Raw genomic sequence first — 501791 nt, 5'->3', positions numbered from 1 at the left:
ATCAATCTGACTTGTAAATGACCTTTTGATAAGCAATTTGTAGAAAACCAGTAATTTTTCCTCCAGGGATTGTTTCCATAGTGATTTAAATTTGTTCGCTAGTATCAGTGGTGCTAAACCTGATGGGGGGAAATTAATCTTTAGCCAATAGTTAAAAATAGGCATCCATATCCTTGTTTCCATTTTCTGTACTCCTGCCTCCAAATGAAGAGCAGCATTTGGAACACCTCTGGTCACTTGAAACATAGCCCTCAACATTTTAGATAGAACAACTTCAAGCAAGGGAAAATTGAAATAAGGACTCCGTTGTGCTTCATAATGGAGCTGGACCAAGGATTTAGCCACAAATAACTTAACTCTGCCTGTGTTTTTCACCCTGACCATTTGGGGCATAATGATGGTTGTTAAGAGTCATGGATGCAAATGGAGGAACACTTATCTTCCCCTTTTCTGTATACTGCTGTAATGAGTAGAGAATGGTGGAAGCTCTCATCTTATGCTTGGAGACCTCACACCATCTAACCATAACTAAGGATTTACCTGTCTTCCTAAGTTTCTGAAGTGATAGACAACCGTTTAAGTAGGGAGCAAATGGGATAACCTGCAGAGTTTCTGGTTCAGAGCTCTAGAGTTCCTAGTTCCTAACTAGGGATGTGCAAATTGATTTGAATTAGAACCGATTTGACTTGAATCTGAGCGATTTGAATCGAATCACCACTTAAATTTATTTATCTATTTATTTATCATATTTTTGTACCACCTGATATGTGCATCTCTAAGCGGTGTACAAATTTAAAATATTTTAAAATCAGCACAGATTAAAATATACAAGACACAACAAAAACAATGGCATAAAAAGTTATTAAAACAAATTATTTAAATTATTTGAATTCTAATTAAAAGCTTGCGAGAACAGGAGAGCATTGAGGGTCTTCCTGAAAACAAACAGAGAAGGAGATGCTCTATTTTCAATAGGGAGCATATTCCAAAGCTATGAAGCAGCCACAGAGAAAGCCCGGTTCCGGGTCACCATCAAACGAGCTGGTGGCAACCATAACTGGACCTCTCTAGAAGATCATAACAGGCAGCAGGTTCATGACAAAGGAGGTGCTCTCTTTAAAAGCCTGGACCCAAGCCATTAATGGCTTTATAGGTAATAACCAGCACTTTGTATTTCACCTGGAAACATATTGGCAGCCAGTGCAGTTCTTTCAAAACCGGTTTTATATGATCCCTTCGTGTTGTCCCAGAGACCAATCTGGCTGCCACATTCTATACCAATGGTAGTTTCCAGAGTATATACAAAGGCAGCCCCACATAGAGTGCATTATAGTAGTCTAACCTGGAGGTTACCAGCATAGGTGCCACTGTTATAAGGTCATTTACCTCTATAAATGGACATAGCTGATGTATCAGCTGAAGCTGGTGAAAAGGGGAATCTGATTAAAATTCAAATTGAATTTTCAAAATTTGATTTGAAATTTGATTCGAGAGCCATTTGGCACCTTTTCCAAACAATTCAGGCCCCTGACTGGATTTAAAAGGCACCCGAACAGGTTTGAATCGATTTGAATTCCATTCAAATTCTAATTGTATTTTTAGAGCAGATTAGAATGTGATTCAAATTCAAAACAAATTTTTGGAACTTGAATTGAATTTGAAACAAATCAAAAAATTTGTTTCATGCACATCTCTATTCCTAACCAGTAATTTTCTGGGCCAGTCCTGAGATATCCCTTTGCTCCTGGCTGGGACAAAGTCTACTGTATGCTTTTAGGCTTGAGATTCTGAAACCATCTTTTTGCAACAAAGACAATGGCCTCCTGGTTCACTACCACCTAACCAGGATGTTTTATGCTTTTTTGTACATTTTAATTTTTATTCTGAGCTATATTTGTCTGAAAACTCTGCTCCTTTATTTTTAATGTAATAAACTAAGCTTTTTACCTTTTTACTACAATACTGGACTGTGCTGGATTTTATACCAAGTCCACTTTGGATCATTAAATCTGGATCTGGAATTTGAGGAGCGGGATCCCTTGGGATTCAGAGGATACCCTTATTTACAGACCTGAATGTAAATCCCTTGAATGATTGGGTGGGTGTTTAGGGCAGCACAAGTGTCCAATCTGGTTGAAATCCTTTTGAAAGTAATTACAGGGTGTATTTATTTATTTATCATATTAATATACTGCCTTATATAGGTATTAATATCATGTGAGTGCTGACACCACATGGAGGATGAAGGGAACAGCCACACAGCCACGTGCAACCTTGTAGAGACCTGGCGCCACTGTCGGAAAAGCGGTGGGGCTTTTAAGCAGGTAAGGAGCTCCTTACCTGCTTTTAAAGGGAACTGCTCCCTGACCCGCCAGCGGCTGCAGAAACAGCTCGTACATATCCTTAATATGAAGAAACAGATTTGGCTGTCATCAACATATTGATTATACCCTGCACTAATCTCCTGATGATCTTTCCCAGCAGTTTCACATAGCTGTTAAAAAGCATTGGAGACAGTATGGAGTCCTGTGGAAGTATAGACATTAACTCCTGCTTTTCAGAGCAACAGTCTCCAAGTGACACCATCTAGAATCTGCCAGAAAGGTGCGAACTGAATCACAGTAAAACACTATACCATACTGGCTCTTCAGCAGCAGGGAGAAAATGATTCTCCTGTCAATAATTATTTTCCACTACTTTGTCTTTTTGAGTATGTGCATGTGGGATGGTGGAATAAGATATAACTAGCTGACCCGTGCGGCCGCCGCCGCCTAGCCTCCACGGCCGGGCCCGGCCAGTCCTGCTGCCTCACTTCCGCGGCCGGGCCCGGCCAGGCCAGGCTACCTCTCTCTCTCCTCCCGCCCCCCGTCTCCGGCGGGGCAGAGTGTGGCGGCCGCCACCAGCGGGCCTGGCCGGCCCCAGAGTGCCGCTGCCGATGCCGCGGCCGGCCCCAGAGTGCCGCCATCAGGCCCGCCGCCCTGCCTCCGCGGCCGGGCCCAGCCCGGCCAGTCCCACTGCCTCGCCTCTGCGGCCCGGCCAGTCCCGCCGCCTCGCTTCCGTGGCTGGGCCCGGCCCCGCCGCCTTGCTGGGCCCCGCCGCCTTGCCCCGCCTCGCTGGGCCCCGCCACCACGGCCTGGCCCGCCGCCATCGCGCTGGGCTCCGCCGCCTCGCTGGGCTCCGCCGCCGCGGCCCTGGGCCCGCCGCCTTGCCTCCGCAGCCGCCCAGCAAGCGAATTCTCCTGGGTGTGCTGCCAGCCAATCAGGCGCCCCCTGCAGCCCAGCCAATCAGCTGGGCTGCCGGGACGCATTTCTCCTGGGCACACCCAGGAGAATTATATATATAGATGCTTCAGAGGGGAAAGGAATGCCCTGAACTGGAAGTGATGTTCCCAATAGGATAATTTCAGCAAACATTTAAAAAGTGTCATGCTTTTGCTAATCCTTTGGATTCTGTGAGCATCTTTATGTTTATCCTGTATTAATAAACCCTGGATAAATACCAGTTGTTCAACTGGGTGCCACATATTATTGGCTGACGTGCAAACGCCTGGCTGCCACTTTTCTGCTGCAAAGAAGCACCTTGAAGGACCCTTTTACAGGGGTGTGAAAAGGTCCAAAGAACATGATGAGAATGGCAATGGGGATGTATGCATCCAGATTACAGAATCAGGGTGCATGCATGCCCATTGCCATTCCCAGTACTCTCTTGCTATGGTGAGAGGGCAGAGGGCAGACTTTTGTGTGAGAGAAAACAAAGAACTGATCTGCCCATTCACTGTGGCAAGAGTTGGCACGAAGTGAAAGATGAGAAGCAGTGGCAGAGGGAAGAGGAGGAAGTGATGGTGCCAAGGGGCCTCTCATGCAGTCTGGAACACAGACTGGTACATGGCTTCCTATGCCCCTTGGGAAGAGTAACTGGTAGGAGAGGGGAGCTCAGCTATTTCCCCATAATGATCCCCAGTTGCTTTTCCCCAGAGTTTCAGATCCACTTTGTGATCCAAATATATAGAATACTTTTGTATAGAAGTGTAGAAAACAAAGATTTGGCCGCAAACTAACAAATAAATATTTTCACTACTAGTGCACGATATTTAAAAGTAGTTTCATTATATCACTGAAATGCCTTATGGATGTCCAACTTGCTAAAAAGAAAATTCCAACGAAGATTCATTACATACACAGACAAAAGAGAAATAATTGTCTTTGCTACCACCCATAACAAGTTTCAAATCAACAAATGAGCTTGTCAGATCTAAATATGTATTTATTGTATGATCATGGACTTCACACCTTTGGAAGTGGGGTAAAGATAACTTCAACATGAAATGACAACTTGTGGAATAATATTTCCTGTAAGTCTTGGTGGCAGAAATGAGTGGAAATCTGAATTCACATTAATCAAGGACATCTATTTTTAGATGTGGATTCAATTAATCCATTGCCATTTCAAAAATCAAATATTAATATATTCCAGAGGTCTTTCCCTGGTAATGGAAATTCATTTCCCCCCTGCCTGGTTTTACAGTCCATATGTGTTTTGACATTGCTTTAATAACCTTCAGTCAGTGTGCAAAACCTCTGATATACCACAAATCCCCATCTTGTCTCCCTTACTAACAGTGAATCAACAGGTAACCATCTCTGATGGAATTTGCAACAGTCAATAGGCCCATTCACATGTTATGTTCAACACATATACAATGGTTGTACAGTATACACAGGTACAGATCCATACACAGGTACAATCATTCACACAAACAAATGTACAAGTGTACAGACAGCTGTTCACTCATACAGCATAATGCTTGAATTGTGTCCCATTCCATTTGCGCTCATTTATGCACTTCCTAACTAGAACTTGGACATAGTAGCAGCGTGGAATTTCAACCAGAGTAGTGGTGAGCCACAGGATGGTGATGAACCCTTCCTCTGTTTGCTGCTTACTCCTCTGCAGCACCTTTCCCCACCACCTTCCACAGAACTAGGCTGCAAAACCAGAACTAAGTCCAGTTGATGGGAGGAAAGACCTGGTGGAAGAACTTGTGGGGAAGGGAAATGGAGTGGTGCATGAAGAGAGGGCTCAACAATTCCTTCCATGTCCGTCTGCACTACAGCCAAATCAATCAGCATGTGATCAAGTGCTGATGTAATGGAACTCTGAGATTGATAGTGCATTATTAATAATCTATTCCTATAGATTCTGCATTCAGGGATTTCTTATTTTTACATGAAGAAGTATTCAGTCCTGTCAACCCCTGCCTGCAGTCAGAAGTGGACACCAGACATAATGGCTGTTCTCATAAGCAACCTAACCCAGGCTAGGGCAGGGTTACTCATGGAGTGCTGGGATCCACGTGGATCCCAAATCTCCCACCCAGCCAAACCCAAATTCTAAGCCTGGCCTTTAGCTGAGGTTAAGGGTGTGAGCGTGTCCTTAACCTGGCTGCTGGGGTCATGTACAAGTTTGGGCTGCTTGCAGCCATCTCATGGGGGTATCTCCCAATGCACCACGCTCATCATTATTTTGTTCCTTACATGCTAAGGGTGTGCAGACTTGATTGATTTGAACCAGACCGGTTTGACCAGTTCAAGCTTGAATGGGACTGGTCCCCCTAAAAGTGGGGCCGAACTGGGTTTGAGCCAAATCGGGGCCAGTTCAGATCACACTGGTTTGGCCTGGTTCAACATGCTTGGTAAGGATTCCCCTTTACAAGCAACCCTATGGGGTTGAAAAGGGTGGGGGTAGACAGGAGGCCACCTTACATGCAGCAGCAGCTTCTTGCTGGTAGGCCAGAGGCTGCTGCCATAGACTCTGCTGGCATTCCCCTCCATCAGCACAGGCTGGCATGGCCCAGTTCAGGCTTCCACACAAGCCCAGAGGCCTGAACCGGGCTCCCAACAGCCCACATTGATGGAGGGAGTGATGGCAGGGCCTAGGGGCGCCACTACTGCCCTGCCACCGCCAAGGAGTAACCACCACTGCCAACATGTTTAAAATGACCTCCCGCTCACCCCCACCCACCCTTTTCAACCCTATAGGGCTCCCCCTTTGCAAGCATGCTGAACCCGGCCGAACCAAGCCGAACCAGGCTGATCCCGGTTGTAATGCATGAACTGAACCATCAGCCAGTACTAACAAACTGGCTGCATGGAAACACTCCAGGCGGTTTTGTTCGAATTCAGTTCAAATTCAAACCAAACTGCCTGGAGGGGTTCCATGCACACCCCTAATCCAATCAGCATGTATTGTGTGGGCGCTTGGCAGTGCACCTGAAGAGGAGGCACACCGTCATCTGGGAGGAAGGTGAGTTGGACCCTGCCTTCCCCCCTGCCCGTGCATGAGTCATGTGAATATCCTTAGTAATGTCTAACCACAGTGAAAACTATGTAGTGACTGTCACAGCTGACATAAGCTGCTTGTGTGTTATCACACAACATTATTTTGTTTCTTATATTCTATCCTACCAGCTGTGTTGAACTACACATGATTGTATGTATGGAAGTCATTTCCAGCATGGAATCAGCAGCAGCAAGCTCCACACCAAGCATTTTTGAAACCTACATTAATTGGGGAGTGGGGCAATGCCAATATTGGTTTCACACACAAAAAATCAACTCCTCTAAAAGGTCATTTTTTGATTCAAAAATCAAACACTGTTTAAATTCACTGCAGCACTAGATTTTACACAGAGGTGATCTGTTTGATTCAGTTGTGAGATACAAACAATGGGAAATGTTTGTCTGCAGTGTTTCATGTTCAGAGTAATACTGGAACATCAGCTTGGCCAGTCTCGCTTTATGACCTGGAAAGTGGCTATTACAGTTCAATAGCAACACTCTAAGTGTGGTCATCTCTCTTAATGCTCACTCCTAATGTATAAAAGGCAGGCTGAATGGAGCCCTGGGAGTAAGCAATAAAACTGGAGTTGAGAAATAAAGGGCAACTTTCTTTTAACAATGGGAGTAATTAACCACTGAAACAGTCTAAACAAGGATACAGTAAATCCCCTTGTTTCTTTTATTAATGTTAAGTGTGGCTGGGGTTTTGTTTGTGTTTGTTTGTTTGTTTGTTTGTTTGTTTGTTTTTTAAGTACTAGAGCTTAGCTTGATGCTCAAGGATGGAAGGGTGCTGTTACACATTGCCCAGTTTTCTGAGTGGTAAGAAGTACCAGAACAGTGGGGTTTGGGGTTCCTTTGCAGGAGATATAACTGGATACTTCTTGTGTCTTTGTAATATTTGGTTTGTTATATTTGCTTTATATACAAATATGCACATTGAGTATTAGCTGGAGGTGGACAGCATGCAGTCCTCCCAGGCAGTAGGGATTCAGTTTGAATTTGGACCAGATTCAAACTGACCTGACTCGGCCTGGTCTCAGGTTCAGCCAAACTGGGTCTGGTCTGGTCTGGCCATCAAACCAGGCTGAACCAGTTCGGGGGTATACTTGTAAAGTTGAATCCAGCTAGGATTTCCCTTTATAAGTAAAGGGGGCATTCCCTATCCTGGAGGGTGGGGGGCAAGAGGCAAGAGAAAAGGTACTCTGTACAATTAGGAGGCCACTGTGGAATGTGGCAGAGGCCACTTGGAGGTGGCAGAGAGACAACGGAGGTGGCGGAGGTGGCAGTGGCAGTTCCTCCACCCCCCCGCTGGCCTCCTGAATGACAGCCCAGGCCAGCTGTGGCCCGGTTCAGGCTGCTGCACATGCAGAAAGGCCATTTTTGTGACCTCCGTGCATGCACAGAGGCCATTCACATCACCACACAAACCACGTGGTGACACAAATGGCCTCATTGCATGTGCGGAGGTCATGAAAATGGCTTCTGCACATTTGCAGAGGACTGAACATATGCAGAGGCCTGCAGCTGGCCCAGGCTGTCATTCAGGAGGCCGGGGGGTGAGGCTTGGAGGAGCCCCCATTGCTTCCGTATCCACCACCTCCACAGTGGCCTCCTAAAGGTACCCTTTCTCTCTCCTCTCACCCCCCAACCCTCAGCCTTTAGGATAGGGAATGCCTAATTGTAAAGGGGAATCCTCTTTAAGATTAAGCAGCTCCACCGTTTCTCTGTCACCTGTTCCCATTTCACCATCTTCTTCAAGCAACGGGCCTCTAGACCTGTTGGAGCTGGGAGACTAGCAGCATCAGATCTCAGCAACAATATCTGCTAATGGCCATTAGGGGTTTTAGGAGCAGAGATAGGGAATGCAGGATTCCTCCCCAATTTGTTCTCCCAGAGATAGTTGTGGTCTCTCAGTCATCTCAGTAGTCTCTCCCAGAGATAGTTATTGGTTAGCAGGAACGGAGCCACCATAGTACGAACGAGTTCAAAGAACCCAGGCCGCCACACTCAGGGGCCATGCCTCACACCCCAGCCATGCCCCCTGCATCTGACCTCAGACGTGAGGTGTGTGGTTTTGCTCACAAACAGGACTGCACACCCATTTTGCAAGCAAATTCCAGCCAGGGCCACATTCACAGCATGGCTGGGAGCAGCTCTCCCTGCTTTAAAAGGCAGGGAGATGTGTTCCTTAGCCAGCGCTGGCTTACCAGCATGGCTGGGAACACATCTCCCTGCCTCAGGGAGAGCCACTACTGGCCACACTGCAAATGCAGCGCTGACTGGAATTTGCTCACAAATGAGGAGCACAGTTCCAGGCATGGCTGGGGGCGGGTGCTGGCACTGGGCTGAACGGGGGAGGGGGGCATCTCTGGTCTCCCTACACCACTGTTGGTTAGTCTCTTTCTCCCTTCAACTACCAGCTCAGCTAGCATAGGCTGCAGGCTTTCCTCTGCTGTTTATTCTAAATAAATCCTTGTTTCTTCATACTTAAACAACTGTCTCCAGACCTCCTGCTTGGTTGAGTTCTCACTAAACTGTTTTTACTCTGCTAATCGGGGTTGAACTGACATCTTCCCCTACACTATCTTAACCTTCCTCTTGTTTTGAACATATCTGTAAAACCTTTTGGTTTCCCTTGCAAACCTTAGCTCATTCCCAGCCTTTCTTTTCCTGACACCATCCCTCTAGGTTCAGGCCACTCGTTTGTATTCTTCCTTGGTTATATGCTTCTCATTCTATTTATGTATGTTTACTTGTGCTTCTCAGCTGTTATTTCATTTCACAATGTTTCCCTACTTGTTTCTTGAGATGTTTCCTGTCTTTCTTCTTATGGACATTGTTTGCGATTCTGCCTTCAGTACTTTCCTCTTTGGAATCTCTTAGTCCTCAGTGACTCTTTCTTTTCCTTTAGGATTTTGAGCCATTTCTAGCTCATTTTTCTTGGAGCCACTCTTGTCAGTTCCCCTGAAGTCTTCCCCCCTCCCCCCACATACCTTTTCACTTCATCATCTAGTTCTTCCTTATTGGTGAGGACTAAGTCCAAGATAGTCAACTCCCTTGTTCCTCCTTTCACCTTCTGAAAGATGGTGATCAGAACTTGATTTTGCAACATCTGGTGGAGAAATATTCCTCAAAAAACAAAACTTGAGTATGCCACATTCATCAATTTCAAGTTTGCCTTTGACCTTATTTCTAGAGAAAAGCTGTGGCGTAAACTTCAGGCCTCTACAGTTGACCATCATTTGCACATCCTTATTTATAAATTATATGAGAACTCCTGCCTAAAGGCTAGATGTAATGCTGCAGCCCACTTAACTAAAGCAATACCAACATTTAGAGGTGTGAAGCAGGGCTGCATTATTGCCCTGCTTATGTTCAGTATCTATATTTTCCTTGGTGTCATCTCTGGATAATCTGTATCATCACCCCGCAAAGTTGGCCTCTAGACACTTAGCAATTCTCCTTTTGTGGATGACGCCATGGTTCTTTCACAATCCCCAATTGGCTTAAGAAGGGCACTTAATTCTCTTGCTGCCTATTGTAAAGAGCATGCCTTACAGATTAATTATTCGAAAACCGAGATAATGATGTTTGTGAAGAAACCGAAGCTGCTGAGTTGAGCAACAGATGGATTCAATATTGAACAAGTCAAGTGTTTCAAAAGACTAGGCATAGTCTTTCAAGCCTCTTGTAGGAGAAAGACTCACTTAGATTATGTGCTGCAAAATGCACAGGGGTGCTCTAGGGATGCCTATTCTATCCCTACAGCACTCAGGCTATATATTAATCCAGAGCCCTGGCAGAATTTGTATATGATGTCCAGCTTGGTCTTTATTCTAGCTTTGCAGCAATAGAATCAGTTCCATCGGAATTTCTGAGGAGCTTGTGTTAAGTGGCCTGCTGTGTACCCAATATAGTTATCTGGTTTGAGGTAGGCACGCTAAGGGTAGAATCCAAAAATGGCTTGGTATATTCAACTATTGGCTGTTACTAACTGAGATTATTCTGCCTGGCTCCCAGAAGCCTCCCTGTTTACAGCTGCATCTCCAGGCTTGGAGATTGCATTTCTGCTATGCTCAGGAGCTGCACCGCAATGTTAGCTCCCAGTTTGTGTTATACAAGTCACTTAGTTGGCAATGGGCTAGTCGCCCCTAGATCTAGGCTGCAAGTAACACAAATTGCAAAGGGGATTAGCTTCACACACCCTCTCCCTATGTGGGGGTCTGACTAAGCAGACTCTAGAACTAGTTAGTTATTGCGAGTTACCTGGCATCTGAGGTCATTTTGGACTTAGGATGAACTCCAAAACTCCCCTCATCCTCTGCAAGAGAGATAACACCTGATGCTAATGAAGCAATTAGGCCAGGAAGGCAAGGCAGATAAGACAAGTGCAACAGCAGACCCCTTTACAATAGGGATGAGTCAGTGACATAACTTTGAAAAGGTGCACATTGACACTTTTGATAGAATTATTGGGAGAGTCAGTCCCAACACAGGATATTCTTTGATGCACCTGCACACTCTGATTTTCATTCCAATCAGCCTTGCATAAAATTGGCGATTCACACACCTTCATACTTAGGAAGGACGATCAGACACAATGCATTCCATGTCAGCCTGTCTGGACTCCGGACTCTTCTATTCAGCAAAGTATGACAAAAGAAACATTCCTCCAAGGCATGTTTTGGGATATAAGTATCCCTGACTCCATGACCCAGTGTGCTCCCTTGTCTTCCAACTCAGGACTCCAACTGCAAAACATCTTTGTGCTCTCTTGTGCCTCACACTTGGGACTCCTCTGCAACAAGAACTCCAGCAGACAATCTTGGTGTTCCCCTCTCCATTGGGGCCACCCAAGCGGAAATCACTACCTGGATCGGTTCATGTGCCCTTCCAGCCAGCGTCCCTAGATGGCTGGACCCACTGAGATACCTATCTCATGGGCATCCATCCTTTCACTAACCTTGCAACCCTCCTGCCTTCCACCTCACTATCCCTGAAGGATGTGAGTCTCCCACTGCTCGAAGCCCCATTACCTATAGACAAGTACAGTATAGTGGTTGTCTGGCTCTCAGGATCCAATCTATCACTTTGATTCAAACTTTCCCCTTCCCCTACCTCTCTTAGCATCTCTCTTTTGCTTGCCTGGGAATTTACATATAATCTGGAATTTTAAGCTAAATGTGCCTTACGATATCCTGTTTTTAAACATATTTGTACTGCTTTTACGTTAGGACCACCTAATAACTTAGAAAAGTTATTTTCTAAGTTCGGATGTGCCATAGGGCTCTATAGGGTCTGTATTCATTGACTAGTGTGTCCTCCATTTTGTGGCTCCTTTCTTTCAACTTTTGCTCCTCGCCTCCATTTTGTGAGGCTATTTTTCAGGCATTGCATTGGCTGCGCTATTGATCCTTTGATTGGCCAGAATGAGTCTTGTGCTCTGGTAGGCTGTTGGCTGTGCCACTGTTGAGAGCTGGCACCCTGTTGGCCGGTGGGGGGAGTGCAAACGTGGGGGCTCCCAAAGGAGGGAGTTTCAAACCTATTTAAACTAGGGATGTGCAAAAAATTTCGGGCACAGAACGATCTGTGCCCGAAACGAACAATTTTGGGTGATTCGGGGCCGAACTGAAAACTCCTGCTGCCCCCTTTGCTCCTGCCCTCCCATCTCCCATCCAGATTCCCCACACCCACCCATCCACCCTCTCTGCTGCTGATGCCTGCCCGAGTTGGGCTTTTCTAAGGATTTTGTGTTGCTGCTTATAATACAAATCAGTTATTTGGGTCTGCTTTTGTTCCTGAGATTTTTGCCTGTTTATTGTTTGTTGTTTGTTGCTGCTCCCTCCCCTTCCTCCCAACACCCCACTGCTGCATCAATATGCCCCACTCTGTCCCCACTCTGGTCTCTTCTTGGGCCTGCTGCCCCCTGCCTCCAAACACCCCACCCCCTTGCTACCTTGATACCCCCAACAACACCCTCCTCTGGTCTCTTCTTGGGCCTGCTGCCCCTGCCTCCAAACACCCCACCCCCTTGCTACATTGATACCCCCAACAGTCCCCCCTCTGGTCTCTTCTTGGGCCTGCTGCCCCCTGCCTCCAAACACCCCACCCCTTTGCTACATTGATACGCCCAACAGTACCCCCTCTGGTCTCTTCTTGGGCCTGCTGCCCCTGCCACCGAACACCCCATCCCCTTGCTACATTGATACCCCCAACACCCCCCCTCTGGTATCTTGGGCCTGCTGCCCCCTGCCTCCAAACACCCCACCCCCTTGCTACATTGATACCCCCAACAGTCCCCCCTCTGGTATCTTCTTGGGCCTGCTGCCCCCTGCCACCGAACACCCCATCCCCTTGCTACATTGATACCCCCAACACCCCCCCTCTGGTATCTTGGGCCTGCTGCCCCTGCCTCCAAACACCCCACCCCCTTGCTACATTGATACCCCCAACAGTCCCCCCTCTGGTCTCTTCTTGGGCCTGCTGCCCCCTGCCTCCAAACACCCCACCCCCTTGCTACCTTGATACCCCCAACAACACCCCCCTCTGGTCTCTTCTTGGGCCTGCTGCCCCCTGCCTCCAAACACCCCACCCCTTTGCTACATTGATACACCCAACAGTCCCCCCTCTGGTATCTTCTTGGGCCTGCTGCCCCCTGCCACCGAACACCTCATCCCCTTGCTACATTGATACCCCCAACACCCCCCCTCTGGTATCTTGGGCCTGCTGCCCCCTGCCTCCAAACACCCCACCCCCTTGCTACCTTCATACCTTGATACCCCCAACACCCCCCTCTGGTCTCTTGGGCCTGCTGCCCCCTGCCTCCAAACACCCCATCCCCTTGCTACATTGATACCCCACCCCACCCCCCTCTGGTCTCTTGGGCCTGCTGCTGCTGTCCCCCCCTGAATCCCCCCTCCCTGCTACATCACACCTCCACCCCCCCTCCGTGCTGCACTCTCTCTCTCTCTTTCTACTTCTCTCTCTCTAGTCTGTCTCCTTCTTTCATCCATCCCTTCTTCCCACAGCTGCAGCCACATAGTACCACCACCACCGACCTCACCTGGTCCCTGCCATCGGTTTTTGTTTTTTTCTTAAAGTATTTCATTTTATTTGTCTCTGCTTGGGGGTGAGTTGAGTAACACAAATAGTGTTGTCACCTCATTTCTGCCCCTCCATCGTTGACCCACCCTGGCTGCCTGTGCCCCGTGTGGCCGCCCTGTCTGTGTCCCAGCCCAGGGATGGATGGCTGGTGCGTCTGTGACCAGCAGTGTGCGGCAGGAGAAGGACCTGAAGAAGAGGGGTTAGTGTGCGTGTGCAATTGTGTGCTCCTTTTGTTGTCCCCTTTCCCTAGTTGGTGGTTTTAAATAGGGACACCTGTATTTTGAAATGCATTTGGGTGTGGGGAGGGACACTTGGAGATGTACTGTTGTTGTGTCTTGCTGATGAAATTGTTGTGTTGCATGCTTTTCTTGCAGGTTGTTTCTTGTTTTAACAGGTTCCCCACCCCACCCCACCCCAGGTCATTGTTGTTATGTTTTGAAGATATATGATGTTCTATCATGTGTTTTGCTTGCTTGCTTTGGGTGGAGTGGGTGGGTTTTGTTAAAGTGCAATTTTTTAAATAGGCAAGGTTGCTTGGTACCCCAGTATTACTTGAAATCCACCCCCCAACCCAATCCATCCACACACTGTTCACTAAAGAAGGGTTTCCTTTGATTTTCAGGTTCCCAAGCTTTGACTGCGCCCCTCCCCCCCAGTAGGTGCTGTGCCCTCCCCCTATCTTCCATTTTCCCCATACTCAAAAGACTTGCCCCCCCCAACTACTCCACCTAGTAACTGCCCATGCCACCCACCCCCCACCCAGGGGTCCACCCTTTCCCCAAATTTAAAAAAAACACCCATCCCCATCCCCAATTGGCTTTACACCTGACCCACCCCAAGTTCAAAAGGTTCCCCTCCCCCTCACCTCAATTGGCTTCCCCCCCCCACAGCAAAAAGTCTTCCCTTCCCCCCAATTGGCTTTTCCCTATCAAATTTCCCTCCCGCCACCTCCCAATTAATTGGCTTTTTTTGCCCCTTCCCCCCCCTCCAAATTATTTTTTGCCCCTTTCTGGCCTTCCTCGTAAAGTCTCCCACCTTCAGAAAAAGTTTACCATGTCTGACCAACGCGAGCGCCGTGTTGTGTCCAGGGCTCGCAGAAGGTTGGCAGGCAGAGGTGGAAGAGGCCAGGTGTGGGCTGTGCCTGCGGTGGCTATGGTGCAGAGAGGAGGGAGAGGACACAGGGAGCCTGAGGATACCCCGGTCCTCCCCATTGCACAATTCTTTGCCGCAGCTGAGGGGTTTGTCCTTTGGCTCGATTTCCTCCAGCCTGCTGCCGGCAATCGTGGCAGAGGCAGAGGCACTAGGGCTGTGGTGGGTCCCTCCTCGGCGGCACCAAGTGCTGCTGGGGCACCGCCAGTGGTGGTTGAGGAGACTGTTGGTGTGGGAGAGCAGGCAGAGGGCAGTGAGGATCTTACGGCTGGCAGCGATGCAGCCAGGTTCTCCCTCCCTCTTGGGGCCCTTCCCCCATCCTTTCGCCGCTCAATGGGTCCCCCCCTCATGAAGCCCACCACTCAGAGGAACAGTCTGCCGAGGTGGAGGAGGAGAGGCCTGCCTCTCCTCTGCCAGTGGAGCCAGGCCCTTCCTCTCGCATGGAGGGCGGAAGGGGCGGGTTGGGTGGCAGCAGTGGGCAGGCAGCAGCAGCAGCCGCCCCGCCCCCTAGGACTGCAGCCACCCAGCAAAAAGAGGCCTAAGAAAGCGCCCAGGTTGTAGGAGGCCAAGGGCAGCGTTGTCTGGGAGCATTTTGAGATTCCTGAAAATGCCCCAAACCATGCCCACTGTGTCCACTGCAGGGTGCAGGTCAGCCGTGGCAAGGATGCAAGGCACCTGGGTACGACACCCATGTGGAGGCACATGGTGCGTCACCAACCAGGTCTCCTTGGCCAGGCTGGCAGCGCTAGTGCGCCTTGTGCACCTGCCACTAGGGCGGACAAGGGCAGTGTGCCTGCGCCAGCCAAAAAGCAGGCTACACTGCCAGTCCAGCGGTGGACACAGGTGTCGGGCAGCAAGCGGACTGTTCGTGTGGATCATCATCACCTCACCCGCCTCATAGGGGAGATGATTTCCACCGATGACCAGCTGTTTCAGGTGGTCGAGAACTCCGGCTTCCGCCGGATACTCCAGTACCTTGTGCCCGAATACACCATCCCCTCAAGGACCACGTTCAACTGGAACGTGGTCCCCTCCCTGTACCGCTGGTGCAGGGAGCTCGTGTCGGCCAGGCTGCGTGCGGCTCTGGCTGGCACCAGCATGCATTTCACGACTGACCTCTGGACCAATGTCAGTGGGATGCACGCTGCTTTCCTGGCTCTCACTGCCCACTGGTGGGGCCCGGAGAGTGAGGTGACCTCCTTGGGCAATGCTTCCGGGTCCGGCATGGCTCCTGATGCACTACGGCACAGGTGGGCCATTCTGCATGTGGAGACGATGGACACGAGGCACACCATGGAGGAGGTGGCGGCTGTACTCAACCACCAGATAAAGGAGTGGATTGGCGGGTGTCCACATCTCTCCAGGGGGTTCATTGTCACTGACAATGGATCCAATGTTACCGACGCTGTCGAGACTGTCATGGGCGGTGTGAACATATGATGGCACACACGCTCCATCTGACCGTCAGGGACGCCCTCGGCCTTAAGGAGCTTAAGGAGTCCCAGGGCCAGGGCTGCCCCATCCCAAGGTGCTGTTGCTGCCATGGCCATGCTTGTCGAGAAGGCTTGCAAGCTGGCCGCCCACTTCCACCACAGCGAGAGGTCCAGGAGACTGCTTCGCAAGAAGCAGGATGACCTTGGGCTTCCTCGCCATCTCATCCCTACGGATGTGGAGACGCGGTGGAACTCCACCTTCCTCCTGTTCCAGCGCCTGTTGGAGCAGGAGAGAGCCCTTGGCGCCCTGGCGAGGGACGAGTCCTTGGCCGTCTGCGACCTCTCAAACGCAGAGTGGAAGCAGATGTCCGAGGCGGTGTCGGCACTTGAGCCCTTCCAGCTTGCCATGAAGGGCTTGTGTGCCGACACCACTCCCTTGAGCCAGGCGCTGCCCACAGCTCTGGGACTGGAGAAGCGGATGGACGAACTCTAGACTTCTCTGACCACGCCAAACGGTCGTGCTCTGGCTGGTAGGTTGAAGTATGGGGTGGCCAAGCGGCTCGTTGGTGAGTTGGGAAGCAGGGAGGAGTATGTCCTCGCTTGTCTCTGCAACCCAGCCATCAAGGGCAATGTTGTTAGTGCCGGCAACTTGCCCGGGTGGAGGGACCTCCTGGTACAGAAGGTGAGGGAGGAGGAGGCTGCTAGGGCCCGCAGAGACCAGGAGGTTGGTAGTGGTGCGGGGGCAGCCCCCACCACCCAACCCACACCCAGCAGCAGTGTGGGTGGCCAGCCGGCGTCAGCTTCCCCTTCCCCTTCCTCTTCCCAGTCAAGCAGCGTGGCATCCCAGGCAGCGCCAATGCAGCAACCACTTGCTCCTGCTGTGAAATCCGCCCAGTGGTATCAGCGGGTGTGCCTTGGCACCTTGCCTGGTGTGCGGGAGGCTCGACCTGCCAGGCCCCCCTCCAGTGCTGAGCAATGCGTTGCGCAGTACTTGGAGGAACCACCTGTGGAGGAAGACAGCTTGGACTGCGCACAGTTCTGGGCACCCACTGCCAAGTCTGGCCGGACCTGGCAGCGGTTGCTGTGCGCCTCCTCTCCTACCCCCCAACCAGTGTCCAGAGCGAGCGGGTGTTCTCACATGCCGGGGATGTGGTGACACCCTCTCGCTCCCGCTTGGACGCTGGTCTGGTGGAGCAGTTGGTCTTTCTCAAGATCAACCTCCCCCTGCTTGGCTATCCTGATCTGGAAGTTGAGCTGGGTGAGTGATTACCGTGGCTGCCCCATGGTTGGTCACCTGCCTGGCTCATCCTCTGCACTCATCTCTCCCCTCCACCCTTCCATCTTTAGCTGAGCTGACGTGACGGATGCTGAGCCGTGCCAGCCAAGTCGCAGCGTGCAGTGCCCACACACCACAAGTTCAACTAATAGTAGTGCTGCGACTGGCCAAACATTTACAATGCCCACGCCCACCTAAAAAGAAACCCAATGCTGACCAACACAGGCCCTTATCTCCACCTGTCAGCATTTGGGGACCTGGCGTGGGCACGGCACACACACCTAAAGTAGCACAGCCCTAATAGTACTAGACTTTCAGCGGCAGCGGCGGGTATACTTTCTGTAAATATGTACATAAATATGTACATAAATATGTAAATAAATATGTAACTAAATATGTAACTAAATATGTAAATATTTTTTTTAAAAAAATGTCATGTTAAAATCAACCCTCAAAATTTTTTAAAAATCATACTGGTAACAAAGGAATAATATATGACTGCAGAATGAATTGATTTTCTGAAAAATGTTACCAAAGAAATCATGTGTAGGAGGTTGGTTTACATGCAAAATGAGTTTAATGTCTTTTTAATGCTCCCACTTCCTTGCTTCATGAATGAATTCTTATCTTATGTTGTTGATTATGGTCACTGTTGATGTTGACTCTGATGGCAAAAAACCCCAAACCATCATAATAGCAATGAACTGGCTGTCAACACAACATATTGATTGATGATTATTGCTTTGATTGTCTGTCTGGGTTATTTGGGGGGAGGGGAGGAAATTTGGTCTGTGTGTGTCTGTGCGCTTGTGCTGTGTGCTGCTTGTCTGTAAATAAAGGGGTGTGTGTGTGTGTGGACTGTGGTGCAGGCTGTTTCTTTCTGTTGTGTCTGTCTGTCTGTGTGAATGGATGCCTAGCACTGTCTCTGTGTGTGGATGCTTGCCGTAGTTTGCTGTCTTCTGTCTGTGCTGTGTGTCTACATGTTTTTCCCCCTCCAACCCTCCCTCTCCCCCATTCCTCCATCCATCCCTCCCCTCATCCTCCCTCCTTCCTCTTCATCACCCTCCATCCTCCCTTCCACACCCACATCACCTGCCCCTGGTCTGGCAAGCTGATGAGAATCTGGTCTCTCCCCCCGAAACACACACATTACGTGTGTGCATATATGTGGCTGACCAACTTTGAGCCAGACCCTCCTCCCCCTTCAATCCCCTCTGCTACATCCCTCTCCCCCTCCCCCTCCCCCTCCCCTTTCATCCCCCTTCCCTCCCTCCCCCCTCCTAGCTAGCAGCACACACACACACACACACACACAACACCTGGCAAACACCAACATGCATGCACTCACACTGGTGCCACCACCTGCCTTGGGCCTCTCTGTGTCCTAGAGCAAATATGTGGTGGACCAGAGAAACATTTCTTTCTCCAAGTAAGGCAAAAGGCATGCACTCACTGCACACATGAAGAAGAGATGAAGACAGTAGTGTGGACAAGACAACTACTAGTAGTACTGAACCAGCAGGTGAGTGTTGTGTTGCTTGCCAATGCTATTGCCCATGCTCAATGCTCTGAGTCTGCTCTAACTAACTATCATCCTCACACGCAGCTCAGCTCAGCTGCACTCACTGCACTATGTAGACAGACACTACAGACACACTGGTGGTAGTTCTTAATTTTAACTTTCAAATCTGTGCTAGAATTGCCTCGCCTCCTCCTGCCTGTAATTGTGCCCTCTCCCCTTGCAGTTGCATCATCACGGGTTGGCGTGCGTGCGCCATCTACTTAGCTCTCCTCTTGTTGGCTTGGCTTGCTTGGGTAGGAGCTGGCTGGCAGCAGCTGTTGGCTGTGTGCTATGCTCAGGCTGTGGTGCGTGTGACTGGCAATGTTGGTGTAGCACTAGTAGTGGTAGTAGTAGTAGTAGTAGTAGTCGTTGTTGTTGTTGTTGGGCTGGCTGCTGGCCTGTGCTGACTCTGCGCTTTGTCTGGTTTGGATCGGTCCCCTGGCCTGCCTGGACGCCTTCTTGGCCTTTTCAGTCTCAGATGAGAACTCAGATGTAGGGTGTGTGTGCATCATCCATGGAGGGGAGGAGCAGCAGCGCAGGTTGGCTTCTGTCTGTCTGTGGTGGCCTCAGTGGCAGGCACTGAGGCGGTGGTTTCTTTGGGCATCACATCATCCATCATGCAGAGCAGCAGGTCTGCTGCTCTGCTCCGCCTCCTGCTTCTTCTCTCTGTGTGTGGTGTACTGCTGGCAGGCAGCAGCAGCAGTGGCCTTTTGTTAGATCAGAGAGTCAATAGTTGGTGTCTGTCTGTGTGTCATCTTAGTTGCTTGGTAAGGTAAGGTGGACTGACTGGGTGTTACGTGTTAGGGCGCCCAGATAGGGGCTAAAAAGCTGGGGTGGCAATTGATGGGTGCCCCTAGTATTGTTGGTGAATTTTTGGAAAAGAAAAGAAAAATTCCCATTGGATAGAATGGGGATTTGGGGCAGCCCCAAACCTGCCTCTGTGGGGTGGCAGCACCCCCAAAGTGGGTCTGGGGCCATGGCAACAATGGCCTCAGTCCTTCCCAAGCATCCCCGGATTGATAGGAGTGATTTTTTTTTTTAATTAGGATTTTCTAAGGCATTAAATAAATATCTCTCTTAGAGCTGCTGGCTTTACCTTTCACCTGCTGACACACATTCTATTCTTTCCAAATAGATATTATTTAATGCCTTAGAAAATCCAATCTGGGGATGCTTGGGAGGGACTGAGGCCATTTTCCCCATGGCCCCAGACCCACTTTGGGGGTGCTGCCACCCCACAGAGGCAGGTCCGGGGCTGCCCCAAATCCCCATTCTATCCAATGGGAAATCCCCCCCCATTCACCAATAATACTAGGAGCAACCAATTGCCTTGGGATTTTTGGGGTGGAGGACACCCATGGGTGCCTACCACCCACCCCAGCTTTTTGCCCCTAAGTGCTCCACATAGGGAGTTATGGGCAAAACCTGAAAATATTTTAAAAATTTGTAAAAAATCATAGGAAGGTCCAATCGATTTGAGGTTTGGGTGGTAGGTAGCACCCAAGGTTGCCTTGCACCCTACCTACTTTTTGAGGTTCGAACCGGTTCGAACCAGTTTGGTTCGAATTCAAACCGAACTAGGGGTTGGTTCGAACAAAACCAAAACCGAACCACCCCCTCCTGGTTCGAACCTGGTTCAAATTCAAACCGAACCAGGCAAACCGGTTTTGTGCACATCCCTAATCAGCTTTTAAGCACAAAACCAGCCAGATATCTCAATATGCTCACAATTGTGAAATACTGCATGGCATTTTCATAGGTGTGTTTTAATGCTTTACATATGGCAGTTCTTAAGGGAAGACTTCTTAAAATCCCATTTGCTGAATGTGTTTGTCCTTGTGGAGATGGAGCCATTGAAACAACAGCACATGTGCTATTATACTGCAGTTATTATAGAGACATTCATAACATTCATATAATTATATTTTAAATAAAATTTCCAGGCCATCCAGATGAATTTTATGTGCATCATCTCCTTGCAGATCAAGATTATAAGATTTAATATAAAGTTGTCAAGTTCTGCCTGTTAGCCAGCAGATTCAATCAGGAAACTGTATCTATTTGATTGCCTATGTTTAATACAATAGTACCATTCTTCATAGTGTATAATTATTTGGTTGGGTTTCTTTTCTCCTTTCATTATATTTGATTGCTTGATAATATTTGATTCCTTTTATTATCTTATTTTATGTATAACTTATGCATGCATTTGTTGAGTATATTTATTTCTACTGGTCAGTGACCTTAATAAAGATTCTCTATTCTGATCCTTCTGAAAGATGAAGTTAGCAACGGTGGCAAAAAACATATTGCACCTCCCACGTCGCAGAGCTAGAGTTCCACAGATATCAGGATGGTTGAAGTTCCCCATTACTAGGACTACCATATTTCCAATGTGAAAAATAAAGACATTCTTCCCACTATCTAAAATGCCGCTAAATACCAGTTACAGGGGAACAACAGCAGGAGAGAAGCTATGCCCTCACCCCCTGCCTGTGGGCTTCTTGGTGGGTCACTGTGTGAAACAGGATGCTGGACTAGATAGGCCTTGGGCCTAATTCAGCAGGGCTGTTCTTATGTGCTTATGTATCTTTAAAAAAAAAATTCAAAGTATGGAGGCCAGTCTATCTTCAATGGGACAACTGCAATGGTGGCAATAGACCACGCCACTTGTGAAGTGGAGGGTAGACCTACTCACTGGTACAAAGGTAACCAGGTCTACCTGCTAGCTTTCTTTCTTTGACTGGTAGCCCTGTTTCCACTTGAACTGGTAGACCTCACTGCTAGCTCAAAGAGGCCAGGTCTGCCAGGTGGCTTGCACATGGGTCTTGGCATATACCAGACAGATTGCCTTTCCTTGGCTACATTCTTCTTTTTCACAGAAATGTGGAGATGTCCAGGGCAAATGAGAACATATGGTAGGCCTACACATTACTACTAATGCTATTGTTAACCACCCAGAGTCGAAAGTTTGGGGTGGTATACAAATTTGATAATAATAATAAAAATAATAAACTAGCTGAACCCGCACAGAGCATCTGTGCAGTAGTTCACTTCCTTTTTGGGGTTAGTTGGGAGAATTTGTTTGGCTGGTCCTCCCACAGCTCTCCCACTCGCTCTGTCCCCCCCCACAACAGCTCTCTTGTTCGCTCTGCCCCACCTGCACCGCCTCTCTTGCTCGTGCTGTCTCTCCCCGTGCGCCTCTCTCGCTCATGCTGTCGCTCCCGCACGCGCCTCTCTTGCTCGCGCTGTCTCTCCCCCGCGCACCTCTTTCACTCGCACTGTTGCTCCCCGCGCCTCTCTCGCTCGCGCTGTCGCTCCCCGCATGCCTCTCTCGCTCACGCTGTTGCTTCCCCGCGTGCCTCTCGCTCGCACTGTTGCTCCCCTGCTCGTGCTGTCGCTTCCCCACGCCGCTCTCGCTCGCGCTGTCTAGTGATGTGCACGGTCCGGAGAAGTCCGGACCGGCACCGAAGGGGGGCCTTGTTTTTAGGGCGGGGAGGGCTTGTTTAGCCCTCCCGCCTCCTTGCCCCCGCCAGCGCCCATATTTTCCAGTATAGGGGCGCTGGAAACCAGCCGCCCCCCCGCTGCCGCGGCGGCGGCGGCGAAAGAACTCCCAAAGGAACTGCCAGCCCTCCCTCCCTCCCTCCCAGCTAGCTGCCTGCCCGCCCGCTCACCCGCTCACCGCTCACCCGATAGGAAACGAGAGGAGCTCCGGCACAGAGCTCCTCTCGTTTGGAAGGCCTCCGGCATAATGGTGTTTTGCGCGAGCGCGCATGCATGATCAGGGAGTAGAAACACATTGTTTTGCAGCTATTCAATAATATCAAACTAATTAATGCTGTCTAATATTACAGAAATGCCAAATAATCAGATGCACAACAAAAAATCCCATGTTAGGAAAAGAATGGCTATTGTATGGTATGCTGTAATAAGAGATCCATTTTCTCATAAATGCCAGCCAGCAAAGATTTTTGCAGATTCATTTTTTATTAATAGAATCTAATGTGAATGAAGCAGGCTGGATATAATATTTGCAAAATATTATGTTTCCAAAAGCTGTAATTCATAATCTGTAGGGAAAGGGGAATAGTCTACTCAATAGCACAAATTTACTGAATGTAAAACCCCAGTGGCCTAAATGACAGTTAATTGCTGTGATAAGAGGAGAAAATAGTTTGCACTCAAGCCAACAGCGATGTAAGTGCCATAATTAGACTTACTTGCTATACAAATGGTTACTGCTGGGGTCATTCTGCAGCACAATCTTCCCTGCTCAGATGCTAAAGCACCACCATCCTTATGTCAAAACACCATCCTGTGGGGCCACATTGGTTTCAGTTTTGTTGAAGCTAAGACAGAAGCATCCTCAGCTTTCTTCCCATTAGATGTTCTGGTACAGACAGTCCTGACCTATATATCCCAGTACACTTTCTATGGGCCAATAACCCAATATACTTTCTATATACCCCATACCCCAATACACTTTTTAAGGAGGAGTTTCTTTAAAGTCTGTCTGCACTCTCTGCCTCCCCATTGATCTGCAGAAAATGTGGGCTGCTGTGAGGTGTTAAAAATCCCTCTTATGCAAATTCTGTAAACAGCACAGAGGAAAAGTGAAGTCCATTATCTGAAATTAGAACCTTGGGAATTACCCCCCAAATCGTTTCTGAATAACCTGTATGAAGGTGGTCTCCTGTACTCTCACTTTCTCAATAGCCCTTGCTCATGTGAAATATGGGTCCAGATGCAACTGTGTTGCCAAACTGGTGTATGTTATACCCAACACAACCCTCTCTCTAGTAAGTTCTTCTTTTAAAGTTTCATATATAATATGCCCTACCAACTTATGGACAGCAGCAATAGAAGTTTCTGCTGTTTCCCTTTGTGACAACTGTCAGGTTTGGCCTTTTCATGTAAAACATTGTGTTTCACTATAAAATGGCCCTCCAAAAGCCTGTTTAACTCTGATGTAATTTTTGTTTCCTTCTCAGTGAGGGATAGGACACTTAGAATATCCTCATTAGCCAGTAACGGTTAGGGTTAGCAAATCTCAGGGCATTTGCTTCATATTCTTGTGGTTGTTCATCTAATTCAAAAGTCATCCTGTATCTTTCAAACCTTCTGATCCAGAAGACCTAGCTGTCTGGATTGCTGAGAAGAAAATCTAGGTAACAGTGTTATTTGTATTATAGACTCCATTACTGCTTTGGGACAAGTTACAGTTCCTGCTAAGAATCTTCCTGCTGTCACACTTGCCACTTTTGCACATAATGTGGAACCAGAGTTGAAGGGGCCAGTGGTTACTAGACCATTACATCTGAATGCAGGCCAGCCCCTCGGAACTCTGGTTCCATTCATAGAATGACCCAAGATTCCGCTCTTCAAACTGCAGTTTGTACCTTCATATTGTAGTGAGTTTCATCATTCCAATCCAAGGTTTAACACAGTTTGTATGTTATGTCTGAATGCAGAAACTCCGACTGTGTTAACACCAATCAGCTAAGGGAGGAAACTCCTCCCGCTCTCTGGCTGTCATTGGCTGTGTGGGCTGTCCTTCATGAAAGAAGGAAGTCCACACAGCCAGTTCCCCCTCTTCTCTGCAGTCTCACTGATTGCAGAGAGGGAGCTCTCCATTATATCCAAATTTGTATAGGGGGCAGGGGAGCGGAGCCGTGGTTCCATTGGACTTGCAGTTCTGTGTTATATGCAAATGCAGCCAATCTCTTCTCCCCTTTAAGAGCTATATCCAAATCCATGCAGTCTTCTCTCCATGTTTTTGCACTCATCACTCTTGCAGCTTAGAATACCTCTCCTCTCTCTTCCCCACCCCCAGAGAGAAATACATCCATGTAGCATGAAAGAAAAGAAATAGAATCTTAAGCAGAAATTAGAGAGTGCCCTCCCCATCTGAAGCCCCTTCTTTTATTAGCTCCTCCCTGCACCAGGCTGGGAACTGTGAAAAACCAGATCTCTATGATCACTTCACAATTCATGCCCTCCTATGTGACAGAGAAGGCTGAATGCCCCTGTTCTAAGATGGTGCCCCCTCACCATAGTTTTTGTAAGTCACTGAAAAATAAAACATGCCTTTAGCTATTAATTAATTAATTAATTAATTAATTAATTAACTCATGAACTAAACACTGCAGCCCAAATGTGTGAATCAGTCCATGGCATTCTTAACCACACTCGCTGAAATACAGTGCATTGTGCTGCCCATAGATCAGGAACACATACCCATGGACAAGGAGCATCTTCCACTCCATCTGAGAGCCCATCTTCTCAGTGAGTGTGGAATGGAAAATTCCTTATTGTTCTCCACTGCTGAAATTGTTGAGTCACTTATCTACCAAGGACAGACAGGATGGGGAAGTGGGTACGGACGTTGCAAACTTCATTAGCATAGGCGTCGAATGATAGGCTTATTTCAAACTGTAACTGTTCTGTCTCTTGGAATGTGGATGCATCTTCTCTTAATTTGCTTATCTGTCTGCTGAGGAACCGAAACTCAAGGCAAAGTCCAGCCTCAAGGCAAACACATGTGTAAATGTAATAAACTAATTGGTCCCTCGGGCTGAATGTTGACGCCCAGCTGTGTAACAATGCCAAGGTATAAAACCCCAAAGCACTGGGTATTTGGTGCGTTTTTCTGGTAGGCCGCGAGGCGCCAGGAAAAGCCACCAGCGCTGGTTTGGTTCAATAAACGGTGTATTTGCTTCCTTCAATCATCTCTGCTCGTCTGGTTTGTGGTAACTGGGGGCCTCCCAGGTAACATGAGTGGCAATGGGGGCTCCCATTTGCACACTAAGATGTGCATAATTGCTGCTCCACTGCCACCGCAATTTGGAATTGGTGGTAACAGCAAAGCATGATTATGTACAATTAGTGCACCCAACAGCCCCTATTGCTGCTCACTGTGAAGGTGGGCTCTTGGCTGGGGTGGAAGGTGCACACGCACACCCCTCTTCCATGGTTGGCACATTGTGCTGTATCCCAACCACTGTTTCTTATATATTGAGAGATGGGAGGAGAGACAAACTTTCTCTTTTGGGGTCACCTGTATATAGTGTTCCAGTAAGAAGTGGGTCTTACACATCCATCCCATGTACTCTCTCTCTCTCTCTCTCTCTCTCTCTCTCTCTCTCTCTCTCTCTCTCTCTCTCTCTTTAACACTGCATCTGCCATCTCCATTGTTTGGCACAGACATCCTGCTTCTGATATTTGGGTTAGTTTCATTTCTGTCCTACACATGCACATTGCATTCCATATATCATGTCCTCTTGAGCTGTCAGAATCCAGTATGCTCTAGTGTGAGCCCATCTGTTCCCTAATGTTCTGAATAATGATGAGACTCCCCCATCCCCCAAACAGTCCATCTTATTCTGTGAAAGACAGAGCCCCATGTAAATCAATTTGACTGAACTGTAAAGGTCTTAACAAATGAGAAATAAAAAATATCTCTTTCTTTTAGCGGTGAAGAATGGAATTGCCAAAAGCATTGAGTATTTATAACTTCCAGCGTCATGTATTGCTTTGATAGCAATGCAAATTTCACAGATCCTCTCTGCTTATACAGCCCTGACATTTACCAAACAGAATCCTGTTATTTGACCTCCCTCAGTAAACATTGACTTTGCGCTCCCGTTTATAATAGATTTCTGTCTGTTTTACCGTGGTTGAATGTTTCCACTGGGAATGTTATTACATATTATGGCTGGAAATCCACCTGCATCAGCTGTGAGGCTGAGCATAAAAAATATACCAGCCAAACTCCCTGAGTCTCTTAACACACTTCCATTGCCTTATTGCTGTGAAGTCAAATGCATCTGGAGACAGCAGGCAAGGAACATCCAACCAGACAGTTTCCACTTATCAGATATTGAGGAAGATACTCCACATTGTCCATGTTCCATTAAATCTTGCACCTCTATAGAGACGATAAATTCAGAGAGATGGTAGTGTTCAGCTGAGGTGCCAATGAACCCTACCATTCCTCAGAAGCTTATAAGAGGCTCCTCAGTGAGGAAGTCAGAAAAGACAGACAGGTTTCTTGAAAGAGCTAGCCCACCACTACCAATCAGCCCCTGCAATGAGCAGCTGCCATAGAGAATTGGGTGTTTTTTTAGGGGGCAACTTGAAGCCTAGTTCCCACTGATGTAGTAAATCTGTTTCTAGAATGCACTACTTCAGATTTCAGGTCTGGGATTCATATGTCTGAATGTTTCTTCATACAAACTAATTACCTGCACATAGGAAACTAGCATGCCACTTAGGCAGTGTGCAAGCAGGGTTGAGCTTGAACCAGCTCGGTTTGGAGGCTCGACCTTGAGCCAAGCTGGGCCTAGTTAGGGTTCAAGGGCAAGCCGAACTGGCTGAGCCAGTTCAGGCCCAGTTCAAGGGTGGTGGGGGGCAGAGGGGTTGATCAAACTGAGGTTTAAAAGTAATGACTTACCACCACCAAGGGCTGCAGCGGCCTCAAGGGGTGCTGCTGAGGCCACAGGGAGTCTCTGGTGGCTTCCCCTCCCCCCTCTGGTCCCTCGTCAAATCTCCTTGGTTCACTTTGGCCTGTTTCAAGGTGGTAGCCATTTTTCTGGCTGCTGCACATGCACACAGGCCATTTGCATGACCTGAGTCAGACAAATGGCCATTGTGCATGTGTGGCGGCCCCCCAAAGGGCCAGCTGGTGGCAAGTATGAATTGTCCCCTTTGCTCAACAGGTTCTGCCCTAGTTTGCATTTGAATGGGAGACATGTGCAGGCACTGTAAAATATTCCCCTAAGGGAACATAGGAGGCTGCCATGTACTGGGTCGGACAATTGGGTCTATTTGGCTTGGTGTTGTGTTCATGGACTGGCAGCGGCTTCTCTGGGGTTGCGGGCGGGAGTCTCTCTTGGCCCTGACTTGGGTGTGCCAGGGTGGGGGAGCTTGGAACCTTCTGTTCTTCCCAGAGTGACAGCTCCATCCCCTGAGGGGAATATCTCGCAGTGCTCACACTTCTAGTCTCCCACTCACATGCAACCAGGGTGGATCCTGCTTAGCTGAGGGGACAAGTCATGCTTGCTGCCACAAGACCAGCTCTCCTCTTCCCAGAGCAGGAAGAGCACCTGCATGCAGAGGGTTCTGGGTTCCCTCCCTGATGTCTTGGGGGGGGGGGGCTGGGGGGGAATCCTGCCTGTGGCCTTGGAGGGGTCACTACCAGTCTGTGTGGACAATGCTGGGCTGGATGGACCGATAGCCTGGCTCAGTGTGAGGCAGCTTCCTATGTTCCTTTTAATCCTTATTTTTGCCGCTTGGGGCTACCATGCTGCTGACTACACCAACCAAAGTAGTGTAGTGGTTAGAGTGCTGAACAAGGACCAGGAAGACTTAGGTTCAAATCCCTGCTCAGCTCACTGGCTGACTCTAGGTCAGTCACTTATCGCTCAGCCTAATCTACCTCACAGGGTTATTGTGAGGATAAACATAACCAGTACACTGCTCTGTGCTCCTTGGAGGAAGAGTGGATATAAATGTAGTAAATAAATAAAATAGGGTTCCCCTCCCCCTCAAAAGAAAGGAGAGAGAAAAAGAAACCGAACTGGTTCAAAGTTGAACCGGTTCAGTTCGAAGGCTCAGGGTCAAGCTGAACCGCCCCCAGATCGGCTTGACCACAGCCATGCAGAGGCCTATTGCACAGGTGCGGTAGCCTCCAAAATGGCCACCACACCAGGGGAAAGTGTTATTTATTTATTTATTAGAAACAATTAATATACCGCCCACTCTGAAGACTCCAGGCGGTGCACAAAAACATGCAAAGTAACATTAAAAATTACATACTAAATTAAAAACTAAAGTAACTAAGAAAAAAACAAATAAATATACTACAGGGCAAAGACCTGGTGGAAAAGAAAAGTCTTCAATAGAGATTTGAAGATCAGTAAGGAAGGGGCTAAATGAATCTGAAGGGGAAGAGCGTTCCTAAGAAGTGGGGCAGCAACCGAAAAGGTCCTTTTGCAGGTCCTAGAGCCCCGAACCTCTCGGAAATCAGGGGCCAACAAAAGGGCCATCTGAGATGATCTAACTGGACAGGATGTAACTGGATGGGAGAGGCAGGTCTGTAGGTAGACAGGCGCCAAGCCCTGCAAGGCTTTGAAGGTCAGAACCAGGGCCTTAAATTGAGCTCGGAAGCGAATAGGCAACCAGTGCAACCAGTTAGGCAACCAGTGCAATGACTGCAGGAGAGGTGTTACCCTGTCATATTTTCTGGCACCCATGAGTAGGCGAGCCGCTGAATTCTGGACACGTTGTAGCTTCCCGATCATCCTCAAAGGTAACCCTAGATAGAGAGCGTTACAATAATCTAAGTGGGAGATAACAAGGGCATGGGTCACTGTCATTAATGCCTGCTGATCAAGGTAAGGGCGTAATTGGTGAACCAGATGAAGCTGGGCAAAAGCACTTCTGGCTGCAGCCTCCACTTGCTGTTCAAGCAGGAGGCACGAGTCCAAAAGGACCCGCAAATCACGAACAAGCTCCTTTGAGGGCAGCGCTACACCATCTAAAACAAGGTTCACATCCCGTTGTTGGCTGGTACGAGGGCTGAATAAAAGTATTTCAGTCTTAGTGGGATTCAGTCTGAGCTTGTTTTGATTCATCCAGACCCTAACAGCTTCCAAGCATCGAGTAAGCACAGAAACAGCATCCCCAGAATGGCAATATACAGCTGAGTATCATCAGTGTATTGATGAAATCTCACCCCATACTGGGAAATGACCTGACCCAGTGGCTTCATATAGATATTTAAAAGGACAGGGGCGAGAACTGAACCCTAGGGAACTCCATAAAGGAGTGGCCATGGATCAGAGCACTCTTCCTCAATGCATGCCGCCTGGACATGCCCAGTAAGGTAAGAACGGCACGACTGTAAGACCCCTGATACCCAACCCACACAGGCGGCTGAGAAGGACAGCATGATCAATAGTGTCAAAAGGTTAGGGTTAGGGGTACAACTGCCTGACCTTGACTGGCCTTGGACACTAGCTTAGATGACTTTAAATGATTTGACACGTAGTAGTGTCTCAGATGTGTGGAACTGAGCCATTTTTGGAAGGGCGGTAGAGAAATAGAATAACTAACTAACTAACTAACTAACTAACTAACTAACTGTATCTCAGCCAATCCCATTCCTCAGGAAGATCCAAGGGCCTTGCCAACTGGATTGAGAAGGCTGAACTAGTGTTCTGTGGGAAAGCCTTCTTGATAGCATTACTGGAATAATGCAAAATCCTCTGTCAACCATTCTATACCAGTTCACAAAAGTCTGAAATGGATACCCAGCTGCTGAACTTGTCAGGCCGGCCTAGCCGCTTCACTAAAAGTTGTTTTACTTTGCCATGGCCTTTTGTAGCTAGAATTCTTTCAGCCCTTTATACCTTGTCTTCTTCCACTTTAACTTTCTGTAATTCCTCAGGAAAAAAGCTGACAAGAACTGTCTCACCCAAGTAATCTTTTGACAGGTAGACAGGCTTTTCGTCTCTTCTGACAACTTGGTCCACTATAAACTCTGGTGTAGTTCTGTTCATAACCTTTCTCAAAAACTCCTTTAATTTTTGAAATCCTAACATGATCTCCCTTTCTTAGCACTGGAGGCTTAGGTTTTTTGTGGACAGTGCTACCGTAAGCTGTTTCCCAAACAGTCAGATCATTGATGGGGTTAACGTCTACAGGCCTGGTTTGGATAGTTCTGTGAAAGCTGTTATAGCTCTTTAGGAGCTCAGGCAAGACATCAATATACCTCAAGGTGTTGTGAGCTGTAAAAATACCTCCATATTCTTATTTTTAAAGTTTGATTAAAAGATCCCACCACCCCTGCTTTGATATCATTGTTCATGTCCATGAAACTGAAGGCTGGGAAATCTAGGACCAACAAAAAGAAGTACTTTTCACACAGCACATAATTAACCTATGGAATTCTCTGCCACGGGATGTGATGATGGCCACTAGTTTGGATGTTTTTTAAAAGGGGCTTAGAGAAATTCAATGGACAGGTCTATCAATGGCTACTAGTGTGGTAGCTATAGGCCACCTTCTGCCTCAGAGGCAAGATGCCTCTAAATAACAGTTGCAGGGGATCAACAGCAAAAGAGAGGGCATGCCTTCACCTCTTGCCTGTGGGCTTCTCAGAGGCATCTGGTGGGCCACTGTGTGAAACAGGATGCTGGACTAGATAGGCCTTGAGCCTGATCTAGCTGGCTGTTCTCATGTCAAAGTGATGAATCCCATGCTCTGCTAACAGCTCACCTACTGGCTTATTTGAAAACTTACTCCCTCTGTCTGTCTGGAGCTTGTCAGGCTTTTCGCCTTCTCCAAAAATAGCTTTAAATGGCATGGCAACTTCCCTTCTAATTTGTCTTTAGAGGTATACCCAAAGTGTATTTAGATATAATATCCATCACTGTCAAAATGTACTTCTAGCCTTTGTTACATTTAGAAAACTGCTGCATGTCCTCTAAATCTGCCTGCCATTGTGCCTCCACCCCTGAAACAACAGTGTTGTTTCTTTTAAAATGAATCCTCACAGGCTTGTGCAGAGTGTAAGCACACTGCTCTGAAAACCAGACCTCAACATGTCTTTTACTCAGCACTTTACTGTGCTGCCTGGCCTCTTGAAATAGTGGATTTACACCCCCAAGGCTTCCCACTCTCCCAGGGGTATAATATATTTTCTTTAGGATTTTCTCATGCTCCACCATGGAGCTGCTTAACACCAGTATAAGCTGGTCTCCTCATTTACATTTTGCTCTTCAGGTTTTGTAAGTACGTAGCCATCCATGGCTTTCAGATGATGAAGTAAAGCATACAGCCCTGCAGTAAGAGGATCTTGGGTTGCCTGATTTGCAAAATCAGGCAATCACAAGATGACCAATCTTCACTAGATATGCAGCACTTCAGAGGCGTAACTATAATAGGGCAAGGGGAGACAGTTGTCTGGGGGCCCACTGCCTTGGCCCCCCCCAGAGGCAAGTCACATGACTGACTCCCCCAGCCTCACACCCGCCTGGGCTTCCTTCACAGTATTCATCCTCCAAAACTGATGTGAGTGTTAAGACCTGGAGCGACCAGAACAACATGTCTTTCTCTAGTACCATTCAATGACTTGCATGTCCACAATTTACAAAACCTTAAAAAAAATAATTTAGGATGATGTTCTATTGTGGCACATAGGTTTTTACTATGCTTTTTGTTACCACTATTCAGCCTCATTTAAGAGTTCTTTACTTCATGAGCTGAGCTTCAGTGTGTGTGTGGGGGCCCATTTTAAAATCTTGTTTCTGGGCCCACTACAACCTTGCTATGCCCCTGCAGCACTTTTTCACACACCTAATACCCTGCTTGACAAAAAAAATGGCAGCCACACTCATCATCATCATCAGTAAAGTCCTCAGCTGAACACCAACACAAATGAGGCCTCTTCTTCACCCATTTTTTCCTACACAGCTTTCGTTTCACAGAAGCTTCTGTTTCAGAATCTGTTGAACTCACGATTCTGTTTCTTGCAGCAGTAGCTGGAGGCTCTCCGGCTTCAGTTTCCATAGCAGGAGTGGAGGTGGTGCTATGGCTCCCAGAATCATCATTCTGCTTTGCTGGGAAAGTTGTTTCTGGATCTGGAACCTGACCTGTAGTAAAAACAGCTATCTGGTCAGTTTTCAGGCCGGATGGAGGGAAAGACATGCTCTTCGGTAGCAAAGATAGGCCCACAAGCTGCAGCGGAAGCCTAGCATTCTCTATGGTCTCTGCAGAACTGTAAAATGGCCTCCTCTAAACATTCTGCAAAGGACATGATCGTAGAGGGGTCACTTTTCATAAATGTACACAAAATAGTCACCACTATAGTAACCTCCGAAAGCAGAACTTCCTTGTGTAGGCCTGGTTCCGACATTTTCTGGTGACCTCTGACCATTTCCTGTGATGTTAGTATGCATGTAGCTTCCAGTGACGTAAGCCTGAGTGGCTTAAGGGGGCAGAACCTTTGGTGCCTTAGTGGAAGTCCTGCCTTAATGGCAGGTTTTGACATAAGGTATATATTGCTATACTACTCAGGGGAACAACAGTGTGAGGTGGGCTGTTGTATGCTATCTAGTAATCTTTTATGTTTTGTTGAGAAATTTGTCCCAGTGCGGATCCTGTGGAGTGTGTGTGGTGGGGTGGGAGTGAGAAAGGAAAAGAAAGGGGAGGGAGATGGAGCAAATGGAGTTGTTTCTGAATAAACCCTTATTTAAATCTGCATGAGATTACTTTGTGTTTATGAGGGGCAGGCTCCTCATCTCCTGCCTGTGAGCTTCCCAGAGGCATTTGGTTGGCCACTGTGAGAAAAAGGATGCTGGACTAGATAGGTCTTGGCCTGATGCAGCAGAGCTTTTCTTATGTTCTTCAATAAAAGTAAATATTATAAATTCATAAATGTATATGTATACACATGTGTATATGTGTGGCACTATATTATTAATAATAAAATCATATTAGTTGAGAATTCTCATCAAACATTTTACACATTTTTATAAATAAAATGGGGTGGGGATGCAATATAGTTTTCAGCAACTAAAGAAAAAAATGCCTAATGACATTTTTTATATAATAGTGGAAATATTACATTTTGGACTCCTCAGTGATTTAAAAGAAATGTATACCTTGCATGTATTGTGAAAGAAATGTTTCTTTTGTGAAGATAAGAGCAATATGCCTACCATATTATCATGTATCTCTAGTTGAAAAAGGAAAATGCCACTAAGAGAAAACAGAAAATGGGCAATCTTTCAAAAGAATCTCTCTGCTCTCATATGATTTTTGGCATACCTCAACATTTGTTCAAAGATGGAAGATTTGCAAGAATATGGCTACCTTCATACCTCTTGTAAATTGTTCCAATTTGCAATCACCAAAGTATCCAAATTAAAAAAGCAATTCAGGGCAGTTTGGTCTAATTAGCTTGTGTTTGCAATAATCTGTTTTCTCAAAATAATTTGGCCTAAGTGATCCTCTACCAAATAGAAATGTGTTCTCCTGATTGCCCAGGTTCTTTGCAATATTGTTCTTACTATATGAGGGCATATTACTCATATTTTGTTGTTCACTAACAGAGTTTAGAGCCCTGTTCACACATTATGCTCAACATACATATAAGCTGTGTACAGATCCATATGCGTATACTTTATTCACACAATATGTTTAACATACATTCAGTAATGCACTTCCTCTGCACCATCATTCAAGAGGGCACATTTACCCAGATTCACTTTTAAAGTAAATGCATGTACAGGAGAACCCCGTTATTCATTGGGGTTCCGTTCCAGGGATGGGGATGGGGGTGCTGCGGATAGTGAAACTTGGATACTGAGTAATTGAGTCAATGGGTTTGTGTGGGCATTAAGTTCCTAGACTTCTAAAATCATGGTTTAAATGAAGTGGGGAGGGGTCAGGTCAAATAAAGTGCCCTCCCATGCTCTGCAGGTCCATAGGTGTCCAGCCATGCTACCAAAATGCCTCCAAACATTTCCCAGTGGGGAACTTTTGTTCCCCCCAAGTTACCCTGAAAAATCCTTATATCTTTTTTTAACCGCAGCTCACAGATGTTTCCCCTCTCTGCTGCTCCTTCAGTCATGCTATTTTATCCTCTGGCCACCTTCCTTGAGTGACTCCAGCCATAGATATTACCCAGTGAACATGATACAATGTTATATAGGCTATCAGATTTGGCTACATATGATGCCACAAAACTAGGTCAGATTCATGTTTTGTTCTCCTTGCTCTGAATGGGTGAACACATTTGCCCCTTGTTGGAGTCCCCACACTCCCCAAAGGAGGCAATTTTCACCATTGATGAAAGCTTTGTGAAGAAGTGCCCTCCCTTTTGACTGAGCACCACCAGGTTTTATGAATTTGGTGGGGGTGGGCAGGAATCAACAGAAAGAGAATACTGGTAGTATCTCATCCACAAAATGATAATGTGCAGTCTTACTGCAGCCTAACAAACTGTTAGAAGTGTGGTGAACTTTCAGACTCCATAGCTTCATCCTCTTGTGCAAAAATATTTGTTTATGAGATGAATTAAGGTGCTTACAACTATGGCTGTGCACCACAGAAATTATCAGTATTGGAATTGGTTCCAATCTGATACCACTAATTATTGCATCATGTGAAGCTGGGGGGATACGTCAGACCGAACTGATACATGGGATAGGTCTGATGCATCAGGGGCTTGCCTGAAATCAAGAAGCAGGGTGCATTCTAACTTCTACTTGGAAATAGACTGTGGTTGCAGTGACCTACATAGTTGTGGAGGTATGCATGGACCACTTTTTGTGGTTCAGTCCGAATTTTGAAAAAATTTGGACTGAACCACGGATTCATGAAATAGTTCAGTTTAACTGACCGACCAGGCTGGTCCAAAACAGCTCAAACCATCCAAAGCAGCTCAAACCAGTTTGGCAGTTAGAAGTGCTGTACTAGAAAAGGGGAAAGCGGAGGGGATTCCCGTTTATGAGCAAAGAGGAATCCTGGCCTGAAAAGGCTTGGGGGCAGCAAGATGGTACCTTTAAAGGTAGATATAAGGTGCTTATTTGTCTGGCTGCCACCACTGCTTCTCAAAGCCCCCTGTGTAGACCCAGTGTGCAACACTCTCCCCCCCTCCACCACCAGCAGCCTGAAAATTTGCATGGTCATGCAAATGGCCTCGACGCATGCATGGAAGTCATATGTGGAGAGCCAGCGTGGGGTAGTGGTTAGAGTGCTGGACTAGGACCGGGGACACCCGAGTTCAAATCCCCATTCAGCCATGAAACTAGCTGGGTGACTCTGGGCCAGTCACGCATCTATCAGCCTAACCTACTTCACAGGGTTGTTGTGAAAGAGAAACTCAAGTATGTAGTACATCGCTCTGGGCTCCTTGGAGGAAGAGCAGGATATAAATGTAGTAATAATAATAAGCCAGGTAAGTTCCAGAACCACACCACTGCCATGTGGATGGGCTGCTGGGATAATAGCAGATCTTAATGCTATTTTTAAGCATGGCACTGGGGTTTTTGTGTTTGTGTATTGTTGCTGCTGCTACTGTTGTTGTTGTTTACACAGTCAGACAGGAGTTATTGACTGGTTTGTTTTCTCCAGATATCGAGTCCTTCCCAAGGAATTGGGATGGCTGAATTTTATTGTCAATGTTGTTGCTGTTGTTATAGATATCGTCACAAAATATAGGCTGTTCCAGGTAAATCTGCTTTTTGTAATTGGCTGATGGTGATTTCTGTGGCCCCTATGGTGTTGAGGTGCTCTTCAAGTTGTTTTTGAATTGCACCCAGGGCGCCAATTACCACTGGGATTATTTTGGTCTTTTTCTGTCACAGCCTTTCAATTTCAGTGTGTAGATCTTTTGTATTTTGTGATTTTTTCTATTTCTTTTTCTTCTATTCTGCTATCTTGTTTTTCTTTCTTCTCGACTACAGTTATATCTGGTGTATTGTGTAGCAGATGTTTGTCTGTTTGTAATCGGAAGTCCCATAATATTTTTCCATCTTGGTTTTCTACAACTTTTTCAATTTTATGGTTTTTGGCTACAAGTAGCTTGTATTTTTTGCAGATGTTCCAGTGTATCTTCCTGCTACCTTGTCATGCCTTTGTTTGTAGTCAGTCTTTGCGATCTTTTTACAACAGCTGATTAGGTGGTCCACAGTTTCATCTGCTTCTTAACAAAGCAGCACTTGCTGATTGTTGTTGACCTTTCTACTTTTGCTCTTAATGCATTTGTTCTTAGGGCCTGTTCTTGTGCAGCCAGTATTAAACCCTTTGTTTCTTTCTTCAAGTTGCCATTCTTAAGCCATTGCCAGGTCTTGGTGATGTCTGATTTTCTACTTATATTGTGCAAATATTGACCATGCAGTGGCTTATTTCTCCATTTTTCTGCTCAGTCCTTGACTTGTTCTTTCTTGTAGGCCTGCTTTGTTTCATTGCTGTTTAATAGTTTCTATTATTATTATTTTTTCACACAGTCAGACAGGTGTTATTGACTGGTTTGTTTTATCCAGACATCGAGTCCTTCCCAAGGACCTGGGATGCCAGAATTTTATTGTCAATGTTGTTGCTGTTGTTATAGATATCGTCGCAGAATATAGGCTGTTCCCAGTAAAGTTGCTTTTTGTAATTGGCTGATGGTGATTTCTGTGGCTCCTATGGTGTTGAGGTGTTCTTCAAGGTGATTTGGAATTGCACCTAGGGCGCCAATTACCACTTGGATTATTTTGGTCTTCTGCCACAGCCTTTCAATTTCAATTTGTAGATCTATGTATTTTGTGTTTTTTTTCTATTTCTTTTTCTTCTATTCTGCTATCCCCTGGTATAGCTATGTCGATTATTTTAACTTGTTTTTCTTTCTTCTTGAAAAACAAATTAAAATAATTGACATAGCAATATTATTTATTTTTATTTTACACAGTCAGACAGGTATTGACTGGTTTGTTTTATCCAGACATCGAGTCCTTCCCAAGGACCTGGGATGCCAGAATTTTATTGTCAATGTTGTTGCTGTTGTTATAGATATCGTCGCAGAATATAGGCTGTTCCCAGTAAATTTCCTTTTTGTAATTGGCAGATAGTGATTTCTGTGGCCCCTATGGTGTTGAGGTGTTCTTCAAGGTGATTTGGAATTGCACCTAGGGCGCCAATTACCACTTGGATTATTTTGGTCTTCTGCCACAGCCTTTCAATTTCAATTTGTAGATCTATGTATTTTGTGTTTTTTTTCTATTTCTTTTTCTTCTATTCTGCTATCCCCTGGTATAGCTATGTCGATTATTTTAACTTGTTTTTCTTTCTTCTTGAAAAACAAATTAAAATAATTGACATAGCAATATTATTTATTTTTATTTCCTCCTGAAACTATCTCCCTGAGGGTCCCCCAAGCCACAATCTGTGACTGACAGCTAGCAGTAGAGGCAGGTGTCAGCACTACCTGGGGTGGAGGTGAGAGGCACCTTTTAGTGTAAATTAGTAGGTACTTACCTCCACTACCACTGCACCTGAAAGCTATTCTGAACCGCAGTGCGGCACCCAGCACCTCCTGTGGCAGGGGACTGGCTCCGCCACTCACCTCGTGTAGGCATTTGCATGGCCAGGAAATGGTCTCCATGCATGTGCAGAGGCCAGGTGAGTGTCTGAACTGAAGAGAGCTTTCAGTTGCAGTGGTAGTGGTAATTTACGATTAAAGCTGCATCTCGTCACACACACCCCATCAGGACCTGCATTGGCTGCTACTGCATTTTAGACATCCAGACCGACACACCAGGTTTTTCTGTTTGCGGCCCGCAATGTTTGACAATCTCCCCTCTTCTGCAGCACCTGTGCCTCTTGAAACTATCTCCCTGAGGATCTCAAAACATAAAATTCTGGCATGTCAGTCTAGATGTCTAGAGCACTAGTCTAGATGTCAGACAGAGACTTTGGTTAACAAACAAGTCACTTCTTCCATACTGAGTTCAAATACTGCATTTTTTAAATAAAGCAGAACTGCATTTTTAATGCTCTTGTTTTTTTAAAATAGCTATTGTGTTTGTGTCAAATGCTTCAGTCCAAGGTTTTCAGTCCAAGGTTTTCATGTACATGCTTGTGTGATGTGCTTGTGTCTGTAGTGTCTGTAAGAGATTATGGAACAGAGTGATCTTGATAACCAAAGAAGGAGTCGAATATGGTTTACAGCTAAATCGAGCAAATTGGTGAACTGTTTAAGGAAATTTGCTAAGTAGCAAATGATCAATAGACTGTTTGCTTCTGTACTGTTCACTAAGTAAACAAGTTGTGATCTTTTTGATGTTTATGAGCATTTATTGGGAAATAAATTATACTTGGAGATAGGTTTTTGTTCTAAATCAGTCAGAGAGTTTCTTGGCTGAGCATGGAGGTGAACTTGAATCTGCCATGCCTGAATCTTCATTGTATTATTTACCTCCTAATTATAGCTCTTATGGAGCCATGGTAAATTTGCATAAGCCCAATGGGCTTATGTAATTCTCAGGTCATTGCTTGAAGGCACATGAGACAACCACCTTTGAAGCTAATCAGGTCATGCTTGGGTCAGTATCAAATGCCAAGCCCCTAACAGTGACTCCAAGTCTGCCTCCAAAGAAGCAGGACCAGCACCGGACCCAGCCCCATGCCATGACAGTGGGCCAGAGGCTGAGAGAACTCCAGAGAGGGAGTCCCTTCATATAATGCCCATAGAGCCTGAACCCCACAAAGTGAACCCTTGGAACCCGAGCCCTCGAGGAAGCCAGCTGGTCTCCTTCCATCACTTTCCCTGATATCTGCAAATCAGCACCGGCAACTGGTAAGGCAGGAGCAGTTGCAGAGGAGGAAGGCTGCCAGACTCCAGGCCAGAGGAGAAGACTGTTGCTCTCCAAGCAGGAAAGCAGAGAGGGCTCAGAGGTGTTTAAGAGCAAAGTCAGTCTGTCTCTTGTTGGATCAATGTCTTTAAGCAGTTCTTGCTGCTACCTTTCCTCATGAGCAACCAGGCCTTGTGGACTCTGCATTGTGAGATGGGACTCGACAGTCAGTGCCTGGATGGGTGATGGTTTGGGTATCCCATGCATGCTGCTTTGAGTTCTATTAAGAAAGAAAGGGAAACTATACATAGAATTAAAAAAAAAATTCGCTTAATTTCCTTTTTAAAAAGCCAAGTAAACTGCTTACAAATTTGCTCAAATTTGCTCAAATTTGCTCAAGAAGCATGAAGATAAGCAGTAGAAAGATTGTATATTCTCATATACTGTGATCGCTGCTTACCATTTATTTATTTGGTTGGTTAGTTAGTTAGTACATTTGTATTCCACCCCATACAAAAAAAGTCCCTGGGCAGTTCATTTAGCCTCTCTAAATTGAAAGTATATAGAGAAAGCAAGGGGTCCGTGTGTAGCTAGGTGCTATTGTTCTCACAGTGTTTTGAACATTAATTTTCAATTAATTAATTACATGTCTACACTGCCCCATCCAATAGCTCTGGGTAGTTTACAAATCAAAACAAAATATAGTCATTCAAAAATCAAACTTAGAACCATAAAATCTGAACAATTAAAACAGTTTAAAACAGGTAAAACTATTAAAGCAATTTAAAAACCCTGGAAGGTCAGACTAAACAAATAAGGGCTCTCTTAAAGGCCAGTGATGTATTTAAACCACGAGCAATGCCCTTGTCTTGCAGAGGAACAAGCTTGCAACTTTCCTTGAATTACTTATCAGTACTTAAAGTGCTAGATGTAATCCAGGGCCACCTCTTAGGTGAGAATCACACTAGATGTTACTTTAAGCACAGGATTGGCCTTTGTATGCTTGAAGGGTTTTTTTGTTAAAGAGCATCCATGGGGCTCAACCTGGATGGGGACCATAGTATGGGGGAAGGGGACTTGAACACTTAACCCTTTACCTCTACCTTTACAACCCCCATGCAAATAGCAGCTGCAGGGGTCCCCAGTTCATAGCAGAACCATGGCAGGGGCAAAGGGTAAAGCCCCTCTCCTGCAATAGCCCTCATGCCACAGTCCCAGTCTAGATTGGCAGCTGTTTAATAATAATAATAATAATAATAATAATAATAATAATGAAGATGATGATGTAGTGAGGCACTACCTTGGCGTGGTTGTGGGGCTTGCGTGCTCTGAGGAAGGTGAGAGCTATGCCAGAGGTCCAACCATACTGGACAGGTCTTGTTGGGGCACATGTACGGGCACATGTGCACCAACCTTAGACTTAAAGGTATCAACTCAGAAGTATGTGGAATTGAGGCCTGTGTCTGATTTCATTTTATATTAAGAAATGAATTAATGCCTGGGCTCAGGGTGAATTGACACCCCAGTTCTCGACTGGTCTGTGAGGGAAGAGGCGATCCAGCATTGTATTGTGAAATGGGTACTCAAGGGAGTACAAAAGCCAGGCCTGAACAATCCAAATGCTAAAATGTGACTCACTACCAGATAATGTCTGTGGAAGAGGCCAGAGGCTGATCTCCCCTCTCCTGTTGCAAGAAGTCAGTGTTAATCCTTGTCGATGATTAACTCAATTGCTCTATACAAATTCAACATAGGTAGATGCATACAAAGAAAACACCTATAGACTATAATTCTTTCCTTACTAACACTTCACCACCTTTTGGGATGAGGCTAGCAAAGAGAAGATGCCCATTTTCAGCTCAGAGATGCAGATTTGCTTTGGGCAATGTCCCCCCCCCAGCGCACAGTTTACAGAAGATGAGATACAGATCTCTCTGGACTGGCCAATATCCTGAATAATTAAAAGACATTATCCAAAAGGTAACAGCATTGTCACCCCTTTGTGGGGACCCAGGAAAAGATGGGGATTTGAATAAACTCTAGGAGAGATCAAAGGAAAATACAACTATAAAGAATGAGGCTACTGGACAGAGAACTAGCAGCCTTGTGCCTACATGCAAGGTCTGCTCACGAGCAATCCCAGAGTTTGCTGCTAAGCCACGGGGCAACAAGCAGGAACTCTGTCCATGGACAGGAGCTGTCTGCGACTTCTACTGCGCAGTGAGAAGTCACGACTTCCCCAGCCATGGTGATCTGACTCTCAGCCATGCTCTGAGCAAACTGCATGCTTGATCCAAAAGCTCCTGTCTCCAGCCCGAAGCCTCGCTCCTTCAGCTGAAAGATCCACCGCTCTCAAAGCCTCTGATCCTAGTAACATGCTGCCCCTACAAGCCTTGAATCCCTTCATCCCTTCCCCTTCGTCCCCCTTCCCTTCGTCCCTCTACTAATTCCTGATCTCCCCAAACCATGCCAGTCCTCAGCCTTCCTCACCCCCCCTTTTTTCTGTCTATATCTGAATTATATTAGGCTCTAGGAAGATTTAATACACACACATATGTTAGTTAGGAACACGGGTTGAACATTGGTGCTGGCTAGGATGTTCTGTTTATATACTGTTAGTAATATTGATAGAGTGTTCTGCTTTCTGCTCTGCTAGAGTGATGTTGTTATTCTTTTATACTCAATAAAGCCCATTGAATCCTTTTAGGATTGGTTTGATCTCCTTTATTCCTTGCGCCCAGATCCTACATGGTCACTATATAAAAGAACTTGGTCACTTGGTGACACTATGAGACAGGCCTAATTTTTTATGCTAGCTAATAAGCATATTTAGTATATAAATCAGGCCTGGACTGTAACATAAATGGCGTAGTCAACGGCAGGATATTGGTGACACCATGGCTTTCTGGAAGTATAAGGAGAAAGAGAGCAAACCCAAAATTCAGTCCTGGGAGGACAATGATATTGATCTGGCATTTCAGGGACCTAGGAAGGGACACTGGGAACAAGCACTGGATGAACTGGCTATTCCCTTCCCCAACTTGGCATTAATCTGGCATTGGGTCAATACTCTTGAGGATTGCAAGGCAGTCTTTGAGAGATATTGCATTAAGGTAGCTCCCACTAACAAAGACAAACGGGCTGCTTTAATGACTCTCCTTAGAATTCTGGTGTGCAAACAGGGAGAACAAGCTGATCTAAGAGAAGGGAAAATCAGAACTTTGACAGAAAAGAATGAAGATTTAATGTCAGAAATTAAAAGCTTGACTTTAGACACAGAATCCCGCATGGCTGCTTTGCAGAGACAGCTAGATATAGCTCAGGAAGAGATATGCCATCCAAAGACCAAGGAATCCCTTGCTCTAAAGCAGCTGGAGGACTCCACATAAAGTTATAAAGACCACATTGAAAGCCTAGGCATTGCCAACCAGCGTTTAGCCACAGAATTGACAGAATTGGAGAAAAAGAATTCAGCCATCCCTGGCTACAGGGATCTCATTAAAGAACTGTCTAAACCTAGGCTTTCAGACACAAAACAGCCCTGTAAGTGCCAGTCCTAGATCCAACAGTTTAAAAGGGAATTACAACAAAAGACCCTACACATTGCAAGCATAACAGAGATTGATCCTAGCTGGGAGACAATATCAGCCATAGAAGAGCCAGCCAGTGAACCAGCTAGTGAAATTCTTAGGGAGATTGCTCCCCAGCCAGCTAGGAAGACAGTGGCCACCCTCTCTTATAGCATCACTACAAGAAGAGATACAAATGGCCTGGTCCAGGGACAATCTATCACTATTAGCAATATGAGCCTTGTGGAAGCCAAAGAATTGGCAAAAACCTTGCCAAATCTATGTGCAGACACAATTGTAGAGTGGATGGCTGGATTTGTCAGGCTTCAAGCAGACATGAGGCTGACCCTAGAGGAAATGAGAACTTTGTTAAGAGCTGCTGCTCCAGCAGGATTGCAAGCCAGGCTCTTACAAAAGTTCAACATGCATGTAGCAAGGGTTAACCAGGCAGAGATCTTAGACTTATGGGGTGCGTGTCAGGCTATGTGCTCTGTAATACTGCCAGCTGGGGCAATGCAGGAAAAGGCAGTGACTGCTAGGTAAAAATCTGGGGAGGATCCAGTCAGTTTTTTCTTCAGAGCAGCTATGGGAAGAGAAAACGAGCCAGCAACTTTTGAGGCTATGCTAGACTTAGCTCAGAGAGTGACTGCCCAATATGGTCTTGATCCAGAGGGAACAGAAAGGCTTGCCCGCCAAAAAGTGACAGCAGTCACTGAGACTGTAAGCTACAGTAACAAGGGAGGGGTTGTCCCAACACAGAGAGAAAGCCAAGGATTAAATAAGCAGGGAAAGCACCCTCAAAAGCCAATGTCTGAAAGGACCAAGCTTTGGTTTTCGCTGCTAGATTATGGAGAGGATATGGAAAGGTGGAGTGGGGCTGCCACAGCAGATCTCAGGCGCCGGGTTGAGGAACTGGCTAGCCGCCCAGTTCAACACCAGGTGTGGGGCTCCCCCAGGAGGATATCAGGAGAAGGGAAGGGCAGTGCAGGCTGTTAGAGAAAATACTGGACCTTGCGACTCAAACCTGTCTATCCAAACTCTAGAGACATCCCTAAATAAGATCCTAACCAAGGTGGAAGCACTAGAGAGGTCACAGCAAGCTTCCCCACAGACTGCTTCAATTGCAGCCATAACCGAGAGGGCCCAGGTGGCCCCAGCCTACCCACAAATGTTAGCTAACAATCAGATAGCTTCCCCGCCAGCAGTTCCAACACCCGTAACCACAGTAGCTGGAGTCAGCTATGGGGTACAACCCCAGGTGGGGGCGCAGACAACAGGGACATACTTTCCTCCCCCACCCACTGTAACCCTGTAGGGGTGCCCTGATGCCAGGGAAGAAACTGAGCAAAGCCAAGAAAACTGGCATCTTTGGGGAAGAATTTCTTGGGATCAGAATAGACATAGTATAGAGGAGCCTTTGAAACAGGGTGTGGCCAAGACTGATGGCAGTTCTGCCACACCAACACAGAGAGAGAGATTTATAGGAACTTGGCATACCAGCCAAGCTGTATCTGCCTTGACAGCAGAGGGGGAGGAATCCTGGAAGAGCCAGGTTCCCAAGTTGATTTCCACAGAAGCAGGGGCAGAAGTAGCCCCTGTTACTGAGGAATTGTTGCAGCAGAAAAATTGGCACGCCAGCCAAGTTGTCTCGGCTTTGCCAGCAGAGGAATCCTGCAACAGTCAGGCTTCTGAGTCCAGTTCAGAGTTGAACTGTAGGCTGGCTTCTGCAGAGGCAGAGGCAGCCCTTGCCACTGAGGAATTTTTGCAACAAAGGGTGTTGCCAGTATTGGAGTCAGACAGATTAGCTGAGTCTTGTGAATGCACACAACAGTTTGCTGAGGGGTGGAAGTCCCCATCTGACATACTGGCAGAAACCCAGAAGTTTGGAGAAGTCCAATTGGCCCCAGTCCAATCACAACAGGAAGTTGATGGATTGGTAGTGGTTCAATTGAACACCCCTGAAAGCAGTTATTTGAGAAGTACAAAAGTGCAGGTAAAACCTCTCAAAGACAGCACTAGCCAGATCACGCTTTGCACAAGAGAGCTGTGTCAGAGAAATGAAATCACTAAATTAGCAGAAGAGGGAAACCAACCAGGAGGATCCATTCAAGGGATCTTTGGAGGAAGTAACTGTAGTGTAAATAAAAGACCCATTGATCCAGGAGGGGTTGAGTAAAACACACACCCCGCAGGACATTTGGGCACATTTTTGCAAAGCCAGAGATCACAGGAGCCAAGTTAGTCCAGCAGGCACTAGTAGCACAAAAACCATGATCCCTGGAGCAAGAGGGGGAAACTTGGCACAGCTCTAGCTGTTCCAGCTCAGGATGCATTTAGTAAAAGCCACCTAGACACTGGCATCCAAAAGGTCAGATAATTGATGAAACAGAGGTCACCACCCCCACTGATTTCTCTTCAGATATCTGCACATTGCTTTTCTCTTCAGAGTTACTCCTCCTGAACCCTAACCCTAACTCTATTCCTAGCCCCTCTATTCCTCTGCACCCTACCTGCTTACTAGAGCTCCCCTACCCCCCTCTTTGTCCAGTCTGGTGAGAGGCCATGGCAAGCAGAGAGAATAGACTGAGAAAAGACTGAGACTGAGGGAAGAATTGTTTTAACCACCCTACGCCCTGTTCCTGATGAGACCTGTTCCTGATGAGACGTGCTCATTTCCCGCTGTTGGATGCAAGGCACGCCAACACTGAAGAGCAGGCCACCCATTTGGCCTGGATTGCAAAGCTGGAAGATCTTCCTGATTTTCAGGGACCCTGCCCGCTCTGCTATTCTTATGCCACAGACTGAACCCCCAGCCAGATGGCGCACCCCAATTGCAACGATCCCTAGCTCCTGAAACCCCCACGACCTACACTGAAAAATAGATGTCAGCAGGAACTATTGCTTGCCAATGCTTGCCAAGAGAAGCCAAGAGGGGGAGAGGCAGACAGAAAATGAACATGTTTTCTTCTGCATTGTGCCTGGTTTGGGGCACTCATTCTGTGTCGTTGTATATTTTGCCTCATTCTCCTTTTATTGAACTCCCTCTCCAACCTGAACACTGAACACTGAAGTCCTTTGCAAAATGTATTGGTGCATATGCATTCATGTTGTACACTCAGTCCTTGCAAAATCTATCTGTCTGCACATATTTACTTATGTTGTACTTATGGGTTTAGTCTATGTGCTAGAGTCCTAGATGTTGGGTTTATAGGAGTGTATAATTGATTGAGTGTATATTTGATGGATGGTATATAGATTCAAATGTATTAAAGCACTTGGCCTCTTGGATTGCAGGACTCCACTCTGTGTGGATCACTGTGAGCTGGGAAAGCCAAGGACAAAGGGCAATTGACAGACCACTGTTGCTGTGGGATCTGTGAGGTTGTAAACTCTGCCACATTTGAAGGCAAATGCTTGGCAAACTATTTGGCCATATAAAATGCTCTCTCAGACATGTGCTTGTGTGACTACAGCAAATGTAACTGGGGGATTTACTCAAAAGAAATTGGACAAGAGCGGGTGCTCCCTTCAAGAGGGGGTGCTTCATTCTGATTACACTCTAGATCACAACAGCAATATTGAGGATATGTTTATCTTTAAACTACTACCCCAACTGCACAAAAGGTGCAGCAGTGGAGGAAACTGTAGTGGAGCTCCTGCTTAACAAAATCTTTTGTTTGTTTGTTTTTGTTTACTCCAACTGTGCTCCTGCTTAACACAAGCTGGTTTAAAAAGATGCAACTGCCTCGGATATCAAACATCTAAAACATCCAGTAAAATCAACCATCTGCTGTACATGGACGATCTGAAGTTGTATGGAAAGTCCCAGTCAGAAATCGAATCACTGCTAAACACTGTCCATATATTCAGTAGCGATATAGCAGTGGAGTTTGGACTAGACAAGTGTGCTGCATTAATAATAAGGAAAAATAAGAAAAACAGAAGGAACAGAACTGCCCAATGGAAGCAAGATCAAGAACCTGGAAGAGAAAGAACATTACAAATACTTGGGCATTCTCCAGGCTGATAACATTGCACACACTGAAGTTAAAAGAAAGATTGGAAGTGAATAGAAAAGAGTTAGAAAAATCCTAAAGTCCAAACTCAATGTTGGGAACACCATACGAGCCATAAACACCTGTGCTATACCTGTTATCAGATACACTGCAGGAATAATAGACTGCACCCAGGCAGAGCTAGAGATGCTAGATCGTAAGACCAGGAAAATCATGACCATCATGCTCTGCACCCCTGCAGTGAAGTAGATAGGCTATACCTCCCGTGCAGCTCAGGTGGAAGAGGAATGCTGCAAGTCCATCAAACAGTCGAGGAGGAGGCCCTGAAGAATATATCAAGGACAGTGAAGAAGATGCACTTTAAATGGTCAATAACGAGAAACTATTCAACTCCAATGAAACAAAGCAGGCCTTCAAGAAAGAACAAGTCAAGAACCGAGCAGAAAAATGGAGAAATAAGCCCCTGCATGGTCAATATTTGCATGATATAAGTGGAAAATCAAACATCACCAAGACCTGGCAATGGCTTAAGAATGGCCACTTGAAGAAAGAAACAGAGGGTTTAATACTGGCTGCACAAAAATAGGCACTAAGAACAAATGCAATAAGAGCAAAAGTAGAAAAGTCAACAACAATCAGCAAATGCTGCCTTTGTAAAGAAGCAGATGAAACCGTGGACCACTTAATCAGCTGTTGTAAAAAGATCGCACAGACTAACTACAAACAAAGGCATGACAAGGTAGCAAGGATGATACACTGCAACATCTGCAAAAAATACAAGCTACCTGTAGCCAAAAAATGGTGGGACCGTAAAATTGAAAAAGTTGAAGAAAATGAAGACAAACATCTGCCACATAATACACCAGATACAACTGTAGTCGAGAAGAAAGAAAAACAAGTCAAAATAATCGACATAGTAATACCAGCAGAATAGCAGCATGGAAGAAAAAGAAATAGAAAAAATCACAAAATACAAAGATCTAAAAATTGAAATTGAAAGGCTGTGGCAGAAGAGGACCAAAATAATCCCATTGGTAATTGGCGCCTTGGGTGCAATTCCAAAAGACCTTGAAGAGCACCTCAACACCATAGGGGCCACAGAAATCACCATCAGCCAATTACAAAAAGCAACTTTACTGGGAACAGCCTATATTCTGCGACGATATCTATAACAACAGCAACAACATTGACAATAATATTCAGCCATCCCAGGTCTTTGGGAAGGACTCGATGTCTGGATAAAACAGACCAGTCAACAACACCTGTCTGACTGTGTATATAAATAATAATAATAATATAATCCCAGTGGTAATTGGTGCCCTAGGTGCAATCCAAAACAACTTGAAGAGCACCTCAACACCACAGGGGCCACAGAAATCACCATCAGCCAATAATAATAATAATAATAATAATAATAATAATAATAATAATAATAATAATAATAATAATAATTTTTTTAAAAAATAAAACCTGGTTTATCTGCAGAGGGTTAGTCTCGCTATCAACCAGTACAATAGATCATTGAACTAGAAATCTTCAAATGTACAATTTCTATTAAAAAGTGTAGAAAAGATAGTTGATAAACACTTCGTTGACCAGACTAAAATACTTTTACAAGTTCGATGTCCAATTGCTCCTCAATGCAAATGCACTCAATCACTTGTGTTTTGTACGAGAGTGATACCTAGTTAGAGTTTCTTGGATCGATCAAAAGTCTGGGATCTAACAAAAGCCATTGACACATGTGAATGGCTGAGGAAGATCTGTTCATCTTTCTTCACTTATTTTTAGGGTATACATGGAGATAGCTCGGTATTCTGCAAGGGAAGCCATCAGAACTCATGTAGAGACACCTCCTCCTCCTTCCCACCCCAGTCTTCAGCTGAGGAGAAGGTTGGTGTATGAGACACAGCAGTTTAGCAGCCTTGGGGGTCCAGCTGAATTTGGAATGGCTGAGAGCTGCAGCACCTTGAGGAGCAGGGTCACTTCTTGGGTCCCTGATGTGATCTCTTGCTGCTTGTAGGAGTTTACTGCTTCTTGCCTTCATCTGATACTTGGTGGCCCACATACAGCATATTATATGCAGGGTTGAGCACCTGCCCATGCTTTTGCATATGTGTAAACTCTGCCTATGCTGTTGCAGAAGAGTGCTGTCCCACTCTAAGTGAATGTTGCGCAAACACAATTGCATGATGCAATGCTCAATAGAAATAATGGACATCGAGTTGTACATAGGAAGCTGCCTTCTACCATTGGTCCATCTAGCTCAGTGTTGTCTGCATAGGGTGGCAACAGCTTCTCCAAGATTGTAGGCAGGAATCTTTCTCAGGGGAAACTTTGAACCTTCTGCTCTTCCCATAGTGGCCCCATTCCCTGAGGGGAATATCTTACAGTTCTTATATGTAGTCTCCCATTCAAATGCAAACCAGGACAGACCCTGCATAGCAAAGGGGACAATTCATGCTTGCTACCACAAGACCAGCTGTGCTTGCACAATGTTAAGACAGAGTGGAACTGCATGTTCCAGAACAGCACAGGTGGTGCTTTCACACACACTACAGCATGGGTAGTGTTCAACTGCCCGTGTATTGCTTTGCTGTATGTGGGCCACTGTGCATATCTTCTTTATATATAATTTGCTAAGGCATACCCATGGCTAATCCCATGTGTGGCAGTTCTCGTGAGAGTTTGCAAGCAGCTGCCTGGATAGCAAAGGGGACGTGGGAGAAAATAGTAGCAGCCAGCCGGCCAAAGAAAACAGCGGTGGGCAGAAGGTGATGGTGACTCAATTGAAGAAGAAGATGGCCAGCAAGCAGGCGGGCAGGGAAGAAGATGGCCAGCAGGTGGTCTGACGAAGACTACTGGCAGGGGGGCAGGGAAGAAGACAACTGGCCATAAGAAGCAGTGGCCAAGAGAAGAAGCGGCGGGGAGAAGAAGCGGCGGGGAGAAGAAGCGGCGGCCAGGCCAGCCAGCTGCCAGCAAGAAGGAGAAGTGGTGGCCAGGCCGGGCGGGGAGGAGAAGTGGTGGCCTGCCTGGCTGCCATGGAGGAACAAACTGGGGTGGGAGGGAGAGAATGAAATGAAGATTTTGGGGGGAGAGACAGGGAGAACTAGGGGCGCAAATGCTTTGTGCCAGGTCAGCTAGTTTCTAAATAAACCAAATATTACAAAGATGACAGATGCTTCCAGTTATTTCTCCTCCAAAAAAAAGTCTAATCCAAGGCTGTGCTGACCCTGGCACTTTTTAATTGTACTTCAATGTAATATTCATTTTCAGGATAATATTCAGCCACGGGTTCTGTTATCTTACTTTGCAGATGTCTTTTTGTACTCTGTTTGTATATTTATAATAAAAGAAATGGAGAATTAAATTTAGTACATCCAGTGTTGCAACTCTGGAAAATCTATCATTTATACACAGTGTTGATAATGAGCCACCAGGGTCTTTATCACACAGAGAAAGAAGAGATTTTCCTTAGATTTAGATCAAATTGGGATTGACCAAGTTCAACTCTTTTTTGTTTGTTTGTTTATGTTTACACTATTCTCCATCTGAATTCAGTGCCATACTTTTTTCCTCAGTGAGAGATGGCCGTTATGGGCATTAACTGGCAGAAGAGACATTTTCTGTAGGAAGCATTGAGAATCAACATTCTCTGCTTAGGCAAATTCCCAAAGTAAGAATCTACTCAGTCCTCATTGTTACAGCCACATATTGCTACATGGATCTCTACAAATAGAGAAGAGAGGAGAAGAGAAGAGAAGAGAAGAGAAAAATCTGACTTGCTGGACATATGCCTTTTACATTAAGTTTAAACTTCTTTCTTCATTTCCCACCCATGTTTAAATGGAATGAAAACTGGGAGACTCAGTGATGGGGACGATCCAGCTCTTTTCTTTTTCTTTTCTTTTCTTTTCTTTTTTAAAAGGTAGGTACTCTTACTGCATTGCATCTCATTTACTATTTATGGCAGCCTACGGATTCAATTAAACTTTTGCTATTAGTTTTAAATATTCTTGACAGTGCTAAACTGATAAATGCCATTACTCTTAAATCAACAAGAGGGAGTAGAGTTCAGTTCTGTGAAATTTTTTGTTCATTTGTGCCTGGGGCACAGGAAATGTCATTTGACATCATAATCTTCTGCTTCGCTTAACCCAAGGCCTACATGCACACACAGCAGCTTTTCAGTTTGACAAACTAAAATTAACCATCTGCTGCTTTTTCAGATGCCAGATTAATGATCAGAAGAAGGAATCAAGTGATTATCTTAAAACTGATGGACAATTGCCTTAAACACCATGTTAAAATGCAGCATTAAAAAGTGACCAGAAGGAGACTCACCAGCCTAGGGTGGTGTGAAACCAGCCCCTTGAATTCTGTGAATATTTCCGCCTTCCCACTTACTAGCATGACATGATCAGGACATTATCAGGACACTTTCATGAAAAGAGCCATTTTTCACAAAGCATATTTGCATGATTGTTACAGATTACATTTATGCATTTGATCACGGTCCACATTCAGAAGCAGAGATATCTTAAGCAATATGCAAACATATAAAACTGTGTCTTATGCCAAATCATACCATTGGTTCTTCAAGTGCAACACTTTTTGTTATGGCTGCATTTGCAAGCACACACACCACACACACAGACCCAGAGGAGAGCTAGTCTTGTGGTAGCAAGCATGACTTGTCCCTATAGCTAAGCAGGGTCTGCCCTGGTTGCATCTGAATGGGAGACTTGATGTGTGAGCACTGCAAGATATTCCCCTCAGGGGATGAAGCCACTCTGGGAAGAGCAGGAGGTTTGAAGTTCCCTCCCTGGCTTCTCCAAGATAGGGCTGAGCGAGATTCCTGCCTGCAACCTTGGAGAAGCTGCTGCCAGTCTGTGAAGACAATACTGAGCTAGATAGACCAGTGGTCTGACTCAGTATATGGCAGTTTCCTATGTTCCTATGTTCCTACCCCGCTCTCCTGTCCGTATTTTGACAAAACAGAGAGTGGACTCTCTGCAGTCAGGGAGACTGAAGAGAGGAGGGGGAACTCTTTCTTTCTTGAAGGACAGCCGACCACACCCAGAGAGAGGGAGGAGCTTCCTCCCTTAATACCAATTTCACCAAATGCAGCCTCCAGTGCTTCATCCAAACGTCACACTCAGACTCCCCAGTTATGAGCAGTGAAACTCACTACAAACCAAGGGTTCGGATTGAAATATGCAGAGTGCAACCTTGGGTTGCTGGATAAGTGAGACCAAGTTGCACACATTCAAACGTAACAGTAGGGAAACATCTGCCCCATGCAACTCTGGTTCCATGTTATGTGTGAATGCGACCAATTTTGGCCATTTACCAAGGTTGCAGGTCTATCCCAGCCCTGTTACCTGAGATCTTTAAAATGGAGATAGAGAAAATGTATCCTTTTACACTGCAGGTGAAATTGGCTTAAATCTGCACCATCTTGTTCATCCAGTCATTTGCTTTTTCTTACATATCCAACAGTAACATTATCCAATTTGCTGCTTGTTCTGACACACAATACTGAATACGTAGTTTTCATGTGGACAACAGAAAATTATGGATATTTATGGTATCTCTGTTGTTATAAAATGCTAGATAAAAAACATTGCACACTTGGGGGTTTGTGGTTATCACATTGCTCAGCAGAGCAGTCGCAATAACTGGACTGGCAATATAAATGTCAAATTATTGTGACTACCTCTGCATAAAAAGTCATCCCTTCTTATTCTTATATCATTATGCCTTGTGCAGTTATATGTTTGAGTCATCACTTCCTGATCTTTGGAATACATCTATTTTTTAAAGCTAAGTAACCTGGTTTTATTAGAGATAATCTATTAGGGTAAGGAAATGGTGACCTGGCCTCCTGCTCTTCTGACCCTTGCCCTGAAGGATATACAAAGTCTCCAGGGGTGGAGATGGGGGTTCACACATCACTAGGTTGTCTCTGGATTTCACCTGAAATGGAATTAGAATAACCAAATTTGGTGATTCCTTTGTAGGCAAACCTGAGGAATTCTAAGGGGAAACAAAAGGCTTTCTGTAGTAATAATTTCTTGGGAGGGTTTTACACATCAATGTTAAGTCAAATTGTGTAAAACCTTCTCAAGCAAGTTCACTGGTAAAGCTTTAGATTTGCAATAGTAAAGCTAGGTTTGCAGTAAAGCTTTTGCACTAGTAAGTTTGCATTAGTAAAGCTTTAGGGCAACTGAATTGTAAAAAGAGCATTTTTGACACTGCCACATTATATGGCCCAAGAATTGAGAACCAGTCCCCTCTTCTTACTTCTTTCTCCTTTCCTCCTCCTTCAGTGTTGAATGTGAGGGAAAGAACTACTGGCATATAAGGATTACATTGTACTCTATCATTTATATGGCTTGACATTAGCACCCTTAGGCCCTTGTATTGATTTGATAAAGCATCTTGTTTTGCTGTCTACTTTTACAGCCTGTGAGCTGTCAAATTTCTCTCATGCACTGAGGGCATTTTACTAGCATACCCTAAACCTTTAAATGTGAAAAACTACAATCTCAACACTGTAAAATAATGTTTCAATATAAAATATTGACTGTCTTGTTTTTAAATATCATGTGTCTGTTGTGATTGATTTGTGGTCTGGGCCAGCACTGAAGGATTAAACAAATAGCCACCACCCTCTTCCTGGCATTGACGTATTTATGTTCTTTTACAGCTTCCTTGTATTACAAGACCAACTTCAGCAGCTGAGCTGAATTAATCTGCAACTATCTTGTTCCAGTCTCATTTTGCATATCAGCCTTTGGCTGAATGCAGAGATCATTTACCCAATGCTCAGCGCATACAACCACTTGGAAAACTGGTCATCTGTATGATTACAAATAAGCATTTATTGAGCCCTTTCTCACGATCCACGAGAAAGGGCTTGAAGGGGCAGGGAAGGAAGCCTCAAAAAGCTTACTTCCCATGCAGACAATCCTCTCTGTTGGTCTGGGTGTGGAGATCATGCGCCCAGACATGCAGCTGCCTTCTCTGGCAGCGAGGAGGGTTGGGGTGCCAGAAGGCATTGCCCTGACCCTGGAACTCCCATAATGCACTGCATGAGTGTGCAGTGCTTTATGGGGATCCCCCCCCCCCCACACACACCAGCTGGGAGTCCCACTGTCTCCCAGCCCTGGCTGCAATCACCCGATGCTGGCAGAAGATCAGAAAAATGGGGTTAAGAGAGCCCATTTAAGAGTGTGACTGTCTTGGCAGGTTTGCTGTCGAGGCACTGCCAGGATTGGACACAATCCCACCGGTTATCACATGTGGGCAAGACCGGGCTTCGCTTCGTTAGCCCGGTTTTTCCTGTCTGTGAGAATAGCCTCACTATGTATGTTCATCTGAAGGGTGATAAAATATGTTTTGCCACTTGATGGTATACAAAACAGAGAATCCATTCAGCAAATTCAACTACTTTCTCCTGTGGAGTAATTTGGTCATGGAGTGGGATGATTTATCGCAAAGGTCCAAAACTCTGCATTGAAAGAGAATTTTCCTTCCTACTATTCCAGCGGGGAGGATATTGGGACCAGGTGAAAGGTCCCAAGTAGGGATGTGCATGGAACAGGTTTGGAGGCCCTTTATGGTTCGAAGGGCGGCCAGTTTTATTTATTTAAATATTGTTAAATTTATATACCGCCTTTCATTAAAGCAAGCCCAAAGCAGTTTACAGCAAAAAGTTAAACACAAGATGGTAAAAAAAAAAATACACAATTAAAATATTAAGTGAAAAAAAATTAAACAAATCTGATAAAAATTTAAAACAAAAGCATAAAGGTAATACAGACTATAAAGAGCAGCAGCAGAGAATCAAATAAATGCCTGGGCAAAAAGCCAAGATTTTACACTTTTTCTAAAAGCTGCGATGGAGACCGAGGAGTGAATAGGCACCGGGAGAGCATTCCAGAGTCTTTGGGCAGCAACAGAGAAGGCCCTGTCCTGCGTGCACGACAACCGAGCCTCCCTCATTGTCGGCACTCGGAGCAGAGCCCCTTCAGATGACCTCATTGAGCGGGCAGCAACCATTGGGAGCAGGTGGTCCCTCAGGTATCCCGGGCCCAAACCGTTTGATGGTGGTGGGGGTGCAGCTTTAAGAGCGGGTGAGGGTGCATTTACCCCTCCCTCCACTCTTCACCCACTGGCAATCGGGGCAGAAGCGTACCTCCCTATCGCCCCGTTGCCCCGATTAACCAGATGCAACTGGAAGTATCCAATGCTCCTATGCGCGCTGGCACGTTGGATACTTCCAGTTGTATCCGGTCAATGGGGGCAATGGGGTGGCAGGGAGGTACTGATTAACTTTGGGAAAAAGGAGCACCAGGGGAAAAGAACATAGGGACATAGGAAGCTGCCATATACTGAGTCAGACCATTGGTCCATCTAGCTCAGTATTTTCTATACAGACTGGCAATGGCTTCTCCAAGTTTGCAGGCAGGAATCTCTCTCTGCCCTATCTTGGAGATGCCAGGGAGGGAGCCTAGAACCTAGATGCTCTTCCAAGAGCAGCACCATCCCCGAAGGGCAATATCTTACAGTGCTCACATTTCTAGTCTCCCTTTCATGTGCAACCAGGGAGGACTCTGCTTAGCAAAGGGAACAAGTCATGCTTGCTTTTGGAAGTTAAGGACGTTGCACTGTCTCTTGTCTCAAAGACAGTGGAGGACAGACTAGTGAGTCAGAGGGCTAGAGGGTCAAGACATTGGTCATCCTTTCTCTACTGCTCTGACACTATCCCTTTGGAATGTAGATTGCTAATCTCAGGGACACTTCCTCTCTCTTCTCTTCCTGTCTCTTCTACCTTGCAACATGCAAGCAAGCTCCTCTCCCTGCACCATGTGTGCAGAGAAGATGCAGAATCCATCTGCATCCAACTAGATAGATAGGTTAGAGATCCTAACTCCTCACTTTCCTATCTAGAATGGAGTTCTCTAATAAATGCCTTATATATTGATTTGAAATTATGAACAGACTCCAAGTTACTTAAGTCTCAGCACACACGCATGCCTAACTAAATCCTCTGTGTTGTGCCTCTGTGCACTCTGCTATAATTGAAAAAGGGTTTCTCTACCAGAGAGAATTCCCAACACTTGCTACCACAAGACGAGCTCTCCTCCTGTAGACCAGCTCTCCTCCTGTGGAGGAGAGAGGGGTAAGTACACCCTCTCCTGCTCTTAAAGCAGCATCCCTGCTGCCATCAAACAACTCCCTCCTGGTTCTGTGCACATCCCTAGTCCCAAGTTTCCCAAGCTCCGATATCTTCCCTGCCCTTTCAAGGTGAAGAGGGACAGGTAAACAGAGAAGGTGAACAGGATAGACTCACTTGCTCACAGACATCTTGACCATTATTGTAGAAGAGTATTAAAACATCTCCATAAACAAGCAGTGAAGGATTGGGTGGTGGTGGAGTGAGGAGATAAGATGGTGGGGAGGTGGCATCCCTCTCACAGTGCTCTCTGCTGGATTTTTAAAATTTTTGCTAGTTTATTGCAATTAGGACCGCTAAATGCTAGTAATCTCAAGCATTATGTCTCCAGCTCGCTTTCTGCTATCTGGCTGCTCTAATAACTAGCAAATCAGTGGAAATTAAAAGTTTATCTGCTGAGGAGGATTGGCTTGAAAAAACAACTACATACATCACCGCAAGCCCCTGAAGCCTCAGGGACCAAGTCTGGTAAGCAGTTACATTTGGATGAATTTTTAAGGGGGAAAGACCTTGAGAGAATCACAGATGCATTCCCCAATAGTAATAGATTTATGGCAATGGAGCAACAGTTGGATGTCTCTAACGAAGAACAATAACTGCCAGCATTGTCATTAGAAACTTTCTCCTCAACATTAGAAGCACCTCCTGAGCTGCCCAGGACCCAAGAGAAGACTTTGGATTCAGGTAACTTGGAAATCCTTTCCAAACAAATCCTGTTAATCTCAGAAACTCTTTTAAATCTTTATGGAAAAAATTATCAGCTAGATTGTAAGACGGAGGATCTGGGAACAGCAATGGAGGAGATGGCCGAGCTGGTAAAGAAACAAAGGCGGGATGACAAGCCACCTAATCAAAACAATGGACGGGAGGAAGGAAGGGGTAAAGCCAAACAAGTGAACTTCTGCCAATTTGAGCTCTGATAATTTTAAAAGCTCTTGCATACTTTTAAGAAATCTAATTGCTTTGTTTATAGAGAATTACAGTATCAACCGCCACAAATGGGGGACTTTAAAAATGGTTTGTCAGTGTTTGGCCTATTACTGGGTTTTAAAGTGACACATTTGATTTACTCTTTTTTGATTACTAGATTTTGTATATCACAAAAGACTTGTAATTACATTTTATAAGTCTGAAATACCAGGAAATCTTGAGATAAGATTTATATCTCAAAACATTTGAATTATTATCATAGTTTTGTTACAAGAGTCTTTCAGGACTTCTATAGACCCTCACTCCCTCCGTGTAAGCTAAGAGGCAAGAAACTAATAATAATGTTTTAATTGTGTTTTTAAAAGTTTCAATATTTTAAATTTTAATTGTTGTAATGTTTTAATCTTTTTATCTGTTTTTATTATTTTGTTGTAAACCACCTAGAGACCTGCATTTTGAGCAGTATATAAATGATATCAATCAACCAACCAACCAATCAATCAATCAATTATGTGAGCTGTGAAAGGATGGCCTTGGAGAGACAAAGAAAATTTCAATGGCTGGGCAGTTGTCCAATGCCAATGAACAGCGCCAGATATCTGTAGCTAGACTGAGGAGGTCTGAGATGATGTATTGCACACGTCAGAGTGAAACTGAAATACACTCTGTCAGAAACTGAAAATCTTCAGGAGCTGATCAAGGACCTTTTAGTTCAATCCCTGGCCATAGGACCTGTAGGAATTTCAGAGTGGAAGAGGTTTCTCACTGGATCCTGTAAGGACATACCTAAATTGTAAACCACCCAGAGATGCAATTTTGGGGCAGTATAACAATGTAATAAATAAATAAAATAAAATAAAATAAAAAATTTGGGTAGACATGAGGCAATTTGTGTGAAGGTTTGCTATGATGCCATATTGGTTTTGATCAACGCATATTGAACCATACTGAAGTGTTTCCCTTCCCTTCCCAATAAGTGTACTCCTATGTTACCCCAGTGTACCCCTAGGTACACTATGTTCCTAGGCTGGTGTACCCTTAGGAACATAGAAAGCTGCCTTATACCGAGTTAGGCCATTGGTCCATCTAGCTCAGTATTCTCTACACAGACTAGTAGTGGCTTCTCCAAGGTTGCAGTCAGGAAGCTCCCTCAGCCTTATCTTGGAGATGCCAGGGAGGGAACTTCAAACCTTCAGCATGCAAGCAGGCAAGTGCTCTTTCCGGAGTGGCCCCATCCCCTAAGGGGAATATCTACATGCTCACACATGTAGTTGCCCATTTAAATGCAAACCAGGGTGGACTCTGCTTAGCGAAGGGGCCCAATTCATGCTTGCTACCCCAAGATCAGCTCTCCACATCAAGTGTTGTAAGAAGGCAACTGCCTATTTTCATGTTACCTTACTTGTTGAAACATAGCTGACATGTATCATTACTATCTATTTAATTAACATTTTAATGTTTTATCTTGTTGTAAACCGCCCAGAGACATAAGTTTTGGGCAGTATAAAAATATTTTAAATAAATAAATAAATATCTAGATCCGCCCCCCGCCCCCCGGATGTCTTAGATCCAGCACATGGCAGAACACATGCTGGGCATCCTTAACTCCTGCTTCTACCTGAATTGCTATCTGAAATCTTGAAAGGAGAACTAGGAAAGTCCTCCTCTGCCTGAGGTCTTGCAGTACTGCTGTTATTCTGAGTAGGCTTTTTCAAATTATGTTCCAGGGAATTTGGGTGATCATTCTGAAATTTCATGAGGCATTATTATCGTTATGCTTTCAAGCATATCTTAGCAATAATAAGAAACATGTTTTCTTAAAAGAAAAGGCTATGATTCTTCAGAAGCTGAATGTTACAATACCATATTCTTCCCCCCCCCAGGTATATCATAATGATATGGCTTTATAACAACAATATGCTTTACATTCTGTGTGCTTTATCTGCACTCCATCACACAGAATCACAGAATACATACATATTGTTCTATCCTACCTTTACATGAGGATTCAAAGGGACAATTCACAGTTGAATTTAGTTGCTGTACCCCTAGGAACATAGTAAGCTGCCTTATACCGAGTCAGGCCATTGGGCCAACTAGCTCAGTATTGTCTGCACAGACTGGCAGCAGCTTCTTCAAGGTTGCAGGCAGGCATCTCTCTCAGCTCTGTCTTGGAGATGCTTCCAGGGAGGGAACTTGGAACCTTCTATTCTTCCCAGAGCAGCTCCATCCCCAAAGAGAATATCTTACAGTGCTCACGCATGTCTCCCATTCAAATGCAAACCAGAGCTGATTCTGCTTAGCAAAGGGGACAATTTATGCTTGCTACCATAAGACCAGTTCTCTTCCCATTTTAAGTACAAAGTAGAAAACACTGTGAACAAGTAAAGACAAATCTGGGCTTGCAAGCAAATACAGTCACTAAGGAGCAGGATTGGCTGTGACTTCCAGCGGGAAACCTAGACTTGCCATTGTGTAAGGAGAGAAAAGGCCCAAAGTGCACACTAGGATTCCTATTCATTTAAAACGTTTGTTCAACTTTCTTATCTCAATGGATTCAAGCCCATCTGGAGCAGGTGGTGGGTTTTGATTGAATCAACACACTGACACTTTCTGAAACCCTTGCTAATGGGAACATGAGTAGGAAATGACAGGCAATTCAGATGCGCAAGCCGTTCCTCTTTTGCACATGACCATCATCGTTTTGCCACTACAGAAACTGTCAGATTTTTTCAGCAGTGTTTCTTATTTTTAAAATGTTCCCTGCTGATTCCATTAATTCTGTTTTATTTTAGCTGCCACTGTTGGCACCTCCCAGCACATCTTCAATGTTGTGCTTCTTAAAAACGTTGATGAAAATTACAATTAGAAGATGGAGAGAATTTACCATCTTGGAGCAATGCATCAAGCCCAATCATTCTGAATATCTACATCACACCAGCAAGGTGTGCAATTATGCCATATATAGAAAAATCATATGATTTCCCCTGAGATAAGCATTTCTGCCAACTCTTTGGACTGTTTCATTCTAATCATGAAGAGCAAGGGCCTCTCTAAAGTAGTAGCGGCTGGTGCGGGTGCCGCCAGGAGGGCGGTGAGAGGCACCTTTAAGTGAGAGGAGAGGAGAGCTGGTCTTGTGGTAGCAAGCATGACTTGTCCCCATAGCTAAGCAGGGTCTGCCTTGGTTGCATCTGAATGGGAGACTTGATGTGTGGCACTGCAAGATATTCCCCTCAGGGGATGAAGCCGCTCTGCGAAGAGCAGAGGGTTTCAAGTTCCCTCCCTGGCTTCTCCAAGATAGGACAAGATTTTTTTTTTTTAAAAAAATAGGACAAGATTTTTTTATTGAACCAACAAACTACCAAAGCATACAGTACGTTGCCAAAGCACAATTATATACAAAGTGGTTGTTTGTACATGATATATCTACAAAGATTTACACACAAGGGTTTGGAAACACACAAGTTATGAAGTATATGCAGGTAGTACTGTAACTACCTGCATGGTAACTACCTGCAAGATGGGGGATTACAAGGCACATCAGGTAATCGGGGGGGTTACGTCCGACGTCCATTTCCACAATTTGTCCCATTGCTGTTTAGAAGAGATACTCTTGTCTTTTTTCACATAACCATACAAACTTTTCTAGAAGAGATTTACTGTCTCATCTGCGTGAACCTCTTGGTCGCGTCTTCCTATTCCTATGCACGAGCATTGCATAAATGACATACAGGTTTACTAACCTGATTACGAGAAGGGGAACGTTCCAATTCCCTAGTATGGGGGCACCCGTTCCGTCCCGTTTCCTTGAATGTTTCTTTCTGGGACCTCGAAAGGAGGTTCTATCGCTCAAACCCGAGGTTAGTTCTTCCCAAGTCTGTTTTTCCAAATCAGGCCACTCTAACAGCTTGCTTACTCCCTGCCACACTCTTTTGGGGCTGAGCGAGATTCCTGCCTGCAACCTTGGAGAAGCCACTGCCAGTCTGTGAAGACAATACTGAGCTAGATAGACCAGTGGTCTGACTCCGTATATGGCAGTTTCCTATGTTACTATGTTACTAAATTAATAGGTGCTTACCTCAGCTATTGCCACACCTGAACGCTGCTTCCAGCAGCAGCACGCTGCCCAGCACCCCTCACTCATCTGGCCTCCATGGAGCCAATCCCTCACTGGCAGCTAGGTGAGTGGTGAAGGCGATCCCTCGCCCCTGCAGAAGAAGCTGGGTGGCATGCTGCTGCTTGAAGCAGCATTCAGGTGTAGCAGTAGCAGAGGAGGTAAGCCCCTATTAATATACACTTAAAGGTGCCTCTTGCTGCCCCTCCAGCAGCACCCACACTGGCTGCTACTGCTCTAAAGTAAAGTTGAACTAAAGGTACTCCCCCACATCCAAATTATTTGTCACTCATCCTGAAAACTGTCTTCTGTTTTTAGGATTTTATCAGCAGTCACCAAAATGTTTAGCTACCTTTAGCATGCAAGGTATACCTTTGCCTCCATTTTGAAGAGTGAAGCCAACATCATGAAATAATTTTTGTGACAGCACTACGGCATGGTGTTACAGACACACAATACATGCATCTCATTTGCTGCCCAGACCCATGTGGTTTATGTTCTGACACACAGTGACATAATTGCAGAATTTGCCCTAACACAATTTTCCCGATGTGTAAGGAGACTATGTCCTGCCATTTAATAATGCTTTTGATCTTATTGGTTGTCTAGCTCCACGGAACTCACTGACAATGTAACACCTACAATGTCACATTTCCTATTTCTTATAAATGCTCTGGCAAAATCATTCAAATGAAAATTCAAATTTTGATGAAAGGTGGTAATTCAATGCCTCTTTTCCAAAAGCATTTTCTGGCACACAAACATAAAAGAGATAAATATTCAGCACAGCACTACTCTGAAGGAGTTTCCTTCTCATGGAATTTAGTGCTCGTTTGCAATGCAATAAGGTCATCACAGATCACTTTGACAACATAATCCCACCCTTTTGCAGCATGCTAGCCATTTAAGAAAAGAGTTCCTCATGAAGGTCATAATTCCCAACCTGAGGTGTCGTGTACAGTCAGGTGCCCCATATATATATAGTAACTTTGCTATCATCAGTGGCAATGAATTCCATCCATGAAATCACATGGATTTACACAGCCTAACAATGGCTGACATGACAGGCAGCCCCATGTCAACATTAGGCACTTGTTGGGGCTGCTGTACATTTTGAAAGGCTGCCCTAACAGTGTAACATGACGGGGCTGCTGTGGAATGACTTTAAACCATGTCCTGGCAGTTGTGCAGTGCTCCTTCCATTGGAAACCATTGGGGCTACCTTTCAAGTTGCTCAGCAGCCCTGGCAGGTCCCTAATGTCTGCATAGGGCTTCCCATCATGTTGGCCAGTGTCACATAGCAAATATACTGATGTTATGAAATGATACAGGATTTGCTCATGTCACTGGCTTGTAATAGAATCATGTAGGTCAACCCAGGGAATTATAATACTTGGCATTTGTACATTGTTTTGCATTGAGACCAAGAAAGCATTAGTACACATATGTACGGATAAAATAGCACAGGTAAACCACCTGGCCACAACTCTTATTAACAATCAATAACTGTATGCGATATGAGCAAGGCTTCATAGTGGTAGCTGGATGGCAGAACCTAACTCAACTAAAATTCCCCAGCAGAATGTGAGCAGACAGGCCTAATGCCTTAGACTGCTCACCCTTCTGAACCTAGCATAATTGACTGTAGTCTAAACTTCAAGGCCAGACACACCCCAATGGGGAATTGTCAGAGAGATCAAGGCCTGGTGTTTGTCCTTCAAGACCAGCACTTAACTGGAGACTCTCCACAGTACCAAGCAAAGCTGAGAGTTGCATGAAGCTTACCAAGAGTGTCCCTGCTCCCAAGCATCATAATCCTGCATTTTCTGCCATCCAGCCAACCTCACCACAGGCAGGAGTCTGTGCTACAACTCTTGTCCAACAAAACCACCACTTCTCTTACCACTTGGCTGCCAGGCCATATCACTGCCCTGCTTCTCATGGGTTGGGCTACTGCTGGATCTCCTGAGTGCACTTCCAAGCCTGCTGAAGAGGAAGCTGCAGCTTCCACACCTGTGGCTGCTGCAACCACAATGGCCAATGTGCTGCTGCCGCTCCCAGGTTTTCACAAATGTGCCTTTTTAGCACTTTTATGGCACCTCCAGTGCCATAAATGTGCTGGGGGTGCCACCACAAAAGCTGCCAAGTTACCTGGGGTTCAATAAGCAACTTGCCATTCTGGGGCCACAATGTGTCCTGCTGAGCTGGGTTTTGCTCTCACCACTACCTGCAATGGGACTACCGTGGCTTACTGAGCAGTGGGGGGCGGCACCACATTAGATGAGCCTGGGTCCACCATATCCAGATGCCATGGGTGAGGATGTCCACAACCAGGGGCGTAGTAAGGTTGGAGTGGGCCCAGAGTGGGCAACAGGACTCAGGATCTTCAGTTGAGCAACCAGGGCTGGAGACTGCAAAGTTACTGGAAGAAATGTCGTTTAACCGAAAAAAATATACGAAAACTGCCAACAAGGAAATAATGATCTGCTATTACAAGTCTAGTCCAACTAGAAGAGGTTATTTAAAAAGAATGTACCAAATTTGGAAAGAGAGGCATCCAGATACAGAAATAACAGAACAAAGGCTAGCAGACCAGAGAAGATACATAATAAGAAATAAAGTATTCACAGGAGTTGAGCTGGAAGAACTGCAAAGAGCAACACAGGCTCAAGATATGGAAGAAGAATTACCATCAAATGAAGAAGTTGCTCAGGTGCAGGTGGAGGAGGTGTTGGAAATAGAGGATGCCACTGTTACTGAACTGTTTCAAAATCAAAACCAGGCCTTCACCTCAAAAATGAGGCCTTCACCTCCCTGGAAATAATAAAGCAGCAAATAACAGCAGTGTCAAAGAAGATTAGCAGATACAAAGCCAGAATTACACTATACAGGCAGAATCTCCAATTCCAGTCAAATCAGAGACGTTTCTACCAAAGCATAGAAGGAGAAACTGCAAGAAACGTAGAAACACCAAATAAAGAAGAAACAGTGCAATTCTGGGGGAAAATCCAATAGATTATAATAAAAAAGCAGGCTGGATGAAGGAGGTCAAAAAATGTAACCAACAGATGCAAGATCTAATAATAACACCAGAAATAATAAGTGAAAGAGCAAAGAAAATTAAAAATTGGACTGCTCCAGGCGATGATGAACTGCATGGCTTTTGGCTTAAACACCTAACAAGCCTAAATAAATAACTATCAAAACAGTTCAATCACATTTTGCAAGGAGGTGATATTGAACAATGGCTAACAACTGGGAAAACTCATCTCATAATGAAAGACCCAGCAAAAGGTGCAGTTCCAAGTAATTATAGACCGATAACCTGCCTGCCAACCATGTTCAAATTATTAACTGGAATAATAGCAGATGAAGTGATGCAACACTTATTAACTAACAAACAGCCTCCAGTTGAACAGAAAGGATATTGCCCGAACTCCAGAGGCACAAAAGACCAGCTGCTGATTGACAAAATGGTTTTTACAAAATTGCAAGAGAAGAAAAACCAATCTAAGTGTTGCATGGATTGACAACAAAAACGCCTTCGATTCATTGCCTCACACATGGATCCTAAAATGTTTAGAAACAACTGGTGTCAGCAAAAACATTCAGATATTTATAAAAAAAGCAATAAGCACATGGAGTACACAGTTAACAATCAATGGCGAGACACTTGGACAGGTTAGCATTAGAAGAGGCATTTTCCAAGAGGACTCACTATCCCCTCTGTTGTTTGTAATCTCCATGACCCCACTTTCACAAATACTAAACAAAACAGGCCTCGGATACCAAACATCTAAAACATCCAGTAAAATCCACCATCTGCTGTTCATGGATGATCTGAAGTTGTATGGAAAGTCCCAGTCAGAAATCGAATCACTGCTAAACACTGTCCGTATATTCAGTAGCGATATAGCAATTGAGTTTGGACTAGACAAGTGTGCTACATTAATAATGAAGAGAGGAAAAATAAGAAAAACAGAAGGAATAGAACTACCCAATGGAAGCAAGATCAAGAACCTGGAAGAGAAAGAACATTACAAATACTTGGGCATTGTCCAGGCTGATAACATTGCACACACTGAAGTTAAAAGAAAGATTGGAAGTGAATACATCAGGAGAGTTAGAAAAATCCTCAAGTCCAAACTCAATGGCAGGAACACCATACAAGCCATAAACACCTGGGCTATACCTGTTATCAGATACACTGCAGGAATAATAGACTGGACCTAGGCAGAGCTAGAGACTCTAGATCGTAAGACCAGGAAAATCATGACCATCATGCTCTGCCCCACTGCAGTGATGTCGATAGGCTATACCTCCCTCGCAGCTCAGGTGGAAGAGGAATGCTGCAAGTCCATCAAACAGTAGAGGAGGAGAAAAGAGGCCTTGAAGAATATATCAAGGACAGTGAAGAAGATGCACTTCAAATGGTCAATAATGCGAAACTATTCAACACCAATGAAACAAAGCAGGCCTACAAGAAAGAACAAGTCAAGAACCGAGCAGAAAAATGGAGAAATAAGCCCCTGCATGGTCAATATTTGCACAATACAAGTGGAAAATCAGACATCACCAAGACCTGGCAATGGCTTAAGAATGGCCACTTGAAGAAAGAAACAGAGGGTTTAATACTGGCTGCACAAGAACAGGCACTAAGAACAAGTGCAATAAGAGCAAAAGTCGAAAAATCCACAACAAACAGCAAGTGCCGCCTTTGTAAAGAAACAGATGAAACAGTGGACCACCTAATCATCTGTTGTAAAAAGATCGCACAGACAGACTACAAACAAAGGCATGACAAGGTAGCAGGGATGATACACTGGAACATCAGCAAATAATACAAGCTACCTGTAGCCAAACATTGGTGGGACCATAACATTGAAAAAGTTGTAGAAAATGAAGATGTAAAAATATTATGGGACTTCCGACTACAAACAGACAAACATCTGCCACACAATACACCAGATATAACTGCAGTCGAGAGGAAAGAAAAACAAGTGAAAATGATCGACATAGCAATACCAGGGGATAGCAGAATAGAAGAAAAAGAAATAGAAAAAATCACCAAATACAAAGATCTACAAATTGAAATTGAAAGGCTGTGGCAGAAAAAGACCAAAATAATCCCAGTGGTCATTGGCGCCCTGGGTGCAGTTCCAAAAGACCTTGAAGAGCATCTCAACACCATTGGGGCCACAGAAATCACCATCAGCCAATTACAAAAAGCAGCTTTACTGGGAACAGCCTATATTCTGCGACGATATCTATAACAACAGCAACCACATTGACAATAAAATTCTGGCATCCCAGGTCCTTGGGAAGGACTCGATATCTGGATAAAACAAACTAGTCAATAATTCCTGTCTGACTGTGTAAACTAGAAATAATAATAAAATTTTCACAGGACAGTTTACAGGTGAACAAGGCAAGATGGTTAAAATGCACAATCTAGGTAACTTTCTTCCTTTCTGGAGTCATACAGACAGTACAGGAGGCTCAGTAGATCTTAGGTCTTAAGCTGCAGTTCAGAAAATAAAAGCTTGTCTCATGCTGAATTCTGCACACTCCTAGGAGCCATAAAGCATGGGCTCATCTAAGAAAACCATGCAGCATGGTCTCAGCTAAACTAATATAGAAGTAACATTCTGAAAACAGCAACTTCAAGAGCCCCTCTGATGTCTGATTACTATCCCAACTAACATGCTACACAAAGAAGCTCACTGTTTCTTTTATAGGAAAGAGCTTTGCAAATTTAGCATCTAGCATGGAAAGAGATACATCCAGGTAGTAATGACAGTTTTCCCCTTTGAGACAGCAAAACATCCTAGGATTTGATTGCTCAGACAATTATTTCAAAGGCTTAATGTCTCCCACTGATAGTAGCAAATTCATTAGACAATAGCGGCCATTTCCAGTACTTAAGAACATTTTGAGTCTTTTCCTGGCCTATGGAGATTAACTGATTTACAACAGGCTAGTGCAAGACCCAAAAGAACAGCCAGGCCAGGCCAAAATGGCTTTTAGAATTGAGGGAAGTTCTGATATGCAACTTGAAACTTGATATGAAACTCATTTGAGGTTTTCGGCTCAACAAAGGCCTATTCTGTTACAGTCTTGTTATCATATGCCCCCCTCAATTTTCTCTTACCCCTGGGTAAGAGGCCTTCCATCTTTCTGTATAGGATGGATTTACTATTTGTTTGTTTGTTTGGTTGGTTTCTATACCACCCTTCCAAAAGTGGCTCAGGGGCAGTTTTGAGTCTTGGCCATATCCTGCCACTAATCTTTGGGCCTTGGGCATGATGGAGTGGGCTGTAGCCCATCACTCTACTTTCATATGCCAGCTTCTGGGGACAAAGCAATGATGGCACCTCTGACTAAATTAAGTCCCAACAGATGTACCAAATATTTTCAAACAAAAGCAGGTTTAAAAAAAACAAAAAGCCACCCATGTTCATTGCATTGCAGATTGTATGCAGTTACAATTTCATAATTTCATGTCACAAAACAAATATTGAACAGAGTTTTAACAAACTGTTTTGCAGAGTCAACATAAGTAAAAAAGAAATGCACCACCTTTCAATAAAGTCACCAACATAACATGGACTATTGCCTTGAAAGTTGAACATAACTAAAAATTTCTCCAGATTTATCAAACCATTCTTTAATTGATGGTATATGCCTAACCTTCCATTTTAATGCTAATTGCATTGTAGCAGCTCTTAGTAACGATGTTATTAGTTCCTGTCTGATTCTTGGCATATTTTCCACTATCTAACTCACCACGAATAGGAATAACATAACCCACTACTGAGTTAATATTTTGATGTCCAATGGTTTCTGGTCTTGCTACATACCCACTATATATATTTATTATTTATTTGATTTATTTTATTTTATTTGTATACCGCCCCTCCAAAATGGCTCAAGGGGGTTTACAATTAAAAAGGGCGGTTTACAATTTAAAAAATATATAGCAGAAGGTTCCTTTCTCCTCACATTTCCCCCCCTTACAATGATCAGAACTTGATTTGTTAATAGAGGGCAGATCAGGAGGGGGCATGATCGCATGGGCAGATCAGGAGCAGGGGTGTGGCAGTAAATGAGCCACAAGTGAGATTAACTCTCACTCTTTTCTCCCCATCCTGGCTGCCTCGCTCTCCTTCACCACACCCAGCTGTGGTGTAAACCCCTTGCTGGTCATTTGCTGCAGGGGTGTAGCGAGGGGAGAGCAGCCCTTGTTCAGAACATGGGTGGCCCTTCCACTCATGGGGCACACTCAGATGTGTGCACTGCCACTCATGGGCACTAACCCTACACACACACACACACACACACACACACACACACACACACACACACTTCCCCTAGAAGGGGGCTGCAGATCTCCCCCCTCGCCCAGGCTAGGGCTCCAGCAGCACTAGACACAACTGCTGTGGCCAGCTGCCCCTTTCAGCTGCTCACTGTGTCCATCCTTCTTCCATCGGCTGGGCTCCACCAATGGAAGAAGGATATACACAGCTGGGCGAGCACAGCTGAAGGAGGCTGCTGGTGACGGTGGCAGCCGCTCTCCTAGCAGCATTCACTCTCCTGCCATTGGTCTGGTGCCTGGCTAATGAAAGGAGGATATGAGCGAGAGTGGCCAAAGGAGGTGGGTGGCCACAGCAGGCAGCCAAAGGTGATTAGCGTCAGGAGCTGTTCACCTTTCTCAGGGAGGGGGGAGTTCTGCAGCTCCTCCCAAAGGCTCGACAGCTCCCCAGTGAAGGGCTCAATGGGTTCTTTGAACCCATTGGCACTATTCCAGCTCAGCCCCTGATTTGCTGGGTTAGGAAATTGGGCAAATGGCCAGTTCACATGCAAAGGGTTAATGCTGTGGACAGGTGCAATAAGGGTGAACAAGGCAGCCAGGCCAGGGCAGGGAAGAGAAGTGAGAACAAGCCTCATCTGAGGGTTTTTTTTACCACCAGCCCCCATCTGCCCATACCAGCTGCCACTGTTGGTTAATATACAGCATTTTCACCATATGCTATATAATGTCATTGGGCGATATGTTAGATAAGATTTGTCTAATATTATTAGAAGATAATGTATTTGGCAAAAAAGAAAAAGAAAGTCCATTTGGATGGGCCATTTTTGAGCAAAGACTGTACACTGGAAAGCTTTGACTAAACCCACATATTGCCCATTGTTTCAAACCTGTAAGAAGCGCACTCTGCCACCACTAAGAGAGAAGTTGTGAAGAGGACTCATGGGGCTCTGTGGCCAACAGTCAGTCTCATGGCTGGGAGTTGGTGTACTGCAACCCCTCATTCACTTTGCTACCACAACTCTCAATGATGTAGGGAAGAAAGGAAGGGGCTCATTTTGTCCTTGGACTTCCTTCCTTAGAATCTCTCCTAGTTGTTCCAAAAGTGGCTGTTAAACCTTCCATTTCTCCCTCCCCCACATTTTGCAGACTGAGGAGATCATCAGCTGGCTTGAGGAGAACTGGTCTTGTGCCAGCATCTATGAATTGCCCCCTTTGCTAGGCAGGGTCCAGCCTGGTTTGCATTTGGGTGGGAGACTACATATGAGCACTGTAAGATATTTCCCTCAGCGGATAGAGCTGCTCTGGGAAAAGCAGAAGGTTCCAAGTTCCCTCCCTGGTATCTCCAGGGATAGGGCTGGGAGATAGGGCTGGGAGAGGCGCCTGCCTGTAATTTTGGAGAAGCCACTGCCAGTCTGTGTGGTCTACTGAGCTAGATGGACCAATGGTCCGACTCATTATAAGGCAACTTCCTATGTTCCTGTGTTTGTTCCTATGACATTTAATTCAGCCAGCCTCATGCTAGCCTGCCTAGGACTGTGGTGCTCTAAGGATTGGAGGCAGTGTGGCAATTGTCCTTCTTGGGGTAGTATTGCATCTCATCCACACATCCATGCAAATGTTTGTCCCCCTTTCCCTCCACCTGGACCCCTCTGAACTGGCTTTGTCCATTCTGTGCTGGGTGAGATTCAACACACATCAAGCTTTAGAAATATCAAGCTGAAACTTGATGGGAATCAGATCCAGATGGACAGACTTTTCCAGGAAGCATAATGTGCACAGAAAATGTCAACTCCCAGAAATAATTTGCAGAAGATTACTTCCATGGTGATTCTATTTGATAAGAATGGGTATTAATGCTACCTCAGTGAGCCTTTTTGTGCCCAATCTGACTTATTGGTGATTTCCATAAAGATCACTGAAGTGTGAATGATAAACTAGCAGGAGGAAGGAGGTATTTTCCTAATACCAGCTGTGTCTGAATTCTGGAACTGAACGTGCTCAGTAGGTTTAATTTATTTCTCCATTACATTTAGGACCAAGGCCTTGACTTTGCAGCTATCACTGTCAGACTTTTGGCCCTCTAATTTTGTTAACGACAGCACCTGAATGCTAATTATCTCCACCACATTCCAGCTCAATAAGCATGGAGGAAAAAAGAACAAGAAATAGAGATATTGTATGACCTTTCTAATGAATATTATTAGTATTCCTTGAGATGGAAACGTGAAAACTAGGAAATTCTGGACATGCAAGGATCACTTATGTGATCCTTGGACTCCATAGCTATGAACAACTGCTTTGAGCTCCATGAGGGATGTGGAAAACCTGTCTCAATATTTCCATGGTTTTTTCTGTTTTTCTGCCCCATGATGCCAGATTTTTTTTTTTTAAAAAAACTCCTCAGTAGGGATGTACAAAACATTTTGAGTGTTTCAAGCTCAAAACAAAATGCCCTTTCAATAAAGGGCCTGTTCCGAGCTTGGAACAAAGCAATCCTGTTTTGATCGAAATATTTCAATATTTCAAGTGCCATTTTGGAGGCCTGTTTTCCCTTTGCTGATTGGTTTTCTGGCACTGGCTTCTAATTGGCTTGCGATCTCCTTGCTTCTGGGTTAGCTTGTTATCATACAAATCAAGTGTTGTCATGGGCAACTGTGCCCCCATTGGCTGCGGGGGAGGGAGGAGGGAACATGAAAGGAAAGAATTCCAAAATGTATTCACAGGGACTGGGAGACAGAGAGAGCCCTTATAGCAGGGTTTCTCAACGTGTGGGTCCCCAGATGTTATTGGACTTCAACTCCCATAATCCCCAGCCCCAGTGGCCTTTGGTTTGGAATTATGGGAGTTGAAGTCCAATTACATCTGGGGACCCACACGTTGAGAAACTCTGCCTTATAGTATGCCTCTCTTGAAGAGGATACATCAGGAGGAGAGGAGGAAGGAATCAAGGAAGGTTTGATTTTGTGGTTTTCTCAGCACTGAGTATAATATGAAAGCTGTTCTCACAAGCAGCCAAGAAAAGGCTAGGGCAGCTAAGCTTGGGCTTTTCTTCCCGTGAGAACTGCTGGATGCCCTGGGACTCCCAGCAGCAGATCCCCACTATGGACCACACACTCACACAGTGCATTGTGGGATTTCCTGGTGCTGGGATGACACATCCTGGCCCCCAGAGGCGTAACTATAGGGGGGGGGGCAGGGGGGGCACGTGCCCCGGGCGCCATCTTTTCTGGTCATGTGGGGGGCGCCACCATGACAAATTTTTTTTTAATTTTTTTTAAAATTTTTGTTAATACAAATGTTTCCTGCTCAGTGCAGCAGCGCTGCAGCAGTCAAGGGAGCGTGTCGGTGCCCCCTCCCCCACGAGCGGTCCCTTCCACGCCGCCCGTGCCCCCCCCATTGCTTTGCTGGCGCCTGGCGGTGGCCAGTCAGTGGCCTGGCTTGGCGGCGGCGGGCGCTTGTGAGGAAAAACCTAATGTAGTATGTTTGGGGGTGGGGGGGGCACGGGGGGCGCCATTTCAGTGCTTGCCCCGGGCGCCGTTTTCCCTAGTTACGCCTCTGCTGGCCCCTGAACCTCCACACTATCTGGGGCAGCAGCGGATTGTCTGAGCATGCAATCCGCACACCCAGGAACTCTGCAAGGTTGTCTGCAGGTAAGACGATCTTACCTGCTGATCTAGCCTTCCCGGCCACCTGCCCTCAAGCCTGCTCATGGGTTTGTCAGAAAGGGCTCATGTTGTGCTATTGCTGCTATAACTCTCTTGTTTTGCTGGATCTCAGATTGTCAAAGGCAGAACTTGGGAGCCTGCCTGCCTTGAGTTGTGGTTTGTTTCATCTGTGCTACAGTCTTGTGGCAAGAAATGAACATTGGCAGGTGTGTTTGATTTTTCTTGGTGCCTGCTGTGATGCGCTCTGGCCTTGAGACTCTGGCCTTGAGACTAACTTGTGCATCTGCTCTGCAATCTTCATTGCAAGGTGTATTCAGTCAAAATGTGGCTGAAGTTGCTCTAGTTGAGCTGATGGCTATGCTTGTTGATAAGTAAGGGTGCTGCTGTGGCAGCTGGGAAATAACATAAGGAGTCATAATTGTGTGTGAGAGAGCAACTTGTGCTAGTGATGTTACTGCAGCTCAGACACTGTGGATGGCAGTGAATTCTGGGTCAGTGATACTTTTTTCACCATTTTTGTACTGTGTTTGAAATGTGTGTTCTGTGTTGGGAGGGACAGATTCCCTTTTACTGATTCCTCCTGCAGTTTTTTTCAAGGCAGGATTGCAAAATGCATTACAAATTGCAATGCAAAACTTGTGTGTTTTGCTCAATGGATTGGTATGAAAGCATTTTATAAAGAAACCTTGAGGTTGCTCACACACAGCCTAGCCCAGGCTAGTTACTCCCAGCCTGGGTTAGGCTGCGTGTGAGAACCGCCGGGATCGGGTAACAGGCAGGTTAAAAAGCTGGGCTAGGTGGCACTGGCCCTCAAAGACTGGGCCTTATCACGACATTTCTCACATGCAGCCTAACCCAGGCTGGGAGTACCTAGCCTGGGTTAGGCTGCCATGAGAACAGCCTCCAGTTTTCTCTATAAAATACCAATCCACTGAGCATGGTGGTTGCCTTCCCCTTCTATTCCAGCTGTATGAACAGAAGGAGGAGACCCAACTTTCAGTTGTGATTGAATCTTCTCACAGGCAAGAAGGATGGGTAATCAAGCAATTTCAGCAGAAGGGGGCAAAGTATCTAATCTCTGCTGCTGTTTGTATTTCCACAGCTTAATATATTGAACATGAACTGAATAGTTTCTATCTTATTTTCCCATTTTGATGTAAATAAGGGTTGACCCCTGACACTATATGTGTCACCATTAATGCCAATTTTCAATCACACATGTATTCTAATTATGTGGTGCTGCATGATATGAATAGCATTCAATTTTGTGCCTGATTGGATATGATAGACACACTGAAAAACTTGTTTGTCCATCAAACCTGTGGATTTCTTTTTAAAACTGGTACTTTTCCCTGTTTCTGTGAGTGCAGGGTGTCAGAGAAACTATGTGGCAACTAGTTTGAAAGTATATCATTTGGTGGAAAGGGTAGCTGGGGAAGAGGAACTGGTTGCCCTTCAAATGTTGGAAGTCTGATTGTCCAATATTTATATTCAATGTTTTATATATATAATAAAGCAAAGCAGCAAATACTTGAGTCCATCACTATGTCACTGCCAGGCTTTTTGTGTCACCTTTTCCTCACACGTCTTCAAGTAAAGGGTCTCTCTAGACTGCAGTCAACTGTGTGATGTGAGAAGTTGATCTACTAGCAAAAATATGCAACTTGTCCCTATAGTCAGGCTCTGTACCAGAGGACTGGAAAGTAGACTGATTTTCAAAAAGGGATCCGGGGGGATCTGGGAAACTACAGACCAGTTAGCTTAACTTCTGTGCCAGGTAAATTGATTGAAAGCGTACTTTAAAACAACATTGTTAATGTTCTATGTAAAATATATGCTAAACATATATTATTATTATTACATTTATATCCTGCTCTTCCTCCAAGGAGCCCAGAGCGGTGTACTACATACTTAAGTTTCTCTTCACAACCACCCTGTGAAGTAGGTTAGGCTGAGAGAGAAGTGACTAACCCAGAGTCATCCAGCAAGTTTTATGGCTGAATGGGGATTTGAACTCGGGTCTCCCCAGTCCTATTCCAGCACTCTAACCACTACACCATGGAAGAACAAGTCTTGCTGAAGGAGAACCAGCATGGCTTCTGCAAGGATAAGTCTTGCCTCACTAACCTTTTGGAGTTCTTTAACAGTATCAACAGCATGTGGATAAAGATGATGTCCCCTGCTAACTGGGCAAAGAGGCACCTTTTACCGTAGTGATTCTCTTTATTTAGCAGGGGGAGAGTTACTGGCCCTATCCACCCCCAGCACAGGACCTCCAGTGACTGTTGCTGGTGTCTATCTTATGTTTTTTAGAATGTGAGCCCTTTGGGGACAGGGAGCCATCTTATTTATTTATTATTTCTCTGTGTAAACTGCCCTGAGCCATTTTTGGAAGAGCGGTATAGAAATCGAATAAAATAATAATAATAATAATAATAATAATAATAATAATAATAATAATAATAAATAATTTGAAATAGTATACTTAGATTCCAAAAAGCTTTTGACAAAGTTCCCCACCAAAAGCTTTTGAGTAAACTTAGCAGTCATGGGATAAGGGGACAGGATAAGGTAACTGCTTGGAGGAAAAGAAACAGAGAGCCCTTTCTCATGTGCTGCAAGAAAGGACTACCCATTTTGTGGGGAGGAATCCCAGAGGTGCTTACCTCCTTGCAGATGATCGTCCTGCTGTCCGTGGGCGGGCGGATCACCTGCCCAGACAAGCACCAGCTCCTGCTGGTACTCAGAGGGTCGGGGTGCTGGGACATGTTGCCCCATGCCACCCTGCTCCTTGGAGCACCAATAATGCACTGCATGAGTGCGTGGTGCGTTATGGTGATTCACCCTCCCCTCTCCAAGTCTTTCAGCTGTGGCTGCAAGCAGCCATGGCTGACAAATGACCAGATACATGGGTTTAGGAGAGCACTTGCTCTCCTAACCCCATTTAGAAGGGAGGCTCCGTAGGTAGATTTGCCACCATGGTGCCACTGGAAACAGGCCTGATCCCGGCGGTTCACACACGTGCAAAACCAGGCTGGGCTTCCTGAAAAACTGGCTCTGGTTCTCTGTGATGCTTGTGTACTTGCCTCTGCTATCAGGGAATATACCTAGTTGCATCAATGTGGACTCTGGCCAGGGTTCAATGCATTGGCTGAGCATTGTCCTTTGACATGCTGTCTATGCACCAAAAATTCTTCCTTTAGAGGTCACCAGGGAGTTATGGGTGGCTGATCCCTCCCTTCTTCTCGCAAACGACTGAGATGCAATGAAACATGTGCTCAGATCCTGAGCCCAAATTCCTCCCCCCGTCAGGTCTTCATTTCTCCCATAAATTTTGAGGGTGCACAAACTTGTAACATTAATACCAGCTGATTGTCAAGGGGTTAAAGTAAATAATATCATGTCATTATTGTGATCAGTGTGAACTCTTTTTGAGGTAGGCTGTTATTCTACAAAGAAGGAGGTCTTGGGATTCTTTGCTAGATCACACCAGTTAATCCAGTTGCAGAACTGGAATGAATGGCTGACATGACAAGGTGTGCTAATGGCAGTGACATGGAAGCAACAGTGCCACTGGGGAGGATGCTGGCTATGGAACCAGCATTACCATAGTTTATCCTACCCACCACAGTGGGAGAGACAAATGTAACATTGGTTGTACAACCGATGTCCTCTCCAGTGGCACCACAGCTTTCATGTCCACAGCAACAACACTGCAATATCTTCGCGTTAGCACCGTGTATCTTGTCAGTCAATATTTTTATTTTTATTTTTCCAAAAAAGATTGGTCATTGGTTCTTTCTTTTGCCATTTGCAGCAATTAAATGTGCCTAATTTCCTGATGTTTCTTTAGTTGCTACTTTCCTTGAGCAGGAAAGCAGGAGATGTGCATGCATGGAGGGAAGCAACAGTTACTCCGTTCTCTGATATTAAAGGCAAATTTTATTCAAGCAGGAGTTGCAATAATAGGATCTAATTACCGTGGTAGCAATATCTACAGCTGCAGCATGTTCCACCCTTTTAAAGTATAAACCAAGCTGAAAGAATTTGAAAAATTAATAGATGGGCATTTCCATTCTTCGTTATTCTGAGTGCCTAATATTTCATAATCAATTCCATCGAAATTGTTTTTATAAAGAATTACTGAGCAACATAATCTATAACATGAGTTCTCAAACTTGGGTCTCCAGATGTCCCCACAGCTCTGTTTTATAGCTGCTTCCCTCATACAAACAAAGAAAACTTTGTTTCACTAAAGATTTATTCAGCACCAGCTCCATTTTCTCCTTTTCATTTGCCTCCCTTTTCCTTTTCTGACTCCACCCCCCACACTCCCTACAGGATCCCCACTGGGACAAACTTCTCAACAACATAAAAGATTACTAGATATAATATAAACTCCTGTCATCCCCTGCCATAAGAACTGTGGTCCGACCTCACCTGGGCGTTTTTCACACAGGGCTTTTAGCTCACATCTCCTCCAGAAAGGAGGGCGTGCAATCACATATCGGCCAGATGTATCTCAAAGTTCCTGTGAGCTATCAGGAAGCACTTCATACACAATTTGATTTTTCATTGAGGCACTTCACACAATTGGTGTGAAGTGCCATTAGGGTTAGTGCAGGGAGCCATCCCTGGGTGGCTGGATTGGCTGCCCACAGAATTGCCAGCTCTGTCATGGAGCCGGCAGGGGTGGTGGAGATCGGCGGCCAACTGGCCCTCGCAAGTCCCAGGATGCTCTGAGCAAGTAAATGGGGCATTCTGGAGAGGTTTTGGGGCTGGGACGCTTGTTTTAGCCTCTCAATGGGGGTCTCCTTGTGTGTTGCCGTGGCACGGCAAACCTTGTTTAAGGAGATGGGTAATTTTGGTAGTTTGGTGCTGGGAGCCGTGCAGCTCCTATGGCAGCATATGACCAGGAGAATTTGGGCTAGGTTCCCTTAGCCTGATCTCTCCTGGTCGTGAGAATAGCTTCATTGTGTGTTCATTGTTCAATAGCTTCATTGTAAAATCCAATTCCAGGGTTTTAAAAGCATCTTTTTGCATTGTTTTTTTAGGGCAACTTTGAACTCTCAGTAAAGCCTTGCAGTAAACTTGCAGTAACAATTGCTATGTAAAAACAAAAAAAAAAACAAAAAAACAGCAACAACCCTGGGTACCCACATTTGAGAACTCGAGAAATAATTGAGTCTTCCATTTTGTCACGCCCATCATTTTATTTTTTTGCATTGTCGATGCCCTTGACCATTCCTGAAGAGATGTGTGTTTTTGGGAAATGAAGCTTTGTATAACAAATAATTTACATAAAAGATACACACAGAGAGATGTACATATACAGAGAAATCTTGGAAACTGACAGAGCACATCTTCATTTCAAAAAACATGGTTAGAAGAATTACAATCATATCTGGGCATGGTCTTTGGGGGAACAGCCAAATGCCAAAGCCTGGGATATCCATATGCACTGTTTGGAGCTCCTCTCCTCAGTAGCTGCTAAGTAGCATGTTAGCTTGTAAGCACACTATGGCTAAGAAATCTATTACTTTCCCTGCCTCAAAGAAAAGAACTTGTGTTACCAATTAACACCTTGTAAGGCTCATATCAGCATTGCTGACAGGTGAGAAGGATGGAAAATAAAATGCACATTTTATCTGGCAGATAAAATAAAACAACCTTTGTGGTATCCAGTTGGAGGGAGGTGAGAATACGAGAAGATGTAAGTCCTCCCAGGCATTCAAATGAACACTTGGGATGGGGGGACAGAAATGTGCAAGCCAGCCATACCCCTGGCTCTAAGATGCTCTGTGGCCATGTCCCCACTCTCCGCACATTCAGCCATACTCTGGAGAGAAAAGCACTGAGTGAGGGGAGTGCCAGGGGAGCAGGGTTACGGAGAATGCTAGTCAGCACATTTCTGTTGTTCACTCTCCACATAGCTGAGGCCACAGATGGCCACACCCAGATTTGATCTAGAAACTAGCAAATCTGGAACTTGTGCAGCTAATGGAAGGTAAAGGTAAAGTGTGCCATTGAGTCAGTATCGACTCCTGGTACTACACTTCAATGAAGGCAAAAGCCAGGTTCCTAGGATTTATATCAGGCCTGGGGAATCCAGAGGCTACCTGTCAATTGCCATGGCTGATGTTGCAGACCCTTATTCCCTTATGGACCAAATGAAGGCTCTAGCTGGAGCGTATGTTCTACCTTATTTATCTGAACCCAGGACTAGGGGTGTTCCAAGTTCTTTGATCAGTAGTGGCAGGTGTGGGGGGGAAACTACTTGGCTGGGGGTGCTTGCCCCCCTGCTGCATTTGTCTTTGATGTTAGAAATTAGGGTTGGGGATCATCTTAAATTCAGAGTTTGTTTTGGGCAAATACAGGTTTAACTTGTATTTACTACTACTACAACAAATATTTATATACTGCTCTTCAACCAAAGTTCGCAAAGCGGTTTAACAAGTTTATTTAACCTTTTTAAAAAGGTGGTCATCTTGAATTCAGAGGGCCAGTTCACACTTACACTTTAACTGCAGTTTACACTAACTGGAGTTAAAATTCCAAACTCCAATTAGTGCTGCAGACATACAACTAACTGTGGCCAGCAAAACTCCAGTTTCAGGATGTCCCAGCAAGCTCCGTAGTTGGTTGTGGGCAAAGCGTCACCACATCCGCAAAGTGGCTGTGATTGGCCATGATCTCAAAGAGAGCATATCCTTTGTGCTCTGCTAGCTTCCTTGGGCAGTTGACAGCTTAACCCTGTGCTCCTAGCTATGTGCAATGGAGCAGTCCAGGGCAGGGAGAGAGAACTGTTGCTCTTAATAAAGAGTACACCCATTGAACTTAATCATTTACTTCTGAGTAATCACAGCAAGCCTGCAAACTGTTCTCAAAATTCAGAAAAACATCTACTATTTCATGATGCACATAAAGGTGTCAAGGCTGAAATGTCTAGATAAGATCTGAAACAGTCTGTGACTGTGTGAAGGGAGGCGGGGTGGGGAGTGCGACCACCCAGGTCATGAAATAGTAGCTGCTGTTCTGAGTTTCAAGAACATTTTGCAGGCTTGTTGGGATTACTCAGAAGTAAATGATTTAATTCAATGGGCTTCCTCTTAAGTAGAAGTGCATGGGATTGCAGCTGTAGAAGTGTGGCTAGCTTTCAGAGGTATGTGTGCACACAATGGATATAGAAAGAATGGTCTTACTTTACTGGGAAACAAGACTTTACAGAGCCTTGCAGCAGGAATTAGTAGGAGGTTTGTGTCTCTTTAAATTTCATGGTACACGTCACTGTTGCCAGTCAGAACAGGGAAGTGATGTGGGAGGTAGGGCTGAATCTCCGAAAAGTGTTTGCTATCAAAGGTGCTTAATTCCAATTAGAGCCTGGAACCTAAAACTCCTTTATGGTTATCTCCGATTGAAGCTTTAACACGTAAAGAAGTAAATATGCAATTGCAATGCGGTACTTATAGGGATTTGTTATATTTTCAAGAAAAGGGCTGTAAGTTAAAGAGTTTAACTGAAGTTCAAAATTTGATTAGAGATTGGTTTCAGTATCACCAGCTAAATGAAATGTATAAGAAGGATCTTAAAGTTGGATTTGAAGATCAGATGTCGAGATTTGAGAAGGAGCTATGTGAAAATGATGAAAAGTTAGTTTCTAAAATGTACAAGCTTTTGCTTTTGGAGGATACAAGGGATGAAGTGGTTAAAACGACTATGGTAAAGTGGGCTCAAGATGCGGGGTGCAATATAGAAATGGCAGCCTGGGAAAAATTATGGAAAACTGATTTAAAATTTACAGCATGTTATGCTTTAAAAGAAAATTATTACAAAATGATGTATAGATAGTATTTGACACCAAAAAAATTGGCATTAATGTATAAAAATGTTTAAAACAAATGTTGGAAATGTGGACACTCTGAAGGTACCTTTTTCCATATGTGGTGGACTTGTAGGAAGGCTAAGGCCTATTGGGATATGATATATAATGAGTTAAAGAAAATATTTAAAATGACATTTCCTAAGAAGCCAGAATCCTTCCTGCTTGGAATAACACAAGGAGTATTTTCTGCAACTGATTTAACATTTTTAATGTATACCTCTACAGCTGCCAGAATAATATATGTACAGAAATTGAAGCGTAATGAACTCCCTTCAAAAGAAGATTGGCTGATAAAATTTTTGGAATATGCGGAGATGGCAAAACTTACAGTATTGATAAGAGATCAAAATTTAGAATGCTTTAAAGGAGATTGGAAACCATTCTTGTTGTATCTAAAGAACTATTTTCCTATTATTGATTTTACAACAGGGTTTGAAATTTAGTAATAATAGCAGGTTGGGTAGATTAAAATTGTGTTTGTAAGGTTTAAATTTATGTTTTGAATTATTATTATAGCAAAGGTAAATTTTATAGTTGATGATTCACGAAGAGGTGTGAGCGGGAATTCCATATTTGTTTATTTGTTGTGAATGTTAATAAGAATATTGTCAAAATTAATAAAAAATTAATTTGAAAAAATAATAATTCCAATTAGAGCTGAGTCTGCCTTCAGATGTAACAATTCAGCAGCAAAACTGCAGTTATTGGCGGCAAGCCATTGAGAAAACCTCAGGTCTCAATTGGAATTCATTGAGGAAGAATGGAATTAACTTTTGAGGCTTAGCAGGGATTTTGTGCATTTGGTCATACTGCAGTTAAAAGATCTGGCAGCTTTAACTGCAGTTAAATTGTATGTGCACAGGTGCACCTAGGTAATTTTGGAGCCTGGACCTAAAGGCCTTTAGCTCCCACTACGCTGCAAATTCTCATCAGTTTCCTCTAACTCAGGGCTTGCTCAACTTCAGCCCTTCTGCAGATGTTGGCCTACAACTTTCATAATCCCTGGCTATTGGCCACTGTCGCTGGGGAATATGGGAGTAGTTGTCCAAGAACAGCGGGGGGGCGGGCGGGCAAAGGTTAGCAGGCTTGCTCTAACTCCTATGGCTCCTTTTCTTCAGAACAAAAGTTGTTTCCTGCAGGGATCCACTAGGGGGGCAATACTGACATAGGGTCTGTATGAACAATTATTCACCTGCCATGTGAAAGGGCACCCGTTGTGATGTTTTCCATGGACATCTCTATGCCCTTCCAGCATAAACCTTTCTTATGTAGAGAGGGGGCTGTTTGTCCAAATGGGCACTCTATATGCACTTGGACATCAGCAAAAGATGTCACTACAGATGTGCTCTCAGTCTGTCCCTAACTGCCCGGGCCAGTAAAGTATCCTATATGCTGGCCATGGACAATATAAGAGAAGGTCAATATGATTAATAACTGGAGTCCATTCAACTAGTAAACTGACAAAGTCCTTCTCTGTCAATGCCAACCTGTGACTAATCAGGGTTCTTGACTGGATGTATCTTCAGACCTCTCCTTGGTCAGTCCCTCTTTGCTGGCTTGTGGTTGAGCTGTGGCAGTGCAGAGTGGTGGGTGCTCATACTCACTCTTGCTCCTCACAGCCCCTTTCTGGATGCATAAGAACATAAGAATAACCCTGCTGGATCAGGCCCAAGGCCCATCTAGTCCAGCATCCTGTTTCACACAGTGGCCCACCAGATGCCCCTTAGAAGCCCACAGGCAAGAGATGAGGGCATGCCCTCTCTCCTGCTGTTACTCCCCTGCAACTGGTACTCAGAGGCATCCTGCCTTTAAGAATGGAGGTGGCCCACAGCCCTCCGACTAGTAGCCATTGATAGACTCTCCTCCATGAAGTTATCCAAACCCTTCTTAAAGCCTTCCAGGTTGTTGGTCATCACCACATCTTGCGGCAGAGAATTCCACATTGTGTGAAAAAGTACTTCCGTTTGTTGGTCCTAGATTTCCCGGCAATCAATTTCATGGGATGACCCCTGGTTCAAGTGTTATGTGAGAGGGAGAAGAATTTCTCTCAATCCACTTTCTCCACACCATGCATGATTTTATAGACCTCTATTACGTCTCCCCGCGGTCATCTTTTTTCTAAACTAAAAAGCCCCAGGTGTTGTAGCCTTGCCTCATAAGAAAGGTGCTCTAGGCTCCTGATCGTCTTGGATGTCCTCCTCTGCACCCTCTCCAGTTCTGCAATGTCCAAGTTTACTTTCAGTTTTCTACCTCATATCTTCACTTTAAAAACCCCTCTCCTCAGATTTCTGAGGAGAGGGGTGGGATTCCTTTGCATGTCTCCACCACTGAGCTAAACCTACAGCATTACATACAGGATGTCTGAGGATCTATTTACACATACATACAGGTCTAGCACTATGGAAGATGCGCTTATAGTTTTTGTGTATCTTCTCAGAGGTTGTGCCATGTTGGGCTGCATCACTGCCATCTCTCAGACACTGGTGACATTACATTGTAGTTTTGAGTACTGTTAGATATGGTCTTCCCCACTTCCAGATCCCAAGTGGTGAGAAATCAAGGGGCAGTCCAGTCCTAGCCAACAGGTTTAACTTCCTTTAGATGAGAGCACAACACACCTGTGCTAGCTCTGTAGTACCACTTGCAGAGGTGTATCTGTGACAAGCAGGTGCACATGCGCGCGTACGCGCGCGCACACACACACACACACACACACACACTCTCCCTAGGTTCTCAGCAAGATCCACCTAACTAAAAATCCACAGTGTCATCACTGTGTCACCGCTCATCACATATGTATTGCATTGTGTTGTATTTTGAATTTTCTCTCCCTCCCACCAACCCCTGTTTGGTCTGTTATGATTTAATGTGTTGTATGTTTTTATCTCATGTTCTAATGTTCTGCAGTAAGCTGCCCAGAGAACAATTTATAATGGGGCAGCTAACAAATAGAGTTTATTTATTTTATTATTTGTTTGTTTGTTTATTTGTTTATTTATTATTACTACAGTTGCTACCTGAAGGAAAGAATCAAATTGCTCTTCCTCTTCCCTTTCCCTCCCCTTTCTTTTCTTTCCAAATCTCATCCGATTTCCTTCCTGTTTTCAAAACTCACATTTCAAAGAGCAGCCTGATGACTTTTTGTCTTCCTTCATCTTCATGTTTCCCACACTGGAGTTTTGGTGGGCTACCATGCTGCTGCTGAGAACTGTCCTACAATATGCCACCCAAAATAATATGTTTCACCCTGCTTCATGGTAGGACCAGCCCTGAGAGATGCATCTGTGTCTGTTAGACACCCCTCCCTACCCATTTCCAGGTCACACCCAGTTCTTCCTTGGATCCATTCTGCTAAAAACCCTCAGCTCTCTCACTCTGGCCTTTTCTACATTGGGATTTCCCCCCAGAATGAACACCAATTATTTGCGTGTGTATTACTGTTAATACATAAATGATTGCTCTCAAATCATTGTACTTTCATTCTTCCCTGTTCTCGTTGCAGGTTTTTCCTTTGTTTGCCTTGTGACCATTTGAAGGGGTGGGATTTAAAGCACAATTGTGTACAGTATGGCCAGATCAGCACAAGTATTCCATGTGGAGAAGTGGGCAATGATGCAATTAGTGATGTAGCTGATCACAGAGATAAAGATTAAAGACACCAGGGGAAAGCTGCAGTGCTGGTGCTGGCATGTGGAAAGAGGAGGAGGGAAGAAGCAGCTGGGAGGAGAGGAAGGCAATATATTTTTATTCCCTTAATGCAGTCAAAACCATGTCATTTGTTTGTTTCCCCTGTCATGCAAGGAAACACATAAACACATGCAGAGTATCAGAAGCTAAAGGCTTCTGATACTCTGATACCCTTCCCTCTCTGGCAGCCTGTCTTTTCTTAGAGTAATTCCTTTAATGTCTCTGGGCTGGTTCAGATTACCCTTTCCAATCTACCTTGCTCCCACGTCATTAGGGATGCAAATGTGCTATCCAAGCAATTAGGTGTTCCAGCATGATGGGAGTTGGAACATGCATGCTCATGGCTTGCTCTTATCCCTGATGACACAGGAGCAGAGCCGCCTGAAAAGTATCATCAGAAGTGTCTCGCAGTCATATGCATGGGCTATGTTTGATGGGGAGTGTTTACAGATAGGGATGTTACCACAAATCTCCATCAGAAGAGAGTGTATGAGTTCACACATCAGCCAGATTTGCCCCACGTGAGATTTTTGGACTTTCCTTTCTGAATTTCAGCTCATCCCAATTTATGTCAGAGTTTTAAAAATCCTGTATTTTACCGAGCTTTTCTGGATACACCGGAGCAACTGCCAGGAAGAAGCACTTACATTGAGTCCTCACATAATCATTAACATGATAAGAGCAAAGCATGCTGTAGAAATGCAAATAGAAGGTGCCTTGTGGATGCAAAGAGCGGAAAAAGTAGTTTTCAGGCAGCAAGCTGTTTGAAAGTTTCCATCACAAAACCTCTGTGATTGTTCCAGTTAACTTTTTTGAACAATATTAATCTGCTTACTTAAGGTTTTTGCTTATTAAAAAAGAGTTTTAACAAATTGCTGAAAAGCACACCATACATGTTGGAAAAAAGAGAGGCATGGTGTCTGCCTCCTCTGGGAAGCCAATGCCATTGGCTAGAAGGGAAACATGGAGGTATGCAGTGGGAACCAGCACAAAAAGAAAACCCGAGAGCAGAGGGGAGGGGCTGCTTCTCTAATGCCAGGAGTCTAATTTGAAATGACTTCACTCATTGGATGCTCTGAGAGCTGAAAACCCTGTGTGGGAAACCTTGGGCTGAGGTAACTGAATTCTCTTTGTGCCCCTTGGTCCCCAGGCAAGCAGATCCTATGATCAACCAGGGTCCAATGAATATTAGTGGGCAAAGGACAGTATTACTGGGCAAAGGACTCTTGTTTGTTTCTGACTTCAGTTCAAAACTGCAAGTGCCTCCCTTTCTGCTTCTGCCACACACTTACACTGGTAGAACAATCCCACAACCACCATGCAAGCAGATTGACCTTTAAGGAAACGATCTGCAGTAATTAACTCCCAAGTGCCATTCCGGAAATGTAAGCTAATCACCCCTGACTATTAGCAAGGATGGTCAATCACCCAGCAGTCAGAACAGGATTAATGTTTCAGTCAACTAAACATTTTCTAGTTGATGATTGAACTGTCAAGATTCTGGTGTATTACTGCAATAACGAACAGACAAGAACATTAAAAATTTGATCTTTCCTTCTAGAATGTAATGGTTATCATTATTCTGTATCTTCTGTATCTATTTTTAAAAAGGGCACCCAAAGTTTTGGTACTATGTAAATTTATTTAAATGGCTATCCCAGTCAAACATAACTCTCATTGTACTAAATGGAGATTGTTCCCAAACATTATTCTAAAGTTAGCTGATTAATCAGTTAAGAGTCAGATCAACTAGAATGTACATAATCACTGAGAACCCTAATGGTTTCTACGATTTTCTGGTGTTTAAACAAAGGCTGACTTGGGGGAACTCTGGGAGAAATGTATCACTGGAAGTCAGTTGACTGATCCAGCTTGCAGTACTTTCACATATGCCCAGCAGCTACTATGCAAAGCAACCAACACAACCTCAGATGTGAAAAATTATGTTTTGAGTTGCAACACACATAAATTAGGAGAAGGATTTTGGAAATTCTGTCATTTACAAAGTATTCACTGTTATCTAAATATTTTTATTTTTATGAAAAAATATAAACTTCTGTATCTTTTCACTACAAAAACATGTACACAAACAAAATGCACAGCAAGCATTAAAAAGAGAGGTAAAGGAAATAAATACTCCAATGCTAAGTTTTTCGTGAGTCTCAGTTCCAATGCAGGGAACAGAATGTTGCTGTGAAATTGGACTGACCACATTGCCAGTGACAGGCTCTCTCCTGACATAACTAGCAGCAAGAGGTTAATATGAACACCTTAATTAAGGTCTGAAATTAAATATTACTCATAGATTATTAATAATGTATCTCACACATAGAATTGGAACTAAAATGGTCAACGTATTCAAAATGTGTCAACCATGAGACCTCTACAAGTTATTTTCAATTCAGGATATACACTAATCCGTCACCTCTGTAGGTTTTTGTTAACATCAAGCTATAATAAATAAAATTCATTTTTAAAATGCCACTTTTAAACAAATCCTGTAACATCCAAATAAGGATCTCATGGGGGAAAAAATCATTCCCTTTGACAGCTTTCCTCTCATGAGAAGTTTTCTTTTAACCTGAAACATAATCTAGGGAAGCAACTACATACAAGAAAGGCAAACTGCTTGGGGTCTGCAGTGATCGTGCACTTCCAAGTCACATTAATTTCTGGTTAGTAAACATTATGTAATGCCTAGGAGAATAATGTAATGCCTGTAGTGCCTGGGAGAATCCTGTGCTATGCTTAGGAGAATCAGCCTCACATAGTATGCCTATTATGCTATAATACAGGGGTTGGCAACCTTTTTGAACTGGTGTGCCAAGTCCTGCAGTATGCCCAGACTCCGTTGGCCACACCCTCTGACTGCTGGCATGATGGGTGGGGCCAAGGCTCTCTCTTTTCTGCATGCTTCCTCAGCCTCTCATGGCTAGGGATGTGCTCAAAATGAAATTTTGCTTCTGAATCATACCACAAGCCCTTTAAAATCAAGGGTTTACCCAGCCCTTTAACACAGAGGAGAGCAGATCCATCCCTGTTCCTCCTCCAATCACCTCCATTGCAGTAATCCCAGTGCTTCCCCCAGCTATGCCCCTGCACTGATGGTGTTCTCCCCCAGCAGAGAACACCGCCAGCACAGGGGCATAGCTGGGGGACAACACAGCATGCACATTACCTCTGTGCATGCATGTAGGCCATGTGTGTGCCAGCATGGTGCAGGGACAACTGGGAGATGCCCTGCTGGCATGCGACTGCAGAAGGAGCAGGGATGGACCTGCTCTCCTCCACATTCAAGGGGCTGGGTAAGCCCTCGGGTTTAAAGGGATTGTGCTGTAATTTGGGAGCCGAATCACATTTTGAGCACATCCCTAGTCCCAGCTGCAGTCATTTCCCTAGCTGGGATGCTTGCTCAACTTATCCAATCTGTATGAGAGGTATGAGAGGTACAAATGTCCCAGGTAGCATGGTGCTGTAGCACTCATGGGCCAGTACAAGAGTGTCCCTGGGCCTGGCTTTGGCATAGTGTCAGTCTACACCCCTGCCTGCCTCTTCAGCATTGCTCTGCTGCCTCCAAGGCTTGGAGTAGACACTTCAGTGTGCTCCAGGCTACTGTAGGCTCCAGGCTACTGCTCCAGGTGACTGTAGTATGCACTACATTAGCACTATACTATGGGCATAAGTCAAGTTGTCACACGGTTGCCAAAAAGCTTGGTTACTACTGGATTAAACCCTACAATATTTACAGGCTGATCCTAACAACGTTGTTTTAGATGGAAGCCCCATTGTGTTCGATTGAACTTACTCCCAATTATGTGTACATAGGATCACAGCCTTGGTGTCCATATTTTATTTCCCAATGAAATATTGAGCCTATTTCCACGATCACTAGAAAGTGGGCTAAGGGAGTCTAGCCTGCTTTCTAGTTACTGTTTGAACCAACGGGCTCGTGGGAGAGCCCAGTGGTTCCAAGGAGGCTAGCCCACTTAATTCCCCCTCCCCTTAAACAAGGTTAACGGAGCGAGCGGTCCGTTAACCTTGTTTTTTTTAATGTGCCGTGACACATGAGTAAACCCCTAACTAGGAGGCTACAAACACCTCCCAGTGTTGGGGGTCCCCCCCGAATGCCCCGCACACTCACACAGGGTATTCTGGGACTTCCGGGGGCCAGGCAGCCCCCGATCCCCACAGCCCCCACCAGCTCAGTGACGGAGCTGATAGTTGTGTGGGCAGTCAGTCCGGCCACCCAGGACTAGGGGTTTGATCGTCTGCAGGGAGAGCGGACTAAGCCCGCTCTCCCTGCCAAACCCTGTCTGGTGCTTCACACGGGTCATGTGAAGCACCTCATTATCTAGGCTAATAATGATAACAAGTTTTAAACTATATATAGATTAATTTACAATCCTCATTTCTTATTTTAAATGCTTCCCAAAAGCAAGTTTGTCCACTTGTGCTTTGATCATATCCACATCTATTTAAGGAATTTAAAAGATACAATAGGATAAAAATATACAACACAATCCTAGGGATGTTTACTTACAAGTAAGCACCAATAATTTCAGTGGGACTTACTCCCAGGAAAGGGAGGGAGGCAAGGAATAGGACTGCTGTCTAAAAAAAAGGTAAGTGCACAGTTCTTTAGAGAAGCCATAGGTAAATTTTATGGTCTTAGTTCTTTAGATCGTGAATCTCAAAAATGTTAATTTCAGGGTAGTGGGAATCACCTTTGGAAATTACAGAGATAGAAATACTGCAGTAATCTAGCAGTAAGGACGCTGCTGAAGTAATCTAGCAGGCTTGGTTTCCAATATGGATATTGTATTTCTACTGGTGCAGACAATTATTGTGAACAGAGGGCTGATTTTTGGTGATTTCATTTGTTGGAGTTTTGTTGCTTTTGAGGTGTTCTGAGTGTGGATTCTATGATAGCAAATGAGATTTTCAATGAGACACCATGAATCCACTCTTATTTGCTATCATAGAATCTACACTCAGAACATCTAAGAAACAACAGAACCCTGTACCCCATGGGTTAGAAACCCATGGGGGTGGTTGGCACCCTATGTGCACTACACCACCACTCGCTCTGGGCCACCCCAGCACCCCCCAAGTGCACTTATGGGGCTGCTGAAACCTCCATTATACCTTATGAGGAAAAACCTTAAAGACGCGTAAACTTCAACAATTAACCAAAAAGAAGCCCTCTGCCCAAATCCTTTGAAAAAATTCAGGTAGCTTCCTTGCCCCTACCCGGCACTACCACCAACCCCACACCACTCTAGGCCACCCCTTTCCCCCCAGCGTGAAGCAATACACTCTCCATTATACCTAATGGGGAAAAACCTTAAAGATGCGTAAACTTCAACAATTCACCCAAAATCAGCCCTTTGTCCAATCCCTCTGCAATTGTGGTGGTAGCCTCCACCCATTAGGCACTACGACCCCACCCCACTCTTTTGGCCCTGGGACCCAAAATTCGAATAGAGCTTTTTGCATTGAAGTCAATGGGAGGCAGAAAGGCGGGAAATTCAAATTGATGTCATTGCTCAAAATGGAGGGGGAAGAAGAAGGCATTTATCTGCCACAAAATGGAGGGCCAAAACAACAAATATTTCGGATCCAAAACAGGGGTGATTCGTTTCGGATCCAAATAATTTCGGGGGGCTTTGAGGATGATTCGGTTCGGATCCGAATCACCCGAAATCGGCCGTTTCGGGTACAGATCGTTCTGTACCCGAAACATTTTGCACATCCCTACACTCAACTCTGGATGGATTTTGACCATTCTCTCTTAATTTTTTGGACCGCAAATGCTCGGGGGAAAATATATATCCCCTTGGGAAGAGCAGCCCAATGTACTGACACTTGCAAAAAATGTTATTCACATTTCTATTAGTTAATCATTTGAGAGATTCTCGAAGTGGGTACAAAATACCACAATGTATTCATCTGCAGTGGGAAAATAATTATCACATAACGATGCATATTTGGAAAAGGTATGGTATATTGTATGTGGAAGGAAGCTAGAAAAACACAACAAAAGAAAGAAAAGAAAAGAAAAGAAAAGAAAAGAAGGGCATTTTGCACTGAGAACAACTATTCTCCAGCAGTTAACTGGGAACTGAAGAGATTAGAGAGAAAAATGCCAAGGTTAATCTGTTAATAAATGCATTTCCAAGTAGAACAGTTTCGTGGAGCAAGATAAAATGGTATGATTTCTCTAGAAGAAACAGATAGTCTCTTCTGCTTTTCTATGGATTACAAACAACTGCAGGCAGTAAAGTACAAATAATCCCTGAATAGGTCTCTTGACAGCTCTAATAATGTTATTTATTACTTGGAAAATTTGCTTTGTGCTGAAATTGTTCTGCCTTTTAAAAAAAAATTCTCTTTCTGGCCCACTAGCTGACAAAATTAAACACGAAAGACACAAAATCATATCATCAAAATTTGTCAAGCCTTCCTTCGTTGCTGAAATGTCTCTTATGAAAGCAGTCCTCACAGGCTCTCTCTCTTTCCCCCACCCAATTTTCTCACATTTATAGATGAACCTGGCACCTTGCCAAGTGATGACAGATCTAAGGGAGAAGAGATATAGAAGCAAAGGCATTTGTTCAATTCTCCTTTTTTTGGATCTCTCATCTGAGATCAAGGGCTCTCTATTTCAGGTCATGGCCATCTATATACCTCACTGAGAAGTAACTGACAGTTCTTGTAAGAAAATTGTTGAGAAATGGCTCTTTTGGGAAGAAAATGTTCCCAAGCTTACAAGGAATACACAGAAATAATAATTTAAAAAAGTCATCTAAATATATGTTCTGAAAATCCACAGTTACCCTCTTAATCCCAGAATTTCTTTTCAGAGATGTGAAAAATGATAAAATATGGAAAGAGGGATAGATTTTTGCCTCATATTAGACACATGCACCTGGATCTATTTAGGATCAGGTTACAGACTATTCAGGTTTGGTCTGGTTTGAATTAGAAAAAGATCTATGCCTGCTGTGGCATTCCCCTCTCTTTCAAAAAACTGCACAATGAGGAGGGCTAAAGAAAATGTTGCTACAGTTCAAGGGCAATGATGTGTAGCAGTGATGTCATCTTCAGGCAGTATTACCTGGGGCATGATCCATTTGGATCCAATCCAGAATATGGAACACATATTTGGACATCTCTAAAAGGTCTGGGAAAATGATCCAATTACTTCTAGATTAATATTTGGTTGGTCTTCCCATTTGGGTGGGTCTTCCAATCACTACTCTTTTTAAAATTTACACCCTGATTACACACATTCAAACATATTATGGAGTTGAAAGAGCAGTCCAGTGGGACCCTTGTAAAATAACCTGTAATTATGAGATCTGAACATTCTATTGGTTTTAAAAGGAGAAAAAAAATTGTCCTAGCAGTACATAATTTGGCACAGATTATCAACACTGGGGGAGAGATAATCCGGTCAAATTTCAGAAAACATCTACTAAAAACAACAGTGTTACAGCAGTTTAAAAGCTGCCTTCCATTTGTTTGTGTCCCATTCCCCCCATACGTTCACTTTCTCTTCTTACTTGTTTAGATTATGTCAAAAACAGGGATCTGTTGTGTATTTCTCTTCTGTTGTGTATTTTAAAAACCATGCAGCTTCAATTACCCTTTTGTAAATTTCTATTCATGTTTGGTGAAAATTGCAGCCTCCTTGGACATATGAAGCAAAAATTGGTGGACAAGAATTTATGGCAAATCCAGGAAATCATAATTTGTTTTATTTTTGTTTTGTTTTGTTGGTTTCTGTTTGTTTGCAGGAGAGGAAAGGAAGACTACTGCTGCTGCTTCTTCTACATATGACTGAATGAGTGCAGGGAAAGGGAAAAACAGGTGACTCAAAGAGGGAGGGAGGAAGAACAGGAGTGGGAAGAAGAGAGAGAAGTGTTCTGCGTGTGAGGAGACAGAATTTACATCCATCAAGTTATCTTTGTCTCCTTTCCTTATTTGCACAATGCATAATGTTTTCCTATATCTTTAATTCTTAAACAATCCATATAGTAGCCTTGATTGTGTGTGATTTCATTCACTTCCTACAGTGAACTTTACATGTGCTTTCTCCAATAGTTTCGCTTCATATCCATTATATAAACACAATGGACTGCAATATGGAGATATTGTCCTGGCCTCTGGGTATGCCACAGTGCACCGTGCACTGTGTGCAGTGCACTGGAGGATTCCCTCAGGGAATGGGAGCTTTAGGTATCTGTCTCTGTCTCTGTGTCAGTGTAAGCTGCAGTTCACACAATCCTGGGAGCTGGGTTAAGGACATGTTTGAACCCTTAACCTTGGCTAAGATCTGGGCTTTGGCGTATTAAACATATAATGTTTAATGTTCTGATCATGCCCCCAAAATTATTTTCCTCATTTTACTTTTCCTTAAATATGCACAAGATTGCTCTTAGGACTAGATAAGCTTTGGAAGAAATTGATTCCTAGAATGAAAGGTTTAGAATATAAACGTATATATCTTATTAGAGGCTGACTTGCCACTAACCTCAGCTGAACTGTAGCTCAGAACTGTAGCTGAAAAGTTTTTTTTTTTTTAAGAAGAAGAAATTCTAGGAATTATATGACTCATTGATCAAAATGCTGGATGTACTATGCTTTAAGATCACATATATTACTTTGTAAATATTTACAGCAAGACAACAAGGTAGAGTTTGATTATTATTCCTGTTTTCTTGTCTTCACAATTTGTCCAGCTGCTCAAGAAACATATCAAGCATACAATTTAGTTCATTGCTAGTCCCAAGTTATTCTCTGGTGTTGAGGGTTGCTAAAGGGGAGACACGGTGGCTTACCATAACACTGGAATGTTGTCTAATAATTAACAATAAGCCAGTTCCAATGATACTTTTCAGGCCCATGAGATGAAAAGGGGTGTGTGCTGAGTGCACAACCCCATATCTTTTCCAGACATCCTAATGTCATCCTGGAACATTCATTTATTGCATGAGGGGAGGCAGTTTGTCCAAACTGCTGCTGTACACATGATCTAAATACAGTACTGGTTTAAACTAGTATTTGGGCCAAGTGTAGGGCACTGGTTCAGATGAACTGGCACCCAATGCAATAAATCAATGCACTGGAAGGATTTAGGACAGCTGCGAAAGATACCAGAATGGGCATGATCTTGGCCTGTCCCACATCTAATTGTGTTACCAAGAAAGGGGACTTCCAAATTGGTCCATAGAAGGGAACTTAAATGAATTTATGGAGGAAAACTCAAAACTTAGGAGGGTACAATTCTAAGGGAAGCGAGTCAAACTACGTAGCACGACTAAAACCACAATATGAATTGCAAAGTAATAGAGACAAAGATTGCATTAAAGATGCATTCTCTCTCTCTCTCTCTCTCTCTCTCACACACACACACACACACACACACACACACGTTTGTAACACGTTTTACCTCATAGCAGCAGCATCTGTCTCCTTTTTCCTCTCTCTTCCTCCTTTTCTTCCTTCTTTCTTCAGTTCCCTCTATCCCACCTAGCAGCAGTACCTGTCCTTATTCCATTCCCGTCCCCCTTCCTCTCCTCAAGCATTCACTCAACAGCACCTTTCATTTCTTCCATCCCCACACACAAACACAGTACAGCTTTTTTTAACTCCTCCAGTTCTGGTTCTGTAAGCACTGATTCAGACAATACAACTGCTGGGCCCCTGAAATATGTGAGGAGTGTGAGTGTGCACACCTATCCCCCTCAATCTGGCAACCTGTTGTGCTGCCATTTGATTGCATGGGGGGCAGTTGAACCACTCTGGATAAAATGTGAGTTGAGGGGTGGTTTGGATGAAGTGACACCACCATGCTCTAAGCAGTGATGAGACAGTGTGCCAGGGGAGTAGATGAGTGAGCCCAGACTCCTCCATTTGTTTGAGAGGCTGTTGTCTGGCCCAGCCATCAGAGTTCTTGGATAAGCAATGACTATTTTATTGGTGGGACAAGACCCTAGCCTCATAGATCCAATTAGCCAGTAAGAGATGCCAGCACTTCTGTTCCAGCCCTTTCCAGCATGATCTCAAAGATGCAGTTGCAAGATTTGCCAGCACATGAACTGCAATTTAAAACATAGACTTTGAAACACTGTAATGTGGAAGGAAGGAAGGAAGGAAGGAAGGAAATCCAGCATGGATTTTCACTAACCCATGGAGAGGCAGATCCCTGAAGTTTATTGGAATTTTGTACATATTCTAAGCAAATTTTAAGAAATGAAAGTATGTTTGGAACAGCATACAGTAAATAGGGTTGTAAGAAAAGCAAAGGCTCTAATTAAGACAAACCTTTCAAACTGCTGTAATGCAGTGTTACTAGCCAGACTCGCTACACCATTTTGGGGGGGGGGGTTCAGAGTAAATCTCAAACCTAGCCACTTAGCAGCAGCCAATTTTGAGCAGATTTTATTGAAATTTAACGAGACAATGAGGTCATTCACAGAATCAAAAACTGTGTTCTACCCAGGTTTGGGGGCTGTGTGTACTCCCAATTTTCAGTTGCGTGGAAGCAAGTAAGAGGAAAACCTAGGCAGAAGTGATTGTGTGGAAGCCAGGTAGGAGGAAAATCTACCCAGCTTTTCCTCCTACCTTGCTTCCACACAACCAAAATTGGGTGCACACACAGCTCCCAAACCGGGAGAGAATGCAGTGAGGCCAGTCACATGATTGGGCAGGTGGGAGTGGGGAGCAAGCAGGTCCGACTCTCCTTCCCCCCAGACAATCAATGAAATGTTGCTGGGAACGTACTGCACTCCTAGATGATCTGCACTGCATGCCACAGTGTGGAGCTGTAGAGGCCAGGATGATGTGTCTGGCCTCGGGATATCACAAAATGTACTGCATGACATGTGCAGTAAATTAGGGGGTTCCTCCAGGAGATGGGTGCTCTAGGCACCCATCTCTGTGTCCACTTGGGTTGAACGTACCAGCGAACACATGAACCTGGAGACCAGGTTAAGGGCTTGCTCGAGCCTTTAAACACGGCTGGTCCCAGTGGTTCTCATGTGTAACCTAACACAGGCTGGGCTTCCCTAGCCTGGATTAGGCTGCACATGAAAACAACCTCAGTTTTTGATTGTGTGAATGACCTCTATATCTCTTCCCAGATAGAGTACCTGTGATAAATTATATCCTAATTGGAAAAATAATCTGCATTTCATAACAAATAAAACTTTCAGACTACACAATGATGGAGTGCAGCTCTATAGTGATCTAATCTGGAAACTATTTACCAGTCTTTACCAACAATGACTTTTCCAACCATTGATGTCTGGAAAGACCCCTTTCATTTTCATGTTTTTTTCCATTCCCCTACTTCATTCCCCCTTCTTTGCACTGGTTCAGACAATATCATCCCTGCCCATGCAATTAAGAAGGGAACACATCAAGAGTGTGTTCATCAGAATGTCCTCTTACTTGTGTTTAGAGTGTGTGTAGAAGGACCATTTGAATGGACAGCTTTCCTGTGTGGTAATGGGAAGTGCTGAGAGGGCAGTGCATCCCTCCCCTTCCTAATCATGTGGGTAGGGATGATATTATCTGAACCAGCCCTTCGTTACACTGGACAGTTTGGGGGTAAGGAGGGGCAAGGGAATGGGCAAGGATTTGGGCCTAACCTGTATTCACTTTAAATCAATTAACATATACAAAATTTTTTTTCATTTAAATGTGCCCTTCCTCTTGTAGCATTCAGAATATTCTGATTATACATTGCTACACCTGGAGTTGTATGTACTTTGTGCTTAAAAGATTCTGTGCCAAGAAAATTATATTCAGTAGCCTATCATTTCAATAGATGATTATTATATTATGCATATTTTGCACAATAGATTTTGTTTGGGGAAGGGTCTAGAAGCTATTCAGGGAACTGACAGCCACCCCCCCCCCCGCAATAGCTCTGAGAAATCATATGATATTTCTGGTTTCTGAGATTCACAAGCATGTGCCCAGATGCCTTCAATCATATAATCAAAACCATGAATGCTGGAAACTTGTTTCCCTCACTCTCTAAACAAAATCAAAGGTTTTCATGACGCTGAAGTTAGTACTCAATAGCACATTCTATGTTGCTGTGAAACATACATGGCCCTAGCTATACCCAAACAGCAACAAAAACACAAGCAGATAGATAGCATGAAAAAGAAGAAAAAGCTCCTGGGTGTGTGGTAAATTGGACAGTTTTATCTAGATACACTGTACTAAGCCACGTGTTAAATTTCCCAACTATAAAAATAAATTTATTAAAAGAAGAAGAAAAACACACCCTGTATTGCATTGAACATTGATCTGATTGACAAATGTTTGTACACTGATCTCTAGGGCTTCATTACTATGCAACAGCATCATTCTTTGAAATTTACAAAACAAGAAATCTCTGTCAAGAAATAGTCTCATATTGCTCTTCAGTATTCTTCCTTTGCCGAAGTAAACTTCAGTAAATTGCAGTTTTCAGTAAGCCCACGCATGGCTGGAAATGTTTCCATTCAAGTAAATTCTTGGAAGTATCAATATGGGCTGCCATTTTCAGTTTCTTAAAGGTGTGTGTATATATGTGTGTACATACACACACATATGGTGTTGTGGGAAGGCTTTGTTGCTGTGGAAGGGGAAGGAAATGGCTAATTTTGCATATGGCATATACCTATTTCTAAATTTTATGCACACTGTATTTATTTCATAAGAATGAAGTCATTTATGAAAGGGAAATTCTAACACTGATGATAAATGATGAGGCTGAGGCCTGTGTTCTTTTGTTGCATTAAAGAAATTTTTGAATTTCAACTTTTTTGCTAAAATAAACTTCAGGTCAAAATTTACAAAGTGCACAGTCAATCACTTGAAGAAGTGATTTTTTTTTTTAAAAAAGTATAAATAAAAAGCCATTACAATGGCACCATCCCATTCACCAGCTGGACCTTCATTTCTTGAAGGCTGTTCATTATCTTCTTCTGGTGCCCAACAAGTGTGACTCCAAGACGCCTCAAATCCCTGTATGAAGAAAGCACACATTGGTTCCAAAAGGTTGACTCATCAGGAAGATCGCTGTACTTGATCATCCATGTATTTTTTTTAAACATCTGGTTCTTTCCAGCCACAAAGCCCTTTAACAATAAATATGAGCATTACTTTGAACGAAAATCCTCCCTTTTCCCCCAGTAGAAAAGTCAAGTCAGAGGAGGACAAGGTTTCTTATATACCTGTAGGTCATTTTATACAATCAGCATAATACAAATGGCAATGGCAAAAGATGGTGCTTTCCTGGATTATGGTGCTTTCCTGGATTATTCGGGCTGAAGGTGGTAAGAGTGGGCAAGGGGTGGGGCTTAGATCTGAATATTTTTTGTAGAAAGCAAGCTCTGTATGTACAAAATAAATATGGTAAAGAGACTAATTCAGCCTAAATATGCTGTTTTCTGCTGTCTGCAAGGAGGTTTTTTGTAGGTAATCTTCATCTATGTAACCCTACCCATATACATATCTGCAAACTGAAATGCTATTGCCTGAGAAAGGTTTTACTACTTGCTGGATTGATTAAACTAGCCCTGTCTTTACATTTTTCTTTCTGCAGGAGAAAGAAATGGAGATCTTTCACTGAGTGTGGTTGCTTTGTGCTTATTTTTGAGCCTGCCCTCTTCATGGGTGGAGCAAATACATTGTGCTTAGTAATGAGAACAAGCAATGGGAACAAGGTACACATGAGTATTGTCCTATTACCCCTTTCCTTTCCTACTGTTCATGGGGAAGGCAAACCCTGGAATATCAACTAAAAAGGCAGGCGTTGTTCTCTCACTCCAGTTGCAGAGAGTCAGCCACATAGCTCTTGGCCAGTTTTGGAAGTAACATGAAACCAGAGTTACATAGGGTAGAGGTTGGAACTCCACAACATCTGAATGCATGCAATCGTGATTTTGCGACTTAAAAGACCTGCTATTTGTTTTGTTAAACTCCAATTTGAACCTTCAGTTTGAGACTAATTTTTTGATTTTTTCAGTTTTGATTGCAATTTTTAATGTTACCTTATTTACATGTCATTAGACACCGCCTGGAGTCTTTGGAGTGGGCGGTATATTAAATGCTTCCAATAAATAAATAAATAAATAAAAATAAATAAGGTTCACCACCAAAGCCTGAGGTTTGGCCACCAAAGCATTACGTTCAAACGCAGATGGTGCCATAACTGGAGTTCTGTGCAGTTTTTGGAACTGTAATCATAGAGATGGTGGCGCAGACTCACCTGGGATCGTGCCTGCTCCATATTAAAATTCCAGTAACTAGGCTGATTCTGAAAATAGTTTGCTTTCTAAAATATATGTTTCATATTTAAAAACTTTACTGAGCAATCTTGTTTCAGACAAAATTGTTTAGAGCAGCGTCACATATTCTTGTGGAATATGTCTGCTTTTCTGATGTAGGCAAACCCCTTATTTGGCTATATCCCCCTTTTCAATTTGTACATGCCTTAGCTACATAAATGGAGTCCCAGAAAAAAGCACTGTGTCAAAGAAGTCAAGAAACAACACCAGCAGTTTCATTAATGTAAATTCTAGACTTCTATAATATAATAACTACTTTTTGTGAGTCTGGCAACCTCTAATTTCTGCCTCTACTGAGTTCTGAAAACTGCTCAGCCAACAATGCTCTAGTGAAGGGAATTGTGTCGATATTATCGTAAACTGTGGGTTGTTGTAGGATCCAGCACCCAGATTCCTCAGTTCTAAATCCTTAGGAAACTATTGTCTGTGCTTCTTGAGGCTCCACCACATCCGTGAAGCTGGAGGAACACCTGCAACTCTCCCCCTCTGTTTGGTTATTCTGCTTGCTTGATGGCCTCTCAAAATCTTGTCTCTACCTCTGCAGAGAGCAACATGACTTGAAAAATGTGGGATGTCAAGCAATTGAAGGAACAGGCCCTAACATACATATAATGTTGAATAGGTTTATTTGATGGGAGCTCCAACATGTTTTACTTTTCTGAAAATAGGGTCACATAGATATTGATCTTTTCTTTTAAGCCATTCTCTGCCTAGGCTTAGGGATACCCTTCACCAAGGAAAGCTAACTTCTGAAACTTGTATGGAGAACTTACTGTACATTGAACATATCTGTGCTAATCAATTCTGAAGTTCTTACTCTTTTGCAAATTTTATTCCTGTTTTGCAACTCATAGGTAGGGGTAAGTAAATACACTCATTCTTGAAACCATGGCCTCAATTGGAAAACTTAGGCCAAGTTCTCAAATTAAGCAGATAAGGAGGACAGTACCCCTTCAGACAATAGATGGGGGTCAGATGATTGGATAGTCCTCCATACCAAAACAAACAAACAAAAAACAACCCTTCCTCTGCATATAAAAGTAGATATCAGGGAGAAGGAAGAGAGCCTAGCCTTATTCTTGCCCTGCTAATTTTCACATGGAGAGGGATTTTATATCTATATATGGAGGAACTTTCAATCATCTGAGCTCCCACCTGCAGTCTGTAGTAGTACAGCCTAGATACAAATTTAGTACCTTATTTGCTATTCAGACCTTTTCTTCTCTGACTTCTGAGATTTCACTCAAGCCTATCTTCACAGCCATAAGGGCTTGAAAATGAATATCAAGACAGTAAACTCTGTGCCCAGTATAACATTCTGTTATCCCTGAGCTGACACTTCCCTCCCAGAAATGATCATTTTGTGGAATCATCAAGGCTGCTTATGAAGCGAGGGGAAGCTTTATCAGTTTAGACTCTGTAGTTATTACAGAGTGTTGTAGTGGCTTTTGTATGAAATGTTCATCTGCTCTTGTTGTTTATCCCCCTCCTAACATCAGTATGTCATAATTCTTTTTGAAATAACTCCCATGTTATAGAATGAAAAGTGAGGAATAAAAAGCAAGAGCTGGTGAATTGTGTTTTTTCCCCATTGAGTGAGGGAGGTTTTTTGTTTTTTTTTTAATAAATAAACATTTATTTTAAAAGAAAAAAAATTACAATGTAACACAACAGACACACATATTGTTACAAATATCCAGAGCTGTCTACCAGATGACAAGCAACAGGTGTCCTGAGTTTCAGTGAGCACGTATCTTTCAAAAGGGAGATGTGAAGAAGTCCACCTTTTGTTGTTAGTCATTAGAAGTCCAGCCAAGTGTATGACTACAGAGGCCAATCACATGAACTAGCTATTCTTGAAGGTTGTTCTGGCAAAGTTATCCTTGATGGGTATGGGAAGAGCTCCAGAGACATTCAAAGCCACCAGAGATTGTCCACAAGTTAGAAAGTAGATGTTCTCTCTCCTGTGGTAATAGTCTGATAATCCAGACGGAAGCATGGGTGGAAAACAGGGTATCCATCTCCTTTGCTAGAAGTAGAACTACATGGCAAAATGAATGATGGAACACACTGATTGTCAGGCCTTTCCTGATGCAGGCTGAACAGAGCACAGGACTTGGGGCAATAGCCACAGGAACCCGTTCTTTTTCAAATTATTATTTAAATGGTAGCTTTGTTTAGAATATGCATTTGGGCAGGGCTTTTCTGGCAGGCACAATTCTGAGTGGATTATTGCAAGGAAGCCACCAAGATTTTCAAATCATTTCAGGTGACTCAGGTTCAGAGTGGGCAGCTCAACACAACTTCAAAGGGGTCTGTTTCCTAAATGGCATGAAACCTTTGAAGGAGTTTAAAGTTGGGCACTCACATTTAGAGACACCCCAAAATCAGACACACTTAAAAATCTTGGTGTGGGGATATATTTTATATTTTTAAAATTGTCTTTTTAGTACATGGTAGACACATGGGTTTGTCATCCACAGAGATTGATTTCTCAATTTGCAAGGCCACTCCTTGCTTCCTTTATGTTCATTTCCAGCCTGCATCTTAAGCAGGCTGAAATTTCAGGATATGGGGACAAAATTGTTAATTGGAAGAAGTGCCCCATGAATTTTAAATGAAGTTTTGTCACTGAAATTTGGAGGATGAAAACTATTCTGATGTGTTCTTTTCTGGTTTTTATCTGATCCCCCCAAGTCCCAGCTCTGGAACAAAATGAACAGTCTCCTCATTAAACATGTCACAACACACTCAAATTCAAAACCTTTTCCATATTTCCTCTCTTCCAAACAAACTGTAAACCATAGTCTGGAAAACACTGATGGTCCTTCATGGTTTTGGAGTTCAGGCACATAAATGGATGAGGTACCTTCCTCCCCTGCCCTCCGCCACAACAGTATTATCAGGTCCTCAACTGGTAGAAACTGTGAGGGCCTCTAGGGAAGTGAGGCCATTTGTCCCAGTGTTCTAAACCATGTGATCTCTTCCGTTGAACTGCCACCAAAATTTCAACCTCACAAAATGTTAAATGTGAATTTGAGAGGGTCTGTTTAAAGCATCTGAGGAATTCTGAGGGAGGCCAAAAGCGTTTCAGTGAGACTTGGGATGCATTTCTTGGGAGTCCTGCGCAGTATTCTTTCCCCCTTGGAAATGGCATCATACCCTGTGTAAGCCATGTCAAATGAAATTATTACTAATTTAAAATGGCCTTTATATTTTGTGTTTGTGCATGTGTGAAAATATGTGCTTTTAGGGTATGTCAGTATGCCCTAAAAAGTATATAGATAATAGATTTGACAGTACATAAAATTTATTTATTAGCCAGTTGCATTTTTGTCAATAATTGTCAAGAGCCAATAATTTAGTCAAAAAGGGCATTGCAACTTCATAGCAAAGCAAACACGAGTGATTTAGAAGTTTCACCTTCCATGTGTGAAGATCTACAAGTGCATACAACCCAAAGACAGTTTTTCATATGTCACATAGGCAGGCAACAATGACGCATGAGTAAGTCGTGATTGGTTTCCTCCCTCCTCTGAAGTGGGGCCTGTGGATCTTGAATCATACTTTCAAAACTCAGGTACAATATATATATATATATATAGAGAGAGAGAGCGTTGAGGGTTTTCCTTTAAACTGATGACCTTTTAAAATAAAAGGGTAATACTATATATGTTAGGACTATAAGGACAGCACAAATTAAGGAGAATGATGGAAATGATTAGGCAGATGGGAATATCCAGTGGTGGGAATGGTGCTCTTTAAATTAAGTAGATAAAAGAAGCAATTTAAAGAGTAAATTGCAGAAGCTGACAAATTGTTATTTTGGATTTTTATGTTAGTCCAAAAATACTATTGGTGCAGATGATTTGACTCCTTAAAATTTGTTACTTGGACTTCAACTGCTTTTGCTATAGAGCAGGGGTGGGGAACCTTGGCACTCCAGCTGTTTTTGAACTACAACTCCCACCATCCCCAGCCACAATAATTGTGGCTGGGGATGATGGGAGTTGTAGTTCAAAAACAGCTGGAGTGCCAAGGTTCCCCACCCCTGCTATAGAGCAAAATGTTGGAACAACAGTGCTTGCTCCAGAGTAAGGAGTCCTGTTCTAGATGAAGGACAACTGTGGCTGCTACTCAATCTGAATAATAACCTGACATGGCAAAATACATGTGCAACACCATCAGTTGTGTTTTTAAATGGCTGGGGTTTTGTGCAATAAACACAGAAGTGGAAGTCTGATCTAATGTTACTTCTGAATTTAATGCAGAGAAGACTACCCATATAAAATGCACATGAACATGTTTTTGCATAAATACTGTGCCACATACAGGTTTTCCTGCTATTTCATTCTGATCTGCCTTGATATATTACATGATTTGTTCTGTAATGTTGTGCCTTGTTACTTTCCCCAATGTACTTTGTTCAGTAGCCCAGCAGTTTGGTTACTGTTGATTTGTTATTGATCTAAAGCCTCGTGGTCATAATGTTACTATATGGAGAAATCTTTTTCTCAGTATATGCACATTAATACTAATATACAATGACAATGAAGGGTTGAAGCCTATGGTTCTCTTCCTCTGGAGGAAGCATCTTCTTTCAGAGAAATGAGACCTTGCTCCAGAGCAAAATGTTCTTCCTCCAGAAGAAGAATCCTTCCTTTAGAAGCAAGAAAACCTTAGACTACAACTTATTTTAAAAAATCAGGAATTTTGTTCTGAAACATAAAACATATAAGCCGCATTAGCATGTAATACAGAACTGCAGTTGAATAGGCCAGAAGTTCCATGAGCGTTATGTCCAAATGTCGTCCAAATGCAGACCACAAGAACCCAAGGTTTCAGATTTGTAATTCCAGTCTGAACCCTCGGATTAAGTGAGTTTCATCACCACAACCCAAGGTTGAAAGCAGCCTGCATTGCGTCTGAATAAGGAGCCACAGGCTATGCCCCTTCAACCGGAGTTGAAGGAGGAAGCTCCTCCCTCAACTCCAGTCATGATTGGCTGTTTGGGCTGTCCTTCAGTCAAGAATGAAGCCTGCAACACCAGTTCCCCCTCCTCTCTGCAGTCTCACTGACTGCAGAGAGGGAGCTCTCTGTTATGTCTGAATTCAGACCGGAAAGCAGGGGGAGAGGAAACAGAGCTGTGGGTCCACTGGACCCACAGTTCCACATTACATGTTAATGCAACCACTGTGGAAACCAGCTCTTAAGATCTTGGCCTTCAGAGGTCATCTGGGGCATACAGATCTCACAAAAAGTGAGATGCTGAACAGCTACTTCACACGTGACAGATGGCAGGCACAAGAAAAGTAGAAATTAGAGTCACACTTCTTCCTCTCTGTTTGCATGATGCAATGGATGCAAACTAGCTCTCAGAATTCTTTGCATTTACTAACAACTAATGCAGACAGAAATAAATTCCAGACAGACTGAAAGGGTCCTGAATCTGTCCACCAATCAGAGTGGGGAAGTTTTTAGTTAATTCTGTTATGCAAAGTGCAATGATTTTCACTAGACAGGGAACAGCAATCTGGGGATAACCCCCAGTCCTACAAGTTTTTTTGCCTGAGGGAAATTATTTTAAAAGATGAAAATCCACTCTCACCCCTTAAATAAGAAAAAGAGTTTATAGCTTTAGCTTCAGTCCAGGCTATTGCTAAAAGTATGGCTTGTATAGAAGAGCCAAGGAACAAACACTGTTGGATGAATTAATGCAGAAATGGGTAACTGAGCTGGCATATTATCCAACAAAGGTTAGTCAGCAGACGTTCATGTTTCAGGATGAATTGGGTGTAAATAAAGGGACTGGCTATTCAATATGGTTCATATGTGGTTTATGTTGTGAACAGGGATTTGGATAAAAACTGAATGTTATGGATTGTGGTAGTTGAGCTTTATAGAAAGGATAGGATGGGAAATGGTCAAATTGGTCAAAAGATGATATCTGCTCAGAGTGTCATGGTGAATGTTAAAATTGTTCAAAGAAGAAAACTGATTCAGGTAATACATTTTGCCATAAGGAAGGGATTAGTCAAGAAGAATAAAATATTAAAAATTTAAGGAATGATAGAGAGATGCTTTATAAAAGAAAATTAATGTTCAAAATTATTTAAACTGTTGAAAGAAAGGCAAACTAATGACAAAAGGCAGAAGAATAAAATATTGAGACATAATGATAATTCTTGGACAGAAAATTCAGTTGGATCCTCCTCCATGCTTACTGACAAGAACAGGGAGGTACACATGCAGAACCTTTGGTCCTGGGTACTTAAGAAAAATAACAGTACTATAACTAAGAGGCAAAACCTGGGCACAAAGTCAAAACAATCTGTGTTTTATCAAACAGGATTTGAACATGGTATAGCTGGACAGTTAGGACTGACTGAGTTTTATCTATTATCCAAAAGCCAAAGATTGGCTTTTTCAGACTGAGCAATAATGATCTAGTATGTATTTTACAGCCAGTTTTTTTTTTGTTGTTTTACCACCGCTGATCTAACTCCTGTGAAACATTTTTTAGTCATAAGCATGCCTGTACAGTAGTTTCCTTTAAGGGTTGGGGAACAGCTAGTAATGTGTATTATTTAAAAAGAGCTTTTGAAAATATGTCTGAGAATTTCTATTTTTTTAAGAATATGGCTTCTCTTTTATCTTTACTAAAGCAAGATTTGAGGTTATCTTGTTTATGTTACTTGTAGCACAAGGACTGATCTTACTGATCTTAATCAGAAAGATTAAGATCAGTAAGTAGTTTGTTCAACTTATAATTTGTCTCATAAAATAGGACTGGGAGGTAGAATAACCTAAATCTAATTCAAGAAGTTGCATTGAAAGGTTTCCTTCCTCCAAAGAAATGGAAGCTTTGTATACAACTCACTATGTACACCAGAAAGTTATGACAGAAAAGTGTCAGCCAATTAGCTAAGGTGGAGGCAGAGAACTCTCTGCAGCTGCATCTCGCAATCAGTAATCCCTGACCAGCCTGCACAATTTGGGATGAAAAGAGAAAGACAGAGAGGCAGCTAGCTGGTGCGGAGTGGGAAGCGAGACTGAGAGATGCAGCTGGGACACAGTCTCCACGCCCTTCCCCAGCTCATCGCCACTGGCTGCCACTGCTATAAGGTATTTGAAGACTCCACAGACCTACAGGCTTCTTCAGGTTGATCACATGCAGTTGATTTTTTATAGACATCAAGAATCTAAATGTAACTATGTTCCTCTATAGAAGAAACTGTAAGTCATAGGGAAGAATGTGAGCTAGCAGGTGAGAAGAAAAAGACCATAGGAAGTTCTGCTTGGTGCTTTAAGCAGCAGAGAGGCAAACTTGGTTCATCATTTTCATCGTGAACACCATGTTGACCATGCAATTGACCACTATGTGGAGGCTGCATGGAGCAGTGCTGCAGCCCCATGCAGGTATTTGCAAAGCGGGTGCTGGTGGCAGAAAAGTGGCAGGGCAAGGGAGAGCAGGTTAGGAGCTCCCACCCCATGAATTTTAAGGGAACTGCTCCCTGCCCCACAAAGCCAGTTTGAATGCCCCACAAGCCAGTTTGGCGCTTCTAAGAGGTGCAGCTGAACCGCCTTGTGCACATCCCTATTAGTACTTGAGGGCTGAGAACCAAGGTATTGGACATGATAAACATGTGAAGAGCTGGTGATACAAGTGTGAATAGAACCATCCTGCCAACCAGATCATTGATTTTGCATTTGCTCAGGTCTGGCTCTGATGCTATTTTGGCAGTGGAATGGCTACTGAGAACCTCTACCCCACGGCCACCTCTCCATGTGGTTAGCCACCTTCATGAAGTAGAATCCACATAGTTATAGCTGATTTAATCAGGACAAGGAAGCTCCTCATTATCAAGGTGAGGGATTAATGTTTCCTGTTATGGTTAAAACTTGCCCAAACCACATTTGCAATATAACAACTTTTAAGGCTTATATATAATGTAAAGATATCATATTTCTACCAATTCAATTGGGAAAAACTACAACATCCTGGGAATTGAGATTGGCAAGTGTGCCAATAATTCCTTGCTAGAGATCCTTGCTACCCCCACAAGAACTATAGTTTCCAATGTTCTCTGGGGAGCGAGGATGAGTATTAAATCAGTTTACGTCTGTGGTTTAAATGCATCTTTGACTCTCTGCAGGACTGAAATCTACAGTTGTAACAGAACAAGGTATTGCATTTCTCAAAAGTGTGTGACCCTGATTCCTTGGTAAATTTGAGTATGAGAGATCCTCACAACTATATCCTAAACATACTGCACAGAGGTAATTGTCAGTTAAACCAATGCACTCAAAATACAGAGGATTTTGATTCATAACTTTATTCATTCTTGAGACAGAAACGCTCCAAAGGGGTTTAAATTTATTCAAGTGTCTAAAAACTCCTAAAAAAGGTTTTAGAAGTTACTGACTTCTAGAAAAATTCTCAATAGCTATTGATCAGTTCAGTTTGATAGTGTTGTGGGTGGGTGTTAGTCTGCACTGGACAGTTCAGGTGTTTGAAAGCAGAAGGTTGCATGTCAAGATGTCTGAAAATAGCCTAACTCACTTTTGTGTTGCCCATGGGGAAATATAGCCTCTAGTGTCAAAATGGTAATAAATGCTAAGGTAAGGTACAGGAACAATTACATGTACATGTTATTTAAGAGAAATGCAATAAGTATTTACTATACTCATTTAGAATGCTTGATATTCCATAGGATTAGAAACTTCAAACTGAGGCCTGAGAAGGATCTGCTATTTCCCTATTAAAATATTTAGGACAGAAACATAAACACTTATTTTAAACCACCGCATCATTTTTTGATTGGATTTTACATACAACTGTCATAGCATCCATGTTGATGTTCGACCAAGACTCCCCTACTTGGTTTGCTAAAAATCAAAACCAGGATTAGGATTCAATATTTGCTACACAGTACTGAATTTGCTAATCAGTTATAAACATAAGGTTATGATAATTACTTGGAAATTGATAATTACTTGGAAAACAATTAACACAGAGAGAAATAATTTAACTCTGCTGGAGTGGATCACCAAATCTGGAATGACTTCCATCAGTCACTTTAGAAACACCCCCTGCCTGCATAATCAGATGCAGAGGGGATGTCTAAGTATAGCCAGGGGATGTCTTAGTACAAGCTTAGTATAGCATTGTCAGATAGAAACATAGGAAGCTGCCAATTACTGAGTCAGACCATAGGTCCATCTAGCTCAGTATTGTCTGTACAGACTGGCAATGGCTTCTCCAAGGTTGCGGCAGGAGTCTCTCTCAGCCCTGTCTTGGAGAAGCCAGGGAGGAAACTTGGAACCTTCTGCTCTTCCCAGAGCGGCCCCATCCCCCGAGGGGAATATCTTTACACATTAAGTCTCCCATTCATATGTAACCAGGGTGGACCCTGCTTAGCATGGTGTGATAGATCCCCAAGTGTGTCTGAGATGCAGATAGGAGGTGGTTGGGTTTTAAAAAAATTCCTTCAATTGTTACCTTGAAGTGCTGTGTGTTCCCCTTGAATTAAACAGAGACTGGCATACCATTGTTGCACTCTCAAAACAACATTGCCCTGTCTGCATCTCAGACTATTAGGACCTCACGTGTGGGAAAACATCTATGTCAGCTCCTTGACTGTGCTAGAGCATCCCCTGAATCTGTCAGTCAGATATGGTCAGGGGATGTTCTTTTGGTTTTTCACTTTTACCTAGGATAGGCAAGGATCGGATAGGACAGAAACACCTCCCCATCTTTGTAATGGCAGCCTCTTTGTATTTCTGGATTGGACCAGAACCTGCTGGAAAGAAGCAAGTCCTGGATCCATCCTGCAATTGCTCTCACACAAGCAGCTGTGATTCTGGCCTGTTGGTGTGTGTTTGTGTTTCTGTGTGTGTGGATGTATTCTACCCTATTTCTAAGCAAAATGTTTAAGGTGCCTACCTCATAAGACTTCCTTCTTTACTCATGCAACCCAGGGATATCTTCTCCAGTTACAACTTTATGAAGTCAGGGTAAGAATTTGTTCACATGAAAACCAGACCAAACCCAAGATCTAAAACTGGGTTGCTGTTGCTGCTACGTTCAAATTCAAGTGCTAGTTCATTAGTTCAAAGAAAATGATATATCATCAGCAACTATGGTAACAACAAGGTCAACTCCCCCTTGTATCCATTATCATTTATATGGGATATTAATAATGAGGCTTCTTTAGAATCAGATGACGGTGTTCCAGAACTTAAATACTTCCAATTCTCCTCTATTTTTTTAATTCTTCCAACCAATAGGCTTCTCCCTTTTCAATGAAAATGATCAGGAAATCTACTCACTCCAAGGTCACCTGAGCCACAGCGTCCATGGAACTGTATCCATTTTCCATAAAAATCTCTGTATACCGTCCCATTTTGATGGCTTCCAGCCATTCGCCTACAGATCTGTAGACACCGTTTCCCAGTGGACTATGTTCACCTAATAAATTTGACACTCTAAAAAAAGGAAACCAAGATACATATTAAGATAAACCTTTCTTTAAAAATCACTCATTTGGGTGCAAGATTGTTGTGTGTAGAACAACAGAGGTAGGAAATAGAGGTATTTAATATTATGAAGTGCTCAGTACAATATTCTGTCCCTATTAATGTCAGTGATATACTTTATTGTAGAGTTGAGACAAATGTTATCAACGCTCACTTTAAGGATTGAAAATAGTGATTTCAGGAGGCTGTTTGCTACTGTTTACACCCATTTGTTCTTCTTCACTGCTGTTTTGGTGGTAATCTCCCCACCACCCACAATCTAATTCATCCTAAAGTTATCCTATCCAATCAGGGATTACTTACAGAATATAATGACATCACAATACTATTGTGTAACTAATCAGATCTGACTACTTGCTGACATCACAGAAGGCTAATGTAGCCCATTTAGAGTAAGGGCAATGGTTCTCCAAATGACTGGCAGTCCTAGTCAGGGATGCACCTGGTGCCCAGGCCTGAAGGGCTTCAGATCACCCCCCCCCGCCCTGCCTGGGAGTTAAGATTAAAAAGTTTAGAATTTTAAAATAAGTTAAACCTGCATTTTTATTGAAATGTGGTGCCTCAAAGGTCCAAAGGGGCCTTCAAAATCCCAGGAGGACCTCCTGCCACCCCCCCACTCTGCCACTACCCCACAGTGCCAAACCGCGATGCTGAAAACTCTAAGCATTCTAGCCGCATCAGGTACATGGCCACGGTGGGAGGGTGTGGAGGTGAGCCAAGCAGGCCTCTCCCACCCCTGTGGTGGTGGGCGGAGCAGAAGCGGCCACTGGGCTTGACTGTTTGACCCAGAGGCCCTTGAGAACTGTGAGGAGGAAGCTCTACTTGCTCACTGAGCAGGTGCAACAGATTTTGGAGCCCGCCTGGACCTTGAAGGCCACGGACTGGTCCCCAAGGTCCGGGGGTAAAAGCACCTCTGGTCCTAGTGAATTGGAGATCACACATCACCAGGGATGGCAAGAGGAACAATTTTGTATTCTTCTTGCAAAGATCACACATACACACTGCTGAAGGAGAGGGCCTCTTTAAATTTTGGTGCAGATTTTTGCCAAAGAGGGCTCTCCTTTCAGCTCAGCCTTACTTCACTCAGCTCTACTTCAACAAGCTATCAAAACATTGGTTACTTGTGAAAAATAATGATGAGAACTTGCTTTTAAAAAGATAGAAATATCTTATGCAGAGCTTGACAAGAAAGGATCTATACAGTTAATCAACACCTACTTCTTCCTGCTTGCATTCCTAGAGCAACTATTCTACTCTCAAAGCATAACTGATTACAACTTGGCAGAATGACGCTGTTTGGCCTGTATGAAGACTTCACAGATGGTTTAAGGAAGCTATGCTTCTCTCAAGCTTCTACAAGAAAATTCCCGAAGGTCAAATTACTTTCTTTTCCTGCTAAGAGATTAGAGAGTGCCAGGAAAACAGCTTTGATGCTCAGGGTATACATGATAATCACTTCTTTTTCAAAAGTGGATTTACTTTATATATTTCAAAAATATGGTGAATTTTGAGGGTTGCACTCTTTGTTGCAGGATACAGAATCTAGCATAGTGACTCTTGCTTGACAATGTTATTTGCTTGTGGCATACTGTGATGTGATTCATAATCACTGATTATGAGAGATGCTAACTATGCATATGGCTAAAGTGATTTTAGACATATGGTCCAGTTATCACTTGGACTAAGTATTGCTCTGACCATTCCCTCTTATTATATCAAACTGAAGTCTTCAGAGCCTAGAAACATACACGTGTGTGTGTGTGTTCGTGTTCAACTGGGGAATGGTTTGTCGGGGTAGATCCACAAAAACCCCAAAAGCATCATCTTGCAATGATTCAACAAGGATACTTACAAAAACTAGGGTGTTGTTTTTTTTAAATGATGAGCCAGGGTAGGGGTTTCACACAACACTACTTATTACTTGAAGATAAACCCAGAACACTTATCTAGCAAGACACTACTTTTAGCTCCAGGAGATCTCTCTTCCTCTAAAGACTAGCAAAAGTCCAGGTATGAGCATCTTGGGTACTTGGGCTAGGTTTGACCATGTTGCAAAGTCCATTGGGGCAGAGTTTTTAACATGCCTACCTATTTTTAAATGTTATATGCATTAATTTTAAACCAGGCTTGCACAATGCATGACCCACTAAGCTGAACACAGCATACCAGCAAGGTTGCATTTGGACTGATGGATCATATGTCATCCCAACCTGTTTTAGGCTGTTGCATTCATCCATCCCAAACTTTGAGTAGGAGAAATGTCCATTTACTGGAAATGTAAGCATGGATGGGGAGACAAAGAGATCACCCATAAACATAGGGGCTTTTCTGGTAGATCCCTGGCTGATTAAAAATGGACGATGTGTTCTGCCTCAAGATGAAAACAAACACCTCATAACACTCTCTTGAGATTATCTCTTTTCACACTTGTATGCTCATTGAAACTATAGCAGAAAAATCATTGTTTTGTAAAAACCCCAACTGCCAGTCAACTAGATTTCAGCAGCACTGAAGTTGAGAGGCAAGTGATTAGTGCAAGGCCAACCATGCCAGATATATTTTAAGCTACTGGGAGAAAACATTTCTTCCCTATCTACTGCAGATCTACTACGAGATTCTGGTCTGCCTGCCCCAGTTTAGAATTCAAACCATGACTTGAGCTTTCAATTGTACAACAGCAACATTGCTTGCTTGGTTTCATTTCCTAAGCACTTAATTTCACACATTTTCAAGACCACAGAGGCAGAGCAATGGCTACAGTCTTTCACTTGAGATATCATAACTGACCACAATAGTTTCAAAACACATTAAGCTACATTAACCATAGTTTAGCATGGAATCTTAAGTGAGCTCAATGTAAACTTGATTATATCCAAGAAATATTGTACTCCTGCCCCTTGTTCCATAAATATTTTTGTCCTTCTGAAATCTAAAATGCCTTTCATTGTAACACTGTAGATAAGGACAAATTAGTTCATTCCTCACTAGCAGCTGCCTCTAGATTCCTTTAAAACTGCAGCTGAAAACAACATTATCTGGAGCTGATCACTTGTATGTGTGCAAATCAGAAGAAAATCAGCTTGAAGAAATTATCTGGGCAATAGGCTGCATCCAAAGATGTCCCTCCTCTGGAGAAAGGGAGCCTTTGGATGCAAACCCACTGATAACTAGTGATATTTGTCTGATCAGATAATCCTAGAAACATTGACAGAAGGATGGCATAACATGAATAACTCTCTAGGCATTACTCAAAGCTGGATTTTGTACCTGCTTGATGCATTCACCAGTGTTTTCAAGCTGCTTGGGTTCCGGATGAGTTTGTCCAACATGCAGACAATTTCATCAAACTTTGGCCTGCTGTTCCGGTCCTTCTGCCAGCAATCCAGCATGAGCTGATATAGAGCAGCTGGGCAGTCCATGGGGCTTGGCAAACGATAGCCTTCTTCAACAGCTTTAATCACCTAAAGGGGGACAGAGCAGTTTCTAAGATGTCCTTCCTCTATGCAAATTGCTTTAATCAGAATGCTGGAACAGCTGATAAGAAGTCCCTTGAAAAAGCAAAACACACAACTCAGTGATGAAACATTCAGAATATGTATGGCTCTGTTGATAACTTCATGTCTACATAAATGAAGTATACTTTTCATATTTGCACAATTATTTTCTGATATTTTGGGAAGGCTCTTTAGCTCAGGGTCATTGCTAGGTTGCAGGGTGGTGTGGGGTGAGGAGGTGTAGGACAAAGTCCTAGGTCCCTCAATAGTGCACTGGGCCCGTGCCCACCAATAGGTAGTTGGCAGCAGAATGGAGTGCTTTGCAGCAGCTGCATGACTTTTTACATGTAAAGCCCTGTAATCAACGTTATTCTGATATCTTAAGTTTCATCTGTGATACGAGGTCTACAATATTTTTTTAGAAGTTTTTTCTCCTGAGTTCTTGTCATATTAATTATTGTCACTGTGCTTGCTCACCTTTGATGCACTCACATGGACACTGTGGGGCATCTTTGCTGGTGCCAGGCACTCCATCCTCCCCATTTTCAGTTTGGCCTCAAAGACCACAGAGAGGTGTGGTTGCATGGAGGGCAAGTTGTAAACAAGCACAATTGCGACATTACACAATACCATTACTGATCACATGGCACATCTGTTAAGACATCTGCCTTAGGTTCCAATCTCCCAGCTCTGTGGAGCTTGAGAAAAAATGAGACAGCCTTAACTCTGGTGGTAAACCAGCAGATTTTTTGACTATCTAATATAGTTTATAGCTAATCTAAATGCTGGGGTGTGAGAGGTCATCTAACCAGAGGCAATCCGTGACAATGCCATGGCATCTAATTTCACCCCCCACCAGGGATTCCTAGCTTCAGTTATTCTAGGGAATAAAGCCATGCACAAATCAGTTGTCTAAAAATCTGAACATAGATGTTACCAAAACAATACTGAAGTAACTATACAGGAAAAATTGTGTCCAAAGGTCTTGTGTCTAAGACCTAGTCAACCAGCTTGTTCAGCTGTTTGCCAAACCTGATGGGAGTGGTAGAAGCTTCCATCTTCGTTAGAATTATTCTGAATTATATGGTTTTTATCTTTCCTATAACAAGTAGATCTGGATGAAGTCTATATGAGAACAGAGCAGATGAGCTCAGAGAGGAAAAGTCTATCACAGCAAATGGTAGTGTGCCTGTCTCTGCTACACCATCAACAAACACCATTGGTTCAACCTTGATGCATGCTGCCTTTCTGCGCCACTGAGAAGAACACGGAATGGCCTACCTAGGAGCATGTAATGGTTCAATTGGTGAGAACTGGAGCTAATGGTTCTGTGCTTCACTTGTTGTTAGTATTATACTACTGTGCTTAAATAGCCACATAATGGCACAGTGGGGAAATGGTTTGACTAGCAAGCCAGAGGTTGCCAGTTCGAATCCCTGCTGGTATGTTTCCCAGACTATGGGAAACACCTATATCAGGCAGTAGCGATATAGGAAGATGCTGAAAGGCATCATCTCATATTGTGTGGGAAGAGGCAATTGTAAACCCCTCCTGTATTCTATCAAAAGAAAACCACATGGCTCTGTGGTCACCAGGACTCGATACCGACTCGAAGGCACACTTTACTTTACTTACTGTGCTTAATTAAATTGTGGAATTTTTTTTGGAGTAAATTAAGTGAGTGTTTTTGTTTCACTGGAATCCAAAGGAATCTAATCAGTCAACAATTAGGAACATAGGAACATAGGAAACTGCCATATACTGAGTCAGACCATTGGTCTATCTAGCTCAGTATTGTCTTCACAGACTGGCAGCGGCTTCTCCAAGGTTGCAGGCAGGAATCTCTCTCAGCCCTATCTTGGAGAAGCCAGGGAGGGAACTTGGAACCTTCTGCTCTTCCCAGAGCGGCTTCATCCCCTGAGGGGAATATCTTGCAGTGCTCACATATCAAGTCTCCCATTCAGATGCAACCAGGGCAGACCCTGCTTAGCTATGGGGACAAGTCATGCTTGCTACCACAAGAACAGCCCTCCTCTCCACTTACAATGTTTCAATTTTTAAAGTTTTTGTGGTGGTTAGAATTATATCTGAAAATAATCATGGTTGTGAGGAATAATCTCCTGTAGTCTTAAACTCTTTGAATACAACAACAAACGTTTATACAATATACCGCTTTTCAACTGAAGTTGCCAAAGCGGTCTACATAGATATAAATAAAATGGCTTCCTGTCCCCAAATGGCTCACAATCTAAAAAAGAACCATAAAATAGACACCAGCAACAATCACCGGTGGAACGCTGTGTTGGGGATGGATATGGCCAGTTGCTCCCCTCCTGCTAAATAAAAAGCATCACCTCTTTCAAAATAGCACCTCTAAAGATCACATCATTTAACCTATCAATAATGTTTTTGAATTGTGGCCCCTCAGCTTTGGAACGCCCTCCCTAAAGAGCTTCGCCATGCTCCCTCCCTTAGTGTTTTTAAAAAACAACTAAAAACTCTTTTTAATGCTCCATTTTTTGTTATATCTGGTAGGTTCTTTAGTTTTTATAATTCTCAATTTTTAGCTTTTAAAGTAACTTTTAATTTGAAACTTAATTCTGATTGTGGTTTTAGCTTGGACTTTTAACTTGTTTACTTAATTTGGTTAATTGTATTCATTTTATTTTACATTGTATCTGTTTTTTGTTGTGAGCCATTCTGAGTAGTAGTGTACTGGAGTGGCGGGGTATAAACATTTTAATATTTTAATAAATAAATACTGAACTTGCACCTATACTGTCAGTTATTAAGGTGGATTAGAATTTTCATCCCATTTGTTAGCTGATATTGAAAAGTGTGGGCAGGGAGAGAGGGAAATCCACCCTGTTATCTGTGTTTAATCCCACTGACTGGGAGTACAAAAAGGAGATTGAAGCATGTTTAAAAGAATAACTAATCCATATGAAGGGATAGTGCATACAGTCCCCTAAGACTGTATTCATGCGTTGGGGCAGAATGTAGATCCAGCCTGCTTATACGCTACCAAAACAGACCACACAGCCTCCTCTCCCTTCCCAGAGGAATACCAGTGGTTCGCAATGTGCATAGCCCTTGAGGATTAAGCTGTGTGTTTCTGAATTGAGTAATACGAATACATTCATCCCATGACAGCCCTTCATTCTTAAAATAATACTGATGGACGCTCAATTAAGCCCTATTCATGGGACAACAATATTTCTGCCAAGGGAACCTGTCTTGGCTTTGTTGTTTTACTTTATTGCACAGCATGTTTGTGCTGCTGAAATGAAACGGCTGGCAACAAAAGGGGCTACAAGGAAAAAGCAGGAGCATTTGCCCAGTTTTCTGTAATGCAGCTGCCACTTTCAGGCTGACACTGCTGTGCTGGGCCAATCGGGGATGTGTGAAACCTAACACTTGATTCTTGAAGGAATTTCTGCCTTCCTACAGTACAAGTTAGCATCACGTTCTTGGGACATTAATCCACAAATATAGATATGTGATTTTCTACCATATATATTCAAAGCAGTGCTCTGCATTGCATGCAAATGATCATTCCCAACCTCTGATGCCTTGGATAGTTCATCTTCAACAAAGCAACCTTTATGGATGTGACTCAGTGGAAACCTGTGGCAGGGATCCTTTTAATTCCTACTCAGTTCAAGGAAATATCTGTTTCACCTGGGAGGTCTTGGACTGAAAGCAGAGGTGTATCTAGGGAAAATAGTGCCTAGGGCAAACACTGAAAATGCACCCCCTGTCCAAGCATCTGACACCCATCTTTCAGATAACTTTGCCATAATATCAGCTGAAAAATACAAGTCAGGCTCGTTAATCTTTTAATCTTTCAAAAACTATTTTAGCAGTGGACTTCGCCAGATCAAAAAATGCTGGAAAACTACAAATTTCAGTATGCTGGGGCTCATGAAATACCCAAATACTATGTGGAAAACTACTTGGAAAACTAAACAGAAGTGCCTGTCTAATTCTCTACTATGTATTGTAGCATCACCATTACATAAGTTTTAAAAATAAATGGAGAATTTGGCTTTTCCCAGATACTCTGTAAATAATTAAAGGATATGCAGAGTAAACTGTGTCACTGCATGGAATATATTCTAGTCTTTCAGAAAGACAGTTAAAATGAGAGAAAGAGAGCAAGAAGCTCCCAGTGGGCCTTAATATTAAGGATTTCACACTGATTCACCATTAATAGCCATATTCACCATTAATAAATTCACATTAATTCACTACTAATTCACCATTAATAGCCATATTAGCAAGACATCACATTTAACTCACTTATCACAAGAAGCAAAGTAAGAGCAAATGAATACAATCCTAGCTCATAAGCATCAGCTCAGTATTCACAAGCCCTGATTCTCTGTACATAGTGCCAATCTGAATATGTGTACAGTGACTTATATTATATATTATTATTATTTTACCTGTAGCCCCTTCGGGGGGCTTCCTAAAGGCTGGGGGGTTTGCAAAGGTTCCTCCTCCCCCCACTGGCCTCTAGGGCCTCACAGGGACCATTTGAGCATGTGCAGTGGCCATTTAAAAAAATCTTTTTTTAAAAATGGCCACTGAAAACAAAATGGCCACCGCGCATGACCTAGGGCCTCACAGAGGCCATTTGAGCATGCCTGGTGGCCATTTTGTTTTTGGCAGCCATTTAAAAAAATAATTGTACAAAATGGCGCCCCCTTCAAGTGGCACCCAGGGCACATGCCCTGCCTGCCCTACCCCTAGATATGCCCCTGACTGAGAGCCATCCAAAGATGTCATAATCCTCATCCTAAGCAATATTGCAGAATCTGACCCCAGGGAGCAGTTGAACAGGCTGGAGCCTGAGCCTGCTAGCTGTGAGACTCAAGAGACAGAAATTTTGGGACCAGAGATCCTGGAACTGGCACTTCCTGATCCTCCATCTCAGCCTCATAATCAACCAGCCTCCTTCGTATCAAGCAGAAGTGTGGGGTGGAAAAATGCCCATACTTTATTTTTCCAGTTTCAATTTCTAAAATTGTCAATTTCTAAAATTTCATTGGCTGATATCCAGACTAGCATTGTGTATGTGCAGCAGTGTGAGTTCCAGACTACCACTGCACTGTTGCTCATGTGGGATAAGGGGCAACATTCACCAATCTTCCCTCTCAAGCTGTGCATCAACAAAATAAGTCCCTGAGGGTACAATTCTAAACTTCCCAGAAACCTCCTATCTCTGAAGTCAAGCATCTTGCCTGATGTAAAGTTCTGCCTTGAAACAAGCCAGATTTTGTCATTAAAAAAAAAAAAATTCACCCAAAATCAAGGGGTTGACCCATAGTTTTGAGGGGGGGAATCCATAGAGTCCTGCCAATGTGGATTTCATGTGTGCCAAACTGTATGCCCATTTGTTCCAGAAACATATAAAGGGAGGAAAGGGGCATGCTGTTACCTCTTTTCATGAAGGCAAAGGGCAGATTCCTCCACATGCTGGTGGAATTATGGTCCAAGGAGGATCTTTTGTTTCAGATGTTTTTGTAAAGTTATGGTTTGAAACAAGCCAGATTTCACCATTTTTAGTCATTTTAAGAAAAAATTCACCAATTCTCTTCAAATTCACTATTGTGGGCCCTGACCTCCATCCTGATATGTGTGGCAAGATTCAAGGCTCTAGGACCAATGGTGATTTTTAAAATATCCCCATAATCTATGAGGAAAAATTGTGCCATTTTGAGAATTCTGAAATTCTGAAGTATTTCTGAAATTAATTTTTATATTTTTGAATTAATTCCAACTTTACCAATCTGATTTTCATGGGGGAAAATTGGATGGAGATTTTACCAATTTGGGGCAATTTTGGATATAATCTGAATGTCCGAATCTGAATTTGCACAGGCCTAGTAAACCCAGTCCCCCATATATAGCCAATAATGTACTTACATCTTGATTGGTCATCTCCCAGTAGGGTCTCTCTCCATAGGAGACCACTTCCCACATAACAATCCCATAGCTCCAGACATCACTGGCAGAAGTGAATTTACGGAAGGCTATAGCTTCTGGAGCTGTCCATCGGATTGGAATTTTCCCACCCTAGGAAATAAAACCAATTTTTTAAAAAAATATGTTTTCTTAGAATACCAAGGGAGAGCATTCACATGTTTTGACAGAGTCCCAAGGGAGAAAGTTCTGTTGAATGAGGAAAGAAAGAATTTCTAACATAAATATGTTTGAGAGCATGAGGGCCCCTTTCCACACTTTCTCACACTATATGTTCCTCAAGGCTGACTGTTAATTGCCTGTCCTGAAGACTTTTTTTAAATTTCATTGAACAGCAGAACACATATAGACTTCACATCTCAATTAGGTCATGTTAGATTGTGGGGAGAAATCCAAACAAGTTACCAATCAGAACAGCACGCTCTTAAGAGCAAATGAATGCTTAGTGTAGAAATACTACCTCAAATTTTTCAAGTCATATTGGGTATGTCTTGCAAATGTTGAGATCTGGGATATAAATGACATATAGGCTCTGAGCTTGCTTTCAGAACAGTAAGGACAGATATAAAGAGGAAGTCAGCAATAATGTCCTGCCCATAATAATGTCCAGCCCATAATGATCTGTCTAAATATTCACAGCGTGAAAGAAAAACAGAGTACACAGCATTCCAAATGTGGCTGCACTATAAATTTGTATAAGGGCATTATAATATTAGCATTCTTATTTTCAATCTCCCTCCTAATGATCTCTAGCATGGAAGTGACCTTTCTCACAGCTGCTGTGCACTGAGTAAACACTTTCAATGGGCTGTCCACCACAACCCCAAGCTCTCTCGGCAGCAATTTCTGCCAGAACCTAAGGGGTATACTCGTAGGTCAAATGGGCCGCAACCCAAAATTTGGCTTAAAATAAGCCAAATCTGACAACAGAGCCTCAGACCATCAGTGTATATGTGGGGTATTTTGCCACAATATGCATCACTTTTCACTTGCTAACACTGAACCGCATTTGCCATTTTGTCCCTTAATCACCCTGTTGTTGAGATCCTTTTGGAGCTCCTCACAATCTGTTTTGGATTTCACTAACCTAAATGGTTAGTGGAAAGAAAAAGAGAGAGAAATTGAGAGAGATTTAAAGGGTGTTTGCCCTCTCTCTCTCAAATCTTGGATGCTGTTCTTGCCTTGTACACTGCCCTGAGTCTGTAGATTGGGTGGTATATTAAATCTTTAAATAGATAGATAGATAGATAGATAGATAAAATAAATATAAGATAAAATAAATATAAGATAAAATAAATATAAAATAAAATAAATATAAAATAAATCTGCAAATGTGGCTATTTGGCTGCTTACCCCAACTTCTAGATTATTTATGAGCACTGGTGCCAATACAAATCCCTGGGCAATCTTACTTCTTACTTTCCTCCATTGTTCATTTATTCCTACTCTGTTTCTTGTCTTTCAACCAGTTAACAAACCAGAAATGAACCTGCTCCTCATCCCATGACTGCTAACTTTATTCAAGAGCCTTTGGAGAGGAACTTTGTCTAAAGTTTTTTGGAAGTTCAAGTATACTGTGACAACCAGATCACCTTTATCCACATGCCTATTGACATTCTCAAAGAATTCCAAAAGGTTAGTGAGGCAAAACCTTCAGCAAAAAAAATTCTCCTTCAGCAAGTCCTGTTCTTCTATGTTTAACAATTTTGTCCTTAAGTATGTTTCCCACCAATTTACTTAGCACAGAAGTTAAACTAACCGGTCTATAGTTCCCGGATTCCCCCTAGGTCTCTTTTTGAAAAACAGAGATACTTTAGCTACTTTCCAGTCTTCTGGTACAGAGCATGACTGTAGGGACAAGTTACATATTCTTGCTAAGAGATCAGCAATTTAATGTTTGCATTCCTTCAGAACTCTTGGGTGGATGCCATCTGGCCCTGGTGACTATCTCACTAGCCTTGCATGTGGAACAGGTAGCATTTCAGAGAATGCTACCCTGGGGGTCCTGGACTTCAATATGCTGCCTAGCAGCCTAAATTTGGCTTCCAGAGCCTCCTGACTACATTTCCCAACATCATTGGTGCTGATGTGCACCAGGTCAGCTGCCTCCTCCCCAGCACTGTCTAACAGCTGATCTAGACACTGCATGACATTTGCAACTTTTGTACCAGGCAGGCAAGTCACTGTGTGGTCTACACAAAAGTCACAAAGCCATCTCTCTAGGGCCCTAACAATCAAATCACCCACTTCTAGGAGGTCCCCAACCCCCTCAGGAGTATCCTTTGTGCAAAGGGATTTGGCCCTGCTGAGGAAACACTGCCCAACTCATCAAACTTCTCGCACAGCATAGCATACTCTGGTGGTAAAGATGCTTAGCCCAAGAGATTATCTGGAGATATTAAAGGTTGAGTTAAAAACAAAAACAAATAAAGATTTATTAAGAAACTAAAATGCCACATACTGAGAGAGTGTTATTGAACAACATACACAAAAAGGCATTAGCCTTCAACAACTGAAGAGTTCTGACTCGTAACTGACTAAGACAGAACTATTAACATCTCATGATGCTTCTAGCTGCCAGAAGGTGGTTACTGCAATGCTAAGAGCAATGCTTTAGAATTCTCACTTCTAATAGGCACATCACCCAAGGAAGGGGTCCCTTCTAAGGGAGCATTCCCCTCTTCTTCAGACTGATATCCTCCTTCCCTGAGACCTTAATTAAACATGACAGCAGATGAGTTGTCAGTCGGGGAGTGTGATGCCTCTATCACATCCGCATGCCTCTATCACATCCGCATGCCTCACTGCACTTCTCCAGGTCAGACACCTTGGCTTCAAGAGAACAAACTCATTCCCTGAGAACCAAGAGCTCATTGCATCAAGTGCACACCCATGATTTCTGCCCCACAAGCAGGTAGTCATACATGCAACACTCTATGCAATACACTGGGAAGCACTGTTGGGCACATGTATCCCAACCTTAGACCCAGAGCTACCAACCTAGAATTATATGGAATTAAGGCCTGTGTCTGATTCCATTTTATAAGAGTTCAATTAAATGCCTGAACTCAAGGTGAACTGACACCCAGGCAGAGGCATTACTAGGGAAAATAGCGCCTAGGGTAAGCACTGAAATTGCGCCCCTGTCCAAACAGGAATGATGGGACTTGTAGTCAACAATATCTGGAAATCCCTGTTAAAAGGAACACTGTACCATCTAGACGTGGTTGTTGATCAAAACCTGAAAACATGAGCCATCTCTGTAAAAGACTTAGAACAACAGTCAGGAGTTATGCGAGGATTCCAAGTGTCATTTTCTCTGTCTCATCTCATTCTATTTAAAAAACTTGACTTTGTCCTAGAGGATCACTTGCCCAAATAGCCACTAGCAAAATAGGGGAAGAAGAAGGTGGTGGTGGTGGGGTCTATAAACCAGTGAATGATTCCTGCCAGCCTTTGTCTTATGATGACTGTTGGCTCATGATGGGGTATATGTGCATTCACCACACTAGTGCTTACTTTGACACCAGGAGGGAGGAGAATACATTAGTTTGCCACACTAGACAGAGGCATTTGCAACAGGAGCAGACAGCCAAGTTCTGCCAGGGCCAAAACCAGCCCCTGCCAGACTAAGAAATCATTGTAATTTGCCCCTTCCTGTCACAAGCAGTTTGCTGTTCTTTTTGCTGTTCTGTTTGCTGTTCAGTTTGCTGTTCTGACTCTAACTCTCAAATGTCCCAGTCATGGATGGAAAATTCAGGGTCAATTTACAAGAGACACATTTTCTACATGGAAGTTTCTTCTGTGCAGGTGTTGTGTAGTGACCGCCAGGGGCATAGCAAGGTTGGAATGGGCCAAGATGAGATTTTAAAATGGGCCCCCAGCCCCTCAAAGTCCAGGGCCTCCACACACCCCAGGCCCCCAAGGATTAAAGTCTGAAATTTCAAAATAAGTATGCTGCCTGGAAATACATTTCACTGAATACACACATGCACACTTCACAGTATATAGTGATATACATTGAGTACTATATATTTGTGCTACTTTTAATGCCTAGAACACACTAGCAACGCTAATTATTAAAATGGTCCCCTCGCTGCAGATTAGCAAAGGAGACTTTCAAACATGCAGGGTGAGCCTATGTTTGTTTTCTCCGAATTCTGAACAAATTCAGTAAAGTTTGATTCCAGGAGGTTTTTCACACGAGGCTTTTAAAGCCCTTTAACACACATCTCCTCTGGAATGGAGGTGCTGCATTCACATGTTGGCCAGATTGACCCTGAAGTCCCTGCAAGTTATTGGAGAGCAGTTCACACACAAGAAAAATAAAATAAAATAAAAGCACAACACATGCTTCACAGTTCTCACTCAGACCTTCTGGGTTGCAAAACAACTTGAACATAAGTGCATTTATAAATGAATGAATGAATAAATAAATAAATATTTGTTCCAGAAGTGTTTGTAATTTTCTGCCCTGAAACAAGCCACTTATAGGCCTTTTTAGATAGTTTTTGTTTTTAAAGCCAGCACATTTTCCAGTCTGTTTTAAATTATATATTCAGAGACTTCTCAGCTCGCCCCACCCGCCATATCAAAGCCCTATGGCAAGCAGATCCCTATATTGGGGTGGGGGGTAACCACAAAAAGGAATTCAAAGCCTACCTGGCAAAGGCTGTACTGGATGGTCTGGGCAGAGGGTCTGCTGCAGGGAACTCTGCCAGCCTCCTTCCTGGCTTCCTGCCTCCCTTCGGGCCTGCCGAGTTCAGGCTTCAGGGAGGCCTACTCGGAGGCCTCACTGGAAGCCCCGCACACCTGCCGATCAGCTGAGAGGCGGGGAGAGAAGAGCTCTGCAGTTTGCAGGCCGCTCTGATCCTAGGCCTCGCCGATCCTAGGCCGGAGCTGGAGGCAAGTGGCGGAGGGGCCCTGGGGCTGGGCAGGTGGGCAATGGGGTGGGGGTGGCAGGAACTGGCGTGGTGCCCCCACCTCAGTGGCGCCTAGGGCATGTGCCCTGCCTGCCCCCCCACAGTTCCGCCTATGCACCCAGGTCTCTTGCCTGCCTTATGTACTGCTCTGTGAAAGAGGAGGCAATCCAGCATTGTATTGTGAAATGGGCACTCACAGAAACACAAGGGCTAGGCCTGAGCTAATCAATATGCTAAAATGTAACTTACTATCAGATAATGTCTGTGGAAGAGGCCAGGGGCTGATCTCCCCTTTCTTGTTGCAAGAAGTCTATGTTAATCTTTGTCAATGATTGTTCTGCTATGCCCAAAGAGGATTACTCAGTTGTTGTCTATAGAAATTCCACCCTAGAAGAACACCTGTAGATTTAGTCCTTTTACTAACACCTTCTGGGACCAGGCCTAAATCTGGGGGCAAGAGAAGATGCCCATTTGCAGCTCAGAGAGGCAGATTTGCCTTGGGCAATGTCCCCTCCTCAGCTAACAGAAGATGAGATTAAGATCTCCCTGGACTGGGCTAATATCCTGGATAATTAAAAGACATTATCCAGAAGGTAACAGCATTGTCACCTTTTTGGGGACCCAGGAAAAGATGAGGAGATTTGAATAGACTCTATGAGAGATCAAAGGGAAATACAACTATAAAGAATGAGGCTTACTGGACAGACAGCTTGCAATCTTGTGCCTACAAGCCAGATCTGCAATCCCAGAGTTTGCTGCTAAGCTGCGGAGCAACAAGCAGGAACTCTGTCCATGGACAGGAACTGTCTGTGACTTCCACTGCGTAGTGAGAAGTCAAGACTTCCCCAGCCATGGTACCTTCACTCTCTGCCTCACTCTGAGCAAACTGTCTGCTTGACCAGCTTGCCTGACCGCCAGAAGCCAGGCCACCGCTTCGAAGTTGCTGTTCCCAGCTACAGCCTCTCTCCTTCAGCTGAAAGATCCACCATTCTCAAGCCTCTGATCCTGCTAATATGCTGCCTTCACAAGCCTTGGACCCCTCTTCCCTCCTTCCTACTAATCACTGCCACCCCCTTCCTAAGCCCCCCCTTCCTGCTTCTTCTTTCTCTGCTTCTCTCTAAATGCTTTATTTAGGATTTGTTAGATTATTAGATATCTGTAATTACTGATTGCACACACACGTTAGTTAGGCACATTACGCTACACTTTGAATCGGAAACATGTTTTTATTTTGTCCTGATGAGCAACTTTTTATAATAAATCCCACTGAACTTTCTGAGTGTGTCTCTCTCGATCTCTGTTTGTGTGCCCAGATCCTACATGGTCACCATCTCCAAGAACCAATTCAGTCTATGTATGATGTGACTTTGCCTCTTTCCCTCTGAGCATGTATAGAGTGTGAAACCATGTGTAGTTCACAACAGCACCCCCTCCTCTGCTGGCATTTTACTTTCAAAACTAGTTTTATTACCTATTTAGCGTATTTACAGCTTGTTCACTTGAATGCTAGATCTTAACTGCAGTTATTAGGTTAGCTGCAGTTGTTGATTTGATTTACTGACATCCAGTGATATCAAGCTATTAGACACAGCATTGTGATGCTGTCCTGTTTAGCTAAATCATCATAGTGCCTAATTCAAAAAAAGGAAGAATCAGCGGTATGGTAGAAACATTAGCACCAAAGAAACAGCAGTCAGGAGAAATAACAAAAGAGGGGAATACTCACAATTTGAAGCCCCCTTTCTTCCCTCAGGAGAAATTTCTATCCCATCTCAATTGGCAGGGTTTTACCTCGAAGTGAAACTGCAAAACACTGGGCAGCCTAGCCATGTTATAGGTTGGTTCTTTGGAGAAGCAATTTAGTACTTGCCCCCTTTCCCCACTCTAGCTCTGCAGGACACTTGTTGCTGTTGCTCACCAAGAACTTACCCTTGTTGTGTAAGCAGCTTCAGGATCATCTTCTAGAACTCTGGAAAGTCCAAAGTCAGATACTTTACACACTAAGTTACTGTTGATTAGGATATTTCTGGCAGCCAAGTCTCTGTGTACATAGCCCATGTCAGACAGGTACTTCATCCCTGATGCAATCCCTCGGAGCATTCCAACCAGTTGAATTACAGTGAACTGCCCATCATTCTTCTACAAAAGTAAGAGAATGAGAATATCAAGGAATTGACTTGTTACAATAACAAAACCCCCAAAAGATTAAACATTGGAATATGAATACACACATCCACACAATCAATTTAATTCAACTAAAACCACCAAAACTTAAACTAAAAAAGTCTGGCTGAAGAGATGGGTCTTCAGTTGTTTCCTAAAAGCCATCAGGGATGGAACAGCTCTAATCTCAGTAGGAAGTATGTTCTACAGCCTGGAGGCAACTACAGAGAAGACTGGCCTTCCTCAGACAAACCTCCCCTGATTATCTTAATAGGCGACAGGGGTTCATAACAAACAAGGCATGCTCTTAAATACCTTTAAATACCCTTGCCCATCTTGACTTAAAACATCTAGTAGGGGTCCAGCTGGGTCCAGAGAACACTTCTTTAAAGGTGGGTGGTGGTTTCCAGCTGCCTTAAAAGAGGGAGGTCACTCTGCAAACAACCCTCCTTGGATTTTGATTATTATAAGAACTAGATGATGGTAACAATTTCTTTCACGTTGTGCAAGGTGTTTGATTGGTTGGTTGCCATGCAACTCCAGGAATTCTTGGATGAGACTGATTATCTAGATCAGATCTGCACAACTTCAGCCCTCCTGTAGATGTATGGGACTACAACTGTCATAATCCCTATTAGTTACTGTAGGTGGGAATGATGGGAGTTGTAGTCCAATAGTGGCTGGAGGGGCTGAAGTTATGCAGTCCTAGTCTAGATTAATTTTAACATGGTTTCAAGTCCAGGTTCAGAACAAAAATGGCATTGTTAACTCTGATGCCAGGAGAAGGGTGTGGGGAGTGCACTTAGACCTCTCAGCTGCTTTTGTGAACATCAATCACAATATATTTCTGCATTGGCTATCTATCACTGGGGAGTAGGGGCACTGGGAGAGAACTGTTTTCACCATGGCATTTATGCTACAGGATCTCACAGAGTTCCATTTTGTCCCTCATGCTTTTTAACATATACATGAAACAGTTCATTGAGGTGTTTGGGGCTTTGGTTTTGGGATGTACCATCACTACACTGATTACACTAAATTCCATTACTTCTCCACCACAGATTTGCATCAGACAGGAGACCTGTTCAGCCATTTGGGGTGGCAGGGAGGAATACTCTTTGATCGTACAGTGTTTGTCTGAAGAGGCAGATGCCATAAGCATGATGACACTTGTTTCCATGAATCCAAATGCTGTATACTAATGTTTTAATATAATAGTAATGAAAGTGAATAGTTAAGAATTATCTGAACTATGTTAAATATAATTAAGCCAAACCAATGCAATCTATCTATATATTACAATAAAATTGATGGAAAATGATCAATTAAATTTCATTAAAATAGTCTGTGTGTCCAGTTGGATAGATTGAATGTGATAATTCATTTCCAAAATATCATGCTATAAATGAATGGGAGAAATGTTGGCAAATGTTCCCAAGTAGTCATAATGTTGCATTTTGATTGACAGATAAAATGGCAAGTCAAGAAAGAAAGAAAGAAAGAAAGAAAGAAAGAAAGAAAGAAAGAAAGAAAGAAAGAAAGAAAGAGCAAGCAAGCAAGCAAGCAAGCAAGCCCTACAAAGATAGATATAAACTACCTCCCTCCTGGTCTTCATATTTAAAATATAATATTTATCTCAGTACCATGAGAAAGAAATGGAAGGAATGGAAATGGAATGTTTTAAAAACCCCTTCTTTTTAAAATATATAATCTTCAAAATCCATATAATGCATTAAAATTAGACCAAATTGCCAAAACATTCCTCTACTTTTCATTTCATTGGAAAAATATTTGTTCAAACTATGCTAGGGAAAACATATCCATAACCCACAACTGTTTATCAGGAGTATACGTGTTCTTCCAATGTTGTATCACAATCCTTTTGGCAATTCCCCATACTCGAAGAATTCATTGTTCTTGATATATAGATAACTTCCATACTTTGGGGAGCCCAGTCTCACCAAAGCAGGTGAGACTAAAGTTAAAGTTACCGGCTAAAGTTACCCTCCCCTAAGCCCAGGTTAGTGGAGCGAGCGCTCTGCTAACCTGAGCTTTCAGATTGTGTGTTGCCGTGGTGCAGCTCCGCAGTGTGGCAACTCATGAGTAGAACCCTGACCAGGAGGCTAAAATGCAGCCTCCCAGCTTGGGGGTCTCTCCAGCATGCCCTGAGCACATGTGCAGGGCATGCTGGAACTTTCGGGGGCCGAGTGGCCCCCAATCCCTGCAGCCTCCGCTGGCTCTGTGAAAGAGTCGGCAGTCGTGTGGGGAGCCAATCTGGCCGCCCAGGGCTCTGCAGGCGCTCGTCTGCAGGGAGAGCGGGCTAAGCCAGCTCTCCCTGCTTAACCCCATCTGGTAGTTCCCACTGATAGTGGGAACCGGGTCCATATGTATGAGTGTTCCATCCTCTAAATTGCATCACCAGCATTTTGGATTTTAAGAATTTTCTAAACATTTTCCTAAACATTCTTTGTGGTGTCCAATATAAAACAGGAGCTTCTGCTTTATTAACCTCATTCTGAGGTATAAAGAAGCATATCTTACTCCTTTTTAGGGTGACTTGCCATTAATTTAAAAGAATAGGACACTCGAGCTCCCTATTCCAGAGTTCTCATATGTAATTAATATGAATCTTATCTCTCTCTCTAAATTTTTGATAAAGAAAAATTACTGGTTTAGGTTCTCTCATCAATCTATATACCCTCTTAAAACAGGAAACAGGTATAAACATTGGAAGACCTCTTAAAATATATATGAGCCTAGGCAATACATTTTTTAAACATTTGTCTTACCCCATATACTTAGAGAAATCTTAGACCACATATCCAAATCATTTTTTGCTGCAACTGTACAACTAACTGTACTCAGCATTATACCTCTTGGGAATTTCTTCTGACAATGCCCCTTCAGAACTGGGAACCAAATTTTCTCCACAAATTCTGAGCTGGTGTTAAATTTGCCAGCAACTGACTTAGAGTACTGGGACTGGAAATAGGAAAAAAACCACCAGAGAGAGAATGCAATTACTCCTCACTCAAAACCCTGCTGTTGGCCATGTGTGAATGTCATGTCCTCTCACAGATGTTTCTAAACCACAGCCTCTCTCTTTCCTTACACAAATCAACAGGGGATTTCTGGGGTGGCTTCATTAATTGTAGAAGCTGGGTGTTTAACATGAATTCTGAGTGAGTGAATTTCAGTGCACCAGAAGTAAAAGCTGGAAGTAGAGAAATGGATTAGCAAAAACAAGACCGGGCAACAAACATTTTAAAGTATCCTATGTGTTCAATGGGTTATATCCTGGCAAGAATGGTTTATAGAAGGAAACTACTCATTTATTTTTTTTCTAAAAGCCAAAGCTATTTGCTATGGTGGAAGAGATCAAGTTAACGCTTATATGCATTTCAAGTCTTACCTTTAAAAATGTATCCAAAGATCCATTTTCCATGTATTCGGTCACAATCATGACTGGTTTACCTGGATAAAGAATATCATAAGCCTATCAACTGCAACTCCTGGAATAGTAAATAGCCTATTATTTTTGCATAAAATACCAGTGACTCACAAGTCTTGGGGTGATTTCATGTATTACTTTGTTTAGGTGTACACCTAGGATGGTTTGAGTGTGCATTTAAAAACAATGTGTAAATGTAACAAATACATGTTTGTGAGCTCATAAATCATACATGTACATTGAACAGGGAGCCATTATTTAATGTGACTCCCTGCTGTGGAGCACACTCTTGGTAGTAAACCCAGGTTTGCCTGTAGTAATATGTGAATTGCCCTTGGTTGAAAGCAGCATGTGAATATTCCAACTTAGAGGGAGTAAAAATGCACTGATGAAGAAGTGATAGTGGATAATTATCTCTTTGCTCTGAAAAACAGGATCAACATGAAATATAACACAGATTTTGTAATGATCTATACTGGGTAATCTGTCTTCTGAAATTTCTTTAACAAAAATGGGTAGAAGAAAACACTGATCATCTAAGACTCCTTCAGACCTGCCTGTTTACAAATTTCTGCCAAATAATACACCAATACATGACACCAGGTCAACAAAGGTCATCCTTACAAAATCTAGATTGCAACTGTGTCACAAGCACAGCAGAGGAGACAACCACAGAAAGGGGCATAGCAAGGCCAGTGGGCTCTGGCCTGTGACAAAGAGTGAAATGGACATCCCCCTCCCCCCCAAAATTTCCCCTTACTTCTTTGCCTTCCTCCGTACCTTTGCTGCAGACGAACTGTAAGGACATGGTGAAAAACAAAACATATCCGGTATGTTCTTTCTCTTGCTCTGATGAGTGTGTGAGTGTATCATATGCAGACACATTCACACCACACACTTGTAGAGATGTATTTTCCCACTCAGAAACATTCTCTCTCTCTCTCTCTCTCTCTCTCTCTCTCTCTCTCTCACACACACACACACACACACACACACACACACACACACACACACACACACACACCCCCAACCACCTCATATATTCATATAACAATGGGTCTTTTTTATTCATCATTATCGTCATCATCATCCCCCTGCCCACCCCCACCCCCCCAAAGTTTTCCACAGGAAACTGACTCCCAGATGCTGCCCCAGGATTTAGGGGCAATATAATATAAACTGTTACTCGTTTTGATTTCTTTGTATCACTATTCATCATTTCATCTGCTAATATGAATTTCTCAAAGACAGATAATTTCTGCTTTCCCTTTAATTTCAAAAAGATCTTTTTTCTTCCTCATGCAATTATTTAATCTTCTAATGTTAACTGACAGAACCTTTACTGAATCAATTTTAAAACCAAACTACAGTTATTCTAAATAGAGAGCGAAATATCCTTCAGTGTTGTCTTGGTTTATTTGATTCAGTTGAGGTAAGTCACTTGAAATGTCTAAACATGGTTCCTTGATTGTTTTACATTGGTCTTATAAAAGCATATTTAATTGTTATATTGTCAGGTGCATTCTACCTTTAATTAAAACAAAACAAAATAGGCTTCCCAGAACCATAATCTCTTTAGTATTTCCAGGAAATCATCCACCAAAATGTCTGTTTCCTTAACATCAGCCTCTAAAGGGGATCCTGCCCAAATTGTCTACAGAATAACATATTTAATGCTTAGGTTGAGGGGTCAACACATTTTGGTTGGCATTGGTGGTCAATCATTTGTGGCCACCAGGCCCCTCCTCCAAAGAGTGGGGTTTTGTCCCACCAAAATGAAGGGTAACGTCAGGAAAAATCCTCCACTTCCTCCTCAGGTCAAGACCAGGGGGGATGTTCCTTATCCTCCTCTCTAAATTAGAGCTGAAAAATGTCTTTGGCCACCCCTTGAGAGCACACCAGCCAAAGCAAGCCCTTTGCCTCCCCCGTCTTGTTCTGAGCTGGAGGGGGGAAATACACAGCTCATTAGCTTGGCTCTGTATTTGTTAGGTGCTCTGAGTGCCTGCAGAGCAAAAGCAAATTCTTCAGCTCTGAAATGGAAGAGTGAGGTGAGAGACTTGCTTTGGCTCTGTACTTGCTGGGTACTTGGAGTGGCTTGCATCCCAGTGGCCAAAGAGGTCCCTGCCTCTTTCCTACTCCAGGGGGTTAAAGGAGTGACAGGGTCTGATCTGTTTGGCCCTGCACAGAGGCGCACTTAGCCAAGAACCATGGGGATTTGGTCCCTGGCCGCCTGTCTTCTGGAGGGCCTCCAAACATTCTGGGTGGCCTACCCAGAGCCCCACCACTGCCCCACGCCTGTCAGGCAAATCAAAACCTTCAATAAAACTTTTTTTAAAAGTGCCACTGAGTGGCGGGGATGGGAGCTGCCAGCGAGTGTGTGGGCACTTGGGGGAGGGAGGCGGCAGAAAGAACTCCTTCTCTGAGCCTGTCAGCCTCCCGAATGACAGATCAGGCCATTTTTGGCCCATTTTGGGCCTCTGTGCTCACGTGTGTGCATGCAGAGAGCCTCTAAATGGGTAAAAAATGACCCAATCTGTCATTTAGGAAGCAGGCAGGCTCAGAGAAGTAGTTCTTACCGCTGCCTCCCTCTCCTGAGTGCCTGCACTCCCACTGGCAACTCCTGTCCATGCCACACAGTGGTGCTTAAAAAATGTAAAAAACTAGATTTGCCTTGCCCCCACTCACCCACCCAGCTCTCAAGTGGAGGGAGTTGGGGGCTCCAAAGCCCTTCAGGTCCAGGCTCCAAAATTACCTAGGTACACCCTGGCCCTGAACCACTAGGCATAGGCAACTCATGGCATCTCAGCAATGCAGGGGCCAAAACCTCAGATTTTGCTGCAACCTTAACACTGATGTGGGATCGAGAATTGTGGCATAACTACAGGAACACTTCACTGCAGCTTCAAGCTGACAGGACGGCTGGGTCTTGTCATGCTTGTTAGAAGAAAGTAGCACACTTGCCATGGTGGAGGATCTTATGCTTACAAATGTTGCAAAAACATCAAGAATACACATCCTTCTTGCAAATCTTGAATTAATTATGTAGGATAATTCAGCATCTATTGCATAGCTTTGGTCTAGCTCTAAAACAATTCTAAACAGATATTTTAAGTAGCCAACAAAATCTTGTCTCTCAATGTCTTGTGGCAACCTCCTGAACTTAACATTAGACTTTCTGACTTCTGCTACTGGGTCCTTTACTCTACCTTATTTTATCATTCTTTAAAATGTTATGTTCAATTGAAATTTCTTCTATTAATAATGTACATTTCTCTCCAGCCTGTCTCACATCCTCAGCTTTGAAGTTTTGCTAAAACTTTAGAAAAATGAATGGTATATGTTTTCATTATTTCAATTAATAGATTTATTTTTCTTCAGGCTTTTAAATCCCTCACCTGTAATAACTTTGCTAATTTTTTCTCTCCTCGCCTGTCTATTTTTCACTCATGTTTAGGAACATAGGAAGCTGCCTTCTACCAAGTCAGACCATTGGTCCATTGAGCTCAGTAATATCTATGCAGACTGGCAGCAGCTTCTCCAAGGTTGCAGACAGGAGTCTCCCTCAGCCCTACCTTGGAGATGCCAGGGAGGGAACTTCAAACCTTCTGCATGCAAGTGCTCTTCTCAGAGTGGCCCCATCCCCTGAGGGGGAACATAAGAACATAGGAAGCTGCCATATACTGAGTCAGACCATTGGTCTATCTAGCTCAGTAGTGTCTTCACAGACTGGCAGCGAATTCTCCAAGGTTGCAGGCAGGACTCTCTCAGCCCTATCTTGGAGAAGCCAGGGAGGGAACTTTGAAACCTTCTGCTCTTCCCAGAGCGGCTCCATCCCCTGAGGGGAATATCTTTCAGTGCTCACACTTCTAGTCTCCCTTTCATATGCAACCAGGGCGGACGCTGCTTAGCTAAGGGGACAAGTCATGCTTGCTACCACAAGACCAGTTCTCCTCACAGCTATCCTGTAATCTCCTTACAGCTGTATCCTGTAGCTCCTTACAGGTATCCTGTAAGGGGATATCTTACAGTGCTCACATGTAGTCTCCCATTCAAATGCAACCAGGGTGGACCCTGCTTAGCATAGGGGACAATGCATGCTTGCTACCACAAGACCAGCTCCCCACCCTTGTTTATAATTTGCTTTATAAGTTGCTTTTACATTCTATTGCTTTTATCTCAAATCTTCCTCAGTGTTACACCAGAAATAAAAACTGAGGGGCACAGAAACGGCACAGGGCATTGCGGTGTGGGAGGGACTTTTGTCCTACATAATATATTTCTGAAAGAGAAGCAATAGAATATTTCACATTAACACTTCCATCTTAAACATAAACAGAAGTGGCCCCATGGTGGACAGTTTTTTATCTTCAATTAATTAATTAATTATCTCTTCAATTAATTGAGGTGATTTTTTAAAAAAAAACCCACTGAGTTTCTGAAAAGTGCCCTTCTTTCAACTGATCACAGAGGTCCTGCAATGGTGGCGGATGGGAATAATTTACTAATTTGTGCGGTGGATGCCTCCCTCTCCATTCTGTCACCATCTATGATATTTCATCAAAGTCCTCTTTCTTAAGTATATATTCTATCTCAGCAGCCGACACCTGAGGTATATCAGCTCCCACTCCCTGTCTAATTTCAGAGGCATAATTGAAACAGTAGTATATTTTCCCAGCACAATAGCTTTGGTCCATCAATTAGACATAGATCTAATACTGCATTCTGATCAAGTTTATCTAATAACAAAGCACAATAATTATATGAAAAAAATCAGTTTCTATAGAGGCAAGCAAAACCATTTAACCCAAGTCACTATAAGGAAAAACAAGATCACAATTTTACAGCTTGCATCCCAAATTTTGGTAAGTGGTTCAAACAGCTTCATCAAGTCAATTAATCAAATATTTAATTGGAGTGAATCATTAGTTCATTAAATTTTGTTTATCAGTTGATTCATTTCAAATAGATGTGTTTAGACTGCAAAATTCCTTCCCTTGTTTCTTCTGAATAGTCAAATCATTTTGGTTCGACAGCAGTTCATTCGATTTGTTTAGTCAGCAGACTCAACCAATTGGATTAAAAATTACTGTAATCGCACAACTTGATTAAGCTCCAATTCTTTCAATCTGATTAATATAATTCAATGTAACTAATAGATTCTTCATGCCAGTTAGTTCAATTAAACAAGTCAAATTATTCAAAAGTTAGTAATTTAATTAAACACTTAACAGGAAGATGGTATAACGGCAACCAAATATGCATATTCCAAAATCCACTTAACAGTAATTCAGCAAGGTTAATTTCTTAATCAGTTCACCCACAACAGTTAATTTGACAGACAAAGTGTTTGGTCAGCAAAATATTTAATTAATTAATACAGTAATTTTGTCCACACATTCATTCAAGGGAAATGTGGGGGGGGGGGAGATAATTGTTCCAGAAGCTAGTATTTCTGTTCACTTCAAAACACAGATTGGTTAATTGGCACTTCGATGATTCGATAGTCAAACAGTCTGCCAATTTATGACCACATGATCAGTAATGATGCTGAGCAATGTCACAAATTGTGCTTGCTTACAACCTGCCTTCCTTGCACCCACACTTTCTCTTGGTCTTTGAGGTCCAACTCAAGATGGGGAGAAGGAGTGCCTGGCACCAGCAAAGATGCCCCACATTGTCCTGGTCCTGTATTGCTTTATAAAACATCTGAGCCTTACTGCAGGAGTTTTCAAACTTGGGTTGCTATATGTTGTTGGGCTATAACTCCCATCATCCTTATCCACTGTGGCTGGGGATGATGGGAACTATAGCCCATCATCTGGCAATCCAAGTTTGAAAACTCCTACCTTTCTGTATTCTACAGGAAAAACCATGATGTTACATTCTCAGGTCCAGAGTAAGAAATGTGAACTCTCACATAATTCAGCAGAGGAGCTCTTCTGGCTGGGCAATGAAGTAAGTCCCTAGAGTGCCAGGGCAAGCCTCCCTGCCTAGGGTACCATGTGACCCCTTCACCTGCCAGAGCAGTGCCCTTCTCATCCTTCTCCTCTGTTGCTCTATGTGTCAGCTGAGGCTTTTAAAACAGAACTGGAAGGGACCAGAGACTATAGAAGACACTAGTGATGCTACTATATTATATAGTTTATGGGACCACCTTCTAGGTTTTTAGCATTTTCTAAGTCTATAATCCCCGGCAGAAGAGAAGCAAGCCAGTGATAGAGGAGCATCTGATAACTTTTGTCCCTGAGCTTGGGACAAGCTCCAGATGGTACTGCCATCAAGCATTTGCTGGAGTGCACCATAAAACCTCTTTTCTGTTGTCTACATGTTAACCCCTGCTAACTGGGCAAACCCCTGCTAACTGGGCAAAGAGGCACCTTTTACCGTGGTGATTCTCTTTATTTAGCAGGGGGAGAGTAACTGGCCCTATCCACCCCCAGCACAGTACTTCCAGTGACTGTTGCTGGTGTCTATCTTATGTTTCGTTTTAGAATGTGAGCCCTTTGGGGTCAGGGAGCCATCTTATTTATTTATTATTTCTCTGTGTAAACCACCCTGAGCTATTTTTGGAAGGACGGTATAGAAATCGAAATAATAATAATAATAATAATAATAATAATAATAATAATAATAATACATGTATGGATGATGAAGGGTACTAGAAGAGGCCTCCTCCCAATTTTTGAACCCATCCTGAAAGCTAATGATGGAAACAACAAACTGTTAACTCACAAGAGAATTCCTCTAGCAATACAGATACTTCATAAAATAGTACAGGACCAAGACAATGTGGGGCATCTTTGCTTGAGCCAGGCACTCCATTTTCCGCATCTTGAATTGGGCCTCAAATACCAAGGGAAAGTGTGGGTACATGGAAGGCAAGGAAAGACCAAGGTCAAAGGGCAAGGAAAAGTGTGGGCGCATGGAGGGCAAGTTGTAAGTGAGCACAATTGGTGACATTGCACATCTTTACTGATCACGTGGCACATTTGTTAAGGCATCAGCCTTCAGTTTCAATTTCCTGGCTTTGTGGAGCTTGAGCCAAAATGAGATAGCCTTAACTCTATCTAAGTTCTATGGTTTGTGAAAAGAAAATTTATCATTACAGTGGTGGCAATCAAATACTCTCCCCAATGTCACATTTCATGTTGATTCTAATGAACATTGTACTGAATTGCATTATATTTTATATATTTCTAAAACAGTTGTAGAATATTCTGCATTATAGTGGAGTCTTACAATGGTATAGTAAAACCAGTGTGTAGTAGAACCAGCAGAATCAGTGTTGTGCAGTGGTTAGAATGTTGGAATAGGACCTGGAAGACTCGAGTTCAGCCATGAAACTCACTGGTGACTTTGGGCTCACTCAAAGCCCAAACCCTTTGGGCTCCCTCACTGGAAGCTTTGGGCTCACTTCACTCTCAGCCTAATTTACTTCACAGTGTTATTATGAGGATAAACATAACCATGCACATTGCTCTGGGCTCCTAGGAGGAAGAGTGGGCTATACATATAAAAATAAATAAAAACAAAATATACTACAATATGTACAACAGTTTTTTGGAAAGTGCACGTGGGAGCCACTTTGATAAAAGGTCTCCAGTGTGTGAGTCATTTCCCACTTCCACACAGAGTTGTGCTTTTTCCATCACTGGAAGGCAGCGGGGAGGGCTGTAAAGCCCCAACACCATCTTGAAAGGTACACACAGAATTCTGGGAAGTGTCGTCCATAGAGCTCTGTGGGGAAAGTACTGGGAAGGATGACACTTCCCAGGGTGAAGGGCCAAGATGGCAATCTAGCTGCTGAGATTATAGAGATGATATTTCCCAGCACTCTGTGCATGCCTTTGAAGATGGTGTTGGGGCTTGACAGGGCTCTGTTATTCATATAGCCCTCCTCCCACATGCCACCCCCACACATCCCCCCCCCCCGGCGCTGGGGAAAGCACAGCACTGCATGGAAGTGGGAAATGGCTCTCCACTGCAGGATTTTTATTTTTTTTAATGAAGTGGCCCTCATTTGAAAAATAGTTAAGATCACTGACCCAAAGTAAAAACTTCCAAAAAGTAAAAACAAAGAGTCTGCTCCCACCCTCCTATAGGAGATAGAAGAGAGTAATTAGCTAGTTGGAAACTGTGAGATAAATTGAGCTTTGTAAATAGGCAGTAAGTAGGCTAAATTTCACTGAGATTATCTCAGTGTTGTTGTTTTTTAAAATAAAATAGGTGTAATTAAAGTGACACTTTAATTAAAATGTAATTAAAATCAATGGTACCCTCTTATTGCAGAAGTCAAGTGCAGTTTTCCTGTAAGCATTCTGAAAGTGGAGGATGGGCAACAGGACTCTTTATCAACTGAGACGTGTGAAGTAATTCGGAAGAAGTATGAGGGAATCAGTCTCTGCCTGACAGAAAAGAGAGGATGAGGGAGGGAGAAAAAGAGGCTTCGGCAGTCCTGGGCAGGCTTCTTCAAAAATAAGTGCCCATACAGCTTCCCCACCCCACAACAGTTCTCAGGCTTTCCCAATCTGTCCTATCCATGTCTCCCCTCCACCTCTTCCATGAGAGTTCACATTCCAGAACTAATAGAACAGGCATTGCACTTTCAATAGAATCCAGTAGCTGTCTCTCCCTGCCAATCTCAGAATACTAGCAAACTATGGCTTCATTGTCAAACCAGACATGCTCTGTATAATTTTGCCAGAATTTGCTAGCAATAGACTTTAATGGAGCAGGAAAACCTTAATAACTTTTGAATCACTGCTCCAAACCATCATATCAACAAAAAATTACACCAGTCATTTTCATCAAAATTTGAAAGAAATATATGATTTGCCTAGATAAAATTTGGACACCAAAGGATCCAAGTGTCAATTTTCAGCACTTTTTAACTAGCTATTGCTACGGCAATTTTTATCAGACACCCTTGAAAGTAAGCACATTTGTAGACCTCATCAAGTAGAGGAGAGCTAGTCTTGTGGTGCAAGCATGACTTGTCCCCATAGCTAAGCAGAGTCTGCCCTGGTTGCATCTGAATGGGAGACTTGATGTGTGAGCACTGCAAGAGATTCCCCTCAGGGGATGGAGCCGCTCTGGGAAGAGCAGAAGGTTTCAAGTTCCCTCTCTGGCTTCTCAGATAGGGCTGAGAGAGATTCCTGCCTGCAATCTTGGAGAAGCCGCTGCCAGTCTGTGAAGACAATACTGAGCTAGATAGACCAATGGTCGGACTCAGTATATGGCAGTTTCCTATGTTCCTATCATGCACACTGAGATTTAAGTTATTAGCTCAAACACTGCCATATTTATAAGCAATAGAATCTTGAGGTTTACAATGCTGGAACCTTTCAAGTGCCCCTTTAAGATATACTCCGAAAAGTCAGTTGGTGTTTTTTGGGCTACTGGCAAATCAGTCTGAGCAAGCAGCACTTCAGGAAAAGCCCCAGGTCCATATTCTCAGTCACTTCACTTTACTTCAGATACTCAGGGCCAAACTACATGTGACATTTAATGCATCTTTAGCAGATATGCTAAATCGAGAAGTGATCCTTTGATCTTTAACTGGGGTCACGTGAGTAGAATTTCATACTCCCAAGTAGTCCCATTGGATACATTGGATGTGTCCCAACCTTTTCAGGACACAGAATCTGCAAGCTGGTCTTGTGGCAGCACATATGAATTGTCTCCTATGCTAAGCAGGGCCCACCCCATTTGCTTGAATGGGGGACTACATGTCAGCGCTCTGGGAAGAACATGTGCATGCTTGCATGCAGAAGGTTACAAGTTCTCTCCCTGGCATCTCCAGATAGGGCTGAGAGAGACTCCTGCCTGCAAGTTTTGATACCATGGACAGCCAGGAAAACAAACAAATGGATCATAGAACAACTCAATCCAGAATTTTCACTCAAGGCACAAATGACCAGGCTGAAACTGTCATACTTTGGACACATAAGATCCAGCACCCCTGACAAGTCCATAATGCTGGGGGAAAGTTGAAGGGAAGAAGAAGAGGATGACCAGCAGCAAAGTGGATGGACTTGATTACGACAGGAACGAATGCACCACTGAGAGACCTTAAACGCCAAGTTGAAGACAGATCATCTTGGAGAGAATCTATCTATGTGGTCACTAAGAGTTGACACCGACTTGATGGCACTTAATCAATCAATCAATCAATCAATCAATCACATTCAAGCCCCATTTCAAATCAGTTTTAAAGGGATATGCAATATCCCTTTAATATGCAACTGACAGGACAAAATAAAGATCCAATTTGGATAAAAACATCTGATTTAATTTTTTAAAAAACCTATTGCTATATGGTGATGGGGCCATAACTCAGTGGTAGAGCATCTGCTTTACATGCAGAAGGTCTCAGGTTCAAGCCAGGTAGGGCTGGGAAATCCTGCCTGAAAAACCCCTGCCTGAAACCCTGGAGAGATGCTGCCAACACTAACTGAGATGAACCAATGGTTCAACATGGTATCACACAACATCCTATGTAATATCTGTCCTAAGTGGCACCACTGAAATCTCAGAATGTCTTTACACCCTTTTTAGAGAGTTTATTTGGCTTTTAATATTTTGTAATGTACCTGTATTGCATGTTATTGAAAACTAGTGATTGAGAAAGCTTCCAGGATAAATTATGTATTACTGGCAAATGCAGAAAGAAAATTCTCACAAAAGCAACTCCTGGGGAAATATGCAGTTTACCATAATTATGTGGAGTGGGGAAATGGCTTATGGAACTATAATTTTCTGTCTCAAAATAAAAGAATTAGAGGAAGATCCAATGAAAGTATCAGGCATTGTATTTAAATACAAACAGAAAACATGCTTTGGAATTTGCTGGTAAACCATCTAGGGCAGGGTTTCTTAACCTTGGGCCCCCAGATGTTGTTGGACTACAATTCACAGAATCCCCAGCCACAAAGGCCATGTCTGGGGATCCTGGGAGTTGTAGTCCAACAACATCTGGTGGCCCAAGGTTAAGAAACCCTGATCTAGGGCCTAGTCAAGAATTCAGCCTCATTTTGTGAGATCTTTTATAATAGAATCACAGAGATGTCCATCTGGACTTAAAGGTTTTTACGTTGATCAACATAATTTTATGAACTTAACTATTAAAAGCTGCGGAAGAACCTCCCTCTGTGTTCCACCTATTTCTGAAGTGAACTTGGAGAAAAGCCCATGTGAGACAATCCAAGACAATAGTTAGAATCCAGTTAAATAAAATAAAGGTTTGTAAAATGGCAACTGCTTTCTGGGGAGGGGGCACTCTGCTTTGCAAGTTTGCACCAGCTAAATGAGTAACCCTATGCACTGCAACAGCAGGGAAACACTCAGTTTCTAAAGTAATAAACCATTGTGAAATAAAATGTTTTTGTTTAAAAAAATCATAAAATGGTGCAGACAAGATGAAAAAGAAACTAGGGAATGTCTGTGGCATTAGAACATGCCAGAAACCTACTTTCGGGGAGGGGTGGGTTGGACCTTGGCCTGTCACTCTCTCCAACAAAACTAGCTGTTGTCCAGTATTTAGGCTTACAAATTGTAGATGCTCAGAGGGCACCCCACTCTGCCCATCCCCCAGAGGCAGGAGCCGAGTGTATGGCAAGTGGGAAGGAGGGCCAAAGTGGGAAGTGGCAAGTGGGAAGGCAGAGGGCCAAACAGAGAGAAGAGTCATAGACAAAGTAGTGACCATACCATGAAGGCAAAAAGCTACTGGTCATCATGCCAGTCAGACCAGATTGGTGGCGGGGTGGGGCAGGGAAGGAAGATGTCTATCATGGCATCTATCCAATTCCCTTAAAAGCAAGGCCTCTTCCTGAATAATGGCTTGCTCACAATAAAGGCAGGAGACCCAGGATATGGGTGTGCATGGAAAGCCACATGAATGGGATAGCTCCCATTAAGAGGGAGCTTAATGACTCCCCATGGTCAGAGTGGAAGGCAGCAGTCTCAGAGGAGAAGGAAGAGAGTGTAAATAACCCATTCCCTTTGCCTGAGGCCAAAAGGGCTTGTCCTGCCTCCCACATTCACACAGGTCCCAACCTAGCTCTACTCATATGTGCTTTGTGTGGCAAGTGGCCCCAGGTGGGGATGTGAATCATCATCATCCACAGTTGCATCCTTCAGGTTCATTGAAATCTGGATTAGTGTTGTAATGTTGTTGGTGCACATCCACATCCAGGAGGTCATCTACATTAGCAGTGCACAAGGACTGCCCTTGATGGGTTGGGGTGTATGCAAATTCCCCATTGTAGTACTAAATATACGTATCAAGAACAAATGCATGAACTAAATCACTCTGGGAATAAAAGCTAAAGATGCTTAACCAAGATAAAGACAACAAATTAAACACTCCAATTCTCGACAAAAATAATGTCTCTTTCCCCAATGTATATACCACTTCTTCATTGAAAAGCAGTATATAGTAGAAGGGGTGGTGGTAGTAGTAGTAGGCTGGTTTCCATAACTGACACATTACCATTATAATGGTAATTTTATATAGTTTTGCTCCCTTTTTACATGTAGCATCTCACTACTTTATCAGAATGACACAGCAGTAATGAACATGGTTTGCTCCTGCTCTTATAAATTCAGTAAAATTCTACTTGACCATGCAGAGCATTCTGCTTAAATCAATTTTCTTTAGCTCGTACAAAGAGTAGACAAAATGAAATTGCTGAGTGTTTAAAAGTAGATTTTAAATGAAGCTATCTGTCTATTGCATTAATATTCTGCCCCTCTTCCAAGAAATTCCAGACAGTGAACATATCCCTCCCCCACCGCCCCCATTTTATTTTCACAACTACTCTGGGAAACAAGTTAGGCCAAGAGAGAGCATGACTGGCTTAAGCTCACCTTGTTAGCTTCATGGCTGAGGGGAGCTTCAGGAATTATGACTGAACTGATTACACTGGTGTATCCTGCAGCAAACTTGTAACATGTAGATAGCATGCCAGTATATACATGCATTTTTAAAGTAGTTGACTGGGCCAAGATTCCTAGATGTAAGCACACAGGGGTTTAGTAAACAATGTTCATGCACGTGTTGGGATGTCACCACATAACATCCAGAGAGGCAGCCACGTTAGTCTGTCAAAGAAGATGTCTGTAGCTACTTTATGCTACGAAGTGAAGCTTTTCTCATGATCCATGAAAAGAGCTTCGAGGCTGTCTGCGGGCAAGGAGGGTTGGGTGTAGGGATGCACAGCCCTCCGGATCCCCAACAATGTACTGCACAAGTGCATGGTGTGCACACCCCCCGAGTGTGCCCACCATGGCTGCAAGTAACCGTGGCACACACCATCAAATAAACAAGGGTAAGGGAGTGCTTGCTCCTTAAACCTCATTTAACTTGGAGGCTATTTTGGTGGGTTTTGTCACCATGCAGCCACCAGAATCAGCCGTGATCCTGATGGTTCACATAAGCATTCAAAACTGGGCTGCGTTTCCTTAGCCCAGTTTTGCACGCTTGTGCGAATAGCCTCTATATGTGTTAGTACTTAAAGTGACACAGGACTCTTTTATGTCTTTACAGATTATCTGTTTCCTATGGAAAACACAGAACTGAACACCATGATTCCTATGCACAGAATGGCTCTATTTCATGTATTTATTTAATGGATTTGCAAACTTGTCTTTCAGGAACAATGCCTCCCAGAGTAGCTTACAATAAAACAATGATAAAAATACCAACATCATCACTATAATCAATTAAAACAATGCAAATTAAACAAATTCTAAAAGACTGGCAGGAGTAACCTAAGACCTATAAAGCTCTTCATCTAAAAACTATAAAGACAAACTGAGACAGGCTCAACCACAGCCTCCCAGACCAAGTTTGTCTTCTGGGTCTTTCTGAATCCTGCCAAAGGGGGCTGGAGGTTCTTCCCACAGAAAAGATCTCCCAGGTGTGGTGCCTCCAGACAAAATGTTTTGTTTCCGGTCACTGGCAAATGAGTTTGTGACAACAGCAAAGAGAGCAGGGCTTGGGAAGGTGATCTTAGGCAGGTTGATCTGAACTCTAAGTGGAACTTCCAACTCAGTTCTTCCCTGTCCAAGACCCATGCTCTGAAGCTATTCTCACGACCAGCAGGAACTGGGCTGTGAGAGCCCAGTCCAATTTCTGCTGCTTGTGAGGACTGTCAGGAGCCCTATGGCTCCCAGCAGCAGCTCGGCAGCAAGCCCACTTACGGAGCCACCCTTTTAAATGAGGCTAATGGAGCAAGTGCTCCATTAACCTCGGGTTTTTTATTGTGTGTCTGCAGCGGCTGCTTGCAGCTGTGGTGGACACACTTGTGGGGGAGGGGGGATCCCAGTGTGCAATGCATTACTGGGGCTGCCGCTCGTCTGCACCGCTGATCCTCCCAAGAGACCTGGCTGTGATAATCTGTGGAGAGGTAAGCACTTTTGGGCTTCCTCCGTGCAGAAGAGGGTAGCCTCCTCACGTGATCGTGAGGATCGCTTCTCTGTCTACTTTGTGTATAGTGTGTGAATTTTGTCCTGAATAGACCCCAACAACATTTAAGGGGAGAATGTTATCACCTAAAATTCGAGATAGGATTTCAACCCACAAATTGCATGGAAATAGATGTCCCCCATCTTGGATTCTATGTGGGCAAGGTAAGAGTCATGGTTCTTTGTTTTTTGGTGATGATGGTGGGGAAGATATTGTTAATCTCTAGAATTTCCCTGTACTCTCTCATGGGCAGCGAGGCTCTTTGGCTTATTCCCAAGAAGGTATAACCACTCCTTGTGGCTAGTCACATGAGCACATGCGGGGGCGCAGGTGGGAAGGCAGGGTTCAACCTATCTCCCCCCAGATTCCTACCTTCTGAGCCTCTGCGGTGCACAAGCTGCACACCCACATGACCAGTGCTTCCAGGAGCAGTTCTGATGACTATCCCACAGTGCACCACGTGCCAAGAACAGTGCACTGCGGGATTCCAGACCCTAGAGCACCCATCTCTGAGCTGCAAGCAGCTCATGCTGACACATGATCCCAGCAGCCGGGTTAAGGGCATGTTTGCACCCTTAACAAATATTTATATACCACTTTTCAACACAAGTTACCAAAGCAGTATACATAGAGAAATAACAAATAAATGATGGATCCTTGTCCCCAAAGGGCTCACAATGTAACAAGAAACATAAGATAGACACCAGCAACAGTCACTAGAGGTACTATGCAGGGGGTGGATATGACAAGTTACCCTCCCCCTGCTAAATAACGAGAATCACCATGTTAAAAAGGTGCCTCTTTCCCAAGTTAGCAGGGCCGGGCTTCAGTGTTGGGTTTAGCGCCACAGTACCGCCGGGATGTGCGTGGATCCTGGAGGTTTTCATGGGCGGCCAATCCCTGGGGTGATTTTACCCATCTTGGAAAGGGAAGTGATGTGCTCAGGCATTACAAATGAAAAATTTTAAGGTAAGAGATTTGGTCTTCTAATCATTTATAATGACATCTTTGCAAACTACAGTGGCATTTATGATGGACCGTGTTTTAATAGCAGATCAAAGGCAAGTTGTACAGTGTGGGTCCCTTATCTCAGGCACTTAAAAGCAGTATTACACAAAGGATGGCACCTCATCACGACACTACCCCTTCGGAGAGCTACTTGCTTCATTATCTACATGCTGTAGGTTGAAAGTAATTGCTGAATAAATTTGCATTAGATTAGAGATCATGAAACAGAAGACAAAAATAAGAACAAGTTTCAACAAGAAAAATTAAAAGCAAGTGGCACACTTTCTGAACCACTGACCTTTGGCCACTGATCATTATAGGCATTTGGTAGTTAAATCGACAAACATAGACTAAATTGTGAATTGAGATGGAATACAGAACTGCATTTGTAAGAAACGTGGCACTGCTACTGAAAACTGTTCATGCTGCAAATGTCCCATGGGGAGGTCCCTCCACCCAACCTGGTAATATGCTTTTTTGTTGCTTGATATTGTTATACTGTGCATTGTTTGCTGCTGAAACCAAGGGCAGATTGCTCAGCATAATGAAGATGGAATTTGATAAGAGTGGCAGACTCATATTTTATAATGTGTGCTTCCTCCCTGAAGCATCCCATTTCAGCCTTACTTTTTGAAGACTGGAGGAAGAGACTGCTCTTTGTAAAAAGAAACCCAAAAGTCTATTACATGCCCACCTGGGGAGACCTCAGAATTGTAGCCTTTGCGTAATGGGGCTGAGTGGGTGCGAGGGGAGGAATGAAGGATAAGGGAGGCATGTGTGGATTAGTTCTAACTTTGGCCCAAGACAATGAAAACTTTGATACCTTAGTTAGTCTCTCTCACTTGGGGTGTGCAAATTGATTCGGCAACTAATCGATTTGGGGTGAATCGGGAGGTGATTTGATTATTCTACCCCAAATTGAATCATGCTGGAAAAAAGTGGCCAGATTTGGAGTAGAACAGAATCACCCCTGATTTGGCCCAAATCCATTTGGGTGCCATTTTGAGGCCTATTTTGCTGGGGAAATGGGCCTCAAAATGGCACTTCTTTCCAGGGAGAGCTGGTCTTCCAATTTAGACAAGTTTTTATACCACCCAAAATTTGTGTCTCTAGGCGGTTGGGATCAGAGGTAGACCAGCTCTCTGAGGTGGGCTGACGCACTAAGTACAAAGCGGAGGGTTGGTCTACCTGCTGATCCCAACTGGCAGACCAGCTTTCCTTGGCAAACCAGGAGAGCTAGTCTACCAATTGGGGTCCGTGGGCAGACCAACTGTCCACTCCAGACCTGGCATGTCAGCCTGCCTCAGAGCGCTGGTCTACCCAGGCTGACCCACCTAGGAGAGCTTTTACCAAGCATTTCCTCAGCAAAACAGGCCTCAAACCTCAAAATGGCACCGTTTGCCCAAATTGATTCAGGTCAAATCGGGGTGATTCTCTGAGGCAGCTGACCAAGTCATCTGGTTTCAACAAATCAATTAGGGGGATCTGCAATTCTATTCAATCTTGAATCAAATCGCAGATATCAATTCGTACACACCCCTATATCTCACAACTCTGATTTTGCATCCATAAAATGGGCAAAATCCTCAAGCAGGCATTGTGAATGACTCAGTTACCATGGTAACAGCAGGTGTCCAGCAAGTACCACAGATAGGCACATTATACTAATGTGATGCTTCAAAGATACTAGTTAACACATTGGACCATAGCTCCATGAGCCAAGACATTTATAATCATTTGTTAGCACCAGATACATACTCTTTGTGACAACACCTTCCAGGTGAATTATGTTAGGATGGTCAAACTGCCCCATTATGCTGGCTTCTCCCAAGAAATCTCGTCTTTGCTTCTCAGTGTAGCCCACTTTCAGGGTTTTAATGGCTACTGGCAACTCTCGCTTCCCAGGTAGTTTCAAACGCCCACTGCATACTTCACCAAATTCACCTATGAACAATACCAAACCAAGTTAGCGTCCTTTGTTATTGTCTGAAACAGTACATACATGTACATAAATAACTATGTACAGGTGATGATAAATAACTATGTACATAAATAACTATGTACAGGTGATGAGAAATGGGTGAATTAATCTGTAAGATTTTAAGGCTAGAAGGATGGTACAACCACCTACATGTGCTACATGTACTGTACATTCATTGGAGAGAATTATTCATACATGCATGGGAGAGAATTATTCTTCCAAGTCCAACAATTTTGTCAAGTGCCCATTGTATGGCTCCTACTTTTTGGACTGGCTTCTAGATCCAAAGAAAATGAGTCAAGGCCTGCCTTATTTAATGTAAGAGAACTTTGGAAAATAGGGGGAGGAGGAAAGACAACACTGATTGAGGGATCCTCAGATTAGAGGGCCTTCTGTGGGAGTTGCCTTTTGTCTGCAATCAATTATTTACAATAATGACAAAATATTTATATACCATTTTTCAACAAAAGTTTCCAAAGAGGTTTACATAGAGAAATAAGAAATAAATAAATAAGATGGATCCCTGTCCCACAATCTAAAATGAAATGTATGATAGACACCAGCAACAGTCACTGGAGGTACTGTGCTGGGGAAGGATAGGGCCAGTTACTCTCCTTCTGCTAAATAAAGAGAATCACCATGTTAAAAGGGTGCCTTTTTGCACAGTTAGCAGGGGTTACTAAGGAATATGCTAATTCCGGCCATTATAAACGAAAAGTTGCACCAGTACTGGAGGTCTATACATTGACAATAGTAGTCTTCCCAGTGACCTCTTTATAGTTATTATCAAACCCCTCATCATCACAGAAAAGCTTTTAAAATGAGACACAGAACTTAATTCTGCTCTTATAAACATCAGCAGTTTTCAGTGACAGAATCCCAGACTATCTTTTTCCAATTCAGTACCATTTATTTGCATTTTAATGTTCATTAAGTAATTCCTATCATCACAGTGCAAATTAAATGGAGAAGATGGATAGTTTATCTATCTTCTTACCAGCTCCGATAACTCTTTCAATTGATATGCACGAGGCTTCTATTTCCTTGGCAAACTCATGGACAGCTTGATTGGGGTCCTCGTAGGTATGTGGGTCAATGTACGTCCTTACTCCTGGTAATTTAACTGTGAGAACAACTGAAGTGTAAGATATTACAAGTAGTAATGGGTGAGAGTAATGGGGTAGGCACCTAACTAGATGGGTCAGTGATATAGAGGGAAATATATCTTAATAATTATGAAAATGAGTGTGTGAGCATTGAATAGCCTGCCATGATAAATATATGTTTATGAGCTCAATTATTTAAGAGACATTTGGTGTACACACACACACACACACACACACACACACACAACACACACACCCCCCCCTTAGGATAGGCAAATGTCTGCAGCTCTCACTGAAAAATGCCAGATGGGACAAAACAAAAACTGGTTATCATATCCCCCTGTATTAAAAACCATCCAAACAAGCAAATTCCAACGTATCAATGGTACTTCTAGATCCAAACCTCTCCCTGGTGTCCCAGGTTGAGGCGGTGGCCAGAGATGCTTTCTGTCAACTTTGGCTGATACTCCAGCTGTGATTGTTTCTTGAGACGTAGCCAGACTGTGGAAGGTTGCCAGATTTTGTTACATTGTGGGTAGGATACGTCTGGAGGTTATGAATACTCCTTGGTTATTTTACCAATGCTAATTATAATCTTATTCCTTTATTTTATTTTATATTTGTTATATTGATATTTGTATTTTTTATGTTCTCTTTTCTAGTCAATGACCATAATAAAATAGAACTGAACCCAACTGAGATAAATGACCTCAGAACAGTGGAGGTTACATGTTGGTAACCTCCAGACTTGACTACTACTGCCATGTGCTCTATGTGGGTCTGCCTTTGTATGTAGTTTGGATTCTGCAACTGGTATAGAATGTGGCAGCCAGGTTGCTCTCTGGGTTATCTTGGAGAAACCATATTCCTCCTATACTAAAAACTGCCCTGAGCCATTTTGGAAGGGTGGTATATCAATCAATCAATCAAACAATCAATCAATCAAATAATAATAAAAGAGCTACACTGGCTACCAATATGTTTCCACGCAAAATACAAGGTGCTGGTTATAACCTATAAATCCCTAAACAGCTTAGACCCAGAGTATTTAAGAGAACGACTTCTTTGCCATGAGCCCCACCGCCCATTGAGATCGTCTGGAGAGGTTCATCTGCAGTTGCCACTTGCAGTTGCTACTGGGCCCTGAGACTCTGGAATGTGCTCCCTGTTGAGAAAAGAGCCCCCGCGATCTCTGACAACTTTTTAAAAGTCTCTGAAGACTTACTTTTTCACCTAAGCTTTTTAACTGGCCTGTGGTTTTAAATTGTTTTAAAGATTTTCATTTTTAATCCGTTATTTTGTTGTAAATCACCCACAGATGGAAATATGGGGCAGTCTACAAATTCAAAAAATAAAATAAAATAAAATAAAATAAATAAAAATAAAATAAAATAAAATAAAATAAAATGTTTGAGTGAAAATAGGAATCCTTCCAGATTTTTTTAAAAACAATTCAATCTAAAAAGGTACATGGGTATCCAATGATGTTTGACCACATCATAATAAATTACATCTATGATGGTCATCTCCAACATATTTAAAAGATTATAAACCAACTAGCATTAGCGATGGGCACAATTTAATCTGGACCACAATCCACAACTTCTAATGGGGTGGAAGCACATCTGGAATAGGCAAAGGATCAGATGCCTTTTTAGCAGGTCACAGAAATAATAGGAGACCTGCAGTACAGGAATGAAAAGGTGTCTTTGTCTCCTGCTCCCTGCCTTGGAGCATGTGAGGCAAGGGTCTAATTCAGGCCCCTGGTCTGTACCACACACACCATCTATCTAAAGTACTTTGATCTGGAAAGGGATATATTTCTATGAACTTTCCATCATTGGAGTGGAGTGTCTTCTCAGTGCTTAGGTTCCTAAAACTAGCAAGCCATTCTTGCTTATGTGATCCATTCAGGAGGTTTGGCAAAGTAGAAATAAATCATTTTGCTTTTCACCCAAAGTTTGAAGAGCTGAACCCAGCAGTTCTGTTAATCCCCAAGTACTACATAAAAATGATGCTATATATTGTACAGTATAAAAAATAAAAATAAATTCTCAAAAATTTCAGCAAAGCAGGTCTGAAATATACTCACAGTGGCCATTATGAAAATGCATCTTTTCTTCTTCAGGGTCTTGTTTAGCTTTGCTGTACCCACACCGCCTGTCATAGAATAAGATTTAAGACATTATATAAGAAAATATCTCATCAGTACTATTGCACTATAAACAAACTATCAGATAAGAAATGTAAAGCTCTTTTTGTACGGACCTTTATCTCCTGGTAAGAGAAAGGAGCAAGTCTCAGATTAACACATCATTGTCCTGTCCTTACCTAGGCAGAATTTAAGGAGTGACTAGGATCATTTGTATTTGGACATTTTATTGGATTTGCTATCCATAACCCTTTTTCAAGTCAGCAAGAGAGAGTCAGTTCAGGTAGATCCCACCAGTGCTAGTTTCAGGATTTCAGGGCCCTCTGGTAAGGAACCCAGTGAGCTCCCTTAAACTGGAAGAGGCAGGGTGTGCAGGGCTTTAAAGACTTCAGTTGTTATGGATCCGTGCTCTGATCATGGGAAGAATATCTTCATGAGTACAACATTTGACACTGCAGACACACACTGTAACCATGGAGAGCAAAGGGTGGGGTTTCAGAGCACATCAATGTGGGGGTATGCCTGTATGCAGGAATACTCTTGGGGATGCCATTTGTGAGTACAGCATCCTAAGATCCCATCACGTCTGAACAGGGCTTCAGTCTGCCTCTGATCTTCTTGAATGCTCCATGCAAAGGGCAAATCATGGCACTGCTGGGACAGTGGGCCCTTTGTGGGGCTCTTTTCCACCTTCTGGAGCTGGCCCAGGATCCAGCATACTACTTGATATTGCTCCAAGCAATATGCTACTTCTTAACTGGGGATTGCAGAGGAGAAAAAGATCAAAGGCTTGCTTCCTTCTCATACTGAGTAGGACAATGCTGGAGTGAAAAGGAACCATGTTGTGGTACTACAACATTAGCCCTATTCAGACGCATTTCTAAAAGGTGCTGTACATGATTACAGCCCCCAAAGTAGGAAAAACCTACCTACTTCTCACCTACGTAAATAGTGAGGGGGATGAATGATGGGCCAGGGCAGGACTTCCAGACCCACTTCTGGTGCTGCAGTTGTGTACAGCACATTTTAGGAAAAAGCATCTGAATGGGGATATTTTGAATCCTCTCTTAAACCTCTTGATCGTCTTCACAGCATTTTCTGCCCCCCTCCTCCATTGAGGCATGTCAAATATTGATAATTTTCTCATCAAATTTATGGAGGACAAAATGAACTTTTAAAACCCTTACTCAAAATAACTCAAAAACATTCACAACTCATTGGTCAGAACTCTGGATATTCTGATATTCTGAAAATCATGAGAATCAACCAATGGGAAACAAAAGCCTCATGCATTCCAATTAGCGTATTCCAATCTAGTGCACCTTGGTTCAATTCATATATATTAAGAAGAACCTATATCTCCAGATTGTCTGATGGGGGACAAAACCTTAGCCTAGTTATCACTATCCTCTTTCTGTCCTTGTGAATTAATCTGAAAACAGAAGAATGGATTTTGTTTACAGTCAAGTAATATATTACTGTACCAGTATTAATGTCCTCATGGTTATGTTATTATTGACCCTAAATTGGCAATATTATGTTCTAAATATAAATTTTGGTACAAAATGGAATTTTAATTATCTTAACCCATCATACCCAAAAGGGTATTAAAATTATGTAAACCTTTGCCCACTGACCTGTGCCATTTCGCACTCCATTTTCCACCTATAATAAGGATGTATACATGTCAATTGACCTGTAGTATTTCAGCCCCCACTCCCATTGCATAATTTGTTTTAAAATTGTACTAAAAATGCATTAGGCTCAGTAAGACCCTAATTAAAGTTAGTTTTAAAAATGGAACACTCTATGAATGTTCAAAGTATACGGATATAAATGATCCCAAGCATGTTGAAAACTCCTTTTTCAGCACCATAATAGTTACTTTATCTCAATATAGCCAACTGCGCTACATTTAAGCGCAGTTAAATTACTATGAACTGGTATTTTTATTATTATTATTCAGAAACTACAAAAGGGTTTGAGTTGAAGGAAAAAGTTTATGAGTAAGACATCAGAGGTCTAAGAGAATCCATAGGTATTAACCCTGGGGTCATTACAGACCTTGAATATAAATAACTGGAGTTGCTGTCAAATACCTCCCCCTCCACACACACACACACACACACACACACGGTGACTTAATTGGGGTTTATTTGGGACTGATATCTGGAAGGTTAACATAGTCACCCAGTTATATTTACTGTGATAAGAACTGCAATATAACAGAAGATAAAAAAAACACTCTCATTTTTGTTTTATGCACATTAGAGGAAGTATAACTTATTATGAGTGTTTGTGCTATTGCTGTATTACTGAATCACAAGCTATATCACTTATTGTGACAAGTACTAAATCACTTATTGTGGAAAACATGTAAAGCCTTTTGCAGTCCAAACTTATGCATGTTCATTCAGAAGCAAGGCCCACAGTGTTCAGTGGATGTACCTCTCACACAAGCATGCATAGGATTGAGGTCTAAGTCTGGGTTTATCCACCTCTGCACTACAGAAACTGAATGAGTATACCATCAATGTTTTACTTTCAGAAGATATGGATTTCAATTTGGTTGCTCATTTCAATATTGTAGAGAAATTCTCATTTGCAAATTTATGTCTTTTATTCCCATCAGTCTGGAAAAAAATGAGAGCTGGATCGCAGGTCAATGTTTTTCAATAAATGCAGAACAGAAGAGGGACATTTCCATTTTAAGTATTCTTGTGGCATTTAAACTGGTATAAAGCTTACTTTCACAGTGACAATTACCTTACTGAAATATTTATCACATGCATCATAAAACTGAGGCTGTAAAGGGCTCCTCCAACAAATTTATAAGAGGAAAAATGGGCTGATGGAAGGATGACTCATCTTATAGGAAAAGGGATGGCATGAGCCACACACACAACCCAGTGGAACTGATTTTACAAGACAACACCAAACTAGATGATTCACACAGTAGGGTAATGGATGATAAAGGCTTGCAGCTCTTTACTGGATAGTTGTGAGCTCTTATCAAGTTTAAAAGTAAGTGTGTGTAAGTGCTGTATCACATTAAACAAACAAAAACTGAACCCACTACTTCCCCATGCAGAGAATACAAGCACATTACTGTAGTTCTCTCCCTGATATGCATATTTACCACATGCAGGGCATTTTAAATACAGGAAACATTTAAAAATGTGTTTCCCCTGCTCTCAGTCAGGCAAATCTATAGTTTGAATTTTCAGGGATTCAGAACCAGAGATATGAGAGTTTTTCACTGGAGTTGCTAACATCATTCTTGGAGTGCAGTTGCTCTTTGGGACTCTGAGTAGGATGAGAGGTTGTGCTATCAGGAATCTGTTTACATTATGTTCTGCTTGGATATTTGTAAGCAAACAAATGCTTAGAGATACCATAAGGCTCCAGAGTTTGCTCTCATTCAAAGTAAACTAATCCATGAGGCTGTTCTCACATGGAGCCTAACCCAGGCTAGTATGCTCAGCCTGGGTTAGGCTGCATGTGGGAACTGCCAAGATTGGACCCGATATTGGTGGGGCAGAACCGCTTAGCGCCACTTCTTAGCCTGGCTGTTAGCTGAAGTGAGCACTCCCTTAACCTGGACCATGAGCTTGTGTAGTACTACTAGCCCAGCCACACACAGAGATGGGTGCCTAGAGCGCCTGTCTCTTGAAAGAATTTCCCAATGCATTGCGCACATCGCATGCATTGTGGGATTCATGAAGGCCATGACAATGAGGCCTGGCCTCTGTTTACCAGCACTGCCAGCAGTGTGGAGATTAATCTGCATGGCTCTTGGCAGCGCTGGTTGGGTGGGCGCATGGCTGGTGCACCTCTAGGCTGTGAGCACTCATCTGGGTGAAGGTAGGTTGAACCCTGCCTTCCCTGCTGCCTGCCCAACCACGTATGCACCATTGTGCTGGCCCTCTCCACCCCCAGCACAGTACCTCCAGTGACTGTTACTGGTGTCTATCTTATGTTTCTTTTAGATTGTGAGCCCTTTGGGGACAGGGATCCATCTAATTTATTTGTTATTTCTCTGTGTAAACCGTCCTGAGCCTTTTTTGGAAGGGCGGTATAGAAATCGAATAAATAAATAATAATAAATAAATTGTGTGAACAGCCCCCATGTAGTCCTGCCCCTAGACTTCTCAGTGCTTGAGCAAAAGGGGCGTACTTACCAATATAAACAACTTTACAAATAAGAAGTCACTCTCAGGAGCAAATTTTCTTTTGCTGTGCTGACTGGAAAAGTTTGCAGTGCATTTCAAAGGTCTGCTGGAAATTGTTTCTGTTACATGCAACTCAGTTAATAAATGAAGACTTGCTGTCTTTCCCCATTTACCCATTAAACAGTATGTCATCCTGGATTTGATTACAAACAAGGGACATATGTTGACAAGAGGGACATGGTGAAAAGCACGGTATTTTTGTCTCTAGATGGCTCTGTATATATTGTCTTAAAAACAATTTAAAAGGATTTTAAGAAGGAATTGTCACCCCCTTCCATTAACCTTGTTAAATTGAGCTGCTGCCTAACATTTAAGCCCTGGAGCTGTCCTTTCCAAGGGAATGACTGCTACTGGTATATATCCTTTACCTGAGGATAGTTTCAAGACAGAATTTGAAATGGTTGTTGTGATAATAATGTTTACTTATTTAGTAGATGTTTACCCCATTCTTCAGGTAAAGGTATCCCAGTGTGACTTAGAAGTTTAAAAATCTAAACATGATAAGTGCAGTAAACCAATCACAACAATAACATTATATAGTATAAAAAGAGTCAGAGCCACAGCAGGAGAGATCAAATAGCCAGTTAAAGCACAGTGGAACCGAGGATCTAAAAGACTTGGGCAAATAAAAAAGGCTTCGCCAGGTACTGAAAAGACATTAAGCTCGGCACCAGTTGGGTGTTCTGATTGTTGTGCCACCACTGAGAAGGGAAGTCTTGGTAACAGGATGGCAAATGCCAGGGATCCCACACCCTGGTAGGACCCACTGCTGCTGACTAGGCCCCGCCCCCTTTTAAAAAAAGTTTTCAATTGTGGTATTTCTCTCACCTCCAGAGTGACTAGAGTCATCATTTCAGTTCCAGCATGATACCCCTGACATAGCTGGACTCCTGAAACTGACCCTGTGCGAAGACCACCGCCTGCCTCGCCTCCAAAAGCAGCAGGGTGCAAAGAAGGGCCGCAGGGAAGGATCTTTGTAACTGGAAAGATTTATATGGGAGAAACTGATCCCAAGCCATTTAGTAATTAATGGTCAACATCAGCACCTTGACTATTGCTCAGGAACGGACCTGGAGCTAGTGCAGCTGTCAAGATGTGGGCCAGGTGCCTGGTCACTTAATACCTGGCTACTAAAACTAAGTCTGTGGATAGGGCCTGTATAGTTGTTTTTAATTTTGGGGCGCTGCTTAACAATATTAGGCACTTTACCTACCTATCTACCAACCAGCCAGCTAGCAAGTTTTGTATCTTCTCTCTATGTAAATTAATGAATATGATGAACACCTACAAGATGGGAAACAGCAGCTTTTACTAAAATCAAATATACCGGTAGTATGATACAGACCTTGTTTCCGAAGGTGTGTACAAAGACTTTTTGGCCCCACTCTCATTTCTGATCAGGCTTTTGAGGCAATATGTGTAGCAATACACATCATATCACTTATAACTCTCTGAAACCAGAAAAATATTGCATGCCCCATGTCATATTCTGTGTTGCTCTGTGTGATTTATATATATTATTCCGCATTAAGATATAGCCTATGAACTGATACTTTTTGAGAGCTTCCTCTCCTATAGTATAAAACAAATAGACCTTGTTGTCTATACTTGAGTATCCAACATATTCTATCTGTCTTGGTGTACAACCACCTCCCTGATTTCATCCGAGATTGTCAGATGTGTAGGTGTTTGTGAGTATTTAACACAGCTGGGAGACTGTACCAGATATTTCTTTCTTCCACTTCACAGCCTCAAATGCTGAGGGGTGTGTGTGATTTCTTAGCCTTTACCAAAGAGAGCAAAAAAGATCCATTGGGGTAAAGGTTAAGAAACCACTCACTACTCCAAGGAGGGCTGGAGGAAGGAGACCGTAAATGCAGATAAGCCAAAAGATGGCCAGGAGAGAAGAGAGATCACTTGCATACTGATGGACAAGGACAGAAGATGCAAAGATATCTAAAACAGTATTGGATATGCAAAGACTAGAAAGAACCTGAGAGCAGATTTGTGGGTGACAGGATGGCTAAAGTAAGACCTCGGAAATTATCTATAAACCAAAATATGCATGTAAATGTAAATATTTACACTCCTACCATCCAACTTAATTTAAAAAAAAGTTCCTGGGACTAAACCTTGACAAGCTCATTTGGAATATATCCAAAATAGGAGCATGCTTTGTTTTCAGCAGCTGGAGTCACGCACTCAAGCTGGTGAGAAACAATTCTTGCAATGCCACAAATAGCAAAAATTAAGACTCAAATTACAAACACTGCTAACTTGTTAAGGAAGTGTTAGTTACAAGCACACCATCTCTGCCATTTCTTATATTAGGAGCAGTGAACTATTTTAAGCTTTGGCACATGCTGTGAAAACAGATTTTAAGGCAGGAGAGCTGATCCAAGTTTCTCCCTTCCATCTTAAGAATTATCAGTACACTACACCTACTGTTCATTATTTATTCAATCCATTAATTCTCCAAACAGTAATACTGATTTCCCCCATTTTGCATGAATAACACAATGAACTTGTTTGTGTCATCAGAATGTCAAAATTGTTGGTTGTTCTTTTAACTGGGACAGTAGGAAAATGAAGCGCAACACAATATAGATTCTATTTGTTCCTGACTTTTTACAAAGGCATATGTCTTGTATGAAGTCTATTCAAATCTTTACAATTATTGTTCCTAAGTATGAGAAACAGCACGCATGGTATTCCATAAAACACAGGAGCTGTATACTCTGTATTTCTAAGCTGGAGTTATATTAAGGATGTGAAGACTGTGAAATACTTTTTAATATGAATACATCATGATTGCCAAGTTCTGAAGACAGTGGGGGAAAGCCCCAAATGCCATTACAAACTAGGCATGTGCAAGCCGGGCTCAGCATAGAACCGGCCCAGTTTGGGCAGTCCAAGTTTGAACCTGCCTGGCCCCCCACAGGGAGGTGCCAGTCTGAGTTCGAGCCAGACCGACCCCTGGTTCTAAGACCTGGCTCGTGGGCTGGTTTGGGGGGTATACTTGTAAAGGGCAATCAAGCAAGGATTCCCCTTTAAAAGTACAGGGGGGACTAGAATAAAGCAGGGGGGGAGTGAAAACGTACTTTTTACCTTTAAATTTCAGGCGGCGGGGATGGCGGAGGCAGCTTTGGTGGAGGTGGCAGAGACATTGGTGGATTCCCCTTTACAAGTACTTTATACCACTGAGCTGGCCCACAAGCCAGCTCGGCCCTGGTTCAAAACTGGCCATGAAGCTGGATTGGGCTGGTTCAAATCTGGTCTGGATTTGTATCAAACTGGCCAAACTGGTTCTATGCACATCCTGTTATAAACATATGCTAATTCATGTAAACATAAAGGATGGATTCTCAGGATCAAAACAATGTCCACTAAATGAAAAACTTGCCTGGGATTGAACCAAGAACCTTCTGCATGCAAGACATTCACTTTACTACTGAGCTATTGCCCCTTCCAAGTCTTTGGGAAGTGGAAATTTCTTCTTTGTACTATACTTTTGCTTATAAGCAGCAACTGCTCCCATGATTTGCTGGTCTTGTGGTAGCAAGCATGACTTGTCCCCTGAGATAAGCAGGGTCTTAAGCAGTTGCATATGAATGGGAGACTTGATGTGTGAGCACTGTAAGGTATTCCCCTTAGGAGATGGAGCTGCTCTGGGAAGAGCATCTAGGTTCCAAGTGCCCTCCCTGGTTTCTCCAAGATAGGGCTGAGAGAGATTCCTGTTTGCAACCTTGGAGAAGCTGCTGCCAGTCTGTGTAGACAATACTGAGCTAGATGGACCTATGGTCTGACTCGGTATATGGCAGTTTCCTATGTTCTCCCCTGAATATGCTGGCTAGACAATGACCACTTAATGGAGACTTGGTTCCAACTTTAACCATCTTTTTGTTTAAATAACCCTTTTGTTCAAATATGTTTAAGCATGGGATTGGGATGCTGGCCAATTGAACCATGAGATATCATCACCTAACCACCTAATATTTGACAATACCTGATCCTCCTCTGACAATACAATGGTATGAACTGGGAAGCACTTGCAAAGGTACTTTCTGCAGACACATCTAGATAAAATTATACTATTGGTCTGATGTAGTACTAGGCATAACTCACTAATTAAATCCAGATTATTAAAACAAGTTTCATTTTACCTCGAATAGTAATATTTAAGGGTGAAGTGGAGTGGAGGAGGAATTGGAGTGTATGGAGTCAATGGTGGAGGGGCATGTGTAGCCCATGGTCTGATTACTAAACCCGAGTTCTAATTGTAAATCTGATCCAAGCCACAATTTTAGCATCATCAGAAGCCTCTTTATTTATCAGCTGTGAAGTCTTCTGAAACCAAGACAGAAATGGAGCTGGGATGGGACAAATAAGGAATAGAGATGTGTTAGTGGAGATAAACATTGGTCTCTACTGTGTCACGCTGTAGTTGCGGGGGTGGGGTCATTTACTCCCCCTTGTGGGGGACATACCCATGCATATACAATGAACATATCAGGGAGAAAGCTCCCTAGCAATCTAGCTTTTTGTCTGCAGGAACAGTTAATATAGAGGAACATTCCATCATGGAATTCCCCACTTTCAGCCACCCAGTATTCCCCCACTTGCAGCCACAACCTCTTCCACAACTTGTGCAAGGGCAGAACTACACGTGCACCACAGTATGTGTTTAAAAATCCTGGTAACCACTTTTTCTATGCAAACACACTTTGGCAGGGGAAGATTTGCAGCCGAGAAGGCGAGTGGGGAGGAGTGTTTAATTTTTCCATCCTGCAACCTTCTTCCTGCAACTCCCACACAACTAGTTGCTTTCTCCAGGTGTGTTTTCCATGTAAGTGCACAGCTCAATGGCCCTTGAATTTGTGGGTGGTTTGGTGGAGGACTAGTGGAGTGAGAGGATGGAGGGCAGGGGGGTGGTTAATCACCCCTCTCTTCTGCAGATTGTCTTTTTCCAAAGTAGATTCCATTTTTAAAAAGTGATTGTCAGAGGCTTATTACACACATCAGCACATAATGAGTGGTTCTGTCGTGAATTAGGCATTTCTGTTTAATAAAACTCAGTAAGTGGAACTGTCATTTACCCCTGTTCCTGCTTTTCTGGCAGATTGGTTTTTCCCTGACCAGACTAAAAGACACAGAGATAAGAAGCAGCTACTCCATGCTGTGGGCTGCACTTGAGCTCAGCTACACTGTAACCAAATGTTGCTATTTTCTAGAAATAATTACAAGGAGGAATCATTTAAGCAAGGAGCTTTAACTTAACATCATCTACTGAGCACTTGACAGGAATCAAAATATGCCCACAAAATGCTTCCAGAAAGGGTCATAACTTGTCTTGGAATAGATTTTTTTTTTATCCTGGTAATGTCACAGCATGCGAGGACACTCCATCAGTTCTCTCCAAATCACACCCAAGATAAACGCAGCAGGATTTCTGCCTATTAAATCAGCTTCTCTTAACTTCAAGTTTCAAATTGGCTGACAGCTGGAAAGGCGGATGCTTTCCCTCCTGTCTTAGTTGGGTTGTTAAGAGCCACTCAAAACATCAACCAGGCTTTGCAATTCATGAAGAAAAGCTCCTACACATGTCAAATAATTCTGTAGTAGTTTTTTAAAATATTCAATAGGGATCCTTTACAGTGTTGGAAAATGCATGAGCTTGGCAGCAATACTGATCATGTGCCAGGTGCCCCATGTTGATCTTGGTTAATCTCTGCGGTCAGAAAAGTGGTGGGGAGAATTCAGCCTTAATAAAGATTACATCAATTGTTAGAGACTGAGCCTTGAAATAAGAGTTCAGCAAGAAATCCCATGACTTGGGGCTGGGGCCTAGCTGGGGCCTGACCTCAGAGCTTTCTTCAGGCAAAAGGGGGAATAGGAATGTGTAACATTGGCCCCCCCCTGAAATTGACAAGCAGTATGAAGCCTTTTTTAAATACTGAGTCCAGCCTTTTGCCTTCATCTGCTCTACAGCACCATCTACAGCACCTTGCCACCCACACCAAGCTTCAGCCCTCCCCCCAGTAAGCAGGGGTGGAGCCAGTGGAACAGCAGCCTTTGTTCTGTCCCACTGCTGCGGCTGCACTGTGCGCGCACTTCGTGAGCACAAATGATGCCCCATGCATGCAACATCACACACAAATGGGGTGTATCAAGGGTACTGAAGATTTTCGAGCGAGCTCTCTGTTCTGGAGCTCATTTCCAGCCAGTGTTTACTGGCTGGTTGCAATATTTCCCTTCCTTTCCCTCCAGCAAGGGAGAGAACAGGAAATAATGCAGCCAGCAAACGCTGCTCACTTGGAGTTCTGCAGATCCCAGGCACGTCCTGTTTGTGCATGATGTCACGCACAAAGTGTGTGTGTGTGTGTGTGTCTGGGCTCTGATGAGCCTGTGAGAGCTCTCTGGAGCTCATTTTCAGCCAGCGTTTGTTGGCTGCCTGCATTATTTCCCTTTTTCACTGGAGGAAGAGGAAGAAAAATAATGCAGTCAGCCAGAAAATGCTGGCTGGAAATGAGCACTGGCGGGCTGGGGCAGGCCCTCCAGTGATCAGGCCACATCCACATGTACGTAACGTCACACGCACATGGCATCTTGCACAGCCCTTTTCATTGGCGGCCCGGGTACTCTGAACCCTACCACGCAATGGTGGCTCCGCTCCTGCCAGTAACTTTCTTCAGAAAACATGGATTCTAAGTCTCTATTCAGGCATGGTTATCTATGGCCCCAGCCTGACTCTGTCACCAGAATCTGGAGGTGCAACATTGTCCGTAATGAACTTATGAAGGTGATTGTTACAAAATCCAGCCATTTGTCCATCTAGTCTAATATTGTCCACTCTGGCTGGCAGTGACTCTCCATTTCCCCAGAAGAGTATTTGTAACTGGAGGTACTAAGGAATGAACCTGGAACCTGAAAGAAAGGGTAGCTCTACCATGGAGCTATTCATTTGTACCATTTCATTTTTAATCCTTGCCTTAAAAAAAACACCCTTCTGCTAATACTTGTAAAATTGTATCTTTTTGCCAAAATATTTGGAAATAAGGCATGAAAATTAAAATGTTTTGGAGGCAGGTTCAGTAGAACAAACAGCAAATGCACATGGACATGAGAAAAGCTGGGGAGGAGCAAAGGAGAATACTGGGATACATATTAGGTGTTACTGCCTAGGGGTCCAGGTTCACTGGCAGAGCACACACTTAGCATGTCAAATACTCCCATATTGAATCCCTCACATTTCCAGGTGAAGGAACTCTAGATGGAAAAGTCCTCCACCTGAAGCTTGAGCGCTGCTACCTGTCAGCCAACAATGCTAGGACAGATAAACCAATAGCTTGACTCCGTATAAGGGAGATTAATATATAAATACTATTCTGCCCTTTGCGCCTTTTAAAAAGGAACCTGCAGATGAATGCAAAAAACCAAAAAACAAAACCAGTCCAGAGGTGCAAAGGGTAATTGAAACAGGAAATGCAATGCCAGAGATTTAGCCAAAGAGAGTGTTGAAGGATTTAGCTTCCATACAGAATATTCAATGATATTTCCCTGAATGTTCAACTTCCGTTTATAAACAAGAAGAAACTAGCCTAAGCTGAGCTGAGAACTTGGAAAGTCCATTGAGTAAACAGGAGAGAAATGAACAGATGCTTAACTTTCTTATTGAAAGTTATCTGGCAGAGGATCACTTCAGTCACTGCATTTTATAAGTGTTCAGCTAAAGATGTAATGTGCAAATGAAAATAAGCATGTTTATCATACTGGTACACTCAGCAGAGGGCCAGGATTGGCTTTACCTCTCAGTCAAATATATACACGGTGGCAAGCACGCTGTGCTTTACTGTCTCTTTATGAAATTTCATTTTTAATGACTGATATGTTTTAGTGTTTCGCTAATTTGAAAAATCGATAACTTTACCTGGATTGTGCCTAGTCTCTCGTCTATTTATTTACAGATATAAAAGCAAACCTCTTCCCAAAGGTGTGTGATTGCCAAATTTTTAACATTTAATAAATAACTTCAAACAAACTACTACTACTACCACCACTACCAATATTTATATATTGATTTTCAACAAAGGTTCTCAAAGCAGTAACTACCTGTATTTAAGGAATTGCAATATGGTATGGCCCCTCAACATTTCTGACTACAGGCGTGTTCAATATTGTGCAAATGGCACAAGCTAATTATCATATTAACTGGAGTCCAGAAATACCATTGTGACAGTTGCCACAGCGACCAACTATTTAATTCTGATGATCAGAAGTGAGGAGCAGTCTCTAGCCAGGAGAGGCCATGGTATTTTGTCCTTTTGTTTTTTAACTGCCACCAGCAATTTAACTATCAAGCAGTTAAAGTATGCTTCAAGGCTCCCTCATTAAAGCTGCCCTGCCCCACCCTAACCCCTGCAGTCCTCTGACTGACTGGTCAACTGAGTGGAAGCAGACAGGGGCATCTGAAAATCTCCTTTTTACTTCTCTTCCTCTATTTAGCTCCTGCTTCCATGTATGCTTTCACATGCTGTATCTTCACCACTGCAGAATCATTTCCCCTTCCCCAGCACCAGTTCTTCTCCTGGCAAATGCCCTCTGTAGCAGGGGTTACCCTTTCCCTCGAGCTAGAAAGGAAAAACAGACATTTTGCCTCATCTCCTTTGTTTTGTGCTCGGCAAAATTAAAAGTACAGAACAGAAAGTGAAGAACAAGAGAGAGACAGAGAGCTTTGGTAAGAATGGACTGCAGAACAAGCAGTCCCCTCTTGCAGCCCTATACACCTTTCAATCTGAGCCTAATGGGGGCAGATTGGCAGCTACTGATCTAACCAGCTGAAAGGGATTGTTGACAGTCTCCCCTCTGCTGTTGCTGCTCCCCCCATGCTGATCTCTCTCACTTCAGCCAGTCACATGAAATACCACCCACTGGAGTTAATCTAAAGATAAAAGGTAAAAGGATGCTGCTATCTGTATTTGGAGATTGTCATCCCAGGGAAGCACAGAATTTACACATGGGTACAGAGCTTTTTTATCATACCAGTATTTCCACTAGGGATGTGTATGAATCGATTTTTAAAATTCAATTTGTGACTAAATCAAATCCCCCTGATTACTTTTGTGTCCGAATCTGTTCCCCCAAATCACCCCAATTCTATTTGGATTTGATTCTATTTGGATTGATTCAGACCACTTACAATGGTCCTAGGGGCACCAAATTAGGGTGGTGAGTAGATCCCCATAGGTGCCACCTACGACCCAAATTTCAAGGCAGCGAGGTGCTTGGTTGATTTTTAATGATATATTTTAGTTTTTACTGATTTTGTATATTTCTGCCATAGGAAATAATGGGCATTCAAAGTCGTCCTATCCCAACCCTAACATGGATCCCCAGTTTTCATTTATTATTATTACTTGTTTACATAGTCAGACAGGTGTTATTGACTGGTTTGTTTTATCCAGACGTCGAGTCCTTCCCAAGTACCTGGGATGGCTGAATTTTATTGTCAATTGTTAAAGATATCGTCGCAGAATATAGGCTGTTCCCAGTAAAGCTGCTTGTTGTAATTGGCTGATGGTGATTTCTGTGGCCCCTATGGTGTTGAGGTGCTCTTCAAGGTCTTTTGGAACTGCACCCAGGGCGCCAATGACCACTGGGATTATTTGGGTCTTCCTCTGCCACAGCCTTTCAATTTCAATTTGTAGATCTTTGTATTTGGTGATTTTTTCTATTTCTTTTTCTTCTATTCTGCTATCCCCTGGTATTGCTATGTCGATTATTTTGACTTGTTTTTCTTTCTTCTTGACTACAGTTATATCTGGTGTATTGTGTGGCAGATGTTTGTCCGTTTGTAGTCGGAAGTCCCATAATATTTTTACATCTTCATTTTCTTCAACTTTTTCAATTTTATGGTCCCACCAATGTTTGGCTACAGGTAGCTTGTATTTTTTGCAGATGTTCCAGTGTATCATCCGTGCTACTTTGTCATGCCTTTGTTTGTAGTCAGTCTGTGCGATCTTTTTACAACAGCTGATTAGGTGGTCCACTGTTTCATCTGCTTCTTTACAAAGGTGGCACTTGCTGCTTGTGGTGGATTTTTCGACTTTTGCTCTTATTGCATTTGTTCTTAGTGCCTGTTCTTGTGCAGCCAGTATTAAACCCTCTGTTTCTTTCTTCAAGTTGCCATTCTTAAGCCATTGCCAGGTCTTGGTGATGTCTGATTTTCCACTTATATTGTGCAAATATTGACCATGCAGTGGCTTATTTTTCCATTTTTCTGCTCGGTTCTTGACTTGTTCTTTCTTGTAGGCCTGCTTTCTTTCATTGGTGTTGAATAGTTTCGCATTATTGACCATTTGAAGTGCATCTTCTTCACTGTCCTTGATATATTCTTCAAGGCCTCTTTTCTCCTCCTCTACTGTTTGATGGACTTGCAGCATTCCTCTTCCACCTGAGCTGCGCGGGAGGTATAGCGTATTGACATCACTGCGGGGGTGCAGCGCATGACTGATGGTCATGATTTTCCTGGTCTTACGATCCAGCGTCTCTAGCTCTGCCTGGGTTCAGACGATCAGTTCTGCAGTGTATCTGACAACAGGTATAGCCCAGGTGTTTATGGCTTGTATGGTGTTCCCGCCATTGAGTTTGGACTTGAGGATTTTTCTAACTCTCCTGATGTATTCACTTCCTATTTTTCTTTTAACTTCAGTGTGTGCGAAGTTATCAGCCTGGAGAATGCCCAAGTATTTGTAATGTGCTTTCTCTTCCAGGTTCTTGATCTTGCTTCCATTGGGCAGTTCTATTCCTTCTGTTTTTGTTATTTTCCCTCTGTTCATTATTAATGCAGCACACTTGTCTAGTCCAAACTCCATTGCTATATCGCTACTGAACATACGGACAGTGTTTAGCAGTGATTTGATTTCTGACTGGGACTTTCCATACAACTTCAGATCGTCCATGTACAGCAGATGGTGGATTTTACTGGATGTTTTAGATGTTTGGTATCCGAGGTCTGTTTTGTTTAGTATTTGTGAAAGTGGGGTCATGGCGATTACAAACAACAGAGGGGATAGTGAGTCCCCTTGGAAAATGCCTCTTCTAATGCTAACCTGTCCAAGTGTCTCGCCATTGATTGTTAACTGTGTACTCCACATGCTCATTGCTTTTTAAAATAAATATCTGAATGTTTTTGCTGACACCAGTTGTTTCTAAACATTTTAGGATCCATGTGTGAGGCAATGAATCGAAGGCTTTCTTGTAGTCAATCCATGCAACACTTAGATTGGTTTTTCTTCTCTTGCAATTTTCTAAAATCATTTTGTCAATCAGCAGCTGGTCTTTTGTGCCTCTGGTGTTTGGGCAATTTCCCTTCTGTTCAACTGGAAGCTGTTTGTAAGTTAATAAGTGTTGCATCACTTCATCTGCTATTATTCCAGTTAATAATTTGAACATGGTTGGCAGATAGGTTATTGGTCTATAATTACTTGGAACTGCACCTTTTGCTGGGTCTTTCACGATGAGATGAGTTTTCCCAGTTGTTAGCCATTGTTCAATATCACCTCCTTGCAAAATGTGATTGAATTGTTTTGATAGTTGTTTATTTAGGCTTGTTAGGTGTTTAAGCCAAAAGCCATGCAGTTCATCGTTGCCTGGCGAGGTCCAATTTTTAATTTTCTTTGCTCTTTCACTGATTAATTCTGGTGTTATTATTAGATCTTGCATTTGTTGGTTACATTTTTCGACCTCTTTCATCCAGCCTGCTTTTTTATTATAATCTATTGGATTGTCCCATAATTTCCCCCAGAATTGCACTGTTTCTTCTTTATTATGTTTCTTGCAGTTTCTCCTGCTATGCTTTGGTAGAAACGTCTCTGATTCGAATGGAATTGGAGATTCTGCCTGTGTTGTGTAGTTCTGGATTCATATCTGCTAATCTTCTTTGACACTGCTGTTATTTGCTGCTTTATATTATTATTTCTTGTTTACACAGTCAGACAGGTGTTATTGACTGGTTTGTTTTATCCAGACATCGAGTCCTTCCCAAGGACCTGGGATGGCTGAATCTTATTATCAGTTATTATAGATATCGTCGCAGAATATAGGCTGTTCCCAGTAAAGCTGCTTGTTGTAATTAGCTGATGGTGATTTCTGTGGCCCCTATGGTGTTGAGGTGCTCTTCAAGGTCTTTTGGAACTGCACCCAGGGCGCCAATGACCACTGGGATTATTTGGGTCTTTTTCTGCCACAGCCTTTCAATTCCAATTTGTAGATCTTTGTATTTGGTGATTTTTTCTATTTCTTTTTCTTCTTTTCTGCTATCCCCTGGTATTGCTATGTCGATTATTTTGACTTGTTTTTCTTTCTTCTCGACTACAGTTATATCTGGTGTATTGTGTGGCAGATGTTTGTCTGTTTGTAGTCGGAAGTCCCATATTATTATTATTATTATTATTATTATTAATAAATATATTTTTATACCGCCCAAAACTTACCTCTCTGGGCAGTTTACAACAGATAAAAACAACATTAAAACATTAGTTAAAAACAAAAATACAAGAAATTTAAAACACAACAATTTTAAAATTTTAAAACAATGCTCTAAAACAACATTAAAAACAATCAATACAGTATCAGTTAAAAGCCTGGGTGAACAGGTTCATCTTTAAAGACTTTTTAAAAATTATCAGAGATAAAGAGGCTCTTATATCACTAGGGAGCGCATTCCAAAGCCTCGGGGCAGCAACGGAGAAGGCCTGAACCTGAGTAGCCACCAGATGAACCTGTGGCAAATGCAGACGGACCTCTCCTGATGATATCAATGGGCGGTGGAGTTCATAATGACGAAGATGTTCTCTTAAATACCCAGGGCCCAAACTGTTTAGGGCTTTATAGGTTATAACTAACACCTTGTATTTTGCCCGGAAACATATCGGCAGCCAGTGTAACTCCTTCAATACAGGAGTAATATGGTCTCTCCTAGATGATCCAGAGACCAGCCTGGCTGCCGCATTCTGAACCAATTGTAGTTTCCAGACTACATACAAGGGCAGCCCCACATAGAGTGCATTACATTAATCCAGTCTGGAGGCTACCAGCAGATGTACCACTGTTTTGAGGTCATCTATCTCAAAAAACAGACTCAGCTGACGTATCAGCCGAAACTGATAGAAGGCACCTCTGGCCACTGCTTCAACCTGGGATACCAAGGAGAGACTCGGATCCAGAAGCACCCCCAGACTGCGTACCTGTTCCTTCTGGGGAAGTGTGATCCCATCCAGAACAGGCAGATCAAACTTATCTCCACTCACAATCAGCTAGATTTGGGTACAAATCAATTTGTATCCAAATTGATTCTCACATCCCTAATTTCCATCATAAAACTTGACACTGCATTCCGCCACACACAATGTAGTTTAACAGATGAGAATGCTTGCAACTAATTTGGGAACAAGTGTGCTCCTAACACAGTTGCCCAGATCAAAAGGAAGTGGGCAGTGGGGTGTGGGTGTGAGAAGAGTAAAAAAGTACAAAACCCATGACTTTCGACTTTCACCTCTTACCTTCCACTGAGAAGGAAACCAATAACAACAGCCAAGAGAATCACTCCCACTGTAACAGACACAGCAATTATAGGGATCTGGCTCTGATCGCTGGATGCAGCTACTGCTAAGAGGAGAAACAAAAAAGGAGATTAAAGTTGAAATTGGTATCAGTTGTCATAGGGGTCTTTATAGTTAAATGAAGTTTGCTAGAGGCACTGTAGCTTAAGCTATCCTCCAATTCATTAGTATGATTTTTTCAAGTGTAAGTTTCAGGAAGAAAATGTGTGTGATTGTGTATGTGTGTACGTGAAATCAGACGCACACACAATTCCCCCCCGAAAGCTAAATTGCAGCGGCGGGGGGGAGGAAGTTACAGGTAATGTATGTCCATTAAAACATTATAAAAACCATATGCAGGAGGAGGATTATCAGCACAATGCTTCTCTGTGCATCACTGATAAGTTCAGTGATCAATCAGATCAGACTTGATCATGTTTGAGGACTGAGCAACATGGACAAAACTCCCACCTTCCATGGTATCGTAAAAGTAATACTCATTCCAGAATAGCATTTTCCCCAGTAGCTACGGTATCATTTAAAGGGGGGGTGATTGTGAGCCCCTTTGGGATAGGGAGCCTTCTCTCCCCCCATTTCTTTGCTATGTAAACTTGTTAAAGAACAAGTCTTTTTGTTAAGGAGCAGTATAGATATTCTAAATAAGATTGAAAAATGCAGAAATAATGAGAGAATCTATATTTTCTTTCAGTATTTACCGTATGGAATGTATTCTTAAAAAGCCCTTAAACTTCATTACTTTTTTTATTTTATAAATTCCAAGGAAACCTCAGCACCCATGAGATTTGGCCCAGTTTTAACCCTGTAAGGGAAACTCCCAATTCTCAGGGTTTTTCTCCTGAAATACTTAAAATTTGCTAACTATGTGAATACCATTTCATATAAGCAGCAAAGAGCACAAAGAGTTGCCAACACAATTTGTGTACCAAAGAGTGGTTAGAGTGTTGTAATAGGACGAGGAAGACCTGGGTTTGAATCCCCATTCGACCATGAAACTCACTGAGTGACTCTGGACCAGTAATATATATCTCAGTCTAACCTACCACACAGGGTTGTTGTGAGAATAAACATAAGCATGTACCTCTGAGCTCCTCGGAGGAAAAGCAGAATATAAATGTATGTATGTATGTATGTATGTATGCATGTATGTATAAATAAATAAATAAATTTTGCCAGGATACCAAAAGGACTACATTGCAGGGGCAGTTGGCTCCCTCCCTCCCTCCACCTCTGCGCTTCAGACCAACGCTTATTATTATTATTTATTTACACAGTCAGACAGGTGTTATTGACTGGTTTGTTTTATCCAGACATCGAGTCCTTCCCAAGTGCCTAGGATGGCTGAATTTTATTGTCAATGTTGTTGCTGTTGTTATAGATATAGTCGCAGAATATAGGCTGTTCCCAGTAAAGCTGCTTGTTGTAATTGGCTGATGGTGATTTCTGTGGCCCCTATGGTGTTGAGGTGCTCTTCAAGGTCTTTTGGAACTGCACCCAGGGCGCCAATGACCACTGGGATTATTTGGGTCTTCCTCTGCCACAGCCTTTCAATTTCAATTTGTAGATCTTTGTATTTTGTGATTTTTTCTATTTCTTTTTCTTCTATTCTGCTATCCCCTGGTATTGCTATGTCGATTATTTTGACTTGTTTTTCTTTCTTCTCAACTACAGTTATATCTGGTGTATTGTGTGGCAGATGTTTGTCCGTTTGTAGTCGGAAGTCCCATAATATTTTTACATCTTCATTTTCTTCAACTTTTCAATTTTATGGTCCCACCAATGTTTGGCTACAGGTAGCTTGTATTTTTTGCAGATGTTCCAGTGTATCATCCCTGCTACCTTGTCATGCCTTTGTTTGTAGTCAGTCTGTGCGATCTTTTTACAACAGCTGATTAGGTGGTCCACTGTTTCATCTGCTTCTTTACAAAGGTGGCACTTGCTGCTTGTGGTGGATTTTTCGACTTTTGCTCTTATTGCATTTGTTCTTAGTGCCTGTTCTTGTGCAGCCAGTATTAAACCCTCTGTTTCTTTCTTCAAGTTGCCATTCTTAAGCCATTGCCAGGTCTTGGTGATGTCTGATTTTCCACTTATATTGTGCAAATATTGACCATGCAGTGGCTTATTTTTCCATTTTTCTGCTCGGTTCTTGACTTGTTCTTTCTTGTAGGCCTGCTTTCTTTCATTGGTGTTGAATAGTTTCGCATTATTGACCATTTGAAGTTCATCTTCTTCACTGTCCTTGATATATTCTTCAAGGCCTCTTTTCTCCTCCTCTACTGTTTGATGGACTTGCAGCATTCCTCTTCCACCTGAGCTGCGCGGGAGGTATAGCGTATTGACAGCACTGCAGGGGTGCAGCGCATGACTGATGGTCATGATTTTCCTAGTCTTATGATCTAGCGTCTCTAGTTCTGCCTGGGTCCAGTCTATTATTCCTGCAGTGTATCTGACAACAGGTATAGCCCAGGTGTTTATGGCTTGTATGGTGTTCCCGCCGTTGAGTTTGGATTTGAGGATTTTTCTAACTCTCCTGATGTATTCACTTCCTATTTTTCTTTTAACTTCAGTGTGTGCGAAGTTATCAGCCTGGAGAATGCCCAAGTATTTGTAATGTGCTTTCTCTTCCAGGTTCTTGATCTTGCTTCCATTGGGCAGTTCTATTCCTTCTGTTTTTGTTATTTTCCCTCTGTTCATTATTAATGCAGCACACTTGTCTAGTCCAAACTCCATTGCTATATCGCTACTGAACATACGGACAGTGTTTAGCAGTGATTTGATTTCTGACTGGGACTTTCCATACAACTTCAGATCGTCCATGTACAGCAGATGGTGGATTTTACTGGATGTTTTAGATGTTTGGTATCCGAGGTCTGTTTTGTTTAGTATTTGTGAAAGTGGGGTCATGGCGATTACAAACAACAGAGGGGATAGTGAGTCCCCTTGGAAAATGCCTCTTCTAATGCTAACCTGTCCAAGTGTCTCGCCATTGATTGTTAACTGTGTACTCCACATGCTCATTGCTTTTTAAAATAAATATCTGAATGTTTTTGCTGACACCAGTTGTTTCTAAACATTTTAGGATCCATGTGTGAGGCAATGAATCGAAGGCTTTCTTGTAGTCAATCCATGCAACACTTAGATTGGTTTTTCTTCTCTTGCAATTTTCTAAAATCATTTTGTCAATCAGCAGCTGGTCTTTTGTGCCTCTGGTGTTTGGGCAATTTCCCTTCTGTTCAACTGGAAGCTGTTTGTAAGTTAATAAGTGTTGCATCACTTCATCTGCTATTATTCCAGTTAATAATTTGAACATGGTTGGCAGATAGGTTATTGGTCTATAATTACTTGGAACTGCACCTTTTGCTGGGTCTTTCACGATGAGATGAGTTTTCCCAGTTGTTAGCCATTGTTCAATATCACCTCCTTGCAAAATGTGATTGAATTGTTTTGATAGTTGTTTATTTAGGCTTGTTAGGTGTTTAAGCCAAAAGCCATGCAGTTCATCGTTGCCTGGCGAGGTCCAATTTTTAATTTTCTTTGCTCTTTCACTGATTAATTCTGGTGTTATTATTAGATCTTGCATTTGTTGGTTACATTTTTCGACCTCTTTCATCCAGCCTGCTTTTTTATTATAATCTATTGGATTGTCCCATAATTTCCCCCAGAATTGCACTGTTTCTTCTTTATTATGTTTCTTGCAGTTTCTCCTGCTATGCTTTGGTAGAAACGTCTCTGATTCGAATGGAATTGGAGATTCTGCCTGTGTTGTGTAGTTCTGGCTTCATATCTGCTAATCTTCTTTGACACTGCTGTTATTTGCTGCTTTATATTATTATTTCTTGTTTACACAGTCAGACAGGTGTTATTGACTGGTTTGTTTTATCCAGACATCGAGTCCTTCCCAAGGACCTGGGATGGCTGAATCTTATTATCAGTTATTATAGATATTGTCGCAGAATATAGGCTGTTCCCAGTAAAGCTGCTTGTTGTAATTAGCTGGTGGTGATTTCTGTGGCCCCTATGGTGTTGAGGTGCTCTTCAAGGTCTTTTGGAACTGCACCCAGGGCGCCAATGACCACTGGGATTATTTGGGTCTTTTTCTGCCACAGCCTTTCAATTCCAATTTGTAGATCTTTGTATTTGGTGATTTTTTCTATTTCTTTTTCTTCTTTTCTGCTATCCCCTGGTAGCAGAACTGTTTCTTCTTTATTTGGTGTTTCTACGTTTCGTGCAATTTCTCCTTCTATGCTTTGGTAGAAACGTCTCTGATTTGACTGGAATTGGAGATTCTGCCTGTGTTGTGTAGTTCTGGCTTCGTATCTGCTAATCTTCTTTGACACTGCTGTTATTTGGTGCTTTATTATTTCCAGGACTTCTCTAATTTTCCTTGAATCTAGGTGGTATTTTTGGATCAGATACAGTTTGGTGTTTTCATTCTTCAGCTTCTTGTCTTTCATATCTTTCAGTTTACTAGCATCTGATCTGAGCCTGGAGATTTTATTTTCTAATCTAATCTTCCATTTAGGTGATGTACTGCTTTCTGTTTTTACAGGTCCACTGATCTTATATCCGAGCTCTTGTGTTGTTATTGTTGCTGCACTGTACATTAGTTGGTTTGTTTCTTGCAAATTATTGGTTGTTATTTCTGCAAGTGCAGCACTGACATCTTTTAATGCCTGAGTAAGTTGTTTTTTGGCAACTGTTTTTAGAGCTGGAAGTCGAACCCTAGTGGTTGGTTTGGTTCATGTGCTCAGTTATTTTTTGCTTTAGTTCTTGTTGCTTTTCTGTTAAACGGCATTTGGGTTTTTGAGGTGAAGTCAAAGGGGAGGTTTCCTGGTTTTGATTTTGAAACAGTTCAGCAACAGTGGCATCCTCTATTTCCAACAGCTCCTCCACCTGCGCCTGAGCAACTGCTTCAGTTGTTGGTAATTCTTCTTCCATCTCTTGAGCCTGTGTTGGTCTTTGCAGTTCTTCCAGCTCAACTCCTGTGAATACTTTGTTTCTTATTATGAATCTTCTCTGGTCTGCTAGCCTTTGTTCTGTTATTTCTGTATCTGGATGCTTCTCTTTCCAAATGTGGTACATTATTTTTAAATAACCTCTTCTAGTTGGACTACACTTGTAATAGCAGATCATTATTTCCTTGTTGGCATTTTTCGTATTTTTTTTTGGTTAAGCGACGTTTCTTCTAGTAACTTTGCAATCTCCAGCCCTAGTTGCTCAACTGAAGATCCTGAGTCCTGTTGCCCACTTGCCACCAGATGAAAGGGATTATAGCACCTGGCGTGGTCCTTGTTGACCCGGGCGATGACCGATCCGGTATAGATTTATTAAAGTTACGTCTCACCATATTGTTGATGGGAGAGGCACTCTTTGTCTGGCTCCTCTGGTGAGACCTGTCCAGTATCTTTTGACCTCTGGCATAGCTCTCAACTTCCTCAGAGCACACAAGCCCCACAACCACACCAAGGCAGTGCCTCACTGGGGGCCAAGGTCACTGCCTCACGGGTTGTTGTTGTTGTTGTTATTATTATTATTTCTATACTGCCCTTCCAAAAAAGCTCAGGGCGGTTTACACAGAGAAATAATAAATAAATAAGATGGCTCGCTGTCCCCAAAGGGCTCACATTCTAAAATGAAATATAAGATAGACACCGGCAACAGTCACTGGAAGTACTGTGCTGGGGGTGGATAGGGGTGGAATACTCACGAGTACCTTTATCTTTGATTATTATGAGATATTAAAAATGTAAATCATAAGAAATCATCTTAAAATATGCTGGGGGGTTTTGAGGGACAAAGTCATCTTAATTATATCTAAAAACATGCCCATGAACCTTGCTGTGATTGTGACCTCCATGACATTTCCCCTTTCCCCAATGGTAACTTGATGGTGTTATCATAGTTCAGCCTCTGACCCCACTATATCTTTTTTAAGTGAATAGATTTTGTGTCTTTGGTACCCCCAGAGTAAGAACATGGGCCTGATCAATAGCTTAAAGCACTAGGGATGTGCACAAACCAAGGTCCGTGAACTGCTTCAGTGCCACATGTTATGACCACTCCCACAAAGCACTCTCCCCATAATAGAGGAAACACAATACAGAAGCAATTGCTGAGACAGAGTCATTTCCTTCCACTAAGGGAATACGGACCAGGAGCTTTTTTAGATGTGACTTTACTTTGGGAGGGTGGGTGTGCATTCACGGCCAGATTTGCTCCCAAGTCAGTGTGATATTTCAGAGAGCACTTCACCCTTGATTTGGGTTTCCCCCTCTGTATTTCAACCAAGCCTGATCCATGTACAAGGTAAAAAAAAAAAATCCTCTTTTTGAATTGGAGTATCCGCTATGCCCCAAACTCACAGTAAAATCTCATGGCAAACCTGCTGTCTGAAAAAGCTCCAGGGATTCTAACTTGTGACTCTAACAACAGCGCTTAAGCATCTTATTTTTTGAACTACCCCAGAATTATCAGCCTGCTCTCTGCTGAAGTGTGCCAGCATCTGTATGATGACTGGAACTATGCTGCATCCGTATGTGCATGCTGGCACCGCACACAGGTTCTGGGGACATGTGCCGCCACAGCAGGAAGCTGCATGAGGCAGCGGCAAGCAGGTAAACGCCTGCTGTCCTTTATATATTAAAAAATCCCACTCGCTGATACCCTCCAAATCAGTCCAGCGCTGAACCGATGCATGAACCTCAATTTGTGCACATCCTTATAAAGCAGTGGTCACTGTTCCATTGATCCAGTAAGTTGGCCAGAGGCATAGATGCTCCTGAGGAATAAGACGTCTTGTCAGTTGCTGCTCCCCTGTGTTAGGTCTTGGCTTGGCTGTGAACCAGGATGCAGCAAGGATGGTCTGATTATATCGGGAAACAAAAGGAGCCTGCCACCTTGGGGAACAGCGGTCATAATTGGGTCACTACGTGCATGCTTTAAGAACTGATAGTAGGCAGCATGTATAAAGCGTGAAAGATTTTCCATATATTTCCACAGATTCTCAAATGAGTAATCCTCAAATGAAGTTTTTCAAATACTAACAAGAATGGAAACCTTTAACTAATGGACTAAGTTGGAAAAGGTAGCTCATAGTACACAATATTAATTGTATGAAGGCTATAAAATTACTGCTTACAATTCAATATCAAATGCAAACTCATAATGCATTAACATTAAACATTATTTCATGGAAGAATTTAAAGTAGCATTTTAATGTTTTAAGAATCTGATCAGTATATCATTAGTAGAGCAGAGCTGGCTAAATTACAGTCAATTGTTATAGTTTCATAATGATTGGCATGTATGTTAAACTGCAAACCCTGCACTGTCATCTGTAGTTCTAATTAGCACTACAAATTTATAGACATTTATTTCTGGAAGGTTTATTATGTCTTGGGTGCAATGTAATTACAAAATATATCTATACACAACTGCATTAGAGGTCTTGTGGTGAGTGATGATGGAAACTCACAGAATTTACTTCAGATTCCAGAGAGTTTCTTCCCCTTTTCCTTGATTCAAAATATTCTGCGCTCACCAGAATCCCCCTCCCCTTGGCCCCGTGCAGAGGGGAGGGAGTTTGTCCCAGCCCGCTCTGCACGAGGCCCAAGAAGGGTTCTGATTGGCCCTTCGGGTCAAGGGGCGGGGTTTCGGCCGGGATCAGCTGATCCCCGCCCCATTCTCTTCAGTTGGGGCCAGGCATTCATCGGAGAAGGAGCTCCTTAACGAGCTCCTCGGCAAGCTTTCTGGGTGGGACTGTCCGGTAGCGGGTGAGAGGCTTATTCGGCGAGGCCAGTAGGTCCGCCGCAGGCTGCCTAGGGGAAGCTGCGGCGGGTTTTTGCCAGGCCTCTTGGCGGCGTTGGGTTGCCCACCGCGGGCTGCGACGGCGGCGGCAGCATGGGCCGGCTCAGCGGCTTGTGGACTGTCGGCGGACCGTGGAAGAGGCAGCGGCGGTGGCGTGGGCCTTCTCGGGGGCTTTCTTGGAGCGTCGGGGCCTGCAGAGCGTGGAGACCGGCTGCTGGACAGCGGGGCCTGACCCGTTCGAGGGCTTTAGCCCTCTTGTTTGTCGACCCCCCCCATCGTTGTTGTTTCGGCCTTTGGGTGGTGGCCTTAGCTGGGCGGGAGAGAGGGATTTGGGGAGCAATAGGTGCCACGTGGGGTTTTCTTTCTGGCTTGGGTGGTGCCTTAGCTGGGTGGTTGGTGTGCGAGGGTGGCTTCCGTTCTGGGAGTTTTCGGCCTTATCTTGGGCTACTTGGACGTGTCTTTGTTGGGCCTTTCAGGATTTTGGGGGATACCTCTGCTCCCTAAGGGGTGTGTGTGCTGTTTTCCCTTTCCTCCCAACTGTAATTACTGTGCAGCCTTTGTGTTGCAGGGTGTAGGGTGTTTGGAATGCCCAGGAAAGCTAAAGAGAAGAAAGGGGGCAGCCCATTAGGCAGCCCAAGAGGCCTGCTCCCCTGCCCTCTTCCTCTGATGAGGAGGATGAAGAAATGGTGCTGATCAGGGGCCTGATCAACAGAATGGAGGCACTGGAGAAGGCCAGGGCTGTCCCTTCTGACAAAGGGGCTGGCCTGTCTGGGCGGGGGGGAGTACCTCCTCCCAAGGTTCCTTGCAGAATGCGCGGTACTGCCCGGAGCCATTTGCTAAAATCTCTTTCTCACAGGCTGGAAGCATTGGAAAAAAGTGGGGGGCCCTCGGGTCCACTTCCTTCCACAGAGCCGGGTGATCCAGGGATGCTGCCGCCTAGTGGTCCTGTTCCGGTGCTGCCTCCATTGCCAGCGGACCCTGTTCCAGCATTTCCTTCGCCGGTGGATCCCCCTCCTGCTCTGCCAGTGGATCAGTTCCCTGTGGATCCCGCCCCCCCATTGGCGCTGGGTGAGCCTGCAGCACCAACACCTCCCGGCGGCACCGTCCAGTGGCCTTCTGTTCCCTGGCCGATGTCTGCCATGGGTGGCTGGGGATCGGCCCCATACTGGTCCCCCTACTCACAACCTTGGGGATGGGGCCTACCATTGGGCTTTCCGGGGGTTACAGCGGGCCTTCAAGGGACTGCGGAACAGGTTTGGCTGGGCAACAGGTCTGCTCCTGATCCCCTTCCAGCTCCTACGGGGGTCGCGCCTCTTGCAACCTCTGGCACGGGGGGGGGGCAGGTGGGTTTTTACCCCATGGGCGTTTTGCCTTCTGAACAACACGTGCCCTATGGGGGCATGGGGCTACCTTTAGGTTGACATATTCAGCCTCTTGTTTTGGGAACCCGAGGTCAAGCACAAGGAGGGCGAATCTTGCAAGGAGCATGAGGCGACCAAACGCAAGCCCGTTGAGAAGACCTGGAACAATTGGTTGTCAGGTTTTACTATTTATATGGGGGTAACAGCGCAGGCACAACCAGCCAGGGGCCCAGCGCTTTTAAAATACATGGACATCATACATAGGGCAGTTTCTGACTTTGCAGGCTCCTCCTGGATCTGCTATGACGGTTTTCGCATGCGGGCTGTGCTGGACCCCACTCTGCCATGGGATGCTCCTTTACAAGAGCTGTGGCTGGTGATTATGTCCCCGGCCCGCCCTATAGAAGGCGACCAGTCTGATAGTGGGCACCTGGTCTCCAGGCTGCAAGGGGCCTCGTCAGCCTCCGCTTCGGGCCAGCAGTGGGTTCAACCCCACATGGTCTGTTGGGAGCTCAACAATGGGGGTAGGTGTTCTAGGACGCCCTGTCGCTTTAAGCACTTATGTGGGCTTTGCGGGGCTAAACACCCGAGTTCTACCTGCCCCAGGGCCAGGCTTGGAAGTCCCGGATCTAGGTTCCGCCCAGGGGGTAATAAAAAAGGCCCCCCCACCTCCTTCGGGAAAGGGGCCCAGCCCCATCAGGCTGGAGGTACTTAGGCGCCTGTTGGTGGACTACCCCGACAGGTCCGCTTCTGCTTATTTGTTTTATGGTTTCAGGGACGGGTTCTGGATCCCGTCTTCTTCGTGGCAGGAGCCAAGTATGTCCCGCAAACTTAAGTCAGTTGTTGGAAAAGAGGCTGTAGTGATTAAGAAAATTGATAAAGAAGTTGTGGCAGGCAGGGTGTTGGGGCCCTTTGATAGCCCCCATTTCCCTGCCTGCGTGTTTCTCCCTTAGGAGTGGTGACTAAGAAAGCTCTGGGTGAATTTCGTTTAATTCACCATCTTTTGCACCCCAGGGGGTCATCTGTTAACGATGGTATACCCGACATCCTTTGTTCAGTGCAGTATACGTCCTTTGACGAAGCAGTGGGGATTGTTAGGGACTGGGGAGTAGGGGCCCTTATGGCCAAATGGGACATTGAGTCCGCCTTCTGTTTACTGCCCGTTCACCCAGAGGATTTTGACCTTTTGGGCTTTGCCTTTGCAGGCAAGTATTACTTTGATCGGGCCCTTCCTATGGGCTGTTCTATTTCTTGCGCGGCCTTTGAGGCCTTTAGCACGTCCCTGGAATGGGCGGTACGGCGGAAGGCTGGCCTTGGGTTTACTTCGCATTATTTAGATGATTTTCTTTTTGTTGGCAGGGGCAATTCAGGGGCAATTCATGCATTTATTGCGCTCCTTTATGGAGCTGGCCGAAGAACTGGGAATTCCTCTGGCCAAGGACAAGACAGAAGGGCTGGTAACGCGGCTCTCATTCTTGGGGATTGAACTGGATACGGTAGCGGGTTGCTCAAGGTTGCCTCAAGCAAAGCTGGCGGTCCTTTTGGACCGGGTTAGGGCTTTGGGATGGGCCCATAAGGCTACATTAAGGGAACTGCAGGTGCTGCTGGGCACCTCAGCTTTGCCTGTAGAGTAGTAGCTCCGGGGCGGGCTTTTCTCAGACGACTCTGTGATCTGATGGTGGGGCTTAGGGCCCCCCATCACAGGGTGAGGATCTCTGAAGGAGTTAGGGCTGATATGGCTGTGTGGGAGTCCTTCCTATTGGACTTTAATGGCGTTACCTTTTGGAGAAATGAGCAGCTCCTTGAGGCGGATTTGCAAGTCCACTCAGATGCCGCTGGGGGGATCGGTTTTTGGGTTTACTTCAGGGGCCGCTGGTGCGCTGCCCGCTGGCCAGTAGAGTTGGCACATCAGGGGATCACTAGGGACCTTTTTTGGAGGGCCGAGGGCCTGGCAGAGGTTTGGCCTGTACTGGTTAGTCATTTACAGCAGTTCCTGGTGCGCCTCCATAGGGAGGGGCGTGCAGCTTCTACTCTGGGAGGTTACTTGGCCACTTTGGCTTTTGAGGCCCAGGTCAGGGGGTTAGGGATTCTTCCATCAACCCTCGGGTTAGACATATGTTAGAGGGTTGGGCCAGGGGGTGTTCGGCGAGGAAGGATGCTAGATGCCCGTTCACATTGGATGTGGTAGCTGCCCTGCTGGGACAGCTGCCTGGCTGCTGCGCGACCCCCTGGGAAGCCCTTCTCTTCCATGCTGCAGTATTGGTCGCCTTTTTTGGCGCCTTCCGGCCGGGGGAGTTATTGCCTAGAAGCAGGGGCTCCCCTAGGGACTGCTGCCAGCGATTTTCTGATCTCTCCTTCAAGGAGCGGGAAGCGTGTTTGTTGCTTCGCCATTCCAAAACTGACCAGAAGGGCAGGGGACATGTTATTTGCCTGGCGGCTGCAAGTGACCTCTACTCTGTCCAGTAACTGCCTTGCGGCGTTACGTGGCGATGGGTCCCTCCTCTGGGGGTTGTTTATTTGTGCACGAAGACCAGGCTCCCCTTACTCAGTATCAATTTTTGGCTATCATTCGCAAAGCCCTGACTGCAGCCGGGGTTTCGGGGGAGGGGCTTACTTTGCACTCCTTCAGGATTGGGACCGCAACCACTGCATCTCACATGGGTTTGCATGAGGACATCGTCTAGAGGATTGGGCGATGGAAGTCCAAGGCGGTGAGGCGCTATGTGCGCTAAACGTGGATAGTGTACACGGCACTGATACACTATTTCTTTTGGCAGGTGCTGGTGGAGCAGCGGCTCCGGTTCGGGTCCTGGTGTGTGGTCATTCTTGGTCTTTTGGGCCTTCAAGCGGACCAGCACCTCCCATTGGGGCACTCAGTTGGGCTTTGGAAGGAGGGCCTCTGTTTATTGGTTGGGGGTGCGGGGTATGCTGTGAAATCAGCTGCTCCCCACCATCTGGGAACATTTAGCTAGGTTTCCCAAGCCCGAGATTATTGTTCTTCATTTGGGCGAGAATGATTTAGGCAGGCGGACTGGCCTCTCTATAGTTCAGCAAGCCTCTTCTGACTTTTCAGTTCTACAAGGCTGGATACCCGGGGTTCGTATATTATGGGTTAACTGGCTACAACGCAGGGTCTGGCGGGGGGTGCAGTCCGTGCTCGGCATCGAGAGAGCCCAGCGTAAAGCTTCTGCGGCAATTGGAGAACTGGTTAAGGCAGCAGGCGGTGAGGTTTTGTTTCAGCCGGGCCTGGCCGCTCATTTCCCGGAGTTGTTTCACCCTGACAGCGTTCACCTTTCCGAAACCGGCTGTGACTTGTATTTGAGTAACATCCGGAAGGGGCTTGCTGAATATTTGGAGGGGTATGGGGCAGGTAGGTCAAACAGGGCTAACCTCCCTGTGTGGCAGTAACAGTGCGGGCAGAGTGGTAATTTGAGGGTTAGAACATCGGTGAGCACCCTTGGATATGTTAAAGGGTAATTGGTCAATCACTCCTTTGTGGCCTGTGCGGCACGGGGAGAATGGATTGCCATGAAACCTGCTTCAGGACTTCACCAACCTTTGGGCTGAGCGGTCCAGGGTGGGAGAAGGCCTTGAAGTATCCAGATCCTCTCTTACAGAAGTGGGGGTTGGCTTTGAAGGAATTGGGCAGGGCGTACCTGCCCATTCCCGAGCCAGGGTGTGTCACCCAGTAAGGTGCTGGGTGGGACTTCAGAGTTCTAACCTGCTCCTATTGGCCCACACTGTTCTCTAAGGGTGATTAATCACCTGGTGTTCCAGTCCGCCATGCCTTCTGTTATAGTTAATAAAGTTGTGGCCCTTTTCAACCATACTAAGTCTACGTGTCTTCTTGGGCTGGGGTCTGGGGACAATCCTTTCCAGTTGAGGAAGTTGAATCCCAACTAATACTTCCATGATGGAAGAAGTTATGTTTTTAGAAGGGGGAAAGGGCAATTTTCACCCCTCCCCCTTCCTCTGCTCCACCCTATGCCTCCTGAAAATCTGCTCCTGAGGTTCCCAACACTCAGGAACATGTTTATTTCTTTGTGTGTGGCAGGGGAGGACCCACAGAGCTGCAGAGAGAAGCTGGGATTATCAAAACTACCTGTTCTAGGAATGTGCACAAACTGAGGTTCATGCACTGGCTCAGTGCTGAACTGGTTGGGATGAGGTCCAGACCGGTTCAGTGCCACAGGGCGGGGAGTGGGATCTTTTTTTAAAAGGAGAGCAGGTCCTTATCTGCTCCCTACCGCTGCATGCAGGTTCATGCTGCAGTGACGCTTGTCCTATGAACCCGCACACAGTGTCAGCATGCACATGGTGTCTGTGTATGCATGGACACCATTTCCATGGTAGCATGGTGTTGCTGACCATGCAAATGGGGCCCCCGCATGCATGGATGCCATGTGTGTGCGGGCGCTGCATGCAGGTTATTGGTACAAGCGCCGCTGCAGCAGAAAGCTGCATGTGGCAGAAAGCAGGTCAGGATCTGCTCTCCTTTTTAAAAAAGATCCCACTTCCTGCTTCCCTCCTGAACTGGTTCTGTGCTGAAGCAGTACACAAATCTTGGTTCACGTACATCCCTAACCTATTCACCTTATCCGAATGGAACTTGTGGAAGCAAGAATTAGGATCCAATCCCCAATTTTGACATTCTAGCCACATTTACTTGTTCCGCAGTATTTGATAAAGTTGATTTATTAATAACTGAAATGGTCTTTGAAACATGTTTGCTTAGAATGTCTTTCCTATAAAAATTCTAAGATGATGAGCACTTCCCTGATTTACATATGATGGGCCTTTAAATATTATTATGAAGAATATTTTTGCTTGCAAGTTTAAGGCCAGCATAGCAACAGACCTATTGTGCTGAAATACCAGCAGGTCATTTATAAAAAACCCAAACATGATTACTGGGCTACTTAAAATTAGAAACTTTTCTACTACATCCAAAATTCATAGCAGAACATAATAAGGTTTTGTTTCTCCTTATAGAACATGATTAATGGTTAATGCAATATGAAATGCATTAAATAGATAATTTATATTACATTAATGTTTGCATCACTAAGCTCTTCTCTCTATATAAGCCTGCTCACTGACTCCATGTCCATGTCTGTCCATATATAATGATTGTTTTAAAATCTATTTTATTTTTAAAAGGTAACATGCATTGAAATGGGAAAATTGATGAATTAAAAAACCCCAGAATGGATGATGAGAACTTAAGGCAAAAAATAATCAAAGGCAGATACATTTAAATTCAGAAGATAAATATGGAGAATGGGTTTCTATTCAATAGGGAAATGAAGGGAATTTTTCCCCATTATGAAATCTTTCCTGAATAGAGATAGTATGAAAATGTAATAAACGTGTCATTTGTACAAATTGAAAGGTATGCAACATGCATATATTTTACTGCCAAGTGCAATTTATCCACAAAAATAGGATAAAAAGTGAGACAGAGCACCACTGTTATAGTGACTTGACACAAAAAAGTTAAACCCTCAAATATTGATACACAGGTATACTTACTGCAAAAACTTTAAAAGCTTCTTTAAAGTTAGTTTTTCATATATGTATAATATTCTGCTATAGACACAAACAAAAAGCAACAGAGCAAAGCAAAAACATATTTATAGAGAAATTGTACAACTTCATTCTTCTAGTGGCTCTTGCTTGACAATGTGGTGTTTTTGGTTAATCCATTCATTGATCCAGGCTAGTTACTTAATGGTGCGTTAGCTACTTGTATTGCAGTCCAGGAGTAAAGGTGTGGCTAACAAACAGCCAGCAGCAACAGCACTGAAGGCAAACTGCACTTGCCTCTCTGTAAATTATTATTTCTCTCATTAAACCGTTAATATTCCTGATTCAACTCCATTGTCTTGTGCTTGCCTACCACAACTCTTTCCTTTAGATTCTGCAGACACTACCTTGTGTTTCTTTTTAGATTCTTAGCCCTTTGGGGACAAGAACAGTTGTTTCTAAAAAGCATGAAAGAATTAAACAGGTCTTTGCCTGGCACCCAAAGGACAATAAGGCAGGCACTAGGTGATCCTCTCCCAGGACAGATTTCCAAAATGGAGTTCCCCAATAACATGGCCCACTCCCCAAGTGCCCGAAGGCCGAGGAACCTGGAGGAGGGCCTTTGAAAATGATCACAGTGCAAAGTAGGAAGGAACATGTGGGAGCAGGATTCTCATCAGGGATGATGAAAACAAGAATTAAATCAAGACAGCTTTGACAACAGATTAGATTCATGCACTGGGACCAGCAGCATCTGGGAGTATACAGCCTTTCCTATGCGAGAAGAAGGGGGGAAAGGACCCTTGGAACTAGTGACAGTGCATGGTCAATCTTCAGCTTCCAAATTCTTTGGTATTTTTTTTTTAAACAAAAGATATTTAATTAGAATGAACAAACTAATCAGTCTTTGGTGAGACCTTCCCCGTATTTCACATCTTGGCAACAATGTTTAATTGACAAGAGTAACAAGCTACCTTTCCACCTTAATCAAACTGAAGAACAGAAGATTTCACTCAAACTTTCCCAAAGATATTAAAAGTCACTAATTGTAGCCTGAAAGCTAACTCTTTCTGAACAATCTGTTCTCCTTTGATACAATGGGAACCTGGTATAGATATTCAGGTTGTATTCACACTACAGACCTAAACTGGTTAATAATCTCTCTTCAAAGGGAACCACAGTTCTGGGAGGGCAGTGGTGGCACCAGGTAGTGGGAGGTCTAAGGGAATGCCCTGCATTGCTCCCCTTGGCACACTAGGCCGCTTGAGCCCTCTGCCCCCAGGAATGGGGAGAGAAATTGGCAGCAGTGGCAGCTAACCCCTATTGGAGGATAAGAGGAAGCGGAGCTGCTACTGTGTCCATTCTCTCAACTGGCTGATGGGAATGGGGAGGGTGGAAGAAGAATTAGTTATGGATATGGCATCTGGGACATGCTCCCAATGGCTGATGGAAGCGGCTAGGCAGAGGCAGTGTGAGCCTGTTGGCTATTGCCACCAAGTACTGGGATGAATACTGGAGGGCTGACTGGGTTGTCCCTCTGATGGGTGTGGACCCTCAGCCGGTAACCAGCATGGCTGTCGTCTGGGTGTTTCCAGTCATAGGAACATAGAAAGCTGCATTATACTGAGTCAGAACATTGGTCCATCTAGCTCAGTATTGTCTACACAGACTGGCAGTGGATTCACCAAGGTTGCAGGCAGGAGACTCTCTCAGCCCTTTCCTGGAGATGCCAGGGAGGGAGCTTGGAACCTTCTGCATGCAAGCGTGCAGATGCTCTTCCCAGAGCAGTTCACTCCCCTAAGGGGAATATCTTACAGTGCTCACACATGTAGTCCCCCTTTCATATGCAACCACCAAGCTTGCATAGCAAAGGGGACAATTCATGCTTGCTACCACAAGACCAGCTCCTTGAAGGGACCTCTAACAGAATTGTTAGCATCCTCACAAATCAAGGACAGCATCCTCTCAAACACCCAGGTTTGCTACTATATAATCTGTAGAAGGACCCTAGTTTTTTTTTTTGGGGGGGGGGGTCCACCAACTGCTTTAGCACACAATACATTTGCCTTTGGCAGTGTGTGACACACTTTCCTCAGCTGTGAAATCTTATTAAGATTCCACAGGCAATTTCTGGAAAACCAGGAGAGGGAGGGAGGGAGAGCGAGACAGGGGTCTCTGTGTGTGGGGGATCACAATGGGGTGGGGGAGAACAGGTTCTTTACTATCAAGTTTTAGATGCACTACTGTAAGTTTGAAAGCTTGCTTCTGTTTCAGCTCCCCACACAGCTGGATGAAAAGAGAAGTGCTAATGACTGATGCCTGAACACAACAGACCACGAAGTGCTCAAGTAAAAGAGAGAAAGAGGAGGAGGAAGAGGAAATAGAGGCTCACGAGTCCCCTGCAAAGATATTGATCTGCTTACTCTTTTCTAGTAACCATTTCAGAGACATGGACAGACAGTAATTAAAATGACTTACACACTGGGCTGGTTTCAAACTCAAATCTTCGGCTGAAGCCACCATACCCTGCTGCGGTACGTGCTCGGATCTGGAAGATATATGCTGAAGCAGGTTTCAAGCCATCTGCAGTAATTGTTGTCTCCTTGGATTTGATGATGGTATAGCTGGTCTCTTGATCCTTTTCCGCACATACACGTGCACATGGAGACATACACATACAGAAAGAAAAAACTTATAAATAGCAAGTACAAGAACACTGAACTTGTGTTGAGATAATTTTCCTTGTCTCTTAACCACTCTCTCTTTCCCCCCACCCTATGATTAAAGCTATTCATGGTTAGTTTTATGGCTCAGCATGGAAATGACTTGATTAGCAAGCTAGAGACTGCCAGTTCAAATCTCTGCTGGTATGTTTCCCAGACTATGGGACACACCTATATCAGGCAGGAGCAATATAGGAAGATGATGAAAGGCATCATCTCAAACGGTGCAGGAGATGGCAATGGTGAACCCCTCCTGTATTCTGCCAAAGACAACCGAAGGGCTCTGTGGTCACCAGGAGTCGACACCGACTTGACGGCACACTTTACTTTAACTAGGGTTTGCACACTAACTTCAAGTTCTGGTTAAGAGTTAACCATGTCTAGCTTACCTGCCCGGACAGTGATAATCTTCCTGGTGTATTATATATCAACTCCTTTTTGAGACAACCTTTTTAGATAGAGATGAGGATCATTTTATTGCAGCTGAGGTTCAGCCACTAGGGATTAGGTGTTCTGAGCCAGTTAGGGATCGAATTGCAATAGCCCTAAGTCTGATCATTTGAAGGAGGCTAGATCTGTAGTACTGTATAAGGGTACAAATGGGGGTATTATTGACCTTCATGAAAATGTAGTTCAGATTCTTAAATCTGCCTTAATTAACAGCACAAGGTCCTATTAGACCAGATAGATATCTAAGATATTCTAAGTCCTGGTTTGCCAGGAATGTAAAGAGGCAAAAAGAAAACTTATTCAGAGCTATCAAACCTATAGAGAAGATTCAAATGCCTTCCCTCCTCAGACGTTTATTGTACAAAAAAGGGAATACAAGATTCTGCTTAAAATGAAAGAGAGGAAAGCTGACAAAAACACTTGGCAACAATTGATTTATGTGGCACGTACCAAAAATTCCTCATTATTTTGGCGCCTTGTGAAAGTTGTCCTTATATTGTATAGTGAGTATAGTCCTTATAGTGAGTATAGTGAGTCCTTATAGTGAGTATAGTCCTTATATTGTATCGTTGTATAGTGCCCCTATATTGTATAGTGAGGAGAGCTGGTCTTGTGGTAGCAAGCATGTCTTGTCCCCTTTGCTAAGCAGGGTCCACCCTGATTGCATATGAATGGGAGACTAGATGTGTGAGCACTGTAAGATATTCCCCTCAGGGGATGGAGCCGCTCTGGGAAGAACAGAAGGTTTCAGGTTCCCTCCCTGGCTTCTCCAAGACTGGGCTGAGAGAGATTCCTGCCTGCAACCTTGGAGAAGCCACTGCCAGTCTGTGTAGACAATACTGAGCTAGATGGACCAGTGGTCTGACTCAGTATATGGCAGCTTCCTATGTCCCTATGTCGATCCTATCCTGCACATCATTTTCCCCCTAAAGTATGGGGAAACCATTTCAGTGTCTTGTTTACTGCTGAAGAGTCTGGAGTTTGCATAACAAAGTTGGATGTGGGCTTTTTACCTGAGTGGCCTACAGTATCAACCACCGAAGTAACAACTTTAGAGCATCCGTTCAAAGTAGGCAAAGCCCCAGGAACTGATTTGTTTACAACTGAAATGATTCTAGAAAACCTGGATTGGTGGGCCCCTGTACTTGCCTCACTTTCCCCCCCACTACAGATGCTACCGCATCTCTTCCAAAAGATTGGGATATAGCACTAATTTCCCCACTTTATAAGAAGAGCAAACAAGATTTGCCTGCAAACTATCATCCTATCAGTTTACTTAGTGTGGTTAGTAAAATTTATGCTAAACTTCTTCATGATAAATTAATGGATTGGATAGAAGAGGAAAATACTAGCAGACGAACAGGCTGGTTTTAGATCTGGTAATTCCACAGTGGATCAAGCCCTGATACTCCAACACTTGGCTGAAAAATATATAACAACGCCAAACAAAGCTTTTTATGTGGCTTTTGTTAATTTTAGAAATGCTTTTGATTCAATCTCCAGAGAAAAATTATGGCAAAAACTGATGTTTTCTGCAATTCAACATTGCCTTCTTTTACTGTTATACAAGATATATGAGGATACTAGTTTAAAGGTCCGATGTAGTAGGCAAGGTCATCTTACCAAAGAAATCAAAAGAAGAGTAAGGCAAAGTTATATTTTAGCTCCAACTCTTTTTTTAATTTTTATATTAATTCCCTTGTTACTTATGTAAATAATCCTAATCATCATCCACCTAAATTAGCTGATAGACATGTGTCAATATTACTATATTACAATGTTGCTCTTCTTTCTCAAACACCAATTGGACTTAGACACTCTTCAAATGCCCTTTCCTCTTTTTGCAAGGATCATGACTTAGAAATCAAATATGATATGACCAAGTAACTGGTGTTCTCCAAAAGGAACAAAGAAAGAAATTGGAAAATAAATAATCATAAATTTGCTTTAAATATATAGGCATAGTTTTTGAAGCATCAGGCAGCAGAAATGCTCACCTAAATTATGTGCTGCTAAATGCTCAGAGATCTACAAGGGCTATCTTTTCTTTCTTTTGTTCCAGAGGTGCTCAGTTTAAACTATTTTTAGCTAAATCTTCTTTGCAGTTACTCTATGGAGCCCTGCCCGCGCAGGGAATGTTGGAGCTTGCGGGGGCCAATTGGCCCCCACTCCCCCCAGCCCCCACTGACTTCGTCACAGAGCTGGCAATCATGTGGGCAGCCAATCCGGCCGCCCAGGGCTACCTCCCCGCTCACCGCCCCAAACTGGGTCTCAGCGATTGTGAGACCAGGCTCAGTGTCTATATAAGACAGACACCAGCAACAGCTACTGGAGAGAATCTGTGCTGGTGATGGACAGGGCCATTTGCTCTCCCCCTGCTAAAGAGAATCACCATTTTAAAAAGGTGCCTCTTTGATCAGTTAGCAGGGGGAAACAATTCAGCTGCTGCTTAGCAGGCAATCACTGTCAGCACCTCCAGCCTTGTTTTTAACTCACAGACAAGCAGAAAAATGGGAGCTTATGCAGCTACCAAGCAAGGGTAAGAGGCTTCTCCTGACCTAATAATAATGTTCCTATGCTTCAAAAATTCCTAATTGCTTAGAGTATAATACATTGAACACTGATTTACATATAAACGTTACTCTATTCCCTTGAACAGATAAATCAGTCCTAACTGAACTGTGGAGGGCAGAAGTCAACAACAGCCCTTGCAACTGGACAATCACACCTTTTCAAAATATTTGATTTCATACTCCAAGATGATGCCATTGGGTCGATCTGGCTCCTGCCAGGAGAGCGAGATGCTATTTTTGGCGACTTTTCCTTTTTTCACATTTGTGACTGGAGACGGTGCTGTGGAACAGGAGAAGAAATCAAAAGAAAGTCAGAATAGTTGTCTGTTTAAACTAAGAAAAGGAAACCCCTTCCTAACACTGCACAGCATTCGAGCAGAGAACAGCCCTTTGTTGTAAGCAGTTTACTATTAACTGAATAGTAAATGAGTGCAAGTAAAGAAAACAATTGCCACCTTCTTGCCTGGTAGGGATTCTGGCTAAGTACATATGTGACCTTTCCTAATCAGAGTAGCCCTGCTTCCAGCCCTATACAAGTGGGGGAGCTATACAGGAAAATGTCAGTATTTGCCTGGGTTCCATTCCATGACATTGCTGCAGATAAGGAAACCAAGAATACCAGGTCATTGCAGACAAAGCATTCGTGGGGGTTAGGTTCCCGGAGGCTAGGAGACCACAGGAAAAATGGACTAAAATGGTTGTGTGTGTGAAAAATAAGTCCCACAGACACTCCTGTGGTCCACAGGCCTCCAGCAATGTACCAAAATCCACAGGTTTTTTGTGTGAAAAATGACAATTTTTCAGACTTAAAAAAAACACAATACGAGCCACAAAATGGCTTCAATGCCCAAAATGGTAGCTGGAAATTACCTCCACGTTTATTTCTGGCTGCCTCCGATCCATGGATATGTGGAATTGACCCTTTTTGTGCCAGTTTAACCTTGTGTATACCAAGATTGGGTGCCAATTATCTGACCACAGATATGTGAAACTGTGAGTGCTGGACGCGCAATTAACAAGGTCTTCTTGTACTTGCATCAGGGGCGTAACCACCGGGAGGCAGGCAGGGCACGAGCCCTGGGCACCACTCAAGGGGGGGCACAGAATGCCAGTGACTGCCCCCCTCCCGGTGCCGAGCACCCCCCCCCCAAATTTTAGCTTGCCTGAGCCTGTCTTGATACTGCTTGGTGTGGCGCCACACCCGGGCGTCACTCGGGGCGGCGCTGCCTGCCTCTCAGCCAGCTCCTAATTGTGTGTTCTCCTCCTCTCAGCGTGCTCCTCATTGGCCCGCTGACTGGTTCTTCCTCCTGGCTGGCTCCCCACCACCACCTCGCGCTTGCGCAGGGCAGCAGCAGACGATGAGATCGATCTCACTCTCTCACACGTGTTCTGCTGCTGCCTGCACACTCTGTTGAGTGCTCCCCAGCCAGCTCTCTTCTTCAGTTGGGGCAGTTGGTTTGAGCAGCAAGCTTGGAGGAATAATAGGATCATCATCATCTCACTCCACTCACACACAACAACAATAAAGTATGTGTGTAGCATCATCCAGGTGTTTTGTTTCTATTATTATCTCTTGTTTACACAGTCAGAAAAGTGTTATTGACTGGTTTGTTTTATCCAGACATTGAGTCCTTCCCAAGGACCTAGGATGGCTGAATTTTATTGTAAATGTTGTTGCTGTTACAGATATCATCACTGAATATAGGCTGTTCCCAGTAAAGCTGCTTTATGTTATTGGCTAATGGTGATTTCTGTGGCCCCTATGGTGTTGAGGTGTTCTTCAAGGTCTTTTGGAACTGCACCCAGGGCGCCAATGACCACTGGGATTATTTGGGTCTTCCTCTGCCACAGCCTTTCAATTTCAATTTGTAGATCTTTGTATTTGGTGATTTTTTCTATTTCTTTTTCTTCTATTCTGCTATCCCCTGGTATTGCTATGTCGATTATTTTGACTTGTTTTTCTTTCTTCTCGACTACAGTTATATCTGGTGTATTGTGTGGCAGATGTTTGTCCGTTTGTAGTCGGAAGTCCCATAATATTTTTACATCTTCATTTTCTTCAACTTTTTCAATTTTATGGTCCCACCAATGTTTGGCTACAGGTAGCTTGTATTTTTTGCAGATGTTCCAGTGTATCATCCCTGCTACCTTGTCATGCCTTTGTTTGTAGTCAGTCTGTGCGATCTTTTTACAACAGCTGATTAGGTGGTCCACTGTTTCATCTGCTTCTTTACAAAGGTGGCACTTGCTGCTTGTGGTGGATTTTTCGACTTTTGCTCTTATTGCATTTGTTCTTAGTGCCTGTTCTTGCACAGCCGGTATTAAACCCTCTGTTTCTTTCTTCAAGTTGCTATTCTTAAGCCATTGCCAGGTCTTGGTGATGTCTGATTTTCCACTTATATTGTGCAAATATTAACTATGCAGGGGCTTATTTTTCCATTTTTCTGCTCGGTTCTTGACTTGTTCTTTCTTGTAGGCCTGCTTTCTTTCATTGGTGTTGAATAGTTTCACATTATTGACCATTTGAAGTGCATCTTCTTCACTGTCCTTGATATATTCTTCAAGGCCTCTTTTCTCCTCCTCTACTGTTTGATGGACTTGCAGCATTCCCCTTCCACCTGAGCTGCGAGGAAGGTATAGCCTATCGACATCACTGCGGAGGTGCAGAGCATGATTGATGATTATGATTTTCCTGGTCTTACGATCCAGCGTCTCTAGCTTGTCTGGGTCCAGTCTATCATTCCTGCAGTGTATCTGACAACAGGTATAGCCCAGGTGTTTATGGCTTATATGGTGTTCCCGCCATTGAGTTTGGACTTGAGGATTTTTCTAACTCTCCTGATGTATTCACTTCCTATTTTTCTTTTAACTTCAGTGTGTGCGAAGTTATCAGCCTGGAGAATGCCCAAGTATTTGTAATGTGCTTTCTCTTCCAGGTTCTTGATCTTGCTTCCATTGGGCAGTTCTATTCCTTCTGTTTTTGTTATTTTCCCTCTTTTCATTATTAATGCAGCACACTTGTCTAGTCCAAACTCCATTGTTATATCGCTACTGAATATACGGACAGTGTTTAGCAGTGATTCGATTTCTGACTGGGACTTTCCATACAACTTCAGATCATCCATGTACAGCAGATGGTGGATTTTACTGGATGTTTTAGATGTTTGGTATCCGAGGCCTGTTTTGTTTAGTATTTGTGAAAGTGGGGTCATGGCGATTACAAACAACAGAGGGGATAGTGAGTCCCCTTGGAAAATGCCTCTTCTAATGCTAACCTGTCCAAGTGTCTCGCCACTGATTGTTAACTGTGTACTCCACATGCTCATTGCTTTTTAAATAAATATCTGAATGTTTTTGCTGACACCAGTTGTTTCTAAACATTTTAGGATCCATGTGTGAGGCAATGAATCGAAGGCTTTCTTGTAGTCAATCCATGCAACACTTAGATTGGTTTTTCTTCTCTTGCAATTTTCTAAAATCATTTTGTCAATCAGCAGCTGGTCTTTTGTGCCTCTGGTGTTTGGGCAATTTCCCTTCTGTTCAACTGGAAGCTGTTTGTTAGTTAATAAGTGTTGCATCACTTCATCTGCTATTATTCCAGTTAATAATTTGAACATGGTTGGCAGGCAGGTTATCGGTCTATAATTACTTGGAACTGCACCTTTTGCTGGGTCTTTCATGATGAGATGAGTTTTCCCAGTTGTTAGCCATTGTTCAATATCACCTCCTTGCAAAATGTGATTGTTTATGAAGGCTTGTTAGGTGTTTAAGCCAAAAGCCATGCAGTTCATCGTCACCTGGCGCATTCCAATTTTTAATTTTCTTTGCTCTTTCACTTATTAATTCTGGTGTTATTATTAGATCTTGAATTTGTTGGTTACATTTTTTGACCTCTTTCATCCAGCCTGCTTTTTTATTATAATCTATTGGATTGTCCCATAATTTCCCCCAGAATTGCACTGTTTCTTCTTTATTTGGTGTTTCTACGTTTCTTGCAGTTTCTCCTTCTATGCTTTGGTAGAAACTTCTCTGATTCGACTGGAATTGGAGATTCTGCCTGTGTTGTGTAATTCTGGCTTCATACCTGCCAATCTTCTTTGACACTGCTGTTATTTGGTGCTTTATTATTTCCAGGACTTCTCTAATTTTCCTTGAATCTAGGTGGTATTTTTGGATCAGATACAGTTTGGTGTTTTCATTCTTCAGCTTCTTGTCTTTCATATCTTTCCATTTACTAGCATCTGATCTAAGCCTGGCGATTTTATTTTCTAATCTAATCTTCCATTTAGGTGATGTACTGCTTTCTTTTTTTACAGGTCCACTGATCTTATATCCGAGCTCTTGTGTTGTTATTGTTGCTGCACTGTACATTAGTTGGTTTGTTTCTTGCAAATTATTGGTTGTTATTTCTGCAAGTGCAGCATTGACATCTTTTAATACCTGAGCAAGTTGTTTTTTGGCAACTATTTTTAGAGCTGGAAGTTGAACCCTGGTGGTTGTTTGGTTCATGTGCTCAGTTATTTTTCCTTTAGTTCTTGTTGCTTTTCTGTTAAACGGCATTTGAGGTTGCCTGGTTTTGATTTTGAAACAGTTCAGCAACAGTGTTATCCTCTATTTCCAAAACCTCCTCTACCTGCGCCTGAGCAACTGCTTCAGTTGGTGGTAATTCTTCTTCCATATCTTGAGCCTGTGTTGCTCTTTGCAGTTCTTCCAGCTCAACTTCTGTGAATACTTTATTTCTTATTATGAATCTTCTCTGTCCTGCTAGCCTTTGTTCTTTTATTTCTGTATCTGGATGCTTCTCTTTCCAAATTTGGTACATTATTTTTAAATAACCTCTTCTAGTTGGACTACACTTGTAATAGCAGATCATTATTTCCTTGTTGGCATTTTTTGTATATTTTTTTCGGTTAAGTGATGTTTATTCCAGTAACTTTGCTGTCTTCAGCCCTGCTTGCTCAACTGAAGATCCTGAGTCCTGTTGCCCACTTGCCACCAGATGTCCAGGTGACCCGGGCAATGACCGATCCGGTATAGATTTATTAAAGTTATGTCTCACCATATTATTATTATTATTATTATTATTATTATTATTATTATTATTATTATTATTATTTTTACCGGGGGTAGGGGGCGGAGAGTGGGGGAGGTGAGGGGGTAGGGGGCTGCGGTGGCAGGTGGTGAGGGGGGGGGTGGCGGGTGGTGTCTGACCTCCCTCCCAAGAATTGAGGGCACTGCTGGTTCTCTTGTCCTTGTTGTCTATATTTGTTGTTGGGGCTCTTGGGGTGAGTCTCTCTCTCTCAGCTGGGGGGGCTGCGGCGGGGTAACACCCCAACAGTACTGGTGGGACTGGACTGGGACTGGGAGTGTGAGGCAGGTGGTGGCCGGCGGAAGAGAGAGAGAGAGAGCCGTTAGTACTTCCCTCCCTCCTCCTCAAGAAGAGCAACCGCGGAGTGAGGCCAGGGCCCGGGCAGATTCCAGGCGGCGTGGCGGCCGGGTGGTGCAGGCAGTGCCAAGGCGGCGAGAAGCTCTCTCGGAGCTGCCCCCCCTCGAGTCTGCCCTCTGCTGCGCTCAGCGCTGTACAAGAGCGCCATTCCCGGGCCGCTCTCTCTGGTTTGCCTGGGTAGCTGTTGCCCTGACTCCTCACACGTGTCCTGGCTGAGCTCCTCCCCAATATGGCGGCGACCAGTCTGGGCCTGCTGCTGCTTGAGGGGGCAGCAGCATACAAATGCTTGCTTGCCTGCTGGTGCTGGTTGGGCGCCGGGCTGCGGAAGGGAGGCCACACCCACCATCAAAGCTCCCGAACCGGTCCTGCTAGCGGGCAGGGCACCTGCGGCTGACTCTGTCGCTCGCTCGAGAGTCGGGCACACAGGCACTCGATTCTTGCTGCTGCCAGCCCGCCCTGCCGTGGTCTGCCCTCAGCGGTCCTGCACTTCCCCAAACCCCAGCCAGACCGCAGCCTTAGCCAGACTTTTTAAAAATGCTGGGATGGGATCTTTCCCCGTGGCATGGAGAGGGTGGGGGACTGGTGGTAGCCATAGAAACTGTGCACATGGGTAGAGGAAAAGCGAAGGGTAAGATCCTGTCCTGCTCCTTGTCTTTATCAATGGATTTTATTGTGCATGTATGTAGCTTGCCCTATCCCCCTGGGTTATTGGCTTCTGGTTGTCCAAGAAACAAAACCATGCAAGCAGAGAAACTTGTTTTTAAAACAGGAGGCACGCCTTTCATTGAATCCTAAATCATAATATTCTGAGGGTAAAGCTCATTTCCTCCTTTTTACTTTAAAATGTGTGGTAATAAGGATTAAGTATGGTAGCACACAGAAGGTGAGGTGAGGGCATATTAACAGGGAGGGCATATTAACAAGAATGACAGGGGGAGGAATCTTGCTCCAATGTTCAAAGCTTTACTGTGAAAAGGAACTATTATTGCAATCATTTGGGGGATTCTGAAAGCACTGCAAAATCCTGAGCAAATACTCTCTCCTTCTATTGCATTTTTTTTGCTAATAACAGGAAAGGGACGTGGCTCAAAGTGACGTTATCTAAGCGCTATACATTAAGCAATCATATATGCACACCAGGTAGAAATGCAAAATGATGTTTTCAAACATTTTCCCTTCCACCTGAGGAAGTTTTGTCATAACACTCTTTGAAAAACTGACTAGTGACTAATTAGATTGTATGGTGCAAAGGACATAGTTTTACTTCAGCCTGTTCGCGCGATTCTTTCTTCATTTACTTCTTTCTTCAGTTCTTGCTCAGAACTGAAGAAAGAAGCAAATGAAGAAAGAATCGTGACCATAGGAAAAATAAACATTACATTCACAAGATCTTGCTATAATTATGATTATTTTTATGGCATCTGATCATTTCTCCCCCACTCTCATTCTCTCTCTTTACTATTGTTAGTTTTATTTTTACAATGCACTCTTTATCTCAGCAAATTGCGCAGCTCCAGATCATAAGGTTTGCAATCCTATGCAAAGACATGCAATACTAAGCATGGGAGGGTGGGAAAACTTAAGGGCTCTCTCTGCTGCCCGCTCGCCTGGTTCTAACCCTCTCTCCATGTTGTGGCTATGACTCAAATCAATCCACCTCCACCCAACATAAAGTTGCTTTTGGAGAAATAAAAATATGTCATGCTCCAGTCATAGAATTTCCACATCAAGGTTCTTTGAGTAATGGAAATACAGAACAGCTGAAGGTGTGTTTTAGGATCCCATGTTTTTATTATTTATTTATTTATTTATTTATTTATTAGATTTATATACCACCCTTCCAAAATGGCTCAGGTCAGTTCTGCAATATAAAAGTAAATTACTGCAAATTAAAATATGTCATTGCATATGCTGAAAGCAAATTATAAAAACTTTACTGCATATTTAAAAATAAATTTTTAATGTACATGGATATATATATATATATATATATATATATATATATATATATATATATTGCAAACTGGATCTCTCCTGGACAACAATTTATTTTTACATATGCAGTAAAGTTTTATAGGCTACCTTAAGTGGCGCAACAGGGAAATGCTTGACTAACAAGCAGAAGGTTGCCGGTTTGAATCCCTGCTGGTACTATATCGGGCAGCATCGATATAGGAAGATGCTATAAGGCATCATCTCATAGTGCACGGAAGGCAGCAATGGTCAACCCCTCCTGTATTCTACCAAAGACAACCACAGGGCTCTGTGGGCGCCAGGAGTCGGAATTGACTCGATGGCACACGTTACCTTACCCTATCATAATTTCCTGAATACTGTTAATCGCTCATTTCCAACATGTTGAAATTTTGCAACAAAGTATCATTTTCCTCTCTAAGGGTTTAATAAAATAAATAAAAATACGGGAGAGAATAAAGCAATTTTTGTTTTTTTGAGGAAATATTATGGTAAAATACAAGTTTTCTGAAAGATGCGTGTCAGATGTTTCGACGGGGTGTGTGTGGGGGGGGCGCAATTTCAGTGCTTGCCCTAGGTGCCGTTTTCCCTAGTTAAACCTCTGACTTGCATACAGCATCCCCAAGAAGTGTGTGAAAGCCCCACCTCTGCAATGACACAAGCAAAAACTCTGTTCCTGCTCTCCATTATCACAGCATTTGTCTTCAGAGACAAACCTGGAGAGATCCATTCTGTGAAGCAGAATACTGGGGTGCCCAAACTCTCTGATCATGGAAAGAATCTCTCCACAAATACAGTATTTGTTTCTGCAGACATATGCTGTAACCGTGGAGAGTGGGAGCAAGGATTTTGCATGTGTAATGGTGGTGGGCTTTAAAGTTCATTCTCGGAGTAAATACAGTCTCCCCATTTTGCATAACAGCCTTTGTGGTGAAAAGCTGATAAACCCATCCCCCTAGTCTAAATGGACTGAATTAAAAAATGGCCAGTACCAGGGGTGTGGCATTGGAAGTATTTTCAATACTTGTCCCAAGGCTCACTACAACCTTGTTGCACCCTAGTTGCACTGTTTACACTCTTTGAAGATTTACATATAAGGCACATCTAGTTCCGTGCACTTTAGGGAGCTTTGGATTTGCATCTCTTGACCGGCAGCCTCCCATGCTACTTAGTAAACCACCTTCGAAATGGAGGGGATTATCAAAAGCAAGTTGTCATATGGAATGCAAGGTTTGCCACTCAACAGAAAAGGTCAACAAATCCCACTCTGCACATCTAAGCCAGAGTGTGCTCGCTCTTTAAATCTCAGCACAATATAAATGTTTTTCATTCTTTATTATGGGGTGAAGCCCATTTGATTTCCTACACAATGTATTAACTAAAATACCACCTTTGAAGGTTTTGGTTTTTTAGATGCAGTTTGCTTTGCAGTGTTCTTAACCTTTGTGGGCTTGACACTTTCACATCCTTGAATTTCTAGCTACATAAAACTCCAACATGTTCATTAGCGGCTATGCAGAATGCTATGTTCAACTGGGGGTGGGGAAGAGATAAGAGAAATGAGTAACTGTACACCCCCTGTACTTCAGGAAGGCAGTAACTGTATCTTTTTAGAACCTTCCTCAAAAGAAGTGTTAAAGTGTAACTGCAAGATAAAGACCAATTAAGTATGTTCAATTGATCTTTGTGGTTCTGGCATGAAACCATAGCTACTTTCCAACCTCCATACATCCAAGCTACAAAAGGTCCAAACTGAAGAAAGAAGGTATGAATCTTTTAGCTTTCTTTGCCAAACAAAATGCAATACAATCTCTGTAGTCAGACAATGCCTGCAATCATTCCATCTTAAAAGCCTGAAATGAGATACCATGCAATATGATCACAGGAAAAAAAGAACTGCCATAAAAAGTCCATTTCAAAGGTCATCAGTTCTACAAGGACAATATCCTTTGAATAAAAGAGGACCATGGAAACCAAATTAACGAACATTTCCCAAAAAGTCAGGATAAGAAGATGTCACCATCTTTGTATACAGAAAAGAAAACAAGAAACATCTTTAATTCTGATTATTCACAGATAAGTGCACATCCATGTTAATCTTTTTCAAACTGAAGTTTCAAAACAGGCCATTATCTCACAAACAGAGCCACCATCAAAATTTCACATAAAACAAAATCTGAAGTGCATTTGAGGGACCCTCAGTTGAAGTATCTAAGAAAAATTGAGGCAGCTAGTTGACGGAGCTTATAATATTGACAATTATAATAGAACCGTATTCTTATTCTGACATAGGAATTTCTGGTTAAAAAAAATAAAGATGCAATATGAACAAAACAGGAAAAAGTTTCCCAACTTTTCTTTTTGTTAACCTAGAAAAGTAGATATGGGAGATGCAGAGTAGAGAGCATGGGTGTATGCCCACTTCTCTATCATGGGTAGGGATGTGGGAGCTTCGTCATTGTACAAACATAAATGATGGTATTGCTCATCTATATATTTAATTCTCCTGGGTATGCCAGGGAAAAATGCGTCCCGGCAGCCCAGCTGATTGGCTGGGCTGCGGGGGCGCCTGATTGGCTGATGCACCCAGGAGTGCCTGCTGGCGGCAGCACTTGGCCCGTAGGGATGTGCACGGTCCGGACTGGTCTGGACTGGCACCGAGGGGGGGTCTCCCTTCAGGGGTGGGGGATAGAACTTACCCCTCCCGCTGCTTTCCCCCCTCCGGCTCTGAATTTTTTTTGGGACCCTATGGGTCCTGAACCGGTCCGGAGGCCATGTTGGAGGCCTCCGGACTAGTTCTGAGTCGGACCGGTCTGAACCGGTCCGGCAGTCCGGCACCGAGGGGGGGTGTCCCTTTAAGGGCGGGGGGTAGAACTTACCCCTCCCGCCGCTCTTCCCCCTCCGGCGCTGTCGTATTTAGTGCAGATTTTGGGGTGGCAGCGTTCTTCGCTGCCGCCCCTGCCCCGTCATCGCCAGCAAGTCCTTCTAAGTGCTGCACACATGTGCGCGCGGCAGCACGCGCGCGCCTGCCGCCTATGTCACACGCAAGCACTGGAGGGGGAAAAGCGGCAGGAGGGGTAAGTTCTACCCCCCTGCCCTTAAAAGGACACCTCCCCTCGGTGCCGGTCCGGAACAGTCCGGACCGTGCACATGCTTATCGGCCCGTTGGAGGCGGGGGCAGCGGCAGGGGCACTCGGCCCGCTAGCGGCTGCAGCGGGGGCACTTGGCCCACTGGTGGCGGCGGCGGCATTCGGCCCGCTGGTGGCGGCAGCGGGCCCCACAGATATGAGGCAGCGGGGGCAGCCCGGCCCAGCCTGGCCCGGCAGCACGGAGTTGGTGGCGGTGGGACTCGGCCCGGCCGCGGCGGGGCGACTCGGCCCGGTCGCGCAGATGTTCTGCGCCTGGGCCCACTAGTTTTTAAATAATTTATCTATCCTTATTTTCATTTACTGACTGGATATTCAATAATATGGTAAAAAAATACAAAGAGCTATATAGTGGACCAAAAATTTAGATAACCTAAACTATAAAACCCTGATTCTGTGTCACAATACAAAGACCATAGCTTGTGTCAGAGAAGATAAAAATGTGGAAGGAAAGAAAAGACATCTCTCCGTGTTTTTTTCTGGCTCAAAATGCAGCTGCAGGTGCCATGATTTTGACTAGGATGTGGATTTGGGGCTGTTGACCCCCATGCCAAATGTCCCAGCCATCTTCATACATGCACACAAAAACACACTCAGCATCTGCTATTAGCTTCAGAGAGGATAGTTCACAGACTACAGTTTGGTGCCTAGAGTTTTCCCTTCAATGGCTAATAGGAGCTGGTGGGGAGAGAGATCAGGGAATTTGTGCAAGGAAAAAGTTAGACTCTTTTCTCCCAATGGTGGCCCCAATCCTAATTCCCCCCAGCAAAAATACTTGTGTGTGTGTGTGACAAAAATGTTTTTTTGGGGGGGGGCATTATGGGAAGTTTCAGTCCCAGAACTCCCATGTAAGGTCTGGTTTGACTGTGAATATGAGTGAGAAGAATATGAATATAAATACATTTTTAAAAATGTGGACAATTTTTAAACTTTGGCTTCACTATTCTTCTGAGGATGAAATTACATGACACTGCATGCTGGTGTGTAGAGTTCTCTTCTGCAATGTGTAGGGTCACTTATGACTCCACCATTTGGAAGATTCTCTGCACAAGCTTTTGTTCATGCCTCTGACAAAGTGGACTTCGGGCCATAAAAAGTCATGCCACAGTGTATTTGTTAGTTTTTATGGTGCAACAAGCTTTTTAAAATGTGTTCATAAGCAGCCAATTAACATGGTTAGGCTACTCCTCTGGATCCATTACATTCCCACTTTGAAAAGAGCATTGTTGTTGTAGAAGTTAGGGTCAGACAGGTTGTTAGATAATGGGACTAAGCAGGTTAGATTTCCATTCAAATAGCATGTTATTTTAGAAAGTAATTCTAGAATGGCCTACTTTTATTCTTAAAAATAGTTCTGTTAACATTCACTGTGAATTAGTGAATAACAGCAAAGAAAATATACTGATGTTTATTTGCATCAAACCAATGAACTCCTGGTAACAGCCTATTTGTGACTGATCCGATGCCTTTCACTTTTTCGAGTGTGCTTAGGCTTCTGCACTTCCTCTTCCCCACCCTCAGCTGCCAACATTAGCTTGTGACTGTAGGAAGTTGTGGCAAGGAATATTCTGGTGCTGTGCAGAGTTGCCTTGTTTGTTCCTTACAGATGCTGTTTTCTAAATGTTGTCCTGGGATCGAGCTGCTTAAGTAGCTATGTGATCAGGTTTTATTGAGGTTGATTTTGGAAGCCAAGACCTAATCCATATGTGCAACATGCCAGGAACTTGAAACACAGCCATGAAGAGGTTGCTCTGGATCACAAGCCATTTGTGTATGCCTTGGCTCCAAATGTGTTGTGGCAATTTCAATCAGGCAATGCAAATCTGCAAGTGTTGGCAGTGTTTTAGATGAAAATGTCAGTTTTGTGTGTAGATCTACTTCAGCAAACAACTCCATCTGTGAACAATTCATGGTGCTCTACACATTAACTGGGCCTGAAATTAGCCTTATGGATGGCAAAAGTGTATATACAGTGTGCTGAGAGCAACCACCTACATTAAATGCACTCTGCTCTTGACTGTCTCCCTGCTACAGAGAAGATTCTAAGTTCCACTGTGCAGCAGTGGACAGAAACTGGAGAGCAGTTCCTGGAAGGATTGTGAATGGAAACACACATACAAATACCTCACCCCCATTGCAAAGAGTTAAAAGGTTACTGGTATGTAGATACCGGAGAATTTGTGAAGGCGCGACTCAATCTGTCTAAAAGGTTGTAGGGAAGCCATCCAGCATGCATAATTAAGTAAAGGAATAATTATTTCCTTTAGGTGTTTCTAAATTCCAAACGAAGGCTCTGCCCAAAGTCAGGATGTCCCACCATTCATAAAACCAATGGACTTGGGAAAGCCTTAGGTGTGGAATTCCAAATAAGGTCAGGCTGTCAGCTCACAAGACAGTCTGCTAATCAATTTAATGAAGAAATTCAAGGAAAGACAGAAACTCAAACATCTACCCCCCGATTTAAATTACAGTCTCAAAAACAAAGTTGGGACTACTACTAAGCTGAAAGAGACTAACCTAATCAGTGTGCTTGACAGAGAAGGAAAAAGGCAAAACACATTGTTAGACCCTCTTCAGCTCTGTCCATCTCAATAGATCTGCTTGTGCAAAACAATCAATTGTCTAAAAATTATTATTATTATTATTATTTACATTTATATCCCGCTCTTCCTCCAAAGAGCCCAGTGTGGTGTACTACATACTTAAGTTTCTCCTCACAACAACCCTGTGAAGTAGGTTAGGCTGAGAGAGATGTGACTGGCCCAGAGTCACCCAGCAAGTATCATGGCTGAGTGGGGGATTTGAACTTGGGTCTCCCTGGTCCTAGTCCAGCACACTAACCACTACACCATGCTGGCTCCTTATCCATTTCCATTTATCCATTTCCAGATAAAAATGATTTATCTGTTTCACAAGCCCTCATAGAGAACAGGTAGAAAGAATGTAAGGGCCTCTTCAGGGGATCACCTTGCTTCCCCCTGCCACACTTTTGGATCTCTATGGAGATGAGGAAAGGTAACCCCTTTGCAGGGATTAACACAGCGTGGTTCTAGCCAAGATGTACAAGACTGCAGTCTCGTGCCCTGCCCAGAACCTGAATCCAAGCACAAGCCTGTTGTCTGGACACTCTTTCTCTCTCGCTCTCTCATACACTCACTCACTCACTGAAGGAGTCATTGCAAAAGAACCCCTTTTTGCTGGCTAGCCTAGCGATGCCTCATGGCCACATGTCTCTATCCTGACTTACTAGCCACAGCCTGCAGATATAGCCTGCAAATATAGCCAATCCCAGGGTTCCACATGGGACACCCCAAAGTCATTGATTGGTTGGTTGGTTGATTGATTAAGTGCCGTCAAGTTGCTGTCAATCCTTAGTGAACACATATTGTAGATTATCTCCAGGATGATCCGTCTTCAACTTGGCCTTTAAGGTCTCTCAGTGGTGCATTCATTGCTGTTGTGATCGAGTCCATCCACCTTGCTGCTGGTCATCCTCTTCTTCTCTTTCCTTCAACGTTTCCCAGCATTATGGACTTCTCAAGGGAACTGGATCTTCGCATAATGTGTCCAAATTATGATAGTTTGAGCCTCGTCATTTGTGCCTCAAGTAAAAATTGTGGATTGATTTGCTCTATGATTGATTGGTTTGTTTTCCTGGCTGTCCATGGAATCCTCAAAAGTCTTCTCCAGCAGCACAGTTAAAAAGCGTCAATGCTTTTTCTATCTTGCTTCTTCAAATTCCAGCTTTTGTATCCATAGAGTGCCATGGGAAAAATCATGGTCCGAACGATTTTAATCTTTGTAGGTGTAAATACATCACAGTATCTAAATATCCTTTCCAAGGCCTTAATTGCAACCCTACCAATGCTAGTCTGCGGTGTATTTCTTGACTGTTGGATCCTTTACTTTTGACGGTCGATCCTAAAAGTCAGATGCTATCCACTACTTCAATGTCTTCATTGTCATTTCTGAGGCTGGTTGCTGTACCTGTTGTCATTAGTTTAGTCTTCTTTACATTTAGTTGTAGTCCCATTTTTCCACTATGCTCCTTGACTTTCATTACTAGAGCTTGCTGATCATCCACATTCTCGGCTATTAGAGTGGTGTCATCAGCATAGCACAGGTTATTGATGTTTCTTCCTCCAGCTTTAAAACCATGCTCATCTTCCAGTCCAGCTTCTCTCAGTATATGTTCAGCACATAAGTTGAATAAATAAGGAGAAAGTAGACAGCCTTGTCTTACTCCTTTGCCAGTTTGTTACTGCTCTGTTTCACCATGTTCCATCTGGACTGTGGCTTCCTGTCCTGTGTATAGGTTTCTCATCAGTTAATTTCAGTTCAATTTTATTACAGTCATTGACCAGAAAAGAGAACACAAAGAATACAAATAACAATATCAATATAACAATATAAATAAAATAGAGGAATAAGATTATAATTAACAATGGTAAAATATCCAACTAAGGAGTATTCATAACCTCCAGACGTATCCTACCCAAAATGTAACAAAATTTGGCAACCTTCTACAATCAGGCTATGTTCTGTTCAGCTAAAAGACAAGATAAACATAAATTATCATCCAGATCTGGGTATAAGGCAAGTTCAGGGCAAATAAGCTCAAATCTGGCATCATTATACAACTGGCAGTGTAAAATAACATGGGCCGTACTTTCAACCTCTCCCGAACCACAGGGGCACATCCGATCTTCTTGGAAGATACCATGAAACCTCCCTTCCAGCACTGCTGTGTGCAAAGCATTACAGCGGGCTAAAGTCATGGCCTGATGAAATTTGGAGATAAGTGGAAAAAGTTATGCTGCAGGTGAATAATTCGAAATCTGGTTACCCAGAAACACATTTGCTGGAATGGCTCCTTGATCAATCTGGCGTTCCATGTCAAAAATTCTCTCTTGCAGCCTGGTCCTTGCAGTATCATACTTTAGGAATAGTATAGCGGCCAGAGAGAAGCCATAGTATGTTAATCTATCCTCCACATTCTTAATCCAACCAGAATGGTATGTGTCTTTTAGTATTAAAGATACTAGACCCTTGGAGCAAAATATAAGTTTTAACCAGTAGTCAAAGATAGCAATCCAAGCCCTGGCCTCCAATTTCACCATCCCAGCTTCAAGTCGCAAAACCACTCTAGACACACAGCCAGGAACTTGGAATATATGTTTGAAAAAAATTGATTGTACAGCTTCCAATCTATTAAAGCAAGGATAAATGTCCAGCTGTATACCGTATAGAAGCTGTGGATGTACTTTAGCTTCAAACAGTTTGATGGCTGCCGGGATGAACTGGGCACCTCTTGATCGATAATAAGATTGAATCGAAAAAGTGCTCTTTTTGGCAGTCTGTACAGTATAGTCTCTATGGGCTGTATGGGTGCCGGAGGCCTGGAAGATAAATCCAAGATACTTAAAGTGATTAACCTGCTCTAGCCTACAGCTGTTTAATGACCACATACAATTTTTTGGTGCTTCGCAAATACCATGATTTTGATCTTGTTACAATTGATTTCAAGAGAATTTGATTTACAGAAATCATCTAGTGAGCATAGCGCTCATCTTAGGCCTACCTGAGTTTGTGAGATAATCACTACATTGTCAGCATACATAAGAGCTGTAAGGTGTTTCTCATACATAAGAACAATGAGATGTTCTGGGATGCCCATTTTCCATCCAGCTAAGTATACTGTACACTGACTGGTAGTGGCTTCTCCAAGATTTCAGGTTGGACGCTTTCCAAGCCCTATGTGGAGATAGGGCTGTCCTTAGAGAACCCTGGTCCCTACCAAGGCCTGGGAAGATTTCCTCCAGTGTTGAGACCCCCTTCCACTCAGTGGCACACCTAGGTAAAACTGGCACACAGACCGCCCCTGCCATGAGGTCCCCCTGCATTTTGGGTGCAGTGGTGGGCAGAGTGGACACTGGGCCTGCCTGTGTGGCCTGGTGGTCCTTGAAAACTGTGAGGCACTCCTTTCTGTGCAGGACCACTGGAGCACCTCACACTTTTCAAGGACCGCTGGGTCAGATAGGTGGTGCTCCACCTGTCATTGTTGCCATGAGGCAGGATGAGGACTGCTCAGCTCAGCACCCACCCGGGCACATTGGCGGCTAAATATAAGGTAACTTTTGGTGGTGTGGTGGGGCAGCAGTGGGGTGGGTGTGAGGTAGTGAAAGGAGGCCCCCCAGGTCCCTTGGAGGCCCCCCGGAGCATGGTTTGGGGGTTAGAGCACCTCTGCTTCCAGTTAATTTTAATGAGGGTTAAAAGAGCGGGGCTCAGGGTGGCTGCCTTGCTTGTCCCGCCCTAAGGACATCTCTGCCATGCCAGGAATTAAACCTGGGGTCTTCTGCATACAAAGCAGATGCTCTACCACTTAGCTATGGCCCAACCCCAAAACTGGGATACTTGGGTCTCCCATCCACTGGCTACACCAAGACCTGCTTAGCATCAGCAAGGTGGCAATATCAAGTGCTCTCATACTCTAAGATCTAGACAAGTTCAACCTGTCTAACTTGTCCAGCAGAGGACAGAAAGGTAGAGAAAGAAGACCAGGGATCAGTTGTTTACCAACATGGGTGAGGCCTCTACACACCACTCAATTTGTGCAGGTGCAAAATGTAACAGCCTGAAAATGTGCCATTATCCATCACAACTTTGCATGTTGGAGAAAAAACAGAGTTTGGGAATCTTGTTTTCTACTGAACACAAAAGTTCAGCTTTATTGTAAGATGTTTTGATTATCTGTGAGAAAAGCAAAGTTAAAAAATTCTAAATGATTTTTAGTGGGTTTTTAAAAAAAGAGTGTAAATTGTTTTAACATTTAATTGTTTTAATTGGTTATTTGCTTTCAGGGTTTTTTTTGGGGGGGGGGTTTAATATATTGATGTAAACTGCCCAGGCTCACCTTAAGTGGTGCAACAGGGAAATGCTTGACTAACAAGCAGAAGGTTGCTGGCTCGAATCCCCGCTGGTAAGTTTCCCAGACTATGGAAAACACCTATATTGGGCAGCAGCGATATAGGAAGATGCTGAAAGGCATCATCTCATACTGTGCGGAAAGAGGCAATGGTAAACTCCTCCTGTATTCTGCCAAAAGAAAACCACAGGGCTTTGTGGGTACCAGGAGTCAAAATCAACTTGATGGCACAGTTTACTTTAAACCACCCAGACAATCCTTGGTGTTTTGTTCTTTTTTCATTGAAGGGGCAGAGCTATCAAGGGACAAGTCTAAATACCTTTTCACAATAGGTAACCAGCTCAAACCAGACCTACCTTTAGATATGTAAGTTCAGACCTTTTAAAGAGGAACCTCCAGTTTGGAGGGAAAATCTCAATCCTGGGTTGGGGTAAGATCAGCGTTACATCAGAGATGAACTGACTATTTTTATTGGATCCCAGAGCTCTCTATCTCTGGAAAAGTGGGAAAGCCTCCCCTCTCTTTAATCACTATATACAGGGACCAAGTACCCCACCATTTTGTCTCCAGTACAGTCATGAGTTGCCAGCAACCAGGCACCATGTCACCAGTTGCTACTAGTGTCCAGAAAGGGAGAAGTTGTAGAGATTAATGCTCCCTTAGCCAAGGACCTGCCTACTGGTAGACTAAGGTAAAACTCAGAGTTAGTTAATTAGTTCATGTTTTTGTATTTTCTTTTCAATTCAATTCAATTCTTTTCACTTCCAGTTTCCCCTATTTCCCCCAGTTCCTTATCCTGTATGCAACCCTTGTTTCTTAATAAATTCCACAGAAGTAGCTTCAATCTGGTTTAAAAGGTCCTGGAGGGTTACTCGCAAAATACTTCCCCATGTGCCTCGTAAGGTCATGTACTACGGTTAGGTGTTTTCAGAATAATATATTGTTGTCATAAGAACAGCCCTGCTGGATCAGTCCCAAGGCCTATCTAGTCCAGCATCCTGTTTCACAGTGGCCCTCCAGATGCCTGTCAGGAGCCCACAGGCGAGCTGGCCTAGAGTTGTGTTGTGTGGACTCCGGCTATACAGTGCCTATAACTCCCAAGCCAGACCATTCTAGGTTTTTGAAGCCATGTCTAAGCCTAGTCAGTGGCTTTAGATCAGTCTTCAACTGGTGGCAGCCTACCTCGAAGGAGTGGCATGCTCCTAGATTGGGATCAGAATCTCTCTGAGGTTAGATTCCCGGAAAGCATAGAGTAATCCCGATCTTGTCACAATAACAAGTAAATAATATGTTAGAATGATATAATTGTTCTTTTTTTAGTCCTATTGAGATAAATAGATGTAAACTGGTTTATAAAATCTGTATATTATTAATTTACAAGGAGCATTTTGGCATTCCTAGACACTCCATAACAGACCTCAGGGTGGTTACTCTCAAGAAATCAGTTCTGGTGGGGATAAGGTTGAAAGAAGAATTTACACAAACAATTCGATTGTCTAAACTGCAAACATGGGACTGCTTAAATAGATTCTAGTTTAGGGACTGTTGCTTCTTCTCAGATTTTAAGGTCTGTGAACCATCCCTCAGACTCTCGAATGTGATCTGTAGCAAAGACCACTGTCTTGTTAAAAACTAGGATTGTTGAGAGAAAACATTCTGGTACCTGCCTAGTCTGGAATGATGCCTGCTATGTCCACTTTTTGCATCTGAAGAAGTAAGTTGTAACTGACAAAAGTTTATGCTTCACTAAAAATTAGGCAGACTGACAAGGTATTACTGAATCCATACTTTCAACAATATTAATCTATGATTAACAAAGCTTTCAAGACAACTTTGAACAAAGTCTGCATGATGGTATAGGCTTATGAACAATATTCCAGCAACAGAATTCACACTTGCACGATTCGGAAAACTACACTCATATGCTAACATGAATTCTAGGATGTGTGTGGTCTCTTGGTTGCATATCCACTAGCAGACCATCTATTTTTTGCTTCCAGAGAAGCACAGTATACCAAGATCAACAGGGCAGTTTTTACAAAGGAATCAATATTGCACTCAAAGAAATCCTTTCTCCACTAAAACTAGTTATTTCCTTAAAAAAAACAAAAAACACCAAACCAAAACTTGTTCTAGCAATTATACTTCATGCTGAAAAGAATGGTGCAAATGTTGCTACTTTTGATTTAGATGGTGTGTTCAGTAGTTTGGCTTTAATATTAGAATTCATCAAAGTGATTGATTGGTGTATCACAGAGAGAGGCAGTGTTGGCACAGAAGGAAATTTCCCACACATTTTAAAATTGGCTCATGCTGTTGGTTTGAATTTACCAGCAACCAAGCAAAAGGACAAAGTGGGGAGTTAGTGAAGAAAAACTGAGAACCATTTTGGATGTGTCATCAAGGAAACACAATTGACTTGCACTTCCTGTTTCTTGTGTTTTACCATCAAAAAGAACTTTCACAAGTCCACTGGTAGAGAGATACATAAATACCAAAGGTTAGGACAAGCTGGTATGTGCACATAGATGTGTGCATGCACACAAAAAATATCTCTTTGGGTGTGACAGAGAAGCTATCTACTCAGTATGCTTTTTTTAACACCTACCCATTTTTCCAGCAAAAAGCTCTGTTATCTAATGGAGGAGGAAAACAAAAGCCCAGTACCAACTATAGAACAAAGTACTATGAAGAAAACATGTTCCAAAGGCAAAAAGCAAAATGTGGGATAAGGTATGAATCATACCCTGTGCAGATAAGTAAATCTATAGTGTACCCTTTATCATGTGCTTAGTTCAAACAACCTGGGACATCCAAAGGTGCCATAGAGGCTATTAAGTCCTGAGCTGAAGCAGAAGTGGATTTGGCATGGATGCTGAAGTCAACACAAACCTAGAAGTCTCCAATACCAGGCTTGAGACCATCTCTGACAGCTGGGGAATCCACTGGGCAGTTTTTTGGATAGCATCTCTGCCTCTGGAACCCAACACCAGAAACACACCGTCAAGGTCACACACTGCCGACACAGAGCGCTGCAGAAGGAGAAAGACTCACATAAAACAGAAGCTACCACTCCATTCTGTCTCTCACTCTGAGGCTGATTATTCTCATTCACCACACTGACGGAAAAGCAGGTAATCAGAGGCATTGTGTGTCCAATGTCCACTCACAAATCTACAAACCTTTAAATATGAACTCTTTTACAGATGCCAGATTTTCACACCAAAGAGATGCCTGCCAGCACCATCAAGGTGACAGTAGATGGACTGAAAGCAGGCTCCAGCCAGAATGCTTTTTGTCCCTGGACACGGAGGCAGTTGCCGTCGTGTTCTGGCTGGGGTATGGTCCTATTAAGCTTACAGCTGACAATCATGTGCTGGCAGCTCTAAGCCAGAAGCAGGCAGAAATTCAACTGAAGGGGAATTCAGTGTTCTGCCCCCCCCATTTGCCGATGACAGGGTAGTTTTAAATGTTAAGCTCTAGTATGTACCCTGCTTTTCTGCCTTTTAGGGGACCTCAAAGCAGCTACAACATTATTTCTCCAATCCCAAGACCCAGTGGTGGCTAGTGAGGCTAGGATTGAGTGGAGGGGAAGGGTGCAGGGCAGGTCGGCACAGAATGTGGGCACATCTGTGCCTCTTCCCGCACCACTCTGGCTGCCCCCCTCTCCTCACCCCATCCTGGCTGGTTATTCACTGGTGATCCCAACCCAGCAAATGACCAGTGTACGCATCTCGACTCAGTAAGTGACCAGCCTGCATGGCTCAAGTTAACTCCAGGGCGGGGCAAGAGGAAAGAGAGAGGCCTTTGGGACAGGGTGGTAAGAGAGAGGAACTGAGGCCCATTCTATGCCCAGTAGCTTTTTCACACGTGGCTTTCAGCTCTTGGCATATCTGATGAGCGAAGCCACTTTGAATAAGAATTGAGGCATTTGAGGTCAGATTCCTGAGGAGCGGGGTGGTGGGGGAAGAAGAGAGGTCCATTCAGCAGAATAACTGAGGGCTTTGTTTAGCCCAACTTCTTGGGCAAAAGTTCTTTCTTGGGTTCCTCCTTTGCCTGAGAAGCCACCGACCAGGTTGGAGGAAGGAGGGGGTGGTGGTGGTGGCTGCAGCGGCTGGCTTGCCCGCCTGCCTTGCAGCACCTGTGCTGGAACTCACACATTGGCATGGCAGAAGAAAGCCTCGCTGGGCTGATCTTTGTTTATTTCCAACTGAACTGCTTTCTCTTGCCACCCCCCATTTCTTGGAAAGCCAGCAACCATCCCAGTTTATCCATAAAACATGCTAAAATACAAGATTTTTAAAAGCCGGACATAAATCGGGATAAGGTGAAATTCGGAAGGGAAAGCCTGAATTCTGTGTAAAGTGCTCCCAAATATATTGCATGGACTTTGGGGTATATCTGGCCAATGTACGAACACAGACACTCCTTTCTTCTGGAAATTCGTGGTAAAAGCACAGTGTGAAAAACCTCCTGGTGACACTGGTTGCCACTGCCAATATCTGCTCAGGCACAGAGAACAACACTGTTGAGAAGAAGCAGGCAGAGAAATGAAAGTTTATTGTGACTGGTGGAGGTGATACATAAAAATACTTAGCCCTGATGTACTGTCTGCAACAATTTGAACTCAACTCAAGCTGAAAAACAACTACAGTTTCAAAACTATCCATAGTGAGAGCATTCAAGCAGATTGTTCTATTTTTACATTTTACAGGTTGTGGAAAATGCAGAGAGATTAATTAGGACCAAGTTTTCTATGCAGTGCTAGAAGTCTGTAGAGACTGGAGGAAGGGAAGAAGACACCTAGCTGCTTTCTTTTATGTACAGTCTCCTTTCATCTTTTTCAAGAATAAAGAGTTATATAGCAGCAGGCTCATGTATTGGTACTGAAATCCATCATGCTTTGTACTGAGCAGAGATATTATCCCAGTAGCATTTGCAAGACCATCTCTCCAACTGGGATTGGAGGTGTGTCAAAAAAGGGAAGACTCTAGAAAGGTAACACAATGATTAGCCAACCAAAATAAACTGTTACTTTAACTATTTACCACTCTTTAAGGTTGTTCACATGACCAAAGTTTACCCAGTCTGGGGAGGGCTGAGTGGTTAGCTATGTATGCCACTCTTGGACATGCCCACACAACCAACACAAGATGGCTCCAAGAGTGGCAAGGGACCAGGGGGTGGGAAGCAGGCAGCCATCTGCATCCCACAATTCACTGTGTGAGGAGTGTGGTGCATTGGGGGATTTCGCTGCTGCCGCCAGGTGCTCTAGCCACAGGCAACTCGAATAGCCACATGAGCAGGGACCGGGGTGGAAGCGTGCACTCATGCCCTTTTACTAGGGATGTGCAAGCTGGTTTGACTCGAACCGCAGTTCAAATCAAACTGGCCTGGTTGGGTCGGTCCGTGTTAGAACTAGACCAGCCCCTAAAAGAAACTGTCCAAACCAGTTAGGGGGGCATACTTGTAGAGAGGAATCCAGTGAGGATTCCCCTTTTGAAGTAAAGGGGCATTCCCTTTACTTTAAAGGGGCACACACAGAGCTGGAGGCTATTTTTGTGACCTCCGAATGTGACCTCTGCTCAGGCTGCTCCTCAAGAGGCCGTGTGTGTATGTGTTGAGGAAACTTCACCACCATAGATGACTCCACCACCTGAGAAACTAAAGGTAAAAAGTAGGGATTCTACTTTACAAGTATACTCCCTGAACTGGTCCATGAATGGCCAGGTTCAGTGGCAGAACCAGAATGGACATGATCTAAAATTCAGTTACCCACTATTCGGGTAAATACAGAACGAATACCTGCTTTCAGGGGAGAGGAAAGATACAAACTACTGTAAAAAAACAAAACCTGGTGCACATATTCAGGACATAATTCTATAGTTCAAGTGAAATACTGGTATTGTAATGAGCCAGACAAATAATGTCATGAGCCATGGCCCAACCCCCAGACTTAGGCTTGGTATAAACATGGAACAAAATGAGATGGCAGAATGAAGTTTGCCACTTCAGGCTGCAGGTGGGAAAACATGCTGTTGAAACTACTTTAAAAAAACACACCACAACATTCAGGAAGTAGGAAATTACTGAGAAGGATGTGCCAGTATCCCACTCCCCTCCTCATATACTAGGTGTGTTCATTATTATTTCAAGAAATTTTTACACTGGACAGCACTCAAAATAGCAGTCTCCAATTGCAGCCTGAAGTGCTACAGTCCAGTGTACCACATAAAGATTCGACTACCTCATCCTCCTGCTTACCTGGATCAGGACACAGATACTTTTACATAAGAGGACTCCTGGAATAGCAACACTTTGAGAATGTGAAAGACCTACTCCCTCCCTACTTGGAGGCAACTGTGCACATGTTGAGCAGTTAAGGTCAAGCTGGCCTCGATACGAACCTGCCCTGGTTTGACTCAAAATTGAGCCGAACAACCCTGGTCTGTTCGGGGGTTCTAACTGTAAAAATCACCCAACACAGATGTTCAAGCTGATTTCAGAAAAGGCCAAGGAACAGGAGACATCATTACTGATGCATGCAGGATAATTGAGAAAGCCAAAGGATACCAGAAATAAGTCAATATGTGCTTTACTGATTACAGAAAAGCCTTCAATTGTGTCAGCCATGTCAAGTTGTGGAATATCCTTAGGAAAATGGGCGTCCCAGAACATCTCATTGTCTCATGAGAAACCTATACACAGGACAGGAAGCCACAGTCCAGATGGAACATGGTGAAACAGACTGGTTCCAGATCAGCAAAGGAGTACAATAAGGCTGTATACTTTCTCCTTATTTATTCAACTTACATGCTGAACATATACTGAGGGAATCTGGATTGGAAGAAGATGAGCATGGTTTTAAAGCTGGAGGAAGAAACATCAATAATTCGCGCTACGCTGATCACACCACTCTGATAGCTGAGAATGTGGATGATCTGCAAGCTCTAGTAAAGAAAGTCAAGAAGCACAGTAAAAAAATGGGACTACACTAAACGTAAAGGGGACTAAACTAATGACAACAGGTACAGCAACCAGCCTCAGAATTGACAAGAATTGATCTGGTGGATAGCTTCTGACTGTTAGGATTGACCGTCAAAAGTAAAGGATCCAGCAGTCAAAAAATATGCTGCAGACTAGCACTTGGTAGGGTTGAAAAGAAGGCCTTGGAAAAGATGCTGTGACATGTGATACCTACAAAGATTAGAATCATTCAGACAATGTTTTTTCCCCATGGCACTCTATAGATGCGAAAGCTGTCCTTTGAAGAAGGAAGACAGAAAAAGTATTGACACTTTTGAACTTCGGTGCTTGAGAGGACTTTTGAGGATACCATGGACAGCCAGGAAAACAAACAAATGAATCATAGAACAAATCAATCCAGAATTCAGTCTGGATCATTCCGTGAACCTTTTCAGTATGAGCAGTCTTAACTTTTTCACTCCAGGCACAAGTGACCAGGCTCAAACTATCATGCTTCAGACTCATTATGAGAAAAGCAAGCTCCCTTGAGAAGTCCATGCTGGGGAAAGTAGAAGAAAGAGACCAGCAGCAAGTTGGATGGACTCAATTATGACAGCAATGAATGCACCACTGAGAGACCTTAAAGGCCAAGTTGAAGACAGAGCATCCTGGAGAGAATCTATCTATGTGGTCGCTAAGAGTTGACACCAACTTGACGGCACTCAATCAATCAATCAATCAAACTATAACAATTTTTTTAAAAAAACCTCACTGGCTCTGGGGGTGTTTCCATGGGGGGGTGTCCTCGGAGGTTCCCCCTCCCACTGCTGGCCTCCACCGGTATAATGGTCTGGTCTGGGGAGTTTTCTGCCTGTTCTGGGCCTCTGTGTAGTAGCAGCAGCTATTTTGGAGGCCGCCGCACATGTGCAATGGACACCTGCGTGACCCTGGCCAAAAAGCACCTGAATCAGACCGTTATGATACCAGCGGAGGCCCGTGGGGACAACCTCTGGAGACGTACACACACACACACACACACACACACCCCACAGCAGCACCCCCGGAGTCGGTTTAAAAAAAAATGTTCTTTGGTCCCAAACTGGCTGCAACTCAAACCAAACTGGGGGATGTTCGGGGTGCACAAACCAAACATGCTTGGTTACCATGGAATGGCCCTTCTGGGTTTTTCAGCCTGGGGGGATCAGGATTGGGGTGGATTGAGTGGCTCTCCCCTTGATGTGGGGATCCACATGGTTAGAGAAAGTCAGGAGTTTGTCTCCTGGCAACTTCAGTACCTGGCTGTTTCGCCCTTGAGTGGGTATAGTCCTCATTAGCACCCTTAAGGGTCATTCCATTGTAACCCCCTCTCACTTCAAAGGCCCTCAGGCTGAACATCAATAATTAATCCAGCCTACACACAACCCACACTCACCTGCCATAGTGACCGAACAACACTTATTATAAGAACCACCCCTAGAGATAGCCGGAAAGTAACAGTGAGAAGTAGGCAAAAAAGACCTCACTCCGTGTCAATCAGGCAAAGCCCCCAAATTCCTACCTGGCCCCAGAAGTGGCTGGCTTTCCCTCACTGAGCTAGGCGGTTGTGGGTGGCTGCTGAGATGCAGGCCGAAGAGGCTCAGAGAAGCACGATGACATGCTTGCTCAACCCAAAATGGTGGCCGCATGTGTCCCTGTTTACCCGGAGACCAGGCACAACTTCACCCCCCACCAAACTGCATTAGTGCAGAGTGACATTTGGAGCACTGTGTAAAGTTCTGGTCACCATATCTCAAGAAGGACATTATAGAACTTAAAAGGTGCAGAAGAGGGCAACCAAGGTGATCAGGGGCCTAGAGCACCTTCCCTATGAGACAATGCTACAACACCTGGGCTTTTTAGTTTGGAAAAATGGGATTGAGGAGAGACATGAGAGAGGTTTATAAAATTATGCATGGTGCGGAGAGAGCGGATTGGGAGAAATGTTTCTCCCCCTCTCACAACACTAGTCAAGGGTCATTTCACGAAACTGATCACCAAAAAATGTAAGACTGATGCTTTTTCACACCACGTATAGTATAATTAATTTACTGAATTCCCTGCCACAGGATGTGGTGATGGCCACCAACTTGGGTGGTTTTAAAAGGTGCTTACACAAATTCATGGAGGACGGGTCTATCAATGGCTATTAGTCTTGGTGGCTTTAGGCTGCCTTGAGGCTCAGAACAGAAGCAGGATGCCTCTGAATACTAGTTGGAGGGGAGCAACAGCAGAAGAGAGGGCATACCTTCATCTCTTGCCTGTGGGCTTCCCAGAGGCCTCTGGTGAGACCACTGTGAGAAATAGGATGCTGGACTAGATAGTCCTTGAGCCTGATCCAGCAGGGCTGTTCTTATATTTAGCCCCCCATACATTTGCAGTAAACAACCTCCTGCTTTTGAGGGGGAAGCTGGGCACTAATAGGACCAGAAATAGTTTTTAAAAATACTTGTAACCATCCAACTCCAATGTGCCACCCTTCTTTATCTTGCCTGCCAAAATCCTTTCACCAGTGCTGTTCCCTTCACCCACCAAACACCTACCTGCAGCTCCCAACAATTGCACACCAGTAAACCTATAAATCCTCTCAGACACTAAAAAGCTCCCCCCTGTTCTAGTATCTAGCTCAGAACAGAACTTTAGAAAAACAGAATCACCATTAAGAAATGATAACAATTTCCCATACAATTATTTAACTTTTTAGAAATGCAAAAGTTGCATTACAGCTAGCAGAAGAGAGTATTTGTTAAGCAATCTCGGGGTGTTTTACAGTCTGAGCCTATGCATGGTTACACAGAAGCAAGCTCCATTGATTTCAAAGAGATTTATTCCCAAGGCGTTTTTCACTCAGGGCTTTTATCTCACATCTCCTCCAGAATGGAAGGTGCACATTCACATACGGGCCAGATTTACCACAAAGACTCTGCGAATTCCTGGGGAGTACTTAACACACAATTCGGGTTTTTCATTGCATGTAAGACTGTAGCCCGATTTATATCCAGGGTAAAAAAAAAATCCACTAGATGGGCCTATGCATGGCAGCTTTCTATGTTCCTATGTTCCTAAAGCCTTGCAGTAAACTTGCGGTAAAGCCTGCTGTGTGAAAAACACCCAAGTTTAAATAGAACTGCAGTCATCAGAAGAATATTATATCTGTAGTTATGAAAAGTTGGAACTATGGAAGTGTTATAAATTGAATATAGCTTATTTCCCTCCTAACTTTTTAAAGCAGATAGCTTTACTCAAAATGCCAATAGAAATTTTTGCACCTTTCTGAGTACCCTAAATAAAGGATCTTACATCCAAAAACACAACACCAAAACTCAAAAGAAAACAAAACCCCTGCTAACAAAGCAAAGAGGCACCTTTAAAAAGTGGTGATTCTTTATTTAGATGGGGGAGAGGCCCTATCCCTCCCCAGCACACAATTCCTTTGTGTGTGTGTGTGTAACTGCTTTGGGGATTTTTGTTGAAAAGCGGTATATAAATATTTGGCATATTTGTATTTGTATAGTGAACCCCTGATTTAAAAAAAATAAAGCAAGGCATATTTAAACCTTCTATGTAGAGATCCAGTGCTCTAGCTTGGAAACTGCCCCTGACAAATAGATTCTAGTGGCTAGCCTATAGAAACTCACACCACCACATTAATCTTTAAAGTGCCACGGGGCTCCTGCTTTCTGGGGCTGGGGGGAAGTAATCATCAGTCATTTTTCATTTGTAAGAACATAAGAAAGCCCAGCATCCTGCTTCACAAAGCAGTCCATCAGATGCTTCTGGGAAGCCACAGGCAAAGCTGAGGGCATGCACTCTCTCCTGCTGTTGCTCCCCTGCAATCGGTCTTTATAGAGGCATCTTGCGGGCTATATAGACCTTGATAGACTTGTCCTCCATGAATTTATCCAAGCCATTCTTAAAGCCATTCAGGCTTTATCACATCTTACCACATCACATCATTCATCACATCTTGTGGAAGAGAATTCCATATGTTAATTTTGTTTGTGTGAAAAAAAGTACTTCCTTTTGTCGGTCTTAAAATTCTTGGCCATCAATTTCATGGGACGATACATTGTTCTAGTGTTGTGAGAGAGGGAGAAGAATTTCTCTCTCTCCACTCCATGCGTAATTTTATAGACCTCTAATATTCTCCCCGGAGTCATCTTTTTTCTAAACTAAAAAGCCCCAGGAGTTGTAGCCTTGCTTCATAAGGAAGGTGCTCTGGGCCCTAGATCATCTTGGTTGCCCTCTTATGCACCATTTCCAGTTCTATAAAGTCCTTTTTGAGGTACGGTGACCAGAACTGTTCACATTACTGCAAATGTGGCCACACCATATATTTGTATAAGGGCATTATGATATTAGAAGTTTTATTTTCTATCCCCTTCCTGATGATTCCAAGCACGGAATTGGCCTTTTCCACAGCTGCCACACACTGAGTCAGCACTTTCAATGAGCTATCCAGCATAACCCCAAGATCCCTCTCCTGTTCAGTCACTGACAGCTCAGATCCCATCAACATATATGTGGTTGGGTTTTGTTTTTGTTTTTTGCCCCAATATGCATCACTTTACACTTGCTTACACTAAACTGTGTCTTCCATTTTGTTGCCCACTCACCCAGTTTGAAGAGATCTTTTAGAGATCCTCACAATCTCTTTTGGATTTTACTACCCTAAATAGTTTGGTGTTATCTCCAAATTTGGCCACCTTGCTGCTTAGCCCAACTTCTAGAACATTTATGAATAAATTAAATAGCAATGGTTTTTAATAAATTAAAAAGTACAGATTCCTAAGGGACCCCACTTTTTACTTCCTTCATTGTAGATAACTTTCCATTTATACCTACCCTCTGTTTCCTGTCTTTCAACTAGTTACCAATCCACTCATGAACCTGTAACCTTGTCCCATGACTGTTAAGTTTTCTCAATAGGCTTTGATGAGGAACTTTGTTGAAAGCTTTTTGCCTGTTGAGACTCTCAAAGAAGTCCAAAAGGTTGGTGAAGCAAGATTTACATTTGCAGAAACCATGCTGGGCCTGTTTTTCTATATGCTTGAAAATTTTATCCTTAAGAATGCTTTCCATCAATTTGCCTAGAACAGACATTAACCTAACCTACAATTAACCTACATTAACCTACAATTTCCCATATCCCCCCCCCCCCAGATCTCTTTTTGAAAATGGGTGTTACACTGGCTACTTTTCAGTCCTCTGGCAGAGAGTCCAATTGCAGGGATAACTTGCATATTTTTGCAAGGAGGTCAGCAATTTCACATTTGAGTTCTTTAAAGACTCACAGGTGGATGCCATCAGGCCCTGTTGATGTGTTAATTTTTAATTTTTCCAGTCAATTTTGTAGTAACATATATTGAATGGGGAATTAAAATAATCTTCCTGTCCAAAATACATACTTTTAACATAGCTTGGGTTTTGTTCCAGAAATTTAAATGTATATCTGAGTGTTTAATATATGGTAGTTATAGCAATACATTTGCCAGGGGCAGCGGGGGGATCAACCTTAAACATTAAAAAAGGAGGAAAACAGTCAATAACCATGAAATTACAGATTAGAAGTTTAAAAAGGTAATCTTATGTGTTCTAGACAAAGCTTGAGTTAATACATACAGAATACATATGAAAATATTGGCCATTATGATGGAGGAAGAGAAAATATAACAATGGCAGGCGACCATGGAGGACTGAAAACAATTTCAAAAAGACACAAGTAGGTCTTGGAATGCATTCAGTATACATGTGCCATGTATAAATGAGCAGGAGTGTACATAGCTTACTTCCTATCTGGAAACAAAATAACACAAAACCTGAAGATTATGGGGTTGTAAATTTGACTGAACAACAGAAAATACAAAGAGTTTAAGGGTAATTCAGAGTGCCTAGACATTTGTCACATTAAAAGCAGCCAATATAAACCAGACTCTGCTAAGAATTCAAAAGGCTTCTCTAAAGACAAGTTAAAAATCGTGCTCTCTCCTCCAGTGTCTAACTTGCGCTGTGGGCTGGGAGGAGCAGGGAAAATTAGCTGCCAATGAGAATTCAGATAAGCAGAAATAAATGACTCACAGAAAAAGATAACTGGCAACTCTGATTTTCCCCAGCTTTCTCTGCCAGTCGGTGGGATGAAGCTTCAGAATTCTCAGAGGTCAGAGCTTGGATTATTTCATGTGTGAATATGTAACAAGGTCTTTGCTGCTGAGGGAGGGAGGCAAAAGCTTACTTGCCTTTCCCCCTACAATCATCGCTGCTCCAGGGGTCCGCCATGCTGCACACCCACATAAGTGGTGGATAAGTGGTGGTGCTTCCCAGAGTGGCAAGTGGCAAGCGGCAGGAATATTCCTGTATCCCACAATGCACTATGTGAGGAGCATAGTGCACTGGGGGATTCCTCACTGCTGGGCCACTCTTTCCACCTGGCTCTATAGAAGCTCAGGCTGCTGGCAGCCCGAGCTTCCACATGATTGGGAGGTTAGGTGGGAGGGCTTGATTCCCACCCTCCTACCTCAGTTTTAGCCCAGATACAAAACCCAGGCTACCCGACAAAGAACTGCTGGGATCAGTCCTGATCCCAGTGGTTCTCACTAAGGATGTGCCCAGAGTCAGTTCAGCACTCCTTTTCTGGAGCGCCAAACTGGTTCCATCGACCAGTGTTCAAACCTGTTCGGAGGGTGGGGGTTGTTTTAAATGACAGGGAAGGCACTGTCTATCTTTTAGTCTCCACCCCTCCGCTTTCCCCTAGTGGCACTTTCCAAAAAAAGTGTGGGTGTGGGGCTGCAGCGTTCCTCCTTGCAGCCCCATTCAGCATTGCCACACAAATGGCCAATGTGTGTACCCATGCATTTTGGGAGTGTCGGCAGGGATGGGCAGGGAGGAGGTACCCTCCCTGTCCCTTAAAGTAACTCCTCCGCCCTCCTGGGAATTCCAGGTTCTCTAGTTCTCACAACCAGCCTAACCTGCGCTAGTGCTGCCACATCTGGGAAGGGCTGGTTGTGAGAATGACCTCAATGTATATTCAGGCTTAGAGTGATTCTAGTTTGAGAACTATCTGAATTAGTGATCTCATGCAAGCTTGTACTTTCTTGGCTTGGCAAGTCATCATGTTCATAGTGCATTAAGACCTCCAGAATTCTTCCTTCACCCAGCTGAAGGATGGATGCCAAAGATGGATGGAGCGATTTGCCTGCTACAGCCAGGTAAGGGGAGGGTGATGATACCTGCTGCAGTTGCTACAGCAACTAAGTAATCGGGAGTTGGTAGGAAGCTCTAAAGAAAAATGGCTTGGTTTTTGAATCTAATTCCAAACAGAGATGTGATGTTCAATACTTATCCAAATAAACTTTGAAGCTATTCACACACACTGTCAAAACTGGGCTAAAGAAGCCCAGCCCAGTTTTGCCAGCACGTGTGTACCGCCAGGATTGGGCCTGCCTCCCTTTAAAATGAGATTGTGACAACGAGCATTCTCCTAACCCCATTACTGTGATTATCTGCCAGCTGTGGCTTCTTGAAGCCACAGTTGGCAGACTGTGGGGATCCTGGCCAGCTTTGGGAAGGGGGATCCCCATAACGCACTGTGCACTCATGTGGTGCATTATGGGAGCTCTGAGGGGGAGGGGCAATGTGTCCTGGCACCCCGACGCTCTGAGCTACTGGCAGCAGCCAGTAATTGTCTGGAGGGGCAATCCACCCTCTGAAGGAGTCCTCAGTCATCTACGGGGAGGCAAGCATTTTAAGGTTTCCTCTCTGTTAGCCCTCTTGCCCTTTCTCACTGCTCGCGAGAAAGGGCTCTGTGTGTGCTTCATGTTGATGGACAGAACCACTTATTTGCTTTAAAATGTATATTTCTTTTTCCATGGGGCCCTCAATACAAATCAGAAGCATAAAACAAACAAACAAAAATAATCTTGAAATATCCTGATAGTACAAACATCCAAAAATATACTGGCTGACAACCAGACTAAGTTGCTCAATAATATCCAGAGTTACTCCAAAGGACAACTTAATTTCCATGGAACTACAAAGGAGTAATTTTATTGGGCTGTTAGCCATTGATAGCGCAAAAGGAAAAAAAGTCTGGCAATCCTGGGAGAAGAGAGCTGGTCTTGTGGTAGGAAGCATGAATTGTCCCCTTGGCTGAGCAGGGTCTGAGCAACATGTGTGAGCAATGTAAGATATTACCCTTAGGGTATGGGGCCAGGATTCTGGGAAGGGAATATACATGCAGAAGGTTCCAAGTCACTTCCCCCCGGCGTTTCCAAATTAGGTCTGAGAGAGACTTCTGCCTGCAACCCTGGAGAAGCTGCTGCCAGTCTGTGTAGACAGTACTGAGCAAGCTGGAACAATGGTATGATGCTAGGGGAACCCATGGAACTGGTTTTTTGGCTTAGTTAGAATTTGAACTGAATTCAAACTGAACTGTTCCATGAACCAGTGTGGTCAAAGTGAATGGTGGTTTGGTCTGCTCAATCGAACCAGGTTCAATCTGGTTTGATGGGCTATGCTTACAAAGGGGAATCGAGTGAGGACAAGCAAAGGAGAACCCTGCCTTTAAAAGGCTTCTAAGGGTGGCCGGAGGATGAGCAGCAAGATGGCATCTTACTGGTGCTGGCTCTTCTAAACCCCAGAGCTTTCCCCAGCAGTGTGGCCGTGCAGTGGTGCTGAAGTTCTGGCCTCCACACATGCACGGAGGCCGGTATCATGGTGCCGCCACACGGGCCATGCTGCTGGGGGGAATGCTGGGGTTTAGAGGAGCCACCAGTGGTAAAGTACCCTCTCACTGCTCTCACTGGATTCTTCTTTATAAGCATAGCCGATTGTGCTGGGTTGAATTGGTTTGTAATAGACCAGGACCAGTTTGGTTCGAACACAGACTGGCCACCTTTTTTTGAGGCCTGTTCAGTGCGGGTTTGAACCAGTTGAACTGGGCCAGTTCGAATCAAACCTGGTTCAATTAAAAGCAGTTCTGAACACACCTATCTGATGCGATATATGTCAGCTTTCTATGTTCCCATTCTGCAAGTCTTCTGAAAACCTAAAGGAAAGAAATGTGATAGGCCTTTCTAGCGATAAACTTCATGGTGATTAGTTTGATGATGTGGTCTAAAGCTACACTGAAGAATACAATAAGAAAAGGAAACGTCTTAAATAAACAGGCCTCTCTGCAGAAAGCAGAGCCCTTATTTGATCCATTAGATATACCAGACCACAAATATATAATTCTATAAAACATACCAAATTGCATAATGAGGGCCTCAAACTTGGTGGCATAACCTTTGCTAAGTTTTCCACACTCATTTAGTGCTTGCATATATTGTGTCTCTCTAGATTTCTAAGAATTGTTTAAAGCTTGGTAACAAACTAAGAAAAACCAATTACCATCAGGGGAGTTATAAATAAAACCATAAAGTATTCATCTGATCCATAATTCATTGGTAACAGACATCCCACCATCTGGAGTGGGGATGAACTTGCAACTAAAGCATCAGATGGCTTGTGATGAAGATTTGACATGCAAAGAATGGCTGTCGATGTTGCAAGTGATTTCATGTGATATCTTATTTCTGATCAAACATTATAGGCTGTATGCAGTGAGTGTTTTTAATGGATAATTCTGCTTTTGGAACAAGAAAGCATACAAACAATAGACCAAATAGGTTTCTAGAAAATGCAGCTCTTTTGTATTTAGTAAAAAGGAGAAAGTTGACAACAAAATATGATATAGTAATAAACAGAGAATTCAGATGAAATCTGGGCTGCATTGTTCAGTATATATTATGGCCAAGATCCAAAGAACAGTACAATGACACACTGACATTTGAGTTTATATTTAATAAAAATCACAGCAGCTTCACTCCATACAACATGGCAAACTGCTTTTAAAACCAAGGGGACCTTCAAAAACAGGTCTACTGTTCCAAAAACCAGCCCCTCCAAATAGTCAAACCCTTGGGTATATCTAAAATTACTTATTTGGCTCTAGGGTTACACGTTCCTAGTCTTTGTTTGTTTATATCATTTTGTAGCCATCCTTTTACTGTGAGTTTTTTAAATGTACAATATGTTACAATAAAATTACAAACAAAAATATGTTGTAGATAACTTTATATGTCAATTAACAGCTATATACAAATGGTGGACAGGCTAACAAAGCACTGGTGCAACAGGAGAAACACTGGTGTATCTCCAGTACTTCGGCAGAGTTCAAGACTAATGCTCCATTAGTGCTAGTGCACGTGAGAAGGAATTCTAATGATCCTCCCTTCCCTCAGACGCTGTCTGTGTCACTCATGTGTCTCTGAAGGCTGTATAACCCTCAAGGACATATTTTCAGGTGGCACAGAGTGTTTCTTGGGGAAAAGAAGATGGTAAAAAATTACCCCAATGCTCAGCCAGCAGTGTAGCTGAATTAGTTGAACTTTTCAGAAGCACTGATACTATATTAGGGTTTCTTCTGTATCACCAGGGCTCAGTCCTGTGTTCAGGGTTTCACTCACCACATTGTCAGCCCCCAGACTTTAACTCCTCTCTTCCTCAGCATAAATTCCTCTCATCCCACTCCATCTCAGATGGAGCTCCTTCCCTGCTGCATTCTCCCCTTTGCTGCTTGGAGTTTGGATCAGAGCAAGTTGAGGGCAAGTTATTACTTGTGACATACAATACCAGGTTTAATTATTTTTCATTTTCAAGCCTCACATTGCATCAACACTATGGACCTATATTTTAAAATATTTTATTTCGCCTAGTAGGTATGCTCTCTTCCTTTTTAGGAGGTAGCTCTTTCACCAGAAAGATGTATTTGCTTGGTGTGGTCTTTTCCATCTCAGCTGGTGATGGGAAAGGGCAAGAGATATTATAAGGAGGCAAGAGCAGCCGTGTAACTAAGGTGTGAGATTTTACCAATGCTGCATCATTACACAGTCTGAAAATTCTACTCATTTTAAAATAAAACCAATTTGCCCTGTATGCAATTTGGCACAGAGAATACCTGACCAAATTTCAGACACATTAAAAGCAGATTACTGAGATAAAATATGTAAACTGCTTCTAACACTTTACAAATCTACTGCAGTGCTATATAGTGGCACAAACTATATAGACCTCCTCTGAAGTTAAATGTTCCTCTCTTCCATGACTTCAATTGTTCACTATAATTCTCTGGAACTGGAAATTTTATTTCCAAATACAGAAAGAGCACACATCTATTTTCTGGGAGGAGGGGATGAGCAGGACAATTAGCCCCTGCAAAGGGGCTATATGTTCCTAAGCCATTATGTTCAGACTATACATTGCACCCTTGTCTTTGATCAGGGGCTTAGATGAGTGCATAACAGCTACAATCCAGCTAGGAAACACATTCACTGATTGCAAATGTATGTAATGGTAGTCCGACAGCCTACTTTGAACCAGAAAAGCTGCTTCCAGTGAGTAAGATTCGGACAGAGTGAGAAGCGGTGGGTGAGGAGGTGCTGAACAATGCATTTTAAAACCCACAGAGGAAAAGCCATGGGGGTGGGGGAGGTGACATAGATCAGGAAAACAGCAAGTGAGGCCTGTTTAATAAACTTTGGATATTCATGACCAAAAGTAAATGGAAGACTGTTTTTTATGAAAGCAAAGCCCTGTTGTGAGAGAAGTTCATAGCCCCAAACCTTGTGATGGGAAGAACCTTTAGGCCAAAATGAGATGCTATGGGACACAAGTGCCTGGAGGCAAAATAGAAGCTCCTCCTACTAATTAACATCTAGCAATAAAAGAAATGTGATGTGATGTCAGTGCATTGCGCATTTCCCTGATCCTGCGAGTGGCAGCCAATGAAACAGAACATGGATGGAGAGAAGAAATATTTTGACATCACATGCATCTAGGTGTGTCTATTTAGACACATGTGTCATACATAGGAAGCTGCCTTATATTGAGTCAGATCATTCGTCCATCTAGCTCAGTATTGTCTACACAGACTGGTAGTGGCTTCTAGATCTAGGTACATTAAATGGGGAAGAGACGTGGTGGCGGCTCAGGGATGCCATTTTTAATAGCAGCTACATTCCTCTTGCAGTTTCAGTTTCACAGCCTGTTTTATAGCTATTTCCTTCACAAACACAAAGCCATTTTGTATAATAAATAACAACAACAATTATTATTATTATTCTTTTATTTTGGTCTTAGACCAGCATAAGAGCAATAGAATACACGAGGTACAGACAGGGGTACAATATAAAATATAAAACTACAGTTATGAAGCCATAAAAGTGTAGGGTAGTAATTAGGTGGAAGAAAATAAAAAATAAAATAAAATATAGAATTTAAAATAGAACTGAGACTGTCTACAAGAGAGAAGTCTGCATCCTTGTAAACACTGGGCCAGAAGGGCTCTATGTGAAAGAGAACTTAAAAATAATTAAAATAATTAAGAGTGTTTAAAGGTACATAAGAAAAATTAAAAGGATGCAATTAAAAGGAGATTACAATAGCTTGTGTGAGAGCTGAGGCTAAGACTGGATTTTGTAGGCTCAGCCCATGAGCCCTATAGGCAGCAGCTGTCATGGCCCTGCAGATTCTACAAGCTGCGGGACAGAGCCCTGCGGTATTGTGATGGTAGGGTCTTCATCCGAGAGGAGCAGCAAGGTAGAGCATTTACGTGAGTGACAAGGGTACTTGAGGAGTGCTGGCAGGATGAGGTTGGCGCAACTATCTCTATAAAAGGGGCAGAACAGGAGGACATGCGCTATAGTTTCAACCTGCCCTGTTTCACAAGGACATAGTCTCTATGCAGGTGGAATCTTCCAGAACCTACTTTCTAGAAATCAAATTAATAATAATAATAGAACAGCTGATGGGAGGGCATGGCAACACACCAGAGTGAAGGCTCTCCTCTGGGCTGGGATTTCCAGCAGTGACAGATATGCAGCGGGAGAGGGGGTATCTCAGACTTTCCGATGTGGGGAAGTTTGGGGCCCTGCCTAAGTCTGTTTGGCATTCTATGTTGGTTAGCAATTTTGTATAGATTTAACTAAGACTTGATTCCAGACACAACTCCATTTTCTCCTTCTCCTTTCCCTCCCCTTTTCTTTCTGACCCCCCAGCGCCCACACACATTCTACAGGATCCCCACTGGGACAAACCTGTAAACAACAAAACATAAACGATACAGGATATAATACAACACAGCCCTCTTCAGACATTTTTAAAAAGGGTGCCCCTAGCTGCCAGTCACACTTATGGCATTCGCCTCTACAGATTAACGCTGTAACCATGAGCGGTGCAGGCTGGAGAGTGAGGAGGAGCGAGTGCTGCACCAGGAGTGGGAGAGGATTTCCAGACTAGCTTTGGATGGTGTACACAAGTACTCCGTCCTTTTTACAAATGACTGAAGAGGGCTACTGTGTCAGCACAATAGAGTTCATGCTTGTGCACAGAGAGGATTTCCAAGTGCTCACCAGGAGGCCATTGAGGAAGTTAGCTACTTCTCCACCTGGTTCCTGCATTGGGTGGTAATAGAGCAGCATTACTAAGCCCAGCACTTTTTATCTAGCCAGGAGCAGGAAGTGTGGGATATTTAGGAAGTGTGGGGTACTCCCCCAATAACAGATCCTTGGTTTCTGACTTCAGAAGAACATGCACTATGTGATTCCACATAACTACAGAAATTCACACTGGGTGAAGGATACAGCACCCTGAGAATTTAAACTCTTAAAAAAACCAAAAAACGGTTTCTAGTTTTAAAGGTTGTTTTTTTAAAAAACATTTTATATCCTGCTCTTCCTCCAAGGAGCCTAGAGCGGTGTACTACATACTTAAGTTTCTCCTCACAACAACCCTGTGAAGTAGGTTAGGCTGAGAGAGAAGTGATTGGCCCAGAGTCAAAGTTGCAAAGACAGGCCTCAATTCTGGTGAAATCTCAGAATCCAGAGGTCTGGCAGAAAAAAACCCAAACTTACTTTAATCATGTCATTGTTTCTGGTTTGGTTTACTTCTACTACTACTACTACTACTACTACTACTACTACTACTACTACCACCACCGTCACCACCCCTCAACATATATTTATATACTGCTCCTCAACCTTAAGTGGCACAGTGGGGAAATGCTTGACTAACAAGCAGAAGGTTGTTGGTTCGAATCCCCGCTGGTATGTTTCCCAGACTATGGTATGGTATGTTTCCCAGACTTTGTTTCCCAGACTATGGGAAACACCTATACCAGGCAGCAGCGATATAGGAAGATGCTGAAAGGCATCATCTCATACTGCGTGGGAGGAGGTAGTGGTAAACCCCTCTTGTATTCTACCAAAAGAAAACCACAGGGCTCTGTGGGTGCCAGGAGTCGAAATCGACTTGACGGCACACTTCACCTTTACTTTACCTCAACCAAAACTCTCAAAGTGGTTTACATAGAAAAATAAATAATACATAAATAAGATGGTCCCCTTCCCCAAAGGGCTCACAATCTAAAAAGCAACATAAGGCAGATACAAGGAGCAGCCACTGGAGTTATGCTGTGCTGGGGCTGGACAGGGCCATTTATTCTCCCTCTACTACATACAAGAGAATCACCACTTTAAAAGCTGTCTCTTTACTCAATTAGCATGGGTTAGGATAAAGGTTAGCATAGCATGCATGAGGCCCAAACCAATTAGGAATCAAAGGGGAGGGTGTTGGGGGGGGCAGGCGTGGCCCATGAATGCGCCTCCAGGGCGGGGGGCAGCAGGTGGCATCTTTAAGTGTAAATGGAGCTGGTGCTCCATGCCTCCCAGCAGCCACCGCGGCGGAGAATCGCCTCCGCCACTCTCCTGGCTGCTGGCAGGGGCTCACCTCTGTGGGAGCCAGTTGAGTGGCGGAGGTGATTCCCGGCTGCGGGGGCTGCTGGGCGGCACGGAGCACCGGCTCTGTTTACACTTAAAGAAGCCGCTCACCACACACACCTGGAGGCACGTTTACGGGCCGCACCTGGGGGTGGGTTGGCTTTAAATTTGCTGTTATCATGGTCTCAATCCTGATCAAGGCCCTTGTGCATGTTATTTGTTCTGCATGGGGCAGGGGAATATTCTCACTGAAGCTAGGTTAAAGCCTCCTTACCACCCCTGTGGTCCCAATCTGGATGCCCCTTCCCTTGTATGCTATTTACCAGGGACAGGAGGCAAGCACAACAAGGCCAATGACATGATTAAAGTAATGTCTAGCTAGGCCCTAAGATTTCAGTGCCCAGAGCAATTTGTTCAGCCCTATGACCAGCAAGATTAAAATAAGCCAGGTTGAGTGCCATTTACAGACAGGCAGCATAAAATAATGTTATGCAAATCTATACAGATTGATTTATATCAGTGATTTACACATGGCATGGTTTATACCAGTTGCAGAATTCAGATTATCTTGGCAGAGAATCTCAATTCTTTTGAGTGCAAAATACTTTCCCTGGAAGAACTACTTCATCCTTGAATCCTTGGCATGATTTTGTTAGGCCTTCCTCATTGTCTTATCATCCACAATGCAATTAAAATGGTTGCAATGGCTTGTGCACTGAACAGAGAATCCTAGAGTAGTTATTTAATCAATCATTTTTATATAAAAAGGCCATTACTGGATTCTATCAGCTAATCAGCCAGCACCAGTTAATCAATTCCATCTTCCAGATTATTGTAATATGTTTCAGCCTGTGCAGTGAAGCAGTGGTTTTTTGTTGTAATATGCTTCTCAAATGTAATATACGTGCCTAGAAACTTTGCACACACCTTGCAGTCAAAAAGGAAAATTATATCAAGTCTGGGAAAGCCAGACATACTGATGCTGCCAATTACCCAAAGCAGGAGAAACAAATTATTTGAGGAAGAAACAAAGTTTTCAGGAAATAATTCCTTCCAGAACTCAAAAGCAATTTGTTAAGATCAGACACCAGATGTAATGGACATCAGGCTCAGCCAGAAACCGGGTGCATAGACATTTTGATAAAACTTAGAAATTCACAAGATTGTTCTTGGGCTAGATGCAGCCCAATACAAAAAGGCAGCATTCTATCTGTGGTGATGGCTAGCAAATTTCTGTCAGCACCAATGAAGCTGCCAGACTGGTACAATGACATATGGTTCTGAATTTCCAGAAGCAGCCATTCTGATTGCTAATATGTAATTAATTTCTGTTCTTAGTTTACCAAGAATTTACACACTCAACTTGTGTGGTGCTCAGAGAAATCCCAGTGCTCCTTTCCCCTAACCCTCATAATCATCTATCAGCAAACAGATCAGGGTGAAGAAACAAAATTAATCTGTTTTTAAATGTCTTGTTATTTTTATCCCAGGTCTCAAGCCACAGTATTACTCAAAGAGCAAGACGCACATGAACATGCATGCGCCCACACAGTAGGTTTGTTCACATGAAGCAGGCTTGTTCACAGGAATAGGGTAGGAGAAGGCTCTGTCCCTAGTTTGGGAGCATGCATGCTCCTGGTTTGTGAACATCTGGTGCAGAGGGGGAACAAGGTCAGCAGCTCCTTTAGTAATAATCTGCTATGCAGCAGCTTAGTCAGAAAGATTTTCTTCTTACTTTATTCAGCACCTGGATACTCAGAGGAGGCAACTGGGACTGGACATTTTGAGCATATTACACCAGTGCTTTGTCAGCTGCTCTGGCTCCCAGTCCATTTCCAGGCCCAAATAAAAATGCTAGTGTTAACCTTTAAAGCCCTAAATGGCTTGGGACTAGGTTATTTGAGAGAGTGTCTTGCCCCATATGTCCCAACACAGTCCTTAAGATCTTCTTTGGAGGCCCTCATCTGAGGCACACATCCTGCTAGGGATGTGTGAACTGGCTCAATCCCAAGCTGGTTAGACACTGAACTGGTCCAGTTCAGGGCTTTACCTCGAGTTGAACACCCCCAGGCTGATTCAGGCCCAGTTTGGGAGTACCAGGGATATTAATTTTTTTTGGGGGGGGGGGAGTGGGAGGCGGGCTTACCGTTGCTTAGGGCTTCCGCAGCCTCAGGGCTGCTGCTGCAGCCATGGAGGTGTGTGTCTCCGGCAGTTCCGCTCCCCCCACCGGCATCCGCCCCAGTCTCCCCCAGGTCACTCCAGCCTGTTTTGGGCCCATACCAGGCCATTTTAGAGGCCACCATGCATGCACATGGATCACTTGTGTGCCCAAGGTCATGACCTGGGCATGCGTCCCTGTGCATGCACAGTGGCCTCCAAAATGGCTGTCATGTGCTTAGAGAGGGCCCAAAAGAGATGGGTGGGCCAGCAGGGGGAGGGAGAACCACCAGAGACCACCCTGTGGCTGCAACAGCACCCTCCAAGTCTGCAGAGGCCCTCAGCAGCACCCTCCACCTTTCCCCACCAAAAAATTTAATGTCCCTGGCACCCTCAAAGCAGGCCCAAACCAGTTTGAATTCGAACCGAGCCTGGTCTCTCATTCAGGGTGTCAAAACTGAACATGCCTGATCCAGTTTGAGTCCAGTTCAGACTCGAACCAAACCGGGCAAAATGGTTTTGTGCACATCCCTAGCCCCTGCCAAATGAGGTGAGGCAGGAAGCTTATAGGGAGAGGGCCTTTTCAGTGGTTTCACCCCATTTATGGAAGAGCCTCCCTAGTAAAGTTTGCCTGGCTTCACCACTTTGTTCTTTTAGGTGAAGACCTTTTTGTTCATTCTGGCCTTTAAAATTTTTATCTGATTTTAACTGATATTTTTTTAAAATGTCATTTAAATTTTTTGTTTTGTATTTCATATTCTGCCCCCCTTTTCTTTTTTTGGTCTGTTATGATTCTTTGTGTTTGTTTTTATTTTATGTTTTAATGCTGTGCTGTAAGCCACTCAAAGAATAATTTGTTATGGGGCGCCTAACAAAGTTTAATTTTATTATTATTGTTGTTGATGATGATGATGGTGGTGTAATAATTCTCTTTGTTAGCACTGCCTTCTCTCACCTACTAGGGATGTTCCCATTTCCAAATCTGGAACAGATGGAACAAGGCAGTACTGCTGCATTCTGCCACACTCCTCCTTGATAAAGGAAATTCTCCAACCAGAATTTCCCTTTGCATACAATCACCTTTTCGAAGCATATGTGGCTCCTGCAGCTTAGCTGGCCACTCAGACTAACTTTGCAATTCTAATAACACAACCATCCATTTTACTCGCACGGAACAGTACACACAGTTTTGAGGGGTCCAATCACCATGATGACTTTTAAAAGGAATACATGTACAGTGATTCACACCAAAATGTATATGTGCACATCATATATACAAATAGGAAACTAAGGCAATTGGCTGCCTTTCAGTCTGGAAGTGCAACAGGGCTACCCAAAGATAAGATAGTGGTTTCTATATACTTGTATATGTCAAGTATATACACAGAAGTACATAAGTTAAAAGAAACAGATTCACAAAAACAACAACAACACAGCCCTGTGAGCTTCTAAGACCTTAATGGAATATTGATGGCATAGAAGAAAGACACATTGTTCTGGTAAGAACTCATCTACTTTCCTTTCTTTCACTATAATCTTAATTGATAATTACCATCCTCACAAGTTAGCCGACTTCAGCCTTAAACATTCACATGTCTGCCAACATGAATGTGGGTGGATGACATCATCACAAACTACGCCATTGAGATGTCCCTATGTCTCCCTACAACTGTTCCAAATTTGGTTCAGATCAGTTAGACGATCTACAAGTTAACCTACTAAGGCCTCAAATGTTCATGTGGCCACCATCTAGAATCAGGGTGGATGACATTATTATAAACTACACTATTGAGGTTTCCCTATGTGTCACTCACTACAACTGTACCTAATTTGATTCAAATTGATTAGGTGGTTCACAAGTTAGCCCACTTATGCCTCAAATGTTCACATGTCCACCTTCTTGAATCAGGCTGGATGACATTATTACAAACTATGCCATTGAGGTGTCCTTATGTGTCCTTGCAGCTGTAGCAAATTTGGTTCAAATCAGTTAGACAGTTCACAAGTTAGTCCACTGTGCCTCAGACATTTATGCATCAGCAATCTTGAATTGGGGTGGATGACATCATCACAAACTATGTTGTTGAGGTGTCCCTATATGCCCCTACAACTGTACTCAGTTTGGTTCATATTAGTCCAGGCGTTGCACACGGACACACACACAAAATGCCGGGTGATCTTATAAGCTTACTTTCCTTAAGGAAAGTAGGCTAAAAAAGATAACTCATCTCATTGGTTGAGTTCACACACAGCAGGCAACCTGTCGTTCCCCCAGTATGAGATAAAGAGGGAACTTGAAGTTGGCGCAACAGACATTCACATATTTTGCTTTGCCGAAAGCAGCCAAGTGGAGCCATTGAGGCCATGGATAAAATGGGCAATAAAATGTTCAGGTTCAGGACTGACAGATAGCTCCAAACCTGACTTTCTATCACTATATGGCATAGGAGGGAAAGGTCTCAAGGGACTGTGTGTGGGGGTGGGAGAAATATCCTTGTACCCTTTTCACCTCCTGAAACTATCCACCCCCATGGAGTCTGAACAGCACCAAGAGTCTCCTGTTTCAGGTTGGGTAGGTCTCTGAACAGGAACACTCCTCTTAGGGGCGAGGGACACACTGAAACATTTTGTGGTTGGCTCTACGTCTCTACTTTGAGCTACCAATACTGGTGTCATTTTATTGACCTCAAGAAAGCTAAATCAGAATAAGGTGTGAGTAATTACTCCTCATACAACAGGGAAGAGCCATTTATTAAAGGTCATACTGGAAGCGCATTATGAGCACAACACTGAGCCAAAGGCTGAACCTACAGATTTTTATTATCATTAATGAACTCATTAATAAAGAACTATTGCATATTTCTTTGAATTTGGTGAACTACAAACTACAGTTTGTGGATATATTGCACAACATTCTTATTGTTTTCCTGAAATGTGAGCAACAACTGAGGCAGCCTATTTTAAATAATTATTATATTACCATAGTTTCTCGACTATACCCCACACAACAGTATAACCTGGAGCTGATCATCGGTCTTGTAAAAAAAAAAAAAAAGCCACTCTTGTATTTCCTGCACCTGTGTATTACCTGCAGATATCTATGGAGAGAGATGGTATTCCTGTCCTGCTACGGCCTTCCTCCCTAGACTCTGGGAGGGAGATAGTAGAGCAGGAGGCAAATGAGTGAACATATTCCAGGGACTGAGGTGCTGGGGTTGAGGAGGCATGCAGGCAAGTGGGGCGAGGCAGCACAGGACAGGACCAGTGTTCCCTCTAAGGAGTGTGCATGTATGCACACTCACATTGCTTGATCTCCGCTCAGTTAATTTTAGATCCCGCTCAGTTTAAATCAGGAGGGTCCCACTCTGAATGCATGTGCGCACACACTGCCTTGATACTGCCACTCAGAACAAAACTCATTCTGCACAGATGAAAAAAACCAGAGAGAACTCTGGACGGGACTGGTGGCTCCCAGTCGACTTGCAGACTCAGAAGCATATCAGCTCTGGCATCTGGATTGCTACAGCTCTTGGAACAGGAAAGTTGCCAGGAAGAGGCAAGTGGGAAGAGCTGTGGTGCCGTTCTCTAGGAAAGAAGTCTGCAGTGCCAGGGATGGTCAGCCGGGCAATTCCCTTCCCCTCCCAACCCTCACACCCAAGGAAAAATAATGTTAAAATATTTCTGTATAACCTTCACCCTCTTTGTTCCCTTCATGGGAAACAAAAAAATGTATAACCCGTGGGTTATAAAAGCAAAAATATGGGTAAACTCATGACCTTGGATTAGAACTCATGCCTGGTAATACATAACTTACTCTGGATTTATTTTCAACAAGTTTCCAAATCATAAACATTTCCCCCATCATATTTTCAATCACATTCCTGACAACCAAAGTTAAAATATACAACCCGCCCAAAAGCTAGCATGCTGGATACAGAACTGTACTTGGTGCCTATTCTGCACAAAAGAGTGTATTCGATCTTCTTGTTTTCTTTTCAAATTACCTTTTAAAAACACTGCCTACATTGGAAAAAATGTAATGTTAAGTTTAATCAAAATTAATTTAATTTTAAACTTAATTATATCTACATTTAATCATTTTTATACCAACAAGGGCTAATAACTGCATGTTTTCCCCAATTTGACAAAGAACAAGAAATATTCTGTATAAACAACTCCAGGGTCTCAAGGGCAGCTTGAGGGGTGAGGAAGGCCCCCAGACAAGTAGTTTGGGTTTGCTCCCCATCTGTCCCCAATTTCTGTTTCAGAAATCTAATATGTGGGACATAGCTCGCCCACCCATAAATCCCCACCTCCACCAATTTCTTTTCTGGTACCATCACTGCAAAGTCTGTTATATGAACTCCTGAGCAGGTTCATTCTCACAATGCACGACCTAATAAATTCATTTGAGGGAACAAACAAACAACAAATTCACCAATGAAAGCAAGTTGTAGGACTTTAAGCAAACTATTTACTTTGCTGGATGTCCCACCACAACAAGCTGTCATAGCCAAATCACTCCCCAAACCTAATTATCCCATCTGCAATTGCACTTACCTGCCTGGTTTGTGGTTACATTGACTGACACAAATTGTCGTGCAGCTGGACTCTGGTCAGACACACCATTCACAGCCTCAATTTCAAAGGTATAATTTGTGTGAGCAAGCAGGTCCGCCATCATCACAGAGGTGTTCCTCAGGCCGCTTTGTTGTGGAAGATACCTCACATGAGTGCCACAAGCCTCACAGAGACTTGAGTGCAAGTTGCACTTCTTACATGCAATATAATAAGACACATCTTTCCTTCCACCAGTATCAGCAGGAGGAATCCATTCCAGAAAGACACTAGTCTCGTTAACATTTGAGATGGCACTTCGAGGAGCAGAAGGGGGTCCTGGCATGTAAAGTAAAGCAAAAGAAACACATGGTAAAAATCAAATTCAAAGTCCCAGCCCACTGCCTAATATTTCTAAGAGACATGACATGACTCAGCCACTGGACTCCTGTGAATGTGACACAGCATCCAAACTCACCTTAGATTGACTCATAGGACAGTAGCTTGCAGTCTGTCTCCAAAGAGCCTGAAAATCCTACTACAGAAGCTCACTAACCATTTGAGATTATCTGTTTCTCAAGGACAGGGGTGGGTCACCAGCATGTTTTAAGCAAGAGTGCACACTCAAGATCTCTAAGTTAAGTCATATCTAATCTGTGTTAAGTGATCTGGAGTATGGACTCTACTGCATTTGTATATTTTCTTCATTTAGCAGAAGGCTATTTCTACTATGAATCAGTAGTAGTAGTAGTAGTAGTAGTTCTTGCTTATCAATGTAAAAAAACTTTGCTGGATTACACCAATATCTGCCTGGTCTAGCATTCTTTATGAGAAAAAGAAAACTGTTTTCCATGGAATTCTAAATGTGAGGGGCAAGGTTCTAGAGGGCTCATTGATCATAGATACCCAACTAGGGATGTGCAAGCCAGCTCAGGTTTGGATTGGCTTGCACTTGAATTGGCTGGACCAGGTCCGGTTTGGGGCCGATTCAGGGACAGACCTGGGTCATGATCCAGCCAAGCAAATGGCCAGTACGCATGTGCAGTGGCCTCCAAAATGTCCACTGGCAGTGCACAGAGGCCCAGAATGGGCCAGAAACAGCCTGAAATGGGCCATTTGAGATGGGGGAGGCTGGGAGGGGGAGGGAAGATCTCAAGAGAGCTAAAGCCCTGCAGTGGTGGTAAGTCCACCATTTTGTTTGCAAAAAAAAAAAAAAAAAAAAAAAAAAAATCAACCCCACCCCCTCACACAAACTGGTCCCAAATCGGTTCAGACTCAAATCAGACCGGGTCCAGCTCTAGTGTGCACAGAACCGAACTGGACCCAGTTTGTTTTGAGTCTGGTTCTACTCGAACCAAACCAGGTTTTCCAGTTTTGTGCACAACCCTAAACCCAACCATAAATCTGGAATGAAACTTAACTATACCTAATTGAATAAACAATATGAATTATATTTACTGGTTATATTTTGCAATATATATGATGCCTCTGCGTGCCTCCAGATTCTGTATTGTATGAAGAAACTCACCTGCAGCTAAAAGGTTTGCAGATTACAGGGCAGAGAGTGTGTTGGGCTAGGGTCTAGTTCTCCCTTCCACTCAAAAGCCAAGGCTGGTGCTTAACGCAACTAATAATATCGAAGTCAGAAAGCACTGAAGCTCACCTGAAGGAACAGGCCGAAGGGTGATAAAGTTTCCAGGGGATAATGTTGGGGCCTAGTCCTCTCCCACTAAGGACTGCTGCTTGTCTCAACTAATAGCCTAAGCCAAAGAAGAACTCCAGCTCATCCGTAGGGAATTCAAGGGGGAAATGCAGCTTGTAAACTGCAGGAAAATTTGAGGGTATAATCAGCCTTCGCTAGATTAACTACTTGGTCAGTCTGGACAACTACCATCTGAAAATGCTGGTTGACATATGAAAAAGAACAAGCTAGCTCACATCTCCTATGCCAGACAGCACACTGTTCCATCCCTACATAGTAGCATGAGAGGGGAAATGTCCAGACTGTCCCAATTACACTGCTATTATTTTAAAATTGAAGTTAAGTTGCACAATTTGGGGTAGATCTTAATATTCAGCGCCTCACATGGGTATGTGGGGACAGAACCGTGCATTGGGTGGGAGGGAGATGTGCATGCACATGCTCAGCCTTGTGATTGGGTGGGCTGCACTGTTCCCTCTAAGGCATGCACACATACACACACTCACAAGTTTTTTGATGTCTGCACAGTTCAATTTAGATCCCGCTCAGGTTGAATCAGGAAGGCCCCATTCTGAATATATGTGCACACACAGTGGTACTGCCACCCAGAACAAAACTAATTCCACACAGAGATGAAAAAAATTAGAGGGACCACTGGTGGGCTGGTCAGACAGTATCATCCCAACTGGCCCACTGAGTGTTTAGGCTTCTTATTTGACTCTGAAAGCCTCTATATCTATATCTATATCTGACTCTGAAAGCCTTGAACAAAATGTATGAACAGTGTACTGATATTATATAAGAATAAAAATAGTAAACTTATTGGTAACATTACGTTTATTGACTATACTTTGGTCAATTCATATGTGCTTTTCAACTTCTGCTCCTCATAACTTAATCCTTTCCCCACTAATTCATTAAAAATCTGACACACTTGTTTAGCCGTGATTCTGAGCTTTAAAATGCTCATTCTAGCATGAATACTGCAAAAGGAAAGCTTTGGGAAACTACAGTAAGAAGTACTACAGTAAACTACAGTTTTGGGGGTTGAGTGAAAACATGACAGAATGCAATTTTACCTCTCCACCCATATTATACAGGCACTCACATGCCTATGTAACTAGAAAAGATCTTGTGTGTGTAGCCTCTATACTCTTTTCCAACAAGATATGAAAGGAACAGGTTCTGGACTAATCATCTATGGACATAAAGGGTGCTTACATCATTATGAGGGTATTTTATGGGGTCTTTTTGACCCCTGGTGCTGAACATGCATAGTAGTTTCAGTTAGTATGCAGTGCAATGGTGTTGATATTCCCATATCTGTATTAGTAAAAGGAGCACTTGTAGACAATATTGCAAGGGGATGGTGGATGAAATACCACAGGGCACTTAACCTCACTAAAGTTGATCCTGACCTAGAAGATGTAGAACACTGAACTCAAAGTTTTATTAATCCCACCCCGCTTCTCAAATGGGGTACAACAAGCCCTGATGTTGACAGAGGGGTAAAAAAAAAATCCCAACAAAATGATGTCATATCAGATATTCAGCCTACATATTACTTACATACACACATTGATTGATTGATTGATTGATTGATTGTTAAATTTATATACCGCCTTTCATTAAAAACAATCCCAAGGTGGTTTACAAAAGCTAAAAAACATATAATAAAAATAACAGTTAAAAGTATTACACTAAAAATATGAAAACAAATCTGATTTAAAATATATAAAATACAAACATAAAAACTGTACACAGATAAAATCACACAGAAGCAGCAATAAAACAATCATGTGAAGGCCTGGATAAAAAGCCAAGATTTAACAAGTTTTCTAAAAACTGTGATGAAGTCTGAAGAGCGAATGACCACTGGGAGAACATTCCAAAGTCTGGGGGCAGCAATAGAGAAGGCCCTGTCCTGCGTGCACAACAACCAAGCCTCCCTCATTGTCGGCACCTGGAGCAGAGCCCCCTCAGATGATCTCGTCAAGTGGGCAGCAACCCTTGGGAGCAGGTGGTCTCCCAGGCCCATACCATTAAGGGCTTTATAGGTCAAAACCAGCACCTTGAATTGGACCCGGAAAAAAATCCTTCCCTTAATCCCTCCAACCTGGACAACTATAGACCTGTATCTAACCTTCATTTTTTGGGCAAGGTGATAGAGCTGGTAACCAGTGCAGCTCTTTCAAAATAGGTATGATATGATCACACTGGGCAGCTCCAGATAGAACCCTAGCTGCCGCATTTTTTACAAGCTGTAGTTTCTGGATATTCTTCAAGAGCAGCCCCACGTAGAGCACGTTACAGTAATCCAGCCATGATGTGACTAAGGCATGGGTAACTGTGGCCAGATCTGCCTTCTTGAGAAAACGACGCAGCTGGCGCACTAGCCAAAGCCATGCAAAGGCACCCCTGGCCACTGCCTCCACCTGAGCTTCCAAAAGCAGAGCCGGGTCCAGTAATACCCACAAGCTGCATACTTGCTCCCTCAAGGGGAGTGCAACCCCATCTAGAACAGGTAGAATCTCCTCATCCCAAATGGCTCTCCTACTGACCAACATTACCTCCGTCTTCTCTGGATTCAGTCTCAGTTTATTAGCCCACATCCAGCCCATCATGGCCTCCAATCCCCAATTCAGGACATCCACCACCTCCCGAGGATCAGGTGACAAGGAGAGATAGAGCTGAGTGTCATCTGCATATTGCTGACAGCTCAGTCCAAGTCTCTGGATGACCTCTCCCAGAGGCTTCATGTAGGTGTTAAACAGCATGGGGGGACAAAACCGAACCCTGCAGAACCCCACAGACCAATGGCCATGGGGCCGAGCAGAAGTCCCCCAGCACCACCTTCTGGACCCTCCCCCCAAAGAACCACTCCAGCACAGTACCTCCAATTCCCATACCCAAGAGGCAGTCCAGAAGGATACCATGGTCGATGGTCTCAAATGCCGCCGAGAGGTCCTGCAGAACTAACAGGGATGCATTCCCCCTGTCTAGTTCCAAGCGAAGGTCATCCACTAAAGTGACCAAGGCAGTTTCAGTCCCATATCCAGGGCAGAACCCAGATTGAAAAAGGTCCAGATAATCCATATCATCCAAGACCCTCTGCAGCTGGGACGCCACCACACACTCTATCACCTTGCCCAAAAAGGGCAGGTTAGAGACTGGTCTATAGTTGTTCAGGTTGGAGGAATCAAAGGAGGGCTTTTTTAATAATGGTCTCACCATTGCCTCCTTGAGGCATGATGGCATCTTGCCCTCCCTTAATGAGGCATTGATAATCACCTCCAACCATCTACCTGCCCCCTCCCTGGCAGCTTTTATTAGCCATGAAGGACAAGGGTCAAGAATGCATGATGTCGCCTACACACTGCACAGGATCTTGTCCACATTCTCAGGTTCCACCAACTGAAAATAATCCAATACAACAGGACCAGATGGTACCAGAGGTATGTCTGCCAGAACTGCCAAAACTATGGAGTCCAGGTCAGCACAGATGCAAGCGACTTTATCTGCAAAGTGACAAGCAAACTGATCACAATGGGCTGTAGATTATTCCTCCCCCATTACCTGGGGATATGTGTAGAGCAATGTTTTTGCCACACGAAACAGCTCCATTGGTCTGCACTGAGCAGATGCAATGGAGGCGGAGAAAAAACATTTTTTCACCGCCCCCACTGCCACAGAGTAGTCCCTAAAATGGGCTCTAGCCCGTGTTCGGTCAGATTCAGCACAACTCTTCCTCCAGCATCGTACCAGCTGTCGTCCAAGTTGTTTCATTGCCTAAGCTCCGAGGAAAACCAAAGAGCTGAATAGGCTCCACCAAGCTGGAAAGGGCGTTTAGGAGCAACCTTGTCAACAGACCGGGTCATCTCTCCATTCCAGAGATCAATCATGGCCTCGCCAGGGGCACCAGTTCTGGACACTGGAAACTCCCCGAGAGCCATCTGGAATCCAAGCGGATCCATAAGCCTCCAGCGGTGCACCATTCTACTTGGTCCACCACCCCTGCAGAGGGCAGACGGAGCAGTCAAACTAAACCCCACCAGATGATGATCTGTCCATGACAAGGGAGTTATCTCAAACTCCCCCACCTCCAGGTCATTTATTCCCTGGTCAGTAAAAACCAGATCCAGAGTGTGTCCTGCCATGTGGGTAGGGCCTGATACCAATTGAGACAGGCCCATGGTTGCCATGGAGGCCATGAAATCCTGAGCCGAACCTACTAGGGGGGCCTCAGCATGGACATTTAAATCTCCCAGAACAATAAGTTTGGGAGAACCCAAAGCCACCTCCGAGACCACCCCCGCCAGCTCAGGCAGGGAGACTGAAGTGCAGCGGGGTGGTCGGTACACCAACAGAATCCCCAGCCTATCTAAGAGGCCCACCTTCAAGGACAAACAGTTGAAATTCTGAGATTGCCTGACCGGGCACCTGGAAATGGGGAGGATCTCTTGATAGATTACTGCAACACCCCCTCCCTGACCCTCCAGGCGGGGCTGCTGTATGCTCAGGAAACCTGGAGGGCAGAGCTGAGAGAGACAATATCACCCAGTGATATTGGTTGGTAGTAGGTTCAGGATGCAGTCAAAGCACCACAACCCAAATTTTCAGAATCCATAGATATTTAACTGCCAGAAGATGTTACAATGATTAGCCACATTCACAGAGCATAGATTTATCATATGAGGTAGGGCACCCACCAAATGTCCAGGGGACACAGCCCACATTTTCATCAAACTAATTTTGGTAGGGAAGAAAGAACAGAAGTAGTCAATTTCTAAAACCATCCCTCAACATTCATCTCAGTGTATCATCTTTCCATATCCTGCTTCCTTGAATGACTTCACTAGTACCTCCACTGCCTCCCAATTGCCACATCCCCCAGACCTGAGCACCCCACTGCAGTTCCATTATCTAATCCTCCTCATACTACTGTTTGCTCTAACATTTAAAAACACACACACAAAAAAAACCAGTTCCTATCTTGCCAGTCCTGCTTGCTTAAATATTTCTATTATCACCACAATCAACTGGATTAAATGGCTATGTGGGCAAATAAGGCTGAGTACTGCAAGGACAAAGAAGGAAAAGGAAAATGGCCCTAGGCAGCAGCTGCCATCAATGAAACAAAAGTATGCTGAAAAGTATGTGTGAATGTTGGAGAGGTAAGAGCGGTTTGTTTGGATAAAATGTCCAGCTGCATTTAGTGTTCTAATGTTGAGGTCAATACCAAACCACAAAAGATAGAGACATACTATTTCTGCAGGTAGGTTCCAGACCTTGCCGAGACCACCAAAAAATGCAAACCCCAGGAAAATTCATTACTTTCCCAGAAAACTGAACAAACTCTCCCATTGGAAACAAAGGGGAATGAGACCTCCAAAAAGAATACAGTCACAGAAACTTCCTGGAGGCTGGTTTGCAAATTGCAAGCCCTTTACAGTATTTATAGTACACTGAATGTCTGACATGAAACTCCCAGACCAAACCACAAAAGATAGATACACACTGTTTTTGAACCAGTTCAGTCAAACCTGCCGGCTGGTCCAGTCCATTTGACCAACTGGTAAATGATTCCCCTTTACAAGCAAAGGGGTAAGGGAATAATCTAACATACTCGGTGGGGGGTGGACGGCAAGGGTCAGAGGAGCCACCACTGCTCCACCCCACAGCTGGCACTGTGAGTAACTGTTTTTAACCATAATTAATGCACACTAGGGGGCTTCAAACGGGGCCCAAGCCAGTTTGACCAATTCGGCTTGATCTAGAACTGAGCTAGACCCAATTTGGTCAAGGTTGAACCTTTGAGTCAAGCTCGTTCGAGTGCAACCTGGCTCGCACACCCCTACTTTCAGTCTTCAGTGACAGGTTTAATGTTAACATGTTGTTTCATCCTTAACCTTGAATATATCCAGCCTCTGAACCTCACTAAGATACATGCCCATTCAATGTCTTTGTCCCTGCTCTGAACTCCAAAACCGTATCCTGAGAGCTTACCCTAAAGACTATGAAACTTGTTTTTCCTTCTCCTGTTTACACTGAATATTTATTATGCTTTATTCTGAAAATAGTACACTACTATTTAAAGTGTTTGAAGTCATTAGACTGGGGCAGGGTGTTTTGTTTCTTTTTACAGCAGCATCAGGGTCTTACCATTCTGCTGTGCAACTCCACATTAACATTGCCATTACCTTCATACAAGAACATGGGGGATCAAGTTATTTGGCATTAACTTAATGAGGTGCTTCACATGACACGTGTGAAGCATGGGAGAGCAGGCTTAGCCCGCTCTGCCTGCAGACGAACAGCTGCTCATAGCTGGGTGGCCGGATTGGCTGCCCACACAACTGCTGGCTCCATCACGGAGCTGACAGAGGCTGCGGGGATCAGGGGCCATGTGCCCCCTGGAAGTTCAAGGATGCCCCACACGAGCACACAGGGCATCCTGGAGATACCCCCGAGCCTGGGAGGCTGCTTGCAGCCCCCCAGCCGGGGGTCTACTCATCCGTCGCCGCACACTGCGGCGACACACGAGCAACAAAATGAGGTTAACAGAGCACTCACTCCGTTAACCTCATTTATGGGGAGGGTGGTTCCAGCGAGCCCGGTGGTTCCCATGACCAGTGGAAAGGAGCTAGGCTCCCTTAACCCGCTTTCCAGTGGTCGTGGGAATAGCTTCAATATCTTTAATTCAGGCAATACCACAAATAATTTGGAATTAGCTCAGAGCTATGGACACCAATTTTCTTGATGATGGCTAGCAGCATACAAGAAAGAACTAACTATTAGATGCATATATTGTACCAGGAATACTACTAAGTGACCTTTTATCACATCTTTTGTATGTTCACTAGCCAAAGGTATTTCTTACGTGTGCACTGATGGCTAGAAAATGCTTGCTAAAAATAACAATAATGGCTTTTGAGGGCTGGTGGCTAGTGGACACCTCCCACATCTGTTTGAATGGCAGCTAGGGAGAAACAGTTTAGCAGTTTGAATGGAAAATGTGAAAGAGACCAAAATCTGAACTTTGCAGGTGACTGGCAATAATGGGTAAAGAGGGGTGTGAGGAAAGAGTATACTGTTGTTTTGAAGGAACAGATGCTGTTTTAAAAGGCTGTCTTTCTATGTGTTCAACTTTATTCACAGAGAAACAGACATTACTAACCTACCACAAGTCTAACAGGCTCTTTTTGTCTTTGGAACCTGACCTTGCAAAAGGCCCTGGAATTTTCTACCACACAGAAAGTGTGGAGCGTGAAACAATATCAAGTTTAGTTTGTTTGTTTGCCATATATGCCTACCCAAATATAAACTTAAAACCATTCAGATGCAGAGTGATCTATGCAACAGATCTCTCCTGCAACTACTACTACCCTCTAATTTCTACTTAGCAATGTTGTAGATGGCCTGCAAGAACAACTAGAGAAAAAAGCAAGGCAGCAAAGATGGAGAGAAAAAAGTCATGTAGAAATAAATGGTGTGGAAATATTCTACTGCATTTCCCTGAATCCAAGATTAGACCCCCCCCTCCCGAAAGTTTTTTGATATTAGAAATCAGGAGATTCTTAAATTCAGAGTTTGTTTGTTTGTTTGTTTGTTTAATAGACTGCCTGACACCAAAAGCTCTAAGTGGTTCACAAAAATAAACACAAGAACAACAAAACAAACTGTTAGCAGGCATAAACAGGCATAATATGGTCTTTCCAAGATACCCGCTGCATTTTGAACCAACTGTAGATTCCAAACTACATTCAAAGGCAGCCCCTACATACAAAGGCAGCCGCATTGCAGTAGTCAAGCCTAGAAAGAAAGTGCACCCTGGTTCTGAGATCACTATCTTCAAGGAACGGACAGAGCTGTCGTATCAACCAAAGTTGATAGAAAGCAATCCTGGCCATAGCCTCAACCTGAGAAACCAGAGTGAGGCCTGGGTCTAGAAACACTCCTAAGCTACATACCTGTTCCTTCGGGGGGAGTGCAACGCCATCCAGAACAGGAAAATCTATCATGTCCCTTGAAGTATGACCCCTTACCATGAGTACCTTCATTTTGGATTCATCTTCAATTTATTATCTCTCATCCAGTCCATTACTGCCTGTAGGCAGGCATTTAGGAGGGCAATGCCATTTCCTGATTATGATGTCATGGAGAAGTAGATTTGGGTGTCATCAGCATATTGATAACACCCTGCTCCAAATCCTCTGATGTTCTCACCCAGCAGTTTCATGTAGATGTTAAAAAGCATTGGAGATAGGATGGAGCCCTTAGGGACACCATACAATAGCTCTCGTTTCAGAGAGCAACTGTCTCCGAGTGACACCATCTGAAATCTACTGGAGAGATAGGAACGGAACCACACAAAAGCAGTGCCACCTATTTCCAAATCCCTCACACGATTCAGAAAGATACCATGGTTGATAGTATCAAAAGCCGCATAAAGGTCCAAAAGAACCAACAGAGTCACACTCCCTCTGTCCATATCCTGGTACAGATCATCCATCAGGCCGACTAAGGCTTTCTCCACCCCATAGCCTACTCTAAAGCCAATTTGAAATGGATCTAGATAATCAGTATCTTCCGAAATTGTCTGGAGTTGATCAGCCACCACCCTCTCAATTACCTTGCCCACCCAATGGAGGTTGGAGACTGACCTATAATTATCCATCACCGAGGGCTCCAGGGCAGGCTTCATAAGCAAAGGTCTCACAATTGCCTCTTTCAAACATGGAGGCATCCTGCTCTCCCTCAGCGAGGCATGTATGATGTCAACTAGTCCATCTCTAACAGCCTCCCTGCTAGCTATGTTAGAGCCATGTTGGGCATGGGTCCAAAGAACAAGTGGTAGGCCAAATACTTCCAAGGAGCTTGTACACATTCTCAGGAGGCACAAATTGAAACTGATCCATTCAAATTGAGGTAGAGGAGTTACTGGACACCTCTGCAAATGACCCTGCCATACCCGTGGAGTACAAGTCCACTTGAATGCAAGAGATTTTATGCACAAAAAAGTTGTTAAAAGCATCACAGTGCAAGAGTAAAAAATCCAGATCTAAGTACACAGTGGAGGGAACATGAGTCAATCCCCTCACAACTCTGAACAACTCCCACTGGATGCAAACTTGCGGATGCAATACGTGCAGAACAGAATTGCTTCTTCGCTGCATGAATTGCCACAGAATAAGCCTTCAAATGGGCATTGTGCCGTGCCTTATCGGATTCAAGTCGAGTCTTCCTCCACTTCCACTCTAGTGTTCTCCCTTGTTGCTTCAGCTCCCATAGCTGTTCAGTATATCATGGAGCTAGTTTTGAAGCAGAACAGAGAAGGGGCTTTGGGGTGAGAGTGTCTGCTGCCCTGGTAAGCTCCCTATTCCAGGTCTCCACCAGGGCATCAACAAAATCAACTATAAAACCCCTGCTAACTTGGCAAAGAGGCACCTTTTAACGTGGTGATTCTCTTTATTTAGCAGGGGGAGAGTAACTGGCCCTATCCACCCCCAGCACAGTACTTCCAGTGGCTGTTACTGGTGATTATCTTATGTTTCTTTTTAGAATGTGAGCCTTTCGGGGACAGGGATCCATCTTATTTATTTATTATTTCTCTGTGTAATCTGCCCTGAGCCATTTTTGGAATGGCGGTATAGAAACTGAAGGAAGGAAGGAAGGAAGGAAGGAAGGAAGGAAGGAATAAAACCTTCCGGCAGAACCAACTCTAAAACCTTCCAAGGCTTCTTGGAATCCTATAGGATACACTAGCCTTCTTGGGCAGATGATCCTAATGGGTCCAGCACTCCTGAAATGGTGGGTTATGGCCATGAAACCAACCTTAACCAGATGGTGGTCAGTCAAAGACAATGGAGACACTCCAGGAGTCTCCACCCATGGAACACCACCCTGATCCGAGCAAAACACTAAATCGGGAGTGTTACCAGCAGTGTGTATTGGCCCCGTGACCAATTGGAATAGGACCATAGTTGTCATGGTCACTATGAACTCTCAAGTTGCACCAGACAAGTCTGCCCTGAAGTGAACATTGAAGTCACCCAACACCAAAAGCCTGGGTGACTCCAACACCAACTCTGCAACCAGCTATCAGCTCAGTTAGGGACTCCATTGGGCAACAGGGTGCTTGGTACACCAATAGAATCCCCAGTCTATCCCTAGTTCCCAGGCCAAGATACACACACTCAATATGGTCCAATCATCTCATAGGAATTTTGGTAAGGGAGATGTTATTCTGATGGATCACAGCCATCCCATACCCACACCCCCTTCCCCTAACCTGCTTCATCACAGAGTACCTAGCAGGGAGGAGCTGAACCCATATTGGGCCACTAGCCTCTCCCAACCAGTTATACAAGCCAAGTCGGCTCCCTCATCCACAATTTTGAACTGACCTGGCATTGCAAAGGAGCAAGGTCAGGTTCTGAGGGTTGATGAAACTACACACTGAGGCCTGAGAGGTGACAGGACAGCCAGAAAGGGAAGCAGCTATTAAATTTCAGGTCTCCCTTTCCCTGTAATGGCCTGCTGACCTGCTATCACCACTACTGTGATAGCTGCTCCAGAAACCCTAGAAGCACCCACACCTGTACCAGAGTTCTGACACATAGCTTGTAAATATCTATGTTCCTTTTGAGTAAATATAAGCATAACCTATATTTTAAACTCGACTTTTAAAGGGGGCCGTCTTAAACTCAGAGTCGACTTCAATTTGGGTAAATATGGGTACAAAATTTGTACATACAAATTGCATTGGGCAATAAGAGAGAAAAGAGGCAGGCGAGACTCCCTCAGGTGAGAGATGAGGAGTGGGAATTATGGTGCAAGCATCTGGTATTTCAGCAGGATCGCAGAACTCACCTGAACTAAGGGGGCTGAACTAGGACTCAGTGCAGTCTGAGATTAACTAAGGAATTTTTCCACGGTGTCCTTAGCAAAAGTTCCACATTTCCTTTTGTAGAAACAATATACCACAATCTTATTTTTAAACAGCCTATTTTGTAGGGTAAAACTAGATGTAATGATGACAGCTACATTTGCTGTCCATGTTAATGCCCTTTTCACATATAAAGAAGGGAGGTGTCAATTTTAGCATCCAAATGTTTTGTGGATAAGGGGAACTGATCCTGCCACCCAAGGTGGATTTGATTTAAATAAAATCGATTTAAATCACTAGTCAATAAGACTAGATTTAAATCATGGGTTTTGGTTTTTTTTTTACATAAAGACTCATTCTTGCTGGTATAATCTTAATATTTACAATGAAAGTTTCATTTTTGGTCCTCTTCTAGATAGAAAATTTTCCCAAAATATCTTACAGAAACCTCTGGAAGAGCATGACATTGTGAATGGATTAATGGAATTCATTTACCAAAAAAATTAAACATTGCATATATACAGCCTCATGCTACATAATTAAAAACTAATCCTTATTGCATGATGAATACCTTTGGACTATAATGTATCTTAAACAGAAAACTATCTTTAGACAGATATTTTTCTCAGAAAGCATTTCATTTAAAAAATCCAATTTAAATTTTAGAAAATCCTATTTAAATAAAAAATCTGATTTAAATTTTTAAAAAATCCTATTTTTTTGTTTTTTTAAATCACTGATTTTTATCCACCCTGCTGCCACCATCTCTTGCCTTACTTTCTCCTGATTCATTATTGTGTAAACTTCCTTTCCTCCCCATCCAACTCTGATACCAGAAGTGAATCTGTCAGAGAGCATGGGAGAAAATGTTCCTGGGGTGATAGAATGCAAGGAGGTAAGGTGGAGGGAAATTCTGCTTCTCTCCCACACACTCCTTTTGATGTCAATATTAGATCCCCACATTTTAGATGAGAACAAGCCAGGCCATTATGTTTGGTTTGATCCTTAGCAAACTCTCTCTCTCTCTCTCTCTCTCTCTCTCTCTCTCTCTCACACACACACACACACACACACACACACCTACCTCTCTGTCAGTGGCTTGGAAACATTTTTCAGAATATGTCTCAATTTTGCTTCATTTACAACACTAGAACACAGCCAGCAGGAAAACAACACTGTAATCCAAACTGTGGTCAAAATTAAATTATACAGTAGCTCATTGGTGAAGCACATTCTTTGCATGCTCAAAATCCCAGGTTCAGTCTCTGCCATCTATAGTGAAAAGGGTTTTTTTAGGTTGCAGGACAATGAAAGGAGAGCTGGTCTTGTGGTAGCAAGCATGACTTGTCCCCTTAGCTAAGCAGGGTCCGCCCTGGTTGCATATGAAAGGGAGACTAGAAGTGTAAGCACTGTAAGGTATTCCCCTCAGGGGATGGAGCTGCTCTGGGAAGAGCAGAAGGTTCCAGGTTCCCTCCCTGGCTTCTCCAAGACTGGGCTGAGAGAGATTCCTGCCTGCAACCTTGGAGAAGCCACTGCCTGTCTGTGAAGACAATACTGAGCTAGATAGACCAATGGTCTGACTCAGTATATGGCAGCTTCCTATGTTCCTATGAAAGACCACTACCGAGGACACTGGGGAGCCACTGCCAGTGAGTGTACACAGTAATGGTCAGACTCAGTGTAAGGCAGCTCCACATTCCTTCATTCATTCATTCTTTAAAATATTTATACCCTGCCCCTCCAGTATACTACTGCTTGGGGCAGCTCACAACATTAATACAATAGATACAATATAAATGAAAAATATAATAAAAATATAAAATTAAATACGTTAAAAGACCAAGCTAAAAATCACATTTAAAATTACAAATTGTAAAGTTTCAAATTAAAAGTTATTAGTAAAAAGCTAAAAGCTAAGAACTAAAAAAAGAAAAATAACCTACCAGATATTAGCAGCAGATAAAACCTCTCTTTAAACCTCTCTTTAAAGCCTCTAAAGTTATAAAGCCTCTCTTTAAAAAATGTGTCTTTAATTGTTGTTTTTTTAAACACTGAGAGATCATTATGAAGCTCTTCTAGGAGGGCATTCCAAAACAGAGAGGCCACAACCGAAAAGGCCCTGTCTCTAGTACCCACCAATTGGATGTTAGTGGTGGGGCCATGGATACTGACTGTAGGGCACTGCAGGTTCATATGGGTAAATGCAGTCTGATAGGTATCCTGGCCCCAAACCATGTAGGACTTTAAAGCTCAAGTCTGGCACCTTGAATCTAACCCGGAAGAGGACTTGTAAGTAGTGAAGCGACTTGCACCAAAGAGCATCCTTGCAGCAGTATTCTGAACCAGCTGAAGCTTCTGAACCATCTTCAGGGGCACTTATATTGTGCTGCAGAAGTCCAGTCTGGATGTCATCAAAGCATGAGTGACTGAGGTCAGGTCCAACTTCTCCATCTTCATAATTATATATAATTGGTCTCACTTATCAAACACATGACACTTCAATTAATTAAATGAAAATAAACTCACTTGTACAGGCCATTGTGGGTGGATCAGATTCCTTTCGGAAATAGAGCTCTTCACAAATGCAGGTAGTTGATGCTTCTTCATGTGTGTAACTGTGTGGGGGACATTTGGTGCACGTCTGACTCTGGGGCGAATCTTTAAAGAATCCTGGCCGACACGCTGCAAGAGAGGAACCAAAGTGTAAGGATCTTCCCCCCCACCATTGTCAATATCCTCTTGCAGGCCTTGGCAATACTTCTGCCATCAGCCCCACCTTATAACTGAATTCACATGTGTAACTATGACAAAGTTCACAAGCCATGTAGAAATAGACACAACCCTGGCAAGTTGAATGAATGAGCTCCCTGCCCAGTATAAGGGATTCTCATTTTGCAAAGCAAAAGAGAGAGCTTAGGCTGTTGTAATGGAAACCCTCAAGACTTTGCATTAACAACTTGTCATGGGGAGGTGCCTTCTAGTTGTTGAGGCTGGAGACAGAAGGTAGTCACCTTGAAAAGTTAAGGAGGTATGCTCAAGGCAGTTTCCTGTAGTGCCCGCACTCACCCCACTACTGTCTCGAGTCAAACAGGTTTTACATGTTTTTGTAGGGCTTCCAAAGCCTGCAATACCTATGAGTCAAGAGACAACATCAGGACAAAAGAAAAGAGAGCATCCACCACGGCAGCAATACTTCTACCATATTAAAAAGGGGCAATGGGTCAACACCAGGATGAAACACAAGAACAGATGTGAGCCTCAAGCTTGTGCCAAATAAGAACTATTGTTCAAGAAACATACAAAAGCCACCATATTCCTCTAAAAAAACGTTATATGGGACCATGAATTGTGAAGCAATTTTCTTGCAAAGAATAATTCCCCCCAAATGTTCGTAAAAATATTTCTCAGGAATGCTGGGGAGAATTCCAAATTGTTTCAACTTTCTGAAACAATCAAAACAGCAGTTGCAATGACATTAATCAGGGCAAATTTCCCAATGCACAGAAACACAGAATCATTTTCACTTGCTTCTGGAATACCAGAAAAAAGAAGGAGCTAAATACCATGGGAGGGCATTCCAGGATGGCAACAAAGACATCATGCTTCAAAAGATGCAGTGATGTCAGAAATGATGCACTGCCAAGGGTGAATATTGGTTGAACATTAAGAGCAACTTCCTAATGGTACAGCACCCTGGCAAATAGGACTAATTACTCAGAGAGTTATGGGTTCTTCCTTAATGGCGGTCGTCAAGCAGAGGGCAGTCATCTCTCGGAGATGCTCTTGCTCTGGGTTTCCTGCATAAAGCAGGGGATAGCACTTGAATGGCTCCCTCCAACTCAATGATTTTATCGTTCTATGAATCCTAAATATGAATGCATGAGAATGCATTGTGTTTCTGGTGATAGACAACAATGGAAGGACCATCTGGCCTGAGCTACTAGGAAAAAACACAAAGGCTTGGAGGCTGCACCTTGTTCCTCCCAGCAAGAGCCCAAGTAAGGGGAACATCAGCATGGCTCAAAAGGATTTAAATGCTTGTTAAACATTCAGTTTTCCATCTTTTCCCTAAACCTTTTTTAAAAAATGCTTTTATTAGTATTACAAGTGGAAACAGAAAGGTTACATCTCTGAGACTCCAACAAGACCAAACAGGTTTACATACAAGTTCTTATCCTTCAAAACCAAAACAAAGGACAAATACAATAGTGTTAGCTGAATCTAAAGGGTCCTAAACTAGGCATCAGACATCAGTAGCAATCAGTAAAGAATCTTGAACCCCACAAAGTGAAATTAGAATAAGAAGAAAAAAGGTCTGTCGCAGCGTGATTGATTGATCATCCCACTATCAAAACAGTCTGAAGAGGAGAGCCAACCCAACTATGATATATAAAGTAGATATGATACAATTATTTCGAACACAGGGCAAGACATCTCCAATACTCTGTGATTTGAGCATCACAGACACGAAAAATGATATTAGGTATTATTGATAAGATACCATATTCTATAGGGAGGGGAATATAAGTTCTCTTGCTCTAATTTTGTCCTACTTCTGAATTAAGACCTGTGTAAGTAATAATAAGAAACAAAATTTATTGAAACTTTCAATAAGTGGGATAACTGAGTCTTGTAACGTATATGTTTAATAAAGTATGTTTTATAATGTGTTATTCTCCAATACTCAACAAAAGGAAATTTCCTAAGCAAATCATGGATCTTCTAGCCTTTTCCGTCCCATCAACATTAAATGAGAGATATAGCAATAGCAATAGCAATAGCACTTACATTTATATACCGCTCTATAGCCAGAGCTCTCTAAGCGGTTTACAATGATTTAGCATATTGCCCCCAACATTCTGGGTACTCATTTTACCGACCTCGGAAGGATGGAAGGCTGAGTCAACCTTGAGCCCCTGGTCAGAATCGAACTTGTAACCTTCTGGTTACAGGGCGGCAGTTTTACCACTGCGCCACCAGGGTCTCATAATATAATGTATTAACTTACAGTGGTCCCTCTACTTACAAAATTAATCCGTTCCGAATGCACATTTGTAAGTCGAAAAGTTCGTAAGTCGAAAAGCGGTTTCCCATAGGAATGCATTGGGAACGGATTAATGTGTTCCGGAGCCTAGAAAAAAGACCCAGACCCCCAGTAAGGCTTGCAAACTGCACAGGAACATTTCTTTTCAAGAATAAACAGGCAGTAAACAGGCAGGCAAGTCAAGGAAACCGCATGTAAAATTCGTAAGTCGAGGAAACCCCATCTAAAAATTTGTAAGTCGAAAAAACCGTATCTAAAACCGGATCTAAAACTGCCGTTTGTAACTCGAAAAATACTTATGTCAAGTAGTTCGTAAGTCGAGGGACCACTGTATATGTTAAGCTGGTGGGCTGAGACAATCTAAAATGATCAAGGGTCATCCATGATTCTAGCCAAACTGAAAATGAGTTCAAATAATTTTAAATTCCTTGTTCTATCCAACCGGATAACCAGTTTACAATAGGAACCACAGCAGCAGACTTCACCAGCAAGATGCTGTACAGTTCTCTTCCACATGAGTTTCAATGTTATAAATAACAGGAACAGGAATATAAATAAAGATTGGTCCTACTAATAAGAGCTCAAAAACAGATATGTAATTTTAGGTGTACCTCAGATATATGTCTCAAATATATCCTCATATACATTATTAATTACACTTCAGTACCGTTTATAATATTGTAATATCAATACAATAAAGGGGAAAGCTCTCAGGCAAGACATATGTTAGTTCTATATGTCTCTGCGTTCAAATCGCTCCCTAAATTGCTTCAATCCCTTCATACTGGCTCTCTCCTCCAAAAACCATTCGGCTACCTCCTAAAGAATTTGTTAGAGATTCAAACAGCAATACAGAGAAGGCTTGTTAATGTCTGTAGGTTCGACTAAAAACCTAACTGTCAGAGAGAACAGAGTTTAGAACTCTCACAGAACACTCTGCCTAAATTCAGTTAATTATTGGGCAACTGTATATGCAAAACGGTTTCAACCAAGATTATTCAATGGAGAAGAAAATAAGAGTTAAAGAAAAAACGCTAGTTCTGGCATACCAAAAGTAATATATGTATTATAAATACAAAGCCACATATCCACCAGTTCATGAAATTCACATCCAATCGCAAACTGGAATACAAAAACCATAGTAAAATAATGAACAAAGATCAGCTAAACCTTTAATAGTCCCACTCCTCTGTAATGAAAACCAAATAAACATACCGGAGAGATAAATGGAGGGAACTAAATTCAGCCTTGACTGATCTTTATAGCCTACAACTGGGAGCAAAAAATGTCAGACAATGGCAATACAATATCCCTTCTATACATGTATCTAATCCTTCACAGTTTGCTTCCAATTGCATTCAGCTAAACTTCTCAGAGTGTTATTATTAAGTATAATACTTATTATTAATAATTATCAGGTATTCATAACGGTTAATAAAAATCCGTGGGGAGAGAGAAACTGAAACTAATAGAAGCAGAATACCCTTCAGCTGCTTGTCCCTAAACCTTTCTTAACCTAACGCTTTTGCTCTTAGAGCCAAACCAGATGTGACATGGACAGCCATATATGTTGCTTACCTGTCTACTACAACTTTCACATATAAGTAATGATGTGGTGAGTCTAATTTTCATATCAAGAGAGGTGTACAAGTGAGGGGAGCTGAACCCCACTTTGCTTTCAGCTTACGTCTCCATGGTCAGTCAATTTCCCCCAGTCCAGCTCCATACTAAGCACAAGCAGGGTTAGGAGGAAGGCATCTGGGTGATGAGCCACAAGGAAGTGAAGGGGATAGGAGGGTTTATTCCCCACCCCCATCTTCATGCAAATGTTTGAAACTTATCCACTCCAACTTTATACACAGAATAGACTCACAATTAAACAAGTGTGGCTGCCCCATCACAATTAGTTTGACCCCTAGATCAAAAACTGGAAGACTGCAGGTTTATCTATAGCACCAACTTACTATAAATATAATAGAAACAAGAAAAACAATACATAAGCTAACAGAAGCAGTTTTAAGTGTGGGTGGGTGGGGGGCGGGCGGGCGGGTATATGGAAAGAACATCATTCTAGTAAGAGCTTTAGCTCCAGTGACTGTGGATGCTGATACCTTCTGAAATCCAGCCCTTAAAAGTTAAGATGAATCACAGATACAGATAGCCTGTGAGTGCATTCAGATTGAATTTGTTCTGGAGGACTGTTCATAAATTACTTAAATGTGGGGCTCATGCTTTATGGCTCCTGGTATGAAATGCAGGACATTTATTTACTCCAAGGCTATCTCTAAAAATGGCCCTATCTATAAAGATGCTATGTGTTACATTTAAATATCTACAAAAACTGGAGATGGGGAGGTAATACACAAGAATATCTCTATTCCTCACTTGTATTTCAAAGTTACAACCCAGTACACTTACCCACACAGAATACAGAGGACACGAGAGATAAAAGTGAATAAACAGTCACATATAACAAAAGCACCCTATGTGTAAAATGTACAGGGTATAATTAGCCTTCAAAGAGGTCTTGAGTTTATCCAATTATGTCTCAAGACAGACAGACAATCATTAGAGCACACAACATCTGATGTGGTGCTATTTTGTGTAAACTAGCAGTTGTGAGATAAGACAGCTTTCATTGATAGATTTAGATACAAAGCAGTGTAATTTGCTGATGTCAATGTGATACATGTGATGCCTGATTAATTTCCAAGAGAAAGACATACAATCATACCTTCTCAAATTTCAAAATCTGGAAAGGGCAAGGATGCCAGGTCAAACCTTTGATTTGGTACCTGACTTGGCAGATCTGGGAACAGGAGATTTCCTGTGTCAGGAAATTACTTCTTAGTTAGGTTTAAGTCTGCAGTAGAATCTTGCCTCTGCAGAGGTGGTGGACCTATAAGAGTGGTCTGGCTTAGATGCTGATGGAATGTGACATTACTAAGAGTCTTCAAGGCATTTTCTGTTGGCATCACTGGCACTCCCATCAAGCTCTAATCACTTTGTGACACATGAAGATACAGTAATTCCCAGACTTCCTTTTCTGCTAAGCATAGCCCATTCCTTAGCTTGCTGGATATTGGAGTCAATGAAGTAACTAGAGAGACTGCTTAAATGCAGGTGGCTGAAAACTCCACGTGAAACCAACCAAACAGATACAAATACATTTTCAAACCTACTTTGTGACACATTTGCTGCCATGTTGATGGCCACAAACAAACAATACTTCCTGTTACCGTCTTGTACATGCAATGCTGTTCTCCCCCCTGCCTCCCAATTATTCCTTTCCTCTCTCTCTCTCTCTCTCTTTTAGGGCCAAGTTACACATATAGCTGAGCTTACTGCAGTGACCTATTTGGTACACATCATTTAGCATATGGCAGCCACCTTTATTGGGAGAAAGGAGTGCTCCTGGGAAGTGTTATAATAGAGAATTTAAGCACTAATGACTCAGGAAATACTTGACAACCCACCCCTCCTCCCCGAACAACAAAAGAACCTATCCCTTTACTGACTGATTTTTAACGTATATAAGAGGGTATTTTCTTTAAAAAGGGGCATGTCACCTTCAATTTAACATATCATAATCTGTTACAAAACAGCTTCTCAGGAATCAATTTTGGGTTACATCTTTTTCAATAGATCTGCATGAAATTTGGGGAGATGGTGGCATTGGTCCCCTAGTTGCCAAATTTCAGGCACTTTGGACAACCGATTTGGATTTTTATGACAATTAGAATGTTCATGGCTTATAGTAATGGGATGCAGTTTTTACTGTTCACCTTAAGTGCAAGGGCACTATGGCGGCTTTGTAATAAGCTTGTCATAATAATTTATTTTACATTGCTTTTTTACTTTCCAACATTTGCTTGAAGATCCTGCACAGGATCCAGACTAAGTTAGTTGTGAGTAACAACCATTAAAATAAATGAAGCAAGTTAGTGATTAATGACTTGAGTCCTATTAATTTCAACATGATTTAGTCATTTTTAACTTAGTCTAGATTCTGCCTTTTAACCATAATTAACACATGTAACATTATTTTGAGTGACTTTTCCTTGGAAGATATATAAGACCTGTCTATTGCCCTCAGCTATGTTTCTTTTGGGGATGACAGTGGCTATAGCGCATTACTCTCTCTCTCTCTCTCTCTCTCTCCTTCCTTCCTTCCTTCCTTCACAAACTATGCTTTAGAATGCGGTCTGTTATGGTTATAACATTCCTCTTCAATCTTAAAGTCTCTTTTGGTATCCTAAGTGATCTCCTCAAAATGGCATGGATCTAATGGGCTTAATTTCTCATAAAGTATTATTTTATTCCTTTTATTTTAAAAAAATCACTCTTCCTTATTCTACAAGTTTATAGAAAAGTACTTATCTGGACTGTGACACCATTATTCATTTTAATAGCAGGCTCACAGGTAAGAAAAAGGAAAGAGAATAAAGGAGAAAAGATGGAAACATAATTCCTTCTAATTTAGAGGCAGATGGCTAAGAAAATGTTTGAATCTGTTACAGACACCTGTTCTTTTCATAGTTCCTTATATCACATTTATCTACTGATCTGATTAACAACCACAAACGTGCAAGGGAAAAAAAAATCCTTAAATAAAATCTCTGCCAAAGCAGCTGATTTGATTTTTTTTAAAGACACAGGAATTAAAATAAATGGTGCTATGTGGAAGCAAGATGTGTTACTGTTTGCCGCACATCTATTGCTGACATTTTAACAAAAAACTGAAGGCTCAACTTAATCAAATGATTGTTTCTATAGATTATTACAGGGGTGTGTGTGTGTATGTGTGTGTGTGCGCGCACGTACAGACACACACTTGACAGAAAGACAGCCTGTGGTATCTGACCCAACCCTACAGAAAAAAATGTCAGGAGGGTTGACATCCCTCCCACCTCAGATTGTTGCCAGAGAGAGCTATCTACTAATCCTCTTCATTACCTATGGAAAGTGTTTGTTTGTTTTGGATTTAGTTCCACTTTCACTAGCTGTGAAGTACTCTACTCTCTCTGGATAGACAACTCTCTGAAAACTTTACTGCTGAAAGTTTAAAAAAACCAAACACATTAAATCTCAACAGATTTACAGATTAACCTATCCCCTTGAAATTAAAAACACAGACCTCTGTCATCATACGCTACATGTTGTACAACTTTTCAAACTTTTCTGCCTGTTGTGGTCCAGTCTGTTACCAACCCCTCTCCCTCCAGTAGCAACTCAGAATCAGAGACTCCAGGCAATGGCTCCTTTAAGGCCAGGACACTTCAGGCTTGGAGGTGGGATTGTAAAGGATGATGTGAGCTCAGGCAGTATTTAAAAGCTCCATTGGCCTGCAAAAACTGGTGAGGCAATTTGTTCTATGGGGCCTCTCCAAGGCACTCCTGCCTCTGCCTCTTCCTCTGTCTTCCTTTCACCCAGCCATGTCACAGCTTTGCTGCAGCACATCTCCATCCTTGATTCCACCTCTTCTTGCTTGCCTTCACTACCACCAGATTCTCAATTACACTTCACCTCCAGCCTCATGGGCACTGAGGTCAGGTCAGAGCAGGAGCCATTCAGGTCATTCTGAAAATATAAAATGAGGAGCAAAAAAGTGAAGCAGTGTTTCCCTTTTACATGACGGCAAAGGCCAGCCGATCGCCGCCTCTATAGGCGGCGCAGCTTGTTTGCCCTCAGCCCCTCCTCCAGGAGCACGTGGCACCAGGGAGCCAGCTCCCATTGGCCCTGACGCGTCACAAGAGACGGGGCAGGCAGCAGCAAGCCGGCAGCACGCATGCGCCGGCTCAGTCCTTCTGCAGCTTGCGCAGGAGGACGTGCTGCTGCCGAGCTCCGAGGCCTCCATGTGGCCGGGCCTGCCGGGAGTGGTTGCGGTGGTCAGCGGCGGCAGCCAGGAATGGCAGCTTGGGGGCGACGGATGCCAGGAGGAGCGGTGACGGAGGACAGGAGCGGCTGCGGGGGCAGCGGAGGCCACGAATGGCGGTGGAGGACTATCGAGCCTGGCCGCCTGGGGTATCGGGGCTGGGGCTGCTTGCGGGGGCAGGAGAGGCCGCGAGCGGCGGCAGAGGGCTTTTAAGCCTGGCCACTCCGGTACTGCAGCCCTGTGGGGGCTTTTAAGCCTCACCGCCATATCAGTTGCAGCGGCCCATCGGCGGGGGCCGCGGCTTTTAAGCCCGGCCGCTCCGGTACTGGGGCCGGCCAGCCCGCCGGGGCCTGCTTGAGCAGCCCTGTGGGAAGCGTGCAGATCGCCGGGGGCTGGGCCAGTGGCTTCTGCTGGCTCAGCGACCCATCAGCGAGGGCCTCGCCACTTTTGGGCGCCGTTTTTTGGCCCGTCATCGGGCAGTCAGCCGGGCGGGCGGCTTCAGCTGCTGGGGGGCTTTTAAGCCCCACTGCTCTGGCCCCGCTGCCCTAGAGGGCCGGGGCCCATTAGCAGGCGTCCCGCCTGGGGAGGGCATTGTGGGCGGGGTGCTTAGGCCCAGTTGTTCATGGGCCTGCCAACGGGGGTCCCGCCGGGGAAGGGGCTTTGCCACGGCCGGGCTTTTAAGGCTCACCGTCTGGTGGTCATAGGCCCTCTGGCCGCACGGGGCTTCGAGTGAGCGCAGGCCTCCCTTTGCCCACCCAGGACTTCAGTGCTGGGTATGGGCGGCTGGGCGTGGGCAGCAGGGTGCACGGCCACCATGGGCCCAAAGAAGGCCCCAGCTAAAAAGGGCGGGAAGGCCCCGGCAAAGAAAGGCAGAAAACCCACGCGGCCGGCCAAGAGGCCCAATGTCCCCGAGGAGTCCTCAGATGATGAGGGCGACCTCAAGCTGGGGGCCATCAGGGCACTTATCGCGTGACTCCAGGCCCTCGAAAAGCAGCGGGCCACACCAAGGGAGGATGATTCAGGTGGGGGGCCTTCAGGGGTGCCCTCACATACACGAAAGGTATCCAGGGCAGATAAGAAGGCCAAACTGATGCATGGTTTTGCTGAACGTTTGGCAGCGCTGGAGGCGGCGGCTGGACCATCCCCGGTGGAAGTGGTCGGGAGCAGGCCACACCAGGCGGAACCAGAGCCAGGTGACGGAGGTGACGACCGCGGGGACGACAGGGGAGACGCTGGTGAGTCCCCGCAAAGGGCATGGCCTTGGGGTTTGCCTTACAATGCCCCCTATGGGCCATACGGTTGGTACCCCGGGCCTGTCAACTGGGCATCTCCGCATGCCACCTGTAATCAGGTTTGGCAGGGGGGGTTCTGCCCTGGCCCCCCACGGGGCGGCGGTGCAGATGGGCACTGCCTGGCACACCGGAGACGGGCCAGTCCCTTTGGGAGACCACCTCTTGCCGGTGGTCAAAGAGCGGATTTGGAAGGGTGAGTGCATGGATATATTCCAGTTGCTATTCAAAGAACCCGAGCCAGTTGACAGGGACGGGACACAGGGGAAAGACAAGGAGAAGACTAGGAGGAAGCCCATTGAACATAATTGGGCCAATTGGGTCTCTGGGTAGACAGTCTACATGGGGGTGATAATGCAAAAGTATCCCGAGAGGCCCCCCGTGCTCATTAAGTACTTTGATATTATCCACAGGGCCTTTATGGACTTTGCAGGTAATGCCTGGGAGCGCTACAACCAGGTGTTTCGGGAGTGCGCCTCCAATAACGTGGGGATCTCATGGGAAAGGCAGCACCCCGAGCTATGGCTCCAGATCATGACGCCCGCCAGGCCTTTGGTTGGCGAGCGTTCTGACAGCGGGCACCTCATTTCCAAGACCCCGGCAGTGTCAGCAGCCTCTGCTGCGGGCGCCTAGGGGGTTCAAAGTCCCCTGGTATGCTGGGAGTTTAATAAGAACGGAAAATGCGCGCGCTCCCCGTGCAAGTACCGGCATGACTGTGGCTTCTGCTGCGGGCGACACGCTGGCCTCTACTGTCAGAGGACCAAAGCCCTCAGGGGCAAAGGGGGCTACCAGAGCCCTGGAGGGGGAAGGGGCCCGGCAGCTGCCAATGGGGCTGGCGCGGGAAAAGGGCCCCAGCCCAATTAAAATCCCGGTGCTCCGGAGGTTGCTGCGCGATTACCCTGATAGGGAGCGCGCACGCTACATAGAGGACGGTTTTGTGGAGGGCTTTAGAATACCATGCCACTCCAGGCGGGTCCATAGCTTTGCCCGCAACTTAAAATCCATTGAGGGAATGGAACACATAGTGGCTAGGAAGATTGCTAAGGAAGTAACGCTAGGGAGGGTGCTTGGCCCCTTCACCACGCTTCCGCTGCCAACCTTGTGGGTATCCTCGTTAGGCGTGGTCCCAAAGAAGGCGCCAGGTGAGTACAGGCTTATACATCACCTGTCCTGCCCGAGGGGCAGCTCGGTCAACGATGGCATACCGGCCGAGCTCTGCTCGGTTCGATACACATCCTTTGATGAGGCAGTAGCCATGATCAGGGGTTGTGGGCCACGGGCCCTTATAGCGAAGTGCGATATCGAATCCGCTTTCCGCCTGCTGCCCGTGCACCCTGGTGACTTTGACCTGCTGGGCTTTGCATTTGATGGGGGGTTCTACATTGATAGAGCTCTTCCCATGGGGTGCTTGGTCTCCTGTGCGGCCTTTGAAGCCTTCAGCATTATGTTGGAGTGGGCGTTGCACCGGGCGGCGCGGCTCAGTTCCTCCACTCATTACCAAGACGACTTTATTTTTGGAGGAAAGGCGGGATCTGGCCAATGCCAGCACCTGCTGCACACATTCAGAGCTCTCTGTAGTGACTTGGGGGTGCCCCTGGCGAGGGACAAGACGGAGGGGCTGACCACCAAGCTCACTTTCTTGGTGATAGAGCTGGATACGGTAGGGCAGCTATCACACCTGCCTGAGGACAAACTCCATACCTTGAGGGAACTGCTCAGGGAATGTAAGGGGGCCAGGAAGGTTACGTTACGCCAGTTGCAATCGCTGGTGGGCCACCTTAACTTCGCCTGCAGGGTGGTGGCCCCCGGTCGCCCCTTCCTAAGGCGCTTGTGCGACGCCACAGTGGGGTGCGCTCGGCCCCACTTCCTCATCAGGGTGACAGCCGCCATGAGGGAGGATATGGGGCTCTGGCTTACCTTCCTGGATTCCTTCAATGGGGTGTCATTCTGGCGGTCCTCCCAGCTTCTCGAAGCTGACTTCCAGGTGCAGTCCGACGCCGCGGGTGGCCTCGGCTTCGGCCTGTACCCGCAAGGGTGCTGGTGCGCAGAACGCTGGCCGAGCGGGTGGTCTGAACAGGGAATCACAAGGGACCTCACGTTCCTGGAGCTCTTCCCCACAGTGGTGGCGGTGCACATCTGGGCGGAGTCCTTCAAGGACTCAGTGGTGCGGTTTTGGTGTGACAACCTGGCCGTGGTCCAGATCATTAACAACCAAACCTCTAAGTCGCAGCGGGTGATGGGGTTGGTTCGTGCCCTGGTTTTGACCTGCCTGTGCCATAACACTCTTCACTGCCCAGCATGTTCCTGGAATGCAGAACGAAGTGGCAGACGCACTGTCTCGCTTCCAGATGCAGCGCTTCCGGAGACTGGCCCCCGGAGCCGCCGAGCAGCCTGAGCAGGTGCCCGAATGGTTATGGAACCTTGGAGTATAGAGGCGTTTAGGGATATCCAGGCTTCCATAGCGCCCAGGACCCATTTAGCCCACGACAAAAGGTTTAGGGCTTTTCTGCAGTTTATATCGCAGGTAGGACTGGAGCACGTCTGGCCAGCGCCGCCGGAGCAACTTATGCAATATCTGGTGCACCTTCGGGCCAGGGGGCTGGCGGTAAGCACCTTGGCCGGCCACCTGGCCACGCTGGCCTTCTTTCTAAAGGCTAAGGGGCTCCCTGACCATTCAGGGGACTTCAGGGTGCGGCACATGCTGGAAGGCTGGGCGAGGGAGACGCCCGCGCAGCCCGATCATCGCAGGCTGATCACCCCTGAGGCGTTGCAGCAGGCCCTGCTGCAGTTGGTCGGGGTTTGTTCATCCCCTTATGAGGACGCCCTGTTCCGGGCGGCAGCCCTGGTGGCCTTGTTTGGGGCCTTTAGAGTAGGTGAGATGTTCCCCAGGGGCAGGCATGGCCCGACGGGCAGGGTTCTCCAATTTATCAACCTCAGCATGGGCGCTTCCCAGGTGGTGCTCCGCCTTCATTTTTCAAAGATGGACCAGAGGGACAGGGGCCCTGCATGCAGCAGACGATCTGGGATTGTGCCCTGTGCGGGCACTGGCGGCCTACACGGCGGCCAGGGGAGCTGCCATGGGATGCCTCTTTGTCCACACTGACGGGCACCACGTGACCCAATTCCAATTCTGGTCAGTGATGAGGAGGGCTTTTGTGGTGGCTGGTGTGCCCACGCAGAACTTAGCCTCCCATTCCTTTCGCATAGGGGCAGCTTCATTCACTGCACGCATGGGCTACGCGGGCCCGGAAATCCGGCGGCTGGGCAGGTGGCGGTCTGCGGCCTACCGCAGATATGTGCGGTAGGCAGGAGCAGGCGTGCCCCCCCGGTAGGCGGGAGCAGGCGTGCCCCCCCCAACACCATCTCCCAGCCCCCGCCGAGCTTGCCCCCTCATTGCCATTGCTGGCCTTTGCGGCATTTCACTCACCTTGTCTCTTCTTTTGCACAGGGCCTCAGTCGACAGGGCTGCGGGTGGCCAGGAGGCGTGCCAGAGTCCTCATACTGGGCCACTCCTTCGTTTTCTGGATACACAAGTGGGCGCAGGGCGCCGAACCCGGAACTCAGCTTGGCCTGGGGCGTTGGGCCTCGGTGGGGTGGCTTGGTCGGCGGGGCATGCGGAGGGCCCAGTTCCTGCCAATGCTGTACAAATTCCTGGAGGGGAATCCTGCACCGGATGTCCTGCTGCTGCATTTCAGGGGCAACGACCTAGTGAGCCAGTCGGGCATTTCACTTTCACGGCAGATTGTTCAGGACCTGGCGGTCGTCTTCTCTTGGTGCCCTGGGCTGGTGGTCATTTGGTCTGACATCACCCAGCGGAGAGTTTGGAGGGGTGCGGGTAAGCAGAACAAGGTGGATAGGGCCAGGTGAGGGGTAAACGCGGCAATTGCACGCTTTCTTGCCTCTGAGGGGGGCGGCTGCATTCCACACGATGACATCAAGTTTTTGCTCCCCCTTTTGTATAGGGGTGACGGGGTACATCTGTCCCCCTCGGGCATGAGGTTCTTTCTGGACGACCTTCGGCTGGGATTGGCGACGGTATTGGTAGGCTTGTGGGCAGGCGGAGCGTCAAGCTAGGCTGACGCCCGCCGTGGCGGGCACAGTGCGGTGGTGAACTGCTAAAGTGGTGCAGCACCTTAGGTAACCTTTTAGCTGTAAGGAGGAGGGGCGGATCCCTTGAGGCTTGACAGATCAGGGATGCTGCTTTGCTCCTACCTCTCTGCAAACGACACCCTACCGTATGGCTTGACCTTAGGTTGGTGACGAAGGGCGCCCCCTTCGTGAAGGCGGGCCGCCTGGAGCCAAGGTGTCTGCGCCATGGGCTTTTAGGCTGGGGCGGCCACGTGGTGGGTCGACCCATTAGGGGTCGCACTGCTGCTTCTTGAATGCCAATCCCAGCTGCCGTGCCCTGTGGGCACTATTGGAATTTGTTACCCCTAATAAAAGTGGCCAATTCCACCAAACGCATTACGTGTCCGTGTCTCCTTGGATCTGGGTGCAAGGCAGATTTCTCCACATGAATAATGGTCAGAGCAGGTGGGGGACTTACATTCCTGTAGTTTTGGGAACTTTCTGCCATGAAACAAGAAGGTTTTAGACATTTCTGGAGTTCTTTTTTAAACCGCCCCCAAAAGAATAATTAAAAACCAACTAATAGGAGAAAAACCGTGCGATCCAGGGGGGGGATCGGGGGGTCGTGGCACTTTTTGGCGCCCCCCCACGTGACCCACCAGAATGGCGCCCAGGGCACGTGCCCTGCCTGCCCCCCCTATCATTACGCCCCTGAGTTTGATGCAGTATAGAGAGAGTTTATTTTGGTGGATGTATTGTTATCTGAAGCAATGGGGTGCCCTGGAGTGTTGGCTCTGTGTATTTTTGGTAACAGGCAGAATCTTACTGGAGAAGGGATTGGATTGATGAGAAGCTGTTTCAGTTGTGAGACATTTTCTCTTTATAGGTTTCTGCATGATTTCACTGATATGTTAAGATCCATGGTAATATCTTCATCAAGGAGTCAATAAGGCTGTTTTCACAAGCAGCCTAGACTGGCTAGGCTGCTCGTGTGGAGTTTTAAGATCTGCAGATATCCCACTGCTCCTGCTCATCCTAACCCTACTTCCTAGCCCAGGTCTTAGCCAAGGTTAAGGGAGTATGCACTTCCTTAACCTGGCTGCTGGGAGCATGACTCCCCTCAAGCTGCACACACCTAAGGGTGCCTAGAGTGCCTGTCTGATGGGGGAATCCCCCAAGGCATTCATTTTTTTCTTCTCATGAAAGGTTGTAATAAGTTGGTTTGGGTGCATGATTGTTGATGAGTCTGGAAACTGACAAGAAAAATGTTTCCAAGACTGGATTTCTGTTGGCATTTGGGGTCCATGTATTTGGTGTATGGAACTGAAGTAGAGGGTCTTTACTGTAGTGAACTCTGTCCTCTTCAGAGTCACTGAATACTATTTTAATTTGCAGCTTCTTTCATATACTTTGATGTCACTTTTCATTTGTGCTTTGTTATGCTCTCTTGGTGTCAGGCAGAAGTTGAGTCCTTCAGACAGTAGTTTAATTGCACACTGTTAAATGTTTCCTGCAGTGAGGTCTAATACTCTTGTGGAGTCATCGTATTAGTAGAATCATATGGTGTGCACACAGACACACACACACACACAGATACCATAATGAGATAATTTAATCTAAAGGGCAGAATGGTTAAGGCTCATAAAATTATAACACTGAGCAAAGAAGCTTCTCTCCTTTCTGTGGATGTCAAGAGAAAATGCCAGATCACTTGTGCAACTCACCCACCACCAGTAACAACTGCAATCCCCACAATGTTGAGAATAAGATCTGACCTGCACGTCTATTTTGGGATGCAATCAGCACAAGAAAAGAATGGAAGAGGATACTGATCTTGGGATTTGGGATGATTTAAAAATATTAATTTTGGTTTGTGTCAGTATCATGAGGGACCGCCTGCTCCCAGGGGTTGCTGCTCGCTTGACGAGGTCATCTGAAGGGGCTCTGCTCTGGGTGCCGACAATGAGGGAGGCTCGGTTGTCGTGCACACAGGACAGGGCCTTCTCTGTCGCTGCCCCCAAACTCTGGAATGCTCTCCCTGTGGTTATTCACTCCTCAGTCCCTATCACAGCTTTTAGAAAGCATATTAAATCCTGGCTTTTTACCCAGGCTTTGTGCTTGTGTTTTAAAATTTTTAATCAATTTGTTTTATATTTTTAGCTTAATATTTTAATTGTGTCATTTTTACAATTTTGTTTTTAAATTCTGCTGTAAACCACCTTGGGATTGTTTTAATGAAAGGCAGTATATAAATCTAACAATAAATAAATAAATAAATAAATAAATAAATATTAAGATAAACAGCACAATTCACTGAAGCAATCCTGCACAATCTTCTGCTTGCAAGTAGCTACTCACCCAATCACTGGTGGTGAGTGAGAATTGGCCCCAGGAGATCAGGCAGAAAAGTTTTACAAAAGTTAATTTATTTTGCAGCAGCTTGGTAAACAGTTTGGGGTAGTAACTTCTCTACTTGTGTTCCAGATGTATAAACCCCACTGAAATGAATGGGGACTGCATAAGAGCACCAAACCCCCCCCCCCCCCAAAAAAAAACCCCAGGACAGTCACTATGACTAGTATTTCTTTAATTGATACTATTGGGATTACAATAACACCATTCATTTTCCAGGGAAAATGTAAATGTGATTCCACATAGGAAGCTGCCATATACTGAGTCAGACCATTGGTCTATCTAGCTCCATATGGTCTTCACAGACTGGCAGCAGGTTTCTCCAAGGTTGCAGGCAGGAATCTCTCTCAGCCCTAACTGGAGATGCCAGGGAGGGAACTTGGAACCTTCTGATGCTCTTCCCAGAGCGGCTCCATCCCCTGAAGGGAATATCTTACAGTGCTCACACTTCTAGTCTCCCATTCATTTGTAACCAGGGCAGACCCTGCTTAGCTACAGGTGAAACTAGGAAAATTAGAATATCGTGCAAAAGTCCATTGATTTCAGTAATGCAAATTAAAAGGTGAAACTGATATATGAGACAGACGCATTACATGCAAAGCAAGATAAGTCAAGCCTTAAATTGTTATAATTGTGATGATCATGGCGTAAAGCTCATGAAAACCCCAAATCCACAATCCCAGAAAATTAGAATATTACATGGAACCAAGAAGACAAGGATTGTAGAATAGAACAATATTGGACCTCTGAAAAGTATACAGTGTATTGGCCAGCAAACTCACCTGACCTGACCCCATAGAGAATCTATGGGGCATTGCCAAGAGAAGGATGAGAGACATGAGACCAAACAATGCAGAAGAGCTGAAGGCTGCTAATGAAGCATCCTGGTCTTCCATAACACCTCATCAGTGCCACAGGCTGATAGCATCCATGCCACGCCGCATTGAGGCAGTAATTGCTGCAAAAGGGGCCCAAACCAAGTACTGAATACATATGCATGCTTATACTTTTCAGAGGTCTGATATTGTTCTATTCTACAATCCTTGTCTTCTTGGTTCCATGTAATATTCTAATTTTCTGGGATTGTGGATTTGGGGTTTTCATGAGCTGTACACCATGATCATCACAATTATAACAAATTAAGGCTTGACTTATCTCGCTTTGCATGTAATGCGTCTGTCTCATATATCAGTTTCACCTTTTAATTTGCATTACTGAAATTAATGGACTTTTGCACGATATTCTAATTTTCCGAGTTTCACCTGTAAGAGGACAAGTCATGCTTGCTACCACAAGACCAGCTCTCCTCCCATAAACCTTTGGAGCATACACTGAAGAATGAATCCTACACAGTTCTTGGCAAATGCCCTTGAACTGCTAGGTTACCCTAAACTTGAAAAGCCTTGAACCAGCTGACTGATTTATGTCCAGGCATGTTGCAAAAGAATGAGCTGTGCAAAAGCATGGAAGGAAAGTGAAGTAAGGTATTCCACATCATTCCACAATAATACCCACCTTCCTGTTCATGTCTGGGTTCAGTAGTGGCCCATCTTAATGAGCCGGGGAGCACCAAATGAGTACAGCTGCCTCTGGTTCCTGGAAGTCTTGGATGCGTCTCTTTCTCCGATCCCCACCCCTGCCCTGGCATTAATAAGAGCTGCACTACCTGCAGGCTGGCCATTTGTCAGCTAGAACGGTGCAGACTATACTGTTAATAATTGATTAGCCCATGCAGGTCTACCTGCCAAAAGGCCTGCCTGCAGGCAATATGGCTCTTGTTAATGCTGGGGTGCAGAGGTGCGCTTACCCCTGGACTTCTGGGACTACGTCCAGGGCCTCCACACCCCTGGGGCCCCCAAATCCTCTTTAGTCTGTCCTGGGTGGTGTGGCTGCTGCACAGGGCAGCCAAGCGTGACTGTGACCGGTAACTTGCAGCGAGCATGCATGGCCTCTGCTTTAGAGACAGAGGAGGGAGTGGGGAAAGAACTGTGTGGGATGGGAATATGTTAAGTTGCATGTTGAAATGTTTCTGCTAATGCATATTTGCATAAATATACCTGTTTTATATTCTTACATACTTGTGAGTTCAGTTGCTGTTTGTGACCTCAAGAACCCACATGTTAAAAATTGTGTGTGTGTGTAGGGGGATGATGCTTAACTTGGGGGGGGGGGGGCTCCAAAGGCCTTTAGGTCCAGGTTCCAAAATTACTTAGGTGCACCTCTGCTGGGGCGAGATGGGAGAGGGAGGTGAAACCGGGCCTGTTTGGAACCAGAAGCAACTGCACCTTGTTTGGCACCCCCACTCTTGGCTCATCATGGCAAGCTAATACTGCTTGAGTGGCACTTCACTGTCTCACCTCGGAGATTTCAAAAGGAATTACACGAATATCCAAGAAATAAAATATTGTTCAAAACTGTCATTTTTTCGAAGCTCTGAGATTTCTACAAATCCTTGGACAACTCCAAAGACAGTTTAAACAGCCGATTAAACAACCCTTTAAAGCAGTTATTATCATACTGCTAAATGATAAGTGATTTCTTACTGTCTGATTACTTACTGCCTTAACGAAGCAGCTTCACACAGAAATTGACCTTGCAGCCGTGTGTACTCTCTCAGAGCTGTTCTACACCGTGTGAAGAATGAAGTGATACTCTAAGGTGGTAAAAGTCTGAACTGTACTGCTACAGACAGCAAGTGGATGTCCCACTTTCCAATCCTCTTTCACATTAAAATATCCCTGTGTGTATCACAACAGGCATGGGGGTTATGCTAAACTTCTCTCCTTAACATCCTCATATACTAACACAAAGGGAATACTAATTGGTTAATAACTTTTACAAGGTCCCCACCTGCTGCCAGAAGTGATAGAATCCAGGATTCTACTGCCTCATTCTATGCAAATGCATAGCAGCTCAACTCCCATTCTCAAGTTTAAGACTGATACTGAAACACAAGTAAACTCCATTCTTCTTGTGCTGTTGATACAGATGACATTAGTATACTGTCCTGAGTGATTCTCTTGTATTCTGACTCTCAAAGAGAATAGCCCAGGATTTTTTTTTTTTATAAAAACAAAAGTTAGCAACAAAGAAAGGAATGCCTTCTCTAACTTGGGTCTTATTTCATGTGCAACTTTTATTTTTATTTTGGTTTCCTGAGTAATTTTTCTTGTGGGTGGTGGAACAGGTACCCATTACCAGCTCCTTCTCAAACCCCTTCCCTCTCAGAAACACAAAAGTATGAAATGATTGGTGTGAACACAAGAGTGAACACAAGGTGTGTACCTTCCCCCCTTAGAAGCAGTAGGGCTAGTGACTGTCTTGAGGGAGTGTTCCTCAAGCTGATAAAGTTCCTGATCTTTTCGTTCAAACCCTCCTCCCCACTCCTCATCACAGAGTTCCACTACCTCAACCCATCTGCTTCTCTGTTAACCATTACCAGTGCTCACAAACATTCTGTTCCACTGAGTAACATGTGGGCAGGTTGAAGGGGTTTGAGCTTCCTTAGGTCATTTTTTCTTCAGAGTTTCTGAACCCCAGGTCCAATCCCTGGGTTACAGCCTGCCTGAAACCTTGGAGAGCCACTGCCAGTCAGTGCAGACAATACTAAACTAGACAGACCAATGTTCTGACTTGGTATATGGCAGCTTCCTGTGTTCCTATGACTATGACAAAGGAGTTATCTCAAACTCTCCCACCCACAGGTCACCCTTATCTTGTTTGGTAGCAAACACCAAGTCAAGAGTGTGCCACATGAGTATAACCAGATACCAGCTGGATAAAATCAATGGTTCTCATGGAGGCCATGAAATCCTGAGATGCTTCCGCTGGGAAGTGGCTCAGCATGGACACTGAAGACTCCCAGCACAATAAGCCTGGAAATATCCAATGCCACAGCCTAGACCATCTCTGTCAGCTTAGGTAGGAAGACTAGTGGACAGCAGGCTGCACAATACACCAGCAGAATCCCAATTCTATTTTGGGAACCTATCACCTTGGTAACTGTTGTAAAAGGCACCTAGGCAGGGGAATTGAGTAATGATAGTGCAGTGGTAGGAAACCTGGTGGTTAAAGCAGGGAGTAACACCTCCCCCCCCCGCCCCCCCGCCCCCACAACACACTTCATCCAATCACAAGCAAGGTTGGCAAGCTCATACAAAATAAAATCCTATTTACCAACCTGGCTTTAAGCAATATAACATTAAAACAGAGCGGGAAGCAGTAAGCCTTCCTAGGTCATTTGGATGGCAGCAATATGAGGGGGACTAAGAGATACTGTCAGGACTATATGCGCACTTCATTTTTTCCAAGAAAATCTCTCTGCACTGCCTAGATCAGTGCCTAACAATAGTCTCATTCTGAGCTACTAACAGTCAATTGATATCATTAGGCTTGTCATTTTACTGGCTTGCCAATCTCAGGGACAAAACAGGTTTATTTAACAAGTGTTGTTTGGGGATTTTGTTGCTGTTGACAATGCAAAATATTTGGATGACTAGACAAAATATATTTTTCTTACATCAGAAAAACCTAAAAATATATAACATCAACTAAATTACTGGTGCATTACTCATGCATTCAATATAGGACTTACATGATGTTAGAATCATTTTACTTTCAGAATGGTAAGAACATATTGCCATTTTATTGAAAACTTTATGTTTTGTTTCATATGTTATGCTATCATTATGGCAGTCTTTCCCCCACTAAACAATGCAAATGTATTTTCTCTGAAGCAAAGGCCTTTTCTCTAAAGCAGCTATTTATACACTATTCTTGACAATACATGATTCTTTCCATAACTCAAGTACTACAGGAATTAAAATGCTGAGGAACCTCTCATATTCATGAACCTATATTTTGAGATCAAATATTTGCAAAGAGTTGCATTATTAGGGTTTTAAGATATTAAAAAACTCAGATTTTGGAAAGGAATCCTTGGTTAACAAAGATGTAAAGCTTGAGTTTTCAGGCACAGAAGCATTAACATTCTCAATGTGTGACAAAATCTGAAACTTGTAGACACAAATCCCACCAATCTATTGTCTTGTAATCTGAAGCTGAAAGGTTCAAAGCTACAAAATACAAATCCTAATACATTTAATTAGGGATGTGCATGAAACTGATTTTGCATTTTGTTTTCAGTTAAAAACAAAATGCAGATGGCCAAAATGTTTTGTCGAAACAGCAGTCGACCCAGTTGTTTTGATAGAAAGAAACATTGGACCTACCGTGAAGGGTTCTTTCTCCTCTGAAGTAGGAGGTCACGGCTCACAAAGGGTTAACTTCCACTCCTTGCTCCCAACAGACAGGATAGCCACAGGGGTTGAGGTAGGGATCAAGATAAGGGGCCTCTCCAGGGGCTGCTGCCTGTTGGAAGGGACAGGGAGAAAACCAGCCCTCTTTCCCCATAGTGTAACTTGGGAGGTAGGGAAAAAACCCCTTCATTAAGTGGCTGCTGCAGCAGAATAGCACCGAGGACAATTTTAGGCTTGAGCCAATTAGTCCTGTGCAGGAGGGAGGTGAGGCTGTAGCTGCAGTAGCAGGCAGGAGGAGACCTCACCTCACAATGATGCTCAGAGGAGTTCTAAGGAGCAATTGAGATTCTCGGTTTGAGGACTGAAAAAGGCAGTTAGGGTCCTTTGTCCCCACTTTCTTGGGGGGTTTCTTTTCTTTGGGGGGGGCAGGGAAATTGCAGTGGCACTGTTTAAGGGCCTTCTTTTGACCACCCCCACCCCAATGCTTTCTGTGGGAACCTGCTAAGGTGTCCCCAGGTTGCTAGCTGCCCATGCCCAGTTGTAGAAAGGGGAAACGCTCACTGGTAGAAGGATGAATGCAGATTAGAATTTGGGCAGGAGCCCAGGTGTATGTCTGATCAGGAGTGAAGACAGGAAGGAACTGGGGAATCACACCTGAGCATGCTGGGAGAAGGGGGACGGACCTCAGCTACTTGGAAAACACCTGAGATTTCCTGTCTATTGGGAGCAAGGAGTGGAAGTTAACCCTTTGTGAGCCGTGACCTCCTACTTCGAGGGAGAACAAACCTCAAAACATTTTGGAGTGTTTAGGCCATAGGGAACAATGGGGAAACTCAAAATGCCCATTGTTCCCAAAGGCTGTGTGGCAGGGCATGATGGGTGTCAAATACCCTGTAGGACCTGTAGGACCTGTATCCAAGTTCACTTTTAAAATTAACACAGGTATAGTCATTCACACAAACACATGTATGAGTGTACAGAGTAGACATCCGTACATACAGCATAACATCTGAATCGGGCTCCTGTGTCCCTGATATTAAATATTCAGACACTGCAAAAGAACATGCATGAGTTAATTTGACAGGTAAGAAATGAGATTTGATTCCTGTAAGACGGTAATGTGTTTAGTGCAGAACAGTCTGTAGAGGTTTAATTTACAGCCCTGTGAAAGTAACAACCTTCTCCAACATCCTGTTGGATGGCAATCTAGTTACTTTTCCATCTGATGCATCTAAAAATATTTGTGATACCCTCTTTCCGTTAAAATGATGCGCAGCTGAAGAGCAAATCACAGCTCAGGTTCACTGAACATGACAGCCTATTATGGTTTCCAAGAGCTATCAGCTGAACCTCATCACTGAACGATAACTTGAGAAGCAAGGCAATACTGCATAGTTTGAAACAAGACCACCCACATCACTGAAGTCGGAATCGGAGAGACACATCTTTCCACAGTTATTCACTCCCTGGTCTCTGGCTAACGCTCTTTTACAGCCTTTTAAATAAATCATCAGCAGTTTAATACTAGTAAAAAGCAGACAAACATACATTTAATGCTATTTTCTATCTGACCACCTGAGGTACCATGACTCCCTCTAAGCAACCAAAAAATGAACTATTTACAAGCCTGGTCCCCAAAATGTGTTGTCATTAATTATTTATTAATTATTATTTTATTATTAATTCACAAGTGGTCCCAGAGCCAAGACTGAAGGAGGGCAATGAACTAAAGAGAGGTAAAATGGCAGACACGAGTCATCCACATGCCATGATAATGGGCATGCAGCCTAGTCCCCAGGGAATATTAGAGCACCCCAGCCCTGTTGCCAGGTAACAAATGTTCCCTAAATTTGTGAGATATGCTGGAGTTGGGGAGAAAGCAGGAAGTAGGCATCAGCTGAAACTCAGCATTTAAGGGTTGGAGGCCACTAGGACAAGGTAGATACCCTTGGAGCTTGGCTTAGTGCCTGGATTGGAAGCTGAGTCAGTGAGGAAGAAGAGAAAAGTTGGGCTCTATTTAAACCCCATCCCTTCATCTTAGGCCCAAGTGGGAGACATGGAGCCAAGGATTCTGCACTCCCTACCAAATTCTTCCTTGATCCCCCACATTTTACATTTTACACTTACATGGCACTCCCAGGTCTCCCTGATCCCTACATTTTACATCTTGGGCTTACATGGAGCTCCCAGGTCTCCCATCCAGGTTGCAGACAAGGTTTGCACCTCCGTGGCTTATGCAATGTTACAACATCTGGTGCTCCCAGACCATTCACTGTAGCACACATTTTGCAAATATCTATCTGCACAGTGATGCAGGAGGCCTTAAAGCAAAGAAGAATAAATAGGCTAGTGTGCTTCACCAAAAGGCCTAACAGCCAGTGACAGCTCCCATACTAATAAAGGCAGCTCCCTTACCAATTGTTTGGTCTGTGAGAAGCTTCGGCTGCAGCTAAATACTTCTCACAGACCCCCCGGCACAATGTGGAGGCAACCATTCCCACCATTCAGTTATACATTTTGCTAGAGCTGCTGGGTCGCCCTTAAGGGAAGTGAGGCCTTCTTGAGACCTTGCACACCTTGGAAGGCGTACACAGAGTTCTGCCCACTTTTCCCACAGGGTGCTTAAGAAATGGCTCCATAAAGGGCCCTCCCGGCACTGAGAAAAGTGTGGACGTCAGCACAGTGGGAAATGGCCTTCACGTTGAAGTTTTTTTTTTGCCAAAGTGGCCCCTGCTTGAAAATTAGTGAACATAACTAACAAAAGATCATTATAAAGACAGTATTTTAGTTTATGGATACCATCACATTACACAGCACTAATCATATGAAGTACTGTTGACTTGCTTGATTTTTCCCCCCTTTAGAAAGGAAATAACATGCCTGTTATGCTTTGCCTGCATATATATTGGCCCACACAATGCGCAATACAATCCTGCAGTCCCAATCAGCTAGCAGTGCTGCACACATAGAAGCCAGCCTTGATGATGTTGTACAAGAGCACAGTTGCTCAACTACTTAAAACAGCATGCTTGCACTTGATCAGCAGAACACATTATTTCCAATGTCAAGTAGTGCTGTGCAAGTATGGGCACTGAAAGGCAGCCCAAGATGAAGCAGCATGGGCCTTCTCAGAAATAGTGTTCTGGAGTCTGTATATAGCCGTGCAGAGGGCCCTCTTTCTTTGACAGTCACAACCACTTTGGACTCCATCAGTGCATATGCAATCACCATTTCTTTTGGCTTGGAAAAGAATGAAAATCTGCATTCCTTTGGTTCTTCACAAAGTAGTTCAGAAATAATTTTCATCTTACTATGATACTTTCCTGGTTCTATCATTCATATGATCATTTTTTATTATTAGGTACATGGAAGAAGGAGTTTAATTGTAATTGCATGGTCACCTGGACCATTGTATGACTGGAAGCAGAGCCATTTTGCTGTCTCAGATTTGACAGTATATTATTTCACAGGATTCGTTCCAGGATGCTCATTAAATCTGCCATGGGACTGAAGAAGAAGTGATTTAAGTGCCCGATTTAGTGTGCTCTTCTTGCTGCTTGCTTCAGGCCACTTTACTGGCAGTTGCAGGAGGTGAACAGAATGCCAAGTATTGCTACTCGACGGAATGGCATCAAAAGTGGTACAGAGGAACAGAGAATCCTATAGTTTTCTTCATGTCATGCAAGGGCTCTGCATCAACAGTTATACATGTAAATCAAAACTAAGCCCAGACAATTCATTTTGCTCAAGGATGTTGCAGATCCAACATTATGAGGTAGAAACCAATTTCTCCCAAGTTATTTCATTAAAATTTCAGATATTTGCTTAGAAATGACAATGAGCATTTTTCAAAGAGGAGATGAACAATTAAGGAATCAACTCCTACATATCTGCTTCATTATGTTACTTAGCATTATTTATAAGCTTTAAAAATAGGTATAAAGTAGGGGTTCCAGTTGTTCTAACATATTCCAACAAGAAGATCAATGGGCATTCCTTCCAATGTGCAGCCTAAGGGGACAACCAAGTACCCACTTAAACTTCATTTTGGACACTCCTGCTGGTACAAGGAATGCACAACCAGGCACCTGAAGGTTTCAAACACTAGGGAAACAGCATGGTATCCTTTAGTATGGTATGGTAGACTATGATATCCTTCTGGACCACCTCTCAAGTATAGGGACTGGAGGCACTGCTTTGAAGTGGCTTTGGTCCTTTCTCGGTGGGAGGTCCAGAAGGTGGTGCTGGGGGACTACTGCTCAGCCTCTTGGTCACTGGCCTGTGGGGTCCCGCAGGGTTCGGTTTTGTCCAGTGTTCCCTCTAACAGGGATTCCCAGATGTTGTTGACTACAACTCCCAGAATCCCTAGTTGCCTTTGCTTGGGGATTCTGGGAGTTGTAATCAAAAACATCTGGGAATCCCTCTTAGAGAAAAAACTGGTTTTGTTCCCCATGCTGTTTAACATCTACTTGAAAAGTCTGAGAGAGATGATCCAGGGACATGGACTGAGTTGTCAGCCATATGCAGATGACACTCAGCTCTATCTCTTCTTGTCACCTGAACCAAGGGATGTCCTGAATTGGGGGCTGGAGGCAGTGATGGGTTGGATGTGGGTTAATAAAGATTGACGGAGGTGCTGTTGGTCAGTAGGAGAGCCAATTGGATTGAGGGGATTTGACTGGTTCTGGATGGGGTTGCACTCCCCTTGAAAGAGCAGGAGCGCAGCTTGGGGGTATTGATGGACCCGGCTATGCGTTTGGATGCGCACATGGAGATGGTGGCGAGAGGTGACATTGCGCAGCTTCGGCCAGTGCACCAACTGTGTCGCTTTTTCGAGAAGGTAGATCTGGCCACAATAAACCATGCCTTAGTAATGGCTGGATTACTGAAACACACTCTACATGGGGCTGCTCTTGAAGACTATTCAGAACCTGCAGCTACTGTAAAATGCAGCAGAAAGTTCATCAGAGGGGGCTCTGCTCTGCATGCTGATGGTGAGAGAAGCTCGGCTGTCATGTTACTAGAGACCCCCTTGTCACTACACTTCAGTGGACAGTGCAACAGGAACCAAGAAAATTACAATAGATGTACACACATTCATAAATGAATGTGTGGCAAGGGTAAAGAGCAAAACATTGGCTCTCTAATTGTTTCTGGACTACAGCTCCCATGCTCCCCAGCCATAATGGCCAATAGTCAGGTATTATGGGAATTGTAGGCCAACACTGGCAGGAGGGCCAAAGGTGTGCAGCCCTGGGATACGGTTAGCAAGAGTGAATGGGTTTCAGGAAATCTACAACTCTTCAGTGAGTGGTGTATGAATTGTGGGAAGGGCTAGGTTGGGAAAATAATTACTGGGGATCTGTGCAAGAATCAATTTTTTGCAAATTGATTTGAGGTTGAATCGAATGCAAACTCGAATCTGATCAGTTTCTATTTGAGTTGGATTCAAATCAATTTGGATTTGGATTGATTCAGCCCACTACTAAAGGTCCTAGGGGCACCAATTCTGGGTGATGGGTGCCACCTACCACCCAAACCTTGAAGAAGCCACTGCCAGTCTGTGTAGACAATATTGAGCTAGATGGACCAATGGTCTGACTCATAAGAACATAAGAACAGCCCTGCTGGATCGGGCCCAAGGCCCATCTAGTTCAGCATCCTGTTTCACACAGTGGCCCACCAGATGTTGCTGGGAAGCCTACAAGCAGGAGTTGAGGGCATGCCCTCTCTCCTGCTGTTACTCCCCTGCAACTGGTACTCAGAGGCATCCTGCCTTTGAGACTGAAGGTGGCCCTCTGACTAATAGCCGTTAATAGACCTCTCCTCCATGAAGTTATCCAAGCCCCTCTTAAAGCCATCCAGGTTGTTGGCTGTCACCACATCTTGTGGCAGAGAATTCCACAAGTTGATCATGCATAGTGTGAAAAAGTACTTCTGTTTGTTGGTCCTAAATTTCCTGGCAGTCAATTTCATGGGATGACCCCTGGTTCTTGTGTTATGTGCGAGAGAGAAGAATTTCTCTCTATCCACTTTCTCCACTCCATGCATGATCTTATAGACCTCTATCATGTCTCCCCGCAGACACTTTTTTTCTAAACTAAAATGCCCCAGGTGTTGTAGCTTTGCCTCATAAGAAAGGTGCTCTAGGCCCCTGATCATCTTGGTTGCCCTCTTCTGCACCTTTTCCAGTTCCACAATGTCCTTTTTAAGGTGTGGTGACCAGAAGTGTACACACTATTCCAGGTGTGGCTGCACTACAGTTTGTATAAGGGCATTATAATAAGAGCAGTTTTATTTTCAATCCCCTTCCTAATGATCTCTAGCATGGAATCGGCCTTTTTCACAGCTGCCGCACACTGAGTCAAGACTTTCAATGAGCTGTCCACCACAACCCCAAGATCTCGCTCTTGATCAGTCACCGAAAGCTCAGATCCCATCAACGTATACTTGAAGTTGGGGTTTTTCGTCCCAATGTGCATCACTTTACACTTGCCAGCATTGAAGCACATTTGCCATTTTGTTGCCCACTCACAAAGCTTGGAGAGATCCTTTTCGAGCTCCTCACAATCCGTTTTGGATTTCATTGCCCAAAAGAGTTTGGTATCATCTACAAATCTGGACACTTCACTGCTTAAACCTACTTCTAGATCATTTATGAATATATTAAAAAGCACCGGTTCCAGTACAGATCCCTGGGGGACCCCACTTCTTACTTCACTCCATTGTGAAAACTCTCCATTTACACCTACCCTCTCTTTCCTGTCTTTCAACCACTTAGCAATCCACATATGTACTTGTCCCCTTATCCCATAACTGCTAAGTTTCCTCAGGAGTCTTTGATGAGGAACTTTGTCGAAAGCTTTTTGGAAGTCCAGGTACACTATGTCAACTGGATCACCCTTATCCACACACTTGTTGACACTCTCAAAGAACTCCAAAAAGTTTGTGAGTCAAGATTTTCCTTTGCAGAAGCCATGCTGGTTCTCTCCCAGCAGGGCCTGTTCTTCTATGTGCTTTATAATTTTATCCTTTAGAATGCTTTCCCTCAATTTGCCTGGAATGGACATTAAGCTAACTGGCCTGTAATTTCCTGGATCACCCCTGGATCCCTTTTTGAAAATCGGTGTTACATTTGCTACTTTCCAGTCCTCGGGTACAGAGCCTGATTGCAGGGATAAGTTATATATTTTAGCAAGGAGGCCAGCAATTTCACATTTGAGTTCCCTGAAGACTCTAGGATGGATGCCGTCTGGCCCTGGCAATTTGCTAGTTTTCTATTTTTCCAGACAGTTTAGAACATCATCTCTTGTCACTGCTATCTGATTTGGGTGAACCACCCAAATCAGTTCTTTAGCCTCTATCCCTAAAAAGCCTGTTTCAGGAACAGGTATATATGCTCAGTATCCTCTGCCATGAAGACAGACACAAAGAACTCATTTAGCTTCTCTGCAACCTCCATATCCTCCTTAATAATCCCTTTCACTCCCTCATTATCCAAAGGTCCAACCGCCTCCCTGGCAGGTTTCCTGCATCTGATGTATTTAAAGAAGTCTTTGTTATTCCCCTTGATGCTTTTGACTAAATGTTCCTCACACCGTCTTTTTGCCACCTTGCATTTCTTTTGCCAGAGTTTATGTTCCTTTCTGTTCTCCTCATTTGGTCAGGCCTTCCAATTTCAGAAGGAAGTCTTCTTCCCTTTTATGGCTTTCTTGACTTTACCTGTTATCCGTGCTGGCATCATCCTGGACTTAGTGGTACCTTTCCTCCTTATACTCAGTATAAGGCAGCTTCCTATGTTCCTATTTTTTTTTAGGAATATTGAAGTGTTTAGATTATTTGTGGTCTAATAAACTTTCCTCATAATGAATCTCTATGAGGATTCATTATATGCCTTCATTTTTTCTGTTCATTTCGACTGTCAAAATGACAATGCCTACTGCCAAGTGCCAACTACCCCCCCCCACACAGACATGGGGTACTCAGTTTATTTTTTAGGAATTTTTGAAGTGTTAAGGTTCTTTGGTGTCTTCATTACACACCTTCATTTCTTCTGTTCATTTTGACCCCACTACTTTGCAGGTAGGGGTGAGGAATTAGTGGCATTCAATGTGCCAACTACCCCCCAACCCACTGGGGTACTCAGTTTATATTTTAGGATTTTTTTTTAGGTGTTTAGACTCTTCGGTGTGTAATGAATCCTCATAGGGAGTCATTATGAGGAAAGGTTATTAGACACCAAAGAATCTAAACTCGTTAAAATTAGTGACCACACATTTTGCTCCATAACTTCACTTCTACAAGGGCTAGAGCTTAGCTTTTATTTAATGAAAGCTCGGAATCTGGTGGAATTAATAATTTGGCCAGGAGTGTCTGGGCAGATTCTTTTTGAGCTCAAATCACCCAAATCAACCAGATTTAGGTCAAATAGATTTGAATCCAAATCAATTCACAAATCCCTAATAATCACCCTTGGGTGTTAGTTGAGGAGGAGAAGATTGCAAATGGGAAGTGTTCTCTCCCTTGGAGGAGAAGCAGGAAGAGGAGGATGAACATAGAAGGCCAACAGTTTGCTTTCACTGACCTCAGATTCATCCCTATAACTAACTGTGGTCTTGGAGCTCTGTTTGTTTTATGGCAAATTCTAGCCCCAGGACAAAAATGACTTATCAAAAGGAACTGAAAGGAAGTGATGAATGAGCATTGGAGAGGAGGGAGTAGGCTACCAATCAAAGCTTGTTGTCAGAAGCATAAGTGTGTAGCAGGGTGATGAAGAAAACACATGCAAATAATGATGTATAGCAGGGGTGGGCAACCTCCCCGCCCCCAGCTATAGCTGAACTACAATTCTCATCATCCCCAGCACAGGGGACACATTCCTGTCCTATCTCGCCACATCATACGATAGTAGCCATAAAGGTAAAGTTGTGTCATCAAGCTGGTGTCATACATACCAGTATACATTGTTTTAGTGTTTATTACATACCAGTAATACATTGTTTACAGTTGACTAATGCAAAAATGGTGGGAAATCATACAATCTATTCTTTAGCTCAGAATTAAGCCTCATTATGGAGTCAGAGCTGGAGGACAGGTGACATCATATCCACTGTCTGATCAGTAGAATCATTTTGTTTTGTTTGGAAATGACATGACTAGCTGGTTTGAATCCCTGCTGGCACACCTATATCAGGCAGCAGCGATATAGGATGATGTTGAAAGGCATCATTTCATACTGTGTGGGAGATGGTAAACCTCTCTTGTATTCTACCAAAGACAACCACAGGGCTCTGTGGTCACCAGAAGTCGACACCGATTTGATGGCGCACTGTACCTTTATCTACTCTTCACCCACCAGTCCAAAACTGAGTACTGGTTTCCTCTTGAACCATAAGCCCTGATAACTTGGCAAAGAGGCACCTTTTAACATGGTGATTCTCTTTATTTAGCAGGGGGAGAGTAACTGGCCCTATCCACCCCCAGCACAGCATCCCTCCAGTGGCTGTTGCTGGTGTCTATCCTATGTTTCTTTTTAAATTGTGAACCCTTTGGGAACAGGGATCCATCTTATTTATTTGTTATTTCTCTGTGTAAACCACCCTGAGCCATTTTTGGAAGGGTGGTATAGAAACTGAATGAATGAATGAATGAATGAATGAATGAATGAATGAATAAATAAATAAATAATGGCTGACATGATGAGGAAAATTACTCCAAGTAGTCCCACTGAAATTAAAATGACAAGTTAGGCATCACTTTTTTGGGGGGTCACTTTTAATCTAAATGGGGCTGCTTGAAATACTTTTCCTCATCATGTCAGCCACTGTGTTTATCTTCTAGCCTTCTTTTCTTAACCATGCAAAAGATAACTGTCAGAAGGAAGGGTTCTTATACATGATTTACACCAAGGATGCACACATCTTTGGCCCTCCAGCTGTTGTTGGACTACAACTCCCATAATCCCCAGCCACAGTGACCAATAATCAGGGTTGACGGGAGTCGTAGACCAACAACAGCTGTTGCAAATCTTGCTGATCTACAGCAACAAGAAATCCTGACAACTAAGTAAAGAAGGGTAAAAGTAGCTCAAAGAGCTGATGGAGTATATATTTATTGTGTTTGCACAAGTACACTGTTGCTGATTCAATGAAAAAAGAAAATGGTTTAAGCTTGCTTGGATGAAGATTGCTTTATCTAATCAACCTTTTCTAAATTGGTCTTAATGTACTTCTATAAGTACATTATTTCTCAACTCCATTTTGCCTGGGCAATGCTGATATTATTCTTCCAGCTATGGTGTTCCAGGCCTCTTTTTGTTGTTGTTGTTTTACCAGTGATAAAAATAACGTAAATTACTTTAAGAAATGCAACATGCTTTTCCAAGTCTCATTACGATGCCAAATTTTACAATTAACTGTGGATAATGCTGTTCAACTGTTGATTGATTTGTAAATGCAAGACAATGTTAGGAATCAGAAAGTGGAGTTGAATCTGTAAAATGAAATGGCATATATGCAGCAAAGGTTTAATTTGGGTCTGGCATCTAATAATAGCACTTAGGAAGTGCTTGACCCAGGTCCTAAAATTAATCTACAGGCCTGGTGAGTTTACATGGTGGATTTGCTATTTTAGTGGAGTGGACTGACATACACCTGAAGCAACTTTACATATGCCACTCTCTGCCAGCATGAAGTTCTGCTACTCTTATGGTAAATTGGGGAAATACATCAAAACGAGAAAAGAAAGAGGGGAGAGAAAAATGACATAGCACCAAAAAGCCAAAAAATATAAATAAATCCTGGTGTGGGGTGGCATTCCTAAAGATGCTGAATAAATGATAATCATGTAATATTTATTTATGTAATAATTGCCTGACATGTTTTGAGCTTAAAAATGCTGTTGTATACTACATTTTTTCCTGGGGAAATGTATCCATATCAGCAGCAATATCTGTGTCAAGGATATTCCTGCTGATACAGCATACATAGATATTTCTGCTGTTGTCAGAATAATTGAATAAATAACTCATTAACATTTATTCAGCATATTTGAGAACCCTCCCCCACCTTCCAACCCCTAAAAAAATAAAACTAAAGAACACTGGCTGGCAGGCAAAGGAACAAAGCAAGATTAGAAAGTGGATAACATCTGGAGATAATTATCTGGTAGATCAGACACTTATGAAATTGAACCATGTACTCTCTTAGCTGCAAGATATCTATATATCAGTGATCTTCACTATTTTTAAAGTGGGAGTCATGGCCACCCAGGGAGTTGTTCCTTGGATGGGTGATGGGAGCTGCAGCCACCATGAAGAGGGCTTGTTCTGTGGAAGAAGGAGGGAGGGAGCTCCATGTCGGGAGAAAGAGCAACAGCATGTGTGGCAACAGGGGGGAGGAGGAGGAGGGGAGAGAGTGTGGTGGTGGCAGAAAGAGATAGCAGGCAAGGCAACAGGAGAGAGAGAGAGATCAGGAGTGTAGAGGCCACGGTAGTGGCGGTGGGGCAGGAGAGAGGGAAACAGCATGTTTCCAGCATGTTTCCAACAACAGGAAGAGGGGAGCGAGCGAGAGAGAGAGAATATATGAGTGGGGCAGTCACAGTATCAGTTGTGGGGCAGGAGGGAGCACGTAGGAGTAGAAGGGGAGCAAAAGAGAGACAAAGGATGCAGTGGTTGAGGGGACTAGAGGCGGCAAGAGGCAGGGGAGAGGCATACAAGTGGCTCCTGGTTTGGCTCAAACTCAAGCCCAACCCCACCCATGCCAGCCGGTCTGGGGATTCTAACAAATTTATTTAATTAATTTCTTTTTAGAAACTTGCTGCCTCTTGCAGGGTGCTGCTGTGGACGCGGGGGGAGGGGGGTCCTCCGGCAGTTTCCTCTTCCACCAGCCTCCCCCGGTCTCCAATTGGCCTGGTTTGGGCCATTTTTGGCCCATTATGGGCCTCTTCACACTGGAGCCAACCTGGGGGCCTGTTCGGGGGGGGGGGAATCGAGCATGCCCAGTTCCGTTCAATCTGGTTTGGATTCAAACCAAACCGGGCATACCAGTTTCATGCACACTCCTAGGGTACACTACTGGGGTCTGTGTGGGTAGCCATAGGCCCGAAGGACACACAATTTCTGCAGAATCAGTCATATCTGGAGCCATCCATGTGCATGCTCAACCCTTGCCATTCCTGGCTAATTAGAACTACCAAGGAGGTCTGACCAAGTGACTAGGGAAAGTGATAAATTCATCACTAATGGAGAGCATTATTTATTTATTTAATATATTGACTGACTCCAAAGACTTTAGGTGGTTCACAAAAATAAACACAACAGAAACAGAATAAAACTAACTATTAAACAACAATTTGAGATTTTTAAGCAATCAAAGATTACAGCAATTAAAAAAGTAAACAGTAATAAAAAATTTAAAAAGTTTGGAGATTACTAAAACCTTGGCTTTAAAAAGGGTGTTTTAGGTGCTCTTTTAAAAGGCTGGTGAAGATGTTAAGCCACAAATGTCTATAGGGAGCATATTCCACAGCCCAGGAGCAACTATAGAGAAGGCCTGCTCCCGAGTCACTGCCAGACAAGCTTGTGGAAAATGGAGACAGACCTCTCTTGATGACCTTAATGTGAGGTGGGGATCATGCAGAAGGTGCTCTCCCAGGTAACCTGGTCCTAAGCCGCTTAGGGCTTTTAAGGTAATTACTAGCTCTTTTTATTTTGCCCAGAAACCTATAATATGGTCTTTCCAAGACACTCTGGAGACCAATCTCACTGCATTTTGAACCAACTGAAGTTTACAAACTACATAAAAAGGTAGCCCCATGTAGAGCCAGGGTGGATTTGATTTAAATCATGATTTGAATCACTAGTCAGTAAGACTACATTTAAATCATGGGGTTGTTGTTTTTTACATAAAGACTCATTCTTGCTGGTATAATCTTAATATTTACAACCAAATGGAAGGTTTCATTTTTTGTCCTCTTCTAGATAGAAAAATTGCCCAAAATAATCTTACAGAAACCTCTGGAAGAGCATGACACTGTGAATGGATTAATAGAATTCATTTATCAAAAAATTTAAACATCTCATATATACAGCATCATGCTACATAATTAAAAACTAATCCTTATTTCATGATGAACAACCTTTGGACTATAATGTATCTTAAATAGAAAACTATCTTTAGATAGATTTTTTTTCCTCAGAAAGCATTTTATTTAAACCAATTTAAATTAAAAAATCATATTTAAATTTTAAAAACCCAATTTATATTTTTAAAAATCCGATCTGATTTTTAACCCCCCCCCAAAAAAACCTTGATTTTTATCTCCTCTGCGTAGAGTGCATTGGAGTAGTCAAGCCTACAGGTTACCAGAGAGTGCACCACAGTTCTGAGAACATTATCTTCAAGGAATGGATGTAGCTGTCATATCAGCTGAAGTTGATAGAAAGCGCTCCTGGCCATAGCCTCAACCTGAGAAATCAGAGTGAGGCCTAAGTCCAAAAGCACTCCCAAGCTACGTACCTGTTCCTTCGGGGCGAGTGCAACCCCATGGAGAACAAGAAGATCTATCATGTCCCTCAGAGTATGACCCTTAAGTACCTCCATTTTGCTTGGATTCAGCTTCAATTTATTGTCCTTCATCCAGTCCATTACTGCCTGTAGGCAGGCATTTAGCAGGGCTATGTCATTTCCTGATGATGATGTCATGGAGAAATAGATTTGGGTGTCATCAGCCCATTGATAACACACTGCTCCAAATCTCTTGATGATCAATCACCAAGTGGTTCCACCACTGAAATCTAACAGAGAGATAGGAACGGAATCATGCAAATTAGTGCCACCTATTCACAAATCCCCCAGATGATCCAGAAGGATACCATGGTTGATAGTATAGAAAGCCACAGAAAGGTCCAAAAGAACCAACAGAGTCACATTCCCTCTGTCCATTCCTTGGTAGAGATCAGGCTGACCACGTCTGTCTCTCGCTTTAAAGCCATTTTGAAATGGTTCTAGATAATCAATATCATCCCAAACTGCCTGGAGCTGATCAGACACCACCCTTTTAATTACCTTGCCCATGCAAGGGAGATTAGAGACTGGCCTATAATTATAAGAACAGCCCTGCTGGATCAGGCCCAAGGCCTATCTAGTCCAGCATCTTGTTTCACACAGTGGCCAATGAGATGCCACTGGAAGCCTACAGGCAGGAGTTGAGGGCATGCCCTCTCTCCTGCTGTTACTCTCCTGAAACTGGTATTCAGAGGCATCCTGCCCTATAGCCCTCAGACTAGTAGCCATTGATAGACCTCTCCTCTATGAAGTTATCCAAACCCCTCTTAAAGCCATCCAGGTTGTTGGCTGTCACCACATCTTGTGGCAGAGAATTCCACAAGTTGATTATGCGTTGTGTGAAAAAGTACTTCTGTTGTATCCATCCCTGAGGGCTCTAAGGAAGGCTTCTTAAGCAAAGGTCTCACAATTGCCTCCTTCAAACATGGAGGCATCCTACCCTCCCTCAGCAAGGCACTAATGATGTCAACTAGGCCATCTCTAACAACCTCCCTGCTAGATGTTATAAGCCACACTGGGCATGGATCCAAAGGACAAGGGGTAGGCCAAACACCTTCAAGTAGCTTGTCCATATCCTAAGGAGCCAGAAACTGAAACTGATCCATTCTAATTGAACCAGAGGAGATACTGGACACCTTTGCAGTTGATCTTGCCATATTCGAGGAATCCAAGTTGGCTTGAATGTGAGAGATTTTATATGTAAAAAATTAGTCCAACCTACTTAAAAATGGCCATTCTCTGCCCACTCCTAAAGAAGGCCTCCCTTATCAACTATATTGGATAACTAATAACCAGTCTCCAATCTGCAATTTTCTGACAAGGTGCTTGAGAATTTCATGGTGTCCCAGCTTTAGAGATTCCTGAATAACTAATTCCAGCCAATGTCTGGAATCAGTGATGGGCTGTATGAAGGCCTACAAAATGGAATTGAGGAGTCAAAAATAATTTGGTCAAGACAGATGTTCTCCTGATAGGAAACCTACTGCTCTGAAGATAGTATATCAAACTATGCTGGGCAGCGTTGCATTCCCCTTAAAAGATCAGGTTCACAGCTTGGGAGTGTTCCTCAACTTAGATTTGCCACTGGATGGTCAGGTAGCAGATGGGCCTTGGGTAGCGTTTGCCCAGCTTCAGTTGGAGCATAAGGTGCATCCATTCCTGTATCATATAAAACTGGCTATGGTTACCCACGCCCTTGCCACCTTTTGTTTTAGACCACTGTTAACATGCTCTACATGGAGCTGACCTTGAAGTTTATTCAGAAACCGCAACTGGTACAAAATGCAGGTGCTATGTTTTTTACTGGGGTCAGAGATTATCAGCATGTTACTCCAATATTTTTATCTATCTATCTATGTAGTATATTTGTGCACCACCCCAAACTCTGGGGGATTTACAACAAACACAGCAATTGCACTGACTCCCAGTTTGATTTCGGGTATGATTAATAGTGCATTTAAAGCTCTAAATGTCTTGGGATGAGGATACCTGAAGGACAACTTTCACCCACGTACATCTGTCCACTATATACAATCTGCTAGAGAGGCCCTTCTGCCCATTCTACCACTGGCAAAGGTTTGTTTGGTGGGAATTTTATCAGTCACAGGCCCCACACTGTGGAACTCCCTCCCACTGGAAAAATACCTGGCACCTTTTCTGCTTGTCTGACTGTTTCAGCCAGACTTTGATGGCTAGAAATCACATCTTGTGTGAAATCCCCTTTGTGCCTTTTGTCCTGTGATGATTTTTACAATTTGTGATTATTCTTAGCATGTCTTTTGTTGACATGATTATTATATAGCTTTCTCTCGCTTCATGGAGGAACATTCAATCATCTGAAGTCTCTGAAGTGATACAACCCTGTAGGGCTGTGTGAAGCTTCAGGGGCGTATTAGCCTGAAGCAAAACTCTGTGAGAGAGGGCTGAAGTGGAGTCAAAGCAAAGCAAACCAGGCTTCAAAGCTTCATTTCGCCCACCCCTCAAATTCTTACCAGGACCAGCAGGAATGAGGAGAAAAACCTCTTCATTACCCACAGCAGGGAATTCTGTAGCTTGACTTTTAAAAAGGCACCTTTTTGCCTCTTCCCAGGAATCCTAGGAAATGGTACAGGTGCTCCTGGAATGTGTAGTCTTTTCTGAGGCTCTGGCCATTTTGGCCATTCTTACTTTTACTTTGGTTTTTGCTGCTGCCTATGTTAATGGCAGCAGGAGCTGCAATACTGCCCGTCTCTTGTTGGGCTCTATTCTCAATATCCATATTGCAGCATCTGGGATGCAGCAAATGCCTAAGACAGTGGGGGTATTCAGAATAGTGCCTACAAGGAAGTGGCTATAAACTGCAGCTTCTACCACCCTAGAAATAAGTAAACACAAAAAATTAGGAGAAAACATTTTTTATTCAAAGCAAGCACCTAAAAATGAATAGGGATCATTGCACTCAAGTTGACTTTGGCATAGATTAATGTTGAAACAGATTAATAATAATTTTATAGTTTCTGCAAGGTTCATTTAATAGAGTGTCCTTTTTTATTATCAATAATAATAATAATAATAATAATAATAATAATAATAGTTACAACAACAACAACAACCCCCAGTGAGGCAATACCTTGGCGTGGTTGTGGGGCTTGCGTGCTCTGAGGAAGGTGAGAGCTATGCCAGAGGTCCAACCATACTGGACAGGTCTCACCAGAGGAGCCAGAAAAAGAGTGCCTCTCCCATCAACAATATGGTGAGACATAACTTTAATAACTCTATACCGGATCGGTCGTCTCCCGGGTCAACAAGGACCGCGCCAGGTACTGGAGTCCCTGGAAATCTGGTGGCAAGTGGGCAACAGGACTCAGGATCTTCAGTTGAGCAACCAGGGCTGGAGACTGCAAGGTTACTGGAAGAAATGTTGCTTAACCGGAAAAAAAATATACGAAAAATGCCAACAAGGAAATAATGATCTGCTATTACAAGTCTAGTCCAACTAGAAGACGTTATTTAAAAAGAATGTACCAAAAAGAATGTACCAAAAAGAAGCATCCAGATACAGAAATAACAGAACAAAGGCTAGCAGACCAGAGAAGATTCATAATAAGAAATAAAGTATTCACAGAAGTTGAGCTGGAAGAACAGCAAAGAGCAACACAGGCTCAAGATATGGAAGAAGAATTACCACCCACTGAAGAAGTTGCTCAGGAGCAGGTGGAGGAGGAGGTGTTGGAAATAGAGGATGCCACAGTTGCTGAACTGTTCAAAATCAAAACCAGGCAACCTCCCCTTTGCCTTCACCCCCTTTGCCTTCACCTCAAAAACCCAAATGCCGTTTAACAGAAAAGCAACAAGAACTAAAGCAAAAAATAACTGAGCACCTGAACCAAAAAACTACCAGGGTTCGACTTCCAGCTCTAAAAACAGTTGCTAAAAAACAACTTGCTCAGGCATTAAAAGAGATAAATGCTGCACTTGCAGAAATAACAACCAATAATTTGCAAGAAACAAACCAACTAATGTACAGTGCAGCAACAATAACAACACAAGAGCTTGGATATAAGATCAGTGGACCTGTAAAAAAGGAAATGGAAGATTAGATTAGAAAATAAAATTGCCAAGCTTAGATCAGATGCTAGTAAATTGAAAGACATGAAAGACAAGAAGCTGAAGAATGAAAACACCAAACAGTATCTGATCCAAAAATACCACCTAGATTCAAGGAAAATTAGAGAAGTCCTGGAAATAATAAAGCAGCAAATAACAGCAGTGTCAAAGAAGATTAGCAGATACGAAGCCAGAATTACACAACACAGGCAGAATCTCCAATTCCAGTTGAATCAGAGACGTTTCTACCAAAGCATAGAAGCAGAAACTGCAAGAAACGTAAGAACACCAAACAAAGAAGAAACAGTGCAATTCTGGGGGAAATTATGAGACAATCCAATAGATTATAATAAAAAAGCAGGCTGGTTGAAAGAGGTTGAAAAATATAACCAACAAATGCAAGATCTAATAATAACACCAGAATTAATCAGTGAAAGAGCAAAGAAAATTAAAAATTGGACTGCGCCAGGCAACGATGAACTGCGTGGCTTTTGGCTTAAACACCTAACAAGCACCATAAACAACTATCCAAACAGTTCAATCACATTTTGCAAGGAGGTGATATTGAACAATGGCTAACAACTGGGAAAACTCATCTCATCATGAAAGACCCAGCAAAAGGTGCAGTTCCAAGTAATTATAGACCGATAACCTGCCTGCCAACCATGTTCCAATTATTAACTGGAATAATAGCAGATGAAGTAATGCAACAATTATTAACTAACAAACAGCTTCCAGTTGAACAGAAAGGAAATTGCCCAAACACCAGAGGCACAAAAGACCAGCTGCTGATTGACAAAATGATTGTAGAAAATTGCAAGAGAAGAAAAACCAATCTAAGTGTTGCATGGATTGACTACAAGAAAGCCTTTGACTCATTGCCTCACACATGGATACTAGAATGTTTAGAAACAACTGGTGTCAGCAAAAACATTAAGATATTTATATTTAAAAAAAAGCAATGAGCATGTGGCATACACAGTTAACAATCAATGGCGAGACACTTGGACAGGTTAGCATTAGAAGAGGTATTTTCCAAGGGGACTCACTATCCCCTCTGTTGTTTGTAATCGCCATGACCCCACTTTCACAAATACTAAACAAAACAGGCCTCGGATACCAAACATCTAAAACATCCAGTAAAATCAACCATCTGCTGTACATGGACGATCTGAAGTTGTCTGGAAAATGCCAGTCAGAAATCGAATCACTGCTAAACACTGTCTGTATATTCAGTAGCGATATAGCAATGGAGTTTGGACTAGACAAGTGTGCTGCATTAATAATGAACAGGGGGGAAATAACAAAAACAGAAGGAATAGAACTGCCCAGTGGAAGCAACATCCAGAACCTGGAAGAGAAAGAACATTACAAATACTTGGGCATTCTCCAGGATGATAACATTGAACACACTGAAGTTAAAAGAAAAATTGGAAGTGAATACATCAGGAGAGTTAGAAAGATCCTCAAGTCCAAACTTAATGGCGGGAACACCATACAAGCCATAAACACCTGGGCTATACCTGTTATCAGATACACTGCAGGAATAATAGACTGGAACCAGGCAGAGCTAGAGACGCTAGATGGTAAGACCAGGAAAATCATGACCATCAATCATGCTCTGCACCCCCGCAGTGATGTCGATAGGCTATACCTTCCTCGCAGCTCAGGTGGAAGAGGAATGCTGCAAGTCCATCAAACAGTAGAGGAGGAGAAAAGAGGCCTTGAAGAATATATCAAGGACAGTGAAGAAGATGCACTTCAAATGGTCAATAATGATAAACTATTCAACACCAATGAAACAAAGCAGGCCTACAAGAAAGAAAAAATCAAGAACCGAGCAGAAAGATGGAAAAATAAGCCCCTGCATGGTCAATATTTGCACAATACAAGTGGAAAATCAGCCATCCCCAAGACTGAGCAATGGCCTAAGAATGGCAACTTGAAGAAAGAAACAGAGGGTTTAATACTGGCTGCACAAGAACAGGCACTAAGAACAAATGCAATAAGAGCAAAAGTCAAAAAGTCAACAACAAACAGCAAGTGCCACCTTTGTAAAGAAGCAGATGAAACAGTGGACCACCTAATCAGCTGTTGTAAAAAGATCGCACAGACTGACTACAAACAAAGGTGTGACAAGGCAGCAGGGATGATACACTGGAGCATCTGCAAAAAATACAAGCTACCTGTAGCCAAAAATTGGTGGGACCATAACATTGAAAAAGTGGTAGAAAACGAAGATGGAAAAACATTATGGGACTTCCGACTACAAACAGACAAACATCTGCCACACAATACACCAGATATAACTGCAGTCGAGAAGAAAGAAAAACAAGTGAAAATAATCGACATAGCAATACCAGGGGATAGCAGAATAGAAGAAAAAGAAATAGAAAAAATCACCAAATACAAAGATCTACAAATTGAAATTGAAAGGCTGTGGCAGAAAAAGACCAAAGTAATCCCAGCGGTAATTGGTACCCTAGGTGCCAAAACAACTTGAAGAGCACATCATCACCATAGGGGCCACAGAAATCACCATTAGCCAATTACAAAAAGCAGGTTTACTGGGAACAGCCTATATTCTGCGACTATATCTATAATAATAACAGCAACAATATTGATAATAAAATTCAGCCATCCCAGGTCCTTGGGAAGGACTCGATGTCTGGATAAAACAAACCAGTCAATAACAGCTGTTTGACTGTGTAAACAATAATAACAACTAGCTAACCCAGGCGCAGAGCATTTGCATGTCTAGTTCTCCCTCATTCTTGGCCCTTCGTTCTCAGGCCTCCCCACTTCTCTTCCCTCTTCCACCCTCCAATGTTTTTTCTCTCTGGCCGGCTGCCTGGCCAGCCACTTTTTCCGACCACCCACTGTTTTCTTTCCTCCACCAACCACTGCTTTCTCTCCCCCCACTGCCTCCTTCGCTTTCACTCCCCCTGCTGCTGCCACTGCCACATTTGGTTTCTCTGCCCCCAGCACCACTGCTTTCTCTCCCTGCCAGCCCACCTGTTCATTTGCTGGCCTGTCCGTTGCCTTTATGTTCCACGCCACCATCACTTTCCTCCCCACCTCCCCTCACTCACGAACTCTCATGAGGGCTGCAACACATGGGATTAGCGATGGGTACATCTAAGAGAATTATATAGATAGTAATAATAATAGTAATAGTAATACTAATGATGATGATGATGATAATAATAGTAATGATTATAATGATGATAAACAACAGTATTTGTTAGCCCCATAAAGAATTGTTCTCTGGGCAGCTCACAATAGCATTAAAAATGTCAAACAAAAATACATAACACAAGAAAAAAATACAATATACAATACAAAACGATTTAAAATATGTTTTAAAAAATCATTTTTAAAAATCAAAATTTAAAACGCCTGAGTGAAGAAAAAGATCTTACGTGGCATCTAAAAGAACAAAGTGATGAAGCCAGGTGAACCCTACTGGGGAGGCTTTTCCATAAATGGGATGCAACCATAAAAAAGGTCCTCTCACTAGTAGCCACCCACCTCTCCTCGTTTGGCAGGGGCACTCAATAAAAGGGGAGGGTTTGAATAGGACAGCACATATTTTGCATGCAGAAGGTGGTCTGAAGCTCAGTCCCCAGCATCTCAAGGACTTAAGGCAGGAAAGCTGTCTGGAGGAAGAGGCTCCTAGGAACATAGGAAACTGCCATATACTGAGTCAGACCATTGGTCTGTCTAGCTCAGTATTGTCTTCACAGACTGGCAGCAGCTTCTCCAAGGTGGCAGGCAGGAATCTCTCTCAGCCCTATCCTGGAGAGGCCAGGGAGGGAACTTGAAACCTTCTGCTCTTCCCAGAGCAGCTTCATCCCCTGAGGGGAATATCTTGCAGTGCTCACACATCAAGTCTCCCATTCAGATGCCAGGTTGGACCCTGCTTAGCTATGGGGACAAGTCATGCTTGCTACCACAAGACCAGCTCTCCTTTCTCCTGTATCACAGTTTGTTCCATAACTATTGCCCCGCCAACCACCTTCCTTGAGCAATTGAAAAGACGAGGGACTGATGACGAGGGACTGATTGCTTTTTAAACTTGATTGTACTCTGCACAATTGAACCAATCTGCATGATGGGCCTCAATTTCCTACATGCTCTAACACTGAGTTCAGAATTTTAAACCAGCCTCAGCATGATCAAATAGACACACAGCAGTAGCAGCCGCTGCAGGTGGGGGGCAAGAGGCACCTTTAAGTATAAATTAATAGGTGCTTTCCAGCTACTGCCACACCTAAATCCTGCTTCAAGCAGTTGCGTGCTGCCGATCGCCTCCACAACTCACCAGGTTGCCAGCAGGGGATCGACTCTGTGGAGGCCAGGTTAGTGGCAGACCAATCCCCTGCCACAGGGGTCGCTGGGTGGCGTGCTACTCCTTGAGGCAGCATTCAGGTGAGGCTGTAATGGGTAAGCACCTATTAAATTACACTTACAGATGCCTCTCGCTGCCCCCCGGTGGTGCCCACACTGTCCGCCACTGGCACACCGATATTAAGAGATCAACCCATAATGTCCTTCTAGCCCAATCACCATGAGAAACTGCAAGAAGAGGGGAATATCCCTTTCACAATTCAGAGTTTATTGAAAGGCTAGGGCAAATATTCAACTCACTCAATGTATGGACCAGCTTTAGTAAAGGAAACTAACATATTTCTTTACAGAAAGCTTTTTTTCCACTGCCATTGTAGTTCTACATCAGGTTAAGATGTGGCTGCTGCTACTTCATAAAATATAGATTAAGCTAAATTCTACCTGTAGGCCACAGGTATCGATCTGCTCAGTCGGTAGTTTTATGAAATGTTTACCCTGATTGTGTAATATACAAAAAATACTCTGCTGGCAGAAATGACATTTATAAGGGAAACAATTACAAAGTTATGTCACATCCCCACAAATGTAACAAATACATTTCTTAAAAAGGAAAAAGAGCATTTGCTTCCTTTGTACCACCAGGAACACTTTTGCTATATTTTCAAATTAAGATTAATTGCAATGGTAGGGGGAGGAAAAAATACATACTCATCATGATCTCCCATTATGAGGAAACCTATGTCCTCAATTAAGGCTGTGCATGATCACATAGTTCAGATCTGATTTGGTCTGATCTAATCCAGAACCACAGATGTCAGGTTTGGGTCCTTTGGACCCCTCCGAATGTCAGGATTGGACCCATTCCAATCCAGAACCTGACTTTAAAAAACAAAAATTGGTGAAAATCCCCCATAGAACCCCTGCTAACTTGGCAAAGAGGCACCTTTTAATGTGGTGATTCTCTTTATTTAGCAGGGGGAGAGTTACTGGCCCTATTCACCCCCAGCACAGTACTTCCAGTGACTAGGCGTGTGCACGGAACCGCAGAGCTGTGGTCCGGCACTGTGTGTGGGGTTCCTTTAAGGGTGGGGGAGGGTTTACTTACCCCTCCCGCCGCTTTTCCCCCTCCAGCGCGCGTATTCTATGTAGTAATAGGGGTGGCAGGATACCTCCCTGCCGCCCCTTCTCCCGCTTGAGTGCAAAAGGCTGCACGGAGCCTTTTGCGCACGCGCACGTCGCGCACGCGCTTCACGTCTCCGCGACATGCGTGTGGCCACATACACGCACGCATGTCACGGAGACGTGAAGCAAGCGCGTGACGTGTGCGTGCGCAAAAGGCTCCGTGCAGCCTTTTGCACTCAAGCGGGAGAAGGGGCGGCAGGGAGGTATCCTGCCACCCCTATTACTACATGGAATACGCGCGCTGGAGGGGGGGAAGCGGCGGGAGGGGTAAGTAACCCCTCCCCCACCCTTAAAGGAACCCCCCCACCCGAACCCAACCGGCCAGGTCTGGACCAGTCCGGACCAGTCCGGAGGCCTTTAGAATGGCCTCTGGACCGGTCCAGGCCCATCCCTACCATTGACTGTTGCTGGTGACTGTCTTATCTTATGTTTCTTTTTAGATTGTGAGCCCTTTGGGGACAGGGTTCCATCTTATTAGTTTGTTATTTCTCTGTGTAAACCGCCCTGAACCATTTTTGGAAGGGCAGAATAGAAATCTAATAAATAACAACAACAACAACAACAACAACAACGGGGAAAGTTTTTTTAAAAACCCATTTAAAATTTAAAATAAAATTAATTTTAAAATAAGACTAAAAAGGGAACCCCGAAAGTCCAAATGGAAGCAGGTATGGATGGCCAGACTGTGTATTTAATTTAAAATGAATCCAACTATTTGTTGTTTTTAACTCTCATCCATATTTTAGGGTGGATTTCCACCCCTAGCTGCAAAAAGGTGAACAAGCAAAACACTGCAATCTCAGCTATGCTGTTAAACATATGTTGTTTATGTTGTAAAACTCTTACCTGAACTCCGGCACATGATATAGCTACAAGTATATCTCCTTGCCAATTATGATATTTATGTCATTAATAAAAATATGACACAGGCTAGAAAACTACCCCAAAATGAATGGGCTTTCTATGGTGGGGTGGTTTCTATCCCATTTCCATTATAAGCTCTTTGGAATGGGGGAAGGACACCCTGTTTCTCTTTGGAAAAATCAATTTTGTTTCCCCAGATGATGATAGGGTCTCAAAATTAGTCTGAAGCACTGTATAGTTCTATGCTCCTGAGTTAGGGCAGATGAAACCATCCCCTCCCACAATGCCAGACCTATTGTTTGGAACAAGTAAAGTATTCAGAAGCTTCTGACCTCACAGAAGGAGGAATTTAAGCCCACAGAAAAGAACCCAAAGTATCACAAGAGCAGCAACCACAACTTGTCAGTAAGCCTGGCATTCGTGATTCATCCATCTGCAGTACATCTATAGTCTTTCCCCATTTCTCCTAGTGGGATACAGCTCAGAATGGGTCTGCTGGAGCTTTGTTCCAAGTGGAGAGAGCAAGAAGATGTAGAGATGTGATGTGTGGTGCTGAACAGTTTGCTGAACCTCATTCACCTGCCACTGAAGTTACCAAAATAATGCGTTAGGTGACAAGCAGAAACAGCAAAAGATGTTCTACAACCAGTCTTATTCTCCCACTGCACAGTGGGGTCTGTGTCCTCCAGTGAGAGGCCAGATCAAGTTCAGTCCAGCAGGAGGAGGCAAGGAGTGAGAGGAGGTAATCTGAGACAGAGGGATGAATACCTTCATGAATCCTGAGGGAGGAATCAAAATATTGCCTGAAGTCCTCGAGAGCCAATATCAGCCACAGAACTGTTACTGAAGGCAAACAAGCTTACTATTTAACAAGTGGGCCTAGGAGGCAAGGGTAAAAACTGATCAACATGTAAACGCACTTATACATAGTTATGCTTCATTTCAGTCAGGATGTAGACTGAAGCTTAGAGCAAGCCAAAGATTTCCTCTAGAAGGTTTTTGAAATTTAAACTAATTTCCTATTACTGATTAAATCCTGTGTTCATTATTTTTAAAGTGATAATTTCTGTCTGTTTTCAAACACTGCATTTCTACATATTTCCACAGCTTAAGAGTCAACCAGGAATGTCTTTTCTATTGCTCTCCAGTGCTTTAACAGTAATACAAAACAGTTACCCTTAATGGAGTGAAGGGTGGATGCGTGCCTACTTCACATTTGCTTCAGGCAAACAATTGCCCTGTTCTAACCCTGGCCGCAATGGACAAGGCAGGCAATTTATCACTGTCATCTATCTTCACTCACTCTCTTGGCTGAATGACAGCCATCAAAAGTATTTCTTTACTGGCCTGTCATGGGGTGGCAAGGCAATCAGGGTCTCTCTAACAAGGTTTTAAAAAGGAAAATATATACTTTCTGAATCCCCCCAAGCAGGAATAGTCCTCCCTCAGAGCAGTAATTTTCTTTGGGCATGCAGGCAGGAACAAACCAAGCATATTCCCACCAACCAAGGGAGTAGGCAAGGGATTCCACTGGGAGACTGGGCTTTCACATGCCTGATGTTTAATACTTGCGGCATTGTAAATCAATGATAACTTAAATCTACTCTGTCTGGCAGAAAGTCTGATTTGTATTGTTGGAAATATATATAATTACTAAAATTAATCTTCTAAATTCATCATTATTAATATATAATTTCCATGTCAGTTAAAATCAATACACAGATTAAGGGACAGATCAAAAATCCATTGTTATGTTTCCTGAAATCCCATTGGCTAAAGAAGAGAATCTAAGGCTAAGGCTAATCCATTCTGAAAAATCCTTTCAGACATTGTGTGCCTTGGCTAGATGGGTCCTCATTTAACCCAGGGAGAGCATGGAACTGACTGCTAGATGACAGCCTTTGTAATTCCAACAGGCACAGATGACGTCAGAGGGAGATATTTCCAGCTCTGAAAAGTAAGAATATAGGCTTTCTACACTGCAATGCAAGCACTTCCTATATCCAGTTTACCACAAGACCAGAGCTGGTCTTGTGGCAGCAACTGTGAATTGCCCCCTTTGTTAAGCAGGGTCTATCCTGGTTTGCATTTGAATAGGAGACTCCATGTGCGAGCATTGTAAGATATTCCCCATAGAGGATGGGGCTGCTCTGGGAAGAGCATCTGTGCGCTGGCATGCAGAAGGTCCCAGGTTTCCTCCTTACCTTCTCCAAGACAGGGCTGAGAGATACTCTTGCCTGCAACCTGGGAGAAGGCTGCTGCCAGTCTGTGCAGGCAATACTGAGCTAGGTGGATAAAGGTCTGACACAGAAGAAGCCACTTCCTATGTTCCTATCTTGCATGAATCATGATGACAATATTGTGGATTTCAGAAGAAAGTCACCAGGAATGGATTCACTGCCCCTCAATTTTCCCTTGAAAATCACATCCTCAGTGCTGTGGCATTTCTGGGATGTAATAGGGCAGGGCACATGAGGTTTTCCAGAATTTGCCAGAACTCAAGTGGTTGGTTTCACTCAGCTCTACCCTATACATACACACAGTTTTTAATAGTTGCAGAAGGCTGTCAGTTTTGCTTGGTAGTGGCCTGTGGCTGCACTCCCATTCAATCTAGAAGCGAAGGCTTCCATCTGGGTGGGAGACTGCCTTTGGAGCAAGCAAAGATCTAACACTGTCTTTCACTTTACAAATTATTCTCTCGGGGTAACATGGCAACAACTGTCTGTACCAAACTTCTCTGTATTTCAGGTTTATTATATTATTAACATATATTCTGATTTGTTCCTTACAACCTACTTGCTCAAGCCTAATTAGGAATGTCAAGTCTTAATATATTGGTTAACTTAATATTCACAGTCCCTTCCCAGGGTCAAATATTTTGTTTAAATTTGAAAAATATGCAGATGCCTGTGCAGAAATAGGCATACAGGGACTGGGGGGGAAACCTCAAAGGTGAATACAATTTGTTCCTATAAAATGTACTGCATTCTTGGACCTGAACAGTGACATTGACAGAGATGATGGCTCAAATCTGTAATGATCAATGGGATTCTTAATGCTTACCTGGCAGTGTAAAACAGGGTTTTTCAGGTTCCTGCATCAAATTAGTATGCATATGGCTTAGTGGGCAGAAGTCAGTGTCTCATTATTCGAGAAATGTTAATGGCTTGTTAGTGAGTTAGCAGCCAATCACCTATTTTAAAAAGATGCAAAATGGCCCACTGGATTTCTTAGCTGTGAGTTGCCTACCTTGAGTTATTACCACAGGTACACGATACTTAGATGCTATGCTCCCAGTTCAGGATGAGGCAGACTTGTAAAAAGAAGAAAAATTACTCTAGGAGCATCTCATCTTTTTCTGAAATCTCCAAACTGAGAACCTCCAAAACAGCATGTACAAAACAAAAAAGAAACTCTGAAGAGTTAACTACAAAAAGTTCAAAAAGCCAACAGCTCAACTATAAACATCCCAATCAAAATTGGTTAATAGGAAAGAAACTATTAATGCCCTCCAGTGTCTCAGGTTTCTCTTACCCAGAGTTTAAGACTAGGAATACTGAGTCACAAACAATTAGGGATGTGCACGAAGCATTTCAGCACCTCTGTTTCAAAGCACTGAAATGCTTTGAGCTTCTCCTGCCAAATCATATCGGCAAGGGCAAGCCAGTACTTTCAAAAAAGGAAAGCAGGTCTTACCTGCTCCCCCATGGCCCCTCCGCAGCCCCCCGCTGCCCCAGCACAATGCTGTCAGGATTAAACACCCCACCAGCAGGGTTGGCATGGAAATGATGTCTGAGCATATGTGGGCACCATCTTGAGCAGTCAGCATGGTGTTTCTGACCACTCAAGATCATGCCCACACATGCTAATGCCATTTTTGTGCTGACTCCACCCATGGGCTGGTGGGAGCAGCCCTCCAGCTGCTGGCAGGGTGTTTAATCCCAACAGTGCTGTGCTGGGGTGGCAGGGAGTGGCGGAGGGAACAGATAAGACCTGCTTTCCTCTATTTAAAGCACTTGCTCTCCACCTACAAACAATGCCTATCCCAAAGGGATCCATTCTAGAGTAATGATTTTTAGAGTTCTCTACACATTCAAAGTACACCATATCTTCCCCTGTGGGTGTCTAAGATTGGGCAGAAATATTTTATTTAACATATTTTTATACTGCCCATAACTTATGTCTCTGGGCAGTTATGAGCAGCAGTTATGAATTAATGCTGCCACATAAATATGAATTTTCTGTGAAAATAAGATGGTCTTTAGACCCAGTCTGGATTTAAAACTCAAGAGAAACTCTTTCCCACTGTTCACTTAATTACAGTGAACAGTGGAAAAGAGTTTCTCTTGAGCTTTAAATCCAGACTGGGTCTAAAGACCAACTTATTTTCATAGAAAATAAATAAATGGGTCCAAACAGATAAAGTATCTAGTGTAGCATTCGGATAAAGCATCTCATGATAACAGCTACAAAGATAGCTACTGTATCTTGAGATATAGAAAATAGGACTGTGCATGTTGGTAAAAATCAATTCTGCTTTGGAATTTCCAGGCCCAACTGCAAGGAGGCAGTCCCTCATAAGGCAACTGCCCCAGGTAGGAGGGGGTGGGTAGGAGCCCTTTAAAAGGTGCCCAGCATTGGAGTAGGGAAAGCTGGCTGGCTGCAGCAATTCTTGGGAGTGTACAGGGGGCAGGCAGGGAGATCACCACAACCACTGAGCAATCACCACGACCACCCAGCTTTTCCCCGTGCCAGGGCTGGACAGCTTTTAAAGGACCCTTATCACCACTCTCCTATCTGGGATAGTTGCCCCATGAGGGACTGCCTCCTTGTGGTGGAATCAGATGTCAAACCTGTTCACACATCCCTAATAGGGATAACAATTTGATCTGAATAATCGCTTTCTACTAGATCAGAGACTCCATGAGTTGAGGAGAGAAATGCAATTTTCAAACTGTGCTCTTTACAAACATGTCTAAGAGGCAAAGAATCTCAAGAATGATCTGAGGTGGAATTGCTGGATCAAAGGCAAGATATTGAGCCTATTCACACAACTGCAGAAAATTAGGCTAGCCTCTACTAGCCCGATTTTCTGCAATCATGAGAACCAGCAGGCTCGGCTGCGAGCCCGGTGGTTCTTGAACGGGTAACCCGCTCAAGTAGCCCACCCCTAAAACTGGGTTTGTGGAGCGAGCGCTCCGTAAACCTGGCTTTAAAAAAAAAGTGATTAGGCTACTCATGAGGAGACCCCCGGAAGGGAGGCAAAAAGCTGCCTCCTGGCTCCGGGGGTCTCGCCAGCATGCCCTACGCACTCGCGCAGGGCATTCTGGAGCTTCCGGGGGCCAATTGCTCCGTCACGAAGAGCCTGCAATCGTATGGGCGGCCGATCCGGCTGCCCAGGGCTCCCACCCTGCTTGTGTGTGGGGAGAGCAGGCTTAGCCCACTCTCCTCGCTCACTCTCACAAACCAGGTCTCACTGATCATGACACCCGGCTCAATGTCTCCATTCTAACACAACCTTGAGAAATGACAACTAATATCCAACCTCCTCTGAAGAGATGTTTTTGCTCCAGAGAGAAGCTTGTTAGCCTCCCTCCCACTGGGCCCATGGGAGGGATGAGAATTATGGGAGGGATGAGAATTATGAATCAATCAGACATTTTGTTAGTAGCAATTAAAGGAGGATGCTGGTGGTAAAATGGCTTACAAAAGCATGTTGCTCCTGGTTTTGGCAAGGGGTTGGGGTTGGCTGAAGATTTTTCCTTCTAATTCTATTAGAAACCAATGGTCTGACTCAGTATAAGGCAGCTTCCTAGGTTCCAAATGTACAGGACTGGGACCAGCAGGACCGGGACCAGCTCCTGAGTGAATCAGCAGTTCCTGGGGTCACCTGCCCAGCTTTGGGCCTTTATAGGAAAGCTGCCTGTGACGGTGAGCCTGTAACCAGCGGGGTCTCCACCAAAGGAGCGACATCAAAGGAGGTTGCCCCTTGGGGGGATAACGAGGGTGTGGGCCAGACTCTTTGGCCCAAGGTCCCTCGTCGGTGTGTAAAGGTGAGTGGATATTTTAACTTGGCTTCTTTTTGAAATTCTGGGTTAGTTGTTAATGTGTCTGGGTCTGTCTGGAGATGGGGAGACAGGGGGTCTATCCACTGATTATGGGGCAGTCATTCCAGTGGTGGTAGGGAATAGAAGAAGTAATGTTGACAGGTCTGCAAGCTATTGCAGGGGAAGGGAGATCAGAATCATAATTGCTGTTTCTCCTTCTGGCTGTCCTGCCAGCTCTTTGACCTTGGAAAGCAATGCTAACCACTCACAGAGCCTCGTCTTGCTCCTTTTTAATGCCAGGTCAGTCCAGAATAAACCTGAAATCCTCCCCATGATTGAATTCTGGATGAAGGGGCTGATCTGGTATATATTACAGAGACTTGGTTGAGGGAGGCTGGTGGCCCAGTCTGGTCCCTGCATCTCCCTCCAGGATATTCTGTTGAGGAGCAGGGGAGGAGAAGTGGGCGGGGAGGTGAAGTGGCTGTGGTCTACAAGAACAATATCTCCCTTGCCAGGATCCCTGTTGAAGTGTCTGATCATTATTTTATTTATTTATTTATTTATTTATTATTGATTTGATTTCTATACCACCCTTCTAAAATGGCTCAGGGTGGTTTACACAGAAAAATAATAAATAAATAAAATGGATCCCTGTCCCCAAAGGGCTCACAATCTAAAAGGAAACATAAGATAGACACCAGCAACACTCACTGGAGAGAATCACCACGTTAAAAGGTGCCTCTTTGCCAAGTTAGCAGGGGTTGTTTAATTTAAATATTCCTGTGTGTATCGCAACAGGCAGGGGGTTGTGCTAAATGTGTGTGCCTAAGTTTGAGGACCAGGGATAGACAGGGACTTTTGATGGTATTTTGATTGCACCACTGCCTGACAGAGTCCCTGACTGAGCTGACGGACTTGGTCTTGGGCTTGGCGTTAGGAGTCTCCCAGGCTTGTGGTGCTGGTAGACTTCAGTGTTTACTTTGGGACCAATTTGTCCAAGGCAGCTCAGGTCATGAGCGGTCATGAAAACTATGGTCCTATCCCAGCTGGTTTTGGAACCAGCACATATTGCTGCTCACATGCTTGATGATCTGGTCTTTGATGATCTGTTCTTTGACTCTGAACAGAGTGTTGGTCCATGGATGGGGACTCTGGAGATTTCCCCATTGTCATAGACAGACTATCATCTGGTTAAGGTTGGACTTACAACCATGTCCCACCTCCGCAGGGGCGGAGGGCCGTTAGGATTGTCCACCCAGGAAGGTTACTGGATCCAATAGAATTCCAAGAAGCTTTGGAGAGATTTAGTGTTGGTTCTGCTGGTGACCCTGAAGACACTCTGGTGGAGAATTGGAATAATCAACTCACCAGAGCAGTGGACACAATCACTCCTAAACATCCTCTTCAACCCACTTCGAAAATGGCCCCTTAGTACGGGGCCATTTTAGTATGGGCCAGAAGTACGGGGGCTGAAGCAGCAAGGTAGATGACTAGAGCACAAGTGTAGGAAGACTTGAATCGAATCTGACAGTTTATTAAATAGAGAGCATTTGAAGATCTGTGCTCAGGCGATACGTGCGGCAAAGAAGTGATTCTTTTCATCCCGTATCGTTCCTCCCATATGTGACATTTTTAATGAGTTCTTTGTGGACAAAATCTCTCGTATTCAGGCCGACTTAGTTTCAAACTCCACGATTGCTACAGAGTCTGATGCTGAGGCGTCCAATCAGTTTCAGTTTGTGACTCCTGAGGATGTGAACAAGTTGCTTGGAATGGTGCAGCCTACCACCTGCCCTCTTGATCCTTGCCTGACATGCTTTATACTATCTGGAAGGGAGGCTGTTGTAGAGGGCCTGGTAGAGATTATAAATGTTTCTCTGAGGGAGGTCAGGATGCCTCCTTGTCTTAAGGAAGCAATCATTAGACCACTTCTGAAAAAGCCTGCCTTGGATCCCTCAGAATTAAACAATTACATGCCTGTCTTCAACCTTCCATGGTTGGGCAAGGTGATTCAGAATGTGGTGGCCTCCCAGCTCCAGGCGGTCTTGGAGGAAACTGATTATCTAGACCCATTTCAAACCAGCTTTCAGACAGGCTATGGGGTGGAGACTGCTTTGGTCGGCCTGATGGATGATCTCCCATTGGGAATTGACAGAGGGAGTGTGACTGCTGGTTCTTTTGGATCTCTTGGCAGCTTTCGATACTATTGACCATAGCATCCTTCTGGAAAATCTGAGGGGACTGGGGGTGGGAGGCACTGCTTTGCAATGGTTCTGCTCTTACCTCACAGGCAGATACCAGATGGTGTCTCTTGGAGACTGTTGTTCTTCCAACTCTGAACTTTCCTATGGTGTCCCTCAGGACTCCGTGTTGTCTCAAATGTTGTTTAACATTTACATGAAACCACTGGGAGAGATCATCCGGGGATTTGGTGCAGGGTGTTATCAATATGCTGATGATACCCAAATCTATTTCTCCATGTCACCATCATCAGGAGATGCTATAACCTCCCTAAACACCTGCCTGGAGGCAGTAATGACCTGGATGAGGGATAACAAACTGAGACTGAATCCAGATAAGACGGAGGTACTTATTGTGCAGGGTCAAAACTCGGGAGACAATTTTGATCTGGCAGTTCTGGATGGTGTCACACTCCTCCAGAAGGAACAGGTATGCAGTCTGGTGGTGCTTCTGGATCCGAACCTCTCCTTGGCGTCCCAGGTTGAGGTGGTGGCCAGAGGTGCTCTTAATCAGCTTCAGCTAATATGCCAGCTGTGTCCATTTCTTGAGATGAACAACCTCAAAACGGTAGTACCGTAGCTGGTAACCTCTAGGCTGGATTACTGTAATGTGCTCTATGTGGGGCTGCCTTTGTACATAATCCGGAAACTGCAATTGGTTCAGAATGTGGCAGTCAGGTTGGTCTCTGGGGTCATCTAGGGGAGACCATATTACTCCTGTGTTGAAGGAATTGCACTGGCTGCCAATATGTTTCCGGGCAAAATACAAGGTGCTGGTCATTACCTATAAAGGACTAAACAGCTTAGGCCCTGGGTATTTAAGAGAATGTCTTCTTCGCCATGAGTCCCACTGACTGCTAAGATCAACTGGAGAGGTTCACCTGCGGCTGCTGCCAACTCATTTGGCAGCTACTTGGGAACAGGCCTTCTCTGTTGCAGACTTTGGAATGTGCTCCCTGTTGAAATAAGAGCCTCCCCATCTCTGGCAACTTTTAAAAAGGCATGAAGACACATTTATTCACCCAGGCTTTTAATTACATTTATTGTTTTAAGTAATTTTAATACTTGGTTTTAAATGTTTTTAATGTTTTAAATGATTTTAATTGTTAATTGATTTAATGTTTTAAATTATTTCAATTATAAACCACCCAGAGATGCAGGTTTTAGGCAATATACCTGTAGACATATTTTAAATAAATAAATAATCTTCAGACTACCTTGGAACCTAGCTGATTCCAAGCCAGCATCCCCCATACAGAAAGCTTATTAAGAATGGGCCGATTCTTTCTTCTCTGTGTATGATCACTAAGCTCATCTAGACATGCAAGAAAGGCAGTAGCAAAAAAGGAGCTCGGCAATGGCATCCTATTCTCTTTTCAGCAGATTTTCTAACTTACGGTCACAGCATTTCTAGGATGAACATCTCCAGCAGTAGGTAAGACTGAATCCTCAGACATAGCTGCAACCGCGGTAGCCACATTGGAAAAAGAAAATATTAAAAAAGAAAAAAAGAAATAGAACGAGTAATAATTGAAAGTGGATTTATGTGCTCCAAGGGATTAAGTGGCCTCCTGCCACTCATTCTGAGAGCATATTCAAAGGCAACATAAGGGGCAGTGCCAACTCATTCCTGGAAGTGCCTGGCAAATGTGGTGTGATGTAAAAGAAGGAGCAACTCAATCAATTCTAACATTTTATCATCTTTGGTCAGAATCTTATCTAACATGAAGTGAGGGGAAAATCTGACCTGGTGGCCTTCCTTGGTGAGATGCTGCTACAATTAGCCAAGGAATGTTTCTAGACAGGAAAATATACTCATAAGTAATACTAGGCATGGGCATTTTTAACTCAGCTGGGTATTCCGATGATATTACACCAGTGCTTCATCAGCTGCACTGGCTCCCAGAGTTTCCAATTCAAACTGCTGTTTTTAACTTTTAAAGTCCTAAACAGCTTAGGACCATAAGTCCCAACTCAGACCATAAGATGTTCTTCAGAGGCCCTTCTCTGAGTACCCCTGCCAAATTAGATGAAGCAGGGGACTACTAGGGAGAAGACATTTTCAGTGGTGGCACCCCATCTATGGAACAGGCTCACCAGTGAGGCTTGCCTGGGGTTGTCATTTTGCTCTTTTAGATGCCAAGTGAAGACCTTTCTGTTCACTCAGGCTTTTAAAAATTCCTTTTAAAAAAGTTTTAAAATGTTTTGTACTGTATTTTGAATTTTCTCTTGTATATTGTAATTGTTTTTGTGTTATTTCTTTTAACTGGATATTTTTATGGTTGTCTTGTGAGCCACCCAGAGAACAATTTGTTAAGGGGCATCTAACAAATACATTTGTATTATTAATTATTCATTATCATCATCATCAAAACTTTTCCATCTGCTGGGAAAATATTCATAAATAGCCCAATAGGCCATAGCAAATGAGATTTTCAATGAGACACCATGAATCCACTCTAATATGCTATCATAGAATCCACACTCAATACCTCAGAAACAAGAGAACCCTGTACCCCATGGGTTAGAAACCCATGGGGGTGGTTGGCACCCTATGTGCACTACACCACCACTCGCTCTGGGCCACCCCAGCACCCCCCATGTGCACTTATGGGGCTGCTGAAAGCTCCATTATAACTTATTATGAGGAAAAACCTTAAAGACGCGTAAACTTCAACAATTAACCAAAAATCAGCCCTCTGCCCAGATCCTTTGAAAAAATTCAGGTAGCTTCCTTGCCACCCTAGGAACTACCACCCACCACACTCCATTCTAGGCCACCCCTTTGCCCCCAACGTGAAGCTATACATTTGCTGACACCTCCATGCTTCTTTATGGAGAAAAACCTTAAAGATGCGTAAACTTCAAAAATCACTTAAAAATCACCCCTCTGCCCAATTCCTTTCAAATAATTCTGATAGCTTCCTTGCCCACCCTAGGAACTACCACCCACCATACTCCACTCTACGACACCCCTTTCCCCCCGACGTGAAGCTATACATTTGCTGCAATCCTAATTATTCTCTATGAGGAATTCAAAAATACTTTAACAATTCACCAATAATCAGAGGAATGTCCAATTGCCTTGGGATTTTTTGGGTGGTAGGCACCCCTGTCTGTCTACCACCCACGCTGCTTTTGTGCCCCTAGGTGCTCCACAATAGGGGATATGGACTGGTTCGGGTCTCATTATACTCTATGAGAAAAATAATTAAAAATATTTCAAATATTCATAAAAAATCATAGGAGTGTCTGATTGCTTCAGGGTTTGAATGGTTGTTGGCACCCATGAGTGGTCCACAATAAGGAATAATGGTCTGGTTCAAGTCCCATTATATCCTATGAGGAAAAAATAAAAATAATTTTCAAAAATTCATAAAAAATTGTACGAGTGACCGATTGCTTTGGGGTTTGGTTGACAGGTACCCCTGGGTGCCAGCTACCATCCTACCAATTTTCAGGTGTCCAAACCGATCTGAACCAGTCCGAACCCGAACCGAACCGGGGGTGGTTCGGACAAAACCAAAACCGAACCACCCCCTCCTGGTTCAGACCCGGTTTGGATTCGAACCGAACCGGGCAAACCGGTTTTGTGCACATCCCTAGTTGTAAGAGTGCTTCCATACGTCCTGTGTTGCGACACCGCAGTCCCTGCGTTGACAGAAAGGTGCCATTCACATTTCCGATGCCTTCTTTCAGATTACATCTTTGCGTTATAGTGTTACAATGTTGCAAGTACATTGCAGAAAAATAGCTGTGTTTTCCTGTTGTAGTAGTTCGAGATTCTGGGGATCATTTTCAATACGATCCTGCCAAGTCAAAGCATTTTACCCATTGTAGCATGTAATCTGGAAAGCACCCTGCACAGCGCAAGATCAGCTATTACTTGGCCCCTCTCAGAATGATCTCCCAAGTGATCATTCTGCCTAGTCATTAGCCCTATTCGCACTCATGCAATCTGTGTACAGTGAGCAAAGATACAGATCTGAATGCAAATACTGATAATCACAGATTACATTGAAGACCAGTACAGCAGTACACTTCTTAATTGTATCCTGCATTTGAAGAGGTCTGTACCCAGGTTCACTTTTAAAAGGATTGCAGACACATCCATTCACACAGAAACATGTATGAGTGTTCAGACATCTGAAAGGAGGTACAACTAGCAGTGTGCCCGAACCGGTCCGGCGGCCATTCCAAAGAATGGCCGAACTGCCGGACCGGTCCGGCCCTGCCTGGTCCGGGTCCGGGTGGGGGGTATGCCTTTAAGGGCGGGAGGGCTTGCTTAGCCCTGCCGCCTCCTTGCCCCCACCAGCGCCCGTATTGAACAGTATAGGGGCGCTGGAAACCAGCCGCCCCCCCCCGCCGCCGCCGCGGCGAAATAACCCCCAAAGCCAGCCAGCCAGCCAGCCCTCCCTCCCTCCCAGCTAGCTGCCCGCCCGCCCACCCACCCACCCGCTCGCTCACCCGCTCGCTCACTGGATAAGAAACGAGAGGAGCTCCGGCACAGAGCTCCTCTCGTTCGGAAGGCCTCCTGCAGAATGGCGGCTTGCGCGCGCCGCAAAGCACGCCGTTCTCCGGAGGCCCGGTCTACCTGCCGGGAAAGGGCCGGGTAGACCGGGCCTCCGATCGCTGAGTAGACCGGGCCTCCGATCGCTGAGCTCCTCTCGTTTCTTATCCAGTGAGCGAGCAGGTGAGCGAGCGGGTGGGTGGGTGGGTGGGTGGGCGGGCGGGCAGCTAGCTGGGAGGGAGGGAGGGCTGGCTGGCTGGCTGGCTTTGGGGGTTATTTCGCCGCGGCGGCGGCGGGGGGGGGCGGCTGGTTTCCAGCGCCCCTATACTGTTCAATACCGGCGCTGGCGGGGGCAAGGAGGCGGGAGGGCTAAGCAAGCCCTCCCTGCCCTAAAAACAAGGCCCCCCTTCGGTGCCGGTCCGGACTTCTCCGGACCGTGCACATCACTAGGTACAACATAATGTTGGGAAAGGGCTATTATGCATAATAGTTGCAAATTGACAGTTTGGTACCTGGAGTTGGCTTGTTTGTTTATCTTTCCTCTTCCCATTCCTTTTCCTTGTGTATTGTGTCTATTAGATTGTACACCTGGGGAAGGGCCTGTGTTCATTTTTTAAAAAATTATGTATAGTGCTTAGGCCATTTTAGGCACAATAACAATAGTGATCGCCAGCACATTGAGTAATTGATCCTACACATAACAGAGGAGAGCAGTAGTAGTACTGGAAAAGGAAGAGGAGAGGGAGGAAAAGAGAACTCAGAATTCTGACCTTTGAATTTATCTGCAATAAGCTTATTTTTCATGGAACTACTATGTATTATCTGATTATCTCATAGTCCAACAGATTTGACAGCAGGCTTTCAGCATCCCATATTTTAACAAAAATGATAACCAGTTTTTGCCTTCGAACACTTAATTCTAAAATGCCTTCTGAATTTAAATTCAGTTTTTAAATTTTAATCTCAAGATCAAGTCAAAGAGAACAAAATATACAGTTAAAAACTTTCATTGAATGTATTCTGAAACACTGTAAACAACCATGGGGCCCTTTCTCATGATCAGGGACCCAGGAGGTAGGGCGTGCGGGGAGGAAGGCTACAGAAGCTTACCTCCCCTGCCAACAATTAAGTACCAGTTGCTGGGTGGGTGCGTGGATTGTGTGCCCAGACGATCTGCTGCTGCCCTTGGCAGCATGGAGTTACAGGGACCGGGATGTCCTGGCCCCCAGAAATCCCACAATGCGCCACGCAAGTGTGAAATGCATTGTGGGAATCTCCCAAGTGATGGACAGGCGCCCCTCAGTGTCTCAGTGCCAGCTGAAAGCTGCCAGCACTGACACACATTCAGCTAAACATGGTTAAGGGAGAGCTTGTTCCCTTAACCTCATTTAACAGCCAGACTTTATAGCTGGGTCTGCCGCCGAGGCGCCACCAGGAGCTGCAGGCTCCCAGTGGTTCTCACAGGAAGCCAAGCCCTGTTTGGGCTGTCTTGAGAACCTCATAATTGTATAACAGTCCTCCATGTGCCCCTGCCAAACGAGGTGAGGTGGGTAGCTACCAGGGAGAGGGCCTTTTTGATGGTTGCACCCTATTTATGGAACCTCACCAGTAAGGTTTGCCTGGCTTCATCACTTTGTTGTTTTATATGCCAAGTAAAGACCTTTTTGTTCACACAGGTCTTTTAAATTTGGGTTTTCAGATTTGTTGCGATTTTTAACTAGTTTTAAAATGAGTTTTTAAGCCACTTTGTATTGTATTTTGTATTTTCTTTTTACCTTTTTTTGTCTGTTATGATTTAATGTGTTGTGTGTTTTTATTGTATGTTTTAATCCTCTGTTGTAAGCCACCCAGAGAATAATTTGTTATGGGGTGGCTAACAAAGGTTATTATCTCTATATATAATTCTCTAAGGCACACCCATGGCTAATCCTGTGTGTGGCAACTCTTGTGAGAGTTCGCGAGCAGAAGCACCGTGGTGATTGGTCAGTGGGGATTCCATATGCAGACAGGGAGGAGGAGCCTGTGATGGTTAAGGTCAGTTTGAATGCAACTATTACTGGTCAGAAGATGTTCTTGATTGTAGAGGAGAGGAAAAGAAATATAGATCAATAGCGGGCAGGGGTATGCGAAACGAGAGGTCATGAGGGAGGAAAGCGCCTCTTCAGGAGAAGGAGGCTGCCACTGTATGAATTAGATGAGGAAACAAGATGAACAAGACCTGTTGACTCAGGAAGAGGGAGAGAGGGAGGGAGGGATGAGGGGAAGAAAGACAGAGGAGAAGAGTGAATGGAGGAGAGAGAGAAAGAGAGGAGGAGGAGGGGGAGAGAGAACGAAGGAAGGGCGAGGGAATGGCCCAAGCCTGTCAGTGGCCTGAGGGGAACGAGCGGCCATGGTGGTGGTAGCAGTGAGGAAGGACCTGGTCAACCACTCCTGCTCCTGTGGGGAGGAGCAGGAGTGGGGCTCAGGCAAGGGTGGGAAGGTAGCTGGGGATAGGAGGCTGCAGCTTGGCCAATAGGCACCAGTAATGATGCAGCCACAACCAAGAAGGGTGAGGGGGGTGGAGTAAAGGGATGGAGGAGTGACCAAGAGGTATGAGGCAGATGGAAGCAACTGGATAAAGGAGGAGCAGGAGTGTGGCTCAGGTGTGGGTGGAGAGATCTCTGAGGTGAGGGGGACTGTGGCAGGGGTTGAGGGGAGCAATCAAGTACTAGTATGCAGATGCTCTGCGTGGGTTAAGCTAGTTATTTATTACTATTAATAGCACAGTCATCCTGGACTTATACACAGGGCCGGTTCAGTTGCTACATTACCAGCCCATTGATTAAAAAGGGGGCATGCTCAGAGCATCCTGATGGGAGGACATCCCAATGCCCCACACATGCATAATACTAGAATTTGGAGCACATATAGAGCTGCTGTTTAGAAGAACAGCCTCCCTCCCACAAGATAAAAGGATATGCCAGGAGCTCATCAAGACATTTGCACAAGACGTTATGACAGGCACACTCTCAGCACATCCCCTTTCTAATTATACGGGCCAGTACAGTATAATCCAAGCTGGTTCATAGCAGGCCATTTTTGACATTATTGCACTATCCTATTTGCACTATTGCAAATAGGGGTGGATGAATGCTCTACTGCTCAGTGGCTTAGATCAGGCTTTGACAAATCTTCTTTGGATCTAGGCGCCAGCCCAAAAAATTAGGAGTCAAACAACAAACACTTGAAAAAATTACTGGACTTAGTGATGGACACTGCAAAAAGGTCTATCACAATGTGAAAAGGTCTATCGGTCCCAGGTGCCAAGAAGATTTCCAGTAAAAGGGCTTATCTTTATCCCCTTTGCAATTAACATACTTAGAACAGAAACTGGATTGTCTGGGACAACATATCCAAAGTTGGCAAATTCAACACATGGCTTCCCACAAAACAAACAGTGAACCCTGATGTAGCTTGTGAATTTGAATCTACTGTCAAATACAGTGCTGAGAAAATGTTTGTGAACCCCAAGTAGAATAATGAAGCTCACCATGGGTCTTAAGATGATACCCTTGCAGAATTGAAACCAGTCTTTTCTAACACAATAAAAAGGCATGAATTAAACAATGTTGTTCATGGGAGGATAACTTCTATTTTTAGCCTCACTGCTCTACAAACACTTTGCCTGTCTTCATCCTTATGATCCAATGTTAGCATCATGCTGTAGATACTGCATCAAAATCAATGCAGCTACAATTATCTGCCCCAAACCCTAACTGACACTTATATGGCACCCCATGCATGCAACTATCTTAGAAGTGCTTCACCAAAAAGGCAGGAAAGGAAAAGCCAGAGACATGAGAGGGTTGTCAAACAACAGAAGTTGTTCCCACTCTGTTCCAAATAAGAGAACACTATTTTTTGCAAGAGACAACTTGTCAACACAATGACAAGGAAAAATGTGTCTGGGCAAAAGGAATAAGAAAGGCAGACTGTCAACACACTACTTCTCAACCTGTTGCCAAAGAAAAAATCTTACACAAGGACATAAGAATCACCCCCTCCTTCCCTGAAAAAAGGGCATCACGCCTGTCACCAGATACCATTATGGGAGTTCACAGCCATTTCTTGCAACATCTGAGCAATGGGACCTGTTCTCCTCTTTTGACAACGCTTATATGAGTTGCCTTACAGACTAGCTTAGTGGAACTAAGGTCACTTCCAGATGTCAATAGTTAGGGAAAGGCATTCTCTGAAACAAGAAGTACCTAATTAAAGAGATACTGTACCTCTTGTTGCACAAGTTATGAGCTACAGTCACTATTTAGAAGTGACAATCCCTTTGCTGATCTTTTCTTAATTTTGGGGAGTAAGTATGCCACAACTCTAAGTATGAAGACAAGGCCATTCTAGCATGCAAAGTATGAGTCAGGGTCATTCTAGCATGCATTCAAGTACACATGCACCCCAACCCCATGTGACTACCACCAGGTGCCTTGAATTAGTTTTGTCTTGACTTTGTGGAGCCAGGAAATAGGGAGTAGTACTGCACAAGAGAGCTACCTAATGGCTCAGAGGGGAAATGACTTGACTATCAAGCCAGAGGTTGCTGGTTTGAATTATTATTATTATTTACATTTATATCCTGCTCTTCCTCCAAGGAGCCCAGAGCGGTGTGCTACATACTTGAGTTTCTCCTCACAACAACTTTGTGAAGTAGGTTAGGCTGAGAGATACGTGACTGGCCCAGAGTCACCCAGCTAGTATCATGGCTGAATAGGGATTTGAACTCGGGTCTCCCCGGTCCTAGTCCAGCACTCTATCCACTACACCACGCCCTGCTGGTGTGTTTCCCAAACTACAGGAAACACCTATATTGGGCAGCAGCGATATAGGAAGATGCTGAAAGGCATTGTCTCATGCTGTGTGGGAGATGGAAATGGTAAACCCCTCCTGTATTCTACCAAAGACAACAACAGTAGGGGTGTGCAATTCGGATTTTCGGTGATTCGGTTCGGGACTCGAACTGAATCACCCCTGTTCTGTTTTGTGCCCGAATATGGGCCACCCGAATCACCCTTGATTCGGTTCGGATTCGAATTTAATCCGAATCCAAATCTGAATCTGAATTGATTGGGGGGGGGAAAGGGGCCCAGGGGCAAAATATTGGGGTGGTGTGGTAGTGCCCAATAGGTGGAAGCTACCACCCCAATTTCAGGGGGATTGGGCAAAGGGCTGATTTTTGGGGAATTTTTGAAGTTTTAATGACTTTGGGGCAGTTCGGGGGCATAGCATGGGATCTGGGCAAAAAGAGTAGGGTGGGTGGTAGTGCCCAATGGGTGCAGGCTACCACCCCAATTTCAGGGGGATTGGGCAAAGGGCTGATTTTTGCGGAATTTCTGAAGTTTTTGTGTCTTTGGGGCAGATTGGGGCAGAAAGTGGGGCCTGGGGCAGAATAGTGGGGTGGGGTGGTAGTGCCCAATGGGTGGAGGCTACCACCCCAATTTAAGGGGGATTGGACAAAGTGCTGATTTTTTGGGAATTTTTGAAGTTTTGGTGTCTTTGGGGCAGATTGGGGGCAGAAAGTGGATCTGCCCCAAAAGAGTGGGGTGGGCTGGTAGATAGTGCCTAATGGGTGGAGGCTACCACCCTTCCCCAATTTCACCCGACCCCTCAGAAGTTTTTCTGAAGGGATGTTATTCCCTTATTTTCTGAGGTGTGAATTTTCATTCTATGATAGCAAATGAGATTTTTTTCAATTAAACAACTCTCATGACCCCACTTTCACTTTTTCACACTCTCACTTACTAAGAATATGATGAATGGATCAATCTAGCACACTGCACCTTATGAAGAAAAACCTCAGAAATTCACCAAAATTCAGCCCTCTGCCCAATCACTCTGAAATTGGGGATGGGTGGTAGCCTCCACCCATTAGGTACTATCTACCAGGCCACCCCACTCTTTTGGGGCAGATCCATTTTCTGCCCCCAAACTGCCCCAAAGACACCAAAACTTCAAAAATTCCCAAAAAACCAGCCCTCTGCCCAATCCCCCTGAAATTGGGGTGGTAGCCTCCACCCATTAGGCACTACCACCCCACCCCACTATTCTGCCCCAGCCCCCACTTTCTGCCCCAATCTGCCCCAAAGACACGAAAACTTCAGAAATTCCGCAAAAATCAGCCCTTTGCCCAATCCCGATCTGTGCCCGAAATGTTTTGATCGATCTGTGCCCGAAATGTTTTGCACATCCCTAAACAACAGGGCTTTGTGGTCACCAGGAGTTGACACCGACTCGATGGCACACTTTACCTTACTGCACAAGAGAACTAGGAAGGAATGGAGACATGACTAGACCACAGCTAGGGCAACAGGTTCTCCCCCTCCTACTGAGAGGTGCCACAACTACTTCTGCCTATGCCACTTGCAAGAATATTGACTAGTCAATAATCATTATACAGAACCTGATCTGACCTGAACTGAGCATACTAGCAAGATCAACCCAGGGGAAAGGCTATTATCATATGAACTAACGGCACTCAAATTGAGCTCATATCTCTTTCCCTTTAATGTATCATTTATGAGGAATCAATGTTGTTCAGAGAGACAGAAAAAGACTAGGATGGCACAATCTGAATGTCTGATCAAAGCTGAAAGCCCCACTGGCCATGATTTTCTGAGGGTTCAGAGTTGTCTTTCTTCATATCTCTGTAGTGAAAAAGGCTACATGGTAGAGTAGGAAGCCAGTTCAGTATTAGACCAGAGATACTATTCCGAAAGAAAAAGAGTAGGACCACAGACTATCTCTGTGGTTCTTCAATTTAGAGAGCAGCAAAAACTGCACAGCAAATGTCCTAAAATGAAATGCAGCATCATATAAACACCACTATCACCCTGCACAGTCCTAGTCTGAAAGACCTATTCTGAGAAAAGGCAGCATGCAAAGAAACCCACAGGTGTCAAAACAATGGAATTAAATTACAGAGGTTACTACAGAACCTCTGCAAAGAAGTCCACATGAATGATTGCTAGCCAACCCATTAGTCATTTGGGGGCATACTTACACATTAAAAAGTTTGTGTGTGTGTGTGTGTGTGTGTGTGTGTGTGTGTGTGTGTGTGTATGCGCGCGTGTGTGCAACATTGAGTTGGAGAACAAAAGACTCTCTACACCAGGGTTACTAACCTGTGGTCCTCCAACTGTTTTGGGGCTACAGATCCCAACATCCCCAGTGGCCAGAGGAATCCCCAGGAATGATAGGATCCCCCAGAATGATGGGAACTGTAGGCCAACATCTGCAGTTGGGTAGCCCTGCTTGAGGTATGTAGCCCCAGACTGGAGAGCTGGTCTTGTGGTAGCAGGCATGAATTGCCCCCTTTGCAAAGCAGGGTCCAACCTGGTTTGCATTTAAGTGTGAGCACTGTAAGATATTCCCCTTGGGGGATGAGTCTGCTCTTGGAAGATTATCTGCATGCAGAATGTTCAAATTTCGCTCCCTAGCATCTCCAAGACAGGGCTGAGAAAGACCCCTGTCTGTAAACTTGGAGAATACTGAGCTAGATGGCCTAACTCGGTATAAGGCAGCTTCCTATGTAAAGTAAAAGCCAAACTATATGCAATGCAAGAGACATGTGGAATGTCCCCCACCAACTATGGGTTTTATTTTAATGAAGCTGAGCTCTGGATTTGATTAAAGCAGTCACTGAGGGAGGAGATGTTCAAATGGCCCATTTGCCCATAAATCTCTCTCACACATGAACGCTTTTCCTTTTCTCCTGAAGCTGAAAAGATATTTGAACCCAGTAACTTTTCCCCTTTGAGAGAAAAGCAGTTTCAGCAATGCATTTCCTCCCAGTCTCTGGAGAGGGAGAGGTAGAGGGAAGACAAGGCAAGACAAAAGAAAAGAAAAGAAAAGAAAAAAAAGAAAAAGGTAAAATTGAGGAATAAAAATGCATTCAAAATCTGTCAAATTGTACATGTTGTTTTCTCCTAACCGATGAGCTTTGGACAAGTTCATTGAAGAGAATCTGACCTGTTGTAAAAAGAAATGTTCTGGTGTTATTTGAGTTTAAATGTATTTATTTATTTTCAGTTAGCTAATTAAAAGGCACTCTCTTTACAACAACCAGATTATCTTGAACAAACCTTCCCCAAAATAAAATTTTTAAAAAATCAAAATTACGAACTCACTTTGGTCTTATTTAAAACATTATTAGGAGCTACCAATTCATCATATTAATTTTATATTTACCATTTGGATTAATCATGTTACATTTGCAGCATATGCTTCTTTTATTGCAGACCATTTTGATTGTTACAGCTGAAGGCTAAATAATTTTTAAATATATGTACTAACTGTTTAAAAAATATGTGGGAAAAGATCAATATGTTGATGAAGTTGCTTAGCTTTCGGTCAGAACGGCTAAGACAGAAGCTGACTTTATCAGTGGAAGTGTTACAGGGGCCAATAACGTAACCTCACCGAATATCAGTTCCAGTTCTTTGAGCCAATTGCCACAAATTCCACAGGCTGACCCATGCTACAATTTTCACACTTAGCAACTGTAAAATTGTTAAGAGATATATTTCCGCCTGGCTGCTCTGTTATTAGTGCTTAGTTTGGCATGCTACCTTAGTTACGGGCTTTAAATGCTCCTTTCAGCACTTCCCAGGGTAACCTTGGCCATGAAATCGGAAAATCAGATCATTTTCTGGTCTGCTTTCTTCTTTTGCTGTGGATGAGATTAGATTTTGCCATGCCTGACTGACAAGTCTCATTAGGGATTCGAGAAGAAGCCAAAGTGTTGACCTCCTTAAGGAGGGGGAGGTAAAATGTATAAAGCAAAAGATGAGGAAGATCTAATATCAACACGCTGTATAAAAGATAATTATTTTGCAATACCAAGAAAATAAGGGAAACAAATCCATGCAAATGTTTAAATAATCTCATCACTAGATCAATGCTATGAGTTGAGCTTCTTAGAAAACGGGGAAGACTGTCTAAAACGGGGAAGACTGTTTTATCTTGTTCTCTCATATTTTCTAGTGATTTGCTTTACAATGATTTTTCAAAACTAAAGAGAAAGTGAAGGTAAGACTTTCATTTATTTCCATTTGCTTAGGGTCAAAGACTATTGTTTTATAGGACTGACCTTTGAGGTCTTAATTTCCTTCAAAGACACATGAAAACACATGGCTAAATCCAATTCACAGCTGCTGAAACCCATTCAAAGAGGGCAAGCACAGCATAATAGGTAAGAACATAAACTGGATTTCTCCCTGGCAAAGCTCACCTCAACCGCAAACTCACCAGGCTGAAATGCAAGGAAAACACCCACTCTCAGATTCTGCACCCACAGCCGTAATCTGGGGATTCGTTGTCCACATTTTAAAACAATTTAATTTTTACTCTTACTTTCTGAGGAATTCATGCTCCATTTTGTCCGTATAACCACCCTGTGAGTTAGGTTGCAAGAGGTTAATGCTCGCCAAAGTCCACTCCATGAACTTCGTGGCCAAAAGAAGATTTGAGCTGATGTCTCTCCACTCAACCATACTTTACACCAGAATACTGCACCAGCATGAAGAGTTATTGTAAGGGGAGGGGGAGGGGGGGCACTGTTCACACAAAGAACAAGTTGTTCTGGTAAGAACTAATCTGCCTACTTTCCTTTCACTATACAGTAATCTTAATTCATAATTATAATCTTCACAAGTTAAACCACTTCAGCCTTAAACATTCACACGTCTGCCATCTTGAATTGGGGTAGATGACATCTTCACAAACTATGCAGTTGAGGTGTCCCTAACTGTCACTAGATCTGTTCCAAATTTGGTTCAAATCAGTTAGGTTCACAAGTTAGCCCACTTCCACTCAAACATTCATGTGCACATCAGTTTGAATTGGGGTCAAGGACATCATTAAAACTATGCTACTGAGGTATTCCTATGTGTCACTTACTACAACTGCACCAAATTTGGTTCAAATTGGTCAGACAGTCCACAATTCAGCCCATTTGCACCTTAAACATTTACATATCTGCCACCTTGAATTGAGGTGGATGACATTATTACAAATTATGCCTAGAGATTTACATATAAGGCGGTATAAAAATATGAAATATACAGTGTGAGCACTGTAAGATATTCCCCTCAGGGGATAGAGCTACTCTGCAAAGAGCAGAAGGTTTCAAGTTCCCTCCCTAGCAGCATCTCCAAGATAGGGCTGAGAGAGATTCCTGCCTGCAACCTTGGAGAAGCCGCTGCCAGTCTGTGAAGACAATACTGAGCTAGATGGACCAGTGGTCTGACTAGGTATATGACAGCTTCCTATGTTCCTATGTCCATCCTATCCTGCACACCATCTTTCTCTTAAAGTATGGGGAAACCATTTCAGTGTCTTGTTTACTGCTGCAGTCTCTGACTTTTTCTTAATAGAGGTACACTGGCTCTAATAATGGAGGCTCCATGGGACTTGTCAGATCTGAAGTCCATGAATTTGTCCAATTAGGTTTCTTTTTAGTTTTGGGGTTTTAAAAAATCTTTTAAAAATAATCAGATATCCAGCTGCTAGGGCTGTGCCTCGGATGCTCCAATACCAATGGATTTGCCACAAACCCCTCCCCCACATGGAGGCAACCAATATCTGCATGGCCATTTCTGCACAGTTCCTTACATTTCCAGGGCTGGAGCCAGGGAGCATATGCCAGTTAGGTAGAAACACAGCTTCCAGGTTTCCAATGGAAGCTGTGTTCCAGAAGTGCCGGAGCACAACTTTAAATATTTGCAAACTTGCTTTTGTGCAAGACCACTTCCTTAGACACCTGCAGCAGTGTGGGCTGATCAGAAGTGTCATTTTATTATTCTGTGTAAGCTAGTTTGGGGATCTTTCTGAAACAAGTGTCAGGGGAGAGAGAGAGAGAGAATGAATAAACAAACAAACAAACAAACAAACAAACGTCAGTTGCCATTACCACATGTGTGTTAATGAATTTCATAATGGGTGGATCCAGACTGAAGTTGAGCTCCACAAAGCAGGCCTTAGTCCCAGAGAAATGCACTCCCAGCCCAACTCCAATCCGCATGCAAATCTATGCTTCTCTTCTAGATCAGAGTATGCCACTATTGGTGGCATTACATGTAACAATCAATCCCAGCTCATCCTAACCCGCTTGCCTCAATGAAACAGAGATCTGAACCTCACTTCAGCCCTTAGTTTCAGTTCTCAGGTTCTTTGAATCAAGTAGGTTAGAATATGCCATATTGTTGCGATTGCATGTCATGACCAATCTTGGCATATGGTAACCTAGAAAGGAATTAGAACCTTGTGTGGGGATGGGAGGGGGAGCATGCACTCCTAGAGATGAAGGATACTGCACAGATCGAGTTCAGTGCACTACATCTGAACCACCCAATTACATGTTCTGTGAAATAGCACCTCTCTCTGTTTCTCTCGAATATAAGCCAATGATTAGTTGACCTCAAGTTCTCTATGAGAGAGAGTGAAAAAGTGCCCCATAATTCTCCCCATGTAACCTTGCACTCTCCAATCCTTCCCCCACAGTCAACTCCAAACTAAGAGCCAAACTAGAGATTTTGCGACATGCAGTCATTATGTGCAGTCCCCCCGTAACTTTGTCATGAATCCTGTTGCTTACTGAGATCATCAGGAGAGGTCCGGTTATGGTTGTTGCAGGCTCATTTGGTGGTGACTCGGGACTGGGCCTTCTCTGTGGCTATCCCAGGGCTTTGGAATATGCTCCCTGTTGCTCCCTGAGCATCTCTTTCTCTGTTTCCATTTTGGAAGACCCTCAAGATGTACCCTGTTTTCTCAGCTTTCAACTGAAATTTTAAAACTATTTAATGTGTTTTTATCTTGCAAGATTGTTTTATTTGTCTCGTGAATTTTAACTGTTTTTTAAACTGTTTTTACATTTGTTGTGTTTTCTAATTTGCACACCACCTAGAGACGTATACATTAGGTGGTAAAGAAATATGATTGATAGACAGATAGATGAAATATATAAATCAAACCTAGAGAGGCTTAACATATATTGTGACATCACAGCTTTGAGTCTCTCCTCTTCCCACCTGCTGCCCACATTGCCAGCAGCCAATGAAGGCAGAGAAATACATGCAAGTTCTACTAGATCTTACAGACAGAGAGAAAGAAGAGCATTAGAAAGCTGCAACCATTTTCAGCAACATCCACACATTCAACCTGAAGTTTTATTTGGCTTTGAAAAACCTAACGTCTTTTAGCCTTTCCCAGGAGTGGTCCTTTCATGGCGAGGCGGTTCCCTCAAGTGGCAGATGATTGGGGAACCAGCAGGACAACATGATGCCCCCCTGCTCTGGCCATTGGAGTAGCTTTTTGGGATTAATTTGAACTCTGCAAGCTTTGGAAAGAGCACCTCTCCTTAAAACTCTTTGTAATGCTTGCAAGAAACACAAGGAAAGGAAAGGAAAGGAAAGGAAAGGAAAGGAGGCTGCTGGCCTGGTCTCCATGCACTTTCAAAGTCTGCAAAGATAAGTTTTGAAAGCCACCTCCCAGCAGGGCATGGGGAAAGGCAACATTTGGAACTCATCTCAGGCCTTTATTTATACAGAAGATGCTCAAATCTCTTGATCATTTTCTATACCTTTTCTAATCTTCCCGTATCTTTACCAGGGCATTTTTCCACACAGCAGGCGTTACTGTGAGTTACATAGGAACATAGGAAGCTGCCATATACTGAGTCAGGATTGGTCTATCTAGCTCAGTATTGTCTACACAGACTGGCAGTGGCTTCTCCGAGGTTGCAGGCAGGAATCTCTCTCAGCCCTATCTTGAAGAAGCCAGGGAGGGAACTTGGAACCTAGATTCTCTTCCCAGAGTAGCTCCATCCCCTGGGGAACATCTTACAGTGCTCATACTTCTAGTCTACCATTCATATGAAACCAGGGTGGACCCTGCTTAGCTAAGGGGACAAGTCATGCTTGCTACCACAAGACCAGCTCTCCTCTCCTGCAAGGCTTTACTTCGAGTTTGATGTTGCCCCCCGAAAAGATGCAAAAAGTCAATTTTTTTCACCCCACATATAAATCGGGCTACACTCTAATATGAAATAAAAACCTGAATCGTATGTGAAGTGCTCCCCAATAGCTCACAGGAACTTCGGGGTGAATCTGGCCAATATGTGAACGCACACCCTCCATTCCAGAGGAGAGGCGAGTTAAAAGCCCTGTCTGAAAAACGCTCAGATAAGGCAAAACAGTGTGCCTGCTGCAAAAGGTACGTCTCCAGGCTTCTTGGGAGGCCAACATGGGCAAAAATGTTCACCATCTTCAGCCCTTCTTCTCACTTACAAAGAGAGCGGGGGAGGGGCAGTGTCACACTGCACATGACACCGGCAATCATTTTTAAAATCATTATCATTATTTTAAAGGTTCCATGGTACAGAGCAATGCCCAATGAGATTCCCTGCCACTCTCCTGGAAAATGAATTGCTAAGAGAGGAAGAGGAATCCCAATTCCACAGCAAAAGGCTATTTTGTTCTAGAGGAATACTTTCTAAGATGGTTTAGCACTCTCCAAAATGTAAGCTTTCACTGTAAATTAAAAAAAAGAGTGGTGAAAATTTGGCTCAGTCCCAAGAGTGAATAGAGCTTGCACAACAGCATAATTTGTGCCCACACCAAATATTTGTATGATTTTTATTTTATTTTGATGGCTTTCTGATACTTGTCTGTCCCTCTGCAGTGGCCAACCACTGTGTGAAAACCCTCTCCATTCTTCCACCTGGAAACATGGTCACTCTAGTCATGCTATGAATATTTCCCAATACTCACAATTATTCCTAGAGGCATGTACACAGCAGCGTAATTGGAGCATACTGACAAGTGACAGCAATCGATTTGTTTAGCCTGCATCTTTATATTTAGGACAGAGTGACAAGCTAATGAAATAAACCCAGTAAAATACTAAAATGGATTACAGCATGTCAAACACTCCGGGGAGAGAAATCTGTGGAAAACATCTATCGGAATGTCACTCAAATCTTTGCCCAGTACAGCACCTAATTGCTGTGCTCCACTCAGTTTCTATAAAGTCAACACACACACACACACACACACACACACACACACACACACACACTCAACTTTGGAGAACAGTTGCAACTTGCATAATCGTGAAACTGAAAACAGTGTACTAGTAGGACTTCGACAAATAATTGCTGTAAAAATGCACCACCACTTAAAGATAATTTCACCACTTACAACATCAACAGTCAGTTCTAAAACTATCCAATCTGTAATGCAAAACATTTGAAATCACACAAATTAATAGAGCAAAAGGGCACCTTTTAAAAGTGGTGATTCTCTTTATTGACCAGAAGGAGAGCAACTGGCCTTATCCCGCCCCACCACATCATCAGTGTTCTCTCTAATGTTTTTCATCTGTGTGCAGAATGAGTTTTGTTCTGGGTGGCAATATCAAGGCAGCGTATATTCAGAGTGGGGCCTTCATGATTCAATCTGAGAAGGATCTAAAATTAACTGAGCGGACATCAAAAGTCTTAGAGGGAACCCTGGACAGCATCCCTGCAGTGGCTGCTTTTGTCTATCTTATGCTTCTTTTTTAGATTGTGAACCTTTTGGGGACAGGGAGCCATTTTATTTATCTATGTAAACCGCTTTGGGAACTTTTGTTGAAAAGAGGCGTATAAATATTTGTCGAATTTGTATACGATTCACCAAAGATATAAAGAATATATTGATAGATCTTCTCTTCAGGTTTATTAAATGCAGAAATAGGTTGCAGTTCTGGTCTTGTGGTAGCAAGCATGAATTGTCCCCTTTCCTAAGCGGGGTCTACCCTGATTGCATATGAATCCGAGACTACATGCATGAGCACTGTAAGATATTCCCCTCAGGGGGCAGAGCCACTCCGTAAAGAGCACCTGCATGCTTGCATGCTGAAAGTTCCAAGTTCCTTCTCTGGCATCTCGAAGATAGTGCTGAGAGAGACTCCTGCGTGTAACCTTGAAGAATCTGCTGCCAGTCTGTGAAGCAGTCTGTGTGAGCTAGATGTGTGAGCTAGGGGAGTAATTCCATTGACCTCTGTCTCTCCCTTCTCTCCTTCCCACTGGTGGAAGAAGCCAGCCAGCGGCCTGTGTTCCTCCCGCTGGCGGCCTCCCCACCACACCCCCTGCGTCTGGCGCCAGTTACGGCCCTTGATTGGCAGCAACTTGGGTTCTTTGAACCCGTCCACTCAACGGTGGCTCTGCCCTGATCCTTCCTGTGCAAATTATTTCCCTTCTCTTCTCAGCATCAAGCATGGTCTAGCATTTTGCTCACACTTGCTAACCATGGTTAACACTAATGTGTGTTAGCTTTTAACCAGAGCTAGTTTGAAGCTAGTTAAAGCGAAAAGTAGACTGTTTGATGGTGAAAACAGCCATCAAACAGAGGATTTTGGACATGGAACGCCAGGCATATCTAATAAAGCAATATGCTTTCTGGCCCCAGACAGTTGTAGCTTCACCATCTCCCCCTCTGTATATCTGGCACAGTTAGAAATACCAAGCCATAGAAGGGCATTCACCTTTGTCTGGTGTCATGCCCTTCCCTCTGCCATTCTGGAAGGCAAATACAAGAAGATCTCATTCATGGAAAGGCTCTGTCCTTGTGACTCTAGGGAGGTGGAAACCATAGACCATGTGCTCCTAACGTGTCCCATTTATAAAGACAGGCTCATATCTCCCCTGCTTCTTAAATACCCTGGCGCCAAGATGCTGCTCTCAGATGACAGTCGGTCCTTCTCATACAAAGTTGCCAGGTTCTGTGGGGAAGTGTGCAAGATCTGCAGGGTCTTGACCGCTAGTTAATATCCCTGGCAGCAGATGTCTGACTATTGAGCATTTTATTTGCTTGTTTGTATAATAATTTTAATTTGCCTTTTACCTCACTGCTTTTATATTGCTTTTATGTAGCTTGTATATGCTATTTTATCCATTTTACATTTTTAGTTGCCATACTTTTAAGGATAGCTATTCATTTACTGTATTAATCTTCCTACAGGTTTTTAGGCTTAGCTGGTAGCATTCTATTTTCTTAATTCCATACAATTTTTAGAGTTATATTTTATAATGATTTTAATCATATTTAGCTTCTAGAGATATATTTTATTTAGGATGAGGTTTATTATATTGTATATGTACTTTATACTGTGCAGGTCTTCGACCATAATAAAGATGATTGATTGATTATTGCATGTGAGTGACTCCTTTCTGGAACTCATGCACATTCTTGCAATGCCACTTGGGAAGTGTAGTGCAGGGGTAGATGGGAGAAGCAGTTAGTTGCTCAGACAAAAGCTGGGATTTTTAAATTTGCCACTTACATGCAACAGTCGTGTGCGTGCCCGGTACTTCCAGCCGAGGAGGGCAATGGGGCGGCAGGGAGGTATGCTGCCGCCCCAAAGACTTTTAACAGCTACGGGCACAGGTGGGGGGAAAGCAGCTGGAGGGATAAGTGCACCCTCCCCCCACCCTTAAAGTGGCACCCCCGCCACATTCAAACTTCGAACCAGCCATGTGTTCAAACCTGTTCGGAGGCCCATAAAAGGACCTCCGAACAGGTTCGTGCTCATACCTAGCAGAAGCTGTTTCTCACAGCCAGATGCATTTTGGAAGCTCATAAGAACACAACGAATATTTATATACCACTTTTCAACAAAACATTTTCAAGAAAGCAGTATACACAGATATATAGAAGGATATGAAGATACACTATTGGTCCTCCAACAACTAATTTTAGGAGTATGAACATAGAGGTTTCATTTAGCTATTATGGTCAACAGCTGTTGATAGACCAATCCTCCTCCATGAATTTGTAGAAGCCTTTAAAAAAGCTACCTAGGTTAGTGGCCATCATCACAACTTGTAGCAGCAGATTCCATACATTCAAGTAATTAAGACTACACAAAAGTTTATGCTATGAAAAAACCATGTCCATTTTGAAATGAGTTATGTCAAGGAATACATCTGAGGGTTGCCTCAATAGATTACTCTCTTGAAAGGACTGGTGATGAGATGTGAAGCCAAATGGTCATATACCTTACATACCGGGCTTTCAGCAACTATCAGGACTGGCATGTATTAAAGGTAAAGTACACAATCAACTCAATTTCGACTCCTGGCGCTCACAGAGCCCTGTGGCTTTCTTTGGTAGAATACGGGGGAGGGGTGTGTTTGCCTCCTCCTGTGCAGTATAAGATGATGCCTTTCAGCAGCATCTTATATCGCTGCTGCCCAATATAGTACCAGCAGGGATTTGAACCGGCAACCTTCTGCTTGTTAGTCAAGCATTTCCCCACTGTGCCATTTATTACCTCCCCAGAAACAGAGATATTCAGAAGGAAAACAAACATGTTGAAACTCAGTGACTGTGTCTGTGGAAGGCACAAATCAACTAACCACAACAGTGTCCAGAAAATCAGAATGAGGCAACTCACCTCATCCCATTTTTTAATAAAAAGACACTGTCATTACAGGTAACTGTCTAAAGATCTGTGCTATATGATTGAATACTAAAAGTTTGAAATTTCCTTTTTCACATTAAAAAGTGATATATATGTCTTATAACCTGAATAGAATCCTACTCTTCTTCACATGCCCAATGTTATGAGCAGGATAGGAAAAAACAAACAAAATGCAAAGGTAATAAAAAATAAAATGAAATCACATAATGTGATCTCTTAGGCATTATACATAGAAGGAAATTAGAATGGAGTGCATAGGGGTGCATTTCTACTCAGGATATTAATGCACATAAATCTTTAAGCTTCTAAAGCAGAGAACCTTATCATTCAACTCTAAAGAACACGTGAAGAGACTTGTAAACAAATAGAAGCAAGGACCATATAAACATGGAAGTGGCTAGACAAACAGAAGTCCAGTTTACTCTACTTTACACATCTCCCTATAAAGCTGCTCTGTAAAGAAATGAAATTCCACAAATTTTGAGAACCTTGAAAAGTACGTCTTAACAATTCAAGTATCAGTATAACAAGAACCACACATTATAAGGAAGAAACAATTATTTTTAAGACTATTAAGTGAAACCCTTCCTTAACATTTATTTGTTATTTCTCCGTGTAAACCACCCTGAGCCATTTTTTGGAAGGGCGGTATAGAAATCAAATGAATGAATGAATGAATGAATGAATGAAACAGCAAATGCAGAACAACTTACTAAGTATGTCAACAATGTCCATCTGGCTATTTAATTCACATGCAAAACAACCACTGAGAATTCATACATCCCTTTGCTTTATGTTCTTCTGACCACTGTGCAGGAGAGAGACTGTGACAGCAAATCAACATTTACTTGAACTGGAGTTCCTGAAACCTAGAGCACATTCAAAAAACCTCCATCTACAGTTTACCCTTCAGAATTTAATGTATATGCAACAATAACAATGAATAATGAAGAAGAGGAAATGAACTTAGAGAGCACTTTGCACAGGAGAAATCCTGTGCATGTGACTGACTGCAACATCCATGGGACATCCATATTCTCAACAGAGTTTCTCCTTCAAAAACAAAAAGGAGAATGTCAGCAAGAAACACTGCATCCCTTTGTGGCACACTTCCACCCTGCATCTCCTATTACTGGCTAACAAGGAGAGCTACCAACTCACCAAAGCCTCCTAATCTTCATAGGTTATTGGTGTCTGCTGAAACAGACTCCCATCATCATTACTGGATCATATAACTGTGGATCCAGTCTCTGCATCACCTGCACTTACATTAGGGAAACTGTCACCTTCAAAAGGAGAATACCTAGCAAAATCTTTTTTATTAAACAGAAAACCATCTGCAAATCCAACAACAGAATAAAGAAATACAAGTATTGCAGTGAAGGCAGTTATTGGGAATCAGTGCTGCTAGGCAGATGCTGAGACCCAAGCCCACAGCAAGAGGCTCACCACTGATCCTACAGTTCTCTGGCCCAGCTGCTCTTCTGCTGCTATGACTGCCTGCCTGCCAATGGATTCATGAGGCAAGTAGATCCTCCTCCTCACCACTGCTGTCACCTGAGCCCAATTCCAACTACATCCAGCGGGATAGCCAAGCAAGCAGAAGCATGCTAAGAAGTGGAAGGGACAGGTGGTGTTCAAAGGTTAAGAAAAAAAACAAAAACCCACTGGCAATGGCACTGGCACCAATTGCAAGCACTGAGGTCCACATACAAAGGACAGCACTCACACACATACACAATATTTCTTGATGAAGGCAGGAGGCACAAGTCACTGGGGTAGCTCCAAAGTCATATCAGGTTAAAGCACTAGATGTTAATAAGTTCAAACACAATGAACAGACACTTTGCACCCAGACCCAAGGAGACACGGACACGTAGTGCATTTGGTGGAGTTGGTCACTTTTATTAAGGGGTACAATTACAGTAGTGCCCATGGGGCACGCCAGCTGGGATTGGCACTCAGCAAGCAACAGTCCGATCCCTAATGGGTCAGCCCATCATGTGGCCGCCCCGACCTAAAAGTCCAATGGCGCAGACACCTTGGCTCCAGGCGACCCGCCTTTTGCGAAGAGGGGCGCCCTTCGTCACCGACCTAAGGTCAGGTCTCTGCAATTAACGCCACCCGTCCAACGCTGCCAAGCCATAGGGAAGGATGTCGTTTGCAGAGAGGCAGGAGCAAGGCAGCATCCCTGATCTGTCAAGCCTCAAGGGATTCGCCCCTCCCCCTTACAGCCAAAGCTTACCTAAGGTGCTGCACTGCTTTTTGGAGTTCACCTCTGCACTGTGCCTGCCACGGCGGGTGTCAGCCTAGCTTGACGCCCTGCACGCCCCATAAGCCTACCAGTACTGTCGCCAATCCCAGCCGCAGGTCGTCCATGAAAAACCTCATGCCCATAGGGGACAAGTGTACCCCATCGCCTCTATACAACAGAGGGAGTGAGAAACTGATATCCTCATGCAGAATGCAGTCGCCCCCTTTGGAGGCCAGGAAGCGCGCAATAGCTGCGTTTACCCCCCACCTGGCCCCGTCCACCTTGTTTTGCTTGACAGCCCCCCTCCATACCCTCCACTGGGTGATGTCAGACCAAATGACGACCAGCCCCGGGCACCAGGAGAAGACAACTTCCAGGTCCTGTACGATCTGCCGGGAGAGGGAAATGCCTGACTGGCTAACTAGGTCGTTGCCCCCGAAGTGTAGCAGCAGGATATCCGGTGCTGGATTCCCCTTGAGAAACTCGCGCAGCATTGGCAGGAACTGAGCCCTCCGCATGCCCCGCCGACCGAGCCAGTCTACCGTGGCCCAACGCCCAAGGCCCAGCTGAATTCCAGGGTCGGCACTCTGCGCCCACTTCAGCGCCCAGAAAATGAAAGTGTGGCCCAGTATGAGGACTCTGGCGTTATCCCTCACCGCCCTTGGCCCTGTCGACTGCGGCCCTGTGCGAGAGAAGAAATATGGTGAGGGGTGTGGCAAAAGGTAGTGATGGGCAATGAGGAGGCGAGGATAAGCGAAGCGCACCCGGGGGTGGTGGTGGTGTGCGACCCCTCTATCGCACGTACTTCCGGTAGGCCGCGGACCGCCATCTGCTCGGCTGCTGAATTGCAGGGCCCGTGTAGCCCATTCGCGTGGCGGCAGAGGCTGCCCCAATGCGGAAAGAATGGGAGGCTAAGTTCAGCGTGGGCACGCCAGCTGCCACGAAAGCCCTCCTCCTCACAGTCCAGAATTGGAACTGCGTAAGATGGCGCCCGTCGGCAAGGACAAAGAGGCACCCCTCGGCCTCCCCACTTGCCACCGTGTAGGCCGCCAGTGCCCGCACCGGGCACATGTCTAGATCGTCTGCCGCATGCAATGTCACCCTATGGCCCCTACCCCTCTGGTCAGTTTTAGAGAAACGAAGGTGGAGCACCATGTGAGAGGCATGCATAGTAAGGTCGTTCAATTGAAGTACCCTGCCTGTCGGGCCGCGATTGCCCCTGGGAAACATCTCGCCCACCCTGAAGGCTCCGAAGAAGGCCACTAGTGCCAACGCCCGAAACAGGGCCTCTTTGTAGGGGGTCAAACAAATCCCACCCAGCTGCCAGAGGGCCTGCTGCAAAGCCTCCGGGGTGACCGGCCTGTGCTGATCCGGCTGTGTGGGTGTCTCCCTCACCCAGCCCTCCAGCATGTGCCTCACCCTCCCCTGAATGGTTGGGGAGCCCTCTGGCCTTTGAGAAAAAGGCAAGCGCAGCCAAGTGGCCAGCTAAGGTGCTCACTGCCAGCCCCTTGGCCCGAAGGTGCACCAGGTACTGCATAAGATGCTCCGGCGGCGCTGGCCATACATGCTCGAGTCCTACCTGCAATCTAAATTGCAGAAAAACCCTAACCCTTTTGTCGTTGGCTAACCGAGTCCTGGGTGCTATGGAAGCCTGGATGGCCCTAAACGCTTCTATACTCCAAGGCTCCACAACCATTCGGGCACCTGCTCGGGCTGCCTGGCGGCTTCGGGGGCCAGCTTCCGGAACCGCTGCATCTGGAAGCGAGACAGTGTGTCTGCCACTTCATTCTGCACCCCGGGAACGTGCTGGGCAGTGAAGAGGGAATTATGGGGCAAACAGGTAAGGACCAAGGCGCAGACCAACCCCATAATGCACTGCGACTTAGAAGTTTGGTTGCTGACGATCTGGACAACGGCCATATTGTCACACCAGAACCGCACCACCGAGTCCCTGAAGGACTCGGCCCAGATGTGTGCCGCTACCACTATGGGAAAGAGCTCAAGGAACGTGAGGTCCCGCGTGATTCCCTTTCCGTACCACCCCCTAGGCCAGCGCTCCGCACACCAGCGCCCTCGCAGGTACAGGCCGAGTCCGAGGCCTCCAGTGGCATCGGACTGGACCTGGAAGTCAGCTTCGAGCAGCTGTGAAGACCGCCAGAATGATACCCCGTTAAAAGAGTCCAGGAAAGCCTGCCAGAGCCTCCTCTCCCCCCTCATGGTGGCTGTCACCCTAATGAGGAAGTGGGGCAGGCCACACCCTATCATGGCGTCGCACAGCCACCTCAGAAAGGGGCCACCAGGGGCCACCACCCTGCAGGCAAAGTTAAGGTGGCCCACCAGGGACTGCAATTTGCGTAATGTTACCTTCTTGGCCCCGCCACATTCCTTAAGCAGCTCCCTCAGGGTACTGAGTTTGCTGTCAGGGAGGTGTGAAAGCTGACCTACGGTGTCTAGTTCTATCCCCAAGAATGTTAGCTTCATGGCTGGCCCCTCGGTCTTGTCCTTTGCCAGGGGAACCCCCAAGTCACTGCAGAGAGCCTCAAACGTGTGCAGTAGGTGTGAGCATTGGTTAGACCCCGCCCTTCCTCCAAAAATAAAATCGTCAAGTTAGTGAGCGGCAGAGCTGAGCCCGGCCGCATGGCGCAATACCCACTCCAGCATAGTGCTAAAGGCCTCAAATGCCGCGCAGGAGACGGAGCATCCCATGGGGAGGGCTCTATCGATGTAGTATCCCCCATCGAAGGAAAAACCCAATAGATCAAAGTCATCAGGGTGCACTGGCAGCAGGCGAAAGGCGGACTCGATATCGCACTTCGCCATGAGGGCCCGAGGCCCACAAGCCTTAATCATGGCCACCGCCTCATCAAAAGATGTGTACCTAACCGAGCAGAGCTTGGCCGGTATGTCATCATTGACGGAGCTTCCCCTAGGGTATGACAGGTGGTGGATGAGCCTGTACTCCCGTGGCACCTTCTCTGGAACCACGCCTAGCAGGGAAACCCTCAAGGTCGGCAGTGGGAGCTTGACGAAGGGGCCCAACAACCCCCCCCCCCCGCGCAGCCTCTTTAGCAATTTTCTTAGCCACTATGTATTCCATTCCCTCCATGGATTTCAGGTTGCGTGCAAAACTATGGGTACGTCTGGATTGGCATGGTATCCTAAAACCCTCTACAAAACCTTCCTCTACATAGCGTGTGCGCTCCCTATCGGGGTAGTCGCGCAGCGGCCTCTGGAGCACTGGGATCCTAGTTGGGCTGGGGCCCTTTTCCCACACCAGTCCCTTGTGCGGCTGCAGGACACTTTCCCCCTCCCGAGCCTTGGTAGCCTCCCCGTCCCCTGAGGGCCTTAGTCCTCTGACAGTGGAGGCCAGCATGTCGCCCGCCACAGAAGCCACAATCATGCCTATACTTGCACGGGGAGCACGCACATTTCCCATTCTTATTAAATTCTCAGCATACCAGGGGACTTTGAACCCCCTGGGCGCCCAGAGCCGAGGCTGCTGACGCTGCTGGTGTCTTGGAAATGAGGTGGCCGCTGTCAGATCGCTCGCCGACCAAAGGTCTGGCGGGCATCATGATCTGGAGCCAAAGCTCAGGGTGCTGCCTTTCCCAGGAGATCGCTGCATTGTTGGAAGCGCACTCCCGGAACGCTTGGTCGTAGCGCTCCCAGGCATTAGCGGCAAAGTCCATAAAGGCCCTATGGATAATGTCAAAGTATTTAATGAGCACGGGGCCCCTCTTGGGGAACCTTTGCATTACTACGCCCATATAGACCGTAAACCCTGAAACCCAATTGGCCCAGTTATGCTCAATGGGCTTCCTTCTTGTCTTCTCCCTGTCCTTCCCTTGGGCCCCGTCCTTGTCCATTGGCTCGGGTTCCTTGAAAAGCAATTGGAATATATCCATGCACTCACCCCTCCAGATGCGCTCCTTGACCGCCGGCAGGAGATGGTCTCCCAGTGGGACTGGCCCGTCGCCGGCGTGCCATGCGGAGCCCATCTGAGGTGCTGCCCCGTGGGGGGCCACTGGGGAGCCTCCCCCCTGCCAAACCTGGTTACAGGTGGCGTGCGGCGACGCCCAGTTAACAGGGCCCAGATACCACCCATACGGCCCATAGGGGGCATTGTATGGCATGCCCCAAGGCCATGCCCCTTGCGGTGACTCACCAGCGCCGCTCCCGTCATCCTGGGGCTCCTCGCCACCGTCGCCCGGTCCCGGTCCAGCCTGGGGTGGCTTGCCCCTTCGCGATTCAGCTGCAGCTGGCCCCGCTGCCGCTTCAAGAGCTGCCAAACGGTCAGCAAAACCCTGCATCAGCTTGGCCTTCTTGGCAGCCCTGGATGTCCTCACCAGATGTGGGGGAACCCCTGAAGGCCCCCCCCGCTTCATCCCCCTCTGGGGTAGTGCACTGTTTTTCCAGAGCTTGGAGGAGGGCGATAAGCGCCCTGATGGCGCCCAGCTCCAGATCACCCTCGTCGTTAGATGACTCTATGGGGACATTCGGCCTCTTAGTGGCGTGCACGGGCTTGCCACCCTTCTTGGCTGGGGCCTTACCACCCTTTTTTTCTGGGGCCTTCTTTGGGCCCATGGTGGCTAAGCCCGCCTTTTTCAGCCCACGATGTACTCTCAACCTTTGCCTCCTAGCCCTGTGCCACTCAGCCCACGGTGTACTCTCAACCTTTGCCTCCTAGCTCTGTGCCGCCCAGCCCCTCTGCTCCCGATTTTCCCGCTACCACACGAAGCTCCCACAGGTCCCGGCCCCGCCCCATGCACTCCAAACCTCGGCTGGGTCACCGGCCTGCTGCGCTTTAAGATGGTCATTGTCCAAGCTGCTCCTTGAGGATGGCCGGGAGTCTCTATGCAGAGCTGCTCCTGGAGGATGGCTGGGGAGTCTCCCTGCGGCTAGGCCACAGCCAGGGCCGGAACGGGGGGCGAGGCCCGACTCCCCCAATATCGCCGCAGCCGCGGCAACAGGACCGGGGCGGCCACTCGGTGTCTTAACCGGTGGCGGGCCGCTCGTTACGCTGGGCGATGGGGCTTAAGTGCCCACGCCGCCGCTACAGCCCCCAGGCGTGCCACTGTGTCCTTGAAGTGGCAGGGCTTAAGAGCCCCCGTCCGCGCTACTGCGTTACCGCACCCTGAGCGCGGCTGCCCGAACAGCCTGTGGAGCCGCAGAAGTACCCGGAGCGGTGGGGCTTAAAAGCCCTCGGCTGGCGTTGCCGCGGCCCCGGCGCGGCAGCTCGGACCAAGCCGCCTCTGGGCCCGAAAAAGGCTCCCAGGCCACGGAGCCACCATAAGCGGGCCGCTCTGGGAGCCCTGGGAGCCGACTTGGCCCGGCCCTTTGCGGCCGCTACAGCCCCCAGCGCAGCCGGCTAGGCCCCGCCACTCGCTCCGACTCGGCCCGGCCACGTGCAGTGCCGGCCTTGGAGCTCCAGCAGACGTCCGTCCTCTCTCTGCGCTGACGAGAGAAAGAGTGAGTCGGCGCCTGTGTGCTGCCGACTCGCTGCTAAGAGGCCCTGCCCCAGAGACACCTCGGAGCCAATGGGAGCTGGCTCCCAATGCCACGTGCTCCTTTGAGGTGGGGGCTGGTGGAAAACGAGCCGCGCCGCCTAGAAGGGTGGCGATCGGCTGGCTTCTACTTATTGAAGAAAAGGATGAGGGATACATTTTCTGGGCTGGCAAACAGACTAGAACAAAGTCAAGAGAGGAGTCCAGATCAGTGTTCCCTCTAACAGGGATTCCCAGACATTGCTGACTACAACTCCCAGAATCCCAAAGCAAAAGCCATTACTGCTGGGGACTCTGGGAGTTGTAGTCAACAACATCTGGGAATCCCTGTTAAAGGGAACACTGGTCCAGATCAGTCTACAGATCAAACAGCATAAAAGCCTACTTTTTCAACTGATGCAAAGACTGATATAGGATGACACAGATCAACCAAGCAGTATAGAGTTATGCAAAGACTAACTGGACAACTGGCTCCAGCCAGTGATAAAAATTTCTGGAAAAAATAGAAGCTAAAGGGGTTGGGGGGGAGGGGGAGCAGCAACCAGATGTTAAAAAGTACTCACAGTATTTCCCACACATGCTTCTAATTCCTTACTCCTGTGGTAAAATGTTATGAAATTACTCTGTCTGTGAGATTTTAAAACTTTTTTTTAAGCATGGGATGTCTGTTAAGTCATTGCAATTGTAAAAATTCAATTTGGGCCTAATTTCTTAGGCTCCCTCACTCTGGCTCCGTCATAAATTACCTCAGCAACAACCTGCACTGCACAGTCTTCCCCTATCATAGGGTAGCATGGTAAACTCTCTGGGAATCCATCTTAAAGAAACATTATCCTGAAAACAAAATACCTCTTTGTGCTATATGGTTTGGATAGCTTCTGATATTATAAGAGGATTTTCCTACAGGATACAGCCTTCATGATCAAGGTAAAGTTAAATGCTGGTATGAATAGTGGCCACTTGTAAGACATAAAATTGTGCAATCTAGATTTCTGAATCCAGCACAATCCCCTCCCCCAGTTAAAACACTGGTTGTCACTGCTTCGAAACATCACCATCTTCCATAACCATTTCTGAGAAATTAGGCCTTTTTTCCAAGCTGAACCATGGAGTATAAAATCTAGCAAGAATTTTGAATTAAACACATTTTTTCCATTAAGATCACCACTAGCTTCCTACACAAAGCCAGAAGTACTAGAAGGAACCTTAGCAGAAGTACTAGAAGGAACCATAAGAATAGCCTTGTCTAATAATAATAACAACAACAACAACTCACTATCCCCTCTGTTGTTTGTAATCGCCATGACCCCACTTTCACAAATACTAAACAAAACAGGCCTCGCATACCAAACATCTAAAACATCCAGTAAAATCAACCGTCTGCTGTACATGGACAATCTGAAGTTGTATGGAAAGTCCCAGTCAGAAATTGAATCACTGCTAAGCACTGTCCGTATATTCAGTAGTGATATAGCAATGGAGTTTGGACTAGACAAGTGTGCTACATTAATAATGAACAGAGGGAAAATAAGAAAAACAGAAGGAATAGAACTGCCCAATGGAAGCAACATCCAGAACCTGGAAGAGAAAGAACATTACAAATACTTGGGCATTCTCCAGGCTGATAACATCGCACATACTGAAGTTAAAAGAAAAATAGGAAGTGAATACATCAGGAGAGTTAGAAAAATCCTCAAGTCCAAACTCAATGGCGGGAACACCATACAAGCCATAAACACCTGGGCTATACCTGTTATCAGATACACTGCAGGAATAATAGACTGGACCCAGGCAGAGCTACAGACGCTAGATCGTAAGACCAGGAAAATCATGACCATCAATCATGCTCTGCACCCCCGCAGTGATGTCGATAGGCTATACCTCCCGCGCAGCTCAGGTGGAAGAGGAATGCTGCAAGTCCATCAAACAGTAGAGGAGGAGAAAAGAGGCCTTGAAGAATATATCAAGGACAGTGAAGAAGATGCACTTCAAATGGTCAATAACGCGAAACTATTCAACACCAATGAAAGAAAGCAGGCCTACAAGAAAGAACAAGTCAAGAACGGAGCAGAAAAATGGAAAAATAAGCCCCTGCATGGTCAATATTTGCACAATAAAAGTGGAAAATCAGACATCACCAAGACCTGGCAATGGCTTAAGAATGGCAACTTGAAGAAAGAAACAGAGGGTTTAATACTGGCTGCACAAGAACAGGCACTAAGAACAAATGCAATAAGAGCAAAAGTCGAAAAGTCCACCACAAACAGCAAGTGCCGCCTTTGTAAAGAAGCAGATGAAACAGTGGACCACCTAATCAGCTGTTGTAAAAAGATCGCACAGACTGACTACAAACAAAGGCATGACAAGGTGGCAGGGATGATACACTGGAACATCTGCAAAAAATACAAGCTACCTGTAGCCAAACATTGGTGGGACCATAACATTGAAAAAGTTGAGGAAGATGAAGATGTAAAAATACTATGGGACTTTCGACTACAAACAGACAAACATCTGCCACACAATACACCAGACATAACTGCAGTTGAGAAGAAAGAAAAACAAGTGAAAATAATCGACATAGCAATACCAGGGGATAGTAGAATAGAAGAAAAAGAAATAGAAAAAATCACCAAATACAAAGATCTACAAATTGAAATGGAAAGGCTGTGGCAGAAAAAGACGAAAATAATCCCAGTGGTCATTGGCCCCCTGGGTGCAGTTCCAAAAGACCTTGAAGAGCACCTCAACACCATAGGGGCCACAGAAATCACCATCAGCCAATTACAAAAAGCAGCTTTACTGGGAACAGCCTATATTCTGCGACGATATCTATAACAACTGACAATAAAATTCTGGCATCCCAGGTCCTTGGGAAGGACTCGATGTCTGGATAAAACAAACCAGTCAATAACACCTGTCTGACAGTGTAAACAAGAAATAATAATTCGATTTCTATACCGCCCTTCCAAAAATGGCTCAGGGCGGTTTACACAGAGAAATAATAAATAAATAAGATGGATCCCTGTCCCCAAAGGGCTCACAATCTAAAAGAAACATAAGATAGACACCAACAACAGTCTCTGGAAGTACTGTGCTGGGGGTCAATAGGGCCAGCTACTCTCCCCCTTCTAAATAAAGAGAATCGCCATGGTAAAAGGTGCCTCTTTGCCAAGTTAGCAGGGGGTATCACACCAAAGGTCCACCAAACCAGCATCCTCTGGCCAGCCAGGTGCAACCAAGAAGCCTACAGCTGCAAGGCACAAAGACAACAGCTTCCCCACCCCAGCCAGCTCTTAGATGTCCTCAGTATCAATTCAGCATTATATAGCCTCCAGATCTGGATGTTACATACAGCAATCATGACTAATTGCCAGTGCCAGACTTATCCTCCATGAATTGGCTAATCCTCTTTCTGCCACATCTTTTGGCAGTAAAGGCTGCCTACGGGCAGACTGTGATCTACTTGTTGTAAGAAAATTAGTTAAGTGAAAAACAGTCATCAGTTTCATCTGTTCAATGAAACAGAACATAATAGCAAGCTCTTAATTTGTTCAATATTATGTTTATCAAATGTTTAGAATAAATGCACTGTCAGGAAAACAAGAATTATCTTGAAACACACACACACTGCTGTTGCAATCTACACAACTATTCTCTCGTCACATGCTTAAAGCAGCAGCATACATTAAGCAGTAATTTCAAAATTCCTTGATTTTAAAACATTCCACCAAATTGCTCTCTTTATAAACATCTCTCCTATCTATTGAAATATGCATTTGTATAATTCAGCTTCATCCAGTCACTGAGTTATATTCCAAAGTCCCCTTCCTTCAAAAGAAGGAGCTTGATCCAGGAAAGAGAACCTTAGGTACAACCTGACATAATAAAAATGCAAGTCTAACTTTAATTTACACCGAGTTGTATCCAAAAGATCACTTCCATTGGATCAAAGCCATTCCACCAGTGGAAGGAAACATTTGGATACAATTCATCAAGTACAAGATGCAACTCATGACTTAATTGTCCTTTTTAAAAATCCAAGCCTCTGTTCAAAGCATAATTAGACATTCAATGGGGCAACTGTGTGGCCTTCTTTCTGCAGTTCCTGGCCTCATTTTTGTACAAATCTGCTCTTAGAATTTTTGGCAGCCTTTTGCTATAAATACTGTTAGGTGGAAAGTGACAGCATATGCACCAGCTGTGATTAATTTTGGTCCTTTAAATACCATACAAGTTCCAGAATATAGGCACAAAGCATAATTAATTGGGGGTGGGGGGGGGGGAGAAAAGAAAAGGAGAAATTTTCTTTTCAGTAAAGGATGCCATTTCATTGTTTCTGGGGTACAATCACGAAAAAAATTAAAAAACTGTATTAAAAAGACAGGTTTTTCTACTTGAAACAGATTGTTTTGACTTAAATTTGGGGTTTTTTATGTTTAAAAAATGTAAATAAAATACTAACTTGCTCCCAAAGGGAAATAACCTGGTTAAAATTAAGTCTTGCATTGAGCTAAGATACATGGGTCTGCCAGGCCCATACAGCTAAAAACATGAACAGGATTTCACAAATGACAACAGATTAAGAGGCTGTTTTCATGTGCAGCCTAACCTGGACTAGAGACATCCAGCCCAGATTAGGCTGCACATGACAACCACTGGGATGAAGCCCAATCCCAGTGGGGCAGCGCTGCCTAGCCCCACTATTTAACCCAGCTGTTAACTGAGGTTAAGGAGCAAGCACTCTCTTACCACTGGAAACCTGCTCGTTTGTGAGTATGGGCTGCTTCCAGCCCAGCCACACACTGAGACGGGCATCTAGAGTTTCCATCTTTGGGGGAGAATGCCCCAATGCAGCACGTGTGTCACATGTCACACAGTGCATTGTGGGATTCATGGAGGCCCAGACAATGAGGTCTGGCCTCAGATCAATCTGCCCTGCTCTGCCCTGCACAATGAACCTATTGATTCATCAGAAGGGGTCTCTCCCACTGTTCTTGTACAAAACTCATATGGTACACTTTGAATGTGAGTAGATTTAAGAGATGTTAACTCCAACATGGTAGTGGGTTGTCATCCATTACCCAATATCAATGAAATGCTGCTTACATTACTAACAATTAGGGATGTGCGAACTGCCTCAAGGTTGAGCTGATTTGTGTTCGAACCAGCTTGGTTAACCTTGAGGTTGAGCCAAACCCCTAGGCCAGTTCGGGCATGTGAGACATGGTTAATTTAAAAAAAAAAAATCACACTTAACACTGCTGAGGGCTTTTTAGGCCTCAAGGGTTGCTGCTGTGGCCACGGGGTGTGTGTGTGTGTCTCTGGCAGCTCCCCCTCCCACTGCCAGTCTCCCCCTGGTTACTCAAGGGCTGTTTCAGCCTGTGTTTGGCCATTTTTACCCTTGTGAATGTGCAGTGGCCATTTTGGAGACTGCTATGCATGCACATGGGCCATTTGCATGGCTGGATCATGACCGAAAATAAGCAGAACCAGCCCATGGGGAGGCCGGCGGGTGGTGGCGGAATCTGCCAAAGACACGCACACCCCGTGCTTACATGAGCATCCCCCGAAGCCACCAAAGCCCTCAGTGGCAGTAAATGCAATTTGTTTTTTAAAAAAATTAACTGTGTCTGGCACCCCCAAATCCACCCAAACTGGTTCAAATTTGAACCAAATCAGGGTCCTCATTTGGGGTGCCAGAACTGAACAAGCTCGGTCCAGTTCGAGTCTGCTTCGGATTCAAACTGAACTGAGCAAACCAGTTTTGTGCACATCCCTACTATCAATGTGCATGGTGTAACATAAACAAAGTGCACTGAACATCTTACACTCTAGATTTAGTTAAAGGGGGAAACAGAAACAAAAGTAACGATATATAGAGCCCCACTTTCCTTGTACAAAGCCTTGAACCTTTAACTCTTGTCCAGTGAGTTTTCTAACCACCACTAAACCATGAAGCAACTACTTCTGCAAAACTCTTTATCTGTCATTGTGAATGGTAGTATAATTTTAATCCTCATGGAAGTAATTATGCACATGCACTCACGAATGAGATATTAATTATGCCATAATAATTGCTAAAGGACTGGGTAATGAGCTCTTACTTTGCATGACAAAATGGTCAGCCAGTATACATGGACTATTTAATCTAGGGTTGTGCGTTGTTGTTTTTCTGTTTTGTTTTGACCTGAATCCGGAACACCTCCATTTTGTTCTTTGATCGAAATCAACCAATCCAAAACACCCCAATTTTGTTCTTTTTTCAAAATTGCAAAATCCGAATCGGAAACATTTTGTATTTTAAAAAATGGCCCCGGGGCAAAACTAGTGGGTGGGGGTGGTAGTGCCCAATGAGTGGAAGATAACCCAAATTTCAGAAGAATTGGGCAAAGGGCTAATTTTTTGGTGAATTTTTGAAGTTTAAGATTTTTCCCTTAGGGAATAATGGAGGTTTCAGCAAAAGTATAGCTTCACGAGGGGGTGGGGGTGGCCAAGAGCAGAGTAGGGTGGGTAGTAGTTCCCAGTGGGGGCAAAGATGCTACCACAATTTTTTCCCAAGGAATTGGGCAAAGGGCTGATTTTGGGTGATTTTTTGAAGTTCATGTGTCTTTAAGGTTTTTTTCGCCCATAGAGAATAATGGAGGTTTCAGTAGCCCCATAACTCCAGCTGGGGGGCACTGGAGTGGCCCAGAGCGAGTGGTGGTGTAGTGCACATAGGATGCCAACCACCCCCATACCCACAAGCCCGTGGGGTACAGGGTTTGGTTATTTCTGAGGTGTTCTGAATGTAGATTCTCTGGTAGCATATGAGAGAGATTCGTGGTTTGTTATTGAAAATCTCATATGCTGCCAGAGACTCTACATTCAGAACACCTCAGAAACAATAAAACCCAGTACCCCTGAGTTAGCAACTCATGGGGGTGGCTGGCAACCTCTGTGCAATACACCACCACTCACTCTGGGCCACCCCAGCACCAGCCCCCCAGTGCAGTTATGGGGCTGCTGAAACCTCCATTGTTCCCTATGGGATAAAACCTTAAAGACACATAAAATTCAGAAATCAATTTAAAATCAGGCCTTTGGCTAACTCCTTTATAATCTGGGTGGTGGCCAGGCACCCCTTGGGATGCTAATAGCCCAACCCACTGCTCTACCCCCTTTCTGCCCCAAATTTGCCACAAAGAAATGCAAACTTCAACAATTCATAGAAAATCATTGCCAGGCAGCACACACAACAACAGAGAACAGCAGACTAGCAGAGCTTCTTAAAGAACCGAGTTTCCAAATCAAGCATCAGATTCAGCAAACTACAGCCAACAGCAGCATCAAGTGTGCCTTGCCCTCCCTCCTCCACCAAGCAAGCAGATCTCATCCACAGACATTTTTTTCCAACACAACAACAACACAACAACAGCAGAGCTTTACAAAGAACCAGGTTTCCAAAGCAAGATCACACAGATGCAGCAGAACAACAAACCATCCTAGGCAGGCAGGCATTTGAATTGCATTACACACACACACACACACACACACACACACACACACACACACACACTAGGGAGCAGTAAGGGAACAGAGAGACACAATATAACTATAGCTACACAATAGCTAGATTCTCCCACACATAACTCCTGTTTAAACTTCCTCTAAACTAAACCACAACACAGAACTTTTAAAATTCAACTGCAACCTCAAACCTCCTTCCAACTTGCCTCCCCAAAGTCAATTGCAACCCTAAACTTCCCTCCAACTTGCCTCCCCACTCACTCAGGACACTAGTGGCTGCTGGCACAGGGCACAGTCAGGCAGTGATTCTCTCAAGGGGGTGGAAAAACAAATCTTCTAGAACAAAAAAGCAAGCAATGCAGCAGCAGTTAATCCATTCCCAGACTGGGATGCAGCAGCATGCAGTAGCCATAGCAGGCTTGCATGCTGGGCGCAGGCTGGCAGCAAGACAAGCATGGCATCATGGAAACATGAGTTTAGACATGCAATGCAAAACTAGTTCTTTCTCTCTGTCTTCAATGAGGCAGTCAGAAAGGCAGAAGCAACTGAGCAACTAACTTCAAGGAACTGAACCAAACTCCCCCCCCCCCCACACACACACTCAAAGCAATCAGCCCAGAGAGGGTGGAAACAGGGCATTGTTTGCTAGAGCTGACCATTGTTAATCAGAACTTCTTAGCACACAATTAGATTACAATACAACCCATTCCAAGGAAACGAGCTTCCTCAGCGATGCTGTGCCTGCCTTTTGCATATCTTATCTCCTGCTAATCTTCTTGACAAACACTCACTGCCTCGCTAGTTCCGAAGAACAAAACTTCGGCTCCGGAATAGGGTCATTTGGATTTGTATTAAAAAGAAATATTTATTTTTAATTTTTTTTCATTTCGATTTGTATACAAAATGTCCAAAAATGCCATTTTCGGACACAAAACATTTTGTTGCCGAATCGAAATGCACAAGCCTAGTTTAATCTTATGAATCTCTAAAGAGATTGAATACAAATATGTTGGTCATCTTTTCTAGAGTACAGAAATGTAAAATAGTATGTTTGTCATGTTTGTTCAATACTGATGTGGAATTACTGAGCTGTCGGAAGTTTGGAACAGCTCCATGGTTATGGAAACTTTTTTTTTCCAGCAAGTTTCCATTATACTGTGAAAATTCCATTCTTCTGGGCAGAAGCAAAATGGCGTTCGTAACAAAAACACCTAACTAATTAGTAGTCAGGGATTTCATCTACCATTTGGTCCTAAAACCTTCCATCAGCTGGATGGAGGTCGGTATGTGTGCAGGGCTCAGTCCTCCTTCTGGAGGTGTGGGGCCAGTGGGCCCCCAGACCCTGAAAAGTCTGGAAAACCCTGGATGAACACCCAGAGAGACCTATCTGCAATCATCGGGCTGAACGGGAAGAGGCATTTCCATCGCCCAGTAACAAACGACCTGCTATAAATGCTTTTCCTGCTCTAATAAATCTCTGAGATGACTACGGCTGTGAGTTTTTTAGATCTACAGTATTTTTACTCTCAACTTTTGCTTATTTTTTGCTATCTTCTATTTTGAATCCTTCTATGGACTTCACCAGAGAGCTCAGCATTCCAATACTATTAGCTTTTAGTTTTGCTTTGAAGAATCCTTTTAAAATGTTAGAGGCTACAACAATTACTTATTTTATCTTGATCTTTAACCTACATGTAATCTGTCAGAGATGATCATGAACTTTGTATTTTCTGAGAACCCCCCTCGAACTTTTCAGCAAAAAAGTGTGACAACTGCAATGGAGAAGAGGAATGGCGAAGAAGATTGGATTGGAGAGAAAAGCAGTTCTTTCATGGGTCTTTTAAAAACTGTCCTGCAATGCCACATATTTACACATTTAACCAGCTTAAGTTTTACTTACAAAGTCCCAACTGGAAAGACTTTGCGTTTGGGAGGATTTGCCTGGCAGATCTTCCTTGAATTTATAGTTCCTTCTGTTTGCACAGCTGACAAAGTGTTTTATGGCTGGACAATTATCTTCCTATTACCAACCATTTGAAGCTCTGACTGGGGAAATGAAAAATTACTGGTGAGAACTGGCTGACTGTTTCGGCAGAGGAAAAGGAAGACTGTTTTCCTATGTTTTATCTCTCTTAGTGGAATCAGGACTTCTCGGTCTTTTGTAGTTCAATACCACTGATGGAACTGCTATTCAATCACAGTTAATGTCAATTAGCATTTTGTATCGGGATCTTGACTTTACTTTGAAGAATATCTAACCTTGTTACTCAGCTGAGTTGGAGTGATGATGATTTTTTATTCTGGTGTTGCAACCATGGTACTTTTTGTTAAGCACAGGGAGGGGAAATTGGCATGGTGGGGCGAGACTGTTGAGTGGTGTTTCACTTTAAGATAATTTAAGAAGATTTTACAAAAAGGGGTCTTTTAAAGTATCTAAATCTTATTTAAAGGTTTATTTGCTTCGGCTATATGTCTTTTGGTGTGTCCTAGCAGAACTACTTAGTTTTTTTATAGGTAGCCATGGCGAGATTTACGCGGAAGGATTCTAACTGAAGGAATTTTACTGTATAGAAATCTGATAAACCTCTGTTCCCAGGCATAGAAGTTAAAGTCCCGGCACTGTTTATTAGTCTCCCCCTAAATGAGAGAGTGTCCTTGGACACTGGTTTTAAGATTTGATACTAACCCTATGTTATGTGAGTCAGCTGAGATGTTTACCAGATTTTCTTTCTATCTGTCTTTGTGCTGGGATAAATGAAAAGCCTGGTATTTTTAGTGATGTATCTATCAGTATTTTATTTCTCTTTGCTTATATATTTTCAATATAATGAAATTATCTTTTCTCTTTTATTTCTCTTTTCCCCTGAGCTTGTTCCCCCCATCCCCTCTTTCTCCTTTTCTCTCCTTTTTGAGGTCTCCTTTTTTTGAGGTCTCCTTTTTTTTCTTTGTGGCTCCTTTTCTTGAGATATTTGACTTATTTAGGGTTCATATATAGGTTTTGACTTAGAGTATAATTAAATATTATACCTTTTTTCTTTCTTTTAACCATTAAGATTTAGGGAACTCTATATAGGGGTTTAGCATTGAAATAACCTACTCAGAAATTGAGATTTTTTTAATGATATACCCGAATGTTCCAATGACTTAAGGAAATGCTATATACATTTATGGAAAAAATGATAATTAATGTAACTAAGTTAGGGTTTCATATATAGGTTTAACTTTGCGTATAATTCAATAGTATACCTCATTAATTGGCCTTTCAATTAAGGGGCTCTATATAATGGTTTAAAACAGATAATAACCTAATTAGGAAATGGGATGTTGTATGATAAACCCAATAGTTTTAATGACTTAAGGAATTGCCACAGATTTTTGTCCTTTGCTTCTTTATGTTTCTCTTTTGCCTTTCATAGAAGAAATGAGATATATTAAGAATGGGGGAATTTTAAGTAAGGCATAAGATTATTGGCACTATTTTATTATATGATATTATAACTTTAAAAAGACTACATATCAAGATATTTATTTGGAAAGCTCAGTGTCTGACTTTTTGGTACTCTTAAGTCTTGGTTTGAACAATTTATTAGTTAGCCTTAGTTTCTAACTGAAACCAAATTTCAACTTAAAAAAAAAAATATATATATATACCTTTATCATATCTATTTTCTTCTTCTTCTCCTCAGTATCTTTTTTCACTTTCATTTCCTCCTATGGGCTTTTACTGGTTGTTATGAAACAACCAGTTATAATGTTGTTATAATGTTACCTGTTGAATGAACTGCTTGTGATGCAAACAATCAGAAGGAAACTGAGAAGGACTACATGTATGTACGGGGAGAGATCTCGGAGTCATAGCTTGATCGCCTATTCTCCCAGTGGTGGGTTATAGAGACCAGTTTGGGCTGAAGTTAGTCTATCTCTTCACGAAAGAATATCTTCCCATTTATCTCTCCGGTTTTTTGTTTGCTAAATGAAGAATAGGACTGCTGAAGGTTTAACTGGTTTCTGTCACTTGCATATCTGAGGACAAGATGGGCATTTTGATTATAAAATATTGGTGGATATGTGGTTCCGTATTTACATGTACCTTTTCCTTACAGCAGAATTTGTGTTTTAACGCTTACATTTTCTTCTCCATTGAATTTTTATGTTTTAAATTGTTATTTTGAGGCCAAGGTGAGCGTTCTATGAGGTTCATTTTTTTCTCTGATGATTGGATTTAGTTTTTTAGACGTACCCCCTATTTCTTACAGATTATCTTAACTCATTCAAGTATACGTAAATACTATTACTCTGCACAAGTCTTTTTTCCTTTTCTTTTGCTTTCCTTGCTGTGGATGAGTCATTGCTCTAACTCATGTATGATTATGTCAGTCTCAGAGATGTAACCGGTCTTATTTCTATTACTAATAAAACCAAAAATTCTATTGAAAAAAGAAAAGAAAATTCCATTCTTCTTAAACATTAACCAACCAACGTGGATTCTACTTTCCTCCCAATTCTGTATCAGTGGTATGAAAATTACTTTGCAGCATTTCCTCTTTAATGTGGAGAATGACATGACTATGAGATCAGTCAGCATGGGCTGAACAGCACTGTCCTCTCCAAGCATCTGCAAAAACTGATAGAAAATGATGACACTGGGAAGATGGAACTTATAGTTACATCGAAGTATACATTTATCCAGCATTTTCTATAGTAGTGGTCAAGTGTGTACAGCCTAATCTTATAACCTGAAGATGTTTTGCTTCTAACTACTTTGCTTGGGTAACAATGCCAAGCACTTTGATGACACAAGAAGCATCAAACAGGCAAGCAGTTGAGCAAGCATCAAACAGGCAAGCAGGGATGCACAGTTGGGGATCAAACCTTACTGAGAACAAGAAGAGACTGAGAAGCCAAGCCATGGGCTTTCTTTTGCCAGCCAGTGATGCCTACTTTATTTGGAAGCCTGCTTCACACAAAACATAGAATTGTTTAGACGTGATCAAATTTTGCCTAAACAAGATCAAATGACACACACCAAATATCAAAACATCTAGAATACTTAAAACAGCAGTGTGTGTGTGTGTGTGTTTAAAACCAGAAATAAATACAAACAACAGCAACTCATTGAGGCTCTACACACGAGCGGTGTGTAGAGCCTAACTGGGCTTTGCGGAGAGAGCTGGCTTAGCCTGCTCTCCCCACAAACGACCACTACTGCAGCCCTGGGCGGTCAAATCAGTTGCCCACACAACTACCGGCTCTGTCATGGAGCCAGAGGAAGCTTCGGGGATCAGGGGCCACTTGGCCACCAGAAGTCCCGGAACACCCCGCACAATTGTGTGGGGCATTTTAGGGGGACCCCCGAGACCGGGAGGCTGCTTGTAGTCTCCCGGTTGGGGGTCTACTCATGTGTCGGCAGCACTCAACCGAAAAAACAAGGTTTACGGAGCACTCGCTCCATTAACCTTGTTTAAGGGGAGGGGGATTTAGGCAGCCGCCTTGGAAGCACTGGACTCGCCTAGTGGTTCCAACAATCACTGGAAAGTGGACTAAGGGAGCTTAGCCCGCTTTCCAGTGATTGTGGGAATAGCTTCAATATATGTGAGATGCCTTGAACACTCTAAACTACCAGTGCCCCTCCCCTAACTTTGACACCCTGTTAACAGGCTGAAAATTTCCTCCATTTTTTGCCATTTTGGGTAGCAGGCTTGCAGAAAGGGATGGCTCCACTAATGAGTATCAGTGACCACACTCTTATATCCCAGGGGCTGCCACCCCCCCTTTTTTTAACCCCAAAGCCATGAAAGGGAAGAATGAAAGTAGTGGTCTCAGTCTCATTGGCTTGGTAGCAACACCAACAAGATTCTGGCTACCTAGTTACATCAGAAAGCAAACCAGAGTTAGGGCAATGGTTCCTACCCTCACTCTAGTAACTTGTGGGTAAGAGTGGGAAAAGATGCCCAGCTGGAGGAGAACGTAGCTTCCAGGACCACAAACGGGGTGATGGAAGGATGTCGCAAAGAAAGGAGTGGCTTTCCCGACCTCCAAAAAGTTCCCCTTTCTCACTGAAAAGGTTCAGTTCTGTTGCCAGAAAGCCATGCTTTGGGTTAGCACAAGGAGCACCCCTCTAGACATATATTCACAGCATAGGACTATGAACATTTCACCTCGTGCCTTGGTAAAAAATGGTCATTAAGCATGAGCTGAAGCTGGCAGTGTGCCTTCAGGTTAAGGGGTAAACAAACCGAAACAGGTTGCACCTACCTTTTTCCTAACGGAGGCAAGCCTTGCTGAATAGACTGCTCAAACGGAATTCCTTTCCTCAGAACTCCTTACCCTCCTGTGTGGGACAGCCACGTGATTGTTGCCTCAGGGCACATTTTTGGATATAAATACCCCAGCCAGGCCACAATAGATCAGATTCTGCTTGGACTCCGGCGGACCCTGCCTAAGTTACACCAACCTACAGATACTCAAAAGCAAACTGTGGCTGCTGTCCCCTCACTCTTTATTCCCACTTCTACCTTACACTCTATCCCAGAGGAGGCATGCCTGCCGAGCAATTTTGGAACTGACACACCAAGGAAGAATCAGTAATAGTAACTTCTCGCCTCTCCCTAAGCCTTCTTTAGCCAAATTATCACAAGCCTCGTGCCAACACTCTCATTTAGAACCATAGCCAAATTATTAAATTGCCTAGCCAAACTCTCTTTGCTTTCTGTAACCCCCATTTTTCCTCTTAATAAAGCTTCAAAACTGTACTAATGTCTCCTCATCCTTTCCAAATACACCAGAACTATTAAATCGATACTGGGAACAAACTGCTCCCCAATCCGAGCTAATTTCCCCACTTTATCCAAAAGCATAGCTGAAGTACCTTAGCCAATTGCTCCAGGGCAGTTTTGGTAAGAAATCAGAACTGTTGATTCAGCTTTAATAAAAACCAGACAGACAGTCAGATATGAAGTTCTGGCCTGAATGTTTTAATGCTGCAGCCTTTTTGCTGTTAATTTTTAAGCCAATACACTTTAAGAACAGGGAACTACAACAAAGATGAGCAATGTGACCTGTGCACTGTATGTGCACACAACAAAAGGAAGATCGTACTGCCTTGTGCAACCAGTTCAACCTCAGTCTACTTTGACTGGCTGCAAGAAGAGCCCTTACATTTATGTGCCTTATCTCTAAAGCCAGTTGGCAAATCCAGCACTGTTCTGATGTTGGGCAGCACAGATCTCCTCTACAGAAGGATGTACCAACAGAGGTAGTGCAACTTTGCTCTGTTTTCATTAATGCCCACAGTCTATGCACTATCTTCTCCCAGCTCTTTATTCCTCTCCTTTTCGGTGCTGTCCAGATCTAGCACTAACATCTCTATTGTCTCTGCTGTAGACAGTTATCCTCCTCTTTGATATTGTGTCAGCATTTTTAGCGCAACTACTGCCAAGCTTTGGAACAGAGTGATCATAATCTGCTGCAGCCTTTTCACCGAGGAAATATTGTTTTAAAAAATACTTAGGCATTTCCATAAAGCAGCCTGTTTTCTTTACTGACCTCCTTCACAGAAAACCATTCCTAGGTCAAAGACTGTTGGAACCTTTACGCAGGTTCCTTTCTCCTTTTGATTAATTTATCAATCATTATTATTGATGATAATATTATTAAATTCTGGATGCAACACACCAGGAAGTTCTCTTGTACAAATCCCACTGAAATGAGTGCTAGAAAATGTAGAAAATCTCATACTATTTTAATTTCCCCCAATTCATAATGCTAGTAGATAATGCTGAGCTGAAACACGGCCACTTTCTGCAAGCTTTTTGAACTCCACAAAAGAGGGCCCTCATTTCAATAATCTTTAAACCACATACAAGCAGGGGCAAAAATATTCACTTCCTTTAATGTGTCCGTTGCCACTTTAAGGGAGACAGGCTACAGCGTGGCACACAGCAAGGTCACTCCCCTGTCCTGGCAAAGCACTAGTCAAGAACAGGGAAGGGATCATGCTATGAATGATTCAGCACCAAAAGTACATTTTTGCAAGGGATGGCTTTCCTTTCACAGTGGACGCTTTGCCTTCTGAAAAGGGCAAACTTTGCACCCAAAAGCCAAATCCCATAAAAGTAGATTTGACTAAATCACTAGCCTGATTCAGATGTTACTGTAGCCATGTACAGTGGGGCAAAGGGAGAGGAAGTCCCGCCCCCCACTGTGTCACTCACCCACATGCCCTGCCACTCACAGTTTTTACAAGGCTTTTCTGAAGAGGGGAAAGACCTCCCCATGTTGGCAGGCATATTTGGGATTGTGAGGGTGGATCGATCCACTCTCACAATTATGGATGAGCCCACCATCACAGGGAGGGCTCTTCCCTCTTCAGACAAGTCCTGTCATAACCATGAATGGTGGGGTGTAAGGGTGAGTAAAGTGGCAGGGATGAGACTTCCTTCCCCTTTACCCCGCTGTATACGGCTACAGCAGGGCTTTTTCATAACGACTGAAGGGTACTACTTACTAATGAAAAACTGGGAATGTGAGGGGAGGGACAGCATACCCACTGTGATGTCGTGGCCCTATTCTGTAAGTGCCTGTATAGCTGTACACAGACTACAGTACTGCAACCTTGCAAATAAGTTCATGGAAACTAATGACCACATTTTTAAAACTAGGTTACTATTCAAACAACCCTATGCTCGTCTTTTGTGTCCTACCATATCTGCCAAGTCAACCAGAGGCAGTTTTAACAATGAGCGGGCAAGTTGCTCAGAGTCAGTTATATGGTACAGTAGTTAGAGGGTCAAGACCAGGACAGGAAAGGCCTGGGATCAAAATCCCACTTGGCCATGAATCCCAAGAGGGGATTCTGAGCCAGTCACACTCTTTCAGACTACCTCACAGGGTCATTGTTAGGATAGAATGTACTGTGTACACTACTCTGAGCTCACTGGAAGAAGGACAGTATAAAAATATGGTAAATAAAGCTGAGAGCCAATTTTTGCATTTCCCAGGTACTACTCAAGTGTAACCGGAAACAAAGACTACTGTGGAATACAAGACCAAACATGTGTACTGTGGGCAAATATAGCTCTCAAGTACTTTCCCAAGTCCAGGGGCATAGCTATAATTGAACAAGGAGGAACAAATTTCCCTCGGCCCCTGAGGGAGGAGCGCCCACTGGCTGGATGACAGCTTGTTCTTTGCTCTACCCTTTGTGCCTTCTTCTAAAGAAGAAGGTATGGGCCCTCCACAGGCCCTCCAAGATAGCAGGGCCCATCTTTGGTTTTTGTACCATGGTCCACTCCAACCTTGCTATGTCCCTGCCCAAGTCCCATCTGTACATTGCCTAAATGTCTTTATGCTACAGATCAGCAACTGGAAACTGCTCTCTCTCTCTCTCTCTCACCCATTTTGCTTCCTTGTACCAGAAGCCAGTCTGCAGAAAATACTGGGTTCCACAAACATGCTCACTAGATCACTTTTGACACTAGCAACCACATACTTTCATTTGATCAACACCTGTTCCAGCAAACAGCAAGGCAGGTAGTCAATCTTTTCGGGCCTTGCACTGGGCTTTGAAGGAACTCAGAAGCAGTGAGAAATCTCCAAAGCTAGTGAGACTGCAGTGACAAGCTTCTACTGCTCATTGCTCCCAAGCACCTCTGAAACAAAGCACATCAGAGACCCAAAAATCCTTGAGTCAAACTAGGTAAGGGTGCACCCAGACAGTCCACGGCTGCAAGCAATGTGGCAGGCGCCCATTGAAAGGCACCCTTTGAAAGCAGCTTGCACTGACAGACTATCAGTTCAGTCACTCCCTTGACCTCGTTTAAGAGGCAGGCTCTCTAGGTGGGTTTGCCACCGAGACATCATCGGGAGCCAGTCAGCTCCCAGCTGTTCCTGCAGGCAGCCAATCCCAGGCTAAGTTGCCCTAGCTGGGTCTTGGCTGCTTGTTAGAACAGCCTCAAGGTGTTGAATCAAAAAGTGAAAACCTAGGATTTCTGATTGAACCCAAGACTGTACAGTACACTGCAGGGTCATGGAGAAAAGTGGCCTTGGACGGAAGGGATCCTTGTGGCAAGCCCACACTTGCCTTTCTGTCAAAAGAAAAAGTTCATATCTTCATTAGTTTGCAACAACTGCAACCCTTGAAGAACTCCTAATACAAATTTATTCTCCAAGATACCTTACACAAGGTGACAGCACAATTTGTCCCCACTGTAGATACTCTACATATTTACACATTACACATTTACACAAGATTCGTTCAGAAAAGTTTTAAACTTTTCCTAACGAAAGTTGTAAACTGCCCAGAGACTTGCATTTTGGGCGGCACATAAATGTTTTAAATAAATAATAAATTAAATAAATAAAAAGAGCTGGGTGTCTCTAAACAAATGAAGAAGGGCTTACAGACAATGTAGATATACTACTGCTTTTTCAGAGTGCTTTTTCATAGTGCGTTGTGGAATTAAGACTCCATAATGTTTTAAACCACACTGCAACTTCAAAGGGAGAAAGGCATCTGAAATTCATTGATTTACATATGCATATCTGTTGTTCTTTTTAGATAACCTTATTAAGGAGAAAAATGCTTTATTCAGTAAAAGTGTAGAACTGGTGAGGAAGGCATTCCAGCTCATCTGCTTAATTATAATTTAGATACAATTTACTTGGTCCTTCTCCATCCATCATCAACATTTTAGGAAATTTCAGTTAAGGACCATTGTGCTTAAATTAAACGTGGGGGGCGGTTTGCACTTGCAGTTAAATGTAATCCTAGAGCACAGAAACCAACTAAAAGACAGCTACTGTCTAGTATTTTATGACTCAGTACAAAGGCAAATAAAAAACCAGTCTACATTTTAACAGGTAGACCAAGGCAAGAAAGATTCACAGCAATGCTCAAATATTTGAGCCTTGATTTGAGCTCATGTACCACATTCCAAAGCGTGCTCAGAAGTCCTGCCCCAGCACTGATGAGTCAAGAAAGCTCACCCCTCTTGCACTCTTCCCACTTGCAATGATTGTTGGATGAGGCAAACACCAAAAATGAAAAGTGTACAGGGAGGGTGAGTCTTCTCAGCTCATCAGCACGAGGGACAGAATTTCCAGGCACGCTCTGAAACACTGTGCACAAGAACAGCATTCCTCCCCCACCACACACACATACACATAAATGTCTGAAGAGAACTTTGGTCTTGGACAGATTTAAGACTAAATTGCAAAACTAGTTCCAAAACTAATGACCAGAAGTCTGGATGAATAAACATATGGGTTACTAATTCATAACTCATTGCTACCCACTCTCATACAATGGGAGTACGCAGGGGCGTAGCTAGGGGAGAGGGGGCCCGTGTTCATCCCACTCTCTGGCGGCCCCCCAGAGTGAGGGAGATAATGAAGAAAATAGGGAGGGATGGAGCTGGAGGGCCCTCAGGAGCTGGAGGCCCGTGTTCTTTGAACCCTTTCATTCAATTACAGCTATGCCCCTGAGAGTACGGCTGAAGGCCTTCCAGTGTGAGGGCAGTGTGAGGATTTCATTCAGATCTCTGGAGGCTAACAACTCCCACAGTCCACTCGCCCAGAGCCACTAACTGAGATCATGGAGTGGGGTGGGGGGAGGCACTGCAGCAACCCAGAAGTGAAATCTATCATCTGTTAGGCACCACATTTAACATCTGGGGGCAGAAAAGTGTTCATGTGAACAAAGTCTTAGCATACTAAAGCCCCTCTATTATAGCATCTCCAACTAAATAGTACTGCCTAATTCATGTAGCTTCCCCTGATCCTTTCAACTACAAATTCTCTTCATGCAGAGAAGGGGGCAAATTGGCAAGGCTTCTGGTGCAGTGGAAAGGCAGCTTGGACTTAGGGTACCAGTGCCCTGTAGTGATGGGAAGGATTTGAGAGAGGACTAGGCCTCACTTAGAGCAATGCTGGGCAGGTGGGCTTTTCCTCATAAGGTGGGGGGAGGGGAGCCTGGGAAAATACAGAAGGGGACCAATCCAGAGGACTGGGTGGGAACTACACTCAGCCACCAGCAGAAAAAAAGAAAGATATTTCTTTCGTTTGTTCTGTCCCAAGAGTGCCCTGAGGAAGCAGCTGGCTGAGAAGCTGCTGTGGAAATGAGAGTTGGAAGGCCTGTGAGTAGTAAGTTAGGGATCAGTTCAGTAAGGTGTGTGAGGGAAGTTGTTCTCCTTTATTAGCCTACCTTCCAGTATGCTTATGAGATCACCCTGCATTCTCTGTGTGTGTCTGTGTGTCCCTCACTATCAACTTCACAACGCCTGGACCAATATGAATCAAATTGGGGACAGTTGTAGACACACATGGGGACACCTCAACAGCATAGTTTGTGATGATGTCCTCCACCCCAATCCAAGATGGCGGATGCGTAAACCTTTGAAGTGCAAGTGGACCAACTTGTGAACTGCCTAACTGATTAGAACCATTTTTGCTACCGATGTAGGGACTCATAGGGATGCTCAAATGGCATGGTATGTGATTATGTCATTCACTCCAATTCAAGATAGTGGCCGCATGAACATCTGAGGTGCATGTGGGCTAATTTGTGGAGTGCCTAAGCTATTTGAAACAAATTGGGTACAGTTGCAGTGAGTGACACACATGGACACCTCAGTGGCATAGCTAGTGATGATGTCATCCATGCCGATTCAAGATGGCAGACACATAAACTTTTGAAGGGCTAACTTGTGAACCATTTAACCAATTTGAACCAAATTTGCTGCCACTATAGGGAAACCTCAAAGGCAAAGATTGTGATGATGTCATCCACCTTAATTCAAGATGGTGGATGTGTAAACTTTGGAGGCACATGCACTAACTTGTAGACAGTCTAACCAATTTGAAACAAATTTGCTACAGCTTAATGGACACATAGTGATGCCCCAATGGTGTAGTTTTTGATGATGTCACCCACTACGATCCAAGATGGCAGATGCATAAACCTTTGAGGCACAAGTGCACTAACTTGAGGACTGTCTAACCGATTTGAATCAAATTTGGAACAGTTGTTGTGAATTACACACAGGGACACCTCAATGGTGAACTTTATAATGATAACATCCACCCCAAACCAAGATGGAAGACACATGAACATTTGAGGTGCAAGAGATCTAACTTGTGGACCTTGATTTGCACCAAATTTAGTCCAGATGTAGAGACAGTGAAAGGAAAGTAGGCTGATTAGTTCTTACTAGAACAACTTGTTGTGTTGTTTGGATCTGAGTTGCCTGGTTAATGAACACCCCCCCCCCCGCTCTCTCTCTTATGATCTGCTTTAAGAAATGACGATCTATCTATCTATCTATCTATCTATCTATCTATCTATCTATCTATTTCTCCTGGGTGTGCCTTCGAATGTGCATCCTGGTGGCCCAGCTGATTGGCTGGGCACCCGACGGCACACCCAGGAGACCAGAGGCATGGGGGGGCATGGCTGGGGAGGCCAGAGGAGGCAGGGGGCCTGGCTGTGGGGGCAAGCGGCGGCAGCGGGCCCGGCGGCCACGCAGGCAAGCAGCATCGTCAGTGGGCCTGGCCGGCAGCCGCGCAGGCAAGCAGCGATGTTGGTGGGCATGGCCATGGAGGCCGGAGGTGGCAGGGGGCCTGGCGGCGGGCCCGGCAGCCGTGGAGCCAAGCAGCAGTGGTGGGCCTGGCCAGTGGCTGTGCAGGCAAAAGGCGGTGTTAGCAGGCATGGCCAGGGAAGCCAGAGATGGCAGGGGGCCCAGCTGTGGGGGCAAGCGGCGGAGGCAGGCCTGGTGGCCATGGAGGCAAGCAGCAGTGGTGGGTCCAGCCACGCAAGATGCCAAGTCCAGCCATGGCAAGGCAGAGCGCAGCTGGCTGAACCCGGGCCGGCAGCAGCAAGGCCAGGCGAAATGGCAGGCCTAGCCATGGCGAGGCAGACCGCCGCTGGCTCGACCCGGCAGCAGCAAAGCTGGCAGTGGCAATAAGGTGGAGAGGCGGGGTCCAGCCTGCAGTAAGCCAGAGGACCTGGGCTGGGGCGAGAGAGAGCCACAGGATCCAGCTGCAATGAGGAGACTGCTCCAGAAAAAGAATTTGAAAGGAAAGACAGAGCTCAGGGGGTAAGACCATACAAGGGGTGGGGGAAACAAAACTCAAGGGCCTGGCATGGGAATGGGTGCAAGAGAGAGCCAGTAGGGGGACACGTGACAGAGGAGGCGGTTGACAGGCGCGAGACTCAACGGTTGGTCTCCTACTGTATCGGCTACAGATAGTAGAGATGGAGACTAGGGACATTTGATGAAACTTGATGAAAATGTACAGATTGACAAAGAAAAAAGGACCATGGTATAGGAAATAAAATAAAAGAGGGCAGAATAAGTGGCGGGGGAGGAAACTGAAGGGATGCGGGGGGACAAAGCTACAGAGAGCCAGACTGTGAGGAGAAACGAACACCAGATTCCACCCTACCCCCCACCCCCCAAGTACTGAGTGGAAAAACATAGGGCCAACAGTAGCCACACTCAACACTAAAAAACAAAACAAAACACCTGAGGGACTTCTAGGACCAACACTGGGGCAAGAAGTAGGGAGGGGGAAGATGTTCTGTGTGATTCCACAGCAGCTGACCAGCCCAACAAAAACATTAAAACAAACCAAAAAATCCAGGGGGCTTTTAGAGACAACACTGGAGCAATAGGTGGGGGGATGGAAGGGGAGACACTGGGGCAATAGGTGGGGGGAAGGCAGGCAAGACACTGGGACAGAAGGTAGGGGGGTGGTAGGCGAGACACTGGGGCAGAAGGTAGGGGGATGGAACCCACAAAACAGCAGGGACAAAAAAATTCCTGACCAAATACTTGAAACACCAACCCCCCAAAAAAACATCCAAATACAAAGTGCACTGATGCACAGAAAGAACTGCAAAAAGACAATGAAGACACATGGAAAAATAAACAACTGAACAACCAGTCAAATTCTCACAACAAAACTCCAAGAAGTAAATAAACTACCACACAGAAGCTCTGTGTGGGTTCAGCTAGATGCTTTTATTGCATTATCTTGCTTTTCTTTTAATCTAATAATAAACCCTTGTTAGTGACGTGTGGTGCTCTTCATTTTAGGTCTGCTTTAGTCACACGCCTTTGGAGGCCTAGGCCTGCTCAGCCCTTCTAGGGAAGGTTTTGCCACGTTAACCTTCTCCAAGAATCTTATATGGAAAGAGTGGTTTGTCCCACATTAAAATAAAATGGATGGTGGCAGCCCACTGTGAATCCCTTACAGTCAAGGGTTCACCCCAGTCAAGTCCCTGCTCCTCCTCTGGCTCTGGTAGGAGCTATGACATGCCGCAACATTAAGCTGGAGCCTGCTAGATGCACCAGGGAATTCAGGAAAGTACACACAGGGATCATATACCCAAAGGGGATAGCAACGGGCAAGAGAATCCAGGTTTGGACACATGTTGGGCCACAAAAAGGGACTTTTTAAAAAGCATTTGCCTGCCCCCAGGAAAATGCTTTATGAATGTATGCAACATTCATGCTGGAAACAATTTGTAATTGTTCAGAACAAAAAGTTTGAAGAGCTTGAGGCTTGCGAGATTCTCGCTCCTATTCATAGGGATGTGCACGGAACAACAGAGGCGTGGTCCGGCACTGGGGTGAGTGTGTCTTTAAGTGGGGGGGATAGTACTTACCCCCTGCTCTTCCCCCTCCAGTGCCAGAGGGAGAAGAGCAGTGGGGGGGTAAGTACTATCCCCCTCCCTTAAAGACACACTCCCCCTCCGCCGAACCGCTGGACTGGCAGAATTCCAGACCGGTCCAGAGGCCTTTTGTATGGCCCCGGACTGGTCCGTGCACACTCCTACAATTCAGGAGTTCTGGAGGACAAAAGATTAGGTACATTGCTCCTTTCTTTGGGGTGATTTGTGGCAAGTGGGCACTGGTTCTCCTGCATGACTCATTGGGTGTTGCTTTGGGGCAGTTATCCAGACAGGCTCAAAATGGCCTTGAACATTCTTGATGTTTCTCCCCATACCAATTAACTAACTCTCTTAGGTAGGAGAAGCCAAGTCTGGATATGCTTATCAATCTTATCAGCTTTCTGTCTTTTGAGCAGCTGGCACTTCCTTTGGATTGCTGCAATATCAGGATAATTCTTCCCAGGCCCATTCTGATTCTTTGTTATGTCTAAGGCATCAGGGATGCACCAAAATTAGGACTATGGATTGCATTCCCATCTCTGGGAGCCAGATCCTGGGTACAATCCTGGGTGTCATGAGTGAGAGAAACACAGGGCTGCAGCTATGTATACTGTAGCAACATAAATCTCTTTCCCCACCTTTACAGTCTCTTGTGTTTTATCCCCAAGGAAACTCCATAAAGAAAAATCTATAAATACTCTTTGTTCCTCTGATCTCTTTGCAAAGTGCTTGACCTCTGATATGATGGTAAGAACTGAGTGTTAGTGTCCTGAAACTCTGCCTGGCTGAGCGCCCATGCTTGCACTCATCTTCCTATCCCTCTCTGAGGGTCAAGGGAGGGCCAAAGGCTGTGTCCTCTCTCCTGAGCAAAATCACTGTACTCCTAAGCTGAATCATGATGAAATCTCTCAACTGCATCCCTGGACAAGATTCCTGCCCTGGAATCCCAGTGCTCTCCTTGACTGGCTATCAGCAGACTGGATGCCCTTGCCCATTTAGAACCTCTGGCCCAGCTGCTGGCTTCTTTAGAGGTGTAGATTGCTCTTGCCTGCCCAGAAAGTCTCTCTGCCTCCTTGATCTTGCTTTGGCAATCATCTTTGCAGTAAGAACCCCTAGATGTCTCAGCAGAGACCCATTCCCTTAGGAACATAGGAAGCTGCCATATACTGAGTCAGAGCATTGGTCCATCTAGCTCAGTATTGTCTGCACAGACTGGTAGCAGCTTCTCCAAGGTTGCAGGCAGGAGCCTCTCTCAGCTCTAGTTTGAAGATGCCAGGAAGGGAACTTGGAACCTTCTGCATGCAGATGCTCTTCCCAGAGCAGCTCCATTCCCTAAGGAGAATATTTTACAGTGTTCACACATGTAATCTCCCATTCATATGCAACCAGGGTGGACACTGCTTAGCAAAGGGAACAATTCATACTTGCTACTATCACTCTCAACTCAGCAGACTTTAAGAAATGTAAAAAGACTGCTCTTCCTTTTCCTTTGTCCTCCTTTGACAATCAAACTTTCTAATTCCAAAACTGCAATGCTCTGGTATCAGCCAAATAAACTGGAATAAATAGCAGGCCAGAGAGCAGGGCCGAAGATGCAGATCTTAATGCTTAGGTAGGTTCATCTGGTCACAGGTAATCTTTTGATAACTTCGCCCGAGCCAGGCCATGTCTTCAGGCAGTGATAGTTATTTATAAAATAAGGGGTTATTAGGGTCCTGTCATGTTCCAGCCATTACCCATGCACACAGATTTCCATCTGGATGAGGCATTGGAAATACAAGGGCAAATGATGGGAAAGCATTGTATACATACAAAAATTACAGTGATTAAGGAGGTTAATTTTATCTGTCCTCCCTCCCTTGATCAAACACAAAACAATATGTGAGTAAAATTAAAAATGCAAACTGTTCCTCATAAACTGCAGTACTCAAATCCATCAGATACTGTTGTGTGCCTCACAGAATTGCCTCGCACATAGCATTCTACACAATCAGCCCCTACACAATCAGCCCCATTAAAAAGGCAGCACTTCACTTGCGGCTGCTGAAGACACACTGCAGAAAGGGACAAACTTTAAGGAGAACACACACATGTGGTAGCAATAATGTATTTGGAGTTCTTCCCAAGAGGTAAATAGCTCTTCACTTTAAGGCCCTGGCACTGCTCGTATTCACAGTCAGTATGTGTTTATTGACAGATGCCGATTACAGCTAAAGGACCATTCAAATTAAATATACCTCTTCAGCTTATGTTGTGACTCTTGGTGCTATATTTAAAGTACAGAACCACTTTGCAAACACAGTTGTAATTGACAACAGATGTAATTGTATGCATATATTTAAGGTAAAGTGTGTTGTCAAATCCATTTCGACTCCTGGCGCCCACAGAGCCCTGTGGTTTTCTTTGGTTGAATACAGGAGGGGTTTACCATTGCCTCCTCCCATGCAGTATGAGATGATGCCTTTCAGCATTGTCCTATATCGCTATAACTCCCTCTCCCTGGATATAACTCCCTCTCCCTGCCTGATATAGTTCCAGTGGGGATTTGAAATGGCAACCTTCTGCTTGTTGGTCAAGCATTTCCCCTCTGTGCCATTAGGTGGCGAGATGCATATAAGGAGGTATAATTGTATATACTTCTGTGGTGAAGCCTTGTGTGGACTAGCATTTGCTTACTTCAATCTTTCATTAGGTCTTTCATTGAGCATTCAGCAAAGTTTCTCAATGACTAGACACTGCTGCAATGCTAAGTGGAACTACAACCCAATGTATAGATGCAGCAAATTACTTGAAGGGCTTTGGTTGCAGGGCAAGGAGTATGTATATTTCAATCCTGTTTCATGAAAAATGCCATGCCCATATAAAAACAGCATAGCCCAAAGAAAAAGTGAAACTGAACTCTCCTCTCTGATATCCTAGCTTTCTATGTGCAAGGAGCTTTCTTTGGCTGCATTCAAGTATGCCAACCTTTGCCTTCAACATGAAGTAGCTCAGTACTAGAAAACCTTCATTACTGAATTCTCCTGCAGCTATGCATTAGACCTTACTTCCAAATAAATATGCTTAGATTTGGGTCATATTCCTTTGAAGAATAAATCCCACACATGTGCATACACAGACATGGACTGAAATGACCTGAGAAATATGTCTGGGCATTAACCTCACTCTAATTTCCTTATTTCTAACACTAGCAGAGGAAGTCCCGACTGTCACAAGGCATGAACAATGCCTAGTGACACAATATTTCATTCATATGGGCAACAATATGCTCACAAACCTGACTGCCCTCTCTTAGAGCTACTATGCAAGACAATCAAGCCATAGGTAAATGGCCCTATTCACCCTCAGCACAGGACCTCCAGTGACTGTTGCTGGCGTCTATCTTATGTTCTTTTTAGATTGTGAGCCCTTTGGGGACAGGGATCCATCTTATTTATTTATTATTTCTCTGTGTAAACCACCCTGAGCCATTTTTGGAAGGGCGGTATAGAAATCAAATAATTATTATTTTACACAGTCAGACAGGTGTTATTGACTGGTTTGTTTTATCCAGACATCGAGTCCTTCCCAAGGACCTGGGATGCCAGAATTTTATTGTCAATGTTGTTGCTGTTGTTATAGTTATCGTCACAGAATATAGGCTGTTCCCAGTAAAGCTGCTTTTTGTAATTGGCTGATGGTGATTTCTGTGGCCCCTATGGTGTTGAGGTGCTCTTCAAGGTCTTTTTGAACTGCACCTAGGGCGCCAGTTACCACTGGGATTATTTTCGTCTTTTTCTGCCACAGCCTTTCCATTTCAATTTGTAGATCTTTGTATTCTGTGATTTTTTCTATTTCTTTTTCTTCTATTCTGCTATCCCCTGGTATTGCTATGTCGATTATTTTGACTTGTTTTTCTTTCTTCTCCACTACAGTTATATCTGGTGTATTGTGTGGCAGATGTTTGTCTGTTTGTAGTCGGAAGTCCCATAATATTTTTACATCTTCATTTTCTTCAACTTTTTCAATTTTATGGTCCCACCAATTTTTGGCTACAGTTAGCTTGTATTTTTTGCAGATGTTCCAGTGTATCATCCCTGCTACTTTGTCATGCCTTTGTTTGTAGTCAGTCTGTGCGATCTTTTTACAACAGCTGATTAGGTGGTCCACTGTTTCATCTGCTTCTTTACAAAGGCGGCACTTGCTGTTTGTGGTGGATTTTTTGACTTTTGCTCTTATTTCATTTGTTCTTAGTGCCTGTTCTTGTGCAGCCAGTATTAAACCCTCTGTTTCTTTCTTCAAGTTGCCATTCTTAAGCCATTGCCAGGTCTTGGTGATGTCTGATTTTCCACTTTTATTGTGCAAATATTGACCATGCAGGGGCTTATTTTTCCATTTTTCTGCTCCGTTCTTGACTTGTTCTTTCTTGTACGCCTGCTTTCTTTCATTGGTGTTGAATAGTTTCGCATTATTGACCATTTGAAGTGCATCTTCTTCACTGTCCTTGATATATTCTACAAGGCTTCTTTTCTCCTCCTCTACTGTTTGATGGACTTGCAGCATTCCTCTTCCACCTGATCTGCGAGGGAGGTATAGCCTATCGACATCACTGCAGGGGTGCAGAGCATGATTGATGGTCATGATTTTCCTGGTCTTACGATCTAGCGTCTCTAGCTCTGCCTGGGTCCAGTCTATTATTCCTGCAGTGTATCTGATAACAGGTATAGCCCAGGTGTTTATGGCTTGTATGGTGTTCCTGCCATTGAGTTTGGACCTGAGAGGATTTTTCTAACTCTCCTGATGTATTCACTTCCTATTTTTCTTTTAACTTCAGTGTGTGCGATGTTATCAGCCTGGAGAATGCCCAAGTATTTGTAATGTTCTTTCTCTTCTAGGTTCTTGATCTTGCTTCCATTGGGCAGTTCTATTCCTTCTGTTTTTCTTATTTTCCCTCTGTTCATTATTAATGCAGCACACTTGTCTAGTCCAAACTCCATTGCTATATCGCTACTGAATATACGGACAGTGTTTAGCAGTGATTCGATTTCTGACTGGGACTTTCCATACAACTTCAGATCGTCCATATACAGCAGAGGGTGGATTTTACTTGATGTTTTAGATGTTTGGTATGCGAGGCCTGTTTTGTTTAGCATTTGTGAAAGTGGGGTCATGGTGATTACAAACAACAGAGGGGATAGTGAGTCCCCTTGGAAAATGCCTCTTCTAATGCTAACCTGTCCAAGTGTCTCACCATTGATTGTTAACTGTGTAATCCACATGCTCATTGCTTTTTAAATAAATATCTGGATGTGTTTTTTGAAGGTTTGGATGGCATGCGTATCTGTGGTATGAAAAAAGTAAAATACACAAAGACTTTTTGAATCACTATGTGAGAAGGAGTTTAATGAGGGTGTGGTTAAAATATAAAAATTGGTTGGAACCTAAAACTCCGTTATGGATATCTCCGATTGAAGCTTTATCATGCAAAGAAGTAAATATGCAAATGTGTTGGGGTACCTATAGGGATTTGTTACATTTTCAAGACAAGGATTGTAAGTTAAATAGTTTAACTGAAATACAAAATTTGGTTAGGGATTGGTTTCAGTATCATCAGTTAAATGAGATATATAAGAAAGTCTTTAATGTCGGATTTGAGGATGAGATTTCAAGTTTTGAGAAGGAATTATGTCAAAATGATGAAAAATTAGTTTCTTAAATGTATAAATTGTTACTTCTGGAGGAGACAAGAGAGGAAGTGGTTAAAACGACCATGATAAAGTGGGCTCAAGATGTGGGGCGTAATATAGAAATGGCAGCCTGGGAAAAGTTATGGAAAACTGATTTAAAATTTACTGCATGCTATGCAAAAGAAAATTATTATAAAAAGATGTATAGATGGTACTTGACACCCAAAAAAATTGGCATTAATGTATAAAAATGTTTCAAACAAATGTTGGATGTGTGGACATTCTGAAGGTACTTTTTTTCATATGTGGTGGACCTGTGGGAAGGCTAAGGCCTATTGGGATATGATATATAATGAGTTAAAGAAAATATTTAAAATGACATTTCCTAAGAAGCCAGAATCCTTCCTACTGGGAATAACACAAGGTTTAATTTCTACAAATAATTTAACATTCTTCATGTATGCTTCTACGGCGGCCAGAATAATATACGCACAAAAATGGAAGAGTAATGAACTGCCTTCAAAAGAAGATTGGCTGATAAAAATTTTGGAATATGTGGAGATGGCAAAACTTACAACACTGATAAGAGACCAAAACTTAGAATCTTTCAAAGAAGATTGGAAACCATTTTTGGTGTATCTAAAAAACTATTTTCCTACTATGGACCTTACAGCTGGATTTGAAATTTAGAGAGAAAAGGGGGGGAAATGCAGGTTGGGTAGACTAATTGTGTTTGTAAGGGTTTAAATTTATGTTTTGAATTATTATTATAGCAAGGGTACATTTTATAGCTGATGTTTCACAAAGAGAGATGCGTGGGAAGTCTACTTCTGTTTATTATGTTTGTTAAGAATGAATATTATTACTGTTAAAATCAATAAAAATTCAATTTGGAAAAAAAATATCTGGATGTTTTTGCTGACACCAGTTGATTCTAAACATTTTAGGATCCATGTGTGAGGCAATGAATCGAAGGCTTTCTTGTAGTCAATCCATGCAACACTTAGATTGGTTTTTCTTCTCTTGCAATTTTCTAAAATCATTTTGTCAATCAGCAGCTGGTCTTTTGTGCCTCTGGTGTTTGGGCAATTTCCTTTCTGTTCAACTGGAAGCTGTTTGTTAGTTAAGTGTTGCATCACTTCATCTGCTATTATGCCAGTTAATAATTTGAACATGGTTGGCAGACAGGTTATCGGTCTATAATTACTTGGAATTGCACCTTTTGCTGGGTCTTTGATTATGAGATGAGTTTTCCCAGTTGTTAGCCATTGTTCAATATCACCTCCTTGCAAAATGTGATTGAACTGTTTGGATAGTTGTTTATGAAGGCTTGTTAGGTGTTTAAGCCAAAAGCCATGCAGTTCATCGTCACCTGGAGCAGTCCAATTTTTAATTTTCTTTGCTCTTTCACTTATTAATTCTGGTGTTATTATTAGATCTTGCATTTGTTGGTTACATTTTTGACCTCTTTCATCAAGCCTGCTTTTTTATTATAATCTATTGGATTGTCCCATAATTTCCCCCAGAAATTGCACTGTTTCTTCTTTATTTGGTGTTTCTATGTTTCTTGCAGTTTCTCCTCCTATGCTTTGGTAGAAATGTCTCTGATTCGACTGGAATTGGAGATTCTGCCTGTGTTGTGTAGTTCTGGCTTCATATCTGCTAATCTTCTTTGACACTGCTGTTATTTGCAGCTTTATTATTTCCAGGACTTCTCTAATTTTCCATGAATCTAGGTGGTATTTTTGGATCAGATAGTGTTTGGTGTTTTCATTCTTCAGCTTCTTGTCTTTCATATCTTTCAATTTACTAGCATCTGATCTAAGCTTGGAGATTTTATTTTATAATCTTATCTTCCATTTTGGTGATGTACTACTTCCTTTTTTTACAGGTCCATTGATCTTATATCCGAGCTCTTGTGTTGTTATTGTTGCTGCACTGTACATTAGTTCGTTTGTTTCTTGCAAATTATTGGTTGTTATTTCTCCAAGTGCAGCATTGTCATCTTTTAATGTCTGAGCAAGTTGTTTTTTGGCAACTGTTTTTAGAGCTGGAAGTCGAATCCTGGTGGTTGTTTGGTTCATGTGCTCAGTTATTTTTTGCTTTAATTCTTGTTGCTTTTCTGTTAAACGGCATTTGGGTTTTTGAGGTGAAGACAAAGGGGAGGTTGCCTGGTTTTGATTGGCATCCTCTATTTCCAACACCTCCTCCTCCACCTGCACCTGAGCAACTGCTTCAGTTGGTGGTAATTCTTCTTCCATATCTTGAGCCTGTGTTGCTCTTTGCAGTTCTTCCAGCTCAACTCCTGTGAATACTTTATTTCTTATTATGTATCTTCTCTGGTCTGCTAGCCTTTGTTCTGTTATTTCTGTATCTGGATGCTTCTCTTTCCAAATTTGGTACATTCTTTTAAAATAATCTCTTCTAGTTGGACTAGACTTGTAATAGCAGATCATTATTTCCTTGTTGGCATTTTTCGTATATTTCAAACTGTAAGTAGGCTGGAACCTGCCAAAACTGGAAGGTTTGGAAGACACACCCAATGTTAACGTGCCTGGCACAACACCACAATTCAGGAGAGTGCACATCCTCAGTACTCTGATGGCTTGGGGCATTCCTGCTTATTGCATTCTGTGTAAAGCCACCCATACTGTAAAATATAAACACTAGCAGGTCATCAAAATGTTTTTAAAACAATGTGAGCTTAGGCTTGTGCAAACAGAGGATCTCCTCTGGATTTAAGGCACTTTTCTGATCCAATACTCTTCCATGAAGTCAGAAGCAGTTTTTCTGTGAGCAGAAGATGCTTTCCACTAGCACACCTTTGGATCCAAGCATTGTGTGTGCAATGCAGCTATCCCTGTGTAGACGATGACTCTGTAACCATGACTATCAAGATTGTGGGGGTGACATTAAGGGCTATTAGAATGTACTAAGCTATCACTTATCTTTTCTTCCCTTTGCTTAACATCCTGCCTTATTAAGAGTACTGAAGATCCTGCAAGCTCATTTAAGGTGTTGTGCCATTTTGATTCCTCCTAGTAATGCTATACTAGAATGATGTGTTTTGGTGAACCAATCAGGCTATCTACATTGTTAGATTCATTAAACTGTTAGACTTTTGACTGCCTTAATAGTCCTATTACTACATAACTGATAAGTACTTAGGGGGACTTGACAAAAGAACCTTGATGTACCTTAATAACTGGAGATTTTTTCATTAATGCCTTGAAATGTATCTTAAGCCTTCAAAAGATGATACTTTCACTTAGTAGGAGGAGAGAGAAACAGTCTGGAGTAGGCTGATGTTGGAGAGAGCAAGGTTGAGCTATTAGAGCAATCTTAAGATGAAATACAGGAAAGGTTAAACAGACTCATGGTGACTAGCTTACTGGGTGTTAAGACACTAATTTCAGTTGCGTCCAAGACTTTTTGGGATGAAGAAGACACTATAATGATGGTTCCCCCAGACCTTAAGGGCTAGTAAAGGCGAAGTATGCCATCGAGTAGGTGTCAACTCCTGGCAATCACAGAGTCCAGTGGTCGACTTTGGTAGAAAACAGGAGGGGTTTACCATTGCCACCTCCTGCGCAGTACGAGATGATGCCTTTCAGCATCTTCCTATATTGCTGCTGCCCGATATAGGTGTTTCCCATAGTCTGGGAAACATATCTTTTCCCATAATCTGGGAAACAAACCAGCAGGATTTGAACCAGCAACCTCTGGCTTGCTAGTCAAGTCATTTCCCCACTGTGCCATTAGGTGGCCGATAAGGGCTAGTGCATCGTGTCAAAAGGCCTACCAGCATTATCCCCTTATTGTTAAACTCTGCCTGAAGACTTATGAAGATAGCTAGCTGAAGATTGTGTATCATTTTGGTTGGGCCTAATAAACATAATTCTAGAAGCATGGCTTTTGAACTAAGCATTTCTGCTTGAGATAAAGCTGGTGCCTCTTTTGCTTTCCTACTATATCAGGGGTTCCCAAACTGTGGTACTCCAGATATTGCTGAACTACAACTCCCATCATTGGAGCTGGGTATGAGGGGAGTCGTAGTTCAACAACATCTGGAATACCACAGGTTGGGAACCCTGTACTATACCAATCAAAAGGGAACTACCACAACCTAATTGATTTGTGATGGTTCCAAATTTCACAGTCACAAATGAAAGTGTGGAAGTTTTTAGAAAAAATTCCATCACATTTCTGCTCATATTGCTTTTGGACCTTTTCTTCCAAAAGAACAGATTTATGCCTAGATTTGTCTATAAAGTCTATATGTCACATCAACTGAAAGAAACTTATGAATTTCTAAGTGTTTGCAGAATAAGCTAGTTAAAAACCCAGAAAGGCACACACCTCTGCAGTTCCACTAAACAACAGCTGCTCATGCTACTACTCCCTCATAAAAAAACAAAAACAAAAAAACCCATTCAAACTGGGATAATTAAAATGATTTCATTTAAGAACATTTCAATATATGACTGTGTGACCTCTATTTCCTTGCCTGGATCACTTGCTGCTCTATTCCAACCAAATCTATTATTTATAAAGTGATATTATATTAGTTTTGCACTGGAAAATAGAACTCCTGCAATCCAGCCCTTTCTTAACTTTGAGCACACAGCAACCTGCAAGAACAAGGGTTAGAAATTGATTAATTCCCTGAGAACATAGTTTTAAGCAAGTTTATACTAGCAGCCTCTCTCCCTTCCTTTGGAGAGAAGGGATTCTTGTTGTTGTTTATTTTAAAGATAAGATCTGTTGTCCTTTGGAAGACTGGTTAGGTGCTTACTATTCATGAGCAGTTGAGTAGGTTCATGTGCACAAACTGGTTCCGCACCTCCTTTGGGAAGCACTGAACAAGCTCGGGCACCCACAGCAAAACCAGTTCGGGGCAGGGAGCGGTTCCCTTAAAAAGCAGGTGGTTGAGCGAACACCGTGCCCAGAAAAGTGGCAGGGTGGCAACAGAAGGAGTAACAGTGGTGGTTGGTCAGTAAGGGCAGGAGGGGATGTGCCCCCACCACCCGCAAAAAAACCATGCTAGTAGAAGTTCAGACTTACCAGCAGCAAGGGAATCCTCCAAAGCAGGGAACTTCTTCCAGCCCATCCTCCCCTGCCTGTAAGTTCTTGTTTTGGACTTACTGGCGGAAACAACTGCTACTCATGCTGTTCCAGCCAATCTGATTCCTAGGGGGCTCCTGCTGGCACTGCCCCCAGGAAGAAATAAAATAATGGGTAAATTGTACTTCCTGGTTGCTTCAGGGAGAATATTTTTAATATGTGTTTTCCCTTCTTCCTGAGGAGCCCCCTAGGTATCAGATTGGCTGGAGCAGCTTGAGGAACAGCTATTCCAGACAGTAAGACCAAAAGAGGAAGTTGCAGGAAAGGGAGAAGGGGCTGGAGGAAATTCTCTACTCTGGAGGATTCCCCAGCTGCTGGTAAGTCCGATCTTTTATTAGCTTGTTTGTTGGGGGGGGGGGGGTGCAACTCCTGCTTTCTCCCTTCTATCTTTTGTAACTGCCTTGTGCCCTTCCCTTTCTGCTTTTTGCCTTTCTCCCTGCTTTTTGCCCTGGCTTTTCTGCTTCTGCCCTGCTCCCACCCTGCCCACAAAACATTTCTGTTTTCTACTTTTGCTCCTGCTTTTCTGCTCCTTCAAGCTGGCAGGCTTGGGTAAATACCCAAGCCTGCTGGCATGGAGAAGGGTGTGGGGGGCGGGGGTAGGCTCTGGCCTCAGTGGCCAGGTTCTCCCCTGCCCCTCCACTCCAGTGCCCACCAGCCACTACTGACACTACTTACCTGCTTTTAAAGGGAACTGCTCCCCGCCTGCACCTGCACAAGCTGTCCATGCCATGCACATCCCTATACTCAAGGCTTGCAGCATTAGAAGAAAGGTACAGAAAATCACTGTCAATTATACACTATTATTGGTTGGAGCTTTGTGAATAAGACTTGTAGAAATTAGTATGACATCCTCTCAGAGCAAGAACTGAATTTGACAAAATTTGTATTTTGTTTCTCACATTAAGGGGCAGGGGGCTGAGTTCATTTTATGGCACTCATGCTTGCTGTTAGCTCTATGTGAATATTATGTGGCATCTAGACTACAAATAGTGAGAGCAGAATTATTCCTCTTGCACAAGATGTATAGAGAAAGGCATTTTTCACTGATCCTCCCCTTTCCCCTGCAGCCCCCTATGCCCTCATGTCCTTGCAGATCCCCAACCATAAGGAAGATATTTTCAGCAAGTGCTACAGAGGGAATACAAGGATCAATGAAAACGGCACACATACCCCTTGTTAGTTCTGTCTTGGTCTGGATGCTATCCATTAATATTTAAATCTACCTTTAAGGGCAAGTACTTTGCTCAGCACTTTCAAATAGCCTTCATCTCTTTCCCATTTTGCAATACTGGTACCTGTCCCTTCTTTCTGCTTGTTCCATAGGTGTTGCAAACATATTTATGTGACACCTATTTGCCTTCGCCAGACGATGGGCAGATCTAAAGCACAGACAGAGCAAAGACAGATGTAACATTCTAATGGTTTTAAGAGTGGCTTGGAAACACATCACTGTCCTAATCACAACCACATGTTCAACCCACTTCCACCCCATTTTCAAATGTGTATCCATCTTCACTTATAATTCAGTTTAACAGTCATTCCCTCCACTCCAGGGAATATTGGAAACTGTAGACAAGTGTGGAAAACTATAAAGACCTCCAAAAGAGAGTTTTCAGCATTTTCACCAAATTACAATCCCTAGGGTCTTTGGGAGGAAGCCATCACATTGAAAATAGAATCAAATCAATACAGAAGTCTGTGGTAAGGAAATGTCCACTGTCCCTCTATGTCTTTGGTCTGTAAGAAAAATCAGCAAGGGATTTCCAAAGCAAAGGATTTGCTGTGCTAGACTCCTCCCACAGTATAGCAGAGAAAAAAGAAAATGCACATGTCTACAGTTCAGGCTTAAAAGCTGCCTCAAATACTTGGGAGCATAAAATGCTTTAAATACATTAATTTAAAAGTTATATAACTTCTAGGAATCCTCCACTGCAGTTTTCAGAACTGGGTCTTTAAAAAAAATCTAAAATGTTTACAAATGAAAGAGTCCAAGTTGGATGTGAGATAGTAGCCCTATTCAGGTATTATTACCATTAAAGCGTTCCGGAAGCATGACGTTAAAGAATGCTGGATGTCCTGTCTCAGCCTGTCACTCACTCATCCCCCCTGGGAGCCTGCCAATCATGCAAGCTCCTGCCATCATGATTAGAGCGATACAATTAGAGCACAACAATGAAGATTTGCTTGGGGTTTGTTTTGTTTTGTTTTGTGGTAGAGAGTGAAGTAGTGGAAAGAAGTTAAGTAGATGGCACACAGTTCAGGCCTTGACACATTTTCTTTGGATCGAGGAGTTTTCTTATTTCTTTTTCTCTTTCTCTTTGGATAGGGATGGGGCTGATCTGCTTTGCATGTAGATAGTCCCAATTTCAATCCTTGGCATCTCCATGTAGGCACTGTTCCCTTTAAGGTGTGCGCATGTGCACCCACTCACAAGTTTTTGGATGTCTGCTCAGTTAATTTTAGATCCTGCTCAGGTTGAATCAGGAAGGCCCCACTCTGAATGTATGTGTGCGCACACTGCCTTGATACTGCAGCCCAGAACAAAACTCATTCCGCACAGAGATGAAAAAAATTAGAGGGACCACTGCATGTAGGGCTGGGAAAGACCTGGAAAGCTGTTGCCACTCAGTGTAGACAAAACTGAGCTAGATGGAACAATGGTCTGACTCAGTAGACGGCAGCTTCCTGTGTTCCTAGCCCAAAGATAATAGATCCTGGATGAATTTACCAAACTTAGTAATAGACATTGTGGTGGTGGTGGTGGGGGTGTTAAATATTACTTTAGGAGTAACATATTTAGAACAGAAACTGGGCTGCCTGGGACAAATACAGATTTTATTAGATAACTCTACCTCTGGAGATGACCACCTTAAGTGGCGCAGCGGGGAGATGCTTGACTAACAACCAGAAGGTTGCCAGTTCAAATCCCCACTGGTACTATATTGGGCAGCAGCGATATAGGAAAATGCTGAAAGGCATCATACTGCGCAGGAGGAGGCAATGGAAAACCCCTCCTGTATTCTACCAAAGAAAACCACAGGGCTCTATGGGCACCAGGAGTCAAATTCGACTCGATGGCACACTTTGCCTACCTCTGGATATCCTAATTTAGGTGCCACAGCTCACTGGTGCCTAGGATTTGTCGAGTGCTGAGAGATATTTTTTATAGTCTAAAAAACCATTTTCAGTTCCTGCATAAAATATATATGGGTTTATTAAGCATTGCACTTCATTTGAGTTTGTACTTCATTCATAATAATTAGTGGTCCATTAATGAATAACTGTATGATTGAATAATATATGAGTGAATGGGGATATGGCTCCTAAAAGAGGCCCAGGTAAATCTAATTCAAAGGGAAGGCACCTGCTTCTAAACGTCCAGTTTGCCGACCTGTTGAGCCTCCAGCTTCCTCCTCTTCTGAGGATGAGGGGTAAATAGTCATGGCTTGTATTCTGTCTCGATTAGATCCCTTGGAAGCCAGTAAGAAGCTTTCTGGCAGAGATATTTCAAGTACACAGGTTAAAAGGGTTTCTAAATCTGTTGGTCGCCTGGCAGCAGATTTTTGCAGTCCAGTCCATTGAGGCCAGGCTTGATGCCTTGGAGAAGGGTTCCGATGAGGACATTGCAGTTGATGAAACCACCAGCCCCCGCCACCGGTGTGGTTCTCTCACTGTAGCATTCTTGATGCTGATGTTGGTCCCTTGGGCGAGTACAATATAAGTGGAGCTTATCCTCCCTCGGCTGGACATTTATCTCGGGTTCGGGGAGGTATGCCTGTTTGGCCTTCTGGCCCTCATCTCTCCCCAGCTGCTTGGATGGGGACTACACCTGTGCCTGTTAGCAGTAGTGCTGACACAGTTAAAATAAGCTACGCCTAGGGTCCAATTAACACTGTGGGAACTTAAGTGGATGAATGTTGATAAACAATCAGAACTTAGATATGGGTTGCGGAGTACCATAGCCAGAGAGGATGGTACTGATGAAAGAACTGCATTTTATCCTCACGGTGATGTATCTCTACCTTTAGGGGATCATGTGTTACTTTCCACTAAAGAAAAATGTGGAAAGATGAATATATGAAAATTTTTTCCTTATTGTATCAGGAAACTGAGTGCCATGAGGGTGATAAGATTGACCCTAGGGATAAGGAAAAATTTAAAAGTTAAATCAGTGGACTGTAATTGGTCGAATTGGTTAGTAGGGTATTTGGTATATATGGGGGAGTTTTACAAAAGCAACCAGCATGAACAGATTCCATGATAAAATATTTGGACATAATCTATCATGCATTCTCTGAGTTTAGCAGGCCCACTTGAGTCTTTTCAGCATAGTTCTGCCTTGGACCCTTCCCTTCCCTGGGATTCCCCAAACCAACACGTTGGCTGCAAATCATGACTCCTAACTGCCCAATTTCTGGAAAGTATTCAAACAGTGGTCACTTGATGGTTAAATCTATGGTCGCTCTTCCCAGGGGTCTGGCTCAGACCCTGAGCAGTTCTTTTCTGCAGTTGTATTGGGAATTCAGGGTTAAAGAAATGTGCTCCCATCCCCACTGTATTTATATACACTTATGTTCTGTTTGCGGTGGATGCCATTCTTTTACCGTTTGCCTAAGATATGAGTCGGGCAGTGGAGGCCTTGGGTGGCCAGTAATTCCACATTCTAACATTCGGGCCCACAACAGTGGATTGTATTGGGACGATGGAGTCCATTTGTCTGACCACAGAAACAACTTGCAATGAGGTATCCGTACAATTTTAGAGGGGTGGGGTGAGGTTTGCCCCACTTCTGTGACAGGCAAGTGTGTGTTGGGGTAGGTTGTTTGGTATTGGTGTTTGACGTGAGGACCAATAAACGTGAATAGGAAGCCGAGGAACAGCCCTTGTGGGTTTTGCGGCTCTTGGGCTGGGATCTGCACCTAATTGGAGGCTGGTCCATCACCCAGTATTTTACGGTCTGGGTTGAGACAGGCTTATCTCCTCTGCAGGGATAAAACCTTGCGGTTGTGCCGGGCTGGATCAACACCCAGTCCTTCGCCCTTCTGTGGGCAGTCCTCCTTATGAGACTGACCCACATGGGTGGTTCCTGGACTCTATTTAGTTGTTCCTCGCTGCAGGTTTTTGTAAATTATATTAATAAAATAGCCCTAGTTTCTCCAATTACATGTGTCCTGACATTATTGGGGCATCTGTGTGCAATTAGGTGATTTAAACATCCTTGCAAATAAAAACAAAAAACTTCTAGTCCACAAATATTTTTAATAGCACACTTGCCCCTGGTAGCTGCTAGCCATATGAGGCCTAAAAAGAGAGAAAGATGCCTTTGCAAAGCTTTCCCTTTTGGTTACCCAGAGACAATTCTTATTTGGCACAGGCAACCAGGAGAGTGGCTACTATACATCTGTACTAAATTCACATGTAGAGAAATGTGCTCATTGATTAGACATATTGGCTAGCATAATGAGGAGAATTATTCAGCCTAGAAATAAAAAGTACAAGTTACGCATTGCCTTAACTTGTCCTTTTAATAGCAATGGGACTACACTGAGCAATTTTCCTCATCACATGTCATTATTAAAATATTAATTACAATATATCACATCACAATAATGCCCACAAGAAAACTCAAGTGATAAACAAAACAAATATCCTTATGCAACCCCCCCCCCAAAACCCATCTTATTTATTTAACATATTTTTATACTGTCCAAAACATATGTCTCTGCAACACCATTAACAATGATGCTGCATAGGAATACCATATGGGTTGCAGACTATTTCAGAAATAGAGCCCTTTAACACAAACACATGAGAGGGCTTGAGGGCAGGAGGCAGGGAAGGCAGAAGCTCACCTTCCCCGCAGACAATCCGGGTGGGGTGTACGGGCATGCAGATTGCGTGCCCAGATGGTTTGCAGCTGGCACAGGCAGCATGGAGATGCGGGGATCAGGATGCATCATCCCAACCCCTGGAGATCCCGCAATGCACCGCACAAGTGGGGATTCCCCCAGTGATGGGCAGGTGACTGTCAGTGCTTCAGCGCCGGTTGAAAGCAGCTGGCGCTGATACACAGTCAGGTAAACGGGGTTAAGAGAGTGTTTGCTCCCTTAACCTCATTTAAGAGGCTGGCTTCTTAGCCAGGTTTGCCACCAAGTCACCGCAGGGAGCGAGTCAGCTCCCAGCAGTTCCAGGCAGCCAAGCCTGGGCTTAGCTGCCCTAGCCAGGTCTTGGCTGCTCATGAGAACAGTCTCATAGAATGCTGAACTACCTGCCATGTAGCTTGTAGTTTTATCAACAATAGCAATCTGCGGGATTGGGGGGAAACCCAGCACCTGGTTGCCCTGGTAGCTAAAATTTGATGTTGGAATCTAGGGATCTGCAGCATTTTCTCTAGCAATTAATTAAACTCTTTTTGCTGAACTGCCAACACTGCAGACAATTTTCTTTAGGGTTGCGAATTATATATAGCTCAACCATAGCCAACGTGTCTGCTAGTTGAATGAGAATGCTATGGAAAGAATCCAATTAAAATTAATTTGGAACTTCAGATCATGATATTTATAAACAACTAATACGCTATTCTCCTAGCCATTTTGGTTTTAATCAGGGGGAAAAGTGCCCAAGGTATTAGCAATGGGTATCATGTTCCCTTTAGAACGGCTGTTTCCAAAGGCAGTCCTTTCCATGTAGATAGTGTTTCCATCAATGTTTTTCCATGCTACGCAATCATCTCCCAGAAGAACAATTAATGCAGACTTTTTTATCCTCTACACTTGACCTGTTTTCGCACTATACCTTAGGGTGCAATCTTTCTGCATTTACTCATATGAATAGACCCTGGGCCTATTCAAACTAGCAGAATTCCATCTCTAATGTTTTTATTCTTTTTCCCCTCCAGAAATGTACAGAACTGGATATGAGATTGCTCCACCAACTAATTCATCCAGATTTTTTAAAAGGCAGTGGGTAGGACCACAACTATCCTAGCCAATAATTTTTCTCTATTATGAAAACAACCTATTCCAGTGACACTTCAAGCAGTATTTTAGCTACAAGTCTTCAAATAGTCACTTGCTCCGAGGATATTTTATTTTATTTTCAATTATTCCACATCAGTTGTGCCAGCAACATAGCCAGCACTGCAGATAATGTGGCCGGCCAATCATTATTAGAGCTGCAGCATTAATCAATTACCTTATCAGAGCTCAATCAAAATATGCCCTTGATTAATTACCTCCTGTACAATTTCCTTCTGCCACCCACTTCTCCACTCCAGCACTCCACAAAATCTGTTTTATTCCACTGGTGCCGTGCCTCAGGGTGTACAGTCGCAAGGGCAGGAGGAGGAGGTGGTGGTTAGAGTAAGAGTAAGCCTCCAGTCTCCAGCTCATTTGGAATGGGAGCAGAGGCAGCATTTCAGCAGGTCACTCACTTTGTGTCACCTGGTAGGCAAACAAATGGGGTAGGGAAGAATCTAAGCATGCACACCCAAGCAAGCAATCCTGTTTTATCTTAGTTTCTTTAACGGGGGGAAATAGGGACAATTCTGTGCTGGCATGCACACAGATATTTTTTGTTTGTAAAGATGCTTATTTTATTGAGTGGAAGGAGACGGACAAACATCTGGTTAGACAGATGCAAGCAAAGGTGGTTGGTTGGTTTTTGCATGAAGCTATTTCTTAACTTTATATGAGGGGCCACAACAAACATCTGGTTATGCAAGGAAATGTTTGTTGTCTGTCTGTTTTTAGAAAGCTGCTTCTTACCTTTCTTTTGTGGGAGAGGAGGTAACATACAATAACATGTCTCAAAATTAATTTCTATAATTACATTTTTCCCACTCTTCCTCCAAGAAGCTCAGAGTAGCGTACAAGCTTGTGTTTATTCTCACAACAAGCCTGTGAGGTAGGTTACGCTGAGAGATAAGTGACTGGCCCAGGGTCACCCAGTGAGTTTCATGACTGAATGGGGATTTAAACTTGGGTCTCCCAGCAAAGAGGTTTTATTTTTAAATGATGTTTGGAGGAGCTACCTTTATATTTAATTTTCTACAGGACATAGAAATCTGGACCAACTCCACAGACCATAGGTTAAGAACTCCTGATTTAAACCAATGACTAAAATCAGATTTTTCTCTTGGTGATTTAAATAATGATCTAAATCACCTTGATTTAAATCAATCCACTCTGTATGTCAGTCTCAATAAAACTGAATTAAATTCCTATGCAAATGTGTGCACATTTACATGGTTGATTAATTGAGTAAAAAGAATGGCTATAATTTTAATAAGGTTGCAGCGGAAATTATATATAAATAAATACAGGTCTTGATGGCCAACATCCTAATTAATGTGGCTTCTAACAACAGTGCACATGCAGCACTAGCCCCCTCACTTCTGAAGCATGGCTGCTCTTGCACAAGAGCAAAACTATTTTTGTGCTCTCTCCATGCTCCAGAAGTTTTTTGTTACAGCAGAAACACATCCTTGAGGGTTTGGGAACAGAGTACATAGGAAGCTGCCTTATACAGAGTCAGACCACTGGTCCATCTGGCTCAGTATTGTCCACAAAGAATGGCAGTGGCTTCTCCAAGTTTGCAGGCAGGAGTCTCTCTCAGCCCTCTATCGGAGATGCCAGGGAGGGAACTTAGAACTTTCTGCATGCAAGCATGCAGGTGCTCTTCTCAGAGTGGCCCCGTCCCCTAAGGGGAATATCTTACAGTGCTCACATGTAGTCTCGCCCATTCAAATGTGAACCAGGATTGACACTGCCTAGCAAAGGGGACAATTCATTCTTGCTACCACCAGACCACCTCTCCTTACTACAGTTTGAGGTCATTCACACACAATCAAGAACTGTGTTCTACCTGGTTTGGGAGTTGTGTGCGCTCCCAATGTTTGGTTGTATGGAAGCAAGCAAGAGGAAAAACTGTGTTGATGTGATTGTGTGGAAGCAAGGTGGGAGGAAAAGCTACCTAGGTTTTCCTCCTATCTTGCTTACACAAAATTGGAAATTGGGAGCACACAAAGCTCCCGAACTCAGGTAGAATACAGTTTTTGATTGTGTGAATGACCTCCCTGTTTACTCTGCTCCATAGATAGAACTCTATGGGCGTCACTTAGAATCAAGTGTGTTCTCATCTTAATAGCTTTGCCCTTTCATTGGAATGCTCACATCATTTGGTGGGCCACTGTGTGAAACAGGAAGCTGAACTAGATAGGCCTTGGGCCTGATCCAGCAGGGCTTGTCTTATGTTCTTATTTCATCAGCATAGTCCTACTCTGAGGTATCAGGAATAACATTTTGTTTGTTAGTTTGTTGCATTTTTATACTGCCTTTCTGCCATCACAAAGGCACCCAAAACAGTTAATATTAAAGAACAAAGAAATTACATAAGATTAAAAGCATTGTTGTTTCAGTCTGTTGGTCTTTTCAGGAGCTGAGAACAAGAGCTGCCCTGCACCAGTGCACACTCCCATACATGCTCACAGGAGTACTGAGGTCTTAATGTGAAGCCTTCCAATTTATTTATTTATTCTATTTATTTTTACATTTATGTCCCGCTCTTCCTCCAAGGAGCCCAGAGCGGTGTACTAGGGTTTCTCCTCACAACAATCCTGTGAAGTAGGTTAGGCTGTGAGAGAAGTGACTGGCCCAGAGTCACCCAGCAAGTATCATGGCTGAATGGGGATTTGAACTCGGGTCTCCCCGGTCCTAGTCCAGCACTCTAACCACTGCACCACGCTGGCTCACTCAATCCCTCACCCCCTCGCCCCCTTACGTGAGTAAGTGTGAAAGGGAATTAGCAACAAGGATTGGTGAAGCAGAATCAAGCCCCTCCAAACTGCGCCTAATTCAGACACTTGGAGGTTTAGAGTGCTAGAGTTCATTTTCAAGCCTGCCCCCATTTCAAGATGTGTGCCACCACCACTAGATACAGATTGTGTGGCAGATGCTTTATAGTCTGCCTAGTAATAACTGAGCTATTGATTGCTTGCCACAGCCAGTCAATATTCACAGTATGTTTAACTTTTTTTTTATCAGCATCTGCAGCAATTTTGCTTGTGAGTAATTATGAAGATTTTGAAATGGAATGCCACTAATACTTTCCCTAAGTAGTAAAAATTCACTGCTGATCACACAACAGCAACTGATAAATGGGTCATGTTGTTTAAAAACTGCAAAATACAAGAAATTCTGTTTATTAAATAAGCACAATGTGGCCACCTTCTAAACATGAAATTACAGGTGACTCATATAATAAGATTAGCCCCATATCATCTGTTGCCGGAATGCCCTGAGTAGTACAAATTGCTCGGCCATGCGCCTCCTGTTTCAAGTGCGCTGCTGACAAGATGATGCATTGAACATATCATTGCCAATTAAAAGTTTTAGGCAAGAGCAACTGCTGTTGTTGCCATATGTTTGTGAGGGTGAACATGATTTGCATCATGCCTTATAAAAGAAAGATGAAACTGACTTGGCAAGATGTTACAGCTCTATTTTATATCCTCTTCCCTAGGATGAAAACAATAATAAGCAAATAATGATTTGCTTTGCAAATAGCATCAGTAGGTTGCAGGTTTTCAACGACTGCTGCACAAATGTATCTGCAAACTGGCCCATGTCACTTAGCTCTAGGTTAAACTAAAGTTCAGGTTGTGCTGCAAGGTAAGGGGTTTGCAAAGTTCCTATAGCCATGGCTAGTATCACAAACCTAACTCTGGGCAGCTTCACATGACTACCAGTAAGCTGAGAACATGGGGGGAATTTCAGGAACCAAGTCTGGTTCCCACACCAGACTTATGAGATTCACCTGGCATTTACCTGGCATTCTCTACCTATCTGTAACCTACATTTGAAGTTGGGTGGAGAATGTCAGGTGAATTTCAGGAATCCGGCATGGGAAACAGTCCGGCTTGCATAGGTTTAGTCATCATGCCCTCCTGGAGCATATGCTCTCAGTACCCGACATTTCCCCAACATGTTCCTGACCTATGGACTCATCAGCAATCATGTGAACCTGCCTCCTCAGTCTCTTTTTTCCCATTTTAAAGTACCATTTAATTTGACCAAATTTCTGAGCAGCTACTGCAGCAATCTACAAAAACAACCTATGAAGTAGAAATGCCCCTGTTCTCACAGCCAATGCTGCCATGTAGAAGAAGGAATTTAAGTAGTTCAGCAAGCAAGGGCCCTGTACCAAAAATTTCCTGATCCATTTGTTCAAAGATTTTGAAGGTCTTCCATTATTACCAGCTAGGCCCATGTGTTTCATGTCACCTTTCCCTTTCACAATGTCATGTTGACCTGAGCCATTTACAATCTTTCATGAACTAACCGGTACACTGGGAAAATGCCTTCTTCAAAAGCAACTTTCTTAGCTACCAGTCTATATCAATGTGCATCCCAGGAAACATCTTAACTAGGGAGTACCTGTTAGCTTCTCCAGTTGGATGAAAGGTCATTACAGCAAATGTACATTGTAATTACAGCTGAGGTGGGGCTTGTCAATATGCCTCTGAATACCAGTTGGGGAGGGGGGTACTCTGGACTACATGAACTTTGATTGGATCCAGAAGAACTCTTAATCTGTTCTTATTGCTTGCTAGCAAAGCAGATCTTCATGCAAATGTGAACCATTGGTGGTACTGCAGAACCCCTAGCCAAGGCACTCCTGGCCAGTGTTCCCTCTAAGGCCTGTGCCTGGGCGCACGCTCAAACATTTTTTTTAATGTCCACTCAGTTAATTTTAGATCCCGCTCAGTTTAAATCAGGAGGGTTCCACTCTGAATGCATGTGTGCACACACTGCTTTGATACTGCCACCCAGAATAAAACTCATTCCGCACACAGATGAAAAAAATTAGAGAGAACACTGCTCCTGGCCAGTATAATTTTTTCTCCTAGAAGTACATGCAGTCAAAGATTAAAAATATCGAAGTACTTCTAGGGAAAGGCACCATTCATGTTACTATATTTTAGTATTTTGTGTCATGATTCATATTTTTAATCATATACCTGGTGATTTTTAATCATATACCCGGAGAGGAGAGCTGGTCTTGTGGTAGCAAGCATGACTTGTCCCCATAGCTAAGCAGGGTCTGCCCTGGTTGCCTATGAATGGGAAACCTGATGTGTGAGCAATGCAAGATATTCCCCTCGGGATGAAGCCGCTCTGGGAAGAGCAGAAGGTTTCAAGTTCCCTCCTGGCTTCTCCAAGATAGGGCTGAGAGAGATTCTTGCCTGCAACCTTGGAGAAGCCACTGCCAGTCTGTGAAGACAATACTGAGCTAGATAGACCAATGGTCGGACTCAGTAGATGGCAGTTTCCTATGTTCCTATGATAATATAAAATTATCTACCACTTGATTCCACAGGGAAGTGAACAGACCAAGACAAATGAAAAATCTTGCTCAGCCCAGCAGGATATAGCTACATATGGAAACAGGTTTCTGTTTACAGATTTCCTTGTCAGATCAGGAACCATGCACATGGTTCTACACTGGGCTATAAAGCATCCAATGTAATTCTCAACTGCAGTACAGAACATTATTGGGGGCTGGGGAACACATTTCCAACTGTCTTACACAGTATAAAAGCTAATGTACATCCTCACCAGCTCTCCTTGGTAGTCATGCACAGGACTACTACTGGATCAGGACCATGGTATTATTAAAGAGTGCAAATCCACAATATAATTAAAAGCTCATTTCCAATTAAATACTCAAGTGGCACCCAACAACGTTTGCTTCCTATTCACACTAGATAACCCTTTAAGGCACCATTCAAAGTGGTGATTAAGCAGAGGGAAAGCAACTGGTCCTGTTCAACCCCAGCACAGCATCCCTCCAATGCCTACTGCTGGTGCTTACTTTATATTTCTTTATAGCAGGGATTCTCAACGTTGGGTCCTCAGATGTTATTGGACTTCAACTCCCATAATCCCTAGCCCCAGTTGTCTTTGGTTGGGGATTATGGGAGTTGAGGTCCAATAACATCTGGGGACCCAACATTGAGAACCCCTGCTTTATAGGACAGGGAACCATCTTATGATGATGATGATGATGATGATGATGATGATTCTTTTCTATATAAACTCCTTTGTGAACTTTTTCTTGAAGAGCAGTATATAAGTAGTAGTAGGAACAGCATGCAGATACTTTAACCATTCACACATCACAAAACCACTTAACCCCCAGGTGCCATGATGAGTAGGTACTACAATAAAATCACGGAATGAAGGATAAAAAGCTCCACTTATTAGCAATAGCTGACAGAGTAGCTGGATACTTGGTCAGCTATAGTCACAAAAGTTTGCAGGCTGTCTGAAAGTATATACTGGGCTTCTGTACACATGTGATTTGTTTGTGTACCAAGAGGTGTGGCTGCTTTTACATCTAAGCACTTGCAATCTTCTCTCCACACATCAAGGTCATCAATACAGGCAAGCAAGAACTTATCCAGCATAAACTGTAGCCTGTCTCTTGAGCAACACAGAGAGCGACAACTACCCTTTCATGCCCATGTTTCTGTACCATGTTTTTCCGGGGTATGTCCCATTGGCTGATGGACCACTTCCACACACACGAATATGCTCACAAGTCTGGAAAGTAAAGCTTTACTACCTGGACCATTGTAATTCAGTTCCCCCCTAGTGATAGATTCCCACCACATACTATATGAAAATTTAAATTTGTTTCCATTTATTTCCAACACCTGTCTATTTTGAACAAGTTTATGCAGCAATAGCTGATTGGCTATAGGGTTTCACTGTCATAATAGCGGAATAATAATGCACTTAGATTAATGTTTGCCTTAAGCCATTTTAGAGGTACAATGCATAAAGGCATAATATGAAAACCAAGCTGAATGGCAGGATTTGAGGGCTAAATAATGGCTAATTCACACACACATGTATTTTGATTCCTTAACACTTGATTACTTGCATGGGATACATAAACAGCCTTCATTGAAAATAATTGTGTCGGGAGGTAGTACTAGAGCTCCATCTGTGGTACTGAGTATGTGAAACAACCACCACAGATGAAATTAATCATTTAACACTGCCATCATGAAGTGGTAATAATGTACCTATTATCTTGCCCTTATTCGGTATCTGTGTAAAGCTTATCTTGCAAAGCCACCATCAAAGCAGTTTCTGAATGCAGTCCTTACCCTGACAGGTGTTGTTGTTTTCTTCATATCCAGCCTTACACATGCATTTTCCAATTGGCACAAGCCACTCCCCTTCAGCACTGCAGTGCATCCTTGGGGGCTCATCTGTCACAGAGTGATTCACACATAACCCCAAAACTTCCAGTAACTGTGAAGAATCCGCTCCAGTAATCGTATCAGGAAAGACAGCCAGATTCCGAACAACCACAGGGCACTTTTTGTAATACACCCGCACTGACACCAGAGCAATGCAGGCACCCACATCCTGGAAAGCCAGGTAAAATCCTGTTTTTGTCAGAGGCCCGACATCTCTCACCTCCGTGTTCAGCTTCATGACTCTATCTCCAAGGTCTAATTCTGTAAAACTCTCATCTGCTGCAATGGTATCAATCTTGATATACTGGTTTTCTTTCACACTCCTTCCATCTTCATCGTCCGACTCAAAATAGTACATATTAAAAGTCTCTTTGCACGTTCCAAGACCTCCTGGAAGGCTGTTACAGTCCCTTAGGGTGAATTTCAGCTCAATGAAGATACGGGAGGCTCCTCTGTTGGAGATCCAGCTCGTAAAAAGCCAGTTGTTCTGACTCTGTTCCATCACTCTGCACACTTGATATGTGTGGATTGGTGCATAATTTTCATCCACTTCACCAATTTCTTCCCACTAAACAATTGGGGATGGGGGTGAGAGATAAAAACAGATTAAACAAAAATCTACAATTCTAAATCAGGTATTGAACTACACCAGGGTTCCCAACTTGTGCTACTCTAGATGTTGCTGAATTACAACTCCACAATAAATTATAGCTGGGGATGATGGAAGATGTAGTTCAGAAACATCGGGAGTACCACAGGCTGAGAATCCCTGTGCTAAGCAGAAAGACAAAGATATTTGTAAAACTTGGGAGCCAGCCAGTTCTTTTAGTCACTAGCCTGAAGGGAGAGACTGGCCCATTGGCACCAGCAAGAGGAGGAATCCTGTTCTTATTGGTGTACTCTTGTCTCCCCCCCTTCTCTTATGGGCACACAGGCACTCTTGTTACCACTACTTTGTACGTTTCAGAACCAAAGCATAGCACTGAAAGGGGCTCTAGTGCTCTGTACATTACCCTAGGTGTAGGGATTCATCTGATTAAGGAAGGAACGAGTGACTAAGAAGAAAAGTGTTTAGGGCTTACACACAGCAACAAACATGGAAACAAGAGAAAGCTACTTTCTGTCCCTTTCAGTAGCCCAATCCAGATCATTCAATCCAGATCATCCATAGCGACTACACATCTGTATTTTTGCACCACTGCCCATACGTTTTACGAGGGTCACTGCTGGCATCATGTCGTGAAGGCATGCAGGGGGTAGCAAAATGGGTTAAGGTGTCTGGAGTTGGCTTTCAAGTCCACTTTTGTGGTAGAGCCAAGTATTACAGAAAAGCTCCAAAAGTGGCCAAAGGCACCTGTAGCTGGTGCACATGTCCTGTTTTCCCTCAGAGTCAATGGTGGCAGGTGATGTACTGAAGCCTTGACAGTGTATGGGAAGGTCAGGGGATGTTGGAATAGCATCTTCATGCTTAGAGGCCAGGAGAGGCAGAGGCAGGGCCTGTGTCTGGGGCCAGGTGCTACCCACAAACCACAAATGATGATTGTGTGGGTGAGCAATCCCAGCTTCCCAGTGGAGATCCCACCAAGCCTGGGTTATCCATTGGGCACAACAGGCACAGTGTCTATTTATTTATTATTTACATTTATAGAACACCCCATCCAAAGACTCAGGGCAGTGTCTAGGACCTACGAAGAAGTTAAAGGCCCCCCCCCCAAATCTCAGATGACTCAAAAAATGAGAAAACTGTTAAATCAAATTTAATAATTTGCTTTAATTGAATTACTTGAACAGCATAACAAAATATTATAATACACATTCTTGTGAGGCAATTATTCTAATGGATAATCCAACCCTGCAGATGCCCATTCTAACACTTTTAGACATATGGGACATATTAGGGGACCTATACATTGTACATAATGCAAATATTTATCTACAGATCTATTTTGGGGGTCTACAATCACGAGAGTCCCTAGGGCCTACAAAGACTTTAATCATCTCATCGTAAGAACAAACCCTTTATCTCTGAATACCAGAAGCTAAGGACAAAACAGAAGATAGCTGCCACCTTTGTGTTCTGCATGTAGATTCTCAATGACATGTATTTGGCCACTGCTGGAAACAGAATGCTGCACTAGATGATCATCTTAAAAAGCCAGAAAACCAAACTCCATGAGCGCTAAGGGGTTCCATGTTGATTAATTTTGTAACAATCTAAAAACAATAATGCAAGATCTTAAAGCCAACCATTTTAACCAGAATGTTACAGCAGAGACAAGAATACCGCCTCTTTATTGCCATCTGGCAGTCAATATAAAATTGTTACTAGGGAGAAAGAGGAGAAGATGCTGAAAGAAGGTGCTAATGAGTGAAGGTTGCTTATCTCTGTAAAACCACAAGGGAGATCACCAAAATGTTATCCATGCGGTCATCTTTCCCTATTGTGAAAAACCATCTTGATTCCTGTCTCAGTGCAGGCCAGCAACATCAACTACTCCTTAGATTGTCAAGCCATTCATATTTGCAACACAACAAGCTGCAGCAATTCTGTGACTTCTACTACCTACTGAAAAAGCTTTAGAGGCTGTTCTCACACACAGCCAAGACAACCTCTGGGATCACACCTGCCAAATCTCACAAAGCCAGTGGCGCTTTGTCGGCAAACCCGCCTGCAGAGCCAGCCTCTTTAATGAGGTTAAGGGAGCAACTGCTCCCTTAGCCACATTTTTTTAAAATTGTATGCAGTGCCAACTGCTTTTAGCCAGTGCTGCGGGGATCCCCACAATGCAACATGCATTCGCGCGGTGCCTTATGGGGTTTCCGGGGGCCGGGACAACACGATCCGGCCCCTGACCCTCCGCACTGCCGGGGGCAGCCTGTGTCTGTCTGGGCAGGCAGTCTGCATGCCCTGCATGGACCAAACAATCGTCTGTGGGTGATGTAAGCTTCAGCAGCCTTCCGCCCCACACTCCTCAAGCCCTTCTCATTGATTGTGAGAAAGGGCTCTTAGTGTACTCATCATCCATCAAGTCACTTTATTGTTGTCTTGTGTGTGGGTTTTTTAGTTACTATTTATACACATTTTTTAAAAAATGCCAAGAAGTTAAGTTGGATTCAACCAAGAGTTCATCAGTGCCTAGCCAATGAGGTCTGGCAAGTGCACAAGCAGACCCTGAAGGCAACAACCCCCTCTTAATTTGTCCCCAGTATTTTAGAAATAGAGTGCTTCTGAATGAGGAGGTTTGATTTAGCCATCATTGCTAGTAATCATTGGTAGATCTATTCTTTGTTTAAACAGTAATCTGACCCGCATCCCGTGGCAATGTATTCCATAATTATAGAAATATAAGAAAAAGATGCGGGGGGCGGGGGGACTACCTATCAGAACACATTTACCCAGAAAGAAGCTGCAGTAGACCTGGGAAAAAGTACATGTTTCAATTTGTCTCAGCAGCACACACTTCAGAGAGAATATAACTGAGCTATCTATGGGATTAACAGAGAACTATGTGACATTAAATTTGATGTTAAATGTTTCTTCCAACTCCCTAACAGCCTTGGAAGGAAAACATACATGCATTTCAATTACCTGGTGTTAAATCATTTATAGCAGACCTATTTCTGAATCGGAAGTGTTTAGAGGCAAACAGCTAGGGAGTTTAGAGAAGCAAGTCTTCCTGCCAACCACTTTGAAAGCATGCTATTCACTTCAGATGCACAATGTAAAAGACAAAGATATCACACATGCTACTAAAAGGACAAGGCTCATAGCATGTGGCAGACCAGCCTCAGGTTCAAGTGCTAATTTTAAAATGCTGCATGTACAAACATCAAAGCAAACATTTATTCAAACGGCTTAGTACAGCCTGCTGGTGAAGAATTCGCTCTCTTTTTTTATAACACAGAGCACAAGAGATCAACTATCACAGGTAGAGACCAGCTATTTTGTTAAAGACATGGGTGGAACTATCATTGCGCTGGCACATGCAAAGTACACAGGCCAATAGGGTCCCCACTGGGGAGAGGGGCCACTTCCATCCCCCCTGCACAGGCCTGCCATTTTCCACCTCAAAAATGGCAGGCCTGTGCAGCGGGGTTGAAGTGGCCCCTCTGCCACTGCCCTGCCTCCTGCCCCCTCCAATGTGGAAACCCCTCCCTCCCTCCCACCACTGACCGCCACGGTCCCACTAATCACCACAGCTGCTGCGACTGGCAAAGGAGAACAAGCTGGCCACTGCACAATAGAATGACATCACTGCCCAGTGCAGGCAGTGATGTATAATGACAGTGATGTCATTATACCATGCTATGGCCAGCTTGCTTCCCTTAGTGGGTTGCAGTGGTTAGCAAGACCATGGCAATGGAGAGTGAGCAGGAGGGCTGCAGTGGCCGTTGTAACAGTGGAAGCAGTGATAGCCCGCCAGAAAATTTGAACATGGGCTCCCACCAACATTGCTATGCCACTATAAACACATGTGCAGGAATATGAGCCCATTTACCCACATTGCAGCTTATTCTGTATTTATTTGCCTTCTGCTATATGACAGTGGTAAGCAAAAAGTCCATATAAGAACATATATGTATTTTTTTCCAGCACCAGGCAAGCAAGATACTAACCATTAATGATTGTTCTCCACCTGTATTTTGTTTAACAATGACTCCAACTGCTTCAAAATGAAGACTTTTGTCCCGATTCATCCAATACATTTTGCATAAATAAGAAATGTCTTGGCCCCTAAAACTGTGAAGTGTCAATAGGACAAAAATGTTTTCTAATGTGTGAACTATACCATATTGAAACAGAAAACAGTTTGTTCTGCTGGACATTCGGGATAGGAGGTTTTAAAGCTGATAGCTCTTTTTATTGTTCTAAATGTTTTATCTTACATTGTATTAAGTACTATATGCTGCTTTGAGGTGTATGCATAAAGTGGCGTATAAATCCATAAATAAACCTTATTCTGCAAATGGATTCAGCATGCATATTGGTTTCAGGAAACTTTATTTTCAGGCTTTGAAAATTGACTCCTCCCCAATTTTCATCCAAGTTTATCTGAGAGAGGTCACTTTGGGGCAGACATGTCATTATCCTGGCTTTATTAATAGTTTTTAAAGCAGTTGAATCATGACCGAACATCTGATCAGAGTTAACTGAAAAATTCAACTCTGATCGAACAGTCATCCCCCAGAAAATATAGTGAAGGGGACCAATCCTATGAAACCAGAAATTAGGTTACAGGGAATAGACACACTCCACTTGACAAATAAAACATTTTCCTCATCTAGACTGGGTCCCATATGAACTTATAAAATATTAAACAATAATAGCAGATGGAATTCAGGACTAAAAAAAAAAATAGAATCATTGCAACAGCTCAGACCCATAAATATTTAAAATTTGGATTAAGCTTTTCCAATATTAATTTTAAAAAAAAATCTGATAAGAACTGATCACACCGCCTGACAGAACCTATTCATTTATACTATAGAATGCCAACTGCATACTAAATACCATCAAGGGTCTGACTCTAGCATTTCTGAAGGAACTCCGAATAATGCTCCAACTTGCCTCAAGCTTCAGATTCTCATTAACCTATACTGCCACCCTTTACACATTCCTCAGCAGCGCTGCTCTTTAAGAAGCATCTTGCTATATTTTTAAAAATTACTTCCAACATTCAATCACCACCACCCCATGGAGACCAATGATGTCAGACATTCTCAGTATTTCAACAGCCAAATTAGTGACAGGCACGTTCTTTGCTTTCTGCCAGCCTCCTGTACATCAACCCTTTTTAAGACAAGGGTCATGGTTAACACAATCAAAATGTATTCCTTTCATGTACTTCAAGCTACTTGATTTGGAGGCTGGGCATGTGAGTCTGCGGGCAGCTGAGCTGCAAGATAAAAGCTATAGCTACAAAGAAAGGAGCTAAGGGTGCTGCTTTGAGACTGCACTGCATTCCAGCTTGCCTTCAGATTCTGTTTGTCTGCATCGGAACAGATATCTATATTAGGCTGACAAAGATTCACCCTTCTTTATCATCACCTTTTGTGTGCAGTTCTCTTCTCTCCCAAAGTGGAATGACTTAAATGCTGGAGAGCATGTAGATAAAAAGAATGCTCTTCGCAGGTTCAAGAGAAGAGGCTCGTTGAGGCTGCCTGAAATGGCTGTACATTGTATATTTGAAAGACATAAGGGTGGCAAAGTGGTCAACAGAGAATAAAATGCCTTTTGAGAGTGTCTATTCTGTTCCGTTTCAGAACGTACTGCGGCAGATGTGAGCCACAAATCAACTGCATGCTATCTAAAAATGTGCAGAAATCACAGGAAAACTAATTCTTCAGAAGGGACAAGGATGCAAGCTACTATCCCACTTGGGGTATAGTAGTACAACTGAGGCTGGGGTCTGAAAGATTACTTTCTCTAGATTTGCCTGTCAATTAGCTTCTTCAGAGGCCCTTCTAAGGGTCTTTGCTGTAGTGGCACAAAACTGCGGAACACCCCACAAAAAGTTCCCTTGGTGCTGTTATTCTTTAAGCAACAGGAAAGACTGCTCTGTTTTCTCAGGGTTTGGGTGACATGTTATATTTTCTTCCACAATCCTCTGCATGCATGTTTAGAAGTAGGTCCCACTGAGTACAATGGCCCTTAGTGTGTATAGGATTGCAGCCTTAATGGATTTACCTGCTGGTTTGCAGTTTTATCTTGTAGATTGATTTATTTTATTTTATTTTATTTTATTTTATTTTATTATTGCAAGCTTCCTTAAAGCCATTTTATAGTAGAAGGCAGGTCAGAAAATAGTCTAAATTCTATAAACAAAATAAAATTTAAAAATGGGAAGTCCAGCAGTTCAAATGTTCTCACATCTTAAACTTGCTAGATGTGAACCTGAGTCTTAGGCAAGACACAGGACTTTTTCTGTGGCAATTCCCTGTCCCCATCTGCAATAAGATTAAGAATATTTATGTACCACTTTACAACAACAGGTTATCAGAGCAGTTTACACAGGAAAAGGACTGAAAATATGTCTCTCTGTCCCAAAGGGAAACACATTCTAAATCAATATGAAAATAATAGTATTTCTCAACCGAAAGGGGTATATTTTAGGGATGTGCATGAATCGTTTGGGCAGGGTGGGGAGAAGTACCTTTAAGCATGAGTAAATCCAGTCCTTACCTGCTCCTCTGCTGCCCTACAGCATTTCCTGCTGTGGCACTGTGACACTCAGAAGTCCGCACATGGCTGCATCCATGTGCATCCCACGCCAGGCATGCGCAGTGGTTATGTGCATCCCTCTGCCACATGCAGGCTGCTGGGCTTCTGAGCGGCGCAGCACCTTACCAGGAAATGCAGTGGGGCAGCAGAGGAGAAGATAAGGACCAGCTTTACCCATGCTTAAAGATAACGCTCCCCACCCGGCCAAAATGATTTGGCAGGCCACACAGATGCAATTCAGCAGGTCCTTAGTGGTCATGTTGAATTGATTCCTGCACATCCCTAGTATATTTATTATTTGAAATATTTATATCCCGGCTTTCCTCTAAAACAGCACCCAAGGTGGCTATCAAAATTAGTTCCAAAATGCACAAAAGATATATAAACAAGGGATACAATGCAGCAGACAACCCCTAATGCCATTTATCCCCTCCATCCTCCAGGCATGCATAAACATTGTTTCCACTTGTTATCTAAAAGAGAAGAGAGGGGGGCCTGGTGGACCTCTGTGGGGAGAGTATTCCAAAGTCTAGCCATCATAAACTAAAGGTCCAGCTTCTGGTCATCACATGTCTCACTTATGATGCCCAGAAGTATCTGGGACCACTCTCAGAGCAAGACCTCTGATCTTGCACAGAGGCAAGTTTATGTAGGCAGTCCTTTACGCATCCTCATCATTGAATGCTGAGCTTCAAAGCCCTACACCAGCACTCTGAATAGTGCCCATAAACCAACTGCAAGCCAGTGAAGTCATTTGACACAAACAGAGGCTGTTTTCATGCGCAGTCTAACCCAGGCTAGGGAAGTCCTGCCTGGATTAGGCTGTGCGTGAGAACTGCCGGGATCAGGCCCAATCCCAACAGGACAGCACTGCCTAGCCCCACTGTGTAGCTCAGCTATTAGCTGAGGTTAAGGGAGCGAGCACTCCCTTAACCTGGATACAGGATCGTGTGTTCACTGGGGCTATGTTTAGAGCGCCCAACTACTGAAGGAATCCCCCAATGCATTGCATGTGTTGTGCAGTACACTGTGGGATCTCTGAAACAGGATCGTGTGGGAGCATGGACATGCTCCCAAAACAATAAGTTGGACACTAGTCTGGGGGGAAGGTGAGTAAAGCAAAGCCTTCCCTCCGCCCCACCCCCCAGTTTCACACACTTCTTGTTTCATCAGGCGGTGATTTGCATATATGAATGAATGAATACCATGGCACAAATATCACAGATCAAAACATATATATTATCTCTCATCACCTCAAAATCTCAAATGTGTTTCTAGTGAGCCTGTTCATACATTCACCTGCCAGTCATCAAGGGATGGAGGAAGTCAAACAGGGCTGCATCCTAGCCCCACTTCTGTTCAATTTTTACATCAACGCCATGGTGAACTGCCACAACAACCCTGACTTCCACCCTCCTAAATTGGCCGAAAGATCCATCTCCATCCTACTCTATGCAGATGACGCTGCAATCCTCTCAAGGACTCCTGTAGGACTCAGAAGAGCATTGTCGGTGTTGTCACAGTATTGCAAAGATGAACAGCTTGAAATAAATTACCAAAAAAACTAAAGTCATGACCTTTGCCAGAAGACCCAAGATCTGAAACTGGAGTATTGATGGCAAAATAATTTAACAGCTTGCCTGTTTTACATATCTGCAGGTGGTTCCTCATGCCTCTGACTGAAGAAAGGCCCACTTTGAACATGTTGCCCTAGTGGCACAGGGGAGCTCCACTGCTATCTTGAGGTTCCTTCGGACTAGAGGTGGCCATTACATACCTGCAGCTCTCAAACTATATAAGGCCAAGCTGCTGGCACAATTAATCTATGGTGCCCACCCAAGACCCCCTCTAATTTTATCATGCTGGAACGTGTCCAATCTAAATTCCTAAGAGTGGCTTTACAAGTGCCTTGCTGTATCTCCAGTGCCACTCTGAGTTTGGAAACTGGCATGATAAAAGTTGAGGCCAAAATTGGGGTGACTGTTCTTAACCACTGGTTCAAATTAGCCCTTTACCCTTAGGGCCTGGCCCAGTTAACCCTGCAGGACAATTTCCAATCCTCTTGGAAGGGGGCAGTCTATGACAAGGTGGCGATATTGGGCTTCTCCCCAACTCTTCTCCTTGCTATGGGCTGTGACAAGGCGAAAGCGGCCTCAAATAGAGGATCCTGGATACGGAACGCCAGGAGGATCTAAATAGGGTACCTGGTTTCCTGGCCTCGGACAGATCCAGGTTCACTGTCTCCCCCACCCACCCCTGCATATTTGACACAGCTGGAAATACCAAGCCACAGAAAGCCATTCACCCTTGCCTGATGACATGCCCTTCCATCTACTGTTTTGGAGATGAAATACAGGAAGATTCCATTTACAGAAAGACTTTGCCCCCTCTGTATCTGGGGAAGTGGAAAGCATGTACTCTTTTCTTGCACCTTTTATAAAGATAGCCAAGATAAACTCCAGAGTGGTGTAGTGGTTAGAGTGCTGCACTAGGACTCTAAAATAGTTGCCTTACTATTTTAATTAACTGTTTTATCCTATATTTTAGCATAAAATATTTATATTTATAAAATATAGTATATTTTATAGTATATTTTAAATACCTTGTATTTCATTAGTCCTTATTTCATTAGTCCTCCCAATAGAGCTGTAATACAAATTACAATTGTATAGTTTATAGTATATTAATTTTTAGTAATACATGTAACATATATTTTTTTGTTCTTCATAATAATCTGACTGCCTTATGTTTATCTACTTTACTGTTTTACTGTATGATAACCTGTGCTGGTCTTTGACCATAATAGAGATGATTGCTTGATTGATCGATCAAGGGATGACTGTACCTTGTATATGTAAACAAATCTTCAGACTAGGGATATGCCCGGAACCCATAGGGGGCAGCTCAAAGGTGGGGGGAAATACCTTTAAGGGCAGGGGAGGGTGCTCTTACCCCTCCTGCCACATTTCCCCCACCGGCACTGCACTTTAAAAGGGTCCGGCGGGGCGGCAGCATACTTCCCTGCCGCACCCTTGCTCATTGGACTGGAAGTACCCGACACACGTGCAGAATTCAGATTCGAATTCTGAATCCAATCCAATATCACTAGAGTCCATAGAATCAGAATCTGATAGTGTCCAATTTGGAATGGGTCGAATCCAAATCTGAATTTTCTAAATGCACACAGACCCAGTAATTATACCTGCAAACAGAAATGTCAGCACCATAATCCAGGAGAAAAGATGGATGAGGGTGAGGGCTGCAGTAATCAAAAACAAGTAACACCAGAGCCTTACAGTACAGCTAGTCAAAGAGGGTTAGACAGTCAAAAGAAAACATTTTTTCTGAAATCCTATTGTTCTCATTAACAATTAGTTATATAAGGTAATATCCCCACTGGCATTTGCAGAAGGACTTTTGCAATGGCAGTGCTCAGCCTCTACAAAGCTGCACAAAGAGTTCCCCATAACAAGGACTTTACACATATACAGGCCTGTGCAAGAGGTTCTATAGCAGGTTGTACAAAACGTTGCCCTAATCTGGAACAGAGGTAAAGTTCTTCACACAATAACCTTACATGAGCACAAGACTAGTCTGCATTCTTATACTCACCTTCCCCTCAAACAAATGATTCTACGTTGCTGCGAGCACAGGCCATGCTCTCAGATGATCCATGTTGTGTCCCTGCAGCATGGATCTCAGGAAATACCACAATGCTCCATGAGACACACATGATACATGGGTGATTCCCCCAGGAGACACGCACTCTAGGCATCCGTCTCTGTGTCCACTGGGGCTAAACATAGCCCCAGGGAACACATGAACCTGTAGCCTGGGTTGAGGGAGCGCTCACTCCTTTAACCTCAGCTAGCAGCTGGGCTCAGAAACAGGGCTATGCAGCACTGCCATGCTGGGATATCCCAGCAGTTTCCATGCTCAGCCTAATCCTGGCCTTCCCTAGCCTGGATTAGGCTGCATGTGCGAACAGCCTCAATGAATAGGCAATGGATGGATTTGAGGAGGGGGATCATTGGTCTAAACAAAGAGAAAAGTGAATGATTTTGGCAGCACAGTTTTGAAGAAGTGGAAGGCCAGAATGAAGAATTTTGCTGCAAACATCACTGAACTAGTTGTCGGTATCTTTTTTATATTATCTGGGAGTGACTCACCAAAAAATAGTTAAATGTCCTTTAAAAGAAAAACAAGTACTATATTCTTTAGCTCTCCCAGTGCCTCTGAATAAGTAAGCCTCTCTGGGTGTGTGGCAATCCTTTGCTGAGCAGAACCAAAAGATCTCAGCCATGCAACATTCAAGACCAGACAACAGCAGAAATACACAATGCAGCAGACTTTACAGACAGCCCGCTATTTCACCCCATCACCCTTGTCTCTAATTTGCCCAAAGCTTTCTACACAGATAATATTACAATCATGGCTAAGGCCTCAGCAACTGCACCCATAAATCAATTTCAAATCTTTCATTAATCATCTTTCTGTAATCAGTGGCTATTCAGCACAAATTTACATCTCATTTCTGTTGGCCAAACAGCCACATTAGGGCTTTGAAGCTTAGTCAGGCTTAAATGATTATATATCCCCTAATAAACACTGAAGTCTTCTCTGTCTGGATGCCGTGAGCTGCATTAATGACATTGTTTGGGAACCCAGTCTGTGTTGAGTACTCTAAGGAAGGCAAGAGGTACCCCACAAGCAAATGGCTATTCCCGAGCACTGTATTTACATACTCTCATAGAATAAAGGGAGAGCTAGAGTTTACATTTGCATTTCTGGTGGCTAGCAATTGCTACAGTGTACTATTCAAAGCCAGCAGGGCTATGGGAAGTTCTCTAGCATTGCTAGTCACCTGAATTCTCTGTTCCCCATTTCCCCCAAACAATGCAGGAAAACCTTACATTCAAACAAAACAACATCCTCACCACTGCAAATTTTGATAAGACTAGTTCACACACTAACAAAGCTAACTGGTGGTGGAGCTGGCATAAGAACATTGGAACATAGGCAGTTGCCTTATACCAAATTGGTCCATCTAGCACAATATTGTTGCATCTCACGATCAGTGAGACCCGCCATAACAGGGTTTGCAGGGAGATCTCCCCGCAGACAATCCCTGCTGCAGCCCCGGGCGGCTGGATCGGCTGCCCACACAACTGCCGGCTCCATGATGGAGCTGGTGGGTGCTGTGGAGATCAGGGGGCACATGGCCCCTGGAAGTTCCAGCATGCTCTGCGCATGTTTTATAACTTCATCATAAGAATGAAGGTATGGCTTCTTGCAACCACCATCACAGCACATGCTTGAAGAGAGTGAGAGAGGAATTCTGCAGTCAAAGCCGCTTTCAATTCAAAAGTGTTAAAGAATGCTCTGCCTACACATCTGACAATATATAAATCCATAGTGGCCAGTCCATCATCTGTTGGAATTGCTATCACAGCCCCCAAAGGGCTGTCATGTGGGTTTGTAAAGGTGATGCATTGGCGACCAGGTAAAATAGGGTTGAGAAACCATTGTTTATCTGCCCATGCTCTATTGTATTATCCCACTCATTGCACAGAGTGCAAAAAAGGCAATACTGGAAATCAGAACTTACTGAAATCTGACAAAGTACTGCAAAAACTCAATAGAAAATCTTTCCATGGTACTGAAATCTGACAGGATACAGCAAAATTATGTTATTGCCCATGAGAAAGTCTTATCACGGTACTGAACTTTTACTGGCACTGAAAAGTAATGGTGTGGTCTTGTGCATGGGAAAACAGCACCTATGATTTTCTTGTACAGTACCCTGAAAGATTTCACTACCGTGGTCAGATTTTCTCAGTTCTGTGGTAAGACAGCAGTCCTTTGCTGTCTTTCTATGGTACAGCATGCTTCACTACAGCAGCTTCTCACTTGCACATAAAGGGATTTGACAGGTACAGCTTTGAATTGGAAAAAAAAAAGGCTAACTATGGAGAGTCACAGAGGGACTCCAGACATTCCTTGACCTGCAATGCAATCGTAGGAGAGCATGCTGACAAACTGGTTGTGATTCTAATAGCAACACTTCTATTTCAGAAAGCTGTTTCCCAGTACTTTGGCTGGGTTCACAGAAAATCACTTGCAAACTTGTGGACTGTACAAGTCTCTTCACTAATTGTGCCTGCCCTGAGCATAGACAGGCTTTGCTGTCAGGACAAAGTAATCCTTCCATCCAATTCTAGCCATGGATGCTGTTCTGCTGGTGACGACAGAGACTCAATGATACAATTTAAAAAAATTAAAACAAAAACCCTCTAATGTAAGAATTCATGATTGAAATTGGAAGGTGCATGTGCAGCTTGGAATTCAACAGGATTGTGAATAAGATATAGGGCAGAGCAGCTTGAACCAAGGCTTGGTATCCAGTAGGATTGAAAGTAAGATATAGGGAGAGGCATGCAAGATAGAGGATAAGAGTTTCTCACAGATGTATCTTCAGGGTAAAGGCACTGGCTACATGCTGAAAGATGGAACATGCTCTGTTCTTGCCAGCTCTCCAGGTATTTCATAGCACTTCAAATTTGCCTTAATAAAGACCTTTGAAGCTTTCCCCACAATCCACAGAAATTGGGAGCCCAGCCTGGTTTCTGTGGATTGTGAGAACTGCTGGGCTCGCAAGCACTCTTTTAACCTGTTTTTTCTGGTCATGAGACATCACAGCATGTTGCTGTGCCGTGGCAACTCACAAGGAAACCCCCAGCTGGAAGGCTCCAACAAGCCTCCCAGCCTCAGGGGTCTCTCCAGGATGTGCTGTGCGCTCGCGCAGGGCATCCTGGGACTTCCAGGGGCCAGATGGCCTCCGATCCCTGCCATTCCTACTGGCTTTGTGACGGAGCTTGTAGTCATGTGGGCGGCTGATCTGGCTGCCCAGGGCGAGCTCCCTGATTGTCTGTGGAGAGAGCGGGCTAAGCCCGCTCTCCCTGCATTGCCCAGCTAGACACTATACACGGATACTGGCATTTCAGAGTTATTTGGGTGCAGAACAACACAAGCATCAAATTTTGATGCTTTCATGCAAAATTTGGATTTGTTTTCTTCCCTTTTTGAAGACATTCAGAGTGGAGCTTCATGAGGGAAACCACAGGTCCCCTTCATCCTTAACTCTGGTTTCCTCAAATTGGACATGTGGCTTGGGAAACCAGAGGTGAAGTCCAAATTTGGCCATAGTGACAAACTTCATTGCTACTGCCACAGTTTATGTTGTAGTATCATAACCATCTTTTTCATGCAAAGAGCTTCAGCATTTGCAAGAATGTGACTTTCCTTGCTTTACTTCTTTCTCTGTCTAACTGCAATCTGGATAATAATAGTTGTAATAAATAAATCGGTGCCCCCCTGCTGTTTTTATAAATGTTAATTAAATCTGGTTAAATGCTTGACAAGTTGCTTTCTTACTGAATTATAATTTTATGTCATTGCTTGATTAAAGCAGGAAAATAAATCCTTTAAAATCATATTAGAAGCAGCATGCGGATATTTGTTTAATTTCTGCTTGATGGAGAAAGGAAAATCAGGGCTTACCATGGTTTGAAGGCAGCAGTGTTTTTTGTTTTGTTTTTAAGGAGGTAATTTAATTAGAAGCTTTGCTGGAGCAAAGTAGGATAGACTAGATTGGCGAAAGAAGATTGGGGAGCCTTCCTGTCACTTTGGCCACTCTCTTCCAGATGAATTTGCCAGCACTTGTTCCAGTGTTGTTTTATAAAAGGGAGGAGGCCACACCTCTCAGCCAATCAGAAGCTGTGGTGAAGACTCAGCCTGCACATCAGCTCCACGTCCCATGTTGACGTGTGTGTGTTTGCCTTTCAGGGAACTGTTGAGCTAACACAACCTGGTAGTTAACTAAACATCCAGATGACCCTGGGAAGCTCATAAACGGGGCATAATGGTACTAATCCCCCAGTGCCAGCTCAAGGGGTTATGCCTTTGGCCAAAATAGTCCTCTGTGCCCTAGTATTTTTAAATGGGCATGTGAGCACACATGCCCCCAAGCCCTGCCCCCTACATCTGATGTATGGGTGGGGCCAGTACTGGGGACAGGGCCTGTTAGCAGCCACACGCAGAGCATGCTGGAACTTCCAGGGGCCCTGCAGTCCCCGATCCCCGCAGCCCCTGCCAGCTGCAGCAGGGATTGTCTGCGGGGAGAGCGGGCTAAGCATGTGCTATGATGGTGGTTGCAAGAAGCCATACCTTCATTCTTATGATGAAGTTATAAAACATGCACATACACACACACAGGCATTTTCTGTGTAAATCTGCAAGTAAGATTTTCTCATGGAAGCTGTTTTCTCATGCATTAGAATATGAGCTTTCAGCATCCTTTAAAATTTCAGTACCATGGTAAAATTTTCCATGGGTCCTGTTTTTTCATGGACAAGAAAAACCTTTCACAATGCTGGAATCTTACAGGGTGCTGCAAAATTCTGTTCCTGTTCATGAGAAATCAGTGCCCATGAGAAAGGAACATTGGGTCTTACCTTGTGAAGGGTCCTTTTTCCCTGAACTGGAGTTCATCATGATGGGATCAAGTACTGAGCATGCTCAGACAAGGCCGGAAGATCAATTAGCCTAGCTCCTCCCACCGCTGGGTGCCTTCCCCAGTTCCGGGATTGACACGAAGGTGGCGAGGACTAATTGTGCTCTGCTGGAGAAAAAACTGGACACATGAAAAGCAAAAGAAGCCAATGCATAGAGAACCAAACAGGAACGTATTAAAATTTGGAGAGGAGGGAGCAGAATGCAAGCTCCAAGGGAACCAGAAATAGAGAAACTGTGACCCCGGGTACATACCTCCACCCCCCCCAAATGGCCCAACCTTATAAACAAATAGACAGGAAGCAAACCAATAACATCCGGGTGGGCCTGATGAACTCCAGATCAGGGAAAAAGGACCCTTCACAAGGTAAAACCCAATGTTCCTTTCCCCCCATCTGGGGTTCATCATGATGGGACATGCCCAAGCCGAACAGACCCCCCGAAGGGGTAACACTGGAAATGGGAGGGGAGGATATTTAGACCACCTGTTGCAGAATCCTGCGGCCGAACGCTGCCTGAGACTCTAGGAAGGAAGGAATCTTATAATGGCGGATGAACAGCATCGTGGAGCTCCATGTAGCCACTCTGCAAATATCTGCCAGTGGAGCTTGGGATGAGAAAGCCGCAGAAACCGCGGCACTGAGAGTAGAGTGGGCCGTGATGCCTGCGGGGGGGAACCAGTCCCAACGCTTCATACACCAATCTGATGCAAGCACGGATCCAAGCAGCCAAGGAGGATTTGGAGGGACGCTGTCCAAGGTTGTGCGAGGAAAAAGACACAAAGAGGGAGTCTGTTTTCCGCAGATCCTTAGTGCGTCTCACATAAAATCGGAGAGCACAACGGACATCCAATTTATGCCATCGTTCCTCCACTGGGTGAGAGGGATTCGGGCAGAACGATGAGAGAATGACTTCTTGAGCCCGATGAAAAACTGAGTTGACCTTAGGTAAGAACGTGGGGTCCAGGCCCAACTTAACTTTGTCCGGGTGAAAGACACACAGTTCTTTGTGTGAGGAAAGGGCTCCCAACTCTGAAATTATCCGGGCAGAAGTGATGGCAACAAGGAACAGGGTTTTGTAGGAGAGTAGCTTGAGAGGGATGGAATGCAAAGGCTCAAACGGAGGCACTGTCAGGGCGTTCAGAACTTTGTTCAGGTTCCAAGAAGGAAAATGGGGAACCAGAGGCGGGGTAATGTTGGCAGCCCCTCTCAGAAAGCGAGAAATGTGGGGGTGCAAGGATTTGGTACCTGGGTCCGAAATGTCGAGAACTGAAGCCAGGGCCGATACCTGCCTGCACAGCGTAGCCGGTTTAAGCTTGAGGGCAAGTCCCGCCTGAAGGAAATCCAGAACCTCCGGAACCCCTGCTTCTAACGGATTGATCTGCTAGTTGTGGGCCCAACCCATGAACGCTGCCCAAGATGCCTGATATATGCGTTGGGTTGATGGTCTGCGGGAGGCCAGAATGGTGGGGGAGACCAGAGCGGAATAACCAGCCGACTTCAGTTTGCTGCGTTCAACCTTTATGCAAAGAGCTGGAGCCACCCCAAATCTGGATGGAGGATGGGACCCTGGGACATAAGGTCCGGTCGACAGGGAAGCCGCCATGGAGGAGTCGTCGAAAGGTTGACCAGATCCGCAAACCAGGCCTCCTTGGCCAGTGGGGAGCGATGATTATGATTCCTGCTCGTTCAAGGCAGAGTTTCCTGATGACCAGAGGGAGAATTGGAATTGGTGGAAAGGCGTAGAGTAGCCCCTTGGGCCAGGGGGCTGTGAGGGCATCCATCCCTTCTGCTCAGGGGGAGAGGAACCTTGAAAAGAACCTTGGAAGCTGGGCATTGCTGGGGGTCGAGAACAGGTCCACACAAGGGGTCCCCAAGTGGTCTGTGATCTGGTGGAATACTTGTAGATGAAGGCTCCATTCTGACGGGTCTACGGACTAGCGGCTCAACCAGTCCGCTTGAGTGTTGTCCACACCGCTTAGATGGTCGGCTGTGATGGAGAGAAAGTTCTTTTCAGCCCAGTCAAAAAGGAGATCCGACTCCAACATTAGGCCCTTGGACCACGTCCCTCCCTGACGGTTGATATGGGCCTTGGCGGTCGTATTGTCTGTCCTGATGAGGACATGTTTTCCTTGAAGCGGGTGGCAGAATGCCAGGAGAGCCAGTCTGGCTGCTCGCAGTTCTAGACGGTTGATGCTCCACTTCTTTTCTGACTCCGTCCATAGGCCCTGGGTAGGCTGACCCTCGCACATTGCTCCCCAGCCCAACCAGCTGGCATCCGAGGTAACTATAATTCTTTCCTGGACTATGAACGGTAGGCCCCGATCCAGAGCCCTGGAGAGCCACCAGTGGAAGGACATTTTCACCTTGGAAGAGAGGTTCACGAGAACGTGATTGACCGACATGATGTCCTCCTGAAGGGGAAGCAGAAGCCACTGCAGTGGCCGGGAGTGCCATCGGGCCCAAGGGACTGAATCCATCACCGCTGTCATCATGCCCAAGATATGAGCCAGAAGCATCAGGTCCGCCAATTCCACCTGAAGGAGGGGCAAGATGGTGGAGGTGAGCTTGACCCTCCTGTCTCCTGGAAGCATCACTAAGGCCGGGACCGTGTGAAAAACCACTCCCAAATGTTGGAGAGACTGAGATGGGTGAAGATGACTCTTTTCGTGATTCACCAAGAAACCGTGATCCTTCAGACATGTCAGGGTGGTCTGGACATGGAGGGCAACTGTCTCGAACAAGGCTGACCTGATCAAAAGGTCATCCAGATACGGGTGGATGTAGACCCCCTGCATGCGAAGGTGAGCCGTGAAAGCCACCATCACCTTGGTAAACACTCAGGGGGCCGATGCCAGCCCAAACGGCAGTGCCCGATATTGGTAATGGTGCCCGTTGTAGAAGAATCGAAGAAATCTCCTGTGTTCTAGGAGGATCGGAATATGTAGGTAGGCCTTGGACAGGTCCACTGATGCCAGGAAGCACCCTGTAGAATGGCTTGTTTGATGGACTGAAGAGATTCCATCCGAAATTTGTGGTTCCTGACATGCCTGTTGAGGTGCCGGAGATTCAGAACCGCCCTCCAGGAACTGTCCTTCTTTGGAACAAGAAAGAGAAGCGAGTAAACGACTGAACATGTTTCGATGCAGGGCACTGGTTCGATCGCCTTGGTACGAAGAAGGTGTTGAATCGCCTCTACTATCTGATTGTGTTTCTCCAGTCTCTGAGAACGAGGGGTGATGAAGAAGGAGTCGTGGGGGGTGGAGCAAAACTTGATCGCATAGCCCCTGGTGATTGTGTCCAACACCCATTGATCCTGGGAGGTGGACAGCCATGTGAGGGCAAACCATTGAAGTCTGCCCCCAATGGCCCTGTAGTCATTGTCGTCTACTGAAATGGGGGGGGGGAGATTTTCCACCCTGCTGATGGAAGGTGCCCCTGCCCCTTGGCCTCCACTGTGATCTGTTGGAACCTCTGAAGGAGGACTGTCTATATTCTCCGTAACGAAAGGAAGTTTGGGGTGCCAATCTTTGGTTACGAAAAGGCGACTGCTGCCCACGGAATCCCCATGGAAAGTCTCTTTTAGTGGATGACATAACCTCCTTTCTATCCTTGGTATCTACCAGGAGCGGTTCTAAAGCAGGACCGAATAGATTAGAGCCTGTGTAGGGAGAGGCCTGAAGTGCTCTTTTGGACTTAGACTCAACTTGCCACCCCTTGAGCCAGAGAGCCCTGCGAAGGGCTACTCCCGAGGCTAAGGCCCTGGACGCCTGCTGCACACAATCCAGACTAGAGTCTGCCATAAAGGCAGCTGCCTTAACCAGCTTAGTGAGACCTTGTCTCAGTTTGGGGTTCTCAGGTGGTACCAAGGTGGCCAATTGTTTAGCCCATAAAATGGAAGTCCTAGCAAAAATCGAATTGGCCGTGGCAGCCCTGATGACAGTGGCTGAGGCCTCGTGTGCCTTTTTCAACAAGGTGTCTGCTTTTTTTGCCTCAGAGGACTTTAGCTGTTCCTGACTCTCCGTATTCAGTATAGACCCTGAGACCATTTGGACCACAGGGAGGTCCACTCGGGGGGCGGCCAGCAAAGCTGAGACTTCAGGGGACATGGAATAATGTTTTTTGGGGAAAGATCCAATAGTCCTGCTAGACGCTGGAGTTTGCCATTCTGCCAACATTACCTGTTTGAAAACAGTGGGGAAAGGGACTGTGGCTGAGGGCCCTGAGGAGGAGGGAAAAACCTCCTGATCCAATTCAGAGGGGGGGTCTACCTCCGCAGAAGAAACAGCCTTAATGGCCCTTTTGGACTTAGACAAAACCACATCAAAATCGGAAGAGGAAAAAAGGTGTACAGATAATGGAGGAGCAGGAGCTACCTCCTCCTCAGAAAGTTCGCCCTCCTCTTTATCAGACCTATCAGGGACCAAAGGATTTTCTGGGTCTGAAGGAGGCCTGGAGGGCTGTGGCGTGGGAAAGGCCCAGTAGGCAGCACAGGAATATCAGGAGCAGGCAATATCAGAGGCACAGCCGGGGGCTGAGAAGGCAGAGGCTGTGGCAAATCGCCCGGTCCCCTGGGAAGCTGCAGGGGCCTGATTTCCAGGTCAGATTCCAAGGAGGGAGACGCAGGCCACTGCCGTTTGCATCAGGGAACATGGGGCCAGGGGCAAAACGACCCCTTTCAAACAAAGGAATTGTCCGTCTAGAGGGGCTAGAGGCCAGCGACGAGGAGGAAAGGCGGCGGCATGGTCTACCCGGGATGGAAACATTCTCGGGTTGAGTGGCAGGAGCGCCCTGTGCCTGGCCAACAAGAGGGAGGCACTTGGATATAAAGAAATTGCAGAGCCAATCTGCTACATCCACCAGGAGGGGAGGGGGGCGGGTTGCTAGGAGGGACGGTACCTGCAACAGTTGTGCCCAACAGCGGCGGCATAGGATCCTGCAGGGGCGCTCCTTGCTCTTTATTTGGCTGAGTAGGAAGAACTGCAGGAGCCCGCACGGGCTGCGCTTCAGGGGGGAAACGCGGATCAGTCGGTTCGCCGCCCACTGCTGAGATAGGAGAGGTACTAATGGACGCCGATTCAGCCTGCCGGTCGTCCTTGCCCCGTTTAATCTTCTGCTCCTTAGTGCGGCATGAGCGCTTGCACACTGCTTGACTGAGCAGCCTTTCATTCAAGCAGACTGACTCCGAGAGCGATTTTTTCTTCTGCTGGTTGCCGTTGCCCTCTTTAGTATTTTTAGATTTTTTGAGAGCCTTCTGCGGCGAGCGGGGGGGCGGAGGGGTATGGGCCGCCACCAGAGCGGGAATGGCCGTCCCCAAGGTAGAGGGTGCTCCCAGAAGGGGCTGAGAATGCCCAGATAAAGGATCGAGGGCTGCAGAAGCTTCAGAAAGGGAGCCATGAAGTAGCTCCCCTGCATGATCTACCTCCATTGTCCCAAGGGAACACGCCCAGCCGCAAAAACAAACTGTAAAAATGAAAGAAAAATTCCAAACAGCTGAAATGCAACAAAAGAAGGTGTTTGAGCAATTTGGAATGATAAATCAACAAAAACTCTAAAGGCAGTACCTTCCCACCCTCGCACAGAAAGAAAGTTAAGGCAGAGAGGGGAAAGGAAAGCCTAGCAAGCGATTTCCAGCAGAGCTAGCAAAGTAAGCATGGCCAAGCCTGAGCAGACAAGACCGGAACTGGGGAAGGCACCCAGCGGTGGAAGGAGCTAGGCTAATTGATCTTCCGGCCTTGTCTGAGCATGCTCAGTACTTGATCCCATCATGATGAACTCCAGACAGGGGGGAAATCTCCCCATGGCAGTGAAATCTTACAAGATGTTGCAAAATTTGGTTCTTCTCCATGAGAAAGCAGCACCCATAAGAAAATCTTAAAATACTGGGTAAGTAAATCTCATAATATGAAAAAAAAATCACATTCTAATCTATAAAAAAACAATACCGGGAAAAGAAAACCATGCAGCTAAGAAAGAATTGCATTCTAGTTCATGAGAAAAACTTATCAGAAAAGAAAATACCATGGTTAAGATAAAAATCTGCTAGGTTCCCCCCCCCGCCTTAACCTTGCAATTTTCTTAATCTGTGCAACTGAGCATTCTCAAATGCAGTGAAGCATGCTCAAAAGAAAACCTCTAGTTCATGAGAAAACCTTACTAGAAAAGAAATTATCAGTAACCCGATAACTTGGTGTTATTCAGTTTGAGGACAGTTCTCTCAAGAAAGACCAGTTCCCTTGAGAAAGAGTCCCCATTTTACCAATCTGTCAGCAAGAAGACTTTGTCAGTCCTTTGCTGAAATCAGGATACCATACGTCCACAGCATCCTCATAATCTACTAACGTAACTAGCAACTCTAGAAGAAAGGGAGATGAGATTAGTCGGGCACAACTTATTCTTGAAAAATCCTTGCTGGTTCCTATTAATTATAAGATTATTTTCTAAGTGCTTAATAATGCTTAATAATCTGTTATAGGATCTTGCCAGGTATTGATGTCAGGTCTGCAATTTCCCAGCTCCTCATTTTGCACCTTCTTGAAAATTGGGACAACATTTGCTCATCTCCAGTCTTCTGGCATCTCATCTATTTACCATATGACGCCGAACCTCAGTGCACAAACCTTGGTTCAATCGATGATGATGCCTATAGATAGATGCTTTCTTTAGACAGATTATTTATACAGAAAGCATCAAACGTAGGTCTGTGCACTGGTTCGGTATCAAACCAGTTCAGCACCATGGGGAGTGAAGCAGCGAGCGGGATCTTTATTTAAAAGGAGTGTGGGTCTGCCCTCTGCCACTGCATGCAGCTTCCTGCAGGGGCGGTACTTGTCCCAAGAATCCGTGCACAGGGCCAGCATGCACATGGCACCTGTGCATGTGCAGACACCATGTGCATGCTAGCACCATGCACAGGGTCTTGGGACAAGCACTGCCACAACAGGAAGCTGCATGCAATGGTGGCAAGCAGATAAGGACCTGCTCTCTTTTTTTCAAAAGATCCCGCTTGCTGCTCCCCTCCCCACAGCACTGAACCAGTACACGAACCTAGTTTCATGGGCATCTCTATTCTCCAAGAGTTCTCAAAATCTGGTATTGAGATCACCTCTGCTACTTCCTTCAGTACCCAGAGATGTAATTCATCTGGACCTGGAGACTTAAAATCATTTAAGGTAACTCTCTCATCATCTATTTATCTATCTTGAAGTGCATTTGCCTTGTGGGAGAAGACAGAAGAGCAGTTAAGCAGTTCTTCCTTCCCTCTGTCACCATAAGTGTTCCACCATCTTCTCCAAGCAAAAGAGCCATTGCTTCCTTAACCTTCTTCTTCTTTAGGATATATCCATAAAACCATCATTTGTTGTTTGGGGCATCCTTTGCAAGCCTCATTTCTTTCTGAGCTTTACATCTGTTGACACAATTGTTACAGGTTCAGACTCCTCTTTGATACTCTTCCTTAGTAAGTTCCCCCTCCTTCCATTTCCTAAGTATGTCCTTTTCACTTCTCAGTTTTTCAGAAAGTTCTCTGTGCAAACAGAATGCTTTCTTGAGATGTCTCCCATGTTCCCTTCTCATGGGAATTGTTTGCAATTGTACCTTCAGTAGCTCACTTTTCAGAATCTCCAATTTCTCCAACTATTTTCCCCCTTAAGATTTCTAGCAATAGATTACTATCTAATTTGTCTTTGGTCTCATTAAAATTAGCTTTCCTGAAATCCAGAGTACACATCTGGCTTCCTACAGCTTTCCCACCCTTGGATATCATGCATTCAAGGATGTCATGATCACTTTCCATCAAGTTTCCCCCCACTTCTACTTTGTCAACCATTCTTTGGAAAGGATTAAATCCAGGATAGCTGCCCTGCCACCCCTGCTGATCCTGCTCCCACCTTCTGAAAAATGAAGTCATCAGGGGAAGTCAATAATATATTGAACCTCCCACTCTTCGCAGAGTTAGACTTCCAGAGATGTCAAGTTCTCAATTCCTACTAAAACCTGCCTCTTTGAAATCTGATCATCTGTCTAAAGAAAGCATCATCCATGTCATCTGCTTGGCCAGGTGGTCTGCAATAAACTCCCACAATGGCATTGCTTTTATTTCTCCCCCCGTTCTCCCCCATAACTGAGCAAAGAGCCACCTTTTAAAAGTGGTGATTCTCTTTATTTAGCAGGGAGAGAGCAACTGGCCCTATCAATCCCCAGCACAGGATCCCTCCAGTAGCTGATGCTGGGTGTCTATCTTATGTTTCTTTTTTAGATTGAGAGCCCTTTGGGGACAGGGAGCTATTGTATGTATGTATGTATGTATGTATGTATGTATGTATGTCCCTGGGAACTTTTGTTGAAAAGCCATATATAAATATTCATTGTATTCATCCTTTTATTTTCACCAGACACTTTAGATTAGGCTTCCATGCTCAGATTCATGGAATTCTGTATAAGTGCATACATTTTTTTTACATCTAGGGCCCTAAGATTACTCAGAATATTTTACTCAGAATAAAGATTTTCCTTTAGTAATAAGCTGGTCGATTGTTGCCAAGCTCTAATTACCCCTAAGTACCATAGAGCATTTGCACTGGCCCGCTTTGATGTATTGTTCTTGGTGGTTCTATATGGTAGATATGGTAACGTTCATTATTCTGAACACTACTGCTCATGTGATGCACAGGCCATAGAAGATGTGGGTCATGTTTTATTAAACTGTAATTTTTATAGGGACTTGCGTGAGTTGTTAATTTTACCTCTGATTAAGGACATACCGGGCAGTGAAGATTAAGTTTTGTGAATCGCCTAGAGCAGTGGTTCCCAAACTGGGAGCCTCCAGATGTTGCTAAACTGCAGCTCCCTTCACCCCCAGCCACAATAAATTGTAGCTGGGGCTGATAGGAGATGTTGTTCAGCAACATCTGGAGGCTCCCAGTTTGGGAACCACTGGCTGTATATAAATAAATTAATTAATTATCTCATTTCTCTTGTCAGACCATCAAGCCAATGTTACTTACAGTGTGGCTAAATTCTGTTTAATAGCAATGAATATACAACACCTAATGACTAATGTAGTGGAATACTTTACTATGTCATTGTATACTGTATATTCATAAAACAATATTGTTGCTATATTGTATGGGTGTGACAATGAGGCTATTCTCACAATGGGGGAAAACCGGGCTAAGGGAGCAGGCGAGCTCAGTGGTTCCATGGTGGCTAGCCCACCTAAGAACCGCTCCACTTAAACGAGGTTAATGGAGCAACTGTTCTATTAACCTTGTTTGCTTGATTGTGTGTCAGCCATGGCTGCTTTCAGCTGTGGCTGCCACACTCGGGCTAGGAGAAAGGGGGGACCCCAGGAAGGGGCTCAGGGGCCCAGGGAGCAGCACAGCAGCACTCCCCTTCCCCCGACCCTGGAGGTCCTGAGGGAGCGAGGCGTGGGAGCGCCCGACTGAAGCAGTCGCTTGTCTGGGCAATCCGGCTGCCCAGCAACGAGCGACTGCTCATGTGCAGGGAGAGCGGGCTAAGCCCACTCTCCCCACATAACCCCATGAGGCTCTACATATTAATCATGTGTAGAGCCTCAATGTGTTCTTTTCTTCATGTCTCTGTACTGGTCAAATAATGTAATAAAGTTTATCTATCCACATTTTTACATCAGAGCTTGACAAATCTCAAGCACCAGAAAGCCATGGTGCCTAGAAACAGTGGGTTGGGTGGCAGTGCCCCAAGGGTGGTGCACCCAGATTCCAAATAGGGCAAAGTGCTGGTTTCTTAGGAATTTTTGAGGTTTATGCAATTTTGAGGTTTACGCATTTTTCCCCATAGGGAATAATGGAGGTTTCAGCAGCCCCATAACTCCACCTGGGGGGCACTGGGATGGCCCGAAGTGAATTGGTGGTGTAGTGCACAGAGGGTGCCAACCACCCCCCTGGATTGCTAACCCATTGGGGTACTGGGCTTTGTTGTTTCTGAGGTGTTGAGTTTAGATTCTCTGGTAGCAAATGAGATTTTTAATGAAAAACCATGAATCCACTCTCATATGCCACTAGAGAATCTACTCTCAGAACACCTCTATAACAAAAAAACCCTGTACTTCATGGGTTGGCAACCCATGTGGGTGGGTGGCACCCTATGTGCACTACACTGCCACTTGCTCTGGGCCACCCCAGTGCCCCTCAAGTGGAGTTATGGGACTGCAGAAACCTCCATTATACCCTACGAGGAAAATCTGAAAGACGCGTAACTTCATTAATTCTTTAAAAATCAGCCCTTTGCCAAATTGCTCTAAAAAATTGTGGTAGCTTCCTTGTACCAACTGGGCACTGCCACTAACCACACTCCACTCTGGGCCACCCCTCCCCGCCTCAAGCTATACTTTTCTGAAATCTCTATCATACCCTATGGGGGGAATCTGAAAGACATGCAAACTTCAAAAATTCACCAAAAACCAGCTGTTTGCCCAATTCCTTTGAAATTTTTGTGGTGGCTTCCACTCACTGGGCACTAAAACCCCTACCCACTCTTTTGACCATGTGACCCATTTTTTAATCTGAATTAATTCAGATTCGGATTAATTTGGATACAAAACAAAACTGGGGTGATTCGGAAGGCTTAATTTCGGACAAAATACAAAATGGGGTTGATATCGGATTTGGTACAAATTGAAACAGAAAAAAATACAAAATGCGCAATCCTACGCTTGTGTATCATTATACACATAAACATATGCACTTAGCTTGTTTTAATACTGGTTTTGAGTGACCATACAGGATTGCAAAGTGTCTTACAGTAATCTCACAAGGTAGGTACATTCCTTCTGTTTATCCTTCTGTTGCAAAAGTGGGGTGAGGTGGTAGCTGAAACTAGAAGTTAGCCTAAGGCCACTCAGTGAGTTCATGACAGAGGGGAGAGTTGAAACAAGGGCTTCTCATTCACAATTTCTTACTTCACCACATTAACTCTCATGGGCCTTCAGTTTAGCTAGCTTCAACACTAAAACCAAAGAAACATCTGATTGTATTCTCTGATGTCTTATTTCCAGTAATGTTCCACAATATATTTGCAACTCCTTCTCATTACATAAATATTTTGATGTGAAAAACTGGCTGGTTCACAAATAGTTCAGGCAACACCCCCCCCCCAGTACACTATGACAAATATACAACTAGAAGAAACAATCCTCTCAAAACAGCATGATCTTTTCTTTCTTTTTCTTTTCTTTTTTTTGCTTGATGATATTCAATCAAAGTTATGTTATGATCAGTGGTCACAACAATAAACGTGTTATTTACTATTCAATCAAAGTATATGCTGACCAATAAATAGCAGATTGCAAACTCAGGGGAGACAGCAGTATCGGTTATTGGCAAGGGTGAGGAGTCTGTGACAGTAGCTGTTCAGCTAACTACCTGGGACTGTGGACTGATATATCAGAAATATGTATTTATTTATTTAACAAATTTATATACCACCCAAAATCTATGTCTCTGGGCGGTTTACAATAAAACAGTACAAATTAAAACAGAATTAAAACATTAAAACAATTTACAATTTAACACAATGTTAAAACTTAAAAACTATTAAAAACTGTAAATCTAATTAAAAGCCTGGGTGAACAAATGTGTCTTAACTGCCTTTTAAAAAGTTGTCAGAGATGGGGAGGCTCTTATTTCAACAGGAAGCACATTCCAAAGCCTTAGGACAGCAACAGAGAAGTCCTGTCCCTGAGTAACCGCCAGATAAGCTGGTGGCAACTGTAGACAAACCTCTCCAGATAATCTCAGAGGGTGGGAGGTGGGGGTCATGACAAATAAGATGTTCTCTTAAAAACCCATGGCCTAAGCTGTTTAGGACTTTATTGATTATAAACCAGCACCTTGTATTTTGCCCAGAAACCTATCAGCAGCCAGTATAGCTCTGGCTAGACTGTAAATATATCGTAGATATATATGCAGATATATTGCCACTATCTGCACTGTAGTTTATAGTTTTGTGTCCAATTTCCAATTATTAGTGCAGTGAACCCTTCAATTGCAATATGCTGGTAGCTAGTTTCTAGGTATTCAAGGCTGGAAGACTATTCACACTGGCTAAAATGCAAGTCCCATTGAAATTGATAGAGCTTACTTCTGAGTGAGCTATTGGGCCCTAAGGCTGCAGACCTATCCACATTTTGTTGAGAACAAATTTCATGGAAACCAATGAAACCCCATTGAAACCAGTGGGATATACTTCCAGGGAGTTGTGCACAGCATTTTCCATTTTCTTGCAGCCAAGGCACAACACTATGAGAGATGGGGATATTTAAGTTTCCCACTTGGAAGATAGACAAGAACTGCCCCTTCCTCATACTTGAAACATTTACTTGCACATCAGCTGAGTAGATGCAGAAGTATGTGCATGTGGAAAAACAAAATAAGAGGCTGTACAACACAGCAGCCTCCTATGTTTCTCCTCAAGCGTTGGTGTAATCTGAGAAGAAAGCACAAACAAATTCTGGTATAAGCAAATGGTCATGTAAAAAGGTGTCTCCTCTGATCCTCCTCTAAATGTTTAAGGTAGCTGTCAGGAGCAGACACAAATCAACTGGTAGTCAATGTAACAATGAATAGCCTTGATTTGCATGATATGCACATTTGGATGACCAGATTTTGGGAAATGGAATAGGACAGCCTTCAGGAACGAACTAGATAAATCACATCATTACAAGCATGCCAGAACCATTTTATTTTATAAACAGCAGTTACAAGATGAATGGACTGTTCCAGATTGGGCCCATGGTATGAGGGGTATGGAAGTTATAACACCTTGCCTCCCACTCTCAGGGCCAGATTATCACATGCTGAGGCCCTAAGCTACGTCGATCTTAAACGGCCCCACAGCATTACAAAATAGGTCAGAAGTCCTGCCCCTGTGTGCATCACTCACCCCTGCCTTGCCACACTGCTCACAGTTACAGCAGTGTTTGGCTGAAGAGCCAAATGCTACCTATAACTGTGATGGTGGGCATTAGTCTAAACCATGCCCTTTTCTAATAATTTTTCAATTTAACCTAGTTATTTCTGCACAGATTTCACAGCCTCAATATCGTAATTAATTGTGTAGTCATATAACTATATTTTTGTCATATCAAAATGAAGTTGTATGTTTTAGAGTCTCACTTTTCTCCTTTATTTTTCAAAGTAGTATGTAAAATTTGAAATGTAGGATTTTTTTTTTATTCAGAGGTCCATTATCATGTCCCCTAAGCTGTAGCTTACTTAGGTTGTGCCTAAATTTGGCACTGACCACTGTGGGGCAAGCTAGGGATGTTCTCAAAACACAATTCGAGCTCCAAATCATGGCACAGTCCCCACACTTTTTAAAAGAGAGAAGAGCAAGTCCATTCCTGCTCCTCTTCCACTTGCTGCCACAAGAAGTTCAGAGGCACTTCCCCCAGCTAAGATCATGTGCCAGTGGGGCATCTCCCAGCTGCCTTTGTGCAATGCCAGCACGCACATGGCCTCCGCACATGTTTGGAGCCATTTGCATGGTCAGCAAATGGTCATGTTATTTACAAAAGGAAATAGCCCTGATGAACACATATAACTATATGAACATTTTATATACCTATAACACTTGTTGCTTGGCCTCAAGTGGAAGTTATGCTGGTCTCAAGCATAATATTACTACTGTATTTATCTGTTGCTTTTCAGCACAAAAAAACCCCCGACTTCTCAAAGCAGTTTATACAGAAAAAGAAGAAGATAGTTTAGAGAGCTAAGAGAGAATGCAAGGAAGAAGGGAGAGAGGTAGCAATCAGCCTTCTGAGGTGAGATAGGAGAAACATAACTGACCCCAGACATTTTGTTACCGAAGGCCATCCCATGATAAACTCCAAAGTCTGACAATTTGCCATCCATTACTGGACAACCCCTTCACTCTGCCTCATGATCGGACCAGTTGGGAGGTGGGCAAAGGACAGGGGAGGATCTACTTCAAACAACGGCCAAGACAAGAGTAATGCAAAGCAGGCTTGTGTTTAGCAACTAGCAGGAGCTTCAGGCTACCAACTGCTATCCCCAACCATAGTATTTTCTAGGGATGTGTACAAAATACAATTGGCATTCCATTCCAAGCTTGAAATGGAAAGCTAAATCCCTGGAACATTCCATCAGAATGTTCCAAGCACCATTTTGGATTCCATAATGTCGCTCTTCTGGCCTCCTACAAGTGTGGCAGCCATTTGTATGGTGTTGCTGACCACACAAATATCTGTCACACATGCACCGAGGCCAGAAGTTTGGAGAGTCCTGAGTCCAAACAGGTCATTCTGTCTGAGCTCAGAACACTTGAAATGGCCCATTTCAAGTTGGAACATTCCAAGCACAGAACATAGTCTTTTCTGACAACTCATGAAGCTGGACCAAACACACAGCCATTAGGAAGTTGGAAGGGTATGTGGGGTGGCCCCAGTTGACATCATGAAACATTACTTTAGATCATTATCTGAACCTTTTAAGGATTGTAAGTGCTTCGGAATTACTAGAGAGATATAAAGAAGATATGCCGCCATTAAAATCAGTTACACAATAAGGTTCCATAATTTAGTCTGGCATCAGAATAAAAATGTATGTTGTCAATCAAAAGGCTCTCAAGCAATAAAGAGACAATCTCACAGAATTATATTGGTGGTTATGACCTTAGTGGCAACGTCTGAAAGGATTTGTGACACAATAAATAATCTTGCATTTTTGTAATGATGCGTAATCAGACTGATGCCTTCAAGCCATGGGTTCATTCACAGATCATCATCAACCAAATAGTTCTGTGCATGCTCAGTGTCATTTCTATTTCAGTAACTGGGCAGAGAGGAGAACAGAGACGTGCTCAGCAAGTGAGATGGTCTCCTTTTCACCATCATTCCTCATCACTACTCACAAACAAAAATGAGAGTTTTGTTCTCTTTTATAGTTGTTTGAGCAGGACAAACAAATCAGGGAGGGGAGAGACTGCAAACAATCTGTTTGAGCAATTGCATAAGGATGTGCAGAATCTTTTTGACAGCAAAACATTTTGATTCAAAATGGGCTGTTTCGAGTGTTTTGAACTTGAAACAGAACACCCTTTGAATCAGGGCTGCTCAGCTTCAACCCTCCTGCAGATGTTGGCCTACAACTCCCATAATCCCTGGCTATTGGCCACAGTGGCTGGGGATTATGGGAGTAGTAGTCCAAAAACAGCTGGGGGGCCTAAGTTGAACAGGCCTGCTTTAAATAAAGGGCCTATTTCGAGTTCAGGGCAGAACCCCCATTTTGATTGAAAAGTTTTGAAATTCCACGTGCCGTTTTGGACATTTGTTTTCCCCTTGCCGATTTGTTTTCTGGCACTGGCTTCTGATTGGCTTGCAATCTCCTTGCTTCTTGATTGGCTTGTTATCATACAAATCAAGTGTGGTCATGGGCAACTGTCCCCCATTGGCAATGGGGAGGGAGGAGGGTGGGAACACAAAAGGAGGGGATTTCAAATTCAAAATGTATTCAAATGGACTGGGAGGCAGAGAGAGCCCTTATACTGTGGCTCTTTTGAAGAAGAGGATTCATCAGGACAGGAGGAAGGAAGGCTTTATTTTGTGGTTTTCTTTTCTCAGCACTGAGTATAATACACTGTGCTATTGCTGGTATAACGATCTGGTTTTGCTGGATCTGAGACTGACAAAGGCAGAAACTGGGTGCCTTCCTTCTGTGAGTTGTTTTGTTTTGTTTGTGATTGCTGTGATGACCTCCATGTCTGGCCTTGAGACTAACATGCTTCACTCACTGCAGTCTGCATTCGAAGGTGCACTCAGTCAAAATGTGGCTGAATTTGCTCTAGTTGAGCTTATGGCTATACTTGCTGCTAAGTAAGGTTGCTGCTGTGGCAGCTGTTGCAATGCTAGGAAGTAACGTAAGGAGTCATAATTGTGTGTGAGAGCAACTTGAGTCAATGATGTTACTGCATCGCAGGCACTGTGGCTGGCAGTGGATTCTGAGTCAGTGATTTTTTTAATTTTTATTTTGCCATTTTTGGACTGTGTTTGAAATGTGTGTTCTGTGTCAGATTCCCTTTTACTGTGAGCCTCTGCAGTGTTTTTCAAATCAGGGTTGCAAAATGCATTGCCAGGGGTCAAGAAATGTTGGCTCTGTTCACCAGCTAGACAAAATGTTTTTACTTGTCGAGCTATGTTGGTACATTACTGATCGGGATTTCCCCCCGCTTATCAAGCATAATTTTTCACTCATTACAGACAAGTAGACTAGTGGATTTCCTGAGCCCTGAAAATTCCCATGCAAAACTTGTGTGCATAGGGTACTTTGTGGGTTTGGGGGAAAGTTTAAAATGTGTTTAAAATTGCCTGCTTGCCCATTTCTTTTGTGGGTTGGTTGGGTGGTAGGTAGCACCCATCATGCTCTACCACTCAACCCACTTTAGTGTCCCTAGGAGCTACCCATGGGGAACAATGGAGAGTTTTGAATTCCCTGTTGTTCCCTATAGCCAAAATATTTGAAAGGTTTTGAATTTGTTCTGTCGAAACAGCCAGCTTGGCCACTTTTTTGATGGAATGATTTATTTATTTGTTTGTTTGTTTGTTTGTTTGTTTGTTTATTCATTCTATTTCTATACCGCCCTTCCAAAAATGGCTCAGGTCAGTTTACACAGAGAAATAAACAAATAAGATGGATCCCTGTCCCCCGAAGGGCTCACAATCTAAAAAGAAACATAAAGACACCAGCAACAGTCACTGGAGGTACTGTGCTGGTGGTGAATAGGGCCAGTTACTCTCCCCCTGCTAAATAAAGAGTTTTGGCTGTTTTGTTTTGAACTTGGGGGGGGGCACAAAACCCATTTTGTGCACCCCTTATTTTTTATTTATATGAAGGAACTGCTTGCAAAAGAATGATCATTTTCAAGACAAATATGGAGGTGTGCATCCATCTTTAACACACACCTTGGTTTAAGATAGAGAGAAAATCAGTCATCTTATCAGTTGTCTAGTTTCTCAATGTTATCTTGAACCCAAATCACATGAAACACATAGCTGCAATTTCATATTAACTAATATTCATATTGACTAATAGGGATGTGCCAAAACACTATTCAGCTGTCCAAATCGCCAACATCTCCCTTTAAATTCAGAGGCTCACACAAGCAGAGGAGAGCAGGACTTTACCTGCTACTCCTCTACTCACCACCATTGCCACCATCCCAGCATTCCCTCCAGCTATGCCAACATGTCAGCAGGGCATATCCCAGCTGCCCCTGCATGGTGCTGGCATGCACATTTCCTCTGCACATGCACAGCAGCCATTTGCATGGTTCAGCTCACCTTGTGCGTGCTAGTACCGCACAAGGGCAGCTGGAAGGTGCCCTGCCGATGTGTGGGCATAACTGGGGGGAGCACCAGGATGGTGGCAATGGCGGTGAGTGGAGGAGGAGCAGGTATGGACCTCAGGTAAGGACCTGCTCTTCCGCTTTATAGGGGCTGCGTAAGCCCTCGGATTGAAAGGGAGGCGCCTGCAATTCAGACAGCCAAATCGCATTTCGGCACATCCCAACTGACTAATTTGAACCCATCATCCATAGGAGTCTTGCCTCTTGGCAACTAATAACAGTTCTTTCCAAATCCAGAGCAATCCTTTTGACAGCCTTTTGTGACAAGGCAGAACAAAGAGCAACAGTGAGCACAGTCCTGCATACACCATTAAATCTTTTAAATGCACAGTGCGGCCTTTGGAAAAATTACAGTAAATCTGGGCTGCATCTCAATATAAGAATTTGCAGCATTATGGCCGCTACTATCTGACAGCAGCAATTCAAACTGAGTTTTCTAATATTTAACATGGCTACAGCAACACAAACATGGTGGGCTGATGGGGTATTCGCCTCGGATCCATCCTGGACAGGGGTGCAAAATGGACATCAAAAGGTCACAGAATATACTGATAGTTATTAAAACAGCATTGTATATTTACTTCAGCTTCACTATGAATATATGATTTCTATGATTTCAGTGTGGTAGATAAAGAGCTAGATATCAACTGTTTTTGCAGCTTTGTGTGAAATCTGCAAAAGAGTCTATAAAACACTCTCTGCCCAAGAAGGTTGCCCAGAACTGCTGCAGTTAGGTACATGTACATGGACAATGCATCATGTATACACATATACAAAAAGTTCCCAGAGCAGTTTTTAAAGATTTTAACATAAAGATAATAAAATATCCGCATTTGGCCTCATATTGTGCTTTCATAAGTTTAAATAAAACATCATAGCATTTACATGAAATTTACAAGGCTTCATTTTGTTGATTTCAGTATTCAAAACTCTATGTGGGGAACTAGGAGAAATTTCAGATAGGCATTTGAAAGAAATGCAGCCAGCAGAATTTTACCACTCACCTACCTGCCAGAGCAAGACCGCCCCATTCCCACTTCACATGTGGACAGGTATCAAGTTACTTTGCTGAAACAGAGCACCACAAAAAGTGTTTCTCCCAATTTGCTACAAAAGCATATTGAGATACCATCTCAATCGTAGGGAAACAGCAGCAACTGGGAACTAACTGACTGCACAAAATCAGATGTAGGCAACAGACATCTGCTTAGTAAAGTCAGCTGGCATTCCCAGCTGGCCTGCAATTTTGTCCTCCATGGTCAGGGACAATTACCGTATTTTATGGACTATAAGACTCACTTTTTTCCTCGAAAAATATCCGCCAAAATTCAGGAGCGTCTTATATGTTTTAACAGTTTAATATGTTAAAACTCTGAAAAACTGGATTAAAATTAAGGTGCGTCTTATAGTCCGTAGCGTCTTATAGTCCGTAAAATACGGTAATTGCTGTTTTTCTTTTAGGGACAAGGATAATTAGCCAGCTATTTAGCATCTCCTTTGGTGGGGGACACACACGACCCATTATGAGTGATGCAAGCCTTGTTGGTGTATATTTATTTTCCTGTTATTGTTTTTTAAGCAGAACATGCAACTGTGCAGTGAGTCACAAAATACACCAAATACTCAAGGGACCAATGAGAAAGCTTCCTGCTGAATGCTACAGGAAGTTCAGGGAAATCACTGGAGGAAAGAAGTTGGCTACATAAAAGGAAGGCAGGTATATCATGTTTTTATTTGGATGGAGAAAGCTAAACAAGTTCTTTATGACAAAAGCAGGACCAGGAAGAGGACCGAGAGGAAATTAAGCCTTCTCGAGGAGGTAGCAGAGAACTCTCAAAATAAGATGTGATCATTGCCATAAAATAAATTGCCACATGGAGAAAAGATAAAGACCCAAGAGTTTTTATAAGATATGTATGACCTTGAGCCCTTTTGCAGAATATACATGTGGTTTGACTTTCATGGCAAAACTGTATGTTGCTACCCTTATCCCGATAACTTGCAGCAACTGGAATTCTGCCATGAAAACCAAAGAGGATATATATCCTGCAAAAGGGTTCAGGATCATAAATGCCTTATAAAAGCCCTTGAATCTTTGTCTTTTCTCTCCTTCATCCATTTAGCAATTCATTTATGTCTTTTATAGCAATGATCATATCTTGCTTGAGAGCTCTGTGTCATCCCATGTATATATCCTAAAAAAAAAGGCTCAGGGTCAGACATGTGCCTTGGACTACAGATCTCAATTAAGAGAGTAAACCAAGAGAAAACATTTAATCTTCCTCTGGCTAAATATGATATGACTATTCTCAATCTATTTATTCAAGTCATTATCTTATAAGAGGGAACTTGAAGTATAGACCCAGCTCTGTAGCCTTCTTGCAGATATTGGATTACAATTCCCATCATCCCTGTCTATTGACCACTGTGGCTGAGGATGGTGAAAGCTGTAGTCAACAACAGGAGGACCAAAGCTGTACAGTGCTGATTTAAACCATGGCACTTCATAGGAATCAAATCCAATGTACTCTCACACAGCTTCAATTTATTTCAATAAGGACTACACAGAACTTCCAGGTAGATCATGCCTGGAATGATCATCTTAGTGCATGGACTAGATTGTATGTGTTGCCAGGGTCAGAGATAGAGAAAAACAAAAGCAAACACAACTCTTTCCATGTCCATCTGAATCAGGTGCCAGCAAATCATCAGGAATGTTCTCATTACTCCTGATGGGATATGGAATCAATTCCCTTCATGCAGTTTGATGGCTGCCCATCATTCCATGTCCTATCCAAGCTTGAAAGCACCTTCTATTACAGCACTAAGTGAACTAAGTCCATCTACATTCAACCATTGTCCCCAAACACAACATTCTTTATACGCTATCAAGAGTTGATCAAACGAAACAGCACAACACAGCTATAGTATGACTAATCCCAAGGTTTCAGAATATTGAGTTATGCCTTAAAACAATGGCAGACATGATGGGAAGCCCTCTGTAGATGGTAGGGATCCAGTGGGGCTGTTGCACAGCAGTAGTATAGAGAAATACCTGCTGTCAAAAGCCATGTGCTTTTGTTTACAAACAAATGCACATGGCTGGAGAATGACATCATAGTGACATCACAGGGGGTGGGGCGTGCAACTGTCAAATGCGCTTACGTCACCAGAAATACGTCACCGGAAATACGTCATCGGAAAGGGCCTGAGGTCACCCCCACGTGGCCGGAAAGGGTCAGAAGTGGGGGTACGCCCTCACCCCAGAAGTTTGGCACCCACCCTACCACACCTACCCCGGAATATGTCCAGACATGTCCCGAAGGTATGCATGTGACCCCTCTACGAGCACGCCTAGCCAGCCTGGACCAATAGGAACAGGTTTCAGGCTCCGGAAAGGACCGGGTGTGCAGGTGTGATAATGGTCAGGTGGCCATTTTGTGTAACTTTATTGGGTGAAATGGGGCTGTAAGGGCCTGAGGAGACCCCATGTGGCTGGAAAGGGTCAGAAGTGGGGGTACACCCTCACCCCGGACGTTTGGCACCCACCCTACCACACCTACCCCAGAATATGTCCAGACATGTCCCGAAGGAGGGCATGTGACCCCTCTACGAACACGCCTAGCCAGCCTGGACCAATAGGAACAGGTTTCAGGCTCCAGAACGGCCAGCGTGCGCAGGTGTGATAATGGTCGGGCGGCCATTTTGTGTAACTTTATTGGGTGAAACGGGGTCAAGTGATCCCTCTACGAACAGGACTAGGGGTGCTGTGTTTAGAGGGAAACCATTTTACAGCTGTACAGAGAGGATGGCTGATGCTAGAACTCCACCGCATCCCACAGACCCATCATCGCCACAGGCACCCACAAAGATTTAGACTATGCAAGTGCGGAGTCTGTCCTTCCCTCCTATGGGTAGGAGCGCAAGCGCTGCAGGTTGAGTGAGGACTGGGGATCTTGTGATTGCCTGACCCCAAGCCCCACCGACCCATGGTCCGATTACTGTAGGGCTGTGTGCTTTACTTCATCATCTGAAAACGGTGAGGAGGAGGAAGAAACCATGGATGGCCTTGTGGTTACAAGACCTGAAGAACCTGACCCCATTGCGGAAACCGGCAAGCTGGTGAGTTGGAGGGGGTTTAATCTGCCTTGGTTTTTTTACTTGTGTTTTTACCTGTCAGTATTAAAATATTCCCCTCTTTTGTGCAGGTATGGGGGATTGAGAACATGCAACTCAGGGATGTCAACGTGCCCTGCATTTCCTGCATTTCCATTCCATTTTGGCAAGGTTATTGTGAAGCTACACTTTCGCCCCAGAAGAGGACTACAACTTTAAGGGAAAAGAAAAATGCCAATTCTGAAAACTTATGGCGACCCCGCCCTTTACAAGAACTATTACAGGGCCCAAGCCGGAATGGCACACATTTGTCCTGGTCCGTCTTTATCTGGACCGTGTTTGTATCAATATGGTGCTTGCTGACAGAGGTCTAGTGTGGTTTGTCATAAACAATGTTAACACATTCACCGTTCAGCCCCTTCATGGTGATACTTCGCAAAAGGGGTACATGGTGATCTCCCACGATCTGATACTCTACAATGTCTGTATAAACAAACAGAGTATTGAACCCCCCTGTTATGTCTGCAGGGAAAGGGAAACCTTTGCTGGGTGTATCATGAACAAACAGAGTTTTGACCCCACTGGCTATGCTTGATGGGTAAGACAACTCTTTTGGCTGTGTGTCGGGTAGGAGTCCTAATATGTGTGCTAATTCTGCCCCGGCAGAAAAGGTGATTGCATTGTTAGGACTCATAAACTGAATATTTCTAGTAACAGATTCATAAAGCAGGGTAGTCCCCTCTAGAGCCTTCTGGGTGCTGGTGATTTCATTCATATCGTGCAGCAAATCGGTTATGCTGGAGTAATATCCCTTTCGTAAGTAGAAGGTCCATTTCTTTAACCCCTTGCTATACTGAAAGGGGGTGTCTGTCGTAATGGTGTCCCATGTGCATGGGTACTGTATCTCCGAGAGCCCCACTTCCCACTCCCCGGGAAGATCCAGTGGCCAGGCTAGTTGGATGGTGAAATCTGAGCTAGCGTTCTGTGGAAATGCCTTCTTGCTGGCGTTACTAGGGAGCGTAATGTAAAAACCCCTATCACCCATTGCAGAGGTCTGAAGCAGGCACCCAGCTATTGAACTTGTCAGGCCACCCTACCCACTTCACTAAATGGCATTTTACTTTACCACGGCCTTTTGTAGCTAGAATTTTTTCAATCCTGTACAATTTGTCCTCTCCTGCTTTAACTTTCTGTAATTCTTCATGATAGAAGCTCCTGAGAACTGGCTCACCCATGTAGTCTTTTAGCAGATAGATCGGCCGTTCAGCTTTTCTGATGACTCGGTCCACTATAAACAATTTTGTGGTGTAGTTCTGTTCATAACCTTTCTCAAAAACCCCTTTAATTTTTGAAATCCTGGCGTGATCTCCTTTTCTTAACACTGGAGACGTTGCTTTTTTATGGCTAGTGCTGCCATAGACTCTTCTCCAAACAGACAGGTCGTTGCTGGTTGTGACATCTACTGGCCTGCATTGTATGGTTCTTTGAAAGCTGTGGTCATGGCTCTTTAGGAATTGAGGCAGGACATCAATATACCTGAATGTGTTGTGAGCAGTAAAATACCTCCACATACATGTTTTCAAGGTTCGGTTCAGTCTCTCCACAAGAGCAGCTTTGACATCATTGTTGGTGACAAAGTGGTGAATACCTTGCTCCTTTAACAGGGCCCCTACAGGCTTATTTAAAAATTCCCTCCCTCTATCTGTCTGGAGCTTGCCAGGCTCTCGGCCTTCTTTGAAAATAGCTTTAAAAGCACCGGCCACTTCCCTCCCTCTTTTATCTTTTAGAGGTACAGCCCAGGCATATCTAGATAGAATGTCCACTACAGTCAAAAGGTACTTGTACCCATTGTTGTATTTACAATATTGTTGCATGTCCACTAAATCGGCCTGCCATTGTGCATCCACCCCTGAAACAACAGTCTTGTTTCTTTTAAAATGAATCCTTACAGGCCTGTGCAGAGTGTAAGCATCCTGCTCTGAAAGCCATGCCTCAACATGCCTTTTACGCAGATCTTTACTCTGCTGTCTGGCCTCTTGAAATAGCGGGTTTACACCTCCAAAACTCCCCACTCTCCCAGGAGTGCAAGATATTTTCTTTAGAATTTTTTCTGGCCCTGCCATGATTCTGTTTAACACAAGTATGAATACACATATTTAAAACAAATTTCTTTTATTGGTTCTCATCAGTACACGCACAAGATATGCAGGACACGTTGACATCCCTGAGGTGCATGTTCTCAATCCCCCGTACCTGCACAAAAGAGGGGAATATTTTAATACTACCAGGTAAAAACACAGGCAAACAAAGCAAGGCAGATTAAAACCCTCCAACTCACCAGCTTGCCGGTTTCCGCAATGGGGTCCAGTTCTTCAGGCTTTGTAAGCGCAAGTCCGTCCACGATTTTCTCCTCCTCACAGCTTTCAGATGATGAAGTAAAGCACACAGCTCTACAGTAATCGTACCATGGGTCGGTGGGGCTTGGGGTCAGGCAATCACAAGATCCCCAGTCCTCGCTCGACCTGCAGCACTTGTGCTCACAATAGGATACCCAAGGCCTGGATGACAGGTAAGATTCGCACCCACACTCATCTGAATAAGTATACTCTCCACATGAGCTATCACAACACTGCTCGTCGCACCAGGGAAATTGTGGTCTGCTCTTCACCCATTTTTTCTTCTTCTTCCTAAGCCGCTTTTGATTCACAGGCTCTTCTGTTTCAGAATCTGATGAACACACATTTCCCCCTTTGGAGATAGTAGCTGGAGACTCTTCATCTTGAGTTTCCATGGTGGTTAGAAGGCTGGTGTCACAGCACCCACAATCACATTCTAGTCTACCACCCTCATCCAAGGGCCCTGCTGCAAAGTTAGTTTCTGGAACCTCACCAGCAATAAGATCAGCCCTCTGAGGGGATTTCATACCCATAGGAGGGAAGGACAGACTCCGCACTTGCATAGTCTTAATCTTCGTGGGTGCCTGTGGCGATGATGGGTCTGTGGGACGCGGTGGAGTTATAGCATCAGCCATCCTCTCTGTACAGCTGTAAAATGGTTTCCCTCTAAACACAGCACCCCTAGTCCTGTTCGTAGAGGGATCACTTGACCCCATTTCACCCAACAAAGTTACACAAAATGGCCGCCCGACCATTATCACACCTGCGCACGCTGGCCGTTCTGGAGCCTGAAACTTGTTCCTATTGGTCCAGGCTGGCTAGGCGTGTTCGTAGAGGGGTCACATGCCCTCCTTCGGGACATGTCTGGACATATTCTGGGGTAGGCATGGTAGGGTGGGTGCCAAACATCCGGGGTGAGGGCATACCCCCACTTCTGACCCTTTCCGGCCACGTGGGGGTCTCCTCAGGCCCTTTCCGATGACGTATTTCTGGTGGCACACATCCGGTGACATAAGCGCATTTTGACAGTTGCACGCCCTGCCCCCTGTGACGTCATCCTCCAGCCACGTGCATTTGTTTGTAAACAAAAGCACATGGCTTTTGACAGCAGGTATGTCTCTATACTACTCACACCCACACCCACACCCCATTAAAAGATCATATCAAATTAAAGTATAATGGAATGGCATTTGACAGAAGTCATTCTTTCCCATCAGAGCTCTTGAACTGTACACCCCACATCATTTACTGTTGTTACAGCTGCTGGCTAACCATCTCTTTTGCTAGGCTGATGGCATGTTAATAGTGCAGGATGATCCTTTGATGATTCATCAATAGAAGCTAATGACATGAGTTAGTTTCTTGACAGGTGGGAGTCTCTCTGCAGCTTTTGAATTACATATCCATCAGAGCTTAGAAAAGTTGACTCCCTTCCCACCATGGGAACAAGACAGGGGAACAGTAAAAAGCACTCTGCACTTCAACAGACATTGAAAGAGAGCTAAGAGGTTCTAGATAGAAATGGCGGGTGTGGTGGTGGTGGGGGACTGCTCAGGTTGCTCTCTCAAACTCTAGTGCAGGCTGTACTCTCTGCTTCCAGGAGTGTATTTTGTCTCCACTGCACTCTGCTTCAGTAAATAAGACAAATAAGACATTGTAAACCTCCAGTGAGCTCTCATCTAAAAAGAAATGAAACCCTGTAGTGCTGCCCTGGAACTTCTCACCACAGAGAGGGAGTGCTTAATACTATGAAAGAATACTTCCATGAAACCACAAATGAATGCTTGGCTAGTAAGCCTAGCTGATATTTGTCCTTGCTAATAGTCTTCCTGGCCTCCACAAATCCCCTCACATTTGCAGAGAACTTCAAGGGGGAACAGCAATTTATCTCATTTGTGCTGCAATATGTGTAAGGGGAAAAAACTGTAGAAGACACTCTTGCTGTTTCTTCTCTTCCCAAAACTTCCATATATGCAAGAGGATACTCTGCCTCCTTCCCAAGTCATCCAGCACATGCAGAGAGCTTGACAGAGAGGTGGAGTCTTTTCTCAAACAAGGTAGGAAAAACAAAGAATTTCTCCCACTGATTCTTTTGGTATTCAGCTTTATGCACAAGTGTTTGCTGGAGGGTTTGGAGAAGAGAGATGGAGTTTCTTCCTTGAACAGCAGTTTTGACAAGGAAATAAACAGCTTCTTGCCTTCTCCAAAGAGACTTCTGGAGTACTTCATGTATTTACTATAGGGTGTATTTACTGCTCGTATTTACTATATAGGAGAGCCTAACCGGGCTCTATAGGGAGAGCACAGACGAGCTCTCCCCACAGATGAGCAGGGAGCTCGCCCTGGGCAGCCAGATTGGCCGCCCACATAACTACCAGCTCTGTCACGGAGCTGGTAGAGGCGGCCCCCAGAAGTCCCAGAACGTCCTGCGCAATTGGCTCGGTCCAGGGGGCGGGGGTCCGTGGACCTTTTTTAGTTAAAAAATAATATATTTTTTAACCTTTACTCCCCTCTGAGGAGTTGCTGGAGGCAGCGGGGGGAGGGGGGTACACGGAGGTTCCCCCTCCCCCCCACCAGCTCTATCTATAGCCTCCTCGGCCTTCACCCAGTGGCCATTTTGGAGGCTGAGAACCTGCATACTGGACCTCCAGAATGGCTACCGTGCTGCCAGATGAAGGCTAGAAAACGGCCGAAGAGGGTGAAGAGCCAGCCAAACTGGTGGGAGGGGGACATATTGAAGGCCAGCAGGGGAGGGGGAACCTCCGCGGAACACACACACAGACCCCGCCACCTCCAGCAACTCCCCAGAGGGGGATAAAGGTAATTTTTAAAAATTAAAAAAGGTCCCCTACCCCTGCAGGCGTTTGGTCTAGGGTCAGACCAAACGGGGTGGTTCAGTTCAACCTCGAGCCACCGAACTGAACCAGCTCAACATCAAACTGGCCAGTTTGCACACCCCTAACGGAGGCACGACATGGCGACTCACAACCACCAAAATGGGGTTAGCTGAGCACTCGCTCCGCTAACCTAGTTTAAGGGGAAGGGTACTTTGGGAGGTTTGCTGCCAGGAGCCACGCAGCTCCTGTTGCAGCACACAACCACCCAAAAGCAGGCTGGGCTCTCTTAGCCCGCTTTTGGGAGATTGTGAGAACAGCCTCAATATCTTATTCATCTGAGAGTCTTCCTCACCAGAGGACCAAGTGTACTCATCCCTGGGGAGCAGAATTATGGATACCTTGTATCTCACTGCAGTTGCTCATGAGAGTAAGCAGTTTATACAAATGCAAGACTAAAGCAATAGCAGAATTTCCCCTGCTGTCTGAGCAAATAGGCACCTTTTAAAAGTGGTGATTCTCTTTTATTTAGCAGGGGGAGAGCAACAGATCCTATCTATCCCCAGCACATCATCCCTCCAGTGGCTGTTGCTGTTGTCTATCTTATATTGATTTTTATATTGTGAGCCCTTTGGGGACAGGGAGACATTTTATTTATTTATTTCTATGTAAACTGCTTTGGAACCTTTGTTGATAAGTGGTATATAAATATTTGTCATAGTCATAGTTGTCATCATAGAATAAGATCACGATTGCGCCCTCCCCCCACCATCGCAGCTCATTGAAAATATTTTTACTTATCCCTAGAAAAATTACAAATTCTCAACTCAGCATGAAGAAAGGAAATTATTAGCATATCAAGTGCTGTTAAAACAGACTTACCCCATTCTTTGGATAGGCAATCCATCCAAGATCCCCTATTACTGATCGGGAGTCCAATAAATTCACTGAAAGAAAGAAGAGAAACAGTCTCTTACTGAATGTGGATAGGAGGCTTAATTGACAGCAAATGGCTAAAGTAGCTAATACCACACATTCTTTTTTTGTTTGTTTAAACTATGTTTTTAACAATAACATGTTTTATTTATTCTTCAACACATACCAAGGGGGGGGGGGAAATAAAACAATGGCAGAGCAAAATGGGTGTGAGCTATCAAACATCAATAAGATATAGGACAATGCACAGAGTGCATAATCAAAGCAACAAAGACATTATAGGGCAAGTATATCCAATGCAAATGAGTCATGGCCTTTAGTTATATATCTAATAGATCTGTCCTTATTAACTTGAAAGACTGCTCAACAAAGGAGTCAGAGTGAAGAAATCCATTGGATACATGTATTTGCTGCATGAGCCTGTCCCTCAGTGCTAATTTGCATAGTCTCTGGTACCACTGAGTAGCTGCTGACTCTTTTAATGAGCAAGTATTTCCATCCTACCATACAGCAAAGGCTATACAATTTCTTTACACATTCTCCTTCATTTTCAACGATATTAATGCAAATCTGACTAGGTAAGCTATCAAATATTCGCCACCTCACCACTTCCTTTAAAACCAAGCACTGGTGTTGCTCTGAAATATATGAGAACCTCTGGCAGATGTCAAGGTTGCTTTATCCCAAGGCCAGCCTGCACTGGCATTGTGCTGATCCCAAAACAGATCAAGGATCAAACTAGACTTTATCTTGAGCACATGCTATACAGCTGTTGTTTAAAGCATGTGCATGGAGTATGGACTGAAACCATGGCAAGGAGGTGGACCTCAAATCTTTTGTCTCCACCATGATCCCAATCTGGATCAGTCTCAACTCCTGCAGCCCCCAGTTTGTACCAATGAACACTTTCCTCCCTGGTCAAATAACAGCTGTGGGGAGCCCAGTCACTGGGACTTTGGTGGGGGCAAAAGGTCAAAGCACCTGCCCCCTTGCTTGGACCCAATCCAGATCAGGACTCCCTGCACATGCTATTTAACAAAAACAAAAAAGAACATGCAGCTGCATAGCTAAACCAAAATCAACAAGGAAAGAAGTTATCTAGTCTTATATATCAGGCTGGATCAGTGGCCAGAATGGCTCAGGCTCAGAGGTGGACATGATACCACAGCCTCATCATAAGTTAAGACTCACAATTGATGGTTGTTGTAAATAGTGACTAAACATTGCAGTTGAAGAAGAGAACTGTGCAAATGTATCACAAAATACTTACAAATCAAGAATACTGTGTCCCTATAATGCAATACAAGGGATTTTTACCGCCCACATGATGGATCAGTGCATCTCAAGGAAGGGAAAGAGGGTCTAGATCTTCGCAGGATCAGAACAAGCTGACAAAGTCATAGGTCAGAGAGGCAACTGGTGGTCAACTCCAAAAGGCAGTTGCAAAGCGAGAAACCAATAATGGGATTGGAGGAGCCAAATAGGGATGTGCATGGATTGATTTTTTTGATTTGATTTATTCCCAAATCGAATCACCACCAATTTGTTTTGGGTCCGAATCTGGCCAGCTAGCACACGGGTGATTTGTTTTGTCCACAAATCTCCTGAAACAGGTAGATTTGGATACAAGTCATTTTGTACCCAAATCGATTCACACAGACAGCAGGTGCAGGCAGTGATTCTCTCAGCAGCAGGAAGGGAGTAAAAAAAAAAAATGCTCTTCTCTTTTCCTCAATCAGGAAAGCAGGAACAAAAAGCAGAGAATCCACTCTAGGGATGTGTGAATCGATCCAGATACAAATCGATTTGTACCCGAATCCTGCTGATTCGGGTGATTCGGAGACAAAACGAATCACCCCTGTGGTCCATTGGCTAGATTCGGGTACAAATCAAATCGTGGCTGATTCGATTTGAATCGATTCGGGTTTCAGATCTGTCCTATTAATTTCCCCAGATTCCCAGCTTTCAGTAAAAAAAAAAAAAAAAAAAAGCTAAGCTCTAGCCCTTATAGAAGTGGAGTTTTGGAGGAAAATGTGTGGTCACTATTTTTTAAGTGTTCAGATTCTTTGGTTTATAATAACTTTCACTCAATGAATCCTTATGAGCATTCATTACACACCTTCATTTCTTCTATTCATTTTGACTGTCTTTTAGGCAGTGCCAGTTGTCAACTGCCATGTGCCAACTACACCCCACTCCCACCCGCAAGGCAGTGAGGTACTACTCAGTTTAAGTTAAGTGCCTAATGGGTAGAGGCTACTACCCAAATTGCAGAGGGATTGGGCAAAGGGCTGGTTTTTGGTGAATTGTTGAAGTTTTCCATAGGAAATTATGTAGGTTTCAGCAGCCCCATAATTGCACTTGGGGGGTGCTGGGGTGGCCCAGAGTGAGTGGTGGTGTAGTGAACAGAGGGTGCCAGCCACCCCCATGGGTTTCTAGCCCATGGGGTTCAGGGTTCTGTTGTTTCTGAGGTGTTCTGAGTGTAGATTCTCTGGTAGCAAATGAGATTTTCAATACAAACCATGAATCCACTCTCATTTGCTACCATACAATCTACACTCAGACCACCTCAGAAATAACAGAACCCTTTACCCCATGGGTTAGCAACCCCATGGGAGTGGCTGGCACCCTATGTGCACTACACCACCACTCACTCTGGGCCACCCCAGCACCCTCCAAGTGCACTTATGGGGCTGCTGAAACCTCCATTATACCTTATAGGGGGAAACCTTAAAGATGAGTAAACTTCAACAATTCACCAAAAACCAGCCCTTTGCCCAATCCCTCTGCAATTTGGGTGGTAGCCTCCACCCATTAGGCACTACCACCTTACCACACTCCTCCACCCCAGATCCCACTTTATGCCCCAAATCTGTCTCAAAGACACTAAACCTTCAACAATTAACCAAAAACTAGCCATTTGCCCAATCCCTCTGCAATTTGGGTTGTAGCCTCCACCCATTAGGCACTACCACCTCACCACACTCTTCCACCCCAGATCCCACTTTATGCCCCAAATCTTCCTCAAAGACACTAAACCTTCAACTATTCACCAAAAACTAGCCCTTTGCCCAATCCCTCTGCAATTAGAGAGCCAGTGTGGTGTAGTGGTTAGAGTGCTGGACTAGGACCGGGGAGACCCAAGTTCCAATCCCCATTCAGCCATGAAACTAGCTGGGTGACTCTGGGCCAGTCACTTCTCTCTCAGCCTAACCTACTTCACAGGGTTGTTGTGAAAGAGAATCTCAAGTATGTAGTACACTGCTCTGGGCTCCTTGGAGGAAGAGCGGGATATAAATGTAAATAAATAAATAAATAATAAGAGCTAAAGTCGAAAAATCCACCCTCTTCTTGACAACTCTCAAGAAGATTCTGCTTGCAAGAGAATCCCAAACTTAATTTGCATAGTGTCAAATCAGATGAGAACCAAGGCCTGAAAATGCTCAGGAAAAAAGGACCTACAATGCTTTTTAAGATTCAAGGCACTTCCAAGGAGGTTGCAGCGCAGCAGTCCTTGGCAGATTGTGCCTTCTGCTCTAGATAGAATCGCAGCCTGCTTGCCTGCCTGTGCTTAAATCCACAGCATTTTGCCCTGCCAAGCTATACAGCCAATTAACAGACAATTTTACATTAAGCAGCAATAAACTATTCCCAAGCTTACAACATTTTTCTTGCATTATCTAAAATCCATAGTCCAAATAGAGAGTGTAATTAAAAAATAAATCTATGTGCACTTAAACAAGCTGAGGAAAAATTATAGCAGCTTCCTTTTCTGGCTTTTGGTTTTTAACCAAGCCTAGGCTAAACTGACAGAAAACCCAACATAGGGTGTGTGGCGGGGGGCAGGGTCAGATGGTATCAAACTCATTTCTGCTGTGCATATAACTCATTCTCCAAAAACCAACCTTTGAAATGAATTCTTTCAAATGCTCCCGAACTCCCTTATTTCAATTGCTATTCCAGTCCTCCTCTTTACTTTCCCATTACTATAATAAAAGTAATCTTTGCACAATAAATATTGTACAATAAATAGGCCAGTTATTTTATGAGAGAAAAGATTGGAAACCTCGAAGGAATTCCAACTGAAATAATACATCTTTTTTCAGAAGCAGGAAAGTATCTGTGAGCTGATTAAGATGATATCACTCAGCACCACCAAACCAGCCCAAGCTTTCAGGAAGCTTAAAATAGTATTTGGACCATGTGTAAAGCTCACACACTGATGCTGGGGAATGAGAGTAGGGTACACAGAGCAGCACACCCACCAGAGGGAGAAGTAGCACTTACTATATGGCTCTTTGTTCATGAATCTTTCTGCTATGTGCAGAAACCCACTCACACACATACACAATGGGCCAGTCACTTCTCTCTCAGCCTAACCTACGTCGCAGGGTTGTTGTGAAAGAGAATCTCAAGTATGTAGTACACTGCTCTGGGCTCCTTGGAGGAAGAGCGGGATATAAATGTAATAAATAATAATAATAATAATAATAATAATAATAATAATTTTTATTATTATTATTATTATTATTATTATTATTATTATTATTATACCACCAAGAGGACATTGAGACATCCAGGAAAGATGAAGTTTTTTCTTGGTGTGTCCCCCTTCTTAATGGCGTGAGTGTGTGGGAGGATGGAAATAATGTCAACCAGCCCATAAACAGCATAACCAAAATTCTACTAGAACTAAAGTGGAAGGTGGCCACCATTTGGGGATGTCATAGTTGATTTTACTACAAATTATATGAACTTGGAAACATGAATCTGGTTGATTTACTTAAAACTTATGTCAAATCAAAGATAAAACACACTTAGTAAAAGTACGTGTATTTAAGATTGCCTTGAATGGCTTCCTCTTCAGTACCACTCATTACTAAGGAGTGCCCAGAACAAAACCTACTACTGTCTGTAACTCTGCATCCCCAAGTACACAGGAGCAGGGGAGTATCTAGGGTGGGGAGTCAGGGCACGTGCCCTGGTGCCACTTGAAGGGGTGTGTGTGCCATTTTTTTAAATGAATTTTTTTTTAAGAAAATGGCCACCGAAAACAAGATGGCCACCATGCATGTTCAAGTGGCCTCTGCGAGGCCCTAGGCCATGCCGGGCCTCACAGAGGCCATTTGAGCATGCGTGGTGGCCATTTTGTTTTCAGCAGCCATTAAAAAAATTTTTTAATGGCCATTGCACATGCTCAAATGGTCCCTGCAAGGCCCTAGGCCTTGCCAGGCCTTACAGAGGCCAATTGAGCATGCATGGCAGCCTACAAAATGGCCACCACATCGATCTTTGCAAGCCCAAACAGGCCCCAAAATCAGCCTGGGACAGGCTGTGGCAGTAAATTAAGAGGCCTTTGGGGGGAGGGGGGGCCTTTGCAGACCCACCCACCCACAGCCTTTAGGAAGCCCCCCGAAGGGGCTACAGATATTTTTTAAATTTAATTTAATATAAGTCACTGTACACATATTCAGTTTGGCACTATGTACAGAGAATCAGGGCTTGTGAATACTGAGCTGAACTTATGAGCTAGGATTGTATGCATTTGTTCTTACTTTGCTTCTTGTGATAAGTGAGTTAAATGTGATGTCTTAATAATATGGCTATTAATGGTAAGTTTGTCTTTGAATCAGTGTGAAACCCTTAGTATTAAGGCCACTGGGAGTTTCTTGCTCTCTTTCATTTTAACTGACTTTCTGAAAGACTAGAATATATTCCAAGCAGTGACACAGTTTACTCTGCAAATCCTTTAATTATTTTCAGAGTATCTGGTAAAAGCCAAATTCTCAATTTATTTTTAAAACTTATGTAATAATGATGTTACAATGCATAGTAGGGAATTAGACAGGCACTTCTGTTTAGTTTTCCAAGTACACCTCCACATAGTATTTGGGTATTTCATGAGCCCCAGCATACTGAAATTTGTCGTTTTCCAGCATTTTTTGGTCTGGCTACGTCCACTGCTAAATAGTTTTTGAAATATTAAAAGATTAACGAGCTTGACTTGTATTTTTGAGCTAATATTATGGTAAAGTTATCTGAAATATGGGTGTCAGATGTTTGGCCAGGGGGCACAATTTCAGTGCTTGCCTTAGGCGCTATTTTCGCTAGATATGCTTCTGCACAGGCGTGAGGAAATGCACATGCATGCAATGTATGATGGGACAGCAACAGTGCCTAGTGTATTGACTATTTCCTGCAATTGAGAGGTGCTGGAGAAGGAAGAACAGGCTCAATTCTTATTGTAAGCTCTGCAACGTGAAAAGGTGACTGATCGCAGCCACACAGACAAGTGGATAGAGAAGGAAGAATGGTGGAAGTAGGAGGGCCTGCACTCCACCACCAAGCTCTGGAAGAGGATGGGAAGACATCTGCATGGCCCTCTGTAGTGTAGCACTGTGTAGAATTTCCCCTTCCCCCACTGCCTCACCTGTTTCCCTCTCCAGCACTTCTCAGTTCTAGGAAATGCTCAGCATGCGAAACGTTACCCCTTCTGTCCAGCATGCAGCAGAGATATACAACCCCTCTTCTCTAATCAGCTCAGGGTAAGGATGTGCTTGTGGAGGGTGGCAACTAGGGATGTGAACAGAACCGGTTTGGCCAGTTCAGTTCAAATCCAGATCGGATTTGAACAAACCTGCCCCAGGTCTGATCCAGTTCAGGGATATACTAGTAAAGGGGAATCTGGTGAGGTTTCCCCCTTACAAGTAAAAGGGTATTCCCTTTCCTAAGGCTGGGGGGAGGGGAGAGAAAAGGTACACTTTGTACCTTATCCGATAATCCAAGAAGGCAGTGGTCAAGAGATCGGAGATGGCAGGGGGCAGCAGCAGGGGCTCCTCCAAGCCCCCCGCCAGCCTCTTGAAGGACAGCCTGGGCCAGCTACAGCCTGGTTTGGGCCTCCTTTCTCTCCATCCTGGGCTGTCCTTCAGGAGGCTGGTGAGGGGCTTGGAAGAGCCTCCACCACCTCCTCCAATGTCTCCACCACTGACACAAATTATTGGATAAGGTACACTCCACTTAGTGCACTCTACTTAGCCCCCACCACCACTTGCCAGTCTGATACTGACGAGAGGGGCAAAGGACCACCACGAACCCTGCATTGCTGTCAGATAAAAATCTCACCCCCAGAGTTTGGGCCTTCAAAAGGAGGCCCTGTTTTGTTTCCGCTGATTATATGTTTATATTTTTATTCAAGTGCAACAAAGTAGCAGTATCTTCCATGGCATTATTTTAAAATAACTCTCGGAAGGTGTTTTTTAAAATACAAAAATAAAGTTCCCAGGACTTCTTTGCATAGTCCTGAGAAATGCACAGGGGTTTCTGAGGCTGCAGCAATGGCAGGAGTGAGGAAGCTTTTGAACAGGTTGGGGCATTACAGGTCTGTTGCCTAGCAGAGAAACACTTCGACTCGATTTCCAGAGGCGGTTGTCATGTCATTTATCGAAGCCCTGGGTGTGGCTGAAACACTAATTAACCTTTTCTTTAATCTGGGATTCCCCTCAGAAATTTTGACAGAGAAAGGGCTTTCATGTCAAAAAGTTATAAATTGGAAGTGATATGAACCCATATGAGCCTGCCAGGGCCCTCCTCTCATCATCTCAGGCCCTGCTCATGGCCCCGCCACTAACAGAGATCCAGCTGGCAGGGAATAAAGACAGGGCCTTTTCGGTGTGGCCCCTCAGCTTTGGAACACCCTCCCTGAAGAGCTTCACCAAGCTCGCTCCCTCAGTGCTTTTAAAAAACAATTGAAAACACATCTTTTTAATAAAGCTTTTAAATGTTCCATCTCTGTTTATATCTGGTAGATTCTTTCGTTTTTATAGTTCTCAGTTTTTAACTTTTAAAATAACTTTTAATTTGGAACTTTTTTACAAAATGTAATTTTAAATGTAGTTTTAGCCTGGTTTTAACTTGTTTAAGTTTGGTCAATTTTATTAGTCTTATTTTACATTGTAGCTTTTCATTAATATTGTGAGCCGCCCCGAGCAGTAGTGTATTCGAAGGGCGGGATAGAAATATTTTAAATTTTTAAAAAAACACGTGTTGTAGTATAGCAACACCTCAGATTCAGAACCACACCTCACTCTAGCTGTCTGTTAGCAAGATTTAATGGAGCCTCTAGCCTAAAGATATGTTGGGGGCTTATCTAGATTATTACCCACTGAATTGCCCACTGCGTTGCAGTAGTTCTGGTCCTTTCTTGGGGGGAGGGTCCAGAAGGTGGTGCTTGGGGACTACTGCTTGGCCCCGTGGCCGTTAGCCTGTGGGGTCCCGCAGGGATTGGTCTTGTCCCCCATGCTGTTTAACATCTACATGAAGCTGCTGGGAGAGGTCATCCGGGGATTTGGACTGAGTTGTCAGCAATATGTGGATGACACTCAGCTCTATCTCTCCTTGTCATCTGATCCTAGGGAGGCAGTGGATGTCCTGAATCGGGGGCTGGAGGCTGTGATGGGTTGGATGTGGGCTAACAAACTGAAATTGAATCCGGATAAGACGGAGGTACTGTTGGTCAGTAGGAGAGCCAATCGGGATGAGGAGATTTTACCGGTTCTGGATGGGGTTGCACTCCTCTTGAAGGAGCAAGTACGCAGCTTGGGGGTACTACTGGACCCGGCTCTGCTTTTGGAAGCTCAGGTGGAGGCGGTGGCCAGGGGTGCCTTTGCACGGCTTCGGCTAGTGCGCCAGCTGCGTCCCTTTCTCGAGAAGGCAGATCTGGCCACGGTTACCCATGCCTTAGTCACGTTGTGGCTGGATTACTGTAACGCACTCTACGTGGGGCTGCCCTTGAAGAATATCCAGAAACTGCAGCTAGTGCAAAACGCGGCAGCGAGGGTTTTATCCGGACCTGCCCGTTGGGAACACATTACCTCCATTTTGAAAGAGTTGCACTGGCTGCCGGTTCGTTTCCGGGTCCAATTCAAGGTGCTGGTTTTGACCTTTAAAGCCCTTAATGGTTTGGGCCCGGGATATTTGAGGGACCGCCTGCTCCCAAGGGTTGCTGCCCGCTTGACGAGGACATCTGAGGGTGCCGACAATGAGAGAGGCCCGGCTGTCGTGCACTCGGGACAGGGCCTTCTCTGTTGCTGCTCCTAGGCTCTGGAATGCTCTCCCAGTGGCCACTCATTCCTCGGACTCCATCACGGCTTTTAGAAAGCTTGTAAAGACTTGGCTTTTTACCCAGGCTTTTACATAATCGTTTTTACTGCTGCTTCTGTGTGTTTTTACCTGTTGTATTGTTTTTATGCCTGTTTTTATATGTTTTTATATTTTTTAGCTTGATGTTTTAACTTTTGTAAACCACCTTGGGGTTGTCTTTTAACGAAAGGCGGTATATAAATGCAAAAATAAAATAAATAAATAAAAAATTGGGAGCAAAAGCTACCTTACCTCTTTGCTTAGAAAGCAACACCCCAGGAGTCTAACAATTTTTCTCCTTTTGAAATAATTTGGAAGTATGAGATGACCTTTGAAGAAAGCTGGGAGGAGAAAATCCCCAAAGGCCAAGAAATCTGTGATGGATTGTGTCTTGAGTTTCCAGGAGAAACTGGGAAACAGGATGGAGTTTTTAGAGACTCTAACAGAGGGGCAATCTAAACAAACAAGTCTAGTATGCCGGGTACGGCACAACAGTACTCTACCAGAGAGTTTGAGCTGGGAGATTAGGTGATCATTTTTCTGCCTTTGCAAACTGACTAGCTGAAAGCAGCATGGGAGGGACCATTTCTAATTAAGGGCTGACTGGATGCCATAGTTTATGTTCTCTCCATGGATCAGGAACAGAAGAGAAAAGAAAGGAGTTTGGACAGCCACGTGCCAACTTGCATTTGACCAACTGAAGGAAGTTTTCGTTTCTTTGCCAGTGCGGTACTGAAAGCTCCAAACAATGGCAAATACCTTTAGAGGGCTATGGGTGCATGGTGACACCCTCGTAACCTAGCATCCCAAGGGAACGAACCCGTCATTTGTTCAAAAGGAGTGCGTTGTAATTGTGTGGGCACTAGACAAACTGACACCCTGTGTGTGGGGACAATTCTGAACAATCGTCCAGACCAACAGTGGTTGTGAACTATGACAAACAAGCAACAAGAAGTAATGTTGGGCATGAATTTCAACAAGATAACTGAACAAATCATAGAAACCCCCAAGTGTTATAACTGTGATGCACCCATTTGATTTCAAGATGGGATAAATTGCTGTGTTTCCCCAACAAAACATGATGGGCTTCTAGAAGGAGAGGAAACCTGACTGTGAGCAGATATATGGGGACTTTTGTATGCAAATTGCTGTAGTTATTGCTGTCTTTCATGTTTTACATATGAAATGGGTTTTTTTCTGTTCTTTTTATGATGCGATGCAAGTTCTTGTACAGATTCAAGGACTCACACATATCAGCTTGGCTCAGGCTCACTAGCCAAGCACTGATCCATTCCCCACCCCTACTCACTCCATACAGACATGCTTCCAAATAGCACCCCCAAACACAAACACCACAGACCTCAAACACCATATATGCCTCAAAAGCACACTTTAAATACACCCCCGGGGTTCAAAACTGTGAAATCTAATCTCACCATATAATATTCCTGAAGTATTTTCACAATTGTTAGTAGTTTTATCAAACTGAAAGAAGTTATACATAAGCTGAGAGTTTATTTAAATTAATCAACACATTTTTTCTCTCTCCTCATCTGTGATTTAATTATTTTTGGCTCTCTTTTTTTCTTTTCTTTCTAATATTTAACTCTGATCTTTTTTTCTTTCAAATATATTTATATACCATAATTTCATTAAGAGCTCAAATATTATTCAGGGAGGCTGTTTTCATGAGCAGCCAAGCCCACCCATGGGAACTGCCAGGATCCACACAAATCCCAGCGGTGCTTGAGCACTAAACCCAGTGCTGCAGCCCAGCTGTTAGCTGAGGTTAAGGGTGCAAAAGTGTCCTTAACTCAGCTCCTAGGATGGTGTGTCAGCATTGGCTCTTACTCCTGGACTTCAGGGCCAAGGTCCAGGGCCTCCACACACCCCGAGGGCACCCAAATCCTTGTTAGTCTGTCCTGGGTGGTGTGGTTTGTGCCCTCAAGAACCTACATGTTAAAAATTGCGCTTAACCTGCAGCGGGGGGCCTCCAAAGGCCTTTAGGTCCAGGCTCCAAAATTACCTAGGTACACCTCTGTGTGTCAGCAAGAGCTGCTTGCAGCTTGCACTGACAAAAAGAGCCTAGAGTGTCCATCCCCTGGGGGGATCCTCCAGGGCACCACGCTCAGTGCATGGTGCACTGTGGGATTCTCAGAGGCGGGGACAATGAATCCCCGCCCCGGTTTACCCACCTTGCTGGAAGCAGCGCAGACAGTGATCTGTGCTGCTCCCAGTTGCACTGGTTGTGTGGATACATGGCTTGCGCTCCAGATGGGCTTGGAACAGTCATCTGCAGGAACATAGGTTGAATCCTGCCTTCTCCCCTGCCCGCACATGCAGTCATGTGAATAGCCCCAATATTTACATTTTCTGGTACAAAACCCAAGATGTGCGGCAAGTATAGACTTTGGCCAGTAAGGTGCTTAGTTTAATTCCTAATTATCACAAGAGTGAAAAATGACCCAGAAAAAAGAAGGATCCTGTGTAATCAGCCTTTAGACTAGAGTAGCAGTAGGCTACCTTGTAGAGATGTGCACGAAGTTGCTTGGGCACTGGCAGGAGTAGTCCTTTAAGGGTGGGGGAGGGTGCACTCACCTCTCCCGCCACATTTCCCCCACCGGCACTCCATTATTTCTAAGCCTCTTGGGGCGGCAGCGTTCCTCCCTGCCGCCCCATTGTCATCGGCCGGAAGTGGCTGGAAGTAGCAAGTGCGTGCACGCGTGCCCCTAAGTGCACACGCACTTAGAAATAACGGAGCACTGGCGGGGGAAATGCAGCGGGAGGGGTGAGTGCACCCTCCCCCGCCCTTAAAGGACTACCCCCGCCAGTGCCGAAGCACCAAAACAGCCCCTGGAGCTAAAACGTTTCGGAGGCCTTCATAATGGCCTCCAAAATGTTTTGGGCACAAGCCTACTACCTTGTCTCTCCACCTGTGGTTGAAATTTTGGCTGGGAAAGATGATAGCTGTAGTTCAGCAGGAGAGCCAAGGTTATATATCCCTGAGCTAATTAATTTGCAAGAGGCAGTCTTTCCAAACTAGAATACTGAAAGTTTCACCTACAAGGTTTGGAAAGGGCTTTACCTTTTATCCAGGATTCCTAAGACTAGCTTTTTTGGCATGTAAGATTCATTATTTTGGCTCTCAGAATAGCCCAGAAAGTACTTTTAAGTTTTGTAATTTGAGTAATGGTCTCTTTTTAAAACTGATGAAGGAAATCTGCTGCATTCCAATTAGAACACCAGCAGAGATGATTTTGATATAATTCTTATTCTAAAACGTATTCTAAATATAGAATAAGTTTTAATGTGCATTTCTTGCAGTTCCACACAGCACACCTGGAGCATTCCAAGACAGGGTTTTTAGATCACTTCTCCACCAGAATGGAGGATATGTATTTGCACCCCATTTGCACCAAAGTCCATTCAATATACTGGGGAGCACTTCACAATTTGGGTTTTTCAGTGCACTCTAAAGCTTATCCCAATTTATGTCCAGGGTTTAAAAAATCCACTTTTTGCATCATTTGGGGGGGGGCAAATTCGAACTCGCAGTAAACCCACGATAAAGCCTGCTGTCTGGGAAAGCTCGTGGTGTACTTCTTAGAACTGAAATATGCACATATCCTTTCTTGAAAAGCACATATCCATAAAATCTTGGTTCTATACTGGGAAAAACATACATCAACATGAGACCCACATTTACCAAAATAATAGTTTTTTGTTTCACAGAATATACTAGTTTTATAAAATCTTGTAATTGTTTGATGCCCAGTTACTCTGTCTCCTTTGCAATGATCTCTCAGGGGAAACTGAATAACTTGGCAACAAAATTAGAGGCATAGAAGCTCTTCTCAAGATCAGTGAGAAGAGCTTCTTGCAGGTCTGTGGGGAGAGCGGGCTTAGCTCTCCAGACGAGCAGCCACCAAGCCCTGGGCAGCCGGTTCAGCAACCCACACAACTGCCAGCTCCATCACGGAGCTGGTGGAGGCTGCAGAGATCAGGGGCTGCCCAGCCCCTGGAAGCCCCTGCCCAGCCCTGTGAGAGCAAGGGGGCATTCCGGAGAGACCTCAAGGCCAGGAGGTTGGCTGCAGCCTCCCAGTCAGGGGTCTACTCGTGTGTCGCCACGTGCCGCAGCAGCACATAAGCAAAAAAATGAGGTTAACGGAGTGCTCATTTAAGGGGAGGGGGAATTAGGTGGGCTAGCCACCTTGGAACCACCAGGATCACCCGTGATCCCAGTGGTTCTGACGATCAGTAGAAAGTGGGCTAGGCTGCCTTAGCACGCTTTCTACTGATTGTGGGAATAGCTTCATACTTTGCTGAATATGCCAAAATGGATTTCAACCACCTGAAGATCTCAGTTAGGTCTATTAAACTGACATCTGATCAAAAAAGTGTGGCTTATTTACAGGAACTAATTTTTTCCCCTGACAGACATGTGCTTACACAGAGTTCAAACTATGCCTAGAGAACATGTGACTGGAAGATTTTCTCACAGGCCAGTAATTGACTGGCCTTGTGTCTGTGGATCAGGTTAGGTCATTACATACTGCTTTGTACTGTCCTTTAGGTCTACAATTCTTTCCTTTAAAAAAAAAAAAGAGGGAAATCAGGTGATTTTAAAATTAGGTGGCTGTTGGCCAATGCTGATAACTGTCACTTAGAGCAGCATTATATGTTGTGGCATCAAGGAAGCTACAAATTGTCTTTCTGCCTCAACATTATGTAGACTGTAAGAAGGCTCCCTAAATATAAAGCAACAGAATATTTTGAACAATCTATTCTGGTGATTTGTATTTTTTAAAAAATAGTTCATTTTATTGTGTTTTATTTGTATTGTAATTGTAATGGCCATCAGCTAGAAACAATAACACTTATTCATTCAATCAATTATAACACTTCCAACTGTTCCTGAATACACACTTTGACTCCATATAATAAAAAAGACCTGCCTTTCTCCTTTTAAAGTGCCCGCTCGCCCCCCACCGAAACAGAGGTGCTGAAACGCTTCAAGTACATCCCTAACTGGGGAAGTGGTACTGACCCTGTTGTTACTGGGCTTGCACTCCTCTGAAGAATCAAGTACACAGGTGGGCATCCTTATTTTTGGATGTCCAGGTAGCATGAAGCACTTTCCACTAGCTAAGACTAATGCATCAGCTGTGACCCCTCCTGGACAGAAATAGCTTTGCCATACTTATCCACTTTTGGTAGCCACCAAGCTAGACCATTGTGATACATTGTATGTGGGTCTGCTTTTGAAAAGTACTCAGAAACTGTAGTTGGCCCAAAGCATTGCTGTTTCATTAATGACTGAGACTGGCCATGTGAGCAACAATTTCACTGCCTGCCCATCCATTTCCAAGCACAATTCAAAGGGTTGGTGTATACATTTAAAGCCCTACACAGCTTGGGACCCAGATATCTCAAGGACAGCCTATTCCTATGTCAGTTGGCCTGCCTGCAAGTTAAAGTCATCCTCTGAGGCCTTTTTCTAGGTCATCCACTTTCTGAGGTTAGGTAGTGACCAGAGAAAGGGTCTTCTTAGTTAGAGTACCCCACCTTTGGAATGCTCTCCTTAGGGAATCTCTGTCATTTGATGTCTTCCTGTTGACAGGCAAACACATTTTTACTTTTACCCAGGCTATTTAATTACATTTAGTCTGGTTTTAATTCTGCTGTGTTTAATTATATTACTGTTTTAATTGATGTAACACTGAGGCGGGTCTCACAATCCGTGAGCCCTGCTTTTGTAAAAACTGCGGAGATTGGCTGGCCACATGATGGTCGGCTCCGTGATGGAGCTGCAGGGGGGGTGGGGGGAGCGGGGGCCACATGGCCCCCGCAAACCCCAGTATGCCCTGCGTGAGTGCGCAGGGCATATTGGGGAGACCCCCGGAGCCGGGAGGCGGCTTTTTGCCTCCCAGCCGGGGGCCTACTCATGAGTAGGCATGGTGCGAAGCCGCAGTGCGGCTACTCATGAGCCTAAAAAGCAGGTTTGCTGGAGCGCTTGCTCCGCAAACCTGCTTTTTCGCAGGGGTTCTCGAGCGAGTTACCCGCTCAAGAACCACTGGGCTCGTCTGCGAGCCCGGTGGTTCTTACGACCACAAAAATTGGGCTAGGCTCTCCTAGCCCAATTTTTGTTGATCGTGAGAATTGCCCCATTGTGTTTTAAATTGCTTTGCAAATTGTTCTGTATTTTGCATGTCACCTTGAGTGTGGAAATGCTGAGAGGCAGAATACAAGCATTTTACATAAACAAATATACCTACACCTCTTGCTGAGGAAATCAGCAAAGACTTCTATAGGGCCAAATTATAAGCTGCACATTTTTCACCCCACTTAACAGAAGAAGAAGCAGCTAAAAAATGGTCTCAGAGGTTGTCACTGGAAGCAAAAGAGTAGAGGGAAGGATGCTTAATCCTTTTTCTTCCTGCCATTTGTCTGCTCAAAATTGCCCCCTTATGCTGTTTTCCCACATAGCAGGGGAGAGGGATGAAGGATGCTTAATCCTTTTTCTTCCTGCCATTTGTCTGCTCAAAATCGCCCCCTTATGCTGCTTTCCCACACAGCAGGCGAGAGGGATGAGGTTCTCTGCCTCATCACTCTTTCCCTCCTAATGGCAGTCTCCAAGACTGCTTTTCAATTTTAAAACAAGTTCTGGCAAGAATTAATCTGCCTATTTTCATTTCACTATAATCTATAATAACCATCTTCACAAGATAGCCCACTTCCACATCAAACATTCATGCATCTGCCATCTTCAATTGGGGTAGATGACATCATCACAGACTACACCACTGAAGTGTCTCTATGTGTGACTACAACTGTACTAAATTTGGTTCAAATCAGTTCCCACTTCTGCCTCAAATGTTCACACATTCGCCATCTTGGAGTGGATGACATCATCCACTCCAATGATGACTAGATGCCATGATGATGAAGGTATTTGTAAATCATATTTTCTTTTGAGCTTGATACATTTCTAGGAATGTTTTTATAAAGCTCTTTGTTTCCAGTACATTTGCACATAATGCTCATTTTCTAAACAGTTTTATATAACTCATAAGAAGAAATCTTAAATATTTTTAAGATTTCCACACTATACCGTTGAAGTGTCCCAATTTAGTTCAAATCCATCCAGGTATTGCAAAGTTGATAGGGGGTTACACCCACACAAAACACACACAGGGCAGGTGGGCGGGAGGGAAGGAGGGAGCGAGAGAGCGAGAGAGAGCGAGCGAGCACGTGCTAGCTGCACTTTGGACCATAGTAAAGAAGCCTGGGAACAACGCAGCAAGCATGATTGTGGCAGACAAAAACAGGAGCTTCTTCATACATACTCTTATCATTCTATGGTTATTTCACAGGCACATAAATATATATGCGTACAGTACCTCTCAATAATACCTCTATTACAAACTTCCTAAAAAGCCAGATTTGGCCAAAAATACATAGCCAGAAGAAAGCTTTCTCCTACAGTTACAATAATTAAGTTGCTGAGAGGAGTGCAAACTTTTTGAAAACTGCAATAGGTACACAACAAGAAGTATTGATCCACATTGCTCTATAACTAATTAAAACCTGTTTTGGAGAAGCAGCTAATGAATATAATTAGATGGAATGTTTGATAGCACAAAGTTGACTTGCATTCATTTAATAAAACATAAACAAGAGAATCAGGTTCACTTTTGCAATATAATTAAATTATTATGTTGATGAAAAATTAGAGAACAAAACAGAAAAAGTATTGCATTCATACAGATACAAAGAGCTTATCCTTTCATATTTAGCCAATGTGCCATTAGGTTAAGGTCTCGATTAAGTGCTTAACTGTGGGAGCTATTTATGCTTTTTAAACTAATTTTTTTATGAATGACTGTATTTTGTTTTAAAGTGTTTTAGCATTGTTGTATTGGATATGTTTGTTATTTCTATTTCTGCTGGCCAATGGCTGTAATAAAATTGATGATGATATTTAGCCAAAGGGATGAATCCTCAGGGTACCATGCTAATAACACAGGACCACTCCTGGCCATGCTGGTTTTGTGCTGTACAGATTTGCCAATATATTTTTAAAATGGGTGTCATGAAATGGAAATATTCAAATAATCATTCTGCAATTCTCAGATTTAGCTTTGACCCCCACCCAGCCCCCGCACCAGAGTGAGTGAGCAACTTTAAACCAGGTCCCTCAGCTGAAGATTTCAAACCCTGTTCTGAACAATTGGTTCATTTACCAGCAGCACTGGGTTTAGAGATTCAGCAACCTGTTCAGTCTCTTCAGGAGTCAAGAACCCAATCTTTGGTTTGATTTGAGTCAGATACATAAACACCAATATCACTTCCTGCTTCCCACATTATTGGAAGTAGCTAATGGCAATTGATTCTAAGTTGCTAAGAAGGAAGTAGTTAAGAAATAATGGCAAAATTAAAAAGCAAACCTGCTGCTATACTGCACCCGCCAGCCACCCACTCAGCTCAAAGACTTATCACCATGTTAAGCCATTTGGGATGTTGGGGAAACACCCATTTCAATTTTGTTTCCTCTGATGAGGATAGTGTCTCAAAACTAGTCTGAGGCACTACATAGTTCTATGCTCCAGTGTTAAGGCAGATGAAACCAGCCCCTCCCACAATGTCAGTCCTAGTGTTTGGAACAAATAAAGCATTCAGAAGCATCTGACCTCACAGAAGCAGGGATTCTAGCCAGCAGGCCAAAAGGATCACAACACGTCAGCTTCAGTAAGCCTGGCGTCGGTGGATCAACCATGTTCTCCTAGTGGGATATAGCTCAGAAGGGGGTAGGGGTTGGAGCTTGGTTCCAAGTGGAGAGAGCAAGAAGATGTAGGGGTGGGATATGTGGCACTGAACAGTCTGCTGAACCTCACTCACCTGCCATTGAAGGTACCAAAATAACAGGTTACATGACAGGCAGAAATGGCAAAAGGTGGTCTACAACCAGTCTATCACTCACCTACTGCACAGTGGTGAGGTGGGGTCTAGGTCATCTGCTGTGAGGCCAGACCAAGATAAGTTTAGTCCAGGAGCCCAAGACAACTTTAGTCCAGCAGGGGCTTTTATTAACAGCAGGTTTTACCGCAAGTTTATGGGGAGACTTCACTGCGAACTCGAAGTTGTCCCCCCAAAAAGACACAAATAATAAGGTTTTTTTTTACCCCAGATATAAATTGGGCTACATGTTAATGCAGAGTGAAAAACCCAAATTGTGTGTGAACTGCTCCCCGAAAACTCACAGGGACTTCGGGGTAAATCTATATGTGGACATACCCCCTCCATTCCGGAGGAGATGCAAGTTAAAGGGCTTCAAAAGCCCCATGTGAAAAGCTTCCAGGAGGAGGAGTGAGTGAAGCAACTCCCTCCCATGGAAGTGTATCTTGTCCTGCTAATTCTGGATGGTGTGGTTCATGCCAATCATGAAGTGCTGCTGGAACTGTGGGCAGTACATTTACAGCCTTCCTATTTTTATGCCACAATGTAGATGAGATGATCTGAGGAGATCAGAGGTATGTTAAGCTTCAGTGTCAAAGCCACACCACAGGAGAGAAGAGTGACTGCCAAGCAGGCAACCATTACAAGTGTCTGGACTTTGTTCAGGAGCTGCAGTACAGCTACATTCCTGGGTCTGTCCAGTAGTTGATGAGCAGCTGTTGGGTTTCCGAGGTGCTGTCCCTTCTGGCAACACACGCCAATGAAGCCAAAGAAGAATGGTCTGAAAAATGATGGTGCAGTGATACAAAAATATCTACCCACTGATAGGGATTATTTACCTTGGGAAGCAAGCTGGAGGACTGCAACCAAGGCAAGCAGACCTGAAGCTGGGCAGCAATGTGTGCATCCATGAAATACTTGGGACCTCTTGCTGAAGTGCATGTAGAGGGGTGACTCAGATGAGCATCCCTTACATGTGATTAAAGGATGTGCCAAGAGGGCATCCACCAGTGACATCAAGGCATGTGCATTTTCGCCACAGACCTAATGTTTTCACATGTGTAGGGCAATGTTCATCTGAAGCTGCCTTCAGAGAATTGTGGTGAGGAATAACTTTCTCCCCCAGTATATAGCTGGTAGAGGCTCTCCTGAGCAAGGGGTTGGCGTGTGTAGGCATTATGAGACACAAGAATCTAAACATCCCCACCCCCACTCTAATGCAGCTACATTCACAAAGAAAAGCACTGTCAAATGTGTTTGGCTTAGATGGACAGAAGACATGGGTATTGTGTGTACCCAGGAAATCTGTGCCTAGAACAGCTGACAATAAACCAAGCAAAAGATGTGATAGTTGTGGGTGACTGGCCTGCAGAATGCACTTGACCAGTTCCCAGGTTGTCTTCAAGTCAGTCACTGTGTGTCCTTTCAGCTGAGAAATGAGTAGTTGAAGAATGGATCCTCATTGGTGTGGGGTTTGAAATGTTCTGAATTGTTTGCTAACAATTCATATTCCCAGCAAATCGTGCAGTCCCACAGGGTGCCATGCTTGGGATGTGAGGGTCACTAGAGTGAAAAGTTAAATTATTGTGGGTTCTGTGGCATCCAATGTAACCAATGGGACTACTTGGGAGTTGGAAGTTCTACTCATGTGTAAAAAAAAATCATGACTCCAGATAAGGGTTAACTAGCTGGTTTTAATAATAAAACAGTGGTATAAAACAGACTCCAAAGCAGTTCTGTAACTCTTAGTAGTAAGCCATGTTGGAGCATGAGAAAATATAACTTACTAGTTGACCAGGCGCATAGCAACTGCGCCCCTAGTTCTCCCTGGCTACCCCCCTTCAGCCCCTTCTCCCTAACTCTTCCCCCAGGTGTCTCTAACCACCGCCCACCCTCTCGCTTCTCTCCCCCCCCGCTTGTGGTTTCTGACCGGCTTGCTGGCCCGTTTGCTCCTGCTGCCGCTTCCTCACACTGGCGGTGCGCAGTGCCCGCCACGGCTGGTCCCACCGCCGTCCGCCCACCCGTCCGCCATTTCCCTGGGCAGCAGCTCAACAGTCTCATGAATCCTGCCACGTGTGAGCTCCACCGCCCAGCCAATCCGGTGCCTCGGCTTCCCAGCCAATCCGCTGGGTTGCCGGGACGCATCCCCACAGAGGCACGTCTACAGGGTTTAATAATATAGATTCAGTACTGAAAGACTTGATCTTTAGACAGCCATATTTTTACACAAGACAGGAATACTGTGAACCCCGGTCAGAAGTGTTCTCTCAAATCCGAATGGAAACATGGTTTAAAATGCACTGCTAGGAAGCAAGACTAGCCCAGATGAAATAGTGTCCCACTCTATTTGCAAAATACCAAACACTTCAAGGGGTGCACTTTTGCTATCAGGGTAGCAAATATTTAAGAAATTTTAAAGATGTCAGAGGAAGCTCTTTCCACAACCCACATATTTTCACAAAACAGGACACCTTTCTTACCCATTTTAAGAAGGAAAACAGAGGCACAGAATGTCCTGCCCCAAGTCACACAAGAATATTGCCAGAAGTGGAGGCCTGACTCTTAGGAACAGTGTTCCCTCTAAGGCGTGTGTGAGTGCACGCGCACTCACACATTTTTTGATGTCCGCTCAGTTAATTTTAGATCCCGCTCAGGTTTAATCAGGAAGGTTCCACTCTGAATCTATGGGCGCACACACTGCCTTGACACTGCCACCCAAAACAAAACTCTTTCCACACACAGATGAAAAAACACTGGAACATAGGAAGCTGCCTTATACCAAGTTAGACCATTGGTCCATCTAGCTCAGTATTGTCTACACAGACAGGCAGAGGCTTCTCCAAGGTTGCAGGCAGGAATCTCTCAGTCCTTTCTGGAGATGCCAGGGAGGGAGAATGCATGCATGCATGCAGGTGCTCTTCCCAGAGTGGCACCATCCCTTAAGGGGAATATTTTACAGTGCTCACACATATAATCTCCCATCCAGCTGCAACCAAGGTGGACGCTGCATTGCAAAGGGGACAATTCATGCTTTCTACCACAATAACAGCTCTCCTCAGGGGCTACTGATATATGATTTCTCTCTGCAGAGGTACAAAAAAACCCCAAACCTGTGCACAATTGTGTGCTACTATCAAGCATCTCTCTACAGACTTTGCTTTACTTCTTTCTCAGGAATGTACACATATTAAGAGACACATGCACAACTGTCACACTAGACAGCATATCAAAGTCAACATATGCTGTTGCTGTCTCTGAACACATGCAGTTGGAGGAAGAGCCAGGTGTGCGGCAGCCAACATGCAATTCCTAAGGATCTTTGCCAATGGCCAATATTTTCACATTAATATCCTCAATATTTCTTACATTTCAATCACATATTCTCAGCCCAATAGAGTTTCCAAAACATTGGGTGGCATCCAGTTTCTTCTACTGCAAAATAAGGCATTTTACTCCTGAATAAAGAGTTCTTATTCCAAAGTAAGACATAGATAGATAGATAGATAGATAGATAGATAGATAGATAGATAGATAGATAGATATGGTTTATTGACTACTTGAAATCTGCAAAATATTGTTTGTATCCTATGAGATTATTTATTTATTATTTATTTATTTAGCACATTTTTATACCGCCCTAACCCAAGGTCTCAGGGCAGTTCACAACAAACAAATACTAAAAACAATTTAAAACAAATAATAACAATCAAAAGTTTAAAAAAATAAAAAGTTAAAAAGCTAAAAAGCTAAAAGTTAAAAAGTTAAAAAGCTTGGGTAAAAAGATAAGTCTTTAGATCCCTTTTAAAAGCCACTAGAGATGGGGAGACTCTTATTCCCACGGGAAGTGCGTTCCAAAGTCTCGGGGCGACAACAGAGAAGGCCCATCCCTGGGTGGCCACCAAACGACATGAAGGTAGCCACAGACGAGCCTCCCCTGATGAACGTAGTGGACGATGGGGATCATGCAGAAGAAGACGCTCTCTTAAATACTGTGGGCCTAAGCTGTTTAGGGCTTTATAGGTTATAACCAGCACTTTGTATTTTGCCCGGAAACCTATCGGCAGCCAGTGCAACTCCTGTAATATAGGAGTAATATGGTCTCTTTGAGATGACCTGGAGACCAACCTGGCTGCCGCATTTTGTACTAATTGTAGTTTCCGGACTACATACAAAGGCAGCCCCACACAGAGCGCATTGCAGTAATCAAGTCTGGAGGTTACCAGCAAGTGTACTACTGTTTTGAGATCATGAACTTCAAGAAATGGACGCAGCTGGTGTATCAACCGAAGCTGATAGAAAGCGCTTCTGGCCACTGCCTCAACCTGAGAAACCAGGGAGAGGTGTGGATCCAGAAGCACTCCCAGACTGCGTACCTGTTCCTTCTGAGGAAGTGTGACCCCATCTAGAACAGGTAGATCAATATCAAGATTAGAATCCATTATTTTCCATTAGAAGCTAGAAATGGTGATTGGGATGTGCATCTGGAGAATTCCTTGCCCCCGCTGCCATGGGATCACTCATACTTGAGCTACTTAGTGAAGCTATTCTCACAAGCAGCCTAACCTGGGTTAGGCTGCTTGTGTGGAGTGCCAGGATTGCTCCTCATCCCAGTGCTCCTGACCCGCCTAACCCTACTTTTTGCCCCAGCCTTTAGCCAGGGTTAAGGGCATGAGTGCACCCTTAACCTCAGCACCAGGGTCATGGGTATGCTTGAACTGTTCACAGCCTGAGCATACACAGAGTCGGGCACTTAGAGCACCCAACTCCTGGGGGAATCCCCGAATGCACCATACTCACCATGCTCATCACTGAGGGATTTTCAGAAGCCTCCAGAGATCAACACTGCAAGGAGCAGAGCAGATAGTGTGGGAATGCAGCAGTGGGGAGAGAAGATGGGACAGAAGATCATCTGTGGGGAAAATAGATGAAGCTCTGCCTCCCACCACCACCAGCCCTCCCTGACAAAAAACAGTGATGTGCATGACCTCAGAGTCTTCCCCCCTCACCTCAATAGGGTCCCCAACTGCAACATTACCCTTTCTTCATAAGAGAAAATGGCAAGGAAAAGGTAGTTCTAAATAGAACTAATACCACCTGCTTCTTTTAACATGGTGACATTTTCCTAGGACACCATCCCATGCACTGTGAATTTGGTTTGTATCAGGTTTTAATTGAAAATGTTATTAGAGGGGCACACACATGTGTGGTACACAGTGATCTCATAGACCTTCTTTCCTTTTGAAAGTAGGTTAAAAGTAAATAGGAAACAGTAGGAAATCAGGGATATCAATGAAATGGGGTCCAAAGCTGTTTTCTGCCTGTGGTGACTTGATATTGCTCTGGCCTCCAAAATCTCACCTCCTTCATCCACATAGTCGTTTGTTTATTTCGGCCCAAGGCCAGCATACACATAGTCTTACCTTGGGTTTTTGCTTCTTGGTCATGTTAGAGAATGCAACTAAATGCTGGGAGCTGATGTGTGTACACATACACCCCAATCATATAAATAACAGGGTTTGTGGAAGGCTTGTATAGTACAAGGACCCTTGGAATCTGCTCCACATAGACATATTTACAGCCCCATGTAATTCTGGTGAATAAAAAGCTGAACCACTCAATGGGGCTATTCCCACGATCAGGTGAAATTGGGCTAGGGGAGCCTAGCCCATTTTCGGCTGATTGTGAGAGCCACTGGGCTCGCAGGCAAGCCCGGTGGCTTCCTGGTGGTTAACCCATCAAACTACCCCTCCCCTTAAACCGGGTTTGCAGAGCGAGTGCTCCACAAACCCAGGTTTTAAAATTGTGAGTAGCCGTGGTGCGGCTCTGCACCATGGATATTCATGAGTAGACCCCCAGCCGGGAGGCTTAAAAGCAGCCTCCCGGCTGGGGGGTCTCTCCAGTACGCCCTGCGCACTCATGCAGGGCATACTGGAGCTTCCGGGGGTCACTCGGCCTCCAAACTCCCCAGCCCTGGCCGGCTCCATGATGGAGCTGGCAGTTGTGTGGGCGGCCGCTGCGGCCGCCCAGAGCAAACTGGCTGGTCGTCTGCAAGGAGAACGGGCTAAGCCCGCTCTCCCCGCAAACCCCCTAGAGGTTCTTCACACAAATTGTGTGAAGAGCCTCAAAATAAGCCACTGTTCTGTCTTCAAGTGCAAGCCCTTACTTTTCACAGAGGCATGAATGGCAACTTATACAGGAGAAAATAAAAGAGGTGCACTTGGCTTGAGGACAACACTAAAGGGTGAGCTGAATGCCTTCTCTGTGCTCCTAGTGATCTCAGATATTTTGAATCAAGTCTACCACATATGACAGAATGTTTTCATGAAAATATTATACAAAGTATGTTAATTACTGTCAGGGCCTCACTGGAGCCAGCATGGAAAGCCTGCCACCCTCCATGTGTTGGACCAAAGCCTGGTCTCCCTATGTATTGCTGCGCCGCAGAGCCATGCCACAGAAATACATGATCAAATAGATGAGCACTCTGCTAACCTCATCTAAGGGGAGGGGAATTAGGAGGGTTTGTTGCTGGGAGCCAAGTGGCTCCCATGGCAGCAGACGATCAGGCAAAGCGCTCCCTTAGCGTGCTTTTGCCCGATTGTGAGAATCTCCTCAATATGTGTTTTACTGACTACAGAAAAGCCTTCAGTTGCGTCGACCATATCAAGTTGTGGAATATCCTCAGGAAAATGGGTGTCCCAGAACATCTCATTGTTCTCATGAGAAACCTATACACAGGACAGGAAGCCACAGTCCAGACAGAACATGGTGAAACAGACTGGTTCCAGATCGGCAAAGGAGTAAGACAAGACTGTATACTCTCTCCTTATTTATTCAACTTATATGCTGAACATATACTGAGAGAAGCTGCATTGGAAGAAGACAAGCATGGTTTTAAAGTTGGAGGAAGAAACATCAATAACCTGCGCTACGTTGATGACACCACTCTGATAGCTGAGAATGCAGATGATGTGCAAGCTCTAGTAATGAAAGTCAAGGAGCACAGAAAAATAAATGGGACTACAATTAAATGTAAAGAAGACTAAACTAATGACAACGGGTACAGCAACCAGCCTCAGAACTGACAAGGAAAACATTGAAGTGGTGGATAGCTTCTGCCTTTTAGGATCAACTGTCAACAGTAAAGGATCCAGCAATCAAGAAATATGCCGCAGACTAGCACTTGGTAGGGCTGCAAAAAAGGCCTTGGAAAGGATATTTAAATGCCATAATGTGTCTAAACCTACAAAAATCAGAATCGTTCGGCCAATGGTTTTCCCTGTGACACTCTATGGATGCGAAAGCTGGACTTAGAAGAAGCAAGATAGAAAAAGCATTGACGCTTTTTAACTTTGGTGCTGGAGAAGACTTTTGAGGATACCATGGACAGCCAGGAAAACAAACAAATGGATCATAGAACAAATCAATCCACAATATTCACTCAAGGCACAAATGACCAGACTCAAATTGTCATACTTTGGATACATTACGCGAAGACCCAGCTCCCTTGAGAAGTCTATAATGCTGGGGCAAGTTGAAGGAAAGAGAAGAAAAGAACAACCAGCAGCAAGGTAGATGGACTCAATTACGACAGCAATGAACACACCACTGAGAGACCTTAAAAGCCAAGTTGAAGACAGATCACCCTGTAGAGAATCTATGTCAGGCATCCCCAAACTGCGGCCCTCCAGATGTTGCTGAACTACAACTCCCAGCATCCCTAGACACAATTTTTTGTGGCTGGGTATGCTGGAAGTTGTAGTTCAGCAACATCTGGTGGCGCAGTGGTAAAACTGCTGCCCTGTAACCAGAAGGTTACAAGTTCGATCCTGACCAGGGGCTCAAGGTTGACTCAGCCTTCCATCCTTCCGAGGTCGGTAAAATGAGTACCCAGAATGTTGGGGGCAATATGCTAAATCATTGTAAACCGCTTAGAGAGCTCCGGCTATAGAGCGGTATATAAATGGAAGTGCTATTGCTATTGCTATTGCTATCTGGAGGGCCGCAGTTTGGGGATGCCTGATCTATGTGGTCGCTAAGAGTCGACACCGACTTGATGGCACTTAAACAATCAATCAATCACTCATTTTGTACTAGCTGCAGTTTCTGGACCATTTTCAAAGGCAGCCCCACGTACAATGCATTGCAGTAATCCAAGTGAGAGGTTGCCAGAGCATGAGTAACTGTGGCCAAGCTATCTCTGTCCAGGAAAGGTCACAGGTGGCATATCAGCCAAAGCTGATAAAAGGCGCTCTGAGCCACAGAGGCTACTTGAGCCTCTAGTGACAATGCTGGATCGATGAGCATCTCCAAACTGTGAACCTGGTCATTCGGGGGAGTGCAACCCCATCTAAAACAGGCTGAATATCATTCACCTGGGCAGAGGAACCACTGACCAGCAGTACTTCAGTCATGTCTGGATTGAGTCTCAGCTTATTCACCCTCACCCAGTCCATTACTGCATCCAAGCAGTCACCACCACACCTGCATCTGATGAAAAAGAGAGATAGAACTGAGTGTCATCTGCATATTGATGACACCTCAAGCCAAATCTCCTGATGACCTCTCGCAGCAATTTCATGTAGATGTTAAACAGCATAGGAGAAAGAATTGAACCTTGCGGAACCCCATAGCATAATCGCCAAGGAGTTGTTCAGTAGACCCCCAGCACCACCTTCTGGGAATGGGCCTCAAGGTAAGAGTGGAACCACCTTCAAATAGTGCTTCTCACACTCAAGTCAGCCAGCCTATCCAAAAGGATACCATGGCCAATGGTATTGAAAGCTGCTGAGAGATCCAAGAGAATAAACAGGGTAGCACTCCCCCGTCTCTCTCTCTCTGCATAGGTCATCCCACAGGGCAACCAAAGCAGTTTCTGTTCCAAAGCTGGGCCTGAAGCCTGAATGAAATGTATCTAGATAGTCCATTTCCTCCAAGAGTGTCTGGAGCTGGTCATCCACAACACGCTCAAGCACCTTGCCCAGAAAGGGAATATTGGCTACAGGCCTATAGTTATTTACACCCTCTGGGTCCAGACTGAGTTTCTTTAGGAGTGGTCAAATAATATCTTGCTTCAATGAAGCAGGGATCACTCCCTCTCTCAATAAGGCATTTACAACCTGCTAGACCAAGCTAAAAGTTCCCTCCTTACTAGATTTAATAAGCCATGAAAGGCAAGGGTCAAGCATGCAACAGGAGAGGAGAGCTGGTCTTGTGGTAGCAAGCATGACTTGTCCCCTTAGCTAAGCAGGCTCTGCCCTGGTTACATCTGAATGAGAGACTAGAAGTGTGAGCACTGTAAGATATTCCCCTCAGGGGATGGAGCCGCTCTGGGAAAAGCAGAAGGTTTCAAGTTCCCTCCCAGGCTTTTCCAAGATAGGGCTGAGATTCCTGCCTGCAACCTTGGATAAGCCGCTTCCAGTCTATGAAGACAATACTGAGCTAGATAGACCAATGGTCTGACTCAGTATATGGCAGCTTCCTGTGTTCCTATGAACTTAACAAAACACCTTGTCCACATCCTCAGGGACTAATAATTGAAACTCCTCCAGCAAAACTAGACCAGGTTTACTCTGGGCACCTCTCCCTATGATCCTGCATCAGCCATAGTATCCAACTCATGGCGAATGCGAGCAACTTTATCCTCAAAATGCTGTGCAAATGCATCACAGTGTGCTACCAAGGGTCCTAATGCATCCTGCCCAGGGCCAGATTTCAAAAGACTCCACACCACCTGGAAAAGCCCCACTGGATGACATCGAGAGGATGTAATGGTGTCTCAGGATGCAATGGTGAGCCACGTGTCTCAGGCTCCTTATTGGACCCAGAGACACTGACAATTACTTGCCACTAAAATAACATGGTCTGACATATACAGAAGCAGAAGGTCTGACATGTATCCTCTGATCAGCTAGCAATGCTTAGTTGTCCATCCCTGACTGAGAAAACAGTTCTGTCTCAAACAGTAAAGCCCATATACATTTTACAAACCCTAATTACCACTAAGACATAATCAATAGAAGTGTACAAAACTGTTTAGGAGTTATATAATCATTAAACTTTCATGCCCTTGGGATAAGATAAATAGTGATTAAGTGTAAAGTCAAGCCAACATTTAAATGTTCAGGAGAATACAAAAGAGATAATTTAATATGTGCCAAAACTTTATGTTTTCAGAAGGATGATTAACTATACATCACCTCCCTGTATGAATGCACTGAGGTAGTGTACAATATCCAAACATTCCTAGTAGATGCACAAAACATAAAAGCTCAAATCTACAATGACAGAGTCACATTATTAATGTTGGCACCCAATATATGATAGTCCAATAGACATGTCGGAGCCAACATACCCTCTGTCAGACACTGACAACAACAACAGATGCCTCCAACAGCTGGAACTCCAATTGAGATCCCTGTTGTCATTATGGGACTCTGCTGGAGTTCCAACTTGTTCCTTGGATCCCCATCCCACGTTACATACACTGCCCTCTCTAGGGATGTGCACGGAACCGCGGCGGGGCGGTTCGGCACAGGTGTGTGTGTGTAGCTTTAGGGGGTGGTCTTTAGGGTAGTGTGTAGCTTTAGGGGGTGGTTCCCCCCCCGCCGCTCTTCCCCCTCCAGCGCTGGCGCTTTTCCAAACATTCTTGGGGCGGCAGAGTTCCTCCCTGCCACTCCTGCCCCGTCGTTGTCCTTGCGAGCTTAAAAGCAGGAAGAGCTGGTGGCGCGCATGTGCCCTTCATGGCGTGCGCGCTCGTCTCCGCCGCTAGCGCGTGCGCACACACCATGACATATGCGGCGCACACCAGCGGCGGAGACGAGCGTGCGTGCCGCGAAGGGCGCATGCGTGCCACCAGTTCTTCCTGCTTTTAAGCTCGCAAGGACAATTACGGGGGCAGGGGCGGCAGGGAGGAACTCTGCCGCCCCAAGAACATTTGGAAAAGCACCAGCACCGGAGGGCAAAAAGCGGCATGGGGGAGTACTACCACCCCCCCTTAAAGACACACACTCCCCCCTGGGCCGAACCGAACCCCCGGAATTCCGGACCGGTTCGGAGGCTTTGACAATGGCCTCCGAACCAAACCATGCACACCACTAGCCCTCTCCTCCTCCCTCGGACATGGACAGGGGGCAGGCTGCTTCACTTCCTCTTCCACTTGGAGCAAGCATTGAACTATCTACTTGCTTTGCCAGAAGAGGCGGCTTTGGTTTTAAAAGCCTGTTTTTCTGTAGTTGTCTTCCTAGATGCCCGAGTGACCTGGGTAATCCTAGAAGTAGTTGAGCTGCTTTGCTACCATGTAGGACAGTTTTTATTCTAAGACTTTGAGTGGCCCAGAGTAGGACCCTCAAGAGGCAAGGGAAAACCAAAGAACATGCAGTAATTTCACTTATATAGATGGCCCTCTTTATTCGTGGGGGTTCTGTTCTCGCCTATAAATGCAAGTACAGAAACCATGAGTAAAGAAACCTTTTCCCTCTGGGAATCTAGGGGTTAGGTTCCTACCAAAAAAAATGCCAAAACAAGTGTGAAGGGGGAGAAGTAAGAGTAGAAATGCACAGTACCTTGCTCTACAGGGCTCCAGAAATACCTACTCCAACCACCAAATTGGCCAGATTTTTGGTGAATATTTGTCACAAAAATCTTTTTTAAAAAATATAAAGAGACTCAAAATGGCTCCAGGCTGATGGCCAGAAGTGACATCAGAAGCCATTTCAAGATCATTTCCAGGGACTAAGCAACCATGAACAGACACATTTTAGCCTGTTTTTGTACCACGGATAAGGAAACCGGGTCTCCAAGATCCGTCCACAGATATGCAAAACTGCCAGTGCCGCAAGATAACGAGGGCCACCTGTACTTTCAACATTCAGCTTTGAACAGTTCTTTTTCTAGACCTGAATCCAATCACTCAAGAGAGATTTACAGAGCAATCAAACCACATCAGGATGGGTTATTCCCAAATACCTGCAGCAAGCAAGATGGAGTCAGGGCCAGTCCTAGACCTTCACTATTGCTAACTGCTTGTAAATCTGTCACTGACTATGTCTTCTCCTGCATATTCCCAAAAATGTTTAATCCAAGTAGGAGGATGTGCAGGGGCGTAAAAAGGCTGGAGAGACAAAATTTTAAAACGGGCCCCTTGCTCACACACACACACACACACACACACACACACACTCTTCACATGTGACTTTCCTCTGGGGGGGCCCTCGAGGTGTGGGGGCCCCCAGGCAGCCGCCTCCCCTTGCCCAATAGTAGTTACGCCCCTGAGGATGTCGGACATGACATCATTGCACTCAGAGTTACCCTACCCTTCAAAAGAAGCAATCAATAAAGGGACGTGAGGGATGGGACCCGAGAATGAGAGCATCAAATCATGTGTCTTTTTGCGGGGTAGGGAGGATATCAAACAGGAGACTGAGTAAGTGGCAAGCACACATTATTATTTATTTTATTTTATTTTTTACATTTATATCCCGCTCTTCCTCCAAGGAGCCCAGAGTACTACATACTTAAGTTTCTCCTCACAACAATCCTGTGAAGTAGGTTAGGCTGAGAGAGAAGTGACTGGCCCAGAGCCACCCAGCAAGTATCATAACTGAATGGGGATTTGAACTCGGGTCTCCCCAGTCCTAGTCCAGCACTCTAACTATTACACCACGCTGGCTCTTTTTTACCCAAAACATCAAGTGCAGGCCTAAGTCCTTTAGGCACAATCAAATTTTTAATTTCATTTAACAATTTTCTATAGATTATTTCAAATGTTCTGAGCTGCCCTAGATGCCTTGAAGAGCCAAAGGGGCAATACATTAAAATATGTGTTTGATATATTCTCCCTTATTGTAGAATGCTCTGAAAATCAGAGGACTTGCATTTCTCTTTTTTGCAAGACTCTGTGGAGACTTCACTTTGGCCCAGCCTTTATAGGGTTACGTAGGTTTACCAGAATGATGCATTTTCCTTCTGCAGGTGGCCAACTGGTGGAGCTGGGAGCTGCTGGCCCCTGCAGCACCACCACTTTGGATGGCTGGAGGGGGCATTGCAGCTAGCAACTTAGCAGATTTCAGGTGACCCAAGAGGCAAGTAGGGCTCCACCTGATCCAGTGAAGCTGTTGGCTCTGCCAGCCAGGCTCCTGAGCAACACATGACATGGGCACAGACCAGACTTTTCTTTCACTATCCATCCAGTGTTCCCTCTAACAGGGGTTCCCAGATGTTGTTGACTATAACCCCTATAATCTCCAGCCAAAGGCCACAGCAGCTGGGGATGCTGGGAGTTGTCATCAACAACATCTGGGAATCCCTGTTAGTGGGAACACTGTTTCCATCCCTGCCTGACCACCAACATTTCCTCTATTTCCAGAGTTCTCAGGCTTCCCACACCCGCTTTCACAGCCATGGCAGATAATGGGAAACTCATAAAGCAGGTAAGAGCACACCAGAGCATAGCAATAAACCTCTAGAGTATAAACATACAGCAAGTATCTGCTCTCTCCAGCAATCCAAGATAAAGGTCACAACCACAAGGCACAGGACCAAGCAGCAGAATCCAGCATTGTCCCAGAAGACCACCTTGCCCACACCAGGGCTCACAGCTCCGCCAAGACATCCAAAGCCCTTCATCATTAGAAGCCAAACTTTTCTCCCATCATAAATCCTTATCGATTTCATTGCTCTGCAGCCGCTATTTGTTCCCCTGCTGTTCTCCCTGTTGTGTTAAGTAATTCTGCAAAGCTGTAAATCCAAACCACTCCTGAAGCCAAGAGGCAGACTCAATCTAGGAGATCAAAAATGCAAAAGACAGACTAAAACCCCATAAGAAATCAAAAGCCACTATGAAACAGACATGTTGTTCATCATTTGCATGAAAAGAAATGGAAGGCACACAAACAAGGGAAACATATTACGATGGAACTATTTAGGTGCGAGTAGAAACTAGCTACGGAGAAGAGTAGGTTATAAATAGCATTTATACTCAACAGCCCATTAGAGGGGGAAAATTTGTTCAACTGAATGAGCTCACAAAATGAAATAAGCCACAGATTTATCTTGGATGAAGATGATGGCTCAGCTTCTGCTTCTCATTATTCCTGTCTTCACAAACAGCAGTGTCAGGATGCTAAGGACTTCACTGTCAGTTTGAGCAAGGAAAAAGCTCCCTTTTCTGGAATAAAATCCATTCCTGCACCAAGCATTAAGCCCACTTGATCATACTGTCACTATGGATGTGCACAAACCGCAGTTCGAGCACAGTTTGGCAGCAGGGACTGGGAGCTTTAAGAAAGAGCAAATATTTACCTATTCTCCACTGCCCCATGGACCTTCCTGCTGGGGCGGCATGCGTGGACACCATGTGCATGCTGGTTCCACACAGGGATTATTGGGAAGTGCGCCACTCCCAACAGGAAGCTGCATAGGGTGGTGGAGAACATGTAAGGATCTGCTCTCTTCTTTCTTAAAGCTCCCAGTCCTCACTTCTGAACTGTGGTTGAACCATGGTTCAAACAGCGGTTCGTGCGCACCCCTGATGCTTCACATGGTTCCCACTATGACCAACCAACCCAAACATGCATGAAAACATTCAGGCCTCCCTAAAACCTTAATTCTCGTGAAGTGTATTGGATCCTCCTGACTAGCCCTGATCTTGGCTCATAAAATGAAGGGAAGAGAAGTGAGAGCTTAATTCATGCCTGGAGTGACAAAGGCTTTACAAAGACTGCTAGAACCTGGTATGTTCCAGATGAGTTAATCAGATATATGCAAGGGCCAAGGGGGTTCAGCCAGCTATCTGGTTAGTTAATCCTGTTTAGAAATCAGATTGTGGGAGCATTCTCCTACCACTTTATGATTTTTAGGCTTTTCTTTATTTAAAGCAAAGGGTTACTTCTACTTTTTAACTTGTATTTAGTACCAGATGTATGACAGCTGCCTGTCTTAGGAACATAGGAAGCTGCCATACACTGAGTCAGACCATTGGTCTATCTAACTCAGTATTGTCTTCACAGACTGGCAGTGGCTTCTCCAAGGGTGCAGGCAGGAATCTCTCTCAGCCCTATCTTGGAGATGCCAGGGAGGGAACTTGGAACCTAGATGCTCTTCCCAGAGCGGCTCCATCCCGAGGGGAATATCTTACAGTGCTCACACTTCTAGTCTCCCATTCAGATGCAACCAGGGCAGACCCTGCTTAGCTAAGGGGACAAGTCATGCTTGCTACCACAAGACCAGCTCTCCTCTCATGAGGGCTTCCACTTTACAAATACAGGAATACAATGGGGAGTGGTCCAAAGACCACAGACTCACACAGAAGGGTTGATAGCAACAGGAAGTTTCATATAGCAATTAAGTTAAAACAGGTTGGAGAAGGTTTTATTAACAGGACTATGACAGTAGCCCTGTTCAGTCATTATAGAATCTGGGAACATTCTACTCACATACAGCACCCCGCAAAATGCACCTGAAGCTGAAGAATGAAAACACCAAACAGTATCTGATCCCAAAATACCACCTAGATTCAAGGAAAATTAGAGAAGTCCTGGAAATAATAAAGCAGCAAATAACGGCAGTGTCAAAGAAGATCAGCAGATATGAAGCCAGAACTACACAACACAGGCAGAATCTCCAATTCCAGTCGAATCAGAGATGTTTCTACCAAAGCATAGAAGGAGAAACTGCAAGAAACTTAGAAAAACCAAATAAAGAAGAAACAGTGCAATTCTGGGGGAAATTATGGGACAATCGAATAGATTATAATAAAAAAGCAGGCTGGATGAAAGAGGTCAAAAAATGTAACCAACAAATGCAAGATCTAATAATAACACCAGAATTAATCAGTGAAAGAGCAAAGAAAATTAAAAATTGGACTGCGCCAGGTGACGATGAACTGCATGGCTTTTGGCTTAAACACCTAACAAGCCTTCATAACCAACTATCCAAACAGTTCAATCACATTTTGCAAGGAGGTGATATTGAACAATGGCTAACAACTAGGAAAACTCATCTCATCATGAAAGACCCAGCAAAAGGTGCAGTTCCAAGTAATTATAGACCGATAACCTGTCTGCCAACCATGTTCAAATTATTAACTGGAATAATAGCAGATGAAGTGATGCAACACTTATTAACTAACAAACAGCTTCCAGTTGAACAGAAAGGAAATTGCCCGAACAGCAGAGGCAAAAAAGACCAGCTGCTGATTGACAAAATGATTTAAGAAAATTGCAAGAGAAGAAAAACCAATCTAAGTGTTGCATGGATTGACTACAAGAAAGCCTTCGATTCATTGCCTCATACATGGATACTAAAATGTTTAGAAACAACTGGTGTTAGCAAAAACATTCAGATATTTATTTTTTAAAAAGCAACGAGCATGTGGAGTACACAGTTAACAATCAATGGTGAGACACTTGGACAGGTTAGCATTAGAAGAGGCATTTTCCAAAGGGGACTCACTATCCCCTCTGTTGTTTAGAATCGCCATGACCCCACTTTCACAAATACTAAACAAAACAGGCCTCGCATACCAAACATCTAAAACATCCAGTAAAATCCACCATCTGCTGTACATGGACGATCTGAAGTTGTATGGAAAGTCCCAGTCAGAAATTTTAATCACTGCTAAACACTGTCTGTATATTCAGTAGCGATATAGCAATGGAGTTTGGACTAGACAAGTGTGCTGCATTAATAATGAACAAAGGAAAAATAAGAAAAACAGAAGGAATAGAACTGCCCAATGGAAGCAACATCAAGAACCTGGAAGAGAAAGAACATTACAAATACTTGGGCATTCTCCAGGCTGCTAACATTGCACACACTGAAGTTAAAAGAAAAATTGGAAGTGAATACATCAGGAGAGTTAGCAAGATCCTCAAGTCCAAACTCAATGACGGGAACACCATACAAGCCATAAACACCTGGGCTATACCTGTGATCAGATACACTGCAGGAATAATAGACTGGAACCAGGCAGAGCTACAGACGCTAGATCGTAAGACCAGGAAAATCATGACAATCATTCATGCTCTGCACCCCCACAGTGATGTCAATAGGCTATACCTCCCTTGCAGCTCAGGTGGAAGAGGAATGCTGCAAGTCCATCAAACAGTAGAGGAGGAGAAAAGAGGCCTTGAAGAATATATCAAGGACAGTGAAGAAGATGCACTTCAAATGGTCAATAATGAGAAACTATTCAACACCAATGAAACAAAGCAGGCCTACAAAAAAGAACAAGTCAAGAACCGAGCAGAAAATGGAAAAATAAGCCACTGCATGGTCAATATTTGCACTATATAAGTGGAAAATCAGACATCACCAAGACCTGGCAATGGCTTAAAAATGGCAACTTGAAGAAAGAAACAAACAGAGGGTTTAATACTGGCTGCACAAGAACAGGTACTAAGAACAAATGCAATAAGAGCAAAAGTCGAAAAATCCACCACAAACAGCAAGTGCCGCCTTTGTAGAGAAGCAGATGAAACCGTGTAACACCTAATCAGCTGTTGCAAAAAGATCGCACAGACTGACTACAAACAAAGGCATGACAAAGTAGCAGGGATGATACACTGGAGCATCTGCAAAAAATACAAGCTACCTGTAGCCAAACATTGGTGGGACCATAAAATTGAAAAAGTTGAAGAAAATGAAGATGTAATAATATTATGGGACTTCCGACTACAAACAGACAAACATCTGCCACACAATACACCAGATATAACTGTAGTCGAGAAGAAAGAAAAACAAGTCAAAATCATTGACATAGCAATGCCAGGGGATAGCAGAATAGAAGAAAAAGAAATAGAAAAAATCACAGAATACAAAGATCTACAAATTGAAATGGAAAGGTTGTGGCAGAAAAAGACCAAAATAATCCCAGTGGTAATTGGCGCCCTGGGTGCAGTTCCAAAAGACAATTCCAAAAGAGCATCTCAACACCATTGGGGCCACAGAAATCACCATCAGCCAATTACAAAAAGCAGCTTTACTGGGAACAGCCTATATTCTGCGATGATATCTATAACAATTGACAATAAAATTCTGGCATCCCAGGTCCTTGGGAAGGAGTCGATGTCTGGATAAAACAAATCAGTCAATAACACCTGTCTGACTGTGTAAACAAGAAATAAAATAATAATAATAATAATAATGATAATAATAATAATAATTTGGGTGGTAGCCTCCACCCATTAGGCACTACCACCTCACCACACTCTTCCACCCCAGATCCCACTTTACGCCCCAAATCTGCCTCAAAGACACTAAACCTTCAACAATTCACCAAAAATCAGCCCTTTGTCCAATTCCTATGTAATTTGGGTGGTAGCCTCCACCCATTAGGCACTTAACTTAAACTGAGTGGTACCTTACTGCCTTGTGGGTGGGAGTGGGGTGTAGTTGGCACATGGCAGTTGACAATTGGCACTGTCTAAAAGACAGTCAAAATGAATAGAAGAAATGAAGATGTGTAATGAATGCTCATAAGGATTCATTGAGTGAAAGTTATTATAAACCAAAGAATCCGAACACTTAAAAAATAGTGACCACACATTTTCCTCCATAACTCCACTTCTATAAGGGCTAGAGCTTAGCTTTTTTCTTAAAAAAAAAAAAATGAAAGCTGGAAATCTGGGGAAATTAATAGGGCAGATCCAAAACCTGAATCAATTCGGATCAGCCGTGATTCGGATCCGAATCAAATTTGGGGTGATTCGGATGGGTCAGATTCGGATCCAAATCGAATCAGGGCTGTTTCAATTCGGTTGCAAATCAAAACACAGAAAATCCGAATTTCACACCCCTACTCTGTTGATTCCGTGGACCTCTCAGCAACGTTCAGTACCATCAACCATGGTATCCTTCTGGGTTGTCTCCCTGGATTGGGATTTGGGAATGAGAGCACGGGTATATGGTGTCTCCACGCCTATCTGGAGGGTTGTTTTCAAAAGGTGGTGCTGGAGGACAGCTGCTCCATACCTTGGCTTTTGGCCTATGGGGAGCCACAGGGATCTATTCTGTTCCCTATACTGTTTAACATCTACATGAAATCTCTGGGAGAGGTCATCAGTGTTCCTTATAAGATGGGCATGTGCATGCATGCTCACACGGTTGTTGACATCTGCTCAGTTAATTTTAGTTGTCACTCAGGTAGAATCAGGAAGGTCCTACTCTGAATGCATGTGCACACACACTGCCTGGATATTGCTGCCCATTACAAAACTCATTCCGCCCACAAATGAGAAGAATTAGCGAGAACACTGGAGGTCATCCATAGGTGAGGGCTGCGGTGCCATCAGTATGCAGATGACACTCAGCTCTACCTATAATTAAAATCAGCAGAAACCAGGGAGGCAGTGGATGCTCTGAACCGAGGTTTGAGGCTCTTTGGGGCTGGATGGGGGCAAACAAGCTGAAACTTAATCCAGATAAGGTGAAATTTTACTCTAGGTTGGTAAAATTGATTATCCGAGTAGTGAGATAAATCTGGTCTTGGACAGAGTCATACTCCCCCTGAAAAATAAAGGCTGCAGCTTGGAGGTTTTTCTGGACTTGTCACTGTCCTTGGAGGCACAGGTCATGGCGGTGAGCAGAGGTGCTTTTTACCAGCTACAGCTACAACACCAGCTGCGACCCTACCTGGAGAAGTTGGGCTTGACCTCAGTGATCCATGCTTTGGTGACATCAAGACTGGACTACTGTGATGCACTCTACATGGAACTGCCCTTGAAAATGGTTCAGAAACTTCAGCTAATCCAGAATGCTGCATGGATGCTCATAGGTGCAAGTCACTTTATGAGTGTTACACCCATACTGCAACAGCTTCACAGGTTACCATTCTGCTTCCAGGCTAGATTCAAGGTGCTGGTCTTGACGTTTAAAGCCTTCAAGGCTTGCGGCCAGGGTACCTGTTGGACCCACATTTGCCCATATGAACCTGCCAGGGCCCTCCATTTGGCATCACAGGACCTGCTTATGGCCCTGCCAATAACAGAGATCTGGTTGATGGGAACTAGAGACAGGGCCTTTTCAGCTGTGGCCCCTCAACTTTGGAATGCCTTTCCCCTCAACTTTGGAATGCCTTTCCTATGCTTCCTCCCTCAGAGCTTTTAACAAACAATTAAGAAACATCTTTTTTAGAAAGGCTTTTTAATGATTTATCTGTGGATTATATCTGGTAGTATTTTTAGCTTTTTAGTTCTTAGTTTTTAGCTTTTTACTAATAGCTTTTAAAATTTGTAATTTTAAATGTGTTTTTAGCTTAGTCTTTTTTGTTCAATTTTTTTTAAAATTTCTTTATATTATTAATGTTGTGAGCTGCCCGAGCAGTAGTTTGCTGTGGGGTGGGGTATAAATATGTTAAATAAATGATGATGATGATGATGATGATGACGATGATGTTCCCTCTCAAGTTTCCTTTTTTACTAGTCCCCCAACGCATATATAAAGTTTATCTTTTTGAAGTCAAATGTGACCGTGTTGTAAGTTGCATAATTGTTGAATCTGACCACACTGTGGTATGTGGTTGATTTTCCTTATCAATTCAAACACACTTGCACCTCAATCCAAATACTTGGCTCCTCTTATGATTAAGTCCAGGATCACCTCCCCTTCGGGTTGGCCCCATGACTAACTGTTCTAAATAATTTCAATCAACTAGAAAGTTCTTAGCATTTGAAACAGGAGGGCAATATGTCCACAGTAGTAAGTCAGTTTTAGGACCCAGTACTGTATTCTACCAAAGAAAACTACATGGCTCTAGGGTCGCCAGAAGTCGACACCAACTTGACAGCATAACTTTACTTTATTGCCACCCGCAGTGATTCAATGGAGAAGTCTCCTCCTCTTGAGTTAGGAACATGGGAAGCTGCCTTATACCGAGTCAGACCATTGATCCATCTAGCTTAGTATTGTCTACACAGACTGGCAGCAGCTTCTACAAGATTGCAGGCAGAAATCTCTCTCAGTCCTAACTTGGAGATGCCAGAGAGAGAGAGAACTTGGAATCTTCTGCATGCAAGCGCTCTTCCCAAAGCAGCCCCATCCCCTGAGTGGAATATCTTACAGCGCTCACATGTAGTTTCCCATTCAAATGCAAACTGGGGAAGATCCTGCTTAGCAAAGTAGTCTCCCATTCAAATTCAAACTGGGGCAGATCCTGCTTAGCAAAGGAGACAATTCATGCTTGATACCACGACCAGCTCCCCCACCCCATTTTTTGGTAGTTTATTGCACTATACTCTCTTTGATTCACAGACCTATATTACTTCAATAGATCCCTCCTTGTCCTTTCACTAGGGTTTGTATTCAGGGATTACTGTATCTCATTGGTTCCCCCCATTCCATCAGCTTTCCACTCTGTCCACTACATCTACCGGGTATGGAGTGCTTACAACCAAGCACTCCAGCTCCTCCATCTTAGATTGATCATAGGATTCTACTATTAGCACATGAACACCTATACATCTAATCTATCTAACTATATTTATATACCGCCTGACAGATACACCTCTAGGATCTCTTTTAGTCCTTTTTTGAAAGTCTTTTAATTTAGTCCTTTTAAAAAATGTCTTTGATATATGCATTTCCCCCTACAGCACTCTGGCCCACTTTCATGACCTACTGCTATATGATGATTGCCAAGACCTACCCCATCCACAAGTGTACAATCTGGAACATTTCCTAGAGCATTCTTCCCAAACAAGAAAGCTCCTGTTAGATTTCCCCAAGAAAGCAGGCTCATTGTCATTCTAAAAAGGGGGGGCACCAAAAAAAGTAGAGGGGCAGCTCATATGGCCCCCACCAGTCCTAAGTGCAAGCTACAATAAGTTATTGGGAAGTATTTGTTTGTAAAATTTTATGAGGGGCTGTGAAAAAAATAAGGGGGGGGATCTGGATCTGGATTGTACTCGCACAGTAGTATAATCTCATCTGTGAGCAGTTCAGTGAGGGATGAGGGAATCTGGTAATCTCTAACAGAGGATTCATAGCACCTTTACCATAGGAATATTTGGGGAAAGCCAAGACAGACAGATATAAAACAGAAATAAATATAGTGTAAATGTGTGAAAATATTCAAGGGGTGATATTGGCAAGCAGGGTTGTGTTTCAGAAGTTCCAAAAAGGCAAATGAATTCTGCCCTTTAAAAAAAATCGATTTACACCCTGATCTGTGCATGTTTAGATGAGTGCACAAAGTAAGGATGTGCACAAACCAAGTTTCAAGCATCTCCCATACATCTCCAAGGGGGAGATCCAAGACTGGGCTGTTTCCCAACCTGCAGGGGGGGGCTCTCTCATGGGCTCAGGGACATCTGCTGTAATGCTATAAGGACCTGCTGTCCTCTTTCTTAAAGCTCCCGCTCGCCATGCCCCTCCCTGCGGCATTAAACTGGTTCAGACCTTGTCCAAATTGGTTTGGTGCTGAACCTGTGCTTGAACCTTGTGAACATACTTAGCACAAAGAGACCATTTCTGGTGAAGGAGCCCCCAGCCAGGGAACAGATTAGGGCTTCTGTGTATAGCTGTTTTATTAAAGCCCTTCAATCCTTTCCCCACAAGAGGCAAGACTCTAGCACAAAGTATGGGAAATGCTGCAAGCTCTATCTCTGTAATGGAAACACTTTCTAAAACTGTTCCTTTGTTGTTTCTCCTGAGAAATCTCATTTGTAATTTTGTCACATGGGGAAAAATACACTTCTCAAAGTAGTCTTGTAGTCAGTCTGAGCAGCCTAGATTCACCCTCACCTCCAGAAATGGTCAATACAGATACCTCTGTATTGGGTTTCTTCACACAGGAAAACTCCCTAGTGTTGCAGCTTCAGAATACTACACTGTTACTGTGCCCTGGGTTAAGGCCATTGGTCAAATCTTTAAAAATTCATTTCATTTGCCAAAGAAAGTAAAAATGGTTGTGCAAACAATGGTTGTTTTGCCCTGGCTTTGGCTAAAATTCAGCTGAATTAGTTTTCAATTCACAGAGTGTTGTTGCTGAAATTCCTGTTTCCTGGCTTGGGCCAATCATATTTCCTGGTGCAACCACTTATATATGTTTGCCTCCAACAGTATAACACAAGCACTGTTATACTTGTGTTAGTATAACACAAGTTATACTTGTTATATACACAACAATGTTTGTGAATATAACAAGTATAACTTGTGTAGAATTTAGCTCAGATTTTAATCCAAGCTAGAGAAGAACTCAACTCCTAAAGAGTCTACATTTCAAGCTCTTATCTTTGCCTGACCTGAAGGGGCCATTTTAGCCAATCTTCCCTTCCCTCTGAAGCCCACTGTGCATCACCAAAATATGCCCCTGAGAGTCACATGACCCTCAGGGACATATTTTGATGATGCACAGTGGGCTTCAGTAGGAATGCAAGATTGGCTGGAGTGGCCACTTACCCGCTCAAGCAACAGCACAAAGGTAGTCTAGAACTCAAATTGCTGCAGATGTGCAATGCTAGTCCAGATATCCAGCACTATTTTATTAAAATCATTAGTAACAATGAAAGGATGCCAATGCAATATTAGGAAAACAGTTTTTTTAAAAAAAACAACCCGGGGAGTATCCAATGCAAAAGAAATGAGATAGACCAAGCTTAAGATGCTGGAAATTGTGTGTGAGCTTATTTATTTATTTATTTGACATATTTTTATACTGCCCAAAACTTACGTCTCTTGATGTACATTAATGTGCCCAATGCATTTCAGCTATAAGGTTTTCTTCAGGAAAACTGCAAAATGCAGTCCTCTTTTTAAGAAGAGATCTCTTACAAGATTATTGGGTAAAGGCCCCTGAAGAAAGCTTATAGCTGAAACACGTTGGGCACATTAATATATATCAATAAAGAAGCTCGGACACAATTTCCAGCATCTTAAGACTTACAATATTAGGCAAGTTCAGCAATATCAAAGTTGTAAGTTACTTTACTTGGTTACTTTAAACACTTTTGAGATACAGCGCAGGAATTTAATATAGTGAGGCTTTTATTTACTGTATAAAGAGGTCAAATAACATGCCAAATAAGATCATATTCTATTTAGGGCATCAGGAAAATGTTTATAGTAATTTATTTATTTTTTAAGGAAAAAATTGATGCACATCTTATGCAAATGAGGGGGGATTTGCATTGGATATCTTTCTGGAAATTTTTCCAGTTCAAAATCTCTGCTCACCCACATGTTTTATTTTAATTTTCAAAGGACACTTGTCAGCACCTGTTTTTCCTGCTAATCACTTGATTAAAATACATGTTGATTTGGGTAATTTTTTAAGCTCAACCCTAAAAACATTTACAGAGAATTAAAATCTACCAGGTTTCATGGGGTTGTATCCAAATAAAGTTAGCCATGTAAGTTCCACTGAAATTAATATGATGTGGGTTAGTCACAAGTAACTTCTCTCACTGACCTCAATGGTGATAGTTATTACTAACTTTCTTTGACTACAACCTATGAAGCTTACTTCCTAGTTAATACATCCAGATTGCAACATTTTACCTATTTATTAAACTAATACTGCTTATTTCAACAAACAGGTAAAATGTTACTATCTGAGTATACTGTGTACACATTTAAAGTTCTGTTATTCATGTCGCAAACAGTTGAAAGACATGGATTTGCATAAAATATAAAGGGAAAACTACAGCATGCAGAATATTTTCTTAACTTCTTAAGAAAAGATGGTAGAAGACAGACAGTAAAGCACATTGGGTGCTCAAAAAACAACAGTAGAAGAGCAGAATCTTACAGAATCCTATATTGTAGCACAACAGTAAACGAGTCTCCTTTATCAACAGTTGATGAAAGAGTATCAAAAAAGAAGATCCTATCCATCCAGGAATTGTCTTTCCTCTACCCATCTCCATGGTTTCTTTTTCCAGAAAAGGGAAAATACACACACACACTCAATTATGATTGCACTCGTTTTGGTTATACAGTATTTCCAATTAACTGATGCAGCTATTTTTTACAGTGTGTGGGGGGGTGGGGTGGGGGAACAGCAGCCACAGTAGTAAAGTTTACCCATATCAAACAAAATAACATGCTATGACAGGTGATTTTTAAAAAGCCATTTTTTTCCAATAATGCATCACTGACAATGTGATTTAACAAAAATGGACCAATTCTAACTAGAGGTAAAAATCTAAGCCTCTTTAGGCCAGGGGAAAGTCCCACCCTTGCTGTCAGTCAGTCACACACCCCCACACCCCGCACACCTGACAATTACACTTACTGCCTGGGAAACCTCAGTGTTGGGCCCACCAGGTGACAGAGAATGAAGCTATTCAGATGAGCAGAAAATAGGGTTACCCCCTGAAAGCAGATAGAACCCTATTTTTACCTCATAGCAAACAGACGGGCACAAGCTGCAGACCCAGCACAGAGTGTGAGCGACACACGATTAACATTTTAAGGTTTGCCAACCCCAGGTAGCATTGTTGGTCCTCCAGCCCCGCCCATGACAAGAGCAGTTCCCTGAGTGGACGGGGCAAGCACATGACCCAAGGAGACCATTCAGAGGGCTCCAAGCTGCAGTCCTCCTTTGCTGCTCCCTGACTGGTAGCCTCAGTTAACCCTTTCCTGGCAACTGCAGCACTGTCAAAGGCATTGAACAATGTGATGAACAATGAATTTGGCCCCATGCCCAAAACACCCTGATCACAACAAGGCAGGAGAGAGAAGAGAACCGCTACAGCTGCCGCTGTCAGCAGAAGAAAAGCCAACATGAACACACACAAACCCCAACATACACCCCAGATCCAGGAGGGACACAGCAGATGCCCCCTGGAGCAGTTGCCAGATGCCGCTGAGAGCGGCTACCAGATGCCCCACAACTAGCCCAGGCACTAAGCTGGTGGCAAGGGCAATGAGATGTATCTCCTACCACCCCTGCCCAGTTGCCCCCCTAATCACAGTGGATGGGTAGACAAGCAGGCAATGGGGAGTGTGCACCTGCCCTCCTTGCCACATGTGCCACCACTCCCTTCACTCTTGCTGTGGCAGCCCCCATCGCCCTATCCCACCGTACAATAGCATGGTTTGGGAAGGCAGGACATGCCCCGCCCCCTCCCCCTCCCCACAGCTGTGGCCTCTGTGGCCCCCCATCCCACTGTATAGTGTGTGTAGACAGTAAGAACCCCCCTCCCCCCCGCCACCGTAGCCAAGTTGCGACTCTGCCTCCCCATCAATCTGCCACTGCCACTTCCTGGCAGCCTCCCAAATAACAGGGAAGTCAATCTGCAACCCATTTTGGTCCTCTGCGCATGCACAGAGGCCACTCACATTACCAGGTGAGTGGGTGTAGGAGCTGCTCTGCTTGCCGCTGAGCCCCCTGCGGCCACCGCAAGCCCCACCACCACCACTGCCACCATGAGGCTGAAACACTTTGCAAGTATCCCAGTCACCATGTGCGCACTCTACACATGCACTCTACACATGCACACAACACACACTCTACACATGCAAGCACATACATATTGGGGGTGCCAGTATTTCATTGCCAGAATGAAAGACACATGTTGGGGGCTGGGGCCTTGGGGAGAGGGCTGAGAGGGGGCAAGAGAGTGAACAAGTGGGTGAGGAGGGGCGCACAAGCATGCAAGTGGCGGGGAGGGGGCAAATGAGCGGACGGGCAAGTGAGTGAGCAGGCAAGTGAGCAAGCAGTTCTTCCACACTCGCACCACCCTATCAGTGGTGCCCCTTGCCACCCATCCTTCTGCACTCCACCCATCTATGGGTGGGGATTCTCTTTCTTCCCAGGGATCTACGGACTGCACCGCCTCCCTTGAGAAGAAGCGGCCGTATCTCTCCACAAAGCTCACCCTGTCATGCCATCCTGCAACACCCTGCGGTCATGCCTATCCCCCTACCAAAGGACCCAAGGTTTCACTGTCCATACATCTCATCTCATCTCTCAGGCACAGGTGCCCATTGGGCAGGCTAACACAAATAAGGGGGGCTGTTTTCCAAGAAGCTGGACCCAGCATCTTTCCTCAAAGGGGAAATCCACATGGATTACAGTGTTTCAGAGTGTGTGCAGACAGCAGTGCCTGAAGCCAAACATCTGCATGGCTGCTGCCTTGAGCTCCTGAGCCTTTTGTGCCTAAATGTCACCCACAGGCAAGGAACACTCTTTGCTTTGTGCACTGGTCCTGCTACCTCTGGGAGGAGAGTGCCGGTGGGTCCCCGCTAATCGAAGCCATTCTCCCCATGGCAGCTGCTCTCTCCTTTGATGCTGCCGCCCTGCTGCAGGCTTTTTCTCACCATATAGCAAACAAGCATGCACTCCCTCCCCCCACCACAGGCACCAGGACAGGAAGGAGAGAGCAGTAGCCCCATCACCTGTGCAGTTTAGGAACTGGCAGAGCCCAGAGCGGCGTACTACACACTCAAGTTCCTCCTCACAACAACCCTGTGAAGTAGGTCAGGCTGAGAAAGAAGTGACTGGCCCAGAGTCAGCCAGCAAGTCTCATGGCTGAATGAGGATTTGAACTCGGGTCTCCCCAGTCCTAGTCTAGCACCCTAACCACTACGCCATGCTGCAGGCAAGGGCAGCTGCAGGCAAGGGCAGGGACACTCCTGCTCTTGTCCAATGACTTGCAGGGGACAGGGAGGAGCACAAAAATCCCCATTCAGCCATGATACTTGTGGGTGACTCTGGGCCAGTCACTTCACTCTCAGCCTGACCTACTTCACAGGGTTGTTGTGAGGAGTAACTTGAGTATGTAGTACACTGCTCTGGGCTCCTTGGAGAAAGAGCGGGATATTCCATATTATTAATTCTTCAAGACGGGCCATGACCCCTGTGGGGCGGCTGGAAAGCAGTTTGAAAGTTGGATCGGGGTGCCATGAAGCAGCAGGGAGCTCGGAGGCTGGGGGTGGCTTTGGGAGCTGGACAGTTGGCTCTGGGGGTTGCGGGCGGCAGGCAGTTGGCTGAGCTGCTCTGTGAAGTGGCAGGGAGCAGGGAGCTCGGAGGCTGTCAGGCGGGCAGGTGACAGTCCCTGGCAGTGGCAGTGGGAAGCAAGGACTGCAAGACAGAGAATGAAAGATGGGGGCGGCGAGAGAGAGCGAGAGAGTTGCGGGGGGCGGCGAGAGAGAGCGAGAGAGTTGTGGGGGGCAGCGAGAGAGAGCTAGAGAGTTGCGGGGGTGGGATGCCGCAGGCTCAGTGCAAGACTGCACAGATGCTCTGTGCAGGGTCAGCTAAGCTGGATGAACCAATGGTCTGACTCAATGGAAGGCAGCTTCCTATGTTCATATTTTCCCTTGGGCTCATTTGGAAGGTGCCTGCCACTTTAAGGAAGCTCAGTGCTGTTTGCTGGACAGGCTTTCCCCAAGCAAACTTCTGCTTGCTTTGCAGCCCACTCTGGTATGCAGGCTCTATGGTAGCTCTGAATAGGCAGCCTTCCGCAGCGTTCCGTGGCTTCACACAGGTACTGGGAGAGGGCAGGCAACTTCCCCTGCTTGCTATACCTGGTTTTAGAAGAGGGGCTGGGAACTGGGTGACCCTCTTTTGACAGAGCCCTGTTTGAGAGCTGACCGAGGCTTCAAACAGGAGTGCTAACCCCACCTTCAGACCTCAAGCTCTGTTTTTGCTGGTCATGAGAATAGCTTCAATGAATACTGCTCTCAGCAGTGCCATCATTTTACATTTTACATGTCCCATCTCTTAAGGGAAAGACATGGGAAATGTGAGATGTTGCTACGGATGATGGAAGGTGGTTGTGGATGCTTCTATCACCTGGTAAGCCAGAATCCAATGGGAAACTTACTTGGTGGCAATTAAGTAGCAGAAGCAGACACTCCAGGGGCATAGGGTTGAGACAATGCAGAGTCCACCCAGCCAGAACCTGTTTATCATTCATATCTTAACAATTTTATATCCATGTTATATCAAAGGTTCTCAACATTCCTTGTAAACTATGCATCATACAGGTTAAACAGCACACTAAAATCACAACACAGATTATAAGCAGTTATTAGCTAATCCACACATCAAAAATATCACTACTGATTCACTCACATTAACAGGCAGAGTGAATCCTACAACATCCACTGTATCCAAAACTAAATCTTCTATGTTCACTGAAAAGGTAACACGGATATACAATTCTTCTACGCCACAACTCCAAAATTCTAAATATCAGCTCTCTTTAAAAAAAAAATCCTAGCACCCTTACAAAGCCAAATGGTTAATTATTTTTGCCAGGTAATGAAATGTAATTAGGAAAAATCAAAAGTCTGTTAGACTTTTTAAGCAGACAAAAGTCTGTTTAGACGCTCACAAGCAAGATCCTTGAGCAAGACTCATTCGTTTCAATGGGATGAAGTTAAGAACGTGCCAACTCACTTAAATTAATAGGATAAAGATGTACAGGTACATGACTTTGGTGACACAGGGCCTGTGATTTTTCTTTTAAATGATACTTTAAAAAAAAGAAAGAAGAGGATTTAAGCTTTTCCACCAGCCTGGAAGAACCAGCTCCTTTGAGTTGCTCAAGTCTTCCTCCATTCTACTCAGCATGCTGGAATGAGTACAACTACACTTTGGAAAACTGAACTGTTGACAATGGGCAAAAGCCCACAGAAAAAGGATGTTAGTGACCGTTGTTCTGATGAATGAAGCCTGATTCTCTAAAGGGTGAATCATTTTCATAGACAGAGCCATTCAGCCATAATTTGCCAAGCCACCCTGCTGTGTAAAGCACTTGTCAAATAATGCTTGTTTACAAATAAACCTTCAAATGGTACCAAGTAGCCATTAGCGAATAAACCCAGGTTCACCTCTAAACCTTATTCAGCAGCGGACCATCCACTTTACACTTATTAAAAGGGCAAGAATAGAGACTGAAGAGAGCAAGCAGACAGGCAGAGACTACACACCAATCCAGGTTCTGCTTGTCTACTGTGAGCATTTATCAGCCTTCCCCTGCCTGCCACTAAATTTCACTGTATGAAATAATCTGCTCAGAGCCACACAGTCAGTCATTCCTGCAGGGCCTATGTTGACTTTGTAGAATGTGACTAGGATTAATATCATGTCACACTATTAATTAAATACTAGGATGGCATAACTAAAAAGGCTTCACATAGTCTAAAAGGGTGTCCATACACTGGGTCCCAATGAATGATTCAGCAGAATCATCTATTAGCAGCTCTGAGTGCTTTGCAAAGATGAAACTTCCAGTTCATACGAGGTTTATTGATTTAAAATATTCACACCCTGCCCCTCCAGTACACTACTGCTCAGAGTGGCTCACAACATTAATTTAAAAATACAGTGTAAAATAAGACTAATATTTTTGTTGTAAACTGCCCAGAGACTTGTGTTTTGGATGGTATATGTATGTTATAAATAAATAAATAAATAAATAAACATTAAAAGACCAGGCTTAAACCACATTTCTAAAAATAGTTTCAAATTAAAACTTACTCTAAAAGCTAAAAACTGAGAATTATAAAAACTAAAGAATATACCAGATATCGATGAAATATTAAAACACCTCTTTAAAAAGATGTGGATCACAATGAAGAGAGAGAAACTCCAGTTTATTGTACATACAGTATACAGCTCTGAGTAATAAGGGAATTTTTCACTGGGTGATTTTAGGTAACACAGTTCTCCCTATTTCATCATGGTTCATCATGTTGGCAGAAGCATAAATAGACACCCATGTCATGTTGTTGACATGACGTAGAGCAAAATCAGGATGCCAGTCAAATACTAGTCTCTACCAGGGTATAAACACAATCAGTTTTGAACTATCTGTTCCACTTCACGAGTTCCACTTTCTGAGGAGGTCAACTTTTAAAATATAACCTTGTGTAGATAAATACACCTCACTGCCAGCTTGGAATCTCTGCTTGACTATAGATCAGTTCAGACATAGTGCCAAAACATAGTTAAGGAGGTTTTAAGTATGGTTTAACATTATGTCTGCACTGACAAACCATGATTTGTGACCATCCCGCAACTTAGAATCAAAAGCTATGATGTGCTCTTATACTGTGGTATGATGTCTGAATTGGACAGGTATGGTTACAGCATTGTTCCACTTGCTCTGGTTTCTCAACTATGGTTAGCACAAACCATGGTTGGTATGGAATCTGAATTGAGACTGTGGCTACATTCGCATGTAATGTAGAACTGTGGGTCCAATGGACCTATGGTTTCACACCCAAGACCCCACCCCCGCTCTCCTGTCCAAATTTGAATGTAATGAAGAGCAGGCTCTTTGAGGTCAGGGAGATTGCAGAGAGGAGGAGGAGAAGGCGGTGTGGGCTTCCTTCTTACATGAAGGACAGCCTGCACAGCCAATCACAGCAGGAGTGAAGAGCTTCCTCCCTCAGCTCAATTTCCAGAAGCCAAGCCTGCAGTCCCGCATTCGCATGTAATGCGGGCTGCAGCTAACCTCAGTTTGGAGCGGAGAAACTCACTACGACCCTATGGTTCAAACTGGAATTTGGAAATTGAAACCTTGGGTCGCTCTCCATGCAGAACATGGGGTGTCCTGCATTTGGACATACAGGTGTGGCAACCTCTGGCCCCTTCAACTCTGGTTTTGTGTGAATGGGGCATGTTTCTCTGTTCATCTTCTTGAACCGTTTTTTGGAACCATAGGAGGTTTGGGTAAGGAACATCTACTCTGAAAAATGGCCAGCTATCTCCATACACCCATAGAAGGGATTCTAACAGACTTGTATACATTGAGGTCATTCACACAAACAAAAACTGTGTACTGTCTGGGTTTTGGAGCTGTGTGCGCTCTCAATTTTCGGTTATGTGGAAGCAAGATAAGAGGAAAACCTGAGTAGAAGTGATTGTGTGGAAGTAATGTAGGAGGAAAAGCTACCCAGGTTTTCCTCCTACCTTGCTTCCACACAACCAAAAACTGGGAGCAGAAACAGCTCCCAAACCCGGGTAGAACAACGTTTCTGATTCATTAGTTTTTTAGCATGGCACTCTCCTCAAAGCATAGGCTTGAAATCTTTGTTTTAACATTACTTCACCTTCCACTACAGATATAAAATGCTATTTAATTCAAGACTTTGGATATCAAGTCATACAAAAGAATAATTCTAACATCATACAATCTATCCTGGGCTTCATAAACATCTTTTTTGAAAAACTAGGAAGACTGTCAACCATACTGAAAACCTCACAAGGTCTTAATTATAGTTGACAGGCCTCTCATTAAATAAAAATTTGACAGGCCTCTCATTAAATAAAAATTAAACAAAAATCCTAATACCCAAAATAGATGATATGATATCTTCATGGGTATGTATTTACATACTGGCTTTAAATTAACGGAACTTCAACAATCATCAGACAAAAATATCCAGTTTTTATACTGCAATTTTTTTCAGTAACAATTGTTTCAGTCTTTCCCACCCACCCAGCCCCATCAGATCTCACTATATGTGTAACCCGGGTTATTTTTTAAAATCTAATTTAATTTAATTTTTTTAAAAATTGATGACTAACGTCAGTCATCTCAGAAACTGAAAAGTTTCAGAAAGAGGTACGGATTTTCATCACTCCTGAATGGCAGGATTGGTTGGGTTCTCTCGCCAAAGCCTTACACACACAGGTAACTTGTAAGCACTTCTTTTCAATGCTTACATGCTAAAATGCAAACCTAAGACAACACATCTGCTCTCTAAATAAGACATTTTGTAGTTAGTTTTCTTCAAAATAGAAATGGAGCACAACACTGTTTTCAAGCCATTCCCCTATCTTTCACCAAAATCACAAGCAAGAACTAGAGGCATTTCCAGTATAGGCAGAAGATTTGTGGGGAGGACAAGGAGGTAGAGAGACTTTCAGCTGACCAGGGCTGGGAGCACAACCTGTTACTGAGTGTATGGCCCCTATGTAAAAGGTAAAGTGTGTCGCCGTGGTACAGTCTAAAGAAAATCCCCGGCCATTAAAATCAATCCAGAGGTATGCATTACACCCAGCTCAGCAAGAGAGATGAACAGACAGGCAACCTCCTAACTGCATATGAGGCTTCCCTGGGACCCACATTTTAAAAAGCATCTCTGTGCCCTTTCCTAAAATATCAAAAAGACACAAAATCAAAATAAAGTACTTCTCAGCACCATAGTTAACCTTTTTTTAAGTGTGACCATAGTTAACCTTTTTAAAAGTGTGACACAGCCAAACCAAGAACCAGCAAAGTGTAATGGTTAGAGTGTTGGACTAGAGTTCAAATCCCTGTTTAATCTTAAAACTCCCTGGGTGACTCTGGGCTTACCTCTCAGTCTAACCTACCTCACAGGGTTGTTGTGAGGATAAACAAATGAAGACACATCTCTTCAGCCAAGCTTTTTAGCTATCTAATAGTTCTATGGGCTGCTATTTTAATTTGAACTTTTTATAAGTTTTAATTGTTTTGAAAGTTCTTGGTGTGTTTTATTGTTGTAAACCTCCTAGAGACTTCGGAATCGGTAGTGGGTGGTATACAATTATGTTAAATAAATAAATAAATAAATAAAATATAAACCACGTACACCCTACTAGGCTCTTCGGAGGAAGAGCAGAATATAAATGTATTTATAAACAAATCCAGACAGGACACAGAGTTAGACAAGCTATTCTACAGACCACAGAAGCCAAGGAAAGCTCATCACCCTGCTGTGGTTATCACGATCATGGAGGCAAACTGAAGCTGGAGAAGAAGATAAAGTAATTGGTTTCTTGAGACCATCAGCTGTTGCAAAGGAGGCACATGGCTGCTAACATGGGCCCTGTGCCACATTCTCAAGACACCCCCCCTTTCCCTTTATACTGCACATTATACCACCCCCATAGGAATAGAATCCCCTCTTCACCGACGTGCTTGCACAGAAAGAGGGGGTCCACCCTTTTACCTCTAAGTTTTGCCACCTTTCTTTAACTGGCCCTGTTTCAGTGCTATAGTTTTAACACTTGTAGAGGGGTAGCCGTGTTTATTTTTTGCTACCACAGATAGGAGCCTTGTGGCACCTTTGAGACTAAGAAGTTTACTGTAGCATAAGCTTTTGTAGTGGAATGTAGTCCATGAAAGCTTATGCTACAATAAATGTGTTGAGCATTAAGGTGCCACCAGACTCCATTAGTTTTCAGAACAATCTAATATATAGAAATTAAGCAGGTGAAGTTGTTGGAAATAAAGTGACAGAGAAAAGTTGCAGCCTGTCATGAAACACCAGAAGCCAAGCAAGGTACACAACAAGGTGACAAACCCATCTACCACCCTGGCTGCCAGGAGAGCAAGATGGTAAAAGAATGTTAGAGGGTAACCAATCCAGAAGAAAAGCTTTCCAAACAGAAAGCCTGGCTCTAGGGTGGGAGCTGCTAGTACAATGATCTTAGGGGGATCAGCAGCGGGATCTGTTGTCTTGTTTTTATGCTTGTTTTTAGCTTGATGTTTTTATTGCCTTTGTATTGTATGTTTTAACTTTTGTAAACCGCCTTGGGGTTTTCTTTTAACGAAAGGTGGTATTAAAATGTAAAAATAAATAAAAATAAATAAATAAATAGGAAAAGGGCAAAGCTTAATTTGTGTCAGGGCTCTGTGGCAGCACCTGTCATCAATGCCAGAGCACAGCCTGGAACACACAATGCAAACAGTGCTAAATGAGCAGGTGCAGAGTGCATTCAGCTCACCACTGAGTATATGCAGAAAGCCCCCACACATCAGGGATTTAGGAGAAGGGCTCCCTGAACAGACAGACAGTATCCTTTCCTGACCCACTTGAGACCGGACACCTTCCCTCTCCGCCCGCCTCCGAAATTAAGCACTGGAGAAGGACACAGCGAACACTGGGCTACCCTTGGCAGCAGAGCCGGCAACCAGCTCTTTCTGCCCCCGAATCTGGAAAGATTCGTCCCTCTTGCCACCGCCGCCTTCGAATCCTTCACTCGGGCAGCCAGCAAGAGGCGGCCGGGCTGAGGCTAATGCCCAGGATCGAGGGCGACTGTGGCGGCGAGAGAAAGATGGGGCGGGCATCTCCCGCCTGCTTGCCGCAAACACACACACACACACAAGCGCCTCCTTGCCCCTGAGCCCCCTGTCCCGCTTTAGCCGCGCGCTCTCACCTTCGCTCCCTGCCGCGCCGCTCAGTCCGCTTCGGAGCGCTCCGCCGGGCATGAGCAGCAGCGGCAACAGCACCACCAGAGGCAGCGAAGGCAGGCGACAGACGCCAAGCATCCTCGCTCTCGCCGCTCGGCACGCTCCGCTTGGGATCCTCTCCGTGAAGCCGCGGCTGCTGCTCCTCCAATTGCCTTGCCTAGGTTATCCTGCCCGGGTCCCGGAGGAGACGCTGCGGGTCCTCCCTGGCGCACAAGGCTGGCTCTGCTGCAGCTGTTCACCTTCCGTCCCGGCGATGGAAGCTGCTGCTGTTGCTGCTACCCCCACGCTGCCCAGAGCCCCTTTAGCGACAGGAACAGAGCCGGGGACGCTGCTACTGTGGTGGGGCCAGCGATTCTCCTCCAACAGCACCCCCACGAGCCTTACGGAGTCCCGCTGCGGTCACCAACTACCACCACCTCCTCCTCCGTCTTGCCGCCGCGCGCAGGCACCAGCCATGCTGGGAGGAGCTGGAGAGCCTAAACTACGCCCCTGTCTCCGCCCATCTGCACCCCACCCGCCTACGAACAATCATCTGTAAGAATGGAAATGAGAGAAATATCTCCCCTCCCCTCCTCAGGGGGTCAGTGTGTCGCTCTGAAAGGGACTGAATAGTGCATACTTCTTGATCTCAAAAATTAAGATGTATCGTCATCGTTAATCATCATCATGCACTTTATATAGTGCTTTAGAGTGCTCAAATCACTTCACAATTCATTCTAAAGCCACTATGATATGAATGTGATAAAGCAGATATACATCCTATAAATAAATAATCTTTTCAACAACCCTATAAGATAGATTGGTACAGTTATCATCCTCAACTGGCAGACAAGGCGCTGAGGCTAAGAAAGAGTAGCTTAACCAAAACTATCTTGTGAGTTCTTGGCAGAGGCAAGATTCAAGCAAGGGCCTTTCTGGTCCATCAGTGGTGCCTCTAGAAAGTGCCTGGGGGTCAGAGCTGCAACTAGGTAATTTTGGAGCCTTGACCTAAAGGACTTTGGGGCTGCCACCCACCGCTGCAAGTTAAGCATCACCCCCCCCACACACACTTTCACACACACACACACACACACACACACACAGAGTATTTTTAGCAGGTGGGTTCTTGAGGGTTAGCAACTGAACTCACAAGAATGTAAGAATATTAAGAAGTTATATTTATGCAAATATGCATTAGCAGAAACATTTCAAAGCGAAATTTAACATATGCCCATCCCACATATTTCTTTCCCCACTCCTCCTGTCTCTAAATCAGAGGTCACGATCGGCCACTCAGCCCAGCACAGACCAACTAAAATCAATTAACAGTTAAAATCAAAAACTGTATAAACAACAAAAAAACCCATTAACAATTATAATATTTAAAACAGTTTTTAAAACCCTGGAGACCCAGGTACAGTTTAAAAACTATTTAAAAACCCTGGAAGACCAGGCCAAACAGATAGGTTTTAAAGGCTCTCCTGAAGGCCAATAATGAACTCAGATTATGGATTTCTGCCGGGAGTGCATTCTACAGCCTAGGAGCGGTTACAGAGAAGGCCCTCCTCTGAGTTGCCATCAGACGTGCCAGTGATAACTGAAGATGGACCTCCTCAAATGACCTTAATGTGCGGTGGAGATCGTGCAGAAGAAGGTGCTTTCTAAGGTAACCTGGACTTAAGCCATTCAGGGCTTTAAAGGTGATAACCAGCACTTTGTATTTTGCCTGGAAACATATCGGCAGCCAGTGCAACTGTTTCAAAACAGGTATAATATGGTCTCTCCGAGTTGCACCAGAGACCAGCCTTGCTGCTGCATTTTGAACTAACTGAAGTTTCCGAACTACGTACAAAGGCAGCCCCACATAGAGCGCATTGCAATGTTGGAAGTTTTGTTTTCAAACCCTTGTTCTCTAGCCTGGAATTTCCCTTTTTTACAGATATTGCACACATTCATATTATAATTGAGCTATCCACCTTGACCTTAAGAACTACCCACTACAACCCCCCTCTTTCTTGGCTAATCACTGCCAGTTTAGATCCTATAAGTTTATATGTGAAGCCTGTCCCAATGTACAGTGCTCACTCCGCTAAACTCATCTAAGGGGAGGAGTAAGTTAGCGGGTTACCCACTTTGGAAAAACTGTGCTTGCCTGAGAGCCCGGTGGTTCTCACGTTCTGCAAAAATTGGGCTAAGCTCCCTTAGCCCGATTTTGGCTGATCATGAGAATAGCTTCACTGTCTCAGACTCTAACTGTATGTGATGCTAAATGTGTCACTTTTGATTCTGTTTCAGTTTTTCTTTTTTTAGTCTTAGTCTAAAATAAGAGCCAGAGGGTGACCGCCATCAACATCTGTACTGCAATGGGCAGTGAGGGGGCACTTAACTCTTTCCATCCAAGCTGCAGTGCCAAGGAAAATCCTGTCTCCTCCAGGCCAAGCTACATGCTACATACCATAAGCCCCAACTATATACTATAAGGCCCAGCATTGCTGCCTATGGAAGAGTCCCTCCTGGGTCTCGTTGCCCCTGGGTGGTGGGGTGTGTGATTCTCATTAGAACTGCAGCATGGATGGAGAGCAAGCAAATGGAGTTGAGAAGTGTGCCAGGAAAAGGAAAGAACAGGGTTTGAGAGGAGCTCTGTTGCTCTGGGAAAGCTCTTAAATCTCAAACATAACTGAATTCTTGGATCAACATGAAGGTTTCATTTGCCTTCAAATGGATGTGTGTGAAATGTTACTGAATGAACAGTTTTCTTCCCTTTCCCCTGGTGAACATTTTACCCCACTATACAAGTACCAGGGAAAGAATGCCCTTCACACACACACACACACACACACACACACACACACACACTTACTTACTTACTTACACACGTCAGGGCAATGTGATGGAAAAGTGAGTTAATTTAACACCATTTTCCTCCTGGCCAAAAAATTCTTCATTCGTTATTTGTCTCTTTGTTTATAATACTTCATAGTCCTGATTAAGTGTGCTCTAGTCCATGAAAGCATAAGCCAATGGTTCCCAACTGGTGGTCCGTGAGGGTACTGCAAGTGGTCTGTGGAGTGGAAAAATAATAATAAGCTTTGTGGTTGCCAGGAGACAGCACTGACTCAACAGCACACTTTACCTTTACTAATAATATAATTCTGTGTACCTCTTACGTATCATATTTGATGTTATATTATATTCACAATGTAATCCACTATGTTTCTGAGTGAGCATAATAAATTAGAAATAGCTGTGTTTTTAATACTACTTGATATATAAGTTGGACTCCCATCAGCTGTAGGCTAATGGCCATGTTCAGACATAATATATTTGCACCTGAGAGAGTGCCTTCTTTGCTCATTGAGGTCATCTGGAGAGGTCCATCTCCAGTTACCACCAGTACGTCTGGTGGCAACTTGGAACCAGGCCTTTTCTGTAGCTGCTCCTGGTCTATGGAATGCACGCCCAACAGATATCCACAGTTTAGGCTTGCTGTCAGCCTTTAAGAGAGCCCTGAAATTTATTTGTTTGGCTTGGCCTTCCAAGGCTTGTAAAGTGTTGTGTTTTTAAAAGGTATTTTAATTGGTTTTAAATGGTTTTTATTGTTTTTGTATTGTTTTACTATTGTTTTTAGCTCTATGTTTTGAATTGTGTGTTTTTATGTCTTTTTAAAAGTTGTTGTACACCACCCAGAGCCTCTGGTTGGGGAGGTTTATAAATGTAACAAACAAACAAACAAATAAAGCCAGACCATAGGTAAACGTGCCAGAGATTTGAGTTTCTGATAGTCCAAGTGCACGAAGCTGTGGTTCTGTCACCCAACAGCAGTTCCGTTTTCACTCCCAAACCTGAGTTTGAAACATAAGTTTCTAGTGAGTTTCGCTGCTGAAACCTGAGATTCAGAGGCACCACTGTGTCATCCAAATACTTCCACTGCTATAACCTGAATTTTGTGTGGAAGCTCCTCCTGCAACCATAGAAAGGCTGGCTCAGAGCAGCCCAGAAATGCGTCAGTTCTAGGGCAGCCACGATTCTCGTTGGCTGCTTCTCGGAGCTGATGCTCTGCCCTCCACGGTCTCCTTTCTCCTCCTGCAGCTGCTTGGAAACAGGGGTGCTGTTTCACTAGAGTCCATGCATTTAAAAGGACAGAACCACATTGGAGAAAGCCTGCTTTCCCCTGCATGTTTTGGACCTCACATTTTCCCCTGGAAGAAAAGGATGGTAGAAAAAGATGCAGACAGCAGGAGAGATCTCTGACAATTCATTGCCAAGGAGCTTTGCACACAAATACATCAAGCTCTACTAACACAAATAATTGAATGCATTCCTGAACACACTCATCTCTATCTCCCTCAGTTCCCCCATTATTCCATTCTAAGAACGAGGGCTTCTGCATGGCTCTATTTTAATGTGTAAGGTTTCTGTGCGCACCTTTGACCCACCTGTATTCCACAAAGCTTGTTCTAGGGGCTGTGGGATTTCAAGGTTCGAGAGACTTTATCATCAGTACGCTATGGTGTTGATGTGCTATGGGGCCATAGTCCAAGGAGTCATTCTGATGTGCCTGTGCACTCTTTGGTGATCAAGACTTGGGAGGGATGGCAAGTTGATGCCAGGAGCCACAAGGAGACATTCCAGGGATGTCTTTTGTTGGTTTGATGGAGGAAGCAGATTTCAAGAATTAGAAAGACTGTCAGGTCCTGGCAAGCAAGGGCAATTTCTTCCAACCTGTCCAAAAAACAAGTCTATCTATCAGGGGAGAGTTCAGAAGGGAAGAGGGGAAAGAGTGGAGGGGGGAGTTTGATTGGTGAGCAGCAGCATTCAAGGAGCCATTGGGGCTATTCTTACGATCACAAAAATCGAGCTAGGAAAATCCTAGCCCGATTTTTGTGATCCTAAAACCACTGGGCTCGCAGCCGAGCTCGGTGGTTCTGGAGCAGCTAACCCACTCCTGTAGCCCGCCCCTTAGCCCAGGTTTGTGGAGCAAGCACTTTGCAAACCCGGGCTATCTGCTTGCAAGTAGACCCCTGGCCGGGAGGCTTAAAAGCAGCCTCCTGGCTCGGGGGTCTCCCCAGTATGCCCTGCATGCTTGCATAGGGCATACTGGGGCTTCTGGGGGCCGCGCGGCCTCTGAGCTCCCCAGCCCCCGCCGGCTCCATTGTGTGGGCAGCTGATCCAGCCGCCCAGGGCTCCCTGCCCTTTCGTTAGTGGGGAGAGCGGGCTTAGCCCGCTTTTCCTGCTCAACGCCCTAAACCGGGTCTCACTGATCATGAGACCCATCCATTGTTTTCCTTTCTTGTCGCTTTGGCCATAAAGTTTTATATTAACACCTCAAAGTGGGAATTTAGTGGGCTGGGGGCAGGGGGTGGGGTCACAACTAGATTGTTTCCCCACAAGAGTCACATGTGCCAAGCCTTTGGAAGAGTGATACAGTGGCACGTATGTGAAATAGCAGCCTCTCCAACAACCGGCAAGGCTGACCATGAATCTTTCTGCACTGTCGCTTATTGGTGCACTTGGTGCAATTTCCTTCTTCACAGCTGTGTGTACAAACAATGCCTGTAGTCAAACTGATATGGTAACTGAAACCCATCAAAAGGGTATGATGTAACCTTTTAAATGGTCAGGAGGGCTGGGGTGAACTCAACACTTTGGGAGGATGTGGTTGATAAGCACACACCTGCACACTACTGGCTTTGCATGCATGCAGCAGATGTCCCCACCCCATCCCTCTTCATTTTCCCCTTCCAGCAGGCCTACCATCCCTTTTAACCTGGAGAGCAGAGCCAATTACCCTCATAATCTCACCTTATTACTCTAGAATGCCAGGTCAAATCCAAAATAGGTCTGGGATCATCCCTGACTTGATTATAGATGAAGGAGCCAACCTGTTATGCATTACAGAGACCTGGTTGAGAGAGGCTAGTTGTCTAGTTTGGACCCAGCTTCTCCCGGTGGGTTACTCTATGGTGGAGCAGGTGAGAGGATGTGGGCAGGGAGCTGGCATAGCTGTGGTCTACAAGAATACCATCTCCCTTACAAGGATCCCTGTCAGGGAATTGACCTATATTGAATGTGTGTACCTAAGCCTAGGGACCAAGGATGGACTAGAACTTCTGTTGGTGTACTGATCACCCCATGGCCAACAGAGACGCTAACTGAGCTGATGGATCTGGTTGTGGAGTTGGCACTGGAGTTGAGCAGGTTGTTTTTGGTGGGGGACTTCAAAGTTCATTTCAGGACCGGGTTGTCAGGAGCAGCTCAGGAGTTCATAGCACACATGATGAATCTGGGCCTAGCCCAAGTGGTATATGGACAAACCATTGTTGATGGAACTGCCTCAAGGGGGACTGGTCAGCACCTCCAGTTTGGGTGAACGTATGGAATTTAGCTCAAAAGGGGAGAGAGTTCCAAGCAGTTTTAATTTGTGCAAGTGTCTGAACTCAAAAGCCGGCTAGATAGAGAGGTTTTAATTAAATCAAAAAGAGTTCATTGGAACAAAAATAATAAAAGCCATAAGACTAAGTTACTAAGTGGTCCTAACGTAAAGGCAATACAAATATATTTACAAAAAGACTATTGTAAGGCACATTTAGCTTAAAGTTCCAGAGTATGTGAAAATTCCTATCTGGGCAAGAGAGAGATGCTAAGAGAGAAGGAAGGGGAAAGTTTGAAAAGAAGTTATAGATTGGGGTCCTGAGAGCCAGACAACCAATATACTGTACCTGTCTCTAGGCAACAGGGCTTTGAGCAGCAGGAGACTCATGTCCTTCAGGGACAGCAAGGTGGAAGGCAGGAGGGTTGCAGAGGTTAGTGAAAGGAGGGATACGCTGGAAGGTAAGCTGGCTGGAAGGGCACATGGGCTGATCCAGGTAGTGATTTCAGACTCTTTTGAGGTTGCAAGAGAGCATAGGGAAGGCTCAATAGTCCAAAGTATAGCATACAAGCAAACATGGAGGTGGTCTTCCTGGAGTCCTTGTTGCAATGGAGTCCCAAGTGAGATGGAGAGGGGAACACTTGTAACAATGGAATCCCAAGTGGATACACGAGGAAGCACACGATGGAGTCCCCAGTTAGGATGGAAAGGAAAACACACTGGGTGATGGAGTCAGGGACACTTATACCCCAAAACGTGGCTTGGAGGCATATTTTTTTGGTCATACTTTGCTGAATAGAAGAGCCTGGACGGGTTGGCATGGAATGCATTGTGTCTGATTGTCCTTCCTGGGTCGGACAGGGTGTGACTAGCCTATTGTATGCAAGGCTGATTGTAACGAAAACTAGAGTATACAGGTGCGTCAAAAAATATCCTGAGTTGGGACTGACTCTCCCAATAATTCTATCAAAAGTTTTGATAGGTGCACTTTCAAAGTTACATCACTGACTCAGCCCTTTTGTGATGGAGGTGGCTGCTGCACTTGTCATAAGAACATAAGAACATCCCTGCTGCATCAAGGCCAAGGCCTATCTAATCCAACATCCTGTTTCACACCAGATGCCACCAGATGCCACTGGAAGCCTACTGACAGGAGTTGAGGGCATGCCCTCTCTCCTGATGTTACTCCCCCGCAACTGGTACTCAGAGGCATCCTGCCTTTGAGGCTGGAGATGGCCTATAGCCCCCTGACTAGTAGCCATTGATAGACCTCTCCTCCATGAAGTTACCCAAACTTTAGCATTTTTTGCAGGATGCCTCTGAGTACCAGTTGCAGGGGAGTAACAGCAGGAGAAAGGGCATGCCCTCAACTCCTGCCTGTAGGCTTCCAGCGGCATCTGGTGGGCCACTGTGTGAACAGGATGCTGGACTAGATGGGCCTTGGGCCTGATCCAGCAGGGCTGTTCTTATGTTCCTGGGGTGTGAATAACTGGGCTTGTGCATTACCATGTAGTTTAAAAGTTCTTGCAAGGGAAGTGGTGCAAGTATTCCAAGGAAAGAGTTAAAATGACTTTGGCTTGACAAAGGTGGGCAATCAGCTGGAAAGGAATGATATCACTTGGCACACCCCCTCTAGCATTGTAGCCAGTGCCTGCTGCTTTACTAGCATGCTGACCCCTTGGGATTGGAATCCCTGCTGGTATGTTTCCCAGACTATGGGAAACGCCTATATCGGGCAGCAGCAATATGGGAAGATATAAAGGGAGGAGGCAATGGTAAACCCCTCCTGTATTCTACCAAAGACAACCACAGGATTCTGTGGTCACCAGGAGTCGACACCGACCCGACAGCACACTTTACCTTTTTATACAGTAAGAACCAAAAACTGCAGAGGTTCAGCTTTGCTGTTCTGGTTCAGCACTTAATCTGAGCTCCTATTTGCACATGACAGATGATAGACAGACCACTTTTCAGGGTTGTTGTTGTGACACTTCACCCCACTGTATGTCATCAGATCTGGTATTGAGAAGTATACTGTTTCTGTGCACAGGTTCCATTAGCTGTTGTGGTGAATAGGTTTAGCACCAGCTGTGTTCCATGAATTTCTCCAGAGCATTACTCTGTGACTTCCCACATTTTCTTTAGTTACCATTGAATTCTGACAATCAACCCTTATAAAGTTTGTGTTAAGCTGCAGAACACAATTCTTTGCACGTTTAACCAGATAATATAGATGAAGAGGTTTGAATGCCACCTCTCCCTCTGGCTCAACACACAGAGAATTAATTCAGTCATATTTCATTTCAAAAAGCAATGAAATTCATTGTTGTTGTTGTTGTTTAAAAAGCTCTTAGTTTAAGATGAGATTTAAGGTATTTGCAGTTTTTCCTTGGGCTCTAAAAGGTATGGAATTTGTAAGTGAAGGCTTCCTTCTTAACCTCTTGTTAGATATAGAGGTTGTTTGCATGCCCGGGGAGCAGGGGTAAGGCTTTTATTCCATTCACCTCCCCCCCACCTGATGACAGAGTGTTGGTGGGAGTGCTGTCCACACTCCCACATGATCCACTTTCGGAGAGCCAGGACGTGTCCCTGCCTCTGGGAATCCCACATTGCACTGCGTACTGAGCACAGAGCATTGGGGGATTCCCCCAGGAGAGGGGCACTCTAGGTGTCCATCTCTGTGTGTGGCCAGGCTTCAAACAGTCTGAGCTCACAGACGAGCATGAAGCCTGGGTTAAGAGAATGCTCACTTGCTTAACCTTGGCTTACAGCCGAGCTAAAAAGCCAGGTTAGGTAACCCCGCCAGGATAGGGCCTGATCTCAATGGTTCTCTTGCGCAGCCTAACCCAGGCTGGGCTTAGGCTGCACATTAGAACAGCGTCATAGACTTGCCTTTTGCTTTTATACTCAGTTATGAACTAGGCTCCATTCACCAATACTTTGTCTTTGTCTTTCAGCCTGACATTGAGAGAATCCATTCAAACAGAAATTAGACTAGTACTGGCTCCCCAAAACTAGCTATATACAGGTTTGTAGCTGCTTCCTTCATACAGAAAACTAAATCTTATGTAGATTTAACTAGAGGTTTATTCAGTAACAACTCCATTCTCGCCTTCTCCTTTCCCTCCGATTTCCTTTCTGACTCCTTCCCCACACTCTCTACAGGATCCCCACTGGGACAAAAGTCTAAACTAAATACAAAAGATTACTGGATAAAATACAGCACACATAAGTAATGAATTTCAACTTCGCATGTCTGTAAAACGCACAGTGCATTTCAAAATTCACAGCAAAAAATGTATTAAAGTATAGGCAGAATCGACAGGTGCAGCTTCCCCAGTTACTAGCTACAGATTAGTACACAGCAAGGCTAAGTATTAAGACATTATTGAACTCTCTGTACATTTCTCTGGTTATGTATAGAGTTCAGTAATGTCCTAGTAAGTCATATCTTAGTCTTGCTTTGTACTTTTCTGATGTCTTCATCTTTCCTTATAAAAGAATCCCTCATACCTACAGTGCCCTTCACTGCTTGCAAGATTAGTCGTCATTCCAGTGCAGTAAAGTGATTGCTTATTGCCATATAGCGTACAATACATTTGTCTACAACTTCTGAACTGGCAAAGGTAATAACATTTTGCTCGATTGTGTGGGATTACTGTTTCTGATCTGTGTAAGAGGGAAGGCAAAGAGTTCAGCAAGGTCCAAAATACTCACTCTTGGATCTATTCAAGTTTAAGTAGCAAAAAAGCAATGCATTGGAAGAGCATTCGTGGTGAATATTTTCTTTTTTTAATCTTATGTGCATAATCCAGCATTTAAGATTGAAAACGTTTAAATCTCATTCATTTTGATGAGAGAAATTTAAGCACATACTTCATGTTCACATTGAAATCAATGGGACTTAGAAATACCTAACTTTGATTAGCTCATCTTCTATCAAGGCAAATCAAACAGACACCCCTCCCTTTTTGTTCCTTATGGAAAGAAATTTGAGCCATTGGCATGCAAGGCTAGTACATGCAAGACTCAGTATTTTTAAGGAACACTTACAGGCTCATCTTTTTGAGAGGCTTTAAAGGATGTACTCTTGTTGTCTCTTGTAGTAAATTTTTAATTTGTAAATCTGGTTTTATTTAAGAGAACATCTTCTCCATTATGAGCCCCACCACCTATTGAGATCATCTGGGGAGGTCTGTCTGCAGCTGCCACCAGCTCATCTGGTGGCTACTCAAGGATGGGTCTTCTCGATTGCCACCTTGGTGCTTTGGAATGTGTTCCCTGATGAAATAAGAGTCTCCCATCTCTGACAGTTTTTAAAAGGGCTGTCAAGACACTTTCATTTACCCAAGCTTTTAATTAGATTTGTAGAATTTATCATTATTTAAAATGTTGTAAATGTTTTAACTTTGGTTTCAGTCTGTGTTGTTTTATTGTAAATGTCCCAGAAATGTGAGTTTTGGCGGTATACAAATATGCTGAATGAATGCATGGATGGATGGATGGATGGATAGGGTCTAATTTTAACAGAATTCTGTTTATTTTATATGATTGTATTTGTTTCATTGTTGTGAGCCTCTGCATATATTTTAAATAAATAAATAGGCCTCTAATTATTCATAAAAATATTTACTCAGAATGAGCTGGCAAGATATATAGGTGCTCCTGAGGAATGATTACATGTTGCCAGAAACAAAGTGGGATGCTGCCCCCTCCCAAATGGCACCCTTGACTTCTTGCCAGCTGTTGTCTGTAGGCTGTGCTCCAGCCATATTGTGTTCAAGCAGAAGTTCCTATCACATTGTGGGGTGTGTGTGTTCGTGTGTGTGTTGCTGAGGGGTGAGCTCAGTTTCTCTGTACTTTTCCTCAAACCCCAATGCAGATGCCCTCTTTGTCCCACCCACCCCCCCATATTTCAGGTGTCTAGCCACCTTTTGTTTTAATTTATTTTTCAGTTGTCATGCAAGTGCATCTGATTAAAATGGACTTTGTATTTTGCTTGCCTTGACTGATTATTTGGAATGCTTTCAATTTTGTATAATCACATTATTCCAGTATCTAAATGGAAGAATAATAGCTTTATAACTAATTGGAAGGTCACATAGATTATCTAGCCATAGATTTCCCCTTGTGTATAGATTTTTGCCCTTTATCATAATCTATTACTACAGTGCTTTGCAAACTCTTGCTGACATCCAGACTAATGTTGCACATGTTGAAAAATGCTGCACATGTGCAACAGGGGATGAACCATTTTTGCCAGTCTTCCCATCCTTTTGCAGTTCAGTGCTGATCCCAAAAATATATCTTTATATTTAGCAGGGCGAGAGCAAATAACCTTATTTAGCCCCAGCACATCATCATCATCATCATCATCATCATCATCATCATCATCATCATCATCATCGTCATCATCATCTTTTTGGGAGACAGTGTAGCCTGCAATGGGAAGGGGAGATTGATGGAAATTGTTCTCCCCTCGTGCCATGTGCAATGTTGTTTCAGCACACACAATGTTAGTTTGGGTGTCAGTCCCTGTTCCCAGGAGCCCTGAAATTCTTCAGAAGTTTATAAGGGGTTCTGTGGTGTTTTTGGATAATCCATTCCTTGATCCAGGACAGCTTTTGCATGGGGCTTGAGTTACCTGTAGGGATGTGCAAATCGGCTCGATGTCGAGCCAGTTTGATGTCGAACCTGTTCAGTTCAATGCTCCAGGGTCGAACTGAACCACCCCCTGTTCGGTCTGACCTCGGACTGAATGTTTTACACTGTAAAAAATAAAATAAAAATTAACTTTACTCCCTTGTGCACATGGCACGAGGGGAGAACAATTTTCATCAATCTCCCCTTCCCATTGCAGGCTACACTGTCTCCCAAAAAGATGATGATGATGATGATGTGCTGGGGCTAAATAAGGTCATTTGCTCTCGCCCTGCTAAATATAAATATATATTTTTGGGATCAGCACTGAACTGCAGAAGTTGCTGGAGGTGTGGGGGGAGTGTCTGCAGAGGTTCCCCCTCCCCCCACCGGCTTTACTTATGTCCCCCGCCAGCCGGTTTGGCCGGTTTTTGGCCAGTTTTTGGCCTTCTCAGCGGTGTGGTGGCAATTTTGGAGGCCAAACACCTGTGTGATTGGCCTCTGCATGGCCCAGGCCACACAGAGGCCAATCGCGCAGGCACTTGGCCGCCAAAATGGCCACTGGGCCATTAGGAGAAGGCCAAAAACTGGCCGAAAAGTGGCATAAGTAAAGCCGTGGCGGGGGGGGACCTCCATGGACACCCCCCCCCACCTCCAGCAACTCCTCAGAATGGAATAAGGTTTAAAAAATAATAATTTTTTAAAAAAGGGTAACACATTCTTGAACCAGCCCGAATACACACATACATACACACACACAATCCCCAAACGAGGCCTCTAACCCTGGTCAAGGGCCGAGGTTAAAAGTTGAGTTAGTGAGGGCAGAAGCACTGGGATTGGGAGCGATCTAGGCTCTCCACATGAGCAGCCCAACCCTAGCCTGAGTTGGGCTGCTTGTGCGAATAGCCTCTTTGTTTCAATTCCAGATTAGAGCTAAGAGATATAGTGAATGACCCTGTCTGGATAGCCTTTTGAAGTTCTGAGTTTATGAATTGTGCCTTTAATCCAAACTTTGACTTCGAATGTAGGTGTGTTTGTACAGGTTAAGTATCCCTTATCTGGACTGCTTGGAACCAGAAGTGTTCCGGATTTTGGACTTTTCTAGATTTTGGAATATTTGCATAATGAGATATCTTGGGCATGGGATCCAAGTTTAAACACAAAAGATTGCTGTATTTTTTTTTAATTTTCTCTCTCTAAGTTTCCATTCTGCTTCCTTGCTCCTACCTGCCTCCATTATGGCCCTTTTATTTGCATGCCAAGACCCCCTGAGAGTGTTTCACATATGAGTGCTGAGGGGGTCTCGGCTACCCGCCCTGCAGGCCCACTCTGGGCTGCCCGCAACACTGCCGCAGAGCCCATTTTCCCTGTAGCCCTTTTTTCTCTGGCCGGAGGGAGGCCTCTGGAGCACATGGACTGTGCTCCAGAGGCCAATCAGCTGTTCAGCGGCATCCAGGAGCAGCAAAGGCTGCAATCCTATTGCGGAGCAGGTGGGGAAGCGTGCCTCCACTTCCACTTTCCCCAGTTACCTCTGGCCGGCCACCACCAACAAAGATACCAGCATACTTGCAACTCCCACTCGCCTAAGTAAGTTTTGACTGCATGTTTAAAACCAGCAAAATTGGGAATCTGCGAGTGAGTGAGTGGTGTCCGGATTTTGGAGCATTCTGGATTTCAGATGTCCAGGTAAGGGATACTCAGCCTGTATTACATTACTTGACCTCATATTTCTAGAAATGCTTGGGTGAATGTCCTACATTAGGACAGGAATGCATTAGGTCTTAATGTAATTTCAAGCATGTTTCAGATATTGAAAATCTAAATGGATTAAGCTCCTGGTCCTCCTACACCTGCTTTTCCTTTGCTGGATTTTTTTTTAAATTGACATCTAAGCCTCATCACATCACAGTGCCTGCACTTTTCAAGAGGAAACATTAATGTCAATTTCTTCTTTTATCACCAAGAAAAAGAAGCACTTCACGCAGTCAGGTGCATTCCCAGAATCTCTTAGTGTATATTAGTTACCCTATCATATAATTTAATCTACTCTACTAATCTTTACTACTACAACATTTAGTAAGTCATGATGTCCAAGAAATCTTGCTTCAAATATTGCAATAAATGTGTATGTCGACATTCCTGAACCCTTTGAAAATGCATGTGAGACTTAGGCATGAGTAAGAGTGCTCTGGTGAAATTTCCACCTTGAAATCAGGGCTTCATTATTATGCTTGATGCCTATTAAGAAAGAGAATCATCCTTTCTGCCCTCACTCTTCTGGGTAAAGAACAGAGGGGAAAATCCCAACTTCATATATACAGTGATGGGATTGGGCTGGCAGTGACTAACCAAGAAAGGGATCTTGGGACTGCGGCGAAAGTCCCAACAATGAAAACGTTGACCCAGTGTGCAGCATCTGTGGAAAAGGTGAATTCTAAGCTAAGGATTATTAGGAAGGGGATTGAAAACAAAACTGCTAATCATAATAGGCCAGTTCAGATGATACTTTTAAATGCACAATTAGTATATCTATAGATGTATATACCCACTTGGAAGACATATCCAGACCAACAGACCAATGTGGGAAGAGTAAATGATCCTGTATCCTGGGTTCTTATGTGTTTACAATTAGAACTCAATGGTTCGGGTTAAAAACTTCACTTGGCAATCCAATCATCTTATCACATAATAGTGAATAATGCACATTTTATACTCTACATTATATCTAGTATTTAAATCCAGGGTAAAGAATGCATGTTTTTCAATTCAGATGATCATTTGTATACATGTCGAGGAATCTAATCACGTGCTGAAAGTATTGTCTGAACTAATGCCACAATACAAATCGAAGGTGCAGCCATATCTAGAATACTGTGTACAGTTCACCAGTTCTGATCACCATATCTCAAAAGGGATATTATAGAACTGGAAAAGGTGCCAAAGAAGGCAACCAAAATTATCATGACACTAGGGCACCTGCCTTACAATGAAAAGCTACAACACTCGTGGCTTTTTAGTTTAGAAAAAAAGATGACTAACGGGAGACATGATGGAGATTTATAAAATTATTTGATGTGGAGAAGATAGAGAGATGTCTTTCTCCCTCTCTTACAACACCAGAATCAGGGGTCATCTAATGAAACTGAGTGGTAGGAAATTTAGGGCAGTCAAAAGGAAGTACTTCTTGACACCACACATAGGAACATAGGAAGCAGCCATATACCGAGTCAGACCGTTGGTCCATCTAGCTCAGTATTGTCTACACAGATTGGCAGTGGCTTCTCCAAGGTTTTATTTATTTATTTATTTATTTTTGCATTTATATACCGCCTTTCGTTAAAAAGATAACCCCAAGGCGGTTGCAGGCAGGAGTTTCTCTCAGCCCTATCTTGGTGATGCCAGGGAGGGAACATGGAACCTTCTGCATGTAAGTATGCAGATGCTCTTCCCAGAGCAGCCCCATCCCCTAAGGGGAATCTCTTACAGTCTTCACACATGTAGTATCTCATTCAAATGCAAACCAGGGCAGACCCAGCTTAACAAAGGGGACAATTCATGCTTACTACCACAAGACCAGCTCTCCTGATCTTGTAGTCTCCTATAATTAGACTATGGAATTTGTTACCACAGGATGTGGTGATGGCTGTCAGCTTGAATTATTTTAAGGATCAATGGCTACTAGTCTTAATAGCTATATGTTACCTCCAGGTTCATAGGCAGTTTGCTGCTGACTACCAGCTGCAGGGAAGCAAGAGCAGGAGAGGAGGCAGGCCTCCATCTCCTGCTTGTGGGCTTCCCAGAGACATCTGGTGGGCCAAGGTGGTAAACAGGAGACCAGACTAGATCAGACCTGATTCCGCAAGGCTCTTCTTATGTTCTTAGAACACTCAACAACAGTGTGGTCACTGTCACAGTAAGTGGGGCAAACATTTCCCCCAAGTTCATAGGGTTGTTCTGAAAAGCTGCTAAAAAGGGGGCCTCTGTCTGCAGTCTGCACACAGGTTGGCGAAGCTGAGGGAGTCATTGCAGCCCTAGTGTGGATATCAATCTGGAAGACAAGAACTGCAGTTGGAACACATTTTGTTCCAATATCTCATTGTTTAATGGAGGCATTCTCTTACTACAAATGAAGAGACAGAATTTTGAACAGGTGAGTTGTTTTTAAATTAAATTTTTATTAATTTTAACAATAATAATATTAACATTTACAACAAATAAACAAATATGGACTTCCCGCTCACACCTCCTCATGAATCATCAACTATAGAATTACCCCTTGCTATGATAATAATTCAAAACATAAATTTAAACCTTACAAACACGATTTTAATCTACCCCACCTGCAATTATTACTAAATTTCAAACCCTGTTGTAAAATCAATAATAGGAAAATAGTTCTTTAGATACAACAAGAATGGTTTCCAAATCTTCTTTAAAACATTCTAAATTTTGGTCTCTTATCAATATTGTAAATTTTGCCATCTCCGCATATTCCAAATTTTTTATCAGCCAATCTTCTTTTGAGGGTTACTCTTCCATTTATTGGAATTACTCTTCCATTTCTGTGCATATATTATTCTGGCCGCCGTGGAAGTGTACATAAAAAAATGTTAAATTAGCTGAAGAAAATACTCCTTGTGTTATTTCCAGCAGGAAGGATTCTGGCTTCTTAGGAAATGTCATTTTAAATATTTTCTTTAACTCATTATATATCATGTCCCAATAGGCCTTAGCCTTCCTACAGGTCCACCACATATGAAAAAAGGTTCCTTCAGAGTGTCCACATTTCCAGCATTTGTTTGAAACATTTTTATACATTAGTGCCAGGTTTTTTGGTGTCAAATACCACCTAGACATCATTTTATAGTAATTTTCTTTTAAAGCATAACATGCAGTAAACTTCAAATCAGTTTTCCATAATTTTTCCCTGGCTGCCATTTCTATATTGCACCCCACATCTTGAGCCCACTTTACCATAGTTGTTTTAACCACTTCGTCTCTTGTTTCCCTCTAACAGCAAGAGCTTATACATTTTAGAAACTAATTTTTCATCATTTTCACATAGCTCCTTCTCAAATCTCGACATCTGATCCTCAAATCCAACTTTAAGATCCTTCTTATATACTTCATTTAACTGATGGTACTGAAACCAATCTCTAACCAAATTTTGTACTTCAGTTAAACTTTTTAGCTTACAGTCCTTTTCTTGAAAATATAACAAATCCCTATAAGTACCCGATTGCAATTGCATATTTACTTCTTTACGTGTTAAAGCTTCGATTGGAGATACCCATAACGGAATTTTAGGTTCCAGCCATTTTTTATATTTTAGCCACACCCTCATTAGACTCCTTCTTACATAGTGATTCAGAAAATCTTTATGTATTTTACTTTTTTCATACCACAAATATGAGTGCCATCCAAACCTTCTATCAAATCCTTCCAAATCAAGTATTCTAGGATTTCTTAATGTTATCCATTCTTTTAACCACGTCAAACAAACAGCATCAAAATACAGCCTTAAGTCTGGTAGGGTAAGACCACCTCTTTCCTTTGCATCTGTTAAATTCTTAAAATTAATTCTTGGTCTTTTCCCTTGCCAAACAAACTTAGTTATGTCCTTCTGCCATTGTTTAAAACAAGTTAAAGTATTAATTATAGGTATAGTCTGAAAAAGAAATAACATTTTAGGCAAGACATTCATTTTGACCACTGAAATTCTTCCCATTAAAGACAAATTCATATTGGACCATCTTTGTAGATCAGTTTTCACTGTATTCCATATTTTAATATAATTATTTGAGAACAACAAATAATTATTATTTGTCAGACAAACCCCCAGATATTTAATTTTTTTCTCCACTTTCAGCTCACTTATTTCAAAGAATCTAACCTTAGATTTCTGATCCATATTTTTAGTCAAAACCTTCATTTTAGCCTTATTTATGTAGAACCCAGCCAATTGGCCAAATTGTTGTATTTTTTCCAAGAGTCTTCCAATCTTGTCCATTGGATTTTCTAAAAAGAACACAACATCATCTGCAAAGGCTCTTAATTTATAGTCTTGTTTCCCAATTTTGGGGCCTTGTAATTGATCATCTTCTCTAATATTTCTACAAAGCACTTCTAAGATTAATATAAAAAGCAATGGGGAAAGTGGACATCCTTGTCTAGTCCCTTTTTGTATTTTACAATTATCTGATAATTCCCCATTTACAATAATCTTAGCATATTGCTCCAAATAAATTGTCTTAATTGCCCTAATAAAATTATTGCCAATGCCCATTGCATCCAGTAATCTCCACATAAATTGCCAGGAAACGTTATCAAAAGCTTTCTCTGCATCCAAAAAAATCATCACCATCTTTTTATCATTATGTTTTTCATAATACTCCAATACATTCAGAACTGTTCTCACATTATCTCTCAATTGACTCTTTGGCAAGAAGCCAGCCTGGTCCTCATGAATAAAAAGTCTTAATATGACCTTCATTCTTCTTGCCAAAATGGCGGCAAAAAGTTTGTAATCATTATTTAATAGTGAGATTGGCCTGTAATTTTTGACTTGCGTTAAATCCTGATCCGGTTTTGGGATTACTGCAATATTTGCATACTTCCAAGAATCCAGCATAATCCCTTTTTGCAAAATGTCATTCATAGTCCATTGCAAAGGCTGTGAAATTTGATCTTTAAATGATTTGTAATACAAAGCTGACAATCCATCAGGTCCTGGGGCCTTATTGGCCTTGCTTTGATTTATTGCTTCTGTTACTTCCATCATTGTTATTGGAGCATTCATAATTTCTATATGTTCCTTAGAGAGTTTTGGAATATTTTTGGTCCTGAGAAATTGCTCAGTTTTTATATCTTCTACTATTTTGCCTTTATATAATTCTGAATAGTATTTTAAAAATTCTTTTATTTCCTTACCATCATAGGAAAGCCCGTTTTTTGCAAGTATTTTAGATATATAGTTATTTTTTTTCTCAGATCTAATTTTCCAAGCCAACAACTTGCTTGGTTTATTTGCGAACTCAAATGACCTTTGCTTAGCATACTTTAAGTTCCGTTCAACTTCATTTGCTACTAACATAGAAAGTTGTTGTTGTAACATTTTGATAGCTTGAGTAATTGTCTTCTTCTCTTTAGCCCATAATAATTCTCTTTTGAAGATCTGCATCAGTAATGTCTCTTTTTTCAATCCTCTTTGCTTTTTAAAATATGCATTTTGCTGTATGAAGAAACCTCTCATAACCGCTTTACCTGCATCCCAGATTATTTTATTGTCCATTCCTTGATTTAAATTCAACTCAGAATAAAGGATTATTTTGAGTTGAATTTAAATCAAGGAAGTTATTCTTTTTAGCTTTCTCCACAACATCTGATTTTCTCAACAGATACTTATTCAATCTCCAATAAAATGAAACCACAAGACATGGAATTTTGGCCCAGGGCTTCCATTCAGGCCTAAGTAAGTTAAATGGCAATCAGATTTCCTTCTCCTTTTCCTAAAGCAACAGATGACAAGAGAAGCTATTCTATTCTATTCTATTCTATTCTATTCTATTCTATTCTATTCTATTCTATTCTATTCTATTCTATTCTATTCTCCTGGGTGAACCTTGGAATGTGCCTTGGAATGTGTGGAATGAGCCTTGGAATGTGCACAGCTGATTGGCTGGGCAGCGGAGGCGCCTGATTGGCTGAGGTGCACCCAGGAGAATTGGTCACTGTGGCGGGCCCAGCCGTGGAGGCGAGGTGGCAGTGGCAGTGGGCCCGGCTGCAGAGGTGAGGTGGTGGCGAGCCTAGCCGCAGTGGTGAGGCGGTGGGCGCGGCCATGGAGGCAAGGAGGTGGAGGGCCCAGCCGCGGAGGCGAGGCAGCACTTGGCCCGGTGGCGGCACCCAGCCTGGCAGCCTGGGTCCGGCATGGGCCAGCCAGAGACTGGGGCAGAAGGTGGGGGGGAAGATGTAGCCAGCCCCAAAGAGTGCACAGATGCTCAGTGCAGGGTCGGCTTATTCTATTCTATTCTATTCTATTCTATTCTATTCTATCTTTAAATATATTTTGCTAAGGCATATCCATGGCTAATTCCATGTGTGGAAGTTCTTGCATGAGTTCAGAGAGCTGCTAGATAGTAACGGGGATGGGTAGGGGGAAGAAAATTGTGGAGGCGGGGTGGGCGAGAGAGAAAAACGACAATGACAACAATGGGGAGGGTGGGCAGGGGAGGAAACATCGGCAGCGAGAACTAGAAAGTGCCAGCCAGGCCGGCCAGCGAGGGAAAGCAGACTGGGAGGGGAAGAATGAATTTCATCTTCATGAAGTTCATCTTCTTCAATGGGATAGTGACAGCCACTACTTGAATGAACTAACTTCATCTTCTTGAATGAACTTCATCTTCATCCCCCCGCCCCCGCTGAAGTGGTGGTGGGGGATGAAGATGGGGAGGAAAGACAAGGAGAACTAGGGGCATAGATGTTCTGCACCGGATCAGCTAGTTCTATTCTATTTATTTGTAGATGGCCCCAAACTTCCATATCTGGGCAGTTTACAACCCAGTGGAACAACCTTGTACCCTGATTTGGAGGTTGGAACAAGGTTGGAACAACCTTGTACCCTGACGGCCCCAAACTTCCATATCTGGGCAGTTTACAACCCAGTGGAACAACCTTGTACCCTGACTTCCTCTCCAACAACAGCACAAGGCCTCTTGAGATTTTAATCATGAAAACAGCATAGAGAAATATGTTGGTATAAGGTTGCAATGAGTTGTTATAGGAACATAGGAACAGAGGAACATAGGAAGCTGCCTTATACTGACCATGAAGCTCAGTATTGTCTACACGAATTGGCAGTGGCTTCTCCAAGGTTGCAGGCAGGAGTCTCTCTCAACCCTATCCGGAGATGCCAGGGAGGGAACTTGGAACTTTCTGAAGACAAGCATGCAGGTGCTCTTCCCAGAGAGACCCCATCCCCTAAGGAGAAAATCTGACAGCGCTCTCACATGTATCTCTCAAAGAGTCCCTGGTGGCGCAGTGGTAAAACTGCCGCCCTGTAACCAGAAGGTTACAAGTTCGATCCTGACCAGGGGCTCAAGGTTGACTCAGCCTTCCATCCTTCCGAGGTCGGTAAAATGAGTACCCAGAATGTTGGGGGCAATATGCTAAATCATTGTAAACCGCTTAGAGAGCTCCGGCTATAAAGCGGTATATAAATGTAAGTGCTATTGCTATTGCTATTCAAATGCAGTCCAGGGTAGATCCTGCTTAGCAAAGGGGACAATTTATGCTTGCTATCACAAGACCAGATCTCCTCCTCTCGCTTAGCTTTCTGACAGTGAAGCTCTCCACACAAGCAGTGTGGAGAGCTGAGGAGGGTTTGGTAAGGAGAGTGGGCTTGGCCTGCTCTCCGCGCAGACTATCACTGCCCCCTCCCTAGGCAGCCGGATCAGCTGCCCACACAATAACTGGCTCCGTCATGGAGCCAGTTGGGTTGGCAGGGATCAGTGACCACCCGGCCCCCAGAAGTCCCAGAATGCCCTACGTGAGAGTGTGGGACATTTTGGGGAGATCCCCTTGCCAGGAGGCTTGTTGGAGTCTCCCAGTTGGGGGTCTCCTCGTGAGTCGCCATGGCACGGAGCTGCGCCGTGGTGACTCACGACCAGAGAAACAGGGTTAGCGGAGCACACACTCCACTAACCCCTTTTAATGGGGTGAGGGGTATTTAGAGAGGTTTGCTGCTGGGAGCCACATGGCTCCCGTTGCAGCACACTACCACTGGAAAGCTGGCTGGGCTCCCTTAGCCCACTTTCCAGTGGTCATGAGAATATTTCATTTCATTCATTCATTCATTCATTCATTCATTCATTCATTCATTATTAAATTTATATACCGCCTTTCATTAAGACAATCCCAAGGCGGTTCACAGATACTGAATAGCCTCACTATGTCCTCTACCCATGTGAGCAACACACACACAATTGCTGAAGGAAGGCCAGTGTTTCCCACAGCAGATACAAATACACACCTGTCTGGGAGCTGCCTCATTTTGAGCCAGACTTTTGGTCTATCATGCTCAGTATTGACTATGCCGACTAGCAGCATCTCTTCCAGGGTTTCACACAATTTGAGTATCTTACAGTGCTCACATGTAGTCTCCCATTCAATGAAAACCAGGGTGGGCCCTGCTTAACAAAGCTTTCCCCCATCCCTTTGCTCTGATGATCATCATCATCTGCCATGGCCACCATGGAGTGGAGAGTCACCGATGTTTTGCTTACAGTGACATCTGTGCCATATTTGGAGGTTGTATCTGTTACAACTTTATTAAAAATTATTTAGACTGTACCAAGATGATGTTTGCTGAGCTCCCACCCAACCATCTTGCCAGTGTTTTCTTGTTGCCTTCTACTACTGAGCAGATGTTCTTTAGGTGGATGTTGCTAGAGATTGGGAGGTAGCAGTAGCTGTGAAACCACTGTCAGACATTCCAAATACAGCAACAGCATTGCCAGAAACAGCTGCTCAGCACTGGCTGGCATTAAATAATTGTGTGCTTGGAAATGCAACTAAGTGTTCATTAGCTGACAGGAGAAAAAGCTTGGCTAACTTCATGGAGAACAAAACATTATTGCTTACCAAACATTATTGCTTACATGGCTTACCAAAGGGCTGAGAGAATCTCAAATGCCTGGTTCTTTTGACACCTGCAGATTTGTAGGGATGTGCACAGAACCACAGAGCTATGGTCTGGAACTGAGGTGGAGGTTCCTTTACGGGCACGGGGACGGTGTACTTACCCCTCCCGCCGCTTTTCCCCTGCCGGTGCATGCATTTTAGTAAGCATTTGGGGCTGCAGGGTAGCTCCCTGCCACCCCTTTCCCCGGTCATCAGCAAAAGGCTTCAGAAAGCCTTTTGCACGTGTGCATGCACGTCACATCTCCGCGTCACGCGGGCGTGCACGTTGCGGAGACATGATGCGTGTGTGCAACGTGCACATGCACAAAAGGCTTTCTGAAGCCTTTTGCTGATGACTGGGGGAGCCTGGGTACCTCCCTGCTGCCCCAAATGTTTACTAAAATATGCATGCTGGCCAGGGAAAAGTGGCGGGAGGGGTAAGTACACCCTCCCCCCACCTTAAAGGAACCCCTAAAGAATAAGTCTTTTATTAAGACATGATACAGGTCTATAAAATCATGCATGGTGTGGAGAAAGTGGATAGAGAGAAATTCTTCTCCCTCTCATATAACACTAGAACCAGGGGTCATCCCATGAAATTGATTGCCAGGAAATCTAGGACCAACAAACAGAAGTCCTTTTTCACACAATGCATAGTCAACTTGTGGAATTCTCTGCCACAAGATGTGGTGACAGCCAACAACCTGGGAGGCTTTAAGAGGGATTTGGATCTATCAACGGCTATTAGTTGTAGGTCTATAAGCTAACTCTAGCCTCAAAGGCAGGATGCCTCTGAGTACCAGTTGCAGGGGAGAAACAGCAGGAGAGAGGGCATGCCCTCAACTCCTGCCTGCAGACTTCCAGCGGCATCTGGTGGGCCTCTGTGTGGAACATGATGCTGGACCAGATGGGCCTCAGGCCTGATCCAGCAGGGCTATTCTTATGTCTGACCAGAATCTTTTATATGGGTCATACATGCCAAGGCAGCACTAAACAGTGAAGATTAAGAAGTGGAGATAATTGTGCAGAACTCACTTTCCTCTCTCCCTCTGTGTGTGTGTGTGTATGTGCATGCACACGCACATGTATGTGCACACCCTTGTATGACTGGGAATTCTGCTTTGCTTTGGAAGAAGTATGCCCTTGTGTGAAATGGCTGGCATCATTTTCTTTTCACATTTTGAAATTTGAAAGCCCATTTATTATATTTCACAAAGCAATATTTTAGCATAAAGTGGGAGCAACAGCAGTGGCGGAGCCAGGGAACGGAGACCTGGGTTCTGTCCCATCCTCGGTGCCCCTGCTGATTGCGCACTGCACATGCCAGTCATACCCCTTGCATGTGATGTCATGCACACATGGGCGTGGCCTGTTCACTGGAAGGCCTGCATGAGCCTTCTGGAGTGGGTGTAAGGGATGTGCATAAAATCGGTTCTCCCGGTTCGGTTCGGATCCGAACCGGGTCCGAACCGGACCGGGGTGGTTCGGTTTTGGTTTTGCCGAGCCACCCCCCGGTCCAGTTAGGATCTGAACCGAACTGGTTTGGATCTTAAAAAATAGCTGGTTTTAAAGGGGACCTTGTGTTCTACCTGCCACCCAAATTTCAAGTCGATTGGACCTTCCTCTGATTTTTTACAATTTATTAAAAAAAAATCAATTTTTGCCCATAACTCCCAATGTGGAGCACTTAGGGGCAAAAAGCTGGGGTGGGTGGTAGCCACCCATGGGTGTCCTCCACCCCAACAGTCCCAAGGCAATTGGTTGCTCCCAGTATTATTGGTGAATTTTTGAAAATAAAAAATTTCCCATTGGCTAGAATGGGGGTTTTGGGCTGCCCCAGACCCACCTCTGTGGGGCGGCAGCACCCCCAAAGTGGGTCCGGGGCCATGGCAAAAATGGCCTCAGTCCCTCCCAGCAATCTCCGGAGAGATAGGAGTTATGGTTTTTTTAATTAAGATTTTCTAAGGCATTAAATAATATCTAATTGGAAAGAATAGAATGTG

General features: G+C 44.0%; 1 protein-coding gene and 1 long non-coding RNA gene across 21 annotated transcripts; one reads left to right on the top strand and one right to left on the bottom strand.

The window, feature by feature from the left end:
- Positions 1–95873: 95873 nt before the first annotated feature.
- On the bottom strand, positions 95874–477568 carry EPHA5 (EPH receptor A5). 17 transcript variants are annotated; one of them, XR_008309586.1, is made up of 19 exons: positions 477089–477568; positions 423862–423926; positions 380343–381006; positions 248671–248826; positions 233558–233893; positions 187690–187814; positions 184267–184426; positions 167039–167144; positions 149188–149255; positions 146987–147112; positions 145767–145952; positions 128495–128556; positions 124849–125058; positions 117941–118090; positions 111783–111976; positions 108309–108464; positions 102053–106865; positions 100846–101909; positions 95874–96651 (listed from the first exon to the last, which is right to left on the bottom strand). XR_008309586.1 is itself a non-coding variant. In XM_053260112.1 (18 exons), exons 3-18 carry the CDS (start codon positions 390272–390274, stop codon positions 96546–96548), a joined length of 2817 nt encoding a protein of 938 aa, XP_053116087.1. In that variant the 5' UTR covers positions 390275–390306; positions 423862–423926; positions 477089–477104; the 3' UTR covers positions 95874–96545. The 17 variants fall into 17 exon arrangements, 16 of the variants coding, with proteins under 16 accessions (XP_053116087.1, XP_053116086.1, XP_053116081.1 ...); XM_053260112.1 differs by lacking the exons at positions 100846–101909; positions 102053–106865 and adding an exon at positions 390263–390306 and having other exon boundaries at positions 477089–477104; XM_053260111.1 differs by lacking the exons at positions 100846–101909; positions 102053–106865; positions 477089–477568 and adding exons at positions 390263–390306; positions 441501–441641.
- On the top strand, positions 101007–128777 carry LOC128329258 (uncharacterized). 4 transcript variants are annotated; one of them, XR_008309589.1, is made up of 7 exons: positions 101040–101143; positions 101463–101556; positions 106133–106256; positions 109756–109954; positions 113122–113315; positions 119467–119632; positions 126551–128777. It is a non-coding gene; the product is annotated as an uncharacterized LOC128329258 (long non-coding RNA). The 4 variants fall into 4 exon arrangements; XR_008309590.1 differs by lacking the exon at positions 101463–101556 and having other exon boundaries at positions 101007–101143; XR_008309588.1 differs by lacking the exons at positions 101040–101143; positions 106133–106256 and adding an exon at positions 105695–105844 and having other exon boundaries at positions 101477–101556.
- Positions 477569–501791: the final 24223 nt, after the last annotated feature.

Source organism: Hemicordylus capensis, chromosome 6 (genome assembly GCF_027244095.1).
Source record: "Hemicordylus capensis ecotype Gifberg chromosome 6, rHemCap1.1.pri, whole genome shotgun sequence".
Classification (NCBI taxonomy): Eukaryota; Metazoa; Chordata; class Lepidosauria; order Squamata; family Cordylidae; genus Hemicordylus; species Hemicordylus capensis.
Note: the sequence above shows the minus strand (reverse complement) of the source record. Positions and strands in the feature narration are given on the sequence as shown.

Bases quoted from the DNA above. Each gene is read 5' to 3' on its own strand.
- EPHA5 (XM_053260106.1), bottom strand. From the start codon at position 477,200: ATGCTTGGCGTCTGTCGCCTGCCTTCGCTGCCTCTGGTGGTGCTGTTG. The intron at 184,427-187,689 runs GTGTGATTGTCC...TGTGCGGAAAAG, and splicing joins AAATCAAATATTTTGAAAAG to GATCAAGAGACCAGCTATAC. The intron at 111,977-117,940 runs GTAAGTACATTA...GTCCCCCTTTAG, and splicing joins GGGAGATGACCAATCAAGAT to GTGATTAAAGCTGTTGAAGA.